The sequence below is a fragment of the Canis lupus genome, chromosome 28 (genome assembly GCF_011100685.1).
Source record: "Canis lupus familiaris isolate Mischka breed German Shepherd chromosome 28, alternate assembly UU_Cfam_GSD_1.0, whole genome shotgun sequence".
Classification (NCBI taxonomy): domain Eukaryota; kingdom Metazoa; phylum Chordata; class Mammalia; order Carnivora; family Canidae; genus Canis; species Canis lupus.
In genome coordinates, this window is record NC_049249.1 from 10,654,694 (window position 1) to 11,221,605 (window position 566,912).

Sequence of the window (566,912 nt, forward strand, 5' to 3'; positions counted from 1 at the left end):
CCGTGTGCACCCCTGCCGTCGACAGATGGCGCTCACCGGCCAGGGCTGCACTCCTGCAGGGAGCCCCTGGGGACAAAGCCCTTGGCAGCCTGTGGTCAATGTTCAAATGACCACAGCTCTCCCCCAGAGACAACGGAGGTCTCATGCCAGGTCCAGCTGGCTGTGAAAGAGGCTATTAAAAGTCAGTGATAAATGAGTTCCAGCCTCTGCTTACACAGTTTACTGTATGGACCTTTCAACAATGATTTCTTATCCTTTGTTTCCTATTAGTGGAGTTGATGACTGTAGGAAACGGTTTTGGTTTTCTTCCAGTTGCCTTTAGAGGAATGAGACCTTCAAATGCCCAGGTGTGGTGATATTTCAATACATCCGAGACAGAAGACGAACAGTGTGGGGAATTTTATGTTTGAATAGCAGTATAATGGATATATGTCCATTTGTCTCCATGAAATATGATTTTTCACTTCTATTAGTTTTCTTTCACATTTCCTTTTTTTCTTTCTTTTCCATTTCGTGGGCACAGAGAGGGGAAAAGCCAGGCTTTTTCCGACCATTAAATTCTCACAGCTCAAGCACACCAGCCTCTTGAGGAATCAGCAATCACAGAACCACCAGTCAAGCTCCAGCCAAGCCCTAGGCCATAGCTAATTCACTCTGATATTCCTCGAGCCCAACAAATCACTGCATACAGCAGGCTTGTAATAGGTTTGTTGGGTGAATTCATCCATCCATCCATCCATCCATCAGGAGAAGCTAAGCCCAAAGTCCCCACTGCCATGCTGGGAAAAGTGACACACAGAAGGAGGGCTGCCTCTCAGCCAGGCAGCAAGACTTGGGGATGTCTCCAGAACTCCTGTTTCCTTCAGGAAGGACACCCACCATGAGAACTTGCAAGTACTCAGGAGCCTATGCTGCTTTCAAATATCAACCAGAAATTGCATTAAGGATTCCCACCCACAGCAGAGCACCAAGGAGGAGAGGCTCCCAATGTGATGCCCCTTTAATAATGCTCCAGACCTGCACCTGGGGCAGATGTGCCCCCATCCTGGGTCTTCTCTTCTTTCTTATATGTTTCCTAAATGTTCTGAAGAGCAGTGCTGTCACACACCCAAATAAAAAATAAGTTGGTTTACTGTTTTGTTTTCTAACAAAAGAATACTACATGTTCAAAAAATGGTTGCTCTGTGACAGACAAAGAACTAAAACCTCCATCAGTGAGCCACTATTCGGGACTCCAGGATGCCCCTGGTTTGTTTGGGGAATCTCATGTAAGCCATAAAAGTCTCAATATCACCTGCTAAACGGCTTCCTCCAAAAGTCCCCAGGAAATGAGTACTGTTCCCTTGAGAGTTGACATGTCCAAAAGATTCTTGTAGAAATGGCCACAGAGTTATGGGGGTGGTGAATAGGAACCTGGTGTCTTAGGTCCTCCTCCATGACAGTGCTGGGCCTGGGACATGGGCCTCTGGCTCCTCCTGGCCAGCTGGGGACTCCTGAGGGTTGGCCTGCATGCAAACTGTCACAGTGGGTGCCCGCGGTGGCACCAGCACAGACTGGGGCATCTGCAGGGCCGCATCAGCCCTCTACCACACTCGGAGGGGTGGCAGCGTGGACCACTCTTCCTTGCACTCAGCCCAGGGCTCTGGCTTCTGCAGAGAACACTCTCCCCTTCCTATCCATCCTTTCCCGGGGCTCTGCAGGCCCTGAAACTCCAGTGGGCTCTTCCCCTTCCAGTCATCCCTCACCCTGGGCTCATCCCTGGGAGCGGGAATATCTCTGGTGTTGGCATCGGGAGGGGAAAGAGTGGGCCCTGTCTCCCTGCCAAGGGGGATGTCATGCCACCAGAATTTATGCGCCAGCTCTCCTTGTACCAGCTTTTCCCAGGTTCCTCCCCACCCATTACTACCCCATTAGTTGCCCTGTGTTTCCCCCTGACTGTCACCAGCCCACACTGCCTCTTTGTTAGCCCAGGCTCTCAGGCTGGCCCTCCCCAGTCAGGGGCTGAGCTGAAACCCACACTGGGAAATATTTCCTCCCTCCCTCCGGGGCTCCATCCCCACCCCCTCCACCCCGTAGCCTTGAGTAAAACAAACCCACCGAAGGGCATTCTTGCTCTGTTTGCACAGCACGAGTGGGCCTCTGAGTTGCCTGGCGCCCCTCATCCTCCATGAACACACTTCCCTTCCTTATTGGTATTCAGTCAATACCTTCCTTTTCTGACCCTTCCCTGCTTGGCCCCTGAGATCTGCTGACAGAAGGGCCTTTGTTGAAGGAGCAGAGGGTGCAAACAGCAGGGCTCTGAAGACAACATATTGACTTCAAAGGGGGAAATGAGTCACTGCTCATCAAGCTGGGGTGGAGGGGAGACACTGGGGAGAGCCACCCCTTGGATCACCTCTAGGACCAGACTCTTCCTGAGGACAAACCTTCTGTGTCTCCTCACAGAGCAACACCCTTTTCAGAGCTATCTGTTGATTTTTACAGTTCCAAAACTGACTACAAAACATGGGCCAGAATCTGAGGTCTGGTAAATATTTTGTTACAGAATTCGCTGGAAGCACTTTGCTGTAAAGGGGTGGCTTCCAGCACAGAGGCTCAGGCAAAGGGCCTTCCAGGCTCCCACTGTCTGCCAGTGGCATGTGTCTGCAAGCAGATTACCCATCGGAACGCCATTCAGAGCAAGCCTCTCACCTGCTCACTGGCCATCCACATGAACCTGGTCCCGTGGCACTACATCTACAAGCACCTGAGGCTATCACATCCAGTCTCCCGGGCATCTTGGGCACAGAGTCCTAGCAGATGTCAACTCAGCTCTGCCTTGAACTCTTCCAGGGATGAGGGAACAAGCAGAGCAACCCACCCTTCTGCAGCCAGCTCTTCAGGAAACCTGCCTCGTACAGAACAAAATCCACTTCCCCACCTTCTACCCAGTGTACCCAGTTCTGCTTCTGCAACAAATCAGCTCCCTTGTTCTCATGACGGCCCTTCACATAGATTAAAAAATTGCTCTCAGAGTTCCTCTACATTTCTTTTCTTCACACCAAACAGCCCCAGGCCCCTTGACTACATCTCATATGAAATGTTTTCCAGATGGTGTTAGTCACCTTCCTCAGCCATCCATAACAAAACACAGATTCGGGTACCGAACGCTGTTCTCTGTATGTACTCAAGTCAGCACAGACTAGAACAGGTCTATCCCCTCCCCTAGAGAAGACACCTTGCCCCCATTAATTCAGCTTGTGACTACATTCCCTCTTTTAGCCACCTTACCACACTCACCTCATCCCCATCTTAAAGTTACAGGCCCTTTTCCTAAGAAGTGCTCCCAAACCAGGTCTCCCTCATTCACGTTTTTCAAGTTGTCTTCATATTTATCAGTATTTAATTTCACCCCAGCTTAGTTCATGGAGTTCTTTCTCAATCCTCTGTCACCTTGGGTACAATGACCATCCCTTTGCAGTTTTGTGCCACCTGCAAATCTGCTGAGTATCCCTTACATATGCTCATTCAATTCATTAATAAAATGATAAACACAGCAGTGTCCAAAGATGCTAATGACTTGTCCAAGGTGTCACAGCCAGATGGGGACAGAGCCAGGTCTATAACACAAGTGTCCTAGCTCTCAATCCAATGCTCATTTCTGTCGCATTCTGCCAAAAAGTCCCCAGGACTTCTCAGACTGTTCTCTCTTCAGCCCTCTACCACCCCCACCTCCTTACTGGTCTATCCCAAGAGACCTTGATTATAGACAGGAAGGTCTTGTAAGGACTAGCTTCCTGAGAGGAAGATGGGGAAATTACCCCCTACCTAAAGGATCCTAGTTTGTTAAATTATGCCCGCTTCCTGCAGCTATGGCTCTATGCTAATTAAGGGAGCCTCAAGCAGCCCACCCAACAGACTAATCCAAACAGGACTGGGAAAGTAAAGAGGTCCTGGGATGAAAGCTGCCTGAGATGAATAGGTTAGAATAGGAGGCCTACAAAGATTCTGAGGCTAGCTCTGAACTTCAGAAAGAATCTATATAATGGACAGTCACTTAAAGATAGCTTCAGCCTTATAGCCTCTTATAAACAAGTCTTGCATGGTCCCTTGAAGATAACGACAAGTTAAAGGATTGACCTTAGGCATACCTCTTTGCTTTGAGTATAATTCAAGAGAGAAACATCAAGATTGCAGGGTGAACATGCCAGGAAAACAGGTCAAGGTTAGTATGAGAATTCCTAATGATCAGAGCTAGTCACCACAAGACCAGCTGCCTTGTGAGCTCCCCATCAGCAAAGCATTTAAGTGGAAGTTGGAGCAAATGACTTTTGTCTCACTTGAATCCAAAGTTCTAAATTTCTGTAGCCTCTTTTCTGCTGTGACAGATCCCTTGTGCTTCCAAGTAAAAAAGCGATCCCTGGACTCCAAATAGCCAAAATGATTTTGAAAAAGAACAAAGCTGACAGACTCATACTTCTTGACTTCGAAACATATAATGCCATAGTAATCAAAACAGTGTGGTATTAACATAAAGACAGACAAATAGACCAAAGGAATGGAATGGAGAGCCCAAAAATAAACTCTCACCTGTAGAGTCAAGTGATCTTCAACAAGAATGCCAAGACCATCCAATGGTGAAAGGATAGTCTCTTCATCAAATAGCATTCAGAAAACTGGATAGCCACATGCAAAAAAATAAAGTCAGACACTTATCTTTCACTATATATAAAAATTCATTCAAAATGGATTAAAGACTGGGGTGCCTGGGTGGCTCAGTTGATTAACTGTCTGCCTTCAACTCAGGTCATGATTCCAGGGTACTGGAATCAAGCCCCACATTGGGCTCCCTGCTCAGTAGGGAGTCTGCTTCTCCCTCTCCCTCTGCCTCTCCCCTACCTGTACTCTCTCTTGTATACTCTCTCTCTCAAATAAAGTATTTTTAAAAACAGATCAAAGACTTAAACGTGAGACCTAAAGCTATAAAACCCCTAGGAAAAAAACAGGAGAAAAGCTTCACCAAATTATACATGGCAATGATTTCTTCAACATGACACCAAATGCACAGGCAACAAAAGCAAAAACAAATAGAACTACATCAAACTTAGAAACTTCTGTGCATGTAAGGACATAATCAATAGAGCGAAAAGAGAACCTATGGAATGGGAAAAAAATATTTGCCAACCATACATCTGACAAAAAGTTAAATATCTAGAACATATAAAGATATTTCTCCAACAATGACATACAAATGGCCAGTGAGCATATGGAAAAATACTCAAAATCATTAATCATCAGAGAAATGCAAATCTAACCCACAATGATATATCCTCTCACACCTATTAGAAGGCAACTACCAAAAAAAAACCCAGAAAATAACAAGTGTTGGGAAGCTGGTATAAGTATGATAGAAAACAGCATTGGCAGTTCCTCAAAAAATTAAAAATAGAACTACCATATGATCCAACAATCCCACGTCTGGGATACACTCAAAAGAATGGAAAGTGAGGTCTTAAAGAGATATCTGTGCACTGATGTTCAGAGCAGCACTAGTCCAAGTGTCCATCAACACATGAGTGAATAAACAAGATGTGGTCTCTATATGTGATGGAACATTATATAGCCTTAAAAAGTTACAAATCCTATCACACACTGCAACATGGATGGATCTTGAGGACATCATGCTGAGTGAAAGAAGACCCTTGCAGAAAGGCAAACACTGTATGAGTCTATTTCAGTGAGGTTCTGAGAGTAGTTACCTTCATAGAGACAGAAAGCAGAATGGTGGTTACAAGGGGCCGGTGAAGGGAGCCACGAGGAGGGGTTTAATGGGTACAGATTTGCAAGATGAAAAGTTCTAGAGCTCTGTCTCACGAAAATATAAACATACTTAACACTGCTGGACTGTAGATGTAAAAATGGTTAAGACAGTAAACTTTATGTTATGTGTTTTAAGTCACAATTTTTTTTTTGAAAAAGCTCTATCTGACACACTAGAACTGAGAAGGGCAAATGAGAGCCTAGATTTTAATGAAGCAGAACCAAGTTACAGATACATCCGTGAAAGCCGGGGAGTCTTTTGGAATATCAATACCAATCCTTTTTTTTTTTTTTTTAATTTTTATTTATTTACTTATGATAGTCACAGAGAGAGAGAGAGAGAGAGGCAGAGACACAGGCAGAGGGAGAAGCAGGCTCCATGCATCGGGAGCCTGATATGGGATTCGATCCCGGGTCTCCAGGATCGCGCCCTGGGCCAAAGGCAGGCGCCAAACCGCTGCGCCACCCAGGGATCCCAATACCAATCCTTTATTCACATGAGACAACCTTTACTGTCCCTGTGAACTTGTGGTGCCAAGATGACCTCAAGTCCCAAAGTAATAAAACCATGTGTGTGATCTAGGAAAAACTCCTGATGCTAAGAGGCTCAACATTATTAAAGTTAAGATTAGATTAAGCAGAGATTGCTACCTATCAAGAATTAAAGAAAAAGGTAATGCACAAGATCCAATATTTATTTCCTTAAATCTTGTGCTATTACAGATCAAAAATTAAAATGTAATGAGTCCTCAATCATGTTAATAGTCACATCAAGTTAATCTATTAAAAAAGCTCTACATTATAGTCAACTCCTGGGGAATGCATTCAGAGAAAGAGGCTATAGAAATAATTCCTCCATATGGATGAAGTCATTATCTCATTTTCTGTCTACAAAAACCAAGAAAAGAAGAGACTGCATGAGTAAAACTCTCAGGCAACAGGCTAAGCTGCCTGCCAAATCCAGACTGAGCTGCAGCAAGCTGCGAAGGGAGGTGAAGAGCTCTGTCCACAGAGAAAACAGGTGCTGGGATTGAGAGCTGGCCCTGCTCTGAGCCAAGGAGACAAGCAAAAAGGCAATCAGGACTCTCAAATCAGTCCTACCCTGGAACTTCCCACTGAGGCCATGAGGAAAGGGGAGCCAGAGAAGCCCACCAGCCTGGGGCAACCCATGAAGACTTCTAGAATGGCAGATTGTCCTCTACATCCAAGTAATGTGGCTGGATGGGGCATGCCTGCCCACTCCCTCCATTGCTTTCAGGATAATGGTTTGGGTGATGATAGCATTCACAGCACTTGAACAGGGTGGTCTGTACAAATCACCCCTAATTCTCACAACATCCCCCTCCCATTTTACAGATGATGAAATAGATGCAGAGAGGTTAAGTAACTCACCCAGAGTCACAGCTCATCAGTACCAATGATCATTGGAGGGAAAGAGAGGACTCAATGCCAGTGAGCCTACCTACAACCTGGAAGAGCCAGGAATGCTGCCCAGAGGTGCACTTCTTTGGTGGGCTTCTGGAACTATGATGGTGTGTGCCCATAATTCCATAACCCCGGGCAGGGGAAGGAGCTACACCATCCTTCTGGTCATTGAGAGTTACTGTCCTCCAAAGCGAAGCCACAATGCAGTATACAGAATAATGTCCCCAGAAGATGTCTTTGTCCTTATCCCCTGAGACCCATGAATGTTACCTTACATGGCAAAAGGGGCTTTACGGACGTGCCTATGTTATAAATCTTGCGACAGGGAGGTTATCCTGGATTTTCCCGGTAGACCAAATGGAATCACAAGAAGCCTTATGAGGGAAAGAAGGCAGCTAAAGTAGTTGGAGAGAATGATGCAGCCAAGGAATGTGCTTGACCCGTAGAAGCCAGAAAAGAAAAGGAACAAATTCTCCCCTGGGCCTCCAGAAGAAAACACAACTCTACCAACACCTTGACTTGAGCCTCATGTTGAGACCCATTTCAGATTTCTGAACTTCAGTGCTTTATGATAACACATTTGTGTTGTTTTAAGCCACTCAGTTTGTGACAATCCATCACAGCAGCAACAGGAAACAAACCTAGACAAAAGGGCAGAGCTGCCTGTAGCTGTGCCCACATCCCACCACCACCCCCTCCCTCCACCCTGGCCAGGTGAGGAAAATCCAGCAAGTCAACGTCCTTAAAGGCCAAAGTGGCTCCAGGTTCATTAAACTGACAAGGCAGTATGAGGAGATGGTGTACATGTTCTTTATCCACTCAGCAGAGTTAGCAAGCTTTAGCCAATCTCAAGTTGCCTCATTAAGATGTGAAAAAAATACCATATACCAACTCCAAGTTTTGCTAAGAAGTATTTTTGCAAAGTGTTAAGTGGTCTAAAAATATACGATGTTAATTTTATGATGCCCATTTTTCATAAAAGACAAGCATTTCCTTTCAGGTTAGTGCCCACCTTTAAAGTCTCTGGTCAGGACCAGTTCTGATCCAAGAAGCCCAACCCCTCCCTCCCTGGCCAGAATCCACTCTCTCACCCACAGTCTACATAAGGGTCTGCTCAATGCCAACAACTGGCCAGGTAGAAGGCTGCATCTCTTCAGGAAAGTCTGGACCCCACAGAATTATGAGAGAAAGAGCCAGAGATTTAGGAAGGACTTGGAATGGGTTTATCAGCTCCCTACTTCTCTACCCACCCCACTCCAAGGCTCCCCACAAAAGAGCAGGAGACCCAGAGCTGTCCTGGGACAAAGACAGAGCCTCTGCCAGAAGCTCCACATTAACACTGGGGCCAAAGCCAGACTAACCATGGAGAAGAACAATCAAGGGCTCCCAGCCCTCCAGCATGGAGATGGGGGTGGGGTGCAGGAACAGGTCCAAATGTGTAGGTCAATGATTCCCAACCACTTCACCAAAAGGATGCCTTTTGATGCCTCTCCATCACACCCTCCAAACATTTGAAATGTCTGGACCATTAAAATATCTTTATTAATAATATATCTTTCTGTATTTTTATTATTACTCAAGAGCCACTAATCCACTGCCAGTCAGGGCTTCTCTTTAGCAAAAAGATGGCCAGTGTTACGCCAGATATATGACTCCAGTCAAAAATCAAAGGAAATCTATTTGAGTTAGCTCATTTGGTCTGATTGCACCTATCACAAAGAGCTTAAGGAACCCCATGGTTTCTTCTTTGAGCTTCTCAAGCCCTGTGGACACCCAGCCAGAATCCCAAGTAGTAAACAGAACCACCAAAGCCACAGTGTTCAGTGTAGGGGAGGGTCTCACCAGGACATGCAGGGTCCTGGCCCATCCTAATAAAAAATGGAGTCAGTCAAACCCTGCCATGTGTCACTTGGGTGCAGCTTCTTGCTGACTCATGTCCATCTCCACCAGCCAAAAGGTCCATGTTCCCCCCTTAATGCCCTCCTCCTCCCTTAAGTTCTGATTCATTCATTTTGAAAGGTCAAAGTTCACATAAACAGCATATGAACACTGTCTTAAATATTGTATTTCATTCTCAACATTTTTCTTAATACCTTTTCTCAGTTTAGTTTAAAATAAATATGTGTTTACACATACATATATATGTACACATACACATATATACACGTACATACATATACATATACATATTTACGCTCATGTTCATATATTTCTTGAGGAGTTAAACACCCTTTCCTGAAATTTTCTTGGGTGCTTTTTCCTCCCAGGAAGTAGGGGCTCCCTATAACTACCCTCCACATCCCATTTCAAGCAGAGGGCTACCCCCGCCTGCTTCTCCAGAGACTCCACCCAGCCCACGCTCCGTAGATTTTACTTCTCTTACAAACCATCATTAAGCCCTTGAACAACTGGCTTCAAATTTCCAGGCCACAGGTCAAGGTAAAACACAGGTCAAGGAGAACAGGGATCAGCTGGCAGGTACTGAGTCCATCAAATCCAGGAAGCGGCGGCACAACACACAAGCACAGAGCCCTGAGAAGGGAAGGAGGTAGTCCTGCGCCCCGTACGATGAGCAGAAGATGTTCACTCTCCTCCCACCGCCTTCAGGACAGTGTCTGCCACCTGAAAGACACGGCTTGCCAGCCCTGCTAAACCCACTTGTGCTGTGGAAATAAGGACGGGCGGGCCTTCATCCCTGCTTCGTCTGATAGAGGAAGCAGGACACAGGGGTCATGAGGAACATGGCGAGGGGTGCTCAGACAAGTGCGAGCAATTGTACCTGGTGGAAACCAAATATAGTAGGGCCCCACCTGGGGATATTACTCAGTGGTAAAAAGGAGTGAGACTGACACACACTACAACACGGATGGGCTTTGAAAACACCATGCTGAGTGAAATAAGCCAGGCCCAGGATCAAATATTGTCTGCTTCCACATGGATGATGTACTTAGGATAGCTAAATTCATAGAGATGGAAAGTCAGAGACAGAGAGAGACCACCAGGGCTGGCGGAGAGGCAGGAATGGGGAGTTTAGCGGGCGCAGAGTTTCTACTGGGAGTGAAGAGGCAGTTGGGCCACAGAAACCGATGGCCACCCTACATGTGAGTGTAGTTAATGCCAATGAACTGCACACTTACACATGGTTAAAATGGTATTAGGTTATGTTTATTTTGCCACCAAAAAAAAAAAAAAGTTATAAAGGAAAAAATAGAAAGCTCTGAAGAGGGAATAGTCAGTTCTGCCTGGGGTGGGGGTAACTGAGGATCTGTGACCCGGAAGTGGCACTTCAGGCCAGCCTAGGGAGAGACGGAGGCACATCTGTCCCTCACCTCTCAGGCACAGAAACTGGGAGGGAAAAGTGGAGGAGGAGAGGCCCTCATTGAGGGAGTGGGATTTTGAGGAAAGATGACATTTACCCTCTGTTCAGTCACTCTGCTCATAAGAATCCTCTGTGTCCCCTTCTGCCTAGCAACCATTCCAAACTCTTCATTCTAGAAAATAGAGACCGTCTATACCTCTTTCTGGGCCAAGGTCCATATAACACTCCAGAATTGTGGGGCCCCTGCACATAGAGCAACTGCATCCTCTCCATCCATCCGTATCTCCCACATCCTTCAACACCTGACTCAAAAGTTATCTCCCCAGAAGACTCTGGGGAATCTCTTTCCTCCTCCCATTTCTCTATTTCCTATCACAATAGGCAGGATAGCTTGGAGGGTAAGAGCATGCCCTACATTCAAAGCCTGGATCTGCCAACAAATAGCTATGCGACCAATTACTTCATCCCTCTATGCATCAATTCTCCCCACTGTAAAACAGAATAATAATTGCATAGGACTGTGACAATTAAAATGAGAAAATCCACAGAAAGTGTTTGGTGCATAAGGGCTTAACAAATGCTAATTACTATTTCTATGGCAATTACATGTTGCTTTGGTATTAAACTTTTTTTAAGGTTTTATTTATTTATTTGAGAGAGAGAGCATGAGAGAGAGCACAAGCAAGAGGGAGGGGAAGAGGGAGAGAGAGAGAGAGAGAAGCAGGCTCCCCACTGAGCAGGGAGCCCCACGTGGGGTTCTACTCCAGGACCGTAAAATCATGACCTTAGCCGAAGGCAGACGCTTAAACAGCTGAGCCACCCAGGCCCCCCTTAAACTTTACTTTTAAAAAATATTTGAATGGCAGCTCAAGCATTTGTAAATGCCTTATTTAATGTTTTTAAAGCCTTATCTTTCTGCATGGCAAAATTATTTATAAAATTTCTGAAATGGCTTAAAAAAACCCTCATTCCCCTAAAAGTTATTCACAACAGCCGCCTTCTGTGTGCACTCTTCTCTGTTCAGAATCTTCTCGATGCTTATGAATTCAGTTTGTTCCATGCTGATTTTTGTAATGGTGTAGGAGAGGACTTTTCATTCCTTTGAGTCTCTGTAAAACGCCCCCAGCAGAGCACTCTCCATTCTCCCAGGGGGTGACCCATCCACTGCTCTTCCCCACAGCCCTCCTCCAGGCCTTGGCTGTCTTCATTTGTGAAGGCCTGTGTGGTTCTGAAGCAGCGGGGTCAGAGCCAGGGGCCAGCACTGTGTTTAGGACATTAAACCATGCTGGGCGCATCAGCCCTCTCTGGCACTCAGGATGTCAATCTTGGGCTGGCTGCCCTCTTCTGCAGAGGCTCCCGGCCAGCCCAGTGGGACGCTTGCCTTTTTCACTTGAGCCTTGACAGCAGGCACAGATTTAATGATTGGAAAGCACTCTGAATTCTCAGAGTGCTCCATAATTGCTAACTCATAATCCCCAAATTGTTCTCTGTGTGGCTGCGGGAGGTAAAGTGTCTGCCCTTGGGAGGGTCTTTGTTAGTGTGGCTCTCACACCAGAACCAGGCCGGGCAGAGGCTAAGCATGGCTCTAATCGTACAAGAGTACCTACCTAAGACTCATCCAAGTGTGCCGAGAGCAAGGTCTCTCAAAGTATGAACCAGATAAAGAGGGGCTTGATTATAATGCAGATTCTTGGGCCCTTCTACATCTACTAACTCAGCATCTCTGATGATAAACTGCATTTTAATCAACTCCCCTAGACAACTCTTATTCACTAATTAGAGTACTAACAGAGGTAGATGCATGGGTTTGAGGTCAGAAGGACCTGAGTTTGAGTCAGCCCTGACCCCTATCGTCAGAACTCAGCAAGTTCCTGACGCTAGACCCATAAGATCTAGGTTGAGCATTGCAACACCCTACATGTCCCCCAGGACAAGTGCTTTAAAAGGCACATAGCTGATTAGAGGGGCTGAATAGTCCCTCCACAAAGAACCCTGTTTGACCCACTACTTCCCAAACTGTATAACCAAGGAAGTTTCTTTCCATTGTTAATGCCAGAAACATCTCACAGACTTAATATCTCATGAGAAAAGCTTTCAAAGGTCGTCCTTCCTGGGAAAAAATGAAGCCTAGGGACTAAGGGACACTATCTTAAGGCGATGGTTCTGGCAGGAAGGAGGCCCCAGTCAGCCAAGGGCAGCCTCGGGAGCCCCATTCCTTATGCACGAGGGTCCTCAGCAGTAAGCTGGTTCAGTTCCAAAGATCTGCTGCCGAGAGTGGACGTGTCACAATAGCGAGGTCACCTTCCTGCTTCGGGTAATTTCCCTTGGAGGCAAGACAGATCCATTTTTAACAGCTCTTCATTTCAGCAGAGAATGCCCTCTCGCCTCTGATGGGGGCTGGGGACCAAGACTGGAAGGGAGGCTTTGTTCTTCTGACCAGTGCTGACAGTTTAATTAAACCCAGCTCCAGACGGGGTCAGCAGGGTCAGGCATTCTTCAACAGGACTCCTGCAGAATATCACATCCACGCCTCTCCAGCCACCAGGGCCCTGTTAATGAGCTATCCTGGTCCTTACAGCAGGGATATAAATAAGGGGAAATAAATGCCCTTTGCTGCCCTTAATCACCCATCCTTACCCCTTCCAGGTCCAGCAAAGACACAAAAGGTTGATCTTGTCCGGACGCATATTGGTTTCAAGGCTAAAAAGAAGCCCAGTTCCTCTGGGTTTGGGCTTCCAGAAGTGGCTTCTGGATGAGGAAGGGAATGCCACCACGAGAGGCGGGATCGCAGGGCAGCAGCACAGACCCCTCCCCAGATCGGGGAGGACAGAGGCACAGAGGGTGCCACTCACTGTGCTCCAACACCCAAACACACATGGAGACTGGGTTTTACTATGTAAGAGAAGCTGTCAGGTTCAAATATGTCTGACCCCTGTGTGCATCCACGAAACATCTCCACACTCTCTCTTGTGATTGACTGTCAGGTGATAAAGTTCAGCCCAAATCCGAGTAACCTGTCACCAGGATATAACCACCCTGGCAGGAGACAGGGGTCCAGCCAGGGAAGAATCTTCTCCCACCCACTCCATCCTGCTATTGGTCAGAGACTAGCAGATACCTCTCAAAAAGCACTGGTGATAAACTCTCCCCTCCTGCAGAGACAGTGCCTACCCATCTGTCTTATACAGCCCAGTCCAAGTGTTCTCAGCCCGAGAACAGCACCTGGCCCATAGGAGGCGGTGGGTAACTGTTAGATGAATGGGTGGGCAGGTGGATGCATAGGTGTATAGGTAGATTGGTACACAGGTAGGGAGAAGTTGGATGGGTGGGGAGCTGGAAGGGGGGAGGGCGGTTGAAGGGTAAATGAGTGGAAGAATGGATGGGTAGGCAGATGGATTAAGTGGGTGGGAGTGTGTTTGATGGGAGGATGGGTGGGAGGAGATGGGAGGATGGAGGAATGGTACAGGTATAGAGATGGGCAGATGGGTGGGTTTACTGGTGAGCTGGTAGATAGGTAAGCAGGAGTGCAGCTGAGTGGGGTGTGGGTATGTGACAGGTTGATGGGGTTGGGAGGATTGGTAGGTAGATGGGTAAATAAGTAGGTAAAGGAATGCAGGAGGTGGATGGATGGTGAGTAGAGGATGGATAGGTGAAGGAGGATGGATGAAAGCTATAGAAGGATGAGCTTTAGCATCAGAGAGACCAGGGTTCAAATTTGGCTTAGCGCCTTAGGCATATCACAAAACCTCTGAGCTGGCATGTCTTCATCTGTAAAATGGGGAAAATGCTGACCTCAGAGAGGTCTGATGATGAAATCAGATAATGTTTATAGGTCGTCTCTCATGAGCCCGGCACAGAATGACTTCCACTTGTTCTAATCATTACTGTAACTGTGGTTCCTAAGACCTTTCGTGGCAGTCCTGGGAGACCCAGGCAGTAAGAGGACATCACAGGATAGGCACAGTTCTGCAGGGGCCCTGACTCCCTCCACCTGCAGACAAGAGGTGGGCAGGCGCTCTCTTCTAAAGAGGTGATGGAGTGAGGGTACTGAGCAGGAACTCGGGGCTCACCCTCAATGGAGGCATCTCCAAGGAAGCAAGGAACACACAGGTAACTCCAGGGCCCTAAGAAATATTTCTGAGGTGACTTCATCTCCTTGCTCCATGCTTGTCCAGGAAAGTACCCAAGAGTACAAAAGGCAGATTAACTCCGGAGCCTGTGCAATGACTGCCCCAGGCCACATTCAAGTGGCTATCTGCAGAGCCTGCTGCTGGTGAGCACACTAGCCTCCCTCGATAGCCCTTAGGGTACCTCTGCAAGGTGCACCTCATGAGAAACAGCGTCTCGTGAAAAGAAAAAGTTTAAACCTGTTGCAGGAGGTCCTTGCCAATCAAGGGGGTGGTTCTACATTAAGACAGACTTGAATGGGGCACTGAGTGGCTCAGTCAGTTAAGCATCCACCTTTAGCTCAAGTCATGATCCTGGGGTCCTGGGATCAAACCCTGCATCGGGCTCGTTGGTCAGTGGGGAGCCTGCTTCTCCCTCTGCCCCTGCCCCACTCATGCTTATGCTCGCTCTCTTTAGCTCTCTCAAAAAATAAATTAAAATCTTAAAAAAAATAAAAGACAGGTACAGATGAACCACCAGCAGTGGACAAAATGCTCCAGTACAGGGTCAGCTTAGAGGCTGTAGTGCCACCTCCAAAGCAATTCTCATGTGGATTCACCTAACATTTCCTGAGCATCTACTACAGGCCACAGAGTCTACACCTGCGAGGGGAGTGGGTTACACCTTCCTCAAATCCCTGCAACAGCCTGTGAGGTAGCCAAAATTTTCTTTATCTGATAGAAGAGCAAAATAGGGCTCCACGGGGCTAGAGGAAGGCCTCCAACGTCACCTAGCTAGCACTTACTGTAACCCCAACCACAGAGGCTTTCCAGCACTTGTAAAAGCTGGGAGGTCTCCTACCATAAAAATCACACATGCTTTTTACAGAACATCTGGGAAACACAGAAAAGAAAAAAGTCACCCAGAGACAACCCCCGTTGGCATTTCACAGTCTTTTCCATGCCTTCTTTAGAGTGACTTATTTAGTGATTATATTGTCAGTACGATTTTGCATCCTATCCTGGCTTTTGATAACACAAACATTTATCTGCATTACTTTACATCTTCCATAAAGACCACACATTTGATGATGATATAAGTATTTAATCAAGCAGATATACCATAATTTACTTAACTGTTCCCCTAAAGCTGGACATATATTTCTATAATCAGTATTCTATATTTCAATATAGGCATATTCTATATATCAAAATAGGAATATTTTATATTTCAAAACTCTAAATAATGCTGCGGTGAGCATGTTTGTGCTTGCGCTTTAAATTTATTTTTTTTTATTTTTTTATTTATTTTTGTTAGTCACACAGAGAGAGAGAGAGAGGCAGAGACACAGGCAGAAGGAGAAGCAGGCTCCATGCACCAGGAGCCCGACGTGGGATTCGATCCCGGGTCTCCAGGATCGCACCCCGGGCCAAAGGCAGGAGCTAAACCGCTGCACCACCCAGGGATCCTCTGTGCTTGCGTTTTATTATTCCCTTAGGCTAGATCCCCAAATGTGAGATTTCAGGACTCTGGAAGGCCTGGTATCTAATTCCAACCCTATCACCAAACTGCTCTGTGGTCCAAGGCAAGTCACTTCTCTAGGCCTCAGGTACCACAAGGAGAATGAAATGGACAGATAAACCCAACACGTATTTCTGCAGAAATACAACTGCAGAATGGCCAGTAACAGGATTTTAACACCTGGCAGCCACACACACAAAGTCAGCCTAAATATGGACTGCACCACCTGACACATTCTGTGACCATACCTCACCGACGCATTTGGTCTCTCTCAAACCTGTTTCATGCTGATTTAGCATAACGGTCTCTGCTGAAAGTCCATGATTTGCTCCAGGTGGAAAGGATTAGCAACGGATTCCTTCAAAGCAGAGAGGAGGTCAACAGGTGAGAGACCAGAAGCACCAGGCCCTGTCTCCCCTCTTACCCTGCCTCCAAAGCAAATGTAGTCCCCCTCTAGTTCCTGGAGGAGGAGTGGGCTCCCTATTAAGTTTGCACCAGGCAGTCCCACAAACCCCCAACACAGCCCAGGAATGACTGCATGACCAAAGATGAACCAATCAGATTCTTTCCTCAGAAATCTGGGGTTGAGACCTGAGACAGGGGGATTAACTCTAAGGTCACAGGAAGGAGGAGGGGAGTATGCATTTAGGCTAACCAAAATCATGGCGGAAATGAGATGTTGCCCATAAGCCCAGGACATCTGCAGGGAGCAGCAGGACAATAATTAGATATTCAGAAAGAACTGCAAACACCCTTCACGTCTCAGTCTGGTCCCAGCAATATTTCACTTCCTGTCCTAAGAAACCTATAAGTCTTCTGGTTGTTCCCTTACAATACCTGATCACCCTTAACATCACCAGCCTGCAGGGGTTTTTGCTTCTGGAACTGGAAGTGCCCAAGTGTTCCCCATCCAGACCAAGTGGACTGGGAGAGTTAACAGAGATGCCTGGCAATGCCAGATGCTCAAGTCAATAGATTGAGGGTGGAGGTAGGACAAAGAATATTAGCAAATAAATCTTTAAGCACTTGCTCCTCCATGCTTCCCTATAACAATGACAAAGGTAAAAACAAAAACAAAACAAAAAAAACTCAGTGAGTCAGACACCAGGGACAAATAACTAGATCAGGAAAAGGGTTTGTGTAACCATTTCCCCCAGGATGTGCTCTTTTGAGATGGCCTGCACTGGAGGGGTGCCAGGTTGCCCTGAACCAGGTTGGGCCCAGTCATGAACTCAAGTCCCAGCCTGACGTAAGCAAGGACACTGCACAGGAGTCCTCCCCAAAGTCCTGCTGGCTGGCACACTGGTGCTTACAGATGAGCTTAAGACATATTAGCAGCAGAGCTAGAGAAAATAGTTTCCCTCCACCAGGTCCAGCTATGCTCCTAGATAAGAAACATCTCCTGCCAAGAGTTAGGGACCAATTGCCTAAAGAGAAAAAACAATAGGCACAGGGGAAAGGTTCTGGCTCTAGAGCCTAGAAATATGCCCCAAAGAACCACTAAGCCTTCTATCAGGCAGGCCTTTATCCTGGAAGTCCCTCTGTTCAGTGGTGACTAGCCCCCTCCCCAAGACAACCCCAGGCCACAGGGGTGAGGACATCCAGTGGTTCTAAAGGCCACTGCCTCCCCTGGTTCCTAGCCCAGGAGTCAAGCCGACTTCTGTCCTCTTCAATGGCTTTTCCACTCTTTGAATGGAGTTCCTTGTGCCACACTTTAGATATAAAATCCAGTTATCTAATATTTGTTAAAGCATAGAACCACTTTTCTCCAGTAAAATATGAAGCCATGAAGAGCACTGGGTGGGGAGTCCAACAGGGGCTTCACTACTGACCCCGAGGAGGTCACTTCACCTCTCCAACCTTGACTTTTGTCTTGACTTTCCTCAGCAGTAAAACCATGTCCCGGCGTGGAGTCTGCTTGGGATTCTCTCTCCCTCTCCCACTGCCCCTCCCCCCACTTGTGTGCTTACTCTTTCTCTCTGGAATAAATAAATCAATCTTTTTTTTTTAATCTAACAAGAGTACATAGTTGTTCTAGATATTTACAGAAAGCAAAGCTAAAAAAACATAAATTGTTGAGAAACAGATTTAGGGCTCAAATCTAATTAGAAAATGTTTCTAATATGCAGATCTGTCCAATAATGCAACTGACTGGGGAGGTAGTGAACTCCCTCCCTATCATTAGAAGTAGCCAAGCAAAGACTGAAGGACCACAGGCTAAGGAACTGCAGAGGAGATTCCTTAGATAATCTCTGAGATCCTGTCCAAAACAAGATCCCACAAAATGAAATAGATGGTAAAACAATTATAGCCACATTTAGCAAATCATAGAGCAGCAGAATTAGCTGCTTTAAACCCTTTAAGTTTGAAAGAAGTATGCTGACAGCAAATAAAAGTACGAATTTATGCTATGGTGGATAAGCTTCCAGACTTCATTACTCCAATCTGAAAACAGAAATAGGTCCAAGAAGGGTTTCACTGAATGAATAAATATTCAACCCTGGAAAGCCTGGCATCATGGCTGACAAGAATGCCTCCCCCTGCCCCCGCCCCAGAACATTCTCACACCCGCACTGTTAGGGGCAACACACAGCACTGAATGAGTCGTGGATTCCAGCAGGTGCAACCACAGAGAAACACACTGCACAGCACCTTCCAGAGAAAGGGCCTGGCTTTTGATGCCTGGCACGATTCCTGATGGGTGAAGAGCAGGAGGTCATGGGCACTCTGACCAGACACCGCCCCTCCCACAGGGTGAGGGACAAGAGACCACACACAGAGCCTTGGCCACAGTGTCACTCACAGTCTCGAAAGAGCCTGGTTATTCTGGAACAGCAGTTCTGGCAACGTGTGGAGCTGGTTCCGGTTCAGTCGTCTAAAAAAGAAAGAAGAAAGGAAGAGTTGGAAGGTGCCTCGGTGTCCAGGAAATCAAAAAAGTTTTCAGAACTCCTTGGGTTTGGAGCAATAGGGGCACAGGGTTCAAATCCTAAAAAGGTCATTGTGTAACCCCAGGGAAATGACCTTCTCTGGGGTTCAGTTTCTATAAAGTGGGAGTTCACCATCCAACACTTGGGGAGGACAAGCACAGATTACTTGTGGAAGCTCCTGGCCAAGAAGCTGATGGGCAGTAAACGCCTTAAATGGTCTCCTCCTAATGCTTATCGCCATCATCATGTTACATTTGCAAGACCCATTGTAATTCATAAGGCACTGATTGAAATATTATCTTGGCTTATGGGTTGAACACCTGACTATATTTGAAATATGAGATACACCCTAATGGGTAGGACCAGCCCCCTGGTTCTGATTCCTCACTGCTTTCATCCATATTTGACTCAGTGGCAACTTAGTTCTTGCCACTGTTCTCTTTTATTATTTTATTATTCTCTTTTATTATTTGCTTAGGTCTTTTTATTATTTGCTTTTCTCTTTTATTATTTGCTTAGGTCTTTTTTCCAAATGAAAATAACTTTATTGATTTTTTTATTATCTATGAAAACACATACTTAATTCCTTAAAAACCTTAAATAACAAAAGAAAAAGTATTGGGCCACCTGCATTTTCCTTACTCAACAATTTGTGGATGTCTCCCCATGCCAAACAATAGAGAATAACTCCTTTACTTTTAGTGACTGACTAGTACGTCCATCATTTCTAATTGCTCTACTGGTGGACAGAACAACTTTTCAGTTTTATAAACACAGGCAGTAGTAATAAGTCTGGTTCTGGATGTGGCCTGGCAAGAGGATATAATTTATAAAGAACCCAGATGTGTCCTAGGAAAGCCATGACACCTAACCGGACTCATTTTGCCACCATCAGCAACTACTTCTCTGTCACTGCAGTACAGGACTCCAGCCCATCCGGGGTGTGACACCTACAAGTATGGAACCTTGGTACTCATGCTGTTGTCCATTTGAATCTGCAAGTGCTTCACCTGGGAGTTGATAAGAGCCACAATATCCCAGCCTCTACCTCAGATTTGTTGACTCAGATTTTGCATTTCAGCAAGATCCCCAAGTGCATGTCAAGGCTAGAGAAGCAACAGAGTAAAATCCAACCCCCTGCCCTCCAGACTACAGCACAGTTTGGATCTCATACAACCATCTCCTTTAACAGTGCCAGATGATGATAAACCAACTCAGCAAAAGCTTTCTGTTGCTGGGTAAGTGCGAGGGGGTGGGGGGGAGGAAGTAATGAAGTTGTCTGTGGCCAATAGTAACTGGTCTGTGGTTACCGCCTAGGAGGTCACCCTTCATCTGATACGTGAGAAAGGCACCATTTTCCAGCATGGCACAGACAAGTAGACCAGCTGGAATAAGTTCACTCAAAAGGGCAGGCTCCTAGGGAAACACATCACTGCCTTGGGAAAAAAGGGACCACCAATATAATCCTTAAAGCAACAGGAGTGGACATCAGATCACCCCAAGTTCCTTAACCTTATCCAATAAATTAATCCTGTATTTACACTGCCGGGTAATCATTGGTTTTTGTTTTGTTTTGTTTTCCCCCAAGACTTTCTCATTTTTCCAGCTTCAATTTCTGAAAACATTGAAGAGGAAAAAAAATTCAACAGCCAGTTTAAAGGAGAAAACCAAAGGACACTGAAGGAGGGACAGCATGGTGAAGGAGCATGGTAGCTAGAACAGTGACAGTGGTAGTGGTCACCAGTCCCCATTGGCCCTCCCCATGTGCCAGGCACTGGGACAAGTGTTTTGGAGGCATTATCTTACCATCAGAGGGAAAGCAGAATGCACAGGTACAGTTTTGTTTTGTTTTGTTTTTTGAGTATGACAACAACGGCTTCTATTCACGCACAGACCCTCCTGTCTCTTCCTTGCAAGAACACTGAGGGCAAGTTTTACTGCTACCATCTTGCCACATGGCTTGGCTCTTATATGTGCTCTGAATGTTCATGGACTCTATTGAGCTGTCTCTGTGACAGTTGAAGGAACTGGGATGTCAAGAGGTGAGTGACTCACCCTCATGACCGCCAAGTACTAGAGCCAGGTTCTGGAGACAGCTTCTCCCCCACATTACACACCAACCGCCCCACAGCCGGCATAGGGTGGCTGAGCATCCCACTCTCCCTCTGTGCCCAGGGCACACTGACCCTCATGGCCAGAGGGCTTGCACATTTCCACTTCTGTACTTGAGTCTGCAGTAACCACTTACAAGAGCCAGATACGTCTGGTTCCCAAACCTCTCTACACCAGAGGTGCTTATGGTTATGTGAAGAGGCCATCTCTGTGAAAATTAAATTGGACGCTTTGTAGAAAGTCAATAAACCAAAAGTTGTTCATTGAAGAGCTGTTGAATTAAATAAAAGACTGGGTCAGGGGCAGGAGGAGGGTCACAAAGAAACTCAGGGGTTGCCCAGGTGGCTCAGTCGGTTAAGCATCTGCCATTGGCTCAGGTAACGATCTTGGGGTCCTGGAATCGAGCCCCAAGTCAGGCTCTCTGCTTAGCAGAGAGTCTGCTTCTCCCTCTCACTGCCCCTCTGTGCTCTCTCACTCTCTCTGTCTCTCAAATAAATAAATAAAATAAGGATCCCTGGGTGGCGCAGCGGTTTGGCGCCTGCCTTTGGCCCAGGGTGCGATCCTGGAGACCCAGGATCAAATCCCGTGTCAGGCTCCCGGTGCATGGAGCCTGCTTCTCCCTCTGCCTGTGTCTCTGCCTCTCTCTCTCTCTCTCTGTGACTATCATAAATAAATTTTTAAAAAAAATTAAAAAAAAAATAAATAAAATATTTAAAAAAATAAATAAAATCTTTAAAAAAAGAAGCAACTCAGAATTCTTCACCCAAATTGCTTCTAAGAGCCTTTTTTTTTTTTAAGATTTTATTTATTTATTCATGAGCGACAGAGAAAGGCAGAGACATAGGCAGAGGGAGAAGCAGGCTCTCTGCAGGAGCCCGATTTGGGACTCGATCCTGAACCCTGGGATCATGCCCTGAGCCAAAGGCAGATGCTCAACAGCTGAGCCACCCAGGTGCCTTTTAAACACCTCACTTCACCTTAAAGAAACCAAAACCAAAAATCATAAGCAAGTAATTTGTATGAAGTGGAGGCAAGGAAAACAATATAGAACTCCAGTCTCATACTAAGAAGAAAAGACTTGGCAAAAAAAGGTGGGGGAAGAGGGTCAATAAATGCACACTTACATGTTTGAGCTTAAAATGGAATGTTTCTAGAGTATGTGTGGTTTTTATGACTGCCTGCTTTACCCAACTTTTACGATTAACAGATCCACCACTGGAGAGGGTGCCAGCCATCCGCAGTAAGCACCTGACACCCTCAGGGACATGGCAGTCACAAACCCCAAGAAGAGCCACCTGCTATGAACTTGCTGGGGAGAAAACCTGCCCCAGAAGAAAGGAACTGAAAGGACAAAGTCTACAGGGGCAAGTCATGACTCAACAAGGAGGGCCCTGCCCATTCCTACTCCTCCTGCAGGGCATGGCAGCACCAAGGCTAGAGCTGCAGGGGGGATTCAGTCCCAATCAGGCCCTCACAGCCAGGTCAGGAATATGTACTTTGTTTGGAACCTTTGAAAGAAAACAAACACAGCACTAATCATCTGTTCTAGCTGCAGGCTCCTTATTGCTCACTTTTAGGCCTGGATGAAGAACTCAAAAGAAAGACCACTTGATTTTCTTCCAGGCTGCAGGAAGGCAAGGAGATACCCATATTCTCCTCCCTTTATTTTATATCTTACTTCCTTTGAAGTAAAAGAGAATAGTGAGGTATTAGGTCATAGTCATCAAGATCTCAGGCTTTGGAGGCAAAATGATCTGGGTTCTAATTCTCTCTTCTGTACTTAATCACTTAATAACACAGGTGCCTTAACTTCCAAGCACTTCAGTTTCTCATCTGTAAGATACCACTGAACAGTGTTGTTTTCAGGATTAAATGAGATATTGTAGGGCAAAGAGCTTATCTTGGTGCCTGGCATAGAGTAAGGCAATCAGTTGTAGTGATAATCATACTTATAAACTCACTGTAAAAAATCCATAAAAAACATGAGCCAAAGAGTAAAATTAAAGTTACCTGATATTCCACCACTCAATGTAATGAAAATTAATCTTCCCAATTATTTCTCTCCTCCTGTATTCTATATACATATAAGTTGTTGTGATTTAAATATGTCATTTCCTGCCCTTTCCGTGTAATATTATATTGTGAGAACATTCTAATGGCCTTAACTATTCTTCAAAAATGTGACTTGATACCCTGTGTCTCCACAAGAATGGCTTTCTCCATTTTTTTGGTTGTTGTATTTAAATAATGTGCATAGAAAATCCTGATATATTAATTTTTAGCCACGTCTCTGATTCCTTCCTTAAAGTAAAATGGACTTTCTGGTTCAAAGCATACAAACTCAAGGACTCTTGGCACCTTTTGAAACCAACCCCCGTGAATGTGTGACCCCTCACCTCACTCATACCACATTCCCTTTTTTTTTTTTTCATTATTGCCAATCTGAAATGCAAAACTTGATCAAGACCCATTTTCAAATGCAAAAGCCATGTATGGAGCAAATCATGTAAATCAGAAACACCTCCACCTTCTAGCTTCTGTACTGTAGCACTGAACACCCAAGACACAGCTTCACAGGTGGCCACTGGGTCTTCCCTGACAGTCCCCTTGGCACACAAATTCTTCCTTACTGCCACACAAACAGTAGTGTGGACAGTGGTCACACCCAGCATATAAGATTATAAGAGGAATTTCACTTCCTCTGTACTGCGTGGATTTTTTGCCATAATGTATTATCAGACAAAAACAACAAAGAGAGTTGCATTTAGTTGCATTGTCCTCGCCGTCACCTCGTGATGATGCTGTGACCACTTCCACGGCTGTGGCTGCCCCTGGCTCCCAGCAGCAGGTGGGAGGCAGGTGGGGCATGCGGTTCCCTCCCTGCACATTGCCCTTGCTGCCAGGCTCAACTGTTGCATCCCTTCAGCACGGCCCCTCCGCCCTGAGCCCGCACCCACAGATACTCACAGCCGCTCCAGCTCCTTCATGTCGTCAAAAGCCCCCCGTTCCACCACTCCAATCTGGTTCTCCATCAGCTGCCTGAGGAAGCAGAGACAAAGACAGCTCCAGGACGCTGGACAAGGACTATCAGCAACATCTGGTGCAAGGCAGTGAAGCAGGAGCAAGGCCCAAGACATGCACACACCCGGGTCTTGGCCTGAGCTGACAAAACTGCCCCACAAACCCAACAGATATCCTCAGCATACCCAGCCCTGACGGCAAGATGTACTTCCAGCCCCTGAGCCCACGCAGACCTCTCTGCAGCCACTGTGGCCACAGCACACCAGAACACCAGGCCACCGCTCCATGTTCCAGGAACTGGGATCCAGGGAGCAGGGGCCAACTCCAGGCTGCTGGCACCCGTGCCCTCCTTCCGCCCATGTCCGAGGGACAGAGCAGGGGGATGGGTCGGTAACAGGGGGAGGGGAGTCTGTGCCAACTGGGCAAAGCCCACACATGCAGCAAACACACTCTGCAGTTGGCAGACAACACCCCCTCTGCCTGCACCCCTACACCGCCTGGCCCCATCTGCTGCCAACTCAACCACCTGGCTCCATGAGATTGTACCTCCTCACCACCAACGCTCCCTACAACCCAGAATGTCCGGCTGGCAAGCAGTTTGCTTGTTGTGTGGTAATTTTTGAGATGGTCAAGTATATTTTTCTCCCCTCATTCTCCCCTGTCCATTCTTAAGCAGGTGGCTTGAGGTCCCACGTGGACCTCAGAGGAGGTCTGGGGTAGTGCAGGGGGCAGAAACTTCAACCACACACTTTTCTTCTTCCACCTTGTTTCCAGAAGCCTGAGCTGTTAAGGAACTCATGTTGGAGGATAGGGTGGGTGAGAGATGCCAGGAGGGAGGGAGGGTTTTCCCAGATTCAGAAGAGATTCCTGGAGCCTGGGAAGGAATTAAAGGTCAGTGGGTTCTAGAGCAGCAGAGACCCCTGCCTAGTGACTGACAGCTATGACCCCAGAGAAGATAGAGAGTCCCCAGCCCCACCAAAGATTCTCAAAGCAGCAAAGTAGTTCTGAAAGAACTACAGCCCAAGGACCCTTGCACTACTCTGGAAGTAGGGAGTGAGGACCCTATGATTGTCTGATGTTGAATGTGTCAGAATGTATGCATGTGTCTGAAGGCCACAGACCAGGAAGAGATGAAGGGATCCATTCCTTCCCCTCCTCACTCTTCACCCCTGCCCAGTTTGACAAGGGAAATGCTGCAGGTGGCTCCTTTGGTGCCTAGTGGTCAACCCCAAAAGAGCCCACACCTGCCACCTCCAATATCTGCTACTGTCAGGCACCTGTGGACAGCCACCTCTGCCCTCAACTGTCCCCATTCACCTATGGGTGAGTCAGGGGTAGTTGTGGTCTCACTGGGGAGTCTTTCTGAGGCACAGCATCCAAAGAACTATGGAGACTGTTATAGTCTGAAATGCATCCCCTCAAAATTCACACACTGAAGCCCTAACCCCCAATGTGATTTGGAGACAGAGCCTGTAGGGAGGTAATCAAAATTTAATAAGGTCAAAAGGGTAGGGCCCTAATCTGATAGGACTGGTATCCTTATAAGAAGAGGAAAAGAAAAAAAAAAAAAAAGAAGAGGAAAAGACATAGAGACTTCTTTCTATGCATACACAGAGGAAAGGCCATGTGAAGACACAGCAAGAAGGTGGCCAAGAAGAAAGGCCTCACTGGGAACAACCCTAATGACACCTTGATCACAGACTTCTAGCGTCAAGAACTGTGAGATAATAAGTTTCTGTGTTTAAGCCACTCAGTCTGTGGTCTTGTGCTGTTGGCCCCAGCAGACTAAGCCAGAGACCTAAAGCTTCCTCACAGTCGACCAGTCTTCCCTCATTCCAGAACAAGACTCCCTATCTGTCCAGCCCAGGTCCTGCTAGGCAGCAGCCACTGGTGCCTATGCCACACCCAATTTTTCAGCCGTGTATGAGGTCATGGCTGCTCAGGCTCAGGACTCACCATGACTTCCATTCCACCTCCCTCGGGGCCTCCGAAGGTTGACTCCACAGGGAGGGGCCCATGGTGGCCTATGACTCTACAACCCACAGCTAGGGCTCTGCCTCGGATGCACAGGGCCATGGTCAAGGGGGGAGGGGGCAGGAGGGAGGTAATGAGTGGGGCCGCAGCCCATACTCACAGCACTCGCAGCTGCTTGAGCCCCACGAAGTCATTTTTGTGGATCCGAGTGATATTGTTGCCATTGAGTTCCCTGGTGGAGGAAAGAAAATGAAATAGTAAGATAGTAGTGAAATGCACAGGGCAGGCCACCAAGCCAGGGCTCAGCTCCACATTCCCTCTCCACCAGACTCCAGCCTGTCATCTCACCAATGGGGCTGGGTGCTTCCCAGCCAAGCCCTGGGGCCCTCAAGTCTATGTCAAGGCCCAAAAAGCTGAGGCCCATCTTTGCAGCAGACGTCCAGCCAGGGAAATGCACAAGGCACAGGCTTGCTGCTGGGAGAGCTGTGGGAGCTGAAGTCATGGCTTTTGCCCAGAAAGAGCTCAGGCTAATTGGACAGCCAAGACATTCATGCAAGGAATTTGGAAACTAGCCAACTGGAGGCTATTCAAGAGGATCCCCCCATCTATAAGGTGAGGATAAAAACTGTGACTATGTCACTGGGTAGCATGGGGCCTAAACCAGTAAAGAGCATGGCCTGTGCTGGGAAAGGGCCCCCTACAGACACAATGCTGTCATCTCGTGGCACAGGCTCCTTGGAGCTGTCCAGATTCTGAGCAGAAGAGAGCCTGGTGGGTCTGGTGGGTCATTTTTAGGAGACTGAGGATGGGGGATCCCTGGGTGGCGCAGCGGTTTGGCGCCTGCCTTTGGCCCAGGGCGCGATCCTGGAGACCCGGGATCGAATCCCACGTCGGGCTCCCGGTGCATGGAGCCTGCTTCTCCCTCCGCCTATGTCTCTGCCTCTCTTTCTCTCTCTCTTTGTGTGACTATCATAAATAAATAAAAAAAATTAAAAAAAAAAAAAAAAGGAGACTGAGGATGTGGGACTCAAGCTAAGGCCTAAAAGACTAGGCAGATGTGCCCAGTGAGAGGGATGGGGTGGATGTTCCAGGAAAGAATACCCCAGAGTATCTGGGGGCTGAGGGACGAGACAGGCTGGGCGTCGGGAACTGGGGGAAGCAGGGTTGGGGGAATGAGAGTCCAGATCACAGGGGCCTGTGAAAGCAAGTAGAGGAGCCAGGGAGCCAGGGAGGTCGGAAGGCAGGAGCCCACCACAAAGTCAGGGAAGGAGGGCAGGGTCGAGGAGGGGAGGGGGCCCATTGTCTGGATCCCAGGGCCAGCCCTGAACTGCAGGGGCTCCTCCCCACACACCACCCTGGCCTCTGGCCCATCCCCCTTTCCAAGGATACACATGTTCCTCCTTGGCCCTATCAAACCATGACCTGGGCACTTTAGACAGGGACCCCACCTTTAAGGCCATCTGGCCCCTGCTGAGCCTCCCAGGGAAGCTCACTTGCCTCTGCCAGGCTACTTCTCTTCACAGGGAGCTAGTGCAGCCTTGGAAAAGCAGGTGCTCCCAGGAGGCAGCTACTACACTCCCCAGAAAGTTCTTCTACTAGGCCACACACAGCAAATCTCAATCAGGCCTGCCCCACACCCAGCTGTCACCTCCGCATTTCATCTGCCTCCCTGTGGCAGCTCCGTGTTCACATCCACGCCACCTCCTCCACTTTCTCACCACGTCACAGTCACTTATGTGCTTGGCAACAACGTAACTACCCCCATCCCAGCGCACACATGCACACAAGGGCACACGCATGCACGCGTGCACACACACACACACACACACACGCAATGTTCCCCTGCAGCCCAGCTTCCTCACTTACCAACATGGGTCAACCCAAATCCCAGCTACTTTGAAAAACAGCAAGGTCCCTCTCCTGTAAGCATGTAGGAAGTGTGTTTGGCCTAGACAATGATCTAGAGTTGCATCTACTACAAACCACATATTTTAGTTTTCACATACTCCAGAAACCAGGCTCTGTGTACACCCTCGTAAGGGGCTGGAAAGTAATTACAGCACCCAACTTACAGATGAGGAAATTGTGCCTCAGAGAGGTGAGGTGTCTTCCAGAGGTCACCAGCTGGTCAAAGACAGAGCAGAGATCTGGACATGGCCGTCTGATCCTAGGGCCCAGGCTATTTCCAGCAGGCCAGGTCCTGTCTGGTAACAGGACCTGACTGGTAACAAGCTGATAACTCATTCAACCCATCAGTCTCGCTGCCCTTCCCCTGAGCCTGGCTCCTGATCCTAAGGAGCACCTGGAAAAACTCATTCCCTGCTCATCTCTTTTCTAACAGGATCTCTCAGAGGGGCTTGAGGCCTCTCTAAGGAAATGGAGCCACTGAGGAGCACCCCAGACCAAGCTGTTTCCCACCCTAGATGCTGTGAGGAGGCCCTCTCCACCTGAGACAGGTTCTTTTCAACCTGAGGGTCTTTTTTCTTGAACCAAACATTCTTTCCTGAAATAGCCACCCTTCGGCCTCACCTGCACTGCACCCCAACCCACCCCTTCAGCACACAGTCGTGCCTCAAGCTTCGAGAACTTCCTCAACAAGCCCTCAAACTGGTTCCCTCTGCAAGCAGGGCTGGTTTCCTGCCAAAACTTTCATCCCCAAACCCAAAACCACAAGGAATTTTTGAATGTTTTAATTTTTTGATTATAAAGATCCATCAGCACTGATCACAAGAGCAAAAATGTTAAACTTAAATGGATGTCAACAGGAATGCCTGGGTGGCTCAGCGGTTGAACGTGTCTGCCTTCAACTCAGGGCATGATCCTAGAGTCCCGGGATCAAGTCCCACATCAGACTCCCCACAGGGAGCCTGCTTCTCCCCTCTGCCTGTGTCTCTGCCTCTCTCTGTGTGTCTCTCATGAATAAATAGATAAAATCTTTAAAAAAAAAAAAAAGTCTACATAGTATTTGGTTTCACAGATGTGCTGGAAGGTCAACCGAGTGTTGCTCTGTTGACGTCTATTAATTTTTTTATTTTAAAGATTTTATTTATTTATTCATGAGAGACACAGAGAGAGAGAGGCAGAGACACAGGCAGAGGCAGAAGCAGACTCCATGCAGGGAGCCCAATGTGGGACTCAATCATGGGTCTCCAGGATCAAGGCCCTGGGCTGAAGGCGACGCTAAAACATTGAGCCACCCCAGCTGCCCACTACATAGACTTTAAAAGAGTACAAATCAGTTTGTACTGACAGGGAAAGATGTCCATGATACAGTTTGTGGTAAAATGGTCACAAGACAGCTTGTATTCTATGAGCTCATTCATGCAAAATCCCACACATGTCCATCCTGTTATGTGCATAGAGTGAGGTCCCTGGTGGCTATTTACCACATATTCATGCCTATAACTGCTAAATGGTGACTTTAGTTTCTTTTGTACACTTTTCTGCACTGTTTGAATTTTTAAATTATATCTATATTTTATAAGCAACGTAATATTCAAGTTATTGCATTTAAAAAGAGTAATATGGGGTGCGTGGGTGGCTCAGTTGGTTGGGCAACTGGCTCTTGATTTCCACTCAGGTCAAGATCTCAGGGTCCTGGGATCAGGCCCCACATTGGGCTCTATGCTAGGTGTGGAGCCTGCTTGGGGTTCTCTCTCCCTTTATCCCTCGCCCACCTATGCACACTCTCTCTCAAAGAAAAAATTAAAGAGTAATACGTGTACATTGTTGAATTGTTTCAATTTTCTGAAGAATAAAAAAAAAATCACACATAAATTCATCACCTAGAATTAACCCCTGTTAACATTTTGGAATAGTTTCTTCCAACCCTGTTTTCTTTGGACACAATTTTTAAATGGTTGAAATAATTTAATAAATACTTATTGAAGACTTACTGTTTGTAAAGCATTTTGCAAGGTCCTGAAGATATGAGGATGACTGAGATATACATGGTCTGCACTCCTTCCACAAGGTTCTACCCTGTTCATTCCCCACTGATGATTTTTGACTGGTCATCAATTATCCCTGGATTTAGATCTATCAAGTTACTGGGGCATTCCCTGATCCCTGGTTACTGGACACCTGAGTTGTTTTGATATCGTTCAATTATAAACACCACCGCACAAAGTATGGTGGAGAGAATACATTCCTAGTAGTGGAATTACTCAGTCACAAGTCGTGAGGACCTGACAATTGGCTCATTCCTCCTCATGGCAACCACATTTAAGGCAATTGACTTCAATAATTGTTCACTTCAGAGACAACAAAACTGAGGCAAAGAGAAACGTTAAGACTTGTCTGAACAAGGCAAGGCCCAACATGGAAGTCAGGAAGGAATCCCTGAGGATGGAATTCCCTGAGGTGGGTCTGGGTGGGGTGGAGGGCTCACAGGGACTTCTGGTGTCATGTCACAGTCACATGCCTCTCTTCTCACCCTTTTGTGCCAGCCCCACTGCTCAGACTCTGGACCCCTCCCTTAGCCCACCCTCTTCCCCACCCCTCCTCACCTCCTCACTTCCTACACCCCACTCCACCCCTATGCAAGAAAAGACGTAGGACAGACAGGCAAACAATGAGGCAAATACAGCCTCTCTCTCAGGAGGCCCTGCTGCTTCCAGACAAGAATGTCCACAGACACCTAAGCCCACAGGCCCCTGCCCAGCCCAGCCCATCAGCCTTGCTCTCTAACCCAGGAGCCAAGTGCCTCCTCTCAGGGAAGAGCACTCTGGAGGCAGCCCAGGAGGCAGAGGCAACTCCCATCAGGCACCAGGGCTGAGGGCTGCTGCTAAAAAGGCATTGTCACCACTTGGGCCCAGGAAATGACCTCCCCTGGGCAGCCCACCCTCACTCGGTCTGCAGAGCAGCCCATCTGGACCGAGTTTCCAACGTGGGCCAACCACTTCCCCTCAAAACCTCAGGAGAGGCTGCGGGAATGAGGCAAGGAGGTCACTTTTCTCCAGGGCCTGATTCCTCCAACAGGTGGTCCTTGAGTGTTGCCATGGAGACTCCCTCCCCAGCGAGCTGCCTGGGGAAAAAAGAAGCTGGGAGAAGCTGCTATGACCTTAAGACCTTTGCAGCCAGAGCAGTCAAATGGGGTAGGCCTCCAGCGCAGTTCCAGGCCTGGTTTCCAGGAAGAACCCTGACCAAGAGCTACCCAGGCTCCCTGAGGTTCTTGCCACCAGAGTCTACATCCACCTCTCCTCACCACTGGACACCCACTATGTGCAGGTTCTGAGCCTAATTCCACACACCCTTCATCTCACTCCATCCTCACCTTCACAGTGAGGTGAGTCGTGTTCTCTCCACTTTGCTAAGGAGAAAACTGAGGCACAGACCTGGTGAAGCAATTGCCCAGGGCAACTTAGCTAACTAGGGGTAGGGCTGGGATCGAACCCAGGCCGATGTGATTCCATGTTCTTTCCCCCAATCATGATGCCTCCTGCCAACTCTGTCAAGCCCACCCCTCACCCTAAATGCTCATGAGAAACAACTTGGAGGCTTTGGGTAGGAAACACTGGGGCTCTGTACAAAGACCATGTGCTCTGCCTAACCGGCAACATCAGGGGGTCCTCATCCGGCTGAGCCATGTGTGTTCCTAGTGGCTAAGAGCTTAGCCTTTGTGCCTAAACTGTCCAGCTTCAAATTCCTGCCCTAGCTGTGTAACCTTGGGCGTGTTGCTTAAATGCTCTATGCCTCAGTTTCCCCATTTGTACAATGAGGATAATGACAGTAACTACTTCTTAGAAGTATGGTGAGATGTAAATAACGTAATATTTCTTTCTTTTAAGATTTATTTATTTATTTATTTTAGAAAGGGGCAGACAGAGGGAAAGGGAGAATCTCAAGCAGAATCCACACTGAGCCTGGAGCCCAACACAGGACTTGATCTCAGGACCCCAAGATCACAACCTGAGCCAAAACCAAGAGTCGTCCACTTAACCAACTGAGCCACCCAGGCGCCTCAATGACAATATTTCTAAAACACGGAGAGCAATTCCTGGCACACACAAGGGCTCTTTGCATCAGTATTATGTGCTGTGATTAATTCACTGCTACTACTGTTGCGGAGGTTTCCCTCAAGGGCTATGGCTCCACCAGGAGGACGGTGCCCCAGGCTCCGCTCAGGCCGGTGCAGGACAGGCAGCCCCCTGAGCCGGGGGTAGCCAGCAGCTACCCGTGCCCTGCAGGCGCCAGGACGCTAAAGCCCAGGGAAGATGGCCTAAGACAGTTCTCTCTCTTCCAAAAGTGAGGGGTGTGCATCCATCCTTCTCCCCCAGAAGGAAATACACTCCAGTGGCAAATGGCCCTGATATCCATCAGCTCCTGTGTGGTCTTACCCTGAAAGAAAAGCCTCAGTGGTAAAAGGTTTTGGAGAAAATCCTCTGAGGCGAAGTTACCAAGATAAAAACAAAAACACACAAGGATTTCTTAAATCCTCTCAGGAAACAAAACTCTGATCCCCAGCACCTGGGTGTTTGGTGATAAACGGAAAGAACCCCTTCGGATTTCTGAACGCTGCAGGAATAAACAGCCTGGGTCCCTCCTGGTGTGTCCTGGGGGTCCCACATGCCTTGCGAGCATTTCTTGCCCTTAGAGCTCCGCCACTTCCAGCACCAGTTCCCTAAGGGACCAGAACCTTCCCACAGTGCCCCAAGCCTGCGTGGCCATGGGGAGGCTGAGGCCCAGGGATGCTCCGAACCCCTCCCTGCTGGATCTCCAAAAAATAAACATGCAGCTCTGGCTGGAGCTGAGACAGGTGTCTGGGCTGGGGAACTGTACACCTCGGCTCTGTCCTTTGAAATCTTAACCTGGCCAAATCCGGGGCAGTGAGAGCCTGCAGTCAGAAGGGAGAACGGAGGGGGTCCTACCCAGCCAGGGCCCCCTGAATGACAGGCTGAACACCCCAACCTGCAGGCCGCCCAGCTGCACACCCATGCCATTGCGCCTGGAGTGCCTGGAGCCCCCACAGAGCCAACTAACTGGGTGCCCCACATCCCCTCTGGCTCCCCTCCAATCTGTTCTCCTAGCCACAGCCAGAGGCATCCTTTCAAGATGCAGATCTGATCGTGTCACTCCCACTTAAGCCCTTCAATGAATCCCCATTGCTCTTGGAATTGATACAAAAAATCTCCTTACCAAGAACTACAAGGCCCACGTGGCCTGCTCCACACGCTGCCCGCCCCCCTGCCCCCCCCCCCCCCAGTTCTGATTCGCTCCCTCCTGGGCAGGGCCTTTGAACTGCCATCCCCTCTGCCTAGAATAGTCCTTCCTCTTTGCCTGATTCCAACTTTTTCCTTCCAGCTGATCAAACTCCCTATAACAGGCCTGCAGAACACCCCCCAGCCCCTCCTCTGCAGCACCAAACAGATTTGGATTTGGGAGCTTCCTTGACTGCTATCTCAGCCCCTACATGAATTTATAAGCTACTTGAGGACATGGATTGTGGTTTCTTTTTTCTTTTCTTTTCTTTTCTTTTTCTTTCTTTCTTTTTCTTTTTTTCTTTTTTTTTTTTAAGATTCTAGTTATTTATTTGACAGAGAGAGAGAGCACAAGCAGGGAGAGTGGCCAGCAGAGGGAGAGGGAGAAGCAGACTCCCCACGGAGCAGGGAGTCCAATGTGGCTCGAGGATCCAGGACCCTGCGATCATGACCTGAGCTGGAAGCAGACCATAACTGACTGAACCACCCAGGTGCGCCCTGTTGGTTTTTTCTCAGTATTGTATCCTTAGGGCCTAACACTGTTAAGTGGCACCTCACAGATGCTGCAGGAAGTAGTTCTTGAATGCATGAACAGATTTGCATTAAAATGGACATATTCCAAACAGGATGTGCTGTGGGGGTTTTACATTTCCCTGCCCCCCAACACAAAGAAAAAAAACTACACTAATTAAGAAATGTTCTTCCTTGGAGCACCTGGGTGGCCCCAGTTGGTTAAGTGTCCAACTCTTGATCTCAGCTCAGGTCTTGATCTCAAGAGTTGTGAGTTCAAGCCCCGTGTTGAGTTCCACGCTGGGAACTATTTAAAAAAGAAAAGAAAAGAAAAAGGAAAAGAAATGTTCTCCCTTATCAAATCATTATGTTGTACACCTGAAACTAATCTACCACTGTATGTCAATTATTTGACTTAAAAATAAATAAATTGGGGGGGCACCTGGCTGGCTTAGTTGGTAGAGCATGCAGGTCTTGATCTCAGGATTGTGAGTTCGAGCCCCATACTGGGTGTAGAGATTACCTAAAAATATTTTTTTAATAATAAATTTTTAAATAAAAAAATAAAAGTTAAAAAAAGAAATGCTCTCCCCAAATGGATATCCACCAAGAAAAGCTCCACACACAGAGGATGCTGCTGTGTTACCAATGACTTCCCACAGAGCCCACAGGTTAAAAGACTGCTTTTTCCTCAGCAGCTCTCAGAGGAAAATACCAGCCTTCAGGACTTGAGCTGCTCTGCTCCTCTGCTTCCTTCAACACACCAGCACTCCTGTCTCAGCCGGAGCCTTTGCCCACGTTGCTCTCTCAGCCCAGAACTGCCCAGAACAGTCCTGCCCACCAACACAAACACCTGACTGATCCCTAATGCCCTTCAGGGCTTCAGTTGAAACACCTGTTCTTTTTTTTTTTTTTTTAGATAGAGAGAGAGAGAGGCAGAGACACAGGCAGAGGGAGAAGCAGGCTCCATGCAGGGAGCCCGAAGTGGGACTCAATCCCAGGTCTCCAGGATCACGCCCCAGGAGGAAGGTGGTGCTACACCGCTGAGCCACCTGGGCTGCCCTGAGACACTTGTTCTAGACCAGCCTCCCGGGTGTGTTCACTCGGCATCTCCGCCAGAGCTGGGATTGGAATCTGGAGCTGTGTGCAACACGCAGTCCTTTGTGAAGGCCAGTCTCTCCTGCCAGGTTCACAGGGGCAGATGCCACATCTGGTTTGCTCCCTGTGTAAGCCCAGCACCCTCAACACAGTAAGTGTTCACTGAACAGAGAGAAAATAGGCTGAAGGAGCGACCCTGCCCACGAGCCCAGCTGCTGCTGGCATATCTCAGCCGAAGTGCAGCACACACTCCCATCAGCTGGCTGAGCCTTGCCCACAATCCTCAGGCACCGGCAGGTCAGGGTCAGGAGCCCCCCAAGCCCCTCACACCCCCCACACCGAGCAGAGCCCACAGGCCTGGAATCAACCCCAGCCCTGGGACTGGCCTCCAGCACACCACTAGTCAAGAAGCCCCAGGGATGAGTACCAGGGGCTACAGTCCCACTCTGCCCTGGGCTCCTGAGGACCTGTCTTGTCACCTTGGCTTGAATACCAGCAATATGTGTACTATCACAACCAAGCTAATCTAAGCCTTAGGATAGCACCTGGCTCAAAGGTTTATTATCAGTTCTGACTCCTGTTATGAAGAGACTGAGGCATAAAGCATTTAAGTAACTCGTTCAAGATCAGCTAGCTGGTAAGGAGGTTGAGGAGTCAAGCCCAAGCATGTCTCACTCCAGGGCCCAGATCCTTCTTTTTTTTTTTTCCTTTTAATTCCAATAAAATATAGATAACAAAATTTACCACTTTAACTAGTTTAGGTGTGCAGTTCAGTAGTGTTAAGCATATTCACATTGTCGTGCAACAGATTTCCAGAGATTTTTCTTCCTGAAAAACCAAAACTCTGTTCCCATTAAACAATAACTCTTCATTTCTCCCTCCCTTTGACCCTGGCAACCACCATTCTGCTTCTCTGTCTCTACAAATTTGACTATTTTTTTAAAAGATTTTATTTATTTGAGAGAGAGATACAGAGAGCGTGAGAGAGAGAGAACACAACCAGGGTAGAAGGGCAGAGGGAGAGGGAGAAGGAGAAGCAGGCTCCCCATTGAGCAGGGTCCTGAGATCATTACCTGAGCAAAAGGCAGACACTTAACCGACAGGGTCACCCAGGTGCCCTGTGAATTTGACTATTTTAGATACTTCATATAAGTGGAATCACACAGTACTTGTCTTTCTATGACTGGCTTATTTCACTCAGCATTAATGTCCTCTTTGCAGCATATGATGGGATCTCCTTCCTTTTTTAGGGCTGAAGAATATTCCACTATCTGTGTGTCTATATCATATTATGTTTATCCATTCATCTGTAGATGGACACGTGGGCTGCTTCCACCCTCTGAGGGCTTTTATGAATAATGCTGCGATGAACATGGGTGTACAAATATCCCTGAGACCCTGTTTTAAATCTTTTGGGTGTATATCCAGAAGTGGACTTGCTGGATCATATGGTAATTCTATTTAGTTTGGGGGAGATCATCAGAATATTTTCCAGAGGGGCTGCATATTTTACATTCCCCGAAATAGTACACTGGGGTTCCAATGTCCCCACATCCTCACCACCAATTGTTATTTCCTGTTTTTTGATAGCAGCCATCCTGATTGGTATGAGGTGGCCAGGGACCAGGTGTTAACCCCAGTTCTGTGGTGTGTACTATTCTGAGGTTCAAACTGCACCCCAGTCTCTTTATTACCAAGGCCTGCCCTTTTGCCAATCCCCTTTCCAGGTCTGGGGCCCACCCCTAAAGCACAGCCTGCAGCCAGTACCCCACTGTCAGCCACCAGCCTCTGTGTCCATTGCCTGCCAGCCCTCTCTCCACTCTCCGCCTACCCCAGGCCCCTAACTCCCTGACACTGACCTCCACCTGTAACACCACTGCCCCCGACTCTGCTCACCAGCCCTACCCTGAAGCTGGACACCCCTCCCTATGCCAGCCTGTACTTGGGTCCACCCTGTAAACATGTATAGGTTGGGCTCAGTCATGGCCAATTTGCCTTTATGCTCCTGTGCTAAGCCCTATAGGGGTTTTATAGGTGCTGAATGAATGTTTGATAAATGAATGAATGAAAGAAGCCAGGCCTTATGCAGATACGTGGTGCAGTAGTCAGATTTAAAAACTAAACATGTACACGTCTCAGAGCCTCAAGGCTCGGGGACCCTAGGCACCCCACTCACCAGCCTGTGCCCCTGAGCAGATGATGTGCCTCCCCAACCTCTCCTCAGCAGCAGAGTGCTGATATACCTTCCTCCCGGGACTGTTGTGAGCAGGGAAAGGGCAGTGGAGGGTAAAGCATCACTCTGGGCCTGGCCCGGGTGTGGGGCTCTCTGCGGTGATTGCTGACACCACCACAATCCCTCACTGCCACGCTCCTCCTCTGACCCATATCCTCCACCCCCAATTGTCTGGCTCCTCCTTTCCAAATCGCCCCCCTCCCCTGCACGCTCTGGCCCACCTGCCCCTACACTGCCAGCTACTGGCTCTGAAGCCCGCTCCCCCTCAGAGCTCCTGGTGTTCTGTCCTCCCACAGATTTCCTCACCACCCACTCGCTCCCCAACCATCTGCCTTCGCCTCCCACTTCTCCCAGGAAACCGGCTGCCCAGCTTGGCTGGTGACCCCCACCACAGGTCCAGAAGCCGTCCTCAGCCCTCGTCCTCAGACAGCCTGGCTGCTCTCCCAGGCTAAGCCTCCCCACCTCCAAACTCCTCTGGCCTGGGCAGCAACTACCGAGCCAGGTCCAGACCCACAAACGGCCAGGAGCTCCTCCAGTCTCTCCGCCTTCTTCTTGTTGCCTGCCCTCTTTTTTTTTTTTTTTTTTTTTCTTAATTGAGGTATACAACTGACATACAACATTATATTAGTTTCAGGAATATAACATTTTGATCAGATATCTGTATATATTGCAAAATAATCAGCGCAGTAAGTCTACTTAACATCTGTCACTTCACATAGTTACAATATTTTTTTTTCTTGCGATGAGGACTTTTAAGATCTACTCTCTTAAAAAAAAAAAAAAAGATCTACTCTCTTAACTTTTTTTTTTTTAAGATTTTATTTATTTTTTCATGAGAGACACACATACACAGAGAGAGGCAGAGACACAGGCAGAGGGAGAAGCAGGCCCCATGCAGGGAGCCTGACATGGGACTTGATCCCACGTCTCCAGGATCACGCCCTGGGCTGAAGGCAGTGCTAAACTGCTAAGCCACCTGGGCTGCCCTTAACAACTTTTAAATATACAATACAGTATTATTAACTGCAGTCTCCATGCTATACATTACCTCGCAGGACTTTACTGACTTTATAACTGGAAGTCAGTACCTTTTGCCCACCTTCAGCCACTTCACCTCCTACCACTTTAATGTGGGCAAAAACTAAAGGTAATTTCATGCATCAACCAAGGATGTACTTTCCTCACCAGGAAACCCCCAGAAATAAGCAGTGTTTCTCAGATTGTGCTCTGGGCACCTCCTGCCTCTGAATCACCTGAACTGCCTTCGCCCAAAACCTGCTGAATCAACATCTCTGGGATGGGTCTCAGAATCTGCATTTCATACCAGCTTCCCAGGAAATTCTTTTATTTTTTTTTAAGATTTTATCTTTGTAAGTAATTTCTACACCCAACATGGGGCCCAAATTCACAACCTGGAGATCAAGAGTTGCATGCTCTCCCAACTGAGCCAGTTGGGTGCCCCCCCAGTAAATTCTTATTCCCATTGAAGTTCCTGTTCCAATTCCTCCCCAGGAGGCCCTGCCAAACTGTCTCTTTAGTCCACATACTCTACAGAGCAACCAACCCCTACATCTTTTTCATGTAGCTGATTATTGGCAATTCAAACAAAAGACGTACATGCCAGCTTTGTGGCTTCCCCTCCAGGATCAGCCACCTTGCCTACATTTACTCCATTCACAAGATCATTCTCCCAGGCTGGAGCCTTGAGGCCCCACGACCCTCCTATTTTCTCTCTCTGCATTTCTACCTTGGTCCAGATCTGCTTCCTCCTGCGGCTCGGCCTCTGTGGCTTAACTCCATGAGGGCTGTGGCCATAGCCTACTGCTGCTGTAACAAATTACTACCCGCTTTGGGGTTTAAACCAACACGAATGTATTATCCTACAGCTCTAGAGGCCACTTTTGGCTTATGGTCCCTCCGGTCACCACTCCCACCTCTTGCTTCCATTTCTCCAGGGTTAATCCTCCTGCCTCTCTCTTATAGGGCCCCTGGGATGACGGGCCTACCTTAATCATGCAAGGTCATCTCTCATCTCAAGATCCTTGACTGCATCTGCAAAGCCCCTTGTGTCATGTGAGGTAACATATCCATGGGTTCCAGGGATTGGAACACAGACATCTCTGGGGACCATGATTCAACCCACAATAACTTTATTTTCTAAAGCAAAGATCAGAAATATAAAATGTCTTAGCAAGTGTTTAAAAAAAAAACTCATTGAACACACATTTTTTGAGCACCTACCACGTACCAGGCAATAGGAATACAAAGGTACATGAGACACCGCCTCTGCCCTCAGGAAAATCAAAACCCCAGGTACCCATCAAACAAACCAGCTTCTTAAAAAGCAATAAAGTGCTCTCCCCTACAGAAGAATTCCAATTAATAAATGTAGAAGGAATGAGGGAAATAGAAAATCAAAATTGGATAATAACGGTTGCAGGCAAGATCCGTTAATGGGTGCTAAAATTAGAGGGTGAGAATATGAGGACAAAAAAGGCCATGGCAGTCTCAACATATCTCCCCCAGATATTTAGTAACTGCAGATGCGAACTCAGGGAAGAAAACTGGCTGCACCCCATCTTCACCAAGAGACTAAAGTTAACACCACCAGCAATGAGATGTATCAGTGTCATCCCAATAGGATGCCCTGAGAAGGGCACACCATCCTTACGTCCTTCCCGTCCAAAATCCATAATCTCAATCCAGTCCGGAAGAAACACCAAACAAAGTCAAACTGAAGAGCATTCTACAAAATAATTTACCAGTACTTGTCAAAAGTGGTCATGTCATGAAAAGCAAGAAAAGATTAAGAAATTCTCACAGACTAAAAGGAGAATAAGGGGAAATGACAACTAAACACCACGTGGAATCCTGGACTGGATCCTGGAACAGAAAGAGGACATTTAGTGGAGAAGCTGGTAAAATGCACATAAAGTCTGTAGCTTAGTTAATAGTCTTGTACTAATATTAATTCCTTAGTTTTAATCATTGTGCTCTAGATAAGAAAGATGTGAACACTAGGGGAAGCTGGGTGAAGGGTACATGGCAACTCTCTTTGCACTATTTTTGGAACTTCTCTGCAAGTCTAAAATTATTTTTAAATACAAGTCTTCAATTTTTTTTAAAGAATAAAAATACAGCAATGGCAGCTAAACCACTGTCATAGACAAGCCAGAAATCATAGTCACCGTCACCATAACCAACTGGTCTCCCCACTGCCAGCTGGTCTCCTGCTCCGTTTATTCTCCACACCAAAGCCAGACAACAGAATGTCTTAAAACACTATTTTGCACTTGTCCCCCTCCATTCAAAACCCCTGGGGGTAAGTGCTCAAAGGATCTTTTCAAAAGGACACAGAAGCAGCTTGAAGGGGCTTCCACCAGCCAAACATCAAAATAAAAATAACTCAAAGAATAAAATAATAATTCATGAGTCCATAATGTTATAAACAGAAAAACAGATGGAGGAGAAGGAAAAGTTCCTTCTTACAGTAGAATGCCAACTAATAAACAGAGAAGAAATGAGAAAATTAGAAATGTCTCAGCAATGGGTGTTAACGCTAGTGAGAGTTTGATGAAGAACAGGATATTTACATCACCTCAAAGTACCTCCCCACAAATGACTTATTAACAATAAAAGGGGAAATAGTCACTTTTTGGCAGAGAAGCCTGGCAGACACCCACATACCAAGTGATCAAAATGAAAATCACAGTGTTGGACGAATTGACATCATGTATCTTGTGACATGACCCGTTGAGAAGGGCAGGACATCACTAACTTAGCACGCCTGCCAAAAGGACATAACCTCAGTGTAATGATAGGACAAAGCAGACAAAGCCAAACTGAGGGACCTTCTATGAAATAAATGGCCTGTATTCTTCAAAAGCATAAAGGTCAAGAAAAACAAAGAAAGGCCAAGTAATCAGTCCAAATTAAAGGAGACTAAAGAGCTGTGACAAGTAAATGTCACGTGTGATCCCACACACACCTTCTGATCATCCCAGAAGGCACTGTTGAGACAACTGATGTAATGCAAACATCAACAATGAAGTAGATAACGGTACTGTATCAGTGTTAAATTTTGGGATGTTGATAGCAGAGGGAGACCATCTCAGCAGACTCCCCACTGAGCACAGAGCCTGATGCAGGGTTCCATCCACGATCCATGAGATCATGACCTGAGCTGAAACCAAAAGTCAGATGCTTAACCAACTGAGCCACCCAGGCACTCCTAATCTTTTGTTTTCATGTTTTTTTTAAGTAAACTCTATGCCCAACACCCAATATGGGGCTTGAACTCACAAGCTCGAGATCAAGAGTCACATGCTCTACTGACCAAGTGAGCCAGGTGCCCCCCAACCTAATCTTAAATAGTTCTGAAAAAATTGTGCATGTGCATAATACATGATAAAGCAAATGGGGAAAAATATGAACAATTGAATCTGGACAACAGATATATAGGAGTTCCTAATACTTTTGTTGCAACTTTTCTACAAATTTGAAATTTTAACAAAATAAAAAGTTACAACAAGCACAAAGGATTCTTTGGAGTAATAAAAAAAATTCTAAAACTGGATTGTGAGGGGATCCCTGGGTGGCTCAGAGGTTTAGCACCTGCCTTCGGCCCAGGGTGTGATCCTGGAGTCCCGGGATCGAGAACCACATCAGGTCCCTGCATAGAGCCTGCTTCTCCCTCTGCCTGTGTCTCTGCCTCCCTCTGTCTTTCTCTCTCTCTCTCTCTCTCTGTCTTTCATGAATAAATAAATAAAATCTTTAAAAAAATAAAACTAGATTGTGGTGATGTTTGCACAACTCTGGAGATTTTTTAAAATCCCTGAATTTTAAGAAAGCATTTTTATAAAAATTGTATATACACACATACTCCTTCTGGTGGCTCCCTATTTCCCAGCCCCATGACCTGATTGCTCACCCATTACTTTAATCTCCTCTCTCAGAACTCACCAATACTAATGTGCACCCCACGGGCTGGATCCGCTCCTTACTCTCCTCCTCAAATGTATGGCACACACCTTCTGATGTCCCAGATTCCCCCACCCTCGCTTTAGCTCTGTCTGTCCCTGGGTCTTGCCCAGCCTCAAGCCCTATCAGCGCAGGGGTTCAGCCCTTCCTTCCCACCCTCACGCCCATCTCCTCATCTCTAACAATGATAGAGTACTTTCTACATGCCAACATTATTCTAACCACTCTACACGGAGGTTTGTTTGTTTTTTTTTAAGATTTATTTATTTATTCACAAGAGACACAGCAGCAGAGACATAGGCAGAGGGAAAAGCAGTCTCCCTGCAGGGAGCCTGATGCAAGACTCGATCCCAGGACCCCGGGATCACAACCTGAGCTAAAGGCAGATACTCAACCACTGAGCCACCCACATGCCCCTGCATAGAGTAATTTTGTTCGAACTCACAGCCCTGCAAGCTAAGTGCTATCATTGGCTCCACTTTACCAATGAAGACACTGAGTCACTAGTGAGCCAGCTGGGATCTCTCAGGTGGTAGTCGCTGGAGCCAGGATTCAAAGTAGGCCATTCTCACACCAAAGCCTGTGCTGGTGCCACTGTGCTCTGCGTCCCTACAGACATCTTTACACATTTGTTCTTCTGCAGACAGACCTTTCTCGCCCACCAGCCTGCAAGCTCCCTGGGGAGCGGGTCCACACTCTGGACCTCTCTCAACGCTATGCACACGGCAGGTGCCCAACAGCTGTTTGTCCGCCACAGGCTGGGTTCCAGAAAGAAGAGGAGGGGGGTCGTAAACTCCATCAAAAAGAAGAGCCAGTTCTCCACCCCCAAGCACAGCCCAGCTCCCTGGCTACTGCCCAAGGCCCGGCCGTCATCTGCTCTGGGTAATAAGTATTTGTATGGCGATAATTACAGCATTTGGGGAGAAAATCCCATTAAGCAAGAGCCCTGCCGAGCTGCTAATGCCGGCACAGAACTGGAGGCAGCAAGTCCGCCAAGCTCCCGTCTGCTTCCAATAATGCAGGAGCTGCCTGTCCCCGCCGCCCTTCACCCAGCCCCAAAGGGCTCGGCCACCCCTGCTGGCAGCCTCTGGCAGCCAGGGCCACCAAGCACCAGCCCCTTGCCTCAAAGACCACACCTCGGAGGCAGGGGCGGGGTTCGCAGGGGATCTGGAGCACCAGTGGCTGCAGAGTGAGGGAAGAGGGAGCAGGGCCATGCTGGGATCCAGCCCTGAGTGGCACCCCAGTTCCTTTCCTGTCCCTGCAATCCTGTCACCTTAAAAACAATAATAATACTACCATTTACGGGGCACTTGCTGTGTGCCAGGCCCATCGCAAAGCGCTGCTTCCAGCACTGCTGTGGTTAATCCTCACAATGAGCCTGGCAAGCAGGTCCTGTCATTGTCTCCACGTTAAAGGCAAGGAAACCTGAGTGCTGAGAAGTCACACTTTCCTCCAGAGCACTTACCCCAGTTTGCAAATATGTGTTTATTCTCACATTGTGCCATTCATCATTTCCTCCCTTGCTGGACTAAAATTCAGAGAGAGGCGGTTTGGGTTTCTGTGCGGCACTATTCACTTGGTGCCATGCAGACATTCGATAGACAGCTATCTGTTGAATGAATTAATTAAGCTCCATAACTTGTCCAAGGTCCCCCCAGCTGCTGAGTGGCAGAGTGGGCCTAACGACGCACACAGTCTGGCTCCAGAGTCATGCCATCACACCATCTACCCTGCAGAGAATCCCTGCATGCTACCACCCTGCTCCTTTTTCCAAACTGCAGGAGCCAGAGACAAAGATGCCCAGGGACAAGGAAGGAGCACTCTGCGTAGCCAGACTCCAGGACAGCGGCTTGCAGCACGGCCAATTCACATACTTACCTCCCAAACTCTCTCCTACCCCACCAAATCCTCAAACCTTTGCTTGAGCTTCTCAAGTAATAAAAATAATAATAACATCATCTAGTTAAACCACAAAGCATAGGGATCCCTGGGTGGCTCAGCGGTTTAGCGCTTGCCTTCGGCCCAGGGTGTGATCCTGGAGTCCCAGGATCGAGTCCCACATCAGGCTCCCTGCATGGAGCCTGCTTCTCCCTCTGCCTCTGTCTCTGCCTGTCTGTGTGTGTGTGTGTCTCTTATGAATAAATAAACAAAATTTTTAAAATAAATAAATAAATCACAAAGCATTTTCACATACCAGCCCTGTGCCAAGCATGCCACCAGGCCCTCTACAATGCCTTTGCTCACTTTACCCTCATCATCAACCCACAACACAGTCATCATTCCCTTTTATAGATGGGGAAACAGAGTCTCATAGCAGATGGAGTAACAGCACCAGGGGCCCGCCACCAGTCATGCAGAACCCAGCAATGAGCCCAGAGCACCTGCTACTGGAGACACAAGCCCCACCTAGATGCAGCCACCCCTGCACAGCACAGGTCTCCACCACAGGACACCACAGTGTAGACATGGCTTCCGTCCAGCCCCCTGATCCCTCTCCATGACCACCACCCAATCATTATTTGGCATTCCAAACAGGCTCCCAAACAATCAGTCCGGGGAAGTCTTCCTTGGGCATGACCACCAAGCCCCATCTAATGGGGCTTCCAGTTTTAGGGGACCGAGCCAGGAAAAGGCAAGGACCCTCCATGCCTCTGCAGCAGGCAGGGAGCTAGGGCAGTGGACGAATTGGCCAGGATGCAAGAGAGTGGGCCCCAGAAATTGACAAACAGCAGACAATACTGGGCTGGGGGTGCAAATGGAAGGCAGTAGATCTTCCCCAGGGCCCGTCCTGGCCTGACCATCCTCAGGCCTCTCTCCTCTCTGCACCCTGTACCTACAAGGGGAATCTGTAGGAAGCCTAGAATACAAGTGCCTGGGGTGGAAGGGAGATGGGGTGTCTCCCCCCGCCCAAACTACACTCTCTTACCACACACTCCTGGATGCTCTAGTCTGAAAGGCTTTTTTAATTTAAAAAAAAAAATTTTTTTTCAACTGAAAGTCAAAGTCCTTGAGTGGAAGAAAAGACAATTAATAGTCGCCATGGCTAGGTCCCTCTGAGCCTGAATTCTACAAAGAGATGAAGCGATCAGGCCTCCTCCACCACACCCCTAACCCTCACTCTGTATTTTAATTGTTCCATCACAGTGAATTATTCAGCATCCCTTCGTCTTCCAGCCCACCAGCCCCACAGCCCCTCTGGCTGAGCCAATTTCCTCAACAACTCTGGGGCCTGCACAGTCTCTTCCCAGAAGTCTCCGCAGCACACCAATTTCTTCCCACTTGGGGTGATAGGCCTGGACCCAGAGTTATGGGATACAGGACCATAAAGTTGTGGGGCCTCGCAGGCCGTCATAGACACTTCCCAGAAGACAAAAGGCGAATGCACAGCTGCAGTCTCTCCAAATTTCACAGCCTCAGACCTGCTGTTTCGGCCCCCAGGACTGCAAGACACCCATATCGATTAGAAAGAGCATTTGCTACAGTTATTTTAAGTCTGCCTGGGCTCTCACCCTCTCTTTGGGTGTTCCTTTCTTCCTCAAATGGCTATTTCAAGGCCTGCCTGCTGCAAAGGCAGGCTCCCTCTGCTTTCTATATCCTTTCCCCATCCAAGAAGTTTTGCACATAGCAAAGACCAGACACCCCTGGCTCTTCTACAATAATGCACCATGGATTCCATCTCTGAAGTCTCCAAAGGGAAAATCCAGAGAAGGCTTCCTGACTCTTCCCAACCTTCCCAGCCTCAAGTCCCATCACTTTCCAACTAGACACAGCATGCTGCAGCCCAGGGCCAAAGCTAGTCTGTTCACCCATCAGGCTGGCATAGGCACACCTGCAGGCCTTTTGCTCATGCATCCCCTCGGCTTGGGCTGCCTACCTTCTCTGTTTAGCAGGCTCCCGCCAACCACTATTGGGTCCCACCAAGTGCTGATAAAATGGCCCATCCTCTGAGAAGCACCTTCCCCTCAAGAAAAGTGCTTCCCACCCCAATGCTCCCCATCACACTGCCAGCCTGACCCTCTCCCAAAAGCTTTCAGTTAGGTGTCCCCTGCCCAGGCCTCTTGAAGGCACCCCTTGAAGGCAGGGACATGTTCACTCCCTGCTGGAGCCTCAGAGCTGAGGGCAGTTCCTGGTTCTGTGAACATTTGCTGAATTAAATAATAAGACTCTTCTCCTGATTCTATCATAATAATGCCTCTCACTCAGTGAGCATCATCATGAACCAAGCACTTTCCACATATTATCTTCAGTCCTCACCAGAGGACTGAACCAGAGACTTTAGTATCAGCAGCCCCATTTTCTGGATAGAAAGTAACTAAGCTCAGAGAAGTTAAGTCACTTGCCCAAGGTCACACAGCAACCTAGCAGTTGGAGCCCCGACTCTTTCTTTTGTTTTTGTTTTTGTTTTTTAAGATTTTATTTATTTATTCATAGAGACAGAGAGAGAGAGGCAGAGGAGAAGCAGGCATCATACAGAGAGAGCCTGACGTGGGACTCGATCCAGGGTCTCCAGGATCACACCCCGGGCCACAGGCGGCGCTAAACCGCTGCACCACCAGGGCTGCCCCGACTCTTTCTTTTGCACTAGGAAACTTCACTTCCATTCCACTTTGATTATAAGAGAGCTCAAGAGTTCCTGAACATCAAAACAGATACTGTCCTCAAAACTAAGGATGGAGAGAAAGAGCAAGGAATGAGATAATTTCAAGATTCAGATCCAGAAGCAAAGGCAAGGTGCTACTGTGTGTCAGACCTAGGCTGCTACCAGGGTAACAACTGCAGGAGAAATGCGCTGTGGATGAGGCAAAGCAACAGAGAACAGGTCCAAAGTGAACAGGTGTGGAGGGTGACCCTGCAACCTCAAGGCTCCTCTGGGTAGATTTCTGCCCCTCAGTCCCTCTCCACAGCCACAGAGCATAATGCAACGGCTGCCCCGTGGCCACACAGGATAATGCACAGGAAACTTGATTTGGTCCGACCTCTCTCCACACAGCATCTCTCCCCAGCCCCACAACACACACTGGCCTCACACTCTCTCTCCCTCTCTCTCTCTTTCTCTCTCTCTCTCTCTCCCTCTCTCTCTCTCTCACACACACACACACACACACACACACACACACCAATTCCCATCTAGATTGCATCTAGATTGCAAATTCTCTGAAACCTCCACGGGCATTTTTCAGACTCAGCCAAGAAGAGTCTGGGGCAAATGTGTGCTCACTAATTGCTGACCTTGGTAGAGAGTTTGATCCAGGAGACAGCACTCCCCAGGGTCAAATTTCTGCTCTGGCCAGCTAGAAGCTATGAAAATGTACTCAAGTTATCGAAATATGTATGCCTTTCCTGAGAGCCACTGCCATCGCCCAGGAGTGTGGGCAGGAGTATGCAGGTTTCAAAGGAGCCAGCAGCCTTCTCCAAAGTCTGGTTCAAAAATCTCTTGAGGCAGTCACCTCTGCAGGCAGCACAAAGGCTCTGCATGTGACCAAAAATCCACACGCATGGCCCACGTACAGGGACTCTTACAACCTCCCATTACTGAGGTGACACTACAGATACTAGGAATTCACACATCACACATTCTGCAGGAGAATCTCGGAAAGCAAATTATATAGGTCCATAAACACACACGCACACACACCCTACAAAGCTCTCTGGGTCTAGAAAGGGCTGAGTTTCCTCAAGAATTTAGAAGTAAGAGACAGGGGAAGAGAAATGGTTTTTTTTTTTAATGACTTTTCATGGTCAGTGTCTCCACTGCAGGCTCCTGACCTCCCGGCGTGATTCACAGGGCTCCCAGACCAACTCACACCTACCCCCTTTCCGGGTGTCGATGTCACAAACCCCAGACCCCAAACCCAAACCCCTCAGGTCCCATTGTCTGTCTGGGTTGGGGCTGGCTGGGTGTGAGGTGGGGGGCCAGTGCCTGACACCTGCAAGAGAAGAATTCTTAAGGCTCTGGGGCAAACAATGGCGAGGACGGGGAGGACTGGAAACTTCAACTCCATCCCATGCTGCTGCCCATCCCCTGCCTCTAGCCCTCAGCGCCCCGGCCGCGCTGGAAGCTCGGAACACAGCCCAAGCCCCACGTGCCCGAAAGGAGATGCGGCGCCCGGCAGCGTGAGGAGCTGCCCCCCGGGGCCAGGAAGGCTCCCTGGCACCAATCCCCGGGCATCCCGGGGGAGTAAGGTGCTGGCGCGGGGGGAGGGCCTGCCCGGGCCGCGCACGGGGTGCAGGTGTGAGGGTGCGGCGGACAGCCCCGCCGGGGCCCTTTGAACCCCGGGGAAGGGAGAGAGCGAAGCGCCGGCTCGGTGGGGAAGGACCCCGCGGGCACCGGCCGGGCCTGCCCGCCCCAGCCCCCCGGCGTCGGTGGGCGCCACGGCGCGGCTGCTGCGGGCTGGGGCCGTACTCACAGGCGCTCGGTGCTCCGCGGGATGTTCTTCGGGATGGCCTGCAGCCCCGCGCCGTGGCAGTCCACCGTGGCGCCCGTGCAGGTGCAGAGCGCGGGGCACGCCGTGGCACCCAGGCGCCACGCGGCCGCCCACAGCAGCAGCCAGAGCTCGGGCCGGACGCGCCGCGCCGGGGGCCCCCTCCGGGGCGCCAGCGCCATGGTGCCCTCGCCGCGTCCGCTCGTGCGCCGGCCCGCGGCAGCCGCTGACCATCCCCGCCCGGGGGCCTCCAGGTGCAGCCCGGGCAGCGCCGCCCTTAGGGGCTGGGAGGCGCCCTGCTCCCCCGAGCGACGGCGCCCGTGCGCGGACCGAGCGAGGGCGCCTTGGCGGAGGGCGCTGGCTCCTCCTCGGCTCCTCGCCGGCGGCGTCTCCCGCTCTCCCTCCCTCCAGCTCCCAACTGACTGCTGCGAGGAGGAAAATGGGCAGGCCCCGCGCGCGCACGCACCCCGCGCACACACGCGCAACCACACACTCACACCCGCACGCTCGCTCTCACCCAGCAGTCATCCATCAATCGAAAAGCACACATCCAGGGCCAGACTCCTCCCCGCCCTCCCCCGCCTCCCGACCACCGCTCGGCGGCCGCGGCGAGCAGCGTAGTTTCAAAGGTGGAACCTTCGAGGCGCCGCGAGCCGTCAAGGGGCTGCGGGGGGGGCGGGGTGTGAGAGGAAGGCCCCTGCCCGACCTGCTCAGTCTTGGCCCTGGCCAGCTGCACACCCGCACACACCCGCGCACACACACACACACCCCGCGAGTATGTGCACACTTAGACGCACGCGCTCAGAACGCGCAGCCTGGGCGGCTGGGCCAGAGTGCGGAGGGAGAGCTTATCCGGCCGCCTGCACCCCCCTCCCGGGGCCCATAGATACGCTTTCCCCGACGGCGGAAATGCTTGCCAGGCCGGCCAGGCTTTGGGAGGCTTCGTCAATACTTGGTGAAAGCAAACCCCTTGCCCCGGTCTCTAAGCCACCTACCTTACTTAGCCTGGGACTTGGAGGGACGGAGCCCGGCGGTGGGGGGAGGGAATGCACAAAAGCCCTAAGCCAAGTACTGTCTTCTCGCCCCCCTCCACCAAGATGACAGCAGCCCCACTTGTCTGATGAGAAGACCGAAGCTAGCTGCACCCAGATGAAAATGACTCTGATTTGGACGTTGGCACCCCGGGGAGATGTTATTTCTGCGCATTGGGCTACCCTGGCTTCCCGGGTGGGAGGGTGGGGGTTGCAAAGTATCAAGGGGGGGGGTGTTTGGAAATCCAGCAAATATCTTCTTCCACTCACAGCAGCATTCTTCCGTTTCTGGCAGATGAAAATGAGTATTCAGTCCTGCCATCAGAGGACTGCAGGAGGGCTGGAAGAAGGCTGGGTGGCCTGCTTGGGGGAGAAGCTCCACGGGACACCATTGTCAGACTCCAAACTTTTAGCCTCCTTCAGGCAGTGACTTTTCTTACTCTAAGGCAGGTGTAGATATGTGTGCGAACAGGACATCCATAGGGAGAGAACGAGCCTCCAGCCCAGAAAAAAATGAAAGACCTCCCCAAAACCAAGAACAGCCATGGTTCGCTTGTGCCGTCTAGGACCCAGACATCCTCTGTCCATCTGTCCCCCTGATTCCAGGCCACCTACAGGAAGGCTGACAAGAAAAAATGGCTGAGCAGCTCAAGAAAGCTCAAGAAGCACCTCCCTTCCCAGGAGTTGGCTCCCTGGGTTTCCCCTTGGGAGGAACCAGAAAGAGAGGTAACTGGTCCAAGAGATGCCGGGATCGGCACAGCAGGGATACAGCTGGTCAGAGGGGGCTGGTGGGATGCGGAGAATCGCCACAAGATTAAAGCCTTATCTACCAGGTATCCAAGATGCAGGGGTTTTCTTTGTTTTCCTTTTCCATCCTGATGATTTTACAGTATTTCTACTGTCGTACATAGTACAGACAGAACTGTGGCCAGCATGTCACAACAAATATGGCTGGTGTTATGGGCTTTCGACAGTTCTTTTACAAGTTTTTACACACTCCTGTCCTGACCTCCATCCAGGGCCATGGGTTCTTCAGCATCAATTCAATGACAACTCAGGGGGACGGGGCCTTCTCACGGATCCCCAGGGGGTGTGATCTTAGAGAAGCCTCCCAGGAACGAAGCCAGAGCTCCTCAGCCTCTGAGGGCCTCCTCACTCCTTTCCCTCACAAATTTCTCCTGCTTCTTGGTGGGGTACTCAGCCACCCTCTCCTCAAGGGCCTCCCCAGCTGCCTGAGGCAGAGTTAAATCCTCATTTCTCTGAGCCTGCTGCTTCGTTTATCCCCTCTTGGCTGGAGCTGTTTACACATGTGGCTCCTTCCCTGACACTCCTCTGGGGGCAGAGCCTGCCTCTTCCCCGCGGCTTACTCATTCCCTCACTCTGGCACTTACCCCAGCACCTGGCACTTAGTAGGCCCATCACAGGCTGCACTCAGAGTGCTGAAGATGCCCAGTTTCCAGCCTTCGGCTCCGGCGGTGCCTCCTCAGACCTCAGAGGGCTCTTCGGAAGCCAGGACCCATGTGGGGAAGAGGGAGAGTGTTGATTAACCGGGCTACATGCCCTGGGGCTTCAGAATGTTCCGGTGAAGTGGTGGAAGGAGGGATAGGAGAGGGCAGGGGGCTGCAAGATCAGCCCAGCCTGTGTCTCCCAAGAGCCAGCCAGTGCCCTGGAAGCTTCTAGACTAGCCTGGACAGTGAATCCCAAATTATCACCCCCCTGGCAAAGCCTGCCCTTTCCTATAAAGGAGAAGAGAGGAAGGAGGGACCCCTCAGACCCAGGACAAAGACTCCCCCGCCACCCCCACCAGCCTAGTCATGGGAGGCCCTGCCCCAGCAGCCAGGCAGCTCCCCAACTTGGCTCCTATCCCCAGTTCCTCCACCCCAGAACCTGGCTGGCTCCCCAATTTGGGAGGCAGCTAGCCATGAATGAACGCAGCTCATTAGCGTTCCTAGCACATTTACTCCTGAAACAACCGCCTGGCCAGCAGCTCACCCTCCACCCCCACACTGTCTTGCTGGTTCAGTTTCCTCTCCCAGGCCCCTCCCTCTGTTGGATCTCCCTACCCCCTCCCTACAGCAGGGCCACCTGCTCCCTCTGCAGGGGTGGGGAGGAGGCAGCCCTGTCACATTGCTTCTGCCAGGAATGCTCTGTCAAAGCCCACTGGCCACCATCAGGGCAACATGCTGGGGACAGGGGGAGTCGCGTAGGGCTCCACTTGGAACTGGGTGTCCCCATCCTGGTGGTGTGAATTTTCTCCAGTCCCTTCAGCCTGCTCAGGAGTTGAGGACCACCTCCTGCCTGGGACTAGGGGAGGCTTTGGGGAGTGCCTTCTTCCAGCTTTCTGCTCATCGCCCTCTGCTCCACCTCCAGCCGCCCTTCCCAGACACCGAAAAGCAGAGAGCCTGGGGGAGGCTGTGGAGCACTGTGCTTTGGATTTCTGGCCTGCAAAAGGCAAGAAGGAGACAAAGAAGTGCCTGGGCATTTGCCTGGGCATTTGTTAAACACCACTTATGAAGTATCTGTGGACAGGGAACTGGGATTTGGCAATCCAACAGGGAATAAGAACTGCCCTGGCCTGCACTGAGCTCACAGTCCAAGGGGAGCAGAAAGACGAAAACCCACGCTGCATGATGAGTCTAGTAACAGGGAGTGTGGAACTTCAGAGAACCCAGAATGTGGGGCTCAGGGTAGCAGAAAACTCCCTAGAAGAGGAAGCACTTGAGCTGCATCTTGAAGGATAAATAGGCATTGGCTGGGCAGTAGAAGAGGAAGAAAAGCTTTCCTGGGCAAAGAGAAGTGCAGAGGTGAGGCCCACAGAGGGTATTCTCAGTGGCTGAGCTGGTCCAAGTTCAGCAAGGCTGGAATGCGGCAGGGGTTCAAGTAGGAAGTGCAGGCAGAGGTCAGAGAGTTGGGTTAGGGGGAGAGGAAGCATCCCAGATGCCCTCCTGCAGCTATTCTGGCTTTACTGGGCTTGTAGAATTCCCTCATCTGTCGCTGTGCTAAAGCACAAGCCCATATATGTATGTACCTGCAATACATTATCCCTGGAACCGGTGACAGTGGTCACTCCCAGGAAAGGGCCTGGATAATGGCAGGGGGACAGTCTCAGCATATGCTTCCATTGTTAGGATTTTTTTTTTAATATTTTATTTTTTATTTATTCATGACAGACACAGAGAGGGAGAGAGAGAGAGGCAGAGACACAGGCAGAGGGAGAAGCAGGCTCCACGCAGGGAACCCGACACGGGACTCGATCCTGGGTCTCCAGGATCACACCCCAGGCTGAAGGCGGCGCTAAACCACTGGGCCACTGGGGCTGCCCGCACCAATACATTTTTAAATCCCCTTGGATGGTTATTATAAATGCCAATTCCCAGGACCCACCTAGACCTTCTTAATCAGAATCTTCACTGTTGGGACGCCTGGGTGGCTCAGTGGTTGAGTGTCTGCCTTCGGCTCAGGTGGTGATCCTGGGGTCCGGGGATGGTCCCGCATCAGGCTTCCCGCAGGGTATCTGTTTCTCCCTCTGCCTGTGTTTCTGCCTGTCTGTCGTGAATAAATAAAATCTTTTTAAAAAGAAAAAAGAAAAAGAAAAAAAGAAAGAATCTTCACTATTAGCACACTGGGGAGTGAGGCAGTATGATTCTGACAAATGTGGCTCCAGAGATCATGCTCTAGAATGGAGGCCTGGTGTGCTGGGTTAATGAGTTTGAACTTGGACCTAAAAACTCTGGGAACCACTCAAGGAAAGGGACCAGCAAGGACAAAGGGTCTGAGGCCTGTCTGCTCCTCCTCTCCAGTTTCCACACACTCTTAGCAAGGATGAGACACATCAAAGAAAAAGCCACAGGGGACTGGAGGGGAGGGGACAGAGCCATGTGACACTGGTGCATCGAAGCTTCGATCACAAGATGTCAGAGCTGGAGGGGGATAAAGAAATTCTTAAATCCAGTCACCATGTACAGTTGTGTACAGTTGGCAGCCCAAGGAAGTAAAGCAAGCAGCCTAATCTCACATAGCAAAGGAATTGCAGAGGTGAGCCATGAATGAGGTGGATCTTGCTCTGCTGGGCCATACACCTGGAGGGAACACAGCAATCGGTCCACACTGGGCACTCCTCCTGCCCCTGCAACCCCCACAGGGACTGAAAAACCAGGGGTCCTGGGGAAGTAGTGTCAGCTGGGCTCAGGATATCTTAGCTTTAATCTCTAAACCCCTTAATGTACTCAAATTCGAAGTAGGCTGGCTGGACTGCTTGTGGCTTTCAATGACAAAGCCTAAAGCAGAAACTAGCTCCCAGACTTAAGATCAGTGGCTTTTGTAGAGGCTACCATATGCATGCAGGATGACTCTGACAGATAAGAAGCAAGAGAGAAGCAAAGAGGGGAGAGGAGAAAGGAAAGGAAACAAAGGGAGAAAGCAGGAGGGAGAGTCTGTGTAGGCAGCAATTTGTTCATTCATTCATCAAACATTGATTGCATGCTGACTATGAGCCAAGCGCTGGAATATAAGAGATATTTTGCTCGGGGTTCATTGGGCTTCTTGTATTTTGCTCATGGTTTTCATCTGATGTGATGCTTTCAATCATTATTTCTTCAAACTTTTTTTTTATCCCCTCCTCTCTATCCTCTCCCCTGGGGACCCCACTTACACATATCTTGAAGTTGTTCCAAAGCTTGTTGATGTTTTCTTTTTTTCTTTTTTTTTTTTTTAGTCTTCTTTGTGTGTTTCATCTTGGTGAGTTAGTTTCTACTGCTGTGTTTTCACATTCATTATCTTTTCTTCTGCAGTGACTAATCCGCTGTTAAGCCCATCCAGCACAGTTCTATCTCAGACATTATGGTCTTCATCTCTAGAAGGTCTATTTGGGTGTTTTTTTTCTCTTCCATCTATCTTCTTTATGGGTTTATGTTTCCTCTGCCTTCTCATGCATATGGAATATAATTGTAATAACTATGTCTGTGAATTCTATTATCTGCATCATTTCTGGGTCAGTTTTTATTGTTTTCTTCTTTTCTTCATTTTGGGTCACATTTTCCTACTACTTTGTATCCTGTTAGTTGTAGGTTAGATGCCAGATGTTGTGGATTTTATCTTATTGTGTCCTGATATTCTCGTATTTTAAAAAATAATCTTGGGCCTAGAACAGAGTCAAGTTATTGGGAAATATTTGATCCTTTCAAGGCTTACTTTTAAGCTTTCTTTTTTTTTTTTTTTTTTTACTTTTAAGCTTTCTTAAGACCAGAGGAACCTTTAGTCTCTGATCAATTTCCCCACTACTGAGGATATACCCTTCTGAATATTCTACCTAATGCCTGTGAATTCAGAGGCTTCCACTCTAGCCAGTGCAGACACTGACTCTGTAGGAGCTCCAAGAATTGTTTTGCCCATTCCATTTGGTTGGAACTTTCCCCAGCTACAGATAGTTTACAGCATGCTGTAATTGGTGCTCAGCTGAAGACTGGGAGTGGGATGGATCACAGGGAGGAACCATCTGCAAATCCCTGTCTGCTCTCTCTCTGCAGCAATTTCCTCTCCCATCTCCCTGAGAACTCTAGCCACCTTGGCCTCCTGAACTCTCAGCTTCAACTCCACAACTCAGCTTCATGCTGGGTTATCATTGGGTGCCCCTCTTGCTCTTTGGCCTGTAAACTCTCTCTCTAGCTTATAAGCCAGGGCAATTATTACATTCACCACACTAATTTTCCCTCTCAGAGTAGTTATCATCCCACATTACCCGTTGTCCAATTTCTGAAAATAGTTGTTTCATTTTATTGTTTGTTTTTTTCAGTTGTTTAAGGCAGAAGGGTAAATTTGGCCCATTACTCCATCCTGCACAGAAACAGAAGTTTGTAAAAGATTTTTAGCAACACTCTGTACCCTTTATTTTTTTTATTTTTATTTTTTTTATTTATTTATGATAGTCACAGAGAGAGAGAGAGAGAGAGAGAGAGAGAGAACGGCAGAGACACAGGCAGAGGGAGAAGCAGGCTCCATGCACCGGGAGCCCGACGTGGGATTCGATCCCGGGTCTCCAGGATCGCGCCCTGGGCCAAAGGCAGGCGCCAAACCGCTGCGCCACCCAGGGATCCCCCTCTGTACCCTTTAAACATTCCCAGCATGCTAGGGAGGTACAGCCAAGCAAACAGTCACTTGACTCTGACAAGTACCATGAAGTTGGCCAGAGAGGAAAGAGTCTCAGCCACACAGGGCTTCTCTCAGTTCATAAAGCACCTCACACTCCATGCTCAGGACAGTCCCTATGCCAGCATGCTATTTCTGCCATTCTCAACCTGGCTTAGTCCTCCTCATCCTAAATAGCACCTACTCAGGGAAGCCTTCCCTGACCCTGGGTTGAGTCTGCCCCCTCCTCAGTCATGCAATCTCCTGGCTCCCTGTGCCCCCTTCAGAGCACTGATACTGTCTTTGATAATGACTTGTTATATATAAGAGATAGAGAGAATGTTTATTCTCCCTCCTAAGCTGGAGCTCACAAGGGCAGGTTCCCATCAATCTTGTTCCCTAATGCCTGGAACATAGAAAATGCTGAATAAATAAATAAATAAATAAATAAATAAATAAATAAATATTTTTTACTGAAACATCTCATTCAGCAGAGATGCATCTTGAGAATAAAGCTGCAAAAAAGGCAGGTCTCCTGTCAAATTCAGGGCAATGAAGAGTCACGTTTGGCTAGAAAGAGAATTCCCCAGAGAGCAGTGAGTCAGGCTGCTGGGGAGAGAGCTGAATGCTGTGGGACCTGGAAGCCAGGCTGAGACCCTTGGATGTTATTCTGGAGGCATTCACAAGCCACTGGATGGATGGGAACAGTCGCCATAGGACATAGGTTGGGAAGAGCCTCTGGGATGAAGAAGAGCCTACAGAGCATTTATTTGGAATACTGTCAGGATCAAGGTTGATGGAGGAACAGGGCAAGACTGCACAGAGGCAATGCTGATCGCAATACCATTTCAGTGGACGCAAAACTCCACAGAGAATTCTGAAGAGAGGATACTTTGTCACTGTCCCAACTTGTGGCAAGAATGCTAGGCCTTTATCCCATGGCATTGACCAGTCACTGGACCAAGGCTGCTCCTAAAGGGAGGTGTCACCTTGTGTGAGGCAGTTTTTCACATAAGGGCAACCCTCAGACAGGGCTGACAGCTGAGGGCTGTCCTAAGGCTACTTTGCCAGCAGCTGGGGTAAGTCCTTCATTCCTGAAGGTAGATCTGGGCCTTGCAGCAGAGCATCCACCATATCACATATGTAAGTACCATTTACAGAGTAGCATGGGGCCAGGGCAGCCCACGGGATGGGCAGCTAGCCCATAGAACCAGGGAAGGCTTCCAGGAATGAGTATAAGCTAAGACCTGAAGGGTGATTAGGAATTAGTCAGTTGAGGGATCCCTGGGTGGTGCAGTGGTTTAGCGCCTGCCTTTGGCCCAGGGCGTGATCCTGGAGACCCGGGATCGAATCCCACATCGGGCTCCTGGTGCATGGAGCCTGCTTCTCCCTCTGCCTGTGTCTCTGCCTCTCTCTCTGTGTGTGACTATCATAAATAAATAAAAATTTTAAAAAATTTAAATGTTAATGTTTAAAAAAAAAAGGAATTAGTCGATTGAGCAAAAATGAGAGAAGAGTGTTCCAGACAGAGGGAACAGGGTAAGAGAAGATCCAGAGGCAAAAATAGGCACAGGGCCTTTGGCAGAACTGGAAGTAGCTTTCCAGGTTGGAGATGAGACTGGAGTGGTGGTCCAGGAGGGGCAGATCTTGAAAGGCTGTTGAGGAGTTAGGCCAGATCCCAAGGGGAATGGGAAGCCATCTGGGGGGTTTAAGCTGAGAAGTGAGACATGATCCATTTCTCTGTTCTACTCATCCTCTGATTCAGATCTTCTGCCTCCTGTGGCATATGGGAGAGCAAAGGCCCTGCTTGGAAGCACATCCTGCACCCAAATCAAGACATGAAAAGGGGGAGGTAGTCTCTATTCTCTGCAAAATCCAAGAAGATGAAAGAAATTGTCATCAGGGAGCTCATTATTACCTCCCAAGTTTCAGAGGGTCATTTGTTAACAGCTAACCAAAAACTTCCATTGTGCCTATACATTCTAATGATGTATACTATTCCAAGAGTTTTACATAATAAATCATTTAGTCTTCCCAAAAACGTATAAGGTAGGTACTTTTTACAGACCAGAAGGTGGAAGCACAGACAGGTTTGGGAACTTGCCGAAGGTCACACAACATTTGAGTGGCAGAGGCAAGATGTAACATGGGGATAAGATCTACCTCCTGGAACGGGAGTGGAACTGAATGAAAAGTATGAATGAAAGCACCTATGCTGTGCTGACCCATGGGAGTGTGTTCTTTTTTTTTTTTTAAGCCAAACTGGTAATAATGACAGCTTAGAGAAAAGTCTATCTAGAGAACATTCCTTTTGATCAATAATTTTGGAGGATTCCCTCCTCTCCTTTTTCCTTAGCTCTTACAAATGAATTCCCTCTGAGTCTGCTTGGCAAATGACCCATACAAAGACCCGATATCTTCATAAATTTCTTTGCCATCGGAGGGTACAAGGATCTCCTAACCTCAAATGTGAGAGTTCTTCTTAAACCAGCAAAATACCCAAGTTCAGCAGGTTATAGCTTGGAAACATCAAATGAATTTAATGTAAATCTAATTTTTTTAGCCTTTAAATTTATTTTTTTTTAAGATTTTATTTATTTATTCATGAGAGACACAGAGAGAGGCAGAGACACAGGCAGAGAGAGAAGCAGGCTCCCAGTAGGGAGCCCAATGCAGAACTCAATCCCAGGACCCGGGATCATGCCTTGAGCCAAAGGCAGATGTTCAACCGCTGAGCCACCCAGGTGTCCCTTGAGCCTTTTTTAAATTGAAATATAGTTGACATAATATCATTTTAGTTTCAGATGTACAGCTGAGTGATTTGACAATTATAAACATTACTATATGTGCTGCCGAAGCGAGCACAATTATAAACATTACTAAATGATCACCATGCTAAGTATAGTTGCCTATCACCATACAAAGTCATGGTGATATTATTGACTATATTTTGGTAATATTAGTAATTATGGTATAATTGGTATATATGGTAATATTATTGATTATATTCCCCATACTGTACTTTTCATCCTCATGATTTGTCTTATTTTTTTGAGATTTTATTTATTTATTCGTGAGAGACACACAGAGAGAGGAAGAGACATAAGCAGAGGGAAAAGCAGGCTCCCCTGATGTGGGACTCAATCCCAGGACCCCAGGATCATGACCTGAGCCAAAGGCAGACACTCAACCACTAAGCCACCCAGGTATCCCTGTTTTATAACTAGAAGTTTGTACCTCTTAATTCCTTTCACTTATTTCACCCATTCCCCTCTGGCAACCACCAGTTTGTTCTCTGTATTTATGAATCTGTTTCTGTTTATCTGTTCATTTGTTTTGTTTTTTAGATTCCACATATAAGTGAAATCATATGGGGATCCCTGGGTGGCGCAGCGGTTTGGCGCCTGCCTTTGGCCCGGGGCCCGATCCTGGAGACCCGGGATCGAATCCCACATTGGGCTCCCGGTGCATGGAGCCTGCTTCTCTGCCTCTCTCTCTCTCTCTGTGACTATCATAAATAAATAAATAAAAATTAAAAAAAAAAAAGAAATCATATGGTATTTGTCTTTCTCTGTCTGATTTATTTCATTTAGCATAATACCCTCTAGGTCCATCCATGTTGCCACAAACAGCAAGATTTCATTTGCTTTTATGGCCGAATAATACTCCATTCCATATATGTACATATATACAAACATATGTATAGATGGCATCTTCTTTATTCATCTACTGATGGACACTTGGATTGCTTCCATACCTTGGTTATTATAAATAATGCTGCAATAAACATAGGGGTGAATATATCTTTTTGAATTTGTTTTTTTGTTTGTTTGCTTTCTTTGGTAAATACTCAGAAGTGGAATTACTGGACGGTGTGGTATTTCTAGCTTTAATTTTTTGAGGAAATGCCATCCTGTTTTTCACAGTAACTGCACTAGTTTCCATTCCCACCAACAGTGCATATGGGTTCTTTTTTCTCCACATCATCACCAACACTTATTGTTTTCTTTTTGGTACTAGCCATTCTGACTGGTGTGAGGGGATAGCTCACTGTGGTTTTGATTTGCATTTTCCTGATGATTAGTAATATTGGGTATGTTTTCATGTATCTGTAGGAAATCTGTATGTCTTCTTTGGGAAAATGTCTATTCAGGTCCTCTGCCCATTTTTAAATCAGATCACTTATTCTTTTGGTGTTGAGTTATATGATTTCTTTATATTCTTTGGATATCAACCCCTTATCAGATACCATTTGCAAATATCTTCTCCCATTCAGTAGGTTGCCATTTCATTTTGCTGATATTTTCCTTTGTTATGCAAAAAGCTTTTCAGTTTGATGTAATCTCAACTATTTAGTTTTGCTTTTGCTTCCCTTGTCTGGGGGAGACAGATCCAGAAAGATATTGCTAAGGCTGATGTCTGAGTTTACTGCTTATGTTTTCTTTAGTTTTATACAGGTCTTTAATCCATTTTGAACTTTATTTATTTACTTATTTATTTGAGAGAGGGAGCAAGCAGGTAGAAGGGAGGATGAGAGGGAAAGGGAGAGAGAGGAATCCTAAACAGATTTCTCACTCAGCGTGGAGCCTGACTTAGGGCTCCATCTCACAATCCTGAGATCATGACCTAAGCCAAAATCATGAGTTGGATGCTTAACCAACTAAGCCACTCAAGTGCCCCCATTTTCCGTTTATTTTTGTATATGGTGTTAAAAACTGGTCCAGTTTGATTCTTTTGCATGTAGCTGTCCAGCTTTCCCAGAACCACTTTTTGAAGAGCTTATCTTTTTCCCATTGCATATTCTTGTCCCCTTTGTCACAGGTTGATTGGCCATATCAATGTGAGTTTATATCTCAGCTTTCTATTCTGTTCTATTGGTCTATGTGTCTATTTTTGTACTAGTACCTACTGTTTTGATTACTATAGTTTTGTAGTATATCTTGAAACCTGAGATTGTGATACCTCCAGCTTGGTTCTTTCTGAAGATTGGTTTGACTATTCGGAGAGTTTTATTCCATATAAATTTTAGGATTATGTGTTCTAGTTCTATGAAAAATACTGGTATTTTGAAAGATTCCATTGAATCCATAAATTGCTTTGGGTAGTATGGATATTTTAATAATATTAATTCTTCCAATCCATAGATATGGTATATCTTTCCATTTATTTGCATCATCTTCAATTTCTTTTCTTTCATTAATGTCTTACAGTTTACAGAGTACAGATTTTTCACCTCCTTGGTTAAATTTATTCATAGATATTTTATTGTCTTTGATGCATTGTAAATGAATTTTTTTAAGATTTTATTTATTTATTCATGAGAGACCCCAGTGAGGCAGAGACATAGGCAAAGGGAGAAGAAGGCTCCCCCGATATGGGACTCGATCCCAGGACTCTTGGATCACGCCCTGAGCCAAAGGCAGATGCTCAACCACTGAGCCACCCAGGTGCCCCAAGATTTTTTTCTTAATTTCTCTTTCTGCTAGTTCATTGTTAGTGTATAAAAGAAATTCACAGATTTCTGTATGTTGATTTTGTAGCCTGCAAATTTACTGAATTCATTTATCAGTTCTAATAGTTTTTGGTGGAGTCTTCAGGGTTTTCTATACATAGTATCATGTCATCTGCAAATAGAGTATTACTTCTTCCTTACCAATTTGGATGCCTTTTATTTCTTTCTTGTTTGATTGTTGTGACTAGGACTTCCAGTACTATGTTAAGTAATTGGAAATCTGTTTTTTAAAAAAACATACTAAATATTAACATTACTGGGATAACCTCTTCTTTTATACTTGTCTGTATTTTCCATATTTTCTGCAATAAACAGGCTATAACAAAAAAAACATTATTTTAGAAATAAAGATGTAATTTTAAATCTATAGATATTGCCTGAATAAATTACCATTAAACTTAACATTTCAAATTTATTTATTTTATGAGCAAATGAAATAATAAATCATATATTTTACATTTTTGGATTGAAGAGCTATTATAAATCTGCAAAGGATGCTTTAAAAATAAGCGATGGCTTGTATGAAATATCAAAAATAGGCAAACTCAAAGAGAAAGAACAGATTAGAAGTCACCAGGGGCCAGAGGGAGGGAGGAATGGGAATGGGGAGTTATTGCTTAATGGGCACAGTTAGGGATGACGTTGCACATCACTGCGAAAGTAATTAATGGCACTGAATTGTACACTTAAAAATAGTTACAATGGAGCTAGTTGATAGATTGATGGATAGATAGATACCACAATAAGTGCTGGCTCAGTGAAGGGAGAGGCTGTGTTACAGAATGCCTGTCCAATCACTGGTTTGTCACCAGCTGCCCAGGATGGACTCAATACATGATGAAAACAGTAGTTATCACTAACAATAAGCGACTGCTGCCCAGAGGTAAATAAGCTGCTCACCCTCACTCACCTTCCGGGACAGGGGATTGAGCCCAGGCAATGTGACTCCAGATGTCACACCTTTAACCATGTTATGCACTCCACAAGGCAGAACTGTCTGCTGTCGATTTCATGTGACACGAATAGTCTGTAGGTAACCTTGCAAGGAAGTGCTGCTCTGTTTACAGACAGAAATCTGAGGCTCAGAGCGAGCTGCTTGCCGAGTTATCCAGCTTTGGGGGGGGCGGGGGCGGGGGGAGTTTCATTCTTAGACCCAGGCCGCAGCCTGCAAAGGCCTAACTACGGTGTGGGTGAGTGATGCAGATCAGAACAACCGACGCAGTATTCAAATTGAGTTGGGGACTGGAGGGGGAGGGGGGGACTGGAAGAAGGGAGGGGGTGGGGCTGGAAGAGGCTTGGAGGGTTTCCAGGCAAGGCAGAAAGAGTTTCTAAAATCAACTATGAGGTTGCTTTGGGTTTCTGCTCAGCCAGGTTGAGTCCTTGGAGGGTGTGTCCACTGGCTGCCCGGGTTCTGGGTGGGTTCGCAGACACCCGCTCCCCTCTAGCTCCACCCGGGAGGACACGGATGGGGTGCTGCTGCGGGTGCTGGGGTTCCGGGGAGGGAGAGAGACTGGTCCTGGCCGCGCGGATGCGGAGGGGCGAGGTGGGGCCATCTGGACCTGCCCCCTGGGGGTGGGGGGCGTCCCCCCAGGGGGGCTCCCCACAAACCGGAAAGCAAGCACTTTTGTTGGATCAATGGGGACAGCGCCTCTGGACAAATGGGGATGGGCGCGGCGGCCCTCGGGGAGGTTTCAGGCACCATCTGCGAAGAGCCGGAGCCGAGGTGCAGACTGTACCCAGGGAAGCCCCGAATTGGTCCAGCTCTGTGACCAGTCCAGTGACTCCAGCCACCCTGTCCTGTTTCCCTCTGTGAGGACAGATGCATAGTATCAGCTGAATGCAATCCCCCCACTTTAGCCCCATTTTACAGATAAGGAAATAGATCCTCTAGAGGAGAAATCACTAGCCCAGGGTCCCAGAGCTTATAGACTATCAGCTTGCCTACTGTTCAGGTTTGCTGTCTAGCACCTTGTCCACTATCTGGGACCTAGTAGATGCTCAATAAATGTTTGTGAAGCCAAAATGAACTGGAATGGGAGCTGAAAACTCAGGTCCTCAATCCTGGAGGAAAGACAGAAGTTAGGAATCCAGGTATAATAACAGTAAGAGCCAGAGCAGCTGGTGGCTGGATAAATGTGCCCAACCACCAACCCTGGACTGCTGCCCAGGCAGCTCCACTCCACCCCGCTGTGAAAACTAGTTACTTAGCTCTTCCTCCAGCTGCCAACTCCAGGGACTTAGGGTGAGGAAATCACCCAAGGGCTTTGCCTGAAAACCTTAGAGCTGGAAGGAAGCTTCCACAGCCTCTAGTTACAGTTCTATGTAATGTTTTCTTAAATGATTTTCATTAATTTATTCAATAAATATTTATTGTGCATCCACCATGAACAAGGGTCTGTATTGCTGAAACAAGAAGTGTAATCTTTGTTAAAATTAGACGCAAGTTTATAACTCAGGAATGTTCTACAACCAGAGGTATTTAGTGAGCAAAATGTATTAAACATTCAATATAAATGGTACATACAGAAGCTATTATTTCAAAAAGCAAAGAGTTAAGGTTAAAAGGGGTCATTTTTTAAAGAAAGTATTGCCTCCTGGATGGAAAAAAATGATAATTTCCAAGTATAGAGAGCTGATTAGTGGACTGGGGGAGTATCCCAAGCCTTTTTCCAGAAAATACAGGAAAGATCTGCACTAAGACAACTGAAGAGAGCTGAAGATTTGACATCTGGCAAAACAAACCTAGACAAGCCCCCTCAAAAATCAAGAGAGAAGTAGAGGGAATTCAAGATTTATTCAAGCCTGCAGAAAACCAAAGTTCAATTACATAATTGAAAATATGAAATATTAAAAAATGTTAAAATAGTGAAAGGTTAGAGAACAAGCTGCCTGGTTGTATAAGTGTTTGTTTTTAAGTTTTGTGCTAATTTGATGCCTTGTCTCAGAGTCAGAGATCAACAGCTCCATGTAGACTGGGAGCCCAGCACCATGTTTGATATGCACAGTCTCTGTTCACATTTGATGCAATTTGGTGCTTTGAGTAGAAATCCACCTAAACATTCACCTAATTTGTGAACCAGCTAGTTCTCTTCTAGGTAGAACTATAGATCTAGAAAGAACTACAGATATAGATATGGATAGAGATGAATTATTGTCTTACAATAAAATATCACAGACTGGATAGAGTAGGTGGCTTGAACAACACACATTTATTTTTCATAGTTTTGGAGGTTGAGAAGTCCAAGATCAATGTGCCTGCACACTCAGATCCCTTTTCCTGGCCGGCAGACAGCTGCCTTCTTGCTGTATCCTCACACAGTAAAGAGAGGAACATCTGGAGTTTCTTCCTCTTCTTATAGAGACACTAATCCTATCACAGGGGCTGCCCCCTTTGTCCCCATCTTAACTTAATCACCTCCAAAAGGCTCCACCTCCTAATACTATCACATTAGGGTTTAGTGGTCCAGTATATGAGTTTAGGGGGATATAAACATTCAGTCCATAACAATACCCAACAGAAACAGAGGGGTTTAGTCCACCAAAAGACATGTACATGAAAAAAAAAAAGACATGTACATGAATAGTTATAGCAGCCTCACTCATAATAGCCCAAACTTGGAAAGGATTCCAGTGCTCATCAGTAGGGAAATAGATAAACAAATTGTGGTGTATCCATACAATGGAATAATGAGCAAGAACAGGAATAAATCACACAGGCATTATGCCAGGTGAAAGAAGCTTGACACTAGGGCACCTCTTGTTTAATTCAATTTATATGAAGTAAAACACAAGCAAAACTAATTTATGGTGATAGAGGTAAAAAAAAATGGTTGTGTCTGAAAGAGGAGTGACTCAAATTCTTCTGGGCTTCCGGAAATACTCTGTATTTTTATCTAGATGGTAGTAATGTGTGTGTGCGTGTAAAAAGACATCAAATAGCACACTTAACTTTAATGTACTTTATGACGGTTATGCCCCAAGAAAAAAAGAAAAGAACATTTCTGTGGGGGATGACGAGTTCATGGTGGGTGGGGTGCCTTATCCCCTCCCTTGTCCATCAGTACTGATTAACCACCATACTCCTCTTCACTGAACTCAGCTTTATTTTTTTTTTAGATGTTTGTTTATTTATTTATTTATTCATGAGATACAGAGAGAGAGAGGGGGGCAGAGACACAGGCAGAGGAAGAAGCAGGCTCCATGCAGGGAGCCCGATGTGGGACTCGATCCCGGGTCTCCAGGATCATGCCCTGGGCTGCAGGCGCCTGAACCGCTGAGCCACCCTGAACTCAGCTTTAGAACTGCTCTCAATCCAGCACTCCAGCCAGGTTGACCTGAATCAGAAACGATTAGCATCTTCTTATGTATACACAAGTACCTTAATTAAGATATGCCATCATCTTCGATGTTTGGCCATGCTTTGGGAAGAACTGGCTTCAGCTAGCTAGCTGGCGGCAAGTTCCCTGACTTCCAGGTGCAGTTCCCAGGAGGAGATGGCTTCGGGGCAGCAGTCTGGGAAGCTGGAGAATGAGAGCATGAGGGGTATGAAACTATCCAGAGTAAGGTGATTAACTCAGCACCCCAGCTAAGACTGGGGCCCAGCAAAGGCTATAGTTAGACAGGGGCCCACGTTCTACAATGTAGAACAAACTAGCTTTTCTCTAGCAGCAGGGAAAGGAGAAGAGCAGGATGGAAGCACAGTCTGGACTGCAGGAAATGACTGCCTCTTCATTTGTGCAAAGTCCTCTAGCAGCTGGAAAGATAGTCTCCCGTCAGTTCTTTTCAGTGATGCTGACTTCCTGTGGGTTCACTCTTCGCAGCTTACAAAATCCCCTCCATCCTTCATCACACAACCATGTGATCTGGACAGAGTGGGAATACCCACTCCCATTTTAAGTAAGAAAACCAAGGTTCAGAGATCAGAGATGTTGTATGACCCACAAACCTGGGGGTTTGTGGTTTAAAAACCCTGTTAACTAAGTAAAGGATTAAGAATTCACACCCAGGTCTGCCTTCCTAAACCCATGCTCCTTCTTTGTCTTTTCCTTTGTAGTTTTTTCTTTTTTTTTAACATCAAAGCTATATGTGCATAAGAATGGTCAAATCATTCTGTAAGATTAGTTATGAAAATGGCAGTCGTCCCCTACCCCACCCCCACTCCCACCATCATTTCCCCTCCAGAGAGCTACCAACTTTCACCTCTTAACAACTGGTCATTTTGGAATTTATCTCCACAATGTATGAAAATAGATCCATGCCTCGTTAAGCCACTGTGGAATTTCAGCATACTGAGAACACAAAGAAGATCCTACAGGCTTCCAGAAACAGTAAAAATAACATTACCTACAGAGAGCTAAGGATTAGAATGGTCTCAGCTCTCTCCACAGCAAAACACTGGAGCACAGAAGGCACTGCAACACCTTCAAAATTGTGAAGGAAAAGGATTCCCAACTTAGAATTCTACACACGGCCAAACTATCAATCAAATGTGAAGGTAAGATAAAGACATTTTCATATAGTAAATGTCTCAAAATATTGACTTTTTGCATACCTTTTTCTCAGGAAGCTCTCGGAGAATGCCAAATCCTTTATAACAGATTCACAATTATGTCACTGTTATCCCTCTTCTCTTTTCTGTCTCTACAGATCTTGCACCTTCAAAATATCATTTTTCTGTCAATTTAGTAGAATTTTAAGAGGGTGAAAATGAATATATTCAGTCAATTATCACTATTCAGAATTTCTCTGCTTTTTTATTCATTATTTTTAAAGCAACGGATCTTGTCTTCAAACAAAATCTTAATGTAAAAAACAAATATCTAAAACACACCAAAGTAATATTGCGTTGGTTGTGGTATGGTTTCTCTCCATTGATCAAATGTTAAGAAAGTTGCTGCAGCTAATTAATGAAAACGGAATGGACAAATTAGAACAACACCATTTTACAAAATTAATAATAAATCCATAAATTAATTAATGGATCTAGGTACTGAGTATCAGCCGCTGTTAGCATCACCCCTTGCATTCACACAAAATGACAACACGACATTGTGTGCATCTTTCGATGAAAGAACACACCACCACCTATAGTTGCCAAAATATCACAACCTGAATTGATCAATCCTCTGTGTCCAACAACCCAATTACTGGAAATACCAATGCTGAACTGTAGGCCGTCGGCAAAATGCAAACTGGGGAAGGTCTGCTGGTCCAATGCCCTGGAATCTTCAACATATAATTAAAAGAGGGGGCAAAAGGGATGGAGGGAGAATCTTTGGGTTAAAAGAGACTTTAAAGATGCATCAAGGGCAGCCCAGGTGGCTTAGCAGTTTAGCACCACCTTCAGCCCATGGTGTGATCCTGGACTCCCTGGATCAAGTCCCGCGTCATGATTCCTGCAGGGAGCCTGCTTCTCCCTCTGCCTGTGTCTCTGCCTCTGTGTGTGTGTGTGTGTGTGTGTGTGCGTGTGTGTGTCTAATGAATAAATAAATAAAATCTTAAAAAAAAAAGATGCATCAAATTAAAAAGTAGGTAAAAAAAAAAAAATTAAAAAGTAGGTAAGTACACACCCATGTTCATTACAGCATCATTCACAATAGCCAAGATGTAAAAGCAACTCAAGTATCCATCCACAGATGAGTGGACAAAAAAAATGTGGTCTATACATACAATGGAATATAAGTCAGCCTTAAAATGTAAGGAAATCCTGTCACATGCAGCAATGTGGATGAACCTTAAGGACGTGAATGCTGAGTAGAAAAAGGCAGTCATAAAAAGACAAATACTGGGATCCCTGGGTGGCGCAGCGGTTTGGCGCCTGCTTTTGGCCCAGGGCGCGATCCTGGAGACTCGGGATCGAATCCCTCATCGGGCTCCCGGTGCATGGAGCCTGCTTCTCCCTCTGCCTGTGTCTCTGCCTCTCTCTCTCTCTCTCTCTCTCTCTCTCTGTGACTATCATAAATAAATAAAAAATTTTTAAAAAAAGACAAATACTATGTGATTTCACTTATATGTGGTGCCCAGAGTCATCAAATTGATAGAGACAGAAAGTAGAATGGAGGTTACCAGGGGTAGGGGAAGAGGGACGGGGGGAGTTGTCACATAGATAATAGAGTTCTAGTATGGCAAGATGAAAAATTCTGGAGGTAGGTGGTGGTGATGGTTACACAACAATGTGAATGTACTTAACACCACTGTACTATACACCTGGACATTTGAAATGCTTAATATGGTGACTTTTATGCTGTGTGTTTTTTACTACAGTTTAAAATTTTTATTTAATTTTTAAAAGTGAGTAAGACTAAATGGTAGAGACGAAGTAGGTGCTTTTGGGTAGTAAAGTTACAAAGAAATGTGAGGAAGTGATTACCATAAATGTTGGGGTGGGGAGCTACATTCTGGGGAAAGGAAAGGAGGTGTCTTTGGGACAGGGCACAGAGAGGCTGCTGTAGCTCTACTGCTTGATCCAGGTGCTGATTTTTTTTTTAAGATTTTATTTATTTATTTATTTATTTATTTATTTATTTATTTATTTAACAGAGAGAGAGAGAGACAGAGAACAAGCACAAGCATGGGAGCAGCAGAGGCAGAGGGAGAAGCAGATGCCTTACTAAGCCAGGAGCCCAATGTGGGGCTAGATCCCAAGACCTTGAAATCATGACCTAAGCTGAAGGTAGACACTTAACCGACTGAGCCACCCAGGCACCCAATCCAGGTGCTGATTTACCAGAGGAGTCACCTTATAAAAATTCACTATGCTACGCATTTGCCATCTGTGGTTTTTTTCTGTTTCAAGTATAATTCAAACGTAAGAGGGAAGAAAACCTGAGAAGAAAGAAAGCTGCTACAATCCTGTCAGGCCAACATATTCGGGTAAAACAACCACTTCATCTGAATGAAAAGAGAATTTGGGAGCAAGGCAGCCTGAAGCTGGGCCCACCAGCTCTTCCACACCTCTCCCTTGCTGAATACTCATGCAAAGCCCAGTCTGTACCGGGTCTCCTCCCTGCATCCGAACCCCAGGTCCTGTGCTCAGCCTGCCCCTATCCCTGGGGACTTTTTCACAGAGCCCAAACAGTTGAGCACTGCCAAGGGGTCACAGGAAAACAGTACTCAGCAGCAGGACAACCCAGGGTCTCAGCCACGAGTACACAAAGTTAAGACTCAACGCCTTTGTTGTCAGCTGTCCAATTTCATTTTCTGGTTCCCAAATTCGCTAATGTGAATTCTGCTAAAATCTTTGTGTCACCATAATGTACCATCACAGGGTCAGGATTGGAACAGCTTTTTATCAGCCTGTGGTGACAAGTGTCCCAGCACAAAGTCCCTAATGCTCACGCAAACACAGCCCCCAGCATGCATATGAGGATGCCGGAGAGCAGTGGATAAGAATGCAGACTTGTTCAGACTGCCTGGGTCCAGACCTGGGCTCTGCCCCCTGACCTCACGCCACAAGCTCCCTACAATCCCTGGGACTTGTTTTCCCATATGTAAAGTGGGGGGTTGTAACAGTATTTATTCTATAGGGTTGTTATAGGGCCTCAACATGCTGACATATGTCTCATTTTTAAAAGGTTTTATTTATTTATTCACGAGAGAGAGGCAGAGACATAGGCAGAGGGAGAAGCAGGCTCCCTGAAAGGAGCCCGATGTGGGACTCAATCCCAGGATCTGGAGATCATGACCTGAGCCGAAGGCAGATGCTCAACCACTGAGCCACCCAGGTACCCCTGAAATGTCTTTAAAAAGAGAGCCTGGCTCAGGGTAAGTGCTCAGTGCCTGTCCTTATTTCACATAAGGGCACAGCCCCAGGCTCACAATGGCCAGGCCAGAAAAAGAGGGGAATCTATCCATCTACCGATCTTTCCTGTCTCCTGGGGATGGGAGAGCTTGAGAAGTCTTGCTGCTTCCAGACCTACTCATCCAGCTGCCTGAATGAGTTCATACCTCAAACTCAACATGGTGGAAAACCCACTGCCTGAGCTCCCCTGTCACTCTCCTCCAGGCTGATCCCCTTCCAGTATTTTCTATCTCTCTGAACAACTGCAGTGTCCATCCAATTCCATGAGCCAGAAACCTGAGAGGCACCCTGTACTCCTCCCTCTTCCTCACCTCACTGTTGACCCATCCATGACACAAGAACTTCATGTTCTAATCACATCACAGTGTCATTCCCCTTTCTCCCTCTCCCTGCCATCTTCCCCTGGGGTCTCATGCCACATGCCTCTCCTCATCACTACCATGGCCACCATTTAAATTACTTCTGTGATTGTTTGATTAGGATCTGCCTCCTCCACTAGACTATAAGCTCCAAGACGGCAGGAGCCATGCCAATGTCATCATTGCATCTGTTGCTTGTAGCACATGCCTGGCACATCACAGGTGCTCAGTGAAGATACAGGGAATGAGCTGGATACTTGATTTTTTTTTTAAGATTTTATTTATTTATTCATGAGAGACACACACAGAGAGAGAGAGAGAGAGAGAGAGAGAGAGAGAGAGAGAGAGAGGCAGAGACACAGGCAGGGGGAGAAGCAGGCTCCATGCAGGGAGCCCGACATGGGACTCATCCCAGGTCTCCAGGATCACGCCCTGGGCTGAAGGTGGCGCTAAACCACTGAGCCACCCGGGCTGCCCCTGGATACTTGATTTATTTTTTTTTTTTTTTAATTTTTATTTATTTATGATAGTCACAGAGAGAGAGAGAGAGAGGCAGAGACATAGGCAGAGGGAGAAGCAGGCTCCATGCACCGGGAGCCCGATGTGGGATTTGATCCCGGGTCTCCAGGATCGCGCCCTGGGCCAAAGGCAGGCGCCAAACTGCTGCGCCACCCAGGGATCCCTGGATACTTGATTTAAACAGAAAAACGTGTAAGTCAATCGGAGAAGGACAGGGCAGCCTGGGTGGCTTAGCGGTTTAGTGCCGCCTTCAGCCCAGGGTGTGATCCTGGGGTCCTGGGATTGAGTCCTGAGTCGGACTCCCCACATGGAGCCGGCTTCTCCCTCTGCCTGTGTCTCTGCCTCTCTCTCTCTCTCTCTCTCTCTCTCTCCCTGAGTCTCTCATAAATAAAATCTTAAAAAAAAAAAAAGTCAATCGGAGAAGGACAATCATTATATGGTTTCACGCATACGGAGAATATAAGAAATAGTGAAAGGGATTATAGGGGGAAGGAGGGAAAATCAGTGAGAAAAATTAGAGAGGGTGACAAAACATGAGAGACTCCTAACTCTGAGAAATGAACAAGGGGTAGTGGAAGGGGAGGCGGGGGGGGGAATGGGGTGACTGGGTGACAGGCACTGAGGGGAGCACTTGATGGGATGACCACTGGGTGTCATACTATATGTTGGCAAATCGCACTCCAATAAAAAAAATATTTTTAAAAATATAAATAAATAGATAGATGATAGATAGAGATAGAAAGGAGCACATTCCCCCCATTTACATGCTGCGACCCAAGGGAGCCTGCCACCTTCCGCAGCCCTAGGGCCTTCCCTATAGGAGCCACATCACCCCTTTTCATCTGCCTTGTCTGCCCCACAGAGCCTACAGACCAAATGGGGTGGACCTAGATTGTTTCCCTGAACTGAGACAGCCATGGAAAGCTGGCCCCTCTGGCCCCACCGAGCCAAAACTTCTATGGCAGTCCCCACTCCCACCCCTGTTATGCCAGTGAGTTTGGGTACTTTTGTAAAATAGGAGGAAAGGCACGGAGCCACAGTCATCTGAAGAACCCTGCTCCATCCCAGAACCTCCTCCTTCCACCTGACTCTGACGGCTAGAGCAGAGGGCTCCCAGAGTCGCTTGTTCAGGGAGGACATAGCACCTGCTATGGCCAGGTGCCATGGGAGACAGGGCACCTCAGTGGACAAACATGTCTCATAGATGCTGATTTAACAAAGGCCATATGACAATTTTAGCTGACAAAGCTTGAGGGGAAGTCTGCTGGGGAGCTACTAGGAATGTTTTCCTCACTCTTACAAGGCAAGACAAACAAGGAACACCTCCTTCTCAGGCCTACATTGGGTCATGCCTGCAGCAGGGGCAGCCATCTCACCACCTTGACACTGAGAATGACAGGCTGAAAGACAGGAAGAGCCTAGATCCTTGACGACGCTGTTGGCTTTGGAATCCACCACCCTGGAACCACCTTGGCCCGGATCTCCTCGTGGCACGAGGTGCTAAAAGCCTTCATTGTTTAAGCTGTCCTCTGATGAGTTTTCTGTCCTTTGCAGCCAAAGGCCTCCTACAGAGGCAGCCCAGGCAGCCAACACCTCCTGAGCAGTTGCAGGATACCAGGCTCTGAGTACAACTCTCTCAGTACTCCTCTCTCAGCACCTCCCACTTCTCCCTGAGAGCTGGAGTGATCGTGCCCATTTTGCAGCTGAGGAAGCTGAGACCCAGAGGCGGAGGAGAACTTGCTCTGTCATGTACTGAGTGCCGGTGAACTTGAAACTAAAACCCAGGTTGTCTACTCTCCTTCGGCCACACTAGCCCAGAGAAGATGGGTTTGGTCACCGTGTTGGTCAGAACTCTCCACTACAAGTATAAGGGGCGGAAGCCAGGCCGGCCTAAGCTTAAAAGGCATGTACTGACTCCATTCCCAAGAGCAGACAGGGCAAAGGGATGACTGTCTCCAGGAACTCAGAAACACTTTCTCCCTTATCTTTGCTCTTCTCTGACACCATTCCCTCAGACCAGCTCCCTAGGAGGCTGGAATCATGGCCACCAGCAGCCTTGGTCTCACATCCCAAAGGCTACGGGCCAAAAAGGACAGGGGTCTCACTTTCCCCAGTTTGGGTTTTATCAGCCAAATGCAGGTCCCCACATCTTCACTATAAGTCTGGATCCTGAGTGCCACCTTTGGGTTCTGTGGCTTGGCCACTCCAACCTCTCTCTGCCTCAGTTTGCCTGTCCTGAAATAAGCAGAGTAACAGCACCGGCTTTGCTGGGCTATGGGGAGGGTCATTCATATGTCCAACAAACACATTGTGCACACCAGCTACATGTCAGGCAGTGTAGTAGGTGCTGGGGTGGCAGTAAAGGATAATGAGACCCAATCCCTGCCTCGTGGAGTTTACAGTCTAGCAGGAAAGACAGATATTAACTACACAAACACATGAATGAATATCTGTTACAACTCTGCTAAGTGTTCTAAAGAATAAATACAGAACACAGTGGGAGAGAAAGAAAGGAACCTAGCTCAGATTGAATGCATAGCATTAAAAAGCCTGACTCCAGGTGTGGAGTAAGTATCCAGTCTATGCTATTATATAAGTTTTCCCTTGGCATCCTCCCAGTCACCTCATGCCCACAGCGCCTTAGTACGAGAAGAGCTAGATGAGCCAGTGGCTCTGCTCTCCATCTCTGCAACCAATTACAAGCCTCCTAGGAGATGGAGAGAAAGTGTGACGCATGTGTTGGGACAGCAAAGTACAGCAGGTCCCAGGGTAGCCTGTTCCTGGTGGATGGCACACACCCAGCTCTTAGCAGCCCCTTCTTGGCTCCAGCTGAGGCTCCAGGGGCTTCTTGGGCTCCAGGGTCTCTCAGGTTCCTTCCGCTGGCTCCGTGTCAAACCCTAAATGAAGGAGTGCTGGAGAGAGATTTACTGCGTTAACAAGCCAACTTTCCATTCACCATTGCCAGGCTCTGCTGTCCCCACAGCTCCTGGCCTAGGGATGAGGGCCCTGCCCCTGCCTCTGCCTCCGTCCCCAGCCTCTGGGCTTCTAATCATATCCTGGTGACCACCTCTGGAGGGACCATTTGCGAAAATCTCTTTGTGATCAAAGGATGTGTCTGTAGAACACACTCAGGCCCCTGTGGGATTCCACTCCCATCTCTCTTGTACAGACATACTGGTTTTTCAGGGAAGAAGAGCCAAGAGCTGCTAAGCTAGATTGTCGCAAATGCTGACTACATTCCTATATCCCATCATCATTGCCATGAGCCCAACTCAAGCCCTTAGGACCCTAATCAGGACTGTGGTGCCAGCCCAGCTCATCCTGGCCCTGAGCTCTCCCTTTGCCACCACAGAGACAGTCAAAGGGGCCACCTGGCATACACATCACTCCTCCATTTGCACCTCCTATGGTTCTCTGGATCTGAACAACTCCAATCTGTCCCCTTAATGTGGCCAACAAGACCCCTGTGATATGCCCCCCCCCCAACATTTCTGACCATGTATTCTCAGGAAACCATGCAGGATTTTCCCAGGACATCATATACTTTTTCATCCAAGACTATTCCAACACATGCCCTCCTCTTATATTAACTTGTCCACTAAATAATGAATGCCTACTATGTGCCAGTGTCTGTGCTGGCTCTGGGATGCAACAGTAAATCACAAAGACACAGTTCTTGCCCTCAGGGAGCCCATGGTCTAGTAGAGGAGGCAGACATCAGTGAAAAACAAAGAATCCCCAGAGTTTATAATTACCAAAAGTAGTGAGAGCTATGAAGGAATCATGTAGGATGCTGGGAGCCCAAGAAGGCTTCCGTGAGCTGACGTCCAACTTGCCATGGGATGAAGAGTAGGTGCAGTTCTGGGAGTGGGGGAGCTTCCAGACGAAGGCCTGAGGCCAGAGGGCATCTGCAAGCTCTGGGATCTGAAAGCCTGGGTAGCAAGTGGGCAGAGAAAGTAGAGATGGGCTAGAGGAGGAAGTGGGAATAGCCCAGCAGATCATGTTAGAAGACCATCCTTGATACAGAAGACCTGGAAGACCACGGAGCTCTTATTCAAGGGACTCAAACAGGGCATGAGCCCTCTGGACTGGGAGAGGGTAAGAATGACAACAGGGAAGATTAGTGAGATATGATGGGCACTGGACTGACATCACCACAATAGAAATGCTGGGTTAAAGAGGACTTTATTTTTTAACTTCATATTATGTACATGGATTTTCTATTGTGTGTGTGTAGGAGGGTTAGCACCCCTAGCTCCCACATTGTTCAAGGATCAACTGTACCCAGAGGTACCCCAAAGTTGCAGATATAGCTCTTCTGTTCCCACTTTGTAGCAGCAATCCAGTTTCCCTTTGGTTCAGAGGCACAAGGAGCCCAGCATGGTTGGATGGCTGTCTCAATTCAATAGACTCATTGTCGTGTCCCCTAATGAAAGCATACCTCCAGGCGGACCCCTGGGTGGCTCAATGGTTTAGCGCTTGCCTTCAGTCCTGGAGTTCCGGGATCGAGTCCCATATCAGGCATACCTCCATCAGAACTGAGGCATTCAAGGGATGAGCACTGGGTGTTATTCTATATGTTGGCAAATTGAACACCAATAAAAAATAAATTTATATTAAAAAAAAAAGGAACTGAGGCATTCAAAAAGCTAAGCTCAAGTTTCTGCAGGTAAGTTAAAGGACTGAGAAGGGCCCTTCCATTTCCATGGGAGACGGGCACAAACTCAGAGCATACAATGTGTATCCTATAAGACAGAGCTCAACCTTTCCAGACTACTGGTACCATAACCAACCCTTTAGAGGGCCATCGCATGTTCCATCAGTAACAACTGCTTCTGGGTTATAAGGGCATGTGGTAAGAGCAGTGAATTCCCATGCCCATAAATCTGTTGCTACACTTACACTGCTCTGAAATGAGATCCCTGGTCAGAGGCAACGTTATGTAGAATACCATAATAGTAAATGAGGGATTCTGTGAGCACACAGATGGTTGGGCGGACAGAAGTACTCAGGAAAGAGCGGAAATCCACATCTAGAATAAGTGTTTATTCCAGTGATGACCAAACCGATGCCCTCCACAATGGAAGGGATCCAACATAATCAATCTGCCACCAGATGGCTAACTGATGCCCCCCCCCCCTTCAGGAGTGGTAAGCTTCTAAATTGTATGGAGGGCATTTCTTTCCTTCCTTTCCTCATTCTACAATAATTTTCTGAGTGTCCCCTGGGGTCCAGGCACAGCCCTATGCTTATTCTATAAATGGCACAGCAGGGGCTGAGCTCTTGGCCATGGCATCAGGCTGGGTTGGGCAGGTAGATTGTGGTACGCAGAGACAGGAATACAAGATGGCTGCAGCTGCCACCACTTCTCAAACAGAGTGATGTGATGGGGAGAGCACGGGACAGGTAGTTGGAGCACCTGACTTCTAGTTCTAGACCAGCCTTCAGCATTCCTGTCATGTGAATAGAGGCACATTGCTAGCCTCAGTCTCCCCATTCTTAAAACAGAGTGAGAGGCACCTGAGTGACTCAGTCGGTAACATGTCCATCTCTCTATTTCGGCTCAGTCATGATCTCAGGGTCGAAATTGAGCCCCACGTCAGGGTCCATGCTCAGCAAGGAGTCTGCTTGAGATTCTCTCTCCCTCTCCCTCTGCCCCCCGCCCCCGCCCCTGCCAAATAAATAAATAAATCTTGAAACAAACAGAGGGAAAGCCCCAGGATAGAAGGTACCAGCAGTACCAAAGTTGGGGTGATCAGATTGGTTCCCCTCAGGTGCAGGCAACCAGGGAGTCAGTTGTTTATGGATAGTTTTTTGTTTTTTTTTTTAAATAATGACCTAGCAGTTGGTCTGCTAGTTACATTTTTATTGTCACCATGTACTTGCAACTCTAAAGAGTATCAGTGAAAGAATACTCCTCACCCATAAGAAACTTTTCGTATGCCTAGGTTCTAAACAATCACTACCATTACTATTAAATTATAGTAATATATTTATAAGCTCTAAATAAGCACACTTTTACTATCCATCTTTTAAATAAACATTGTATTTTACATGATTGTCAACTTGGAGCAAACCCAGCTTATACAACTGGCCCCAGACACACACAGATCCGGCTCTATGTGTTTATTTCTATAGTACGTTTATAATGGTTTGCAATCTTTCAAGCTCACTTCTGAGTAAAATTTAAACAAGTAAATTGATAAAGACACGGAGATTTCAGTGGTTGGTCCCTGCCCACCCAACCGCTAAGGCCTGATGCATTAACTGCGGGAAGGTCACCTGCGCCATCTACTGGTAGAGGTGATGATTACAGGCACGCATACTTAATATGAGAAAAAACGTAAAATGGATTGCATGTGTTGAAATGATAATATTGCGGGGGGAGGGGGGCGGTGCCTGGGAAACAACCAGGAGATTTAATTGGTCAGCCTCAGGGCTGACTGTAACAAGCTGTGCCTAAATAACAGTGAGAAAGTTCTTTAACTTCTCAGGGCCTTAGTTTCCTCATTCTTAAAATGGATTAATGATACCTGTAACATGGAATTGTGATTAAATGTGATAAGGCGTATATAATTCCTCAGACACAGTGGGTGCTCAGAAGCTGGTTCTCTCTCTCAGAGCTGATCAAAATGGGAGAAAAACTAGAGCAAGCAGTCTCCCCAGGCACCATCAGAGGATTTTCTTGATTTACTTGCCTTTTCGTGTTATTGCTAAGCTGCGGGTGCCATGGCTGGGTATTAGCTTCCCCAACTGCGAAGGACCAGCTCCAGCTGCAGCCCTCCTGGGGACCCCACTCGGTGCTGACTGGGTGCCCACACCAGCACCAGCTCGCTCCACATTCTGCCTATGTGTCACCAGGCCCATACACCCGCTCCTCCCCTTGCTACAGGGAGCTGCGCCTCCAGCCCCCGTATTCCACACCCACGACAGGTCACAAACTGTTCACCCACTGCCACCTCTACATCAGCAGTTCTTAGGGTGGTCCTTGGACCAACAATATCAGCATCACCTGGTAACCTGTTAAAATGCAACTTCATGGGACACCTGGGTGGCTCAGTGCTTGAGTGCCTTCAGCTCAGGGAGTGATCCCAGGGTCCTGGGATCAAGTCCAGCATCAGGCTCACTGCATGGAGCCTGCTTCTCCCTCTGCCTATGTATCTCTCCCTGTGTCTCTGCCTCTCTCTCTTTCTCTCACAAATAAAATAAGATCTAAAAAGAAAGGAAGGAAGGAAGGAAGGAAGGAAGGAAGGAAGGAAGGAAGGCATGAAAGAGGAAGCCCTTCCTTCCATCCCGTCAATCCTCACTACCGAAAATAACTCCCTACCTAACTATCCATCCCGCCCGTCCCGCCCGCCCCGAAAGCCCTCCCTACAGAACGAATCCCTCCCTCCGCACCTCCCTCCCCCTCCCCCCCTCAAAAAAAGACCTCCTCCCTCAATCGAAAGAAAGAAAGAAAGAAAAATTGAACTTCCTGAGCCTCAGATCAACTGACTCAGAAACTCCAGGGGTAGGGCCTAGCAATGTTGCCACTTGTTGTCCAGGTGACTCTGACACATGAAATTTGAGAACTGCTGCTCTACAAAGCCCCCCACTCCACCAGGCCTATTCCTCTTAGATTCCTGGGTCCCACTTTCAGGTCCTACCTTCCCTGCCACCCCCTCCATCCAGTGACCCCCTATTTTATTATGGAGAAACTCTCCCGGCACCTAAAACCATCCCACACTCTTCCCCTTGCCCACTCCACCTACAGTAATGCTGAGTAACCCTATCATTAGCAAACCTTCAATATATGTTCTCAGCCATATTGTTACATTTAATTGCAAATCATTTGTTCTCACTGCTGTGTAGTAGTCCACTGTAAGAATGTGCCATGTGTTCATTTCTCATTCCTGCTGTAACAAACTACCACAAATGTAGTGGCATAAAACAATACATATTTATTATCTTCCAGTTCTGGAGGTCAGAGGTCAGAAATGGGTCTCACTGGCCTAAAATCCAGGTACAGCAGGGCTGCATTCCTTCCCAAGGCTCTAGGGAAAAAATGATTCCTTACCTCTTCCAGCTTCCCGCAGCCACCCGCACTCCTGGGCTCGTGGCCTCTTCCATCTCCAAAGCCGGCAATGACCAGTTGAGTCTTTCTAACACTGCTGCCTCCAGTTCTGACTCTTCTGTCTCCCTCTTCCTCATTTAAGGAACCGTGTGATACATTTGGCCCACCCTAATAATACAGGATAATCTCTTTATTTTAAGGTCAGCTGATAGACCTGTTATTCCCATTTGCTACCCAATCCTCCCCTGCTAACACAACACATCCATAGCACAGCCTTGTTCTGCCTCCCACATCCATTGCGCGGTATCCATGGCACCGCTGCTGGGCATCTGGGTGGTTCCCGTACAAGTCTGTGGTGAGCATACTTCCATTGGGTTTAAACATATCCAGGGGGACAGCCAGGTTATTGCCTAGATGTTCCACTTTAGTAGATGCTGCCAATTTTTCCAAAGTGATTGAACCCATGTAACACTCCCACCAGCCACATTCGAATTCCAGTTGTGCTCAATGTTGCAACACTTGGCATTTCCCCCCAGCTCTTGTTGACACCAGGACCTCCTTACCACTCTGCCTGCCTTCATGTCTACAGGGCCCAGCAATGTTTCACCCTGACCATCCATTCATTTCCATTTCTGTTCCCAGGATGGAAGACTTTGCTGTTGGAGAAAATGGCCATTTTCAGGGCATTTTCTGACCCGAACCTCAAATCTATATGGATATTTGTGGGCACTGGTGGCCATTCAGGTAAACCTAGTAGGTACAATATCTTAGGATGACAGCAATTTTAGGGACCATGTGTATTCCATCTTCCCACTCAGAGCAATTATGTCACAGGTACCATGGTCTCTCAAGCTGTTGCGCCTTTATTAGACTGTATTTCCAGCACCAAAATCCCTTTCCGAAGGCTACTTCGCACTGCCCTTCATGGCATGTGCCCTCCAGAAAAGCTTCCCCAAATCTCTCAGTTGGACTCTATGCCCCTCCTCTCTGCTTCCACAGCACAAGGCACTACCTAGAACCTACCACACCATATTAGAACCCATCATCTCTCCCACTGCCCTGCACCACCAGGGTCAAACCAAGATGATTGGACATAGCTCTTGCCCTTACATCTATCATTCAAGGTCAGAAAGCTCAAACTCACCTGTGTTCACTGGTGATGGGCACCACTGCTACCAACACATTTTCATCCAGGAAGGCTGACGAGTATTCCATTATTGGACAGATCTGATTCAGTTCAGTACATTTACGAAGAGCATCCTATGTGCCAGGTGCTATCTTAAGTATGGCAGAAACAGAAATAAGGAACAGCTCCTACCTTCAAGGAACCTGAGCTTCCACAAGCTAGAGCCACTCTTTCTGCCATTGGCCTCAGACACAGAAACATTTAACATTTCCTCCTCCACATGGGAACACTCAGATATTTCAAGTCAGCCAGGCAGGGTGCCTGCATGACTGTTGGTTAAATGTCTTGATCCTTAAGCTCAGATCATGATCCTGGTCCTGGGATCGAATCCTACATTGGGCTCCCTGCTCAGCAGGGAGTCTGCTTCTCCCTCTTCCTCTACCCTGTCCTAACTACCCCTGCACTCCCCTTCATGCTTGCTTTGTCTCTCTCCCAAATAAATAAATAAGATCTTAAAAAAAAAAAAAAAAGTCAGGGGTTGCCTGGGTGGCTCAGTTGGTTGGGTGTCTGCCTTCGGTTCAGGTCATGATCCCAGGATCCTGGGATCAAGCCCCACTTCAGGCTCCCTACTCAGCAGGGAGTCTGCTTCTCCCTCTGCTCCTTCCCCAGCTCATGCATGTACTCTCTCGCTCTCTCTCGCTCTTGCTCTTGCTCACTCTCTCTCAAATAAATAAAATTTTTGAGAAAAAAAAGTCACAGGCAGTGAAAGGATATAGTCAACACTCCAAATGCAAATCAGGCAATAGGATTAAAGACAAAAATAATCTCCAATGATAGAAATGGTAGCCTAGGGCGCAATCCTGGAGACCCAGGATCGAATCCCACGTTGGGCTCCCGGTGCATGGAGCCTGCTTCTCCCTCTGCCTGTGTCTCTGCCTCTCTCTCTCTCTCTGTGACTATCATAAATAAATTTTAAAAAATTAAAAAAAAAAAAAAGAGGGATCCCTGGGTGGCGCAGCGGTTTAGCGCCTGCCTTTGGCCCAGGGCGCGATCCTGGAGACCCAGGATCAAATCCCACATCGGGCTCCCGGTGCATGGAGCCTGCTTCTCCCTCTGCCTGTGTCTCTGCCTCTCTCTCTCTCTGTGTGACTATCATAAATAAATTTAAAAAATTAAAAAAAAAAAAAAAGGAAAGAAATGGTAGCCTAGGGCAGGCACATGGCGGATTGACTGTAATGTGGCATGAGAGAACTCTCTGGAATGATGGAAATGTACATCTTAATTGGGGTGGTGGTTACAGGATGTACACATCTTATCAAACCGTATGCTTAGACTTGCTTTAAAAGGAAAGATGGGAGGGGTCCCTGGGTGGCGCAGCGGTTTGGCGCCTGCCTTTGACCCAGGGCACAATCCTGGAGACCCAGGATCAAATCCCATGTCGGGCTCCCGGTGCATGGAGCCTGCTTCTCTCTCTGCCTCTCTCTCTCTCTCTTTTTCTGTGACTATCATAAATAAATAAAAATTAAAAAAAAAACACAAGTACATCTAAATAAATAAATAAATAAATAAATAAATAAATAAAAGGAAAGATGGGAATAAAGGGGAAAGGAGAAAAAATAAGTGGGAAATATCAGAAAGGGAGACAGAACATGAGAGACTCCTAACTCTGGGAAACGAACTAGGGGTGGTGGAAGGGGAGGCAGGTGGGAGGTGGGGGTGAATGGGTGACGGGCACTGAGGGGGGCACTTGACGGGATGAGCGCTGGGTGTTATTCTGATGTTGACAAATTGAACACCAATAAAAAATGAATTTAAAAAAAAAAAGGAAAGATGGATTGTCCATACGCATGCACTCACCGCCACTCATGGGATGTGTCACCACCTCGGCCCTAAGTCGCCATTTTTTCAAAATCTCCATTTCTATTTGTAAAACATCTTTTGTGAGCTAATTCTATGACTTTCAGGCCCCGTATTGAAGTAAATTCTTACTGTAAACCAGAGACAAAGGAGCTAGCTTCCTGGCTGAAGTGGGCACGGGCAATCTGATGGTGTCCTTCCAACCTCTTCTCCTCCTCATAGTGAGAGGGCGCCATTGTCTCTAAGTCCCAACTAGCTCTGATAATCAGGCACTGCTTCTATGTCTCTGCTGAGGATTTGCCTCAGACTAAATATATCCTTTTCCTCCATACCATATGATTTCTAGATTCCTCTGGAAAGAACAGGCATCTGTGCTCCCATAGAAGAGGGAAGCAGAGACAAGGAAGAGGGCCACGCCTCTCCTCTCCATTCTCCTCCTCTTCGTGATTCATTCCACATAATACCCACCGTGCATGTTCGAGAAGTGGCTGCAACACGAAACCTCTCATTAATGGTCAATTCCAGTTACATTAAAGTATTTAATAAAGCCTGGATTACGGGGTCATTAGGTTTCCAGTAAATCCTAGTGCCTTTTCATCAGGGAAAGGCAGGAGGCCCTGGCCCTAGGCCTTTAAGATGAAGAGAAGAATTAATGGGAGGTCACCCTTTTAATGTTTCCTCTTCTGCTCTGACCAGCCTAACTTGTGGTCATCTTGCTTTTAGAGAATTTATCACTAGTTCCCTGCATCTGGGAATATGAAGACCCTTCTTAACACCCACAAATTTTAGTTTCTACCCTTTACAGCTGCATTTTTATCCATATAGAAACTACAGTGTGTACGCTCGTGCGCACACACACACACACATGCTATTATGATTTCATTAACTTAAAAATATCTTGATAGATCACAACACAGACAAACACTGAAGGACAGCATTGCCTCTAGAAGAGGCAGGCAGTGCACACCCTGACTTGAAGTCCCCTTGTAGTGCTGTGTACTCCCAGGAGCTATGTGAAGTCCCCATGGCTGTGTACTCCCAGGAGCTAGATCACACTGAGGCATTCCCATAGCCAGTCATGGCAGGCACAAGCCAATTCCAGAGAAGCTAGTGGATAAACCTTTTACCACCTTTCTCGCAACCTTCCCTCCCCTCTCCAGGGTGGTCTCATGACTCAAGGAAAAGAGAAGATGTGGCCACAAGTGCCAGTGGAATTGAGGAGTAGGTTCTGGAGGAGAAGACAGCCTAGGATTAGAGCCCCAGTGGATCTGGAACATAGCAATATAACAGGAGCCATTTATGTAATTCAATATTTTCTAGCATCCATGTTAGAAAGGTAAAAAGAAATAAGCAAAATTACTTTTAATAATTTATTAGCCTGATATATCCAAAAAATCATTTCAACATGCAATATTTATAAAAAATGAGACATTTTAAATTCTTATCTTTTTATATTAACATGTTTCACACTAGCTTTTCATTAAAAAAACTTTTTTTAAAACTAACATGTATTTCACGTGGAGAGCATATCTCATTTCAGATTGCCACATTTCAAGTAATCAATATTCACATGTCTAGAGGCTACCATATTGGACAGTGCATATGAGAGAGCAAAGAAATGAGGATAGACTCTTCCTAAGCCGTTCCCAGAGTTGGGGGCGGGGGGTGGAGTGCAGTGGTTATGTGGACACCATCGTCCTGCAGCTCAACATCATTCCCGGCAGGCACAGAGACTGCTGTCTCCCAGAGACAACCCTGAGCAGCTCAGGAGAATGTCCTGCAGATCCAGAGCCCAGCCAAAAGATGCACCACACAGTGTCCTATACAGAGGATGCCAAGTGGAGCTCATGGGCCAAATCCAGGCCATGGAGGAGTTGTGTTTGGCTCCCACAGTGTTTTCAATCTCTTGGAGTAATTGTTGTTTTCACAGCTTTATATTTCCTTCCTGGCTCTTATAGACGTTGGATGTGTAATATTAAATTACACACACGGTTCTTGAAGTCAGGTAGTCCTGGATGTTAATCTCGACTCTACCACTTTTTAGCTGACATTGGATACACAATTCTTCATATGTCTTCTACTATAAAACTGGAGATCACAATACTTCACAGAGATGTTTAACTTGAGTGAGATAAGGAATTAACTGGCTAGCACAAAGCTTGGTACATAGTAAGTACCCAATAAATTGTGGGTATTAGTTTTCATTCACAGGAGGCATGAATTCCTTAGAGCCCTTACCATGGTCCTATTTCAATATGGGAAATTTGAGAAGTACATGCGTAGCAGCAGCTCTCAAAATTAACCTCCGTTTATTTGCAAACATAGATGTTGAGGAATGGGTTCTACACTCACAATTTTTAGACAATCTGTTTCCTTTCTGCTGCCCACAGGTATGGTTCAACTGAATTAAGCAGTCTTCAGTACCAAGGCACTAACAATTTTAAATGGCTTATATCTGGGAATGAAAGGGCAAAGCTAGCAATGACACCAGTGGCCTCTCCTGTTAACCTCCATCCTGGTTCCAAAGTGGAAGATTCTTTGAATCTGGGCACTGGATGCTGCTAGTAAAAGAAATTAATGACCAATTTGGACCAAGATTTGGCTATTGCTCGACCCCAATTTTTATTTTTATTTTTTTCGTTTTTTATGGGGAAATTAAAAGGCTGGGACTTTAAAATATCTAAACAGTCATGATGAACGCTATACCACAACTCTCTAACCTGGGTTTCAGCCTTCCTTACTATTCATTCCCACCCCCATAGACTTTAAATTCAGAAATGTAGGTAGGAGAAAGAAAAAAAAAAAAAGCCACAGGGGACAGAGGCCCCAGAACTGGCCCAGGAGAAAAGGAAACTAAGGAAAACTCTTCCCGGGGAAACTCCTGTTTTTCCATCTTCCCTTCCTACTGTTTAATGCAGATCTGCTTCTTCATTCCTTTCTACAATTCACATATTATGTGCTCAGCACTGACTAGGCATTTTGATCACCCTATTTTTCAAAGTAACTCTTATCTCCTCCATCCCTTTTTTCTTTTCTTTTGCATTACTCAGTTTCCCGTGTGCTATCTGTAAGAGTCCCTCTATGTTTCCTGCTCAAGAACAAGACATGGCTCCTTTCTTTACAGTAAATAATAAGCTGGTCCTTGGGGGATTAGGAAAAGGACAGATAGTTCTGAGCAGCACCTAGAGAGCCAACATGGCAAAAAAGGACCGCATGGGTAGGTAATGGAGTAAAGACAACCGCAGGGTTTTTATTTGTGCTCCAGATTTAAGTAACTCCTTTGTTATCAAAAATAACTATGTCAGCATCAATAACCTGCTGATTATAAAATATATTCTGGCAGAGAGAGAGAATTAACATCTAATGAATACTTGCCATCTGCTGGGCACTGTGCAAGGCTAGTGGCTCTCAGTATTCTAGTGGTCAAGGACTCCTCTGGGCTTCCTATGGAAGCTATAAAGTCTCTCCCTTAGAAAAATTCACATGTACACAAAATTTTACATAGACTCCCAAGGGCAAACTGTGTTCCAAAGCACAATCACAGACTCCAGATTAAAACTTTTTGTGCTAAGCCCTTATATCTAAGAGCACGTCATTACTGAGACAAGATACCATTATCCCCACCTTACTGATGAGAGGACATCGCCAAGGTCACATACATAATAAGTGGCAGAAACATTTCAACCAGGGTTGTCTAAACACTACTTGCTGCCCAAGATGAAAATGTCATTTGGTTTCTACTGTTATTATAACTGTCACTACTTATTTTCACTCCTTATTTTTTTTAAAGATTTTTTATTTATTTATTCATAGAGAGACAGAGAGAGAGAGAGAGAGAGAGAGAGGCAGAGACACAGGCAGAGGGAGAAGCAGGCTCCATGCAGGGAGCCCGACGTGGGACTTGATCCCGGGTCTCCAGGATCACGCCCTAGGCTGCAGGCGGCGCTAAACCGCTGCGCCACCGGGGCTGCCCCCTCACTCCTTATTTTTAAACAAGGAAATAAGATTATGTGAGAAACTGAAATCTGTGCAAAACATTCTAGACTCAGCCACAGGATATGAGAAAGGTTAGAATTCCCAGAGGTTCCAGTCCCATTTCCTATCAGCCAAAGGCCCATTCCCCCTGAACTCACCTGCTCAGATGAAAAACAAGGCAGAGGTACTTTTCTTAGACAGTGACATATTCCTCAGAACAAGAAGCAACCTCTCTGTTAATAATATTTCATTAAAACTGGGGGAGGGGGGTATTTTTAAAGAAGCAACCTCTCCTTAAGATAACCTATCAGTCAAAACAGTAATTAAGAGACCAGTCAGAGCCTATGGATATGAAACAAAAGAAATTTAATTTCAGAATATTACATGAATAACAAAGAAAGACAATGCATATGGTTGTTCTTTATACTTACATATATATATATATATATATATATATATATATATATATATATATATATCTGATATACAGTCAAAGAAGAATGAAATACAAAAAAATGGTGAAACAGTTAAGGAACCTTGCTTCTCTTGTTGAGCAAGATCAGGGAGAGCCAAGGGCGACCCCTACTATGGAGGGCTCCGGGTGGGAGTGTTTTTCCCAACAGGCTCTGCCAGTTTCGAAGCATCTGTGGGAGTGCTCAATGGCTCTTCAGCCCCCCGGCTGTGGCCTCGCACACTCCAGTTTCCATGGCAACCCAAGCACTCAGGCTATTATGTACTCACCTCGCTAGCCCCTCCACTGATTCTCCACTAGTGGAAAGATGTCAGTACTGACTGTCTAGGAAAGCTAGCTTTTCCGGGGGAGTTTTAGATTGGTTTTGAAAAGCTTGTGCATCTTAGGAACCCAAATTTTCCCCAAATTCTAGAGCAATCTTGCCAAATGCCAATATCCAGGTTTAAATCAAGGTCCCATCTTCAGTACAAAAGCTTCAGGGTGAAGGGGACAGGGATGAGGCTCTCTCTGGGAAAAGAAGTTCTATTTAGAAAAGACCTTCCAGCATGTGTGTGAGGCCCTGTACGATATAAGGAAGCAGCAAGTGTCTAGAGAAGTCTGTTCCCAAAGACCGCTTCCCCAGTTATGCATGGACCACACAGCTGGTCACTGCGGGGCACAGGAACAATGACCATAGGTTCTCCTAGAAGGCAGTATTTTAAACCATATCCTAACAGAGTCTCCTGTGAGGGAAACTACACAAAAACACTGCATCTGGGAGGAAAGAAAGGCTCTGCTCTGACACTCTGGGATCTGCTGGCTTCCTTACAGGTCAAGAAAACGGCCACCTCTAGATCTCCCAGTGGTCACCACAGTCAAGAGTTCTGCACTACTCCATTTCCCAAGGGTGCTCCCTAGAAGGATATTCAGGGTGAAGAGTGGGTGGAGGACCAGCTGTGGTTTCAGTTATAACCAATTAAGTACCAGCTCCTTTAACATGTTTTGGCACTCAGGTACAATCAGGATCTTTTAATCTTTCACTGTGGCAGTGGAGTCTTTCAAACCAGATTTCCTGGTCTCAGTGCAAAAGTCTATCATTATAAAAGGTTAGACATTCCAGTGTCTGTGGTTTTCACTGATCCAACTAGTGTAGCTCACCCCGGACCTGAATCAAGGAGGTGCTCTGTGTCTTCACATTTATGCCCACTGGCACAAGTCTACTGTCCTGTACTAACATCACATCAGAATCCATCACAACTGACCCCAGAAAGAAATGAAATGTTAAAAGCCATAAAAGGAAGCATTTCCAAAGAGACTGTTCCAACATGAAAAATAAACATAGCAGATTAAAAAAAACAACAACATCTTATAGATTAAAAAAAAAAAACTGTTAAATACTGGCTCAAAAATACACCCCCCACCAAGTCAGAAAGGAGACAGTATCCTGCTCCTTTTGATAAAGGGCTTTTGTCTTTGAGTTCTCCATAAGATTCCATAGGATTAGAACACTCAAATATTACAAGGCAGAAGGTTATGCTGTTTATTTCTCAAATTTGGATTCCAACTGGATCACAACTTCTATTTAAAAATGACCTATCCCACCCTTTAAGCAAGGGAAAGTATATTTAATAAATAACTTAAATGAAACATGCATACCCAAATTCACACATAAAGTGCCCAAGAGGGCAAGCTGTACAAAAGCATGTGCATGTGGCAAGCATCTCTCTCACCACCCTAGCCCTGGCACAACACCTAGGTTACCAATTCCATTCAACCAAAGTCTTCTAAATCTCAGCTACCTCTCCCTCAAATAGAACCCCAGAACAAAGCCGAAGACAGGAAGGTATCAGGTCACTGCTCTGCTCTCTCCACCTGATGCCAGGCATGTTTAACAGACCATACCACTATGGGATGAAACACTTAGACAAATAAAGAAAGGAAGTATCAGGTTAAGGGAGAATACTATTCCAGTCTGGTCGAATCAAAAGCAGTCTCTCTGTGCATTCACTGGTAGTTGGTCCTTATTTTCTCAATAATAAAAAAGCCAAATAGAAACCTACACAAACATATTTGCTAATAAGTATTTTTAAGGATGATATAAAACTGCTCTAGAGAAAGGGGCTTTTAAGCAGGCTTATACACCCCACCATCTATTGTTCACGATCCAAGTTGGAAGGCCAAATTTTACATTTCTCTTCACTACTGCTATTAAGCAGCAAATGAAACAGGAAAGTATGGAAGAGAGGATAGCTGGCCACAAAACCAAACTGTGAACCCCCAGAGTCATCTTTCATTTCGGCAGAAATACAGCTCTTTCAAGAGTTTCAAGATAGTTAGCAAGTCATACTTTGCTGGGCACTGCTTCCTCACAGAGCCTGACTGAGCTCCTGCACAGGGTTTGAGCCATTACACAGCTTAAGAAAGCAGGCCCACTCCAAACGCTCTCTCCTGCCACATGCTGCTCTCTAGGCAGTGAGTATATACAACAGATCAAAGCCATGCCACTGCTTGCTTACCTCAAACACACATGAACATCCCCAACCCAGTCAAAGCCCCAGCCCCACCTCCAAACTACTCCTGCACCCATCCTGACAAGGACGGGGGCGGTGCGGCAACCCTCCTCAAACACTGATGATGAGCCACAACAGCTTCCAAGGGAGAATATGCTCTTTGAAATCCTCTCAGCCCTGCAGAGAGTGATGCTCACTTCCCCCTGTGACTCCTGCTCTCAGGAGACAAGTCTAGCCTCACACCCAATCCCTTAGAAGGTGAAAGATCACCCCAACCACAAGGTGTCACCCTGGACATAAAGCCAGCTGGCCCCAACCTAGTCACACTCCAGAGTTTCCAGTACATTCAGATATTTCAGTAAATCTCTCTCAAGCCATTGGTGACTTTCCTTGAGTCACAGTGATCTGGCACAGAAATAGTGGCACCAGAGATGTTTTAGGTGAGGAGAGACTGAATGAAGAAGACAAGTTCCACAACCACACAATTACTTTGTCATCACTAAGGAGAGGGAAAGAAAGGGGGAGAGAGGAAAGGAGGGAGGAAGGGACAAAGTTAAAAACTGACATTTGTTAAAATATGGTATCATTCTGAATTCTCCTTTTTCAATAACTCAGGTCCAAGAAATAATTTTTCTATTTCTAGGAAAGCTGTAAGTTCTTTGAACAGAAACGATATTGAGGAATACAGCCTCATGAGATAAAAAGCTTTCCCAAAGTTTAAGGTGGAAAAGAAGGGAAAGACATCTGTCTTAGATGCAATTTAGATGACATAAATAAAAAATGGCTTCAAAAAAAACAACAACAAATAAACAAGAAACAACCAAAATACGCCATCAAAACAGAGAAAAGCCTCAAGTATCAGTTGAAAATAATATTAATCCACTAGGACTGACAGTACTTAAAAAAAAAAAATCACTGGTAGTTGAATACAACTTTCATATTTTAAAAAATAATATCAAACAAATACATGGAATAAGCACTGTAGCCCACCTGGTTCTGCCCATTTACTGTGCTACGTGAGCTGGTTGGCTGGTTAGTGGTTTCTCCACAATATTTTCAAAAAGAGAGAGAGATGCTAGCACCCATTCAGTAGACAGAGTTTGCAGACATCCAGTGAGTGGGGTTAGAGGTATCAGTCAGGTCATAGGATTAGTTGACTTTCACAATGCAAAATGCAGCATGCAAGCTGCAAGTCCAAGCTTCTCTGTGAGCAGTAATGATGCCTGGTCCACCAATGAGAAAATTCTGGATGGACAACAGGAGAATTCTGGATCCTTCAGAGGAATCCTAGGTTGAAAGAGAAACAAAAACATTAAGCATATTTATAAATATCTTTTTGCAAACATCTCACATAAGAGCTAGAGAATCTATACTTAATTTCTACAAACTGAGGGTTAAAGAGCTTAATTGAGAATTTTTGACTTTCTATCAAGTAAGTATCTCTTTGTCCATGTACCCTAATCTCAGTTCATTAAAACTTAATGCCGGGATCCCTGGGTGGCACAACGGTTTAGCGCCTGCCTTTGGCCCAGGGCGCGATCCTGGAGACCCGGGATCGAGTCCCACGTCGGGCTCCCGGTGCATGGAGCCTGCTTCTCCATCTGCCTGTGTCTCTGCCTCTCTCTCTCTCTCTCTGCGACTATCATAAATAAATAAAAATTTTAAAAATATTAAAAAAAAAACTTAAAAAAAAATAATAAATAAAAAATAAAAAATAAATAAAAAAAAAACTTAATGGCAATAACAGCGACCAATGTACTAAGTGCATATTTTGCACCAGACTCCACTCTGAACACCTTATGTACATTATCTTATTTATCTTCACAACAATCTGTGCATGAGGTAATGCTCTTGCCATTTTACAAGTGAAAAATCTGAAGCCTACACAAGTTAACTTGCTCCAAGATTAACAGATATTAAGCAGCAAAGCTGGGAATTGAACCAAAGTATAACTGAACGCAGAGCTCAAAGCCTTACCACAACTATGCCTCTTACCAGCGAATGTTTATTAAATGCCTACAACGCACTGTCAGTACTGGGAGGAAGAAAAGAACAGAAGACAGGAGGCTACAAATATATTCTCAGGTCTGGCCTTTGTCTTCCAGAAGAGAAACTAGCTACAGATATCAGACAATACATGTGAAGTAAATAACCACAATAAATCATACTAAATATGTCAACATTTTAATAGCGTCAGTAAGAGTTCAAAGGAAAACATTCATCTGGCTGGGTTAACCAAAGGTTTCAAAGAGGAGATGTGGTTTAGGTTGGGCTTTGAAGGAAGTAAGATTCTCACTACTGAAAATAATGCCCAATAATAAGAAGGTGACAAATCAGCAGTCCTCATCTGAGGGCGAGTTTGCCACCTCCTTCCCAGGGTATACTTGGCAATGTTTGGAGGCATTTTGGGTTGTCAAAACCGGGGAAGGGTGCTACCAAGGGAAGCTACTAACCATGACACAATGTACAAGGCAGCTCCCCATGGCAGAGAATTATCTGACCCCAAATGTCTACAGTGCCATGTTGAGAAACCCTATGCTAAATAAATGTCTTTTTGCAGCGTGCTCTTGATGATAATAAAACTGCATTATTTCCCTCAAATAATATTCCTTTTATAAAATCGCCATCTGGAGATGCCACGTTTAGAAGCAGTTATTCAACTGAGAGAATAAAGCTGTGGGTTAGCCCAGGCTGCTGAGAGGTAAAAAGTAAGAGCAGAAATAAGCAGAGAAACTCAGGATAGAGCACTTAAAACACAAAGAGAAGGGCACCTAGGTGGTTCAGTTGGTTGAGCATCCGACTCTTGGTTTCACTCAGGTTGTAATCTTGGGGTTGTGAGAACAAGCCCTGCATTGGGCCCCATGCTTGGCATGGAGTCGGCTTGTCTCTCTCCCTCTGTTCCTCCCTACCCCACTCATGCACGTGTGCTCTCTCTCAAATAAATAAGTAAAATCTTAAAAAAAAAAAAAAAAAGAAGGGGGAAGAAGAAGAAGGAAGAAGAAAGAAGGAAGAAGAAGAGGAAAAAGAGGAAGAAGAAGAAGAAGAAGAAGAAGAAGAAGAAGAAGAAGAAGAAGAAGAAGAAGGAGGAGGAGGAGGAGGAGGAGGAGGAGGAGGAGGAGGAGGAGGAGGAGGAGGAGGAGGAGGAGGAGGAAGAAGGAAGAAGGAAGAAGGAAGAAGGAAGAAGGAAGAAGGAAGAAGAGAGGTAGGCCAGCAACAGGAAAGCTACCAGAGAGATGGAAAAGAATTCAGAAGGAAGAACAAGAATAGGGCAGCATTATGACAGCCAAGGCAGGCCTTTCAGAATACAAGAAGTGACCAAGGAGAAAGCAGTATGAACATGCCACTGCCTAATCCAATCAAAGGTGTTCATTATGTGTGGGCCCCCAATTTTCTGAATCACTTTTTTATTTTTAAGTAGGCTCCACATCCAACATGGGGCTTGAACTCATGACCCTAAAATCAAGAGTCACATGCTCTGCTGACCAAGACAGCTGGGACACCTGATTCATTAATTTGAGAATCTAATAAAACTATATGTTCTGTCCTTCAGAAAAATGTACATAGGCACCAACACATAAAATGACATCAACAATACCAAGAACTTGATTAAAGCCCTTAGGAGGTCCATACATAACAGCTCAAGAATCCCTGCTCTAAATCTTCTTGGTAAAATATGAACTTGGCTTATTTCTTTAATGCACTTCTCCCTTCTGAAAGTAGAATTGTCAGTATAAAAAGACTTACTATTTCTTGATTCTTTTCTTTTTTTTAAAGATTTTTTTAGGGATGCCATCAGCTATTTATGAGCGGTTAAGCGCCTGCCTTCGGCTCAGGGCGTGATCCCGGGGTCCCAGGATTGAGTCCCACATTGGGCTCCCTGCCATGGAGCCTGCTTCTCTCTCTGCCAGTTTCTCTGCCTCTCTCTCTCTCTCTCTCTCTCTCTCTCTCTCCATGAATAAATAAAATCTTTTAAAAATTATAATAAAAAAATAAAGATTTTTTTTATTCATTTGAGAGAGACTAAGAGTAAAAGAGATCACAGAGGGAGAGGGAGAAACAGTCTCTCCACTGAGCAGAGAGCCCAATGCAGAGCTTAATCTCAGGACCCTGGGATCATAAACTGAGCTGAAGGCACACAACCTACTGAGCCACATGGGTGCCCTTCTTGATTATTTTCAAAAACGAGAGCCACAAAAGGTATAATTTATATAAAACAATGTATCCTACAAAAATAACTTATGCTTGGTTTTGATTTACAGATATATACGTAGAAATATTTAGACACACATAACTCAAACACTCAACTTGCCTAAAGACAGCCCTGCTTCTGACAGCCCAGTCAGAAGCAAGATGGAAAGAAAGAGCATTCAGATAATTCATTCAAGAATAAGGAACAAGACCACACTGAAATCTAATCTTCTAGAAAAGAAAAAAGATTTATCCGTAAGGGCTGGACTTGTTCTCTTTCTATTGCTGATGTCTCAAATCGTAATTAGCTCATGTCTCAGTAGTAAAATGCACACATCAAGCCAGAGATCGCTTCATCTGCCACGTGAGCCTTACAAAACAGACAAGTCTCTGCCGGTCCTCTCTAGTCACAACTATCACTATTTGTTAATGCTTCTAAGACATTATTTCAATTAAGCCTCATAAGAAATCTGTGAACTAGATATAACTATTATCTTTATTTTCAGAGGAGGAGATGAATGGTTTTCCTTGGTTAGAAAAATGAAGTCTCAAATCAGGTCTAACAGCAAATCCCCTGGTTCTCCCAGTGGACCACATGGCTTCCTCAGGAAAAAACACAGCAGCGGCTGCCTTTTACCAGAACAGCCTGCTGCAACCAGCAGTCCCAGCACCAAATAATCTTTTTTTGTCCGAAAAATATGTTGTATGATATGATTTCCAGGGTCCAGCAGCTATTTATTAGCTGGAAGCCTCACTGAATAAACAAGGCAAAGTCTACACAGAAAAAGAACATAACGGGATCCCTGGGTGGCGCAGTGGTTTAGCGCCTGCCTTTGGCCCAGGGCACGATCCTGGAGACCCGGGATCGAATCCCATATCGGGCTCCTGGTGCATGGAGCCTGCTTCTCCCTCTGCCTATGTCTCTGCGCCTCTCTCTCTCTCTCTCTCTCTCTCTCTATCATAAATAAATAAAAATTTAAAAAAAAAAAAAAGAAAAGAAAAAGAACATAACTATTCTATGTTTATTGAGCATATTCTTAGCATTTCTGTACTTGGTCTTTCAAATTAGTTTACACTTGCTTTTAATTTACTCAACAAGTATTCTTAAGATTTTTTTCATATGTGTCCCATCTGCCCAAAAACGCAGGGGCCATGTGTGTCCATCTTCACAGCTCTACCCCTCAGCACCCGAGACAGTGCTGGGTAGATGATCAGTAATCATCTGCTGACCAGCCTTGCAATTTTACATTGCTTCTGACAGTGGGAATTCAAAAACTGCTACTGATGGACTAGAGGCAGAAAGGACTTACATTCAGTAAGAACATGGGATAAGTACAATCAATACCTTTTTTCCCCTCTTTCTTCCCCTCAGACCATTTCAATCTTGTTGGTGTCATCGTGACAGCTGGAGAGCCAGAAAATAACTGTAACAAGAAAATTTTATAGTGGCTTAAATGTGCTAATTAATGTCATTCCTACAGACAGACTTTATTAACAGAATTATTTGCTTGTTCAATTTCAATGTGAAGCATTTTACTGAGGCTGATTGTATTTACATCATTAGTTTTAACTGATTTTATTGCTGACTTAATGAAGCAGCATATCTGGGATAACTAGAAGTGCCACCCAACATATAATGCAGTGCCAAGTAGGCCCAGCTCAAATGTTACCTGCCAGTAAGAACTATCCCTCCAGCACTTTGTGGAGCTCTTTCACTCTATTTGTCATCTCTGCATATGACATATCCTTATTTCCAGAGGAGAAGATGGGCTCAGAGAGAATGAATGGTTTCCCTTGGCCTCAAATCAGGTCTAACGGCAAATCCCCTGGTCCTCCCAGAGGACCACATGGCTTCTTCAGAGGAAGAGCTGTACCATACTAGCTATAGCTTCCTGGAACTCCACATGTGTTTGTTTTTGACTATCAACATAAATTAAAGGATTAAAGAAAAGGCACAGTTGAATGACCTAGAGAAACACAGTATAACAGAGGACGGTATATCAATATTTCTCCTTTCTACCAATGTCCACAAAGATGAAGTCCAAAGAACAATATCTTACTAAGTTCATATTTTCTTTGCTGGTTCTCTTCAATTCACCAATGGCTACAGATTCCGGAGTAGGGTACTTGTTTTTCTTTTCTGACATCATCTGATTTCCCAGGACCTTCCGCTGATTTAGGAAGAGAAAATATGTGATTTATAAAGATCTACTATTTACAGCTCTACTGGTCTTTAAATCTATAGTTTCTTAGTTTAAAAAAATTTCAGCTTTTTGGTAAATTCTCCAAGGCCATCTTATAATGGGATGCCAAAGCATGTTACCAAAAACTATGAAGTTATTGCCTTTCTTTAGGTGATCACTTTTCCTCTACATTTAAAATAGCTGAAATTAAAAAAAAAAAAAAAGCTGAAATATAAGAAGCAGATTTATAGTTGATTTAAACTAGCAAAGCAGGCCAATTACAGTGTGTTTCTGAAGTCATAAAAAAACAAAAACAAACAAACAAAAAAACACAACCACCACCAGTTATTTACCAGTATAATTTTTTCCCCAAATATGTGTTGTCTCTGGCAGCTGTTAAGAGTCCCCTCTCTACTCAGGGAAACTTCTTCTGGGTCCACCTTAAGGCTGCTTCCCTGTCATGTCCTTGCATAGGATTAGAAAATTTGGAGAAAGTCTTTAAGAGTTTCTAATATAGCCACAAGAGTGTACAGGCCTTCTTAAGAGGTTCACATGACTATACTGTCATTCAGAGCAGGATTAAAAGACCTTTCATCTGAACAGCTTAGAAGCTGACATAACCTACTATAACAGCTGATAGTGACAATTCTACCATCTTTGGGGAATTCTTATCTTTTTCTTCTTAGAGGATAGTTTAAATCCCAAAAAAATGTAACAAAACTAGAACATTAAACTCTACAATATGAATCAGCAGCAATATTAAGAATATTTCAATGTCACATAAGAGAAATTTTGGAGGAAAAAGTCTAGCCCACGAAAGGAATCAAAGCAGAATATAAATAAAATAGCTAAAATGCAGGAATGCTGGAAAAATGAGACTACTACATCTTCCTTTCAGAAATCAGCTGTCACCTCAGAGTTAAGCTGAAAGGGGGATGCTAGGAGCCAAAAGACTGGCTATAAAGCTTCCAAAGAAGTTTTTTTTTCAGATTTTATTTATTTATTTGAGAGAGAGAGAGAGCGAGAAGAGCACAAGCGGGGAAGAAAGGGAGAAGCAGGCAGGAGATGGAGAAGAAGCTTCCCCACTGAGAGAGAGAGAGAGTGAGAGGCAGAGACACAGGCAGAGGGAGAAGCAGGCTCCATGCAGGGAGCCTGACATGGGACTCGATCCCGGGTCTCCAGGATCACACCTTGGGCTGAAGGCAGTGCTAAACCGCTGAGCCACCAGGGCTGCCCCCATATTTATTTACATTTCAAATCAACATTTAGAAATACATCTAAAGCCACTGCAGAAGAACTTACTAGGAAGAGAAAACTACACCCATCTAGCTTCAGTTAAAGAAATATTTGTTTGACACATAGAGAAACCTTTATTTGACTAATAACTTTTCTTGTTATCAATCATCTCAATGACAGGAAGTCAAAGGGAATGAAAGACTTCCAAGTAAAATGAACCAACAATGAACTATACCCAAGGAGGTGAATGTACTGCAGGGGTTCTAGCAAAATAAATTACCTTTTAATTATAGTAAAATATACATAACACAAAATTTATCATTTTAACTATATTAAGTATATAGTTCAGCATCATTAATTCCATTCATATTGTTGAGCACCATCACCATCATCCATCTCCAGAACCTTTTTAATTCCCCAAATTGTGTACATACTAGACAATAATTCCCAATTCCCCCAAACCGTTAGACCCTAACAACCACCACTCTACTTCTTTCTCTATGAGTTTGACAATTCTAGGTATCTCACATAAGTGGAATCATATAGTACTTGTTCTTTGTGACTGGTTTATTTCATTTAACATGATGTCCTCAAAGCTCATCCATCTTGTAGCATATGTTAGAATTCCCTTCCTTTTTTAAGGCTAAATAATATTCCATTGCATATATATATGTGTATGTGTGTATATGTGTGTATATATATACACACAATATTTTGTTTATCCATTCATCGGTCAATAGATATTTGAATGGCTTCCACCTTTTGTTTACTGTGAATAATACTGCTATAAACATGGGTGTACAAATATGTGTTCATATCCTTGCTTTCAATTCTTTGGGGTACATATCCAGAAGCGGAATTGCTGAATTCTGTAGTAATCTTACTTAATTCTTTGAGGAACTGCCATACTGTTATCCATGGCAGGTGCACCATTTTATATTCCCACCAGCAGCCCATGAGGGTTTCAATCTTTCCATGTTCCCACCCACACTTGTTATTTTGTTTTGTTTTTTAATAATAGTCATCCTACTGTTATTTTCTATCTTACTGTAGTTTCGATTTGCATTTTCCTAAAGATAAGAGATATTGAGCATCTTTTCAGTTGTTTATCTTCTCTAGAGAAATATCTACGTCCTTTGCCCATTTTTAAATTCTTTTTCCCATTTTTGTAGGAGTGCATTATATATTCTGGACATTAACTCCTTACTAGATATATATTTTACAATATTTTATTCCATTCTGAGTTGTTTTTTCATTCTGTTGATCACAAAGGAAATTTTGATGTCAAGCAAGACTAATGTCTCACAGACTAATGGCCCCCACAGGCTAACAACTGCAGCTTAAAGAAAAAATATATATTACAAGGTATTTATTTTTATTTTCCATTTTAATCAGACCTCCTTACTGTTGTTGTATTTATAGATTCTAAATTTATAGATGTTAAAATAATTTTAAAAGAAACACAGCAGAACACAGAACTGTGCTTAATCTCTCTCCAAGTTAACCAGAACCTTGCCTTAGTTTTATGCCTGAAAATTCTAATCCCATTATTACGTTATCTACTGCCACCTGATGGCAACATGCCTTAACTACAAGTTCATATCATCCGCGAGGACGTGTGAACTAAATCCACAAGTATAGTGATGGCAGCAACAGCCCAGTAGATATTGTACTTGTTTTTAAAACAAGATTTTTAAGTAATTTGCTGCAAAGGAAGAGAATATACAACTGATTAAAATATTAAGCTTACAAAAATTTAAATCACCTAAAATTTGCTAGGCTCAGAAAATCCATTTCCTAACCATTTCCATAAGTCTGTCAACTCCATTTCTCCATAGCTTTTGCAAATTGTAAAGAACTCTCCACATTGGGGACTCTGTCCTCAGGCCCAAAGAGAAGGAAGGACCTTTCTTTTACTCTCTAATCATACAGCTCCTTCTCCAATTCGAAACACAGCAAAATGCTATAAAAACCCGAAGTTTTTCCAAATTCTATCCTTATCCTCTTACAAATAAACCCTTCATAGGATCCCAAAGAAGAGAAGAAAACTGTTTATGCATTGAAAAGTCAGACTGTTAAGTTTTCTCTAAGTCAATGCTAAAAATGAGAACACAGCATACCTACCTTAATAAGGCCACTGAAGGAACGTGAACGGGCTCTTTTCTGTACCCGAGGAGTAGAAGATTCTCGCCCTGGTGTTTGGGTCACAGATTGCTTATTAAACTAAGAGAAAACATAAACATTTTACTATTATTTCCTCTACCAGGAGATAGGATTCTGTGATAATCAACAGCTAAGTGTAAATATGCAGAAAAGTCCAGGAATAAGTGAGTCTGTACACATATGGATTAGTAGGTTACTAAGCAAATTTCAAAAGCAGAAATGATGTTGCCAAAAAAAATTCAAATTTATTAAATTACTATAAGGAGACTGTACTTCATTTTCCTTTTTCTTATGTACTGTAAGTTTGGTAGCATCACCTCTATTTTATAAACAAGGAAACCAAGACCCAGAGAGTTATGCAATTTGCCCAAGATCTCCAGCTGGTAATCAATATTTTTTGCAGAAAATATCTTGGACATGAAGAGTGACCAGCACAACCTAAAACAATCCTTAATTTAACATTAATTGCATACAGAATAAAAAAGTTACTAAAGCTCTTTAAATGGACATTTATTATGAGTGCTTGCCAGCACTATAAACGGAGGAAATATATCAAAATAAAAAGTGGTCAATTTCATCAATATCAACTCTTTGTTTGATGGTATCTAACATGGAAAAATAGAAAACCTAAAACACTGTATAGTCTTATTTATAATGCTTTGATTAGCCATTTATCTCCTTAGTTAAAAAATATAATACTTGGGAAGTATTATACTTGGATGGGTCAGCAGTTGAACATCTGTCTTTGGCTCAGGGCGTGACCAGGATCCAGGATGGAGTCCCTTGCTTCTCCCTCTCCCTCTCTTTCTCTCTCTCTGTGTCTCTCATGAATAAATAAATAAAATCTTAAAAAAAATAATAAAAATAATACTTAAAACTCTTCTACTTGTCTGCCTTTTCTAACTATAGTTTCTAAATATGTGAATTGTAATTTTGCAAATTTTTACCAGTTCAAGTTCAGTTCTGGAGGTTTAAAAAAAAAAAAAGACACTCTTCATACATATTATACAGGTACCAAAAAAGTTCTCAAAGTTAATTACCAGAAAATTTAGTCACTTCTAAAGAGTTTACAAAGCAAGCATCCATCCAAAATAAAAATAAAATAAAATAAAAATAAATAAATAAATAAAAATAAAAAATAAAAAAAACAAAGCAAGCATCCCTCCAATATATCATTCCTGATAATGTTGGCCAGATGCAATAGGGGGGCTGTCTTGTACCTAGCTGGTGGGAGCATTAATAATTTTCTGGGAAGCTATTTAGCAATGTGTGCCCAGTCTTTTCAAAATGCATACAGTAGTCCCCCTCTATTCGTGGCTTTGCTTTCTGTGGCTTCAGTACCCTGTTATCAACCACAGTCCAAAAGCAGATGATTCTCCTAGCCTAGTAGTAGTAGCCTAACGTTATGTCACAACGTCTACATCATTCACCTCACTTTATCTCATCATACAAGCATTTTATCATCTCACATCATCACAGGAAGAGTACAATATAGTAAGATATTTTAAGAGATATTTATTTTATTTCACAGAACTTTCACCACAGTATACTATTATAATAGAACAACTATAACATACTTCTATTTTCTTAGTAACTATTGTGGTTAATCTTTCACTGTGCCTAATTTATAAATTAAACATTTATTATAAATATATATATATTTTTAAAAAAACAGTATATATAGCGTTCAATACTATCCATGGTTTTCAGGCATCCACTAGGGGTCTTGGAATGTACCCTCCACAGATAAAGGGCAGGAACTACTGTATTAAAAAAATACACACTATCTATGAAGTTCTTACCAAAAAGAAAAAAAAATCTAATGTATTCAGATCAAGCTTCTAGAATTAGATCTAACTACAAATTTATCATAAATACAGAGGACTGAGGTATGTGTTAACACCACAAGGGTGACACTAGCAAAACTAGACTGTGGAAAACAAACTATATGGTTTCTTTCACAAATAAAGTGCAGGGAGAGAGACAATGTACGGATGTGTGTGTTTAAATGCAGTGTGATAACTTGGATTAGACACTGGCACAGAAAAAGGATATTAGCAAAAAACTGCTAAAATCTGAATCAAATCTCTCACATTAATAGTAATACATCAATGCTAATTTCTTAGTTTTAACAATATTACTATTAGGAATGAAAAATACATGAGAATTCTCTGTACTATCTTTGCAATTTTTCTCTAAATCTAAATTATGTCAAATTTAAGTTGATTCAAACAAAGTTTGGCAATTTTTTTTGGCAATTTTTTTTTAAATAGACTTTATTTATACATGATAGACACAGACAGAGAGGCAGAGACACAAGCAGAGAGAAGCAGGCTCCATGCAGGGAGCCCGATGTGGGCCGCGAAACCGGGACTCCAGGATCACTCCCTGGGCCAAAGGCAGGGGCTTAACCACTGAGCCACCTAGGTGTCCCAGTTTGGCAATTTTTTAGGGGAAAAGAAAAAGAGGGGAGAGAAGGAGGAACCTATACATTAAAAAGGACCAAACAGCAGTACCACCAAAAAAAAAAAAAAAAAAAAAAGCACGCTCTTTGGTCATGTCACTTCTAGGAAAAAATCTGCAATGAAAATACCTATAAACAAAAATTTATAAGATAAAAAATAACCTAATTCCCAAATATGTCCAGTTGCTGTTAAAAATGTTCACAGCCCCCTCTTTTTTTTTAAGATTTTATTTATTCATGAGACACACACAGAGAGAGGCAGAGACAAAGGCAAAGGGAGAAGTAGGCTCCCTGTGGGTAGCCCAATGCGAGACTCAACCCCAGGACCCCAGGATCTCAACCTGAGCCAAAAATGGACACTCAACCACTGACCCACCCAGGCATCCTGTTCACAGCCTTTTAACAATACAGAAAATGATCATGATATAATATTAAATGAAAAGAATAGGAATATTAAAAACTGAACATATATTATGATCTCAAGCAAAAGAAAAAAATGTCAAATACATATTCATGGAAAGTAACACTAGAAGAAAATACTCCAAAACTTTTATCAGTGGTTATCTCAGGATGATTACAGGTGATTTTTCTTCTTTATACTCTACTGGAAGTTGTGCTGCTTCTACAGTGAATATTTATTATTTTTATAATCACTAAGAGAAAAATCAGGAAATAGTAAAATTAATAGTTTCTTCAAAACAAAAGGGCAATATTATTTTTTTTGTATATTTTTTTATTGGAGTTCGATTTGCCAACATATAGTATAACACCCAGTGCTCATCCCATCAAGTGCCCCCAAAAGGGCAGTATTTTAAACGTATGCAAGAATTTATAAGCATGCATGAGAAAATAAAAGAAAGTATGTGGTATGGTCCGAACTATGCAGAAATTTATCGCTATGAAAAAGCCTGAAAGAAACACCCAAAATGTAAACACTGGTGGGATGAATGATTTATTTTCTTCTTAACCTTTTCTATAATTTCCTATTTTTCTAAAAAGAGCAAAAATGTTAGTTTTTCCTTGTAATGTCTTTAACATTCTATTCTTGATGACAGAAGTCATGACACTTGTCCTACCTGAATTGCTCTTAGTTTCTATCAAGAATTAAATCACTACACTGCTTTGAATCTACAATAATACTAGGCTTTGAATCTACAATAATACTAGGCCAACATCTTTGAAAATTCGAGTCATAACACAATTTGCTAGATCTCAAAGTAACTTCAAAAAATCTAACAGAAAACTTCTCTTGAAGGAGTGTCAATTTTTTTTTAAGATTTTATTTATTTATTCATGATAGACATAGAGAGAGAGAAAGAAAGAGAGAGAGAGAAAGGCAGAGACACAGGCAGAGGGAGAAGCAGGCTCCATGCCAGAAGCCCGACGTGGGACTCGATCCCGCGACTCCAGGATCACGCCCTGGGCCAAAGGCAGGCGCTGAACTCCTGAGCAAACCCAGGGATCCCCCAGGACTGTCCATTGTTAAGAACAGCTCAGTTCAACATTTTCTGAGCACATGGTTATGTCTGACCCTACACTTCAGATTAAGTATTAAAAAATAAATAAAAAGAGACCTCCCTCAAGAAGGTCCCAGTTGACTAAGAAGAGGCTGACCTGTGTGTTCAGCTCAAATTCAAGAGGAATTGAGACAAAATAAATTTCCCAAGAAAGAAACTAACCAAGTCATTGGGATTTACTCAAACTACACTTTGAGTCTCAAAATGGCAAATGGAGACCTAATTTTACTCCCATAACCCCAAAATAAACAAACTTAGCTACCAGAATTCCTACTTTCTAACACCAACTTAGGCCCCTGAATTTATAGTGTTTTCTAACTGCAAACAACTCATTAGTAAGAGCTACCACTTTTGCTCTGCTACGCCAGCCACTTTACATATTCCTTCTAATCTTTACATAGTCATGAAGCATAGACATTTCAATTACCTCTTGAAAAAACCAAGAAAATTGAAATGTAGAAAGATTAAATTATTTGCCAAGAAAATCTGAAGGATTTAAACTTTGGAACAATATATCTCAACTGCTGGTTCTCTCTCAGCATGCTTGGTACATGACCAAAATGTGAGAAACTCTAACCATACTTAGATCTTTCTGTTTAATTCTAGAAATCCCAGAGCCTCCACTCCTTTCTGTAGTGGGGTAGGAGGACAGAGACTGCCACTGAGGTTCCAATGACTAGTTTGCTTTCTTGACTGAGCCAAGCTGGGGCCAATAAGAGAATCTTATTCTCTAAATGAGATGCTTAACAACATTCCCTAGGGATTCTACAACCTCAATCATATTGCTAAAGCCCTGTCACTGTTTCCCTGCCTTCAGGTACCTGTCTAATAAGTTGTTTCTTCTTTGCTGACTCTGGCATATTGTGAACATGTTGGAACAGTTCTCTCAATGCCTCTTCCGTACGCTGCTGGGTCTCCTCCTGGTGAGAGCAGGAATCCACCCAGTTCCGTTTCTGAGATTTTGCCAGTTGGAAGGACTTAGTAGAACATGAAGCTATCAGATCAAGATCATCCTAGAGAAAATTTTAAAGAAAAGCAAATTAATATATCCTGCCAGCTTTGTTTTCAGGTTCCTGCAACCCTGAAAAAAAAGAGGAAGAAGTGGGGAGCATGGTATACTCCTATACCTAGGAATAAGAAAAATCTAAATATAATTATCACATGAAGAAAAATCTGTAATTACAGACTATATAAATAGCCTACTCCCAAGACAGCCTAGAGAACCTAAATTCATTTAGAATATTACCACCAAAAATTATATTTATAAAGAGTTCAATTTTCAAAGCATCTTTTAATTGCACATAACTCTCACTGCTATCCTATGAAGTAAGCAGAGAAAGTATCATTCCCATTTGATAGAAGAAAAAATTGAAGTTAAACTCTAAGTTTAAAGTCATTTGGATACTAAAGTGACAGACTCATCCTGGAGACCAAGTGCACAGACTCTTGGCCAGTGCTCTTTCCTACATACAGGAACATTATGGGATAACTACACAGCAGTGGTTGAGGAACAGAAACAACTCTCTAAGAGAAGCTACACTCCAGTTGAAACAAGTTGAAATCATATATTGTTGTCCTGGTCACACCAAATATTTACTGAATGAGAGGCAGAAACAAACAACAGAAACAACCGCGTAAGACAACAGCTTAAGTTTCTAACCAAAACAGACTAAATAAGAGATCATCAAAAAGTACTTGTGAAGTTCTTTAAACTTCTCAGTTTTAAAGCTTAATAATTATATATAATCTTATTAATAAGCATCACACATTTGCTTTCTAAGCTCACGTGGTCTCAAGTCTTTGAAATGTTTGACAGTGTTACCACTGAACCTGAAACAAGAATGTATTATAGAAAACTGTGATTTCCCAGGGAAGGCCCATGGAGCCCCCTGAGCGCTGCCTGCAGGACAGATGTTCCTTCCCACTTGTCTTCTTTCCTGGACAAGTTGCATAGCTGCAAGTTAAGAATGTGGTACAGGGATCCCTGGGTGGCGCAGCGGTTTGGCGCCTGCCTTTGGCCCAGGGCACGATCCTGGAGACCCGGGATCGAATCCCACATCGGGCTCCCAGTGCATGGAGCCTGCTTCTCCCTCTGCCTGTGTCTCTGCCTCTCTCTCTCTCTCTGTGTGTGACTATCATAAAAAATAAAAAAAAAATAAAAAAAAAAAGGAATGTGGTACATTTGGCAGTCAACTTATTTTAATAAATTAAACAATATTAAAAAAAAAGAAAACTGTGATTTACTGCTGTAAAATATTTAATACATTTGCTATTTACAGACTGTTATATCATATGCTTCAGAATGCACAGGGGCTTTATGAAAATCTTTAAACATGCAATCTATGCCATCACTCATATGTAGAGGATCCCATCTACCAGTGGAGCACCTCTGAAAGGAAACAAGACTATGCAGAGGCACTTTTATTTCAACATGTAACTTTCCTCTCAGTCTTTTTCCTCATCTCAAACTGACTAGATAATTTTGAACTATAACACATTTTATTTTCCATGGCTTTACTTTGATTTCACACTTTAACTCCATTAATCTTAATTAACTCTTCCTTGTTGGGGCTAAAAGCCATTTCTTATTCTTACCTTTGATGCTTGAGTTCTGGAGCCCAAATAGTGCAGTCTGGCACATTCCCGAATATAAACAGGAGCCTGGGCAGAATATAAAAGAAAACCAAGAACAAGTAGTTAGCAGTATCTAAAATTATTTCAGACCACAAGAACAGTGATTCTCTCTCTTTTTTTTTTTTTTAAGATTTTATTTATTCATTTGAGATAGAGCACAAGCAGGGCAGAGGGAGAAGCAGACTCCCTGCTGAGCAAGGAGCCCAACACAGAACTCGATCCCAGAACCCTGGGATCATGACCCAAGCCAAAGGCAGATACCAACTAACTGAGCCACCCAGGCGTCCCAGAACAGTGATTCTCAAAATAATCTGCTGGCAGATTATTTCAGAAAAATAAAGGATCCTCAAAATGTCCTATTTTAGCTTCCTTTCTCTTGCCACCAAAATGATATTTCAACAAATCTGACAGGAAAACTGTTTTTGAGAAGACACTACTGTAATTTTTTAAAAAGATTTTGTTTATTTATTCATGAGAGATACAGAGAGAGAGGCAGAGACATAGGCAGAGGAAAAAGCAGACTCCATGCAGGGAGCCCGATGTGGGACTCAATCCGGGAACTCCAGGATCATGTCCTGCCTGAGCCAAAGGCAGACGCTCAACTGCTGAGCCACCCAGGCATCCCGACACTACTGTTATTTTAAAAATCAGGTATAGGATCCCTGGGTGGCGCAGCGGTTTGGCGCCTGCCTTTGGCCCAGGGCACGATCCTGGAGACCCAGGATCGAATCCCACATCGGGCTCCCGGTGCATGGAGCCTGCTTCTCCCTCTGCTTGTGTCTCTGCCTCTCTCTCTCTCTGTGACTATCATGAATAAATAAATAAAATCTTTAAAAAATAAAAAAAAAATAAAAAAAAAATCAGGTATGGAAAAAAAAATAAATAAATAAATAAATAAAAAATAAAAATCAGGTATGGCATGTATATACTCAAATGAACCAGAAACAAAAATATAGACATTCGTAGTAATGTTTATCTTTGGCAAAAACTACCCCAAAAGAGGCACCTGGGTAGCTCAGTCAGTTAAGCAGCCAGCTCTTTTTTTTTTTTTTTAAGATTTATTTATTTATTCATGAGAGATACAGAGAGAGAGAGAGAGAGGCAGAGAGGCAGAGACAAGCAGAGGGAGAAGCAGGCTCTTTGCAGGAGCCCCACGTGGGACTCGATCCTGAATTCCAGGATCACGACCTGAGCCGAAGGCAGACGCTCAACCTCTGAGCCACCCAGGTGTCCCAGTAGCCAGCTCTTGATTTCAGCTCAGGTCACAATCTCAGGGTCCTGGGATTGAGCCTCATGTGGGGCTCTGTGCTCAGTGGTGAGTCTGCTTGAGTTCTTCTCCCTCTGCCCCTCCCCGCACATGCAAGCTAACATATAAGTTAAAAAAAAAATAGGGTCCCTGGGTGGATCAGTCGATTGAGCATCTACCTTCGGCTCAGGTCATGATCCCAGGATCCTGAGATCAAGTCCTGCATTGGACTCCTTGCTCAGCAGGGAGCCTGCTTCTCCCTCTGCCTCTGCCCTTCCCCTGCTTATGCTCTCTGTCTCTCTCTGACAGATATAAATAAATAAAATCTTAAAAAAATAAAAATAAACACCACCCCCCAAATCCTTACAAATTACAAGTAGTCCCTAAGTCACATTTTAAAATCACTACAGAGAACAAAAAAAATAAATAAATAAAATAAAATAAAATAAAATAAAATCACTACAGAGGGATCCCTGGGTGGCGCAGCGGTTTGGCGCCTGCCTTTGGCCCAGGGCGCGATCCTGGAGACCCGGGATCGAATCCCACATCGGGCTCCTGGTGCATGGAGCCTGCTTCTCCCTCTGCCTATGTCTCTGCCTCTCTCTCTCTCTCTCTCTCTGTGACTATCATGAATAAATAAATAAAAAAATCTTTAAAAAAAAAAAAATGAAAGAAGGGAGGGAGAAAAGGAAAGAAGGAAGAAATGCTTTATGATCTTATAGGAGTGATTTCCAGTATCTACTGTTGAGTGAGAAAAATTATGGAATGGTATATAAAGTACCTGTGTAAGAGAGAAGGAACATACACACACATACACACTTATTTGATTTTACAAAAAGAAACAGAAAAAGAAGCAGGATAGGGCAGCCCAGGTGGCTCAGCGGTTTAGCACTGCCTTCAGCCCACAGGTGACCCTGGAGACCCGGGATCGAGTCCCACTTCAGGCTCCCTGTGGGAAGCCTGCTTCTCCCTCTGCCTGTGTCTCTGCCTCTCTCTCTTTCTGTGTCTCTCATGAATAAATTTTTTAAAATCTTAAAAAAAAAAAAAAAAAACAGAAGCAGGATAAACCAGAAAATAATGAAAATGGTTACGACAATGACTGAGTTTTCTATAAGTATATCTTTTTGTGTAGTTTTGACTTTTGAACCATGTAAATATTCTACAGATTCAAAAAATACAATTAAATCCAAAAGGAGGGGATCCCTGGGTGGCTCAGCAGTTTAGCGCCTGCCTTTGGCCCAGGGCACGATCCTGGAGTCCCGGGATCGAGTCTTATGTCGGGCTCCCGGCATGGAGCCTGCTTCTCCCTCCTCCTGTGTCTCTGCCTCTCTGCCTCTCTCTCTCTCTCTCTCTCTCTCTGTATATCATAAATAAATAAATCTTAAAAATAAATAAATAAATCCAAAAGGAAAAAAAGCAAACCCTAAAACTGAAAACAAACAGGAAAAAAAATGAATATATCTATATATATGATTGATAACATGTGTAGATGATAGTATCTGTGTATATGATAAACACATAAAAAGAATTATTCCACCTAACTTTTGAAAACTATATTCTGACTATATATCCTTAGTGAAATATATTCAAGGGAAAAGGAACTGTAAGGAAAGCTTATATCGTAAACTTCAATCAGCAGGTTTACATAGGCTTACTTTTAAAACTAATTTTTTAAAGTTTTTTTTTAATTCTTTTGTTTATTTGAGAGAGAGTACCCAAAGGTGGTGTAGAAGGAGAAAGAGAAGCAGGCTCCCAGCTGACAAGGAGTCCGATGTGGAGCTCAATCCCAGGACCCTGAGATCATGACCTGAGCCAAAGGCAGACGTTTAACTGACTGAGCCACCCAGGTGTCCCAAAACTAATTTTTTATATATTGATATTTTATATATTGCAAGATAATGCAAATAGCATATAAATGCTATTAAAATCTGGAATTTGCAATGTGCAAAACAGATACAAATATAAAGTAAAAGAAGTCAGGCAGCCCGGGTGGCTCAGTGGTCTAGTGCTGTCTTCCGCCCAGGGCGTGATCCTGGAGACCCAGGATCGAGTCACATGTCAGACTCCCTGCGTGGAGCCTGCTTCTCCCTCTGCCTGTGTCTCTGCCTCTCTCTCTCTCATGAATAAATAGATAAATCTTTAAAAATAAATAAATAAAAATAAAGTAAAAGAAGTCAAGAAAAAGCTCTGGGATGTTAAATCTGAATTGGAAATATTAATATGAACTGATGATTTCTTTTTTAAAAATATTTTAGTCGACTTTTTGCCCTCAAAGAGCCTAAAAGCAATGATACCCCAGAAACAATGAGTAAATCTCGTGTCACTCAAAGAAACCAGGGCTCCTTGAAGAAAATAATTGATTTCAGGCCCAGGGCAGAGCAAAGGCAAAGTGAGCTGAGGACATTTTATGCCAGGAAGGAAACATTCAGACTAATGGAGTCCTGTCAAAAAGACACAGCAGGAAGAGCTTGCAAGGGCTCTCACTGGCCAAATTTGAGATAATTTGAAAATTAAAATTAACAACTACAATTGACTAACACGTTGAATAACTACAAACCTATGAGTCTATAGAGATATTAATAAAAAAAGAATGAAACAGAGGAAAGGAAAGCTCTATTCAAGAGAAAAAGGTCAGCTAATAGAGATTAAATAATAGAATTAGAAAATGCTACTTTGTAACATTCAATATAATCATAGATTCCAGCAGGATTACCAATGAATGCTAAAATCATTACATTAGGCAATCACCCTGCAGGTTACTTACTAATTGCAAAAGGGAAAATGTACCTTTATAACTGAGAGATGTGGCAGTTAGCAAAATTAGCATCACTGAGAGTGAGACAATCTGACATTCTGTGCTTCCTAATGTGATGCAATATGATGCAATAAGATGTACACAAACATCACCTATGAATCATTGCCAAAAATGTTTAACATGAATCTAATCAAGCCTCCAGACCTAACTTACAATTTACAGGAACTACAAAGAAAAGGACAGAGAAAAAGCCTTGAGAAAATAAGACAAATTTAAAGTATGGAAAATTCTATAACCCAAATTGGCCTGAATGCTTCAATAAATCAATAACATGAAGAAAAAGCATAGGGGCTGTTCCAGATTAAAAGTGACATAATAATCAAAAGCAATACATAAACCTCGATTAGCTTTCATAATTAAAAACAGGAGCTATGAAATACACTCTTAAGACAACTGGGGAATTTGAATCTGTATTGAATATTAGCTAATATGAAATTCTTAATAATTTTCTTAGACATGATAATGGTACTCTAACCATTAGAAGAATGTTCTTATTCTTAGGAAATATATGCTTAAGTACTTAGATGTGAAGTTCCATGATATCTACAATTTACATCAGGGGTTCAACCAAAAACAAAAACAAAAGCATGAATATATGGAGTAAGATAAAGCAAATATGGCCAATAGTAACATATGTTGAATCTTAGAGTTGTATGAGTGTTCACTGTTTTTCAACTTTTATCTATATTTGAAAAACTTCATAATAAAGTTTTAAAAAGAGTCTTGAGACAAAAACTTTATGACATCTACAGTTTAATTTTTACCTTGGTAAACTATAAGGTAGAGCTCAAAAACCAAAGGATTAAAGATTTTATCTATTTATTCATGAGAGACACAGAAAGAGAGGTAGAGACATAGGCAGAGGGAGAAGTAGCCTCCTCACGGGGAGACTGATGCAGGACTCAATCCCAGGACCCCGGGATCACAACCTGAGCTGAAGGCAGACGCTCAACCACTGAGCCACCCAGGTGCCCCAGCAGATGGGCTTAAATGAAAACCTGGAGGTGGGGATCCCTGGGTGGCTAAGCAGTTTAACCCCTGCTTCCGCCCAGGGCGTGACCCTGGGGACTCGGGATCGAGTCCCACGTTGGGCTCCCTACATGGAGCCTGCTTCTCCCTCTGCCTGTGTCTCTGCCTCTGTGTGTCTCTCATGAATAAGTAAATAAAATCTTTAAAAAAAAAAAAAAAGAAAGAAAGAAAACCTGGAGGTGTTAAGTATTTTACTGTTCAGGGAGAATCAACAAATGGCCTTCCCACATAAAATGGGAATTAGCCTTAAATGTAGATGGTTATAAGTCCCTAAGAAAAGATACTGTGACTTGGGTTGGGGAGACAAAACCAGACTGGGTCGGGGGCATCTGGGTGGTTCAATCAGTTGGGCCTCCAACTCTTGGTTTCAGCTCAAGTCATGATCTCATGGGTTGTGGGATCAAGCATCAAGCCCCAAGTCCGACACTGTGTCCAGTTCTGCACTCAGTAGGGAATCGGCTTGAGAATCTCCTTCCTGCCCCCCCTTGAAAGCATGGGATGGGGGAAGGGGACTTTTTATCAAATAAATAAATAAATCTTAAAAAAAAAAAACTAAACTTCAAACTGCTGGTCACAAGGACTGATAATAGCAGAGGCTAGAACTATAAATAGGAAGAATTTTAAGGGAAAAAAATACAAAGAACACAGAATGAGGCAACACAGAATCTGAGGATTAGGAGGTAAAAAGTCCATCCAAAGAAGCCTGAGAACAAGAAGACACAACAAAGCACAAGAACAACAAACCTGGGATAAAACAGGACCTCAGAAAAAAGTGATAGAGCATAGAGAACAATCAACCATTTTTTCATCCAAAGGAAAAGCTCAGGGAAGAACCTAATCAGACAAAGAAGTGAGGCAGGGGCCCATAAGGACAACAGGTCTGATGGGAATATCAAAGAGGAGAGACCTAAGACCAAAATAAACCTCAAAAGAAATGTTCTTTCTCTCCTTCAGAGATCAACAGAGGCTCATAGAGTCCTCATGCTAGTCTGGAAACAAAGATAAAATAGCAAACAAGAACCAAAGCCCAAAAGATGAGGGGCTGAAACAGGGATCTTAGAAAAGGAAAAAAAAAAAAGAGTTAAAAACAGAATGCTTGAAAGGGTCTAATAATTAGAACTATACCAAGCTGAATTACATCTAGAAGACCATACTCTTGTTTTACTTCTAAGATTTGTATGATTTCTATTCTAAAAAACCTTCACAGTGATATACTATATGGGAAAAGGGATTTTGTTGGTGTGGTTAAGAACCTTGTGGGATACCTGGGTAGCTCAGTAGTTGAGCGTCTGCCTTCGGCTTAGGGCATGATCCCAAGGTCTGGGGATCAAGTCCTGCATCGTGCTCCCTGCAAGGAGTCTGCTTCTCCTTCTGCCTATGTCTCTGCCTCTCTGTGGCTCTCATGGATAAATAAATAAAATATTTTAAAAAAAAATTTTTTAAGATAAGAACTGTGCAATGGGGAGATTACCTAGATTATCCACATGGGTCCTTAAAAACCGAGAAACATTCCCAGCTGTAGTTAGAAATAACAGATAGACACAATATTGCTAGCCTTGAAGACAAAGGAAGGGAACCATGAGCCAAGGAATGTAGGTAACCTCTAGAAGTTGGGAGAAGGCAAGTAAACAAATGCTCTCCTAGAACATCCAGAAATGAATGCAGCCCTGCCAACCCTGATTTTAGCCCAGTGAGACTCCTATAGACTTATGACCTACAGAACTGTTAGGATAACAAATTTGTGTTAAGTCACTTAAAATCCTTCATAGTTAAGTACAACTCCATTGTATACTTGAATTATGTACAGTAGACAATGGACAAGGGAGAAAGGACTCCACAGGTAGAGAGATCCAAAGGTGGAAGGCTAGAAACCCTGGGGTACAGTGAGATCTCAGAGATCCCACCTCTCTTTTAACTTATGAGTGGTAGACTATGAAAAGTTAACCTATAGCAATAGTAAGAAGAGAATTTGATGAAGGAGAGTTCTATTAGGTACTAGAAATTCCCCATTTTGATTCACAACTACTGTCAGGTAACTGCCTTCCTCTCCATAATCACATGCTTTAGAACTAGTTGTTCCCCTCAACAGGAAGTATATAAAGAACAGGTTTGAAAGATCTTTGTTCATCATTAAAAATCATTCATTCAGGGCACATGGGTGGCTCATCAGCTGAACGTCCAACTCTTGATTTTGGTCATGAGATCATGTCCCATATCAGGCTCTATGCCCAACACAGAATGTGTTTGGGATCCTTTCTCTCCCTCTCCCCTTGCCTCTGCCCACCCCCACTGCGTGCTCATGCTCTCTCTCTCTCTCTCAAAAAAACAAAAACAAATAAACAAACAAAAAAATCTCTGTCCTGTTGTCCTTTGTCTACTATTCTAATTTACTTATCTAGATCTTGACCTCTAACTGATGATAATCTTTGACCTTAGCACTCAAGCCCCTGATGTGGCCCTGACCCTTTATTTTCCAGCCTACTAAGATTCTGATCTTTCATTTCTAAACTCTGGACCCTGGATCACTCCCCATTCTATAGTTGATAAATCCTAGGGTGGCCTCCATGTTCATACCCTACATTACTATAAAGCTACAGTCATCAAAATACTGTGGTACTGGTATAAAGACAAATACACAGACTAACTGATTAAACTAGGTCCAGAAATAAACCTTCACATATACAGTCAAATGATTTTCAATAAGTGTGCCATGACTATTCAATGGACAAAGGACAGGTTTTCAACAAATGGTGCTAGAAAAACTAGATACTCACAGCATTAGAATAAGGTTGGACACTTACCTAACACCATAAAGAAAAACTAACTTAAAATAGATTCATAACCTAAATATAAGACCTAAAACTATAACATTCTTTTTAAAAAGCATAGGACAAAAGCTTCTGGATTTGGCAATGATTTCTTGCATATGACACCAACGGCACAGGCAACAAAAGGAAAAAAATAAACAAATGGGGAATTCACAAAGTTTTTCAATTGTGTATAGCAAGACTCTATCAACTGAGTAAAAAGGCAACCCACAGAATGGGAGGAAATATTTGCACATCATATATCTATCCAGATATATAAAGAATTCCTACAACTCAACAATAAAAGAACCCAATTCAAAAATGGGGAAAGGCCATGAACAGACATTTCTCCAAAGAAGACATATAGATAGGCAATAAGCATGTGAAAAGATGTTTAAAACCTCTCTAATCATTAAGGAAATGCAAACCAAAACTATAATATACCCACCTCATAGCTATTATCAAAAAAAAAAAAAAAAACAAAATAACAGAATAAGTATTGGTGAGGATGTGAAGAAATGGGAAACCTTGTACATCACTGGCAGGAATGTAAAATGATACAGCTGCTATATTAAACATTATGGCAGTTCCAATAGAATTACCATATGACCCAGTAATTCTACTTCTGGGTATATACCCCAAAGAATTAAAAGCAGTGTCTCGGGATCCCTGGGTGGCGCAGCGGTTTGGTGCCTGCCTTTGGCCCAGGGCGCGATCCGGGAGACCCTGGATCGAATCCCATGTCGGGCTCCCGGTACATGGAGCCTGCTTCTCCCTCTGCCTGTGTCTCTGCCTCTCTCTCTCTCTCTCTCTCTGTGACTATCATAAATAAAAAAATAAAAAATAAAAAAAAAGAAAAGCAGTGTCTCAAAAAAGATATCTGTACACCCATGTTCATAGCAGCATTATCCACAAGAGTTAAAACATGGGAGCAATCCAAGTGTCCTTAACAAATGATAAATGTGGTGCATAGATGAAAGGAATATTACTCATCCTTAAAAAAAAAAAAAAGAGGAAATTCTGACAAATGTTACAACATGGATGAACTGTGCTAAATGATGAAAGCATGCTAAATGAAATAAGCCAATCACAAAAAATTGATTCTACTTATTGAAGTACTTAGTGAAATGCTCTCTTAATTCTCAACCTTTCCAGATGGCAAGATGTTAAAATTAAGAAATTCATTATAAGAAAGTGTGCTATAAAGAAAAGGCCAAGGATATGACTCTACAACTTTTTGTTTGAATCTTATAAACATCAAAAGGTCACAACTTTCAGTCATACAAAGGATCTTTTCAAGAGAATAAAGATCCTCTCAATCAAACCAGAGGACTTCTAAGAAGGTGAAAGGTATTGTCCCTAAACTTCAGCCTGTCTCTCTGCAAGAGACCATGGTGGAAAAGGGTTTGTCTTCAAAAGATCTGTATATGTAGCTTTTGTCTAATGGAGTGAATCCCTCTGAAATCGACAGAACCACACAATTGAGAAAACTATGTGGGCAGAAACACTGATAAGTTTGGACTAAAAGGGACAAAGGGTACAAAATGAAAGGAGACCGTCAGACCCTCAAAATTCTACTGGTAGCAAGTAGCCAGGATAAACTCACTCAACTGCCAATACACACCCACTTTCATAAAAAAGAAGGATGACTCAGGGTAGAACCAATTATCCTACTCAGCCTCCAGGTACCTTCCTATTCCTCCCCACCTTGGTTATTTTCTCTGGGTTTTGCCACTGTCCAATCTGGTTTCAAGTCCCAGTCAGGACCTTTCTTATTAGTCATCCTTCTAGCGCTGCTGAGGATCCCACCATGCTTCAACCTCCTTATCTTATTACCAACAAAATCCCATCACACTTAACCTACCTTAAAAAGTTTCTGTGAGTGTTTAATCATAAAAGCCATCCCATTGTTCAACTTTGTGATATTCTCTTGGAGGTCATTTGCTGTGACCTATTCAGAGGAAAAGAAACCAAAAGAGGGTGATTAAGAGCTGGGAGGTAGAAGAGATACTCCATTTACTTACCAATAAGTCTTTCAAAGGTATAGTGGTTTCCTTCTCTAACAAAGGTGCCTCTAAAATAATAATTCTGGAAAGGCTTTTTGGTTCAGCAGGTTTCTACTGAATATGACATAAACTAGGAGAAACCACATATCCCTGAAATCACCAAGAAATCTCAAGAAATCCTTAAGAACCAATCTTTGTTTCCTAATTCTGCTTGAGAATTATACATGCAAGCAGAGTTGGTAAAGAAAATCTAGTCTGGGATTCAAAATGGGCAGGAAGTTGGGACGCCTGGGTGGCTCAGTGGTTAAGTGTCTGCCTTTGGCTCAGGGTGTGGTCCTGGAGTCCCAGGATCTAGTCCCACATTGGGCTCCCCTCGAGGAGCCTGCTTCTCCCTCTGCCTGCATCTCTGCCTTTTGCTGTCTCTCACAAATAAATAAATTTTAATTTTTTTTAATGTTTATTTATTTTTTTTTTAAGATTTTATTTATTTATTCATGATAGACACAGAGAGAGAGACAGGCAGAGACATAGGCAGAGGGAGAAGCAGGCTCCATGCAGGAGCCTGAAGTGGGACTTGATCCCGGGACTCCAGCATCATGCCCTGGGCCAAAGGCCGGCACTAAATCGCTGAGCCACCCAGGGATCCCCCCCAAATATTTTTTTTAATGGGCAGGGAGAACAGAATCTATACCAACCACCAAGGACACTGCATCTTTGGAGAAACTGGAATTTCTCCAAGGGTTTTAGAGAATTGTCACTACTAATTGATACCAAATGTGACATCTGTTTCTTAAAAACACAAATGGTCAATCATTTTCTTTTTGTTTCTCCTGCCTCTTTTTTAAAAGTATTTGAGCATCTCTATTGTCCCAAAGCCCTCACTCTCAATATCCATCTTTATTACTTAATCTGTTTGCTTTTACCAAGATCTCTTAATATTTCTTTGTATAGGCACAGATTACTCACTCTTTTTTCAAAATTTCAGTTGGCTGGTTCAAAAATTCTTTCATTAGGAGGTTTGATCTCCTTAACATGAATAAATGTTGGTGTGTCCTTTTCTTCTTACCCCACCCCACCTTTGTCTGGGAAGAGGTTCTTCCCGCCTGGAACATTACATTTTTTCACATTACATTTTTTCACATTACATTTTTTCACTAGTTAATCGTTAGATAAAGTGTTCCACACAACTGTCCTCCTTTTTTTTTTTTTTTTTTTTTAAATAAAGTAAATTCTCGAAACTCAGTGTGAGGCTAGAACTCATGACCCCCAAGATCAAGAGCCACATGTTCTACCAACTGAGCCACTCAGGCACCCCACAACTAGTCTCCTTAATTTTCTTTTTTCTCATCTCTTATAATCCCAAAAATCTTTTATAAATTACTATATCCTATCTATTTCTATTATATTCTAACAACTTTATAAGTGATAAAGTGCTAATTTATGTCCAGATTACAGAGGAAGAGCCTAAGCATAAAAAGGGTAAAGGATACAAATAATATATAGCTGGTTTGCAACTTCCAACGCAAATACTCTGGCTCCCGATTCCATTACACAGTAAAGCCTATATTATGAATGGGCAGGAACATAAAGCTATGTCCCTCCAGGTTAAAAATTAGTTTAAAAGACTTCTAATTTAAAAATTAAATGAATGAATGAATGAATGAATGAATGAATGAATAAATAAATAAATAAATAAATAAATAAATAAAAGACTTCTAATCATTTATTTCTCACATAAGTCATTGAGAAAGCCATGTTCTCAGATATTAAAAAAAAAAATTTCAGCTTTATCCAAGGAGAGCATATCTACAGGAAATAGAAAAGTTAGGATAAGGCAGGATTGCTCTATATCACCTTACCTAAAAGCTTAGCAACATTAACCTGTAAAACTGTATGGCTCTAGTCTAAATTTATACCATGCAATCTTCAGAAATCAATTTGTTCCTATCAAGAAGGAATATATAGTGACCAGCCAAAATGAGTCTTCTAGTTTAGTTAGTAGCTATAATTTTCCACTAAGAGCTTCCACTAATAAACTGTCTTTCAGGTTTATGAGATTGATTTATACATGAGTTTACAAGAACTGGCCTCTTCCAGTTGATGACTCCTAAATGAGCCAATAAAGTATGTTTCTAACCTTGTAAAGCTGAAGAGTAGACCTTGGACCCTTGATAACCTCACCAAGGTATAGCCAGAGGATGAGGCCCAGCCCAAGAAAAGCAAGCAGTATTTGCTCTTCCCCTCAACACTCACATTTTTTGGCCACAGGACATGGGGTGCAAACATAAGGGCAAGGTTATAGGCAGACATCTTATTCTTGTCTTGTTTCTTTGCTGTCTGGTACAGGAGATCAAGCAATAACTTCAGCAAGTTACGATTGGGTGGAGGAAGAATGAGGAAGAGCAACTGGAGAGCCTCAATTTGCCTCTCCTTATCCGGTACATTGGTCTTGTTTCCTTTATCATCAAACTGCATCAAATCTTGAGAACAAAAGAAATTATTGCAAAGGAGGATAAAAATACAAGTAAGAAAAATCAACATACCCACTATTATCCTCCCCTCAACTCCAATCAAAAAAAAGAAGAAAAAAGAATCAGGCATAAACAGAGATTACTGCAAAATATAATAACAAAGTATAATGTCAATGCAATCCAATAATAAAAAGACCAAAAAAATTTTTAAATAGGCAAAAGACCTGAATAGACATTCCTATAAATAAGATATACAAATGGCCAATAAGCATTTGTTTACTCTGTATCATTACCTATCAGGGAAAAGTAAATTAAAACCATAATGAGCTACTATTTCATATCCACTAGTATGGCTATTACCAAAAAAAAAAAAACTGAAAATAAAAAGTGTTGTCAAGAATGTTGAGAAAATTAAGTCCTCCTACATTACTGGTGAGAATGTAAAATGGTGCACTTTGGAAAACAGTTTGGCAGTTCCTCAGAAAGCTAAAAGTAGTGTTACCATATGACGCTGCAATTCCATTCTTAGGTGGATATATTCTTAGGTATATAGAGAAATGAAAACATGTCCACACAGATCTTTGATTATGCCACCCCCTTCACTTTTCCTCACCCAGATATTTTACAGCTAAAAGAAGTATGACAGTGAATAACGTACTGATAATGGGGATGATCCACACAGCTCCTCAAGGAATCAGAATCACTGTTTCTCCCCTAAGAGGCTATACAGGTTATCAATAAAAAACAGTCCCCGGAATAATCGGAACTTCAAAGGACATAAATAATAACAATTTGGATATAATTCATGTAGACCTGAAAATGATTATAGTGTGTTGTTTAAACTATTTAAATTCAATAATAATTCCAATGTTAGGAAAGGTAGGTAATATTTCTAGAAACTATTCCTTGTTGACATGAAATTGAATACAAAATTCCCTCCCAGTTATCACCAAGGCATAGCAAATGTTACAACTATGCCACACCTCAATATGATTACAAAGAACACTGAGTCATGGGGTGGTGGAGCAGAGGATTTCAAATATTGTACTAAGGTAATCAGAATAAACATTCTTCATGTTAACACTTATAAAAAACATATCAATATCTTTTTTCAAGATCCAACTTTTTTCTCTCCAAAATAATTATGAAGTTATATAACATTCTAATAACATGTATTCATTTGTATTATCCAGATTGTCACTGAGAGTGCTAAAAAAAATCAAATCTCATTAGATTTTAGAAATTAAAGCTAGTTAAGTAATAAAAATTACTCAACATAAAAAAAAAAAACCTTATATTTTCCTTAAAATTAGAAGAGGAAAATGCCCATGGGCACAAAACCAAGTAAATGCAGTATAGATTTTGATGCTGTGTGCACTTAGAGCCTATAGCAGCCTAAGAGCTAGGCAATTTAAAAATGAATTCCCTACCACACAGACATAAAAGAGAATGAGGAAAATATGAGCTGAAAATGGAACATCCTCCAAGACATAAGTGAACAAAGCAAACCACAGAACCATGTATCTAATACCCTCTTATCGCATAAAAAGAGAGAAAAAGAATATATGTAAGTACTTGTTTGTAAATGTATAAAATACCTGTGGCAGGATACATTAGAAATCAATAGTATTGGTTGCCTCTGGGAAGAAAAACTGGGTAATTGGGGAACAGAGGTGGGAGACAGGCTTTTCATTGTATACTCTTGAATCTTTTGAATTTTGAACCATGTGAGTGTATTGCCTATTTAGAAAACAAAGTTATTTTCAAAAAACGAGTTTCCAAGATTAGAAATGATCTCAATTAAGGCATAGTAATACTTAGCAAAAGCCCCAAACTAAGGCAAATATAGCAAATCTGTAACCATCTCGGGTATGTGAATCAATCCAATGAAAAGTACTTATTTATTGAGCAACTAAAATGTTCAAAGCACAACGCTAGGATCCATCAGGGATACAAGAATAAATAAAACCCAGAATTTATCATCAAAGAAATTGATTTAGCAAGAAAAACACTTGATTAAATCAAACTTCATTGGCCAGTACTATCCAGAGAGCCCAAAATATCATGAAGTCTTAACCAATTTTAGAAGTACTGCTGTACAAACAACAGAAAATTCCAAACAACTTTACTCAGTCAAAAGATACTTATTTACATCTTCTTCTCATCTCCCATACTCACCAGCAATTTTGAGGTGCGCATGGAAATGTTTATGAGTCAGCAGGGGCTCAGGTAACTCTCCCAGAAACATCTTCAGCAAGGTAGCAACATCATTTGAATGAAACTCCCCTGATTCCAAGTCAATATCAGTTCCATTATTGAGAGCATCTCTTAAAATCTGCTGTCGGACACTATTCCCTGGTACTCTAAACAAACCCTCTACTCTCAAGTCTGTTTAGCATGGAAAAAACAGAGGACATGCAAAAAGGAAGCAAAAAGAAATTAAAATTAAGTCATCTAAGAGACTACTTTATATTTGAAAGACCCTTTATAAAGATCTTGAAGGAGCCTTTTTTCCCCTTTTCCCAGAAAAATTTTGAACCTACTAGCCCCCAAGACTTATCTGAACATCCCTGAGTACCTGAAAATGGTCTGCCCAGGACCAGGCACATCTGGAGACTGAATGACTGGATGAGCTTGAAAAGTAAGTTGGAAGAAAGCCAAATCTCCTAGAAGGCCCTTTCCCCTCTGATCATCTCAGACTTTGTCTGCAGGGGCTGAATTCATCTGTGGAAGTTTGTTCCTCCTCTAAATGGTTTCCCAGTCCAAAATGAATTGAGAGCCTCTGCACTGCCCCAGAAATTAGAACTCTAACCTACCAGATCTCCTTTTGGTCTGAGATTTCCAGAAGCTTAGGATCATTCCAACCAAACTGTTCTTCCCTTCCAACTAGGTTCTAAGCTAATATAAGAGGATAAAAAAAGATGGGAATGATAGTTTTGGTTCAATCTGTGAAAACCATGAGAGTTCATGTTTTCAGCTTAGGCATGTATTTATTTTTACATAGCCCCCTAATTCAGGAGTTCAAGTTCAAATGCCCAGAGGGCCAGACAGGTAATAGTAAATGAATGAAAGGGAATCAAAACAAACTAGAGAGCACATACTTGTGCTCTAGCTGACTGTGTCCAAGTGGGGGCCCCCAGGTACTAGATCTTCCTATCATCCAAAGAATTCAAAAACCTGGACTTTCCTTATTCCTCACTGATAACTGATTTTTCTTTAATTTAATCCTTTGCCAACCTAACAAAACATGAACACAGAGGACTCAAGTCCTTACACTATCAGTTTACAACTTCTGCTCTAGCTCCAACCACAGTGCCCCACATAAAATGTCATAAATAAACATTTGTATTGAATTTATCAAAGCATCACATATACTACACATTTCACATACACTCAACTGTACCAAGCACCTAGAGCAATGGCATAACCAGCAGGACTACCACAAAATGAATAGGAATTAAGCAAAGAGTGTATTTTAATTATAGAATTACAGAAATGAAAAGTATCTTTGGTGATAAATCACGTTCCCTTGAGTAAAGAATTGATTCTTAGGAACAATGTATTTTTCCAGGAAAAAAAAAAAAACCTGAGTCAAGGGGAAAATATGATTTCGTAGATACTATCAAAAAATTTTTTTTAAGATTTTATTTATTTATTTGAGAGAGTGACAGAGCAAGCATGAAGAAGGTGGTGGGGGATGGGCAGAGGGAGAGGGAGAAGCAGACTCCCCTCTGAGCAGGGAGCTGATGCGGGGCTTGATCCCAGGATCCTGGGATCATGACCTGAGCCAAAGGCAGATGCTTAACCACCTGAGCCACCCAGGCGCCCCGATACTATCAAATTTATCTACATCTTTGAGAGTATAAAATCAATATATGAGATGAAAAAAATTTTTAAGGATTTTATTTATTTATTCATAAGAAACACAGAGAGAGAGAGAGAGAGAGAGAGGCAGAGACACAGGCAGAGGGAGAAGCAAGCTCCATGCAGGGAGCCTGACGTGGGACTTGATCCCAGGTCTCCAGGATCAGGCCCTGGACTGAAGGCGGCGCTAAACTGCTGAGCCACCTGGGCTGCCCATGAGATTAAATTTAAAAGGAAATATATTGGGGGTCCCTGGGTGGCTCAGCAGTTTGGCACCTGCCTTCGGCCCGGGGTGTGATCTTGGGAGTCCCAGGATCGAGTCCCACATCAGGCTCCCTAGGTGGAGCCTGCTTTTCTCTCTGCCTGTGTCTGTCTCTCATGAATAAATAAATAAAATCTTTTAAAAATTAATTAATTAAATAAAAGGAAATATATTTAGAAACATGCCACTTAAAAATTATCATTGGTTAGTGTCTTTTGTTCATTGCCACCTACTAACTCAAGGAAGTTAGCTTTCAACAAAACTAGCAACTCTTCATTAACAAAGAACAAAAATCTTGAGTAGTCTTACTTTTGTGTAGATACTCAATCAGTTGGTATATCTGGGCAATGCCTTCCTCTGTCAATGGGGATCCAAATACCACTCCTTTTTCTAAAAAAAAATCATATGACAGAACAGGGCTATATTTTCCACAAAGAGCACAAAAATCATCATTCTTAAAGCCACTCAAGCATCCTATGTTACAGTTCAGCAAATACTTTCACAAGTTTAGTAAACAAAAACCTTAAAGCTGGAAGTACATCCAAAAATTTAACAACTTTCAATCAATTCTCTGTAAGTTTAATATTAGACTATAGGTTCCTTAAAGGCAAAGACCATCTTCTTATTTAAGTAGCAATACCTAGCATGTTGATGTTTAACTTTAAAGTAAAAACCAGGGAGGTGCCTGGGTGGCTCAGGAAGTTGAGCAACTGACTCTTGATTTCAGCTCAGGTCATAATCTCAGAGGCCTGAGATCAAATCCTGCATTAAGCTCTGCACTCGTGCAGAGTCCACATGAGATTCTCTTTTTTCCTCTCCCTCTGCCCCTCCCCCAGCTCATAGCCATACTCTTTAAGAATCATAAATATAAAAAAAAAAAAAAAATCATAAATAAAACCGTTAAAATAGATAAATAAATAAACAAACAAAGAAACAAATAGAATTTAGAGCCACAATTGTCAAAGTATTACAAATTATCCACTAGCATTGGTATAGGGCCTGATGTATTGCTAATGTTTTTTTTCTACTTTAAAAATTTTTCTTATGCTTAATAAGAAAAATATCTTTAATATCTTATCAAAAGCAGTGCTATAATTTATTCTCTAGGAATGCTTATATTTTGGGTGACTCATAGGTATTTGCCTTATCAAAGCATTCTATGGAATGAAAACATTTGAGAACTGCAATAAAAAAATGTTCAAAAAAAAAAAATGTTCAAACTTTCTTTACTGTACCCTCCAGCTATGTCATAGGGCATGAAAATCAAGGTGTCCCTGATAACTACCTAAACTAAATCATGTCATCTCTCTCAGGAACTGATATACTCACTTCAATTTATCTACTTTTTAAATTTTTTTATTGCTAATTTAAGATTTTACTACTTATGAAAATGAGAAAAATGACCAAAAAAATACTGTACATAATAGCAACTCAGTGAATGTGCAAATGTTAGGAGATTAAGTCCAGGGAGCAGCTGAGACCTGTTCACCCTTCACAGACACATCCCCTACCCTTTCGCTTAAGAGACATTAGAGACCGGAAGAATCCAGATGCTGGGCCGGCCCCACCGGGCAATTTAAGGTCCACTTCCCCCATCAGCTGAGCCAACTCGGTTCCAGGTAAGTCAATGAGCCTTGTAATATTGCTGACCACCAACTCGGTGAACTCCTCAGGTTTCTCATGTCGGAGTTTCTCCACAAAAAAGTCAGGATTGAAGATAATGGGTTGCCCTCGAAGGGAGGAGTCATTGCAGATAACAAAATTACAGATGGCATCACTGAAAAAAATGAAACAGAAGACACTTTAGGAGGATCGTTTTTGCAAGTTTCTCCCGCTCTCTAAGCCATACAATAATTATTCACTCTTTCTGTGGATTAATCTATATATTGGTCTTTTGAAAAACCTAATCCTTAATCTAGTGACTGTACAAAAGAAGACAATTTAAGCTTGTTGCTATTTAGGTTATACTCATCTAGATACTTAGGAAGTTCATTTAATGAAAAGACCAAATAACCTCTAAATAAGACCAGACTCCCTGCTCAGTGTGGAGTCTACCTCTCCTCTCCCTCTGCCCCTCCCCACTGCTCATGCATGCTCGCATACACATGCTCTTTCTCTCTAATAAATAAAATCATTAAAAATAAATTAATTAATAAATATGACCCAATTTTTCCCCTTAATTCAGGCATATGCCATAAAAAGATATAGATTCTTACAGCCTTCCAAGTCTAACAGTATATTAAATTTGGTAGTCATATAGATCATATTTCCTTATTAAAACAGTCAAAGCCTGAATTATTACTGTTAAATACTTGTAAGACACTAGACCTACAGCTGTTCCCCCTAACACAACAATGGGTAATATCAAATTAAAGCCTTCTTGGGAATACAGCCAGTACTACACAGTATTTCCCATGTAGTGTCCCAACTGCTGACAGTACCACATTTAGGCCAGTCTCAAATGCCACAGAAACCACATGACAATAGTATGAACTTATATAACAGCTAAAACTACATCTAAACAGTGCAGTAGACCTTTTGAAGACATTTACTCTACCCATAAGGTTCTTTAGTTCCTGGGTCCCTACACAGAAAAAAAAAAAATTTTAAGATTTTATTTATTTATTTTGCAGCAGGAGGAAGAGAGCACCAGTTGGAGGGGCGAGGGGGGACGAGCAGAGGGAGAGTAAGAAGCAGACCCTCCTTCCAACCAGGGAGCATACATAGGCATATTCTAGTATCAGCCGGTTTTAATTAAGCCAGCTGCCCTTGGATTCTGTTTCTCATAATTGAAAAGCCTTCACCATAATGGAAGGCATTTATAGTTATATAAAATAGATATTGGGGCATCTGGGTAGCTCAGTTGGTTAAGGGTCTTCCTTCAGCTCAGGATATGATCCCAGGGTCCTGGGATCCAGCCCCATGTCAGGCTTCCTGCTCAGCAAGAAGTCTGCTTCTCCCTCTCCTTCTGCCCTGCTTATGCTTTCTCTCTCTCTCAAATAAATAAATAATCTTTTTCAAAAACTGTTTAAAAATAATAAAATAAAGTAGAATAAATAGATATTGGGATCCCTGGGTGGCACAGCGGTTTGGCGCCTGCCTTTGGCCCAGGACGCGATCCTGGAGACCCGGGATCGAGTCCCATGTCAGGTTACCGGTGCATGGAGCCTGCTTCTCCCTCTGCCTATGTCTCTGCCTCTCTCTCTCTCTCTGTGTGACTATCATAAATAAATAAAAAAAATTAAAAAAATAGATATTAATTCCACCTTAACCAGGTCCAGAAATTGGTTTTATTTTAAAATCCTTCAACTCTTGATGCCTCTGTCCATCATTTAAGTCCAACCTTTGTTCAGACACATTCTTCTCTCTAGGACACTCTATCTTGCTCCTAATTTCACTTTTCTGTCATTGAATAATACTAAGCAGATATGTTCTGTTGGCCCCTGATCTTAGCTGGTTTTCTCCTACATTACTCAGGCTATATTCCTAGCAAAACTCCCTTGATTCTCAAGAAATATTTTCTTCCCTATTCATTGTTTTCCAGTGCCTAACTGCTATACTCCTTTGTACTTTTAACATGTTACATATAAGAATTATATTATTCCATCTCTGGTAGCAGATAAAACACCACTTGTTTGCATCCATTATCAATTATCTCTAATGGCTTGTTCTAATCCTTATTATATAAAACAGTCACCTATTATATAACCAATGAGTGGACAGAACACAAGCCAAAAAGGACAAGTCATCACATCTGTCAGGCAAAGTTGAAATTCACCTGACAGTACAAACATTCAAATAAATGAATGAATGAATAAATAAATAAATAAATAAATATCACAACTTAAAAGTCTTCCACAACATCATAGGTACCAAAACATTGTTCTAGGAAAAAATTACATTCTAAATATTAAATATCAGTAACCTAAATCTCCTTTGTCAGCACTACATGAAAAATTTTTAGTAATGGGGAACCCTGGGTGGCTCAGGGGTTTAATACCTGCCTTCGGCCCAGGGCCTGATCCTGGAATCCGAGGATCGAGTTCCACATCAGGCTCCCTGTATGGACCCTGCTTCTTTTTTTTTTTTTTTTTAATTTTTATTTATTTATGATAAATAAATAAAGAGACAGAAAGAGTGTGTCTCTTTCACACAGAAAGAGAGAGAGAGAGGCAGAGACATAGGCAGAGGGAGAAGCAGGCTCCATGCACCGGGAGCCCGACGTGGGATTCGATCCCGGGTCTCCATGATCGCGCCCTGGGCCAAAGGCAGGCGCTAAACCGCTGCGCCACCCAGGGATCCCGGACCCTGCTTCTCCTTCTGCCTTGTGTCTCTGCCTCTCTCTCTCTCTCTCTCTCTCAGTGTCTCTCATGAATAAACAAAATCTTAAAAAAAAAAAATTAATAATGGTATAATGAAAACAAAGCACGGGAAAGCTTCAAAGTTTGTCACTGCTTCCTTGAAAAATTATTACATAATTTTAACCAACAGTCCAAATCTTCAATTGGTGGCTACTAAATTCCTTTTCTCTGAAATTATAAGAATTCACATAAAAATTGTAAATTATGAATATGTATTCTCAAGCCAAAAAGTCATTAAAGAAAGACCTTAAACTGCTTATTGACTTGACCTTTTTACACACAAGGAAAGATTATTTTCCCTATAAAGGTGCCAATGATTATAAAGCAATTAAAATCAAAAGCAACTGTATCCTAAGCCATTGACAAAACCTCTTTTTTAGTGTCAGCTGATTTCAGTTAAGAAACATGAGTCAATATAAAACTACTGTTTATAATCACTGCCAATGAGAAATCACTACTCTGAGAGCCAAAAAAATCATGAAATGTGTTAGCACTGAAAAGAGTCTTATAATTTACTGAGTCTAAACTATCATTTTATGGGGCGCCTGGGTGGCTCAGTGGTTGAGCGTCTGCCTTTGGGTCAGGTTGTGATCCCGAGTTCTGGGATCAAGTCCCACATCGGGCTCCCTGTATGGAGGCTGCTTCTCCCTCTGCCTGTGTCTCTGCCTCTCTCTGTGTGTCTCTCATGAATAAATAAGTAAAATCTTTTTTAAAAAATAAACTATCATTTTATGGACTTCAAATCCCTTTTAATTCTGAAAAACAGATTTCAGATCAAATTAGTTCTAACACATAAATATACATGAATAGCATCCATTATATTCCTGAAGTAGAAACACATATAGACATATAACCTTCAGACCTTTATTTTATTAATATCTGGAGCAATATTCAGTTAAGATTCTAAAACTTCCATCACAGATGACCTTTCAGCACTAAACTGGATCAAATACAAAAATAGGAAAGGAGCTAGATGCACAAAGCAATAACTAATAGTTTCTCAATACAGTCCTTCCTAGCTAGCCATCACCCCCAAGCCTGCCCTCTCCTAAACAGGTAAAACAGGTAGAAGAATAAGTAAGTTCAAGGCTCCCCTATCTGTTCACAAATACCAGAAAAAGTTCCCCTGGAGTCCTAACCCACAGGTAACAAGCAATCTGTTTCTTTTCTCCTTCTGCCTTTCTCTTTCCTTCCTGTGATCATTCACTCTTGTTTTGCCCCTTGCCCCATTTGAATGTCTTTAACCCAGTGTTTTATTTCCCCTTCTTCACTTTTTCTGAGTGAAGGATCTAGTAAGCCAGGATGTAAGACAGAGAAATAGTTAAAAAAGAAGTAAAATGGAAGATGGGAGATGGAAAAGACAGATACACTGGGTTACATTTTTTAATTACCTCCATACCACACAGCCTGTTAATCCTGTTCCACAGAACATACAATATCACAACATAAAGCTGAGAATACCAAGGAACATGATTAAGAATTTAAGAGACTTCTAGGACAAAGAAAAGAACCCTACATTTAAGCAAGAACAACTTCCTACTCTATAGTATCTTATTTTAAAACAAAGTCTAAGTTTGCTTAAGTTCAAGAAAAAAAATTAATTTCTTACATAAGTGCTGAAAGCTTCTGATGAGGCATTGGTAAATCGAAGAGACAGGAAAAAAGCTTTCTCCTTGTTTGTTGTGACAAAGGAACCTCCTTGCCCTGCCCCATCACAGCCTACAGAAATTCCAGACATGTTAGAGGACACAAGGACACATTATGGGGCCTGAAAGGCAGTACTTATCAGAACGCTAGGCAGTTATCTGCAAGTAGGAACAAAACAGAAGTAAAAAACTGGACCGGTTCATTGTATTTGCCAACGCGTAGATGAAGCTCAATAGTAGTCTCCCATCATGCTAAAAGTTGTATTAGACAAAACAAACACATAATGTAAGAGAATAAGGACAAGTACTCTTACAGTATGGAAGGAAGGATTATCCCTACCTCACATCACATACAAAAGATACAATAAAGATCTAAATATTTTTGAAAAGACAAACTTTGGGCAGCCCCGGTGGCGCAGCGGTTTGGCGCTGCCTGCAGCCTGGGGTGTGATCCTGGAGACCTGGGATCCAGTCCCACATCAGGTTCCCTGCGTGGAGCCTGCTTCTCCCTCTGCCTGTGTCTCTGCCTCTCTCTCTGTGTCTATGAATAAATAAATAATAAAAATCTTAAAAAAAAAAAAAAAAAGAAAAGCCAAACTTTAAAAAGTTTAGACAAGAGCAAAGAATAAATGAGGCAGCGGAAATGTGTCTTAAGGCATAAAAAGCACAATCCACAAAGAAAAGATTGATACATTTAATTATATTAAAATTTTAAATGTGTGTAAAACAAATGACATTATGAACAAAGGTCTTTAAAAATGAAGTCAAATGCCTCTGGATGAAAAAAACAGGAGTGGGAGAAAAACTTCTCATTGTATGTTCTTTTGTATTTTCTGGATTATTTTTTTAAGATTTTATTTATTTATTCATGAGAGAGAAAGAGAGAGAGAGAGAGAGGAGACACAGGCAGAGGGAGAAACAGGCTCCCTGCAGGGAGCCCGATGTGGGCCTCGATCCCAGGACTCCAGGATCACACCCTGAGCCAAAGGCAGGCGCTAAACCACTGAACCACCCAGGATCCCCCTGTATTTTCTGGATTTTTTATTCATATGAACATACTACCCATTCATAATAAATAAATAGATTTAAAACATTAAAATAAAAAAGGCATAAACTGGGAAAAAATGTTATGCATATAAAAGGATTAGTATTCAGAGTTTATCAGTCTAAAATTTATAAGAAAAATACACTCAGGGATGCCTGGGTGGCTCAGCAGTTGAGCGTCTGCCTTCAGCTCAGGGCGTGTACCCAGAGTCCCAGGGGCCTGCTTCTCCCCCTGCCTGTGTCTCTGCCTCTCTCTGTGTGTGTCTCTCATGAATAAATAAATAAAATCTTAAAAAAAAAATACACTCAAAGAAAATTAGACAAAAGATATGATCAAATAATTCACAGAAGAGGGGCCCTAAGTGACTAACAAACATAAAAGGAATCTCAACTTTAAAAGTTACAAGGGAAAAAAATAAAATAAAATAAAAGTTACAAGGGTAGGGGGGCACTTGGGTGGCTCAGTGCCCGAGGCCAGGGATCAAGTCCCACCTACATCAGGCTCTCTGCAGGGAACCTGCTTCTCCTTCTGTCTATGTCTCTGCCTCTCTCTGTATGTCTCTCATGAATAAATAAATAAAATATTTTAAAAGATAAAAAAAAATTAAAATAAAACTTACAAGGGTAGGGGTGCCTGGGTGGCTCAGATGGTTAAGCCTCTGACTCCTGATTTCGGCTCAGGTCATGATCTCAGGATTGTGAGATTGAGCCCGAGCCAGACCCTGTGCTGCGTGGTGAAGCCTGCTTAAGATTCTCTCTCTCTGGGGCACCTGGGTGGCTCAGTCTGTTAAGTATCTACCTTTGGCTTAGGTCATGATCCTGGGGCCTCTGGCTCCCTGCTCAGCAGGGAGTCTGCTTCTCTTCTCCCTCTGCCCCTCCTCGCTCACTCACATGAGTGCACACAATCTCTCAAAAAAAAAAAAAAAAAAAAACAAGGATTAGCAAATTGAAGGATAGTATCTTTCCCTGTCCATCATTTTGGCAAAAACTATCAGATTCAGGCAATATCTTTTTATTCCTAGTTTGCTAAGGGTTATTTATTTATTATCATGAGTCAGTGCTTAATTTTATCAATTTGTTGTGCATCTATTGAGGATATGATTTTTCTCCTTTATTTTGTTAATGTGGTGAATGACACTGATTAATGTTTTTTTTTGTTGTTGTTTTTTTTATGATAGTCACAGAGAGAGAGAGAGAGGCAGAGACACAGGCAGAGGGAGAAGCAGGCTCCATGCACCGGAACCCGACGTGGGATTGGATCCCGGGTCTCCAGGATTGCGCCCTGGGCCAAAGGCAGGCGCCAACCGCTGCGCCACCCAGGGATCCCGACACTGATTAATGTTAAACCAATCTTGCACTTCTAGAATACTGAATGTTGTTATATTATCATTTTTATATATTGCTGAATTTGGTTTACTAATAGTTTGGGTTTTTCCATATACATTCATAAGTGAGACTGTCATGGAATTGCTTTCTGAAAGTAGAGTTCCTGTGAAATCTTTTATAAGCCAAAATGGCATAAAGTGAAGAAGTAATTACCATTAACTTATATGGAAAATTTAGCATCCCCATACCCCAAAAATAACCCTCTTAGCCTTTTCTGATCCCTTAAGACCTATTTTGCTGGTGGATGCACAAAATAAATCAAGATAAAGCACAGATGCCCACACAGTTCAAATTACCGTAGCTTGCTGCTGAGATGCTGAGTATGCTGAGCATAGTTCTTGGGGAAGGGGCTTGGTGGAGCCACTCTCCTTGATCAGAGTCTGAGCTGCCTCTATAATGGCTCATTGGTAAACAAATGCTAAATGCTATTTTCACTTTTTGTCTTATTTCAAAAAGTGGAAATCCTCTTTGGATTTCTTTAGGTTAGTGAAACCAGATACAAATGTAGGTCCTTCCTAAAAGCAAAGTTGCCTAGGGGCACCTGGGTGTCTCAGTGGTTGAGCGTCTAGGATTGGCTCAGGTCCTAATCCCAGGGTCCTGGGACTGAGTGCTGCATCAGGCTCTCCTGGGGGAGCCTGCTTCTCACTCTACCTATGTCTCTGCCTCTCTCTGTGTGTCTCTCATGAATAAATAAATAAAATCTTTAAAAAAATAAAAAATAGAAGCAAAACGGCCTAACACAAATATTCAAAAAGCAGGGGATACATGTACAGTAGTGCGACCCCCCTTCCACAGTTTCACTTTCTGTGGTCCAGAAGCAGATAATCCCCCTCTTGACCTACCATCAGAAGGTCAACAGCAACCTAAAAACTATCAAAGATGCCTACATCATTCACCTCACTTCATCTGATGACACAGCCATTTTATCATCTCACATGATCTTAAGTGTGAGTATAGCACAAAAAGTATTTTAAGAGGGATCCCTGGGTGGCACAGCGGTTTGGCGCCTGCCTTTGGCCCAGGGCACGATCCTGGAGACCCAGGATCGAATCCCATATCAGGCTCCCAGTGCATGGAGCCTGCTTCTCCCTCTGCCTGTGTCTCTGCCTCTCTCTCTCTCCGTGACTATCATAAGTAAATAAATAAAAATTAAAAAAAAAAAAAAGTATTTTAAGAGAAAGACCACATTCACCTAACTTTCATTATATTATTATTGTTCTATTTTATTATTTATTGCTCTCCTTTATCTAGTTATCATTATTAATCTCTTAATGTGCCTAACTTATAAACTATATCATAGCTATGTATGTGTAGGAAAAAAGTATATATGGGCTTCAGTACTATCCACAGGTTCAGACATCCACAGAGGGGAGGAACATATCCCCCAAGGATAGAGGGAGACTACTATATTATCTTCATTAGGTTTTATATCAAGGTTGTGGGGCCTTATAAAATTAGTTGGGGAATATGTCTTATTTTTCTATTTTCTGAAAAATTTTAACATGAGATTGGTGTTACGTCTTCAAATGCTTGCTCAAGGGACACCTGGGTGGCTCAGTGACTGAGCATCTGCCTTTGGCTCAGGGTGTGATCCCAGGGTTCCGGGATTGAGTCCTGTATCTGGCTCCCTGTGGGGAGCCTGCTTCTCCCTCTGCCTATGTCTCTGCCTCTCTCTGTCTCTCTCATGAATAAATAAACAAAATATTTTTTAAATAAATAAATAAATGCTTGCTCAAGGAACACCTGGACAGCTAGTGGTTGAGGGTCTGCCTTTGGCTCCGGTCGTGATTCCAGAGTCCTGGGATCAAGTCCTACATCAGGCTCCCTGTGGGGAGCTTGTTTCTCCCTCTGCCTCTCTCTCTCTCTATCACTCATAAATAAATAAATAAAATATTTTTAAAAATGCTTGTTCAAATTGGCTGATGAAGCCATCTGAACCTAGAGTTCTCATTATGAGTTTTTTACATATATATTCAATTTATTATAGGACTATTCAAATTTTCTATTTCTGGGACGCCTGGGTGGCTCAGCAGTTGAACATCTGCCTTGGGCTCAGGTCGTGATCCCGGGGTCCAGGATTGAGTCCCACATTGGGCTCCCTGCATGGAGCTGCTTCTCCCTCTGCCTATGTCTCTGCCTCTCTCTCTCTCTGTATCTCTCATGAATAAATAAATAAAATCTTTTTTAATTTTTTGTCTATTTCTTCTTATATTAATTTTGGTAAGTTGGACATTTCTAGGAATTTGTGTATTTCATATAAATTTTCAAACTTAAAAAAATATTTTATTTATTCATGAGAGACAGAGAGAGAGAGACATAGGAAGAGGGATAAGCAGGCTCCCCATGGGGAGCCTGATGTGGGACTTGATCCCAAGTCTCCAGGATCACACCCTGAGCCAAAGGCAGGCACTCAAAGCTGAGCCACCCAGGCATCCCAAGAATTCCTATTAATTGGGATGCCTGGGTGGCTCAGTGGTTGAGCATCTGCCTTCGGCTCAGGGCGTGATCCCAGGATCCATGATAGAGTCCTACATTGGGCTCCTTGGGAGGAGCCTGCTCCCTCTGTCTGTGTCTCTGTCTCTGTGTGTGTGTCATGAATAAATAAATAAATGTTTTATTATTTTTTTAATAAATGTTTTAAAAAAAGAATTCCTACTAATCAATAAGAAAAAACAAACTACCCAATAGAAAAACAGGCATGAAATTTCAATAAAAATCTCATTAAAAAAGAGTAGCATAGGGGCACATGGGTAGTTCAGTCAGTTAAGCACCCAACTCTTGATTTTGGCTCAGGTCATGATCTCAGGGTCAGCACAGAGTCTGCTTGAGATTCTCTCTCTCCCTCTACCCTTCTTCCCCGAATCACACGCACATACACACTCTCACTTTCTCTCAAATAAATAAACAAAATCTTCAAAAACAAAGTAGCTAGATGGCTGATATATTCATAAAAGAAAAAACCTGCTCAATATCATTAGATATTGGGATGCCTGGGTGGTGCAGTCAGTTGAGCACCCAACTCTTGGGTTCAGCTTGGGAGGTGATTGCATGGTCACGGGATTGATCTCATGTCGGGCTCTGCACTCAGTGTGGAGTCTGCTTGAGATTTTCTTTCCTTCTCCCTCTGTCCCTCCCACTCATGCTCTCTCTCTCCCTCGAAAATAAATAAATCTTTTAAAAATATATATAGATATCAAGGAATTGCAAATTTTAAAACAATAACATACAATTATCCAACAGAAGGACTAAAATTTAAGAGAATGACAATACCAAGGTTTAGAGAAACGAATGGTTAACTCTTTTATACTGATAGTGGGGCTATAAATCGGTACAATCATTTTGAAAAACTGCTTGGTCTTATCTACTAAAGTTGAACAAAACTGTCCTATGACCCCATCAATTCTAAAACATGCTTAACATGTGCAGCCACAGTGCACCAAGAATTACAAACAAAAATCTTCACTGAAACATTAATTTCTAAACAGCCAAAACATCCAGCAGAATGATTTTTTAAATAGTGGCTATATAATGGTGTATTTTACAGCAACAAAAATGGACAAATCCAGTCATATACACCATCATGGATGAATCATATATAATGATGAGCAAAAACGTCTCACACACGCTCACCCACCCACCCACCCACACACTACTTACTGAGTATGCAATGACATTTACATCAAATTTTAAGAATAGACAAAAGCATGTTCTTTAGCAATACTTGCTTAAGTGGTAAAATTGCAAAGAAAACGAAAGATATATTTACCATAAAATTCAGGATAATGGCTACTTTTGGGGGATAGTGATTAAGAGGAGGCAAGAGGGCATGAGGGGAATATCTAGGGTGCTTGCAATATTCTTGTAATAAATCATGGAGCTGCGGAAAAAGGGAGATTAATTTGAAGTAAATATGGCAAATGTTAAGGTTTATTAAGGCTGGGAAAATATTGATTATATTATTCTACATACTTGTATGTAGAATCAAGTCTTTCATGTAAATTTAAAAAAAAAAAACAAGTAGCTTTAACCTAAATCTTGTTACAACTTGATGAAAATATCATAGAAAATCAAAGTTAATAGTAAAGGTTAATTTCCTCATCATAAAAGTTTTTGCATAGATGACCAGAACCAGGAGAATTAGTAGTTAGGTATGTAGGTAGGCATAAAGAGAGAGCAAGGGCTTGTATTTAAATGCATATACTAGGCAACCATCCCAAAGAAGGTTAAGAGGCAAAGCTTATCAAAAAGGATAATTTGGGGGCACCTGGCTGGCTCAGTCAGTAGAGCATGCAACTCTTGATCTCAGGATCCTGAGTTTAAGCTCCAAGTTCAGTGTAGAACTCACATAGAAGGAAAGAAAAGAAAAAAAAAGAAAGAAAGAAAAGGAAGAAAAGAAAGAAGAAAGGAAGGGAGGGAGGGAGGAAAGAAGGGAAGGAAGGAAAAGAAAAGAAAAGAAAGAAAGAAAAAAAGAAAGAAAGAAAGAAAGAGAGGGAGAGAGAGGAGAGGAGAGGAGAGGGGCGATGGTTTCCTTGGGGGAGAGGGGAGGGGGTGGGGGGAGGGAGGGGGAGAGGGGAGAGGGGAGAGGGGGAGGGGAGAGGAACTGAAGGGAGGAAGGGAGGGAAGGGAAGGAAGGAAGGGAAGGGGGGAGGGAAGGGAAGGGTGGGGATGGGAGGGAGGAGGAAGGGAAGGGAAGGAGGAATGGAAGGGAAGGGAAGGGAAGGAGAAAAGAAGAGAGAGGAAAAGGCAAGATGAAGAGAAGAGAGGAAGAGAAGCAGAGAGAATAGGATAATTTGTATAACCTACTTATCATCTGCTATGATTACTCTTACCACCAGATGGAACTCTACATGTAAGGTGATCTGCTTAGTGAAAGGACTACAAACAGAATCCACAGCTGAAAAATCAATTATAGAATAATGAAATGCAAGTGCTTTTGAGGCATATTGAACCCATGAATCTGCAAAATTCAAGGCAGTGGGGGGAAAAAAACGTATCCTGCAGATGTATTTTTTGGCTGACTGCTACCAAAACTGCATACCCACAAAACTAAATGTTTCCTCCCTAGTGAATTGCTTAACTTGATTTGTTCTCCAAGAACCACAACCTTGGCAACATCTATCAAAATACGAGCTATATTTAATGTTGTCTAAATCTGACTTACCACCCTAAGAGAAGTATGCACTCTCTTACTACTTTTTCAACCCACTGGCTCTGAAACATGGCTTTCCTTGTGTCACTTTCTGGGAGAGCTGTTAGGAATACATATAAATATTAAACAAGAAGCTATTATTTTTTTCTTTTCCTATATATCAAATTTAAACTGGTGTACTGGTGTCATGAAAGTTTATATATAGAGAAAGGATAAAACAGGTCCCATGTGCCCAAGCTGGCAGGATTTTTAAACAGAAACCGTTCAAAGTTGGTAAGTAGTACCACAAGATTTCAAGGAATTATATTCAATTTCTTAGACAAAAATTTTGAAACCTTTACATTCTAAGGTCTGCCCTTAGAGTAGCTGTCCAAGGTTTTTAAATTAGAACCTCTTCCCTTGTGGATCCCTGGGTGGCTCTGCGGTTTGGCTCCTGCCTTCTTGGCACCTGCCTTCCACCCAGGGTGTGATCCTGGAGTCCCAGGATCGAGTCCCGAATCGGGCTCCCAGCATGGAGTCTGCTTCTCCCTCTGCCTGTCTCTGCCTGCCTCTCTCTCTGTGTGTGTCTGGAATGAATGAATGAATGAGTAAATAAAATATTTTTTAAAAAGAACCTCTTCCCTCTAATTAAGACTCCAAAAGTCTCCAAAAGTGTATTTGATGCCTATATGTGATTCCAAACTAATTTCGAAGTACTAGAGAAACTTAATCTGAATTAAACTATTTAGAAATTAAAGAACTCCTGATCTTCCTCACCTCAACATTTTTTGGAAACCTGACTTAAGATTTTGCCCTATGGAATGACACACAATGTTCTCACTCAAGAAAATAATTACTCTTCCTCGAAGTATCAATAATACATAGGGTAGCCTGGGTGGCTCAGCGCTTTAGTGCCGCCTTCAGCCCAGGGCCTGATCCTGGAGACCGGGGATTGAGTCCCACGTCGGGCTCCCTGCATGGAGCCTGCTTCTCCCTCTGCCTGTGTCTCTGCCTCTCTCTCCTCTGTGTCTCTCATGAATAAATAAAATCTTTAAAAATAAATTTAAAAAAAAATAAAAAATATATATATATTAGCCTGTGAAGCAGCACTATTTTAAAGAGATCTTTGGGTAACTGCTAAAAATCCTCTGAAATTGGAAGCAATTATGAGATTTTTTTCACTGTAGTTAGTCTTAAGCAACCCCCACTTTGGGGAAACACAATATACTTTCCCATTCAGTCTGAATGACACCAACTGTTGAGATGATGTAATGTTGAAAAGATAGCATTCTAATATATGAGACTTTATGGTGCATCAAGTATATAATATTTTAAAAATTTCAGGGTGGCTCAGCGGTTTAGCACCACCTTCAGCCAAGGGCCTGATCCTGGAGACCAGGGATCAAGTCCCACGTCAGGCTCCCTGCATGGAGCCTGCTTCTCCCTCTGCCTGTGTCTCTGCCTCTCTCTCTCTCTCTCTCTCTGTGTCTCTCATGAATAAATAAAAATCTTTAAAAAAAAAAAAAAAGAAAGAAAGAAAGAAAATTTTGAAGTATCTGAAAAAATACTTTTTAAAAATTTAAATATTCTAATGTCTTTTCAAAACTTTTATTTCTCAACACCTAAAAAGAATCTATTATATCAGTTAAAATATTTATGCTTTAATAAAATTTAGGCTTTATCCTCTGTACAATCTTAATATAATGATGTAATGATGTAAGTATATGTTTCACATCAGTGGACTTCGATTGAGAGAGCTTGGTCACAATGACAGCTCCCACAAAAATGACCTTACCCAAAGAAAAAAAATAAAGTAGGCCTTGGTACCTCAGTGAAGAAACTATTATTGCAACCAATGGAAGGATTGTAAAAATTTGATGCAAAAATTTGTTAAAATGATAGATGGACTTACGTATACAAAAACTGGCCATACTTCAAAGCACAGCTTATAGTGCATGTAGTGCTTTCCAATTAAAGTCTAAAGGAGGGGATCCCTGGGTGGCTCAGCGGTCTAGCGCCTGCCTTTGGCCCAGGGCACGATCCTGGAGACCCGGGATCGAGTCCCACATCAGGCTCCTGGCATGGAGCCTGCTTCTCCCTCTGCCTGTGTCTCTGCCTCTCTCTCTCTCTCTCTCTCTCTGTCTACGATGAATAAATAAAATCTTTAAAAAAATAAAGTCTAAAGGAAAGTATCTGATGATAATATCAAGTATAATATTACTAAATTGTATCACTGTGTACTCTCTCAGTTTCTGATCTTCCCCTAATTCTTAAGTTTCCTGTTATTTGGTGAGTTATTCTTCAGTTTCATTGTTATTACTTACATGGTTTAATTTTGCAATTATATTCAGCATGAAAATAAAACAAATGAAGAACTTTTTAATTATATTATCTTAGTACCTTTAGGTTAATTGCTAAATTAATGAGTTTCTCCCCTCTCAAAGGTATAATTAAAATACATTTAGCAAACATAGCTCTCATTATTGTGACATACAATTAAAAATTTAATATGTACAACTATGTGATTTCTATACTCATGAATTTTTTTATATTGATAGAATCCAACTAAAATGACCTTATCTCTAATCAGATGACCTATTATCTTAAAGCTGTCAAATAATGTTTTACTTCTTTATTATAACACATCGTAGAAACTTGGACAAAGATCAACAACCAAGCCATTTTAATTTTCTAGGGGAAAAAATAAGAAGAACAAAAAAAGAAAATTGAAATCATACAATCAGGAATATGTCTGAAGTGGATATAGCTTTATGTGACATCTTGGATCTTTTCTGTTTAATTGGGGGAGGTTTATTTGTTATAGACTGGCTCAGATTATTATTGTAGTTTTTTTAAAGATTGATTGATTGATTGATTGATTGATTGATTAAAAGAGAGAGAGCATGAGCAGGGGGAGGGTAAAGAATCTCAAGCAGACTCCCCACTGCCTGGGGAGCCTGACATGGGGCTCAATCTCACAACCCCTGAGCCAAAATCAAGGGTTAGACCATCAACCAACTGAGCCACCCAGGAGCCCCAATTACTGTGTTTCCATAATCTTACTGAGTCTCAAGAAATTAGTTTGATACTATGTAATACACTCTGGTCAGGAAGCAAGAGAAATAAAACCCAAACTTGATTAAATTTATGTGAAACTGATCTATGTTGCCTTTAAAGGAAACATTTCATTTCCATACTTGTGTATACAAGCAATATTTTAGTTATGTATTAATTTTTCAAAAGCCAAAGGATTAATAGTTCAGCACAACTAAATTCAGCAGGCAAGTGACTGAATTTTTCTGTGGTTCTATTTCTTTCTTGGAGTAACCAAAAACTGTGTCTAGCTTTCAGGTAATAATTCATCTTGACAAATAACCTGTATTTAATCTGGCAACTGATACTGTTATTTATTATGTTTTCATCCAATTATCTTAAAGCTATGGCTTTGTATAGTGTTATAATTATCCTAAAAGCTATGCTTTATATAGTGTTACAGTTATGAATTGACACTAATACATTTCCCAATATAAAAATTCTATCATTAACCCACTTCATACTTGAATAATTACTTATGATAGATCATAAAACTTGTGAGCATCTGACAAAATTGTTTTCCCCTCACTTACATCATTGTAGTTTTATACTTAATTACAGAAAAGAATGATAGTTTTCCTACAAGATGTTAATAGCTAAAGACCACAGCACAAAAGATAAAAAAAATCATTAACTGCCAAATCCATGGTAGAGACAATAAACGATGTACAAATTCAGGAGGAGAAGAGAAACTTTCACCCTTATACAAGAGTTGAGATTTGAGGTAGGTCTTAAAGATGAACAGGGTTTGTTTAGTGGAAAAAATAAATAATACTTAAATAAGGGGCCTTTTTGTTTGATTTTTTTGTTTGGTTGTTTTTTTAAGAAAGATAAAACGTGTTCTCCACATATTAGTGGCAAGCCCTTTTCAAAACATAATCTTAAATAAAGGAGGGTGTACAGAGAGGTTACTAAGATAGTATAGTGGACATGTTATTTTTGCATACCCAACATCTATCTTCCCTTTCCTCTGGTAACAGCACCCCTATTTTCCTTTGGGCAATAACCTCGTCCCATCTTTCAGTATATGTGTTTTGGTGGGTTGAACCTACTCCCTGGTAGCAAGTGTGAGCACAGGCTTACCTAATCGAAACATTCTGTATTCCTCATTGATTGAGGCAAAGGCCCACAAAGTCAAATCAGGGGGAAAAAAAGACCCAATTCCAAGACTCTCGCTGGATACTAAGATTGCTAAACCTGTGGAATGCCACTAATGGTGGTCCATTACTGCCATCTTTAGTGAAGAACTTGCATTTTCCAAAAGCAAATACAGAGAAAATCAGATCTAAGAAAGCAAGCAGATGCCTACTGACATTAAGATTTGAGAATTTAAATACAGATTAAGCCATTCCTGATCTACCCTTAGGATGTTTCAGTTTCTTGAGCCAATCAATATCATCTCTTTGCTTAAGCTAGCTTAAATTTCTGTCACATAGGGACACCTGGGTGGCTCAGTGATTGAACATCTGCCTTTGACTCAGGGTGTGATCCCGGGGTCCCAGGATTGAGTCCCACATTGGACTCCCTGCAGGGAGCCTGTGTCTCTGCCTTTCTCTGTGTCTCTCATGAATAAATAAATAAAATCTTAAAGTTTATATATAAATATACATATACAAATATTTAAAATGTCCCACTATATAAATAAGTCCCAGTCCCTTTTTTTTTTTATTTTTATTTATTTATGATAGTCATACAGAGAGAGAGAGAGAGAGGCAGAGACATAGGCAGAGGGAGAAGCAGGCTCCATGCATCGGGAGCCCGACGTGGGATTCGATCCCAGGTCTCCAGGATCGCGCCCTGGGCCAAAGGCAGGCGCCAAACCGCTGCGCCACCCAGGGATCCCAGTCCCAGTCCCTTTTAGTCATTTTGATTATTCTACTTCCTTACCTCCTACTTAGGAAATCTCTATTCTCCAAGATCACTTCTTGCTGGGCTCATTATCACCACTGCCTCCAAAGCCTACCCCTGTGGCTGTGGCTGGCAGCCTCTACTCAAAAGTCACCTCCTCTTCTCCATATTCTCCTTTTTAAATTTTGTCTTATCTCTTATGCTTCTCTTTTCTGTACCAATTTCCCAATGCTTCTCAGTTTTTCACAAACCCATCTTGGTTTTCCTTACAGATGTGAACTTTTGTTCAGCCAAATACACCAATCACAGCACACAGCATGTAACTTTTGGTTCTTCACCTCAATTCATTTCAGCAATTTTCATTGTTCCACATTATTCAAAGGTTCTTTTAAAAAATAGCAAAACTCTGGGGGTGCCTAGGTGGCTCATCAGTTAAGCATCTGCCTTCGTCTCAGGTTACGATCCTAGGGTCCTGGGCCCCCTGCTCAATGAGGAATCAGTTTCTCTCTCTCCCTTTGTCCCTCCCTGCTCAGGCCCTCTCTCTCAAATAAATAAGTAAAATCTTTTTTAAAAAGTAGCAAAATTTTCTAGCATAATGCTGTGTTATGCCAAATAACTGATGTTGATGTTAAATGTAAATTCAGGATAAAAGAGTATTACTCTAGTAATTATAACTAAAAACTACACTTGTTCAAAAGATCCAGGTGCAGGGCGCCTGGGTGGCTCAGTTGGTTGGGCATCTGCCTTCATCTCAGGGCATGGTACAGGAGTCCCTGATCCACTCCAGTTGGGCTCCCTGCTCAGCAGGGAGTCTGCTTCTTCCACTCCCTCTGCCCCCCTCCTGGCTTGTGCTCTCTCTCACTCTCTGTCTCTCAAGTAAATAAAGAAGATCTTTTAAAAATATATTTTTTTAATAAAGATTCAGGTGCAATACTGTACATTAGACCTTGGAAGAAATGCATTAACTCTTTTAAAATTATATATATTTCAAGATCATTACAAACCACCAATTTCCAAAACTTCATATAACTACCTACCAGAAGCTCTAGGTAAAAAGATAGAGAAATTAAAAGTAGCTTGCTCAAAAACACACACGGCTTTAATTGAGAGAAAAGTATCAATAAACACCCCCTCCGAGATATTTAAAAGTTTGAAACTGACAAGATCAATAAGATATTACTAATACTTTAAACACCAGCATGCCTCAAAAAATAAAATTCAGACAAACGATAGTTATTAGGTTAAATACAACTTGTTCCAGATTCTTTAATCCAGGAAACAGTTATTCTATTTGGAAAGCATATAGACTTTTACAAGCCTACACGCAAATAAGTCTATCAATACAAATTTAACCACCAATCACTTTCTTGTCCTCTCTGACTTGTTTCAGTCCCTCTTCATTCATTCAGATCCTACACACTATCTCATACTCACTCCTCTAGAAAAGTCTTAGGAAGTGCTGCAGCAAGGGAAGCACAGAACTGGAGGGAGATGACTCTCCACATATGCCAGTTACAGATTTAATGCCCCTTACCCATCTTTGGCCACTCTGCAAAAATGGAGCTGGAGCCTTTATATTTCCTTCAGCTAGCACAATATTGAGCATTATTAATAAAGAACATTGGAGAGACACTGCAGGAAGAAGACCCTTCCCTTTCTAGTTCCAGGGCACTCCGCTAGGTAAGCTCCTAAATATGCACAACTTCTCCAGCTCCCAGCTCTCACAGCAAGGGCAGCTTCTCCAGTGATAGCTTCCTGCTCCTGCAATCCTCAGCACTCAGCAGCATCCATAAACCAGTAGCTTCCCTCCAAGACACCTCCCTATGAACAGCTTTCCCCAGTACCCTAAAGGGTGGATTTCTTTCTTTCTTTTTTTTTTTTTTTTTTTTTTTTTTTAGATTTTTATTTATTTATTCATTAGAGACACAGAGAGTCAGAGACATAGGCAGAGGGAGAAGCAGGCTCCCTGTGTGGAGCCTGGTGTGGGACTTGATCCCAGGTCTCCAGGATCATGCCTTGAGCTAAAGGCAGACACTCAACCACTGAGTCACCTAGGCGTCCCCTAAAGAGTGGATGAAGTTCTATGAGGCGAATTTCCAACAAACTCTTTTCTGCCATTCTATGTGAGCCACAGCCAAGCCTTAAACAAGGTCTGGACCTCTTCCTGGTACATTCTACTCAGCCCTAAAAATTATACTGGATTCTTTTTTTGTTTGTTTAATCAAGGTATAATTGACAAATAAAACTGCAAGATACTTAAAATGTACAACAGGATGAGTTTGATATATATAAGCTGTTTCTGATATTTACTATATAATATAATATAATATAATCTTTAGAAATCTCTTTTAGGGGATCCCTGGGTGGCGCAGCGGTTTAGCGCCTGCCTTTGGCCCAGGGCCCGATCCTGGAGACCCAGGATTGAATCCCACATCGGGCTCCCGGTGCATGGAGCCTGCTTCTCCCTCTGCCTATGTCTCTGCCTCTCTCTCTCTCTCTCTCTCTCTCTGTGTGTGTGTGACTATCATAAATAAATAAAAATTTAAAAAAAAAATCTCTTTTAGTTCTTACTAGCTAATCCCTGTTACCCTAATTCCATTATAGTTAATAATTCTTTATTTTTTAATAATTCTTTATTTTAAACATCCTTTAGGGATGCCTGGGTGGCTCAGCAGTTGAGCTTCTGCCCTTGGTTCAGGGCGTAGTCCCGGGGTCCCGGGATCGAGTTCCACATCGGGCTCCCTGCATGGAGCCTGCTTCTCCCTCTGCCTGTGTCTCTGCCTCTCTCTCTCTCTCTCTGTCCCATGAATGAATAAATAAAATCTTTAAAAAAAAATCCTTTGGGGGATCCCTGGGTGGCGCAGCGGTTTAGCGCCTGCCTTTGGCCCAGGGCGCGATCCTGGAGACCCAGGATCGAATCCCACGTCGGGCTCCCGGTGCATGGAGCCTGCTTCTCCCTCTGCCTGTGTCTCTGCCTCTCTCTCTCGCTCTCTGATGACTATCATAAATAAATAAGTTAATTAAAAAAATTTAAAAAAAAAATCCTTTGTTCAAATTACTATATTAGTTTCTGTGTCTTAATTGAACTCTGACTGATACATCAAGTAACACTAGAAAACCATCAGCACAAAATAGATGGGCACTGGCATTTCTAGAAATAACCATCCTAAAAGATGGCTAATAAAAAATGTAGTTAAGGGGGTTCAGGGGAGCCTGGGTGGGTCAGTCAGTTAAGTGTCTGCCTTCGGCTCAGGTCATGATCCCAGGGTCCTGGGATAGAGCCCCACATCAGGCTCCCTGCTCCGTTGGAGCCTGCTTTTCCCTCTCCTGCTCCCCCTGCTTGTGTTCTCTCTCTCTTTCTATCAAATATATAAATAAATAAAATCTTAAAAGAAAAAAGAAGAATAAGAAGAAGGTTCAGGCAAGATAACCAGAGGTATCCTAAAATGATCATTGCTGATTAAAAAAAGAAAAAGAAAAAGCAATAATCTAATCAACTGTGTGCCCCAAAGATAAAATGAGACAAGCTGAGGGTGGCTTAGTAGGTTAACAGTCTGCCTCAGTTCAGGTCATGATCCAGCAGCTTTGAGCTTCCAGCTCAACTGGGAGTCTGCTTCTCCCTCTCCCTCTACACCACCACCACCACCACCCCCCCCCCCCCGCCCAGCTCCCATTCCCTATCTCGCTGTCAAATTAATTAATTAATTAATTTTAAAATCTTTCTTTTTAATGAGACCAGCTGATATACCTACTTTGTATATTTGGTAATTTGCATTTATCAATTGGCTTCTTGTGAGCCTGAATGGAGTGAGTCTCCTCAAACCCACCTTTTTTTTTTTTTTTTTTTTAAGATTTTATTTATTTACTCATGAGAGACATAGAGAGAGGCAGAGATACAGGCAAAGGGAGAAGCAGGCTCCATGCAGGGAGCCAGATGCAGACTCAATCCCAGGACCCCAGGATCATGCCCTGGGCCAAAAGGAGGCGCTCAACCACTGAACCACCCAGGCATCCCTCCTCAAACCCATCCAATTGATAAAATAGTGTCTTGGATTTGCAGTAACAACAAAAACAGACTGCCACTCTCTGATGACCTTACACACAACCAACCAGCAACCTCCATCTTTAATCACTTGTTAATTTCACAAATTCTACCAAAGATTAAAGGCAAAGAAAAGTAAGCTACTTACCAGTTTATGTGGATTAATTTTAAAATTATATTGCTTCTTCCCCTCTCTTTCTAGCAAGGCTGGCCCTATCTACAAGTATAATGATCAAACACTCTAGGTCAGGTAATTGATAAAATAAATAAATAAATAAAACTATTCAGGTTCAAGAAAGACTACTGAATAATCTGTCATTACCCTTCAGGTAAGATTTGACAGCACAAATACAAAACCAGATTCAGATTTTTTTTTTTTAAGATTTTTATTTATTTATTCATGAGAGGCACAGAGAGAGAGAGGCAAAGACACAGGCAGAGGGAGAAGCAGGCTCTACGCAGAGAGCCCGACGCAGGACTTGATTCTGGGTCTTCAGGATCACACCCCGGACTGCAGGCGGCGCTCAACCGCTGCACCACCGCGGCTGCCCCCAGATTCAGATATTTTAAATCATGTTTTCCCACTTGTGCATATGAGAACAGGGAAGTCTTCCTAGGATCAGTAAAGGTTCCATCTATCACTTTTCTTGAAGGCCACACTACTTTTTAGAGAAAGAACAATATAACAAAAAGTCTTCAGGAGGGACCCCTGGGTGGCTCAGCAAATAGGCATCTGTTTTTGGTTCAGGGCGTGATCCTGGAGTTCCGGATGGAGTCCCACATCGGGCTCCCTGCATGGAGCCTGCTTCTCCTCCCTCTGCCTATGTCTCTACCACTCTCTGTGTATCTCTTGTGAATAAATAGATAAAATCTTAAAAAAAAAAAAAAAAAAAAGAAGTCTTCAGGAAATTATGTGTTTAGTAACCCTATTCCATACTCTACAGTGTATGTAAATTAGAAGAATGCAGGACCCTTTCCCCACAGATCTAAAGGCACCTTCTTTATCCTCCAAAAACACTTTGAAAATGGCATGCAAGCATCCAGCAGTCTGTTCCTAAGCTTCCTGCTGTTCCTAAATTCTAGGAGCAGGCTTGAGCCTCAAAACTTGGACACTGCTGTCACCAACTTATGACAAATACTATCACTACAACGGCTTGCTTTGCTTCTTCCCTCCAACCCTGTATATACTCCTGTTTGCTTTTCCTGGTTCACAGCAGGTTTCTTTTTTTCCCTGTGAATATTGAGGTTAAAAAGCCTGTGACTCTTTGTCATCAATTTCCCCTCCTCATCTAATAATAGTTAGCACTTTAATTTTTATATATCTTTTCAATCCAAAAGTACTGAGCTGTATTTCTCTACTGCCAATTATGTGGGGAGGTGGCTCTAATTCCTTTCCTGCTTTAGCTTTTTCTCTCTTTGGCCTCAGAGAGTCTTAACTATTTTTATATTGCTATTGGTAGAGAGGATAGCTTCTATTTGTGGATTCCTCTTTAGAACTATTCACTTAAAAGTAACCTGAAGGTATAACTAAAGTTAGTTCAATTTTAAAGCATTATTCCACCTGATAAAGACCAGAAAGAGGGGCAAAGCTGTTTACCATCAACAGGTCAAAATAGAATTCTTTACAGGCCAAGCAATTTTTTTTTTAAGATTTATTTATTTGAGAGAAAGCACACAAGCAGGAGGATCAGGGAAAGAGAGACAGAATCCACACTGAGCATGGAGTGGGAAGCAGGGCTTGATGTCACCACCCTGAAATCATGACCTGAGCCAAAACCAAGAGTCAATATTTAACTGACTGAGCCACCCAGGCACCCCCAGAGCAACTTTTTCTTATTTCTTTGACTAAAACAATTAAAAGCATTGCTAATTACTAGGAGCAGACTTAAAATAATGATGAAGAAATAGAAAACTAGTTCTTAATGGACAAGCATAGAATTCTCCATTCAATGTGCAAATAAAAACTGATCTGTGCAAATCAGACCATTCTTTCCTCTTCTTTATGGAATGAATACAAAGGGCCACACCACCAACAGAACATTAGAAAGATTAATATCTGCAGGGAAAAAAAATACTTTGTGTGGTATTTATCACCACAAGGAATATTTTATGTATTACAAAAGACTATTATTTATTCAGTATTGACCATCTACACAAAGCTAAGCTTTGGGAATATATAATAATATATATGTCCTGCCCTCAAAAAAGGCTTACATAAACCCAAATTCTCTTTTACAACATGAAATTAATAAAAGTTTCAAATTCAGATGAGATTCTGTGAATATGTGTTGATCATGTAACTAATACTAGCACTGAAAATTTAAAGATTTATTTATTTATTTATTTATTTATTTATTTATTTATTTATTTATTTATTTATGATACACATAGAGGGAGGGAGAGAGAGAGAGGAAGAGACACAGGCCAAGGGAGAAGCAGGCTCCATGCAGGGAGCCCCATGTGGGACTCGACCCGGGACTCCAGGATGGCGCCCTGGGCCAAAGGCAGGCGCCAAACCGCTGAGCCACCCAGGGATCCCCAGCACTTAAAATTTAAATTCAGGGCAGCCCCAGCGGCCCAGCTGTTTAGTGCCGCCTACAGCCCCGGGTGTGATCCTGGAGACCCGGGACTGAGTCCCAGGTTCCTGCATGGAGCCTGCTTCTCCCTCTGCCTCTCTCTCTCATGAATAAATAAATTCTTTTTAAAAATTTTAAATTCAGTTGGCAAATTCAAACTCCACCTGCTACAGAATAATGTTTTGTCTTTAGGTTCTCATCACAATTCAAGATTTTAGAGCAGGATGAGAGACGAGCTGATTGAATTTATCAATCCTCTCTACAATTTCCAGGCAAAAAATGATCGACCATTTTATAGGCACCTCCAGTGGTGAAAAATTCTTCCTTATAAGATATTGACACATTCAATCAAACATGTCCATCTCAGCTAGGAAAGGAATCCAGTCTCCACTCATAAACCTATCTTCCCAAGACCTGGAATCTCCTATTCAATACAAATGGCACCAAATAACATCAAACCAAAGGGTTTACACTTTACACTGAGACAATGAAAATAAGCTCACTCTATTATAAATTCTAATATAGAGATGCCTGGGTGGCTCAGAGGTTGAGCTTCTGCCTTCAGCTCAGAGTGTGGTTCTGGATCCTGGGATGGAGTCCCACAAAGGGCTCCCTGCAGGGAGCCTGCCTCTTCCTCTGCCTATCTCTCTGCCTCTCTGTGTGTCTCTCATGAATAAGTAAATAAAATATTTTAAAAATAGGGACACCTGGGTGGCTCAACGGTTAAGCGTCTGCCTTTGTTCGGCTCAGGTCATGATCCTGGAGTCCCAGGATCAAGTCCCACATCAGGCTCCCTTGCATGGAGCCTGCTTCTCCTTCTGCCTGTGTCTGGGCCTCTCTCTCTCTCTCTCTCTCCCCCCCCCCCCCCCCCCGGGTCTCTCATGAATAAATGGATAGAATATTTTTTTAAAAAATCTTTTAAAAAATAAATAAATTCTAATATATATTTAATCAGTTAAGACAACTAAGGTCTCAAGGCTGTAACAAGACTACCTGGAAATTCTTTCTAGGAAAAGGTACATTTTGGTATGCCTGTAGAAATTATGATTTTTCTAAACTGCAGATCCCTCTGATCTGTTCTTTAGTTCCACCAGGAAAAAGAAAATCTATCACGTACTGAATGTTATTACCTGCTAGGCTCAGGGCTAGCACTTCAAAAAGGACTCTCTAATTTAATATTAAGATTCTCTGGAGTAGACATCATTATAGGTTAAGAAAGTGAAGCTGAGGGAGGTTTAAAAATTAGCCTGTATTTTATTCTTTTTGGTGCTATTGTAAATGGGATTGTTTTCCTAATTTCCTTTTTAGATAGCTCATTGCAAAAATATAGAAATGCAACTGATTTTTGTATGTTGACTTTGTATGTTGCAACTTTACTAAATTTATTAGTTCTAACTGTTCGTCTTTTCTTTATGTAAGATCATGTTGTCTGCAAACAGGAACAATTTTAGTTCTTCCTTTCCAATTTTGTAGCCTTTTTAACCCATTTTCTTGCCTAATTGCTCTGGCTGGGACTATTTGCTTTGCTCCTTATCACAGTGGGTCATCACCTCACACCTGTCAGGATGGCTATTATTAAAAACAAAAAACAAAAACAAAAGACAACCAAAGTGTAGAGAAATTGGAACCTCTGTATATTGTTGATGGGAATGCAAAATAGTGCAGCTGATATGTAAAATAGTATGAAGGTTCCTCGAAAATTTAATTTTTTTTAATTTTTATTTATTTATGATAGTCACACAGAGAGAGAGAGAGAGGCAGAGACACAGGCAGAGGGAGAAGCAGGCTCCATGCACCGGGAGCCCGACGTGGGATTCGATCCCGGGTCTCCAGGATCGCGCCCTGGGCCAAAGGCAGGCGCTAAACCGCTGCGCCACCCAGGGATCCCTCCTCAAAAATTTATAAATAGAATAACTATTTATAGTTATCCTGCTTCTGCACATTTACCCAAAAGTACTGAAATCAGGATCTCAAACAATTTACCAGCACTCTCGTGTTCACTGAGGCACAATTAACAATCACCAAGATATGGGAACAACTTTTTTTTTTTTTAAGATTGATTTATTCATGAGGGACACAGAGAGAGAGAGAGGCAGAGACCCAGGCAGAGGGAGAAGCAGGATCCTCGCAAGGAGCCCGAAGCGGGACTGGATCCCAGGACCCCAGGATCATGCCCCGGGCCCAAGGCAGGCACTCAGGGATCCTGGAAACAATTTAAATGGCAATGGGCAGATGAATGGAAGAGCAAAATATGGTATATACATAGAATGGAATATTACAGCTTTTAAAAAAGAAAATTCTGTGGGCTGCCTGGGTGGCTGGCTCAGTCAGTTAACCGTCTGCCTTTGGCTCAGGTCATGATCTCCGGGTCCTGGGATGAGCCCTGCAAGGAGCTCCCTGCTCAAGGGGGAGTCCCATTCTCCTCCTTCAGCTCCTCCCCCTGCTTATGCTCTCTTGTTCCCTCGCTCTCTCATGTATTTTTTTATTTGAAAAAGAAGAACATTCTGCAATAGGGGACAACATGGATGAACCTTACGAACATTACGCTAAGTAAAATAAGCCAGTTACAGGAAGGCAAATGATTCCACTTACATATATGTGGTATCCACCGATAGGAGATTATTTACAATAGTCAAATTCATTGAATGAAAGAGTGGAATGCTGGTTGCCAGGGGCCAGGAGAGAGAAAATGGGGACTTCCTACTTAAGAGGCATAAAGTAACCGTTAAGCAAGACTAAGCTCTTGAGATAGGCTGTACAACACTGCACCTATAGTCCACAATGCTGTCAGGCACACTAAAAATTTCCTAAGAGGGTAGAACTCGTGGTAAGCATTCGAAACCACAATACAAAATTTTTAAAAATTCGTTTTAATTGGCCCAAGAACTCAGACCCATTTCCAACGGACAGTCCAACCCTTGATCGGGTTCAAGACGTACTGCCTCGAAGCAGATTGGAAAGTGTAACAGAGCTGTCTCCCAGCCCTGTGTGACGTTAGGGAATCCGCTTAACAGCTCTGGACGTGAGTTTCCTCACCACCAAGCAGGGTCTCCGCGCAGCGGCACCGGGAGGGTCCGCAGCCACCACACGGGCGGACCTCGGTCCAGCATCAGCGGGACCACGCCGAGGCCAGGCTGGATCTCAGTTCCTGGGCCAGAGAGCGGGCGTAAGGAGGCGAAACGCCGGAGGAGGAAGGAACAAAGCCCGGCCCCACTGGGTCACCAGGACCCAAAGGAAAAGCGTCAGTACGACCAGCCCACGGCCTCGTTTCCTAGGCAGCTGGACCAAGAACTCGGCTCACCTCGGGCGAGAATCGCGGGCTGGCACCTCCCCTTCACTTTGCGCCTCAGTCGCCATCTTAGTCAGCAAACTTCTTTCACAGCTCCCATCTCCGGCCCCGCCCCCACGCCTTTGGATTGGCTAAGGTGTTTCCCCCCTCTTCCATGCGATTGGGTGGCTAAACAGTTCCATGGTATCATTGGTCTATTCAAATAACCAACGGTTATTGGTCACCCCCAGCCGGGGCGGAAAAGGGTCAGGGAGGAGACGCTGCCCCCGATGCCTGCTGGGAGTTGTAGTGTCTTGTTTTAATTCCACCCATGAAGATCTGGTCACAAATCCCTAGACTCCGCTCAGATTATGTCTGGATATGAAATCTCAGAATTACACAACTGTCTAAATTGAACAACTCTCTAAAATGCTAGATTCGTGTTCTGTCTTGACACAGATGCCAAGAAGAGTAGGTATAACGCTGCCACCAAGAAGTACTTAACTATTTATTATATTTCGTTCACAGCCTGCTTTTTTTTTTCTGTATATTTTTTATTGGACTTCGATTTGCCAACATATAACACCCAGTGCTCATCCCGTCAAGTGCCCCCCCCCCCCAGTGCCCGTCACCCGGTCACCCCATCCCCCCGCCCACCTCCCCTTCCACTACCCCTAGTTCGTTTCCCAGAATTAGGAGTCCTTCATGTTCTGTCACCCTCCCTGATATTTCCCACTCATTTTCTCTCCTTTCGCCTATAATCCCTTTCACAGCCTGCTTTTTTTCAGATAGCCACACAGCATAGTAGGGGTCGTCACTTCTGCTTCTTTCTACATGCTCCCTTCCGGCTACCCAGAGAACCCACAGGCTTTGCCTTGTCTGAAACAAGGATACAAAAGCGGCATAGCTTTGTCCCTGGCTGAGCTTTAATGTTTAGTAATGATTTTTTTTTTTTTTAATGATAGTCACACAGAGAGAGAGAGAGAGAGAGGCAGAGACACAGGCAGAGGGAGAAGCAGGCTCCATGCACCGGGAGCCCGACGTGGGATTCGATCCCGGGTCTCCAGGATCGCGCTCTGGGCCAAAGGCAGGCGCCAAACCGCTGCGCCACCCAGGGATCCCAATGTTTAGCAATAGAAATAATCATAATTATGCTTGCCTTCCCTGATTCATAGGCTTCTGATGAGAATTAACGGAAGCAACAGATGTGAGAACATTGTAAACTTAAAGCATTAAGTTTTTTTCTGTACTGTTTTACCATGCTGGATTTTTCTAGGGATATATTTCCTGGAATTCCTTCTGACTTGCTTTCACCTGAGGTTTTCCCAGGATTCTCCTCCTTCACTAAGCTCTTCCCCGCCTGTGTTTCAGTGTCTGAACAAACTTCCCTGTAAAGTTCCTTGTGTGCCTACTTATTTCACGTGATGGTTCCCAACTAGCCTTCCTAGCACACATGGGCAAAGCCTACATCTATTTTGCTTCCCATGGCTTCTGGCACATAGTCACCTTTCATAAATAGTTTCTAAACAAATGAATAAACAAGTCCTCAGATTATATGATCCAAAATAAAAATTGAATCACATGTTCCAATAGGTTATTTCAATTGATGAATTCATATTAAAAGTTTGATGAAAGTGTCAAAATAAAATTGCTTTATTTTATGTTTATTCTGCATTTTATGTTTAACAGATTCTTTTTTAAGATCTTATTTATTGGGATCCCTGGGTGGCGCAGCGGTTTGGCGCCTGCCTTTGGCCCAGGGCGTGATCCTGGAGACCCAGGATCGAATCCCACGTCAGGCTCCCGGTGCACGGAGCCTGCTTCTCCCTCTGCCTATGTCTCTGCCTCTCTCTCTCTCTCCCTGTGTGACTATCATAAATAAATAAAAGTTTAAAAAAAAAAAAAAGATCTTATTTATTTATTCATGAAAGACACACAGAGAGAGGCAGAGGGAGAAGCAGGCTCCATTCAGGGAGCCCAATGTGGGACTTGATCCCCGGACTTCAGGATCATGCCCTAGGCCAAAGGCAGGCACTAAACCACTGAGCCACCCAGTCATCCCTGCACTTTAGGTTTAACAGATTATCTTTATTGAGCAAATACATGAAAAGAAACACAAAATTCAACAAACATGTATCAGTGAAATTATTCATTGAACCCGAGACAGCCTTGGAAAATCCAGTCTGCATATTTGGTCATATACAAAGCAAGGAATACAAGGCTCAAATTCTGCAAAGGATTTCTCCAAAGTATGAACAAGTTTTTGTCCTCACACCCCGATACCCAGCATCAGTTGACTGACTGATTGGACTAAAATGATGCTTTCACACAGAAGAAATGTCCAAAATTTTAAAGTATTACTGCTATAACCGGGTAGAATACCACACAGCTCTATTTCTGGTTTATCTGTTTGGATGACATTTTATACAAAGTCCTTCATGTTTGAAGGAATGCAGCACATAGTTAAGAGCCTGGGTTCTGGAGTCAGTAAGCCTGCTTTCAAATCCTAGTTCCATTACTTCTGTGTGACCAAAAATTTACTTAAGTTTCTGATTCCTTTTCCTCCTCTGTAAAATGAGGATAATAATAATTCTCAGAGCAGTATTATAAAAATTTAAATGAGATAATTTCTGAAAAGCTGCTTAGCACCATGTCTGGCACATACTAAGACTAGATATATGTTCAAGGTAATGTGATGAATGTTAAGAATGCTAAACTCCCTTCTCAGATAACACTTCTATCTCCATTGCTGTGTGATAAGGACCATACATTACACTTATAGTTACAGTTTAATCAGTTACCCTGGAGAGGAGAGTGTTTCTCCTCTAAACCAGCTACTCTGCTGTGACTTCTGATTAAAAACAAGTATTGTTGCCGAGTACTGTAAGTACTCCCCAGCCAACAAGCCTGACCTGTTTCTGCAAGGGTGTCATGGCTCCTCTGAAATCATCCTTATTCTATCTTAGTACTGATTGCCAGCCTGGTGATAAGCATGGCTGTACAGCAGGTATTCATGAAAAGTTCAGGAAGTCATCTTGTTTCCAACAGTCTAGCTGAACAAAAAGGTCACAGAAGAGTGGCCCCAGCCCTCCAGGAGTTACAGACTCAAGGAGATAAAATGAACACACACATAAGTCGCATACAACAGAAGGCAGGTTAGAGGACTAAATATTAAAGCAGAAAAAGACCCCGAGGAATTCAGAAGTATGGAGATAGGAAGAAGGCCAGGGCTCCAAAGGAAGGTATAAGACCCAGGGCATGGATTTGAGACTGCCACAAATGTCATCACACATCCCTCTATCTATCCCGCAACGAACTTCAAACATCTTTTTATATTGTTTAATTACACAAATAATACATGAAGACATCTCCCTTGTAAAAAAAAAAAAAAAGAAAGAAAGAAAGAAAGAAAGAAAAGAAAAAAGAAATAACAGATAAAATCTCCCTTGTCAACCATCCCTACATTATAGTCCATCCGCTAAGAAAACACCATTTTCAGTTTAATATGTGTCTTTCCAGATCTTTTCCTGTATAGTACATTAATTCAAAAAATATTTGTTGAATGCCTACTATGTGCTAGGCACTGTTATAGGCCTGGAAATATAGGTGTGAACAAAACAAAGTCCTTCTCTTGAGGCATTTCTTTCCTTTTTTTTTTCCAAGTTAGTCTTTTTCAGTAATCTATATACCCAACATGGGGCTTGAATTCATGATGGCAAGATCAAGAGTCATGCTCTACCAAATGAGCCAGCCAGGCACCCCTTAATTTTTAGATAAATTGTGATATATTTAACTTTACAGGTGCATCTCAGAGATCTATGGCAGTACATAGAGACCTGTCATTACCCTTTTGAACTGCTGTGTAGTATCCTACTTCATTTTTTTTTTAAGATTTTATTTATTTATTCATGAGAGACACAGAGTGAGAGAGACAGAGGGAGAAGCAGGCTCCATGCAGGGAGGCTGATGTGGGACTCGATCCTGGGTCTCCAGGATCACAACATGGGCCGAAGGCAGCACTAAACCACTGAGCCACCCGAGCTGCCCCAGTATCCTACTTCACAGATGCTCCCCAATTTATTTAAACCACCTCCTCCAGACATAAAATAGGTTTATGTCAGTCTGGATTGCAAGCACTGGAAACTTACTTGGGCTCACAGAATGGAAACTGGATTTGTTGGAAGGGTACTAGGTTGAAGAGCTGGCAGGAAAGAAGGGGGCTCGGGAGCCAGAAACCCAGCCAAGTTCACACCATTCAGTGCCATTTGACTCAGCCTAGTCACCCCTCTACTGTTTTCCCATCCGTCCTTGGGTCTCTGCATCACTTCTTGGAGAGAAAGAGTCATGGGTGAGAACATCTGATTGGCTGGACCACAGTCACCTGCCTCTACCTTTCTGCCAGAAAAAGAGCCTTTTTCCCACCAAAGTTCTTCCAGTGGGGAATTACCCACAAAAGGGGGAAAATTTTAAAAGACAAATGTGTGCTACAAATCATTCCCAATTTCTTGCTTCCTGGGACACCTGTTTATTGTGGGCTGGGGCAAAGCTTAACCATTCAGTCTCCTTCAGACACACCATAGACTAATACCTATATTATTCCATATGCAAAAAAGAAAAAGAAAAGAAAAAGAAAACTATCTTCAGCTTTGCTGCAGAATTCTCTTCAAGACTGGCCACAGGGTGAGTGGTGGAGGGAACTCAATGAGGTGGAGAGAAGAGGAACCAATTCTGTGCAGCCAAAAATGACCTAGGTGAGGGCTGGAACCCCAGGAGGAAAACTCTGGGGGTCGTTTGCCCCAGCCAGGATAACAAGCTGGGAAACAGATCACTGGCAAAAGGCTGGCAGAGAGAAAACACTGGAAGTACATGCAGTCACAGAGCATTTGTGATTGCGATTCACCATCTGTCAGGCACTGAACTCAGCGTTGAACACTGAGCCAGGAATCCTACCTCAGGCTGTGCCTCAAGAGAGGCAAGAAACAAACTCAGAGCAGCATTGTGAAAGTACCGCAAGCAGCCAGGCCCAGTGCAGGGGCTGGATCTGAGGGAAACTTGGGGTGGTCCTGAGTCTTGCAGGGTGAGTTGAAAGTTCTGAAAACTGACCAAATCTTTTTGAATTGTTATCTTTCTGGCCCTCTAATCAAAAACACCCAGACCTCAGGTCAGGAGGCCCCAGTGTTGGTAAGTTTCAAAGCAGTAACATATATGTGATGTTCAGGAACGGGCAGGTACATTATGAACTCCCTGCTTTGGGTGTTATCTCCACAGTCATGTGAGCTGAGGCCCGGAGGGATCCTTTTTGCTGCCATTATAACCCATTCTCAGGGGGATTGTTTTGGTCTGGAGAGAAACTTTGCACCTAAAGTCTATACCTATCAGGAAGCAGAGTGAAGGTCAGAAAAGGCCCCAAGCCTTTCCCTACCTATTTGTTCTCTAGGCTGGAGGCTTCAGAGTCAGCTTCCAAGATTCCCCCATTCAAAATCAGAATGTAAAGGAAACTGTCCTTCAGCCTCCTGTCGGCCTGTACAATCATCCCCAATGATATGATCCATCTTCTTTCAAGGATGTAGGAAGACAGAACTGCCTTGCTTATTCATTCGTTCATTTATTCACAGTTCACTGTGAATTAAATCCAAAGGTACTTCTTTTGGAACATGTGAATGTAAAGGACCACTTCTAATTGTGAAATAAAAAGGCTTATTTGCCCAGTTAATACAACTTCACATAGCCATTTGGATTAGGAAACATGAAAACCTTCTGGCAGACTCAGTTGTGTCTCAGATTACCATCACTGCATTTCTAAATTTGTTTATAGATTTTTTTTATTAGTTTTGGCTTACCCCACTAGACTGTAAGCTCTGTGAGTTAAGGACTATATTTGGTTTTGTTTATCCAATTATTTGTTGAATGAATAAAGAAACAAAATGAATTAATTAAATCAAAGAAGTAATAAATGAAACAATGAGGTTACTCAGGCCTTGTGGAAAAATCACGTCCTGCCAATACTGGATGTAGGTTTTGTTTTGATGTACCCAGAATCTCTTAAAGGGTCCTCTGCTTCCCTATCTCAGTATGAGTTTTTGGATCTGGCTATAGAGGTAGGCAAACAACTCAGCCCTAGCCAATCAGAAGACTCTAACCTCCAGGCTCAAGGGTCTTCTAGTTGAGACCAGCCCAAGTAACTATTGAAATGAAGAATGTTATAAGAGCACCATTAAGGGAACTGAATGGGATAGGAGAGTGGAGGGTGGAGGAACCACCACCCACTTGGGAGAATAGAGACAGCTTCATGAAGGAGCTTCATGGCCTGAGCAAGACTTAGATGGCTGGAGATCTGGGAGAAGGCATTCTCTGTACAAAGAACAGGCCCAAACATGGGAGACAGGAACATATTAGGTGTGTTTGGAAGTTGACAAGGGCCCAATCTGACTGTAGCAATGAATTTCTGTGGGGGTGGAGGACAAGAGAAGGTTGGAAGAGTAGATCAGGGGCAGGTCTCTGAGAGTCCTAGATACTGTGCTAGGAAGCTGAGGGTTTTACTCAGGAGCCAATGTGGACATATTCAGAGTGGCAGCATTGGGCATTAGGAAATTGATCTAACAGAAGAGTGGATTAAAGGATAGGAGGCTAGGGTCCAGACACAAGTTGCATGAGCCCTGTCAAGGAAACACAAAGGACATCAGCAAAAGGACCAGAAATAGGGCATGACTACTGACAGAGGCACCAAAGGCCTGGAGGAATAAAAACTGGCAGAGTCAAAAGACCAGGTTGCAGGACCTGGGTAACAGCATGTAGGTAGTGGTTTGAGAAGGGCTGGTTTTGGCATCATCCAAAACTGAGTTTGAATCTTGGTTTTGGAATGGGAAGTCTGTGTGATTGTGGGCAAGTTTTCTTATCTTTAGGCCTTGGTTTTCCTAGCCATAAAGAGGATAAACCCAAACTCAGAGGTTATTGGAAAACTAAAGGAAATAATATCTGTAAAGTACTTTTTTGGTGTAGTTAGTAGGTACAAAGTTTCTTTTGGGGGTGATCCAAATGTTCTTAAGTTACATTATGGTGATGGCTGCACAACTCCAGAAATATACTAAAAGCCACTGAGCTGTACAATTTAAATGGGTGGATTTTATGGTATGTAAATTATATCTCAATAAAACTGTTAAAAAGAATAATCAATAAAAAAAAAAAAAGAATAATCAGTATGTGGTAGCTACTATCATGTTCTGCTTTAGCTCCTGATCTGAGTACTTCTCATAGGCCTGCTTGGCTGGCACTGCTCCCAAAGCACCTTTGAAGACTTCCTTGTTGTTGTTATTTTAAAGATTTTATTTATTTATTCATGAGAGACACAAAGAGAGAAGAAGAGACATAGGCAGAGGGAGAGGCAGGCTCCCTGCAGGGAGCCCAATGTGGGACTCGATCCCAGGATCCCAGGATCCCATGATCATGTCCTGAGCCGAAGGAGACATTCAACCATTGAGCCACCCAGGCACCCCTCCTTGTTGTTGTTTTTTAGAGAGAGATTGAGAGAGAGAAAGAGAGAGCAGGTGGTAAGGGGGTAGAGAGAGAATCTTAAGCAGGCTCCACTGCTGGCGTGGAGCCTGAAGCAGGGCTTAATCACACATCCCCGAGATCATGACCTGAGCCAAAATCAAGAGCTTGATGCTTAACTGAGCCAGCCAGGGATCCGTGCAGGTTTTCTGATTATGCTAGCATTATTGTTAAAAAGTTTCCAGTTGGGATGCCTGGGTGACTCAGTGATTGAGCGTCTGCCTTCAGCTCAGGTCATGATCCTGGAATCCCAGGATTGAGTCCCACATCTGGCTCTCTGCGGGGAGCCTGCTTCTCCCTCTGCCTGTGCCTCTGCCTCTCTCTGTGTCTCTCATGAATAAATAAATAAAATCTTTTTTTAAAAAAAGTTTCTGAGGGATCCCTGGGTGGCTCAGCGGTTTGGCGCCTACCTTCGGCCCAGGGTGTAATCCTGGAGTCCTGGGATCAAGTCCCACATCGGGCTCCCTACATGGAGCCTGCTTCTTGCTCTGCCTGTGTCTCTGCCTCTCTCTCTCTCTGTCACTCATGAATAAATAAATAAAATCTTTTTAAAAAAAGTTTCTGGTTGGCATCAACAAGGGAGAATATGATATGATCACTTTTTACCTATGATGAACACACAATAAGAGTTTATTGCCCCCTTGTCTTTTATTTCTTTGGTCTTTATTCCTGTTCCAATGGTAGATGTCGCTGGGTCTAGCATAACCCAACAGCTAGCACAGAGGCCCTCAGCCCTTCACTTTTTCCACTGATTCTCAGAACTCCCCAGAAGCTTCAATAAATTTCTCCATGGATTATACATTGTACGCAATTTCTTAAAATTCCTCTCTCTAGTTCCCTATGACTGCTGTAATAAATTTCCAGAAACCTGGTGCCTTAAAACAATAGAAATTGATTCTCTCACAGTTTTGGAGGCCAAAAGTTGAATATCAAGGTGTCAAGTAGTAGAGTTGGTTCCTTCTTGGGGACTCCGTGGGAGAGGCTGCTCCATGCTCTCTGTACGCTTCTGGCGATTGCTGCCAATCCTTAATGTTCCCAGGCTGGCGGCAGCATCTCTCCAAACTCTGCCTCTGTAGACACATTGGCATTCTCCCTGTGTTGTTTCTGTGTCCAAATTTCCCTCTTTTATAAGGATACTAGCCACTGCATTAAAGCCCATCCAATCCACTCTGACCTCACCTCAACTAAATTACATCTGCAGAGATCTTTTCAAATAAGGTCCCATTTCCAGGTTCCCATCAGACAGGAATTTGGAGGGAACCCCATCCCACTCAGTGTACTACTCAAGCCTCCACCTGGTCTGTGTCTCTCTCAACCTCATCCTGTCTTGAGTCCTTTCTACTTTTACAAATGGCAAAATATTTCACACTGCTACACCAATGTGAGCTCAAAGCTGTGTATCCAGTTTGACTACCAAGTTACAGACCCCACTGGTCCCAGCACCCTGTTTAACCAGGGGCCAGTTATCTTTCCTTTCCTATCAGCAGCCTCAAGACATTTTCAAGTTTCTTTTTTTCTTTTTTTCCATAGAGATGCAGAGGGAGAGAGAGAGAGAGAGAGAGAGAGAGAGAGAGAGAGAGGCAGAGACACAGGCAGAGGGAGAAGCAGGCTCCATGCAGGGAGCCCGATGCGGGACTCAATCCTGGGTCTCCAGGATCACGCCCTGGGCTGCAGGCGGCGCTAAACCGCTGCGCCACCAGGGCTGCCCACATTTTCAAGTTCTGATTTCTGTTTCCAGTTTCCTCAGGTGCTACTCTACTGTGAGGTGTTTAATATCTCATTAGCACCTTTGCATCACAGTGTGAATCCCCTAATCTCTTAAATTCTCTGTGCAAATCCCTTCTCCCCAACCAGCTCAGCTCCTAGAGCCTCTTGCTCTGGGCGCAGGGCAACGAGGAAGGGACTGGGAAAGAGGTCTGCCTTGATGCTGCAGAGGCCCATGGCTCAGCACTCAGGGATGCTGCTGGCCTCTGAAAACAGTGTCAAGCCCCAATCTTGCCACCTACTTTGAAATCCTCCATAGTGGGGGCAAGAACTTAATCAACCTGCAGCATCATCCTCTCTGCCCTGGAAAATGAGTCTACACAGTTCCCCTGCTGGGCGACAGGCAACGTGACAGGCAGCTGGGTGTCTCCCCGCTCCCTTCCTTCCCAGTGGTTAGCCCTAAGCCCCTCCAGGCATTGGGCAGAGCTAGTCATAAAATTAATCAGCTCTTATGGGTGGCTTATTTTTTGCTAGCATTTGATTCTAAAAATTTTCAGTCAACAGAATTGAAAGACTTTGACCATGAACTTTGACCTATTTACCCAGCACTTAGATTCTACCATTAATATTTCTTAGTGTTTAAATAATTGACATAGGGGCACCAGGGTGACTCAGTGGTGGAGCATCTGTCTTTGGTTTATTTTTTTTTAATTTTTATTTATTTATGATAGTCACAGAGAGAGAGAGAGAGAGGCAGAGACATAGGCAGAGGGAGAAGCGGGCTCCATGCACGGGGAGCCTGATGTGGGATTCGATCCCGGGGCTCCAGGATCGCGCCCTGGGCCAAAGGCAGGCGCCAAACCGCTGCGCCACCCAGGGATCCCCTGTCTTTGGTTTAGATCGTGATCCCGGGGTCCTGGGATGGAGTCCCACATCGGGCTCTCCACAGGGAGCTTTCTTCTCCCTCTGCCTATGTCTCTGCCTCTCTCTGTCTCTCATGAATAAATAAATAAAATCTAAAAAGAAAAAAAATGACATATATGCTTTTGAAGCGTACACTTGTAGCTTTTAATATATTTGCTGCATTATACATACATCATCACCAATTCCAAAATGTTTTCATCACGCCAGAAGAAACCCCTTACCCATTAGCACTTAGCCCTAATTCCCTCTTCCCATCCCCTGTCAACCATTAATCTACTGTCTCTACGGGTTTGTCTTTTCTGCAAATTTCATAGAAATAGAGTCATACCGTATGAGGCCTTTTGTGTTTCATTTCTTTCATTTAGCATTAGTCTTCTTCAAGTTTCACTCATGTTGTAGCATATAACAGTACTTCATTCCTTCTCAATGGTGAATAATAGTATATTATATGAACAGACAATATTTCATTCTTCCATTCAGTAGCTAATAAACATTTGGGTTGTTCTTTTTGGCTCTTCCAAATATTGCCATGAATGTTTCTGTGCAATTTTTTTGTGTGGACATATGTTTCCAATTCTCTCAGGTACATATCTAAGGAGTGGAATTGCTGGGTCATATGTAACGTTATTTCACTATTCATGCTTTCCCATATATCTATTGTCTTCTCTCTTAAGCATCCTTCTAACAGCACAGTACTCCATCTCAATTTGTGTACACTTGAGAATAAATTGCAAACATCAGTACACCTCACCTCTAAACTCACTAGTATGTCTATTGACTAGAATTCCAGTATTTATTTAGTTTTTTTCTTTTCAGGTAAAATATACATACAATGAATTCTAAAGTACGATTCAATGAGTTTTTTTAAAAGCATTTTATTTATTTATCCATGGGAGACAGAGAGAGAGAGAGACAGAGACACAGGCAGAGGGAGAAGCAGGCTCCATGCAGAGAGCCTGATGTGGGACTCGATCCCAGGTCTCCAGGATCAGGCCCTGGGCTGAAGGCGGTGCTAAACCGCTGAGCCACCCAGGCTATCCCGATTCAATGGGTTTTAACACAGGCACATGCCTGTGAAACCCAACCACCAGGCCTCTTTCAGATCAGTCCTTGCCCCCACCCCACCCTCTCCAAAGGCAATCTATCTTCTGATTTTTTCACCAAAAATTAATTTTGCCTTCGTATAAGCAGAATCATACAGTATGTTCTCCTTCTTTTCACTCAGCATACTGGTTTTAGTTTTTTTTTAAGATTTTATTTATTTATCCATGAGAGACAGACAGAGAGAGAGAGAGGCAGAGACATAGGCAGAGGGAGAAACAGGCTCCTGGCAGGGAGCCTGATGTGGTACTTGATTCTGGGTCTCCAGGATCAGGCCCTGGGCTGAAGGCGGCGCTAAATCGCTGAGCCACCCGGGCTGCCCCAGCATACTGTTTTTGAGATTCATTCATGTTACCACATGTAGCAATACTCCAGTCTTTTTGGTTGCTGAAGAGTTTTCCGCCACCATGATCATGTGGGTGTACCGTCGTTTATCCATTCACCTGCTGATAAACACCGGAACTGCTGTTTTTACGCTGTTTCCAGCTTTTATGAATAAAGCTGCTATGCTCATCATTGGCCATAGGCCGGGATGTGAACTTATGCTTTTATTTCTCTTAGGTAAATGCCTAGGATTGAAATTCTATTAGAGGGTAAGTATACGTTCAGCTTTGTAAGAAACTGCCAGGCCTCTTCCCAAAGTGGCTGTACTATTTTTCATATCTAAAATGATGATGAGGCTTACAACATTTGAACCAAAAAATAAAAGCACAGATTGTAAGCTGCTACTAATTATTTCTACAACTATCTTATTTATTTTTTTTTTATAAAGGAAAGTAGATTGCTTTTATTTTTTTTTAATTTTTATTTATTTATGATAGTCACAGAGAGAGAGAGAGAGAGGCAGACACACAGGCAGAGGGAGAAGCAGGCTCCATGCACTGGGAGCCCGATGTGGGATTCGATCCCGGGTCTCCAGGATCGCGCCCTAGGCCGAAGGCAGGCGCCAAACCGCTGCGCCACCTAGGGATCCCTCTACAACTATCTTAAATGTTTAAATAATTAGGCTAAATAAATAAATAGGCTCAGAATACTGTAGCTAATAAATGTCTGTCTTGACCATACTTTCAAATGAATAATGATTTAAAATGAGGGGATGGCTCTTTCACAATGAAAAAAAAATTATCAGAGAACCAGGAATAGAAGGGAATGTTATCAATCTGATGAAGCCATCTTTTTAGGAAAACCTACAGCCAACATTATACTTGATGATAAAAGACTGAATGCTTTCCCCTGTGATCAGGAACAAGACATGGATATCTGCCCTCACCATTTCTACTCCTTGTTGTTCTAGGGGTTCTAGCTCTGCAACTAGGAAGGAAAGATAAAAGGCATCCAGACTAGAAAGAAAGAAGTAAAACTATCTTTATGTGTAGATATTATGATCATATACATAGAGAGAGAAAATCCTACAGCATCTACTAAAAAGAGGCAATGAATTTTATGACACTCTGTAGAAGTCCAGATTTCCAAGATTTAAAAATTCACTGGCTTTCTTCAAACTGCCTCTTCCTTTATTTCTACATTCTTCTCCTCACTTGGCAAGAATACCCCAATTCTTTTTATTTTTTAATTTTTTTTTAAAGATTTTACTTACTTATTCATGAGAGACACAGAGAGAGGCAGAGAGAGAGGCAGAGACAGGAGAAGCAGGCTCCAAGCAAGGAGCGGGATATGGATCACGCCCTGAGCCGAAGGCAGACAGGCTCAACCGCTCAACCACCCAGGGGTCCCTATTCCAACTCTTTTTAAACCACTACCCAACTATTGCCTCCATCCCATCTCTCCCTAAAGGTTTGCTCCTGTAATTACCCATCTTGAAACTGCCCACCAAGACCCCTGTTTCTCTTTATCTGGACCCCAGGCTCCAGTCTCTTCCTCTGCACTCCCTTTATCAATTTGACTCCTCTCTTGCTGGGTGTTCTAAAGTAGCTCAGAGGCGGCTACTCAGAGGTTTAGTGCCGCCTTCGGCCCAAGGTGTGATCCTGGAGACCCTGAATCGAGTCCCACGTCAGGCTCCCTGCATGGAAGCCTGCCTCTCCCTCTGCCTGGGTCTCTGCCTCTCTCTCCATGTGTCTCTCATGAATAAATAAATAAAATCTTAAAAAAATATATTCAAAAATAAATAAATAAATAAATAAATAAATAAATAAATAAATAAATAAATAAAGTAGCTCCCTACAGCCTGGTTTCTGTATTTGTGTGTATACGCATCCCATCATGGCTAGTTTTAAAAACAGCTTTATGGACATATAATTTTATATATGAAATTCATTCATTTTAAGAGAACATTCAATAATTTTCAGTAAATTTACTAAGTTATTCAATCATCACCATAATCCGGTTTTGAATATTTTTCTTAGCCTGCTAATATATCTCCCCTGGTTGGCTCTTAAAGACTGGGCCACCAAAAGTCCATCTACAAGTGTAGAGTTTGAAAGTGAGGTCTGATTGGAGATTTTTAAAGAAGGTTTTATTTATTCATTCATGAGACACACAGAGACATAGGCAGAGGGAGAAGCAAGCAGGCTCCCTGAAGGGAGCAAGATGTGGGACTCCATCTGGGAACTCCGGGATCACACCCTGAGCTGAAGGGAGACGCTCAACCACCGAGCCACTCAGGCGTCACTGATTTGGGATTTCTGAATAAGTCTAATACCTCCAGGCAACAAGACAGTAAGGGATCATTTTTCCATCCCTCTTCCTTTAAAAAAAAAAAAAAAAAAAGTCTTGGTTAATCATTAAGCCAACCATGATATCTTGAAGAGTTAAACGGATCCATATCTCCATTACCATCCAAACAACTCGTTTTCCTCTCCTGCTTCCCCTTCAGAGAAGACACTCCCCAGCTGCTGAGGCATTCTTAAAAGAACTTTCTAGCTCAGCTCACACCCCGCCCAAGACCAACGACCTCCTCCTCTCCAGGAAGGCCAGCCCTAGTCCAGGCCCGCATATACCCATGCTCCGGGTCAAGAAGCATTCATCGGGCCTTTCCCTGCCAATTCTAACGCTGCCACCGCTTCCCCACGCCCCGACCCCATCCAACTACGAGGTCCCGGTCTTCCTTTCCGTCCCTGTCAGCCTTGTTTCCCTAATCTCCGGACCGATCCCTAGCCTCAGATCTCCGCCCGCGCCTCGCTCGCCGGGGCAGCCCTTCCCAGACGCTGGCACCCGGACCTCCAAAGTGCAAATGCCAAAACCAGACGAGTTGACGCGCCTAGAGGAGGAGAGTGTGTGGGTGTAAGTGTCTGTGCTGGTGTGTGGAAGAAACCAACCGCGTCCACGCGGGTGTTCATTTTCGGGAAATGCCAACCACGCCCGGCTGACAGAGCGACGATCCGCACCCCCGCGCCCCCCTGCACGCAGCACTCGGGGTGGGGCAGCTCGGAAGCTGCTGGGCTTCACCCTGCGCCCCGGCCGGGAGGGCGCCCCGCCCCCAGCCGTACCCCGCCCCCCCGGCCCGGCGCGGTGGTAGGGCCCGGCCGCGACGTCACCCATTGTTTACAAATCAACCCGAGCCGGTAGGATTCCGGCTCCCGCTGCTGCAGGCGCGCGGCGCGAGTGCCTGGCGGGCTCCGGCTTCCGCGTCCGCCCCGGCCCGGCCCGGCCCGGCCCCGGCCCCGGCCTCGCCCCCGCGTCGGCCCCCGCCCCGCGCCCCGCGCCCCGCGCCCCGCGGCCCTCCGAGCCCCGCCGGCCGCCGAGCCGCCAGCGCCGGCCGCACAGCGCCGGGTGCCCGGGCGGGGGGCCATGCCGTGCCGGAGGGAGGAGGAAGAGGAAGCCGGCGAGGAAGCGGAGGGGGAGGCGGAGGAGGAGGAGGAGGACAGCTTCCTCCTGCTGGAGCAGTCGGTGACGCTGGGCGGCTCGGGCGAGGTGGACCTGCTGGTGGCCCAGATCGGCGAGACGCTGCAGCTGGACGCGGCGCAGGACAGCCCGGCCTCCCCGTGCGCGCCCCCGGGGCCGCCGCCGCAGCCCCCGCGGCCCCCGGCGGCCGTGCGGGCGGACAAGGCCCGGCCCCCCGCGCTGCCGCTGCTTCTGCCGCCCGCGCCGGCCGAGGCGGTGGGCCCGGCGCCCCCGGGGGCCCTGCGCTGCGCCCTCGGGGACCGCGGCCGCGTGCGGGGTCGGGCTGCGCCCTACTTCGTGGCCGAGCTCGCCGCGGGCCCCAGCGCGTTGTCGCCGCTGGCCCCTCAGCCCGGCCTTGACGGGCCCTCGGGAGCGGACAAGCGGGCCGCCCCGCAGCCGCTGTCGGGCCCGTGCCGGCGGGGGTGGCTGCGGGGCGCCGCCGCCTCCCGCCGCCTCCAGCAGCGACGCGGGCCCCAGCCCGAATCCCGCACCGGCGACGACGACCCGCACCGGCTCCTGCAGCAGCTGGTGCTCTCGGGGAACCTCATCAAGGAGGCGGTGCGGAGGCTTCATTCGCGACGGCTGCAGATACACGCAAAGCTTCCCCAGCGCCCGCTCTCCGGGCCGCTGTCGGCCCCGGTGCATGAGCCCCCGTCTCCCCGCAGCCCTCGGGCGGCCTGCAGCTTCTCCGGCGCGTCCGGGAGGAGGGCGCAGCCCCGAACTGGCGACGGCGTTCCTGTCCCTGGCAGCTAACGCCCCGGGAGTGGCCACAGCGCCAGCCTCTGCCTGGAGGGCAGGGGAGCCCCCAGAGGGCTACATCCCTACTCGGACGGACTGGTGAACTCGCGTTTTGGAAGCGGGAAAATAAGCTAATGCAGACGAGGAATGGAAAAACCGCGAATGTTTTCGCGGGGAACTAATGGAGGGCCCCCGATGCGTTTGAGAAACAGAAGAACTTGGGTGCCCTGTTTGAGGCAGATTACCGAGCGCACCCCAAGCTCACATCCAGTGGTACTCCCCGTTCGGCGTGGCCAGCCCCCGCGGTGCAGCGAGCAGATCCACGCAGCCGAGCCAGTGGGACCCTCCAGCCCAGCGGCCATGTGGCCACGTTCCACGCGTCTCTGGATCGCGCGCGCCCAAAGGACGAGGGTGACCCCAGTTACTGGCTTTACCTTTTCAGGGCTGGTTCCTGATCCACTTTGGGGGAGGGGAACATGAGTCAGACCATCATTTCAGGGAGAACCTCAAACTGCCAGACTTGAAAAATTTACGACTCTTTAAAAAACCCATCTTGTGTCTTGTGGGTGCTGGTTCTTAACGCAAAACACGCGGTGCCATCAAAGGACCTTTTTTGGGAGTTGAATGGGAGTAAGGTTCGCGCTGCCCCCGCTGTGCGACGGGGGGCGGGGGCGGCTGCGCGCCGGCGAGGGGAGGCGGGGGCGGCGGTGCCGCGGCGCGGGGAGGTGGGAGTCGGCGAAGTCTTCCTCTCTGGGAGATTTTCCCTGCGTCCCCCTCCTCGGGTTCAAGGTCAGGGTTCCCCCAGCGCCCGCGGGGGTGCGGGGCTCCCGTAGAGCGGAAGAGTTGCCGGGTTCCGCCTGTGCCCGGGAGAAGCGCCCGGTGCTGTGCAAGTGCTGGAGTCTCCTAAGGACGCGCGCCCCGCGGCCGCCGCCGCTGCGGGCCGAGGGGGACGTGCCGGGCCGGTGCCCACCGCGGCCCGCCGCGCCCCGGGCTTTCAGAAAGTGCCCCGAGCCTCAGCCTGGGTCGGGCCGCCCCCGCCCCCGCCCCCACCTCCCCGCCTCGGCTCGGCTCGGCTCGGCGGTCCCACTCCAAGCGGGTGGCGCTGGCGCTCCTTGGGGCCCGGGCTGGGGGCTGGGGAGACGCCACGTGACGGGCCCTCCGGGGACACAGCCTCGCACAGCAGCTTATAATGGACTCTCCGGGGCCATTTGCAATAACAGCTGCAATTCCCTGGATACACGGAGTTGGTTTCCTCCCTCCGCCCCTCCCCCAGCCATGCCCGCTCGCCTTTGTAAGTGAAGGAAACCGAGTAGAAAATGTGACCCTCCAAACGGAGAAGCTGCAGGCTTTGCCATTGTGAGCCGTGGTGAAGTGCGTTTAGCATACTTTTCACTTACTCTTGAGGGATCTAAATCCGTTTTGTTGGTGTTTAAGTTTTAAAAGATTCAATGGCTTGTTCATCATCCAGATGTGGCTATTGAGGTATCTACACTTCGCACCGGAGTGTCTGGAATTGTGGCTATCCTGATTATAGGATTTTAACTTAACTGAAATACTTGTTTTTAATAAATGCATTGGGTTTTTTGGTTGGGGTTTTTTGTTTGGTTTTATCTTATTCTTGGCTTTCGATGGGAAAGGTGCACAGAGCACAATTCTCTAATCCATAAACCTAAAAACACTTGAAATCCTTGTCAGCCTGGCTTGTGGATGGTAATTAGAGCGCCTTTGTGTCTGAGCAGCTCACTAGTTAAGCAGGGTCTGCGTGGCTGGGTGTGTATTGGTGCTGGCATGAAATTAAATGAAAGTGAGGTCAGGTTTTGGACCAATCCCATTCACTAAAACCTTAGAGCCCCTTGGATTACCAGTGATGGAGATGTTTTATGAAGCTGCCTCTGACTGTATTAGCAAAGGACATCAGATCGGCTGGTCACTGCAAACGGGGACTTTTTTTCTTTCTCTTGACTGTGGTCATTAAGTGGACTTGTTTCACATGCGGTCCTTAAGGCTAGGACAGCTCTTGGTTAGAGGCTGATCGGGATACAAACCCACAGTGGGAAAGCTGGCTGGCAGTGTCTGAAAGGACTCCTCTCTCTGCCCTTGGCATGTTTGTTGCCATGCTCTCCCTATGCGGTGACCTAACAGCCCATCTCTGTCCCTCCCTGAGTTATGTCCCTCCCTGAGTTACTTCAGTCTGTTCCCTCCAGAAAGGAGCCACACTAGGCAACAGATGATCCAGGATTCAAGGCCACTTATTAAATGGGGTCCTTGGACAAGTTGCTCAACCCCTGTGAGCTTTGGTTTCTTCATCCGTACAATAGACAAGAAATGGAAAAAAAAAAAAAAAAAAGACAAGAAATGGGATGAGGAAAAGGTTTATGGTGACTGGCACATACTGAAGATGAACAATCTCTAGTCTCTCCTCCTTCCTTCCCAGGACTGCCTTTTGGTAGGCAGACCACTAGGTCCTCAGTTTATCACAAAAGAAGACTATGCCATGATCCCAAAAATGCTTTCTAGATTGACTACTGTATGTTACAGTCCTGATTTTCTAACACCCTTTTGGGCTCCATGCCTATTGTCTGTATCTCCCCATTCAAATATACACAGCCCCTGATGGTCTATAAGAAGTACCTCCAGAGCACACCCAGCTGTTTCCCACAACCTATGCAGGAAGTGTGGGAGGCTTGTCCACTGCCACTCAGCAAGGGAAGGGTGATTATGGAGGCTCTAACATAACTGAGGAAGATGGGGTTTGTGTGTGTGTGTGTGTGGGGGGTGTCCAACAGTGCAGGTAGCTGTCACCTCTGGTCACTGAGCAAAAGTGGAAAAAAAAAGTGGAAAGTGGTCAGGTGCTGACTTTCCCTGGCATAGGGGTATCCCTGAGGTCCTCAGCCCCACTACTTTAGTGGGCATGGGATTTCCTGGAGGTCAAAGGGTTAGGAGCAATCCAGGGCCAAACTGGCCATGATTCCATGCCACTGCACAAACTGTGCTGGCTTCTTGTAATGATTAAGGCTAGACTCAACCATGGGGCTTACCCAGTACTACTCCCTCCTTAAAAAAGGAAGACTAGGGGGATCCCTGGGTGGCACAGTGGTTTGGCGCCTGCCTTTGGCCCAGGGCGCCATCCTGGAGACCCGGGATCGAATCCCACATCGGGATCCTGGTGCATGGAGCCTGCTTCTCCCTCTGCCTGTGTCTCTGCCTCCCTCTCTCTCTCTCTCTCTCTCTCTCTCTCTGTGACTATCATAAAAAAAAAATAAAAAAAAATAAAAAAAAAAAGGAAGACTGGAGGGGCACCTAGGTGGCTCAATAGTTGAGCATCTGCCTTTGGCTCAGGTCCTGATCCCCGGGGTTCTGGGATGAGTCCTGCATCAGGCTCCCCACAGGGAGCCTGCTTCTCCCTCTGCCTATGTCTCTGCCTCTCTCTGTGTCTCTCATGAATAAATACATCTTTTTTTAATTATTTATTTATTTATGATAGTCACACAGAGAGAGAGAGAGAGAGAGAGACAGAGACATAGGCAGAGGGAGAAGCAGGCTCCATGCCGGGAGCCTGACGTGGGATTCGATCCTGGGTCTCCAGGATCGCGCCCTGGTCCAAAGGCAGGTGCTAAACCGCTGTGCCACCCAGGGATCCCATGAATAAATACATCTTAAAGAAAAAAAAAAGACTGGAGAAAACTAATGTCTACTATCAGGCTATCAGGAACTTTAAATACACTATGACCCTAACTGTCCATCTTTTAAATATTCTTGCAGCTCTTACTAGTCACCCCAAAATCCTTTTTTTGGAATAGGTCAAGGTTTACACAAATGATTTTTTAAAAAATATTTAATTTATTTATTCATGAGAGACAGAGACAGAGAGGCAGATATACAGACGGAGAAGCAGGTTCCACGCAGGGAGCCCGACATGGGACTCGATCCTGGGTCTCCAGGATCACGCCCTGGGCTGAAAGCAGACACTCAACTGCTGAGCCACCCAGACTGCCCCTTAAGATATTAGACCATTTTGTAGGTGGAAAAATAGTCCAGGAAGGGGACAAGGCAGAGTGACCTACTGAAGTCACTTAATGAAGCCAAAGGCCTATCAGAGTCTAGAACACAGGTCTCTGGGCTCCCAGCTCAGGCCTCTTTCCAGTAGCCAGCCTAATACCATCACACATAGTCCAATAGTGTTCACTGCACAACTCCACACATAGACTACAATGTGAATGACACCCCTGCCCTTGTCCAACATGGTAGCCCTGCCACCGGAACCTGGAAGAAACTACCCCAGATTGCTCGGCTGACCTAGGGAAAGCCAGGTATGCCACAACCATTATCTTTCAAAATAATGTTCAGCATCCTATGAAGACAGCTAACTGGCCACAGAAAATGACCCGGATGAGATAAAAGACCAAGCTAGAAAGTCAATGAAAAAAAATAAAACACAGAAAGTGTCAAATAAATGATGTGAAGAAAAGAATGGCATGCCTCTGAGAGGACTGCAGAGACTGCCACCCCAAGATTCCATTCTAAATTAGGCAAAAATGCTACAATATTTGGATTCAATTTTCACCCTTCCCTTTTCAGCTCATAAGCAGAGACATGGAACGAAGATCAGACACCACTTTCCTATCCAGCAAAGTCTGTGTTGAACCCTGTGATTCCTTCCTTCCAATCAGGAAAGAGTTACCCTGGCAACCAAATTACTAACTCACTCAATTAGCTCCCCCCTCTTCCACCAATGCTCAGTAATCACAGAATGTCAGCCCAGGGAGAGCTCAGCCTTAGGCGGTCTAGTGCTATGCCTCGTTTAGCGATGGAAGCCCAGAGTGGTGCGCTCCCCGGAACACCGTGCAGGCTGGTACAGGCAAAGGGACAAAACCTTTCCCATGCAGCACGTCCTCCTGGTCTTCCAGCCATAACTGAACCGGAGAACAAGTGACCTACCCTTAACAGTTTCCCAGAAGGCATGATAGATAAGAGCACAGGCTTTGCAGGCAGCCCCACTGCCTCCACACAGGCATCTGTGTGATTTGGGGCAGGGTCCTTAATCTCAATGATCTCAATGAACTCATCTGCAAAATGGGGGTTAGAAAAGAGCCTTATCTTGAAAAATGATGTGAGTATTCAATTAGATAATGTAAGGGAAGCAAATAGTAAACACTCAAATAATAAAACATCATTTCTGGAAGCTATTGCATGAAGGCCACTACTTTGTTTTCTGTGGAAAATCCTACCTTTTAAAGACTTATTCAGTCTGTTTCTTAAAAAGCATAAACCTGTTTCCTCTGAAGACCAGTCGCTTGAGTACACACCCTTGTTGTATAGGTAAGTGCTAAGGCAAGAATGGAAGAAGGGAATACTCAGTCTATACTCAGAGATTTAGTCTCAAAAGGGTGGCAGTCCCCTTCCTCCCAAACCTTGAAAGCCAATCAGGATTGGGGCTGGTAGAGCCAGAGGAGCAGGAAATATTACAAAGGGGAGGGTTTGTGCTGAGAACAGCCTTGGACAACAGCTCTTAATGCCTCCATCAGAAAAACCATTCCCTTCTAATTCAGATTCAACACTCAGCTGAAGTTCTGTGTGCCCACCCTGTCCACTTTTGTTCATAATTTGTACTGAGAAAAAGCAGGCAATTTCTTCGCAGGGAGTGATCTCAGAGTTCATTTTGTTCTTACTCTTCATTTTATTTACTCATCATAGGGTTATCTTAGGAGCTCATATATGAATGTCTTCTTTTTCCAAAGAGATTAGCTATTCTTTGATGGCAGAGGACAAGATGAGGAGAATGTGTTGGGCAGATTATCAGGCCACTGGGCATGGGGGATGGTCTGAAGTTGGGGAGAACATTTATGGTCAGCTGTTATAACATCCAGGCACCAGGTGATAAGGGCCTTGGTGGAAAGAGAGAGGAAAAGACAAGAAAGACACATTTTGAAAAGAAACAAAAAACAAAACCCATAGGCCTCCATATAGTACCCCGCTGCATCTAAAATATCTGTTCTAGAGCAGTACATACTGCCTGGGGGGCAATTTTGGTGCTTTCCTTTAAAGCTCCTTCCTGTGCCTTTGGGCAGGTAGGTGACTTCACCTAACCTAACCTTGAGTTCCTCATTTGTGACTTCGGATGGTAATCAAGTCTCTGTCTCACAGAGTTGTGAGGATTCACTGAGCTAATGCTAGTAAAAATGCTGAGGCCACTGCCTGAAACAGAGCTGCATTTAGTAACGCTGCCTGGGTATTGGCATTTCATAAATATTTGCAGAGCAAACAAACGGGGCAATTTCAACAGACTTGTAGGAGGACTGGGGTGCTTGGGGTGAGGAGTTGTGGTTCCTAGAAGTTCAAAGAAGATGGAAAGGGAAGGACAGCAGCTAAAAAAGAAAAACTGAGCCAAGGGAAGGGTTTGCTCAACCAGGAGAGATCTGTGCATGTCTGACTGTCACCAGGGGACATGCAGGGGGAGAAACCAAGGGGAAGATGCTCTAAGGGATAAGGCTGCCTGAGGCGGCAGGAAGGCACAGGTGCCCAGTCTGGCCAGGTTTGAACGGCAGGGGTCAGGGAGGTTATAGGGATGGCTGTCCCACTTTGATTTTTTTTTTTTTTTTTTTTTTTTTTTATGATAGAGAGAGAGAGAGAGAGAGAGAGAGGCAGAGACACAGGCAGAGGGAGAAGCAGGCTCCATGCACCGGGAGCCTGATGTGGGATTCGATCCCGGGTCTCCAGGATCGCGCCCTGGGCCAAAGGCAGGCGCCAAACCGCTGCGCCACCCAGGGATCCCGGCTGTCCCACTTTGTCACAAACTGTCCTACCACAGTGGGCCAGGAGCCTGACAGTTGGCTGCTGAGACCCGTGTGCGTGCCTGGGATTGCTGGGTATGCCTGTCGTTCTTGTGTGAAGGAATCCTTCTCTGCAACTTACGCCACAATAGAATGGAAGCTAAGTCTCATATCAAGGAGTTTATGAACTGCTCCCCCTTATCAATTAACTGACTCATAGGAGGCAAAATTCACAACCCCCAACTGATAGGCTGTTCAGGCAGTTTGTTTGACTTATTGATTTGGGTGGGTTAAAAAAAAAATCACCAGCTGGTTATCATGTTACCTTTGGCCTGCCTTTTGCCTGTTTCTCCTTTACTAAATTAGATTCCACAAACTAACATGGGAAAGAAAACCGATTTCCTAGGTTTTCCCAAAAATCATCCCCAGACTGGAGTCATAATCACCTTTCTCCAGATGTACCATAAATAGTACTTTGCTTCAGCTGGGTTAAGGAGGGGAAGAACTCACAATGCAGATGTTCAAAACACATCTTAATAGTGCCGATGAGGGAAATTGCGTAACTTCAGAGTGTGAAAAAGATAGTGAAAGTCACTGAGCAAGTTCTGATTCCATATACCCTGGACCTAACCAGAGGATGTACACAGAGATAATGCAGACACAGCATTACCTGTTTGTGTACGGCCGTGTGCGTGTGTAGACACACTCACATACCCACCATCCCTTGCTGTCCACCCGTCAGCCTCCCTCGACTCCACTCTTACTTTGTCTCCATACCTATTACTTACTTTTCTCCTCCCATATTGATGTGATGAGTCGGTCTTCCTAAAGTACTTAGAACAGAGCCTGGCACGTGGCAAGCCTACATACATTAGCTGGTGTTAATAGAGCTTCCCCTCTTAGTCCTAACAGCCGAATCCTTATCTTCAGTCCTGCTTGCTCTCTCCAACTTCTAGTCACTTATGAGTCACCAGGCTGCTGTCCCTCTAACTTCCCACATCAAACTCCTAATCAAGCCCCATCCCCCACTCCAACCACCAGCTTCTGCTTGCCACTTCCCTATTGTTCTGGACCTTCTGGGCTCAAGACTTGCAGAACGTTACCAGGGAAACCTAGGCCCCAGCTCTTTCAGAAGATGAGAGGTGCCTCAATTCGGCCAGCTTCCACACCCCCAGTTCTGTGCCCAACCACTCCATGGGGCCAGGGAATATCCCAGCCACAGTCATTCCTGGGCCAAGTACTAGAAATGGGCTATCCCAAGCTGCAGGCCCTTGGAAATGGCCATTGCCTCAACACACAGACACTTGCCCAGGGGGGAGGCAAGATCAGCTTTAAGGGCTGTTGAGTTCAGACCCTGCTCTACCACTAATGATTCCTACCTCTCCCCATTATAAAGAGCAAAGCAACATCTTATATAAAAAGGTGCCAATAGGGATCCCTGAGTGGCGCAGCGGTTTAGCGCCTGCCTTTGGCCCAGGGCGCGATCCTGGAGATCCGGGATTGAATCCCACGTCGGGCTCCCGGTGCATGGAGCCTGCTTCTCTCTCTGCCTCTCTCTCTCTCTCTGTGTGTGTGATTATCATAAATAAAAAATTAAAAAATATTAAAAAAGTGCCAATGGAGTGCCTGCCCTCAACAAAGATCACTTCTCTTTCCCTCTACCTTGCTTCTCAGGTGCTGCAGATCTTTTCTCCCTGTCTGCAGACACCATTCTAACTTCATCCCTGAATGCGGCTCTGGCCATAGTGCAGTCCCACTGGATATGTGCACTGGGTGAGACTGCGCCTTGGCCCTATGTCCTCATCTAACAACTTAAGGTTCTAAGCGCAGAAGCCATATACCACTTGTATCTGTACTTCTTTTATGCAATTCCTACCACCTTATATAAAGGCTTTGGCCCCAAATCTGCTTGTGAATTCTTCCAGGATGTCTCAAACCCTGCCCCCATCCCAGATCCCCAGGGCCTTGCACATCCGTGGCTGGCATTCAAGAGAATTTTGAGACTAGTGATGCTACTGTGTTAAGGTACTTGGTGGGTCAAGGTCTGTGGATGCTCCTAAGAAAACGTAATAATCCAACATGGGAGAAAATGGGGTCAAGAAAGTCTTATACATGGGACACATGGTTGGCTCAGTGGTTGAACATTTGCCTTTGGTTCAAGGCATGGTCTCCGAATCCCAGGATCTAGTTCCCCCAACAGGCTCCCCATAGGGAGCCTGCTTCTCCCTCTGCCTGTGTCTCATGAATAAATAAAATCTTAAAAACAGGAGATCTCAGAACCAGGCTGCCTGGGTTCCAAATCCCAGCGAGTCTACTTAAAAGGAGGTGACTTCCAGCAAACCACTTAATTTCCTGGGCTTCAGTGTCCCCATCTATAAAATGGAGAAAACAGGGATCCCTGGGTGGCGCAGCGGTTTGGCGCCTGCCTTTGGCTCAGGGCGCGATCCTGGAGACCCGGGATCGACTCCCACGTCGGGCTCCCGGTGCATGGAGCCTGCTTTTCCCTCTGCCTGTGTCTCTGCCTCTCTCTCTCTCTGTGTGACTGTCATAAGTAAAATTAAAAAAAAATATTATAAAAAATAAAATAAAATAAAATAAAATAAAATGGAGAAAACAGTGCCTACCTCATAGCCCATAAAACCATGACATAATGATAGTTTTCTTCAATCCTGGCACCCAGAATAGTACTTGGCTCACATGTGCCCAGTGAATACTAACCCCAGAATGATGAAACAGAGGGACACACTGGTTTAGGTTATATGTAGGTGGCCTTCTGGAAAGGGTTAGAGAGGGACTTGTAGGGTAAAAAAAGGGCTGGGGACCACTTGTGCTCACTGTGGCTCAAGTTAGCGAGGGCAAGCTGGGCACATCTGGTACAGACATGAGCCCCCTAATGGAAGGGACAGTGGTGGTGCTAAGAATTAGCCGCTATCATCTTTTGAACATGTATGTTATCCCAGACATCCAGATCTTCATTGAATCCTCCCAACTACCCTATAAGTAGTATTGTTGTATTAACGAGAAGGAAAGAGCACAGAGCAGTGACTCGCTAGTTAGGACACAGCTGATGAGCAGAGCTGAGTTACTGAGCTCCAGCGTGGGCAAGTGGTGTACAGGCCAGGGAGGAAGAGGTGCTACGCACGGGAGGACCCAAGAGCGCTGGCTGGCAGTAGGAAGGGACTCAATCAACTCCCATGCCTAGAGAAGATGGGCCTGAGGACAGGAAACTTTCAGTTCATATAACCCTGTCTGCTCTAACGGAGCCAAACGCATGGCTGTAAAACTGTTTTTCCTTTCCTAACCTGTAGCTCAGAACTGGGTCCGAGGTGAGAGAGGAAACAAGATGGCTTTGGCTGTGCCCTCCCCATTCTGCACACACAAAAATCCAGCTGAAAATCAACTCCCTCCAACCCTCCAGACACAGCAAGTCACTTGGCCTCTGCCCTCCAACCCAGAAAACATTTCTGGAATATGTTCCTATTTCACAAAGGGAATGGAAGCCCATCTAGCAGGTTTCAAAAACCTGGACTTAATTTGCTGATCTCGAGGGACATCAACCCAGAAACAATGAAGCACAGCAGCCCGACCAATGTTCTATGCCCAGCAAAGCTGGCTGCAATCATTTGCCCAGGTACCCCTGAGGACACTATACGTTTATTAAGATATCACTTAGGTGTTTTTCTTTCCCCCACCTTCCACCAAAAAGCCAAACCATGCTCCAAAACAAAAACCAAATTTATTCAGCATACATCTTAATTAAGAAATCCTATAAATCAGGACCACCACAATTTCTGACACTCCGGTGCGAAGTGTACGTCAATAGCTACATCTGGAGGATGAACAAGCCATTGAATCTGTTTTTTTAAAATTGGTTTAGCTACCTTTAGTTTGGGAGTGGCACTTTTACTTAAAGTGCCATCAAGTTTCACAAGGGTAAAGCCAGTGGGTTCTCCTCTCGGAGAGTCACATTTTAAACAAGATTTCAGTCACTCAGAAGAAGAGCTGGTGACAGGAGGAAACTGTGAGGGATGAGGACCCATGAAGTCTCAGGCCTGCGGCTCCACAGACAGCCAAAACAGCAGAAAAATGTCCAGGGTCTCATCTATCCCATGCAGACACCAGAAAGGGTGGGATAAGAAAGTAGGGCTGGGAAGACAGGGGAGACAGTCTAGGACTGTTTTCTGAGAAAGCTCATGGCATGGCCAACAAGAGTGCCCTATGAGAGGAGTAGTTCTGGAAAGAGGAAAACAAAAAACAAATAACTCTCCCCAGTCCCTCTCTGCCTCTTTGTGTCCTCGGTAGACTCCAAGAGGTAGCAAAGCAGACAGGGCTCTTGGAGCAAGAGAAAGAAAAGACATGGGGGTGACTTCAGCTCTCCCAGGAACCCCGCAGCCTTTTGCACAGGGCATACTGTGACCTTGAACCACAGGTGGCAAGGTCAAGTCAGTTAAAAGTCCACATTCAACTCCAACTCTACCCACCTTCAAAATTGTCCATCTCCCTCTAATCCCCTAACCGGAGCTCACATCTCCCACCGCCACCAAACGCCAATTAGAGGGGAAGGAGGGGGTGAGGCAACCCACCCACCAGCAAGCTTTTACATTCTTCTTTCTTTCCTCCGGAATTTCTTTGCACAGCAATTGTTAGCACCACTTCCACTGAGCTCTTCCACCGGAAAATAAAATGTATGCGTATCATTAGTTTTCAAGTATTGTTGTAAAACCCTGGCGATACCCGCCCCTTGGAGCCCTGTCTTTAAACAATCCAAGCACACGACACCCCCAAGGGCTAGGTCAGGTACAAGTCGATGCAAGTAGCTGCCACAGTTCTCCCGGTTTATCCCTGGTCCTTGGCCCCGAGGTGCAGGCGGACACGCTCACACGGCACGTCTGCGCCCTGGCCGGTGCACTTTTCCACGCTCGTGTTCCCCGACAGCCTCGCCGGGGCCGGGAACTTCTGGCCTCGAGGTCTCCCCACGCGTCTCCCCGCAGCCTGGGCGGTCGCTCCCAGGGTGGCGGCGGCGGCGGCGGCGGCGGCGGCGGCGGCGGCGGCGGCGGCTTCAGCTCCGGGCTGGCGAGGGCGGGGCGCTGTCGGGTCTGCGCAGCGGCGTCCCCTTCCTCCTCCGGGCGCCCCGGGTCAGTGCAAGGCGCCGGAGGGCTGCAGGGCGACAGGGTCCGGTGCGCTGCGGCCGCCGGGCCCAGAGGCGCTCGCGGGGCCCGTGGCTGCCACCGCGGCGACGGCTCGCTGGAGCCTCCGCACCGCCTCCTTGATGAGGTTCCCCGAGAGCACCAGCTGCTGCAGGAGCCGGTGCGGGTCGTCGTCGCGGGCGCGCGTCCCGGCTGGGGGCCATCGTCGCTGCTGCAGACGGCGGGAGGCAACGGCGCCCCGCAGCCACCCTCGCCGGCACGGCCCGGGCAGCGCGCTGGGGCCCGCGGCGAGCTCGGCCACGAAGTAGGGCGCAGCCCGACCCCGCACGCGGCCGCGGTCCCCGAGGGCGCAGCGCAGGGCCCCCGGGGGCGCCGGGCCCACCGCCTCGGCCGGCGCGGGCGGCAGAAGCAGCGGCAGCGCGGGGGGCCGGGCCTTGTCCGCCCGCACGGCCGCCGGGGGCCGCGGGGGCTGCGGCGGCGGCCCCGGGGGCGCGCACGGGGAGGCCGGGCTGTCCTGCGCCGCGTCCAGCTGCAGCGTCTCGCCGATCTGGGCCACCAGCAGGTCCACCTCGCCCGAGCCGCCCAGCGTCACCGACTGCTCCAGCAGGAGGAAGCTGTCCTCCTCCTCCTCCTCCGCCTCCCCCTCCGCTTCCTCGCCGGCTTCCTCTTCCTCCTCCCTCCGGCACGGCATGGCCCCCCGCCCGGGCACCCGGCGCTGTGCGGCCGGCGCTGGCGGCTCGGCGGCCGGCGGGGCTCGGAGGGCCGCGGGGCGCGGGGCGCGGGGCGGGGGCCGACGCGGGGGCGAGGCCGGGGCCGGGGCCGGGCCGGGCCGGGCCGGGGCGGACGCGGAAGCCGGAGCCCGCCAGGCACTCGCGCCGCGCGCCTGCAGCAGCGGGAGCCGGAATCCTACCGGCTCGGGTTGATTTGTAAACAATGGGTGACGTCGCGGCCGGGCCCTACCACCGCGCCGGGCCGGGGGGGCGGGGTACGGCTGGGGGCGGGGCGCGGCGGCGTGGGCGGGGCAGGGCCGCGGCGGGAGCCTTCGGGCATTTGCCCTCCGTCCCTCCCCAGGACGGGCCCGGGAGCGGGGACGGCTGCGTACTTCCTCCGCCGGGCTGAGAGCACGAGAGAACGCGGACTCTGAGGTGCTCTGCGTTGGTTTCTCCCACTCGCGGCCACACCCACCCCCACGCCCCGCCCCTCCCCCTCCGGCGCGTCCTCGCTCCCCACGTGTCCGCAACGCTGGGCCCGCCCCGCTCCTCCCCCGCGCGCCCGCAGTCACCCGGGCCTGGAGGGGAGGGGAGGGGAGGGGAGGGCTCCGCGGGCGGTCCGGCCTCGCCGCGGGGGGGGGGGCGGGGGGTGCAGGGGACTTCGCAGGGAGGACCGGGGCCTAGCGGGTGCGGTGTCTGCGACCTCCCGTCTGCTTAGTCCTCGAGTCCCCAGTGACCCAGGGAGAGAAGGACGCACCACCGCATGGCTAAACAGTTGATTTTGTTCATTAAAAAAAAAAAAAGTCAAATAGAAATAAATACAGGACGGTGGGGAAAAAAAAAATCCCTATAATCACAGGACTACAACTTGTTCACATTAAAAATTTTGTTTTCCTTTCCAGCCTTTCTCTAGCAAAAGTGTATTATACAAACAACCACACGTACAGTGTTTCATGCGTTTCCACTTATTACACCATAAATAGTGTTCGTGTTATTGGGTGCACTTTGAAAACCGATCATGATTACAGAAGTTTCCATCAAGTTGCTGTTCTGTTCCATAAATTATCTTATAATTCCCTTGGCGTTTCACCACTCTTCGTGTGTGACTGACATTTATTTTCGTGTCCTAAGACGTATTCCCAGGAGTGGAATCTTAGGTCAAGTGATATGGATTCTTTTTTGTAAATAATTTTATTTATTCATTCATGAGAGACACACACACACACACACAGAGGCAGAGGGAGAAACAGGCTCCACGCAGGGAGCCTGACGCGGGACTCGATCCCGGCTCTCCAGGATCACACCCCGGGCTTCAGGCGGCGCTACACCGCTGCGCCACCGGGGCTGCCCATGAAATGGATGTTTTAACGTTTCTGATAAACGTATTAAACTGCTTTCCAAGAGTTGAGTACATTTACTCTCCCATCAAGTAATGTTATTTCAGTATTACAGTTTAAAAAAAATTTTTCCCCGGATTTCATAGGTGAGACCGACATCTCCCTTGTATTTTCATACCTTTGATTTTTAGTTAGGTAGAGCAGTTTTCAAAATATTAACCAATTGTACTTCCTTTTTTTTGAATTGTCTGTTTCCTAGTAAGTTTTTCCTTTTGAGCTTTTCTTATGTATTTGCATGACTCCTCTACATACCAGAAATTAAGTTAACCCTTTTCTTTCACATTTTGCTCTATTTCTTCAGGTTTTCATTGGCCCTGTACAGGGCCATTTTTTCCTGCACTGAAACATCACAAATTTTAATGTAGCCGAATCTACAAAATCCTTTTCCTTGAGGCTTCTAACACAATGCTAAATTTAGAGTCTTCTTATCTCCAGAAAGTTATTAAATATTCAGTTCTATTTTCCTTAGTTTTTTTTTTTTTTTTTTTTTTAATGCCTTGGGGTTTTTTGTTTTTTGCTTTCCAAATCCATCTGGGATTAATTTTGGTCTCTAGTGTAGGGAGACTATATGAATTTTTTTTTCCCCAGAGAGGTTGTTGGTCAGGGCTCTATGTCCTCATTAGAACAGAGGTGGGTGGGTAGTATAAACACAAGCTCTGTCCTGGTGAGCTCCTAGTTGCTAGTTAAACTGATGGTTATGAGGACTGGGGTGGGGCTGGGAATATTTTGTGTGGAGCCAAAAGAGCCCTGAACAGGTTGTACAAAAATCTAGATTGAAGTCTCTCATCCCTGCCACATCCGGGGTGTGTGGCTCCTGGCAAATCAGTTTACAAGTGTTTTCACTTGTAAAATGGAAAAATAATCCCTGCCCTGCCTCCCTCTGAGGATTGTTTTCAGGATCAAATGAGATAATGGGAACAGGCTTTGTCAGGCATTACACAAATGTAATGTGGGATTAGGTCCAATGATTTACTAACAGAGGCCTGGCTCAATTCCAGTGATTCCCCCAGGGAAACAGCTAATATATTAATGATAAATGTTCCCCCTTGCAGCCCACTAAGTAAAATGTACCCTGAAGGCATCACTTCCTTGAATTTACCCTTGATTTCTGCCTCTTGTCTACCCTGACCTGTGTTTATTTGAGGCCTTCTGAAGTCAGCCCAGAAGCTCCCAAGTCCCGAAGTATGTCACCACAGCTAGTTTTGCAGGTTTTGGTGACAGATCCTTTCCCAACTGGCAGCCTTCCTCCTCCGTCTCCATGGAGGGCTCTTCACACACTTACTGATGAGGATTGGAAGCCATTTCCCCCAGAGAGAGTGATTCTCGTTTCATTCTGATGGTACTTAGTGGAGAATTTCATGGGAATAAAAATTAGGGGAGGGCTTAAGGATTTCACTAGAGTTAAATGGTGATTTTTCCCCTCCTCTCTGTAAGACGATGCCTGCCTGTAAGTAGAGAAAAGCTGTTTTATGCTCCATTGACTTTAAACATTAATGGGGCTGGTATAGCTATTGTCTCTAACCCAGCATCCCTGGAAGTCGTTTCTGTCTTCTTGTCAGGGTAATTCCCATAGTGTTCTTAGTACTATAGGAAATGGAGCTTTGAGATGACAGTCTTTTAAAAATCTTTCCTTTGTAATGTTGCTTTTGTGTGGAGATTGCTATGTAAATATGCCGGGGCTTGGTTATTATACTCTTCATTATAGACATGAATTCATTAGAGAAGACCAACTCCATTTTCTGGGGCCACTTCTCTGGGGAGCTCTGAGAAAAGGAAGTGCTATGCTGGACCAGTGGGAGGCAGAGAAACGTCCTGGATTAGGAATCAAAATACAAGATGCTAGAGAGGCTCAGAGGCAATTAAAAGTAATGAGAGGGCATCAAGAAGGGACTCGATGAGAGCTGTGTACTGGACATGGTGGCTGCCTGCCTGCCTAAAAAGAGATGCTCACGGAGGGTATTCAGAACCAGCCGTGGAAGGATGCAGAATTCAAGGTTTTCTGCATTAGTCTACACTGCATGGAAATCTTCCCCAAGGACTTGCTTTCCACATGGACTTTGCTTTAAGTTACCTGCACTCAGAGATACCATCTGGGGTACAGTGGGATGGACACAAGGCTTATAATCCCATCTGGATCCAGAAACTTTATCCTTTTGTGCCTCAGATTCAGAATGTGTAGAAGTGTAAGTACTATATTACATGAGGACAGGTATAGGAAGGCTGAGGACATGGCCCTTCAGGGTGATATTGGCGTTAGGCTCTGGGGGATAGAACTAATCCTAGTGATGTTTAAATTTAAAATAAGGCAAATTCTGTGGGCCATCAGCAGATAAATGGATAGACAAATTGTGGCATATCCACACAATGGAATATTATTCAGCCATGAAGAGAATGCTGACAGGCTACATTATGCTAAGTTAAAGAAGCCAGACACAAGGTCATGTATGATCCAACTAAATGAAGCAACCAGAAGAGGTCATTCATATAGCCAGAAAGCAGATTGGTGGTTACAGAGGTCTAGGGGGTGGTAATGTGTAGGGCTGCTGATGGATACAAGACTTTCTTTTGGGAAACTGAAGATATTTTGGAACTTGGTAGAGTGTGGCCACACAACACTGTGGATGTACTAAATGTCACTGATTTGTACGCTCTAAAATGACTAATCTAAGGGGGGACCTGGGTGGCACAGTCAGTTAATCATCTAACTCTTGATTTCATCTCAGGTCAAGATCTCAGGGTCATGAGATCAAGCCCTGCATTGGGGGTCCATGCTCAGTGGAGAGTCTGCTTCTCTCTCTCTCTCTCTCTCTCTCTCTGCCTTTTCCTCTGCTCATGCTCTCTCTTAAATAAATAAATCTTAATTTTTTTTTTTTTTTTTTTTTTTTGCCTTGGGATGCCTGGATGGTTCAGTGGTTGAACGTCTGCCTTCGGCTCAGGATGTGATCATGGGTTCCAAGATCGAGTACCGACCACATCTAGCTCCCCACAGGAAGCCTCCTTCTCCCTCTGCCTATATCTCTGCCTCTGTCTCTCATGAATAAATAAATAAAATATTTTAAAAAAAATTTTTGCCTTGGACACAACTGTAAGTTCAGACAAAAATCAATGGTTGCCAAGAGTTAAGAGAGGAGTTCAGGAGAATTTTGGACAGTGATGGAGCCTGATTGTGGTGACAGTCACATCTATATAGAGGTCTTAAAACTCAGAATTTGTACATCAAAACAACAAAAGAAACCATGAACACACATATACCATATATTTATTATAGTGGTGGTTGCATGGGGGCATACATTTATCAAAACTCAATGAACACTTAAGATGGATAAATCCGTCATATGTAAATTATACCTCAATAAAGTTTATTTTTGTATTATTTATTTATTTGGAGAGAGAGAGAGAACACGAGTAGGGGGATGGGCAGAAGGAGAAACCCTGCTGAGCATGGAGCCTGTTGTGGGGCTCTACATGAGGCTCCACATGGGGCTCGGGGCTTGACATGGGATTTGACATGGGGCTTGATCCCAGGACCCTGAGATAATGACCTGAGCTGAAGTCAGACACTTAACTAAACCTCTCAGGCACCCCCAAAAGGTTGATTTTTTAAAAATTTGCCTTGGGGCATGAAGGCCATATGCCCTATGAATTCTCTATAAGCCACATCGTATGAGGAAGTAGGAACTATGACAAATGGGCTGCTGGCCATGAGCCAGCACAGGCCTCATGGGGAGAAATGGGCAGGGTTGCCATGGTTGTGGCTAACTTTGGGAGGCTGTAACCCTACCCATTCTATCACCTGACACATTAAAGAACACCTACAGTGTCCTAGGTACTATGCCTATTTCTAAGGCCACATAGCAACAAACACTGGAGGCAGTCCTTACAAAGCTTAAGAGTCTGTGGTAGACAAAATAATGGCCCTCCAAAAATGTCTATGCCTAATCCCTGGGCCCTGTGAATATGTGACTTTACTTGGCAAAGGGGACTGTGCAGATGTGATTAAGTCAAAGATTTTGAGACGTGGAGTTTATCCCGGATTATCTAGGTGGGTAATCACAAGGGTCCTTTTAAGAGGGAGGAAGAATGGGATCCCTGGGTGGCGCAGCGGTTTAGCGCCTGCCTTTGGCCCAGGGCGCGATCCTGGAGACCTGGGATCGAATCCCACGTCGGGCTCCCGGTGCATGGAGCCTGCTTCTCCCTCTGCCTGTGTCTCTGCCTCTCTCTCTCTCTCTCTGTGACTATCATAAATAAATAAAAATTAAAAAAAAAATAAGAGGGAGGAAGAAGGGTCAGGGTCAGAAGGAGATGCAGAGGTTGAAGGGCTGTGATTGCTGACTTTGATGATGGAAGGCCTATGAGGCAAGGAGTACAGGAACTCCCTAATGCTGGAAAAGGCAATGAAACAGACCCCTCTCCACCCCAGAGCCTCCAGAAGGAAGCACAGCCCTGCTGACAGCTTGATTTTTAACCCAATAAGACCCACTTCAGACCTGACACTAGAACTGTAAGAAAATCAATTTATATCGTTTTAAGACGCTAAATTCCTGGTAATCTGTTACAGAACCAATAGGAAACTAATACACATTCTAACACAGAAAAATGTGTAAATAAAACATTACTGTACCCTACCTTAAATATGGGTTATAAAAAGATTGGCTTCCAAGTGTAATGGCTGAATCCAAAAGGAGGAGCTCAACTGGGTCATAATGAGTTAGGAAATACTTTCTGTGAAAGTGACTCGGGCTGACACTAAAGGATGGTGTGGCAGTGTTCACAAAACCCATTCCTGGGCAGCCCCGGTGGCTTAGCGGTTTAGCGCTGCCTTCAGCCCAGGGCCTGATCCTGGAGACCCAGGATCGAGTCCCACATTGGGCTCCCAGCATGGAGCCTGCTTCTCCCTTTGCCTGTGTCTCTGCCTCTCTCTCTCTCTGTGTGTCTCTAATAAATAAATTTTAAAAATCTTTAAAAAAAAAACAAAAACCCATTCCTTCTTTTCTCGGAACATAGCTAGAATGTTGCCCAGACTCCTTTGCAGTGAAGTGTAGCCAAATGACTGAGTTCTAGCTAGTGAAATGTGAGCAAAAACAATGTGTACTGACCCATAAAAACCTCCCTTATATGATTATCCAGCGCTCTTGGCTATTGTGCTGACAGTCTGTCAATGCTTGGGGCGATCTTGGAGGCCACACAGAGAAGGTGCAGCTACCATTTCCCTCACCAGCACACAGCATCCAGGATTATCAATCCAGATTATTAGGAGAACCTGAAAACAACTTTGCATTATGCACTGAAGTTCTGAGATTTGTTATAGTGTCTGGCACCACGCTAACCAACAGAGATGGGGAAAGGCTGAGAGGGGAAGAAGAAGAAGTGGGGAGAGCAGTACAGCTAAGCAACTCGGACAAGGTCAGGGTGGTTGGAAGTGAGTGGCAGAGATGAGAAGGGGGATATGTGAAGGATAGGGATGCTGCGCTGCTGAGCACTAGGTCAGCTTGTGGGCACAGGGGCATAAGGGGACCTGATTGGTGTTTTGAAGACAGCAATACCCCCCGAGGAAGCAAACCCCAAAGAAGTGAACACGAAGGCCAGATGCCAGTTCAGACTGATGGCAAAGTAGAGGCTCCTTGTGTGATGAAGGGCTCTGCGGTCCGGCCAAGTGCAGCCCCACACCTTCCTTCTCCCATGGTGCACCTGGTGTCGCTCTGGCTGCCCTCTCAGGAGCATAGGGTCTATTTCCCAAGACTCACAGGCCCTGTGTTTCACAGAATCTTGGTGAGTTTGTCCTAGAAAGGGCAGGTGGCTTTGAGTAGGCCATTCGGAGTTTCCCTCCCTGAGTAGCTTTGCTTCTGGTTTCCCGGGGCGGGGGTTTGGGGGGTGGTGGTGGACAGGTGAGCCCATGCATCTGTCGACCCTAACCTGTAAGGACACGAGGCCTTCTCTTTCCCATTTCAGATTCATACCTGCAGATCTCAGGGCCTCCTTGGAGACACTGCTGGTCTCATCCCCAGAACCACATGACCTCATTTGGAAAATCATAATCCTGCCCACCTACCTGCCCATCTGGAAATGCAGACTTGAGGACACTGTCTAAATTCATTCTCAGCTGTTTCAGGCCACATCCCTAGGCCTGGTGAGCTGTGTCTCCAGCTCCCTTGAGTGTAGTCCTAACTACCTTCAGCAGAGGACACCGGGTTGGGAGTCGGCGACCTGGGTTCTAAGTCCTGGTTCTTCCAGTACCTGGATGCTGAGAAGGGCAGTCCCTGCTCTGGGCTTCAGTGTCCTTATTTGTAAAGCAAGAGTTTTGGATTCAATTGCTGGAGACTTTCCTGGCTCTGGGAGGCTGGATAGGCAGCTTAGCTGTGATATCCAGGCTCATAATAATTTCTAGAGCTTCCTGATATTCCTCTTACAAAATTAGGATGGCCAGAAGCTAGGCCCAAAAAGATGATGAGAGGACAAGCAGACTTCTCTTGTGCTTTTTATGCTGTTTCCAACTCTGTAAAATAGACGTAATAAAAACATCAGGCGGGACGCCTGAGTAGCTCAGCGGTTGAGCGTCTGCCTTTGGCTCACAGCATGATCCTGGGATCTGGGATTGAGTCTCCCATCGGGCTCCCTGCAGGGAGTCTGCTTCTCCCTCTATCTGTGTCTCTGCCTCAGAGACTCTCTGTGTCTCTCATGGATAAATAAATAAACCTTTTCTTAAAAATAAAATAAAAACAACAGGCTGTGTTTTAAGCAGGGAAGAAAGAGTCAGCTGCACCTTGTGATTGGCTTCCCAGCCCTGAGTAAACGATGTCCCTTCCCTCATCATCCAGGTCCACCGAATGCGTACTTCTAGATACCTATCAGCCTGGATTTAGGGTTTGTTCTCTCTCTTCTACTATGTGGTTCTAATATATTCTTTTCTAGCCATCTTGCTGGATATTTGGCTTTTTTTTGCTTTTATTATATAAATTTGTGGGTGTAGATGGGCTATACATTTAGATAAATAAAAACTGCTATATCTCCAAAAGAACACACAAAACTTGCAAGGTAGATAGGAATTTAGGTAATGATAGCTAACATTTATTTGTAGTTAATATATGCCATGTACTGAGCCTAATGCTTTACATGTTTTATTTTATCCTTAAAACAAATGTATGAGTTAGATATTCCCTCTGAGAATATTCTCTCTGGGCAACAGAGGAGGAGGAGAAGCGGCCAGGGTCACACAGTGGGACCACACAACTGGGAGACTGGGTTTAGATGACCAATTATCACAATGTGGCTGGACCTCTCTTGGTTTTAGCATCGGAAGTCCAATGTCCTGGGAAACTCCCATAGTCCCAGGCAAGCCAGGGCAGTTGGTCACAACTCAGGGGTTCTCAACATATTGTCTCAGAGGACATTCTGCAGTGCTGGTTTTTACAATAATGGTGGCCATTATTATTTGTATTACAACTATTACCAGATATAACTTTTCAACCTCTCATTCTGCTTTCCACCATAATATCCCTCAGAAAGAATTATTAGCTTTGCCAAACTACTTCCCATGCTCACAGGAGGAGGAAAGGAGTTGATTTAAGAGTACCCAGGATAAAGGGTGCCTACGTCTTACTTTTAACCAGAACCTACTTTTCTGGCAAGGTGGGGCTCCCTGGAACCTCCTGCTTTGAAAATCAACTGGCTCATGTCTCTGGGTAAAATACAGGGCTAGGTATTTTAAAATGTTACCTGGGATACTGGTTGTTTTTGTTTTAAAGATTGATTGATTCATGAGAGACAGAGAGAGAGATAGAGAGGCAGAAACATACGCAGAGGGAGAAACAGTCTCCTTAAGGGGATCCCGATGTGGGATTCGATCCTGGAACTTCAGGATCATACCGTGAGCTGAAGGCAGATGCTCAACCACTGAGCCATCCAGGCATCCCTGTAGAACACTGGTTTTATACAGGTATAGTGAAGCCCACAGATCAGTAAACTACAACTGCTGAAATAGTTTGTTACTCACAGTTCCCAAGAGCTTGGGGCCTACTGGATCCTGACAGCCTTCGGCCAGAACGCTGGCTGCACAGGAAGAGTGAAGGCAAGGAACAAGTCAATGAATAACTCCCTGGAGCTCTTTAGTGCTGTCCTCTAAACCTGGACCCTTAAAGGGGACATTTCCTTTCTCCTTTCTGGACAATGAAAGTACATTGCAAATAAAACTGTTTTAAAACATGGTTGATTAGTGGTTTCCATACAAAGCGAAAAAACCTGAACAGCCCAACAAAAATGTAAGGTAGGAACTTTGGGGGCCAACTTCCCTAAAGCAGTGGCCACTGCCCTGTAGAAGTGGCTCTTAGCCTCAAAAAAATTAAACAAAATTATCATATGATCCAGCAATTCCAATTTTGGGTGCATATCCCAATTCAAAAAAGTTGAAGGCAGGGACTCAAATAGATACTTGTACACCCATGTTCACAACAGTATTATTATTCTCAATAGCCAAAAGGCGGAGACAACCCAAATGTCTATCAACAGATAAATGGATAAACAGATGTGTTGTATATATACCATGGAATATTACGCAGCCTTAAAAAGGAAGGAAATTTTGACACATGCTACAACGTGGATGGAATGTGAGGACATTACACTAAATGAAATAAGCCAGTCACAAAAGGACAAATACAGCATGATGCCATTTATACAAGGTATACAGTGGAGTCAAATTCACAGAGACAGAAAGTGGAATGGTGGTTTCCAAGGGCTGGAGGAAAGGGAATGGGGAGTTAGTGTATAATAGGTATGGACTTTCAGTTTGGGCTGATAAAAGGTTTTGGAGATGGATGGTGGTGATGGTTACACAACAATGTGAATGTACTCAATGCCATTCAATAGTATATTTAATATGGTTAAGATGGTAAATTAGTTACTTGTATTTTATCCACAATAAAAAGAGAAAAGGAGTGCTAGTTGCAAAGAAGAAGGAAGAGGAGAAGAAGTAGTAGTAGTAGTGATGATGGTGGTATTGGTGTTGGCATGGATGTGGAGAGACTGGAGCCCTTCCTCATACACTGTTGGTGGGAATGTAAAATAGTGTAACTGCTTTGGAAAACAGTCTGACAGTTCCTCAAAAAGTTGAATGTGAAGTTAGCATATGATCCAGCAATTCCACTCCTGGATATATACCCAAGAGAACTGAACGCATACATTCACACAAAAACTTGTACACAAATGTTCATAGCAACATTATTTGTTATAGCCCCAAAGTGGAAACAACCCAAATGTCTATCAACTGATGAATGAATAAACACAATGTGGTATATCCACACATGGAATGTTATTTGGCCATAAAAAGGAACAAAGTACTGACATATCCTACAACACGGATGAAACTTGAAAATAGTATGCTCAGTGAAAGAGCCAGACAAAAAGGTCATATATATGATTCAATTTATATGAAATGTCCAGATAGGCAAGTCCATAGAGACAAAGTACATTGCAAGGGATGGGGGGCAGAGAGATAAACATGGGAAATGACTGTTTAACAGGTACTGTTTTTGTTTTTTTTTTTTTTTCTTTTTAAGATTTATTTGAGGTGGGGAGAGACAGAGGGAGAGAGAGAGAATCTCAAGCAGAGTCCCTGCACCATGGAGCCCAATGTAGGGCTCAATTCCAGGACCCTGAGATTATGACCTAAGCCAAAATCAAAACCGGCCACTTAATCAACTGAGCCACCCAGGTGTCCCAGTATAGGTTTTCTTTTTAAGATGATGGAACTCGGGATCCCTGGGTGGCGCAGCGGTTTGGCGCCTGCCTTTGGCCCAGGGCGTGATCCTGGAGACCTGGGATCGAATCCCACGTCGGGCTCCTGGTGCATGGAGCCTGCTTCTCCCTCTGCCTGTGTCTCTGTCTCTCTCTGTGTGTGTGTGTGTGTGTGTGACTATCATAAATAAATAAAAAAAAAATAAGATGATGGAACTCTGTGGAATTAGGTAGTGGGGAAGATTATGCAACATTGTGCATACACTAAAAAAAAATTAAAAATTAAAAAAAAACCCACTGAGTTGTATACTTTAAAAGGGTGAGTTTTATAAAATGTGAATTACATCTTAACACAGCTGTTACAAAAAGATATTACTAAGAAAATAAAATATAAATTAATTAAAACTTGGGAAAATATTTGAATTGATATTTCACTAAAGAAACACAAGTGGCGGGACGCCTGGGTGGCTCAGTGGTCGAGCGTTTGCCTTCAGCTCAGGGCATGATCTCAGAGTCCTGGGATCGAGTCCCACATTAGGCTCCCTGCATGGAGCCTGCTTCTCCTCCCTCTGCCTATGTCTCTGCCTCTCTCTCTCTGTCTCTTGTGAATAAATTAATAAAATCTTAAAAAAAAAACAACACAAGTGGCCAGTAAGTACACAAAAAGATGCTTAATGTCATTAGTCATTAGAAAAATGCAACTTAAAACCACAATGAGATTCCCTTGTACACCCACCAGAAGGCTATTAAAAGAGACAGACAATGTCAACTGTTGGCAGGGATGTGGAAAGACAGGAGTCCTCAGACATGCTGGTGGGAACGCAAAATAGTCAGCTACTTTGGAAAAGTTCGGCAGTTTCTTTTTTTTTTTTTTTTTAAGATCGATAAGATAGAAAGCGAAGCAGACTCCATGCAGGGAGCCCGATGTGGGACTTGATCCTGGGACTCCAGGATCATGCCCTGAGCTCAAGGGAGACGCTCAACTGCTGAGCCACCCAGGTGGCCCTTAATTTTTTTTTTTTTAAATAGTATTTTTAAAATAATCTCTACACTCTGGGGATCCCTGGGTGGCTCAGCAGTTTGGCGCCTGCCTTTGGCCCAGGGCGCGATCCTGGAGTCCCGGGATGGAGTCCCGCGTCAGGCTCCCGGCATGGAGCCTGCTTCTCCCTCTGCTTGTGTCTCTGCCTCTCTCTCTCTCTCTATCATGAATAAATAAATAAAATCTTTAAAAAAAAATCTCTACACCCAATGTGGAGGTCAAACTCATGACCCTGAGATCAAGAATCACGTGCCCTCTCAACTGAACCAGCCAGGTACCCCTGTTCCACAGTTTCTTAATAGATTAAACATAAACTTAGCATATGACCAAGGAATTCCACTCTTAAGACTCTACTCAAGAGAAATGGAAACATATGCCCACACAAAGACTTAGACGTCAACGTTCATAGCAGCATTAGTCATAACTCCAAATTGGAAACAATCCACATGTCTATCAACTGGTGAGTAAACAAAAAGTGTGTATAGCCATATACTAGAATACTAGACAGCAATAAAAAGAAATGAACTACTGACACATGCCAAAACATACACGGATCTCAAAAACACTATGCTAAGAGGTCAGAAGCAAAAGACTTCCATATTATATGATTTTCTTAACATTAAATATCCAGAAAAAGACAATTTATAGAGACAGAGAGAAGACCAGTCATTGCCTGGGGCTTTGCACAGGAACAGAGTAACACCATAGATTCAGGACGGAACTTTCTGGGGTGATGGAAATGTTCCAGAATTAGAGGTGGGTGATGTTTGCACAATCTATAAATTTACTAAAAACCATAGAACCATAGAAAATTTACAATGGGTAGATTTTATGGTAAATAAATTGTATCTCAATAAATCTGTTAAAAATGGTTATAAGGGAATTTATTGGCTCAATAAAAGAAAACTCTAGAGCTGTGGTGTCAGTTTGGTAGTCCCCAGCCACACAGGGCTATTGAATGCTTGAAATATAGGTAGTCCAAACAGAGATGTGTTGAATATACACACAGGATTTCATACTTCGCATGAATAACAGAATGTAAGATATTTCATTAGTAATATTTTACATTATTATATGTTAAAATGATACTATTTTTGGATATTAGGTTAAATAAAATATATTATTAAAATTATTTCACTGGGCAGCCCGGGTGGCTCAGCAGTTTAACGCCACTTTCAGCCCAGGGCATGATCTTGGAGGCCTGGGATCAAGTCCCACGTTGGGCTCCCTGCATGGAGCCTGCTTCTCCCTCTGCCTGTGTCTCTGCCCACCCCCCACCCCTGTCTCTCATGAATAAATAAAATCTTAAAAAAATAAAATTATTTTACTTCCTTTTAATGTGGCTGCTGGATAATTTACATATATGACGGCATTATATTTCTGTTGGACACTGCTGTGCTAGACACAGGTCTAACTTCAGATGAACCTTGACCTAGCAACTTAATGATGTCACCAAAGACCTCATTTCTTTCCAGTTCTCTATTTGATCTCCTGTGGGGTGGGTTTCATTCTGAAGCCAGCAGCTCTTACAGGGACAGGCTTCCTTATTCAAGAGCAGAGTCTGTGTACCAGTATTTTTCAAAAGACCCATTGGATTAGCTGACATCCTCACCCCTGCACCAATTCTGAGGACAAGTGGAGAGCTCACATGCCCCACTCTTAGAGCTGGTCTTAGGTCAGCCTCTCCAGTACCACATTTTTACCAGAACTGAAATTAAGGAATGTTGGGAAGGAAAAAGGATGGACTGATGCTGGAGAAGCAGCCAAGAAATGTTCCCCATCAAAAAAGAGTCACAAATAACAGTGTGACCAGTGAGATCAGAGGTGTTTACAGATTGCCTATGGTATAGTCGTCATTTATTCTTTCTGCTTTTTCTCACTCATACTTTAGTGTCTCCTAGTATGCCTGGTTATTCTTTTTTTTTTTTTTTAATTTTTATTTATTTATGATAGTCACAGAGAGAGAGAGAGAGAGAGAGGGGCAGAGACACAGGCAGAGGGAGAAGCAGGCTCCATGCACCGGGAGCCCGACGTGGGATTCGATCCCGGGTCTCCAGGATCGCGCCCTGGGCCAAAGGCAGGCGCCAAACCGCTGCGCCACCCAGGGATCCCTGGTTATTCTTGATTGAATACCAGATACTATATTTGAAAACTTTTTTATAGAAATAATTTGGAAGCTAAAATGATGTTGCCATGTTTGTTTCTGCAAAATTCCTGCTGACAGTAGCAGTACAAGTACAGAACCACCTGAATCCAAGTGTCCTAGTCTCAAGATTCCCTGGACCACCCAGATGACATGATGGTAGTTTGCAATCCTGTGTGATGTGCTTTGGACATTAGGTTTTCACCCATTAGGGCCCCAGGCTAAGGTGTGCATGTGTAATTTGTTTGAGTTTCTACTCTTGGGGTTCCCAAACTCCAACTTCCGTCCCCTTAATCCCATGAGGGCATGGGGCCTCCAAAAGTACATATCAGGCTTACAACAGACTCTTCCTACTTTGCACCACCACCCACCCACCCAAGCGTAAGTTCCCCTTTTGCTGGGCTTTCCTTTCCAGCTCCTGTCTACTCTTGGGGCTTGGTTAGGTAATTCTTCACTCTCCTGCTAGCTCTTTGTTGCTTTTAAGAAGTTTGTTTTGGGGCATCTGTGTGGCTCAGTCAGTTAAGCATCTGACTCTTCATTTCAGGTCTGGTCAAGACCCTGCATCATTGGGCGCCCTGTTCAGAGGAGTCTGCTTCTGTCTTTGGCTTGTGCTCTCTCTCTCTAATAAATAAAATCTTTTTTAAAAAGAGAGAGAGATGTTTCATCCTACTTTTTTAGTTGAACTTGAGAGTAGTTTGGGCTGAACTGCCCATTACCAGAACTCCTCACCAATGACCTTCATGTTACCAAATCCAGCAATCCTCGTCTCACGTGACTTCTCAGCAGATCCCATGCAGTTGATAACCTCTTTTTCCCTGAAATGTTACCTTCACGTAGTTTCCAGAATACCATGTTCTCTTAACTTTTGTTTTGTCTTCTTTTTTTTTTTATTTTTTTTTTATTTATTTATGATGGTCACAGAGAGAGAGAGAGAGGCAGAGACACAGGCAGAGGGAGAAGCAGGCTCCATGCACTGGGAGCCCGATATGGGATTCGATCCCGGGTCTCCAGGATCGTGCCCTGGGCCAAAGGCAGGCGCCAAACCGCTGCGCCACCCAGGGATCCCTGTTTTGTCTTCTTGGTTTGTTTTTTCTCTACCTCACTGGCTGTTCTTCCTTATCTATCTTCTTTTACTATTGGGATATCCCAAGCTCAGGCCTCAGACATTTTCTCTTCTGTCAGCACTCACCCACTTGCTGATATGTCAGCCTGTTTGCTTGAAATACACCACACATACACATACAACTCTCAAGTGTATATATCCATGCTGGAATGCTCCTGAGTTCCAGATTCCTAACTCTAGCTGGCCCATCTCCATTTGAATGTCTAACACCAACTCAAACTCAGTATGTCCAAAACTGAACTCCTGTCTTTCCTGCCCCAAAATGTTCCATCTGCAGTTTTTCCCATCTTGGATGATGGCCTCTTCAGATCATATGACCCTTCATTCACAATCTTCCACTGGTTCCTCTTTCCATTGGGAAGAAAAGCCAAAGTCTTCTCAATGGCCTATAAGATACTATGCCATCTGGCCCCAGTGCACATCTGGATTTCATCTCCCTCTCACTCTCAGCTTCAGTTATTTTTCTTTGAACACCACAAGCACATGCCTACCCGCAGGGCCTTTGCACTTGCTGTTTCCACCATCCTGATGAGTTAAAATTTCAATTCCCCAAGTCTTTAACCACTTTCTCTGATTGCCCAATTTAAAGTTGACCATTCCTCCTTCCCATCCCTATCCCCTTTTCTGCTTTATAATTCTCTAGGACACTTATCACTATCTAACATGCTAAAATTTCACATTTATTTTCTTTGATTCTCCCATGAAAGCTGGAGTCGTTTGTTTTGTTCTCTGGTGTATCTGCAGTGCCTAGGACAGTGCTGGACATACACTGGGCAACAATAAAAAGGGCTCAAATGGTTGAATGTACTTCCTTTGTGGCCCAGTAAACAAGGGGCCCATCTTCCCTTTCCTGAAGCTGAAAGGGAAGAGTGCTGAACTTCAGGTTGCAGTTTTCATACTACCTACAACTACTTCCCACCATCTCCACCACTGATACCCCCACCCACCTGCCCAGGCACCTGCACTCTCCCCTCTGGTCTGAATTTTAACAGCAGCTTCCTAACAGGCCATCTTGTTTCCGCTTGCCCTGTTCCAATCTATGACTCACACAGCAGCTAGCGATCTTAAAAAAAAAAAAAAAAAAAAAAAAAAAAAGCAAGTCAGATGCAGGTCTGCATTGTCCCCTCCATCACCATGGCCACACATCTGAGCTAGGCTAATCCAAGACCCTATGAAGCACCAGCAGCAGCTTCTCTAGTCTGTGGCTGTCCTACTTCCCTACCCTGTTCCCCTGGTCCAGCAACCCTGGCTTCTTTTCAGTTCTTTGAAGGGGCCAAACTCTTCTTGGCTCCAAGGCCCTCTGCACTGGCTATTCCTTTGGAGCATGAGCCAAAAGTAGTCATACCATCCTCCATCCCTCACCACACATATATACACACACACACTCTCTCTCTCAGTGAAACAATGAGCCCGGTATGGAGCAGAACTTCAAGACAGGTCCTGGCCCAAGCCCACCTCCCAATCATATTGCTGCCCATAGGCCCCATGATCTAGAAATTTTGGAGCCTTGGTCATTGAGGCAAATGACTTAACCTAAAGCCTGCTCATCCTTCAGGTCTTACACAAATATCATTTACTATAAGAGGCCCCCCTATAGCCTCTTCATCCAAATGAAGTCCGTTCAAGGTGTCTGCAGAGCACTATCCCAATCACATGTTTTTATTTTCTTTACCTGTCCCCTCCTCATAAACTTCCTGAAGGCAAAGATCCTGTCTATCTGGCTTACTACCACATCTCCCATCTCACAAAATGCTTTCTAAAATGCTTTCTAAGAAATCCTTTGCTCAGAAAAAAGGCACAATGCAAGTGTGCGTTTGTGTATGCACACATGCACATGAGATATGCATGGAGAGGGTGAAGAAGAGGACAAGGAATGTGGTAGAAATGGCAGAAAATGGTAGAAGAGAATGCAGCCCAACTCCATCACCCTCTGCAAGGGGAAGAGGAAGGAGAGGAAGGAATGCCTAGCAAGCAGCCCCACCCCACCCTTGCCCTCACGGTAGTTAAGAAAGTCAGTCCTAGCAGAGCCCCACCCTCCTCTCACCAAGCACACTGAAACCTGTTCTGTACTTTTAGTCTCAGAGCGGCAGGGCTTTGGGAGTAAAAAGCCTGCATATGGATGAAGGGAAAGACTGTGGCCTCCCAATTGCAAGTGGCCTTTGGAAATGTCCAGCTATGCCTCCTGGCAACATGGCCTTCCCCTGGGCTGAGTCACGTGGAGCCCAGCCAGGTGGGCTTGACCTCTGGGGGCCAAGGCACTACCTTCTGCTAACCAGTTAGCTTTGCTTCCCAGTTCCTAGCTGTGAAGGATCACGAAATGATAGCTATATCATCACACCACCATGGCAGGGATGGGGAGTTAGTGCTTGTGAACGTGTTTGGTGGTGAACCAGGAGGGTCCTGTGCTGGCTCAGACTGGAATCTGTGTGGCTGGGTCCCTGGGTGTCCTGATGGACAGGACCCATCCACATGACCTCTGTGAAAGTCCTCGTGTGGGCATGGAAAGATCTTCAGAATAAATACAAGTCAGCTTTGCTAGCTGGTTATTTGCTCTGGAGGTATACTCTGCTTAAGTTGAACTACTTGCTGGAATGGTTAAGGAAGGCATTTTTAGATAAGTGTTATCACGCAAGGACTCAATCAATATGCACAGCTGTGTAAAATCTTCTCGGGTAATGTTGCACCTTGTCATTTTTATGACCTTATTTACAACTGAGGGCTGGTCCCAAGTTATCAGCTGTGTATGTGTTTCAGGCTCAAGTCCAGGATCTATGGCATAGCAACAGTTCTGGTTCAAAGCAAGGCTCTTCAAGAGCTTGTAAAACCAACAGAGGAGCTATGAGGATGTACCAGCTATTCCCGGCACCATTCACAAATCCATCTGCCTGTCATCAGTGCCTCAGGCGCTCTCTCAAATTCTGCCCTAAAATCCTATCAGCTCTGTAATTGCTACCTTTGGGTCTACAGGGTAACATCTCTGGAATCTAGAAATCAAGCCGCCCTATAGAAGTTAAACCCTTCAAGTCCACACACGACAGATAGGATTAGTTATGTGCGCAAGGCCCCAGAGAGAACAGGATGTCTCCCTGGTGAAAGCCCGAAGAGTTGGGCTTAGAAATTCAATCTGGGTGTGCCTGCAAGTGAAGAAAGCAGGAGCCGAATGAAATCTCAGAAAAGCTTCTGAACGGTAGATAAGGGTTTCTGAAGGGTCTAGAAGACATGAGAGGTAGGCTCTGGCCCTAACCAGAATTGAGGGGGACCCGGTGGGCAGGTATTTCCCATAGAGAAAACACTGTTCTACCTCAGTGACATGACCAATGTATCACTCACATGATCTCCCATGCCCTGTTCCACGTTCACTAAAGCCTCATCATTCTGACTTCCAGAGCAAGGAGGGAGTGTGTGGTGAGCAGCCACCATGACACAAGTCTCAGGCCCCTTGGCAGTTATATTTCTCATTACAAATTAATAAATCATCATTTTGACTAGGCCTCTTGAGAGTCTCTTTTCTCTTCTGAACATGATCAACTCTGATTTTAGACTTGTAAAGCTAATATTCAGACCTCAATCCAGCCTGAGTGTGCCACCATACTCCCCACCCATATTCTTTTTTTCTTATTTTTTTTTCTTTTTGAGAGAGAACATGCATATGTGAGAGTGGGGGAGGGGGAAAGGGAGGGGCAGAGGAAGAGGGGGAGAGAGAATCCTAAGTAGGCTCCACGCCCAGGGTGGCCTGACTTGGGGCTTGATCTCATCACCTTGAGATCATGAACTGAGCTGAAATCAAGAGTCAGATGCTGGGATCCCTGGGTGGCGCAGCGGTTTGGCGCCTGCCTTTGGCCCAGGGCGCGATCCTGGAGACCCAGGATCGAATCCCACATCGGGCTCCCGGTGCATGGAGCCTGCTTCTCCCTCTGCCTGTGTCTCTGCCTCTCTCTCTCTCTCTCTGTGACTATCATAAATAAATAAAAATTGAAAAAAAAAAAAAAAAGAGTCAGATGCTTAACTGACGCCACCCAGGCTCCCCCCCCCCACATTCTTAATCAGTATTTACCCATTATTGACCACAGCCTCAAAATCCTATTCTAGCACTTCCACGACCAGTCAACAGGACTGGGACTGGGAGAACAACTTATGCCACTGCAGCCCTGGTCCTGGACAACTTGGCCAGCCTCTCTGACAGCATGGTAAATGGTTCTGATGGCAGAAACTATGGTAACCATGATTTCAGGAAATGGCAAGCCAGCTTGTAGTGCCCCAAATGAGGGTTATTTTCTGGAGTACATTCATCTATCTATTCAAAATAATGTATAGCAAAAATAGAACAAAGAACAGTCATCATCATCAGATCACTTTCTAAATATTGCTTTGTATGTGATCCAACATCTAGTGATGGCATTACATTCCTGTGTACATCAAGGAGCAACATACTTATGGGCCCAAAGATTCTTTGTAAATAAACTGACCTACAGTCCACTGGGAAGATGCTTAAACTAGACCACTGAAAACAATGTTTATCAAGCGTTTATACTGGAAGAGTAAAAAGCTTGTGATAGCCAAGTGCAAATTTAGATTATAAACTTATTTTTTAAAACTGTTTTTGTATCCCTCATGTAGGGATACAAAAAAAATACATAAAAAAATCCCTTATGTAGTAAAAAACCAGAATGAAATATACGGTTAATACAGCTGACCCTTGAACAATATGGGGGCTTGGAGTATTAACCCCCGTGCAGTCCAAAATCCACTCATAATTTTTGACTTCCTCAAAACTTAACTACTAATAGCCTACTGCTGACCAGAAGCCTTACTGATGACATTATTAAACAACACATATTTGGCATATGTATCATATGCTGTATTTGTTTTTCATATGCTGTATTCTTAAAGCAACTAAAGAAAATACTATTAAGAACATCATAAGGAAGAGAAAACACATGTATAGTACTGTGCTGTATTTATCAAAAACAATCCAGGCACCTGGTTGGCACAGGAGCTTAAGCATCCAGCTCTTGGTTTTGGCTCAGGTCATGATCTCACGGGTTGAAAGATTGAGCTCTGCACTTGGCAGGGACTCTGCTTAAAGATTCTGTCTCCCTCTGCCCCTTCCCCACTGGTGTGCTCTCTTTCAAATATATATATATTATTTTTAAGGAATCCATGTGTAAGTGGACCTGTGCACTTCAAATCTGTGTTGCTCCATAGTCTACTGTACTAGGATTAACAGTGAAATTACAGTGGAAGGATTCTAGCTCCTGCTTTTACTTTTCTGTTTTTTTCCAAATGTTCTGTGAATCTTTATTACTTTCATAGTGAAAGAGAGAATACGCTCTAATTTCCTAAGTCACCCTGTGATGAAGCAAAAGCAGTCAGAGAAGAATGAAAACAGAGACCACGTGAACATCATAAGTAATTTTCTCACATGTTGCAAACAGTGCAGGGAAACACGACAAAGCCTGTGGACCGAGGCAGGCTTGCACAGATGACCGTGGACCTATGATAGCAGCCACTGCCAGGAGTGACCCTCACCACCATCACCACCACACCTACTGCCATAGTCACAAGAAGCTGCATTTCCCAGAGAGGGTTGAGGTCACTTTCACCAGCCACACCTGTGTCCACGGGCACCAGGGTGGGGGGATGTGAGTAGACTGCCTTTGTAAACCCCTAATGCTGCACACCGTCTCGGTCAACACTAGGGTTGCTGTTTTGGTGCAGTCACACAAGGCATGTTCCACCTTCCATTTCTCAGGAGTGAGGATGGATCCCAGAAAAGAAAGCCAGAACAAGTCTGATTCTGACTTTGCCAAAAGCATGAGAAAATCAAAGTAGTAAATCTGGATCCTGGGGGAGGCCCTCCTGAAACTGAATGAGCCTCCTGAATGGCCCTCCTGAAACTGAATTGATAAATACTCCCAATCCCCATCCCCCCCTCCATGGAACAAAAGCAGCACTGACTTTCACAACAAATGTTTCAAGCACCTCAAGTTTCTAGGGCAGATTAATTGTTGCCTCTGCTTCAAGGTAATTTGCATTTGAAGTCTACTTCCACAAGAATATGGAATTTAGCACATCACCAACATCAGCCTTTCTAGGCCACCTGCTTCAGCCCTACCCCTATTGATTAGCAATAATCGTGACTTGGATAAACCTCATTGGCTATGATACTGCCACTGTACAAAGCTCTAGTCCTACGTTTGAAAGAAAACAAAGATCTTGGAAAGCATGCTACAGTCAGCACACTGGCTTCAAACTTTTTGTTAAAGACATCAACACTGAGCAACCGGCTCATCCCCATTCCTACTTTCATGCAGCAACCTACTGCACATGGCTAATTTCCTGAGAAAGGAAATAGGAAAGGGCTGTGATAGGCCTAATTTGTCCAGAAGTGTAACCACAGGGGTCATGGTTACATCCCTCTGCAAATTTCTAAGAGCCACCTCTTGGTGACCATCTTCCTTGCTTTCCAAGCCCAGACTTTCTGTGAACAAGGCATGTAAAGAGCGCCACCTCTGGGTGAAGTGTGGTTCCTCTCCACTTCCTAGCTCCAAAATCAGTAGGAGTAAATCCCCTCATTTGGGGATGGATGGATCACATCAAAACTGGAGCTCCTTTAGAGAATGAACAAAACTGCACAGGGCCTCCTGGGAGCATTATCAGAACCAAGGGCATGAAACTAGAATGGAGACTATTGAATGTGTGTATGTGTGTGGGGTGGGGTGGGGGTATCTCATCTCAAACAGGGAGAATTTGAGATGAGAAAAGCTATGGATCAAATACCAGGGGACAATTCCTCCTACTGGAGTAGCCCTAGGATTCCTTGCTTCTTGAGGCCTGTTGGGAAAGCACACACTGGGGTACCCTGGCCAACAAAGTGACCTCGGGGGCAAGAGGAGGTCAGCACTACTTCCTCTGTTCCAGGCCAACAGAGCTGGACAGTGAGAATCTTTGTACAACTTGCGTACTTACCTGGGAAAAACAGGACATAATGATCAAGCTAGATGATTCAGCTGCACTCGGCACTTGGTGAGGCTTAGTAAACACTTCAATGAACCACTGAACAAAGCTGCTGGGAGAAACCTGTGGCCGGGTCAGCTTGGGGTAGCCACGCTGTAGCTCTAAGCAACTCTTAGCCTGACCCGCCCCAGCGCATCATTCACTGCCCCTCCTGTGCCTCCAAATGTCACCTTCTGACTGGGGCTGTAAAGTGAAGTCAGGGAGACCTCTTGACACAGGTGGGTGTCCCTGGGCAAGTTCTAGGCCTGACCTAGGGCTACCTGCAGTGCCTTAGACCGGCTGCTGGGACTGGACAAGAAGTGGTCAAGCTACTGTTGTCAATAACTGGACATAGTTCTTGTCCTTGAGGGACAGGTGATAAAACACAGTGTTTCTAGGGACAGTGCATGCTGGTGCATGTTTATTCTACATCTGGTCACAGCAAATCTTATATGCCCAGACCACAGCCAGGCTAAGTGTCACGTGGCTACAAGAGTCTGGAAGAAATGGAAACTGTCTGCTCTGGTGCACATGGCCACTCGGGGAAGAAACACAGCTGGCCTATTTGGAGACAGTGAGGCTATATTCCCATCTCTAGGCTCTAGGGACAGCTCTGAAGGGTGATTCCAGTTTGGCATTTCCAAAATCCTGGGTGCCTCTCTGGAAACCAAGTCCCATCCAACAAGTCATTTTGAGTCCAGGCTGTGACAGAAAAAACCTCGAGCATCTAAAGTTGTGGTCAAAGCAGCGTGGGAGCCACAGAGAGACCTTAGACTGGATCACAGAGCCCTCTGGGGGACCCTTCAGGGCCGACGATCCTTTCTGCGAAGCTTGTGTCCCACCTGGGATCCTCGCTGGGCAGCTTTCACCAGGCCTTTGAACTGTCCCTGCAGCTTCACCTTCTTCCTGCAGGGACAAGGAACAGAAGGGTCACATCTCTGTGTGACATCACAGGTGGTCCCCTCCCCTCCAGCCAATGTTGGATAATGGCTCCCCCAGCATTAGGAGGAACTGAAGAGAAAGGGTGCTGCCTGTCAATGCGCAGCACATGATTTGGGTAGACCATGTGCTACCCTGCTTAAAAGAACAGTTCAGGTCAATAACACTCATGTGTACCAATGACATGAAAATGCACATTAAAAAGTAAAAGTAAGGGTGCCTGGGTGGCTCAGTTGGTTAAGCTTCTGCCTTCAGCTCAGGTCATGATCCCAGGATTTTGGGATTGAGTCCCAAGTCCGGCTCCCTGCTCAGCAAGGAGTCTGCTTCTTTTTCTCCCTCTGCCCCTCCCCCTGACTCAAGTACATGCTCTCCCCTCCTCTCTCTCTAAAAACAAGCAAACAAACAAAACAAAACCAGGAGACACTTGAGCCATTAAGTTGAGACTGTACTGAGAATATGGCCCTCCCCTCTTTGGAGTACTGAGCTCCCCAGCGCCATGCCTACCATCTCAGCCCAACCCTGCATAGCCCAGCACTGTACCTGCGGTTGAGTTTGGTTCTGTTGAGAGGGATGTAAGCATAGGGGTCAGGCCGACCTTTCTTCTTCACATCACCCTTTGCTTTCTGCTCAACCAGAGAAAACAGAATCAGCTAGGAGTACAGGGCTCCCCTTCCTCCCTGCTGACTTAATAGGCCCCCTGTCCTCCCCTTTACTCTGTGCCTTGGTGGCACCCCAGGGTTCCTGTAGCCCTGGAATGCCATCCAACAAAGGTGTGGATTTTAGATGCCAACAAGATCTCAGTGTGGCCTGAGTCTGGCTCAATAAAGGTAATGGGTGGGCACAGCTCCCCTTGTTCTTTCTCAGAGGTTTTGTCCCTACCCACAGCTTTTACCTTGGCCTTGTATTCAGCCCCAGGCGTAGTCTTCTTGGCCACAGGGCGATGGATGCCAGAGCCTCCAGCTAGAGGGGGAACACAAGGGCCATGAATCAGGCAAAGGCAGGGCAGCTTCCTCCCAGGAGAAGGCAATGGGTACCTTCTCTTTGCAGAGCTGCCGGGGAACAGACGAATCAAGGCTAGCAACCTGTCTGTCCCCTACCAAGCAAGGACTTTCCTCAAGAATGTCCAGTGGCTGAATGGCTTAGACCAGTGGGCTCCTCAGGCACACCTGAAGCTGCAAAGACCTATCGATAATCTCTGAGGACATACACCTTCTCCACTAACATAAACCACCCCCCAGTCTCCAAAGCTGAATCTGCTCTGTTCTAGAAGAAAACACAGGCTCTGAAGTCAGACTGACCCACATTCAACTCCCTGTTGAACCATCAACAGCTTTAACCTCGGCAAGTCTCTGAATTTCTGGAGCTTCTGACCTCGTCTGCATAACAAGGTACTTTAGGCTGCTGCTCATTTGGGGCTTTGCACCAACACCGAGGGAGAGAGAAAGCTCTTGTCCCACTATACAGACTCGAAAGCTGTGGTTACAGAAGCCCAGGTACTTCCAAGGTCACTTATCTCCAGTCTGATTTTAACACACTCAGGGATGAATCCTACAATGACTACTCAGGAGGATACTCTGAGATGATCCAGATACCCTCCCCCGCTTTTTTTTTTTTTACACAGATGGGAAACCAGAAGCTGAGAGGCCACAGGACTGGATCAAGTTAGCCACACAACTAAGAGCAAGCAGTCCTGACCCCGGGCCTCCTCCACATTGTCTGGTTCTGCACCATACCACCTCAGAGCGGAGTAGGTGAACTGGGTGCTGGTCTGTGAGACCACAGAGGGAGAAGCCATAAGGCTCTGTGGCCGGGTTAGGATGTTGTAAGGCTCTGAGGTCACACCAGCTCCTGCGACTGGAACTTTCCACAGAAACCTCTGTACCTCCAGATGCACAGCAGGGGTTGCCCTCAGGGGAAGGAGGCAGAGGTGAGTAACAGATATCTCTCCTGGCCTTGGGCAGCCACTTTGGTATCTACAGCAGCTGCTCTGGGAAAATGAACACCTTAGGGTCCCAGAGACAAATGTGTAGGAGAATCTCCTAGGCAAGCTACCCTCAATACAGCCTCCCCAAACCCAGCCTGACTCAGAACTGGACAAGAGAGGCAGACACCTCCCAGGAAAAAGGGTGGGCTATAAGCCTCAAGGAAGGCCTAGGTGGGTGGGGTAGAGATGAGGTTCAAGGGCTCCTCAAAGGGTGGGGTTCCATGCATAGATCTCCTGACCCCCAGGGCCCGACACTCTCACCCCCTAGCCCTGTCTTGGGTGACATACCAGCCGATCTTTGTCAGTGCTGACTGACTGCAACGGGGTCATGCAAACTCGTGGCTCTGCGTGCAACTCCCCTGTCTAATGCAGGGGATAGAGAACAGATTGTCCCAAGAGAGGAGAGTGGAAGCCTCACCTTGGTACTGAGGCGGCATCTCCAGCTCCTCATCATCAGCCTCCTTCTGATGCTTGAGTTTCTGGTGTTTCTTCTAAAGTGGTGAGCAAAGTTCATTAACAAGGGTATATGAACATCCTCACTAATGTTCACAGTAAAAATAAACAACCTGTGTAGCAGGAAAGGTTCTCTGCCACTCGATCCCCCACTTACAGATGAGAACACCAAGGCTCAGGGAGAATAAGGAACTGTCTAAAATTATACAGCTAGACAGCACAGAACAAAGTTACAGCCCAGCCCATGACTGCAATCTCACATGGCTGCTTCACATATAACTCCTGTCCCCAGGCTACAAGTGCGTGTCTGGGCATCTTGACCTACGCTTACGTTCCAATTCAGAGGGGACCTCATGCATCGGGGTTTCTCAGACCCTCAGCTACCCTCTGACCCCATAACTCTCTGATCTGGTTTTCACCTAGCTCTCCAAATGGAATTCTGCATGGGTGCAATGCTCTGATAACAAGGTAGCTCCTCAGGCTCAGGGATAGGGCATTTGTGAATATGATGTCAATGAAAGCAGTAATTTGGGGGAAAAGATCACTAGATACCACACTAATGTGCTTGATATGCCTAATTTCATGAAGTCAACCCAATAATTCTACAAGATTTACAGGTGAGGAACTGAGTTTGAAAGTTTAGGTGGAAGCCAGAAAGGGGCCCTAGAACCTGGGTCTTCACTACTAATATTATATCCCTTGCCTAGGCAGCTGTCCTCCAAGGGGGGCACCCAGGAAGGCTAGATGGGTTGGCCACAGTCTGAGAAGACAGAGAGGGAAGACACTGCTCCAAAATGTTTCAGAAGTGCTGTTTGTTGGGCTTGAGAAGGTCAGTCAGGGCTTGGACCCATATTACCCTCGCTGGTTCAGGTGGGGCAGGTGAGAAGCTGCACTCCATCCTGGAAGATACCAAGGGGCTTAAATTCTTGGGCTCAAGAGCCTGGAAGGCCAGGGTTTCAAATCCCTAGTCTGCATCTAATAACATGTGACCTTGGGCAGGCTACTTACTTTCTGTAAGCCCCCTCTGGAAATGGGGTTGATAGAGTCCCCATCACCTTTGAGGATTAGGTGAGGTGACTTGTGGGGCCTTTTGTGCTCCTCAATGGCGGCTGGCCCTGCCCCTGCAGGAACTTGCCCCTTGGAACACAGGCCAGCTGTTGCCTTTGCAACAGCACATGCCCTTGATGGAGAGAGAAAGGGCTTTGCCTTTCTTCTTTCAGCTGGACAACTCTGCTAACATGGAAGCATCAGGTGCTTCAGAGCCCCCTCCCACACCCCACAGAGCAGTCACCCATTACACTGTGTCCTGGACATGCACACCACACCCTCTGGGACTGCCTGCTACGCACAACTTCAAGGCTCTCCTATGTATTCAGGAAACAGGGCAGGTGGGTATGTGTGGCAGCAGAGTGGGCAGGGGTTAGGGAAAGATGGCTGAGAAGCTATCACCCAAGGCTTTGAACTGAACGCACAGCCCCCCCATCAGATGAAGTACTCACACTCCTGACACCCATGTCTTCATTCAGGTCAGCCATCTCTTCATCTTCCCCTGGAACCAAACGGAAGAAAGATCCGTGAGCATGCAGGGAGCACCTGTTTTCCCAAAGCCCACACAAATTTCATCCTGCCTCCTCCTGGCTCACCAGGCTGACAGAGCTGGCAACTCCAGCTCCAGAAAACCTGTGTCCTTCTGTGGGAGACAAGACCCCGGAACACTGACTAACCCCTTTCCCATCCTAGGCCCCAGGGAGACAGCCCCCCAAGGAAGTGGTGATCCCACTTCTGAGATAAACATAGTTTTTTTTGAGACCTTAAGAAAGCCCTGGGTTTTCTAGGGAGTCAGGTATGCCCCAGCCCCACATACACTCTGCTTTGCTGGGAATAGCCTCGTTCTCCCACTTAAGAATCTGTTTTTGCCCTGTATGTGCTGAATGCTGTGAGGGAATGAGCCAAAGAAGTATGAACCAAGGAAATGCACAGACAACCCAAGTAAAAATAGATAAAATGGACTATTGCAAAATTTTAGAACTTCCGTGTGTCAGGGGACACAACTGACTAAAAAGGCACTCTATAGGATGAATGAGAGAATGTTACCTTCAAACCATACAGGTGATAAAGGGCTGATACGCAGACTGTGTGAAGGCCTCTCACAAGTCAACAACAGAAAACAAACATCTCAATTAAAACAAGCCAAAAGGAATTCTGCCCACATGCTGCCACATGGAGGACCCTTGCACACACCACGGAGTGACATAAGCTGATCACAATCATTCCTGGATTCATTCATTCATGAGGCACCTGGATTCGTACTCAAATTCAAAGTATTAGAGAGATTCTGGGATGGTGATTGTTGTGGGCTGGGGGCGGGCAGTAATAAGGAGTTGTTTAACAAAGAGTTTCAGTCTTGTAGATGAAGAGTTGTGGAGACTGGCTATACGACAATGTGAACGTACTGAATACCAGTCCACAGAACACTCAAAAATGGTTAACATGCTAAATTTTATATTATGTGTACTTTCTCACAATTTTTTTAAAAAAGCTATCAGTTTGAAAGTATGAAACTGACCAGCTAGGGGAGAAGATAAACTCAAGGGAAGTCAATCAACAAGCAAATAAAGGGACGCCCGGGTAGCTCAGTGGTTGAGTCCCTGCCTTTGGCCCAGGGTGTGATCCTGGAGACCAGGGATCGAGTCCCACATTGCGCTCCCTGGATGGAGCCTGCTCCTCTCTCTGCCTCTCTCTGTCTCTGTCTCTCATGAATGAATAAATAAAATCTTTAAGAAAAACAAGCAAATAATGTCACAAGACAATCTGGGACGAAGTGCCCCAGACTTGCCAGAAGGCTGAGGGCCATGGAAAGATCACAGAAAAGCACTTGGGCTGGATCCTAAAGAGCAGGAGGCAGAAGGAGAAGGGAGGAATATTCTCAGCACCAAGGACATATGGGCAAGAAGGGCTCAAGGAGACTAGAAAGTATAAAGAGAGGAGAGGGAACAGCCGCATGACCAGATCAGGAAACAGTGTAGTCACCTTTACACCAAACACAAGACATGGCTGTTCTGGTTACCCACTTCATCTACAACCATGTTTTTTTTTTTTGTTTTTTTGTTTTTGTTTTTGTTTTTGTTTTTTTAAGTAGGTATTGGTATTATGCCCATTTTGGAGTAAGGATATTAAGGCACAGAGAGGTTAGTGATTGTCCCCTGTCACACAGCAGGTAAGCTGAGTGCAGGGAGTGCCATGAGAACACGGGTCAGGAGGCTGCAGTGAGTCAAGAGTCCAGGGATCATGGCAGGAGGAACCCCCAAAAAAGAGGAAGGTGGATAAATTTTAGAAGATTGAGGCTTTCTGATCCAATGGATGACACAGGGGAAGGGGAGCAGGAAATACTCCACGGGACCCGGAGACTTCATGCTGGAGTGGCTCCTGGACTGCAGGAGACAATACAGTCAGGAAAGGGGCAGGCTTTTAGTCTGGGTCTTTCTACCTGTAAATGAACTTCAGGGCCTCAGCTGAGTTTACATTAACAACAACAACAACAAAAAGGAGAAGAGTGAGAACAGGAAAAAAAAAAAAAAGAGGCAACAAAGTGTGTCACACATACTTAAAAGGAAGTACAGTGTTTTGAAAGTTTGGTTTGAATTATATGTATTGTATAATTGGCTGGATTGCAATGGAAAGATTTCTTAATGTGGTCAAAAAAGTTTGAGAAACTCAAAAAGTTTGAGGAAGCTGCCTTAGCTCCAAGCTCCTTGTATGTTTTTACCTGTGCTCCCCCAACAAGTGGTCACTGAATGAATGAGCAAACGAACAATGAGTGAATGAATGAATGAGTGTGACCCTGCTCCAGCCAGAGCTGTTCCTGGAATGGATGGTGGCCCCACCTTTAGCTCCTTCTTCTTCCTCCATCTTGGCCACAGCAGCATCGTCCTCCTCCTCCCGGATGATGAGGCGGCCATCGGCGCTCACCTTGAAGCCGTGGTCCCTCTTCTTGCCCCGGTTGGGCCCAGGCCGTGTGGCTGGCATGGCAGAGTCGGGCAGTGAGGAGGTGGCAGGTCCGTTCTAACCCACCCACAGTCTCACCCTAACCAACAAGCCCAGGTCTGTGCCCGGGACGGGAGCCTGCAGCACAATGATGTGCGCATGTGGTGGTGGGAGGTGCCCGCTGGCCTCTGTGGCAGTCACCCCTAACCCCTGAACAAGGCTGTTCTTGGACTCACATGCCAGCCACTTCTTGCTTACCTAGGACTCGCTGGGCCACCTTAGGGTCCAGGAAGTTGAGAGGCTCATCCTCGCCACCCTCCTTTAGCCACGCCTGGCTCCTCTGTCGAGCTAGCCTCCGGTGCTCCTTGGCCTGGCTCCTTTCTTCCTCATCCTCCTCATCCTCTTCCTCTGAGTCAGCCAAAATCTCCTCAATGCTAAGGACAGAGAAGTCAGAAATCAGGGTGTTCCCAGGAGAGCCACGGGCAGCTGAGCATGACCTGGGCAGGCTGCGGGTTGAGGGAGACTGGGTCCCTAGGACCCTACCCCGGGTCTTACCTGTCACCTTTGCCCTGGGCAGGTTCTTCCTCCTCTTCCTGCTCTTCCTCCTCCATGGCAGCCTGGTTCAGGGCACGGTGCCTCTTGGCTCGGGCCTCGGCTTTCCGAATGTTTACCAGGACTCTGTGGTACTCCTCAGGCAGCAGCCCCTTTACCAGCTCAAACCTGAGGGGCAGCGAGGGGCTGGTGAGGCACACTGGCCACAGAGAGCTACCCAGAAGGAAGAGGATTCAGCTGGGGCTCTTACAGCCACAGGGGACAGACTCAGATCCCCCAGCCCAGCCCCTTCTCTGCAGGCTCTGGAAGCGCCTCAACTCCTCCCTTGCCAGCCCCACTCAGTCCAGCCACCCCACAGACCCGAACTTGCGGATGAACTTGGTGAACAGGTTCCGAAGCTTCAGGCGGAAGTGCCGCCGCATGTCGTCGGAAAGCTTCCCGATGGCTTCCATCTGCCAGGCAGAGCACCGAGGGTTCAGGGGCGCCCTCCACCCTGTCTGCCCTCTCACTGTGCAGACCAGGCACACAGGACCATCAGGCCCAGTGAAGGGGTGAGGGTCACAGCAACCCTGTTCCTGGCCCATCCCTTGGACCAACTGTACTTCCACAACCTGAGTGACACTCCACCTTTTCCCTAAAGCCTCCTTTATGACAATCCACAACTACCCTACCGAGATTGCAGCTTGAGAGTCTTCTCAACACTGTGTGGCATCTCACCTGTATTATGTCACTGACTCCTTAGGAAAACACCATTAGGCAGATCGATCATGACCCCCAGTTTACAGATGAGGAAACTGACGTACAAAGCATTCAGAGGCTGCTACGTGGCCAGGGGCAGCATTCAGCCCTGGACTTTGATTCCATGGCCCATACTGGGCCCCAACACCACCAGGTTTCTCTGGGTTCCACATGTCCCTTCCACCACCCTGTGTTAATCTCAGGCTTGACTATTCTCACACCTTTTTCAGGCCTGGCTGGGACCCAGAAACGGGTAGCAGATCTCACTATCTGTAGTGTCTTCAAACAGGGCTAGGGACATAGGGCTCCATCAATCCTTTGAAAAGCTTTTATAAATTCTCGGAACCCTATGACAGACCACTGCTCTAGCCCTCCTCATCTTTGGTCCCCGGTGAGGCGGCAGGCTTGGAAGGGCAGGGGCAAGCTACCTTGTCCCCCACCTGCCCTTTCCTGCCTTGACACAAGGCCAGATACGAAGAGAGGCAAGGGGGACCTGGAGGTCTGATGTGACCCAACCCAGCTGGAAGGGAAACACTGAGGCAAGTGGATGTAGTGGTGGGACAGACTCAGCCACCGGCATACCCTGTGCTCAGCTGAGGGGCCAGGGAGCCAATACCAGGTGGGTCTTCAGGCCCTTCTGCACCCAGCAGGGGTGTTTGGAGGAGCCTCCTCAAACTCAGAAGGTCAAAATGCAAGAGGGGAAAAAGAGAGCAAGATGAGGGGCCCAGCTGGGGGAGAGCCCTGAGGGTCAGTTCTGAGCTTTGGGTTCTGGTCCTAGGGCTGCTCTCACTAGCAGTGTGACCTGGAGACGTCTCTGGCCTCAGTTTCTCCATCTGTAAAACAAAGGGTGGCCCTGCCTACTGGCCTTTGCCCTACAGAGCCCTTGCTTCTCTGGAGTGGAAAGGGGCAGGTCACAAGAGGCAGCCTGGCACCGTGTACATTCCTCACTCCCACTGGGGAGGCAGGAGTCCTTTCCAAGGCTCCTATATGACCTGTTACACAGGCTAGTGTTCAGATAAACAAATGTTTGGAACTTGCTGGCCTCAAAGTTCACTAGGTCCATGCTGGCAGACCAGAGGCCATGTGGCTGCCCCCTGAGGGGTAGGGGGGCACTTACCACCAGTTGCACATGCTTGGCCAGGTGTACCACATCCATGACAACTACTGCCACCTTGATGAAGCCCAGTGCTGATTTGACCACATCGCGGGTACGGGAAGCCAAGAGCAAGCACACATTCTCCAGCAGCTGCTCTACCGTGCTGGTCCCCATGAGACCTGGGGGTGACCAGAGGGCCACTGTCAGACCCAAGATCCCTGCCAGGTCACATGAGTTGGAACTAATATTTGGGGGACTTCTATGTGCCCAGCACAGTCCTAGTCATTCCCCCAAAGAGTAGAGCCAACCTGTGAGGAAGTACTGTTTTAGAAGTAAGAAACTGAGGTTCTAAGATGTTTATACACTTGCTCAAGGTCTCCCATGGTTGGTAAGATGCAGAACCAGGACTAACCACCCGGGTGTGGGACCTGACCTCCTCTAATCCATTCTGACAGTGGCACGCAGGGCAGCTGCAGGTGGGCAGGAAAGATGACAGGGCAGCAGAGGGGACGGGAGGCAGTCAGACTTGGTTTCAGCTCTTTCTCCTCCCTAAAGGAAGGTGGTAGCTACCTTCTTCTGGAAGTGACCTTGTTCTGACCTTCTGGCCATTTGCCTGCCCTGAGGGTTGCAGTTCCCTAGGTTTCAAGGAAGAAGCATTTACCTTTAAACTCAAACAGGAGATGGGTCAAGGCCAGGATGCTGCAGCTGACCATAGTCACAGCACCCACAAGGCCAGGGTAGATCAGGATGAGATAGCGTTGCAGGGCCTCTGGGAGGGTGAGACAAGGACAGTCACACACACTAGGGCACAACCACTCTGCATGCTGCACCTGGGGGCCCCCCAGGGAAGGGGATTCTGGCCAGAGAGGAGTAGCCTGCCCCAACTCGAGAGTCAGGCAGCTCTCCCCACCTTTTTGCTTTGGCCAGTGGTTTGGAGGGGTGTCTCCCCAAGGCCTGTGAGCAGACCATCTACCCCAGCCCCATGTCACCCACACCTCACCTTCTTGGTTTGGGCCAAACCGAAGGAAAGCATGGCCCATCTCCACCAGCAGGGCAAACGCGTTCTTCCGAGCACCCACCGACACCTCCTTGGTACACAGGATCACCTGCCCAGACAACCCCTTGAACTGTGCTCGAGCTGGCCACCATGGGAATGGTTGGTGGCCTGAGGCAAAAGAGGGTAGGGAGGAGCACCTGCGCTCCCAGGCAGAGAATTGAGGAGCCCCTAACCCCCATACTGCTCTCCCCTGATCCTTCCAGGTCCTCAGAAGCCACACTCCAAGGGAACCCCTTAAAACACACATATACCCCCCCCCAACACCCCTCACCTCTGGGACGAGGGCAGTGATGAACTCCTCATGCTCAGCTGAGAGCTTCTTCACAATATGTATAAGGCACTTCAAACGGGGCTGCAGGGCAATGGGGGAACGGCAGTTAGGACCTGTGCCCCTGAAGTTCCCTGTCTCTATGGCAGTCCTCTCCTTGTGTTGCCCATCCTCCTATGGGCAGAGCATGGCTGCCTTGGAGGCCTCACCCTCTTGGCAGGTGAGGAGGTGCTCCGCAATGAGTCTAGCAGGGTCTTCTTCAGGTCATCCAGGTGGCTCTGCACGAAGCGGGCCCCAGGGCCCTGGGGGCTGGCACACACCTCCTCAAGTACTCGGTAGGCCTTCTTCTGTACTCCATGGGCCTTGCTCTGGGAGGGGGGATGGTGAGGAAGAGGGCCCCAGGGTCCTCCATCCATCCTTGCCCCCTCACACACGCCACTGTCCGAGAGCAGTCACAGAACAGCCACTGTAACTGTGACCTACATGGGAGGGGTCAGGACTAGAGCCTGCCTCTGGAGTTCAAGAGGCCTGAGAGGGCCGGAGGAGCATGGACAGTGAAAGGCTAACTCGGTGCCAGGCAGGGGGTGCTGCAGGGAGGGAAGCCACCACAGCCTCCACTCCACACTGCACTCACAGGCCTCAAAGAACGTTCATCCAGCAGCGCGAACCTGGGCCCCCGGCACACATCAAGGCCCATGTGCCCACTCACCTTTCTAGGTAGAGCACTATCCTCTCCCCCCGCTTCTTTCCCTAACTCCTCACCATTGCAAACGAGCTCTGTGACTCCCTCAGGACAACTCTCCTGAGGTTAGGTTGCCCTTCCCTGGACTTCTGTGTCCTCCTCAATGGTCCAGAGAAGACAGATCCCACCTTTCCAAGAAGCCCCCTACCCCCAGGTGTGGTCACACGGGACTCCAGCCCACATGGCTCACCTCTAGGTAGGGCCGGATGGTGGAGTACAGCTTGCTAATGGCAGCTTCATCTGCGTGAGGAGCCAAGGCCACAACCAGGTCCAAGACAGACAGTCTGCTCAGGGCAAGAGAGCAAGGACAGGCTTAGGGGGCCTGGAGGGGGCATAGACCATCAGTACCTCAGATCTACTGGGTACGGAGGTGGGAGAAGTGCAGTGAGGACATGGGGCCCTGAAGGAGCCTGTGAACAACCACAGGGTGCTTATACCGAATCTAGCTCCCATAAGGTACCAGGTGGGGTTCCAGGCACTTTATGTGTTTTAAAGCCTTTGGTCCTCACAACAAACCTGTTGCAGGTCTATTATCACGCCCATTTTCACAGATAAGGACACAAAGGACATGGAATAGATAAGTAACTTGTCCAAAGTCACATAGCTTGTAACTAGGGGAGCTGGGATTTGAATTGGGGCAGTGTCACCAGGGCCCTCATCCTTCCTAGCAGGCTATAATGCCTCTCCCAGGAAGGAGGAGCCAGTCAGCCTTCAGAGTAGAGCTGGGACGTTCGACATCTCAAGACTTTCCTATAATTCCAGAGAGAACCCACAGGGCTTCTGCTCAACACACCCTCTGGTTCCCTGGGCTGCCCCAACTCAAGTGGGGCATTTTACCTGGTAAAGTCAGAGCCAGCAGAGTCCAGCACCTTCTCACTGGCTTTTTCCAGAAAGCTGTTCACCAACTGGCAGCACCAAGAGGATGAAAAGGAGACAGTTGGTGAAGAAAGAAACATGGAGCAGGAGCAGATCACAGAACTGCACTGCCCCACCCCACTGTCTTTAGAAGCCTCGACCCAGTCGGCGCTGGTATGTGCTGCCCTGTCCCCCAGATGGCAGAGCCCAAGTGAGCCCTGGCCGGTGCGGCCTTTCCAACACACCCAACCCACAGTCACTGACCCAAGAGTGTTCCTCCCGCCAGCTCACCTGAGGGTCTGTAATGGTCAGGTAAGTTTTGACAGTTTCCAGCACAGCCCGGCGAGGGGCTGGGGTGTCCTCGGCTGCAACAGGCTGCCCATATAGGTTGAAGAGGATTGGCAGAAAGTTCTTGGCAAAACGGCTCACCTCCATGCGGTCAGCCTCTGGCAGGAAGACCAAAGTTGGCATAAAAGGGGCAGGAGTCAACCCCACCTCAACAGTTGCTAGGGCTATGGCCCAGAGGCATCCTTTTGGAGGACACGTGACAGGCCCTGGAACCCATGGATTTAGGGCTTCTTGGGGACACTCTATGCTCCTCCATGGCTCTGTCCCGAGGGTCAGCCAAGAGCCAGCCACACGACAAAGTCCTTAATGCTGACCAGACGACACCCAGCAGCTGTCAGCACGGTGGGAGTAAAGAGAGGAAACGGGGCAACTTTTAGTGTCCTACTGACTCCTTGGGTCCCCAGCAGAAGCCCCAGGTCCTTGCACAAGATTAGCTGTGGCTCAGGCAGTGAGGTACAGCAGGCCAGAAGACCTGGGCCACTGCAACCATCCCCCTCCTAGCCCTTGACCCCAGAGCCCACACATACCTGCCTCACAGCCCTTGGTGATGAGGGTGCGCAAGGCTTGGCACACAGTGACTCTCAGGTCTGGACGCTCACTGATGGCCGTGCCCAGTGTCCGTGCCAGCCCTTTGAAGGAGGTGGCTACATCCGTGGGCCTCGTGCAGAATCCAGGCAGGAGGGTCCAGATCTGGGGAGAGGGATGGGAAAGGAGAGTGATGCCTAGCAACTCAGGCCCCTGCACCACCCAACCCACATCCCCCCAACTGATCCCTTACCTGCCACTGGAGCGTATCATAGATCTTGGATTCCACTGTCCTGCCCGCCTGGGCCAGATCCATCGCTGCAGTGTGACACAAGGATACAGTGGGGCCCTGGGCACCCTATGGGCCAGCAGGCCTCATTTTTACCAAAACCAAAAGCCCAATAATGCGGACAGGACTTTGGGTGATTCTTCCCTCCCCACAAACGGAAACATAATACTTGTTCATCCTAAAAAATGTAAAACACCTACATAAAACGGGAAGTAGATGTCTCCTCATAATCTTCCTCCCCCAGGGATACCCACCATCTCTTCTAACTTCTTTACACTTCTTTACATACACACTTTAAAAAGCACAAACAGAACTGTACTATACATATATCATTCTGAAACCTGGTTTTATTTGACAATAAGGTTTCTAAGTGGTAGGCTACATGATATGCATGGTACGTGACCACTGCATTTAATGCTTGCATGGCAATTATTGTTCTGATTTTACTGATGAGGAGCAGATCCAGAGGAGTTGAATCAACTTGCTCGAAGTCACCCAAATGTGGTGTGGCTCAGCTGAGATCTGAATCCAATCTGTTCAATTCACCATCTACTAAACATGCCCATTCCCACAGGTTTCCCTTTCTTCAGAGACCACACCACGGCCCCCAGTGGGGCTTTATCATAACTAAGTTTACCAGAACTCTACTGAGAAACACATACATTGTATCAGGTTTTTATTAGGCACAGCTCTGCATACTTATAAATTGGTGTGTATTTGTCTAACTACCACCCCAGTAGGAGAGGAGGCCATTGTTTGCCTGCCACAGGGCAGGGTCCTGTAAAGGGGATATGCTTGGCTGTGTCTCTAAGCAAAGGGAGGGACAGCCCCCCTGAGGAAGGCACTTGAGCACTAACTGGCCACCTGCTTGGCAGAGGGACACTAGCCAATGTCCTAGGGCTGGGGGTGCTGGACAACGAGCCCTTCCTGATCCCTTCCAGCCAAAGCTCCAGGACTAAGGTGAGGCCCATACCTTTGCTCTTCAGGGTGGTAGCCAGGGGTAAGAAATAAGTGGTGAAGAAACCAAGTCGCGTTTCCCGGACGTGGTCCCGGATGACAGGCAGCAGCCAGCTCCGTGGGAAATCCAGATTCTCCCTGGGAGGAGGGAGGGAAAGCCCAGTGAGAGGGTAGCACATCCAGCAGCACATCACCTGCTAAGCCGAGGAACAGCTCAAGCCTTGCTGTGGCCTCTCCCACTGATTCCCATGTGACACAGAGACTTCACCCCAAAGAGTGAACACCTTGCTGAGAAGGACAAGCTGGCTGACTCCCCTGGGGCTTGTAAAGAAGCCAGCCAGGATCACACTTACTCGGAGCCATCGATTTCCAAAGGCACAGCCTCTAAAACCACCTCAGGACCCATGCTGGCCACCGCAGCCCCCACCGCCTGGTCCAGAGCTGCCGTGTGAGGGAAATGGGGGGAGAGGCGCAGGTCACACAGAGACTGGAGGCACTGGAGCAAAAAGACAAGAGATTACACCAAAGTGTGCTGACAGAGTTAGCACCCACCCCTGAGTCTGGGCCAAAGTCTCTAAGAGGATGAGGTCAGGAGCATCGGCCCAGGTTACGATCTAGGTCAAAGGTCACAAAACAATAACTAAACTTAACCTAGTGAGAAGTCTGACCTCTCCCCCACCACCCAACAATTTTTAAAATTCTGTATGTTAGTAACATGCAAAAACAAGATTTCATATACAAATACAGATTTCCAGTTTATCTTGAGAAATGAGAAACTCTGGCAAAGGCAAATGACAGACTCATGTGTGACAATTAGCAATTTAGCAAACGCTGAGGAGTGGTTGCCCCTCAAGATAGAGCTGTGGCCTCTGGCCCACTACCCCCCAGGACTCCCAGGGCCTCACTTGTAGAAAGCCAAGTTTGTCAATCTAACCTATTAGAGGCCAGGCTTCTTGGGCCTGTTGTCAGGGCAGTTCCTTTCTTCCAACCAGCAGTGGTAGGAGTCAGTGAAAGCCCCATGAGGCTAGGAGCTGCTGCTGTGGGGTCTGGGGCCTGCTTCCCCAGCCAGGGAGGATCCCAAGGGGATCTCTGATTCTTAGATGATTTACTCTGGGTTGCAGTAACCTCTCTGGAACGTAAGGCTGCTTAAAACATTATAATCCCTTATTACGGTGGAGAATTTATAGAATTAAAAAGAAAAAGATGGCAGGTGATGATGAGTCGGTCCCCCTGGTTCCCCATTCAAAGCCATCTGCTGCAGCCAAGACTAGTGAGCAGGTACTGGCAGGGGGGCCAGGGGAGGTCCCACCCCTCTTTTTGTTTCTCCCATGTTGGCTCAAGACACCATCCTGGAGACACAGTACTGGACACCTGCTGTGGGTGCTACTGGGGGTATAATGTGGAGTAAAGTGCAGAGGTAACAAGACACGTGACCTCTCTGGGAGCCCACAGTCCAACAGCCCAATCACCACCTCCTGCCCTGGCCCCAGCAGTTCCCTAGCTCACCTTCTTCATCACAGGATGGGCCTGCTTCCCACATGCCTGGAAGAAGACACCCAGCAGCTGCAACACAGAGCCCCACGCTGCGTGGAACTTGTACGTCAGGCCTTCCTCCACCGCCCTGCCAAGGGAACAGCAGTCAGGGCCAGGTTCATGCTCACCCGGGCATGACTGGCACCAGGAGGTTGGTGCCAACAGACCAACAGTTGGCTGGTAAAGATGGAGCCCCAGGAAAGGCCAATGGGGAGAACTAGCATTTATGAAATAGCCACTGTGTTCAGTTTCATTTATGTAATCCTGCTGCTTAAAGAAAACTCTGTGAGGTACATCCTTTGTTCCATCTTTAGATGGGGAAACTGAGGCTCTACGAGATCAAATAACCTGCCATGGTCACTCTGCTAGTGGCCATACTGGGCCTCCAAAGCCCATGCTCAGTCATGGTCTTGTGTTTTCCCAGTGTGATCCAAGATGGGATGCCAGGGTAGGTGGTCTGGGCAGAGTGGGGAGAGTGGCGCCAGGCTGGCTGTACCTCTCAGCTTAGCCTTCTGGAGATTTTAGGCAAGAATGGTTGATGGGGGTTAATGTGCAGAAATGGGTAAGCTAGAGGCGAGGGTGGCTCTATTTCTGAGTTTTCCTGAAACTTCATCACAGATGTATCCAAGGGCAACAGGCACAGCACCCAAAGTACCACACCTCAGAGCTGAGCACACACCCAGGAGAGACACCAAGGCTCCTAGTTTTTTTCCCGGGCCCACACCAGTGTCTACAGTGCTCCATGGCTCCTCACTGCCTGCAGGGACAGCCAGGTCTGTGAATGGCTCCTCTTAGGGACATAAATGGCAGCACGGCACATGAATAAGAGTGGACTCTGCCATCAGGCTGCCACTCCCTAGATGAGTGACCTCAGCTCGCCCAGCTATAAACTGGGGGTCAGTCAGTACCTATCTCCTTGAACCACAAGGACTACCAGTGGTTTTTATTCACTTCAGTACTTAAATACGTGCCAGATACAGTTCTGAGAACTTCACGTACACTCCCTCATTTAATTCTCACCTCCATCAGTAACCTTGGACAGATGAGGACCCTGACGTATCTAGGCATGGAGGACGCAGAGGAACTTGCCCCAGGTGACTGGCCCAGAGTCCGTACTCCTGAGTACCACACTATGGCACCTGCAACGTGGCCAGTGCTCAAATCAATAGCAGCTGCTCTGGCGCTGAGCACATGCCCACAGTAAGTGACAAGTAGAACACTTTTCATTACAAGGAACTTTCTAGAAGGCACACCATATTCCCTAACATGGATGCTATGTTCTCACCTGAACATCTTGGCGATATACTGGGCAGGGCCAGAGGCTGATGAGGTCACAGAGCCAATGCTGGCCATGTGGGGAGCAACACATTCCTTCAAGATCTCCTGCAAGAGAAGAAGCCACAGATGTCTGGGCCTACAGCAGCCTCCCAGCACCACCCAGCCCTCCTAGGTGACTGCTTTTGCACACCTCTAGGAAGCCTATTCCACTCTGAGATCTCCTCCCCAGGATGCAGCTGGAGGTCTAGGGCGAACTTCAGGAGACAAGGTAGCCAGTACAACTCTACACTCTCTGCTTCCCCCCCCTAAAGCTGGGGCTGGGGCTGCGGTACCTGAAGGCTCTGAGTGGCAGCTGTCACCACCTGCGAGTGTGGGGAGAGGAGGCAGGTGGTTGCAGTTCCAAAAAAGCGAGGAAGGTGGCCTAGCCCCAGGTCCCGCTGCAATCTGTTGAGACAAAAGGCTTCTGTGGGGCCTGGCTCTGGGCCACAGGGACCCACATAGAACCAGGTCCAATGACAGTCATTGATCTGCAGGGTTCTACAGGGCCCTCCTAGTGGGCAATTTTAAAAAGTGCTATAATTCAAGGAATAGCCACACGTGGTAAAAAATCCAAATAGGTCTTCAGAGTACAAAATAAAGAGTATGCTCTCTTTATCACACCTTTCTCCCAGATTGACCTTCAGATGGACTTCCCAGAGGAAAATCAAGGTTAAATGTCTCAAATACTCTTCCCAAAGTTGTCATACATATACAAACACAGAAAACAGTAATGTATGCTAACATCTATGTAACACTTCTCATACACCAAGCACCGACATAACAGGCATTTGTTCATTTACACCTCGTAAAAACCAAGATTAACTCCTACTACCATTCCCATTGTAGAAGTGAGGAACCCATGGCACAGAAAAGTCGAGCATGCTGCCCGAGACCACACCATAAGGAGGAGGGAGGGGTCATTCATACCCTGGTAGTCCTGCTCCAGAGCACACAGAGAATCACACCATCCATACCCTTCTCAATACATCTTGGAGGTCTTTCTGTGTCAGCATGCACCTCTCTACTTTAGTAACTCACTGTACATTGACCAGTCCTCTCCCCAAGCACATTTACATTTTTGTTGGTCTCTAAGTTTTTTTGCTATTACCTATATAGCATTACAACAAACAGCCTGGGATGTATATCATGGCACAAATGTGGGAGGCCTGCTGGTAGGATTAGTCCCGAGAAGCAGAGGGGGAACTTGAGTGGCTCAGTCAGCTGAGTATCTGACTTGGGCTCAGAACACGATCTCAGGGTCCTGAGACCGAGCCCTGCATCAGGCTTCCTGCTCCGCAGGGAGTCTGCTTCTCCCTCTCCCTCTGCCCTTCCCCTGGCAAATAAGTAAAAAAAAATTTTTTTTTAAGATTTTACCTATTTATTCATAAGAGTTAGAGAGAGGCAGAGACATAGGCAGAAGGAGAAGCAGGCTCCTGCTTCTGCAGGGAGCCCGATGCAGGACTCGATCCTTAGACTCCAGGATCACGCCCTGGGCGGAAGGCAGATGCTTAACCACTGAGCCACCCAGGTGTCCCAAATAAAATCTTTAAAAAATATCTTGAGAAGTAGAGAATGAGGCTATTTTGCCATTTTCTGGCCTCTCCAGGTAAAAGTTGGACGGTGCAGGGAAAAGGATGAGGGCCTGGTGGACCTGGGCTAGAGACCCTCCTTTGCTCCTTAGCAGAGGCATGACTAGCTACCTCACGGTGCTTCTGTTTCTGGTTCATGAAAAAGGCTAGGACCTTCCTCCCGGGGCGGCTGTGATGCGTGAGATGAATGATAATGGAAAGCACCCAGCACAGAGCCTGAGAGCGAGGGCTAATAGGAGCCCTTCAGCAGAAGAGAGGGAAGACACAGCATGGTGGGGCTCCAGGGTCCTGAGACACCCCCACTCCAGGCAAAACACAGGTCACCGGTGGATACACTTATTTTCTTCTCAGCCTTTTTCTGGAAAAGTAGAATCATCAAGTGGCTACTATTTAAGTGGCCAAGCTCAATGTGAGTTTTATGATAGACACAGGGCCGAAACTGGGGTTTACGGGACTGTGAAGCCCAGAGGAGGGGACTGTTAACCCAGGTGGGGAGAGGACTGAAACCACAAAGTGGATGTGATCTGAGGAAACCAATTGCACAGGGTTCAGTCAGGAGGTGACAATAATCAGGATGGAACTGGCACCCCACCCTCAGGGCCCCAGCATGGTGCACTGAGCCCCCCCCTTGTGGCTCCTTAGAGCTCACTGGTAACTGCTCTGGCAGGAAAGCAGCAGCCCCAGCAGACACAGGCCACGCTACCCTGCCCCGTGCCTCATACCGCAAGAGCTGGCCTATAGCATGCCTGACAAGGAGATACCACCATCCCTCTCCAGCTTCTGGCTCACATCCCTCCCATCCATGCCACAGAGCAGGTCGGCTGGCTGGAGGCCCTGGGACACCCCTCTGCCACACCTACCTGACCAGGTTGATGTGGGCTTTCTCCATGACCTTAAGCCAGGCCAGCAGGGGTTGTAAGTCATTCTCGCTGGGAATATAGTCATATAAGGCCTAGAGGTGGGACAGGGAATATGCAGGTGACTGAGCAAGTGTGTCTGGAGCGGCCTAATGACAATGACCCCTTCTCATCCCCAGACACCAGCATGTCCCACTGACAGGCCTGCATATGTGGCCCCGAAACTCACAGGCCCCATTGCCTTCCCAGCTCCTGCCTTTCCCTAATCCATGAAACCCTTCCAATTCTGCTCCTCTGGGGTTAAAGTCTCTAGAAGCAGTTGAGTAAAACTTGGGTCTCACAACCTTTTGGATATCACAAAAGCCACAGAGTCTTTTCCTGGAAAAATGTACACGGGCACACATATGCATATTTTGCAAACAATGTGGGGAATGTTTATGTCCCCTTTCCTCAAATCCATCCAGGGACCCCTAAATTTGAGAGTCTCTGCTCAAGTTATGAGTTATATCATGAGACCACACTGAAATAGTTTATTAAGTTAACTAAGTGTAGAGTCAGAGCCCCCATCTCCTGTGAACACTGATGTGGCTTTGGTGGCCGGTCTCCTAGCAGCCTACTTCCTGTCTGCTTGTCTATTATAGCCTCTTCCACTGGGCCAGTCCCATCAGCCCACTCAACCTCACTCTGTAGAAAAGTAACAGGCCCCCTGCACTGCCACACCCCTTTACCATCAGGCCTTACCGTGATGATTTGGGCGTTGAGCTCTGCCGACAGGGTGCCCAGGGTAGGCTTGGCGTGGAAGAGGCTGTGGAAGGCCTGCATGGCACAGGCTGTCACCAACTGGAGAGGACATGGAGGCTTAGTGGGGGACCGCAAAGCCCACGGCTGCCCTGGACATCTCAACCTCCCAACTCTAGCCAGTGGGCTGGGGAGAGACCCAGGCCCCTGACCTCAAGCATGCTCCCCACACCTGGACATTCAGAAGACTGTCACTTACGAAGGCTTGGCAGCTACTGAAACATTTTTAAATGATTTAAATAAAGATAACAGAGAAACATGAACAAAACATTTGTAACAGAATGGGCTAAAAAAGCAGGCTATTAAGTGGTATGCAAGCTATAATTATGGCTGTATTTTCACACGTTTTTATCTATGTTTGTTTATTAAAAAAAAAAAAGTCTGAAAGGATACACAGCCTAATTGTTCTGAATGGGTTTTTTTTCTTTTAAACAACAATCTTATTATTTATATAGTAGATACTTTAAAGTATGCATGTGAACAAACACTACAAGATATATATAAAGATTAATAGAATTGAGCTAGCATGACAGAAATGCAGGAGATCATTTTATGTATTAAAACTGTTATACCAATTTGTTAGTAAATAAGAAAAAAAAAAAAAAAAAGACCCACAACTGTGGCTGAAACAGAGCTCGAGCAGGGAAGAGGACTGGTACCTTAACAGCCCTGCCATGGCTCCCCACTCCACAGAACTGATCCCTGAAGCCAACTCCCAAAGGGATCAGGACTCTGAAGACAGCCTGGTCTATCCAACACCAAGGACAGCTGAAGTCCTTGGTGGTAAGCAAGAGTAGGGCTGGAGTGGGGAGACCCCAGGTCCTGCTCTGGCCTGCCTAAGCAAGTTCCCAAGCACCAGCATTTTGGCCCTGACGTCTGCAGTTCACCCCCAACCCTGGCATGCTCCTCTGGCTTCCTGGCTGAGCTCACCACGTGGCTCAAGGTCATGACCCTGAGGAGAGTCTCGCTGCAGCTCTTCACCAGGCTTTCCGGGAAGCAGGGCAGCAGGTCCTTTAGCAGTGTCAGCATGTGCAACACAGTGGTGGCCTCCCTGGAGCCTGGAAGACAAGAAGGAGCTGAGCCTCTGGCCCACCCTCTGCACTGTGCCCTGTCCTCCCAGGCTGGCCTCTGTCCCCACCCGCCTTGCCGTTGACCTGGTTCCCCACCTCCAGACTTCTCAATCTCCTGGATGCAGAACTTGGCAGTGGAAATGGCAGCAGGATGATGGGCAGGGACTTTTTCACCAAACATGAACTCACTGCCCTTGAGGACTGAGCACACTCCATGCTGGGCAGCCTTCCGGATCTGAGGGGCAAGGAAAGGGGGGCCAGGGCCGGGTCAGCATACACCCTGCAGCACTGATGGCATGCCTCCTCCATGGCTGATGCTGTACCCAGGCCTGCTTGTATGCACATTCCTGAGCTGAGCAGTAAGACAAACTTCAGCTCTGACCCCTGCTTTCCTGCTAACTCACCAAATGGCCTTGAGTAAGCCAATCACTTCATCTTTGAGCTGCAATGTCCTCATCTTTATTACAGGGATTCAGTCAGTCACCGAGCAATACTAAGTGTGACCAAGCCAGGCACAGTTCTCGGGGCTGGCAGTCTGGCAGTGACCAGAGTAAACAACTCACACTCTTCTTGGGAGACAGAAAACAAACATACACCAGAAGGTAAAAGTACAATACAGACAATATAGCAAGGGTTGGTGCTTTTTACACAGTGGCCAGCAAAGTGTCACTCCAGTGAAGTGACATTTCAGCAGAGACCTGAAGAGAGTGAGGGAAAGGCCTCATGAGTACACAGGGAAGGAGGTATGAGCCTACCTGAGGAAGCATGCTGAACACACTGAACGATCGAGGGCTGTTATTTCTATGTGCTATTACATGCTCCCTGCCCTAAATTCCTGGAGGAAATAGGGTGGCTGACCAGCATTTGCTGAGCACCTGCTGTAAGCCAGGAACAGCGCCAGCCTGGCCTGTGAGTGACACTGGAGTCGCCCTACACCATTGTGGCAAGGTTGGTATTACTATTCTTATTTTCCAGCTACGAGACCAAGGCTTAAAGAGCTCATGTAACTTGCCCAAGGTCACAGCGTGAATGGTGGATCCAGTATCCAACTAGGGTCTTCGAGCCTCCAAAGCCCCACTCTGCCCCTTCTTGCCACTGTAGTTAAATTTGTCACTGACCAATGAGGCAGGAGACTCAGGAGGGCGTGACAGTGAAGACCCCTTCTACAGGATAAGGAGCTGCCTCTCATCTTCTAGGACTAAGCAAATAAGGCTTCAGAGGCAAAAAGCAGCAGCTCAGAGCAACCTCCCTGATCCTACTCAGACAGATTGGCCCCAGCCCACTTACTAGAATAGCGCCCCCCCTCCCATACTCTGGGGGCCCAGCAGCCTCACCTTGGGCTTAGGGTGCACAGTGAAGCTCAGGAGCCCATGGTACACCTGCAGGGTCACGGGATAGCTCCAGGCCTCCAGGTCCTGCTTCCGCAGAAGGGTGGCCAGGCAGGAGAGGATCTGTAAGACAGAGTCTCTCAGCTTCGCTGGCTTCAACCAGGTGGAAAAAGAGCCCAGGTTCTCTCCAATTCCAGAAAATCGTCCAGGGATCCGTGTGAGGTCCACATGGTGCCTATACCTCTCCCAGAGAATATCCAGGCTTTGGCCAAATCTTCGGGGCTCTGGAAGATGGTGAAGGGGAAACAGACACAGACACTAACCCATCGGACGGCAGAGGTAGAGCCACTGCTGGTCTGCGCCGACATGATGTCCATGAATGCTCTGGATGTATCGGAAAACTTCCTAATAAGCACAGGGCTGGGCACGCTGTTCGGGGAGAGAAGAGCCGGTCAGAGGCCCTAGGGGCCTCCTAGAGCAGCAGGTGCTGACCCAGGCCTGGTCTGAACAAGGAAGCTAGACACAGGGAGGCAGTGCTGGCCCAGCACTCAGCGAGTGAGCAGGAGACAGGACAGGAACCCACCTTTTCCAATGCCACATCAGTGTGCTTTCCAGGGACCTGAGCTTGGTGCCTCTTCCCTTCACCACGGCCATTCTCCATTATCCACGAGATGGGGCCTCACTAGCTTGCCTCAATCCTCTCCCTACCCTCCCCCCTCACAGCTACAAGCTGCCAGGTATCCTGGTGGCCACACCCTAGTGCCCCCTTCCTGCCCCACTCACGGCAGCATGGCCGCCTGATTCCCAGGCACCGACACTCACATTCTGTGACAATATCCCAAGCCACCCTGGGAGCCTCATGGTGAAGAACGCCAGTTTATACTTAATAATTCCCTGAGCCTATTCCTCCTGCTGCCATTCCCTTCTCCCCCAAAAGACTTGGGGTTCAGACCAAAGGTAGGACTCACCGCTTCAGGACAAGGTTCAGCAGGTACGCAACAGCAGCCAGAGACTCAGGGGACTCCACGGCCTCCACTGTTGTCATCTGAGGGCCAGAGCACAGGGTGTGAATGGAAGTGTATAAGCTGGGCAGATGGGGGGCTGAAGCCACCATGTCCCCAGCAGGAGGACCAAGAACTCTGGTGTCAAAGGTCAGATCCTGGCTCTGCCACTGTGACTTTGGGCGAGCAACTAAATCTTTCTGTGATTCAGCTTCCTCATTTTTTTTAAAGATTTTTTAAAATTTTTATTTATTTGGGGGTGGGGGGAGCAGAGCACAGCAAGGAGGAGAGAAAGGAGAAACAGACTCCCCAGTGAGCAAGGAGCCCAACGTGGGGCTCCATCCCAAGACCCTGCGATCAGGACCTCAGCTGAAGGCAGATGCTTAACCGACTAAGCCACCCAGGCATCCTGCTTCCTCATTTGTAAAATAGAATAAATTGTTGAAAGGTTTCATCAAATTCATACACAGCAATCACAACACTGCCTGGCACATAATAAAAACCATGTATCATTATCTAACTTATTTCATTATTCTAGAGGAGTTGGAAGGCTTTTTCTCTAAGGGGTCAGATGATAAATATTTTAGGATTTGCAGGCCATATATGGTCTCTGTTGCATATTCTTTTGTGTGTGTTTGAATAATCCTTTAAGGATATAAAAACCATTTTTAGTTCTCAAGCTGTAAAAAACAACAGGCCATGGATCAAATTATTTCCATGGGCCATAGTGGGCCAACCCATTCCAGAGTAGTGGTTCTCAAACTTTTACACCCTTAGAATTTCTTGAAGATTCCCCAAAGAGGCTTTATTTACATAGGTGATATCTACTGATGCTTACCACATTAAAAATTAAAACTGAGAAAGTTTTAAAATACAAGTATATGCAAGCACAATTAGCTACTGAAATAATGTCATCAGATAGGAGGTAACTTCTGGAAAACTCCATAGTACACTCATTAAAGGATGAGAGTGAAAAGGCAAATGATGTTCTAGTATGTTATAAAAATAATTCTGATAGCCCACTAATCCCAGTAAAGGGTCTTAGGACCCCCTCCTCTCCCTACCTGCCCCTGGTCACACTTTGCCTATCTTTTTCTAGAGGATCCTCTAGGCCTAACTCAGCTCCATGGATCAGGGAAGAAAAAACAACAGTAACAAACCAGAGTAGTGGATTTTTGTTCTATAAGGATACTGTAACAAATACCACCAGCCTTTCCAAGCCACCACCTGAGAATGAGTAAAGTGCTCTTTTTTTCTTTTTTACTAATCTCTTTGCCCAACATGGGGCTTGAACTCACAACCCCAAGATATCAAGAATTGTATGCTCTCCTGACTGAGCCAGCCAGGAAGCATTTCCACTTATTCAAGGATGTCCTGCTCTACATCCTCATACCAGAGACACCCATCTTCTCTCTACAGCTGTTCTGGACACCCACTTTCAAGTCACACCTACTTACCAATGCAGCAAAGTACTCAGTCTCTGTCTCCTTTCCTCCCTGGGAGCGAATCACCTCAGTGACAGCAGCCAGAACAGCACAGATCTGCATGTAAGGGAGAAGGCATCTATGACATCTATTTTAGATTGAATCCTGTCCCTGGGCTAGCCTCTTATCCTTATTCCTTCACAAATTATTCTCCTGACAAAGCCTAGAGATAGGCAAGATGAATTGCATTCATACACACAATTGCATGCATACACACCATAAGGCCTAGCAAAATGTTTGCCAAAATTCCACCTCTAGGACTCTCTTATAGGAATATCTGCACAAAATTGCAAACATTTAGGTAACAAATGCGTTCACTGCAGTAACAAGCTGGAACAAGGCAGCCATCAACAAAGGGTCAATAAAGTATTATTACTACATAATAAGTAATGATTGAATCAAATACTACAGGACTATTGAAAAGAATGAGGAACAATGCTATATTACTTTAGAACTACTGTTCAGTGGGGGAAAAGTACAGAACACTGCATATAAAATATTATCTGTAAAGCTAAACAAAAAAATCTAGAATAGTAATGTTCCTAAGAGGCTAATGAGCACTTGGAACATGGCTAGTGTGACTGAAGAACTGAATCTTTAATTTATAAATTTTATTTTTTTATTTTTATTATTTTTTTAAATTTAAAAATGAAGAAAAAAAAATTTAAAAATGAATACCTGAGGGGCATCTGTGTGGCTCAGTTGGTTAAACTTCTCCCTCTCCTGCCCCTCCCCTCCCTTCACCTGCGTGCATTTGCACACACGCTCTCTCTCAAATAGAATCGTTAAAAGAAAGTAAAAATAAAGATTTTATTTATTTATTTGAGAGAGAGAGAGACAGTGAGACAGTGAGCAAGCAGAGGAAGAAGAAGGGGCAGAGAGAGAAACAAGCTCCTAAGGTGAGATGTGATCCCAGGACCTAGGATCATGACCTGAGCCTGAGGCAAAGGCTTAACCCACTGAGCCACCCAAGCACCCCTAAACAAAATCTTTTTTTTTTTTTTTTAAATGAATACTTGATCTAGTTATTGGAAAACATAGGTTTGTTTGTTTTTTAAGATTTATTTATTTGAGAGAGAGAGAGCGCGAGAGCGCACGCATCTTTTACGTGCACATGAGTGGTGGGGAGCAGCAGAGGGAGGAGGAGAGAGAAAACCCCAAGCAGACTCCCCACCAAATGCAGAGCTGGACTTGGGGCTCAATCCCACTACCCTGAGATCATGACCTGAATCAAAATCAAGAGTCGGATGCTTAAATGACTGAGCCAACCAGGCACCTCGAAAACATAGATTTAAAACAATTTACAGGACCACCTGGGTGGCTCAGTGGTTGACCTGCCTTTGGCTCAGGTCGTGATCCCGGTCCTGGGATAGAGTCCCCCATCGGGCTCCTTGCTGGAGCCTACTTCTCTCTCCGCCTGTGTCTCTGCCTCTCTCTCTCTGTGTCTCTCATGAATAAATAAAATCTTTTAAAAAAATAATAAAATAAAATAAAAAACAATTTAGATGTATGAATCTAGTTTTGTGACTATAAGTTTTATGAAACACAGATTTAGAACAACTTGAAAATATGAACCTACTTTTGCAATTGTAAATTTTATGACCAAATCAAATACTTTCAAAGAAGAGTTAGCATCCAAATAGCGGTGTAAAGGTAACACGCATTCCAGATTTTGAAGACATAATATGATTAAAAACAATGCAAATCATCTCATTTTAGGGATCCCTGGGTGGCACAGCGGTTTAGCGCTTGCCTTTGGCCTAGGGCGCGTTCCTGGAGACCCGGGATCGAATCCCACATCGGGCTCCCGGTGCATGGAGCCTGCTTCTCCCTCTGCCTGTGTCTCTCCCTCTCTCTCTGTCTGTCATGAATAAATAAATAAAATCTTAAAAAAAAATCCTAGATGCGGGATCCCTGGGTGGCGCAGCGGTTTAGCGCCTGCCTTTGGCCCAGGGCGCGATCCTGGAGACCCGGGATCGAATCCCACATCGGGCTCCCGGTGCATGGAGCCTGCTTCTCCCTCTGCCTATGTCTCTGCCTCTCTCTCTCTCTCTCTCTCTGTGACTATCATAGATAAATAAAAATTTTTGAAAATCTCATTTTATATTGATTGTAGGTTGGAATAACAATATTTAGATATAGTAAGTTTAGGGTAGTCTGGGTGGCTCAGAGGTTTAGAGCCTCCTTCGGTCCAGGGTGTGATCCTGGAGACCCAGGATCAAGTCCCACTTCAGGCTTCCTGCATGGAGACTGCTTCTCCCTCTGCCTGTGTCTCTGCCTCTCTCTCTCTGGGTGACTATCATAAATAAATTAAAAAGAAAAAAGATATAGTAAGTTTATTATTAAGATTAATTTCATTTGCTTTTTACTTTTTTAAAATATGGCTACTAAACTTCACAATTCCTTATGTGGCTTGCACCATGTGCTAGACAGTGCTGGGCTAGGTAGACACGATGATCCATCAACAGTAACTGCCACAAAGGAGTTAAGTTGGGAGACCAACTTTCATATTTTATTCTACTCATGTCACTTTGGTACCATTTATAATTTTGACATTTTTCATGTAAACAATGAATATAAATTGTATAATTAGGAAGTATTAACTAAAAAATACAAATAAAATCTGGTTCTTGTTAGATAAAACATCTATCTGTTGTTATTCAGCACTAATTTACTCAACAAATGTTTCTTGAAAATATTCTTTTTGGGCAGCCCTGGTGGCTCAGCGGTTTAGCGCAGCCTTCAGCCCAGGGCCTGATCCTGGAGACCCGGGATCGAGTTCCATGTCGGGCTCCCTGCATGGAGCCTGTTTCTCCCTCTGCCTGTGTCCCTGCCTCTGCCTCTCGCTCTCTCTCTCTCTATCTCTCTGTGTGTCTCTCATGAATAAGTAAATAAAATATTTTAAAAAAAGAAAATATTATTTGTAAAAAGTCCTGCATTATCTACATTTAATGAGATAAATATTTGTTAAGTATTTGTAACCCGAAGGCTTTTTTACGTGAGTAAGGGAGATGTCATTAGAAAAAAAGCAGAAAGTGGAACCTGCCCTAGGAGAGCTAGCAAGTAGGAAAACAAGTGGCAGGAGAGATGACACATCATCCAAAAATACTAGCTGACCAGGGCAGCAGTGAGCCAGCATTGGAAGAAAACAGAAAGCCGGAGTTTGGCTCCTCCTCACTATCCCAAGTCCTCTTGATCCTCCCCCTACCTCCTTGTGGGCAGCCGAGTTGGACTCCCAGAAGCGTTGCACTTTGCTGAAGGTGACATTTGTGCAGTCGGAGAGGCCGCTCAGGAAGGTGCCGCTGGACTTCTCCGTGAGAGCGGGGGCCACCTCTTCTTCCATGGCCGTCTCCGGGGCTTGGCTTTTGCCCAGACGCAAGGACCCTGACTGCAGCTCATTATGCAACTTCACCGCATCAACTGTCAGGTCACTTTTTCCTGAAAACAGGAGGCACAGGTGAGGCCCTCGCTTCTACCCCAACTTCCTTTTGGCCAGGATCCACCCGTAGGACAGACACTAGTCACGTACAGGCCCCCAACCTGAGAGGCGGAATTCTGAACCTGGCCTGCCTCATCAGCCCACTATAAGCCTAGAACTCAGCAAACGCATACAGGGCACCCTCCGGGTCAAAGTGTGTGCTTCCGTGTCCCGACGGATTAGGTGCGGGAGGGGGCCGGCGTGGGGGCTGCACGCAGGGGGTTTGGGAAGTAAATGCCGGTGAAAACGCCTTGTAAAAAGTCCCCCAAAGTTGATTATAGCCAAGTCCCAACTCTGACAGCCGTGGCATCCAGAGCTACTCATTTCCCTACTGTGGACTCAATTTCCCCATCTGTCAAATGGGAAGGGTGAGTCTTTACGACGTCCTAGGAGAAGAGAGGTCCAACGCCCGGGCCCCGGAGCCTCCAGAGAGGCCCAGCTCGCCAGACCCCGGCCGGCTCGCCGGTCTCGACCCCGCTAACCTGAGGGCCGGCTGAAGAAGCGGCTGCGAGCGGCCTGGCGGTGGCGGCAGATGGCAGGGTTGCTGTCGCTACTGTGGCCTTTCTTCCAGCGTTTCAACTTGGCCGAGACACCCGAGGGCAACTTTCCCGAGCGACCCATCTCGAGAAGCCACCACTCAGCTCACAGCACCAGCCACCGGAACCTGGGAACACGCGCAGAACCCACGTGGACCCGCGACGGCTTCACTTCCTCTTTCTCTGACGTAACTTCCGGATTCGCGTCTGTTTCTATGGCAAAACAGTCAACATCCGGTTTTGCGTTTCCTCTAGGCTCCGGATCCTTGAGCGCTTCCGAGCAGCTCGGTTGCTAGGGAGTCGCTGGGGCTTGTGCCCCCCTGGCCACAGCTGCGGGTTCTTAGCCTTATAAAACGAGAATTACTTTGCAGGTTAAAACGTCTTTTATACGTCACACGTATATTTATATTTATATTATTTTTAACATCTAATTTCGAAAGTAAAGCTTGGAAACAAATTTATTTGAAAGAGTCAAAACCTGGTCAGACTTGAAAGAGTGAAACCTCGAGGAGTTTGTCCTGAAACGAGAAAAAAGCAGCCCATGATGCTCTAAACTCTGCTGCTTTTCTTTTCTTTTTCTTTGTTTTGTTTTGTTTTTTGTTTTAAGATTTTATTTATTCATGAGACACACATAGAGAGGCAGAGACATAGGCCGAAAGGGAAGCTCCCTGCGGGGAGCCCCATGAGGGACTGGATCCCAGGACCCCAGGATCGCGCCCTGAGCCGGAGGCGGTCGCTCATCTGAAATAAAATTTTTTCAGATTTATTTATTTATTTGAGCGAGAGAGAGTGCCTGTGCGTCCGCGAGTGGGAGGGGCAGAAGGAGAGGGAGAGAGCGAGCATCTCAAGCCGACTTGATGCTGAGCGTGGAGCCCAGCGTGGAGCTCGATCTCAGGACCCTGAGATCACAACCTGAGCCAAAACCAAGAGGCAGAGGCTCAACCGACTGTGCCACCCAGGCGCCCCCTGCTTATTTCTTTCCTTCTTTCCTTCTTTCTTTTCTTTTCTTTTCTTTTCTTCTTTTCTTTTCTTTCTTATTTTATTTATTCATGAGAGACACAGAGAAAGAGGCAGAGAGACAGAGGGAGAAGCAGTCTACCCACAGGGAGCCCAATGCAGGACTTGATCCCAGGACACTGGGATCATGCCCTGAGCCAAATGCAGACACTCAACCGCTGAGCCACCCAGGTGTCCCTACTTATTTTCATTTAGTACTGGGGGCACCCAGTTGGTAAACCACCCTCCCTCATGGCAGCACTCAGTCCTTCTTGATAATCTCTTCTAATCCCACATCAGAACCAGCAGTCATACTGATTTGATCTCCACTCCCCTTCGACCCTCCCCAAAATTGTTTAGCTGGAACCCAAACTTTATTTATTTATGTATTTAGGAACCCAAACTTTAAAAAGATATCTCCATCCCCTGTTTTGGGGTGCAGCATTCCAAGATTCCTCTGGAATTTCCTCCTCCACTTGAAATCAACAAACTTGATTTGTCAAACTATGGGTAGATCCTGGTGAGTTGTTTTGTTTAGTAGGCTCCACACCCAACATGGGATTTGAACTCACAACCCTGAGATTAAGAGTTGCATGCTCTACTGACTGAGCCAGACCAGTATTCCCCCTGGTGAGTCTTGGCCGATTAGGGTTTAACATATTTGTTTAACATTTTTTTAGCTCCCACTGAAAAAGACACTACAGTAAGTCAAATTTCCAAATGAACTAGAAGTCAACAAAATTTTTGCATACTAAAAAACCCTTTTTTGTATACTGCTTCTTTCACTTGATGTGTGAATTTTTCCCCTTGCTATGGTCTGAATGTTTTATCCCTGAAAACTCCCTATGTTGAAATCCTAAGTCCCAAATATGATGGTGTTAGGAGATGGGGCCTTTGGTAAATATTTAAGTCACGAGGGTGAAACCATCATCTAAGGAACTGGTGTCTTATAAAAACAATTTGAGAGATCCCTAGTCCCTTCCATCATGTGATGACACCCCAAGAAAGAGCTAGCTATAAACCAAGAAGTGGGCCCTCACCCAAACCATGCTGGCACCCTGATCTTGGACTTCCAGCCTCCAGAACTTTAAGAAATAAATTTCTGTTGTTTATAAACTACCAAGCCTATGTTATTTTGGTATAGCAGGCTGAACAGACTAAAGATACCTTTTATTCTTAAATATCCTTTCGCACAGATGTTTCTCACAACTGGTTGATCTCTGCGAAGCTTGTGAAAAACATAGATCCACCATATACATTCCATGAAGACAGGGATGTTGCCTTTGTGATTTCCCTTCCCAAGAGTTGGAAGAGTACCTGGCAAGTACTGTAGGCACTCAACAAATTACTGTTGAATCAATGAGTATATGTGTGTTGTGGAGGAAAGAAGACTAAAACAGGGGCACAAATTATAGGAATTCAAGGATAAATGTAAATACCAATAACTGTAATTAGTCTTTACTTAGACAAACTGAGATACCCTTTACTCCACAGATAGAAACACAAAGCTCAAAACATACATTTCTGAGGGAGTTAAGAAGTACCAAAAAGTGGGACGCCTGGATAACTCAGCAGTTGGGCAACTGCCGTTGGCCCAGGGTGTGATCCTCGAGTCCCAGGATCAAGTCCTGCATTGGGCTCCCTGCATGGAGCCTGCTTCTCCCTCTGCCTATGTCTCTGCCTATGTCTCTGTGTGTGTGTGTGTGTCTCATGAATAGATAAAATATTTTTTTGATAAAATATTTTTTAAAAAAAGTACCAAAAAGTGAATTTTGGTCCAAGAACCAAAAAGCTAGAGATGGGGAGTGAAGGGAAGGCTGAGATGAAATTCATGAAACTGTAGTGTTGGTGCTAGAAGTAGGCACCGGAGGGGTCATCCAGACCACAGGTGACACTCAGTCAGGGTCAATACTTTTACTGCTCTGTGTAAAACAACCACAGTCTAGTGATGTTGGTATTCAAATACCCTTTCTTTTACAAAGCAACAGTGAGACTAAATGGAAGATTCCACCCCCAAAAAAAGAGAACCCCACTATTATTTGCCAAAATAAGGAGTTAGCAACCTTTTGTTAGGTCTTCTCCTTTTATTTTTTTATTTACTTTTTTTTTATAGAAGGGAGAAGGGACAGAGGGAAACGAAGAGAGATAATCTTAAGCAGGCTACATACCCAGTGCAGAGCCTAACACAGGGCTTGATCTCACAACCCTGAAATCATGATCTGAGCCAAAATCAAGAGTTGGACGCTTAACCAACTGAGCCACCCAGAGGCCCCAGGTCTTCTCCTTTTAAAAACAAGTTTCGTCTGTAAGCCAACTTTTCATTAGCATATCTGAACCAATTTGTTTTGTCAAGTCCAGAAAGATGAAGTAATTTGCACAAGTTTCCACAGCATAGTAGTTTATTCAGTGAAACACGGAAAGAAGTAACCATAAAGGAAAAGATTGATAAACTGGAATACATTAAATGTAAGAAATTCTGCTCACAGGGATGCCTGGGTGGCTCAGGGGTTGAGCACCTCCCTTTGGCTCAGGGCGTAATCCTGGAGACCCGGGATTGAGTCCCACATCGGGCTCCCTGCATGGAGCCTGCTTCTCCCTCTGCCTGTGTCTCTGCCTCTCTCTGTGTGTGTCTTATGAATAAATAGTCTTAAAAAAAAGAAATTCTGCTCACGAAAAGACACCATAGGGAGTACTAAGAGGCAAGCCAGAGTGAGAGGAGATATTTGCAATACATAAAACTAACAGACAAGTATAGTGGAATATAGAAAGAAATCCTACAAATTAATAAGAATGAGGTAGACAGGGCAGCCCTGGTGGCTCAGTGGTTTAGTGCCACCTTCAGCCTCGGGCGTGATCCTGGAGACCTGGGATCGAGTCCCACGTCGGGCTCCCTGCATGGAGCCTGCTTCTCCCTCTGCCTGTGTCTCTGCCTCTCACTCTCTCTGTGTCTCTCATGAATAAATAAATAAAATCTTAAAAAAAAGAATGAGGTAGACAATCTAATAAGAATGGGCAAGAGACATGAACAGGCACTTCACCAAAGTGGATATCCAAATGGCCAATTAACATATGGAAAGATGCTCAATCTCATTAATCAACAGATTAACAGAAATGCAAATTAAAATCATAATGAAATGCTATTATACACCCACCAGAATCACTAAAATTAGAAAGACTAGCAATACTAAGTGTTGGTGAGGATGTGGAGCCACTGGCCACACATGCAACTGGAGGGAATATCGACTGATAAACCCACTTTTGTGTGGTAGCATCTAGTAAAACTTAATATATGCCTTCTCTATAATCCAGAGATTCACTTCTGAATGTATACTCAACAGAGGTCTATCCTTATATGCATAAAAGACATATATGATAGTGTTCATAATAGCCAAATACTGGAAATGACCTAAATGTCCATCACCAACAGAATGGATAGATTATAGAATACTGATATAATGAAATAATATTCAACTATACAGTTAGAGAACAAGCAAACTACTGCTACATGCAATAGCATGTATGATCTAAGTTGAGCAAAAGACCCCAGACACAAAAAAATAACATTTTGCATGATCCCACTTAGAAGTTTGCAACCAGGCTTTGCTACTCTACATACAGTATTAGAAGTCAGGATAGCAGTTGCCATGGTGGTAGTAACTGAGAGTGGGCACAAGGGGTGTGGTCATATTCTTTTTGTGTGTGTGTGTGGTAATTCTTAATTTTTTTATCAGAAGTGAATTTACGTGGATGTCTTCACTGTGTGATAATTCATTAGCTATGCACTTATAATTTGTGTGCCCCTTTGCCTTTTGTATATGTTATTATATATACACACATATATATTTATACATGTATAATATATGTTATATATTACATTGGTTTACTAAAAATAGAAAGTGTCCCTGACATGCAGAGCAGAGAGAGCACAAAGATTGTTAGTGTGAGGAAGTGTCATTGTAGGGAAGATAACTCAGTGCAGACTCTGGACCCTGTACCCCCAGCCCTGAGAGTCAATGCACCACTTCTGACAGAGCCCACTTCTGGGACACAGGCTGCGATCTGGGCAGTAAGGCTGAGAAAAGGGAACGGGTGGCCTGAGGAGGAAGAGGAAGCCGAGTTTGGAAACTGTTGTAAGCAACCTGGTGCTCATGACCTGAGGTCTAGATGTGGGAACATTCACTGAGAGAAGACATAGAAAGTATTGGTTAGAGTCTGGACTGCTTTCCCGTATGACACTGGGCAGGGATTTAACCTCTCCGAGTGTCCGTTTCATAGTTTGTAAAGCGGTGATGATAATACTGAACCCACTGAGCTACTGTGAGGATTCAATATGAAAGTGTGTGTATCAAAATATGTACAACTCCAAAAATGTTAGCAGTACCCTGTGAAGGGTGTGCGGGTGAACTTCTGCCACCAGAGGGGGCTCTGCAAGCAGCCAGTTAAAGCTGAAACCTTAGAGGTCACAGTATCATCCAGTGGCTGGGATTTTGCAAATCAGATGGGGAGATGAAGAGGGCCAGGCTAGTGGCAGCCTTCCCATCCTTTGCCTGGACAGCAGACACCTGCTGGCCTGCAAACCGAGTCTGCTAAATCATAACTGGGTACAGCCTCTGGATGAACCACCTGTCTGGAAGTGGGCTGGCCTTCCATCTGGAAGCATGTGCTCCGAGCCTCCTTCAGAAGATGGTGTCAGGAGGACTCGAGGCATCCAAATGACTTGAGCATACTTTCTCCCACTCTGCACAACTAGGGAGCAACTTTGCTGTCCCCGAATTCCAGCAACGTCTTCTATTCAGAAGAATTAGCTTTCTCTATGATAATCCATACAATTTTTTAAAATTTTTATTTATTTATGATAGTCACAGAGAGAGAGAGAGACAGAGAGAGGCAGAGACACAGGCAGAGGGAGAAGCAGGCTCCATGCACCAGGAGCCCGACGTGGGATTCGATCCTGGGTCTCCAGGATCGCGCCCTGGGCCAAAGGCAGGCGCCAAACCGCTGTGCCACCCAGGGATCCCTAATCCATACAATTTATGGCCAATTAATTTCACATTTGTAGGATTGGTCCTGTAGACCTCAGGGTCTCTTTTTCTACTCAATTTCACATTTGTAGGACCTTCTGCGTTAGACTCCAACTACTATCACTTGCTGTCTGACCTTGAGCAAGTCACCTCACTCTGTAGGTCTGTTATCCTCAGCTGTAAAATGGGACTAAGAATGCTTACCCATAGGGTACATGAGAACTAAATAAGATAATACTTGTAAAGTGCTTAGTGCACTGCCTGGCACATAGTGAGAAGGCAATAAACATGAGCTAATTATTATTATTCAAAAAGCTCTTCTTGGGCAGCCCCAGTGGCGCAGCGGTTTGCCACCGCCTGCAGCCTGGGGTGTGATCCTGGAGACCGGGATTGAGTCCCACATCGGGTTCCCTTCATGGAGCCTGCTTCTCCCTCTGCCTGTGTATCTGCCTCTCTCTCTCTGTGTGTCTATGAATAAATAAATAAAATTTTTAAAGAAAAAAAAAACTCTTCTTGAGTTCCAAAACACTTTCTAACCTATTATCTAACTGAGGAGGACAGAGCAGTGTCCTCATTTCACAAATGTGGGAAGGTGATTCCCAGGGCTTCAGTGACATTCCCAAGGTCACACAGGTGGTCGATGGGCACAAGTCAAGAGATCTGACCCTTAGCCTAGGAGCTCCCTCTGCAACCACTGCTCTCAAAATTCTGAAGCTCGTGTGGAGGTAACAGGGCTGCTGCCCCCAAAGCACTGAGCCCAAGGCCAACGGAAAGGGCATTTTTACATCGATGGGGCTGTTATGTGTTATGACACTGGGCAGGAGGAAAGGGAAGTTGAGGCTTTGCCTCTTCCCCCAAACCAAGAGGAAGCAGATGTTTTGGTTGTTTAACGTAGGGCTCAAGTTCTGGGAGAGGGAGGAGGGTTTTGTCATCCCCGGCAACCTATCATGACCCAGGTGGTGGAGTCGCAGCTGCTTCGAGCATTGTCCTAACTGCTGGAGCTGTGTGAAAGCCCAGGCTACAGACATAGGCAAGACTGTCTTTGGAGCCACATCCCAGGTATGACTGGGGGCAGATGGCTGAACTCTGCAAGCCAGAGTTTCTCACCTGAAAATGGGGCTGCCATCCTGAGGTTAAAATAAGATCATGCCCACAGAAGGTTTAGCCCCATGCCTGGCATGTCACTGTCACAGAAGGCTTCATGTCCCTCAGCTTCTGGGGCATTTGGCCAAAGAAGAGCTTTGAAGAAGAGCTTGCTTCCTAGACTAAGTCTGAGGGGATGAGCGAATGGCCTGGTGTACTAGAGAGGACCCCAAACTGTGAAGAGGACTGAAATCTGGGCATAGCAGATATGTTCTTACTCAAAGAGGGGACTGCCCCCAAATTGGAGTCCACCTTTGTTTACCACCTAACGGTAGGTGTACATGACAAGCAGAAGGGGGTTTGGGTGCGCAAAGACCATGTGATCACCACTCTAACCTTGCATCCCCATGCCCCCAAATTCATTCTTACTCCGAAATAAGGCATTTACCCACCTATTACTTCCACCCCCCATTCTTGTCAGGGCCTCTATCAGGAATGAATTGTGTGCAGCTGCTATAACAAAGACCTCAAGATAGTGGCTTAAACACACAGGATTAATTCTTCCTGTTCAGCAAATTAGGAGGTAGGCGGGCAAATCCAGGCTAATACAGTGGCTCCATACAGTCCTCAGGGTCTGAGGCTTTCTCTCTTTTTCTGCTCCACCCTCCATAGTGTGTGACTTCCATCTTTGGGTCACCTCATACTCCAAAATGGGCTGCAGGAGTTCCAACCATCACATTCACAGTCCAGGCTGAGGCTCAGTCTCAGTAAGATGGAAGCAGGGAAGAGCCAAGAGGGGCGTTCCCAGGCAAGTCAGCTCTCTTCAAGCCAGTTCTGCTCACATCTGATTAGCTAGAATTTAGCAATTTGGCCAAACTTAACTGTAGAGGGGCCGAGAACTATATCCTCTCAGTTGGAAACATTGCAGCCCACCCCTTCCCCTACAGTGGGAATTCTGTTGCTAAGGTAGAAGGAAAGAACTGATATCAGGTAGGCAATGAGCAGCCTTGGAATCTCAGTTAGGTGTTGAGAGGATTGGTTCTGATCAACTTAACTCAATTACATATGCAAAAGTTATTTTTTGAGCACTAATTATATGTAAGACACTGTGCTAAGTAAGTATATAGAAGTATATAAAGACGCTTGAAGGCTCTCATTCTGCTCTTAAGAAGCCTACAGGTTAAGGGGTACCTGGATGGCTCAGATGCTTGACAATCTGATTCCTGGTTTCCTCTTGGGTCATGGTCTCAGGGTCATGGAATAGTCTCAGGTCAGGCTCCGAGATCTGTGGGGAGTCTGCTTGGGACTTTTTCCCCTCTCACTCTGCCCCTGTCCCACCCACCCACCCACCCCCTTGCTTGCGCATGCAGGTGTGTGTGTCCCGGAGTGCTCTCTCTAAAAATAAATAAATATAAATAAATCTTTAAAAAAAAAAAAGAAAGAAAGAAACCTACAGGTTACTGATGCTGAGACAAGCACAAAATCTTTCAGTCTTCTCATTTGTAAATCAAACATGTATCTAATTCTTTCCAGGACCTTGGAACTTGAATGTTCACTGAAGCTCAATTCTTAAAACTGCATTTTGCTTCCCTGCCGCCTTCATTTTTTTTTTTTTTTAAGATTTTATTTATTTGAGAGAGAGAGAGAGAGAGAGCACGAGTGGGGGTGAGGAGCAGAGGGAGAGGGAGAAGCAGACTCCCCACTGAGCAGGAAGCCTGATGTGGGGCTCAATCCCAGGACCCTGAGGTCATGACCTGAGCCAAAGGCAGACACTTAACTGAGCCACCTAGATGCCCCTCCTTGCTTCGTCCTTGACTGTTGGACCCCCTGAGGACAGGGACGGAGTCTGGTCTGCTCTTGTGCCATCAGAGCCTTCCTCAGTGTCTACATATAGTAGGTGTGCAATACTTCTATTTAGCAAATGAATACATGACATAAGCAGAGCTCAGCTGGAGGCACAAGAGAGGTTCGGGTAAAGCTTCGGGGATCCAACAAGACACCCCTGCCCAGAGTGGCTGTCAGAGAGCTATCTTTGATGAAGAGGTGACTTTGCAAAATGAAACTGGCCAAGCAGATTGGGAGTAGATCCTGAAGGGCCTGAGGGTCAAAATAGAGTCCGCATTTTATTTTATTATTTATTTTTATTTAAAGATTTTATTTATTTATTAATGAGAGACACAGAGAGAGAGAGGCAGATACACAGGCAGAGGGAGAAGCAGGCTCCACGCAGTGAGCCTGACGCGGGACTGGATCAAGGGACTCCAGGATCATGCTCTGGGCTGAAGGCAGGCGCTAAACCGCTGAGCCACCCAGGGATCCCAAAAGTCTGGATTTTAATAAGGAGTTTTTTACACATTGCAATCTGGGAAAACAAATTAAGGGGCTTGTACTTTAAAGTATTGGTCCTCATTTATTCATCTGACCAACATTACTGCTGAGTGTGTCGGGCACTGTGGTGGAGAAGAGGAGAGGAAGGTCACATTTAGCGAATGTCTCTGTGTCAGGGACTCTCCCGTTACCCACCACTGATGAGTGCTCACAGAGCCAGGCGCTGTGCTGGGTGCCTCACCTGCACCCTCCTGCCACATCCTCACAACAACGTTGTGAAGCAGGTGCTATTTTTTTTTTTTTTGAAGCTGTATTGTTACTCTTTGATTGTTAAGGAATCCAGTTCTGTGACTGTCCAGAAGCCCAGGCTAGGTTAACATTGATGAGTCCCTGGAGGTAATTACGCTCCATTCTGGACTTGTGGAGATAGCCACTGTCTTCTCCCTCTACCTTAACTGAAAACCCAGACCTGGGAGGCCTCCATCCCCACCCTCCTACTCCTGGAAGGGGCCTAGTAGGTGCTATTTATCCACATTTTACAGACGGGAAAAACACAACTGGGAAAAGTCACGTAACTTGCTGAAGTTCTCAGCAGCGCTAAGGGGTGGATTTGGAATTGTAACTTGGCTTGTCCCCCGGTTCTGTCCTCCACAATGACTGGTTACAAAGAGATGAGAGTAGCCTCGTTCTCCATGCAGTGCTCACAGGTTGGTTGGAGAAGCAGCAAAGGCAGCCGGGTGATGAGCAGTGCTATCATCCAGCTATGCCCAGGGCTGTGGGAGGCCCCAGCCTGGCAGGGAGCGGTTGGCCCTAGGAGGGGAGTCAGAGACAATTTTGGGGTAAGGGGACTGTCTTGGTCTGTTTGGGCTGCGAAGCCCAAGATCAAGATTCAGCTGCCTGCATTCGGTGTTGGGTGAGGTCACTTCCTGAGTCATAGACTGCGGTCTTTTTGCTGTGTCCTTACAGGGCCCAAGGTGCCAGGGAGTTCTGTGGGGTCTCTTTCCTAAGGACACCAATCCCATTCATGAAGGCTCTGTCCTCAGGATCTAATCACCTCCCAGATGCTCCCCTTTGCAATCCCATCACACTGAGGGGTGGCATTTGGGGAGGAGGGACATAAACAGTCCATTGCAGTGATGTTGGAGCTAAATCCTGTAGGATGAGTCTGAGTTGACCAGAAAGGTGATGGTGGAGGTACAGGTGCCAAGGGAACAGCAACTGTAAAGGCACAGGGGCCAGCAGGAGCATGAGATGTGTGCTCCAGAGTCAGGCAAGACTGGAGTCTGGAGTCAATGGATGCTGATTAGAGACTACTGCACCAGTTCAGACAAGAAACGATGAGGTCTGACACTAAGGCTGTAGCAGTGGGGTAAAGAGGAGGTGACAGATTGGAAAATGTATTTAGGAGATAGGATGGTCAGCCCTTAGTGGCTGACCAGTTATGAGGGCTGAGCAGGGTTACTGTATGCAGTTGTGCAAGCTGCGCACTGCCTAATTTCCCAGCTGATGGATTTGCAATCCAGTCTTCACTGGGTTTTGTCTAGAAGAGTTTGCCTTTTTCTAATTCACCATCAACACTGGAGCAATGGCCCTAGAAGTGAGGATAAATTACTCCCAGGAAGGGGATTTTCCAGAACATGAGTGTGTCTATGGAAGAGACCACCTCCCAATATTTTTTTTTTTTTAATTTATGATAGTCACAGAGAGAGAGAGAGAGAGAGGCAGAGACACAGGCAGAGGGAGAAGCAGGCTCCATGCCGGGAGCCTGACGTGGGATTCGATCCTGGGTCTCCAGGATCGCGCCCTGGTCCAAAGGCAGGCACTAAACCGCTGCGCCACCCAGGGATCCCACCTCCCAATATTTGAAACAAAAAGCTGAATCTATTACTTACAGAGAGCAGAGCAATGCCTGTAGGGTGCGATCTCCCTGAGGGGGAGCAAGGATCTTCTATAAGGTCCTGGGAGGTATGAAGGTCCATGATGGACCTACTTCCAGGAGGCAGAGTTTAGGGACTGGTTGGTGATGCAGAGCATGGCTGTTGCTGATGGGCTGGCTTACTGAAGTGTAGTCACTGAGGCAAACTCATTGTTCAGTAAAAGAAAAATAAACTGTCACTGCAGGACAATCTTTGGAAAATAGGAACTTTTTTTCCTCAAGTGACGTCTAACTCAAACCATTCGCCCTCCCAAGGGCATTTCACTTTAACAGTGGACCATGTTTGCTCAAGGCGATAGATCTCCAGAGGATTTAGAGGCTGTCTGGGGTGAGGCTTCTGCCTGGTCCAGGCTGTGGCAGGAAGGTTGGGCATCCATCACCTCCCTCCAAAGTCCTGGGGCTGGGTGTTCCCCAGACAGGGATCAGGGAGAAAAACCGGTTGCACAGCCGGGAAGGCCCTGGCCTAGGGTCACCTAAGAAGTCACAGATGGGGCCTAGGCGCCTGACTCCCTGCCGTTTGTCTGGAAGGAGACGTGAGGCACCTAAAGACAGGGTTTGGGTCCTAAGGCCAGACAGACCTCCAAGTTTTTTGTTTCTTTTTGTTTTTATAAAAGATTTTATTTATTCATGAGAGACACAGAGAGAGGCAGAGGGAGAAGCAGGCCTCCTGCAGGGAGTCTGATTCAGAACTGGATCTCAGAACCCTGGGATCACGACCTGAGCCAAAGGCAGATGCTCAACCACTGAGCCACCCAGGCGTCCCTCTCATGGATTTTTTAAAGCAGCTTTATTGACATATAATTCACATACCATCTATTTCACTCATTTAAATTGCACAATTTAATGTTTTTAGTTCACTTCATGGATATGTGTAACCATCACCACAGCCAATTTTAGAACATTTCATCACCTCACAGGAAACTCTATGTGGCCCCCCCATCTCCCAGCTCTAGGCAAGCACAAATCTACTTTCAATCTCTATCGCTTATCTCTTCTGGACATTTCATAGCAATGGAATCACATATTATGTTACCTTTTGTGCCTGACTTCTTTCACTTAGCATACTATTTTCAAGGTTCATACAGGCAGCACACATCAACGCTTCATTCCTTTTTATGGCTGAATATTCCACGGCATGGATGTATTGCATGTCGTATATCCATTCATCAGCTGATGGACACTTAGGTTGTCGTTTGGGCTTTTGTGAATAATGCTTTTATAAACATTTGTGTATGGGTTTTTGTGTGAATGTTTGCATTTATTTCTCTTGAATATACACCTAGGAATGAAATCACTGCTTCACAGGGTAACACCATGTTTAACTACTTAAAAAACTCATGTGAGTTTCTGATTGTTGCTCTTTCTTGTCCACATTTCTTAGGCCAGACAACCCTGAGCTGACTCCTGCTATCACCTCCATGAGATAGGCATTTCCTCCACTGCTGTCAGAAATATGACAGCCACCAGCTCCCCTGCTCTACCACTAGCAAAATCCTTAGCAGGCATATTGGAAACCTGGTTGACCACCTTGCTGTTGGCTGACAGGTACCTTTGACAACTTTCCTCAGTCAGTAAGTAGTCACCAAGTACAGACATAAAAACATCTCTGACATATGTATTGAATGTACATGCACGGCCATGATCATACATCCCTCAGATCTCATACAGCTGGTGGACCCAGGGGCCCAGCTGTGTCACTCTGAAGTCCTTCACAGCATTCAGACAGAGGCCATGCTGCCCACAGGCTGCCAAGCCATGACTTAATATTCCTGCATCAAGGATATAGAGGCAAAGCCTGCTTGGAGGGGTCTTGGCTCCAGGATTCCTCAACAGTCTTACTGAACTTCCTCAGAAACATACAGCAGTCCAGATGCTTCCACCCACCCTGTCTTCCTCTCCTTCCTTCACTTGGGTCACAACTCTGTCATTTCCTGTCTCAGGCATTTCCCCTAATACATTTCATGCAAATCCTGTCTGGGCAACTGCTTCTCAGAGATGCTATACTAACTCATCCCACTAGTCTCTCATCATTCACTAAACTTAATATGAACTATTCACAAATAACAAAGTGTCTGTCTTGTACTTAGAGTTTTTTTTAAGATTTTATTTATTTATTCATGAGAGACACAGAGAGGCAGAGTCACAGGCAGAGGAAAAAGAAAGCTCCATGCAGGGAGCCCCATGTGGGACTCGATCCCAGGGCTCCAGAATCACGCCCTGATCTGAAGGCAGATGCTCAACTGCTGAGCCACTCAGGCGTCCCAGAAATTAACCCAAAGAAACAGACTAGGAAAATGGTTCTAGGTGAAAGAAAGTAGAAGGGTCAAAAAGATTTGCCTATTGCCCCATGAGCAGTTTTATCATTGTAGTTATGACATGCAGGGCCTCGAGGCAGAGGCCCCCCCCAGTGGTTCTTTTTATTTTTTATTTTATTTATTTATTTATTCATAAGAGACATAGAGAAAGAAGCAGAGACACCGGCAGAGGGAGATGCAGGCTTCTTGTGGGGAGCTTGATGCAGGACTCTATCCCAGGGGATCATGTCCTGAGCCAAAGGCAAACACTCAACCATGGAGCCACGCAGGCATTCTCCCAAAGCTGGGTTTTGAGGACAGAGAAGGAAGGGGGTGGTCAGGGGAGTTGTAGGAACCCACAAGTCCACAGGAGTGCTGTTGTCTATTCCAGCCACACTAATTCCTGTTTATCCTCAGATGGCAGCTACAGAGGGTTGGACAGGACTTTCAGGCCTCCTTGAAGCACTCTTCCTTTCTTACAAGCCCAGAGTCCCAGGGCACTAGCTAGGATCACCTGGGCTCACTGTCTCTCGGAGATAGAAATCCTGTCTTCCTCAGACAGCAGCTGAGCTGGATGTTTGCACAGCAGGCCATGAACTCTTAAGATGTTCCACAGGTAAGGACCTGGAGTGTCCTGCCAGGTGTCCTTGTGGGCCAGACGACAGCAGCCCCTCTTCCACCTCGCAGAGAACTTGGTCTGCCTCACTTCCATTCAAAATTAGGTCCTTCTTAGAGCAGCTGGGTGGCTTAGTGGTTGAGCATCTGCCTTTGGTTCAGGGCGTGATCCCAGAGTCCTGGGATCAAGTCCCATGTTGGGCTCCCCATAGGGAGCCTGCTTCTCCCTCTGCCTGTGTCTCTGCCTCTCTCTCTTTGTGTTTGAGGCAGAGACACAGGCAGAGGGAGAAGCAGGCTCCACACAGGGAGCCCAACGAGGGACTCAATTCCCGGTCTCCAGGATCACGCCCTGGGCTGAAGGCGGCGCTAAACTGCTGAGCCACCTGGGCTGCCCTAAAGTCTTTTTTTTTTTTTTTAATTGGAGTTCAATTTGCCAACATATAGCATATCACCCAGTGCTCATCCCATCAAGTGACCCCCTCAGTGCCTGTCACCCAGTCACCCCAACCCCCCCGCCCTAAAATCTTTTAAAAAATAAAATAAATTGGGTCTTCTGAATGTTTGGTGCTTGATAATGGAGTTGCATTTCTGTGGAAAAAATAAATGGGGCGGGAAGACTGAGAGAGGCCTTTATTGTTTTAAGGAGCAGTGGAGGGGATCTCTGGGTGGCGCAGCGGTTTGGCGCCTGCCTTTGGCCCAGGGCGCGATCCTGGAGACCCAGGAATAAATCCCACGTCGGGCTCCCGGTGCATGGAGCCTGCTTCTCCCTCTGCCTGTGTCTCTGCCTCTCTCTCTCTCTCTCTGTGTGACTATCATAAATAAAGAAAGAAAAATTAAAAAAAAAAAAAAGGAGCAGTGGAGGGTAATAGGGCTGTGCCCACTGATTATCCTTATCTCAGTTTTTGTAACAGCTTGACCAACAAGCTGCTTGGTTGAAAGCTGCTACCGTCCCGAGAATTTCCTTAGGTCTGGGGAATTAAAGCACTGTGTTGCAGGGGAACCTATCTGCCCGAAGAGTTTGGGGTTTTGAGGCTGGCTGGAGGCCTCAGGTGGAGATCAGGGCTTGTCATTAATGACTGTGCCTGGCTCAGGAGGTGACAGCTAAGAAGAGTCTGGAGCACAGATCCTCCTCCCCACTCTCCAGGCAGGAAGAGGGACTTATTTGGCTACAGTTGTTCCCTACAGGGCAGTGACGGTTTGCGAGCTGTGAGGTAGGTCCCTCAGGTTGCTCAGGTTGCTCCTAGAGCTGGACCCCAGCGGCAATCAGCCCTGCACTCCTACTTTGTTCTCAAGATGTATGAATTCCCTCCTATATCCACGCAGTCCTTTAGAAGAGCCCAGGAATCAACCGTGACAAATGTCTTCGTGTATGTGTTCAGTAGAGATAACAATTAAGATGAAAAAAAAAAAAAGCAGTTGAGGGCAAACCCCGCTGATTTATCCTTACCTTTGACTGACATTTGAGAAATCTCCTTGGTTTGAGAGGCTCTAAGCTTCTTCCCAGATTTGTGATGCTATGATTGTAGCTGAGTGAACCCACATCTCTGCCCAGAATTCTGGCCTCAGGCTGCAAAGCAAAGCAAGCCTTCAAGGTCTTCCCACAGTGCTCCCCATCCCCCTGCTCTCCTACTCTCCGGATCTCTCCAGGTTTCTAACTCCCTTCCTGACACTGCAAGCCCCTACTTTGAGGCCCTTCCCCGTGAATCACCTGTGATTTCTCACTGATGAATCTGGCCCCCTGCTCATCTCCTGCTCTTACTGACTGGTTCACTTCACTTTCCTCCTCTGTTACGTGTGAACTGGGGGTAACAGGAGGTGGGGGTAGCAGGAAGTGGGGAGTTGCAGAGGAGCTGCAGGTCTCTCCCAGCCCTGACACTCAGGGACACTCAGAGTCTACCAAGGGCAAAGGCATCATGCTAACTGCATGTGTGTGGAGGTGTGTATAAGATAGTAAAAAAAAAAAAAAAGTTAAGGTGACGTGCCTGTCCTCAAGGAGTTTCTAGTTGAGTTGATCTGATGTCTACCTTAAAGAGCTTCTGATGATTTAAGGAAGATATATATATTTTTAAAGATTTTATTTATTTATTTATGAGATATACAGAGAGAGAGAGAGAGAGGTAGAGACACAGGCAGAAGGAGAAGCAGGCTCCATGCAGGGAGCCTGACGCGGGACTGGATCCTGGGCCTCCAGGATCATGCTCCCAGCTGAAAGTGGTGCTAAACCGCTGAGCCACACAGGCTGCCCTGATATATATATTTTTAGAGATTTTATTTATTTATTCATGAGAGACACAGAGAGGCAGGGACATAGGCAGAGAGAGAAGCAGACTCCATGCAGGGAGCCTGATGTGGGACTCCATCCCAGGACTCCAGGATCATGACCTGAGCCAAAGGAAGGCGCCCAACCACTAGGCCACCCAGGTGGCCCTAAGGAAGATATCCTATAAGTGAGGTGCATAAAGTTATCAGAGTTCCCCAGAATTCCAAGGAAATGAGAGATGCCTTCTGGAGGCAGAGGAGGTTAGTAAAGGAATAAAATAGGATTCCCAGATTCTTTCCCAAGGCTGGTGGTACAGATGCCTTTGGCCCCCTGCCCCAAAGTATCCTAGTTACCCACCTATTCCAATCCTGGTGGGTAAGGCATAAGGCATCCCCTACCAGGCACCCTGCTAGAAGGGAATCTGTCCATGGTCCCCCCAGACTCATACATTTCGAAGTGGTACCCTTCATTAAATCTTTTTGCTTTCTTGGTCACACTGCTAATAAGATTATTGTTAGCAATGTATTTATTGTTATTATCTTGACTATTTGCTAGGCACAGTGCTGAATGCTTCCCATGCATCATCTCACTTATTCCTCACAACATCATTTTAGGTGGCTACGAATATGATTATTAACACGGTTTACAGATGGGGAAAATGAGGATGAGAAGTTAAGTGACCCATCTTAGGTCTCATGGGTAATCAGAAACGGAGTCATATTTGAACTCAGGTTTCTTCCCATTTATACCTCTTACTTATTGCATAAATGTGAGACCTCAACTAGACAGGAGCACAGAAATCTTGAAGCAGGGAGCAGGGTAAGGAGAAAGGGATATGGCAGGAGCTATGACTGCAAGTATGGATTAGGGCCAAGGCAGAGAGACAAAAAGTACAACCTGAGGAGCCAAGGTTAAGTCTGTAAAAGCTCTCCCTGAGAGAGCCTGGGTGTCAGGGTTGGGATGACCAAACATTAGGAACAAGTAGAGGGAGAACCTCCAAAGACAGAGTCTTTCAAGGATCCCACGTGGGCCATGCTGGGAGCTTGAACAGGAGGCCTTCCTAGGTAGTTCTCCCCTTGTGGCCCTAGGATTCTGTAAGCTCTAGGTGTGGCTTTTAGTGCTGGACCTTCACTGGTCATCTCTCTGGTCACTGAATTCCATTTTCTCCCAGCTGTAGAGGAGGGGGACAGGAGTGTTGTGGTTAGAGGGCACCCTAGGCCCTTGAACTGCCTGGGTTTGAGTCTTGGTTTCTCTTCCACTTCCGAACTGTGAATTCGGACAATTTATGTCCCTGATCCTGAGCACACTGGGATTTGGGAGACAGCCTCGGCTTGCATCCTGAGTCCTATAACCTTGGGCAGTTTACTTCATCCCTCTTTTCCTCATGAGTAAAAAAGGAAATATAATACCTGCCTCATAAGATCATTATGAGGATATGAGGATTAAATGAGTTAATGTTTGTAAAGAACTTGTAGCACTGGGTGGTCCTTTTTTTTTTTTTTTTTGAGAGCATGTTTTTAACTTCTAGAATCTGTTAAATACAGCACAGTTCATTGTTAGCTGTTTACCTGTGGGTCTTACCTGCACTCCATTTGCTATGAAGGGCAGAAACACGTTCAACCCATCTCTGGCCCCGGCCTTCAGACCGACTCCAGGTTTGGAGCACAGTCCGCGGCTACTGACTGCGCACCGTCCAGGTAGCTGGGCACCAGCTGTATTCACTACGGCCACTCACCAACGAGGCTGGCGAGGCTAAGAGGCTGCCCCAAGATGCAAAGCCATACAACGAAGAGTGAAGATTCGAACACAAGCGTGTGAACCAAACTCCGCGTGCGGATGCAAAGGTAACCTGGCTCAGCTAAGCGCGGTTCAAATGATAAGGCCACTGTATCATGCAAATGGCCTGTGAATAACTGCGGCACCGGGGCGGCGCGGCGGCTCCCGAACGCCACGGCGGGCACGAGCCCAGCCCCGCCGCCTCCGGGCGCTTACGTGCGCTCCGTGACCGCCGCGGCGGACGAGCGGCCGCCGGCCGAGGCCGCATGCGCCCTGGCGCCCTCGAGCGCGCCCCTCCCCCCGGCGGCCGCAGCTTGGTCCCCGGGCGCATGCGCACACCCGGCGGGCGGAGGGCGGCCCCGAGCGGGTGGAAAGATTTGGGCGAGCGAGTGCGCGGGAGCCGGGCGGCGCGGTGCGATCGCGCAGGCGCGGCGGGGCCGGGCAGGGACTCCGGAATCTCGGCTCGCCCCGGTCCGCATCGCACGCCGAGCCGCCGCCATGGCCGCGTACAAGCTGGTGCTGATCCGGCACGGCGAGAGCGCTTGGAACCTGGAGAACCGCTTCAGCGGCTGGTACGACGCCGACCTGAGCCCGGCGGGGCACGAGGAGGCGAAGCGCGGCGGGCAGGCGCTGCGAGGTGCGGAGCGGGCCGGGCTTGTGGGTGGGGGCTGCGGAGGCCCCGGCGGGCGCCGCTCGGTGGCGGGCGCCGCTGGTGGGGGCCGCCGGGCTCGCCCCCGCGCCCGCCCCCGCGCCCTCCCGGAGCGGGGCGACCTTGGGTTTCAGCTCCCGGGCAATTTATTTTGCAGTTGACAAAATGGGCCCAGATTGCGGGGGGTGGGAGGGTCGACTTGCTCAAGGTCATCCGGTGGCGTGAGGGGCCGCGCCGGGAAGAGGACCGGGGGGCCGTCGCCCCGGAGGGCACAGCGTTCTCCACGACACCACCTCGGGAAATTCTTCCATTTTCTAGTCTGAGGATGTAGTAACTCGGGGACAGGTTATTACATTCCGTTGGATGCCCGGTGTCTCCAGCAGCCCTAACCGAGCCTTTTCAAGAGGCGGCAGCGGATCCTTGCGAAGCGTCAGACCACACGCTTTTCTCTGGCTGTGGGGGAGTAACACGGCGCCGGGGGGGGAGGGCTACGGGCCTCAGAAATCCACGTACTTACGTAGGCCTTTGCTATTCAGCATCCCCCAAATCCTTTGTCCAAAATGCATCTACAAGTGTGATTGAGCGAATGAATGAATGAAGGAAGGATTTGAGTTGATCCTGTGCACGATTCCATAAAGTAGATTTTATCCCCCTCCTTTCTGTCCCTCTTTATGGTTGGCAACAGTGAGAATTGTTACAGATGACTCGTTCAAGGTCGTATCTTTTTATTCCTAGTCCATCCCGCTTGCTTCAGTTGTGGGTTGAGTAACAGGTAGAAGCTGGGCAAAGGTGGAAGTGGTGGCAGTGAGATAAACTCGCCTTACCCAGGCGTGCCTCGCTTTGCGGGGTAGCTCTCTGTGGTTCTGGAATGCTTTTTATAAGGAGGCATTCTCAACTGCCAGCAACTTGGAGAATTTCTCGGGTCTGAGGAGCTGCTTCCATTGTTGATTAGGGCAGATCCCGCCCTGCTGCCTTCTAACCTCTGGACATAGAAGCAGCCATTTAAAAGGGTCATTGATGCCTGATGTGGAAGAGGCATTTGACCTCATGTTACTCTAGCTTCTTGCCTTCACTGTAGATCCTTTAAAATGAAGCAAAGTTTTGGAAAGTATGGGAAATGTAATCCTGCTGGCTGTGTGCATGAGTGCTTTGGGATGGCCTGGTGTGACTTACATTAGGAGAGGCTGGGAAAGGGAAAGTGCTGGTGAAGGAGGCCATTTTCTCTCCTGTCTGGCAGGAAGAACTGTATGGGTCTGTGGTGGTTTGCTGAGGACTAGCCCAGGACAAAGATAGTTGCAGCTGTACCCTAAAACAGGGATGAAATGGTCAAACCTTAACAGAGCCTATTTCAGGTGTTTTAAGTTTAATTTTAGTAATCTCTACACCCACAGTGGGGCTCAGTCAGACCCTGAGATAAAGAATCACATGCTTTTGTGACTAAGCCAGCCCCCCTATTTTAAAGTAAATGTTGGTAGCATTAGTTAGAAAAATCTCATTTAAAATCTTAGTATCTGTTATGGACATCACAAATGATTTTATTAAAAAAGACTAAAAGCAGAAATATGAATGGTGAAGACCATTATGAATAATGTAAGAAACCTAAAGTAAATACATTAGATTCTTCAGAGCTTTTTTTTTTTTTTAAGATGTTATTTGAGAGAGATAGTGAGAGAAGCACATAAGTAGGGGCAGAGAGAGAGAGAGAGGGAGAGGGAGAAGCAGACTCCCCTGCTGAGCAGGGAGCCCAACTTGGGGCTTTACCCCCAAGGATAAAGGATTGTGCGCTAAGAGGAAGGCAGACACCCAACTGATTGAGCCACCCAGGTGCCCCTCTTAAGTGCAAATCATAGTAGGGTTTATAAACTCTTGAATTGTTTCAGGAAGAAGCTAGTGAGAACTGCTTCCCCATGCCATCTTCTCTCTGGGGTAGGATGAGGTCCACACCACATTATAGACCCCACCCCTGGGAGTGTCCTAGCCTATGCTTTTATTTAATGGGCAAGTTAACAGAAGAGGCCTTCGAGTTCTCTAGTTAAGAGTCCCAAGGGGAACTAATTTTCTCCTTGGGGACCTATTTGTATATCCAGTGGGAGGACCTCCATTGCAAGTGGAAATAATTGCAATGAAATAGCCAGTAGCTTTTCAGCATGGGAGATGAGGCTTGCACTTTGGATGGTTGCTTCCCAGTGACTCAGCCTTTTATTGGGGAGGGAGCCATTTCTCCCCTGAGTTAGGGAGGAGATGGTAATAGAGTCTACTAGGATTTGTCTTGAGGCTCAGTGATAAGATTTGTCATCTTTTCCTCTGTGGTTACTGTAGTGATGGGTTTCCTGGTGATTAATTGTCCCTTCCCCCATCAGCATAGTTCTTATTGGTCTCATTCTCAGTTGAATGACTGGCAGGAGAATTCACTTCACGTTGCATTAATTACTGTTGGCAACCTCAATATGAGGCAATACCCAGGAAGGTTTGTGCCGAATTTCAAAGAGGGGCTTGTAGCCTCATGGAGGAAAACACTACATAAAGAAAGGGCCATCTCCGTATTAAAGTGGGAGGGGGAATAATCCGTCATGAAATATGAAAGACGAATTGTTGGTTGGGGCAACATAACTCTTGATTACCACCCCTTAGTAAATAACTACTGTGTATGGAGGATTCATTTATAAATGAATCAGTGCACAGCATTTGCTCTTTCTGCTCTTTATCCAGAGAGTGGTTTCTCCTAAACTTAGTCTGGCAGTTGACCTAAGTAGGTACAGGCTGGCACTTGACTATAGCAGAAAGAAACTGGATTAAGAGATTGTGGTGTGATCTCCACTCCATAGTGAAAATATAATTTCAGGCAACAAACTGATGTTTAAATCAGCATCCTCTAAGAGCTCTTGCTGTGTCCTGATTGTTGGGAATTTAAAACCTATTTCCCCTAGACAAGAAGTCAGGACTGAAATATATTAGTAATTATTGGTCAGAAGTGACTGTTTTATTTTTTTTTTTTTTTTTTTTTTTAATTTTTATTTATTTATGATAGTCACAGAGAGAGAGAGAGAGAGGCAGAGACAGGCAGAGGGAGAAGCAGGCTCCATGCACCAGGAGCCCGACGTGGGATTCGATCCCGGGTCTCCAGGATCGCGCCCTGGGCCAAAGGCAGACGCTAAACCGCTGCGCCACCCAGGGATCCCAGAAGTGACTGTTTTAACTAAAATATAAACATCCAGATCCTTAGGGGTTAGGAAAGTATGGCAGGAGCTAGAAACGGAAGTTATGAATTGGATTTCTGGGGATCATACAGCCTGGGTTTTAATCTCTCATGTATAAGCTGTGACCTTAGATGATGTGCTTAACTCCTCTAGAATGGGTTGTAAGGACTGTTATAAAGACAAAACAGGGATCCCTGGGTGGCGCAGCGGTTTAGCGCCTGCCTTTGGCCCAGGGTGCGATCCTGGAGACCCGGGATCGAGTCCCACATCGGGCTCCCGGTGCATGGAGCCTGCTTCTCCCTCTGCCTATGTCTCTGCCTCTCTCTCTCTCTCTCTCTCTCTGTATGACTATCATAAATAAATAGAAAAAAAGAAAAAAGAAAAAAAAAAGACAAAACAGAATTGTCCGGTGTATTTACAGATTATAAGCCCTCTGTAAATATTGGCTATTAAGAGATTCCAAGTTTTTAAGCATCCTTTTCTTGAAAGAAATGAAGCAGAAATAAGTTCTTAAAATGGGCTTAAGCTCACAGCATTCTGGGATTTAGGATAAGCAGCACAGATGGCACAGATTAGCTACTTGACAATATGTTTAGGTCTTGGGTTAGATAAGTTATTGTAAAACCCACTGGGAGGCATGTTGTCAACTAGAACATAAATCAACAAGTTTTACCTTCCATGAAGGTGCAGTAATATTTCCTGCTAGAGTATACAGACTAGTTAAACGTATATGTGAGAAAATTCTGATTCCAGAGTGGACCTGATTAACTTATCACTTTGAACTTATGATTCCCAGATGCTGGCTATGAGTTTGATATCTGCTTCACCTCAGTGCAGAAGAGAGCAATTCGGACTCTCTGGACAGTGCTGGATGCCATTGACCAAATGTGGCTGCCAGTAGTGAGGACTTGGCGCCTCAATGAGCGGCACTATGGGGGTCTGACTGGCCTCAATAAAGCAGAAACTGCTGCCAAGCATGGTGAGGCCCAGGTAAAGATCTGGAGGCGTTCCTATGATGTTCCACCACCTCCAATGGAACCTGACCATCCCTTCTACAGCAACATCAGTAAGGTATGTATGGACAAAATGGGGGTTTGGTTCACTCCACCTAGGACGGTGGGTTAGAACCCTGGCCGTGCTCTTTGTTAGCTTTTTATTAGTATCTGCCTAGTCCCATTGAGCTTATAATGATAGTGTTAATTGTAATTCCTCTTTTCCAAGGAATGACCTTCACTTGTTAAAAGATTTAGTTGATAGTTCTTTATCTAAGAATATATCTCCTTTTTATATCTCCACTGACCTCCTTTATAAAATCCATCCATAGTTGTTGGGCTTTCCCCTAAGCCAAGTGCAAGATTAAGTGAATTGGGAAGAGCCTTGTGCTTTTTTTTTTTTTTTTTCTTTTCTTAGTTTCTTTTGAATAATTAATCTTCCCAATAGTGGGTAATGGTGGTAGGAAGAGCAGCAAGATAGTAATTATCCCCTTTGCCAAATGCTCAGCTCCATTCTTTGTCCTTGTGAGAGACTTTCATCCATCACTTTGACCCCTCAGGGGATGAGGAGTGGGCAGGACAGATGTAACTGCTATTAATTGGTGAGTATGGATTTTTTTGTTGTTTAGGATCGCCGGTATGCAGACCTCACTGAAGATCAGCTACCCTCCTGTGAGAGTCTGAAGGATACCATTGCCAGAGCTCTGCCCTTTTGGAATGAAGAAATAGTTCCCCAGATCAAGGAGGGGAAGCGAGTACTGATTGCAGCCCATGGCAATAGCCTTCGGGGCATTGTCAAGCATCTGGAGGGTATGTACATTTTCCAGGGGAACCCTCAAGGAAGGATACAGCAAAATCGCCACTAATCAGGGACTTATTTCATGCAAAGGAGACCTTCAGGAAAAGGCTAGACATTGATAGCCTTGGAGGTAGTCTAGATTGACTCCTAGTCACTCTCTACCCATATTTCTTTTTCTTTTTTTTTTTTTTTTTTAGGATTTTATTTATTTATTCATAGAGACAGAGAGAGAGAGAGAGGCAGAGACACAGGCAGGGGGAGAAGCAGGCATCATACAGAGAGCCCGACGTGGGACTCGATCCAGGGTCTCCAGGATCACGCCCTGGGCTGCAAGCGGCGCTAAACCGCTGTGCCACCGGGGCTGCCCTCTACCCATATTTCCTCAAAGCATCATAGACCTGTTGGGTACTTGTTCTGATATGCAAAGCTTCAGGTCCTCCTTCAGACCTGATGTATAAGCTGTATCTGTTACCCACATAATTCACGTACACATTATAGTTTGAGATGCTTACCTTTAGGCTAGGACTGCCTGTTGAAACTACTGATAAAAATCCTCCTTAATCACAACCTGGGGGGCAGCCTGGGTGGCTCAGTGGTTTAGCGCCACCTTCAGCCCAGGGCATGATCCTGGAGACCCGGGATTGAGTCCCACGTCAGGTTCTCTGCATGGAGCCTGCTTCTCCCTCTGCCTGTGTCTCTGCCTCTCTGTGTCTCTCATGAACAAATAAATAAAATCTTAAAAAAAATCACAACCTGGTACAACTTCACACATGAATGTCAATTTGCACCTTAAATTGTTTCACCTGAAGGCCTAGAGGCACAGGTGTGCTGATTTTTTGGTAGGCTGGTTGGACTACTACATAGGACATTTGAAATGTGTATGGGCCTGCTTTGCTGTGGGTTTCCAAACCCCACTTTGGGAGAGAGATCTGTGGTATTTTTATATTGCTTTTCAGTGGCTGAGGAATAAGTATTGGAGGCATTCTTTGGGTGACTGATCTGTAATACAGATCATTACTGTTACTACAAATATCAGAAAGGTTGTCTTGTTTTAATTCCTGCAGGGGTGACATGGATTTGTGTCTTTCTTGGCTGGCTGATCATGGTGTGTATTTTCAGGTCTTTCTGAAGAGGCTATCATGGAGCTGAACCTGCCAACAGGTATTCCCATGGTCTATGAATTGGACAAGAACTTGAAGCCCATCAAGCCCATGCAGTTCCTGGGGGATGAAGAGACCGTGCGTAAAGCCATGGAAGCTGTGGCTGCCCAGGGCAAGGCCAAAAAGTAAAGGCGAGCAGGCAGATTGCTTTCCTGAGGATACCTTCCCTGCCCATCCCATTTCTCTGCACTTCTTCCCTGCACATGTCACACTGACCGCATCTGTAGGCATCTTAAGTTTTAGCTGCAGATGGGGACCAGTGGCTCCTAATTTTGTTTAGCCATTTTGTTTCTTGCACCCACTCCCTTCATATATTCTAGTCAAATGGCACTTCTGGGGCATGGGTCCTCAGTCCAAGCTGAGAGAAGACTCGTATCCAAGAGTAGAGAATTAGTAACTCTGGGGTTTTTGTTACTGCTTTATTACTAAGGACCTGCTTGAGTAGGGGATGGGGAGAAGCCCTGCTAGGTGTGACCAATGAGAAGCAAGAGAGCTTATGTGTATTCCCAGGAGCTAGTCCTGTACTATTCTGTAGTCAGGTGAGGGCAGTGTGTGGCGGGCTCTAGTCATTCCAGTGGAAGATGAATGTAACCTGCACGGTGATTAAAGCAGTTATTTCCCCTCTGACCCCAAAGAGCTGGCTCCAGAAGATTGGGATCAATCTGAATGTTTTATGTGTTGCATTTACTTTTACAAAAAAAAAAAAAAAGTATATATATATATACACATATATATATTAAAAATACAAAACAAAACCCCATCTGGGGTTTCTAGTGGCGGTTGAAATATTCCCACATGTGATCATCCAAAAATAAGCCATTCCTCACACCAACGTGGGATAAACTCCTTGACTTCCAAGGCCTAGGAGTTCATCCTGCTGTGTGTTTTAGAATCCCTCCCCTGCCTTAATGTTTTATGGCAGTGAAATGCCTCTTGATCATGTCCAAGTGTGTCTTTCAACTGTATCTATTTCTGATCATGTTCCAGTTGCTTGGCCCTGCCACTGGGGCCCAGTACTCCTTGTGAGCATAACTGTACTAAATCTTTTTTCCAGATCAGTATAATAAAGGAGTGATGTGCAATATCTTCTGTGTGATATAGTGATACTTCTTATCTGAGGTCAGCTTGAACATTAAACTTGAAATGACTCTCATTACCAAGTGCTTGTATGACAGAATAAGAGCTTTAGGATAACCAATCACTTTATACAGCCTGGTCCCAAAATGGCATATCTTACTAGGTTTTCCACCTTAGGTTGGGGAGCTAAGGTGGAGGTGGGCAAGTCTGGGCTGAACTCTATTCCTATTGTCTCTATAGCTCTTGCTCAGTGATGCTCGTTTACTGACTACTCCATTTACTCCATTTTGAAACTCCATTATGCCTTTTGAGCAAAGTAACGGCTTATTTACCTTAAAAAGCGAATCTTTTTCTGTTAGAAAGTTGTATATACATACTTTTCATCTTCAGAAATTATACATAACTTAATAAAATGATTAAAAGGAGAATGATTATATATGTAATTGGGAAAAGACATGGCTCACATTTGTCTTTGAAAAGATCATGGGAACATGAGAGCTTACGAGGCAAGAGAAAGCTCATAATGCCTTTCTTTGTAGTAGGAGGAAGTAATGCCCTCTGTGAAGCTCATGAAGTTTCTCTGCTAGCCATTGGGTGAGGCACATTGTATCAACAGTCTCTCCACCACCTCTGAAAGGGCTGGTCTCCCCAATTTACAGAAGAAACAGGCTTAAAGAAATGGAGAAACTTGCCAAATATATGCGAAGTATTGGAACCCAGAGGAAAGATGTTCAACTAAAAGTCCTTTTTCTAAAATGTAAATACTTTTAATCATCTTGCCTCTCGAGTTTAGTTTAGTTTTTTTTTTTTTTTTAAGATTTTATTTATTTATTCATGAGAGACCCAGAGAGCAAGAGGTAGAGACACAAGCAGAGGGAGAAGCAGGCTCCACACAGGGAGCCCAATGTGGGACTTGATCCTGGGCTGAAGGCAGGCGCTAAACCGCTGAGCCACCCAGGCGTTCCTTGAGTTTAGTTTTTCACTTGATAATATACAGTAACCCTAGGATGAGCCTTAGTAATTTAAGTCTCCCAACAGTTGGTGGGATGTTAAGTTTACTTCACCTATACTGAATCTTGGACCAAAGGTTTGTAATTTTCTTTGATCAAGGCTCTTCACCCAAGTCAGACTGGATCAGCTTAGAATACTGTTACTCTGTGTCCTGATATCACTTGAGTTTATGGCAGTCTTCACTCATTGACTGGAACTCTTACGGGCAGCAAAGTAACAAAGCTAGCATTATTTACCAATACCGCTAGAAGGCCAACAACCACTATCTCTTCAAGACTGCTTAGCTAGGGTAGTGCATCATAATTATCTGGGAGGGAAAAAAAACCTTCGTAGGTAATTTTGAAGTTCATCTAACAGACTGAGAATCACTATTCCAAGGCACAGAAACAATATCCTCCTTGTCTCTAGAACCAGTTGTAGATTAGCATGTATACTCACTAAACATCACTGGGCACAATTGTTCAGTCAGCTATGAGAACATTCAAAAATTTTTTTATTGTGCTTTTGCTATATTTTAGTCACAATACCAGGTACTGAAAATTCAAAGACAGAATCCTGCCCTAAAAGCTCAGGCAAGTAGGGGAGACAGGCATATAAATTTACTTGCAATACTAGTATCAATGGTTAATGGAGAAAATCTAACCTGCTCTGCAGTAGATCAGAAAGGGCTATTATCCACCTGTTTCAAATGCTCTTTATGACACTTTATTATAACTTTTATTTACGTATCACCTGTCTTTCCCCAGTAGAATGTAATCTCGACAAGGAAAGGGTTCTATCATGTTCACTGCTTTAACTCCTACTTCCTGGAAAAGTGGTGGGCATAGTAGTTGCTCAATGTATATTTATTGAATGAATGATGTCCCAACAAGCACTCATAATTAATGAGCCATTGTCAATTTGGAGAGCCTCTAATTGCATGCCCAAGGTTCTAGTCAATACTTGGAAAAAGGAGGCACCATGGTGCAAAAGAAAGAATTTGGGTTTTACAGTAAGACAAACCTAGGTTTGAATAATGCTATGCCGCTTGATGTCTATGTGACTTAGAGCAAGTTAGCTAATTTTTCTAAGCCTTAATTTACCTCTCTGTAAAAGACAGAAATGACCAGTACATTTCAGAGTTACTGGGAAGTTCAGAGATAGAGTAAGTTAAAATGGCTAACACTGTAGGGAGAATCAGGTGGTAGCATCTTTCTACAAGGCAACATGGGAAAAATATAACCAGAATTTAAAATGTACACATTCTTTGACCCGGCATTCCACTTCTAGGAATCTTTTGCCACAGAATCCTAGGCAGGCACAAGTATATACAGTATAGGAGTTTTCTCTGCAGCACTGTCTATCAAAGAAAATCTGTAAAGTTTAAAACATCTATCAGGGGACTGCTTAACATAATGCCTGGAATTTAACATACTTGATAGAAGGCAACCAGATCTATAATAACAACAGTAACATGTAACGATATTGGCATGTACTGTAACTTATGCATTTCTTCCTCACAATAACCCTAAGATCATACTATTCCAGACAAGGAAACAGACTTACAAGAAACAAAGTTAACTTGCACTACTATCAATGGCAACATCCTGATTGTTTAGGTATACTGTAATTTGCACAATGTCACCATTGGGAAAAAATGGGCAAAGTGTCTAAGGAATCTCTATTATTTCTTAAAACTGCATGGGGAGCTACAAGGATCCCAATCCAATTTTCTATTAAAAAAAAACAAAAACTAAAAAACCCAACCTAACCTATTCAAGGCTAGCAGCTAGAGGATATGAACCTAGGCAGGTACACTCCAGAGTTTACCTGTAACCACTGTCAATACACATAAAAGATACAGGCTCCTTGAAGAACATCTCAAGAACTGACATCTAGTTCTTTCCTTCCATTCCTTCTGCAGCTTCTCCATGCTTAACCCTCATCTCATCCCTTCCTCATCCTCATCCTCAATGAACACTTGTGTATTCATTCTTGCTTCTATACTTTGCTTCACTGTCTGCCTTGCATATCCTTCATTCCATTTATCTAAGTTCTTCGGTTCCTTTTGCTTCACATCACGGATCCTTCTTGGTCACCTCACATGATAGTGCTCTGTCCCTCTTTTCAATTCAGATTTAAACATTTCTTAGGGTACCCACTAAATCAGTAATACTATGTTCGTTCAACTAATTGCTTTCAAACTACTTGCATGTACCCTGAATCACCATGTGTTATGTAATTCTCACTAAATTGTAATCTGTTTAAATGAGATGTATATAAAGTGCTTCACCTAGTGCCTGGCACATAGAAAGTACTCAGTAAGTGGAAGTGCTTGAAAGTGAACATAAAAAGTATAAAAAAGATTGGAGATTAGGCTTTTCCAGAGAAAGCAAGCACTTGACATGTAAGTTAATGGGTGCAACCAGGCAAACCCCAGCTTTAAATGTCATGATGCTTTTTAGATTCCCTTCCCTACTCAAGACAACAGAAGCCATAAAATCCTTTTAGTAAAAACGTTTTCTTTGTCACAGCAAAAATACGTATCTGTGAGACTGTCAGAAGGATCGGGCTACTTCCAATATTATACAGTTTGTCTGCTGGCGCCTCCAAAAAAATTCATCACTCGAGAATGAAATCCACTGAAAGGTTCATAAGAAAAATGTTCCACCTACAGTATAAGTTGCTGGCAGATTTTTCTAAAGATGGTTGTTAGCCAACCACAGGTGTTTGAATAAAGACAATGGCATCTTGATGTTGGGTTCATACATGTATGTACTCTTAGAAACGGCTTACCCCTCTCCATGGGGTAAAATGTAGGGTAAATCTTCTTAGGTCTGTAAGAATTCAGGCTGTACTCTGGCCACTTTCCGGAATTCTTTAGTGTGGGTCTTAGGGCACTGCATCTCACACCAGCTAATGGGAACCATCTGGACACCTGGAAGGGAAGAGCTAGTGTTGGAGCTGGGACCCCAAATGTTTACTAAGACCCTTCCCTTTTCAGCTGGTTATGACCTGAAGTTTCATCAAACTACCTAGTGAACCTCACCTCATACAGAAAAAGCCTTATGCAGTGAATTCCCCCCTTACAGTTATATAAGGAGAATCATTCTAATCTCAGTAGTAAGTGATTGACACTCATATTGCGCTCTAGATTTAAAACCAGGGTAACAAGAGAAAACAGTGAATTAATCCCAACTGTAGCTCCCAGGGAAAGAGAAGCATGTGGATGTATGGACCTACTCACCCGATTCACTGTGGGCCACCACCACCCCAAGTTCATTCTCAGCAGTGGTCAGGAGGTAGTTCGATTGTGCATCACCCAGAGAGATCTAGTCACACAATACTGGTGAAGGAAAACAATGGGTGATAAGTCTTCCCTCCCATAGCCACTTGAGTTATTTTCTACTTCTATTTCTTGTTTTGACAAAGGACCACAAGACTGCTGGAATAAAGGATACCACTTTGGCCAAGACAATGTCACCAGGGCGGAAACTCTTATAAATCTCAACCTGTAAAGAAAGAACAGGAATGTTAAGTGAAAGCTCTAAATCAAATCTACATGAAACTATTTGCCCCTCTGGTAGAACCAGTGTACTTTTTAACTCCACAGGGTGGAAGTCATCGTTAGTGAAGCCAATCAACAACTTTTATTGCTTTTACATCATATAAATGAAAGATTTTTATTTTTTATTTTTTTAAATGAAAAATTTTTAATTCAATAACCTGGTAACGGATCTTAGATAAAAGTTACTACAGTTGGCTCTGAAAGAATACAAAGTAAATCTGAGGGAATAGCAAAGAATAGACACCTGGCTTCAAAGGCAAGGAATAAAGTAGTCCCCTTCTGCTCAATAGAGCAAACAAAAAATCCTAAGGAAAGGAAAAGGACAGTGAGGTGAATTCCACACTTTCCAGTAGGAAACACCTTAAAATTCCTTGGACCTTTGGATCCACATTCCCACAGATGTTTGAAATTCCCTGGAGTAATTTAAAAGGATCGAGATTCCTAAAGTCATAAGGGGAAAAAAAAAAAAGAACCAACCAACAACCTTGTCTTTTTCAGTAGCTCGGACATCTTCCTTGCTATAAAAAAGAATTAACAAAAGATTAATTATCTGTGAGAATTATCCTGCAGAATCATAGCAGACAGAGAGCTACAAGAATAGAGAGAACAAATCATAATTGGGACCCAAAGGCCACCCAGAAGTGGGGTGGAGAAGCATTCCAAGTCCTCCCCTGGAGGAGAAAACCACATTCCCATTCTTGGGTCACACAGAGCAGCAGTATCAATACCTTTGACTAGAGAAAAGCAGATCAGATTTGGCAGGAAAGAATAAGGAACTTTGCTGCCTTAGGAAAGCTTGTACAGAAGCACTACAGAACCAACATGGAATCCTAAGGGTGGAAAGAGCCTTAGAAGCTATATCTAGCTCACAAGAATTGTTGGTCTCTACTTTAAAAACCTACAGGAAAAAACAAACAAAACCCTACCATTCCACTCACCTTTTTAAAAATATATTTTATTTTTTTAAGATTTATTTATTTTACAGAGAGAGAGAAAGAGTGCATATGCCATGAGTGGGGGGGGGGAGCGTGCACCCTATTTTACAGAGGGAGAGAATCTCAAGCAGACCCCTCACTGACTGCAGAGCCAGACACGAGGCTTGATCTGACGACAGCTTATGAGATCACGATCTGAGTTGAGATCACAAGTCGGTCGCTCAACCAACTGAGCCACTCAGGCACCTCTAAGATTCTATTTTTAAGTAATCTCTATGCCCAACATGGGGCCTGAACTCAAAACACCGAGATCAAGACTTACATGCTTTACTGACTGAGCCAGACAGGTGCCCCTCACCCACTAACCTTTTTTTTTTTTTTTTTTTAAGATTTTATTTATTTATTCATTCATAGAGACAGAGAGAGAGAGAGGCAGAGACTCAGTCAGAGGGAGAAGCAGGCTCCATGCAGAGAGCCTGACGTGGGACTTGATCCAGGGTCTCCAGGATCACGCCCTGGGCTGCAGGCGGCGCTAAACCGCTGCGCCACCGGGGCTGCCCACCCACTAACCTTTTTACCTTTTTAAAGTCTTTCGGGGGATCCCTGGGTGGCGCAGCGGTTTGGTGCCTGCCTTTGGCCCAGGGCGCGATCCTGGAGACCCGGGATCGAATCCCACGTCAGGCTCCCGGTGCATGGAGCCTGCTTCTCCCTCTGCCTATGTCTCTGCCTCTCTCTCTCTCTGTGTGACTATCATAAATAAATAAAAATTAAAAAAATAAAAAAAAATAAAAATAAAGTCTTTCGGGATCCCTGGGTGGCGCAGCGGTTTGGCGCCTGCCTTTGGCCCAGGGCGCGATCCTGGAGACCCGGGATCGAGTCCCACGTCGGGCTCCCGGTGCATGGAGCCTGCTTCTCTCTCTGCCTATGTCTCTGCCTCTCTCTCTCTCTCTCTCTCCGCCCCCCATCATAAATAAATAAAATTAAAAAAAAAAAATAAAGTCTTTCAATCCTTAGATTTAAACTATATTAAATACAAAAAAGGAAGATATTTCTTAAGATGCCTTTAACTTTTTTTTTTTTTAAAGATTTTATTTATTCATGAGAGATACAGAAAGAGGCAGAGACATTGGCAGAGGGAGCAGCAGACTCCCTGCAGGGAGCCCGGTGCAGGACTCAATCCCAGGACCCCGGGATCACGACCCGAGCCAAAGGCAGACACTCAACCACTGAGCTACCCAGGTGCCCCTAATTTGTTCCATATGAACTTCCTGCAACACTAGTTTCCAGCTTAGCTCAATTCTTTTCATTTTATTTTAAAGCCCAATCTTGTCAATATTTTCCTTTTGTCCTAGCTCATACATTATAACATTTCCTTTGGACACTACCTGGACAGAATCAAAGAACAAAGAGGAGAGAGAGGCAGGTAGATATAGGAACTGTAATTGTTCCTAAAAATTTCAATCCCTGTTCTATTCTAATCTCATTCCAGGTGCTGATGCAAATGCAAAAACATGAATACTTCTTACCGGATAGTTCCTCGAAAAGAGTTCTTAAGTGGTGTGGACCCCACATATAGGATGTGCACTTTGGCAAAGCGTGAATTGATGCTAGAGACCTGTGGAACAGAAAAAAGATCAGCATTAGAGTAGTAGCAGTTGTCAGTTCAAGGAGGCAGCAAGAAAGGAATTACCAGTGTTTTAGTCCAAGCAATCCTACTAATTATAGAATTTAAGACAAGTTAACTCCTACTTAATTCTGCATAAATGATATATGTCAAATGGAATGAGAGTCTCTCCAGCCACCTAATAAAGTTACTGTGGGCATCCAATGAAATAATATGGAATATATCTTGAAAAATACAGAAGCCTAACAAATAAAAACAGGGCATTACCGTAAATCTAGACCTTTAACTGATCTTACCAAGAGCCCGGTACAGTGCACAGAAAAATTTTTTTAAATGTTTATATTTCTTTTTTTTTTAATTTTTTATTTATTTATGACAGTCACACACAGAGAGAGAGAGAGAGAGAGAGGCAGAGACACAGGCAGAGGGAGAAGCAGGCTCCATGCACCGGGAGCCCGACGTGGGATTTGATCCTGGGGTCTCCAGGATCGCGCCCTGGGCCAAAGGCAGGCACCAAACCGCTGCACCACCCAGGGATCCCCAGTGGACAGAATTTAAGTGTACATTTCAGTTACTGTGTAATATTTGGATCACTGCCTCTTCAGTTATTTTAAGAATAACACATTGATTTTCTGCTGGAACAATTTATAAACAGCAACTAAGAACTCAAGTTGATTTAACTTAACATGGGGGTGGGCAGAGAGTAAGGATGTCTTGTAGTTACTGATCAGTATAGCATTAATTTGTATTTCCCCTGAAACACCCCAAATGATGAAATTTATTTTTAAAAAAGATTTTATTGGGATCCCTGGGTGGTGCAGCGGTTAAGCGCCTGCCTTTGGCCCAGGGCGCAATCCTGGAGACCCGGGATCGAATCCCACGTCGGGCTCCCGGTGCATGGAGCCTGCTTCTCTCTCTGCCTCTCTCTCTCTCTGTGACTATCATAAATAAATAAAAATTTAAAAAAAATAAAAATAAAAATAAATAAAAAAGATTTTATTTATTTATTTGAGAGAAAGAAAGAGACACAGCATGAGTGGAGAGAAGGGGCAGAGGGAGACAGAAAAGCAGACTCCCTGCTGAGCAGGGAGCCTGATGCAGGGCTGGATCCTAGGATCACCACCTGAGCCGAAGGCAGACATTTAACTGACTGGACCACCCAGGTGCCCTAAAAGATGAAATTTAATAGGTCTTTATAAGGTCTTTTGCTTCTCTCCAGACTAAAATAGCTTCTAAATGTTAAAAATAGGCTTCCTTATTATTATTACCCTTTGGCACCTGTTTCCCAAACTGCATACTCAGGGAATCAGCTCAGTGAAAGAGCTACGCATGCTTGAACTTGGCTGCCTTGATCACTATCCCAGAACTTTCTAGGCCGGCACAGTCCAGTAACACTGTGATGATTAAAATGTTCTGTGCTGGCCAACAAGGCAGCTGTCAACTATACGTGAGCACTTGGAATGTAGCTAGTGAGATGGAGGAAATGAACTTTCAATTTTAATTCATTTCAATTAAATGGCCACATATGGCTAGTGACTGCCACATAAGACAGAGCACTTCCACAATGATCATGATTTCACCATTGAACAGGTGTCCTAAGAAGGGAGGTTAAGACCTACTTACCTTACAGGTTACAATAGTCCCCACATCTGGTAGCAATTGAGATTCTGTTTCTCTCATCACAGAAATCACAGGAAGCTATAGACAGAACAATAAAATGTGAGATCCTGACTAAGCCTTCCATAAAGGTATCTGGCTTAAGAATAATGTAGGAATGCTTTGGTCCACAGCTGAGATCACAAGCACAGATGGACTACAGACTCATATGTGCCCAGGGCAGACAGTCTTAGAAATTTAAGGCAAATAGGAAGGTCAAGGGGCCATTTTTCAAAAGAAAGATGCTACCAGAAGACATAATCTAATCATTTCAGAACAGTTCTAACAAGTTTTCTTTTTGTGGTTTTCTTGGAATTTCTTGGTATATAATCAATTGTGGATAACTTGACTCTTCTCTTCAAAGTTCTACTACTTCCTTCTGATTTTCACTCTATTGTACTGGCTAGAATTTCCAAATAAATGTTATATAATAATGGCCATACTTTATTTTTTTCTATTTTAAGGGAATACTTGTAGCTTTCCCTTTGAGCATGGTATTGGCTATTGGTATAAAATATGTATTTTTTAAAGATTTATTTCAGAGAGAGAGAGAAAGCATGCGCAAGTGGGGAGAGGGAGGGAGAGAATCTCAAGCAGATTCCCCACTGAGGGGGGGAGGGGGCACTGACACCGGACTTAATCCCAGGACCCTGAGATCATGACCGGAGCTGATATCCGGAATCGGACGCTCAACCAACTGAGCCACCCAGGCACCCCAAGACATATTTTGAACCTCATCTTTTACTTGCCTCTTCCTTGTTTCCTATGCTTCAGTTTTCGGACCTTCATTCAGTTTCACTAACGCACTAAACATGTTCCCATCTCAGGATTTGTGTTCAACCTGTTCTTTCTCCCAGGACTGTGCTCTCCACTCAACTCTTTTTTTTTTTTTTTTTTCCCCACTCAACTCTTCTTTATCCTTTAGATTCAGGTTAAACATCACTTCTGTTGACTACAATGGGTTTGTCCTTTACATGTTCTCATGGTAACCTGTAATATTCTTTCAAAAACAGTCATGACTTTTGTAGCCATAAACCAATTTGAACCTTTACTTGTTTGTAATTTATGTCTGTGTCCCTTGGTAGCAGGGATCATGTGTATTTGGCTCATTACCATATCTTTAGAGGTAAAGATTGTGCCTGGCACATGAAAATGCTCAATAGATATCTATTTCTATGAAACGAACAAACTTAGAACTGTTACAGTCTTAAAATTGATTAAAAAGTCTTTCATTTTACATCTGAGCAAAAACTAAAACCAGAGAGATCAAGTTTCTAACCTAAAGCAGAAACAAGGTCTAGTTAGCCAGTACCTAAATGTTCTAATTCTGAATTCTCTATTAATGCTCCCTGTCTTTAAGGGGGTCCTTCAAAGACTGTTTATCCGATCCTGGGCTAATCCTGGATCAGTGTTAAGCATTCAACAAACATTTATTGAGCATAGGCTGCTGTGCTCAGCACTAAAGGTATGGTGGCAAGGTTTGTTTTCGTGGAACTTAGAGTCTAATAAGGGAAGAGTCTAGGAGGAACAGGTAACCGAATGCTTAATTTTATGCAAAGAAGAGCACACAGAGGAAAGAAATTTAGTTCTTTGTGAGAGTTTAACAAAACGAAAAATAAAAGCTCACAAAACTCCTTTCCCTGACTAGTGGGTCTAGGAGGGCTACTCTGATAAAAGTGACACTAGAGAGGCCATCTGAAAAGTAGGTGGGAATTAAAGAGGCTAAGGAGGAGATGGGCGCGTGACAAACAGCGTGTTCATCGTTCTGTGGCAGAAGAGAGCTTACCCCACCAGCGACAAAGAAGCCTGTGTGACTAGACTGCAGAGTGGGGTGGGAATAGCGGAGCAAGATGAAACCAGAAAGGGAGGCGACATCCGGACAAGATTCAGCTCACTGCAGGCGGAACCCGCCTCTGCTCGTCCCCTAACTTCCTTCCCCGAATGTCAGCAACAGAATCAAGCGGGACCACATCTGGCCTGTGGTGGCGAGGTGCCCAGCAGTGGAGACCTCAGCTGGAAGAAACTCGGAGACCAGCTGTTCTGCTGAGGTCCTAAAGACGCGTCCGCAGTGCCCTTTCCTATCGACCGCGAAATCAAAAGCAGCCTAAAAGAAAAGCAGAGAAGGAGGAAATGGGAAGCAGCCCCCTTTACCGCGCCATTCTCGCTGCTCTTCGTCAGGCAGCCAGCAAGCGACGAAAAGATGTAGCCGTGGCGAGTATAAGTGCCGCTGCCCGGGCTGCCCTCCTCCAAGTTACACAGACGTTCGCCTGAAGAGAAACGCTGCATCAGTCATGGGTCTTCAGAGGGTGTCGGTCATGCAGCCTTCCTGCCTCCCTGTCCCATCCAGAATTCGCTTCGGTCCCCGCACACTTACCCGGGATGCAGTACCTCACGGGCGGCGCCATGACTGCCACTGGAGGGAAACGAAGTCGGCTTCTCATTGGCCAAAGTTCAGGAGCAGTTCTGCAGTAAGAAACGCGCCAATTGGTGCGAATTATCACGTGGTCTTCGGGAGCACCTCCTCCGTCAAACTTTATTTCCCAGGTTGCTCCGGGACCAGGGCGGGGGCGGGGCTCCGGGACGCCTGCGCTTGCGCCTGTGGTCCAGGATGGGCTGGCAGCGGGTCCCAGTCTGCAGGCTGGTTCTTCGGGTGGCCGGCGATGGTTGGTTGGACTGAGACCGGCCCGGCCGGGTTGCAGAGCTGGCGGGGGTGGCAGTGAGCGGCGGCGGAGGCTGCGGGGTTCCATTTGGCTGACTGGGGAGTCGGCAGGCGGCAGGTAAGAGCGGAGCCGCGGCCTTTGCTCCCCAGTCCTGCCCTTTTTTGTAGGGTCGGGGCCTGTTTGGGGCCTTTTCGTGAGCTCAGGTTCCTGTTCTCTCGTTGTCGCGCCCTGCACGGCCGTGCCCTGCACAAGCCTGGGGGAGTGCACTCTCGGGGCAGCTGTAACGCTTGGAGCTGGAAGGAGGTTAGCCAACCCAACTTGCCCATTGTAGAGATTTGGAAACTCAGATCCAGAGACAGGATTTGACTTGTCCAGTGGCTCAAAGACAGTTCAAGGTAGAGCCCAAACCGGAACCCAAGGTTTTTTTTTTTTTTTTTTTTTTTTTTTACTTCTTCTATCGCACTTTGACCACACCACCCCATTCAGAAATAAAGCCTTTTCCGGATTTTTGTGACTGCAGCTTCAGGTCTTGCAGTCGGATCCTCTCAAGCGGAGCTCAGGTCGTGTGGGCCCATTCATAACTTTTTCTTTTTCGAGCATGTTAGTCCGGAAGGGAAGTCTGCACGTGAGTAGAATGCTGCTCTTACCGATGAGTGACAGCTACTGCTTAAGATAGGCAGACATCCCGAGAACAGCATCTTTGTCCATATGAGATTTGCTACGACTTTCATCTTAGTTTCTCTTGCCCTCTGGTGACTTTGGCATATGTCCCCTCCTGTGCAAACCCTCCAGCCCTCACCAATCGTTTCCCCTAGGAAAACAGATGGTGACTTAGAGCCTTGGAAAGAGGGGAGTGCTGTGGCCTTCAATCCCATCTAATCTGGTGGCATATGTCACTATGGCCTGTGGTTGCTACTGAGGGATCAGTGCTAAAGGCTTGCGCTTGGGGTGATAGTGAAGCTCTGCTTTGCCCTGATTCTCCATTCCCCACCCCAACACACATACACACAATTTTTTTTTTTTTTTGAGTTCTGTTTTAACTCAATTTCCTGAGAAATCAGGGACTCTATGTTCAAGTGTGGTCCTATGGACCACAATATCTCTTCCCTGGCATCCCCATGCCCCCTAAACCCCACTAACTGAGTTGTGAGGGGGTTGGCTTCAGACTCTTTACTCAAATCTAATGTGTAGCTCTGCATCAGCAAGCTTTCAGTTTATGTTTTGGATGATTTCTGGTTGGACTTGTTATAAAAAATCCTTTCTAGTTCTTTTTTTTTTTAATTTTTATTTATTTATTCATGATAGTCACAGAGAGAGAGAGAGAGAGAGAGAGGCAGAGACACAGGCAGAGGGAGAAGCAGGCTCCATGCACCGGGGGCCCGATGTGGGATTCGATCCTGGGTCTCCAGGATCGCGCCCTGGGCCAAAGGCAGGCGCCAAACCGCTGCGCCACCCAGGGATCCCTCCTTTCTAGTTCTTAAGTGCTATGATTCTAACAATGGTTTTTATTTACTTTTTACTGACCAAAAGAGTGGTAGCATCATATACTAAATAAGCATTATCACATTGGCAGGAGTGCACTTGCTATTATTTGCAGCACAGACAGATGTCTGACCAGCCTTACCACTTCTGCATCCTCCATTCTTTCAAAAAGTATTTATTGAGCCCTTCTATGAACCAGATATCGTGCTAAGCATTTTGTAAACATTTAATTTCTACCTTAGCCAAGTGTATATATGATAAAGGGTTACAGCTGAAAGGGACATTTAACCCTACCCTGTCTTTGAATGAGAACACAAGGAGATTGAGGTCCAGCACTTTTGGGTGATTTGCCCAAGGTCGTAGAACTACGTAAGGACAGAATGGAACCCTAAGTAGTCAAGTTTATAGGGTAGATGAGAGTTAGTAAGTCTAGTCCTTGAGGCAGGCATTTCCTATAGAGCTCAGGAATACCAGAGGTGGTTGACAACAATCTGAAAGGTGGAGAATCTAAAAAGGAACATTTCTGTTTTTTTGTAGACAGAAGAGATGGCATATAATTTGTGTTTATTAATGGGTGGGGAATGCATCTTGTTTGCAAGCTGTTGGTATAAAGAGTATTCTAGCAAATAGGAAACTCTGCATTAGCCACAGTAAGGAGTGAACAGTAGTGTGGGTAATGTGAGTCACTTGGATTTATTGTGGGGTAGTATGTTTGTCTCACTCTTACATTTGACTATGGCTGTACACTATTTTGAAAATTCATGCTTTCAAGCCAAATCATGGTTCCAAGCAACAGGACTCCAACTCAGAGGAAGTAGGAAGGCTGACCTTTCCTTTCCTTTCTACACTGCTTCTTAAGTCTCTTAACTCCTAGGAGGTGATGGGAATGGCCAGTTTTTTTTTTTTTTTTTATCCTGATGCAGAATAGGTCCTTACTGAACTATTTCTTCTCTTTGCTGGCCTTGTCTGCTGGATTCCTTTTTGCCTTAGGTCATTAAAGGACTTGTGGAGGGATGCCTGGGTGGCTCAGCAGTTAAGTGTCTGCCTTTGGCTCAGGGCGTGATCCTGGAGTCCCGCCTGGAATCCAGTCCAACATCGGGCTTCCTGCATGGAGCCTGCTTCTCCCTCCACCTGTGTCTCTCCCTCTCTCTCATTAATAAGTAAATAAAATCTTTAAAAAAGAGGGGGGAGTTGTGGAAGGAGGTAATGAAGTGTTTTTTTGTTTGGTTGGTTTTTTTGGAAAGACCTCTAGTGATAAGCCAGTGCTCAAGGAGAGTACCTTGCTCCAGTTACTAAACTGAAACCATCACTACAGTGGAGCAGCCTCCTCCAGTTTCTGTTGGGTTTTGAGCTGCCTGTTAAATAAGTCAGTGGAGTTGCAGAGGACATAGTAGCCCTAGAGGGAAATTAGAGAATTTCTTTTCTGATAAGAGCTTTAATCTGCAGAATTGATGAGACTAACATCGAAGGGGTCTATGACTTCTGTTCTAGATGTTGCACAGGCAGCTGATCTCCCATGGCTATTGTATGAGGTAGAAATCACATAGAGATGAAAGTACTTGTAGAGCTGGGAAGCTTGGGGCCAAGAGCAGCAGCTGCAGAGAAGACTCATGGGTGTCCAGCTAGAGCTAGGTAGGGGAGATTCATCACTGAGAGGATAGGCTCTGTGGTCTTCATGAACAATAGTATGAAGGCCTCCCTCCTATGGCCAGTCTCTCTTACCTGTGGTGTTATTCGGCCATGAATACCTAAAGTTGTCTTGGCTTTTGTATCCTTGGGGTCAGGCTGGGACTGGAATTGGAGACAAAGCATCTTATGTCATGCAGGGTAGCTGAGGTGTCCTAACAGGAGACAGGGACTCTCATGCTACAGGTTGAGTCTGGGGGCCTATAACATCAGCCAAGAGGAAGTAGGAAAGATGAATATTGGGATGCCTGGGGTGGCTCAGGAGTTGAGCATCTGTCTTCAGCCCAGGGCGTGATCCTGGCCCAGGGATCGAGTCCCACATCGGGCTCCCTGCAAGGAGCCTGCTTTTCCCTCTGTCTGGTCTCTGCCTCTCTGCCTCTCTCATGAATAAGTAAATAAACTCTTTAAAAAAAAAAGGAAAGATGAGTATCTTTTGCCAAGATTCAGCACCAGGGCAGATCTAGATGTAGGATCCACATGCTGTGCATTCACTCCCCCACTGGCTGTTCCTTGGTGAAGAATTGTTAGGAGGTAGGTCATTGGGCTAGAGCAGGATACCCTCGGAATCCTCTGCTATGGTGGCCATGCCTACAGAGACGTGGTGGCAGGTTTGTGCATGTCAGCTGTGCTCCACCCAGTGGTCTACACAGACAACTCTAAAGACCCTGCTTTGGCTTGGAGCTGCCTTCCTCTCCCTCAGCCCTTTACTCTAGGTGTGCATCATCTTGGATTTGCTGTGCACCCAAGTGGTGCAATGTACGTAGTATTTCTGCAGGCTCAGAACCTCCAGACCCTACCCGTGTAATCTGGTTGGGACACTGGCACCATCCATTCTGCAGAGAAGTGAAGTGACCTTCCTCCTTCTCACAGCTGGTGACTGGCTCAATTGGGCCTTATTCTTAGGCCTTTGCCTTCTCCTCCCTGGTGGGATAGGGAGGGATGGAACCAGGCTGGCTCCTCACAATGATGTGCTCTTCTAGGAGCCATGCGGGGCCAGCGGAGCCTGCTGCTGGGCCCTGCCCGCCTCTGCCTGCGCCTGCTTCTGCTCCTGGGCTACAGGCGCCGCTGCCCACCTCTGCTCCGGGGCCTGGTACAGCGCTGGCGCTATGGCAAGGTCTGCCTGCGCTCCCTGCTCTACAACTCCTTTGGGGGCAGTGACACCGCTGTTGATGCTGCCTTTGAGCCTATCTACTGGCTGGTGGACAACGTGATCCGCTGGTGTGGGGTGGTGAGTGATGCCCAGGGAGCAGGAAAAGGGATGTTTTGGGGTAGCAGAAGGACATGTATCTGATGGACCCACACTGGGTTTGGGACCCACACCAGCCCCCTACCCCAGGGAAATTCCTGAGTGTACTCTTGGTATTGGCAAACTCTCACTGTGTCTCCCTGACCTCACTGGTGTTGACAGGTGTTCGTGGTGTTGGTGATTGTGCTGACCAGCTCCATCGTGGCCATCGCTTACCTGTGTGTCCTGCCTCTCATCCTCCGAACATACTCAGTGCCACGGCTCTGCTGGCACTTCTTCTACAGCCACTGGAATCTGATCCTTATCGTCTTCCATTACTACCAGGCCATCACCACTCCACCTGGATACCCACCCCAGGTGGGTCCCCACAGGGGCATTTGGAAGGATAGAACTGCGGGCTGTGGGAGCCAGGTCCAGGAGTGGGGAGGGAGAGTGCCTCAGTATCTTTTGAGGTACTGAATTGTGCTGCCACAGTGTCATGAAGCTTTTCTCGCTTTGCACAGGGCAGGAATGATATTGCAACAGTCTCCATCTGTAAGAAGTGCATTTACCCCAAGCCGGCCCGAACACACCACTGCAGCATCTGCAATAGGTGGGTCTTGGCTTTGCCCGCTGTGAACCCCAGCTGTGGCCTGTTTGCTGAAGCCTAAAATTGGGCAAAATTTAGACCTAAAGTTTGAGAAGACGTTTATGAAGCGCGCGTCATATACCAGGCAGTGTGCCCTCACGTCGTGACACCTGGTCCTAGGATGGTCCTGGGTTAGCCATTGTCACCATTTATGGACACTGAGCTTCAGAGAGATGAGTTAACCTTGTCCAAGATCATGTAGCCAATGAAGCAGGGCTTGAAGCAAGGCCTGGCGGTCTTCAAAGTCTGTGCCCTTTCCACCTCAGCAGGATGCTGGGCCTTGTAGGAAAGGATTGGCACTGACATCTCAAGAACCTTGACCACCGTAACAGAGCCTGTGTCCCTCCCTCACAGGTGTGTGCTGAAGATGGATCATCACTGCCGTATCCTTTTATCTTTTCTGCCTGTGGCCTCCTCCTTTAGCTCCAGAGCCCTGTGCCAGGTTAAGGGCCACAACCAAGGCATCATCCCTCATCCCAACGAAGGTTCATGAGAAGTTAGTAGAAGAGGAATGGTGGAGATTGGCCATCTCCAGGGGGAAGCAGGAGGCTTACAAGCTCTATGGGACAGATTTTCTTGGAGCAGGGCATCTATTCTAACAATTCTTTCTTTTGTAGACTGTCATGCTAACATTTGTGGGATGGAAAGAGATGTTTGGACTTCATGTTGTTCACTGGCTATTCTCTGCTTTCCCATACAAATGGCTAGGTTGAAGTATTGGTAGATTTCGTTTTGCTGAGGGATTTGTTTTCATGATTTCCCAGTGGGACTTTTGAAGGCTCTTTAAAAGCTTTAACCTCTGGAAACAGTCCCATGTTTTCTTGCCTTTGGGAAATAGTTCTTGGTGACTGGAAGCCCTGTACTTGGATGCCATTATGAAGCAGGGATGAACCAGAGAGACCTGAAGCTGTGTTTGATCTTGTCCTTAATCCTTCCCCAACCAGCCTGGCTAAACAACTGTGTGGGCCACTATAACCATCGGTACTTCTTCTCTTTCTGCTTTTTCATGACTCTGGGGTGTGTCTACTGCAGCTATGGAAGTTGGGACCTTTTCCGGGAAGCTTATGCTGCCATCGAGGTGAGCCCATAGTTAGGAGTAGGGCAGCTCAGAATTTTGGGGCATGGAATCTGTCCCGAAGGAGTGGGGCTGGTAGCATCCCCATCCTAGAGGCCTGAGAGTATAACCAGTACTGTTTTCCATCCCCGTAGAAAATGAAACAGCTCGACAAGAACAAACTACAGGCGGTTGCCAACCAGGTGGGCTGACCCCACCCCACTGCCTCCTGCTGCTCAGGCCAGGGGGTATAGAGTTGCTGAGGCAGCGGGGGCCCACCTGCTAATGGAGTAGTAGAGGCTGGCTAAGGGGCCTTTCCATACTGGATCAGGGGTGTTCTGGGAGGCTGTCTGCCATGAGTGGACTAAGTGGCCTGGGGGTAGATTCAAGTCCCTGGTTTGTTGACAGTTTTGGGCTCTCTATCCCATTATCACCTTCTTTGGGCTGAGTGAGGAAGACTCTGCCTTGGTGATGGCCTGAGCAGCAAAGAGTCTGTGTTAGTCCATGTAACGGGGTTCCAGGGGACAGAGATCAGGCTGGGCCAGTCTGATCACCCTTTGTTCCTGGTCTTTCTGCATCCATTGTCAGGATCATCCCTTCTCCCGAGCCTTTTAGGACCCTTATTCTGACAGGTCTTGGGCCACAACTATACCACTTAGCTCTGCTGCCCTTTCAGCCCTTAGTGGAGCTCAGTTCTTCCTGCTTGTGCTTGCATTGTGTGGACCTGGTCTCCTCTCTTGAGGATTGCAGCCACATGGTGAGGGAGATCTCATTGGGAAGTGTAGTGGCTTCCCCTGGAGCCCCATTTGTGTCGTCAAATCTGAAGGCCCAGGGTCCGCTCCTCCCATGCTTTGCCATCCTGTCCAGACCTGCTCTGCCCAGTGTGTGTTCACATGATGATGCCGCTGGGCTTGGCCCACCCATCTGGCTGCTGCCCTAACTCCTCTGTGGCTTAACTCCCTATTTCTCATCCTGGGCTTTGGTCACTTCCCTGCCTGCAGGTGCTGGGGTTGTGATGGAGATCCAACAAAACAAATGAACCACCTTGCTGTTCTCTTTTTCTAGACATATCATCAGACTCCACCACCCAGCTTCTCCTTCCGAGAAAGAGTGACTCACAAGAGTCTTGTCTACCTCTGGTTCCTGTGCAGGTATTGAACGATCATTTTTGGCAGTTTAAGTGGGGGGCAGCTTCAGGACCACCTTTTCCAGTGCCTGTGGGTAGGCAGGACCCATCCCTGTCCTTTGCCACTGTTCTTAGCGTGACTTAGCTTGGCAGAGAGTCCGTGCTTCATTGTCTTCAGCATTTTGGGGCAGGAAACACTAAGGATGCTAGCACTGGATGTTATGTGCCCAGGTAAGCTAAACTCCTACCTCAGAGTGGAGCCGTGCATTTTTCCAGATGTGGAGAACTGAGGAGGAGAGGGTGAAGTGAGCTGCTGGGTGATCATAGCTGGGAATGGGAGAGCTGCAATTGGAATTGTGTGCTCCCTGTTTTAAACCTGGTGCTTTTACTACCTGTTGCTGTTTCCCAAGACTGGTTCTTTTAGGAACTATGGGACATTTTTATTAGTAACACAGACTTGTTTCCTCACCCTTCTTTCTACATAATTTATTTTTCGCTCAGGTTAATGCTTCTTCATTAATGCTTTTTATGGATGTAGTGAAGCAACAACCTAGGATGTAGGCTGGGAGATAAGACTTAGGCAGAGAGGTCTCTGGTGGGTCTTTACTGCTCAGCTCAGTTTCAGATTCAGACCTACTTATAGCAACTCCCTCCTCTAAACTCCCCATCAATCTTGGCCCCTCTTTTCTTAGTTCTGTAGCACTTGCCTTGGGTGCCCTAACTATTTGGCACGCTGTTCTCATCAGTCGAGGTGAAACTAGTATCGAAAGGCACATCAACAAGAAGGAGAGACGTCGGCTGCAGGCCAAGGGCAGAGTGAGTAGGACTGTGGGCTTGGGGTGGAGGGTAATTAAACCTGCTGTCCCGAAAACAGAAGCCATGGGCAGGGAGGGCCAATAGGGCAGGTGTCATAAAAGGTTGGAACTTGCCTAGCTGAACTTTAGCTTAGCCAATTTGGGCTCTAAAATTAGGAGGCAGTTAAGTAAAAAAGGGGTCTGTGTTTTTCTTGGCTCTAGGTTTTTAGGAATCATTACAACTACGGCTGCTTGGACAACTGGAAGGTATTCCTGGGTGTGGACACACGAAGGTAAAGTAAAACATCTAGATCAGTCCCATCCAATAGAACTCTTAAGATAAACTTTCTATACCTGTGCTGTACAAGCCATTAGTCACTAGCCACATATGGTTGCTGAACACTTGAAGTATGGCTGATACATCCATAAATTGAACTTTTAATTTTCACTAATTGGAACAGGCACGTGTGACTAGTGGCTACCATAGCCATTGCAAATCTAGACTCTGGGAGTAGAAATCATTGCTCATTTGAGCCAAAGTAGCTTAAGGCCAAAACCCTTGAGGCTTATACAGGGAACCAAAACAGACTCCTGAGAAAGCTGTTAAGAAGGGACCTCTAGGTAGGATACAGTGACCACTAGCTTCCTCCCATTTTTATGGCAGTGTCTGGAGTTCAAGCCAACAATATGTGGGATTGCATTAATCTATTTGTAACATAAGTCCTAAGACAAAAAAAAAAAAAAAAAAAGTTAGCTCTCTGAGCCCAAGAGACCAAGGTAAATCACTTTTCAAATCGCAGCTTCCAAGGACAATCATCATGTGGTTTCATGTATATGTGGAATATAAGAAATAGTGAAAGGGACTATAAGGGAAAGGAGGGAAACTGGGGAAAAATTAGAGAGGAAGACAAACCATGAGAGACTCCTAACTCTAGGAAACAAAGGGTTACAGAGGGGAGGAGGTGGGGGGATGGGGTGACTGGGTGATGGACCCTAAAGAGGGCACTTGATGGGATGAATCCTGGGTGTTACACTATATGTTCACAAATAGTATTTAAGTTAATTAAAAAAAAAAAAAAAAAAGAATGTAACTCCCAAGGCGCTACTGACTAGGTGACCAGAAAGTACCCATCCTCTTCCCCTTCCCATCCTCATTACATTCCTGCCTGTCAGTGCTTGCAGTGGTCCCTTAGAAGTTTCGCTTGAACCCTCTAAAGGCCCTCAAGGCACCAGAGGACAAACTGGACAGATCAGAACTTTTGTTACCTTTGGGATTAATGCCAAGGTAGCTTCAGGTACCTTGAATCCTTGCTGGGGACAGGATCAGGAAGAAAGACCAGGAACTCTTGGAACTCAGAGACATTCTATCTTCTCTTGTAGGCACTGGCTGACTCGGGTGCTGTTACCTTCCAGTCACCTGCCCCATGGGAATGGAATGAGCTGGGACCCCCCTCCCTGGGTGACTGCTCACTCAGCCTCTGTGATGGCGGTGTGAGCTGGATGTGTCAGCCACAACTTGAGCACCACTCTGCTTCCTGCATGGTCTCAACGGCCTCCAAGGATAGCTTCTTGGAATCCTTGGGCAAAAAGAATCAGTGGGCCTGCCTTAGAGTATCATGCAGGGACAACTCAAGGACCAGTCTCTTGGCCACTGCATAAACAAGGCATGATGTGGAAAAATTCTAGGACTGATGTCTCTTTACTCAGCTCAGGCAAACTGAAGTTCCAGCCCCAGACTGGAGATTAGGCAGCTAGCAACCTTGCCAGGTGCTGACCCCGACCTCCTCCAGGTTCCAGCACTGGGGTTGGCCACCACCTCTTCCACTTGCTATTTGAGAAAACACCTGAACAGTAGAGCGGAGATTCTGGCTTCTCAACAGGGCAAGACACCAGGCCTACTGCTGAGGTCACTGCCACTTCTCATATGCTGCTGAAGGTGAAGAATAAAGGTATTTGATTTTTAAACATACGTAGCTTCTCTTTGCCTTTACTAGAGGGTGGGGAAGAGAGAAATCAGGGTCAAGGCCTACTGAGTACATATTCTGGTCATGCTTCCTGTGTTCTTATAGGGGTGGATGCCCCAAAGAATTCTTGGCAAGTCCTTGTCATTAGTAGTGTTCTAGTTATGTGCCACAGAGGTGTAAGTGGGGACGGGGAAATATGTGACAGCCCCATTACCAAAAGAAATTTTTATTCTTCAGTAGGTACACACACATCCATCATCCTATCCTGGTCCACATTCATCTGCATTCACCCCTCAGCAGCGTATCTCCTTTTTTCTAACAAATAAATGGAAGAGCCCCAAGACCAAGATGTTTCTTCAAACACAAGTAGTCTCACACTCGTTATTTCACAAAGTCATTAGAAGTCAGGATTCCTATGTTTACGGCCATGCAACAGTGGCCCAGAGAGAGGCAATCAGAGGCGAGTAGTCTCCCTAACTCGGGCAAGATGGCTTGATAGTTAGTAATTCCAGGTTAGATTGTCTGTCCAAAGAGCCTAGGCCAGGACTGGGCTCAGCTGCCAGGGCTCCCCAGCAGAAACCTGCAGGTGAAAAGAATGTTGGCAGCATCAGCAATGAAGCTCATTTCAATCCCATCTTACCCACGACCTAGAAACTCACCACTCTCCCCTGGCTGACACTGCCTCCTTGCGCACCAGTCTCTTCTTGTCATCCAGGGGTTTGGCTAAAGCTCGGATCACCTGTGGTTTGTACGGCAGCAGCTGTGGAGTTAGAAGAGCCACAGCCTTGCTCAACCACACCAACTGAAAAGGGCTGCTTCTATGACTTTAAAACTAACATTCCTCCTATTCTCCTTTAGTGATTCCAGAGGATGCTATGTGGCAGAGTGGCCATTCTCTTACAGGGCAGTCAGGCAAATCCTTGCCTGGGTGTACCTCCCATTTCCTACCTAAATCACACAGCAGGGTGGCAAGTCTCACCTGACTAAGGCAAAAATGTACTTCTCTGGCTCTTCTACTAAGGGTCTAAGCCAGAGAGGACCATCCCAGGTACTCACCACAGTGGTGGGCAGACGAGTAAGAGCATGCATACACTGCAGTGCAGCAATCCGGACAGCCTGGAACACAGCCATAGGGGGGTGAGGGGAGACCCATGAGAGATGTAAGGGCCAAAGAGTCGTGGGGGCTTAACGCACCATGGAAGGGCTAGAGCTGAGGTTCAGAAACTTGGTGATGAGGGTGTCAACGTGAAGACTCATGACCTGGGGTGCTTCCAATAGAAGAGGCTGAAGGCAGCTGAGGGTGGAGAGCTGTACTACACAGTCAGAGCAGGATAGGGCCTCCAGCAGCAAGGAAAGCAGCTAAGGGGCCACAGAGAAGGTGGGCATGATCACATATGTGATGAGCCTGCTCCACCCCCCCAATGTTCCAGCTGGGGACAGTGGCTTAGTCCCTGTTTGAGGCTCTGATTGCAGGGGCTTACCGTGGGCAACTCTGGCAAGAGCACAGGCTTAGGCAGCCTATTAAGTACATGAGACAGGCCCTTCAGGTAATTTGGCTTCACATCTGTAAAAACATGGAAAAGCTTAGGGAGAAACTGGTCTCAGACATATGGCTTGGGGATTCAACTCCAACCTCTTATGAAGCAGCGGGACATCAGCCTAGAAAAAGATTTAAAAAAAGGGGGGGGGGATTCCTTCTGGGTGGCTCAACGGTTTGGTGCCTGCCTTCAGCGCAGGGCATGATCCTGAAGACCCGGGATCAAGTCCCACATCGGGCTCCCTGCATGGAGCCTGCTTCTCCCTCTGCCTGGGACTCTGCCTCTCTCTCTCTCTGTCTCTCACGAATAAATAAATAAAACCTTAAAAAAAAAAAAAAAAAAAAACCATCCTCAAGCTCAGAAAAGGCAAGACAGGCTCATCAAAGGAAAAACATGGGATAAGAATCTGGACGTTTAGCCTTTCAGGTACAGCTCTAAAGAAGCACTCAGGTTCTAAATTACTTTAGAGAATGTGGCCTGAGCAAAGGAGAGGTCTATATATTTGGGGCCTTTCTTTTAGACCCTTCTCACCTTGGGAAGCAGCATGGAAGCCCTGGACCAAAGCAGGCACATTATCTGTGAAGAACCGCTGGCGGAACATGATCCGCACTTCAGCATGGCCAGCCCGGGTTAACACATCAGTGCAGTCAGACATGAGCAGAGAGAAGCCATCAGCTGCTGCCGGGCCTAATTCTGGATCACTCAGGAGGCCCATGAGCTGGAGAAAAGAGGTTTATTAGAAGAGAAAAATGAATCTTAAATACCCAAGAGGAGGATGACAGTTGTTTCTGGGAGGAATAGAATATATGGGGAATTTCCTGGTTACATCTTTGGCTCTCCTGTCTCCAAAACGGACTTACCCGGTCAGTAAGGCAGGAGCTGAGAGGATGGTATCTGAGTACAAGGGCCTTTGTTACCTATAATCAGAAAGAGAACAATCAGGGTATGACACTCAAACCCCAGAGTCCCAAGAAGCGCACGTATAGTTCGAGGTCAAAAGGAGAAATTTTATTTAACTAGACATAATTGTCTCTTTGTCTAACCAGAATCCATTCTAGCTCCTTACCCAGAGAAGCAGTGTGAAGGCCTGACTGCGAAAGGGCCCAGGACTAAGGCCAGCCTCTACTTTGTCCACAGCCAGCTGCAGGAATTCATCTAGCTGTTGCCCTAAAAATAAGAAACACTTGATGCAGAGGCTACACATTTCTCCTTTAACAACAGAAGATGTAAGCTGTTTAAATGCAGAGCTCCCTGAGAAGCCTTTAGAAAAGAATAGTATCATTCTGGCTATGACTTTGCCCACTCAGCTCTAGGATACTTGCGTGAGAGCCTGGTATCTCCTAACACAGGAGTGCTAGTATTCAGAAAGAGCGATCCATTTCTAGTAAAAAATGATCTCTAATAGCTCCCTGTGGGGAGTATGATGACAGACCTACACAGAACACTCTGCTTGAACCCTCTTATGTCCTGTAATGCTTTGCCCAACTCTGGGTCTTGACTCTTGTCCTAAGGGCTGTCCCTTAGGAGGCTCTTTATATTATTAACAGCTCCTTTTTTTAAAGAGAATAGCTTCCATGATTTCATCAGTAATTGATTCCAGGAGGCTCCCAACCCCCAGTCTCATTTCAGTACCTGCAGGGAGCTTGTTGAGGAGTCCTGCAAAGCACTTGGCAGCGGCGGTAGAGGAGGAGGGGCAGCTGGGGCAGCAGCTCAGCTCTACAAGCTCCCGCATGAGTTGGTTCAGCTGAGGAATTTCCACCTACATGAAACCTGACCATGTAATGCACGCAGACAACACTCACACTCCAAGAGATACCCAGTAGAAAGTGGCAGCAGGGGCTAGGATGGATGAGAACTAAATTCTCCAGTGAAAAGATCAGCTTAGCATATGGCAGTGCCCAGAAGTCACTTGGGATCTGCCTCCCCTTGTCAGGGTTAAACCAGGGTACTTCCCAAATGTACGCACATTTCGAGGTAAGGAGCAGACAAAGGCCATAAGCAGTGCAACAAGCCGCCTCTGTCCTGAGGAGCCATCCTATAAAGGAAGAAGAGCTCTAGTAAGCCTGTCCTGCCAGAAATAGGCTTGTCTGCACCCCAAACCCATTACAGATTAGCCCTCAAAACTTGAAGGAAAGAAGTTCCAAGATTCTCTCCCTTCTAGTCCATCAGACCCTTACCTGGAATGGCTGGAATCTGCAAGGGAAGCTGTTTTCAGGCAGAAAGGAGATGTTGCCATCCAAGAAAAGGGGTACAATGCAGGCGACACTCTGGGCAGCTAAACTGGGGGGTAGAGGACTACATATCACCAAGGAGCCAGGGTTCTGAAATACCCTGGGTTCACATTAGAGTCACTGAGTCAATGGGCCAGAACACGATCATTCACACAGTCGGCAGGTATTAATTCAACATATATTATGTGCCAAGAACCATCCCATTTTAGGCCCTAGTGATTTAGCAGTGAACCAAATTAAATCTGTTCTGGAGTTTACAATCCAGTCAGAGAACTCAAACGTATGCTTCAAAATGCTCCACAGAAAAAAAACAAAACAAAACAAAACAAAACAAAACAAAACAAAACAAAAAAACAAAACCCCAAAATGCTCCACAGGTGGTTCTTCTGCACATTATTCCCCCATAGCTCTCCCACCCCCACAGTCCATGTTGCTAAAATAGCCCTTTCCTCTTACTTTGCCAGCAAAACAACTCCCTCCACATTTGATTCTGGGTAAAAGGACAGCTCAGAAGACAGCTCAGAAACCTGCTGTTTCTTCCCAAGATTCTATCCTCCTGCCTAGGATCAAGCCACAACAATGATTATACTCACTCAGGGCTCAAATGGGTAGTGGCAGTGCCAATGACAGATACCATGGCAGCCAAGACCTCATCTTCCAACAGTACTTTTTTCAGAACTGAGTGTTCTTTCTCTGAAAAATCAAAACATACACACACACACACACAGAATCACCAGGCCATGGCTATAGTTCAGATGATTAGGTCCTGTCATCATCAGGATTCCAGTTAAAATGGCAGTTTTTAACCTGTCCTCTAGTAGTGCTGTAGCCTTGAGCACCAGGACAGCATCAGAAGCAGGAGTGCTTAACATGGGCCACAAAGAGCTCTTGAGAACTTTGTGCAGTCCTTAGACTGGGCAGCATGGAAAATAAAGCTAGCTGTTATTAACTTCTTGATTTCAGCAATAGTTTTTTCCAAAACTTGAAAATAATATGGATGTATTGTCATGGGTCCTTTTATCACAGCAGCTACATACATGGAGCGACCATATGTATATATTATGTACTATGTTCCCAGGCACCACACATTTTTATTTCTTACTAACTGCCCTGTGATGTAGATCTCACTCTTTGTCTTCCTCTTATAATTGAGGGAACAGAGGCATAAAAAGGCTAAATATCTTCAATTATGTTAACAAGCGGTGGAGTTGAACATGAAACCCAACCAGGTCAGCTTAACTCCAGAGCCTAATTCTAAAACTAGGCTAATTACATAGCAATTATACAGAAAAAAAGGTGTGCATCCTTCTGACTGTTGCTAACACAAGTAGATTTTGATTCCTGTCACTGGTCAGGTTGGCACCCTGTGCTTAAAGTGCAAAATCTCACTCTGGGGACAAAGGATTCAAAAGAAGCCTCAACTGGTATAAAATAGAATACCAGAGATAGCCTCAGGGTGACAGTGCTGTTCAATATTAGTGGAAGGCTGAGGTCCAGAGGTGGGATAGCTAGAGAAGGTGTGGGGTGCAGAAACTCACCTGGCATGGAAGCCTGCACAGCTAAGGCAAACAGGCAAGGTACAGCTGTCTGATGGAAATACCAGCAGCTCTCAGGGTCCTGCTGGCATTTTTCTGCCACCTGCTGGAGGCTTTGACAGACGGCAATAACTTCACTGGTTCCTGCAACCATATTCCCTGTGTGGTGAGAAAGTATTCTCAGCAAAGTTTTCTTAAAAGCATTTCCAGATATTTCAGATACAGAATATGGGAAGAATAATCAAAGATAAGTGACTAAAGAGTCCATGAGTGTCTTATAAAGAGCCAAATTTTATTCTCTTGGTGATTCTTTTTCACCTACTCAGATTTTGGAGCAAAATTTCCGACTCTGTGGCAACTCTGCAATACAAGCACTCATATATTTTCTCCTTTAGTTTTCATAAGCACCAGAGAAGTATCATTTCCCCCATTTCATAGAGGATGTGGAGGCTAAATAAAACTACCAATGGTTTTCCACGGTCACAGTAAGTGCAAAGTCAGGAGTCAAACCCTGGCCATACTCCAAGTTCAGTGCTCTTTCTACTATGTAACAGCTGCTAGAACACCCATTGGATCTACCACAAAGGGCTCTGGGCAGTGCAAAGCCAGCTTAGGAAATTAGGGCCCATGATAAGCGTGCATAGGTTCACAGTAGCAATAGCTGCTGTCACTTATGCCTTGGAGCAGACATGTGTATGAGTTAGGTGGAGATCTTATTCAAGTTCTGATCAATAGGGCCTGAGATTCTGCACTTCTAACAAGTTCCTAGACAGTGCCCACGTTGCTGGTTGATGGAACATGTTTTGAGTAGCATGGCCCTACAGCGGTGCTTTTCAATTCTGACTTCACACTGAAATCACCTGGGTACTCAACAATTCCTATTGTTCAAACCCCATCCCTCCTCAAGGACTGACTTAGTTGAACTGAGTGAGGCCCAGATATTGACATTTTTTAAAGGTTCCCATGTGACTCTTATGTATAGCCACCAATGGAACCACTGCCAAAGAGGCCTCAACTCCAAACCTGCCTATGATTCCCCATTTGGCCCAGCTCCTTGATGATTATTCCTAGTAATAACCTTTGTTCATCTGGCAGAGATGCTGCAGCAGCAGAGGCAGGGTCTCCTTGACAATACTGGGATGTGTTGATACAGCTGACAAGGCTTGCAAACAGCGTAGATGCCGGGAGCATTTTGTGGGCTCATCTCTAGCCAAATCTAACTCCCCTGAAAGGAAACCAGGAAACATGATTTCATTGTGTGATGGCACACATAAAGGCCCCCAAGTGTCCCTGGGAAGGGGTAAGCCACAGAAGATCAGAGACACATACCTCTGCACAGCTCCTCAGCAAGCTTGGGCACCAGGTGGCGGCTGAAGGCTACAGGGTAGAGAGTGGACAGGGCTCCTGATGCTTCCAGTGCTGCCACCCTGCTGGGGCACAGGGCAGATAAGCAGCAGCTGAGCTTTGGCCCATAGTTCTCTTGCATAGGCCTGCCATTAGGCAAATTCAGGGGTGTGGGCTCCCAAGCCTGCCTTGCTGAAGAGCAGGACTCAAGTACCTACACCACTAAGTTGGACAGAGCTTCTTAATGCCCTTACAAGAGAGAAGTCTGACATCTCCAATTAGTTAGTAGCCAGAGCCAAACAGTGCCCACCTCCCCTAGGGACAGTCAAGGGTTGGAAGCACAGAGCCCTGGAACAGCTTGTTCTCTCTCACTGCTTTTGATTCTTACCAACTCTGGGAGTCCTCCTCCATGAAGCTCAGCCTGTACAAGTGACCCACTGCCAGCTCCAAGTCCCCAGAAGACAAGAGATCTGTGTTACAAGAAAATACAAACCTCATCTTTTTTCCTCTGTAGCCACCATAGCTCTTCCAAAAGTCGTATTAGAAATCCCAAATTGCAGGGTGCCTGGGTGGCTCAGTCAATTAAGCTGCTGACTTCAGGTCATGATCTTGGGGTCCTGGGATCCAGCCCCACCCCATGTTGTTGGGCTCCACACTCAGGCGGGAGTCTGCTTGTCCCTTTGCCCCACCCCCTCTGGGCATATCTCTTTCTCAAATAAATGAAATCTTAAAAAAAGAAATCCCAAATCATCCAGAATTTCATTGAGAACCAAGGGATTAAGGTTGCTGTTCACTTAAGACGGAAAACTGCAAGGAAGGGGGGCACCTAGGTGGCTCAGTGGCTGACTGTCTGCCTTTGGCTCAGGTCATGATCCCGGGGTCCGGGGATCAAGTCTCACATCAGGCTCCCCACAGGGAGCCCGCTTCTCCCTCTGTCTATATCTCTGCCTCTCTCTGTGTGTCTCTCATGAATGAATAAATACAATCTTTAAAAAAACAAACAAACAAACAAACAAAACAAAAGAAAGACAATCACAAGGAAGGGACCAATACCCCCTCTTTTCTCTTTCCCTTAAGTGTACCTGGCTGGGCACCCAAGACTGTGAGTGTACGGATGCCAACAAGCTGAAGCTGGGTGCTGGTGTCTGTCAGAGCCATGAACATCAGTGAGCACAGCTGGTCCTTGAAGCCATTCAGCGGCTTTTCATCTAGGGACAAACAGAGTCCAGGTTAGAGGAAAGCCCTGACTCAGCAGTGATGCAAAGACAACTGGGGGCAAGATTCAAAGAGCTTAATCCATTGGGTGTCCAGGAGGTACACTGGGAAAAAAATAAACAGGCCTCATCTGGTAAGTGTTCTCTTGTGCTACAACCTCTGAACAACAGGACCAATGTTGTTCTAGAGTACTTCTCTGTAGCATTCTTTGCCTGCCATCTTTCATTGGAACACAGTGCTCAGCAGCCCCCAGGACACCACATGTGGAAAGTAACCTCACCCTTGTCTTCATAGCTCCATTTCTGGTGCAGCTTCAAAAAACCCAGGATCATTTCAAGGATTGTCCGTCGCTGGTTGCTCTGTAATGTTTTAAGGAGTATTGAAGTCAAAGAATATTTTAAAGGATTTCAGTCCTGACTTCTCTGGAAGCAGGGAGAATTATCCTTTTATGTAAGAGTGTCAGGAAACGAGTGAACATGGGAACCAGCAGCAGCTGATGGGAGCAAAACTCAAGATCTACTATATGGGACAAGCTCAATGCTTAGTTCTCTCTCTGTGAAAGAGATCCCAGCAAGAGGTTCCACCATTTCCTCAGAAGATTGTTTTCTTACCTGACTGTGCTTGTGGAACTGTTCCAGCAGTAAAGGCAACACGTTGCTGGTGATGTGGTCACAGGCCCGAGCAGATGCACCTGCAGCTGCCTGCAACAATTTGGCACTAGGCCACACCAGTTTCATGTCCGGTTCACATAGATGGTGCCTGCAGTCTAGAAAGGCAGCACATCACAGATCTGAGGAGTAAGCTGAATGGTGTCTGATTCCCCTGTGGTCCACAGAAGTTGGAGACTGAGACATAGGACAGTTTGCTAGCAGTTACCACTCAAAGTGTTTTCAATTCAAAGTAAGGCCCCAGCACCCAAATCACTGAATATGAAGGGCTACTTATAAAAGCTCATTGGCCTTAAGGAACTTCTGTTGTGCTCAACCCCCTTTCTGGCTGCCATGGCCCCATTACCCTGTAGAATGCTGCTAAGGAAGGAGTCAAGGAGGTCCTCAGCATCAGCCCTCAGCACAGAGCGAGACAAACACGCAGTCAGAGAGTGGAGGGCTGCCAGGCCATCAGCCTCCACCCGCTCACTTGCCGTCTGGAACACCTGTCAGGGAGGGATCCCATGGCTACTGAGGTGAGCCTGCACCAGGTGAGAGCTCATCCTCCCACTGCCAATCTCCTTTGGGAAGTTAAGCACAGCAATGGAAATTAATCCCCAAGGTGGAGTTTCTTCTCAACTGATAGATTCTCACACCAAGTCCTTAGTCCCACTAGTGTACTAGATACATGGTACTTTTTGAGAAACAGGATCTCAACTTGGAGCAGTGGCTGTTGGGATCCCCATTCCTAAGTCTCTTCCTTCCCCCAACACACACTTATTAAGTATGATGCCAGAGGCACCATGACCTATGCTCCTTATCATAAGGGCAGGAAGTCGGCACTACACAAAAGTGATTGTGTGCCATTATCAAACACCCTATGTAGGAACTCTCTCCCTTGTCATTCAACTAGAAGTATGCCCCCTTATGGTTTGCTGAATAACCTGGGCAACAGGGAAAAGGACAAGGTGTATATATTTCTTCTCATGCCTGACAAATGGGAGTTAACAGTAGTGAGTTTATTTAATTAACGCTCACCTCTCTGCGGATAGAAGCCCAAAGGCTGGGGAGGAAGTCCTTTAGTTCCTTCTGTCCGTACACAGCACAACAAGCATTCTGCCAAGGAAAGCACAGGTGTCAGCTATCTACACAGCCAGACTTCTGAAGACATGCAGGCATATCAGCATAATGGCACTTCAAGGAGCATGGCTGTCAGGAGAAGAATCAGCAGGATTCCACAAGAGTTCTATCCAGGTTACAGGACAATGGGAGCTTGTCCTGACTGATGGAAAATAAGCATAAAGAGGAGCCCTGGTCAGCCTTTCCTCAGTTGCCACTCAGTGACTATAGGACCAGACAATATGTAGCTGGGGAGGTGGAGGTGGGGGGACTTTGGTCAACATATAGGCCCAAATACTAGGGATCCCTCTCATGAGGGCCCTGACTCTCTGAATCTATATTCCTTTAGTACCCATCAACTGTCTAAAGGCAGTTGGACCCTAGAGAAAGAAAAATCACTCACCAGAGTCTGCAGAGAATCAAGCTTGGCACTCAGAATCTCAGAATCCACTTTCTCAATCAGCAGGGGCAGCAGGAACTATTCAAAAAAGGAAGAACTGAAGCCTGAGAAGGGTAGTGTCATAGCCACACCAAGGCACCAAGGTCAACTACATCCTTATTACTACCAGGCCCCAAGGGTAGTAGCTACATCAAAGAGCTACAAAGAACTGAGACAGGAGCTGTGACTGTAAACCAATCTTCCTGCCAAACTGTTGCCAGACTCCCAGTTAACATGAAAAATGGGCTAGTTGGCAACACTGCAGGATTTTAAAAGATAGCACCATATAGGGACTGGATTATTATTTTAAACAAAGAGATGGTAAAGGTTTCTACTTTCTATTCTGAAGATATTTGCCACATATGCCTAAAGACACTTGAAGGATGGCATACCCAAAAAATGTATTCTGGATCTTTCTTTTTCCCCATTCTCTTACTGCTCTTTCTTCAGACACTTCTTTGGGCAGAGGCTACATACCTAACCTTGGCTAGACCTACCTCAGCAAATCGCGGTGTGGAAGCTAGCACAGCTCGAAGACTCAGGATGAGATCTTCTCTCTGGATGCCATGGGGATCATTAGGTGGCTGGAAAAGGGAAAAGTGCCAAGGATTTGCAAAACTCTTCAGATCACCCTTGGATACAGCAATTACTCCAACAGTCCTTCAAAATAGGGTGATATTTACACCCAATCTGACAGAATAGTGTGACAGGAAGCCCCAGCAGGAAGACATGCTTACTCTTACATGTTCCTTGGGAATTTGTGTCTGTTGGGCATTTATTTTCTATCTGATCTATCATCTTGCGACCCAAGAGATAAGCACCCTAACTTTCTGGTAAGCTACTTTCTTCTGTCTATATATATTATGACTATACGTTAATAGACAGTTTTCTCTTTAAAAAATATATATACTCTTAAAACTGTCATTGTTCTAAACATAAGATTTATGATTTTTTTTCCCCACTTAATACATTGGGTACATTTTTCTGTGGTATTGTTATTCTTTCACAACATTAGGTATAGTGGCTAACACTATTTCATTATATAGTTGAGTCATAATTTATTTAAATAATTCCCCTTTGATGGACATTTCCATTTTTTTACCCTTATAAAAAAATTCCGGCAATATAAAAAGCATCAATGTTTTCTGTGTCAAAAAGCCAGATTGAAAACACATCAGATTTTCCTTTTCCTCTTTAGAAACAACACTAAAAATACAGCAAAGGGATTTTCTTTTAAGACATAAAGCTAGAGGCACCTGTCTGGCTCAGTTGGTAGAGCATGTGACTCTTGATCTTGGGGTTGTGATTGCAAGGCTCCACTGGGTGTAGAGCTTACTTAAGAAAAATTAAAATAAATTAAAAATTAAAAAGAAAAGACATAAAGCTAAAGGTTGAAGAAAATAGGTTAAGAGGTGCTAGCAATAAAATTTTAGAAGCTGAATAGGCAGATGGACAAGAAAATGATTCAAAAGGGCCACCAAAACAACAGAATCCTCGGTAGGCTTGGGAAAAGCTGAGTAACTACCCATATACACTGTAGTCCTCAAAGAGCTTTGCAACTGGCAGTACCAGGTGCCTTTGGAATTGGGAATGGGATTAGAGAAGCAATCTGACCACCCAGATTGCTTCCCAGCTCCTCCATTTCTCCAGCAAAATCTGGAGGTTTAATTTTCTGGGGAGGTAAGACAGACATCTCTAATCTGAGAGATATAGGTACAGTAGAGTGCCTGGGGAAATAGAGTCTCTGATCCAAGAGCAAAGATAAAGGAATCCTAAGGATGATGGTGAAGGAACATTCAATATCTCTGCATGAGGAATAGGAAGCAACCAGTTAAGACTGTACATATGGCCAAGGGTTTCTACATTTTTTTCTTTTAATTCTAGTATAGAGTATTAAGATAGTTTCAGGCATATAATATAGTGATTCTATATATATTCAGTGATTCTATATATTACTCAGTGCTTATCAAGATACTTTCAATCCCCTAATTTTTACATTCTTAAATGGCTGGGGATTCAAAAAAAAAAAAAAAAAATGGCTGGGGAAAAACATCAAAGGAATATATTGTGACACATGAAAATTATATGAAATTTAAATTTCCATCCCTATAAGAGGTACCTGGGTGGCTCAGGTAGTTAAGCATCTGCCTTTAGCTCAGGTCATGATCCCAGGGTCCTGGGATTGAGCCCTGCATCACATTGGGCTCCTTGCTTAATGGGGAGCCTGCTTTTCCCTCTCCTCGCTTGTGCTATCTTGGTCACTATTTCTGTCTCTCACAAATAAATAAAATCTTTAAAAATAAATAAATAAAAATATAAAAATAAAAAATAAATTTCCATGCCTATAAAGTTTTATTGCAGTACAGACACTACCACATTTCAGTGTCTACAAAGCCTAAAATAGTCACTATCTGGCCCTTTACAGAAAAAGTCTGCTCACCCCTACTCTAGAGTGACATGTATGCATAGTGAAAACCAAAGGAACCGTCACTTACACTGATGTGATCCACCATGACGATGGCATATGGCCAAAAGGGATTGACAGGACCATAAAGAATATTTTTGATACAAGTTGTTACGCTAAAGCCAGGTGTCTCTTATTTTAATTGAGAATTATTTTTAATTCTGCTTCCCATATAGGCTACAGTATAGAATAACATACAGAAATCTGCTCAAGCTACCTGGCTAGCTCAGGTAGAGCATGCGACTCTTGAACTTGGGGTAGTGAGCTCAAGCCCCACATTGGGCATAGAGCTTCCTTGCAAAAACAAAACAAAAAATTGCTCGAATAAGAGAAATTCTCCTATCATTATCTATAATTTTTTTTTTTTTGTCAAGAATATCTGAGAAAATGGATAAGCAGTTGGGAGTGGTGATGATCTCTAATAGGAAAATGATCTCGGGATCCCTGGGTGGCGCAGCGGTTTAGCGCCTGCCTTTGGCCCAGGGCGCGATCCTGGAGACCCAGAATCGAATCCCACGTCGGGCTCCCAGTGCATGGAGCCTGCTTCTCCCTCTGCCTGTGTCTCTGTATCTCTCTCTCTCTCTGTGACTATCATAAATAAATAAAAATTTAAAAAATAAAATAAAAAATATTTATAAAATATTAAAAAAAAAAAAAAAAGAAAAAAAGAAAATGATCTCTGCAGTTGGCAGCAAAAGGGTATGAAAAGGCTTCAGGGACAACTGGGTGGCTGAGCGGTTGAGCATCTGCTTTCAGCTCATAGGATTCGGGATTGAGTCCCTCACTGGGCTCCCTGCGGGGGGCCTGCTTCTTCCTCTGCCTATGTCTCTACCTCTCTCTCTCTCTCTGTGTGTCTCTCATGAATAAATTAAAAAAGAATTGTTGAATCATGTTCACTCTATTACCTTTCAAAAATGCACTCCTTCCTGCCCTAAAATTATAAATGCATATATTCTAGCAGCTTCACTTTTAGGAATTTGTCTTACTGTTATACACATACATACGTGAAATGATACATGTTTACTAGGATATGTAAGTTGCAGCATTACCTCTAACAACAAAAGATTAGCAACAACCTTCATCCTAAAGAGGACTAGTGAAATTAATTAGGTATTTCCATTGAAAGGAATACTACACAGCCATAAAGAATAAAGAGCTAACTTATATACTGTATGGAGTACTCTCCAAGATATACTAAGTGAAAAAGGCCAAATACAAGAAAAGTATATGCAGGGGTAGGGAAGCATTTACTTATAAATGGTTAAAAAAGTTCTATAATAAAAGACAACCTACAGAATGGGAAAAGGTATTTGCAAATGACCTATCAGATAAAGGGCTAGCATCCAAGATCTTTATATAAAGACCTTATCAAACTCAACACCCAAGAAACAATCCAGTCATGAAATGGGCAGAAGACATGAACAGACATTTCTCCAAAAAAGACCTACACATAGCCAATGCACAATAGCACATGAAAAAATGCTCCACATCACTTGCCATCAGGGAAATGCAAATCCAAACCATAATGAGACACCACCTTACACCAGTGAGAATGGGTAAAATTAGTAAGACAGGATATAACAAATATTGGCGAGGATGTGGAGAAAGGGGAACTCTCTTGCACTATTGGTGGGAATGCAAACTGGTACAGCCACTCTGGAAAACAGTATGGAGGTTCCTCAAGAAGTTAAAAATAGAGCTGCTACCCTATGACCCAGTAATTGCACTACTGGGTATTTACCCCAAAGATACAGATGTAGTAAAACCATGGGACACCTGCACCCCAATGTTTATAGCAGCAATGTTTACAATAGCCAAATTGTGGAAGGAGCCACAATGTCCTTTAATACATAAATGGATAAAGATGTGGTATGTATATATACAATAGAATATAACTCAGCCATCAGAAAAGACGAATTCCTACCATTTGCTTTGACATGGATGGCACTGGAGGGTATTAAGCTGAGTGAAATAAGTCAATCAGAGAAAGACAATCATCATATGGTTTCACTTATATATGGAATATAAGAAATAGTGAAAGGGACTATTAGGGAAAGGAGGGAAACTGAGTGGAGAAAAATTAGAGAGGAAGACAAACCATGAGACTCCTAACTCTGGGAAACAAAGGGTTACAGAAGGGGAAGCGGATGAGGGGATGAGGTAACTAGGTGATGGGCAATAAGGAGGGCACTTAATGGGATGAGCACTGGGTGTTATACTATACGTTAGCAAAATGAATTTAAATCAAATATTTTTAAAATTTTAAAGAAAGAAAAAAGACAAAGTTCTGTAAGATACAGATAATTTTTTTTAAAGATTTATTTATTTAATTATTCATGATAGACAGAGAGAGAGAGAGAGAGAGAGAGAGAGGCGCAGAGACACAGGAGGAGGGAGAAGCAGGCTCCATGCTGGGAGCCGGACGTGGGACTCGATCCCAGGACTCAGGACCGCGCCTCGGGCCAAAGGCAGGCGCCAAACTGCTGAGCCACCCAGGGATTCCCAGATACAGACATAATTAATAAAACTAGCTGACAACAAAGAAAGAAATGATGGTAGATAGGACTTTCACCTTTTTACACCTTTTAGATTTTGGATCATGTGAATGTATTATTTTTTCAAAACAAACAAAAAATAAACCAAAAACAGAGAAACCTGATGGCCTAACAAAGAGCTCTTATGATTTCAAAGGAATAAGCTCTTCTGAGTCAGAAATAGTGATGACGATTACAAAAGAGATGAAAAGAATTTTAGGAGAGCATAGCCCCAAGGACCATGATGTCTATGGAATACGCTGGTAAGCAATTCCCTATAGCAAAGATGGCTGTGTAACTTTAAAGACAGTGAGAATCAATACTCAAGATGTTATTTGGTCTGCTGTGATAGAACTCTTCTCATTTCTTTGAAACCACTAATGCTTATAGTACACACACCTTCGCATACCCATATAGTGGTGAGATTCTGAGTTTTTGGAAGTAGAAGGGATATCAAGATGTAGAGTGGGAGGAAGGTCCAAGGGGGTAAGAGCACGCTGTATACATCGCCCTCAACTGTCTTCTTTGTTTTGTCAATTTGTTTTTTTTTGCCTGAGATCACCCCTCAGACTCCAGGATTATATTCGATCACTTCTTAGAAACCAACTGAAATCCCATCTTATCTGTGAAGTCAGTTCCTAATTACTCTAGCTCTGATTACTCTAGCTCACACTGAACTGGGTCTTCTCTGAACGACTATAACACAACTTGTTTTGGTCCATAATCTTATATTGTTACTTAAATGTTTCAGAGTTCAAGGGCAGGAACCATATTTTACAATCCTGTAGCTCTCACCACTAAGTACATCGTTAAGGAGCTTAAGGAACCCCCACATGCCCACTGAATTGAATACTTTCTCTGAAGCAAATGTGTCTCCATTTCCCAGTTTACTAAAGTATAAGTTCAGGAGGGCAAGGATTATCCCGTTTGTTCATTGTTGTCCCTTCAGTGCCTAGAACTGGACCGGATTCACAGGAGGCACTCAAGGAATATTCGAATCAATCAGTGAACGAATGAATGAATAAAAGGGGCTACTTACAGGGGTAAAATCAATAGGAAAGTAACACGACGTCACTTCAAACAACTCCTCCACAAAGGGTCCTAAGGTACCAGAGAAACAATGAGGTCAACTTCTAATTTTCATTCATCTGACAAGCCTTAACCAGCTAATTCAAGGCTATAAGGACGTACCCAGGCTATAGTCCCTGGAGATGAGGTCATGGACGATGCGGAAAGCCACCAGGAGATTTCGGGGATCCTTTTCCCCATCCATCACCTGGATGAAGCCAAAGGTGAAGTCAGCTCCAAGGCCCTTCAGCTCTGGGGAGAAGAGAATAGGTCACTACCCTCCCTTGAGATAGAAAGCTGGGCTTTTTTTGGCTTCTGTTCTCCCTCTACTATTGCTACCCTACCTTTGGTGCCTCCCAGAGCAGATCTTTTTTTGTTTTCCTATTCCAAGAGAATACACAGTGAAGAAAAGATGTACAAAAATATGTAACTGTTAGAGGTAGGAATTTAAAATATCAGCCCAAAATGCCATTCCTTTACTTGGTAGTGAGTGGACACCTCAATTTTCCTTCATTCTTTTCAGAGTATTGGGTCTCCTATATGACTTACAGGCTAAACATGAGTCTTGGTAATGAGGGAAAAGGATGTATTTGCTTTTCAGAATTGCCAAAGAGCCCTGCCTCTTACCTTCCTCACGGGTTCGCATGAAGTTGGTAATGATACTGTAGACTGTGTGTCGGTCCACCTGAGGCAGGGACTTGGGGTGGGAGAGACCAGAACTAAGTAAAGAAAGTACTCAAAGAATATCTAAGCTGAGAAAACTACTTCTTGCTTCACAATCTCTAGGTAGACAGTGCTCTTTATACTAGTATAAGATGAATCTAAGAAGAAATGCAGAGAAAGCTGTTACAGCCAATAACCAATACCTGTCTGCTTTACTTTGTTCAGGTATGAGAGGACACAGAACAGATATAATGGCCTGCCTCCTTCTCCTTATACAGGAGCAAAGACTAGCAGGTAAACATGGTCAAAGACCTGAAAAAGTTCAGAACTTAGAAGGCAGTATTTTTTTTGCCATCTAATCCTAGTCATATATGTCAGGGCTGGGAGACAGAGAATACAAAAGTGACTGTCATCACTCACCTGGACATGGACCTCCTGGAAGATGGCTTTAAGTACAGAGACGGCCAGTCCTGGAGGCAGGGCCACACACAGGCTCTGGGGGAGAAGAGGAGATGTGTGAGCATGGAGGGTTTTCTAGCCTTGAAGACACAATCCCAAAAGAGGCTTAATTAGCTACAGTGGGAATCACAACATCCAGGTTCAGAAAGAAGTGCTAACAGTGAGAACATGGTCCCTTTTCTCAAGCTGATTACTTCTCTGCAGGTCCTTCCACTTTGGTTCTGAGTTCCAGTCCTGCCAAAATATTTTTTACTCTCTAGACTAAAAACAGAAGTGGTTAGCTGACACTGGTTTATTTTATTTATTTATTTATTTTTATTTTTAATTTTTATTTATTTATGATAGAGAGAGAGAGAGAGAGAGAGAGAGAGAGAGAGACGGAGACATAGGCAGAGAGAGAAGCAGGCTCCATGCACCAGGAGCCCGATATGGGATTCGATCCTAGGTCTCCAGGATTGCGCCCTGGGCCAAAGGCAGGCGCTAAACCGCTGCGCCACCCAGGGATCCCAGCTGACACTGGTTTAGTCCCACATTTGGGCATCTGCTCCTCAGCACTTGGGAGTCTTTTTTGTTGTTGTTGGTTTTTTTTAAAGATTTTACTTATTTATTAGAAACAGAGAGAGAGAGAGAGAGGCAGAGACACAGGCAGAGGGAGAAGAAGGCTCCATTCCGGGAGCCTGACGTGGGACTCGATCCCAGGTCTCCAGGATCACGCCCTGGGCTGAAGGTGGCGCTAAACCGCTAAGAAACTGGGGCTGCCCAGCACTTGGGGAGTCTGATCCCCAAAGGACAAGGACAGAATTCACTGGAAAGGGGCTCCCACAAACACAGTACGTAATGAAAAAGAAGGAGAACTTACAAGCGCCCTCAAACCTTGCAGGACAGATGGGATCACAAGATGATGGTCCTTCAGCCGGTTCTCATAAAATAGGATCAGGTGTACCACTGTACAAACCAGAAATACAGCCATTATTTTACACAGGCTTCTTCCCAGAATCTATAAAGGCTATTCCTGTTTGGATTTCACTACGAATTTTCTCCTTCACTAAGAGATATGCCCCATGCTCTCCCATTTGAGGGTGCCTTGATCAGTTAGGAAAAGAGGTGAGCATCTTTTATTATCTATTATCACACAGGTCCACAGTTGAACCCACTTTTACCCCAGAACTTCCCTTGTATAGAACTGGATTTGGCAAACTTTCTCAAAGAGCTGGATAGGAAATATCTTAGGCTTGCAAGACAAAGTATTTGTCACAACGACTCACCTCTGCTCAACTCGGCTGCTCTAACATAAAAGCAGCATAAACAAGAGATAAATCAACGGGTGTGGCTATAGGCTAAAAAAACTTTATTAAAATAGATTGTAGTTTGCCAGTTATGCCATAGAAGGTAAGTAAGCTGTTGGCTTTTTAAGTCAGAACTTCAAAGTGACTTTTCCACATCTATGAAGTACTGCTTTGTCTATTTTACAGAGAGGGAAAGATAACTGAAAAAAATGTCTAAGGCTGCATTTGAAATCCCAGTGTCTTCAGTCTTGATTCTTATCATCTCTGCCACATATACCAGTGAGGAATGAAGATGTTGCATTAGTAGTTCACAGATTCCTTATGTCCTTCCTTCTTTCCTCCCTCCCTGTAAAATTGGCTTGAATAGACAAAGGAGGCTTTGGCCCAACAATCCAGGAAGACACTCCTACTAGTGATGCCAGTACCTTCCTTCTCCAGGAGCAAGGACTGACACTGGAGTAGCACCTGTGACAGAAGCTGGATTCCTCGTGCCCGAGTTCGGGGTTCTGGATTCTCTAGAGAGGACCTGGGAGAAAGTAGGATAGAGAGAGCCTGACATAACCCTGTTCAAACTTTTTTTTTTGTTTTTTTTTTTTAAAAGATTTTATTTTAGAGGCAGAGAGACAGCATGTGAGTGGGGGGAGGAGCACAAGGAGAAGAAGAAGAGAATCTCAAGCTAACTCCCTGCTAAGCATGGAGCCTGACATTTCATAACCCTGAGATCATGACCTGAGCTGAAATCAAGAGTCAGACATTCAACTGACAGAGCCATCCAGGCGCCCCATATATTTCTTTTTTTAAGTAGGCTCCATGCCCAGTGTGGAGCCCAATGCAAGGCTTGAACTCATGACCTTGAGATCAAGACCTGAAATGAAATCAAGAGTTGGATGCTCAACTGACTGAGCCACTGAGGCACTCCGCCAGACTTTGAAGGAATAAGCATTTTGAAATTAGTCACACTCACCCCCTGGGCATGGAAGCCAGCTCAGGAAGGTGTTCCGTGGGTACTTAGCATTACAGATAATAGTAAAGCCAAAGCCTAAAGAGCCAATCCTCAGATTGACCTGGTATTATTCATTAGAGGCTCATCTGTCACCACAGCTAACAGAAGTGTCCATCTATAGGTACTGACTGGTCATTGGGCTTACTCTTACACGACAGCCACATTCCTCTGAAGCATAGCTTAGCAGCTTACCCACAGGGCTCAAGAGATGATGGGCAGCTGCAACTTCTACCAAAACAGGAGAATAAATATATTACAGGCAAGGAAAAAATGCTGAGAGCAACCAAGGTCTTAAGGGGGAAAAATCTTTATAACTGGGAGTTTTACAAAGTAAGATGGTCAGAATAAAGGTTTTGACTGTTTATGATTGCTGAATGGGAAAACTTGCACTGAAGCAATAAGGTGACTTATCTTCAAAATAGCTCTTACAGAGATTACATGTAAACATATGATTAGCAATCTAAGCAAGTAAATGTATGAAGTAGATTTCTGAAGGAGAGCTCATCAGGACATTTGACTGAAATTTCAAGGATAAGGGTATCTGTAACTCAGGATAAAAGGGCAAAAATAAAATCACTCTTGATAAGGTCCCTAGAATAGGATCTTGTAGAAAAGACTCCGTTCAGAAGTGGAAAACTATGCATTTAGAAATGGGCCAAAGCACACAAATGCTCATAGCAGCAATGTTCAGAATACTCCAAATTTGAAATAACCCATAACCACCACCTAATGAATGGCTGAACAAAATATGGTATATTCATATAATAGATTATTCTTCAGCAAGAAATGAAGTACTGACAGAGCTACAACAGGGATAAACTTTGAAAACATTATGCTAAATCAAAGTAGCCAGTCACAAAGGTTACATGTTATATGATTCCATTTATATGAAATTTACCAAATTGGCAAATCCTCAGGGGTAGAAAGCAAATTAGTGGTTGCTGGGGGCTGAGAAGGGGAGGGAACAGTGACTGATAATGGGCGTGGGGTTTCTTTTTGAGGTAATGAAAATGTTTGAAAATCGATTGAAGTAAAGGTTGCACAAATCTGAATATGCAAAAAATGATGAACTTTATGATATGAGTTATATACATCACATATAAAAACTGATATGAGTTTTATATATGAATTAAATATATATATAAAACTGTTACTTTTTAAAAAACGGACCAAGGCCCCATGTGTAGAAAGGCCAAATGGTCTCTTAGGTGGGAGAGATGCATAATAGTGACCTACATTCTATCCCACCCTCTCAATTTTCTAATTTTCTGCTTCAGAAAACTGTGACAGTTAACAACTTTTGCAAGTAAGATTTGTCAATTTAGACAGTCTACTAAGAATAAAATAGGAGAAAAGCAGGCATCAGACTATAAGCACATATTTCCTTTGGTGCTTGGATATCTGGTTTTAATACTGATTTTCCAGCTGTTTCCCCATGCCTTTTCCTATAGTGAGGAAGGATCTGGTGCATGGTCAGCCTCCTGGGAATTCCCCAGGCAGAGCTCATGAGCAGGTCTGAGTCAGAGCCAGGATAAGCAGCAGAGGAGAAATCCCAGCTCTAAATAACAGTTGATGGCTCTCAACCATCCATCTCACCCCACACCTATGGGCTGATCCAGGCACTTCCAAAACTTCCTTAGGAACGTTAGGTGGCACGAAACTTTTTTCAGGACAAACACTGGCTTAGACCAAGGTACTGATGTGGAAGGGGGTTGTTGGGCTATAGTAAGAGAAATTCAGGACCAGTTAGCTCTAGGAAAGCAGCAGTGTACAAAATAACCTTTTCAGCGTGCACAAGCAAGACTGGAGGAGGGCACTCTATAACAGAGGCTCTTACCCAAGGGCTTCCACCACTTGTAACACTGTATAGCTCCCAGATTTCACATCTAGATGAAACAAAAGAAAAAAATATGAAAAAACAAAACCCAGTCCCAGGGTTCAAAGGCTCTAATTACCAATGTTTCCGCCTACTCTGGGGTTTGTACCTTGGGGCCTACTATGCTTGCCAAGCACCCCTTCTATATGAGAAGTAGTACTGTAACAGTTGCAAAAATGCAACTTTAACTATAGAACTTGAAAAGGAAATAAACATATCATTTGTAGATAATATAACTATACTTTGAAAATCCAAGAGAAATAATTGAAGAAATACTACAGATAAAATAATTCATTAGGGGGGCTAGGTACAAAATTAATATTATGAAATTAAGAACCTTCATATACACCTATGTATGCACAATGCCCTGTAAAATAATATAAAGGAAAAAAGATGCTATTTATGATAGCAAAGAAAAAGAGAGAGAGAGAGGTACCTGGATATAAATAAACATAACAAAAAGTGTGATCTGAATAGTGAAAATTTTAGAGCACCAAAGAGGATTCACACAAAAAAATACGAATAGAAAGGCATGTCACATTTGTGAAAGACAACATGACATACCTTCTAAAATAATTTTAAGATAATTTCTGTAAAAATACCAATAGAAGTTTTATTTTGGGGGGGAACTAGATAAGCTTATTGTAAAGTTGAAGTGCAAAATATAACAATAATTAACAAATTCTGAAAAAGAGTAATAGGAGCAGGAAGGAAGGTGGACCCTCCAGATATTAAAAAATTGTTATAATGTCACAATAACTAACCTACTGTGTACATTTGACTACACTTGAAGATTTCTAGAATAAAAAAACAAAAAACAACTGGTGTGAGCTCATATTTAAACTGAGAAATCCATGGCACAAAAATAGAAAGTCCACAAAGAGACACAAATGCATGAAATATTATTTTTTTTCCTATTTCAATTCTCTTCAATCCTATTTCAATTAACGGGAAAAACAGACTATTCAATAAATGATGTTACAATGATTGGGTAAATATTTGGAAAAAAAATCTTGGCTTTGAATCTTTCATCAAAGTAAACTTCTCAGATTAAAGAAAGACATGAGAGGGGTACCTGGGTGGCTCAGTTAGTTAAGCGTCTGCCTTAGGCTCAAGTCATGATCCGAGAATGCGGGGCAGAGCCCCGCATGGGGCTCCCTGCTCAGCGGAAAGCCTCCTTTCCCTCTCTCTCTGCTTTGCCTCTCCCACTGCTTGTGCTCTCTCGTCTCTCTCTCTCAAATAAATAAATAAAATCTTAAAAAAAAAAAAAAGACATGAGAAAATACCTAAGTATTACATAAAATTCAAAAGCCATAAAAAGACAAGATTGGTTAAAATCAGCTACATTTAGAAAGTGGATTTTCTGCAGGGCAAAAACAAAAATACATCATAAGACAAACTCAGAAAATATATTTGCAATTCTTATAACAAAGGGCTTTTTTTTGCCAACATATAAAAAGTTCCTACAAATCAATGAGAAAAAAGATCAACAAGAATATGAATGGAGGGCAGCCCCGGTGGCGCAGCGGTTTGGCGCCGCCTGCAGCCTGGGTGTGATCCTGGAGACCCGGGATCGAGTCCCGCCGGGCTTCCTGCGTGGAGCCTGCTTCTTCTCCCTCCACCTGTGTGTGTCTCTGCCTCTCTCTTTGCTCTCTCTGAATGAATAAATAAATCTTAAAAAAAAAAAAGGATAAATAATATGTGGTATTACATATACAATGACATATTACTCAGCCATTAAAAAAGAGATCTTGCATTTACAATGACGTGAATGGAACTAAGGGAGTATTATGCTAAGCGAAATAAGTCCATCAGAGAAAGACAATTATCATACGATTTCACTCATTTGTGCAATTTATTTTTTTTTTATTTTTATTTATTTATGATAGTCACATCACACACACACACAGAGAGAGAGAGAGAGAGAGGCAGAGACACAGGCAGAGGGAGAAGCAGGCTCCATGCACCGGGAGCCCGATGTGGGATTCGATCCCGGGTCTCTAGGATCGCGCCCTGGGCCAAAGGCAGGCGCCAAACCGCTGCGCCACCCAGGGATCCCTCATTTGTGCAATTTAAAAAACAAAACAGAGGGGCCTAGAGGGAGGGAGGGAAAAACAAAACAAGATGAAATCAGAGAGAGATAAACCATAGACTCTTAATCATAGGAAACAAACTGAGGGCTGCTGGAGGGGAGAGGAGTGGGAGGATGGGGTAACTGAGTGATGGGCATTAAGGAGGGCACATGATGTAATGAGCACTGGGTGTTATATACAACTGATGAATCACTGAGCTCCACCTCTGAAACTAATAACACTATATATATGTTAATCAACTGAATTTAAATAAAATTAAACTAAAAAAAAATCAACGAAGAATTTAAAAATGGACATAACCAAAAAAAATGAACATTCTACAGAAGATACTCACCCATATTCACAATAGAAATGCAAATTAAACTATATAAAAACTTTGTTTTTAAAATACTGGACTGGCAAAAACTAAAAAAAAACTTTCTAATACACCTATGTTTGGTGATGGTATGCAGAAATAGGTACTCTTACACATTTCAGGTAGAGTATAGATCAGTACAACCTGACAGTATCTTTTTTTTTTTTTTAATTTTTATTTGTTTATGAAAGTCACAGAGAGAGAGAGAGGCAGAGACACAGGCAGAGGGAGAAGCAGGCTCCATGCACCGGGAGCCCCACGTGGGATTTGATCCCAGGTCTCCAGGACCGCGCCCTGGGCCAAAGGCAGGCGCCAAACCGCTGCGCCACCCAGGGATCCCTATCTTTTTTTTTTTTTAACCTGACAGTATCTTTAATAAAAATTACAAATGTACATATGCTTTAATTCAGAGAATCTTAAAATTTATCCTATTACTTGTAAGAGTGCAAAATAATGCATGTACAAGGTCATTTGTTATTTTTTTTAAGATTTTTTATTTATTCATGAGACACACAGAGAGAGACGCAGAGATATAGGCAGAAGGAGAAGCTAGCTCCCTGTGGGGAGCCAGATGTGGGACTCAATCCCAGGACCCCATGATCACACCCTGAGCTGAAGGCAGACGCTCAACTGCTGAGCCACCCAGGCATCCCTCATTAGAATTATTTATAACAGCAACTGACTGCAAACAACAAATGGCCATCAATAAGAAATCAGTTAAATTACAGTATATCCATACAATGGAATTTCTGCAGCCACTTAGAAAAAAAGTACAAAAGACTGAATGTGTGTGTGTATATACACATACAGATAATGGGATAAGATCTAAAAGCAGGATGATGTACATAAATAGTACATATACTACTAGTGCAAAGCATTGTTTTTAATGGGAGGGAGGGTTATTTCTATTTGCATTTATTTACTTAGAAGATAAAAGGAACTATATTGGTTGTCTCCAAGGAGGGACACTGGATAGCTAGGGGGCTGAGAGTTAGGCTTCTTAAAAAACAGGTATTTGGGGCAGCCCCGGTGGCCCAGCAGTTTAGCGCCGCCTGCAGCCCAGGGCATGATCCTGGAGACCCTGGATGGAGTCCCACATCGGGCTCTCTGTATGGAGCCTGCTTTTCCCTCTGCCTATGTCTCTGCCTCTCTCTCTCTCTGTGTGTCTCTATGAATAACTAAATAAAATCTTTAAAAACAAACAAACAAACAAACAAAAACAACAGGTATTTTATTTTGGAAGAATTTTAGAGATTAGCACTGGTATATTACTATTAAATTCTTGGCTGTATTTAGATTTTACCAGCTTTTCCACTAATATCATTTTTATGTTCTAGGATCCAATTAAGGATACCACATTGCAATTAGCCATCATGAATCCTTAGTCTCCAGTCTGTCAAAGTTTCTGTCTTCCTAGTTCTTTATGACCTTTGATATCCTAAAGAAGTATTTTATACAATGTCCCTCAATTTGAGTTTGTTGGATGTTCTCCTCATGTTTAGACTGGCGTCATGGTTTTCGAGAAGAATAGCACAGAGGTAAAGTGCCCTTCTCGTCTTATCATATCATACTAGGGGTACAATGTATCAACAGGACTTACCTATTATTGGTGATTGTAAATCTGATCACTTGGTAAGGCAATGTCAGCCAGGTCTCCATACTATATAGTACTATTTTTCCTTTCTCATTATCTCTTTGGAAAGATGTCACCGAGCCCCACTTACACTCAAAGGAGAGACAAAAGTTAAGCTCCACTTCCTAAAAAGAGGAATCTCTATATACCTACCTATATTATGTGGAATTATCCTGTAAGGAAGATTCATTTTTTCTCCACCTTTAATTATTTAGTCATTTGTTTTATATCAGCATAGACCCATGTATATTTATTTTACATTTCAGGTTATAATCCAATACTAGGTTATTTTGCTGTTCAAATTGTTCTATCTTTGGCCATGGGGAGGTTTTTTAGGTTAGCTCTTATGTCTCTTTGACTTGTCCAGGGAGCTTTTTAAGATTGGCTCCTGTGTCTCTTTGACTTGCCCATCCTTTTATTTATTTATTTTTATAAAGTTTTTTTGAAACAGAGCTAGCCCATTATTGTTTGTTCTTTTTAAGTAATCTCTGCACCTAGTGTGGGGCTTGAATTCATGACCCCAAGATCAAGAGTTTCATATTCTTTGAAACTGGGCCAGCCAGGCATCCCATCATTTTATTTTTTAAGTACTTTCTTAACCTTTTAGCACTACAAAATACTATAGGCTCATCCTGTAATTTCTTTGTCCCAGGTGTAGAATCAGCTTTTTCTCCAAGAAGCCTTGATTCCTTTTACTGGGGGATGGTATTACAAACCAAGATCTGAGTGTAGCTGTGATTGCTGCTAATGGGGTACCACTGCTCCTAGACCCTCCTTAGCAGAGAGAGCTGGGAAATATATGTATTAACCTATGTTTACATACATATCTTTCATTATTTTTCTATCCATGTATATTAAACTACACATAGGATCATATTAAAGTCTCCTGCTCTAATCCAGTACCACAGGGTCCATTCTAGCCTCCCTCCTTGCTTTTCTTTATTTGTAATTTGTTTCTTTGACAGAAATGTGGTTCCTATTATCTACCATTTGTTAGTTTTTCAACCTTACTATAGCTGTAAATTACTTTCAAAACTGTCAACTCCTACGAGAAAAAAACTTTCTCGTTTTTTTGCACTCGAAATGCACTCGAAAAAGGAGTGCATTTGTCTTTAGCCTTATAGTTTCCAGACAAAATACTATTTTAGCAAGTCACTTAGATCAGCTCTTCTCCTCCTTTAGTGAGGATACATGACATACTAGTAATACAGTAGATTTATTTAAAAGTCTGCATTCCGGGCAGCCCGGGGGGGGGGGGGGGGGGGGGGGGCGGCTCAGCGGTTTAGCGCCACCTTCAGCCCAGGCCGTGATCCTGGGGTCCGGGGATCAAGGCCCATGTGGGGCTCCCTGCATGGGGCCTGCTTCTCCCTCTGCCTGTGTCTCTGCCTCTCTCTCTCATGAATAAATAAATAAAATCTTAAAAAAAAAAAGTCTGCATTCTACTTTTGAGATAGAAGGGAGACTTTTCTGTGTATCCTTCTCTACCTTTTAAATGTTGTACCATATGAACATATTACTTATTTTTTAAAATACATTTTTTAAGTAAGCTCCGTGCCCAGTGTGGAGCCCAATGTGGGGCTTGAACTCACAACCCTGAGATCAAGACCTGAGCTGAGATCAAGAGTCAGACGCTTAACCAACTGAGCCACCAAGGCACCCCTTTAAAATACATTTTTAAAAATATTTTATTTATTTATTAATGACAGACAGACAGAGAGAGAGGCAGAGACACAGGCAGAGGGAGAAGCAGGCCCTATGCAGGGAGCCTGACGTGGGACTCGATCCAGGGGCTCCAGGATCAGGGCCCTGGGCTGAAGGTGGCGCTAAACTGCTGAGACAGCTGGGGCCGCCCTAAAATATATTTTTAACAGCGCAATAGTAATTCACATAGATGTAGCAGGAGCATCTTAGGATGTACTCTCAACGAAGAAACAAAGAATACAAGGTTAGCAATCTTCCTAAGGGTTTGACTAACATAAAGGAGTTGCAGCTCAATAAAATGTGGCAATCAGGGAATAATACTTCAGAAGACTGTTCTGGGTCCCCAACCCACCTAACTCTAAATGCTAGACCTAACAGGTTAGCTCTCAGCAACACAAGACTTTGGCTAGAGTGAAAAAGTCTTGAGAAAACTGCTAAACTTCCAGTTCCCCTTAAGTTTATGGCTCTGATCAGAACAACAGCTGTGAGCAGAACTGGGTAGAGGCTCACTCTGGTACTTAGAGTAAGAAGTCCAAACCGACTGAGAAAAGGAGTGCCCTAGTCAGGATTCATAGCTCGTGACTGGCACCAATTTAGACATCAGGCACTCTTAGCCCCACTCGTGCCAGGATGTGGAAGGCCCAGCTGCTGCCCCTGCTCCTGAGAAAGAGCCAAGGGAAAAAATGTGCAGGCTGTAGGGTGGGGGAAGGGACAACAGCCAGACTAACAGGACAAACCAAGGAATTGACAGCTCTATACCCAATTCCTTAATGGCAACACTGATGTGAATGGAGATACTCATTTCTGGGTTATACACCAAAAAAGAGTATTGCACAATTTGGGAAGGTAGAAAGGGTACCTTTTTGGAACCTCTTGGCCAAAGCCCAGGAAACTCTGCTGAAAACCCTATCTAAACACACTACATTTCAGTAGTGGCCACAGAGGTAGCAATTTTGCACAGGAAGCTACGGGGGACTGGTAACTGTTACTAGTAAAGAATATCACTGAATCATAATTTTCTCCAGCAACACCATCAAAGTCCTCTGTGGAAGCTGGGCTAGGGTCCATTGTTGGACATACTTAAGTACTGTAAGACAGGGCACCCCCCGTGGCGCAGCGGTTTAGCGCCGCCTGCAGCCCGGGGTCTGATCCTGGAGACCCAGGATCGAGTCCTGTGTCGGGCTCCCTGCATGGAGCCTGCTTCTCCCTCTGCCTGTGTCTCTGCCTCTCAGTCTCTCTCTCTCTGAATAAATAAATTAAAAAAAAAAAAAAAAAAAAAAGGTACTGTAAGACAAAGACCTGCCTGCTAAGCCCCACTCAGTTGCCTCTAAATATTTCATTAAAAAAGAGATACAAAAAAAAAAAAAAAAAAGAAAAGAAAAGAAAAGAGATACAGGGCAGCCCCGGTGGCTCAGCAGTTTAGCGCTGCCTTTGGCCCAGGGCGTGATCCTGGGGACCCGGGATCGAGTCCCGCATCAGGCTCCCTGCATGGAACCTGCTTCTCCCTCTGCCTGTGTCCCTGCCCACCCCTTCTCTCATGAATAAATAAAATATTTTTAAAAAGAGATACAATTTATATATAGTGATATGCACAGATATTAACAGTATAAGGTGATGAGTTTAGCAAAAGTATATACTCTGAGTAATCAACACATCAAGATGTGAACTATTTCCACTGCAACCCTTACCAGTCAGTTCCCTCTCCTACAGGTTGCCTCAAATTTAATAAATAAAAAAAGACTTCTTCACCATGAAACATATAGTAGTATGAAACTGGCTTCTTTAAAATTACAAATAAACATCCATTTGTACGTGATTCCTTGAATCTCAGTGTATGAGTGAACCCCTCCTGGCAGAGCCTTTTGGTCTGCAAACTTTTCACAAGGATCCTATCTTGAATTAATGCAGCACAAACATAAAAGAAAAGTGAAGTATAAAAGTAATACAAAATTAGGGGAAAAAAAATGAAAAAAATTATATTAGTTTTATAGCTATCACACAATAATAAACGAGTAAGGAAAATGGTGAGTATGATGGCAAAAAACTAGAATCAGTATTTTGAGGATGTTTTCACAAAGGTAACTAAACCTAACATTTTATTCCAGTTCTGTTGAGTCTACCTCAGAAATCTCTCTTTTTAAAATTTGAGAGAGAAAATGTGCGCACACAAGCACATGTGCGCAGGGAGGAGGGGCAAAGAAAGAGGGAGAGACAGTTTCCAGCAAACATCGTCTGAGCACAGAGCAGGAGGTAGGACTCAATCTCATGATCCTGAGATCATGACCTGAGCAGAAAGGCAGTCTGACATTCAACGGACTGCACCACCCAGGTGCCCCAGAAATGTTTTTCATCCGTGTAACCAGACTATATAGCAACAATCCTCCGCTTTTTGGGGTGCTGAAAATGTTCTGGAACTTTCAGATAGTGATGTTTATGGAACATCATGAATGTTAAAACCAATTACCCGTACACTTAAAATGGTTTAAGTGATTTTTACCTCAATTTTTTTGAAAACCGTTTCAATTCATCCACATTCTATCTAGAATTACCGCCCTAAAATGCACAATTATTTCTCTGCCCGCCAATCTCCTTTTGCTCCTTACTGCCTAAGACCTGACTCCTTGGCTTGATGTCCTTCACAATTTAGCCCCCAAATCATCTCTAGCCTCACCTTTCATCCTATTATTCAGTCACATGTCCCAACACATCAAGCTCTTCTATTCCTTAATCCTGTAAACATTCTCTTGGTTTGAAATGCTTCCTCTCTGCCCTTGTCAAAATTCAATTCTTCAAGATCCAGCTCAAATGTCAACTTTTGTGAAGCCCTTCTTGATTCCCAAAACCAAATCACCCCCTTTTGTGTGTCTCCCTAATTCTTCAACAAAATTGTCATGAATATTTGTTTTCTTTTTTTTTTTAATATTTTATTTATGATAGACATAGAGAGAGGCAGAGACACAGGCAGAGGGAGAGACAGGCTCCCTGCCGGGAGCCCAACTTGGGACTCAATCCCCGGGCTCCAGGATCCCGCCCTGGGCCAAAAATAGACACTTAACCGCTGAGCCACCCAGGGATCCCCTGAATATTTGTTTTCATTTACTCACTCAACATTTATTCAGCACCTATTATAAATCAGGTACTGGGTTAGGCCTGGAGACAGGAATATAGAGGAAGAACTCTTAAGGAGCCCAGTCTGTTGGGGCAGAAAGACATTTAAAACAATCACAGAGCAACAAGCTCAGGGTTACCATAGTGATATAAACAGACTGAATTAGCATAACAAAGGAGCAAAATTCCTGGGTTTATGAACCATCCATCACTAACTTTAAGTAATTCATTCTCTTAACACTATAAATTCTACCAAACAAAATATACCTGAATATCTAGCAGTATTGTTAATTATGCACTCGGACTCTTGGGATAAAAGAAGGTAAGGAGTTAATTTTCCTAAAAGTAGTCTCATTGGCATTAAGGAAAAACAAGTGTAAGTTCCTCTCCCTACATCAGTAGACCTAAGTTTTTCCAGTGTGTCCAAGATTTACTCTCTAAAAATGGACCTACCAGCACCTTCTAACTACCCACACTTCTCTCAGCAGGGCACCAGTTCATGTGGAGTACAGAGGAGTCCTCAAAGAAGTATTTATATTAGACTGACAGAATGCACAATCAGACCTCTGTCTGATGGAGCTGCAGCCTCTTGAGAATCTGGAGGAATAGCCAATGAAGGAAGGGGGAAGGATGTGAAGGAGCAGGAGAGAGAAAAATCCCAATCAGGACCCCGTTCTAATCAAGCTCTCAAAATACCTTTTCTGCTGAGGATGCCACAGACTTTTCTCAGAACTGTTTTACTGCTGTTTAACAATCTTTTGGTTTCAGGAATAGTGGTCGCACACTAAAGTGGGAAAATATAATACAATAAAGACCAAAATGAAGAAAAATCCAAATAACTGAAAGAAAGAAAGTTTATATCCATCAACTGGCCAAAATTCACTCTTTTCAAAATCAGCTTCCTCCCTAAATCCATTTTTGGACAAAGAACTTTTCTTTTGCTCATCCCCAGGCTCAAAAGCTTAGGGTCATCTTAGAGTCCTCCCTCTCCTTCAAGCCCTGTAATTAGTTAGGCCTCAAATTCCACAGATTCCTCCTTCAACATCTCTCATTCCATTCACTTAGATAGTTTTTTACTGCATACTGACTTATGCTAGTCTCCAGGTGACTTGGTTGGCAGGCACAGGATGATAGGATGTGGAGAGATACACAGAAATAGCTACTGAACAAGTCTACTAAGTGAGGGGTTATTAACAAGTCTAATAAATGACTGGTTGAGAAAAAAATACCACAAATATTTTGAAGTGTGAGATGATGTCTGGCTGGAGTAATCAGGAAACACTTAGGGGGCAGGCAGTGAGAACTCAAGCTGGGCCTTGAATCCAAGGTCTAACTTTGATGAGATGTAAATCGTGAAAGGAACTGGGAAGGAAAGCACTGAGAGAATAGCAAATGTGGCAGCCACCTGTCACTTAAGGTCCAGGAAGGGACTGGTAAGAGTAAGGGCTGGGGCCAGATAGTGGCAACTTCTAGTATGAAAAGTCTTTTATTTTTTTTTTTTAATTTATTTTATTTTTTTATTTTTATTTTTTGAAAAGTCTTTAACCCTTAGCCTACTGGGTCATTTCTCTTCTATCACTTGCACCTTTATATCTGACACCTTTCTTCTTTCATCAGAAACCCCAGTGCCAAGGTGCAAATTAAAGGTCGGTCATAGCTGCCTTTGTGATCACAGGGTATTCCTTCTGCATTTACAATTTGTAGGACAGGCTGCTGCTGTAAGTGGCTGAATAGAAAGCTGGTCCCTTTAGCTCTAACAAAGCTAGACTCAGGCTGGACTAGAAAGCAGATCTTATTCTGGGAATGCTTCAAAACTCTATCAGCCTTCAAAACCTTAACTAGGGCTGTGATCTCAGATTGAGAATACCCAATTCAATCCTTCTCAAATTCACTTTCATTATATGACTCCCTTGCTCAAGGATCTACAATGATTTCTATTACCTACACAATAGGTCTGGAATCCAAGGTTATGCATAATCCTATCTCACCAAAACTTTTCATCCTAACCTGTTACTACCAACCTCCTTTCCTATTCAGGAGCGCTAAATTACAAGAGTAGTGTTAACAGTCTTGGTTGAGCTGAGTAAAATTTAAACTAGACAGTAGTTTAGGCCATTTTTTTTCAGGCATAAAAAATATAAATTTTACAGAAGTATTTCTTTCTTTTTTTTTTTTTTTTTTACAAAAGTATTTCTAAGAACTTGGCAGTCCTTATCCATGCTGTCTTCTCAAGTGTATTTTGAATTTGAAAAATCCAAAATTATTGTTCATAATGTATAAATTGTGAAAGAATAGTTACAAATGGCACTGATATAACAGTAGGGGGTAGGCATGTGCATTTTCCAAAATCAGTGAACGTCACACTTAAGATTGTACACTTCACTGAATATAAACTGTACACCAAAATAAGCTATAAACAAACTAGTTAATAATATGCCTACCAAAGCATGTAGGAGGAAGTGTACTGATATCTGCAATTTAAATAGATGGAAAGATACTCCATAAAGCAAGTTAAACTGTTAATGGGACGCCTGGGTGGCTCAGCAGTTGAACAGCTGAACGTCTTTCAGCTCAGGGTGTGATCCCGGATCCGAGGATCCAGTCCTGCACCAGGCTCCTTGCAGGGAGCCTGCTTCTCCCATTGCCTGTGTCTCTGCCTCTCTCTCTGCATCTCTCATGAATAAATAAAATCTTAAAAAAAAAATGTTAATGGTAGTTTAGGTGGTGTGTGTAGATCTGCCTGTTGCAAAATTCTCTTTGTTTGACATTTTTCTTTTTCAAAAAATACTTATTCATGAGAGACACAGAGAGAGAGCATGAGGCCAATACACAGGCAGAGGGAGAAGCAGACTCCACGCAAAGAGCCCTATGTGGGACTCGACCCCAAGACCCCGGGATCGTGCCCTGAGCCGAGGGCAGAGGCTCAACTGCTGAGCCACCCAGGCGTCCCAGAAATTTTTCATAATAAAAAACACTGAGGGAAATGGCATTGATAACACACTATACTTTATAAAGCTGTAAGAAGTTAAATTTGGTTGCATAACAGCATCAGGCTTTTGCTCTTTGATGCTTCCTTGCCACCTTGCACATACCCCATACAGCCCATTTTATGGTGTGGTAAAACTGTTTGCATGGTTGTCTCTCCCACCACAATAGAAGTTCCTGGTGGGCACAGATCTAGTCTAATCTGTATTTATATTCCTATTGCTTTGTATCGTGTTTGGAGAATAGTATGTGTTCAACAATGGTGGGATGACTGCATGAAAGTGGAACTGCTAAGGTTCACTGTATACTTTCTCACATTCACTTTATTCATTTCTCACATATTCTAAAAGTTAATATGTTCAGTTTTCTTTTTTAATATGTTCAATTTTCAAAAGCAAGGTCTTTTACTTTTTCCCAAGCACACAAAATCTCCAGAGACAAAACTCATTTGTATTCAAGAGATTTCGTATTCCATTACTTAAGTCTGAACGCCTCCTAACACTCAACGTTTTCTTTTTTTCTGAAAGACTGAAGTCTCTGACTCCCAAGGAAATCTGGAATTTGTTTTATTCAAATCTTAGATAAGCCGTGAGAACTATGAGGTCCCTGAACTGGTCAAAAGCGGGAAACTGATGATCTGGGGGAAAGATAAAAACAAACACCACATAAAAAAAGTCATGAAGCAACTTAACCAAGAACTTTACCAAGAAACGAGATAGAACGTCTTAAGGGGCGTCCGCGGGACGTCTCAAACCCTCCCCTCACCCCCACCCCCACCCCCACCCCCACCCCCACCCCGATGGCTTCTCCCCTCCTCTCTCCAAGTCAGCCAGTCAGAGGCCGCGCCGCGCGGCCACTCCCAACATGCCGCGGGACTCCGGCTGACGCCGCCGAAGACGCTGCTTCTCACGTTAACCTCCGCCAGACGACGTGGTTTCGCGGCGGGAGAACCAGGTTCTGGGCTGGACGGCCCGAGTCTGAGTCCCAGCCTGCCCCCCCCTCCTGCCAGATGTGCGACTCTCGCCCTTTCCCGGCTCCAGTCTCCTCATCTGCGCCCCGGTGAGGACTCTAACCCCAGCTGGCGCAGAGTGACTGCCGAGATGAGGAGCGTGGAGGCGCCTGAAGGAGGATGCAAGCGACTCCCAAGCACGCGGTGTTCACAACCAGCCCCAGACCAATCTCTCAAAGTCACCGCCGTCCCTCACTCCCTTCCTGCCCGGCGGCCGTCCTGAGGCCGCTCCCTCTGGTCCGCCCCATGCGGAAGCCGCGCGGCGCCGTCCGCCGTACCTGCAGCCACTTGGTCAGCGGGGCCCTCCTGCTGACCCATGACGAAGTCGTGCACGAGGCCCCACAGCGCGCCCGTAGGCGCCACCGCCTCCAGAGCGGCGGCGGCGGCCATGACGCGAACCAGAGACCGCGGGAGGGGAAGTGGGCGGCGGCACGGGACGGGCCTCTGAGCGCACGCGCCCCCTGGGCCAATCGCCTGGCGAAGGCGAAAGAGGCGGGGCTGTCCGTGGATCACGTGCCTGCCGGCCCCCGGCCAGGCAGCTCCAGCTCCAGGGAGGGCTGGGACGGTCCCTCCCTGGGGGGCGGGGCTTGGGGCCTGGGCGGTGGCGCGGGCCGGGGAGGCGGCTGCCGGGCACGCAGCCGGGGGCCGTTGAGGGCGAATGATTCCCGGCCCGGCTACCCGGGAGACGGGCGGCTGGGCGGTCACCTGGCCGGTCACCTGGCCGGGTGGGGCCAGGGGGCGGTACACACCTGGAGGAAGCCAATGAGAAAACCAGGCCCGGTCCGAGGGGGCGGTGCCGCCGGTCACATGCGCACCTGGGGCGGGCGGCGGCGGAGGCGCGGGCACCGCGGGCGGGCGGCGGGGAGCTGGGCCGGGCTGGGGCGGGGTTAGGCAGGTGAGTGACAGCCTCTGGGGGGCCGGCCCCAGCTGGGAGCCCCGAGCTAGCAGGGAGTAGCTGCGGCGGTGCCCGCCCCCTCTCTCCGCCCCTCCAGCGGAGCTGGTCTCCGGCCGGGCACCGTCGCGGGCCCCCCTGGCCCGGCCACCTGGGACTGTGCTGAGGAATCGGCCACCTCCCTCTCCCCTCGCCCGCAAAGTTTGTGGCGAAGCCGGCGCCCGGGCCGAGCGCGCCCCCGGGGGGAGATCCGGGAGCGCCCGATGTTGGGAGGCGGGAGCCGTTGACCCGGGACGCCGCGGTCCGGGACAGGAGCTCCGAGCCGCCGACAAGCCCGCCGCCTCCCGTGCATGGGGCCCGGCTGAAGAGCCAGCATGGGCAACTGCGTGGGGAGACAGCGCCGGGAGAGGCCGGCCGCCCCGGGACACCCCCGCAAGCGAGCAGGTAACGAGAGGGAGGGAGCGGGGCCACGCGCCTCGCCAGTTGTCCCCCTCCTCGCCTCAGCCCCGGGCCGCCCAAGCGACCTCCCACGGCTCCCGGCGCCTGGGTCTCCCAGTGGCTGCTACGTAGCCAGACGGGGGCCCGCTCCCCAGCCCTGGTGGCGGGGGGAGCGGAGTTGGGGCAACTGCGAGCCCTGACCCGGCTGCGAGCCCAACTCGCTCCAACTGGGAAGCTCCGAGGGGGGGCGGGGGCGGGGGCGGGGGCGGGGGCAGGAAATGTTTGCAGACCGCGGCGGGGCCGGCGGAGAGGAGCGGGGCCCGGGACGGGGGCGCCGCTGGCCTGGCAGCCGGGCTGGGGTCGGAGGCTGGCCCGTCGGGGCACGGCGCGGGGAGCCAGCGTCCCCAGCACTCGGAGCGAGCGAGAACTGTCGCTTTTCCGAAGACTGTCTGTGTCATTATCCGGCTGCAGATCGTGTCTGCCGGAATCCAACTGGCAAAAGCAGCGCAGGACTCTGGGAAAGAAATCTTTATTTCTCCCGCAAGGCTTTTTAGAGCCTCCCGGCTGTCTGGAGTCTAGAGAAGGTGGGGTGCGGGGTGGGAATCGCTGGGGGTTGCTGGGATCCTTCCCAGCCTGGGGATGGGATCTGCTCCCTGGTGATCCGCAGGGGCTGGGCAGCGCCTTCTCACTTTCTCGGTACACTCCTCCTATACTGGCGCTTCGCCCTGGGAAGAGGTCTGGCGTTCGTTTCCCCGGGTCTTGTACTCACTTCCTTCTCGGAGGGTGTTGCAAGGACCTTCTGAGAATGATAAAAATCGTATACTTCAGAGTTGAAAGGGACCTTCAAACTCGTCTGGAGTCCAGATAGACCTAACTCCTCCTCCTGTCTGTGTAGAAGCCCAGATCCAGAGAGGTTAAACCACTTGCCCAAAGCCACACAGCGAGTTAGCAGTGCAGCTGGGGCTACTACGCAGTCTCCTCATCCACCCAGTTGCCACATATCCCTTTATGTAAGAGGGGCCACAGCCATGGTTGTTAATGAAGTGGAAACTCTAGTTGGAATTTCCGGCCTCCTTTGACACTGAAGGTGTGTTGCTTGGGTTGTGGAAACTGGGAAGGAAGATGAGGGCAAATGTGCGGGAAGCAGAGAAGGATGTCTGTGTGGTGGACAGGATGACTTGTGGAAGAAGAAAAATGTTTTTCGGGGGGTGGAGGGACGAGGTAAAATTTAACATTGAAAAAAACCTTTTGGCAACCCTGGCCATTCTGACTGAGGAAAGTTGATTCTCAAACCCAAGGGCTTTCCTTCGTTCATTCATTCATTTGCCCGCCAAATACTTATTATTTATGTGCTCAGTCCACATGATTGATTTTGTAGCATTTTTCGCTGGTGCCGATCCTCTCGTGCTTGAAGCTCTTCCCTTCTTGGCATTAGACTATCCTGCTTTTTTCCTCTGATCACTGTTCACGATCACATCGCGTCCTAGATGTGCGCACACCCATGGTTCAGCTTGACTCCCCCCACCCCCCATACACCTTCCCAGAGAAATCATACTCAGTCCCACAACTCTGTCCACTGGGGGAGACCCCTATACTGTATCTTCAGCTATTACCTGTCAAATTCCAGACTCACATCAGTAAAAGCCCACTGGACACGCTGATATAGTTATCATTAGAGTCAGCACTTCTAAAACCAAGCTCTGCATCTCTCCCTTCAGCCAGCTTCCCTTTACTCTTCCATTCTTGAAGCTGCCTAACGTCATACTTTGGAGATGTCTCTCTGCTGGCTTTCTCTGCCTCTCAGCCAGTCAGCCACTGCGACCTGCTGGTTCTTCCTTGGGAAGCCATACAAACCTGCTCCTTCCACTCTGCTTCACTCCCTTGTCATCTCAAGTCTACCCCACCTCCCTGGCTAAAGTTAGTTCCCCACCAAAAGCAAGTTCATCTTCGGTCACTCATCTGATGTCTGCACACTGTGCACCCTACCACCCTACCCCCAGAAGATGTTTGTCAAATTAACTTTTTTTGAATCCTATAATTCTATGTTTAGAAATCTTTTTTTTAAACAGAAACTTTTTTTTTTTTTTTAAAGTAAATTCTACACCCAGAATGGGGCTCGAACTCACAACTGCAAGATTAAGAGTTGCGTGCTCTACTGGCTGAGCCAGCCACATGCCTGTTTAGAAATCTTTTTGCACTTCTCCGCTTCTGTAGGAACTTTAACTTTCAAGGCTGTCCAGTTTGGTCGGGTCCTTTTTAAAGGCATGATTTTTTTTCTTTTCCCTTTATTAAGGCCACCAGTGTTTGCTCCATTGCCATTTTCCCCTTATCAAGAGCCTTTCTTCCTTTCAAGGTTTGCCTCAAATCCCATATCTTTCTAGAAGCACCTTGCCTGACAATTCCAAATCCTCCCCTTCTGAGGAGAACTGCAGACACATTATGCCATTTACTTAACAATTATCTACTCCACATAATTAGTCATTTCTTTGATGTTTATAGTCTTGTATCAGCACCTGTCCTGCAAGCCTTGAAGACCTGGGTTCTGTCCTATCCTTATGTATTTGTCTCTCACACCCGCTCATATAGCCATACAGATACACACATGCAGGTGCGCGCACACACACACAGTCAGCATTTAGCACACTGACTTGAACAGAGGAAGCACCCAATATTGCCGATTTTAGAGCATTAACCTAACTGCATCCTAGTGTCTGAATTTTTCACGTAAACATTTTACTGAAGTATATATCTGCATTTTTTTTAACCTGCTAGTGTATCATTTTTTCAATTCTGTAGGTCCCCCTATGAATAGCTTTATTCATAAAGTCCAAAGCCAAGAGGGACTCTCTAGGATGACAAGTTTGGTATGAAGGAAGGGATCCTCCTTAACTTCACAGCGTGCACCTGGCATTCCTGTAACATCTGCAGGTTACCCTTTGACAAAGACATAGTTTGATGTTGTAACACTAATGCCTAAAACTCTCCAGCTCCCTTGGTAACTCTTACCTTTCCTTTGCCACTGGGGTAATAGGAAGAAATCATCAATAGAGAGCTAGAACCTGAGTTCTAGTCCTGGGACAGTAGCAGGGTGACCCTGGGCAAGTCCTCAAAAACCTCTCTCAGGTCACACTTTCAGTATCATGGATAGGGACAGGATTGTACAAGATCAGCACTGTTTCATCATCTTCACAAAGACAGCTGTTCAAAACTGTAAAGTTATTGAGTTGAAATCTTATACCTTGTTATGTTACCCTTTGGCCTTAGTTCTGTCTTCCTAGTCATTTGGCAGGTAAAGCAGAGACATTACACCCATTGGTCAGGCCATCTTATGTCAGCTAGGAGGTTTGTGATTATAATTCTTTTTTATTTTTTAACTATTACTCATAATGTATGGCCTATGTTCCTTCTTCAGGTGTTGGGTGGTCCTTACATGCTTTAGAGAATACTTGGGGATTTACTTATTTGGGGGGGCTCCCACCACCCAGTACATAGCAGCCATCCCTCCACCCCCCACCCTCCACCCAGGGAGAAAGAGAGGTAGTAGAACAGGCAGGTCTCTTGCCTGGCTCCACCCTGTGAGAATGTGGCAGGGCTGAAACCCAAATATCTGATTCTATGATGTGCCAGGCATATCACTTACATTCTGGAATCTCAAGCCCCGTATGGACAGACCCAGGGCCCTGTTTTGAGCTGGTTGGGCTTGGCGCTGTGGTTGCAAGAGAGTTTGCTTCTCATTGTGTGGGTTGCTGTGGCTATTCTTGAGGGAGTAATTGGGCAACTTCTCCATTTGCCCAGTAAATATTTACTGAGTGCCAGGTACCTTGCTGGCTGTGAACAGACATGATCCTTGGCCACATGGAGCTTACAGTTTGGGGGGGGGGGGGGATAATAGACATGTATTCATACAAATTACACATGATCGTACATGGAAATTCTCTATGATAATACATACAATCATGTATGACTATATAGCTGGTGACTCCCACATGGATAATTTCAGTGCATACTCTTCAATTCCAACCTTGTAAATTCTGCCGATACTCACCACATTTGGCGTCTAAAAGCCTTCCTAGTTTAACATGTCCAAAACCAAAGGAACCTGTGCCCCCACCCTTGTTCCTCCCAAAGTCTTTCTGTCTCAGTTAATGGTGATTTCATCCTTCCAGGTTGCCTGAGCCCCCAAAACTGTAGTCACCTCTGACACCTCCTCTTTCTCTCAATCCTACATCCATTTAATCAATAGGTCCTATTGGCTTTGCCCTAAATATATTCAGAACCTTGAGTCTCATCATCTTCACTGCTTTAGCCCTGGTCTAAGCTGCCATGGGCCTCTTAACTGACCTTCCTGCTTCCTCCCTTGTCTCCCGACAGACTGTTGTCATCACAGCAGCCAGAGTGATGCTGTAAACTGTAAGTCAGATTTTGTTACTTCTTTGCTCCCTGTCTCATTCAGAGTCCTTGCGTGGGTCTACAAGATGTGATATGATTTCACCAGTTACCTTTAAGCTATCTCTTGTTCTTCATCGCCTATTCCATCCTCTGATACCTGAATGGGTCCATTCCTGTCTACCTCACCTCCTCCACATCCCCTCAAACATTCCTCCTCAGTCAAGGCCTTCCAGGCTATCCTTTGAAAAACCAGTCCCCTTCGCAGTACTACTTGCTGTCAGCATTATCTACCTGCCTTTCCTGTTTTATTTTTCTCCATGGCACTCACCATCAACTGGCATCAGCTGCCTCCCCTACCTTGTGCAGTCAGAAATTTTTATTTATTTGCTCCCTGATACATAAAGTAGTGCCTCACATACAGTAGGTGCCTAGTAAGTCCTTGTTGGATGAAGCTAGTGTATCTAACTGAGTTGGGAAGGTCTATGGAAAAGCAGGAATGAGCAACCTGAGTGCTCTCTCATATTAGGTGGGTATTAGGGCACATATCTAATAAGGAGACTTAAGCAGCAATTTCACAGTGCTGTTCTGTTTCTGAGACTGGCTTCTCTCTCACCGCAGGCTTGGGTAAGGTCTCAAGTACCTGGGATATAATTCCCTCTGGTTTGGGAGTCTCTTGCTAGGAGACATGAGCTGTAACAGCAGAGCAGCATCAAGTCCTCTGTTAGGGTTCTAAACAGGCAATGACGCTTTCTTTCTTTTTTTTTTAAGATGTCTGACTTTTTACATTTTTTTTAAAGATTTTATTTATTGGGATCCCTGGGTGGCTCAGCGGTTTAGCGCCTGCCTTTGGCCCAGTGTGTGATCCTGGAAACCCGGGATCGAGTCCCGCGTCGGGCTCCCGGCGTGGAGCCTGCTTCTCCCTCCGCCTGTGTCTCTGCCTCTCTCTCTCTGTGTTGTCTCTCATGAATAAATAAATAAAATCTTTTTTAAAAAAAAGATTTACTTATTTATTTATGATAAACATAGAGAATGGCATAGACACAGGCGGAGGGAGAAGCAGGCTCCACGCCGGGAGCCCGACGCGGGACTCGATCCCGGGTTTCCAGGATTACACCCTGGGCCAAAGGCAGGCGCTAAACCGCTGAGCCACCCGGGCTGCCCGCTATGGCACTTTCTTGACATTTTATGTCATTTAATGCATCTCCTAGATACACATGGTATTTGTCATCATCAACTCAAGGGGCAGGGATGAGGTGGTCTAATAGACTGGGGAGCAGGAAGGAGGATGCTGTGGATTCTAGGCCTCTCTCTACCAAGCAACTTGCTGAGGAATTTTTAGAATCATAGAATTTCAGAGCTGAAAGGAACTTAAAGTTTTCTTTAACCTCTTTTTCTTTTCCAGCTATTAAAAAGAGAATAAAGGTATATCTACTCCCTGCCGAGTTCACAGAAATGTGGTACAACCTATATAAAAACTGCATGAGTTCCTTTAAATTTTGAATGTGTCAGGGTCAAGACATTGTAGGGAAGTACTCAAGGTCAAGTGTATTCAAAAGAGAAGAGGTCTAGTCCCTCTGCCCCTTTCTTGAGTGGTGATCTTGGGCAAGTCATTTGTTTGTGTTCAGCTGATCCTCTACTTCTAAAAAATGATAATTTCACTTTACTTCAGAAAGATGTTATGGGGATAAAATAAACTAACACTTTTTTAAAAATTACTTTCATGACTGGATGATCTGCTTACATATGAGGTCCCAACCCAGATCCTCATCTGGCATTGATGGAAAACAAGGCCTTGGTTCTCTGCTTCTTCCTAATTGTGTGTGTGACTTTGATCTATCTGAGCCTCAGTTTCCCGGTTCATGCAGTGGGATGACTGCTACCCTACCCACCTCCCAGAGAGGTTTTAAGAATCAAGTGAGATCCTGGATAAAAGGAGATTTTGTGAACTTATAAAGTTTCTATTATCCTAGCCACAGGATTTTTACACACAAAAACCATAGCCAGTGATTTTCCCCACAAGACCATTGAAGCTTACTGTTTTTTAAAAGAGCAAAACTATAAAAGAAATGTTTAAAAACTATTTTTGGATGGGAGTCTTTCTGAAATGGATGATAACCTCTTTGCAACTCAGGGCTGTTGCGACTCAGGGCTGTTGAGTTCATACCTGTATTGGTGGAGATGGGTATCACAAAAGCTTCTTTCTGTCAAAAGCCTTTATTTCTGAAAGAAAGGTGAACTGGTGGCAAACAGAAGGAGATTGCTGAGAGAGACCCCATTCTCCACAGTGTCCAGCCTCGAGGTCTTAAGTAGCATTGGGGTGGGGAGGTTCTGGATTCCTGTTCTGGGCTCTGAATGAGAACAGCATCCTGCCTGATGAGTTACTATGCTTGTGACAGTGTGAGGCCTCTGGGCTTCTGGGACTGCAGGGCAGTGGGCCCCAAACTAAATGGCTGTTGTGCTTTCAGGTTTCACATTTCCACCTATAATCTGTCTTCTGCCCGGTAGCAGTCACTTCTTATTTTTATTTCCCCACTTTAAAAAAATGTGGTTAGATATACCTAACATCATACACTCAGATATATAGTTCTGTACAGTAAGTATACTCACGTTGCTGTGCAGCCATCACACCATCCATCTCTACCAACTTTTTCATCTTTCTTAATTGAAACTCTGTCCCCATTAAACGCAGACTCCTCATTCTTCCCTCCCTCAGCCCCTGGCAACTTCCATACTACTCCCTTTCTCTCTGAATTTGACCCCTCCAAGTACCTCATATAAGTGGAATGAAGCAATATTTTAACTTCTTATTTCACTTAGTGTACTATCTTCAGGATTCTTCCATGATGTAGCACATGTTAGAATTCCCTTCCTTTTTAATGCTGAATAATTTCCATTATATGTCTATACCACATTTTGTTCATTCATCTGTAAGTGGGCACTCAGGCTGCTTCTACTTTTTGGCTATTGTGAATAATGCTCCTGTGAACATGGGTGTACAAATCTGTTTGAGTGCCTCCTTTTAGTTCTTTTGTGTAGATATCCAGAAGTAGAATTGCCAGATCATATTTTCATTCTATGTATAACTTTTTAAGGAATTGCCATACTATTTTCCTCAGCGGCTGTACCAATGGGCTGTACATTCCCCCAGCAATGGATTAGGGTTCCAATTTCTTCATGTTCTCACCAATAATATTTGTTATATTATGATTTTTATTTTATTTGCTTGTTTTTTAAAAGATTTTCTTTATTTGAGAGAGAGGGAGAGAGAGCACACAAGCCAGGGGGAAGGGCAGAAGGAGAGGGGACAAGCAGGCTCTCCACTGAGCATGGAGCCTGATACGGGGCTCAATCCCAGGATCCCAAGATCATGACCTCAGCCGAAGGCAGACGTTTAACTGACTGAGCCACCACCCAGGCTCCCCTGCTTGTTTTTGATAATAGCTATCCTATTGGGTATGAAGTGACACCTGATCATAGAGGTCATTTCTTGAGAGTCCATCTACTGGGTTCAAATAGCAGCCCCTCCCATTTCCTGGGGGAAACAGCTGGGATTGTTAGAATTGTACCTAGAGAAAGAGCAGATGAGCTTTTAGTGAAGCCTAAGGGGCCCTCCAAGGAGGGAAGTACGGGAGCTCCTGTGGGTGGATTCTGTGACACCTTTTCTGGTCAGTCAGAATTTGGCTTGCCTCTGGGTTTCTAACTAGGTGGTCAATGGATGGTGAGATGGATGGATGGATGGATGGATGGATGGATGGATGGGGCTTCCAGTTAAATGAAGCAGGTCTGTGTTGTTATAATTCATCTAGCTCCTAGAGAATGTTAACACTGTCTTAACATGGAGTGAGCACCAATTTTTTTTTTTTTTTTTTTTAGCTCTTTTGCGTGTGAGAGATTCAGAACTGTGGTTCAGATGGGAGCATGTAGGGTTGAGTAAAAAGTAAGGAGTGACAGTGACATGGTGACGTGATGAGTTTGCTACTCAAAGCCATGTGCTTCTCTCTGATGGGGACAAGGTCTCCCTGCTTACTGAGCTCACATGGAAGAGGGCCCAAGCTCAGTATGCATTCATACCTCCAACCAGCCCCAGGCCCCTCAACTCAATATCCCTTATTGTCAGGAAAGGGGGTGGAGCATCTCCTGCAGGGTATGGGGAGAGGGGGACAAGGATGGCTCCTCATTTGTACCTGTCTTCTCAGGGAGCCTGGCACCAGAGTTCGAGCCTAGGCAGCCAGCCAGTCACCAAGCAGCCTAGATCTTAGAGGACTCAGAGTTTTGTTGTTTTTAGGGCTGGAAGAGATACAGTTGGCAGTAGCTCACCTTTGCTTGGTGTTTACCGTGTGCCAGGAGCATCACGCGCAGTATCTTGGCTCATCCTCACAACTGTGAGGACACTATTGGACACTATTATCACCGTTTTACAGATGAAGAAATTGAGCCCTAGAAAGGTAGTGTCTCCTGCCTAAGGCCATGCAGGTTGTAAACTGCAGAGCCAGGACAGGAACCCAAGTGGTCTAACTTCAGAGCATGAGCTTTTTGGTCCTTGTATAGTTTATCTTCCCCGGATAGGAGGAAGAGAACACATGATTTTTGTGTTTAAAGTGAGTTTATTATTATTGAGCATCTTTAGGCACCTCACTAGGCCCATTCAGACAATCATCTCATTTGATTGTCCTCATTGTACCTATGGGAACATTTCTACCCATTTTACATATGGGAAAGATGATGGTCAGGAGAGTAAATTGATTGCTGGAGGTCACGAGGCTGAGGAGAGGCAGTGCTAGAGCTCATCTTAAGTAGTTTGACTCAAATTCTAGTGCTCAGAGCTCATTCTATTGTGCTCTCTTCCCCCCCCCCCCCCCCCCCCCCATGAGAAGAAGCTGGAAGTCTGCTCTAAAGCCTGCAAAGCTCCAAGGACTGTAGCCACTCTGCTCCCTTCTTGATGCTGTTGCCACCTCCTTTAATTTCCCAACCGCTAAACTAGAACCTCTACACCTAGGAGCCACATAAGTCCATTGTCCTGGATCAAGTGCTTGGCACTTAGTAGATGCTCAGTAAATATGTGTTGAATGTTGTTTGAGGGTTGAGTGTGCTGGAAGCAGTAGAACTCAGCCAAATTGCATTCCTTTTTTAAAAAAATTTTATTTATTCATGAGAGAGAGACAGACACACAGGCAGAGGGGAGGAGGCTCCATGCAGGGAGCCCGATGTGGGACTCAATCCCGGGACTCCGGGATCATGCCCTGGTCCGAACGCAGGTGCTAAACCGCTGAGCCACCCAGGGATCTCCGCCAAATTGCATTCCTAAAGAGACATACAGGTAGAAGGCAAATATCATTGTTAGTTCCTTCTTCTCCCAGAATGAACTTCCACTTTCCAACTCTTAGATGCCAGGGACTTGAAGAAAAGAGTGCTCTGGCTCGCAGATTTTGAATTATTCCCAATGCCCAAGGGAAAAGAGGCAGCGGAGTCATATTAGCAAACTGCTTGCTGGATCAGGTGTCACTGTTTGTTATTAATAAGACTAATGATTTCTTGCTTTGTTCAGTGTCTTGCCATTTTTAAAGCACTTTCACACATATTATATATGATTTTATTTCCCACAACCATCTTCTTAGGTAGGCAGGGCAGGAATAATTTTCTCCCCATTTTATGGGTGAGGATACTGAGATTTAGTGAGGTTGCCAAACTGCCCAAGATTATTGACAACTAAGTGGTAGAGCGGTAGAAGCCATAGTAGGTGACGGCTCCACTGCTTTCAGGTCAGAGGCAGTTTCCACATCTATAAAATGAGAACAAGAGTAGGGCCACTTAGGGTAGTCAAGGACTCCATCACACAAGTGGTGATGTGTGTGAAGTGATCAGCACAGTGCCCACTCACAACAGATCCTTAATGAATAATGGCAACGGGTTGTTTGTTAATGGCAATAACCAAAGCCAAGTTCATGGTTACTTTGGGAATTTGTATTCTACTGACTCTTGGTCAGCCCAGAGTGTTGGGAAGAGCAGAATGTAGCCTCCCCTGCCCCCACTAGGAAAATCTGCTTTGGGCCAAACTCTGGCCCTTCCCCTGGAGTCAGAGTGTATAACAAGGGCTGACCATGAATGAATGAATGAATGAATGAATGAATTTTTTAAAAGATTTATTTCTTTTACAGAAAGAGAGCATGGGCATGCGTGCGCACGCGCGCACACACACACACACACACGCATAAGAGTTGGGGAGGGGCAGAGGGAGAGAATCCAAAGCAGACTCCGCGCTAAGCAGGGAGCCATCTCACACAACCCTGAGATCACAAACTGGGCGGAAACCAAGAGTCAGCTGCTTAACTGACTGAGCCACCCAGGCCATGAATTTCTTTTGATTTGCAAAATTTAGAATCTTCCAAACAGGACAACAAGATAACAGTTTTTTTCTTTTGGTAGCAGATAATTAGGACAATATGACAAGTATTTTGTTATTTAGTATCCATTTGCAGTTTATTATTCCAACTACTCCAGTTCATTAACTATGTAACCTTGGGCAAGTTGTTTTGGATGTTTGGGCCTCACTTTCCTCATCTGTAAAATGAAGATAATAGTACCTGCTCTGTAGAGCTGTCATGAGGATTAAATGAGTTAATGCACATAGTGTCCTTAGAATGGTGCCTGGGAAATATTAGGGTGACAGAACATGAGAGACTCCTAACTCTGGAAAATGAACAAGGGGTAGTGGAAGGGGTGGTGGGTAGGGGGACAGGGTGACTGGGTGATGGGCACTGAAGGGGGCACTTGACAGGATGAGCACTGGGTGTTATACTATATGTTGGCAAATTCAACTCCAATTAAAAAATATATGAAAAAAAAAAAGAATAGGCTGGGACATATTAAAGTACTCAGTAAATTGCAGTTACTATTATCACCGTGTGTGGCACTATATTTAAGCCAGTTGTCCCCAACCTTCCTCTCTCCCCTGCCCCAAGTTGAGATGCAGGCCAGTGAAGTTCATATGCAAGACCTAGCTTCCACTGTATACCCTGGTTATCTACCATTCTTGTAATTCCACTCATTTATTCAGAAAAGCAAATCGGAAACAAGTTGTGCAAGAGTGATATTATTGTAGAGATAGCCTTGAATCTAGCTTCCTTTTGAAAAATGTGAACCTTTCAGGAAAACTTGAGAACTCTTGTTAGTTACAAATCTCTTGCATCAGCCCTCCCTGCACCCCCCCACACACACACACATATACTCCTGCTGATTCCAGTAACACCCAGTGGCTACTATTCTGAGCTATCTCAAAACAGATACAAACATATCTTGCTTGGTAGGTCAAGGCTGGGGAGTGCCCTCAGCTTGCTATGGCTCATCTTTAGCTTGTCAGAACATCTCTGGGTCCTCTGGGCTTCCTTCCTGGAGCCTGGCACATTTTTCTAATACACTTGGTCAACTGTAGACACCTCCTTCATGAATTTTCTTGGAAAATGATCAACATCTACAGCAGAGCCACTTTTCTGCATCTGATACACAGCCCCCTCCAACTAGATTAAAAAATAATTGTTTTATAGTTATTACATACTATTATTTATTAAACACCAACTGTGTGGCAGGTACTGCAGTAGGTACTTTACACATATCTCATCTAGTCTTCCTAATAACTCTCTAAGAGACGGTCCTCATTTTAGGAGAGAAGCTCAGTGATACTATTGTGTGCAGGGTCACACAGTGAGAAATGGAAGATTTGGGATTCTAGACCACTGTCACAGATTCCCAGCTCAGCGTGCCTTCCATGCAGTACTTACCTCATTGTCAGTTTCAGCTGAGGGCTCACTGGACCCTAAACAGGTATAGCTGGTTTATTGACGTCATTGCCACCCATGACTAGCAAATCATCTACTTCTGCCTGTTCTTACACTACACATCCTGAATGTGCCAGGAAGTGTACTTCATAGGACAACAAAACCTTCATGCATTTGTCCCCTCTTCCCCCTCTCTTCTGCCCCCCGCAGTGTCTGCAAAACAGGTCATACTGACCTCCGTAATATAGGATATCCACACATGGCAATGATTTTTTTACTTAGTGAATGCGCTGTGTTCCCCCCAAATAGACTGTCATGTGGCATGGGCTTTTTCGTTTCTCAGGACCTCACGACATTACTGAATAAGTAGCATTTGTTATCATCGTTGAAATCAGTACCATTTATTAATTTCCCATGCATGCATTAAATACCCTACCAGGTGTTTGGCACCAGCATCTTCCATTTTCACATCAGACCTATAAGGTAGGCATAATTACCTCCATTTCCAAAGGAGGAAACTGAGACTTAAGAAGGTTAAGACCCTTGCCCACAAAAGTGGGGGAACTGCTATTTGAATCCTAGGATCTATATCTTAAGCACTATGTATCCCAGGACCTATATCTTAAGCACTTTGGGAAACTTCCTCCAAATATTCAGTACCTGTCCCAGGCACTGGGTTAGGTGCCAGGCACAGGAGGAAGAGTTGATTCCTTCCCCAAGGAGTTCACAGTGTGATGGACTCAACAGTACTGGAGCTTCTGTGATTGGGTTTCATTTTTCCCAAACCTGTTTCCATCTGGCCACACCCTCATTGGCAGATCTATGGCACACAGTGCCAAGGGTCCCCAGGGAGCTGGTGATGCTCTGCACAGGGAGTTTATGTCCCTATGTCTCTGTTTGCTCTTTGCCCTCCTTCCTTTGTGCTGTCGTATTGTGTTCATGGAACCAGAGCTCACCTGGGTCTTGCCCAGTGTGATAGTCCTCTTTGTGGCCTGGCCCAGAATTGGCTGCTGAGAAGGGAGGCCTTACGTGGCTGGGAACTTACTGCTACTATGGCTTTTTATAAGGCCCCAGATGATTTTCTAAACATCCACATGGTGTAGTGTATGTACTGTTATCCGAGGCCTCTCCCTGAGGAACAGGATGGGAGTTAATGGGCAAAAGGAGAGCCACACTGGGCCCTTTCATCTGCAGCCCACCCCTCCTGTTTGAAGCTGAGCCTAGCTCTGTCCTGCTGTGACGTGTGTCCCATGGAAGATCCAGGGCCTGGGTGTCTGGTTTATTGCTGACCCTCAAGTACTTTTACTGCAGCCTTAGGCAGAGATGCTCAGCCTACCACTTTTGACTGTACCACCCATTGGGCATTTGTCTATGCCAGGGCCTCTGGCCCACAGGAAGTGTCCAAGGAGAGATTTCAGCCTACTGGCCCTGTTCTCCATAGTCCAGTGCTAGTTTAGGCATAGATGGATGGGGATCTCTTTTATAGGCTGGGTCTGGGACTTCTCAGTTTTAGAGATGAAATGATCCCTTTTTCAAAAGCTGTGGAGTTGGCAGACATGTTCAGAATCTTTCCTTCCCTTTAGCAGAAGAGAATTGGCACTAATAAGGAATTTGGCTGGAGGAACTGGTTCAGGGAGGCCAAGCCACTGGTCTGTGGTCTATCCTGCATAGTCAGAGGTGGAGCTGGTATCATAAACAGGAAATCTGACTCCATTTCTCCTGTTTTTCTCTCCATCTTGCTTCATACCTGTGTACACATTATCCCTCTATGTCTCATCATGCATGATGGCTTCTGGTTAGTCTGGGGAGGGAGCAAAGACAAAGATATGGTACGATCTTCAGCAAGACATAGTGTAGACAAGCAGAGACCAAGGCAATACGAGACACTTAAGAGTTGAGATGGGATAGGGCAGTTATGAAGGGTGAGTGAGGAGAGTTGCAGAAGAGTTAGTGATTTAGGTAAGGCGTGCAGATTGGAGAGAAGCAAGTAATAGGATTTTCCTTATTGTAGAAGTTGTGTTTAAGTATAAAGTGTGAACAATGCCAGAAAGCCCAAAGAAGAAAGTCTCCTGCACACTCCCACCACCCCGTGAGAGTCCCCATTCCCATTTGGTGTTCATCCTTCCTTCCTTTTGTATTTTTTTTAGGCAGCAGAATTAAGTGAGCTGTGTACACCAAGGTTAGGGAAGGTCTCAAATAGAGTTTAGATCAAAGGAGGGGGGGCTCTGCTGGTTCCTGCATGTGGGGTACAGATGAAAGACGGGCTTCAGGTACCCGCTATCTGTGAACAGGCTGGATTGAAGCCTCCGATGTAGCATTGGGACTCAGTTTCAGTACCCTCTGCACAGGAGTCTCCCATTTGCTCCCGGGGGTCAAGGGAAAGAATTTCCCCTGAGTTGTCCATAAAGCTTGCTCCCTGCCACCTCCCCGCCCCCAGGCCACAGACTTCTCTTTTCTTCTTTACCATCCAGTTTCTTCAGCAGAGCTCTCTTCCCTGGAGTTGGGGATGCATAGTCAGTTTTGCCACACCACAAAGCCTTGCCGCTGCATGAGGTCATTTCAGGGGAGAAACTATATATAGCGGAGGACTAGCATCAGGACAGCTCCATATCGTTTGGGTTGCTTAGCATTGCCCTTCCACCGATGTAGCCAGGGTGACCTTAGACTCCACACCGGCTAGTGGGCACCACGTTGTGTCTTCATTGCCCCCTCTGTGTTCCATGGCCAGTGCTCACCCACACAGGACTGACTTCTGGCCCTGCCCAACCCTGAGAGCCTTTAAAGAGGCAGCCTTGATAGAGGGACATTGGGAAAAGTCCAAGGGTCAGAGTTCCCTTCTAGCTCTGCCACTTGGAGCTTAGGCTGGTATATATAACAAACAGGCACTGCACTGGTTGATGCCAGGGAGACTGGAACCCCAAAAGGTTCTACTGAAGTCATGGGGTCCTGTAGAACACACAGTTTGAAAACCACTGGGTAGGACGACCCTCTGGGGTTTCTTTGAGCCTTCAGATTTGTGGGTTTGGCCTTGTGGTGGCCTCTGGCCATAAGATGACCCATCAGTAGGGGTGCAAACTTTGTGACCTCTTGGAGATTTTGATAGTTATCATGGGTAGACTGGGGGCATGGTATAGGGACAGAAATCTTGGTGGGGAGATAGATGGAGATACCACAGAGATCATGGATCCAGTCTGACTTGCTGGTCTGCACTGCCATAGGCTGTTTTCTCTGGTCTGCTCCCATTTGCTTTTCCTTTCAGTGTTGGTTTGTCCCAAAGAGATTAAAATGAGGTTATAATGCACTTCAGGCAAGGAAAGTGCATTTAATTTAAGTTGCCTGGGGCTGAGTTTCACATGTTATGTGTGGAGTATTTGTAGAGCACGGAGGTGCCTTTGGCGGAAATCAGAAAGCCAGGATCTGGGGCCAGTTTTCCTTCATTCAGCAAGTTTGTTTGTCAAGCACCTACTTTGTATTCCTGGAGAAGCATGAGGGAGATCCCAGCTGTGTTAGGACCCCTTGATTGTGAGTAACAGAAACCCACTGATTCTAGCTTAAACAAAAAAAGTGATTTATTATAGGGGAGGCTGCTTAGGACCCTTACAGCAGGATTGCTGCCTGGCTGAAGCAGGAATTGGGAAAACCTCTTTAGAATCTGTTTACCTCAACTGTGTGTCTCTTTGGTCTTCCTCTCTCTCCACAGCCCAGACAGTCCCAAGTGTTCCCGCAACAGTCCCAGCCATACTCAGAGGAACTCAACTATCCCAGCCCCAAGTTCAGGTTCCTAGGGGAGCCCATCCAGTTGGCCCAGCTTGATCCACTCAGCTCCAACCACAGGATGGGGGGTCCAATGTGACAAAACCTGTCTGGGTGGAGGCCTTCCTGACTCCTGTAGACTGGGGGTAGCTCGAGAGAAGGGAAATCCATAGCTCTGAAGCTGTCTGTTCTTCTAGGCCTTAGTAAGGAGCTCTGGTCCCAGGGAGAGAAACAGGCATATGACCTACTAGCCATCCAGAAGACAAAGAGGTGACCCTTGCAGAGTCTGCTTGTTACTGAGTATACACCTCCTCCAGTTGGGGCTGTCAGGAGGGGACAGGGCTCCCCAGGCTGGTATGGATAGGGCTCCACACAGAGCAGAGGCCCCTCCAGGTTAGCTCAGGGAGAAAGGGTTTGCTGGCAGGGTCACCTCAAGGCATCTGGCCTCCTGGGAGCTGGGGCTGGAGAGCAGTCAGAAATGGAGGCGGCTCTATCTTTTGGGGGCTGGTGGCCTCTCTGCTTTCATCTGAGCATCTGCTCTTGGCTTCCCTCTCTGTAGACCCAGCCTTCTCCTCTTACTCATCCGCTTGTTCCATGACTGAGCACACCAATGCTGAGTTCTGGCAGCCTGTGGGATTGGCTTCTCTGGGTCACGGGACCACCCAGGTACAGGCTGCAGGTGCAGGGCCTGATCACACAGGATTTGAGGCTGCTCCTTTCCGGGCTTTGGGTGGGACAGGCATTAAGAAACACTCTCCTGCTGGACGCTTATGAGCACTGGAGAGTGGAGCCTCAAAGATGGAAGCGAGGAGGGGCTTGGTTAGGCAGACCAGCCTAAGCTAAAGCAGAGATGCAGGGTGGGGCTGGGGGCACACCAGTTGTGTTCTGTGGAGAGGGGGCAGTAAGAGGTAAGGCTTGAAAATTCCCTTCAAAGCCGAGCTGTGAGGCAGGGATGTGGAAGTGATGGGGAGCCACCAAGAATGTGTGACCAGAGGGATGCCAGGGACTCTACCGTGGATTCAAGGATGAGGAGGTTGGCGAGGGAAGGGTTGGATCAGGACAGAAGACCAAAGCCAACTAGGAGGCTGGCAGTGCTCAGGCAGGAGAAGGGACATGTCGGTAGTGGGAGTGCCAGGGATATGAAGGCCCCTTTGAAGAAAGAGTTTACAGGTGACAGATTGGCAGAGGGAGGGCCCAAGATGTGGCAGGCAGGGGGTGGGAGCACCCGGGAGGGCTTGGAGACACTGGGGATTTGGGGAGGGGCAGCTCTTTGAAGGAGACTGTTAGCTTTATGCAGCAGCACTGCTAGACTAGAGCACTCATTGTTTAGGTTGGGAGAACTGCGAGGATATTTAAAGCAGAAAGGGAAGTCCCAGGGTAAAGGAGGAGACTTTCTGGAGAATGGATCCCAGGGGCAGCCCTGGTGGCGCAGCGGTTTAGCGCCGCCTGCAGCCCGGGGTGTGATCCTGGAGACCCAGGATCGAGTCCCACATCAGGCTTCCTGCATGGAGCCTGCTTCTCCCTCTGCCTGTGTCTCTGCCTCTCTCTTCGCTCTCTCTGAATGAATAAATAAATGAATCTTAAAAAAAAAAAAAAAAAAAAAAAGAATGGATCCCAGACCTATCAGCTCTGCTTATCAGGAACTCTGACCCTGCCCACATTGCCTCAGCTTCCTCATCTTCAAAATGGGAACAGTATCTGCCCAGTCCCCTCCTAGTGTTGTAGGGAAAGTCAAAGGTTATGTACATGACAACACTTTGTGCTCAGGAAAGGTTCACGCAGATGCAGGCAGCCTTGTTACTATTGCTGCTTGTGTGACATCCTGCACAGTGACCCCGCTGGGGGGTCAGGGAGCCTTCCTTCCTGGACCTGGGACGACGTGACCTGATTCGAGCTCCCCACAGCCAGCCCAGACTCCCTGACTCCAGATCACCTGGGGTAGTGTCAAGAACAGCTCTTTTCTGGAACTTGAGTCTGGGGGTACCTGAATGATTAATCAGGGCTAGGATGAGTTCACACCCCCTGACTTCCTGCGTTCCCCTGATGGGTGCTGTATGTGTCTAGAGCTCAGGGGTGGAGGGGGACAGGCCTGAGACTGAACCCTCCTAGAGAGAGACAGTGGGAGAAGAGGCAGTTGGGGAAGAGGGCAGCTATGGGCAGGCCTAATCTATGCACATCTCAAAGTGGAACTGCAAGGGCATTTCTCCCCTGGGTGGGCCTTCTGGGCCTTTCCCTGTAGGGAAATCCACGGAGCACTTGTTTCAGAGTTCCCAGGAAAAGGGGAAATGAAACCTGCATCCTGTTTTGCCACCAGCCTAGGGAAGAGAACCCAGATGGTAGAGGTAGATGGTGGCAGTAGCCTAATACTGGTTGAAATCCTGGAATCTGCAGATTTGGGGCTTGAATAGGAGACTCGAGGTCAACTGGGGAGAGAGCCTGTGGCCTTCCTTCCTGTTCTGTCCCAACCTTTCTTCATCCAGGAGTGTTCAGCAACCTGGTTCTTTTTTCCCAGCTGCCTTTCCCTCAGGATTGGCTCAGCTTCCCCCACTTGCCCACATCATCATCTTCCTGGCTTCCTTCTGGCTCACCTGCAGCTTCCTCTTTCTGGGAAGGGAGCTTCCTGTGCCCACCCGTCTTTGGTTTGGGTCTCCCCCATACTTTCTCTTCCTACCCCTCCAGCCCCTTTGGCTATTTCCTGTCATTGCCCTCCTGCAGAACCCCTGCTGGAGTCGCCTGCTCCCTCCACCCCAAGTCAGACTCTGTATCCTGCTGCTAGCTCCATCCCAACCCGGGGCCCCTTGGAGTATTATTTTTCCTAAAAGGCAGCAGCTGTGCATTTTTGCTGGCCTACCCAGCTGTTCTTGTCCTTGACCACAGAGGTCATGTCATTTGTGACAATAAATAGGAAATGAGAACAAGAGGATTGCCAGGTGCCTCTGGGCTGCCCTTCCAGCTGCCCGCATTCCTGCTGGGAAACAATAATAGTAATACAAATAATAAAGCTAATATTTATAAATACGTTCTGCATTCATTTATCATTTTCCAGATGCTGTGCCAAATATTTTATACATATTATCTCATTTAATCTTCATACTAACTCGGTGAGGTAAGTCAAATCGTCATCCTCTCACGGTTAAGGGAAATCTGACATTACCAGTGAGTAAGTGGCAGAACAAGCCCAGGATTTGTGTGGGTCTGATGCCTGTTCCCATCTCTTAATTGTGGTGATGCATCTGCCTCCAACTGGGGGAAGAGAGTTGCCCCAGGGCCAGGGGACCTCCATAGCCCACTTCATGTTCTTTCCTCCAACGGCCTGTAGCACCTAGTAAATAATACACCTGAGGAACACTTGTGTGTCTTCTTCAGAGCTGTGCTTGGTTTGTCTTTTCTCCATACCCCTGACAATGAACAGACCTTCAGATGGGAGGGGTCATAGTATTTCTCTGTGCTGTGGACTCTTCCTTAGCAATGTCCCATTTTACAGCTGGGAAGATGTCCTCCTAGTCCTAATTGGACATTGTCCTAACAAAGGAGTTTCAAAACTAGAAGTAAATAAAACCTAATCTCTCAACTTTCCATCTGATGCTCTTCCCACTTAGATCCTATTGCCATTCTATTCTGAGAGTGCTAGAAATATACCCCGAGGTTCCTCTTCTACACATTCTTTATTGACTTAGAACATTTCTACTCTTTGTGGTAGGCAGGCCCTTTTGTGTTCTGTTCTTGTCCGTGAGTGGCGATTGTCGATGGGAGAGAGTAAAAGAATCAAAATCTCTGAGGATTAAGATATATATGAAATTTGAAAAAGCATATTCAGTATCATAATCACATTTTAGGTTTAGCAGAAATAGATTGTTTTTAATACATAAGCTATTGGGACACCCAGGTGGCTCAGTGGTTGAGCCTCTGCCTTTGGCTCAGATCGTGATCCTGGGGTCCTGGCATCAAGTCCCGCATTGGACTCCCCACAGGGAGACTGCTTCTCCCTCTGCCTTTGTTTCTGCCTCTCTGTCTCTCATAAATAAATAAAATACTTAAAAAATAAAAAATAAAACATAAGCTATTGAAAGTGGAGTTTACAAAACTCTTGCCTGATATTATAGTAATTTTCAAGTGGGGGATGGCACAGATTTGGGTACAGGTGTGCATATGACATCTGTGTATTTATCGAAAGAGAGAATGTGCTTAAAAAGGCTGAGAAACATGGTCTTCCAGTAGGAGACTGTAGTATCCTATCTTTCTGTGTCCTTTGGTTCTATCGATATTTATTGGAGGGCTCTCAAATATGGTGCACACTATATGGGGGCATCCTGCCTGTCTTGTCTCAGTTGGACCAAACTCTCTTAGGGCTCTGAATGGCCTACCTAATGGCCTTGCCATTCACTTCCTGCAGTATGCCAGATGAAGGTGATACGTAGTGTAGAGGCCTAGTCCTGAAGAGTTCAAGGCAAGTCTGAAGAACATACTGCCATAAAGCTTAGATGTGCATTGAGTTTCTATGTGCCAGGCCCTATGGTTGGCCCAGGGTATGCAGCTACACAAAAGACATGTGGCCCTGTGCTCATGGAGCCTACAGAGTAGTGGGAAAATAGATTATGCTCAAATAATAAAAGTGTAATATGAAGAAAAGGAGAGGGAGCTGGATGAGAATTATGAGGTAGGAGGAATGAATTATTGTGGGATGTAGGATCAAAAAGACTTCCCTGTAAAAGATACCTAAGCTGCCCCTGGAGGCTGAGGAAGACTGAGGTAGCCACCCTTAGCCAGAGCTCTTGCTGGCCCATGTGGCACCTTTAGGTGAATCAGAAAAAGATGCCTGCTCTGGTGAGAGAACATAAACTAGGTTTCAGCCTCCCCTGGCCTCCAGCCCTGGTTGCACATGCACTCGGCACAGCCCAAGATGGGGGTCTTACCCAAGCTGAGTGAAGGGAACTGCGTGTGTGAAGGCCCATGGACAGAAGAGAGCTTGAGGCCTTCCAAGAAAGGGAAGAAGCCACTGAAACCAGCAAGTGGCCACCTCAGCTTCTCCCCTCCCTGGTAAAGAGAAAGGAGAGGGTACCCATGTCTGGAGTACTGTCTGGAGCTGTGAGTCTGACTAGCAAGCACTCATAGTCTGGCTTCATTGGGACTGTAGCTGGTAGGAGTCTGCTCTGCCCTTTCCATTGTACATGTCCCTTTGCAGTGGCCCAGGAAGAGAGAAGGACCATTAGGAGGGAGTTCTGGGGAAGTTGGGCCAGAGATAAAGGCCCAGGTCCCACCAGCTTCCATCCAGCCTCCCTAAGACAAGCACCTGCTTTGTGATGAATTTTGTGCTAATAATCTTGTAAATTTGGAACATCGTGGACTTCTCACCTTTTTCTTTGTTTTCTCATCTGTAACACACAACTTTTCATTCCACAGGCAGAGATACTGGGCTCATGTGCAAATGATGGCTGGTAAAGGGAGACTCTGCCAGTGGTTGAGGGGAGGTCTACTCACCTTGGGGAGAGTAGTGGGGCATGCTTGCAGAAGTGGCACTCAAGTTCAGTCCTAGATGCCACGAACCATTAAAATGTGGAGTAAACCAACCTCTAAGCCCTCTAAGGGAGGCATCATATCTTGTTGAGTGGCGAATCTGCACTGCTTAGCACGATGCCTGACTCATCATGGGTGTTCAGCCTGATTTGGAGGCAGAATAGTCCCCGCCAGGATCTCTTCAGGAAGGCTGTCTGAATTCTAACCCAGGTTTTCTGTCCTATTGCCCAGGGCCTGCCATTGTACCACAGCTGCCTAGTAACAGAGCAACCAAGGGATGTTTAGGGAACTTGAAATCACATGTTGAGGAACTGGGACTACTTAGCAAGAAAACACAAGGCATGGGACGATCAGGAAGGTGGTCTTTAAATTCCCTCAAAACTGTTGTCATGATATTAGCATTTACTGAGCCTTTCCTATGTGCCAGGTATATGCTGGGGGCTTTGCATACGTGATCTCATTTAGTCTGCACAGTATTCCAAAGGGGAGAATATTTTCATCTCTACTTAATAAAGGAAGGGACTGGGCAGCTCGGGTGGCTTAGCGGTTTAGCGCTGCCTTTGGCCCAAGGCATGATCCTGGAGACTCAATCGAGTCCTGCGTTGGGCTCCCTGCATGGAGCCTGCTTCTCCCTCTGCCTGTGTCTGTGCCTCTCTGTCTCTCTCTGTTTCTCTCTGTTTCTGTCTGTGTGTGTCTCTCATGAATAAGTAAATAAAATCTTAAAAAAAAAAAATAAAGGAAGGGACTGGGGTTTAGATCAGATGATCTACCCAAGATCACCAACCTGGGATTTGGAATGGGTCTCTCTGGCTCCCAAACTCATAACTGCTGAGAGATTTTGACTACCACACAGTGTTGCCTGGAGGTTTTGTCATGTAATTCAGAAGATAGAGCTGGCACTCGTGGTTAGAAGTACCAGGAAGGTAGTTTTTCTGTTCCTCATGAGGGTGATTTCTCTTCCTAAAGGAGAGTAATCTGAAGTGAGAAGAAGCTGACTCCAGAGAGCCCAACTTCTATTGCAAGACTTCCTGGCTCTGTAGGATCTGGTTGTACAAAAGTCAAAGCTCCCCTGCCCTAGCCTGGTAAAGGCTTTTTCTGAATCGAGCTGTGAGGCCCACCCTCAGCAAAGCACAAGCAGCAGCGTCCATGTTTCCTGGATCATCCTGGCCCAGATTTTTTGTGTCCTGTTCCCTTGTTCTCCCTGAAGCCCCAGGAACAGGGCTGGGTCCAGCTTTCCTCCACAAGGAGTTGGGCAGCAACATTGTCTGGCCCCCTTTGGAATGGACCACACAACCACCCAGCCGGGTCTCTAGATCCTGACCTGGAGGCTGGCCCCTGGATGGGTTTCTGGAGAGGGCAGACTGGGGTGGGTGCACTTACTTTGGGCTTCTTGGGGCTACAGAGGTTTACAAAATTGTACTGATTGTCCTTCGACTTTTGCTTTGCTTCACTGGCCACACGGCTGGCTCCAGGATGCAGTGGGGTGCCGTGTGGTTCTAGAGCTCCGTCACAACATCAAGTAAGTTGACGTAGATGGGGAGTCCTTTTGTAAACTGTGGAAGGCTGTAAACAGAGCAGGCCTGACAACTGACTGGAGTTGAACCCTGTAAGACATTGTTGGGATGGCCCCTTCAATGCCAGAGTGTATGGCAGGACCTTAGAACTGGAAGAGCCTAAATGTGGTGTGGTCCAGCTGCCTACCCATTGTGGGGTTGCTCTGCTCAGCACCCTGTGGGTGGTCAGCCTGGTTTTCCTCGAGCAAGGCTGGCTTTTGATGGCTCTCTCAAGGAGACAGTCCTTCCTTGCGTTGGCCTGGCCCTCTATGGAGCATGTTCCTGTGCACTGCCTTGCTGCCCCTCACTGTGGCCTTGTGAGAGAGGTCTGCACTCGCTGAGCTCGGGTCTCACTGACCCAGCTGGGTCTCCGTTGTGTCTCCCACCCGCTAGTTCTGCAGGAACAGGTCTGTTGCCCTTCCGTGGTTTTTCTGTTTCTGTTCCTGGGATTTGAGTCACTGGTGAGCATGGGTGACCATTCTTACAGTGTGGTGAAGGTCAAAGAAAGGGCATGGGCCTTGCTCAGATCATCCCACGTGTGTGGCCAAGCAAGAAACACAACCCCAGAGATGCTCAATCTTGTCCTTCACTGCCTTAGTGCATTCTGCCTCTTTTCCAACCTCAGACATGTTTTACAGCAAGATTCTGAAAGTGCTTTCCAAACAGCAAGGTCAAAGCTTTTGGCTTCCTTCCTCTTCAGAACATACCTGGCTGGTAGAGTGAGGGTGGGGATGGACACTCAGGAGCCATATGGTGCCAGGGACGGGACATAGCAGCTCGGCGGAGGGATCTGGAGGGGGGCCAGGTTGTGATGGCTCAGTGCCTCTGCTGCCAGGGGCAGGGGCCACCCTTGCGACTGCTTCCTAATTCTCCATTAAAGGACTTTCACCTCCCAGTCTCCTTCCTTTTTCTGCTTTTCCTGTTTTTCTTTTTGGAGCCCCCCCCCCCCCCCCCCCCCCGCCAGCTGTTCTACCTTCCAGCTCTGCCCACCTGGAGAGTCCCAGATCAGAAGCTTTAGCGTCCCTGACACATCATCTTTCTTTATAACGTCTTCTCCTTTGGGGTACCTGCCACTTCAGAGCAACTCCTGTCTGCACCTGGGAGCTTGAACATCAGAGCCTCTACTAGACGCTCTGGATGCCTGCCTGCTAACCTGCCCAGAACATTTAATTGGCCCTTGCAGTCGGTGACATGTTACTGCACAGGGACATTTCACAACAGTGCCTTAATCCTGAAGAACAAGTGCAGTGGCAGGAATTTTATGTATCATGGCAGGCCAACAAGGAGGACATCCAGGGGTAATAGGAAATTGGCATTTGTAGAGTACCTTCCACATACTTACTGTAGTTTATCCTTGCAGCGGCTCTGTGAGGTAGCATCATCTGTTTTACAGATTTGAGACCTAAAGCTTGCTGAGGGTCACAGGCTGGGTTAAAGGGTGGGGTCAGCATGCGAATCTTCTTCTGCTTGGCTCTCAATCCCTAGCTTCTCCCCGTGGTCTTCGCCAGCCTTCCTCAGGTCCTCTGTGGTCTTCACCATTTCCTCACTGTAGAAAGTGGGATAGAGCTGTCAGGGGCTTGAGGAGCCCAGCGTAGCTGGGATGGCTGGGCAGATGATTCAGGGATGTGGGGGCTGGGGGGAGGCAGTGGCTCTCTTCTCCCCTTGTACCTTCTCGTTGGGTGTGACTTGGTGGGTATCCATAAGTGGAATGAAGGAGAGGTGCTGGGTGTAGCAGTCCCAGAATTATGGCAGGACTGTTGATCTCTGGGGGCCCTCAAGGCTGACAAAGACACAACTTCCCTGGTTCCTTGGCTCCTTCATGGGAGATGGTATTGGTGAGATGATGCCCCCACCTCTGTGGCCAGCTCCTTCTCCATCTCTCTCATTCACTCCCCTCTTCTGCCCAGTGACAGCCAGCAGGATGAGTATGAAGAAACCCGCAGAGGGGCTAGAACAAATGTTTGTGTGTGTTTGGTTTTGCATCCCTTAAGCCCTTCTACCCATAGGAGTCAGGCTTTTAAACCCTGAGGAGCAACTTTGTGTTTCTGATCCCTCTCGTGGGCTCTGCTGCTGCCTTTTCTTGCTCTCCTCATGGTGCTCTTCTACCCATTTGTGTGTTCTTACATGTTCCTTATGGAACTTTTGCCCTAATTTTGTATAGTGGCTCCTCTCCTGACCCTGCTGAATCTTAGTGGATTGGCCAGGAGTCAGGACTCCCCATTCCCTGGTGGGCACTGAGAAAGGTATTTGAGGACGATGCAGAGTTGTCCCATTGCTGTGCAGGAGTGCATTTATTAACGTAAGCCTGGATATTGCTTTGAAAAGGGGCCTAAGTATGTAGTGGCTTAAAGAATAAGAAACTGATTTTTCTGGTTCGTAATGGCCCTCACATCCCCGACCTATACAGACCAGGCGAGGGGCAGCTCTGCAGCTTGTGGTCATTCTGGTATCCAGTGTCTTTGGGTTATCACCTCATCACAGGGCATGTTCCATGTGGTTGAAGCTTAATTGCCAGCACACTTGGGTTCCAACCAGTGGAAGAGAATAGAGAAGGTGGAGGAAGTATGCCCACTGACCTTGGGCGCAGGTCTTCTACGGCTCATGTCCCTACAGCTCACATTTTCTAGGCAAGAATGTAATCACTTGGCCACCCTGACTGCAAGGGAGGCTGGGAAACATAGTTCAGTTGGCTGCTGCTTGCCAAGGTGGAGGGGAGAATGGATTTGTATAGACAACTAAAAATCTCACCACAGAGGTGGAGAGTATTTTCATTTGCATGTGCTAAGAGAAGAATGTTTCTCTGCGAGTAATGTGCCCTTTCTCTTTGATAACTGTACACATGCTTCCCTTTTGGCTAACATCTGTACACCAGGCTCTAGGCTATAGAAACTGAGGATACCAGAAGCTGAGTAAGGCAGTTCCTGCCTTTGAGCAGTGTGGTCTGGATGGGGCAAGCGTGGAGACCAGACCATCTCTAAGTGCCAGCATAGAGATTCCTCTTCTTGCGTGTGAGGCACAGCAGATGCAGAGCTAAAAGGCAATGCGTGGCCTCGAGAAGCTCACAGTCATGCAGACTAGGAGATGGAAGCGGATGCTGGGAGGCAGGTTTGGCTTGCGGCGTTAGGAGGGCTTCAGAGAAGAGGCAGTGTTTGAGCTGGGCACAGAAGGGTTTCCCCTTCAACAGGAAGGGAATCTTAAGGAGAGAAGAGCAAGAGCAAAGGCATGGAGACTTGAAAGTCCATACAAAGTTGATGACTCTGAGGTGGTCAGAGTATAGTGAGAGAGGTCTACATGGTTCACTCCTTATTCTTTCCTGGCCTCTGCACCTGTCCCCTGTCCCCTGCCTTCCCTGGCCACCCTTTCTGCAATTGTGTGCTCCTTGTCACTTTATTTTCCTGCTTAATTTAGTACATCACAAATAAACACCTAATACAGGGGCGCCAGGGTGGCTCAGTTGGTTGAGCAGCGGCTGTTGGTTTTGGCTCATGTCATGGTCTTCAGGGTCCTGGGATCAAGCCCCATGTCAGGCTCTGTGCTCAGCAGGGAGTCTGCTTTAGGATTCTCTCTCCCTCTGCCCCTCCTCCCACTTGCATGTGGTTGTGCACGCTCTCTCTCTCTCTCTTTCTTTCTCTCTCTCTCTCTCTAATAATAAATACTTACATACCTGGTATATCTTTATCAACCTGTGTGCATCGTCTGCCTCTCCCACTGGAGTGTAAGCTCTATGAGAGTAAGGACTTTTTGTACAGTACCTGGTAAATAGCAGGTACCCAAATATTTGTCGAATGAATAAATAAATACATAGAAATGTGTATTGCAGATCCTACTCTTGGAAAGCCTTGATTTCCACACTAAGGAGTTTGGCTTTTATTTTTCAGGCAGCAGGGAGTTATGGAAAGTTCTTGAGCAGGGGAATGACATGAGCTCTGCTGAGAAAATTATTGGCAACAGCAAGAAGCTAAGTTGGAGCAGGGAGAAAGTGCCCCTTTCCTGGCCCTAGCCCAGCTCCAGAGCAACATACCCTTTAGCCCGATGCCCTCTTTGTAAAGCCTGTTCCTGGACATAGTCATTTTGTTTGGGCCAAGCAGAAGATTTAGTCCATAGCAATGAGGTGGATGTGAGCTGACTTCTGCCTTTCTTTTTGGGGGCCCGAGAGGGTCTAACAAGCACTGTCGTACGCTGCTGGAGGAAATGAAACTTGATATGGTCTTTCTGGAAAGCAATTTGGCAAATGGCACCAAGAACCTTAAAAATATCCCTACCTTTGACCTAGAAATTCTACCACGAGGACTTTATCATAGGGAAATAAGGTGAAGTATGTGCAAAGCTGTACATATGCAGACTGTCATCCCAGTGTAAAAGAAATAAAAATAATCTAAGTGTGTAACTCAGGTACGTCTCAAATCCATCCGTCATCTCCATCCCTGCTAAAACTCTTCCTGCTATATAAAAGACACTCCACAAAGTCCAAGTGCAGGTCCTTGTTTGCTCTCCTGTGCTAATGTAGCACCCTCCCAAGTAGCCCTGCCTCCAGTCTAGGTCTCTGAGACCCACCCTATGTGCACATTCCAGAGTAAGCTGTCAAAATTTCTGCTTCACCTTTTTAAACTGTTTCACTGGCCTAATGGCCCTCTGTGACCTGCCCACTTCCCACCGTGCATGATGCATTCCGACAGCACTGTCTGTGGTTCCCAGACCCTGCTCACCTCTGAGGCCTTGCTCATGCTGTTTCCTCTGTGCTTGTGCCTTAGATTCAGAGCAGACTCCTGGATGCATCACAGGCTGGGGGACACCCTATCTCCTGCATCCCCACGATTCTGTCTGTAGTGCAACACTTGTGTTTGTGCATTGGTTTCTGTTATCTCCTTACGTGGCTCTGATCTTGAGAGCCTATCTCAATGACTCTGTGTCCCTGTTCCCCATGTTGGGGTCTGGTGCATAGAAGAAGTTCAACTCATGTTTCTTGAATGAATGAATGATGCAAGCTTTCTGTTATGAAGAAACATATTCTGTGCCCAGCAAATAGTGAGTGCTCCATGAATATTTATTGAATGATTCTGCAGGAAACAAAAATGATGGGATTTTTTTGAAGTGCCTTATTTATCCTAGATTTCCTTTATTTCCTGAGTTGATCTCTAGGGATAGAACCTGGACATCTGTATTTCCATGGGACTCCACAGGAAAATCTGATGAGGAACAAACTACTAGAGTGGCAGGTGGCATCAGATTAAAATAAAAATAGGATCGAGGACATACTAATGGTGGCAGTGTGGATCGTATACCCCCCTGTAGTCCCAGTGATGTGTGTATGCATTGAGAAAAACAGAATGAAAATCCCTTGACATGTTGTTGCTGTTTTTGTTTGGTGATAGGATTTGGGAGACTTAAATCTTTTCCTTTTTGTGTTTCTATTATGTGCTTTTTCCCCATTGAGCATATGTCGCCTTTTAAACCACATCAACAATGAAAAGAAGGGCAGTTGGACAAGGGAGCCCTGACCGTATAGTGCTGTGCGTCCTTGGGCCAGGCCCTGGGTTGCAGCCTTCAGCTTGGCTCCTGGGGCTGGTCTGGCATCAGGTTCAGAACCTGACCCTTTGGCACTTTTCTGCATACCAGCATTCTGGTATTCCAAGAAACCATCCAGTGGCCGGGGACCACCTACTGTCGACTATTCCCAGGCCTGAGGCAGACTGCCTTGTGGTTCCCTGGTCCCCCAGGTGAGGAGTGTGATGGGATTTGGGTAAGGATTTGCCACCACACCATAGTATCCAGATGGGTCCAGAACAGAAGAGCTGAGCTGTGGTGGGGACGAGGCTAGAAGGGGCATTGTGATACCGGTGGCTGGTTAATCGGCCACAAGACAGGCAACAAGTGGGGCAACGGCAGCCAAGAGGGACGCTGAGGGAAGCAGTCACTCTGAGGGAGCACAGCACCCCAAACCAAGTTTCTCCTAATTTGTGCAGTTGGAGCTGTCCACAGGAGGATATGTGTGTGCTTGTTTGTTTAATGCCGTCTTTTTCCCAGAAGCCTTCATGAGTCCATTTGCCTTTCTGTTCCCCACCAAGGTGAGCTCTTTCTCCTTTAAAGCCCCATTAGTCCTTGTTCTTGTTTCTTGTGGCCTTCATCACTTTCTGAGATGGTGTTCTTCTTTCTGGGAATGTCCTGGGCCGTCATAAGGACAGGACAGAGTCCCCTGCATCTTTGCAGTCTACACGGGCCACGGTCAGGTCCAGGGAGGGCAGGGGACTGTTTTGTACCCTCAGCTTTCCCAGCTGGAAAGGTCAAGGCCAGTGCTAGAGCAGGGAGGTTCTGCTCCTGGCCTTGTGGCTGGCTCTTGGCTGGAGCTGCCCTGGGTCACCACGGCGACGAGATGCTCACTCGCAAGCAAACAGCATCCCAGCATCCCCTGGCAGGGCTGCCGGCCTCAGCAATTCTTGACCTCCAGCTGAGTTGAAACAGAGGATGCTGTTGCCAGCAGCGGGAGCTGAGCCCACGGGGCTCCCTCCCAGTCCCTTGGTGGCTATGCTGAAAACAGATACCTCCTGCTGCCCCGGGTTGGCCGCCTCCGCCTCCCCACCCACTGGAGCCAGAGCCTGTTTGCGTGGATCCATAGCAGGGAGGAGGTTTGGGGCGAAACAGGTGGTCTCCTCATAACACATTCTCCAGCTGTCTCCTGTCTGCAAGAGAGCCTTCTCGGGGCCTTGCTTTCTCCTGGGTTTTGGCACCTTGGAAGCTTGCCTTTCTCTCAAGCCCTGGGAATAGGGGCAGAGGATGAGGAGGCTGCTTCTGCCTGGCCTCCTTGGTGGAGCACACTTGAGAGAATGAGGCCTGACTTGTCTTCCCTGCCCCCTGCCTGTCTCCCCCACTCCCTCCCCCAAGCCTGACTCAGCTCTGGCTTGACACATATCTTAAGCCCTAGTCAGACTGGTCTCAGGGAGGGCAGGTGATGTGGGCCGTGGCTCAGCTGTCCCAGATGGGGCCTCCTGCAGCCTTCTACTCTGGGAAACCCTGCAGGAAGGGCCAGCTGCAACCTTTCCTGGCCACTCAGCTGCCTGCTTTCCCCTGAGACAAAGGACTGAGTATGGCTCCGCCAGGAAGTTTATTCTCTGCCTGGCACATTCCTTCTATGGCCTCCCCTTCCTTCTCACCCATACCTCTTCCCAGGAGACCTGAGCTCTCGTCACCCCACGTGTGAACCATTCCCTGGTCAGTTTCAGCCTTTATTGAGCACCTATTATGTGCTAGGCACTGGCTTTAGCCCTGTGGCTCCTGAGATGATAAGGCCCAGCCCTGCCCTTAGAGCTTATTTGTGGTACAGCTCACTCAGAGTGGCTTACATTGGAGTTTTATTGGATCCAGGACAGCTAGAAAGAGTCTTTCTTTAGAGGTGCCTTGTGGGTAGTAGGTAGCCACAGTCCTGGCTGGGTCTTGTCATGACAAGGATCTTTTATTGCCTTTCCCTGTAAGGCTCATGAAGTTTTCCACCAAACCACATTGAAGCAAATCTTAAGGAACACACACACATTTTTAAAAAATTAAGTTAGTACACACACAAATATATGGTTTTGCCATAGACCTCTTTTTTGTGAGCATTTTCACGGCAAACATTTTTGTCATGAAACTAATTGACTATAAGGCAGTTTTACCGTAAAAAATAAAATAACTGGTTGACAGTTTGGTCTCCTTTCTTTGTTGATGAATCAGCTGCTTTTATCAGAGTTAATCTATTGAAGCTATCTATTTGGTTTCATTTCTCCATTGATAAAACTCTTGTTCTTATGTTACCTCAGGTAGCCCTCATGATGGTCCATGTAGACCCCAGCTAGACCTCCTAGTGGTCTATGCAAGTAGACAAGTAGATAAGGTGGTCTTAAAATAGTAGATGATGACAACCCCATATACAGACCTGCTAGAAAGTATGGTGATAAACCTCGCTGGGAGTGTGCACTAGAATGTAAAGCCGAACTGCACACCAGACGACCCAGAAAATGGTAGCATACCAGTTGCAGCGATCAAAGCTCACTTACAAACGCATTACAGTGTTGGCTTTTCTTCCACATTTCCCACAGAACTTTGGAACGTCTATCAGCATGTGGGACAACCTGCCAAGAACAAACAATGATGTGGAAGGCTTTCACAACACAATATATAGCTCTGTTACAAATATGCATCCTAGTATGGATGACCCTGGAACAGCATGGAGGTTAGGAGTGCTGACCCCTTGCACAGTCAGTAATCTACATATAACTTTTGACTCCCCCAAAACTTAACTATTAATAATAGCTGCTGTTCACCAGAAGCTTTACTGATGAAATAAATAGCTGATAAACTCATATTTTGTATATTATATGAGTCATATACTGTGTTCTTACAATAAAAGAAGTTAGAGAAAAAATTGTGTTAGGAAAGTCAAAAGGAAGAGCACAGGGTGATGTGAGGAAGTGTTGAATCATATTGTATACCTGAAACTAATGTAACACAATATGTTAACTAACTGGAATCAAAATAAGAACTGAGGGGTGGTTGGGTGGTTCAGATGGTTAAGCATCTGCCTTTGGCTCTGGTCATGGTCCCAGGGTCCTGGGATTGAGCCCCATGTTGGGCTCCCTGCACAGTCGGGAGTCTCTTCTCCGGAGCTCTCCCCCGCCCCCCCCCCGCCCCCCCCCCCCCCGCTCTTGTTCTCTCTCACTAACTCTCAAATAAAATCTTTTAAAAAGATAAAATAAGAACTTAAATAAAAAGAAAGCCATAAGAGAAAAATCTATTGACAATACTGTACTGTATATATTGAAAAAAAATCTGCATATAGGTGGATCTGTGCAATTCAAACCCATGTTGTTCAAGAGTCAACTGTAGGGCAGCCCTGGTGACACAGCGGTTTAGCGCCGCCTGCAGCCTGGGGTGTGATCCTGGAGACCCAGGATCAAGTCCCACATTGGGCTCCTTGCATGGAACCTGCTTCTCCCTTTGCCTGTGTCTCTCATGAATAAATGAATAAAATATTTTTTTAAAAAAGAGTCAACTGTATTTGGACCTTGATACCCCTCTCGCTCTTTTTTTTTTGATACCTCTCTTAATGAAGGAAGAAACTTTAGTTTAAAAAGAATACTATGACTTTGAAGACAAGTGCTTAGGTACAGTCCATAATATAAAATCAGTTATTTGCATAGTATTGCCATGAATCTACATATATTTTAAATGTATGAAAATAGTTTGTATTTCACAGTAAAGTCTTTGTAATTCTGTTACTCATTCTTCATGTGCCATTATGTCCTTTTTTTCCCCCATTATGTCCTTTTTAATTAATGTCCCTTTTAAAAATTTTTCATGACTTTAACTTTTACAACAAAATTACCTTCTGGCAATTTTACTAATTTTTTCATGTTTCATTATGTCCTTTTTAATGCTCCTCTTTTATTTTTCATTATTTTATCTTGTATGGCAGAATGGCCTTACAGCCAGTTAGTTATATGGTGAAAATGTTTGTGGCAAAAACACTGCAAAGATGTATGGCCAAGGTGCTCAGCGAGAATGCCAGGCACACAGATGCATACCCTCGAAAGTAAAACACCTGTCACCTCACCCCTCCAGTGGAAGGACTAGTATGCATTTCCCCAGATTTTTCCTTTGCAGATGCTATTGCTGTCTGTATAAATTTGGGCTGGTTTCCAGCTGCCAGTTTTCCTGGGAAGCACACAGCCTCTAGGGGCCACCATCTGACCCCTGGCAGTTTCTCTAGACCTAGACTTCTGCCGAGAACAGAAGTGGTGTTAAGTTCGGAGTCCTCCTTGACCGTTGGCCCCCCCCCCGCCCCGCACCCACCAACTGGCACCAAGTTAGCATCTAAAATGCTGCGTGGAGGGACGCCTGAGTGGCTTAGTGGTTGAACGTCTGCCTTGGACTCAGATCATGATCCCAGGGTCCTGGGATCAAGTTCCGCATCAGGCTCCCCATGGGAGCCTGCTTCTCCCTCTGCCTGTGTCTCTGTCTCTCTCTGTGTATCTATCATTTTATCTTCAAAAAAATAAAAAATTTTAAAAATGCTGTGTGGAAAGCCTTAGCTAGGATTACAGCTGCTCCTCCACCACCACCACCACCAGGCTCTTCTTAGCTTAAGGAGGAGGAGGACTATACAGTCAATGTAGGAAGTCTCACCTGGATCTACAGATTGGAGAACCCCGGGGTTTCCCCACACATTCTTCCTCCCTCTGGCCGTATCTCTTACCTGTGCTCTTGCCCCATCTCTTGGCAAGAGATGGAGAAAGTGAGTCACAGAGACATCATAACCTTCCAGGCTGAGCAAAACACCTTTTCTGGCGTTCTTTCAGGTCAGGGTGAACCTCTGGTTTTTATATGCTGACAAGAGGCTTAAATTGACAGATATATCTCAGCATTTCGACTTTAAAAAATATAATCTAAATGTCATTAGGAATTCTTTTGAGACCTGGGATGGGAGGGAGGTAATAAAAGGTCTCTCTCTGTCATGACCGGCTCAGGAGATACTCTTCAGTCCCCTAGGAGGGGATGGTGCCTAGTGGGGGCACAGATGTTTAGAACCAGAGCCAGTCAGCCAGAGGTAAAAGAAACTAGAAAAGAAAGCAGGTGGGGCAGCCCCGGTGGCTCAGCGGTTTAGCGCCGCCTTCAGCCCGTGATCCTGGAGACCCGGGATCAAGTCCCACATCGGGCTCCCTGCATGGAACCTGCTTCTCCCTCTGCCTGTGTCTCTGCCTCTCTCTCTCTCTGTGTGTGTGTGTGTGTGTGTGTATCTCATGAATAAATAAATAAAATCTTAAAAAAAAAAAGAAAGCAGGTGATAGTCCAATGGGTGCCACAGATTATGTTTGATTTAGAAATGACCGCAGCTCACCACACTACAGAGCTGTGCTCAGATATTTAAGTAGTCCTGGCTTTGTCAGTGAAGAGTAGAAACCAGTGACGAGTAAGAGGCTGTTGGGGCAGGGAGCAGGGTACCCATCAGGGTCCAGGCGGACTCACTGCCCCTCAGTCCATCTTCCTGCCCTGTGGCTCCAGGTCTTTGCTCCGTCATCCACCTGGGATTCCTTCTCCCTCTCCCTCCTTGCAGGCCAAGCTCACAATGTTTGTTAGATCTTCTCTGTGGAACCTCAGAGATATGCCTATTCCCTACTTTGCTTCCACAAAGACTTCTGAATTGTTTTTTGTGTCATTTTCTGCTTGTCTGGTGGTCTAGTCATTCATTCATTCATGCATTCATTCACTTACCTAATACTCAAGACCTACTCTGTATGAGGTGCTGGACGCCCCTGTGGAGAGACTAGGGCCCTGCCTTTGAGCAGCTGACATTCAAATGGGGAGACAGAACAGTGAGTAAACAAACCACCACAGAATTGGGATAGACACTACTTAGGAGAGAAGAGGCTGGGAGCCCACTTTAGTTAGATTATCAAGGAAGGCTTCTCTGAGGAGGTGTTCTTTAAACGTTGAGACATGCTTAATGTAATTAAAATGTCATCCTCATTTTCTCAGATCCCTTGAGTGCCTAGCAGGATCATGAACACAGTGGGTGCTTAGGAATTGTGTTGAAATGAATCTGGGCCATAACCCTTTTGTCTGGGCCTCACCACCCTGCGAGCTACTTATCATTACCCTTCCCGCCTTCGGCTCCCTCCCTCCCATCTCCAGCTGTCATTTGACCGGGAAGAATTGGGTTACCTTGGGGGTGGGGTGGCAGGGTCCTGTGTACTTGGGTGCAGGCCAGCAGTGCTGCTCCCAGGCCAAACTCGTCAGCATCGGGGCAGGAGAGAGAGAGAGAACCAAGGCAGAGGACTCCAGACAGCCTGGAGGCTCTGCATGTGACTAGTCCTCTTGTATCTGGACCCTCTATCAGGGATGCTTCACGTCCCCTGCCACCACCATTGTCCTAGAGGGAAACTGAGGCCCAGAGCTTGGAAGTTGCCTCTTCTTCTAGCAGCGGCAGAGGCCAAAGTGGGGCATTTCACCATATGCAGTGGGCAGAGGAGGGAAGTCAGAAGTGTAGCCGTGAAGATGAGGCTTGCCCCCAGCCTGCCCTCAGCCAGCTGGAGCCTGCTTATTTCCAGAGTCCTTGTCACACATGGTCAGAGCTGAAGCGATGGAGAGGATGTAGCTCAGCTCCCGCCCACCCCCTTGGCAGATGCAGAAGAGGCCTAGTAGGTCAGGGTGTGGGCTCCCAATATGCTTTCCACATACCTCTGCTCTAGCACAGCAGTTTGCCTGCTTGGGTGTGGGTGTGTGTGTGTGTATGGGGAGGCGGGGGTTGAACAGAATTTACATGTATCACTTATTTATTATGCATTTGTTTATTTTTTTTTAATGTGCCACAGAGTAACACGTTACAAGGGTTTCCTAAATTATGCATTCAAGTGTTTTCAAAATAGTGAGCATGAACATAATGTATCACAAAACCAAAATGGATCGCTGTACATCATATGTGTGAATCCTTCCCTACCCAGATGACGGGTTGGAGACTTATGCTCACCTGCATGTCCACAGCGCCTGGTACTGAGAGATGACTGGAAGAGGCTGAGCAGTTTCCACTTCAACAGGTTCCCCATGGGGGAAGGGAGATTCCCTCCCTCTGACTCTTCCAGCATTTTTTACATAGAATATTGTAGGTCTTCTGTATGTGTGTGTGCGCCCGTGTGTATGTGCATGCTTGCATTATCATGTGGTTTGCCATGAGGTTTTCTGCAAGGGGCTGTGAGTTTTCAGAAGGGTTTCTTGCCTTCACTGTCTTTGTGTCCATTGGGAGCTCCACACAGGCCTTTCCACAGGGTGGATTTGAATTGAGTCTTAGAGCTAGAAGGCATCCTGAATCCATTAGTCCAGCCTACTGCTTTTATAGCTAAGGGCCCAGACAAGGGGCTGTCCAGGTCACAGGGGCTGAGGTATGCAACCTTCATAGCTGCATTGAGAGAGCTGCCCTGAAGGTGAAGGCACCTGTCCCTGAGAGACCTGGTGGGCAGTGTAGCTGGAAGCCTGGGGTTTCCTGGAGCTGTCAAGGAGATGCCAGGAGGGGAGGGTCAGTAGGCTTCTCTGACAGCCATTCACTATTTTCTTTGAAACAGGTTTTGGTGCTTAGAAAAGAGCTCCCCTCGCCTTGTCTAGTTTAGGGGCTGGCCCTTGTGGCCTGGCTGGAAGGTGATGCTATGTGGGAGGGCTTGGGGGCTCTGTCTCTCCCTGCACCCCATACAGATGCCAGTGCCAGCTCCTAGAGGCTACTCAGCCACTCTGAGCTCCCTGCCCTCTGAGCCACCACCTCTCAGGCATTGCCTACGTTAACAGCTATGGATGAGGTGCCTGGGCCACCCTGAGGCCCTTTCACACAATCACCCCCAGCGGCACCCCAGAAGGCCAGGCACGGCCAGCACCTTTGGCCGTTTCCTCCCCTCTTCTCCTGAGGGAGCTGGTCCCTCCCATCTGGAACCTTCTCTGAGGAAGGGGGAGGGGCATGAAACTTCCAGGGTTGGAATCATTGGCTCTTGCTCTAGCTATCTGGATCCTGTTACCTTCCTGTAGCAGGGCGAGGAGGCTTTGCTTTTTATTTTTTTAACTTGTTCTTTTTTAACTATTTATTTCACAGAACTTCAAATAATTCAGTCTGTATGAAGATAAGTACTCAATAATAAATGCTTGTGGATGGAAATTAGACCAAAAGAGGTTCATTAATTGATTCATCTTACAAATACTGGGGTACCTGAGTGGCTCAGTCAGTTAAGTGTCTGCCTTCAGCTCAGGTCATGATCTCAGAGTCCTGGGATCAAAGCCCCACATTGGGCTCCTGCTCAGCAGGGAGTCTGTTTCTCCCTCTCCCTCCACCTGCTGCTCCCCCTTCTTGTGCTCTCTCTCAAATCAATACATAAAATCTTTTTTAAAAATAAAATAAATAAAATTTAAAAAATAAAAAGAAATGCTTCCTAAGCATCCACTAAACTAGCTTCTAAGTTCTGAACACGACATACCAGGCACTTGACACTCAAGAGAGGTGGTATCTTGTGAGGGTTTCAGAATCAGCCTGCCATCTAGCTGTGTGACCTTTGGGTTAGGCGATTTGATTTGTAGAAGGGGCTTAGAACAATATTTGGCATAAGAAATTAATACATATTTGTCCTGATTGTTACTACCATAGTTATAACTGCTTATTACTGTAGTTCTCATCATAACTGTAATGTAGTGACGGTTATCCCCATTCCCCATTTTCCAGATGAGGAAACTGAGGTTCTCAGAGGTAAATAGCATGCCCAAATCATGCAAGTAAGTGGCCTCACATCTCAGGTCTGGTATCTGAGGCTTTTGGCAGCCTGACTGTACTGCTTATCCGGCTCTAGGCTAGGGGCCGAGCATTCAGATGCCAGCACTAATGAGGCCAGGTGCTGCCTCGAGAAGCTCACAGCCGGAATGGAGGGTGACACACACATAGGCAGTAGTCAGTGAATTTCCGGAGGCACCACATGGTCTAGAGTCAAGCCAGGTTGGGTGGAAGGCTGGGCAGGTCTGGTAGCAATGCCTTCCTAGATGTAGGACTGGTCAGTAGTGTTGCCAGCTAGGCCTTCCCACCTGGGCTGGAGGCAGAGCTGCTTCTGTACCTATCAACTATGTGTGTGTCAACATAACCGGGGGGGTTCTTCTCACTGCCCTGGGGAGGTGGCTAGGACAGGGTCTGAGACAATCACTGGGCTGGGAATGAGGATCTGAAACCATTCACTGGATTCTTGCCATTGCCCTAGGGTTCCTGAACCTCAAGGTCTCATCTGGAAAATGAGAGTAGTAATATTAGCCATACAAGGTTGTTGTAAATTTAGATTAAGTGATGTAAAAAAAAAAATCTTCTTTTTCTAATCCTAAATCTTTTTTTTTTTTTTTTTTTTTTAATTTTTTTTTATTTATTATTTATGATAGTCACAAAGAGAGAGAGAGAGAGGCAGAGACACAGGCAGAGGGAGAAGCAGGCTCCATGCACCGGGAGCCTGACGTGGGATTCGATCCCGGGTCTCCAGGATCGCGCCCTGGGCCAAAGGCAGGCGCTAAACCGCTGCGCCACCCAGGGATCCCTCTAATCCTAAATCTTGTACTTATACACATAGTAATAATCACTACTACTTTTGTGCCTCACACAGTACTAGGGGATTACATATAATGTCTTGTTTAATCCTCAATAGTCCTTCAAGACTTATTGCTCCCATTTTATGGATATGGAAACTGAGGTCAAGAGGCTCAGCTACCTGCCATCACACCTCTGAGGTCATAGAGTTCAGAGTTGGACTCAGGTCCTCTCTGATTCCAAAGTCACCTCTCTGTGTTCCACACCTGAATTCTCTACTCTTCCCAGCCCCACCCCTTGGTAGTAAGTTACTAAACCAACCACAGGAGGGTGTAGCTGTTGGGGCATTCCTGCCAGGCCAGCCACCCAGGCCTGGAGCTGGTAGTGAGCAGTGATGGAGGGATGGGCCTTACCTGCCAGTGGCCCCCGGTTGTGGTGGGAGCAGCAGGCTCTCCTCCCTGCCAGTCTGGCAAGTAAGTTTTGTCCGCCTGTGAGTCACACAGCACTGATGAGTCAGATTTTTCCTTTCTCCTTGCCCAGAGCAGCTGGGGAGGGGGTGGGAGATTTTCTTAGGAAATAGGACCTCCCTCCCTCTGCTCTCCCACTGTCCCCCTTGCCTTGGAGCTGCACATTTTCTCTCCAGAAGTCTGTGGTTCAGCCCTGGAAGAAGAGTCCTATATCTACAGAAGAGAGCATCTGGGTGCTGGCCATACAGGCATCAAGAGATCAGGCTTTGTGGCTGAGTAGAGTCAGGAGGGGAAGGGCGCTCCTTGTAAATAACGAGAGTAAGGTAGCTGGTCCTAACTCTGACTCCAAAGCCTCTTGTTTCGGCTTACCCTGCCTGTCCCTGCTGCAAACAAGGGCTTGGGCTGTATCCTCTGGACATGCAGCCACTGGGTTTCCCCAGGCACGGGGTCCCCTGAGCTATCCGCTTTTTGCCTTATGACCAATCTGGCTCCAAGCCTTGGAAGGACTGTCCAGATGGTCAGCCTCGGGCCGGCCTGGGGTTCTCCTTGAGCAACCCCCTGCCAGGCCATCTCAGAGGCCTAATTAAACAATCGGAGCAGCCAGCCAAGCTGGGCAACCTGGTTCCAGATTAATGCTTTTCAGCCCTGGCCATGTATCAGAATCACTGGGAGAGCTTTAAAACCCCTGTGACACTCAGGCCATACCCCAGAGCAGTCAGATCAGAGTCCTGGGGGTGGGGCCCAGGCAGCTGGCTTTCCGTGTACCACACTGCATTGCCTCCGGGAACTGAGTCGAATACATGTTCCCTGCACACAATGCAGCGTGTGACCCGGAGCTGGTGTGGGATACTCATACGCATGAGGTCAGGGGAGAGGAGCCTGTGCATGGGGCCTGGTGGGAAGAGGGCTCTCATCCTGCATCCTGAGGGATAGAGGTCACGACCAGGCAGTGCTCGGGAAGGAAGCCAGGGAGGACACTGGCCTGACAGGGCTGGTGATTCACGAGCTATAGAGGAAGAAGGGGGAAGAGTGAGTCAGGCACAGCTGTGTGTGAGGCCTGAGCCCGGCTTGGGAGAGTGAACGTGCTTGAACGAGTTCCCTGTTGATCCACAAACAGTACGTTGTAGGTCTTGAGCTGTGCCACATGAAGCAGTGAGTAGGCCTTAAAAAGATGGGGCTCTGGATCTCAGAGATGTCAGGCATCCCTGCGCGTGCCACACTTGACCACAGCACTTTGCATGGAGACTCACTGGAGCATTTCAGTGTCTCTGGAAGCACAGAGAAGAGAGGTTAAGTGCTGTGCCCTGGGTCAAACAGCATGGATCACAATAGAAAAAGACCCGGGTTCACCCCACTTAAGACACAGACCTAAAAGACAGTAACTTAGGCCAGCGCCCAGGGTAAGCTGGACTGTAAGTGACTGCTGGAGTCTAGAGAATGTAGAGCCGCAATCAGGGGCAGGATTATGGGGTCTTTTCTAGCTCCGGCTTCAGCAGTTCTGGGTGAACTTGTGACTGGTTGTTGTGGAGGCAGAGGGGTTGGTTTTCAGATGGAGGAAAGCAAGGGCCCAGTAGACCTTGGCACTGGGCAGACCTCGCTTGGGCTCTTAGGTGAGTCAGGTTGGTTGAGGAGAGGGTGAACAGGATGGCCAAGAACCCAGAGAAACCACGGAGGAGGAGAGTCTGGAGAAGAGGAAAGTATTGGCCCCGTGAAAGAGGCTGTGACTTGTTCTGTGTCACCCCAGAGAACAGAGCTAATGGGTTTCAGGTCAGAACAATAATGTTAAAAATAATAATGGCAGAAGCAATTCCAGTGACCATAATAATTGCCTGCTCCATAGCAAGTATGGTGCCAGGGTGTGTGTGTGTGTGTGTGTTTTCAGTGAGGAAACAAGAGCCTGGTGGGACTAGGTGCCAGGGAGACCACACCAGAAGTGTTATTATGGATAATCTTGACTCTATTAGCTAACTTAATATGTATGTACATATTTTTAATCCTCCTAACCTCCCTACGAAGTAGGATGTTACCTCTCCCTACTTCCCAGGGGAGGAGAATAAAAAGCTAAAGTAGTTGACTTAGAGTCACTTAGCTAATTTGTGATGGAGCTCATGTCCAAACCCAGGTCTGCCTGACAACCAAACTCTGGACCTTCGGCCTCTGCGTTTCTCTGTTTTGCTGCCTGCTGCATAGCTGATGCCCAGTGAAGGGCGACTCTGAGATGATTAACTTTCTTACCATTTGGCCCATCTAACCATGCAAATAAGCTTCTTACACTAGAAATGCGCACAGAGGCTGGCTTGCCCCTGGCAGCAATGTTGTGTGGGGCAGGAGGCTGGTCTCCATCACTGAGCCCCCAGCCAGCCATGCAGAATTAGAGTCTGTGTTTCTAGAGACCTGGGTGCACAGTTAGGCCACACTGTCCGGGAGGGCCCAGCTCTTAGATTCCATTTGCCTCTAGTGGGAACTAGAGGGTCAGGCCAACTCATAACTCCTCCACACTTGCCCCGATGTGGGTTCTGCTTGCTGCTTTCCCATTAGCGTATTTGTCATCTCTCAAACTTGTGACATTTTAAACTTTAAAAAAAAAAAAAGATTTTATTTACTTATTTATGATAGACATAGAGAGAGAGGCAGAGACACAGGCAGAGGGAGAAGCAGGCTCCGCGCTGGGAGCCCCACGTGGGACTCGATCCTGGGACTCCAGGATCCCGCCCTGGACCAAAGACAGGCGCCAAACTGCTGAGCCACCCAGGGATCCCCAACATTTTAATATTCTAGTTGTAATTCTGCTTCCACTGGCAGTGGAGTGGTTTTATAGGCAGAATTCGCTTCCTACCCCTGCTGCGCACATGCGCATACACACACATACACATGTGCAAGAGCTGTGCGGTTTGGGACAGTTCACATCACCTGTCAGGGCCTGTCTCCTCGTCTATAAAGTGAAGAGGCAGGATCCCTGGGTGGCGCAGCGGTTTAGCGCCTGCCTTTGGCCCAGGGCGCGATCCTGGAGACCTGGGATCGAATCCCACGTCGGGCTCCCGGTGCATGGAGCCTGCTTCTCCCTCTGCCTGTGTCTCTGCCTCTCTCTCACTGTGTGCCTATCATAAATAAATAAAAAATTAAAAAAAATGAAGAGGCTAGACTAACCAACTGTGAGGTCACTCCTGGCTTCAGAATGCTGCCATGCTCTGGGGCCCTGCCCTGGTACAGTGGCGTGTGTCTTGGTAAAGTACTTGATGCACTTGACACCCAGTGAGAGGGCGTCTCCGGTGTCAGAAGTCAGGCTGTGCCGTTCAGCCTCCAAGCACCTGGCTGCCGAGCCCGTGGGGACTCTCCCTGACAGCAGGGCTGTGGAAAGCACAGTGGCAGAGATGACCTGTCTCTCTTCCCTGGAGTCCTGAGGTAGCAAGAGGAGCTGGCCAGATACCAGAGACCTTTCTAGCAACCTCCGGAGAGTTTCTGTTTTATTTCTTAGCCACAGTCCTCTGTCTTCTGCCCCAGGAAAAATGCTCACCCTCTACTATGCAGGCACACAGGGAAGCAGGCACATGTTGAGCCCGCTCTTTGTCCCTGTCAAACTTAACCTCATTTAACCCCTCTGTCCTCCTGCACCATGAGGTAGAGACCAGGAATTCACTGCAGCAGGATTTTTCAAAGTTTTCAAAATCACAGCAACTTTATGGGTGGGGGGGAAGGTAGTAACCTTTCATTCTCTTAATTGCATAGTGGTAATAAGCATTATTGACTTGGCATGATTGCTAATTACAGTAGTACTGCCTTTTAAGCATCGGGCAGAGTAGGATCTCTGATCCTCACAGCAGTCCTACGAGATGGAGGACTGCAGATGGGAACACCGAGTTTGGAATAGTGAGGTTGCCCTCCCCATTCTCACAAGGCAGTCAGTCCCTGAAACAACACCCCCGCCCCCGTATCTGAAGCTCCCATGTGAGTGAGTAGCCACATTGGAGAGAGAAGGTTTGTGAATGTGTCTCTTAAGTCATAATTACCTATAATCTAGGTTGCCAGAAAACACATGTAATCAAGGTCCCTTCTAGAGCTGGTAGCCCTGGAACCATTCACGTTCAGGCCAGGACTTCGGTGCACCCGCAGCAAACATCAATATGTGGTGAAGATAGGAATATATTCACTACAAGAAAGGAACTGGCTGGGGGTGAGGGGTGGGGGCTAGTGGTGGTTATTTTAAATTCCTATGAACCTAAAACAAGGAGAAGTATAGTGGTTTCCCAAATACTCGATGTTTAACTCTACCTGTGAATCCCAGCCGGCCTCAGAAAAAGAGCTGTTGGTTGTATGGCAGGTTAGATCCCAGAGTAGATCCTGAGGATTTGGGAGTTCTGTTTGTAGTTGAGATCAGACAGCCCAGAACTTTTCTACCAGGGAACTGGATGGGGGGGGGGGGGGGGATGCCTGGTGGGAGTCAGCTCAGGTCAAGGGAAGAGTTGGTCAGTGCCTGGCTCTGCAACTTTCACCCTGCCTGGGGCCTGGGCTAGAGGCAAGAGGCAGAGAGTAGATATGGACCCTGCTCCCCCTAAGTTTACCCCAGTAAATGTGTCTGTTGTGTGCAAGCACGGTGAAAGCGTATACTGTCTCCACAGTTATGTGTGCCCCCTTGTCCACACCCACTGCCCCAGCAGGGGGCCTCTGGGCAGGTTTATTTTTCTTGGCTGCACTTTTCTCTCTCCAGTTGCCAAGAAGGTTCCAGGCCCTCGCTGGGCATGGTTTCTGACATCCAGCCCATCTTCCTCCAGTGGGTTTCTTCTGTATATACCTCAGGAACTAGTCTGTTCCCTCCTGGATTCCCTCCATGCCTCCCCCCATTCTTCCTAACTCTCCTACTTACAGTAATTTCTTCCAGACAGCTCCATCTGCTCCCCCAACTCAGATCCTGCCTCTCCCCCCTTGAGTTCCCCCTACTTTTCCGAAACTGCCTTGCTCACTTCATTCACTCACTGGATAAACAGTTATTGTGAAGTGCTGCATGCCAGACCCTGGGTGGGCCCACAGACCCCAGAGAGAACCTGGAGGTGGTCCCAGCCTCAGGGGAGGACAAGCAGGATCATCACAGAGAATTGCAGTAGCCCTGTGCCCAGCGTCACCACAGAGCCTGGTACAGGGCTCCCAGAGAAGCCTTGATTCCTTCAGCCCTGCCCAGGACCACCTGGGACCAACAGGACCCAGGGGGTGATACCGTTTAGGAAGCCTGGTTTGTCACTTAGCAACTGTCTCCACCCCTTCCCCTTCCCTGAACCCTGGAGCTGGGTGTGAGGGAGGGATGGGGAAGAAGGCCCCAGCTACCAGAGCTGGGCCAGCACTTTCCCTTCGAAGGTTACTCTGGCTCAGCTCTGAGGGTCATCCTGGGCTAAGTCTAACTATAAATACCACGCTTCCTGAAGGGATTACCTGGGCTCCACTTCCCCCACCTGCACCCCTCCCCAGCTGGGCTGATCCTTCTTCTGGGGCCTGCTATTCTTTCTGACCCATGACCCCCTCCACCAGGTGCCACACTTCAGCCTCATCTCACCAGCCCCCTGCATCCCAGCTGTGCCTACCAGGGTGGGAGGGGAAGAAGAGATGTTCCAGTCTGCATCCTGACCAAAGGGCCTTTGCAGCCCAAGATGTTGGGACAGGCAGGCCTTTGTCCCTGCCTGGAGCCTCATCTCTCACACCAGCTAGAGCAAGCCCAGACTTGTCCCATAATCAGCACTCCTGGGAAGACACCGTGGGCTCTGTCCCCAGAGTAGGGGTCTGGGGATGGAGCTTGGTAACCATGTGGAATAGAGCTTGGGGATTGCTGACGGTATAAATAGGGCTGTCTCCTGGCTTGGGTGGACTGCCTGTCCTGGGAAATCTCTGGTTCCCTTGGCTGGCCTCAGATGTCGTGTCACTTCCCAGTGGCTCAGTTGTGCCAGTCTCCAAAGCCACAATGAAGACCTCCTGAGGCATGATACCAAGAGGCAGAGGGACTGCCTAGCTTGTCTCTCGTGTAGACTTTTCTCCTGTTCCCTCCCACCTGCCCACAGGTGCTCTCAGCCGTGATTCCTCCACCAGGCTCCCGACCCCATTCACTAGGCGATTGTCAGCTCCATTTTCAACTCAGCAGACACTTGTCGAGAACTGGCACCAGGCCAGCATGCTGTGAGGCCATGGGGTGTTCAAAGGGAAGCCACCAGGAACCTGTCCTTCGATAGGTTCTCGAGACTCCCCTCTTTGGCATCGTCATTCTGAATTAAACAGTGTGAAGCAGGTGGTAGTAGTGCGCACACACACCCAGGCTCAGAGACACACACCAGCTCCAGGTAAATCGGAAAGGGCCTTTGGTTGTGCTCTCCAACTCTTTACAGTGCCCTCCCTTGGGGGTAGTATCACCAGACACCATTCATTATGGAGACCAAACCACAGGTCCACCATCATTATCCTCCCCCAATCCAGACCGCTGTGCCCTTCTGCTCTCTCTCCTCTTGCCTCTCCAAGTCTGGCGCTCAGCAGTGACTTCAGAGGTGATCCATTAAACTAACTTACATGAAGGTGTAGATGAGTGTGCCACTTCCACTTCTGTTCTCCTGTGTTTACAAGTGGAGTCCTTCTGTTGGAATCAAGTGTATACCCCAGCCCGGCCCCTATGTTTCTGAGTCCAGTGGGTCTGAAGTAAACCCTGGAGCCTGCCTTTCTAACCAGGCCTTCAGGAGATCTTAACACAGGTGGTATGTTGAACAGCCCGCTGAGACTCCAGCTCTGCCTCTGTACTCAAAAAACCTACATTCTCTGCTCAGTCACAGATATCTTGCTGTTTCCTGTCCACCATTATCACAGAAAGTCGTGGTTTTCATGGGCGTTTTGTACTTCCCCATGCTGGTGTGGACTTTGACTACAGAATGATCTTTTGTTGTTTGTTGTTGTTTTAAAGATTTTATTTGGGATGCCTTGGTGGCTCAGCGGTTGAACGTCTGCCTTTGGCTCAGGTCATGATCCTGGAGTCCCTGGATCCAGTCCCACATTGGGCTCCCTGCGTGGAGCCTGCTTCTCCCTCTGCCTGTGTCTCTGCCTCTCTCTCTCTGGGTGTGTCTCATGAATAAATAAAATCTTTTTTAAAAATCTTTTTAAAAATAAGTAAAATAAAGCATTTATTTATTTATTTATTTATTTGACACACAGAGGACAAGAAGGGGGAGTGGCAGGGAGAGGGAGAAGCAGGCTCCCTGCTGGGCTCAGAGCCCCACACAGGGCTCAGTCCCAGAACCCCAGGATCATGCCCTGAACCAAAGGCAGACACTTAACTGACTGAGCCACCCAGGTTCCCCGATCTTTTGTTGTTTTTTAAATTTCTCTTCTGTCTTCGTTAAAGATAAGGTCCATTTGTTTTACTCCGTCTTTGACCTGGAGCTTATTTAGGACAGGTAGAGACATAAGTAGAAGCCACTAGATGCTCCTGCTGTGGAAACCAGCAGCACCGGCTCTGCCCCTGGACAGTTACCCAGAGCTGCCAGTAACTAAAACCCTCGAGGTTGTGGCCCTTGGGCTTTGCAGCTCATCACCACTCCCAAAAACCCCTCACTCGGCTCCACAAACCCTTCCTACTTTTCTGTAGCTGCTCCCTGGAACTTTACATACCCTTTTTTCTTTGTTAACAACTTTCATTGTATTATTCTTATACCGAAGTCATAAATGCCTTTTAGGAAACTTGGAAAATATAAGCAAAAAAGTCTTTTTTTCACTAGTCATTGCCAATCAGCTCTAACCACTGTTACCATTTTGGTGTGAATCCTTCCATTCTTTTTAATATATATAATTTCACATACTTTTTTAGAAACAGGAGCTGGAGCACAGAACACTTGCTGTCCTATAACCTTTTTTCACTGTTTTGTGGACATTTCTCCACATTAGTCAGCATTACAGAGCGGCTGCCACAGATGCACAGATTTTATTTAGCCTTTCTCCTGCTGGCATACATTTAGTTTGTTTCTAGCTTTCCCTGTTTAAAATTGTGTTGAGTTAAACAGCTTCATAGATGAACCTTCGCCACATACTTGTAATTATTTTCTTAGCATACATTCTTGGAAACCGAATATCTGAGCCAAAAGAATGCACATTTTTTAGTTTTTTGGTACCATACCAAATGCCCTCCAGAAAGTTTGTACCAATTTGTGCAGCATATGAGAGTGTTCACACCCTTTCTACTGCCCAATGTTTTTGACTCAGCTAACTATAAAACATCGTGGTTTGTTTTTTTTTTTTTTTTTTTTTTTTTAAGTAACTGAAATTAAAAATATTCATCAGTTTGCTTTTATGTTTGGATTAAAACCTTCTTTTTCGGTTTTTGTCTGTATCTTTGCCTAAATTATAAGCATCAGACTGTAGGGATCCAGACATTTTGGCATGTCTGTTACACATGCTTGCCTCCGGTCTGGAGAGTTTTGCTGGATATTTTTATGCTGTATTTGACTCAGTGTTGGAGGGAGCCAGCACCTGGCCCAGAGGTGCTGCGGCTGCCCTCTGCTGGCTCTGAAGTGCCATGATGGCTGCAAAGACAACTTGGCTCCTGTGCCCTTTCCTTATATCAACCTTCCCTATTCCCCGCACCACCCCCACTCCATTCTGATATTTTCTAGTGTCTTCCACCTGAAAGGGCCAGCATATAAGATGAGGAATTTTTAAACCATTGCATTCTGGGTGATTGCAGGTGCTGTTAATATTTGCGGATGCACACTTGCATTGTGTCCCATTTGTGGGTGGGTCTGTGATAACTGGAAAGCATTCTGCTGTCCACGTGCAGGGGAGGGGACTCTGAAAGCCAGATATGTGTGCAAAGGATCCCTCAGGTGATGACTTTGAAAAGGGGATATTTTTAGCTTAGGAGACAGTGAGAGGCATGTGTACGTGGTTATACCTTAGGAGTCCTGAGGTCACAGTCCAACCTCAATTGTCAGGAATAGAGCCAAAACCTAACCACTTAATGGGACAGAAGTTAGGGGGTTCTGAGCAGGAACAACAGATGCCCTGAAGCTTAGTCTCTTTCTTCTTTGGGAAGCCTCTTTCTTAAAACTGGATGCTCTCGATTTCAAAAGTACTGACAGGCTTTCTCAACCTCAGCAGATTAGGAGCCCATTAGCTGGGCCTGACCTCTACCTATAGGAGCCACAGGTAGGCAGGGACTAGTAAGAAGTGACATCTGGCCAAGAGGAAGGAGACAGGAAAACTATAGAAATCAGCTCAAGAAGTTTGAGACGTCTGGGTGGCTCAGCTGTTGAGCAACTGCCTTTGGCCCAGGGCGTGATCCTGCGGTCCAGGGATCGAGTCCCACATCAGGCTCCCTGCATGGAGCCTGCTTCTCCCTCTGCTTGTGTCTCTGCCTCTCTCTCTGTCTTTCATGAATAAATAAATAAAATCTTAAAAAAAAAAAAAGAAAAAGACAAGTCACCGAGTGGAGGGGCAGAAGCCCCACATGGCCCACAGGTCCCTGAGGGTGTCACTTAATGACTGTGAACCCTGGTTGATCAGAGTTATTGCTAAAGGACCAGAGAGAGAAGGGGTCAGAAATCATGAAGCAGAGCTATTTCTTTGATCCAGTTAAAAAACCCCTCTGAGGGATCCCTGGGTGGCGCAGCGGTTTGGCGCCTGCCTTTGGCCCAGGGCACGATCCTGGAGACCCGGGATCGAATCCCACGTCGGGCTCCGGGTGCATGGAGCCTGCTTCTCCCTCTGCCTGTGTCTCTGCCTCTCTCTCTCTCTCTGAGTGACTATCATAAATAAATTAAAAAATAAAAAATTAAAAAATTAAAAAATTAAAAAAAAAACAACCCTCTGGACCAAACTTTCACAGAAAACATCCAGACAGAACTATAATCTGTCTCCCCACTGTGTCCTTTCTCTTCCACGCTTAAGCCCCTGATTGATCTGGTTTTAATATTTGTGGCTGGTGTGAGGTAAGGATTCTGTTTTGTGTTTTCCTATATGGAGAGCCTGTAGCCCTAACAGCATTTATCAGTAGTCCCTTGTGAAGAAAAATTTTGAGGCGCCTGGGTAGCTCAGTCAGTTAAGCATCTGCCTTCAGCTCAGGTCATGATCTCAGGGTCCTGGAATCAAGCCCTGTGTCAGGCTCCCTGCTCAGCAGAGAGCCTGCTTCTCCCTCTGCCCCTCCCCCACTCGCTCATGCTCTCTCTCTCTCTCTCTCTACCTCAAATAAATAAATAAAACCATTTAAAAAAAAGAAAAAAAAAAAGAAAAACCTCCTGTGTTTCTCCTCTACTGATCACACAGAATGCTTCTGACGCCAGTTTTATGGGTATTTTTCCCACACCAATTCTCCCAATTTTCTGTGGATGCTAACTGGTATCCTACAATTCTATTCAATTCTGATGCCACCTGGAATTAGTGCACGTGTTAAGGGTTCATGCCCCAAGACTGCCCCAGCTTCCAGTTTCGAGTAGTGAGTACCCAGGTTACCCACAACTTCTGTCCAACTTGGCTACAAATCAGAGGTTCCCATGACCTCCCCTTGGGTTCAGTAATCTGCTAGAGTAGCTCAACAATACCTAGGAAAACAGTTTACTTACTATTGCTGATTTATTACAAAGGACATTTTAAAGGATACAAATAAATAGCCAGATGAAGAGATCCTATGAGGGGACATTTGAAAGTGTCCCAAGCACAGGAGCTTTTGTCCCAGACTTGGGGTGTGCTACCCTTCCAGCACATGGATATGCTTACCAACCTGGAAGCTCTCCAAGCCTCATACTTTGGGGATTTTTGTGGAGGTTTCATCACATAGGTATGACCAGTTATTAACTCAGTTTACAGTTCCTCTCTCCTAACCAGAGAATGGGGGACAGGGCTAAAAGTTCCAAGCTTTTCTTAGAGCCCACCAAGAGCCACCTCATTAGAATGAAAGACACTTGAATCACCCAGGAAGTTCCAAGGGGTTTGGGAACTCTATATCAGACATCCCTATCACTCAGGAAATTATAAGAGTTTTAGTAGCTGTGTATCAGGAACCAGATCAAAGACCAAATATTATCAGAAACCAGGGGCAGAGGCCAGTGTGTGTGTATATATATATATATTTCACGTCCATCTTACATGCACACACCATCTGCAATGTTCCTGCTCATTTTAGTCATGTTTCTGTATATGCTGGGTCTATTTCTGGGCTCTCTGTTCTGTGCCATCAGCCCATTTATCTGTCCCTGTTCTAGGACTGCACTCACTATAGCTTTATAATCCGTGTTGGTAATGGTAGTGCAGGTTCTCCCACTCATCCTGCTCTGGGGTGGTTTTGTTCTTCTATATAAACTTTAGACTTGCCAAGTTCCTGGAGGGGAGAGGAAAAAAGCTTCCCAGTTAGGAATCTTAGTGAAATTGCATTAAATCTATAGGTCAGTTTAGAGGAAAATAGACATTTTTATGATCTCTTTGAATATTGTTTCGCCCCCTTCTAACTGTTGTATCCTTCTGGAAATTCTGACTTAAAATGTTAGACCCTTTTTTTTCTCCCCAAGATTTTGTTTATTTATTTAAGAGAGAGAGACAGAGCTGGTGAAAGAGAGCAAGAGCAGGGAGGAGAGTGAGAAGTAGGCTCCCCACCCAGCAGGGAGCTTGATGCAAGGCTTCATTCATCCCAGGACTCTGGGATCATGACCCGAGCCCAAGGCAGACTCTCAATGGACTGAGCCACCCAGGTGCCCCAAAGTTAGACCCTTTAAGTTTCGGTTAGTATGTTTTTCATTTTTAGAAGTCCTGTATGGTTCTTTTAATTTCTCCTTGGTCATTTTTTATAAATCTATTTTTTCCTTGTTCATATTGTTAAGACTCACTTATTTCTTAAACTTGGTATTTTGTAATCTGTGTCTGATAAACCCCATATCTGAAATCTTTGTCCGTCTGATTCTTCCGTCTGCTGTTTTTTCTGGCTCTGGCTCATACTGCCGGTTTCCTTGTATGTTGTGCTTAAAAAAAAAAAAAAAAAAAACAACTCTGACCTTATCATTTATTTTCCTTGGAACTTTATCCTGGGAATTCTTTGAGGCCTGGTTTAAAGTTGTTTTCCCACAAAGAGGATTTGCATTTCTTTCTGCTAACCCAGGAGCCCTTTAAATTAAATGTCTGACTTTGAGAGTTTGCTGCCTGCACTGGTGGCAAACCTGCAGGAGGTCCACTGTGGATTCTGTCTTGATCTAAGGTGGGACCTCACTCTTTCACTTACTGTGTGACCTCAGGCGAGTCATTTGATCTCTCTGCCTGTCCCATCATCTGGGGGAAACTATAAACCTTTAGGGCCTAAGGCTAATTGCGAAGCTAAAATGGGACAATGTATATAAGTACAGTGCTTGCAGGGTGTTCTTTCCCACAATTGGTAGGCAGTGGATGTCATTGTGTTCCCCTGAGGAGCCCCCTCTCCTGCCCCATCCAGACAAGGCAGCCTTGGGGCTGACCTCAGCTTTGGTTCTGCCTCTTGCCTGTCGAATCTGAATTCTAGGGGGAGCTGAGGGCTTGAGACCTTTCTCCTGTGGCAAATTCTGCGTTCAGCTTTGAAAGGACTGAGCCTCATAGAGCCTTTGAGAGATGTTTCTGGCCTCCATCTTAACTTGTCTTGGAAGTCATTTGGGGCCACGTAACAAGAAAAATGACATTTAGCAGAATTGTTTTCATCTTCAGATGCCACAGGGGTTTTTTGGTTGCCTGCTTATGGTTTTTTCAAAAAAATATTTTTTGTAACTATGTGGTAGACAATTCATTAATGACAGACATTGCAGTTTATCGTGTTTAATCATGGGAATATACATTGACAGTAATGTAAGTATAGAAAGAAACATATTGGCATTAAAAAAAATGCGAAGTCCTTTCTGTAACAAGGAATATAAACAAATAAATGTAATAGTCTGAGCTTAGCTAGGGCACCCGGGTGGTTGGTTAAGCATCCTCTGACACGTGATTTCAGCCCAGGTCATGACCTCAGGGTGGTAAGATCAAGCCCTGCTTTGGGCTCTGTGCTCAGCAGGGAGTTTGCCTGGGATGCTCTCTCCCTCTGCCCACCTTCCCACCTGCACCCCTGCTCGTGCAGGTGCACACTCAATCTCTATCAAATAAATAAATAAGTCTTTTTAAAAAATGATATGAACTCAACCATATTGAGAGAAATGGGGGAAAGGAAATCTGTTTCCGTGTCAATGGTGGTTATTTCTGAAGAGTGGAGTTCTTTTCTTTTCTTTTCTTTTCTTTTCTTTTCTTTTCTTTTCTTTTTTTTTATTCATGAGAGATGGGGAGAGAGAGAGAGGCAGAGACACCAGCAGAGGGAGAAGCAGGCTCTATACAGGGAGCCTGACGTGGATCTCGATCCTGGGACGCTAGGATCACACCCTGGGCCGAAGGCAGATGCTAAACTGCTGAGCCACCCAGGGATCCCCAAGAGTAGAGTTCTTGAGTCATTTCTTCCCCAGTGGCAGCATGGCACAGACAGCAGTGAGAGGGTGGGCTTAGCATTTAGAAAGTCTTGTGTGAGATCCCTACCCGTGTGGCCTCAGGCAAATGATAGGCTCTTCAGGTCTCAGTTTGCCCATCTGCTGGGTATTGCGTACGAGATGAACAGCAGTGGGTTTAAAGTGCTTGCCCTGCCCTATGAATGACCACCATTATTCTCACACATTGACATTTTTGCCAGATTTTTAAGAATAGTGAACGTGTACTCCTTCATAATCAAGGAAAGAGGCAATATATGCAGTGTTGACAAAAATAGTTTACGTTCCCAGGCTGGGTGTGTGCAGTCTCCAGACTCTTCCTTGATGCCAGAAAGGCCCCCAAGACCTGAATATTTAGGAGCCACTGCTGGGAAGGGGAGGGATGGGGGAAGGGGGGGTGCTGGCAGGGAAGGGGTGGGAGAGAGGGCTGACCACAGCCTGGCTTTAGAGGCGCTCAGCCTGTCCCTTCCATCCTGCTCAGGGCGCAATGAGCCCCTGAAGAAGGAACGACTGAAGTGGAAGAGTGACTACCCCATGACTGACGGGCAGCTGCGGAGCAAACGGGATGAGTTCTGGGACACAGCACCTGCCTTTGAGGGCCGCAAGGAGATCTGGGACGCCCTCAAGGCCGCCGCCTATGCAGCTGAGGCCAACGACCACGAGCTGGCTCAGGCCATCCTGGACGGAGCCAGCATCACCCTGCCTCATGGTGAGTGGGAGCCACCAGGCTGCTCAGGGTGGAAGAAAGCCAGTGGCCAACCACACATAGGGAGTTTTTATCCAAGCTGCTAGGTGGCCAGAGTGGCATTTGCATGTTCATTTAGGCAGCCCTTACTGACCAGGGGTGGGGGCACAAACGAAAATGAGACACAGTCCCTGCTCGTGTAGTGAAGGGATAGAAAGACACCAGCCAACATCAAAGCAAGCTAGATGACAGCAAGATAGAGTTGCTCAGGGTACTTTGGGATCACAGAACATCTGAGGTACTAACCTTCTGTTGGATGTTATGTGTTGGACACTGAGCTAGAAGCTTCTACTATATTATCACATTTAAGTTCATAACAGCCTCATGGGGCCGTGTAAAGTAGAGAATAACAGTGGAAGTCTAGAATCACAGACCTGGGTTGTAACAAATGTCTCTGTTTTTGGTGGTGTGCCCCTGAGCAGGGAGCTTCTCGATTTTAAAGTCTCAGGAACTTACAGCTGTAAAGTGGGGATACCCACCTCATAGGATGGTTTTGAGGACTCAGCAAGATATGCAAAACATCCTTTAGCCAAGTCCCAGCACTTAGTAGGTGCTCAAGACACAATAAATATACTACTATATGCAATACATAGTACAGGAAGGAAACTGGGGCCCACCAGGGGATAAGCCATGAAGAGCGGGGCCCGTGCTTTCTATTCACCTTTGTAACCCCAGCACCAAGCCCATATGTTCAGGAGAGACTTGTTGAATGAACAAATGGAACGTTTCATAGTTTGCCAGCATTGAACAAGCCAGTACCTGGTAAAGCCAAGATGCCAGCCCACATCCTCCCGATTTTACCTTGAACTCCCAGCTCTCTGTCCCAGAGACACCTGACTGTAGGGTGGGTTTGGGGACTGTGGGATGGCCAGAACAGGTGTATTACTTTGCTTGGGTTGCTATTACAAAATATCACAGATTGGGTACCTTATTAAACAACAGATTTATTTCTCATAGTTGTGGAGGCTGGGAAGCCCAAGATCTAGGTGCTAGCTGATTTGTTTTTTGGTGAGGGCTCTCTTCTTGGCTTGTAGATGGCCACCTGCTTGCTATGTCCTCGCATGGTGGGGAGAGAATGTGCCTCGGTGTCTCTTCCTATAAAGACACTAATCCTATTGGATTGGTGCTCCTCCCCAACGTGAGCTTATTTAACCTTAATTACTCCCACATGGGCCCCTGTCTCCAAATTACAGCGACGTTGGGGGTCCCGGGGGTCCCAAGCAGACTCTGACTGGCCCGGTCCTCACACAGGCACCCTCTGTGAATGCTACGACGAGCTGGGCAATCGCTACCAGCTGCCCATCTACTGCCTGTCGCCGCCCGTGAACCTGCTGCTGGAGCACACTGAGGAGGAGAGCCTGGAGCCGCCAGAGCCCACGCCCAGCGTGCGCCGCGAGTTCCCCCTGAAGGTGCGCCTTTCCACGGGCAAGGACGTGAGGCTCAGCGCCAGCCTGCCTGACACAGTGGGGCAGCTGAAGAGGCAGCTGCACACCCAAGAGGGCATTGAGCCGTCCTGGCAACGGTGGTTCTTCTCCGGGAAGCTGCTCACAGACCGCACGCGACTCCAGGAAACCAAGATCCAGAAAGATTTTGTTATCCAGGTCATCATCAACCAGCCCCCGCCGCCCCAGGACTGATGAGCCCGCGGACCCCTGGGAAGAGAGGCCATGGAGGGCTCTGTGGGGCTGAGAGGCCCTCCTGGCTGAGCACTAGGTCCCCCCCCACCCTGCTGCTGCCTCCGAGTGCTGTTACTTTCTTCAGGGGCGCCTCCTGCCGTGTGGTTGCTGAGCAAGCCATGAAGGGACCCTGCCTCCCAGGGGCACTGTGGGCCACCAGTGCCCCGCACCCAGGAGGCAGTGCTGCCACACACAGGCTTTGCCAACTTGGTCAGAGAAAAGGCACTCTGGGGCTTTCCACCCTGCCTCTCTCCCGCAGCAGGCTCGAGCCACAAGGGCCAGCCCGGAGGCCCCTGGAGCCCAGATCTGTCTGTCATCTGGTGCTGCCGGCTGTGCTCACTCCGGTTTTCTGCTCAGGGTCTGAAGCAGCTGCTGTCCCCTACCCCTGCCCCCCACTCCCTGACTCTGCCCTGGGCCCGGTGCCAGTCCCCTGGAGGGGAGGGAATGGCTCGTGAGCCCCAGGGGCAGGGAGCCCGAGGCCGGCCTCTGCCTCTCCCTGCCCCCCAGCACAATTGGCAGAGATGAGGTGGGCGTGTGGCTGGACGGCTGTGCTGTTGTGGCGGGGGTCTGCACAGGGCCATCTCCTGGCTGTAACCCAAGCGGTGGGGGGGTCTGCAGCCTGGTCATGGCCCACAACAGGTCCCTGTGTACAGACATATCTGCGTATTTATCAATAAAGCCTTTTGCTCCTTCCTTCTCTCTTGCCAAGCTTTGACTTTGCGTTCCCCGGAAGCTCCGTGGAGCCCCAGAGCCAGTTCTGGTGTGGGAGCAGGTCATAGCAGAGAATTCAGGGAAGCCTCGAATTACTAGTATCCCAAGCCCTGTGCTCTTACAGGTCCTCAGAAGAAACACTTAATCCCTGAGCCCACTTTGCTTATCCTTGATGTAGAGACGATGCTGCTTGTCCTGTCTCTTCCCTCAGTTGCTGGGAGGATTAAATGGAATAACAGATGCGAAAGTGCTTTGAAAGTAGAGGCAGCATCTCAGGAAGGTGGCCTTAGTAATCTGCTGGTCTGCTCGCGTAGCAGGAGGGGGCTGGCCGCCTGCTCCAGCCCCTGAGCCCGGCCCTCAGGACTTGAGGTGTGTGCCAAAATCCTGGAGATGCTGTGCCGCACCCTCGGTGATGTGAAAGGAAAATCTCAGACAAATTTAGACTACTAGCATGTGTCAGCTTACCAGCAAGGGAACGAGAAAGAAAAAGGTTCTGACTTCCTTTGGGAAAAGTGTGCATATCATCATCCTAGGGGGACCTCTGATAAGGTGGTTTAGCCACACGAGGCACATGAGCATTACAGAATTGCAGAGCTGTGGCGTCTGTGGCTCATTGGCACGTTAAACCTGGGTCATGACGACCCAGGGCTCCCTCCCACAATTCTAGGTGTGGAGTTGAGCAAGTTCAAGTCTGCTTTTTCTCGATTGAGAGTATTTTCCTTCTCAGCGAGCGTGGCCAGACCCCAGTCAGGGTGGCCTGACAAGGAAACCAGGAGGAAAGGATCAGGAGCTGGTGTCCCTGTCACCTGGGCTCAGCACTGCACTCTGGTGGCTTTAAGGTGGCTTCCTGACACCCTTCTTGAAGCAAGAACTTTTTAACTTTTGGAGAGGCTTCGTGAGACAGACAGGTGGGTCAAGGTTTGTCAGAGGCTAATGGACATGCAGCCACATACAGCGATGCCTCGCTAGGGGGCGTTGCGGGACCCTGGAGAGGCAAAGGCCTGCGTGAGCTGCAGGCTAAGAGGGAGGCACCTGCTCTTACTCCTGCCCACCACCTTCGCACTTCAGCCCAGACATAGCAGTGTCTGCCCCATTCCCGAGCAAGCAGGGCCTGTTCACAGGATAGCTGGGGACGCAGCGCCACAGTTGACTTTCAGTTCCCCTCACTGGCACTGGTTAGGCAGTTTCCAGGCGTCCAGCAGGTGGCACTACCATCAGGGTTGGGGGCAGCCAGTGTGTCCTTTGTGCAGTCCAGCTGCCGCGGCTAAGGCCCAACTGGATCCAAGCACTCAGGACAGAGGCTGGGCAGCTCCTTCCTGCAGCTCTGCTTTTGGGACACTGGGCCCTTCAGCTCCAATAGGCCAGGGGGTGAGGCTGGGGGGCAAACTGTCCCTGCTTCCCCTAGCTCGCTGGGGCTGCCTGGGGTGAAGGTGACAGGTGGGGGAGGCAGGTGGAGAATTGGGCCGGTGAGCTCATGGCAAAGGCGCCCAGCGGGGAGGGGGTGGATGCCCTGGCTTATAAAGCCCCTGAAGCCCTGTGGCCCGCAGAGGGTGGTTACAGACAGCACCATGGAGGGCTCTGAGGCAGTGCAGAGGGCCACGGCACTTATTGAAGAGCGGCTGGCGCAGGAGGAAGAGAATGAGGTATGGGTATGGTGTGGGGACCCAAGGGGATTCTAAGGAGATCCAGCTCTATTGTTAAGGGAAGCAAGAGCCTGGCTGCCACATCTTCAGTGGGAAGGAAGGCAAGTGTCCCCAGGGGCCCAATGGCTCCATTCCAGCCCAACAGTGCTCCTGGTGGAGGGGGTTGCTGGCAGTGGGAGACTGGAGCTTCCATCCCAAGAACTGAGAGACAGTGGGGCGGGTGAGGCAAGCTGGGCTCCTGAGATCCTGCCACCCAGCTGGGCCTCGTGGAGGCAGGCCAGCCTGCACCAAGCAGGACAGCTGGGGTGCTGCCTGAGAATGTGGGAGTGTGGGCCCCCGAGATCTCCCAGCAGCTAAGTGGGAGGCTGAGATGGGACAAACTCCCAGCATATGGTCCCTGAAGAAGGATAAAGACTGGGAGCAGAGCGAGGAAGGGGTGCTGGGAAAGGAAGCGTGGGTTTCCCCTAGACTACCAGCCGCATGTGGGGAAGCCTTTGGAGCATGCAGCTCTGGGCAACTGCATTTTCTCTGGGATAAAGAAGTGGGGGAGAGGAGAGTGCAGGCTTGTCTACTCTTCATTCTATTTAAATTAGTACCTGACTTAGAGTCTCCTCTACCAAGTGCTGGGTGCTGTGAGGAATAAGAGGATCAGTAGGGCCAGCCCCTGCCACCTCCTTACCAGCCCTACATTTGTTTTAGCCAGCACCTGTCAGGTGCATAGTCCACTAAGAAACAGGCAGAGTGAGGGGCGCCTTGGTGGCTCAGTTAAACATCTGCCTTTGGCTCAGGTCACAATCCCAGGGTCCTGATATGGAGGCCCACATGGGGCTCCCTGCTCAGTGGGGAGCCTGCTTCTCCCTCTCCCTCTGCCTGCTGCTCCCCCTGGTTGTGCGCGCTCTCTCCCTCTCTCTCTGTCAAATTAAATAAATAAATAAATAAATAAATAAATAAATAAATAAATAAATAAATAAATAAATAAATCTTAAAGAAAGAAAGAAAGAAAAACAGGCAGAGTGAAGTAATGGTGAAATAGAGTTGTTAAGTCAGAAGTGAAGGGGCACATAGGGTAGGTGAGTCACTCTGACTGTGGGTGCTTAAGGACTCTTGGGAACGCGTCGGCATTTGAGTGGGGCCTTTGAGGCTGGTGAGTGGACACCTGGGAGGGAGGGCATTCCGAGCGAAGGAAAAGATAGGCACAGAAGTTTGGGTGGGTGACGGTGGGCCTGTTCTGAGAAAATCTGGTAATAGGTAGGGGCTAAGGCTGGACACAAACCAGAGAGGGCCATGGAAGAGATTTATTCTGTGGGCAATGGGGAGCCACAAAGTGCTGCTGAGTGAGGGCGGGTGGTGCCATCTGACCTATTTTAGGAAGGCAGCTCTGACAGCCTGAGAAGGACATGTTGGAGAGGAAAGACTGGCCCTAGTAGGAATGGGAGGGAGGAAACAAATCACTTTGGAGGTAGGATCCATTCAAAAAAGGAGTGACAGAATGGGGGTGAGGAAGAGGGAAGGAGCAGGACTCTGTTGGGGGGCAAGTTTTGGGGGGAAGAGCTGGGGCTGAACCTGCTGAGTCCGGGCTGGGGCACCTCTGGATCTCCAAGAATGCGACTTCTGCCCTGGTGCCAGGCAGGTGAGTCATGCTGCTGGGCCATTTCTGGAGTGCTGCCGCTGGACAGAGGCCTTCAGCAAGGGGACACAGACCAGTCCTCATCCATTCATTCACCTAACAAATATAGCAGCAGGGCTGTCAGGGCGCTGGGTGCTCACAGAGCCGGTCTTCCCACCAAGTGCCTCCTACATGCCCGGCACTGCGCTAAGCACTGTATGGCCATTCTTTCATTTAATCTGTACAAAAATCTGCAAAGTAAGGTGGGAGTTTGTTTTGTTGTGTTTTACCAACTAACACCCAATCCAGTAAGCATTTATTGAATACTTACTGTATGTCAGCTCACAAAGACAAAGCTGAAGCAAGGGACCACAGAGTCTGGGTAAGGTATTAACGAGCATGAGAGCTAGTTGTTCCCACCAGGCCCCAGTCCAGCAGGGTTCTCAGAAGGGAGCCTCTGTCCAGCCTGTTCCCCCTTCTTGGCATGGGAGGCGAAGGAGAGTCCGGAAGCCCCTGGTTTGGGCTCTGTTGTGGGAGCATACTAGGACTCATCACTGAAGACTTAGGGGTAGGCAGAGATGCTGAGCGCCCCCTGTCATGATCCATTCACTCATTCACTCATTTATTCTCCAAACATTCACTGAGCACCTGCCGTACGCTAGGCCCTGTCATAGGTGCTAGGGTTACCAAGACAATTATGACCCAAGCCCACCTCCTGGATGCTCCATGAGGAACCCAGCCAGGGTCCCACATGCAGTAGTAGCAGCAGCCCAAGGTCATCCTTGTTCCAGGAAGAAGATGCATTGTTCCAGGTGAGGCCAGCACTGGGGATACCTCAAACCATTTAAGCCCAACACAAAAGGGAGCAGCCAGTGGGCAACAGAACCTCCCAAATAAAGACCTGGGGAACCAGCCCTCAAAACAAAATTGGAATAGAACACTAGAGCTCAGTGGTAAATGCAAAAGGCAGCTGAGAACTCTGTAAAGGTGGCCGGCCATTCGTCCCCAGCTGCCATCTGGGCTCTTCAAGCTTTACTCTGAGTGAGAATTCCCAGCACACAGGGCCTTCAGAAATAGGGTGCCAGAGCTTCACAAAAAGTGATTTCCTTTAAAACAGAGGAGGAGGCCATGAGGAAGTGGTCCAGACAAGTCAAAACTACAAATGGAGAGGAGACTTGGAAGGAGTTTCACCCATATAATTACAATAAGGATAAGGTGAATGCTAAGAGTCCCTTCAAACTGAAGGCTAGGTAGCTGTGGCTTCCATCCCTCAGATTTCCTGACAACAAGTTTCCAGCTCCAGCATTTCATGGAGCAGTAAAATCTGAGGAAAAAACGTTGGTATCTGACAGAGAGTTGCCAAATTTTTGTACTGACATGTGACTATATAACTATAAACTCTTACCATAATCATTTCATCAATGCAAATTTTTAATGGCAACAAAGAAATCATCATCATCATCATCACCACCACCATCATCTGGGTGCTTTGAAAAGTGAATATATTTAATTTCATGAACACGCATTCTGGCAGTCCTTAAATTTGTTTTGCTGAGGACTGAGAAGCCCTTCCCTTTTCTGCCAGGTAATGCGGCCATCAGTGGAAAGGTATTTGAACTGACATTGGCGTTGGGGTGAGTTGGGGAACCATGAGCTTGGTTCTGGCCAGGGACTCTCCAGGACCCATCAGAAGTGGGGCTCAGAAGGGCTCTGAGGTCACACAGTAGAAGGTCCTTGCGATCTCCTTGGAGTGGGTTGGGAGAGAGGCTACCTGCCTCCATGGGTGCTGTAGGCAGGTCCTGGAGCACCTCCTCTGTTTGGCTCACCAGAAACTCCGAGGAAACGCCCAGCAGAAGCTGCCCATGGACATGCTGGTGTTGGAGGATGAGAAGCACCAAGGGGCTCCGAGTCTGGCCTTACAAAAGGTTAAGGTAAGTGTGAGAAGAACCCAACCTCTGTGCTCAGGGGACAGGACAGGCAGCTATGGCTTTGCTCCCTCTAGTGTTATATGAGAACCATCATCTCAGCCCCCCCACGCCCCCAGGGAGCACGCTAGCCTTACAGAATCTCGGCCCCACCCCAGACCTGCTGAGTCGGAATCTGCACGTGTATAAGATCCCAGGGGATTGATTCACTTTGGAAGCCCCAACTGATGGGGTAGCAATACAGCAAGGCACCATGCTGGTGTCAAGGGCCTCAGGGACATTGTATGTGCTAATTGGAGAGGTAAGAGGAAAGTAGAGTTTCCAGAGCACTGTTGTGGAGGATGATCCCATAGGATGCTTATCTGAAGGTCATCAACCAAGCCGCAATAGAAGTTAACTCTGGGAGGAGGGCTTTCTCTTCATACATTTTGTTTCTGTGTTGCTTTTATGATCACACCACACACACACAGGTGAAACTGCATGGAAAGCTGGGGATTCAGATTCCATTCTTAAGGCCTGGGCTGAAGGTTACCTCTGAGATTCCCTCATCCTACCCTTCACCTATGTGAAGGCTCAAAGCTGGGACCCTTAAATCTCCCCTTGTCCCCTGATCCGAGCCGTCTGTGTCAGGGTCGCATCTGCTTCTCCTGGTCCTGGGCAGGAGAGCTAGACTTGGATTCTCTCTCTCCTGAGCAGCTCTCCCTATCCTCCTCCCCCAGCTTAGCTCAGGGGCCCCAAGGCCCCAGCGTGGGGTTTGATGAGCCACCTCCATGCAGGGCCAAGAGCGAGTGCGCAAGACATCCTTAGATCTTCGGCGGGAGATCATCGACGTGGGCGGGATCCAGAACCTCATCGAGCTGCGGAAAAAACGGAAGCAGAAGAAGCGGGAAGCACTGGCCGCCGCCCAGGAGCCACCTCCAGAGCCCGAGGAGATCGTAAGGGTCTTGGGGAGGACACCTGTGTCAGCAAGCGGTGGGGCGGGGGGTGCAGGAAGGCCAGGAGGGCCTCTGATCACTGCAGGGCAGCCGTCTGTGACTGGATTCATGTTTTCCAGACTGGCCCCGTGGAGGAAGAGACATTCCTGAAAGCGGCAGTGGAGGGGAAAATGAAGGTCATTGAGAAGTTCCTGGCTGATGGGGGTTCCCCGGACACCTGTGATCAGGTGATATTCCTACCTGCACCTGTTCCTGCCTCCCTTTCAGAGTTGCCGCCCCCACTCCAACCACTTGTGGGCCTGTTTGAGAACAGGCATTGGGTGTCCTTTGGGAGGAGGGCCCTTAGAAGAGCTGGGATATCCCCTTGCCTGTGCAGGAATTTATCTACTATGTCCTTCGGCCTTTTTTAACTTGAACTACCTACAGGGTAATAAATGTCATGTGGTCTTTTAGGGAAGAAAGAGGAATGGAATTAAATAAAAGGAGCCCAAACCAAGAATTTGGGGCTCGAATACCCTCTCTTATCATTCCCTAGCTATGTGACCTTCAGCTAGCTGTGCCTCAGTTTCCTCCTCTGTAAAATGTCCTGCTTCCCTCAGAGCATGTCATGGGGATTAAATGGAACATTAATGCCTCAATTAGCATTTACTGAATGAAGGAAAAAACTATAAAGCACATGCTAGGATATGATACTATTTTTTATGTTGCATTGTATAATACACTTCCTTTTAAAACTTACTATTTTATTGTGGCAAAATACATATAATGCCACTTTAGCCATTTTAAGTGTACATAGCAGTGGCATTAATTATATTTACCATGGCATGCAACCATCACCATGATTTTCAAAACATTTCTGTCACCCTTCACACTTTTTTGTTTTCTCTGGTACTGCCTCTTTCACACTTGGCAGGGTGCTCTTTCATACTCCTATCCCAGGATTAAGCAATTTACTGGTCACCTTCAGGCTGCATCATATGGACTCAGACTACATGGCCTTTCCATTCAATGAGACTTGAGAGTCTCACTCCTCTCAATCTTTCTAAACACCTTCCATCTCTGAGCACCCTGCCAGGTGCTGGCAAGTACAAAAAAGGAAAGACCAGGGTTGGGAGTAGAGGGAGACTGGCACATAACCAGATCTTTAGACTACTACGGGAAGATATGCCTCATGGCCTGAGTTTTTCAAGAGACAAAAAAAAAAAAAAAAAAAAAAAGCTGAAGTTCATTCTTTTCTTGAATTAGTCATGGGTGTGGACCTCTCCATTCTGGTTCTGGGCTAGGCACTCAAAGGAAACAGAGTCTAGTAAGACTTGGCCTGCCTTCCAACACCCTCTCATTGTAGAAGCTTCTTTTTTTTTATTTATTTTTTTTAATTTTTATTTATTTATGATAGTCACAGAGAGAGAGAGGCAGAGACACAGGCAGAGGGAGAAGCAGGCTCCATGCACTGGGAGCCCGACGTGGGATTCGATCCCGGGTCTCCAGGATCGCGCCCTGGGCCAAAGGCAGGCGCCAAACCGCTGCGCCACCCAGGGATCCCTCGTTGTAGAAGCTTCTCTGGGTCCCCTGGGGGCAGGCTTGGCCTAGAGATTTCAAGATAATGGCACTTGAACTGCCCTGCTTCTTGAAGGAGGAGCAAGAATTCATCAAGCAGTCATATGAAGTGAGGGCAAAAGGGGCATTCCCAGCAGAGGGAACAGCCTGTGTCAAGATCTAGCTTGATGTGCCTGGGGTGGGGGACAGTAAAGTAAGAGTTCCCAGGGCATAAGAGGGCTCCCAGGCTGGTCTGAATAGAACATGAAGGAGCTGCCAGAACATGGAAGCTATGGGCACCCAGCACAGGGATCAGAATGGAAAAGAGGTAAGGCCTGGGTCTCAGCCTGAGGCCAGAGATCAGGCCCTGACAGTTGCTCTCGGGACAGTTCCGCCGGACAGCGCTTCATCGAGCTTCCCTGGAAGGTCACATGGAGATCCTGGAGAAGCTTCTGGAGAGTGGGGCCACTGTGGACTTCCAGGATCGGGTGAGCAAGAGAGCAGGTGTTGGGTGGGAGGTAGGAGGTGGGCCCAGAACCAGTAGACCCCCTCTCCCTGCAAACCTGTGGCAACCTGGGACACACCCAGGCTTCCTCCGGGCCAGCCCCAAGTTCCAGTGGGTTATATGGCCTGGGGCCATCCTCCATAAACCTGGCTTGGACCTGAGGGTTCTCCTGCTCTGCCAAGTCCATTGCCTAGGCACAGGGGTGCCCCTGCTCCTGCCCTGCCCCCTTTTCCCTGATTCCTCCCACCCTATTGGTTGGGGTCCTTTTCCCTAGGCATTTTCTCCCCTAAAGCCCCATCTCTTCTAGCTGGACTGCACAGCCATGCACTGGGCCTGCCGCGGGGGCCACTTGGAGGTGGTAAAACTCCTGCAAAGCCGAGGAGCAGACACCAACATCAGGGATAAGGTGAGGCAGTAACACTCACAGATATTAGAGTGGTTGGAGAGGGAGGGCAAAGGGCAGAGAACAGAAAAGCCCTGGAAGCAGGAAGGTAGTGAGTTAGACTGATTTCTAGAATGGTTACAGAAACCAGGGAGGGCTCCTTACCATCCCCTGTAGGACCTTGGGGACTGCCATCAGGGGTGGGAGCAGGAAGGACAGAGGAGAGGTGAAGAGAAGAAATCCATAATTTAGGTAGCTTTGGGATCACCCAAAAGATGTGGGATTTGTTCATCCATGCAATCCTTCATCATCTTTATCTATCTGTCCATCCAGCCATCCACTCATCTGTTCACTTGTTTATTCATCTGCCATTTTTCCTTTTTTTTTTTTTTAAGATTTATTTATTCATTTGAGAGAGACAGAGAGAGAGTACAAGCTAGGGGGTGGGGCAGAGGGAGAAGGAGAAGCAGATGCCCCACTGACCAGGGAGCCCAATGTGGGACTCGATCCCAGAACCCTGGGATCATGACCTGAGCCAAAGGCAGATGCTTAAACGACTGAGCCCTCCAGGCACCCCATCCACCATTTTTCTATTCATTCATTCCTTTGTGTGTAACCTTGAACAAGTGACAGCTTCTGAGCCTCTGTTGCTTATCTGTCAAACATCTTACAGAATTCTTATATAATTAGATGGGAAAATGTATGTAAATTATTTATTCAGCATAAGGCTGATGTTTTGTCAGCTTTTGCCATGCCCGTCACATGGTTACTTCTGAGTAAATGACATCTATTATAATTATTAAAAGAAGGGCAGAGGAGTGAACAGCTGCTCACAGCTGGGTGAGAGGGGAACCATAGAAGGCCTCCCAGAGGACATGGCATGTAATGCTTCCGAGTTGACCACTGGATAGGATGGTGGAAATGGTAGCAGTCCTAGTCTTTGCAGGGCTCAGGCCTTGGCATTAGGACTTGAGGAAGGGATTAGGCTGGAGTACCACAGTCTAGGCCCCTTCAGCCAGCAGTTCTCACTTCCTCCCCACACAGTTGCTGAGTACCCCCCTGCACGTGGCAGTCCGAACAGGGCATGTGGAGATTGTGCAGCATTTTCTATCCCTGGGCCTGGACATCAATGCCAAAGACAGAGTGAGTGTCCAGCTTCCCTTCTGCTTAGCCACATCATGGGGGTTCAGGCAGCCTGAGGGCTCCCACATGCCCCCAGGGGCCATACTGAGTGTCACACTGGCTCTAGGAAGGAGACAGTGCTCTGCATGACGCTGTGAGGCTCAACCGCTACAAAATCATCAAACTGCTACTCCTGCATGGGGCTGACATGATGACCAAGAACCTAGTAAGTTCATTCATTCCCTGATTCAGTAATTAGTGTGTATCCCTTCCCAAGGCTCTGTACTAGGCACTCAGAGGACAGAGAAAACTGAGCAAGACTCAGCCTGCCCTTGGAGCACATTCATAGTGGAGGTCTCTCTGGGCCTCCTGGGAACTTGAGGCCCACACACCTCCTCAGCTCTTTTGATGTTTATCTCTGTCCAGAGTGCAAGTGCAGAGAAACAGCCTTAAAGGGCAGTAAGAGGACTTCCCAAAGGCCCCCAAGTAGTTCAAAGGGGGTTCTAATGTCCAGGCCCAGGAAGGCCATAATCATGGAGGAACATAGCTGGAAGGAATCTAAGTGCTTAGTTGGCATGACCACTCCTACCTAGCACATGGTGTGGGCCTGGAGTTCTCTAAGGGTCCTACGCCCCTAGTCCAAGCTCTTCTTGGGGGCCCAGAGAAATCACAAAAGAGAGGGGAATGGGAGGGTCCCCCTGACTCAAGAAAGAGGGATATAATCCTAAGGGATAATAGGAAAGTCAGGAAGATACGGGGAGGATGTGAGTAGGGGTTTCTCAACCAGGACATTATTGACATTTGGGGCTGGACAACTGTTTATCTTGTGCATTATAGGATGTTTAAGCAGCATCCCTGGCCTCTATTCACTAATTGCCAGTAATTCCCACTTCCCTGATGGTGACAACCATAGACATCTCTAGATATTTGCCCCTGTTTGGAACCCCTGGTATAGATGAGGGAATGTCCCGGTACAAACTTCTGAACAGTGATCAGATCTCCTGGTTCCCCCAGGCAGGAAAGACGCCCACGGACCTGGTACAGCTGTGGCAAGCGGATACCCGGCAGGCCCTGGAGCATCCGGAGCCAGGAGCAGAGCAGAACGGGTTGCAGGGTCCTGTCGAGAGTGCACAGGAGACCCCCCAACCTGTACCAGCCCAGTAAACATCTGCCCCAGGCCAGCTGGGCACCCGGGCTGTCGCCCTGCGTGCAGCCAGGGGGGTCATAAGAACGGCCCCAGAGCTGAGGACGCTGCCATTCCTCCGTGTACGACCCGGGACACCCACAAGCTACCGCAATTAAAAAACAATAATAATAAAAAAATTTTTTTAAGTCATTTTTGCAATTGGTCCTGTTGGTTTCTGTTTGTGTCTGAAATGTTTAAGAATGAAGGAAAACCGAGCGAGGGTAGGCTCGGGGAAGAGGGCCTCTTGCAGCCCTTTGCCCCCAGCCCTGTCGCTTTTCCTACCGAGGTGTCTTCTTGCTTCTTTCCTGCCCGCTGTCCTTCCAACCCCCCCCCCCCGCGCGGGTCACTGCTCCCTGCACCCCCCCTGCCCGCCCCCGCCCCCCAGTGTCCCGGGGACCGCTGCCCCGCGGGGCTGCGTGCGCTGCGGGGGGACCAGGCCGGGCCGGGCGCCGGGGCGCGGGGGCGGAGCGCACGGTTCACAGGCCGCCCCCGGGCAGCCGCGCCTCCCGCCGGCACGACCCGCTCCGCCAATCGGCTCCCCCCCCCCCCCCCCCCCGCCGCGCGGAAGCCGGTTTACCCGCCTCTGGGGCCCGGAGCTGGGGGAGGAGGACCCGGCCTCGCTCGGGAGGCCCTTTAGGGTCGCTCCCCAGCACACCGCCCACCCTCCGTCGGCCACAGGGAGGCTCGGTTGTGGCATTTGCCCCGCTGCTCCCAAAGGGGGGCCTCTGACCCCGGGGACGCCCCGCCCTGGCCCGGCCCAGCACCTACAGTCAGGGAGGGGGCGGCAAATTTTTAACTAGACACACTGATCATTAACAGGGTAGGACGGGGGCCAAACTCAGCCTCACTCGGGGCAGAGACCAGCTGGGCCGCGGGCCTCTTGCCGAGATGCTGGGCCGAGCAGTCTGGTCCTCTGTGAGGCAGGGGCTTGGTAGGGGCTTGTCCAGGAATGTGGGGGGCTGGGCCTCAGGGGAGGGGAGGAAGGTGGACATTGCAGGCATCTACCCCCCTGTGACCACCCCCTTCACGGCCACGGCAGAGGTGGACTATGGGAAACTGGACGAGAATCTGCACAAATTGGGTACTCTCCCCTTCCGAGGTAAGTGGGGCCTGTCCTTTGGGGGAGTCGGAGGAGATGTGAATGATTCCAATTTCTGCCGCCTGTGAGCAGCTCAGAGACAGACAGTTGGGGACCCCAGCAGTTGTGCACCCAGCACTGCTCTGGAGTCCAGAGACAGGCAGGAAGCTCCTTGCTGGCTTGCAACCTTGACTGAATCGCATCTGCTTCAGTTTCCCCAGTTGCAAACTACCAAAGTGCCTTCTTAGCCCAGCATTACTGTGGGAATCATACTACAATAATGGGTGTGAAAGTCCTCGTCAACCAAACGCTGTGCAGTTGTGAAGGCAGCTGGGGATGTCACAAGGCACCCCAGCCTGCGAGCTCATCTCCCTGAGAACCTTGTTCACACACTCTCTTCTGGGCCAAGCCTCCCTTGGCCGAATTAATTCCTGTTCTGGATCCTCTGACTCCTTTCCCTCCTTACACAGGGGTCTCCCCTCCATGAGGTCAGGGACCAGACACTTGTAACACTCAACATGCAACATGGCCACAGGTACAATAAGTGAAAGACAAAGTGGTCAGTTCCTCCCATCGTGCCCTGCCCACCCTCATCTATCACCCGTGGCAAGTCCCTGAGGCCAAAATCTCACTAGCCCTGTTTCAGAGATGGGAAGCTGGGGCTCAGAGTGACATAGTCACTTGCCCAAAGTCATTGCTAATACATGGCTGAACTGGGATTTGAACCCAGGTCTGACTGCAGGGCCACACTTGGTTTCACTCCATCACACTAAACTGCTGAGTTGTAGAACAGACTATTTCAACGAATAAAGTCTGGTTGGCACCAGCTCTGAGAATGGAGAGGTCCTGACTGAGGTGGGGCAGGGGAACAGTTGAGAACATGGACTATAGATTCAAATCACAGCTCTCCCACTTAGCTGTGAGATAATCTCTCAAAACCTCAGTCTCCTCATCTGACACGTGGGAGTAATAATGCCCATGTCATAGGATGGTTGCAAGACAAATCCAAGAGAGGGCAAAGCATGCTGTGGTTAGGAAAGGGTGATGTACCTTAGAAGTTATCTAGTGGTCACAATCACTAGGACGACAGTATCATCTGCATTGTGGGGAGAGCTGCTTTGTGACAGTGACTGCTGGCCTGACCGAAACCCCATCCATATCTCAGGACTGAGCGGATGCGACTCTTCTTCCCTAGGGTGCAGTAAATGCAGTGACACAAACTCTTAAGTAAATTTCTACTCGGGCTCAGCCCACTGGGGCCTGAAAGTCTGCCTTGAAGCAAAGTGAGAATCTTTTATTTACTAAAAAAAGTTTTAAGTAATCTCTGTACCCAACGTGGTATTTGAACTCATGACCCCAAGATCAAGAGTACCATGCTCCCCACTGACTGAGCCAGCCAGGTGCCCCTAGCTCCTTGAATCTTAAGAGGAGGAAGACTCTGTTTCACCCTCCAGGTCCAAGGTCCGTACGCTAATGCAGGGCGTGAAAACGGTGGACTTTATGTCCAGTTTCTGCCTGCCGCCCAGAGAATCCAGACACCCCCAGACTCTTCTCTGGACCCTTCCTTCCCTCCTACCCACTTATCCACTCCTGCAGAGGGCATGGGGGTGCCCTGGAGTACAGGCTAAAGTGGATTTGGCAGGCTATGGGCCACGGAGCAACCTACACAGGCTCCTGCCTCAGTGGGAGGGAGAGGGCTGGATAAAAAGAGCTCGGCATCCAGAGTTAGAAGGCCTGGGTAAGAATCTTGGTTCTGCCAGTTATGGTGACCTTGGAGAAATCACTGAACCTCTCTAATCTGATTTCCTCATTTTAGAATGGAACTGAGCCACAGGGTTAATGCATTCCTCCCAAGGAGCTCAAGTGTGAGGCCCTGGCACAAAGAATAGAGCCAAGGGTCCCATCACTGCTCCCGGGACACAGCCAGAATGTCCAGGAAAGGAACTGTGAGCAACTTTTGCTCTACAGATGATGTTTCTCTGGCTCAATTCTGGCCCCCGGCGTTGGCTTTGCAACCCAACACTCAGGAGCAGAGGAGGAAGCCATTGCATACCACATTGCCAGGGCCTCCTGCAATAAGTTAAAAGTCTTCCAAAGAGGAGGTGGGAACCTGCCCTTGATGAGTAGGTGAAAAGTTAGATATTCTTCTGGAAGCTATTGCCTGAAACTGTGTAGCTCTCTTTTATTTCTTATTTTTGCACTGTTAATTTTTACTGATTATTTATATAAAGAGTATCATTTTAAAATGAAAACTAGTGACTGGAGGGTAAAATTGTTGTGGAGGGACCATTTGGCCCTGAACTCACTCCCACAAACAACCTCAAAGATGAACTTTGAATTGTTATTTCCAAATGAGGTTAGTAGATGACCACAGAGCTACTTCAGTAGGACAAGGGAGATGATGTTCCCCATAAAACATTGAGCTTGTATCTTATTCCCTTAGTACGTAGACTAAGATACTACTGTGCATATTAAAGCCATTACTTTCTTAAATAAAATATTTTGTTTTAAAAAAAAATCACAATTTTTACAATGCTGTTTTGGCATTTACTTTAGCATTCACTTTTAAAAAGTGAAATGCATTAAAAAAAAATGTGTTTGATGCCTCTGGGAGAAAAATAAAGGGGCCCAGGCCTGTTTCTACCCTGAGAGGATAGAAATTTGGGATTGTGGGCCAGGCTTTCTATTATCTGTACCTACAGAGACCCTGGCCAGGTGGCTCACCTGCTCACAGTCTAAACTGTGTCCATTTAACCAGGGCCCAGGGGAAGGGGAGCAAATTCTGGGTATGCAGGTGCATCACTAAGGTAAGAGGTAGCAGTCCCTATCCTGGGACAGCCCCTGGGATCTGGAATCTGGGATCTGGTGAAGTCCCCTATCCTATCTGCTCTGGCTTCTCAGTCCGCTGCTTGTCTCTACCCAGTTGTGACCTCATATTATTCTAGAATGAGCTCCTTCCTGGGCCCCTTTCCTTTTGAACCCTGCTCTGTAAAGGGGTTGGGGCTGCAGATGGGGATGAAATGTGCTAAGCTGGCAGAAGGGGTGGGCCCTGAACCAAAGGAGACACCAACATCAGGCAGCCAGGAATGGATGCCAGCCTAACCAAGGGGGTCCTTCAGTCATGGTCAGTGAGCCACTGGATAGAGAGGGAAAGAGACCAAAGATTGGAAAATAAGGTTTGAGTCGAAGAATGGGTCACAAGCAGAAGACAGAAGGAAAGCTGCTTTTCCACTGACCTTAGGGACAGCTGTCAGGGTGGGAGACAGGACTTGGGCCTCAGGAAATACCTGCCAGGTTAGACGTGAAGGGTGCCTAGGCCTTTCCCCACCCCACCCCCTAACCTTGCTCACAATGGGGTTCATTGCTGAGGCGGGAGGGGCATCCTAGGAAGGGTACAGCTGGGGGCCTGCCTGCCAGACAGCCTCAGGGAACCTGCCCTTTCAAGCATGAACCATACCATCCGGGCTCCCCCCTCCCAGCGTGCTCTTAGCTCTGCCTGCCTGGCTTAGGGTCCTGGAGGCCTTCTTGGAGCTCATCCAGCAACCATCATGCAAGGTGGTGCTGGGGACTGCCCTCTTACTCGGAGGTGGAGGCCTCATGCTGTGGATTCAGAGGAAGAAGAGAAGGAAGGCATCCCTTGAGTCTGTACGAGATGAGCAGGAGCCACCAGAATGTCACAAAGCAAAGAATGAGAACTGGATTAAATCTCACTTTAGCCGCCTTTCCGAAGAGAAGCTGGCCGCCTGCAGCAGCAGCACCGCCTCTTCCCCCGAGAGTGGCAGCGGGGAAGCCAGCACAACCATTCGCATGGAGACTGTCACCACAAGGCAAGGCCAAGTGGGCACGGCTGTGCGCCGGGAGTCCTTCACCAGTAAGCAGAGGATGTCCGGGTCTTCGGTGACCAAAGAGACCCACAGGGAGTCTGGAAAATCCCCATCCACGGATACGGCCACATGGGCCGCTGTGGCTACCTGTACCAAGGAGATCAACACCCTGGGACAGCAACTGGCTAATTCCATGTTGCAGCGAGCCACGACTTACCAGAACTCAGGCCACCTGGAGTCCAAAGACATCAACCAGGAGGAGCTGAAGGCCCTGGAGGAGGTGGAGTTGAAGCTGAAAGGGAATTTTCTCACTCAGCGGGGTACCACTGTAGCCGGCATGAACCAAACACATGCCTTCCATGGCCATGGTCACCCTGGCTACCAGGGTTACCCAAGCCACCCGAGCCATCCAAGCCATCCGAGCCACCAGAGCCACCTGAGCCACAGTCTGCCCAACCGCAGCCACCAGATCTGTCAACCCTTTGAAGCCACCTAACCATGGGTGGAGACACCCCTTCCCCCAGCAAGGCTGGCACACAATTGCAGGCCTGTTCTCTCTCCTGTGGGGCAGCCTGTGTGGCCCAGAGTGAGATGCTGCTGCCCAAATCCCTCCTTCATACCCCCTCAGGGGTCCTGGGCCCCTCCCAGTCTGTGAGTAGGGTATGCCACAGAGGACGGCTCCTGATGGAGGGCGAGTGGAAGGAAGCGAAGCGGCCAAGACAGACTCACGGGCCCCTGAAGGCCCACAGAGAAGATAGGCGAGGCAGATCCCAGGAGTAGCTGAGAGCCCCAGACTGACGCCTAATGCCTGGAACTGAGCCAATAAAGCCTTGTATTCCCTCATTCTGAGTCTGGGGGCTCTGTGGCCAGCCTCAGGACTGGGCAGCCATACGGAAAGAGGGTTCCTGCTCCCATAGTCCTCTTCATGTGGCCCTTGGCCTGGGCCTTTTACTGATTCAAGACTCCATAAATCAGCTTCCCTGAGTCTTCAGGTTCTGAGAATGGGACGTCTCCAGGGAGTTCAGCACCCACCAACCCGCTGTTGCCAGGGAAGGAGGAAGCAGCCAGATGTCAGGAGATGGGGGGAAGGCCAGGCTTCTAGAAGCTAGTAGGCAAGGTGGGAGGTGGGTCTCCTGTCCTCTTAGTGTCATCTTCACCCTGTCCACTGCTTCTCAAGTTGTGTGGCCTCCTGCACTGCAGTGTATTCTCCTTGCACCACCTGCTTTCTGGGGCCCACTGGGATCCCCGTTAGTGCCTCCCCCCACCTACCTTCAGAGCTGTTGTGCTGTGTATACTCTCTCTTCTTGTTTCTATCACTATGGCTGGGACTGGGGCTGCTTGCTGCTGCTAGTACTGCTAATTACTAGTATTACTAGTACTACCAGCAACTCCCCCCCTTTTTTTTTCTTTTCCATTTTTAGTGTATGCTGTGTTCGGTGCTAAGTGTTACAGCACAGCCCTATAGAGAAGGCATTGTGTTATCTCCGTTTGGCAGATGAGACACCTGAGGCTCAGAGATGTAATTTGCCTGATAGGGTATAGACAGTAAGTGATGTTATTAGAGTTAGAGCCCAACTCTGCCCAACTCCAAAGCTCAGACCCTGAATCCCTGCCCCATGCTGCCCCTCAGGCCAATGCTCTCTGGCCCTACAGGGATCTTCTTCTCTCATGCTTATCCCTGTCCTCTTCCCACATGTCCTGCCACTCTCTGTGCCCTCCTGAAAGCCTGGGACTCTCCCTGCCTCCTCTTCCTGGGTCCCAAGAAGTTATTTCTGGGGCAAGGGGTGACCTCCAGTAAGGCAGTTAAAGGGAGGCAGCTCTCTCTCCTGTGAAAGTTGAGAGAAGTCAGTGACACAGCACTGTCTAACCCACAGTGACTCCTTTACATAGAAATGGACTGTTGGCATCTGTTAGGAACTTGCCAGTGTTTCCCAGCCCGTGGGCCTCAAACTCCCTGGAGAAGGTACCCAGAATCCTTGCAAAGGATGGATAAATCCACAAACACCCTAAATAATGTTGTTGATTGATTTTATGGGGCATAATTGGAGGTATTGAATTCATTTATCTATCTATTATCTATCTATCTATCTATCTATCTATCTATCTATCTATCTATCTATCATCTATCATCTATCTATTTATATCTTAAAGATTTTAAGTAATCTCTACACCCAACATGGGGCTTGAACTTACAACCCTGAGATCAAGAGTTGCATGTTCCACCAACTGAGCCAACCAGGCACCCCTGTTATGAAGTATTTAAAATTTAAAGTATATATGTTAGCATTTATATGAAGTCACTTCTTAGTAATTTTTAAAATATTCAAATACTGGGGCACCTGGCTGGCTTAGTTGGTGGAACATGTGACTCCTGATCATGGGGCTGTGAGTTCAAGCCCCACAGTGAGTGTGTAGCCTAGTTAAAAAATAAGGTAATTCATTAAATAAAAAAATAAAATCATTTGTAACAAAATATTAATGGGGGTGCCTGGGTGGCTCAGTCAATGAAGCATCTGCCTTTGGCTTAGGTCATGATCCCGGGGTCCTGGAATCAAGCCCTGTGTTGGGCTCTCTGCTCAGCAAGGAGTCTGCTTCTCCCTCTCCCTTTCCCACTGCCTTCCCCCTCCTTCAATCTGTCTCTGTCACTCTCAAATAAATAAAAATAACCTTTTAAAAATATTAATGGAAAAAAATGGGGTCAGTCACCCTAGAAAATGTTGTAGGTTGCCAAAGTAGACAAAAAGCAAGAGTAGTGAGGTGTAGCTTCTGCAAGTGATTGTAGAAATGCCTAAAATGTATGCATTTGTCTGGAAGACCTTAAATCCCCTTAAAAGTTTATTGGATAAAATTTCAGATTGGCTGATTGTGAATTTGGAATCTTTAAAAAAAGTTTCAAACTGACAAAATTCAAAGTCTGCAGTTAGTATAGTACCAGTGTTAATTCTCTGGTTCTGATAATTCTACTAAAGTAAGACATTATCATTGCTGGGGTCATGTGAAGGATGTATGGAAATGCCTTGTACCACTTCTGCAACTTTTCCTTAACTTTAAAAGTAGTTCAAGATGTCAACATTTTATTACAGTTGTAGCTCAAGGAAAACGACTTCTAAGTGGCCAATTCAAGTATGATCTCTTGGTAAGGATATTTTTTATAAAAGAGAATGGTCAAATCATCTACCAGCCACTAGACTCTTGCTGGAGTGTCAGCTGTGTGGGTGGCTGGTTTCCCAGATGAAGGCTTAATTCCATTGAAGCTCATCAGAAACCTGCCTGAGCATTTTATCAGGAATGCCCATTTCTGCCCAAGGAAGGTTATCAGTTACACCACACACAAAAATAAAGCTCTGCCCCAGGCCAGGGTCTGGGACAATTTTTCTTTTATACCACAAATTGTCAACACACACCTCCACCAGCAGTGTATTGGGTGTCATGGGGGAGGCCAAAATGAGGGGACATCATCCATGATCTTGATGATTCTAAGAAAGTAGGACAAGTGCTGTGCAAGGAGGTGCAGAGGCTGGGGGAGTGAGGAAAGGTTCTCAGGGGCTGCAGCTTAGGGAGGCAGGTGTTCCAGGCAGAAGGGAACAGCATAAGCAAGGGCATAGAGGCAGGATAGTGACACTGTGTCTGGGGACCCTGGTAGTTTGGCTGAAGGAGAACATTTAGAGGTGAGTGAAAGGTAGGAGGAAATGCCAGAAACTTGACTCCAAAACTTAGAGCCCAAGGAGAACTTAGAAGACCACCCAGTCCAATTTCCCCATTTTACAGCAGAGGTCAGTTTGAGAAATTTTGTCTAATCCTGCAGGCAGAGGTGGGGGAGATAGAAGGGTTCTGAGAACTTCTGTGTATTTTTAAGTAGGCCGCAGGGAAGGACAAAGAACAAGTGATGGAAGTTCGGAGAAGAGCTGTCCAGTGGAGGGATCCCAGGAAGACTTCTCAGGGGAGGTGGCAATAATGATAGGTCAAGGGGCCACAGTAAGTCACCATGTTCCTTGTGCATCTCTAGCCCCAAACACACCCACTCCTCTCTCCCAGGCCACTCTGGCTTCCCAGAGCAGCCAGCATAACTTGGGACCAAGAGAGAGGGGGAGAGAGAGAGAGAGAGAGAGAGAGAGAGAGAGAGTAGATTCTGTAATGAGCCTCTTAGCCTTGCAGCTGGAGAGGGCAAGAGAAGTTCTTGAATGCAGCCTCCCCTCCCACACAGGCCATCCTCCTCCACCTCAGATCCAAAGCTGCCAGCCTCCTGATTTAAGATTTGAGCACTTCCTTTTGACTCCATAATAATTGGAGCTAACACTGCCAGTTCTAATCTAAGCACTTTATAAATAGTATCTCATTTAAGTCTCACAACTCTTTAAGGAGAGCACTAATATCCCCATTTCCCATGAGAGGAAGCTGAGGTTTGTTTAAGCTATTCGCCCAAGATTTCATAGCTGATAAGGGCCTGCAACTGAGAGTCACTCTGGGTCCTCTGGGTTCAGAGCCTATGTGTCCAACCACTCCACTGCCCTGCTTCTCCACCACTGCCCGTCTTCACTCCCTGACCCATGTGGGACCCTAGCCCTCCCATTCCTCTAGTCGCCTCTCTACACCAGGGGTGGCACATCAGGCCTAAAACTGGACATCTCGCCAAGGAGAGAGAGGGGGCTCTTGGCAGCATCAGTTCACAGATTTCAAAATGCTTTTCTTCTTCTTTTTTTTTTTTTTTTTTAAGATTTTATTCATGAGAGACAGAGAGAGAGAGGCAGAGACACAGGCAGAGGGAGAAGCAGGCCCCATGCAGGTAGCCTGACACGGGACTCGATCCTGGGACTCCAGGATCACACCCTGGGCCAAAGGCATATGCCAAACTGTTGAGCCACCTGGGCTGCCCCTCAAAATGCTTGCTTTTACATTTTCTTGTTTGGGCCCTTAAAATAGCCTTATAAGGTAGGATTGAAATTGTTTCTCTTGTCATCCCATAGAAAAAGAAATGGGGACTGAGAGACATGATGTAACTTGCTCAAAAACCAGAGGGAGTTGGGCCTGACTGCTTCCCCAACTCTGCGATATTCTTTCCTTCCCCAGTCTGGCCTCACTTCCTTCTTGGGAGTCAGGCCTGGGTCAGATGCTTCTTCACAAGACTAGAGAGAGGCCACCAGGTGTCTTGAGCAAAGTAGCCTGCTTTTACTCTGAGAGTACAAGCCCCAGCCGTCCTACTGCTCAGGAGCCCCTGGAACTGGCCACCAGGATGAAGGGGGACTTGGGAGTGAGTGAACAGGGTGGAGGAAGTGGCTGAAGCAAGAACTGGCCAGGGTCCCTTCCAGGGTGGTGGTGGCAGGCGGGGTTGGGGTAGGAAGGAGACGTCTTTGGAGGCAAGTCCATAGAGGGCAAAAGTTCCATCTCAGAATCTTTGACTCCTAAGTAGAGGGTGTTGGTCCAATCCTCTCTGGGATTGGGAACCCTTAAATTAGGAGTGAGCCCCTGGGAAATCACCAGAACCTTTGTAACAAGACAGAAGGAGGCTCCTAGCCTGACATGGAGAAATGAATCCTGAGGAGGCAATGCAACAGAAGCCAAAAATCATTTGCCTCAAGATGCTCCCTGCAATGTTACCAAGGCAAAAAAGTATATGTGGGGATAGGGAACGCTAAGTATCCAGTGAGCCATTCTGGCAATCCACTCAGTGGAATCTGATGGTGCACTGAACAGCGTGGAAAACTGTTTGTGGTGAAAAGTTGACTCTCCATCACACTGTGTCCCCTAAGGATGACTCACTGGAACAGTCTCTCTTGGTCCCAATGCCAGGAAATTCTGTGTCTCCAAGGCAGCTGCTTTGCTTTTATCTTGAGTTCTGCATATCTGTCAGCTGATCACATTTCCCTTTTAGCTTTGACTGTCAGGAAGCTCCAAGTCAAAATGACGGTCTCTCACAACTGTGTGGCGGGGGATTTTGTAGAGCTTTTTTTTCTTTCCTTTCTCCCAAGCAGTCTCCTATTTATTAATACTATTGTTGTGCCATATGCTGTATTTGTCAGCTATTCCAGAACAATGTTTTTGGAATGGAATGCAGTAGAGAGGAGGAAGAAGAGGAAGGAGAAAGTTAAAGAAGCAGAGACGAAAATGGTTTTACTAACATTCCCTTCAGATTCAGCCAAAGAGCATTAATTCTGTGATACAAAAGGGTTGACATCCTACCCAGCGATGTTAGAAACCTCTCAAATGATCGATAACATAGGAACGTGCAAAATGAAATAATGAAATGTCACTTTTCGGGATCCCTGGGTGGCACAGTGGTTTGGCGCCTGCCTTTGGCCCAGGGCGCGATCCTGGAGACCCGGGATCGAATCCCACATCAGGCTCCCGGTGCATGGAGCCTGCTTCTCCCTCTGCCTCTCTCTCTCTCTCTCTCTCTGTGTGACTATCATAAATAAATAAAAATTAAAAAAAAAAAAAAGAAATGTCACTTTTCACCCAGAAAATTGGCGAAAATTAATTCTGACAATACCCAGTGTTGGCATGGATGAACACGAACAGACCCTTCCGTGTGCCGATGGGGTTATGATCTGGCAAATAAGGCAGACGTTTGGCACACAAAGATGCACACATGGGTGGCTCAGCAAATACACACCTAAGTAAACTGTAGAGAAGCTCAGACATGGGGACAGAAGACTTTATGGAACATGTTTTTTTTTTTTTTTTTTTTTGGCATTATCTGTAATAGCAAAACTAAGGAAACATTCTAAATGTCCTCAAAAGGAGAATGAAAAGTAAATTGTCTCACTTCACAATAGACTATTATATAGTAATTAAAATGAATGAGTCAGAGCTGTGTACTGCTATGGACAAAGCTCACAACATAATCTTGGGCAAAAATAGCAAACCACAGAAAGTTATATGAGCTTGATTCCATTTCTGTAAAGCTTAAAATGGCAAAAAACATTATATCTTGTTTGTGGATCAGTATATGTCTTAAGGGTATAAAGACATGAATGAGAACAATGACACCTGAGTCGGGACAGCTAGAAGAGGAAGAGAAAGTGATCAGGGGAGGGTTGCCATGGGTGCTGGATACACACCTGCGGATTGTATTATCACTGATTCTTTTGGGTATAGCTAAGACATTTCGTTAACACAAAGAAAAATGGTGGGGACACTGTCATGGCAACTGGGTAAAACATTCTGCCTGCATCAGGACAAAGATGGGAAGGAAATGTGTGCAAAACTATGGCGTTGGGAGTGCGTGTAACACCCATGTCCCAGTTATTCATAAGAGGACGCAAAGGCGTTGGCTGTGATGGAACCTCTCTTGCAGGCTTCGTGATCCAGGGCTCCAATGGCGAGTTCCCCTTCCTGACCAGCAGCGAGCGGCTGGAGGTGGTGAGCCGAGTCCGCCAGGCCATGCCCAAGGACAAACTCCTGCTAGCCGGCTCTGGCTGCGAGTGTGAGGCCACAGTGCTCTGGGCCCTTGGGGTGCTTGGGGGTGTCTGGGGGTGCCTGCGGGTGGGAGCCAGGCTCCTTGGCCCAGTTCAGTTAACTGGTTCTGTATCTTCTGAACCTCTTGTTTGCCCTGGGGTCCTAGCCCTGCCCTTCTTTCCTTCTGCTCTCACCCTCCATGACCTATAGGGAAGGCTCCCTCTTTCTTCCTGTAGCCACCCAGGCCACTGTGGAGATGACTGTGAGCATGGCCCAAGTTGGGGCTGACGCCGCCATAGTGGTGACACCTTGCTACTATCGTGGCCGCATGAGCAGTGCTGCCCTCATTCACCACTACACCAAGGTGGGCATGGGTTTGGGGCCTGGAACCAAGAGGAGGCTGGCTAGGGAGAAGAGATAGAGAAGCTGGGGGCCAAGGGATGAGCCTACTTCCCATGAATGGCAGCTATGGGAATGGGGAGGGGATGCTGCTGGGAAATTGGCCTGACCACACTATGAGGCTGCTTCCTCCCTTCTCAGATGGAAGGAGTGATGGTGTCTTCCTCATGGGATCATTGTGAGGACCTGGGAAATGAACTAAGGGTGGTGGAAGGGGAGGTGGGCGGGGGGAGGGGGAGACTGGGTGACGGGCACTGAGGTGGGGACTTGACGGGATGAACACTGAGTGTAATTCTATATGTTGACAAATTGAACACCAATACAAAATAAATTTATAAAAAAAAATACAGAGGGCTTAGAACTAAGCCTGGCACATAGAAAGCTCTCATGAAATAGTAGTATTATTGTTTACAAGCAGGGGACATAGCCCTGTGATGTCTAGTCCAGGAGGTGGGCCTGCCCAGGTGGCCGCACAGTGACCCATGCCCAGAGCGGGTGGTGATGGGCAGTGCCTCAGGCTCCTCGGGCCTGGGCAGCTGCCCTCTGTCTCTCCCCTCTTCTCTACCTCCCTCAGGTCGCTGACCTCTCCCCAATTCCTGTGGTGCTCTACAGTGTCCCAGCCAACACAGGGCTGGACCTGCCCATAGATGCAGTGGTCACGCTCTCCCAGCACCCAAACATCGTGGGCATCAAGGACAGTGGTGGTGATGTGAGTGGCAGTGGCTCCTGGCTGGCGCTCCTTCCTCTTCTTCTGTGTTATTAACTTCAGGGCAGCTCTGGGACCTGCTTCAGTCCTGGGCTCCTATGTGGGTTCTTCCCATTATGTGGGTTCTCTGCGGCCTTGTCCAAGTTTGGGGACAGCTCTCTGGAGCCTGGGTGCTCATTCTCCCTCCCTTGCCCAGCACCCATCTTGCTTGGTGTTGAAGCTCTACGTGCAGCTCTCACACAGGTTTGCTCTTGCAGGTGACCAGGCTGGGGCTGATTGTTCACAAGACCAGGAAGCAAGATTTCCAGGTGTTGGCTGGATCAGCTGGCTTCTTGCTGGCCAGCTATGCCGTGGGTAGGCCTCCTGCTCCTCTCATGCTATCATGGGTGGTATACCCAGGCCCCCCAGGTGGGCGGAGTCTGGGTCTGCAGGGTCATTTTGCCATCCTGCCTACTTGGAAGCCTCAGAAGTCCAGCACACTGCTTGCTTGTTTGAATATTAGGTGCTTATGAGTGACCTTTCTGGACAGAAGAGGGTGGCCTTGTATAATCCTTGGTCTGTAATGGGGATGCCTGAAGTTTGTTCTAAGTCCTGAGCTCCCTGCTTAGTTAACAAATTGAGCTCCTCTGATCTCACTTTGTAAATCATTCTCTGAGGATAGAGGCCTTGGAGCCTTGGAGTCTTTCCTCTGGTCTGCAAGTCTGTTTTCCTCTCATCCTGGTACTGGGCCAGTAGGAATCGTCAGACCTATAGGGTCAGGCCCAGGATCTTCAGCTGCCTGTTTCTGTTCCAGTCCAGGATACTGGGAATGTCACCATTAAACCAACTGTGCTTATCTGTTATGGGTCAGGCTTCTTGGGGTTCAGGTTGGATTTGGGCCCCAGAGGGGGAAGAGAGCAAGCATCTGCTCCCTTGGGCTGAAGCCCCAGCAAGTACAGATCTGAGTTACCTTTCCAGGGCTGAGGGGGCAATGCTGGTTCCTCTTCTCTGGACTTAGGCTTGCTGTATGAGTCCTTGCACATCTCTCCTCTATCACGTCACAGTCTCTAAAGTGCAAAGGCAGAAAAGAAGACCCATTGAAGCCTTGTTGCTGAGGGTGGGTAGATGGAGAGAGGACAGGCTCTAGAGGCCAGGTGGGGGTTGGTGGGTGGGATGTGAGTTGGAATCTCAGCTCTGCCATTTACTGAGTACTGTTGGGCAAAGTATTCAACCTCTCTGGGCCTGAGCTTCTACTCTATAAAGCAGGAGTGTTGTGAGAATGTGAGAGCATTGGCTCAGTGTCTGCATAGTGCCTGGCAGAAAGTGGGGATCCATAAATGGCAGCTGTATTAGCTCATTCCAAATTTCCCACTCTCCGGTCTTCAGGCCGCTGTGCTTAGGGACCCTCCTAACTAGCCTTAGAATCCCATTGCAGGCCTGCAGAATGGCAAAACCTCCTGAGATCACAGCCAGCACGTTTTAATTGCCCAGATGAGAACAAAGAGGACTGGAAAGTCCATGACTTGTGCAAGTTCATGCTGCCAATGGGAGGAAATGCCTGGTCTCCTGTGTCCAGGGCTCTTTCCACTACCCCTCCCCCTCCCCTGGCCCCAGCACATTCCCAGGCTGAATTCACAGGGGGGAATAAGATTTCAGAAGAGCAAAGGCTTCTTCCCATTCACTCCACCCCATTCCCGGACTGATGAGTCAGGGGGCTATTAGAGGATTGTGGAGGTGTCAACTAGCAGGTGGGACTTTACTCTGGGAGGTGTGTTGGGGGGTGCAGGGGAGGACCTGTCCTTAAGTTAGCCTTCAGGCTCTGTTCCCTGACCTTCAGCCTGTGAGATTCTACTTCAAATATGCTGGCAGCTTTTCTCTCTGGAAATCTGTACTCTGGACTCTCAGAGCATGCCTTTGAAATGGCCAACCAGTGGCATAAAAATCCATATCCTCTCTCCCCAGAATAAGAGGTGCTGGAAACCCCAGGGTTTGGAATTGCCTGTGAGAAGAGGTTCTGGCTGATGTTCTGCACTTTTCTCTGGGGCAGGAGCTGTGGGGGGCGTATGTGCCCTGGCCAATGTCCTGGGGGCTCAGGTGTGCCAGCTGGAGCGACTCTGCCTCACGGGGCAATGGGAAGATGCCCAGAAACTGCAGCACCGCCTCATTGAGCCAAACACTGCGGTGAGCCAATGGCCCCAAGGTGTGGGGGTGGGGGTGTCTGTGTCCTTGTTGGAGCAGGAGTCAGGGCAGGCGCAGGGGCCCCCACTTAGCCTCTTCCCTTTCAAAAAGTCCTTTTAGAGAACATCCTAGTGTGGGAATTCCTTGTACCTCTCCAGAAAACCACAATTTCAGAGTTGAGTCCCGTTGGCTGTATTGGAAATCACTTAGGGAACCAGTTAAATTTCTAATCCTGTAGACCCAGGAGTAAGCGTTGAAACAGACACACTGGCTGGCTGATTGTGGTGACATAAGTAACTCTGGGCTCTTACTTAGAGATGCACTGCCTAGAAAGCATGAACCATGGGCCTTTCCATCAGCTTTAATAGGGAGTCAGATCCTAGAAAACAGAATGACTGGGAGTAAAGGAGGAGTTAGAAGGCTAGATGTTTTCAGAGCCCAGATTTCCCAGAGTTTTGTCCTTAAATAATCTATCCTGCAGTTAGACACTGTACCCCAACTCTGGATTGGGCAAATCAAAGAGAAGAGCCAAGGTGGAATGCCTGTCAAGAGCCAGGCAGTGCTATGCAGAGCCATATTGGGGTCTGAGGCAGGAAGGAAAATGGGTTTGTATGTATATTTTAAATTAAACGTTAATTTTGAGATATCTATAGATTCAGATGAAGTTGTAAGAAATAATACAGGGGTATCTGGCTCAGTCAGTTAAGTGTCTGCCTGGGGCTCAGGTCATGATCCCCTGCTCAGTGGGGAGCCTGCTTCTGCTGTTCCCTCTGCTTGTGCTCTCTCTCTCTCAAATAAATAAATAGAAATCTTAAAAACAAAAGATACAGTATAGAGAGAGTCCATGTACCCATTCCCCAGTTGCCCCAATGGGAGCATCTTACAAAATTAAAGTACAATATCACAACCAGGATTTTGACATTGATATAGTCCAGATACAGAGTATTTTCATCACCAGAAGAGTCCTTCATGCTATGCTTTCATGCCTATGCCTACTTACCTCCTGCCCCTACCCCCTCCTTAACTCCTGGCAACCACAAATATGTTCACCATTTTTATAATTTTGTCAGCTCAAGATTGCTATATGAATGGAATTATGGAGTATATAAACTTTTAAAATTGGCTTTTTTTCACTCAGCAAAATTCTGTGCAGATTCATCCAAGTCGTTGCATGCAGCAATAGCCTGTTTCTTTTTACTGATGAGTAGTGTTTCATGGTATGGCCATACAGCAGCTTGTGTCACCATTCACCTGTGGAAGGACAGTTGGGTTGTTTCCAACTGTTTCCAACTTGGGGCTATTAAAAGCTGCTACGAACATTCATGTACAGGTTTTTGTGTGACCGGAAGTTTTCATTTTTCTAGGATAAATACAGTTGGTGTAATTATGATGATTGCATGTTTCGATTTTTTTGTTTTTGTTTTTTTTTAAGATTTTATTTATTCATCTGAGAGAGAGAGAGAAAGAGAGTGAACACAAGCAGTGGGAAGGGGCAAAGGGAGAGGGAGAAGCAGACTCCACTGAGCAGGGAGCCCGACACAGAGTTCCATCCCAAGATCCTGGGATCGTGACCTGAGCCCAAGGTAGACACGTAACTGACTGAGCCACCCAGGTGCCCCCTGCATGTTTAGTTTTTTTAAGAAGCTGCCAAAAACTGTTTTCCAGAATGGCGGTGCCATTTTACATTTGCATCAATGTAAATGTATGACTGACTTGTTCTCTCTGCATCCTCATCAGCTTTAGGCATTGTGACTATTTTTTATTTTAGCCATTCTGATAGGTGTGTAGTAACATCTCATTGTGGTTTTAACTTGCCTTTGTCTGATGGCTAATGCTATTCGACATCTTTTCATGTACTTATTTGCCATCTGTATATCTTCTTAAATGAAATGTCTGTGTATGTCTCTTGCCTATGTCTCTTGCCTGATTGGATTTTTTTCTTTTTTAACGTTGAATTTTGGAAGTTTCTTTGTATCTTTTTTTTTTTTTTTTAAGATTTTATTTATTTATTCATGAGAGACACAGAGAGAGAATGGCAGAGACACAGGCAGAGGGAGAAGCCGACTCCGTGCCCGGAGCCTGATGTGGGACTCGATTCTGGATCTCCAGGATCACGCCCTGGGCCGAAGGCAGGCGCTAAACAGCTGAGCCACCCAGGGATCCCTCTTTGTATCTTTTAGGTACCAGTCCTTTGTGAGATGTGTGGTTTGCAAATATTTTCTCCCATTCTGTAGATTGTCTTGTCATTCTCTGAACAGATCTTTTGCAGAACAAAAAATTTTAATTTGATGAAGTCTAATTCATTAATATTTTCATTTGTATTTATCCTTTTAGTGTTAAGTAGAAGAAGAAGGCTTTTCGTAGCATTAGATTGTGAGGATTTTCTGTGTTTTTCCCTAAAAGTTTTATAGTTTTACATTTTATAAGTCCAAGACCCATTCTGAGTAAATTTTTGTATCAAGTGTGAGATTTAGGTGGAGGTTGAATTTTTTTTTTTTTTTTTTTTTTTTGCTTCTAGATATCCACTTACTCCACCACCATTTGTTGAAAAGATGGTCTTTCTTCCATTGAATTACTTTTGCACCTTTGTCAAAAATTAGTTGGGCATATTTATGTGGGTCTTTCTGGGTTCTCTGTTGCTCCCATTATCTGTGTCTATCCCTCTGCAAAACCACACCAAAGTATTCTAAAGCTTACATAGGAAGGCAAAGGAATTAAACTAGCTAAAATAATTTTGGAAACAAACAAACAGCGAAGTGGGAGGAATTAGCGTACCTGATTTTAAGGTCTTTTATATACCTATAGTAATAAAATCTGTGTGGGATTGCAGAAGATATTGAATTTTGTCCAGTGTTTTTCTGCCTTGATTGATAGGACTCTGTGATTTTGTTTTTCCTCTTTAGCCTGCTAATATGGTGAGTTACATGGATGATTTTCTAATATTGAACTAGTCTTGCATCCTGGAATAAACCCCACCTAGTTATGGTGTGTAACTCTTTTCATATATTGCTGAGTTCCATTTGCTAATACTTAGTTGAAAATTTTTCTGTCTACATTCATAGGAGATATGTAGTCCCCCCCACACACTTTTTTTTTTTTTTCTTTTTTGGCATCGCTTTTGTCTGATTTTGGTCTCAGGGTAATAATAGCTTCATCTGTTGACTGGGAAGTATTCCCTCCTCTTCTATTTTCTGGAAGAGACTATGTAGAATTGGTGTTAAATATTCTTTAAACATTTTTTAGAATTCTCCAATGAGATCATTTGGGCCTGGAGATTTCTTTGGGGAGTATTTTTTAAATTACATCTCTGTCCCCCACCTCCACTGACAACTCCCTGACTGGAAAGGGTAGGAATGCCTCCTTACCGATTCCCACCGGCCTCTACTGACATTACAATTACCTCCGGCAGGGGGTGGGGAGTGGGGGTAGCTTCAGTGTGGGCAGTGGTGTGTAAGCTCTGACTTTCCTCACGGGGCTCTGCTGAGACCATCCATTGTGGAGGGGGAAGGGCACCCTTTAAGACTGCCAGAGTTGAGGGCAGAAGTTCTGGCTCCTGACTCAACACTCACTGGCCTGGGTGGGGATGGTGGAGATGGTGGAGATGGGACCACAGTTTTTTCTAGGCTACTTGGTTGGAGCAGAGTGGTGATTGTCTAAAAGTTTTCCATTTTGCTAGGCTGCTTCTTCCTGATCCTTGGCTTGAGTGAACAGGCTTTTGTTGGGGGCTTTTATTATCTGTACCCATTGGCATTTTAGGGTTGCCAGCTTCTTAAGCTTCAAGTTGAGGCCAGGGAACTCACCACTGTGTTCTTTGGGTCCTAAAGTCCCTAGTTTGTCTTCCATCTCTCTACCTTTCAGAGCCTTATGTTTGTTTTTATGTAATGTCCAAGGTTTTGTTTTAGCTGTATTTTTTGGGAGAAATGGGAAAGAGTACATCTATTCCATCTTCCTGGAAGTGGAAACTCTATCCTTCCTTCCTTCCTTCCTTCCTTCCTTCCTTCCTTCCTTCCTTCCTTCCTTCCTTCCTTCCTTCTCTCCTTCCTTCCTTCCTTCCTTCCTTCCTTCCTTCCTTCCTTCCTTCCTTCCTTCCTTCCTTCTCTCCTTCCTTCCTTCCTTCCTTCCTTCCTTCCTTCCTTCCTTCCTTCCTTCCTTCCTTCCTTCCTGTCCTTCGTTTCCTTCCTTCTATCTGCCTATCCACCCTCCTTCCTTCCCAGCCTTCCTTCCTTCCTTTCTTATTCCAACCTCAAGATCAAGAGTTGCAGGCTTGGAGTACCTGGGTGGCTCAGTCAGCTGTCATCTGCCTTATTTTTTGGATTTTTTTTTTAATCTTTTTTTTTTTTTTTTGTCATCTACCTTTGGGCTCACCAGCTCAGTGGGGAGCCTGCTTCTACCTCTCCCTCTGCCTGCTGCTCCACTTGCTTGTGCATGTGCTCTCCTCTCTCTCTCTCTCTCTCTCTCTCTCTCTCTCTCTCTCTCTTTCTCTTTGTCAAATAAATACATAAATAAAATCTTCGGGGGAAAAAGATTTTCTACCAACTGAGCCATCCAGGCGCCCCTCTAAATACTTTTCCCTCCCTGCATAGAATGTTAAACTATTTGAAAAAAAAATATATTGGAAATTTAAAAAGTAGGTATATTAAAACGACATTCTTTTAGTTTAGTTTTAAATATTTTATGTGGGGCAGCCCTGGTGGCTCAGCGGTTTAGTGCCACCTTCAGCCCAGGGCCTGATCCTGGAGACCTGGGATCGAGTCCCACATTGGGCTCCCTGCGTGGAGCCTGCTTCACCCTCTGCCTGTGTCTCTGCCTCTCTCTCTCTTTCTCTGTGTGTCTCTCATGAATAAATAAATAAAATCTTTAAAAAAAATAAATATTTTATGTATATTAGTTTTAGTATTAGTATATATAGTATATATGCTAATAAGATATTAGTATCTTTTAGTTTAGTTTTAAACATTTTATATATGTTAAAAACATAATGTATTATAATTTTACTTTCCTGACTTAAATGGAAACAACCTCATCAAAAAATTTTTTCCTGTATCTACTCGTAGAAAAAAATGAACCAGTAAAAAATACATAAAACTTGTATATGGGGGCACCTGGCTGGCTCAGTGGTTGAGTATCTGCCTTTGGCTCAGGGCGTAATCCCAGGGTCCCGCATCAGACGCCCCACAGGAAGCCTGCTTCTCCCTCTGCCTATGTCTCTGCCTCTCTCTCAGGGTCTCTCATGAATGAATAAATAAAATAAAATTAAAAAAAACACCTTGTATATAGGGGCACATGTTTAGTTTTACCTTGGGCCACAATATGGCAGGGCATGGTTCTTTTGGACCCTGTCTTTATTTAAAACATCGACACTTTGCTCATCATGGATTTTTTTGCATTGATTTTGATTTTTAAAAGAAATATGGCACTAAATATTACTTACCTTGTTGACTGATTTTTTTGGGGGCATCCCTGTAAGTTTTGCATCAGAGGTGAGAGTCCCAGGCTAAGCAGCAATATTTTGTTTGGGTAAAGTGGTAGGTGGGCTCTAGAGCTCCCTCACAGCTTATATCTTTACCTCAAAGGGGCAAATAAACTGAGATTTTGAGAAAGGACAGCTAAGGAGGCAAGCACAAGTCTCCTGGATGTGAAGGCTTTCCTGGGGTAGAGTGCTCTATTAATAGGATGCAAGAACTGCAGAAATGAGGGCCATTCAGCTGGGCACAGACTGTCTGGTATGTACTGCACATTCCACTGGGGTGGCACCTCTGCTGTCTATGCCCACTCACCTGCAGAGAGAAGGTCCCAGAACCTGCATACCACCAGGACGTGGTAGAGGAGCTTTCTTAGGGGTCTAGTCTTTTTTTTTTTTTAAGATTTTTAAAAATTCATTTGAGAGATAGAGACAGAGAGAACACAAACAGGGGGAGGGGCAGAGGGAGAGGGAGAAACAGACTCCCTACTGAGTAGGGAGTACTATGTGGGACTCAATTCCAGGGCCTTGGGATCATGATCTGATCTCAAGGCAGACGCTTAAACATCTGAGCCACCCAGGCGCCCCAGGGTCTGGTCTTACAGTGGAGTTTTTCTCATTTGATTCTTGTGACATGGGGTAGGTGTTGTCATCTCCTCATTTTACAGATGAAGCTGTGGCTTCCCCTTGGGAAGAGAAGATGCTTGCTGCCATCCTGGCTTTCCACATGTCATCCTGCCTTACTCTTCACTCTGGTCCTCCTGTGCCAACTCTGGGCACACACTCAGGAATGCCTGGAACACCTTTCTGCTGCCTGGGCTGTAGGCTCAGCCACCCCAGGAGCAGCTTGATGTCACTCTGTTGCTCTGTCCTGCTTGAACACAATGTCCTTCCTCTGCCTTCCCACCCAGCTAGGTCCTGCCCTGGCTATATTTAGGATATTCCATGTTCTTTACCACCAAAGCATTCAATTATTTCTATGGGTCTGAGGAGGGGGCAACTCAGAGATCCTACACACTTGTGGTGGAAGAAGCCTTTTTCTCTAGGTACTTCTTGTGCCTCTCCATCCTGTCCCCTAGGTCTTTCCCACCCTACTCAGGTTTTGGGTGAAAAGCCCAGGTATTAGAACATCACAGCTGGGGCCAGGCCTAGGAGGAAGGTGGCGTATCACTCATTTCAAGAAAAAATTCCCTGGCCTCTAGTGGTAAATACTTATTAGTCAATCGTTCATCAGTGGTTCTTAACTTTTTTACCCCAAGCAACCTCTCTTGTTATTTTACCCTTTGTGAAACCCAACTTCTAAGGTTTTACCTCCCCTCCAAATAAAACTTAAGGATTACATTTCTTTTTTTGAGGTAGTCAAAGACTCATCTAACACTTCTGATCAGCTATGCCAAAGGCAAAGAAACTTGATGCTTCATTTTCTATAAGTCCTCATGCATGATGTTAAGGTCTGACAAGAGTGTTAGGTGCCCCCTTACAATGGAAAACACTTTAGTTATGTTGTCCAGTCCCCTCATATTTTAGACTAGAGAACTTGCTCAGATGTATGTAGTAAGTTGGTGACATAAGATTACAAAGTGGAACTTCTCAGGATAGCTGATGCATCGTTTTTTTCAGAGTTGGGGTCAGGGAGGAGCTTAGGGTGGGTGGGGGTCTCTGCTGCAGGGCCAGTAGAGGTCTGGGCTATGCCTGAGGGTCTTGCACACCTTTCCCCTTCCTGACGTCCCCAGCCTGGTGTGCCCTGGCCCTATGTTCCTGGGAACTGGGCTGCAGACCTGTGATGGTCTAGCACCCAGACCCACAGCACTGCTAGCTTCTCAAGTCCCAGCCTGATGGCCAAATGCCGCTTTTCTCCCCAGTGGGGTGGATTTTTCTTTGAGAAACCCAGGCAGTTATTTCCTTCCTAAATTTGAATTGTTGGCATTGTGTTCTTTTCTGCTGACCCGCCTTCTGGTCTCTCAATCTGCATTTCCAATATACCCTAGTGTCACCAACTTGGTGAAATTACATTACGAGGGGAGGGGGGAGGAAGCCTAACGTTCTGAGAGAGACACGTCTGCATCCCAGACATGCGTGTGCAGGGATTCCCCAGTTTATCCTAACAGACCCTGCTTCACAGGTGACCCGGCGCTTTGGGATCCCGGGGCTGAAGAAAACCATGGACTGGTTTGGCTACTATGGAGGCCCCTGCCGTGCCCCCTTGCAGGAGCTAAGCCCCATGGATGAGGAGGCGCTGCGTATGGATTTCACCAGTAATGGCTGGCTCTGAGGGTGAGGCAAGGACGCACCTGGCCTGAGCCCGTCTCATCTTCCTGCCTTATACCTGCAGCTGAAGAGCCACATGGGAGTATGAGGGTTCAAGGCCGATTTCCCTGCTTCAGTCCTCCAGGTAGCCTTTCCCAGGCTCTGCCATGCACACCCATTTCCTATTCTTATAGCCCCATGATTGCTGGCATTTGTATCCTAAACTTCGGCTCTTTAGAGACCTTCAGTCTGGGAAGGAGCAATTGCGTGTCCCTCTACTGTGCTTTCCCGTGCCCCAGGACACGTGATTAGGAGCCAGATGGAAAGAGCAGGGGGGCAGCTGGACACAAGTAAGGGTATCTTTTTTACTGATGGGATGACCGCTTAGGCTTGGGGGTACACACCTGAGCCCAGTACACAGTGCAGCAGGGAGCCAGGGCTGTTCCTAAGAACCTGACTCCTTCCAGGGGAATACGGTGGGTTCAGAAACCTAATCAGAAATGTGTCACTGGCCTTTTCAAAAGGCCCCCAAGCTGCCTTCCAGACACAGTGTCCTTTCCTCAATCCATTTTGATCATCTCATATTCTCATCTCTAGCCTTGATCTCAGCCTTGGAGCTCCCTGGGACAGCCATGGAGCTTGCCAGAGTTGGTGAATAATGACACCTGGTGGATGTTACATTCTCAGAAACTTCTAGCCAACCTAGGTTGCAAACAGTAGGGAAGGAAACTTGGTCTGAGACCTAGCCATCCTCTTGTCTTAGGCACTGTGCTTTTGTTGTGAAAAATAATCCTTTGCTCTTACAATAAAGTTGAATAAGTGAAAACAGTGTGGCCACGTACAAACTAACACCGCACTGCCATGCAGGTCTTAGTTCTCTGGCCTAGATGTCAAGGACCTTCCTGGGGGTCCCTGGGGGACCTTCCTTTCAAGGTGTGCTTTTTCCCAGCTCTCAGAGAAGCCCTAACATCTAGGTATTAGATCAGTGGTGGTCTAAGGGAAAGGCATGTGGAAGTTTTGAGTGAGTGGTAGGAGGCAAAAAGGTGCATCTGAGATGCTTGGAAACACTGTCAAAAAGGCTGCTCTCTCCAAAAATGTTTAACCTTTTCCAGTGATACTTGACTAGTATAGCAGTAAACCAGAGATGACTTTTTTAAAAAAATCACTCCTCTGGGTATGGGTACCTGGGTGGCTTAGTGGTTGAGTGTCTACCTTTGGCTCAGGTTGTGATCCTGGGGTCTTGGGATCGAGTCCTACATCAGGATCCCCATAGGGAGGGGACCTCCTTCGGCCTATGTATCTGCCTCTCTGTGTGTCTCTCATGAATAAATAAAATCTTTTTTTAAAAATTGCTCTGGCTAAAAAGAAAGGTAAAGAGATCCTTGTTTAGAACAAAGCCTAGAAAAAAAAAAAAAAAAAAAAAAAAAAAAAAAAAAAAAAGAACAAAGCCTAGAGGAGAACTCTAAAAAGTATCAATCTTCAACTGAAATTGGCCGTCTACTTAAATTAAGCAGGCATGGTTTAAGTTCTTAGACCTGCTCCTTAGGATCTGCAGGGCCTTGGGCATCTACTTAAGTACCTGATCTGATCTGTAATTTGGGGATAATACCAGTTCCCTTCTCTCAGGGCTACATAAGATCATGCATGTAAAGGGGTTAGCGTGGCAAGTGACCATCACACATTAGCCCAGTCAGGGAGGTATTGTTGCAGAGAAAGGGAAACCCAGGCAGGAGTAGACTTGCCCAGGGTAACCCAGCAGGTATGACAATAACTGTGGTCTCAGGGTGTGGGCACTCTTGATGCTCAGGGCAAGAAAAGTACAGTAGAAAGTGATTTGGAATCAGAAAAACTGGGAAACAAATCCCACCCAGCTCTGCCACTTCCTAGTTTGGGCAACCTGAGCCTGTCAGATTAAAAAAAAAAAGCTCCTACCTTGCAAAGGTTTTGAGAATTAGGTACTATGCAGTAAAGTGTGCGGTGTCAGTTCCAAGCCACCATCTGTGATGAACTTTTTAGAAACAGCAAATGGGTTGATTCACAAGGATGCAGAGCAAGAGTAAAGAAACTAAATATAGGCAGTTCTGGTGATTTTGTTTATTCCTAATAAACATGTTTCTACAGTACAACTCAGAGAATAAATAGAGGCACACGGCTATAATTTCCACCACAATCTGCTATTGAGGAGACATTCAGTGTGAGGATGGGGGGCTGGGAGTGGAGTGGGCATGTCTGGGTCACAGGAGAACTGGAGGCCTCCGTGATGAACTATGTAGGGATCCCATCCATCAAGATCTGACCTCCAGGCCTGATGGTCAGCCTTGTGGTGGAAGAGTTAACAGTGAACCAAATGTAAGGAGCCAAATTCTCTTTTGGTTCACTGCAATCCTAGTATAGGTCCAGTTCTCCCCAAACTCCAAGGGGTGGAGGTGGGTCTGGCCTACTGACCCACTGGGAAGGGGCTGTGTCAGCCAAAGCCATCCCTAAGGATTCAGTCACTCCATGGTAGAGCCTGATGTGGCCCAGAAATGTCTGCCCTCTGCCCTGGAGTAAGGAATAAATACATGTGATGAGATGACTCCTCAAAACAGTTTCTTGACTATCCCCAAAAGGGATCCTGTCCTGTGTCTAAGGAAGGAGAGAGGCACAAATGGGGCACAGACTAGCTGCTGGAACTCAGGTAAGGAAGACAGCTTGTACAGTCACAGGAGAGGGAAACAGCACTCTTACCGAACCCTTCACAGGGGAACTAAGCAGACACAAATACCAACCTGGTGGGAGAAGTGGAAGGCCTAGGGCCATGAAGCCAACCAGCAGCAAACAAGGGGGTGACACATGGAAAAGCACTGGCTTTGACTTTCCTAGGACTGCTGAGCTGTCTAAGCCACCCCCATCTTTCTGTTTCTCCAGGGTAACACAAAGCACTAGCCCTAATTGGGGCTAGGATCATCTGCCCCAAATACAGGCAGAATGAAGAGATCCTGTGTCCCTTGGCAGGAGATCAAGTAGAAGCAGGTCTGCACTGGTCAACCTGAGGCGTTAGGGACAGAGAATACGAACCAGCGAGAGAAGCAGAGACAGAACTGGTGACCCTGCTGTGGGCCACCAAGGTGGGGCCAGAGTCCTCACGACTGTCTGATTGAATCCCTGCCTCGCAGGTGATGGGGCACATCTCAAGGCTTCTGCTCTGTGGGGATTCTCATCTCCACTCACATCTGGTTCATTTATACACCTCGAGTGAGTGACGGGGCCATGGCTTTGCCCAGTGCTTGTCAGCTGGTGCACAACGCCCATCAGGCAGTGAGATTTCTGGCTGACTTGGAGGCACTCTGGGCTCGCTGGACGACCGCCGAGCACTTCTCACGCCGCAGCAGCTTGTTGTTCTCAAACAGACCTTCATTGCGGGGTATTCCATGAGAACCATCAGGGAAAGTCAGCAGGCCTTTGAGGGGGACAGAGAAAACATGGTATTGACAAGGGCATCAGTGACTCAGAAAGCAGCTTGGTACTGTGGATCGGTGGAGGAGGAAAACTTGCAGCTCTACTCCAGAGTACTGAATTGGCAAGTTCGATGGATGGGTGGCCGTTAGGGCACAATCGCAAAGGACTGGTAGACACCCCTGAAAGCATTAACGCTAACAAGGTGTACTTCCACCCATCTTATGCTTCCCCCAGTCACCTGTCCGGCTGGTGACTTACCAAAACCGTCTACTCTGCCATTTTTAAATTCCCCTTCAAATGTCATGTTGTCATGTCGAATGAAGACTCCGACGCCGTTAAACTTGCCCTGGGCAAACTCCCCCTCGTACCTGCAGAAACATAGCAGGGTGGTGAAGCAGCTACCAATGAGTTTTACATATTAATGCCAAGGAGTGGAGTGGATTCTGCTTATTTCAGAGTTCTGGCCCGCTCCCACCCACCCCACTCCTAGCCAGCAGACAAGGGCCAGAGAGCATGTGTGATATGAGGCCTTAATCCCTAGGAGATAACAGAAGAGAATGGCAGTGGGGTGGAAGGTCATTCGGCTCCTTGCCATTTCAAATTTTAGATCTATTTATAAAGTAACTAATAAAAGAACTGCTTACTTCTCGCCTGTTTTCAGAGGGCCTGGGCCAAGCTCAGGTCTGACCAGCTATCACTATCAAAGCTGAAAAAAGAATGACCCAATACTTACCTTGAGCCATCTGAGAAGGTCAGTACCCCGAAGCCATTAAAGAGCCCATTCTCAAAATGACCCAGGTAGGTGCCACCATCTGCAAACATCAGTTGACCAAAACCATGTCTGCGGCCTAGGCAAAGAAAAAGACAGTTGTCAGGGTTCAGAGGCAGCTTCAGGAACACCCTCCTTGCCCAATCTCCCTTGTCTTTTGTCACCCCATGCACAAACAAAAGGAGAGAAGCAGTGATGTTAGCAGGGCAGAGAACTACTACCCAGAACAGGCACCAGGAAAATCCGGCTTCCAGGACCTTCCCATCTTGTCACAAGCATCAGATTTGGAGCAGGTCTCACTACGTATGAACAAGAGAGCACTTAAAAATAACACTAGCGGGCAGCCCCGGTGGCGCAGCGGTTTAGCGCCGCCTGCAGCCCAGGGCGTGATCTGGAGACCCTGGATCGAGTCCCACATCAGGCTCTCTGTATGATTCCTGCTTCTCCCTCTGCCTGTGTCTCTGCCTCTCTCACTGTCTATGAATAAATAAATAGAATCTTAAAAAAAAAAATAACACTAGCTACCATAGTGCCTTTACTCCGTGTCAGGCACCCTTCTCACTTTGTATTTATCATCCTATCTAATCCTCACGACATGAAGAGATAGGCACAGTACTATTATTATTCCCATTTCACGGATGCAGAAAGTAAGGCTAGGAGAAGCTAAATCACTTCCTTAAGACCACAGAGCTGTTAAGTGGCAGAGTAAGAATGCAAATGCAGTGGGCATCTGGACCGGAGAACTCTCAACACTGACTTATATGTTGCCTCTCTGAGAGAAAAAAAGTGCCACATGGCACCGTGAAGCTAGGGGACAAACTGAACAGTCGACTGATGGCAATGATTCAGGCTTTGTTATCCACTGAACTGACCAGAAAAATGGCACGATGCTGGAGGAGCAATCATGTCTTTCCAGGAGAGTACAAGGGAGTTCCTCTAAGGGATAGAGACTGCCTAGCAGACTGGCGCCTCTAACTGGCCAGATCTGAGGGGACGGCAGGTGTTGGGGAGGCAAGGTTACATCCCGTCTGTCCAGTTTCGCCTCTCAGGGCTCAAGAATTCATCAGCTACAGGTATCTAACGTGAAAAGAATGGGGTGCATGTTGAAACGGCCTGAACTCTTCCCTGGCACAACTGTTGGAAGTCACGGCTCCTCGGGGCAGTTCCTGGCTTGCCAGGACTGGCCCCATGAGGCTCTTAAATGGTCAGACTGTGTTTCTCAGGCTCTGTGGAATTTCACTAAGCCTGTGAATAGACACTTCCAAATGCAAGGAGCTGTCACAGAAAATTCAAGGAAATGACTGTCATTTGCCCTTGAGTATCTGTCCTAATTTCCAGGTCTTCCTTAACTTACTGGGCAAACAATGAGGTTTTCTAATTCCTTTATTTAATCCTAAAACCAAAGAAAGGCAAGGCACTATTCAGGTTAAATCCTGGAGTTAGACATGAAGACTCATGCAGTTGGCTTATCTAGCCTGATGCATTTGTCCTTCAGCCAAATGAAGTGTTCCTCACTTGATCCCCCAGGGATTCTCTTACCTTCCTTCCACTCTCCACGATATTCCTCCCCACTGGAGTAGGTGAAGGAACCTTTTGTCAGGGTCATGGTGACAGCTATGGAAGGAAGAAAAGGATAAAAACTGCAGGAAACAGAGGAGAGAACCAGAGTCACGGGATGGTTGGAGGAAAGGCTTGCAAAGCAATTTTGCAGAAACATTCTATAAACTAGCCCAGTGAGTATATATATTACCCTGGATACATTTAACAAACATGCCCACCTCTCCAACCTCCCCACCCCCAGATCACCTTGGCTCAAGCAGTCTTATCCTCCAACTTAAAAGTTATCAGCCTGGGGCACCTGAGTGACTCAGTTGGTTAAGCTTCCGACTCTTGGTTTCAGCTCAGGTAGTGATCTCAGGGTTTTGGGATCGAGCCCTGCACTGGGCTTTGTACTCAATGTGGTCTGCTTGGGATTCTCTTTCACCCTCTCCCTCTGCCCTTTCCCCTGACTCACACTCTCTCTCAAATAAATAAATAAAATCTAAAAAAAAAAAAAAAAAAGTTGTCAGCCAATTCCAATTTTCTATGACCTGAGATAGAAATTGAAGATGAATTTACAAATATTTGCTTGATACGTACTCTGTATTTAGTTGATGTATAAAATATGGTCTCTTCCTTCAATGAGTTTACAGTCTAGTTGGTAAGACTAGTAGCTGACATACTGAACAATAGGAGAGGTAATATAATTAAGTGCCAAACTGGATGGTAGAGATGTACAAAGACAAGGGATGGTTGGGGAGCCTGGGTGACTCAGTCAGTTAAATGTCTGCCTTTGGCTCAGGTCATGATCCCAGAGTCCTGGGATCAAGTCCTGCATTGGGCTCCCTGCTCAGTGGGGAGTCTGCTTCTCCCTCTCTGTATGTCCCTCCCCCTGCTTGTGTGTTCGCTCTCTCTCAAATAAATAATAAATAAAAATTAAAAAAACAAAAACAAAAACAAACCCACAAGGGATGGGCACAACTGAAAGCAAGCAGTCAAGAAAGCAAAGGGCGGCTGCCCATGGAGAAAACCTGAGGAATGGAAGCACAAACAGCAACATAACCTGGATGGTCGGTGGGAAAATATTAAGTTGGGTCTTATTGCACTTGAAGGTTTATTTAAGGAGTAATGGGAAATAAGTCTATCTAGGTACTCAGCCAAACTCTGAAATCTGAAAAAAAAAGCCTCTCAGATTGATTGATTGATTTAAAGATTTTATTTATTCATTCATGAGACACAGAAAGAGAGGCAGAGACACAGGCAGAGGGAGAAGTAGGCTCCATGCAAAGAACCCAATGTGGGACTAGATCCTAGGAATCTGGGATCATGTCCAGAGCCAAAGGCAGACATTCAACCACTGAGCCACCCAGTGTCCCAGCCTCTCAGAGTTAAATCCAAACTCCATCATTTCAAAGACGGAGAGAAGGAAGTGAAAAGCCAGTCAGTGGCTGGGCTGGAACTCGGGTCCTGGCCTCCCCTGCCTGCTGCTCATTCTTTCTCTCTCGTGTTGCACACTCTGCTTTTAGGATCAGGCCACTCTAAGGGGATCTTGGAAAGCTAGGCAGAAGAATTTACAGCTAATAAGGTGGGGGAAAGACGAAGGCTCTGGGGATTTTTGAACAGGCAAGTAATCTGAAAGGGGTGCTTGCGGAAAAACGAATGGGTCAGCAGGAAACAGGATGCTTTGGAGCGGCAAGAGCCCGCAGCCAGAAAAGCTTGCAAGGCAGATGTGATCATTCAGGAGACTGTGAAAATGAGCACAAATTACTCTCCCTCTGCTCGTGCCCTTGTGTTAGGACATGGCACTACCTCTATTAACAGGCAGTTTATTCCTCCACCCACTGGGTCCGGGTGGGTTATAGGAGTTGGTTGGGCTAATGGAACATTAGCAAAAGGGATACAGCAGAGGCTTGGCGAGTGCTCGTACACAGGGCTTGCCCTCTCACAACACTAGGAACGAACTGTTCTAGCCCCGTGTGGACAAGCCCAGGCTAGTTGGCTGATGCCAAGGGTCATGTGGAACTGTACCAACTGACCACAGATGCATGGGTGAGCTCAGGCATGACCAGCAGAGCTGCTGCTGAGCCCAGGTCCAGACTACTGACCCACAGAATGATGGACTAAATACATGGAAGTTGTTTTAAACTGCTATGTTTTGAGATGGTGTGTTACTATCTAGCAAAAGCTAACTGATACGCCCAGGCACAAGATCATAAGGCCTGACCAAGGGGGATAACAGTGTCATGGGAGAAGAAGGCAGGAGTGACAATGACAGAGATAAACAAACAACCCAATAACATTCGGAGATTGGCTAGGTATGGCTTCAGGTTTGCAGTAAAAGAATACTTGTATTCAAAGATATCCTTTAAGGACATTAAGATACCTAAAATATCATTAAATACAGAGATGAACAGAAGCATTTGACATATTTTTAAAAGTGCAATCCCTAGTTCTTTTTAATTTTCCTAGGTTTGTTTACTCACCTCGTCTTTTCCAGACTTAAGCAATACAACGTATTTCCAAGTGACTGTGACACTGCAGAGTCCTAGGCCCAAACCTGGATATACTGAATCAGATTCTGTATGTTAGAGCCTGGGAATCTGCAGTTTTAACAAGCACAATGTTAGACGGCTACACACTTGGAAGTATGGCTACTATTACTCCAATAAACAGATACACTATGTGTGAAAATTCTCTGACCTATAAATCACCACTGAAAGGTCCTCTGGTATTTTTTTTTTTAAGATTTATTTATTTATTCATTCAGAGAGAGCGAGAGAGAGGCAGAGACACAGGCAGAGAGAGAAGCAGGCTCCATGCAGGAAGCCCGATGTGGGACTCAATCCCGGGTCTCCAGGATCACACCCCAGGCTGCAGGCAGCGCTAAACCGCTGCGCCACCGGGGCTGCCCGGTCCTCTGGTATTAATAATGAACCTAGAGTCTAACCCTCAAGCATCTGATTAAGCTAGACAGAACAAGTGCATCTCTTCTTCAGAGCATGGGGGGCAGGCCTGGAGGGCCAAACAGGAGTGAGTTTTTAAATCCCTCCAGGCCTGGTGCCAACAGCAAGCTTCCTTCAAGTCCTGTGTGGGTCGGGGAGCACCAATGCTGGGTTCTCATCCCAGTGCACTGTGTAACCTTGGGAAGGTTACTTAAATGCCTCTAAACCTCAGTCTCCTCCTCTATAAAGTGGAGAAAAGATACCTACCTCAGAGAATTGGCATGGATTAAATTAAATAAGACATGTGAAAGTAACTAGAATACCACAGGGCCCTATCCATTAAATGTCATTCTTTTCCTCCTTCAAACATAAGACACCTAAACTCACACATTCACTTACTGTAATGGAAATTTCTCTAAAGTCTCGGTATAGGGATCCCTGGGTGGCGCAGCGGTTTAGCGCCTGTCTTTGGCCCAGGGCGCGATCCTGGAGACCCAGGATCGAATCCCACGTCAGGCTCCCGGTGCATGGAACCTGCTTCTCCCTCTGCCTGTGTCTCTGCCTCTCTCTCTCTCTGTGTGACTATCATAAATTAAAAAAAAAAATAAAAAAAAAATTTAAAAAAAAATAAAAAATTAAAAAATAAAGTCTCGGTATAAAAATGCTACCAACGTAATTCAAATAACATTTGGGAAAAAAAACTCAGCAATTTTGCCAGAGGTAAATTCTAAGGTGGGAGAAGGTAAACTATAATTGCCACTGGTCTTGTTTTTTATCACCACCTCATGGGATGTTTTAATTTTGGCCTATGTCACAATGCTTTTGAATACAGATGCCATAAGCCCAATGATCTGACATGCAAACAGTTGGGCTTAACAGAGCAGGGCTCAGTCATATTTTCTGAGCCCTGGCCCTGTCTCCAAGCTCCTGTTTCATCCCACCTATGAGAACAGATGAGTTCCGAGAATCCCTTCTCAGGAGAGAATCCCTGCTCTCACCCAAACAGGGAGCAACATCCGTTTCTACCCCACAATGAGGCCAGTTTTGGATGCTCTTCCAGTGATGTCTGGGAACCCCTGCCACAGCTCCACCAGGGATTTTCTCACTGTTGCTACTCGGGAGCTCTATACCCAGGTTCTCTCACACAGTGGAAGATATCCTCATGTAGGGATCATTTTCTTTATGTCTTAAAGCCCTTGGAAACCTCTGGGGCTATTTTCTCTGATTGGTGACACTGGGACCTGGTGTGCCATCTCTGTTCCACCAATGTTCCACAAGGTTGGCATCCAATTTCAGCCTCAAGCCTCTTGCTGTCAGCCCAGCATCGGAGTGCCTGGGGTAGAAGTCAGCATGACTCCACTGCAAATACAACATTAATGAGAAGAAAAGAAGCAATTTTCCATCAAAACTGTAGAGGAAAACTCTTTCCAGTCCAGATAGGCTTTGATAACTATAGGATGTCTTCAGCTCTTCCCAGAACTAATGAAGTCAGCGTACTCAAAGTCAGCCTCTGGAGCAAATCTGAAATATTTTATTCCTTCAAAACAGTCAGAATCTTTTTTTTTTTTTTTTTTTTTTAACAAGTCAGAATCTTAAAGGCCGTATCTGAAAATAAATCTCATAACTAAATAGCCATTCTGAAACATATACGCAAAATCACACTTTATGCAGGGAGATGATAAGATAAAGGCATTTCCTTCCGATGTCTGGCAGCTGTTACCTTGTCTTCACTCAGAGGTCTGTAAGGAGTTATTGCAGTACCATATGAGGGGTCAATCTGATTGCCCGGGATCCAGGGCCCAGGGGCAGCAGGCTCCAGGATTTGTTTACTGGTTCTCAAGGCTACGTGAAACTTCCAAATAGCAGCAACCCATTTGTTTCACAGGGACCACCAGAAGGTCCCTGAGAAAAAGGTAACAGCAGTTCTCCAGTCTGAAGACTATCTCTAGGGCAGCCCGGGTGACTCCGCGGTTTAGTGCCGCCTTCAGCCCAGGGCCTGATCCTGGAGACCCGGGATCGAGTCCCATGTTGGGCTCCCTGCATGGAGCCTGCTTCTCCCTCTGCCTGTGCCTGTGCCTGTGCCTCTCTCTCTCTCTGTGTCTCTCGTGAATAAATAAATAAAGTCTTAAAAAAACTTGAAGACTATCTCTAGACAAAGTACTAGCCAGCCTCTCAAACTATAAACGTAGCCACCCTTTTGGCATGCTATGAGCTCTGAGGGAATATAACCTAAATTTTTTAAAGATGCCAATGAAACTGAAAAGATCTTCCTCTAATTACCAACTGTGGCATATTGTATTTTCCAAAGACATTTGCATTAGTATCCCCTGTATTACGTGTTCTAGAATTTGACCTTGCCACTGCTCCATCAAAAGGGGGACTCTAACTCCTCTTCTTTGAATCTGCGCAGGCTTGTGATTGCTTCAACCAATAGAACATGGTGGAAGAGATGGCATGTTCTGAGGTCAGGCCAGAAAAGGTGATGCATCTTCCCTCTTGCCCACTGGTACACTTGCACTTGGGAGACCTGAGCCACCCTAGAAGAAGTCTATCCTCTGAGGTTGCCATGCTGTGCGGAAGCTGAGCCACAAAGAGCCACGTGTTGGTGCTCCAGTTGGCAGTTCTCATCCTTGAATCAGCCCAGCCTAGGCACCAGCTGTGGCAAAGGAGCCTTCAGATGATTCTAGCTCCTAGCCACTGTGTGGGCATCCCATCTAAAGTATCATGCAGCAGAGTGTAGTCATCTCCATGATGCCCTCTACAAATTCCTGACTCACAAAATTTGCAAACATCATAATGTTGTTTTAAGTTAAGGTTGGGGTAATATGTTATATGCCTATAGTAACTGGAACATCATCTCTACACCTAACCCTGCCACCATCCTCTCTCATTTGTTTTTCAAAAGGATGTTCCCATTCCTTTTTTTATCTAGGGAGACAGAGAAAAGTCCCTTCAACGGCTGCTGGTCAAAATGATGTCCATTCCCAAGAACACAATCGGAAATGCTAACTAAAAGGATACACATGGGGCAGCCCTGGTGGCACAGCGGTTTAGCGCCGCCTGCAGCCCAGGGCGTGATCCTGGAGACCCTGGATTGAGTCCCACCTCAGGCTCTTTGCATGGAGCCTGCTTCTCCCTCTGCCTGTGTCTCTGCCTCTCTCTCTCTCTGCATCTCTATGAATAAATAAATAAATAATCTTTAAAAATGTTTAAAAAAATAAATAAAAGGATACACATGGACTCTGTGGGTCTCAGGCCATTGGTGAACACATTGGACTAGAAACTTCTACCTATGTCCAAATAATTGATACCGTCACAGCCTGGGACAGTGTTGGGATGTTCATTTACGACTTCTATAATTAGCCATGCTATGTAATAGTCAGCTACAAAGCCAATGACCCCAAAAGAAATCATGCTCATTGAGATAAATTAGTTTAATATGGTATAGCCAGTGTTGATGAAGTTTAGGCTTCAGCTATATATATGGAATCAAGTCACAAAACCAAAAGAGAATCATGCTTCTAAGCAGATACCCACCCTTTCTGCTCTTTTGATAGATAGGTTGCAAAGGATCAATCCAAACATTTATCTAAAAGAAAATGACTATTTTGTTCGTGAAATAAGTATACTATTTGTCTGCACAAAGAGAACTGAACATCCCAGTTCTCTTTATTTTCTCCTGACCCAGACATTTCCAAATAGAACTTGGAGACAGTAATGTTAACTTTTGTTTCAATTCCATTTGTCTTTTTTTTTCAGAGTTTAGAAATCAAACTTGTTAAAAAATATTTATGCATTCACAGGATTTTGTGTCCAAATTCAGAGGATTAAAAACAACAACAACAACAACAAAGCTAACATAAAGAGGAACAGATTTTCACTTTAAGAATATTGTTTTGAGGCAGCCAGCTTTTCCCACATATACCTTTACATTGTTCCTCCAAAGCCTCCCCAGAGTATGACCTTCTTGTCAAAGTTCTCTTAATTACAAAGAAAGCAGTCTTAGGCTTTTAGAATCCTAAAGAGAAGAAAAGGAAGACTTTGATGAACAAAAATTAGACTTAGAACCTAAGAAACCTAGAAGAAAAGTCACACATTCTTTTTAAAAAAATATTTTTTTTTTTAGCTTGGAATAACTGCTTTTCTTATAACACTACAAGCCTTTTTACTGTAAATCTTCCTTGAACTCGAAAAGTTTTTTTTAAAAAAAGTATTGCTACTAGATATAGGTCTTTTTTGTTTATTTTATTTAAATTCAATTAATTAACATCTAATGTATTACTGGTTTCAGAGGCAGAGGTCAGTGATTCATCAGTCTTATATAGATAAGGGTCTTACTTAGGAAGACTGTGGGACAATTAGATTGGAGAAAGTGGGAAGAAAATTCTGACACCAGAAAAAAGATTAAAAATTTACAAAGGAGGAGCGGCTGGGTGGCTCAGTGGTTGAGCGTCTGCCTTCGGCTCAGGTCGTGATCTCGGGGTCCTGGAATCGAGTCCCGCAAGGGGATCCCCGCAGGGAGCCTTCTTCTCCCTCTGCCTATGTCTCTGTGTCTCTGTCTCTCATGAATTAAAAAAAAAAAAAAATTACAAAAGACTTGAGGGTGATGGGGACTGCCATGATATTATCCTATTTCATGAAAAAGGAAATGCCCGGACGGGGTTCTAATAAAGTCGAGTTACTCCTCCGGATACCTAAGCAGTTTGGAGATACGACCCAGCAGGGGTGCCACCACCCACTAATTGAGGCATCAGGTTCATGGTGTGGGAGTGTGAGGGGCGGGCCCAGGCCAAACAAAGCCCGAGACCCAACTAACAGCATTTCCTCCCATCCCGTTCTCGCATCCCAACACTGATCCTGCTCTCCGCCCGAGCTCTGCTCCAGCGCCCGGCCAGGTGTCTGCTCACGCGGGTCTGCCATCCGCGCGGGACGCAGCCCCCAGCCACCCGCTAGCCAGGCCGGGTACGGCGGGCTCTCCCCGGCCTCGGCCCCAGCTGCAGAGACCCGAGGCCCGGGGGCCGCACCCCACCGGCCCCGCCCTCTGGTCAGCGCATCCTGGACGGAGTCACGATCCCCAGTCATCTTGGGACGGGGACCTGGTCCTCAGTCTTCCTCACCGACCGCACTCTCCGGGCGCCCTCCCTCCTGCGCTGCCGGCCAACCTGAGCTCCGCCTTTCGGGATGACGGTCACGCCCCGACGCGGGGCTCCAGCGGCCGCGACCACAGCTCCGCCGGGCTCGCCGCGGCCACCAGCCTCTCCGCCACCTCCACCAGCGCCTGCCCCACTTGACGCCGCCATCCCTGGCGGCCGCACCGGGCGCAATTCCCGCTGCCCATTGGCTGTTACCCCGGCAACCGGGAGCAACGCCACTCCCTATTGGCCCAGCGCGGACCCTGCGCCATCTTTGTGCGGGGCGGAGTGCGTCCAGAGTTCCGCCCACACCCGAAGAGGGGTGGGGCTGGACCCCCGCTCCCACCTGGGCCACCTGACGGAGACTTGGGGTCTCGCCACCCAGACGCAGCCTAGCCGAAATGTCAGCAAAAAACAAACCAAACCCGGGTCCGAAGGAACAGTAACCACCCACTTAAGGGGCTCGGATCCTGCGCGGACCTTCAGAGTTGGCTCCTCCCTGGAGTTTAAGGACAGAACCCAAATCTGGCTTTTGAGGTTCAGCTTTGTCAATTGCAACATGCCGGACCAGGCAACTGGGGTTTAATGAGCGTCAGGACTGTGAGATCAGGACGCTTCTGCATCCACTTATTGTAAGGATTTGAGTTGTTGTCGTTACTCAGATCCTTTGTACTTAAAGTGTCAAGATTGGAGCAAATTCTCCAAATACAGCGCACGCCAATCCTTTTACCCATATGTTTATTTACTGACCAATGTGAATGCAGCTACAAAAGACGTGATCGCTGCCCCTGTGGAACTTACTTGCCTAGATGTGGAGAAGATTCATGCACTTAGAAAAATTCGAGATTATATTTAATTATTAAAAGAAGGCAAGTGCTCTCTGAATTGGGCACTTCCTCATTTGTGAAATAGAAAATGAAAATAATAGTGATAAAGACTCCTTAGGACTTGTATGAGAATACAGTGTAAAATGCTCAGAACTGTGTCTGTGGCGTTGTAATTGCTTGAAAAACAATCGTTTTAGATTGTTTTAAAAGACTTGGATTCTAGGTCATCCTACATCTCTCATGGGTCATATTTGTCAAAGTTCTCTGAGGCTTTTGGATCTGGAGTTTTGTCTTCTTTGGTGCTGCAGAACAACCATATTGTTTTTACTGCTCAAGATTACATTTTAATTTTATATTGGAAGATTCTCCTTTTCGTGTAAAATTTTCCAAGACCAGATTATATATGTAAAATAACCAATGGTATTTACCTTTTTAAATCATAAGCTAAATTAAATGACAACTATTTTCACCATAAAAAAAAAAGAATTGGATTCTGTGTTTTCAAACCTCATATCTGCTTGAAGTCTGTGTGTGACTTCAAGCAAGTTATTAAGCTCTCCAGCCTATAAAATGAGATTAGACTAGCAGACATATATGACACAAGCAGCTCTAACACTCAAAGATTAAACATGCTAAAACTGTGTGGTAGTGACTATAGATATAAATACAGTGAGTGGTTGAGAGAATGGCATATCAGGAAAACAGATCTAATTAGATTGGAGAATGTATATTAGAAACCTTGATGAAATAAGGTTAAATAGATTGTGGTTAAATTATGGATAAACCTGAAAGATTAGGGGGAAGATATGGTTTACAAAATGTAGTGTTTTGAATGGGTAAATTCATAGACAAAGAAAGTAGAATAAAAGTTACCAGGAGCTAGAAGAAGAGGGAGTTATTGTTTAATGGATACAGAGGTTTTGTTGGGATGATGTTGGGATGATGAAAAGTTTTGGGTATAGGCAATGATGATGGTTACACAACATTATGAATTTATTTAATGCTACTGAACTGTACACTTGTGAATGGTTAAAATGATATGTGGAGGCCGAGAAAAATTAAGGCCATTCCACCTCAAGTTTAGCATTAGCACAAGTAGAGCCATCTTAGGCCCCTGTGAATAAGAGCTGAACTTGACAGGAAAAACTGCAGAATCTCCTCGGCAGGGAATCCCATATCAGAAAGATAACAGAGCTCAGAATGCCCTCACAGAGAAACCCATATCAGATCTTAAGAAACTCCCCCACATTTCCCCCATATTGGAATGAAAAAAATTCCTCCACCCCTTCTGAAAATCCCCTAGACCAGCCCATAAAAAACCCAGCTGTAACCCATTTCCGGGTCCAAGCCCCTGCACTGCTGTGTGGAGTATACTTGGACCCAAGCTCAAGCTTGCTAATAAACTCTCGTGTGCTTGCATCGGTGTGGGCTCCTTGGTGGTTTCTCGGATTCGCAATCTTGGGCACAACAGATAAATATGCATATTTTACTGCAATAAAAATGTAATTTCTTTTTTTTTATTTTTTAATTTTTTTTTAATTTATGATAGTCAGAGAGAGAGAGAGAGAGGCAGAGACACAGGCAGAGGGAGAAGCAGGCTCCATGCACCGGGAGCCCGACGTGGGATTCGATCCCGGATCTCCAGGATCGCGCCCTGGGCCAAAGGTAGGCGCCAAACTGCTGCGCCACCCAGGGATCCCTAAAAATGTAATTTCTTAATCAGAGCAGTGACACCAGGAAACCAGTGTTCTCAGAAAATTAATCTGGTAGTGATACTCAGAGATAACCAAAGACATTGGAAGCAGAGGAACAAACTCACAAGCTATTTTAATAATGTAGCTAAGACATCTTGAGAGTCTCAAAAGTCATGTGGCATTGGTGAAAATGGAAAGAAAGGAGGTACATACTGATATAGGTAAGATGTTGGGATATGGAGCCAGTGGCCAAGAAATCATTTTTGAGATCTCTTCATGCAAAAAGGAGGTTTTATTAAAGCATGGGGGCAGGACCCGTGGGCAAAAAGAGCTGCACTAGGATTATGAGGAGTAGGTGGGTACATACTTTCAACTTGTGAGGGGATTAGGGATAGTTAAGTCCCTTAGGAATTTTGGAAGCAAGGTTTACAAGACCTATTGTTGGGAAAAGGTCATTTATTACCATCTAATAAAACCTTAGTCATGAGACCCTTCAGATGTATATTGGTGGGTCATATGCTTGGGGGATGATTGCCAACATGTATCTTGGGAGTAGAGATAAAGGAACTTTCCAAAGGAAGTTTTATATATTAAAGTAGACTTACAGGATCTAAGGGAGGGGAATTGCTGGATGATGTTAAGCTAAGCCTTTTGCCCTTAGCAAAGTATTAATATTGAGGCAACTGAATTCCTAGCAGAATGTCACTCTGCATGTTTCAAGGACTTGTCAGTGGGTTGTAACTAGTAAGGAAATTTAATTTTTTCTTTTGCCTTTCCTTCCCGCATCACATATGAAATGAATCTCATAGAGATATTTAATAAGAGACAATACAGTATTAAAAGCATTGAGCTAGTCTGCCTGAATTTGGATCCAGCTCTGCCACTTACCAGCAGCATGATCATAGGCAAGTTACTTTACTCATTTTCCAACATCGGAAGACTATAATACCAGTTACAGGTAACCCAGTTAAATCCGTGTACTTTACAAAAAACAATGTCTGGCATGTGTTTAGTATTTGGTGAGTGCTAGCTCTTCATAGGTAATAGGGAATGTATTGACCCTCCCCCCTTTTTTTTTCAGCCAAAGGAAAATCAAGTTCTAAGGGGTAGAATTTGAAATAAATTCTGAGAGTTTTCCATAGAGTTCTCAAGGGAGAACTCTAAATCTTGAGATTTCCTTCACAATAATATGAAGCTTAGGGGCTAAATGAGATGAATAATACCAGGAGATCATCTCTGGCTGTGACCCTTGGAATGTAAAAGGCAAGCATTACTGAATTATTCGATGCCTGATAAGAAAGGGAAATACATGTCTTCTAACTGAAAAAGGAAATTGTGTGGGCCTTTGCATAAATGGTTTACATGGCAAAAAAAATTGAGACATTCTCATACATACAATTAAACAACAGTTGTTTCAATTCAGTACTTCTAGTTAGCTGTGACATTCAAGAAAGAATGACTATGAAATATTGCTTATAATATGGCTGCTTATCTTTTGTGAAAACCCATGCCTCTGGTCTGCTGGTTATTTTATTTTATTTTATTTATTTTTTAAAGATTTTATTTATTTATTCATGAGAGAAAGAGAGAGGCAGAGACACAGGCAGAGGGAGAGGGAGAAGCAGGCTCCATGCAGGAAGCCCTACGTGGGACTCGATCTTCGGTATCCAGGATCGCGCCCTGGGCGGAAGGCAGCGCTAAACCGCTGAGCCACCCGGGCTGCCCTCTGCTGGTAACTTTAAACAAAAACAACATCAACAAATAAAAAGGTGGCACTCTTTGTTGAGGGTACTAACCACTTATCTTGTTTCTTATTTGAGGAAGGGATGATAATTTTTTTAATGTACTTTTTATGTACTAAACACTATGCTAAGCATTTTACATACATTATTTTAATTTTTAATTGAGGAGGGGATGATAATTCCCATTTTACAGGTAAGAAAACAGAGGCTTAAGTGTGGAGATGGGGTTCAAACTCAAATGACTCATTCCCTTTCTTCTCCCTTCCCCCTCAGTAATCTAAATACAGTCTTCCTTTAAATTTAGCTCATAGCACATGCCCCTATTAAGGCCTTTGCTGACATTCTAGCCTATCCCCAAATTGCTGAACTTCTATTATGGAGTTTTCAGTTTTTAGTGTTGGTTCCTTTTCTTCTGCTGCCTCAGAGAGCTGTGTGTCTTCAGCTTGAGGGCAAGAACAATTCTTCCTTCTCTTTTTCACTAATAAAAATATACTCAGTCCCTATCGTATCTAGACACCAAGATTTTACAGTGGTGATTTTTTTTTTTTTAAGATTTTATTTATTCAAAAGAGACGCAGAGACACAGGCAGAGGGAGAAGCAGACTTCCTACGGGGAGCCTGATGTGGGACTAGATCGCAGGACCCCGGGGTTAGTGACCTGAGCCAAAGGCCGACGCTCAACCATTGAGCCACGCAGGTGCCCCTATAGTGGTAATTTTTTAAAACCTTTTTATTTAGGTAGATCAGGGGTTTTTGTTTCTTTGTTTTATTTTTGTCTCTAGCACTTAAGAACATAGTAGGTGTTCGATAAATATTTTAGGATTGGGTGCATGATTGCATGAATGCAAATACAAAGATTAGATTTCTGCAGTTTCAGAGCCGGCTGGCTCCTGGCAGGCGTTCAACAAACGACTGACTGATTGGGCAGGCTGCTTCACTGAAAGCACCGGAGGACAGGTCAGCAATCGGAAGCTGAGCGAGAGGCAGGGCTGCTGAGAGCAGGGGGCGTGTCTGACCCAGGTTTGGCTCCTGGAGCATGGAGCATGCGCAGTCTTCACAGACAGTGACGGGCGAAAATTGCGGAGGGCGCGATTACGTAGACGCCGGTTCTGATTGGCTACCGTTCGCGCGCGAGGGGTCGTGCCTACTCGTCGCCAAGTAAACAGGCTGGGGGGGCGGGGCCAGCGAGGCGCCACGACCTGGTTGGCCAGGCGGGGGTTGGGGGTGTCGCGGATTGGTCCCGGCCGGGAGCTCAGCTGTGTGGAGCTCACCGGGCCCCGGAGCCGGCCGCCTGAGGGATGGACGAAACGAGCCCACTGGTGTCCCCCGAGCGGGCCCAACCCCCGGACTACACCTTCCCGTCCTGCTCGGGCTCTCACTTTCCGCAGGTGCCGGGGGGCGCGGTCCGAGTGGCGGCGGCGGCGGCGGCGGCGGCGGCCGGCCCGGCCCCCTCTCCACCGGGCTCGCCAGGCCACGACCGGGAGCGGCAGCCACTGCTGGATCGGGCTCGGGGCGCGGCGGCCCAGGGCCAGACCCAGACCGTGGCGGCGCAGGCCCAGGCGCTGGCCGCCCAGGCGGCGGCGGCGGCGCACGCCGCGCAGGCCCACCGCGAGCGGAACGAGTTCCCGGAGGACCCCGAGTTCGAGGCTGTGGTGCGGCTGGCCGAGCTGGCCATCGAACGCTGCATCTTCCCCGAGCGTATCTACCAGGGCTCCAGCGGAAGCTACTTCGTCAAGGACCCCCAGGGGGTGAGAGTGGGGCGGAGGCCGCCGCCGCAGCCTCTGGGGAGGGCGGGCCTGTCCGGGGAGTTAGGCGCTTCGCACAGCCGGAGGCAGGGGCGGGTGAAAGGCTACGAAGGGAGCAACTTCTCAGTGCAGAGCCCCCTGGCAAGATGTTGGAATGCCCCTGAGGACTGGAGATGGAGAAGTCTGCGAACCGAAGAAATAAATCAGAACCTATTTGGTGGGGGAGGAGTGAGCGGAGAATGAAAAGAGGAAATTGACCAGATACGGGCGAGGAGGGGCCCAGCGGTGTGGTGGGGCAATCGGCCTGTCGCCGGGACACGCGCGGGGACGTGCTGCTTTCTAGTAGGTTCCTTAGCTTTAAACTGCGGAGTCTGCTGTGCGGCCGTTGTCCTACAGATTTGAGCTTTGGGTCCATTTCTTCTTTTTGGACCGAACCAGCGTTGTCGCTGTTCACCGAGGAGGACGGGTGATGCATCAAGGGCTCTGAGGGTTCGGTGCCAGCCTTCTGTGTTGTGGGGATGTTCCCGCCGTCCCAGAGCTCTTACTGGCAGACGTCGGTGATGGAGTAGGTGGACTTAAACCGGTTTCATCTGTCCTGGTTATTGCTCACTTCTGGGAAATTGTTCAAGTTCTTTTTTATGGTTTCTCAGTAAAGAGTGTGGAGTTTTAGAAACCGAGGACTAGCTGCTACATTTTACTTTTCATTTCTCTCCCAGGACTATCAGCAGTTTGCTTTTTTTAAGCTAAGGCAAAAATGTTTGCTGACCTTTATTTTGTACCCTGTGTGTGTATAAAGGGGGACGGGGATGAGATGGGTTGGGATGGGACATGGGGTGACTGGGGCAGCTGAGAGGTGACTTTATTCTTTCGATAGCTGCAGATGAATTCAGGGCGTTTATATCAAACCAGAGGTATCATTGGAATATCAGTGGGTCAAAAAATACTGATTTTTCCTCTCAGATCTCGGATGGGCCAGAATGGTTTTTTGGGAAAATATACTGTTGTTATATACTCACTAAAATAATGGTTGTCCTATCTCCCGCAAAAATTTTCCCTGCGTCTCCCCCGTGGGAACACTTTAGATGGGTGGTGGTCTGTTCTTATAGGAGTGACAAGTGGCCCGGATGGTCTGACTTGTAGCCCTTGGGGAGGTTTATTGAATGATCTGGTCGTTCTCCCAGATGTTGTTGTCCCTAAATCATCAAGAACCAGAAAGCAATTCTGCTATCAGCTCATTTAACATAAATTGAGGAAAACTTTGGGAATAATAAGTCTTTCCAAGCCCCTCGAATAAGGGAGCAGTGAGTTAAATTGAAAGCTCAAAGGGGAACCATTACTTCTAGAAGAAAAGAAGAGTGGGTGTCCTGAGGTCTAAATGTTAGCAAGATACTTTGTCTTTTAAATAAGTGGTTTTTGTTGTTGTTGTTAATTTTACCTTACTTTTTTTTTTTTTTTTAAAGCTTATTGGCTGATGTAAGAAGGGGCTAATTATCTTTGATAGGTATAGTAACAGGGGGAAGGGTTTTATTTTTCCTTCATGACTCTGTTAAAGCTTTGTGGAAGTGTGTCAGGTCAGCTGAGAAGTGATCTGGTGTTCTGACAGGTAGAAGCAATAAGATCTTTAACCTTTACCTGGCAGGTAAAGTACTACCACCTCTGTGCATAGGCTTCAGAGAATGACAGACTACAGGTATGTTTCTTGGTGGTTTGTAGGATCACAGGGTATAAATTTTTCTGGTCACTGTCCTTTCTTAGAGAGGAAGTCAAAACACATATGCCCTGACAAAACTTTTAATATAACCATCTTCCTCCCACTGAGGAAAATGTGGCTCACAGCAGAGGACCACTTCCTAAATGCTGTGGTGGATTATAGTGGACCACAGGCTCACTGTAGTTGGTCATGTCATCCTTGGCCCTGCTCCAAATATGTTTGTTTATTTTATTTAACAAATACACAGATAGCACTTACTATCTGCTAGGTACTGTTTTAAGTGCTTTACAAATAATAATCACTTAGCACTTATAACACTCTTGGAAGTAGGTACTATTATTCTCCTCACAAATATTGAAATTAAGGCACACAGTATAACTAATTTGCTTAGGGTCTAGCAGTAAGCTAAGGAGGCAGGATTCAGACCCAGGCCTACTGGCTCCAGAATTCATATTCCTCACACTATGCTGTGCTGCCTCAAAGAGAGTCATCTGAATTTCTGCTTTCTCTTTTCATCTATCATATTGGTTAGGATTAAACTTGTCTATGTGTGGCAGAAAATTTAAAACAATAATGGCTTGAATAAGTACATTTAACTCTCAGAAAAAACCTCTAGGCTGTTCAAGGCTGGCATGGCATTATGAACAATGTGTGTCCTTCCGCAGGCTGATGAGCCATCCCTAGCATGTGGCTTCCACTTTATGATCCAGGATGGCTACTCAGACTGTAGACATCTTGTGTGTTTTTTAGCCAGTTGGAAGAAAGAAAGAAAGAAAGGAGAGGGAGAGTATGCCCTCTTCCATTAAGACATTTCTTAGAAGTTGCACCAGACCCTTTTTTGCATCCCGTCATTCAGAACTTAACTGCAGTAGTGACTGGTAACCGTAGTCTTAATTGGGCCCCACTAAATGCAGAGTCCTGTGTCCAAGGAAGAAGAGGCAACAGAGATTGGGGGAACCAGCAGTTTCTGCCATAGCTGCTTTTGGAGCTAGAAAAGCTAGAAGGTTCTTAAAGATAATGGCCCTGATTTCATTTCCCAATTTAGGATGGTTTCTCCCTCAAGGCAAGCAAGTGGGGACCTAGAAAAGTAAGATGGAAAATGCTAGATCAGAAGGCATGGTAGAGAGTGCTCATGTTATCCTCCTCACTTGCATTCTTGTGCTTTCTGGTCTTACACTCAATCACTTATGAAAATATTTTTTGAGCATTTTCTGATTTGTGAGGCTAGTAATACTATATGTTCATATTGCCAAGAATCATAGAATAGCATGTGATTCACTAGTTTATTAAGAAGATTAAATGCGATATCACACATGAAAGCCCCTGGCATAGTTCCTGGTGCTTAGCAGGAGCTCAGAGTTTAAAAACCACTCTGCCCCACTATCTTAAATTTTTTTTTTTTTCCTCTTAAGTTAATGCCCACTGACCTCTGGGTTAGGCTTTCTTGGATACATGGCATTGAGTAAAGCAAATTTGTAGAATTGTGAGAAGATGATTTTATGATCATCTGAGAATGGTAATTCATTAGATAATGCTAACTGGTATTTGCTTCAAAATTTTGCAGATACTGCTCACGTGTTCTAGGAACGAGGCCTTGTATCAGTAATTTTCAATTTTTTTTTTAAAGATTTTATTTATTCATGAGAGACAGAGAGACAGAGAGAGAGAGAGAGAGAGAGAGGCAGAGACACAGGCAGAGGGAGAAACAGGCTTCATGCAGGGAGCCTGAAGTGGGACTCGATCCTGGGTCTCCAGGATCACGCCCTGGGCTGAAGGCAGCGTTAGATCGCTGAGCCACCTGGGCGGTCCAATTTTCAATCTTTTAAAAACACTTATCCATCAAGACCTTGTCATGACAATGGTACAGGTTTTGTTTTTTTTTTTCTTTTTTCAAATATAAAATTATGTTATTGAGTGTGCTTCTTCCAACTACCTGTGCCCTCCCAAGAAGTTCTGATATCCTTACACATGGCTGAGAGCAACACTGATAGCCCAATAAAGAATAAAGATCTCAAATAGAATACTTTTTTTAAAGATTTTATTTATTTGAGAGAGAAAGCATGCACGCAGGCAAGCACAGAGGGAGAGGGAGAAGCAGGCTCCCTACTGAGCAGGAAGCCCTAAGTAGGGCTGTATCCTAGGACCCTGAGATTACCACCTAATTGGAAAACAGATGCTTAACTGAGCCACCCAGGAGCCCCCAGAATAACATTTTTTTACTAAAGTGTTAAGAGGCTGTCAAGTTTGTATATCATATTGATTGATTGATTGATTTTATTTATTCATGAGACACACACACACACACACACACACACACACACACAGAGACAGGCAGAGGGAGAAGCAGGTTCAATGCAGGGAGCCCGATGCGGGACTTGATCCTAGGCCTCTAGGATCATGTCCTGGGCCGAAGGCAGGTGCTAAACTGCTGAGCCACCCAGGGATCCCCTGTACATCATATTTAGATGTAGTTCTTGAGGTGGTTTTTTTTGTGTGTTTTTTGTTTGTTTTTGTTTTTGTTTTAGTTCTTGAGGTTTTTTTTAAGCATCGTTACTATTACAGGGACCTGTCCCAGGCCACCAGTTGTAATGGATAAGGCAGGTCGGGTCAATGGCAGTTGATAGGAAAATAAATACAAGCTTAATCTCTTCCAGTGCGTTCTATTTGGATCCCACCTTCTTTCAGAGTTTCATATATTTGGAGTAGCCCATCCCTCTCTTTTCTAAGAGTTAATATGTAAATAAGGCTTCTCTCCCTAAATAGGAGTGCTGTTTCTATCCAGCTGATAATACAGAATACAGCAGTTCTCAGAGTGAGGCACAAGGACTGTAGGAATCCATTTAAGGGTGCACAGGTCAAAATAATAACAATTTTAAGACTATTTGCCATTTTCATTCTCACTTCCTATGAGTGCACAGTGGAGATTTCCAGAGGCTACATGATGTGTGATATCGAAACAGATCGAATATTAAGAAGACATAAAAAACCATAAAAATACAGTTAGTTGCCTTTTATTAATAAGCCAGACACTAGAGAGTTTTGCAAAAATGTAAACCAGTGACTGCCTTTTCACTAAAAGTTGTTTTGAAAATAGTTATTTTTCATAAAAATATATATCACTTATATTAACATGTAATAGGTTTATTTTTATTAAGTGAATTAACAGTCTTAACATTTTAGTTTTAATTTGTAGTATAGCAAATGAAGATTTTACCCACATAAACAAGTTTTGGGGTCTTTAATAATTAAGAGTTTAAAGAGATTTTTTTTTATTTTTATTTATTTATTCATGAGAGACACACAGAGAGAGAGAGGCAGAGACACAGGCAGAGGGAGACGCAGACTCCATGCAGGGAGGGAGTGTGACGGGACTCGATCCCGGGTCTCCAGGATCACACCCCGGGCTGCAGACTGTGCTAAGCCACTGCGCCACCGGGGCTGCCCGAGTTTAAAGAGATCTTAAGACAAAATGTTAGAGAATCATCAACTTCATGCTTACCAAATTAAAAAAAAAAAAAAAAAACTTTTATTAAAAGTTATTTTTGTGTATTTTCACTGTGCAATATGAGCAATGTGCTTGAACTATCTTAAATTTTAGCACAGCACAATGCCGTCCTCCTTGGGGCTGCCAGAAAGATAGAGAAAACCCTTTGAGTTCCAGGTACCAGTATTTGGTTGTGGGTTCTGACACCAGCCAGTGAATGGCCTCTTGCTTCCCGGGAAGTTGTCTTTGCACTGCAGCTCCATTGCGGCTGCTGCTGCTTAAACTTTCTGTACATCACCCTCTTTATTAAAGGAGGGTTACTAAGTGGGTGTTAAGGAAAGGTATTTGAAAAATATTGGCATCAAACCAAACCTTACTCCTAAATTTAAGAAAGGAACTGAAAGTAAAGAAGAGAGAGGAGAATGAGAAAAATTAGGCAGTAGACATTTTCTTTCTCAACCAAATAATGTGAGTGCCTTTCTGATTTGAGTGGTTCTAGAGTTTATTTTCTGTGAAGTAGGAGAGTATTCTTTAGTACGCAGGAACACAGCTGAAAATGTGAAGTTCACATTAGCTTTGGAAATTAGACCCGAGGCCGTGTCGTGTATTTTGTGGCACCTGCGGCGCTCACACGTCATCTTACACAAACGATGCACTGAGCACATGTTAACAGAATTGAATTGAACTGAGGCCACACTTAGTTCTGAAAGGCCTTTGACTCCCTTTCTGCCTCATGTCCTTCAGTTCCTCCATCCTTCCCGCCCTACCATCCCTCCACGTGTCCTGTCCAAACATTATTATTTAATGAGCCCTGTGTGATACTGAGGCAGCGATGATCACTAATGCTTTCAAAGTCGTCAAGATACTTTCTGTTTATCCTTATGTCTGAAGGAAATGGAGAAGTTTAAGAAGTGAGTCTGTTAGTGGGGCTTTGGCTGTCATCTTGGCTTTCAGGTTATTCTTTCTTTAATGCAAGTACTTAAGCCTAGACCTGTTATTTTTTAGCCTTGCTAATAGGAGTGTCTTGGTCTTCCTCCCACTGGGGACCAGCCTGCCAAACCCCACATTGTACCTCAGGTGAACTGGCTGCTGTGGGACGTGCCTCAAGCTGTCCTGTGGATTATACCTACTTCCAGAGTTAGAATGGACTCGTCGGTCATTCTCTGAGTCATAGGAGCCCCTTGCTACTGCTGCTGTGTGGCTTGGAGCCCAGAAAGATTGCTGACTTAGACCTTTTGCTAGACATTTTGGATAAAAATGTAATTCTGAAGACCTAGGATATGAATATGCATTTGACCTTTCCCAGTGATTCAGTAAAATTGTTTGTGTTTATTTATTTATTTTTTTAAAGATTTTGTTTATTCATGAGACACACAGAGAGAGGTAGAGACACAGGCTGAGGGAGAAGCAGGCTTCCCGCGGGGAGCCTGATACGGGACTTGATCCCAGGACCCCGGGGTCGCGCCCTTTGCTGAAGGCAGATGCTCAACCCCTGAGCCACCCAGGTGTCCCAAGTTGTTTGTGTTTAAAAGTAAATTGATTCCTATGGAAGGAGGAGAGTTCTGTATTTTTCTTGTCATCTCAAATTCTTACAAGGCTTCTTGAAAGAATTAGTCTCAAGATGGACCCAATTATTGTTAGAGACCTGCATCTAGCTAATTCCTAATAGGAGTACATACTTAATGCAGGCAGATGGGCGTATGTTTTCTGCTGTGACCTGCCTGTCAGGAAGTGACACCCACAGGAAAATGTCTTATGACCCAGACTAGCTTGAGTTGGCTGTGGGGTAAGGGGAGAAGGAGAATCATATGATACAAAGATGAATCACTTGGATAGCATACTTACTTTTCTTCCTTTGAAAGTACCAGTTTGGTGACTGGAGGGAATGAGACAAATGTGAATAACCGTGGAGGGCAGCCTGGCCTGGGGAAGAGACTCCAGGAGGGAGGTCTGTAGTTTTGGGGTTGCAGCAGCATCCCGTATTTACAAGGACCTCTGAGGATTAAGTTACAACCTGCCAGAGAAGATGGTTTTTAACCTTTGTGGCCTCTCAGGTTCTAATCTGTTGCCTCTCAGAGTTACTTAAAAGAACCCCATTCTAATCAGGTGGCAGATTCTTTTTCCTGCTGTGAGTTTTCCCTTCTGTTGCTTTCTTAGTTTGTCATTCCTAAACTTTTTATATGAAAGTTTTGTTAACACTCAGGGAGTGGGATAGTAAGACTGATAAGAGGAAATCAACCACTGGTGGAGTTTTCTTAGCCTCATTCCATAATACCTTAACTCATATCCTATCAGTTGATACTTAATTTTGAGTTTTTACCTAATTGATGCAGAATACCAGTTTGTATGAATTTACCCTGGAGGTTGGGGTTTGATGGTGTTAAGTCTGTTTTACCATTTGTGTTAGATGTGGCATCTTCTTTGGCCACAGCCCTTTCTGGCAGTGGGTCTCTTAGCTGTGCAAATGAGCTGTGTCTTCCCCTTACACGCTGGGGAGAAATCAGTGTCTGTCTTTTAGGATTGTCTGCCTATGCCCTCTCATGTCTTTCTAGATTCCTACTGACCTGGTCTGTGACCTCCTTTAATCAATTTGCCTTTAACATCCTATTTTTCTTTTTTCTGTGTAGAAGATCATTGCTGTCTTCAAACCCAAGAACGAAGAGCCATATGGGCACCTTAATCCTAAGTGGACCAAGTGGCTGCAGAAGCTATGCTGTCCCTGCTGCTTTGGCCGAGACTGCCTTGTCCTCAACCAGGGCTATCTCTCAGAGGCAGGGGCCAGTCTGGTGGACCAAAAACTGGAACTCAACATTGTACCCCGTACAAAGGTCAGTGACCTGTCTTCAGGGAGCTTTACTGCCTATCCAGAGTTTTCCTGGGCCTAGGTCCTGCTACATGTTAATGGGACCATTAGGTCCAGGGAGGGCTATGTATGTCCTAAGTCTAGGGTCCTGAACCTTTTGTGGGGAGGAGGTGGTTGGTTTAGGCTCATGATTTGATCATCTGATAGAAACCATTCTGAGAAAGATACACGTAAAATTCTTGCATATGTTTCAGGAAATTCGCTGATCCTCTGATGCACATTTACGAGTTCCCTGGGTCTTTTGATCCCAGGTAACTGCATGCTGGTTAGAATCGTAGCTACTTTTGTAGCTCATTCTCTTAGCTATTCCATGGTTTAGATAAATCTAGAATGGACTAGCTGTTAGCTAGTCACTTATGTAAGGTCTGCAAGGAGGAGTCCAAGAGGGACTGAGGGTTAGGATAAAGGTCTGGCTTGAACCTGTATAGGGAACTGACATGGAATTCTCATTTTATTTTATTTTTTAAAAGATTTTATTTTTTTTATTTAACAGAAAGTGAGAGCACAAGCAGGGGAGTGGCAGGCAGAGGGAGAGGGGAAGCCAGTTCTCTGCTGAGCAGGGAGACCCTATGTGAGGCCCCGGGATCATGACACAAGTGGAAGGTAGCTGCTTAACTGACTGAGCCACCCAGGCAGCCCCCACCTGAGATTGAGTAACAACTTCAGGTGGAACTCTGATCTGATGCCCTAAGGTTGCAGGAGCATTTTTATAGCTATGGGCCTTAATCCTCTGAGAATTAGACTAAAGAGGTTTTGAAGTTTTCTTTGCAGGTTTAGATAGTAGACTCTGTGGGCAAAAATACTGATCAGCAGATGAGAGCTTCTCTTCAAACTTGTTTTTTCTGTTTTCCCATGGAGTTTTAGAAGAAATTTTGATTGTTGTGGTTGTTTAACTGTCTACTCTTGCTACCAAACTCCAAACAATAAGTCAACTGGTTTGTAAGTTTGTAGAAGTCTGGTACTATTTCTTGAAATTTCCTCTTATTCTCAGCATCTAGCAAAGTACTGTGGGGGGTTTTTTGTTTGCTTGTTTACTGTTTTTGTTTTGAGAGAGGGAGCTATGTGAGTTGGAGGGTAGGGGGAGCAGAGGGGGGGAGAGAGAATCCCAAGCAGGCTCCATGCTCAGTGAGATCCCACAACCCTGAGATCATGACCTGAGCTGAAATCAAGAGTTGGACACTTAACCAACTGTGCTTCCCAGGTGCCCCAAGCAAAGTACTGTTTTTATAGTAAGTATTCTGTAAGTGCCAGCTGAATCAGTGAGTGAATATCAAACCGTGAGGGACAATCCTAGTGATCCCCCAACTCAGGTCTATGAGGAGAGTGTTTGCTTATAGCTCCCACTGACATCTGGTTCATTTCCTGGTCTTATACAACTCATTCCTTCCCTTTATACTTTAGTTCTCTCTGTACACAGAGTTAAATAGCACACTTTGAATATCTTGTATGATAATTAAAGCTCTGAGATCTCCTGCCTAACCTGAATTCCTCCTATTAGGCTCCTCCTAGACTCTAGAAATTCTTTTAACTACTCCTTGCTCATCACTGTTATTCCCTTTCTTTACTGGGTAAATAGCAGTCTGCACCTGGCCCTGTGCCTGCTCTGCCTACTCTGCCTGTGCTTCTGGAGTGTAGTGCCTAAGAATCAAGGCTTGAGTCCACATTCTGGCTCTGTAGCTCTTTGTTGGGTGACCCTTGGCAAGTCAAGACACCCCCACATGCCTTGCCTGCTCAGTTTCCTCACTATAAAAATAGGGATATAAATAGTTCCTACTTGATGGGGTGGCTATTAAGATTACACAGGATAATCCATGTAAAACACGTAGCCCAGTGCCTTTGCACAATGGAAACACTCCATATGTCTTAGCCTATGGTATTTTTTTTTTTAAGATTTATTTATTCATGAAAGACAGAGGATAGAGAGAGGCAGAGACACAGGCAGAGGGAGAAGCAGGCTCCAAGCAGAGAGCCTGATGTGGGACTCGATCCCAGGACTCTAGGATCATGCCCTGGGCTGAAGGCAGGTGCTAAACCACTGAGCCACCCAGGGATTCCCAGCCTATGGTATTTTTATGACAATTCTAATCATAATAGAAATGTCACTTATATAATCCTGTTCTTCCCCATCTCTGGTCTTCCTCTTTCGCTGTTAGAGAACCTTAATGTGGCTTGAGGATCTTTTGCATCAAAGTCAGCAGTAACAAAAATACTCATCTTCCATGAGACTGGGATGAGACAGAACTTTGCAAGTTTAACCTACAGCTGCTAGAGAATAGTGAGAGGAAGTCTCTCCCCACCCAACCTCCTCACCCTTGTGACAAGATTCTATCCAGTTGATGAGAACATCTGTCACTATGGGAACGGGGCTCATGTTATGATGGAGCTTCAAATAGTAAGGCTCTAAGTCTCATTTGATAGCTTGTTTCAGCTCTCTGTTCTTGTGAGGTTTCAGATTATGATAATTTCATTAGTCATAGAGAAAAAAGTGGGTTGTTAAAGAGAGCGCTTGAGAAAAAACCTGATTGAGGGGAAAAAGGTGGTTTATTGCTTTGAGAGAGTGAGGATTTTCACTGTGGAAACCGGTAATGTAGTCTTAGGAAAGCCTTTTTTCCCCTTAATTCCTATGCATGTGTTTTCTGGGCATAGAGTGCCAACCTACAGTACCTTGCACATCCATTATAGATACTCTTGTTAACGTTGGAGGAGAGATGGATGGATAGGAGGGAGGAAATGATTTTGCCCCTCTTTAAGATTCATAGGCACAATAATTAGTTATTTGTAACGAATTTTACAAGGCTTTGAAAAGAACGAACTTTCGTTTAAATTTGATTTTTAGGAATTTATATGCTAAGACTCATTTGTTGCTATCTTTGAAAGAAGCTTGTAACTCATTCATGCATTCACTTAATAAATAAGGAACATGTAAAAAAAAAAAAAAAGAACATGTGCCATGCACTGTGTTAGGGACTGAGGATCCTAATGTGAATAAAAATAAGATGTTCTCTTTTTGGGGCAGCCCTGGTGGCTCAGAGGTTTAGCACCACCTTCAGTCCAGAGCATTATCCTGGAGTCCCAGGATCAAGTCCCACGTCGGGTTCCCTGCATGGAGCCTGCTTCTCCCTCTGCCTATGTCTCTGCTTCTCTCTCTCTCTCTCTCTCTCTCTCTCATAAATAAATAAAATCTTAAAAAAAAAATTAAAAAAAAAATTTAAAAAGATGTTCTCTTTTTCCCCAAATCTCTTTAGTCTTTTTTTTTTTTTAATCTCTTTAGTCTTAAGAGAGGTTAGATCTATTAATGGATAATCACAAGACAATATGATAAGGGTGATAATGGACATACATATGGATTAGAGTTTATTACTGCTATTTGACAGTCAAATGTAATTTATTTTTAAGAGGGAGGGAGGGAGAGAGAGAGAGAATCTTAAGCCCCCATGGGGCTTGATCATAACCTGAGATCATGACCTGAGCCAAAATGAGGAGTCGGATACTTAATCAACTGAGCCACCCAGGCGCCCCAATCAAGTGTTATTGATGGCCCACTAAAAAATGTTTTTTGAAGTGCTGCCAAGGTGGCTCAGTCTGTTGAGCGTCTGCTTTTGGCTCAGGTCATGATCCCAGAATCCTGGGATTGAGCCCCATGTATAGCTTCCTGCTTCACAGGCACTCGCCATACTCACTCATGCTCTCTTTCTCTCTCAAATAAATAAAATCTTTTTAAAACATGTTTTTTTGAATAGGCAATGCACATATCTAGTATAGAGATCAGAAAGCACAGTAGGGTAAACAGAGAAGAATAGTTTAGCCTCTCTCCCACCCTTCCTGAAAGGCAGCTGCTAGTTCTAGTTTCTTTTGTAATATTCCAGATACAGTCTGTGTAGATATGCATAAATATAGCAATCCACTAAAGATTAAAACCCATTTTAATGCTTATTTTAAAAAAGTGAATAACTGCACATAGTACAGAATATAAGAGAAATAAAAGGATAGAGAGTAAATTGCGATTTTTTTTTTTTTTAAATCTGGAGAGAAAATAGGGATTGGGCACTCTTTTAATGAACCAGGAGGTGGCAATATTAGGGGAATTCATGCTAGCTGCCATAACAACCCCTGAATCTCCGTGGTTTAATGGATCTTGCTCACACTGTAGATTCATGCCAGTTAGGCAGTTCTCCTAGATCCCTTGTCATTCCGTGTAGTGACAAGAGATCTGAGATCCCTCCATGATGTGGTTTTGCCATCTCAGACCCCTTCGTTTCCAGCTGCACAGATTGGAGAGTGTGAACTAAGGATCATGGGAGGTTTTAGGGGTCAGGCCCAGAAGTGATACATACATACATCACTTTGTCAGCATTCCACTGGCCTGAACTAGTCATATTAGAAAGACAGAAATGCATTCTTTCTGTATGCCCTGGAGAGGAACAGTATTGATAAGCATCCAGCTATTCCCAAATAAGTATAGAACATACTTATTTGTTCTATACCACTACAGTAATATAGTTCCTTGTATTCGACTATAAACTAGGTATTTCTTCTCTTTCCATTGTAGGTAGTATACCTGGCCAGTGATACCTTCAACTATAGTGCCATTGACCGAGTGAAGTCCAGGGGCAAGCGGCTTGCGTTAGAGAAAGTGCCAAAGGTTGGGCAGCGGTTCAATCGCATCGGCCTACCGCCAAAGGTAAAAAACACCTGTGTGGCTTAGTAAAGGTGATGGTGTATGGTGGCATAACCATCCAAGTGCTGAAACAAGGCACTTGCATATAAACATGTGGATAGCCTGCCTCGAGGCTCCTATCTTCCTCATTTCTGAAGGCCTAAGGTTTGAGGAATAATTCTCCAGAAACTGAGTCCCTAACTTTCTCACTTTATTCCTCTGGCACATTTAGGTGGGGTTCTTGAATTTGGATGGGCAATCACTCATGACTTTTTTCTGATATAAACTCCACAGTGCTTTATGGGCCACCTGGCTTACTCCTGAGCTTTTTGGACTTGAGCTATAGGGAAATACCTTTATTCCTCCTTTTTGGCTGCAGGTTGGTTCATTCCAGCTCTTTGTTGAAGGCTACAAAGATGCAGACTACTGGCTGCGGCGTTTTGAAGCAGAACCTCTCCCTGAGAACACTAACCGGCAGCTACTGCTGCAGTTCGAGCGGCTGGTGGTGCTGGACTACATCATCCGCAACACCGGTAAGCAGCCATGGGCACCTGGGGCCTGTATTAGACTGCTGTGCAGCATGCATGCAGAGGCTTGGGAGCTTGCCAGACTCTACTCCAGAGTGCCTTCTAGGGATGAGGGTTTTCTAAGTGAGAAGGGCCTCAAAAATACTTTTCCAAGACAAGCTGCTTTATTCAGGATATCATGTGTGTTTATCAGAGGTAGTGAGTCCTAGAGCTAGTAATAACTAACGTTTTATCTTAGTCTCTTTTCTGGTCCCAGACAGAAGATATATTGGCTCTTCCAAAGCAACATGGAGAGTACTTTTGTCCTTGATCCCTAGTTACTTATAGTAGCAAGACCTATCACCAAAAAGACAGTTTTGTCTTTAAGTACTTCTTATGAGTGGGCTTATACAGTATGTCATTTTACGACTGGCTTATTTCACTTAGCATATGCTCTGAACCTTCATTCATGTTGCAGCATATATCAGAATTTCTTTCCTAATTTTTAAGGCTGAATATACATTGTATGTATATGCTGTATTTTGCTTATCTATCTGTTGATGGACACTTGGGTTGCTTCCATGTTTTAGCTCTTGGCAAATAATGCTGCTATAAACATGGGTGTACAAATATCTTTGAGATACTACTTTCATTTCTTTTGAGTATATACCCAGAAGTGGAATTGTTGGGTCATACGGCAGTTCTGTTTAATTTATTTTTTTAGGATTTTTAAATTTATTTGAGAAAGAGAGAGAGTGTACACGTATGTGCATAAGCAGAGGGAGGGGCAAAGGGAGAGGGAGAAGTAGACTTCCCACTGAGTAGGGAGCCTGACATAGGGCTCTATCCAAGGACCACTGAGATCATGACCTGAGCCAAAGGCAGATGCTTAACTGACTGAGCCACCCAGATGTCTCTGTTTATTTTTTTTTAATTAAAGTATGATTGACCTGTGTTTAGTTTTTTGAGGGACTGCCATACTATTTTCCACAGTGGTTGCATCATTTTACATTCCCATCAATGGTGCACAGGGATTCCAATTTCTCCATCTTTTCCTCACCACTTCTTATTTTCTGGGTTTTGTTTTGTTTTTCAATCATAGCTATCCTAATAGGTATAAGGTGATCTCTCATTGTAGTTTTGCATTTCCCTAAGTGATGTTGTGAATATCTTTTCATGTACTTTTTGGCTATTTGCATATCTTTGGAGAAATGTTTTTTCAACTCCTTTTGTTATTGATTTGTAGGACTTTTTTTTTTTTTTACATATTCTGGATATTCCTTATCAAATACATGATTTGCAAATATTTCCTTCCATTTTGTGGGGTGCCTTTTTATTCTGTTGATAGCATATTCTTCTTCTTCTTCTTCTTTTTTTTTTTTTTAAAGATTTTATTTATTTATTCGTGAGAGACACAGAGAGAAAGAGAGGCAGAGACACAGGCAGAGGGAGAAGCAGGTTCCATTCAGGGAGCCCGATGCAGATCCCAAGTCTCCAGGATCACGCCCCAGGCCTAAGGTGGCACTAAACCGCTAAGCCACCGGGGCTGCCCTGATAGCATCTTCTGATGCAATTTTTAAAATTTTCATAAAGTCCAGGTTGTCTATTTTTTTATTTATTGTCTGTACCTTTGGTGTTATAGATAAGAAATTATTGCCAAATTGGATGCCATGAAGCTTTTGCCCTATGTTTTTGTCTTAAGAGTTTCATAGTTTTCAGTCTTAGATTTAGGTCATGGATCCGTTTTGAGTTCATTTTTGTATATGGTGTGAGATAAGGGTCCAACTTCATTTTCTGTATGTGGACATCCAGTTTTCCCAGTACCATCTGTTGAAGACTGTCTTTTCCCTGTTGAAGTATCTTGTCACTCTTGTTGAAAACCATTTGACCATATATGCAAAAGTTTATGTCTAGAATGTATTGTATTCCATTCATCTATATGTCTGCCTTTATGCTAGTACCACACTATTTTGATTACTATAGCTTTGTAGTAAGTATAGTTTTGTTTAAGAGAGAGAGAGTGCATTCGTGTGTAAGTCAGTGGGGGTAGAGGGAGAAGGGAAGAGAGAATCCTAAGCAGCCTCCATACCCAGCACAGAGCCTGACATGGGGCTCAATCTCACAACCCCGAGATCACATCCTGAGCTGAAACCAAGAGTTGGACATCCAACTGATTGAGCCACCCAGGCACCGCTGTAGTAAGTATAGTTTTATAATAAATTTGGAAGTTTTGGAGAAAGTATGAGTCCTCCAGCTTTGTTCTTCTCTTTCTGGATTGTTTTGTTTATTTGGTGTCCCTTGAGATTCCATAGGAATTTTAGGATGGGTTTTTCTATTTCTATGAAAAACATCATTGGGATTTTGATAGGAATTGCATTAAATCTGTAGATAGCTTTGAGTAGTATTGACATCTTAACAATATTGAATCTTCCAGTCTATGAACATAGGAGGTCTTTCCATTTATTTATGTCTTTAATTTCTTTGAGCAATGTAGTTTTTATTTACAAGTCTTTTATCTCTTTGGTTAAATTAATTCCTAAGGATTTTATGCTTTTTGATGCTAATGGAATTGTTTTCTCAATTTGCTTTTTGGATTGTTTGTTGTTAGCGAAAGAAATAAAAATTAGGGATCCCTGGGTGGCTCAGTGGGTTGGCACCTGCCTTTGGCCCAGGGCGTGATCCTGGAGTCCCGGGATCGAGTCCCACGTCGGGCTTCCCGCATGGAGCCTGCTTCTCCCTCTGCCTGTGTCTCTGCCTCTATGTCTATCATGAATAAATAAATAAAACTTAAAAAAAAAAGAAATAAAAATTATTTTTGTGCGTTGACTTTGTATTCTGATGCTTTGCTGAGTTTATTCTCTTTTTTTTTGTATGGCATCTTTAGGGTTTTCTACATATAAAACCATATCATCTGCAACCAAAGATAATTTTACCTCTTTCTTTCAAACTTGGATGCCTTTTATTTCCTTTTCTTGCATAACTGCTGTGGTCTTCCAGTAACATGTTGAATAGAAATGTTGAAAGCAGGCATTTTTGCCTTGTTCTAGATCTTAGAGAAAAAGCTTTTGGTCTTTCACCATTGAGTATGATGTTTATTGTGGGTTTTTCACATATGACTTTTATTATGTTGAGGTAGTTTCCTTCTATTCCAGTGTTCTTATGAAAGGATATTGAGGGGCACCTGGGTAGCTCAGTTAGTTATGCATCCAGCTCTTGGTTTTGGCTCAGGTCATGATTTCAGGGTTGTGAGATTGAGCTCCTCTTCCAGCTCTGCACTGGGTGTGGAGCCTGCTTAAAATTGTCTTTCTCCCTCTCCCTCTGCCCCTCCACTTGCACACATGCACTATCTCTCTAAAAAAATAAATAATTTTTAAAAAAGGATGTTGAATTTTGTCAAATGCTTTTTCTACATCAATTGAGATGATCATGTGTGTTTTTTCCCTTCATTCTGCTAATGTGGTATATCGCATTAATCAGTTTTCATATGTTGAACCATATTTACTTTGCAGTAATAAATCCCACTTGGTCATGGTATATAATCCTTTTTTTTTTTTTTAAGATTTTATTTACTTATTTGAGAGAGAACACAAGTGGAGGAGAGTTGCAGAGGAAGAGGGAGAAGCAGACTCCCAGCTGAGCAGGGAGCCTGATGAAGGGCTTGATCCTGAGACTCTGCGATCATGACCTGAGCCAAAGGCAGACACTTAACTGACTGAGGCACCCAGGCACCCCATAATCCTTTTAATATACTGCTAAATTCCATTTGCTAGTATTTTGTTGAGGATTTTTGCAGCATTATTTATAAGGGATGTTGGTCTATCATTTTCTTGTAGTGTCTTTGTCTAGCATTGATGTCAAAGTAAGGCTGCTCTCATAGAATGAGTTTAGAATGTTCCCTCCTCCTCAAACTTCTGAGAAGTTTGAGGAGGATTGGTGGTAGTTCTTCTTCAAGTGTTTGGTAGAATTCATCAGTGAAGTGATGGTCCAGGGCTATTGGTTGGGAGATTTTTCATTACAGATTCAATCTTCTTACTGGTTATAGATCTATTCAGATTTTCTATTTCTGCATGATGAAGTCTGTCTGTTTTTTGGTTTTTTTTTTTTTTGAGAGCATGTGAGTGAGGGTCGGGGGACAGAAGGAGAGGGGGAGAGAGAATCCCAAGCAGGCTCCATGCCCAGTCATTTCTTCCTGTATTATTGTTTCTTTGAAGGTAATCTCTTTTTCTCTAGCTCCTTTGAGATTTTCCCTGTAGTTGGTTTTCAAAATTTTTACTGCCATACGCTTGGTGTAGTTTTCTTTGTATATATCCTATTAGGGATTCATAGTTTTCCTTGAATCAATAGTTTGAAACCTTTTGTCACTTTTGGAAAATTCTCAGCTATTATCTCTTTATTTTATTTATTTAAAAGTTATCTACTTAAGTAATCTCCACACCCACTGTAGGGCTAGAGCTCACAATCCTAAGATCAAGAGTAGCATGGCTCTTTTGATGAGGCAGCCAGGCATCCCTATTCTCTCTTTATTTTATTATTTTTTTTAAGATTTGGGATCCCTGGGTGGCGCAGCGGTTTGGCACCTGCCTTTGGCCCAGGGCGCGATCCTGGAGACCCGGGATCGAATCCCACGTCGGGCTCCCGGTGCATGGAGCCTGCTTCTCCCTCTGCCTATGTCTCTGCCTCTCTCTCTCTCTGTGTGACTATCATAAATAAATAAAAATTTAAAAAAAGATTTTATCTAATTATTCATGAGAGACACAGAGAGAGAGGTGGCAGAGACACAGGTAGAGGGAGAAGCAGGGTCCATGCAGGGAATCTGATGTGGGACTCAATCCCAGGTCTCCAGGATCACCCTGGGCCAAAGGCAGGCGCCAAACCGCTGAGCCACCCGGGGATCCCCCTATTCTCTCTTTAAATAATTACTTCTGCTCATTTTTTTTTCTTCATTCCTTCTTAAGAATCCAATCACATGTTGTTAGTAACACATTTTTTCCTGGGTGCTTCATTCTGGTTTTTTTGTGTGTGACTGTCTTTCAGATCATTACTTCTGTCTTTGGCACAATCTATTGTTAAGCTCATCTATTGGAGTTCTCAATTTGTTTTTGTTTTTGTTTTAAAGATCTTATTTATTCATGAGAGACAGAGAGAGAGAGAGAGAGAGAGAGGCAGGCAGAGAGACAGGCACAGGGAGAAGCAGGTGCCATGCAGGGAGCCTGATGTGGGACTCAATCCCGAGTCTCCAGGATCATGCCCTGGGCTGAAGGTGGCGCTAAACCGCTGAACCACCCAGGCTGCCCATGAAGTTCTCAATTTGGTAACCATATTTTTCAGTTGTTAAATTTCTATTTGATTCTTTTTTGTGAATTCTTATTTTCTGCTAATATTCTTAATCTTGCCTTTTATCTTCTTAAACATATTAAGGATTTTATCTTGCATATTTTAGTGTCTGTATTTTCATTGTTCGAAGTCCCTGTAGATTTATTTTACTTTTATGTTTTCTTTGTTTTTATTTATGTCATTGTGTCTCTTTATATACCTGTTTATATATATATATGTGTGTGTGTATGTATAGATAGATAGATAGATAGATAGATAGATAGATAGATAGATAGATAGATTTTATTTATTTATTCATGAGAGACACAGAAAGAGGTAGAGACAGGCAGAGGGAGAAGCAGGCTCCATGCAGGGAGCCCAATATGGGACTCGATCCTGGGACTCTGGGATCATGCCCTGAGCCAAAGGCAGACTCTCAACCACTGAGCCACCCAGGCGTCCCTATATCTGGTTATTTTTGATTGTCAGATATTATATATCAAAAATGGTAGAAATATTTGGAGGCCTGGATGCTAATATAAATCCCATGTAGAAGAAGATGTCTGTACTTGGCAAGCAATCCGAAGTGTTGGACCTGGAAGACACGTTAAGACACTCTTAATGGTCTTGTTAAAATCTCCAGTACCTTCAAGAGATTTAAAAAAAATTTTTTAGCAGTTTTTTCTAGTTCTCAGTAGAATGATAGGTCCAAGTGCCCAAAATATGAAATCCCTCATACTGAAAGTGAAAGTCACCCCAGTTTTTCCTAACTTCATGTTTCTGTTCACAGATCGAGGCAATGACAACTGGCTGATTAAATATGACTGTCCAATGGATAGTTCTAGCTCTCGGGTAAGTGGTTGATCTCTGTCTCGAAGAAGAGGATGAAGGATGAGGTAGTATGTATGCATAATACAGAAACATAATAATCAGAGATTAGGTAACATAGGTTCAAGAGAATCAGGATAGCACATGTGTTTAAAATTGATAAGTTAATATTTGATAGAGTTATCAATCTGTTTTTTAAGCAATATCTTGAGTGATGTTAATAAAGATAGAATGAAGGAAAGTTCAAATATCTTTGGGCTATATCACATATTTTATGCCTTTCTTGGAGATACACTTGCATAGTACCATTGTAAAGGTCTGAAAAGTAGTTCATTAGATGAACCTATTTAATTTTATTTGGCCCAGTGATTTCTAAACTTTTTAAGAATATTTTTCTCCTAATAGTTCCACAGACAGTTCCACAGAATATCAGTTTAGAAGAAGCTGGTTCCTGCAGCTTTCCATACTTTTTCATTGCTTGCGTACTCCACCATGCTTCTGTATTTCTGCTCAGTCTGCACATTTAAAAAAATTAGTGGGAATGCTACCTAGAATAGGAGAGTGAGATTGACTTTTATTTATAGTGAGTGTTTTTTGTCCTGCTTTATTTAAATATAATTGACATACAACCGTGTGCAGTTTTAAGATGTGCAATGTGGTGACTTTAATGTATATTTTGCAAAGTATTTACCACAGTAAAGTTAGTTAACACATTCTCATAGTGTTTTTACTTCTCTAATAGTGGTTCTCAAATTTTGTACGTCTGAATCACCTGAAGAGCTTATTAAAAATAGTACAGATTCTTCAGGCCTTTCCCTCACTAGCTCTAGGGTAAAACTCAGGATTCCAGACTTTTAATAAGATATCCTAGGGGATTCTGATGCAGGTATCCTTGACCCATACCCCTGTTTCTGTGATGGCACCTGTGAACCTGAAGCATGGAGCCAAATATATAGTCATGAGGGTGGCAGACTGTCGTGGGTACCCTGCCCCACTCTTTGCAATTGACCTTGTCCCTTATCACTGAAATGGCAAGAGACTCTCTTGTGCAAGAGCAACCAGCTGTTACCTTCCATGGCTCCGTCATGTCATGGGAAAATATGGTCACCAGTGAAGTAGCATCTGGTCAAGGACCTTAGCTGGCTGAATTTGATTTTTCTTTTTCTTGTTCATACTCTCAGGACTCTCACTGCCTTTCCCTAGGAGGAAAGGCTTAGAGGTACCTTTGTTATTGTCAGTTTCCTTCTTACCAAGGACTGTGGCAACTCCTGGGGAAGTGTACCTTTTCTAAGATAAGGGAGTCTTAGAACCTTGAATAGGCCAAGGCCAAGGTGCCATAAATGTACTAAGTTTAAAATATCAGTGAGAATGACAGAACATGAGAGACTCCTAACTCTGGGAAATGAACAAGGGGTAGTGTGAAAGGGAGGTGGGTGGAGGGTTGAGGTGACTGGGTGACGGGCACTGAGGGGGGGCACTTGATGGGATGAGCACTGGGTGATATGCTATATGTTGGCAAATTGAACTCCCAATTTAAAAAAAAAAATACTAAGTTTAGGTAACTATGAAAACCAGTTCAGAGGTTGAATAAGGATTGGTGCCTGAGGGGGTTGAGGTGGGGTGCTTTGCTACTACTTTAAAGGGCATGAGACAGGTGAGACTCTAGATATTTAGTCTTTCCTTGCTCTTCAGGACACAGACTGGGTGGTGGTGAAGGAGCCAGTTATCAAGGTGGCTGCCATAGACAATGGTCTGGCTTTCCCCCTGAAACATCCTGACTCCTGGAGGGCATGTAAGTCTGAGACCACTGTAGTCTGGCTCTTTTCTTGCTCACTCTCAGTTTCTCATCTATGCAATGAAGATAATAATAACTCTACCACAGGATTGTTCTAAGAATTCATGGAATAAAGCAGCTCATGCATTTAGCACAGTAGCTGACATATGGCAAGTACTGCAAAATACAAGCTATTATTGTCATTTTTACCTTATATTTTTCCTATTACAAGCACACAGTTGAATTTTCTCATCTGTGTTTGCATATTTCTCCTTTCTGAGGACTGTCTTATTATAATTTATTCTATTTGGGTTTCTAAATATAAGCCATTGTTAGTGTTCTATATTCCTTGTTGACATCCTGGAAGTCAGCCCCTGCCCTGTTATAATGAGAAACTCTTGGAAAAAGAGAGCAATACAAGTTGGGGGTCACTAACTCCTTTGCAGTATCAGTCTGTCTTTTCAGTGTCTCCTTGCAAGTCACTGGAAGGTCATGTCATGTCTGGAAAGAGATCTAGGATTCGGCAGTCCTAGGTTTAAATCCTAATTCCTCCAATTACTCTATAGCCATAGGGTTAACAGCCCTTGTAATTTTCTTTCCTGTTGTATATCATGTGAGAGGGGTGTTCTGCCTTTTGCAGTGCTCTGAAGGTGGAGGACATAGATGGGCAGCTTTGCTTTGTGTTTTTTCCTCTTTTCAGATCCCTTTTACTGGGCCTGGTTGCCCCAGGCAAAAGTTCCGTTCTCTCAGGAGATCAAAGATCTGATTCTTCCAAAGATATCGGACCCTAACTTTGTCAAGGACTTGGAGGAGGACCTATATGAACTCTTCAAGGTTAGCCCTGGGATCCTCAACCTTATAACCATATGGAAGAAGGAATTTCTAATGGCTTTTCTAATGGGTCCTGATACAAGCCAAGAGAGAATGGCTAACACTCTTCTGACTTGTGTTGGCCAATGAAGAGCAAGCAAGATTCCCACATGTGGACAGCAAAGACCTAGCTTGGGTTGGTTTGAAAAAAATTGACATCTGTGATGAATCACCATGGGTTTATCCTGCATGTCATGGGGCTGTGGTGTATCTGCAGAGCTCTCCCTTTTCAAATGGAGCACTAGAGCCTGGAGTTCTTTAGAGTTAATAATGAGACTTAGGACAAGATACTTACTTGTTCTCTCTTTCCCTGTCTGTGAAACAGTTCTTGGGGTGGTAGTTAACTTCATTAAGCCTCGTAAGTCTTATGTAAGTTTTCTTTATTAGAAGGTTTCTATTTGGGGGAAGAAAATGAAAAAGAATTCTGAGGGGTTCATGCAGGTTCCATCTCCTGCCCTTTTGCAGAAAGATCCTGGTTTTGACAGGGGCCAGTTCCACAAGCAGATTGCTGTCATGCGGGGACAGGTAAGCCTGGGACTTCCTCCTGGTGTCATTCTTGGGATCTCTCTGGGAGGGTTGTACGCTCGTGTTGAGTAAATGTGTAAAGCTTGTGTTGTATATAGCCTTTGAGTTTATGCCATGCTTATTTATGACTCTGTCTTAGCACATGGGAGAGGAAAGGTAGCCCTTTCCAATTTCCCATCTCTTCCATGGTATCCAGTGCTTGGTGAGGATTTACTGTGTGCTCAGCTTTGTGCCAGGTGTTGGGTAGTTCATTGGTAAATTGACCCAGGGTCCACTGTCCTCAAGTTGTTCAAGGCAGGCCATATGCCTTGGTGGTTAAGAGCTAGCCTCTGGAGTCAGACCTCTTCACTACTTGTAAGCTCTGCGATCTTGGGCAAGAGCCTCTGTATCCTTGTTTATAAAGTGTGACAATAATAACACTTTGCAGAGCTGGCCAGAGGATTACATAAGATAATGCATATCAAGTGTTTAGTTAAAACAATTACCTACATAGTACATAGTTAGCACTCATATATATTGGCTGTGGTTATAATTTTTGTAATGGTTATAAGTCATATTATTTCTTCTCTCTCCATTTTACCTTCAAAGAGAGCTAAGGAAACCCCTAGGGCATTGCTGATCTTCCAAATTAGTAAAGACTATGCCTGAAAAATTGTTTTAAAACTCTTTTTTTGGGATCCCTGGGTGGCTCAGCAGTTTGGCTCCTGGTGCATGGAGCCTGCTTCTCCCTCTGCTTATGTCTCTGCGCCTCTCTCTCTCTCTCTCTCTGACTATCATAAATAAATTAAAAAAAAAAAAAAGGGCAGAGGGAGAAGCTGGCATCATACAGAGAGCCCGACGTGGGACTCGATCCAGGGTCTCCAGGATCACGCCCCGGGCTGCAGGTGGTGCTAAACCCCTGCGCCACCGGGGCTGCCGTTTTAAAACTCTTAAAGGGCACTGACGTTCTTATCACTTTAAAGAGATTTGGGATGGGGGCACCTGGGTGACTCAGTCAGTTGGGTGTCTACCTTTGGCTCAGGTTGTGAAGAGCTCTGCATCAGGCTTCCTGCTCAGCGAGGAGCCTGCTTCTCCCTCTCCCTCTGCTTGCCGCTCCCCCTGCTTGTGTGAGTGCATGTTCTCTCTCTCTCTATCTCTCTCTCTGTCAAATAAATAAATAAATAAATAAATAAATAAATAAATAAATAAATAAATAAATAAATAAAATCTTTTAAAAAAAGATAAAGAGATATGGGATGGCCTAACAGTTAAGGGGCACACCCTGGTCTTGGTGCCTGTGTTTGAATCCTGGCTCTGTCACTTATTGGCTGTGAGGTCTTGGAGAAATTACTTAGTCTTTCCTTCCTTTAGTTTCTCCATTGGTAACATGGGAGTAATAACAGCACCTACACCATAGAGTTATTATGAGATAAATGATTTGGAGTAGTGCTTGATTGAAATTCTCGATAAGCATTAGCTGTTTTATGATTATGTATAGAGAAAAGGCAGCTTGTCACATCTTTAAAGGACAAGATCTTTCTAGTTGTAATTATGCATTTATGTCTTCTTACCATTTAGGTAAAGGCTTCTGGTGAGAGCAACTCTTGGGGTTACTGAGTCCATATTTCCTTGGAAATGGGATGTACAGAGGTTTTAAGAGCTGCAGTTAGAGCTGCCTGCGTACCAGTAACTTGGTCTTCCTACATTTCCCAAGTAGTGTAAGGGCACAGTTAAGCTGGCAGAATTTTTGGAAACCTTAAAAGCCACTTGATGTACTGTGGTATTAGGGAACCTAGCCTAAAGGAATGAACTTCTCAAGTTTATGTAGGCTGTGCCTCTGTGCCTGTGGTATACTCTCTTCCCTCAAACCTTCCCAACTCCATCCCTTACCCACAACCCTAGCCATCCTCCTTTCATCTGCTCCAGTTAGGGCCGTTGTCTAGAGTGGCAAAAAGGAGGAAGTGCAGTTTTTCTCTTTCTTCTGTTTTGTGCACCTAATGTCCTTTGAGAGCCTTTTGGCCTCTTACAGCCTAGAGTGGCTGCCTCTGGACCCCATAAGGTTTCATAAGCATCCAGCTCCTTTCAGCATGTAGGAGGCCAGTAAATTAGTCACATCTTCACTTGCTCACCAGTCACATCCCGTGGCAAAATGAGCTTTTGCCTTCCAGAGGTCAGCCACACCACAGGGAAAGGGGGTCACAATCCTTTACCTGCCTCAGCTGTCATCACAGAGTGCCTGTGTGAGGGCTCTGAGCCAGAGGGGAAGAGTCAGGAGCTCCTAGAGACACAGAGTTGGGGGACAGAAGTTGTCGCTCACCATAAAATCTTCACACCAGGTGTTAGAGTGTAGGGTCTGAGGTCAAGCCTCTTTAAATGGCCTGTTCTTTTTTTTTTTTTTTTTTTAAATGGCCTGTTCAAAGACAGTGTTGATTCTTTCGCATTATGTGCCTGCTATCAGTTTTTCATCAACTTTTTAATTTGAAAAATTTCAAACCTCAGTAAAGAGTAGGATCTTTTCCTGATTCACCAATTATTACACTTAGCCACACTTGCTTTATATCTGTTTCCTCGTATCTCTGTAGATTATCTATTGGAATAATATCTATCTCTGTATATCCCTATATATTTTCTCTCTTTAAAATACCTGTGTAGGGGATCCCTGGGTGGCGCAGCGGTTTGGCGCCTGCCTTTGGCCCAGGGCGCGATCCTGGAGACCCGGGTTCGAATCCCATGTCGGGCTCCCGGTGCATGGAGCCTGCTTCTCCCTCTGCCTGTGTCTCTGCCTCTCTCTCTGTGTGACTATCATAAAAAAAAAAAAAAAATTAAAAAAAAAAACCTGTGTAGGAGATCCCTGGGTGGCTCAGCGGTTTGGCACCTGCCTTTGACTCAGGGCGCGATCCTGGGGTCCCGGGATCGAGTCCCACGTCAGGCTTCCGGCATGGAGCCTGCTTCTCCCTCTGCCTGTGTCTTTGCGCCTCTCTCTCTCTCTCTATCTCTCTATTTATTCATGTCTATCATGGATAAATAAAATCTTTAAAAAAATAAAATACCTGTGTAATTTGTCTCTCCCTAGATAGATTGATATATTTTATTTTTGGCCAGATCTTTTGAAAGTAAGTTGTAGATAATTTGACATTTTACCCCAACTCCTTCAGAGGCAGCTTCTAACCCAAAGAACCAAAGGAAGCTCAGGAAGAACCAGCCAGAGCAGGTTTAAAATCCTCTCTCTTGAATTGGGTAGTCTCTGCACAATTCACTCCAATTCCATCTGAACCTCCTTTTCATTCTCTACCCTGAGTTCAGGTTCAGTGGTCTTTGAAGCAGTAGAGGATGCTGACAGGTACCAAAACAAGTGAAAAAAAAAGTTACTGGTAGGATCCAGTTCTCACTTCTCACCTCTGTTTCAGGTGTATCTCTGCCTCTTCATGAGCAGCATTTGCAGACCAGGAATATTTATGGCTTGAGGGCTGTGTGTCTCCTTGATTTGAGGGTGCAGCCGTGCTTACCCTCCCCTGTGTCTGTGGCCTGGCCGTGAAAATCTTCAGTACTATGCAGTTTTTTAATTTTTATTTTTATTTTATTTTATTTTATTTTTTAATTTTTTTTAGTATTGTGCAGTTTAAAGGCAGTTCATGGGCTGGCTGGCTCAGTCGGTAGAGCATGTGACTCTTGATCTTGGGGTTTGAGTTTGAGCCTCACGTTGGGTATAGAGATTACTCAAAAATAAAATCTTTTTTTTTTTTTTTTCAAACATAAAATCTTAAAAAAAAAAAAAGAAACTGTGTTTTATAAAGAAGGAAGGCCATCATAGGACAACTTCCATTTTTGTACTGTCTTGTCAGAATAGATAATGGTGGTGATTCTTATTTTGATGAACATGTTCCCATGAACACATTTCTTTTTTTTTTTTTTTTTTGTAGGATTTTATTTATTATTTGAGAAAGAGAGTGAGAGTAAGAGAGCACAAGCTGGGGAGAGGGAGGGTCCTCGGATCATGACCTGAGCCAAAAGCAGATGGTTAACTGAGCCATCCACGTACCCTCCCATGAGCACATTTCTGAAATCTCTGTAAAGTATGAACAAAAGTTGGTAAAAAGCTAAATGCAGTGTGGTATCCTGAGTGGGATCCTGAAATAGAAAAAGAATGGTACTGGAAAAGTAATGAAAGCCGAATTAAGTCGAGTTTGGTTAATAGTAATGTTTGCAATGTTATTTTCTTAGTTCTTGTAAATATACCATAATTACATGAAAATTTAAAATTAGGAGAAACTGGGGCAGCCTGGGTGGCTCAACGGTTTAGCACCTGCCTTCAGCCCCGGGATCGAGTCCCATGTCGGGCTCCCTGCATGGAGCCTGCTTCTCCTCTGTGTCTCTGCCATTCTCTCTCTCTCTGTGTGTCTCTCATTAATAAATAAAATCTTTAAAAAATAAAAAAACTAAACCTATTTAAAATAAAATTAGGAGAAACTGAGTGGTGTACAGGAATTCTCTGTACTATTTTTTTTACCTTTTCCATAAGTTTAGAAAACAATGATAAAGACACAGCATTAGAGGGAGAACCCAAATGAAATATTTGACTCTTTTCAAAATGTAGGAAAATCAGAAAATAAGGATCAACAATGAGCAAATAAAAATCACCTATAAAGGATGCCTGGGTGGCTTTGCAGTTTGGCGCCTGCCTTTGGCTCAGGGCGTGATCCTGGAGACCCAGAATCGAGTCCCACATTAGGCTCCCTGCATGGAGCCTGCTTCTCCCTCTGCCTGTGTCTCTGCCTCTCTCTTTTTGTCTCTCATGAATAAATAAATAAAATCTTTAAAAAAAAAACACCTATAATTTCTCGACCCAGAGATAATCACTGCCACTTCCAGAATTTGTTTCTCTATAGATAGGTAGATAGGAAGAAAGAATTTCAGAAAATAAAGGTGGAGTCACATTATAATCCTGGCTACAGTCTCTATCCTGTTCTAATGACATCGTGATCAACTTTCCACTCCAATAAAATAAATCTTTTAATCACTGTTTCTTATTCCTTAGATTATGAACTGATCCCATACTCTTGGGTATTTATACATTTTCACTGTTATAAACAATACTTCCCTGTATTAGTTGAAACTAAGTGTTTTGTGCATACCCATGATTGTTTCTTTAGTTCCTACAAACAGAATTGCTGAGTCAGAGGGCCTGTTCACTTTTAAGCCTTTATCATCCACTTGTGTTTTGGAAAAACTGGCCCAGGGTCTGGCCCCAGAGCCTGACTCTCTGAACTGTTTCCCAGATTTGAGGCTGCTGCTGCTGCTTCTGTATTCTTTTAAGGGGAATGGCAAAAAATGGGAGTTTTGGTTTTAATTTTCTTTTTTTAAATGACCGGAGTGGTAGTGGTCTCCATATTCTGTGTTTTGCTCCTTTATTTTTCTACTTTTGGAAATACCCTATTTGCATAATTTTCCATTAATGTATTGTTTATTTTTGTATTGATTTATGGAAGTACTCTGTCAGCAGGTCTTCCTTCAGAGGCAGACCAGGATGCCTTGGTCATTCCCAAACTGATCTTATTTTTCCTGCTGCAGATTCTAAATCTGACCCAGGCCCTGAAAGACAACAAGAGTCCCCTGCACCTTGTCCAGATGCCACCCGTGATTGTCGAGACGGCTCGATCCCACCAGCGATCTTCTAGCGAGTCCTACACACAGAGCTTTCAGAGTCGGAAGCCCTTCTTTTCGTGGTGGTAGCCCGAGAGGCAGACAAAGACATGTTTGAAACTTGGGCTGGGAGGAAGCCTGGGGAGTGGGTTGCAGGAGAAGCCAGAGAAGCCGGTGGAGAGCAGTGCCCTTAAGAGCCCTTCTTCTCTGCTTGCCACCCCCTCAGTGCTTTCCCAAGCACAGGGAGAAGCACAATCAGATGGACAGTGTGTGCTATTGGACCCTTTTGAGTACTAGGGAGGGCTGGAGCCTCCGTGGGAATAGTCCAGAGGCCCTGGAAGGAGCATCTCCCAGCGTCCCCTGGGGGCAGGCTGGGACATCCCCTTCCCTCCCTGACATCCTGCTCTGTGGCAATTCCTCATTATATTCTGCATCAGAAAATGAACACACAAATACGAATTTAAATATTAGTAGCAAAAGCCAGGCAGAATCCCAGATCCTCTCAGGTCAGAAAGCTCTGATCCAGACCTAAATTTGCATGGACCCAGACACTCACGTGCCTCACAGTTCCTTACTCTCGTGGACCAAGGCGGCTGCGTGATTCAGAGGGCGACTGGGGGACTCACCAATTGGGACAGACAGAGCCGCATCTTTCCTTTGGGTTTTTGCCAGTTTTTCTTCCCCTTCTTCCACCAGTGCAATAGGCTGACAGAAAGCCTCCCAGCCCAGTCTCACAGTGGGGACGCTTTTGCTCCAGAACTCTCAGTGGTTCTGCAGATGGTCATAGAGATCAGCTCTGCTCTCTGCTCTGGTAGGGATGCAGGTTCCCTAGGCCAGGCTTGTAGTTGCCCATCATACAGGCAATGGCAAGAGGGAGGAAACAGCCGCCCCAGCATGCAGAAGCAATCCCTTTTGGCCTAAGGGCATGCTGGGAGCTGTAATTGGTCTGTGGGTAAATTTATCCCAGCCTTGCTTCCTGAGTCTTGTGATACAACTCCACCAGTCCTCTAATTTGTTCTGTTGTTAGATTTTTTTTTTTCTCAGCACTTTTGACTTAGGGGTTCAGTTCTGGGTTCTGGAGTGGGTCTCAGTGAGGTGCATCTCAGCTCATAAGAGGACAGGATATTAGGTCCCTGCACTTCTTTTTATGGTACTGCTGCTGCTTGGTGGAGGTTACTGGACTCGTATTCTCTTCCTAGTTGGCAACTTCCCTTTGCTCCCTGACTTCTTGTTCCAGGCCAGTTGTTCCATGGGTTCTTGAGAAAGGCAGCGCCCGGAGGAGAAAGGCCTTCAAACTGTCCCTCAGTGCCTGCCCAGCTCAGTGTGCATCTTCCTGTTTCCATGTCTCTTCCCTCAGCTGTCCCCCTTCCCAGGTGTCCAAGCCCTTTCTACACCAAAGCAAAGAATGGCCTCAAGAGGGAGTAAAGAGGGTGCCATCTGTGGCTAAGCGGCAGTTCTACGCTGCTAGACACTTCAAGATTCTGGCATCCTGCAATTGGTCAATCAACCTTGGAAAGAAACTATCTCGAAGGTTTGAAAAACAACCAAAGAAAGGGAGCGAGGACTATGGCTGTGTGCCCTCTGCTTGCCCAGCTCCCGCTGCCCAGGAGGCAGAGCGGAGATGTACAGCCCTCTTGTCAGCTGGGCCAAGCTGGTACCTTTGCATCCTAGCTCCAGGAGCCAGCTTGTGCTGGGATTCCCTCCAGCTGACAGTAAGAATCTCTGGGAGCTGGATGCATGCCTGGTGGACAAAGACACAGCTCTTAGCCCTGACAATCTCATTCGACCGACCTGGAATCTGGCCTTGGGGACCATGTTTGTGACAGTGCCTGCCCCCAGACTGCAGGGGCAGCAAGGCTTCCAGAGGCCAGAGGGGGTACCATGGTGTGTTTAGCTCTCCAAGACCTCTCTACATAAACCTGTTGGTAAAGTGTCTCATCTGGGTGTCAAGAGAGCCTAAGCAGTCTTAGAGGAAGCTGGTTGCTTCCTCCAGCCAAGTAGATCTGCACATTGCCCTCATCCAGACCAGCCCTGTGATGAGAAGGAGATTGGGTTCAGTGTACGAGGGGGCTGGTCCCAATCCTGGCAAGAGTGTGGGGCATCCTTTCCTGGCATGTTTCCATTCTCCTTGAAGTCTGTACTCAGGTTGCCTTGAATGTGGACTCGGGGAGAGCCGGGGGCCCAAAGTGCCAGGGCAGGCTTCTGGGTGGTACTCATGGGACAGCCCAGTCCTCTGCCAGCCCGAGGCCCTGTTCTCGTGTCAGGGAGGTGAGGCTGGGCTGGGAGAGTGTTGCTGCCTGTGTTGTTCTGCCAACGCACTGTAGAACTTGTATGTAATGTATTTAAATCAATGCAAATGTATGAATAACAAGTCCAATTCTGACCTTTGTCGTCTAGTATTCTTGGGTGAGAGAAAGACAAGGTAGAATGAAATTTTAAGGACAAAGAACCCTGTGTTTCCATGGAGTTTTGGAGATATGGCTCCTGAATTATACAGGTCCTCATTTCCAAAGTCCTAGTGCTCTGAAAACCAAAAATATTTTCATTAACTCATTTGACACCAAAATGTGACTGAACCTACATTGATATGAATTGAAACTATTTGTAACCATCATGTTTTCCTCTTAGTGTGTATATTTGTTGCAGAAGTATTACTGTTATGTTATGAGATATTTCCCTACTAGGGATTATGCAGCACTTGTACTTAGTACTTCCCAAAAACTGAAAAAATACTGAATAGCAAAATCATCTAGCCCTAAGGGTTTGAGATGAGGAATATGGACTCAGCTTCTCTTCGTGGCCACAAGAGGGCAGCCCTGTTTTGTCTGTGCATCATAGCCTGCTTGAAGTTTTGAATCCTGGGTTCTTGAAGTGTGGTAGGTAATAGGGCAGATAGGATTCCAGGGGAGTGGAGCTGGATGCTAATGAGCACATGATATACTATTGAGGCAAAGCCAGTAGAGTAACCAAAAATCCTCACTGAACATTTTTAGGGTAGGAAACCTCAGATAATGCCAGAGGCTCAAGAATGATTGGGCTAGCTGTTGATGGTTGGCCCGTGGGGAGAAAGAAACCAGCTGAAGAGCTGGCATCCCAGCACAATGACTGCAGGCTCAGTGCTCACTATGCAAGGCCAACTGGAATAACCTCTCCCTTCTAGAACTGGCCAGAGTCCAGGAGCCCTCTTCTGTGGATCAGGACCACCCTATAGGTACATCCATCTCCTAATTGGACAACCTCTGGAAAAGGAGGCTTTGGCACAGGGGGCCTAGGAGGTTGGGGGACTCACAGAGAAAAAGGAGGCCTGTCCTATTATCTCCTTCCTGGGAACACCCCCCTTTTCCCTGCAATAAGCACAATCCTTCATTCCCTTGTTTAAGAGTGTCCATTTGGGGATCCTCCCTTTCTGTGACAGACTCACACAATTATTGATGCAAATGTTTTTATTTTGCCACTTAAACCACAGTTTCCTTGTGCTAGCCTGACAGGGGCAGGGATGTGGGCAGGCTGCTGGACTGTGGGTTATAGCAGGAACAGGAGGGTTAGTAGCAGGAGTGGTGAGATGCTCAGTGTGAGTGTCCAACACTTAGGGGAATATCATGCAGCCCAGGTGTACTGTTAGATGGGAAGAGCTGAGGCGCGGTTTCTTCTCATTCTGGTGAGGAATGGGTCCCATATAACCTAGAGCTCAGGAGACATTTCCAGTCCTGTTCCAAATGGAGCAGGCCAGTGGCAGTAGTCTTTCATTTACCCCTGTGGGGCTATCTGTCTCCAGTCTCTCCTCCTTCTTTACCTCCTGGGCCTTTTGGCAAAAGTCCCTGTAATTCCTGGGGAAGATAATGCTATTCCCAGCTCCTTCCCTGGATCAGTGTCTGATTTGATGGAGGTAGCTTGTAGGGCCTGGCTTCTTCCAGTTCCGGCGGATCCTGGCACTTGTCCTCCTGGAGTTCAGATACTGATCACCAGAAGCTGTCTCCGTGCTACCACTCTGTGGGTTGGCCAGTGGAGCGCAGGGCTCGGGGATTCTGCGGAGAACAAGTGTATAATAGGCCCACATCAATAGGAAGAACAGAATGGGAACTAAAGAGATTTGGGTCACAACGGACTATTAAAACAGACTGTTCAGGGTAAAACAAGACCAGAAGCCTGGTTTGGTCTACCCCCTGAAAGCTAAAGCCCAGGCAAAGCTTTCACATTTCTGTAAAGAGAGCTGGGCTAGAACAGGGTATGTGATACTCAGCATTTCTCCAGCTTCCTCATGCTGTACCCATGGCAGCCATCATCAGTCAGCCATGATATGAGACTGGAGGAACAAATATCCTCCTTAGCAAGGTATATTAAACAGGAATTGCAAGTCAACTGGAGGTAATATGAGCAAGGGCCTGATTTACTCCCCCGGACCTGATGACTTGGAAGACCTGTTCAGGTCTAATGTTCTAACTGGGGGCCCTAAGAAAGCAGTGGGAAGAATAGAACCCAGATCGTAACCCACAGTGATTGGCTAGGCTGTGTGGTTTGGCTTGGCCTTGTGGGGTTTGCGGTTCCCAGGCTGTCCGTGACCTAGGCAAAGGGGGATGACTAGTGAAAGTTTAAAGATCCTCAATTTTGAAACCTCATTGCCTCTACGAAACCTTCCTACACTATGTTCTCCATAATCCCACAGGTAAGATTGTGATTGTTACCTATTCTGCAACAGGGAAGCAATTTTTTTCTCCCAAACAAAAATCCCTCCCCTGGCTGAGACTCACTGCAAAATTAAGTGATACCAATAGGGCCCAGGCCTTCCTTCCCATGGAAGTTCACAGGGTCAACATGACTCTAGTAGTAACTGCAGTCACAGGCACTGTGTAGACCTCAAAACCCCCACAGCAGGTGCTTTACAGTGAGGCCAAGTCAGTGGTTCCAGGTCACCCTGCCAGGTGGCAGGAGCATGGTGGAAGGGGCATCATTGGTGCTCACCTTCCCTCAGCCTTCCAGTTCCAGGAACCCACCTGAGCCGGCTGCAGTGGTGCAGTGAGTGGGCCAGTGGTTTCAGCCGGGGGGGCCTCTTCCTACGCAGCCTCCTCAAGGCTTCTGCCACACGGTGGTCTCCTGCACACTCCCAGATGATCTGTGCTCGCTCCTCAGCCAGCTGGTCCCCACTGCGCTGAAACAGGCCCTGGATCTGCAACAGCTCAGCGTCCTGGAAGATGTTGGCCGAGGCCTGCTTGCGGCCCCGGGCTTCGGCTGGAGCTTGCCAAAGGGGCGGCTCACTCACCACAGAGGCTGGGGTGCCCATCCTGGATGCTCTGGGGAAGGAAAGCATGGAGACACTTCAGTCAGTAGGCCATTCCCAAACCTGCAGCCTGACGGATGCAAGGGCTTCTGGTGTTTCTATTCTCCAGGAGTCAACGTGCACTAAGTCTTAGTCACTCTAATTTTCAGGGCACCTGGGGGATATAATGTGAATAACGACAAACTTTGTTATGAAGTGCTTATGTGTACAATACATGTACTATCTCACTGAAGAGTCACAGCAACCCATGAAGTAAGAATGGTTTATTCCCACCATACAAATGAAGAAGTGTAACTTGGTTGAAATGACCCTTTGCAGTCACAAAGCCTTGCATAAGCAGAGAGCTGGGAGCAGAACCCAGGTCTGTGGCTGTAAAGCCCAGGCCGACCCGGGATACCTACGTCCTGAGGACAGTTCTGACAGCAGCCACGGAACTGTGTTGAGCCTTTAAATGTATTGGGCATGGCTCTGAGAGTTGTAATCACACAACCACCTCATTGAAACGTGATAACAGCAACCCTATGGGTAGATACTGTATCCTCATTTCACTAATGAAACTTTAGAATGGAAGCCAGGTCTCTCTAAGGCTCTGTAGCACAGAGGTGAGAAGGGTTTTGGGGTTGGAATATGTAGGTTGGAATCCCACTTCTGGCCACCTCCATCCCTGAATGGCTCACTTGCTTCCTGTGTGAATGTGTGAGCTGCACCAATTCCTACTTCACAGGGCCACAGTGGGGACTTAGGACAGTGTTAGGAACGGTGCCCCCCCCCCCCCCAAAAAAAAGAACGGTGCCCAACGTTCTATTCTGCTTTTCCAGCTGGAAAACAGAATGGTCATCCTACCTATTTTCAAGACCCTAGAGACACACCAAGTCCATATGGTTCAGTAAGCACAGTATGAAACAGACTAATCAGATCTAACTGCAGACCAAAAGGCCATGGAGAGGAACATAGGGGCAAAGAGGTGGCTACAGGGTTAGAATATACAACCACGGGCAGAGGTTGGGATCTAGAAGAGTTCAATAAAAGGAAGGCTCATGTCAATGCCCTCCCTCCATAGGAAATGAGAATTAAATGATCTTCCTCAGTTCTAGAGAGTTCAGTTTGAGTAACAAAGACATTTGAGGCTCACTCCCCCCATCCTTGTCTCCAGTACAGCCTGAAAAAGCTATGAGATTGGAAAGCAGACCAAAGACCTTGGCATTACACAGAACTGGGCTTGAATCACATTCCTGCCACCTTCTTAACTGTAACCCTAGGCAAGTTACTCAACATCTCTGAGCCTCTGCTTAGCTGTAAAGTAGGGCTCATAACCACTTGTCAGGATTGCTGTAAGGACTGCGTGAATCCAAAAAAAAAAAAAAAAAAAGGACTGAGTCCAGTGTGGTATCAGGTACCAGATAAGAGCCAAATAAATGCAAATGCCACCACACCCTCTGTTCTCACCCCCACACCCTGTCCCTTTTGGCTTCCTTGACTTTTGTAATTGGATCAGGGGTATGACAGGATCTCTTTTCCTCTGTTCTGGCCTAAACCAGCTGAGGATTTGCCTGTGCTCCTTTCACCCTTCAGCCCCAGGCCTAGTGGGGAAGGCCTGGCTGCTACACCAGACCTCCTCTCATCCACGGTGAGCTACAGAGATATCGGTCAACCAGAAACCAGCTTAAAAAGGGAGTAAAAATTAAAATACATTTCAATACAAAATGTCTATGCTCCTTGTAACAAACTCAAACAGAATGGACATCACATAAAGCATTCCCAGCTTCACGGCCCTTAACACTCACCTGCCTTTGTTTTCCTGAGACTTTGAGACCTCTCTCCAACTCTGATCAGACTCCTCAAATGTAACTGGCCCTCCCTCAATAACCAACCTCCTTATTCCAGTAATTTCCAAACTCACCCTGTCCCAGTGCCTAGGCCTCCTATCATAAGAACCCCACTTTCTTCAAAAGGTTTAATAACTAAAACCTCCACAAGAGGGCATCCCGGGTGGCTCAGTGGTTTAGCACCGCCTTCAGCCCAGGGCATGATCCTGGAGACTCCAATGGAGTCCCACGTAGGGCTCCCTATAGGGAGCCTGCTTCTCCCTCTGCCTATGTCTCTGCTTCTCTCTGTGTCTCTCATAAATAAATAAAATCTTAAAAAAAAAAAAAAAACTGCACAAGACTCAGATAAATTAACTCCACAAAAATTGTGTTTTTTATCTGGAAATGGGAATTTTTCAATCTACATCTCCTTAAGCACTATTTTGAAATCCAGTTAAAAACCTGGTATGTGTGGTAATCAAATCCCCTGAATTGGATGATAAAAAGTGACCAAAAAACAATAGTCACCAGGTAACACTTTCAGGCTGATGTTAAAAAACTAACTCTGGGTCATTTACTGGTGATAGGACAATATGCATGATATTTCATCCTCCAAATAGTTCTAGGAATCAAACACTGTTACCTTCCTCCCAGCTCAGAGAGGAGCAAAGAAAGCCAAGACACAGATTCAATGCCAGAGGCTCAGCCAAGGCCAGGACCTGGTGTAAGGGGCTGCAGCTGTGTTTGAATACCTCGGCTGCCTTCACAGCCAAGCAGCACCGAGCAAACTGAAGCCCATCATTTCTGTGGGGGAGAGGGCTCTGTTCTCACCTAATTCATAAAAGGGGAAACCTGCCACTTGGAAAGGGAACAATGACGAGCCCACACACAAGGTAGGGGCGGGGTTGTAGAGTTTACCTTTTCTTGAGTGTCAGAGCTGTTGACTGTGATCTGCTGTTGTAGCCTTGAACCCGCAGCACTCAGAGTTAGATTCCCAGCTCCCACAAAACAAATCTGGAACCACAGCTCAGCCCAGCCCAGTGCACACAGTACCAGCTCCTGAGTCAGAGGACTCTGAGCCCTTGTGCCACTCGCTGGCTGAGGAGCCTCCAGTACTTCACATCACCTCTGTGGGCCTCTGTTTCCCTCATACACCAGGAAGAAGGAACAGCTTCGTGCTTTTGGTCTCAGGGCGTGTGTAGTCAATGGTTCTATGACGAGGCTAGGTCTGTACAGAAGCAGTGACTGGATTTGCTCGTCTGATGAGGCCTTAATGCAACGTGTATGGACAGGTCTGGCTAATTAGGTGCCAGGAAATTCCCCAACCAGTAGTTCCTCCTTTTCTGCTCTCCTCAACCTTCCCTAGAGATAAGACACTGTTTTTGCTGCTGTGGGACTTGGGGTTAGGGACTGGGAGAAGACAGAGAACTCACTGCTCTAAAGCACTCCAGTGACCTACGCTGGCTGTGGCCAAGCCTGGGGCAGCCTCCTAGGCTGGTCTGGGTGGCGGGAGAAGAGGCCATGTTGGGCTTCTCTCAGATTCAGGCAATCTTACCCTCCCTTCAGAGAGAATGGCAACAGGATTAAGTAGCAGCAGCTGCCTCAGGGATGACTTGGAGCCCAACTTCCCAGATATTCACAGCCACCAGTGTGTGCTATGAAGCCCTACAAGGCCCCACCTCCAGCCTCCAGCATCCCAGTTACAGCAAGTTACAAACACACCAACAAACCATCTGGGTGAGTCTAAGCCTCCAGCTTCAAACATACCCTCCATGCATTTTGGGGTGGGGTGCCTTGGCACCTCTAGATTTTGAGGATCTTCACTCTTGGCTCTGCCTGCCCCTGGGAGTCAGCCAGCAGTAAGAGAATAAAAATCAATATGAGATTTCACATAGGATTAAACTTTGGGAAAATGAATTAGAACACTTTTATTAAAAAAAAAAAAAACACTTTTATTATCAGAATAAACTTTTTAAAAGATTTTATTATGTTTATTTCTAAAGATTTTATTTATTCATGAGAGAGACAGAGAGAGAGAGGCAGAGACACAGGCAGAGGGAGAAGCAGGGAGCCCGACGTGGGACTTGATCCTGGGTCTCCAGGATCACGCCCCAGGCTGAAAGCAGTGCTAAACCGCTGAGCCACCTGGGCTGCCCTAAGATTTTATTTTTAAGTAATCTCTACACCCAATGTAGAGCTTGAATTTACAACCTGAGATCAAGAGTGGCTCACTCTACCAACTAAGCCAGCCAGGCTCCCCAGAAGAAATATCTCATCTTATTCAATGTGTTATTTCCCCCCTAATTTCTTGGACAGGACCTGAATTCATGGGAAGTCAGTGTATACTTGAACAATGGTACTTTTTTGAAATGGAAAATGACACCATAGAGATATTAAAAGATTACAAGTGGATCTTTCATCCCAGAGCTGACGTGAAAGAATATAAACATGGGTCTGTGAACAAATGAGTAAAAACTCATTGCAAAATACTTCAGCATGACACAAAGTAGCTTAAAAATGAACCCCCAAAGTAAATACCAAATGTGGAAAAGGACAAAGTTCAACTTGTTTTGAAATAGGCAATAAATGAATTATAGAGCTCTAACAAAGAAATATATTTAAAAAGTGACTCACCATGCAATGAATTTGTAATACATAAATATAGCGCACAATTGAGCACCCTTTGTAGTCTATGAAGCTCAGTTTAGACAGCTAGCTATTCTGACCATGGTCTCAGAGAGGCACAGGTAACCAACTACCAGAGGCAGAACACACTTGCACGAGCTGCCAGCAACTGCTTCCACACTCAGCTCACCTCCTTCAGATAACCCTGGTGATGGTAATAATCTGTAATCGGAGGCAAAGGGCCTTTGGAAAAAGAACTGGAGGCTCTGGCCCAAGGCCCAGATCAACACTTGTGGCCCTGGCCTGCCTCCCCTGTCGCTGGACAGCAGCCAAAATCTGTGGTTCCTCCACTGGGAGGCGGAGTCAACAAGGCCGTGTGAGCTCCCAGGCCCTTAAGGCCTACCCTACCCCGAGAAGAAACTGAGAGAACTGCATACATGTCAGTCTGCAGATCTAATGTGGAAGTGGACAAAAGGGCCCTACTCCTAGACCAATTCTCAGACACGACTGGAAAATAAACTAAGTGTAGAAATAACCCTCTTCAAGAGTTCAAGAACCCTGAATTCTGGCCGTGCCACTGAAAACTGGGTGACATTGACAAGCCTGTTTCCCCTGCCTCATTTTGCCCATCATCAAATGAGTGAGAATAAATAACCCTTAAAGGAATAAGGGTTATTCCCTTATTCCAGTACATTGCTGTACTGGTGAAAGCATCCATTCCAGTACATTGCATCATGAATGAGTGATGTAAGGGAAAGGCAATTTAACAGCCAGGCAGTATAGAATCATTGTCATTTTCATGAAACTCCCTCAAAAGGGGCCTTCACTTGGGAAAAGATGGCAAAGGGGAATGGATCCATCTGTAGACCTTTAAATCACAGCTGCCAGTGAGGCAGCTTGCTCCATGTCAGACACAGAACATCACTTTCAAATAGGTGATCTTTTTAACTCACCCCTATGAGGAAGCACTATAACTAAAAAGGTTATACCCATTTTACAGATGAGAAAACTGAGCTCAGAAAGGTTAAGTGACTTGCCCAAAGTCAAACAGGAGGTGGGTGGTGAGGCTGGGATATACCCAGGTAGTATGATCTCAGCGCCCAGCCTCTCAACCACTGCTATTTTTGTTCCTGCCAGATGGTTGTCGAGGTCTTCAGGGGAAGGAACGACCCGGAGGCTCAGAAACCTCTCGGAGCCTGCTATCTGCTTCTGCGGGCTTCGGAAGGCGCAGGGATCGAAAGGCAAGTCTCCCAAGCCTGCCTCGGCGCCCTCAGCACTCCACGGCCCGCAGGGAGTTAGAGCGATTACTCACCGCGCCGAAAGGCAGCGCCGACAGACCTCAAATCGGGATGGGGCAAGCTAAGAGGCGCCCACCCCAACCCTTCGCGGCTTTGGCAAGGGCGGGCGCTTCCTGATGCGAAGGCGCTCACGAGGTCCAGGCGGCGCTCACCCACGGGTCGAGAGCTTGGGAGGGGATCTCCTGGCCCAGGCTGCAGGGCCACATCCCCAGCACAGGTCAGCCCCCGGGGCTCAGACGTGGCCGCTTCGCACAATGCCGGGCCCTAAGCGGACTCCGGGTTCGGGTCCCAGCGGCACCGGGTCTGACGGCCCGCCCGCCCGCTCCCACCGCAGCGCGAGCCGGGCCTCGGAGCTACGTACCTGGCTGCCCGAGGCGGGCCACCTGGGTCACAGCCGCGACTCGGGGAGAGAGCGCTCCCCGGCCGGGGAGGAGCCAATCCTCGGCGGAGCCTCGGCGAGAGCTCGGGGGCGAGCCTCCCAGAACCGAACGCGGAGACTCCGTGGGCCAATCAGCAGCAGCGGAGGCGCGAGGGGCGCGCCGGGCCCCGCCCCTTCCCCCCCGCCGGCCTCGGAGCCCAGCGCGAAGGTTCCCCGGGCCCAATCAGCCGCGGCGCAGCGGCGAGGGGCGTGTCCGCCGGGGCCCCTCCCGCCCCCTCGGCCGCCCTAGCGCGGCGCCCGAGGCGCCCCCTTCATTGACGTCAGCACCCGGGGAGAGCGGGGTTTCGCTGGCGCGGGAGCGGGGCGGGGCCGCATTCCGGCCTCGGGGTGCGGCGGCCGCGGGCCCTGCGGGTACACGTGACGCGTGCCCCTCCCCCGGGCCTGGGCGCCGCGCTCCCGGCCGCGGTGGCCTCTGCAGACGGACCCGCAGTGCCTTAGATTCGTCTCCCTTCTGGCTCCAGCTCTGAGGGAAAGGAAGAGAGAGTGAGAGCGTGGGCTCCGAAGCTAGAATGCCGTGGATTCGAATCCTGAATCAGCTGCGCAACCCTGGGTCAGTCAGCTAAATGAGCCATACTGCGTGCGAAGATTTTATACATTCAGGGGACAAGGGTCCATCAGGGACCCACCGCGTCCAAGTTCCTTAACCTGCAGTGAATAGGAGACGTCTGTAAGCCCGTGCCCTGGGGGAATTATAGTAAGGAAGGCAGACATTAAAAAGGTTAAAACGGGGGATCCCTGGGTGGCTCGGCGGTTTGGCGCCTGCCTTTGGCCCGGGGCGCGATCCTGGAGTCCCGGGTTCGAGTCCCGCGTCGGGCCCCCTGCGTGGAGCCTGCTTCTCCCTCCTCTGCCTCTTTCTCTCTCTGTGTGTGTGTCTATCATAAATATAAATAAATAAATCTTTAAAAAAAAAGCTTAAAACATTTAGTAGTGGTTACAACTGTGATAAACATTATAACTATAAAAGGATCAAACGGAGGAAATTCAATTCCCTGTAGGAGGTCCTGGGAGAAGGAGAAGTAACTTTAAGCTATGAAGAAGTTGAAGTTGGTCAAATGAAGAGGAGCGGGTCTGGGAAGAATGCTTAAGAAAGAGAGAATAGGGCATCCCTGGGTGGCTCTGGTTTGGCGCCTGCCTTTGGCCCAGGGCATGATCCTGGAGTCCCGGGATGGAGTCCCACACCGGGCTCCCTACAGGAAGCCTGCTTCTCCCTCTGCCTATGTCTCTGCCTCTCTCTCTCTCTCTCTGTGTATCTCTCATGAATAAATAAATAAAATCTTAAAAAAAAAAAAACATAAAAAAAAAAAAGAAAGAATAGCATGTGCAGAGTCTAGGAGGAAGCTTGGCTCAGGAGGACTTAAAATGAGACCTAGAGGGGAATCCCTGGATGGCTCAGCGATTTAGCTTGTGCCTTCAGCCCAGGGCCTGATCCTGGAGTCCGGGAATCAAGTCCCACGTCAGGCTCCCTGCATGGAGCCTGCTTCTCCCTCTGCCTTGTGTCTCTGCCTGTGTGTGTGTGTGTGTGTGTGTGTGTGTGTGTGTGTGTGTCTCCAATGAATAAATAAATAAAACCTTAAAAAAAAAATGAGACCTGGAGTAAGACTCCCAAGGGAGAGAGTGGTGAGAAAGCAGAAGACAGAGGCGGACAGTGAAAACATTTCCATTTGACTCTCTGAGGAGAATAGCATTATATATACTTGTCTAATAGATATTTTATATCTAAATGTACCAGTCAGCACTTTACAGATATTAGCTCATTTCATCCTCATGAAAAATTTGTGTTTTTAGAAGGCCACTTTGGCCACAGCTTGGAACGTAGATCAGAAGGAGTGGGAGTGGATGCAGGGTCCAATAGGATCTTTTTTTTTTTAAGATTTATTTATTTATTTGAGAGACAGCATGAGGAAGGAGTTGTTGGGAGTGGGGAGAAGGAGAGAGAATCTCGAGCAGACTCCCCACTGAGTGCAGACTCCAACGCTTGACTCAATCTCAGGACCCTAGGATCACTATGCTGATATCACCGCCTGAGCCTAAATCAATAATCAGATGTTTAACCAACTGCAGCCACCTATGAGCCCCCAATAGGTTCTTGATAAATGCTTGTTTACTTCCTTGGAAGAGGAGGAGTTATTTGTACACTGGTTCAAAAATGGTCAGGAAGGCACCTGGGAATAGGGAGCTAGGTCTCCCTGATTTCTTTTTCACTTCAAAGTTGACCTTCATAGTCATTTAAGTGTGATCTCTCCTCTGTAAAAGTTGCGAGGGAGAAGGAATAAAAGCCAGCACATAAGGATTTGTGGGTCCCTTTCTGCAAGGTGGAAGGGATGTTTGGGAGCTGTTCTTCCCCATCCCAAGGTCTCCAGTTTCTCTTTCTGTCCTCTACAAAAACATCAGCAAATGCTTTGCTATAGTTAAAAGGGTTTTAGCAGCAGTTTCTCTTTGCTTTTTCTGAAGACCTAGGGAAATAGCAAATGAATAAAGAAGTCAGCAATGTTCATCTCCAATAGAAGGCACTGATTGCTGCAAAACCTTTCAGCCAGCTGCTTGGCTAAAGAAAGGAGTGTGTGGAGTCCTAAATAGGGAGACTGAGCTTCTGAACCAGGGACACCCTGTTCCCCAGTCTCAGAAATAGAAAGGGCCAAACTCTTGGCATATTAGTACTTGGAGAGCCTAGGACTTCTGATACCAGGAGCTCAAATGAACATACCAGGGTGGGAATTGGGAACTTGTGGCTTCTGGGTCAGACGTGACTAAGGCTGGGTGGAGAACATCTGGTGTCTCCAAACATTTTTGTAGGCATGTGACCATGCGCTTATCACACAATGGAAACATTTCTATTGTTAGAGCTTTATGATTCCGTATGTCTGATGAGAAGATAGTGCACTTCCATCATGCAGGACTGGAGGATCTGGGATCCACCTCCCCAGCAGGGAAGGCCCTGTTTCGAAGAGAAAGTCAAATCTGAGGCTTGGAGCCCTGGTGTAATTCAGGCCAAGATTTGGTTTTACCAAGAATCAGATTAAGGTAAAGTGAGTAAGGAATACTCCTTGGGTGCAGTATTTAAGGGGACACAAAAAAAAACTCAGTAATCAAGATAAATATTTTAGTGTAATATTTTTAAAAATCAAAATTAATGTAAAGCATCCATGATGAACAAAATATCAACACTTAAAGACAAGCTCTGGTTTGTTTTATGACCTGGTGTCATTTTGCAACAAGAATGGTCATTTCCAATCAGCCCGTGGTTCCCACACAGGTTGCTGTTATGCTCCCTTCCAATTAGCTTTCTGAGGGTTGAAAATAGTGTGTGAACCGATTGGGCAACACAAGTCTTTATGGATGGCCATGTTTTTTTTATTGTAGGGCTTTCATCAAATTTTTCCATTTGATTCACAATATGGGAGAATATTTTGATAGGTGTGTATAGGAGTGCACATGTTTCCTTTTGCCTCAAGTGCCAAGAGGGCTCAGTAGACTACTAATTTCTAGGGGAGTAGAGTCTAGAAAAGGAGTTTCAGCTGTTCAACCTTAGGCAAATAACCTCTCTGCTTTCCTACTTCCTCATCTATAAAGTGGAAAGAATCATAGGCACCTCTCTGTTTTGCTGTGAGGATGAAGTGAGGTGCTATAGGCATAGCGCTCAATATAAGCCTTGCTACAGACACTAACCCAACATTTGACCCCTTCTCTCTCTGTCTTGCAGGAATTGTTCAAGCAGCTCTTACAAATGGTTCCCCAGTGGAGTTGAGGTTTGTTCCAAAGGGTTTGTGGTTGCTATCTGTCCTATTCTGCGGGGAGCAGAGAGAACATTGTGTGACTCTCTTGAGTTAATTCTGTTTTTCTTGATCAGCGATCTTGGTAATTCTAAACTTTTTAAAAAGCACCCTTCTGGGGATCCCTGGGTGGCTCAGCGGTTTAGTACCTGCCTTTGGCCTAGGACGTGATCCTGGAGTCCCGGGATCAAGTCCCACATCAGGCTCCCTGCATGGAGCCTGCTTCTCCCTCTGCCTGTGTCTCTGCCTCTCTCTCTGTGTCTCTCATGAATAAATAAATAAAATTTAAAAAATAAATAAGTTGTAAATGTATACATATGTTTAAATGTATTATGTGTGCATATATACATGTGTATGCTTACACACAAACACATACAAGCACATACAGCTGTTCTCCAGCTGTGTCTGCTGAGAGGGCCTAGAAGCAATGATACCACAACAGGGATATGCACATTTACAGTTCACATACTGAGTTCTCTCTTTTTTTTTTTTAAAGATTTTATTTATTTATTCATGAGAGACAAACACACAAATACAGAGGCAGAGACACAAGGCAGAGGGAGAAGCAGGCTCCATGCAAGGAGCCTGATGTGGGACTCGATCCCAGGTCTCCAGGATCACACCCTGGGTGAAGGTGGCGCTAAACCGCTGAGCTACCCGGGCTGCCCCACATATGAGTTCTCAATATTCTCCACAAAAGGAACCATGGCCCCTTGGGGAAATGATCAATTCAGCCACTGGGGTTGAGAAAGTTCAGGATGATTCTAGAATATCTTGTCCTAGAAAGCAAAGAAGTACTCGAAGAAAAATGTGAACACATCAAAGGGACAAGGAGTCCTTTTATAAGGGCTCCCATTAGCAAATGCAGAGCATCAAAATAAAGCATGACGCTAATAGATTATAATCCAATGAGTGAAAAAACACCTGAGTCCATAGCACTATAAATAAGTGAATAGGTAAACAGAGGAGAAGAAAAAGGCTTTCCTTATAGTAAAATGCCAACTAATAAGTGTACAAGGAATAAAGCAGCTAGAAAATCATTAATGGCTACTAAAACAGCCCGGTGGCCAGTTATAAAAAGGATTGTAGGGCAGCCCAGGTGGCTCAGCGGTTTAGCGCCACCTTCAGTCCAGGGCTAGAGACCCAGGATCGAGTCCCATGTCAGGTTCCCTGCATGGAGCCTGCTTCTCCCTCTGCCTGTGTCTCTGCCTGCCTCTCTCTCTCTCTCTGTGTCTCTCATGAGTAAATAAATAAAATCTTAAAAAAAAATAAAAAAAGGATTGTAGCAGCTTTGCATATTTTTTGTTATATATACATGGTGTTTTTGTACATAGTAACCTTTTCTCTCTCTCTCTCTTTTTTTTAAAGATTTATTTATTTATGATAGACATAGAGAGAGAGAGGCAGAGACACAGGAGGAGGGAGAAGGAGGCTCCACGCAGGAGCCTGACATGGGACTTGATCCTAGGTCTCCAGGATCAGGCCCTGGGCTGCAGGCGGCGCGGCGCTAAACTGCTGCGCCGCCGGGGCTGCCCCCTCTTCTCTCTCTTATGCTTTCATTTCATATGTACGTTTATATGGAAGTTATTGGATATTATCGTTACTAGCTTAGTCTTTAGTTACCAGTATATTTCAAAGGACCCTAACAAAATCCAAGAAGTCTTTTTTTCTTTCTGAGCAGTACTTAATACAGATCACTGAGACTGTATATCTCCTTATTTTGAAGAGAGGGGGTAAGAATGTCATTTACAAGAAAGATGCTTTCCTTTTCCACGCTACCCAGGGAAGGGTCCATACAGCGTTGTTTTTCGTTCCCATCAGAACTTAAAGGGAAACTTTAACAATGTCCGGAGCCCTTGATGTTCTGCAAATGAAGGAGATGTCCTCAAATTCCTTGCAGCAGGAACCCACTTAGGTGGCACCAACCTTGACTTCCAAATGGAACAGTACATCTACAAAAGGAAAAGTGATGGTATCTACATCATAAATCTGAAGAGAACTTGGGAGAAGCTTCTGTTGGCAGCTTGTGCCATTGTTGCCATTGAAAACCCAGCTGATGTCAGTGTTATATCATCCAGGAATACTGGCCAGCGAGCTGTGCTGAAATTTGCTGCTGCTACTGGAGCCACTCCTATAGCTAGCCGCTTCATTCCTGGAACCTTCACTAACCAGATCCAGGCAACCTTCCAAGAGCCAAGGCTTCTGGAGGTTACTGATCCCAGGGCTGACCACCAGCCTCTCACAGAGGCATCCTCGTTAACCTGCCTACCATTGCTCTGTGTAACACGGACTCTCCTCTGTGCTATGTGGACATCGCCACCCCTTGCAACAGCAAAGGAGCTCACTCAGTGGGTCTGATGTGGTGGCTGCTAGCTCGGGAAGTCCTGCCCATGCGTAGCACCAGTTCCCATGAGCACCCGTGGGAAGTCTTGCCTGATCTCTACTTCTACAGAGATCCTGAAGAGATTGAAAAGGAAGAACAGGCCGCTGCTGAAAAGGCTGTGACTAAGGAGGAATTTCAGGGTGAATGGACAGCTATAGCTCCTGAGTTCACTGCTACTCAGCCTGAAGTTGCAGACTGGTCTGAAGGCATGCAGGTGCCCTCTGTGCCTATTCAGCAGTTCCCTACTGAAGACTGGAGCGCTCAGCCAGCCACTGAAGATTGGCCTGCAGCTCCCACTGCTCAGGCCACTGAATGGGTAGGAGCAACCACTGAGTGGTCTTAAGCTGCTCTTCCACAGAAGCAACAAAATGGAAATAAGGCTGACCGAAAATAAACAGTTTCTAAAAAAAAAAAAAAAGAAGAAGAAGAAGAAGAAGAAAAGAAAAGAAAGATGCTGTATTTCATTAGGTGGAAATATGGAGTTGTTTCATTGTCCTATGGAAGCCCAGATGTATATAGAAGGTTGTATATGGAAGTTGAGTCTCCAAAGAGGTAGACTGTGCCAGTTATCTCTGCGATAAAGGAGCCGAGTCCTGTAAATATTTCTCCTTTTCCAGCTGGCACAATGCTCAGCTTTGTCAGTAGAGGGAGCTGGCAAGACACCGTAGGAGGAAGGGTTTCTCTCCTCGTTAAGGTGTGCCCTTTCACTGAGCTCCCGCAGCTTGCGAGGCTTTTCCAGTGCCTGCTCCCGGAGCTCAGGTGACTTTTCAAGCACCAGGTCTGGCAGTGTGGGTTCCTGAAGTGTGGGAGGCTTACCCTACAGCACATGGCAGCCAGCAACACACAGGGACTAGTGGCTTCCCTCAGCCCCTTGGGTGGCTTTGCAGTAAACATTTATTTATTTATTTATTTATTTGGGGAGGGAGCAGAGGGAGAGGGGACAAGTAGACTCTACTGAGCACAGAGCTGGACGTGGGGATCAATTTCATGACCCTGAGATCATGATCTAAGCTGAAATCAAGAGTTGGAGGCTCAACTGACTGATCCACCCAGGTACCCCAGGCCAGGTTGTTTTATTTTATTTTTTATTTTTTGATCAGGTGGTTTTAAAATGTACTGGAGATTTTGGTTTTATTTAGGAATAGTGAGGCCAACAGATCAGGAGATAGCTACCATTGAAAAGATAACTTAGGGCAGCCCGGGTGGCTCAGCAATTTAGCACCGCCTTCAGCTCCGGGGCATGGTTCTGGAGACAGGGGATCAAGTCCCGTGTCGGGCTACGTGCATGGAGCCTGCTTCTCCCTCTGCGTGTGTCTCTGCCTCTCTCTCTCTCTCTCTCTGTGTGTGTGTGGCCCTCGTGAATAAATAGATAAAATCTAAAAAAAAAGAAAAGAAAGAAAAGAAAAGATAACTTGTTACTCATAGTTCCCCAGAGGAAGGGATATGCCACACAGGGCCACCTGGGGAAGCACAGGGTCAGTCAGGAATCAGAAGGGACAAGAGAAAAGCATGGACATGAGCTTTTATTGTAGTTTTTGTGGAAAGAAATGGGTGAAGCATAGTAAGGAGGGTAGGCAGGTATAGGATTGGCTAGTTTGAATAATTCCAGCAGGCTCTGGGGCCTAGAGACTGTCTTCTTTTCTTTCTTTCTTTCTTTCTTTCTTTCTTTCTTTCTTTCTTTCTTTCTTTCTTTCTTTCTTTCTTTCTTTTTTTTTTTTTTTAAGATTTTATTTATTTATTCATGAGAGACACACACACACACACAGAGGCAGAGACACAGGCAGAAGGAGAAGCAGACTCCATGCAGGGAGCCTGATGTGGGACTCTATCCCAGGACTCCAGGATCACGCCCTGGGCCGAAGGCAGGCACTAAACCACTGAGCCACCGAGGGATTCCCAGGGACTATCTTCATTTGTCTGATACCTTTCCCTGGAACAATTAGGGCAGAGGAATATTGCCTCCTAGAGTGTAAGAGCCAAAATAGAGAAAGTGGTTTGGAGTATGGGCTCTGGATCGATTAGTTTGCTCGTCAAAGGCACACTCACAGTCACATTATTTGCTATCTTTAGGAATTAGCTAAACCTGGGAGGGGCAGTCCCTGCTTGGATCTGCAAGGTCCCAAGATGTCAAAACATCACAAAACAACAGAAAATAGAAAGCATGAACCATACACAGGAATTCAGATAGTGCACAGTGGGCATGGCTTGTCTCTGCCCTGTGATGTCAGGACTTCAGCCAGAAGTCTGGAAGGCTGAGATTGCCTTGATAGCTGGGGTTAGAATCATTTGAAAGCTCACTTCGTGTATCTGGTGCCTAGGCTAGGAGAACCTGAAAGCCAGGACTATTGACTGGATTCTCAATGTGACCTGGAGCATAGATGTCTTCCATGGTGGCTCAGGGACACAAGTGAGGTCTAGTGAATAAGGCTCAAGTGGCTTTGTCTTTTGGACAGAACTTAGAAGTCATAAATATGGTTTCTGCCATCCTGCCATCCTTGCCCAGATTCAGGGAAAGGGGACATAGACTCAACCTCTTGATGGGAGAAGAATCAAAGAATTTGCAGTTCCACCACCACAGAGTGGAACTATGTTACACCCTAGCAGTTAGTTAGTTAATGTGCTTCATTCCAGTGCTGTTATAAGAAGCAGAAATCTGTTCAAGTTAGCTAAAATGAAAAAGTGCAGCGCAAGGGGTTGTTACTGTAAAGCAACAGTGAGTTCACAGAACTGAAGTCTAACAGAACCACCCAAAGCACGTCACAGGCAACTGTCCTCTCTCACCATCTTTTGTGCCTGCATAGCTGCCTGTGATGGTTAATTTTATATATTAATTTGACTGGGCCACAGAGCACCCAGAGAGTTGTTGAAATATTTTTCTGGGTGTGTCTGTGATGGTGTTTTTGGATTAGATTAACATCTGAATTGGTAGACTAAGTAAAGCAGATTGCTCTCCCTAGTGTGGGTGGATCTTATCCAATCAGTTGAAGGCCTGGATAGAACAAAAAGGCTGACCCTCTCATGAGTAAGGAGGACCTCCTTCTGCCTAGAGAAAGTCTTAAGCAGGCCCCATGCTCACTGCAGAACCCAATACAGGGCTTGATCTCACAACCCTGAGATCATGATCTGAGCAGAAATCAAGAAGCTTAACCAACAGAGCCACCCAAGTGCCCAGAGACATTGTTTATTTTTCCCCCCACCTTTGGACTCTAACTAAAACCCTGGCTCTTCCTGGGTCTTGAGCCTGCAACCTTTAGAGTATGCTACACTATGGCTCTCCTAGGTGTCCACCTTGCCAACTGTAGATCTTGGGACTTAAAAGCCTCCTTAAAACCTGTAATTATATTACACAAACCAGTTTCTTAGAATAAATCTACATATCTATCTATCCTTCCTGTTTCTCTAGACAACCCTAACACACTGCCCTCTTCTCTGCAGATCAACTTCTGCCAACGCAGGATTTCTACTTCACCTAAATTTGCCTCATGTACTGCCTTTGGTCACTCCAGCACTTGCTCCATTTAGGAATGACCATTTGGTCAAATTGCAAAAGAAGGAATCTGATAGGCCCAGTTTGGGTCAGAAGAGGAGATAGGAAAGTAGGGGCAGAGCTTTATAGTATAAATATACCATCTATATCTAGAGCCACCAGTCCGACAGGGGCTGTGAGTACAGGGAAAATGCTGCCATGGGAGAGGCAGGCAGGTCTCCCAAAGCATTTCAATACCACTGAAGATTTTTGTTTCTTCTCTTGATCCTTGAATGCCATGATGTTAGCTATTTTGGCATCTTCCTAATAGGTCAGGACAAGGTCCAGTGGCGTCTGTGACTTTTGAACTTGTTCAGTCATGGCATCCCACTCTGCCAGTCTACGTGGGGGAGGGGGTGGATTTTTGGCAGCAGAGAGAAAAACCAGAGTTGGAGAAAATCTCCATGATTAGCCACATCTGTAAGGGACCTCAGTGGTAACAGGAGTTGGAGACCAAGTGGTAGTGGTGGTGAGACCATCTTTCCTTTTGCCTTGTGATTTCAATGAATAATGTCTGATAAAGGGTCTGGTGAGACTGACCTAAGCGGCAAGTTCATGGTTAAAGTAGACTCAGGGAATCTCAGACAGCTGTAGTGTTTCCAGTGGTCCAGAAATCTAAATTTAGTTCCTAGCCTAATCTTTCTGAGTCTCATTTTCCTCAACTGTCAAGTGGAGATAATGAATTTCCTATCTCCCAAGGTTGTTGCAAGGGCCAAGGAGGAGATGCAGGTGGGAACATGCAGCGCAAAGCATCATCTGATGGTGACCCTTGGGCCTCACTCTTCTTGCTTTAAAGCTCCAGTCATGGATGGGCTAGAGAATTAGGGGGACAAATCCCCCTTTCCTGGAGACCCTTGACATAGCAGGGTAAGAAATAGAAACAGCAGACACAGTCAGGCTGCCCAAATACAGATCTTAGGGCCTGTGACAGCCACACCCGCTCTTGTGGCCCCCTACCTGCTGACCATCTCTGCAACATAGGCATCATTCTCTTTATCACTGCTCGGGGGCAGTCCTCTGATGTCTTGTCACTTCCAAGACCAAGGCTGAAATCTGAGATATATGCACTGATTAAAAGCCTGGATTTGGGGGTGCCTTGGGTGGCTTTGTCGGTTGAGCAGGTTAAGTGTCTATCTTCGGCTCAGGTCATGATTCCAGAATCCTGGGATTGAGTCCTGCATCAGGCTCTCTGCTCAGTGGAGAGCATGATTCTCTCTCCCCCTCTGCCTCTCCTGTTTGTGCTCTCTCTCTATCAAATAAATAAATAAAATATTTAAAAGAATAAAAGCCTAGGTTTGGACATCAAATATTTGAATTCCGTTCTCCATTAGATATGTGACGTTAGATAAGTCACATAAGCTCCCTGTGCCTCAGTTTCCTCATTTTAAAGTAGAAGTGGTTTAAAGGCCCTACCTCACAGAGCTATTGTGGGAAGTAAGTGAGACAAGAGTGGAAAGCACCTGTCATGGTGCCTGGCCCATGGTAAATGCTTTGCAAATGTTGGTTATTACTATTGAGCCACTGGCACTTTTATCCAAGGCTGACTGGCAGAGTGGTGGTGACTGATTCAGTCCATCCTGGCTCAGAATGTCCATTCTTATAAGTGAGGATCCTCTTTTCTCTAGGACTGTGGTCTGCTGAGGTCTGCACATCCCCATCACAGGTCCCAGTAGTAGGTCATCTTCAGTACCTCATAGGCAGCCAATTAACGTGAAGTCTCCTGGGCTTCTACTTTGGTCACCCATGGTTACCCATGGTTACTTAGCCTTAGGAACCAGCCTTGCCAGCCAGTGTTCTGGGTGGCTTCACACAAAGATAAGCCTCAGAGGGTACCTGTGGCTCCTGGTCTGGTCCTGGCCAGCTTCACCTGGGGAGCAAGGGCTGAGCTTTGTCAGAGTCAAATGCCTTTGCCTCTTCATCATGCTTAGCCCCAAGGTGCCAGAATCCAGGCCACTTTATAGTTCCAACAAAGGCCAGGTCCCCCTCATGGGCTGGAATAACAAACTCAAGAGCCACCAGATTTCTACCCAACTCCAACCCAGAGGGGACCCCACCCACCATTCCAGAGGTCCCTGTTCCCACAGCCCTGGGAACAGGTCTGGAGGTGTGAGCCACTTGGCCAACAAATGAGAGTTCACGTACAGAGCCCCCTGCCCTGAGTGAACACTGGATTGTGAATCAGGAGGCCAAAGTCCTCTTCTTAAAAAAAAAAAAAAAAAAAAAAAAGATTTTATTTATTTATGAGAAACAGAGAGACAGAGAGAAAAAAACAGGCTCCATGCAGGGAGCCCAACGTGGGACTCGATCCTGGGTCTCCAGGATCACACCCTGGGCTGAAGGCAGCACTGAACCACTGGGCCACCGGGGCTGCCAGAGACCTAAGTTCTAAACTTGGCACTCACATCATCAGCCAGCTGTGTGACCTAGGGCAAGCCACTTATCTTCCCCAGGCCTTAGTTATCCCTCTAGAAAATGAGAAGCCTGGAGCACATGATCTTTAAGGCCTCTTCCAACTCAGGTGGAGGATTATAGCATAATGCCAGGTATACACATAGTAGGGTGTTGAAAAAACGTTTATTTAGTAATTTATAAGATTCAAGGCAAGATTCTGCAGGTCCCAACACCCATCTCCTTCCTCACTGTGAGTTTGCCTCTGCTGTTAGCTAATTTATGTCAAGTGCCAGCTCAGGGCCTGGCACATAATAGATATTAAACCAATGTGAGCTGAATCTATATATGCAGTGCATTTACGGTAGCCCAGAGATTGAAGACAGAACTGAGCTGTTCATGGGATCTCCGGGTGGTCACTCCTTGTTACAAGCCGCCTTCCCTTCTGGGCATAGTGAAAGTCATCGATTTGGGACTTAGATTGTTTTGGGACTGGCAAACATCACTACTTATTCCCTCTGCCTATAGCACCTGTCAGGGGCTGGGATTTACCCCCACTTTCAAGCTAACAAGCTAGCCTGCTGTTGTTTCATAAATGCTGGCGGAAGACCCGGTTTCCTGAGTCAGACCCAAAGGATCTACCAATCTTGGCACAGCAAGCAGTGTGAGCATCATCTTTATGTCTCTTTCCCTTGTTTCCTAGTTTCACAGGGGCACCGCTGAGGGGCCCAGGTGGATATTACCCATGCAGGAGCTTTATGCCACAGCTACGGAGAGCACTGCGCTTCGAGAACCCACCCCGTCCCCTCCTACCACCACCACTTTTATAGTTAAGCAACAAGCAAGCCTGCTCTCAGCCTGGGAGATGTTCCCTCATCCCACAAAGTTGCTGGCTGCAGAGCACAACAGTAAGAAATGGTTGGGAAGCAAATGGGCGACCGTGGCTTTGCATTCTGAGCACACTTGGTGACGAGAGCCAGGACCGCTCAGGCCCCATGGTAGACTGCCTTGCCCAACAATGCCCAGCCCCCGTCTCTGCTTTTCGCAATTCTAGCCACCCTCCAGAGACACTTCATTCTGAAAGCTTTCCCAGCCCTCTTATCACACATACTCTCCCTTTCGGATTTCCTTGTATCCATCTCCCCATTTCACGTCCACAGCTGTCCCACAGGAGAGTGCAACACTGTGAGGGCAGGAGCCCTGCTTCTTAATTCCTACCTTCTACACCAGATTATTTGCATCCCACAGGTGCTTAGGCCGTATTTGTTGCGTGGGAGGAATCAAGATTTTCTTGCATGCTTATGCTTTTGCAGAGTCTTCTGGGACTGCCCCTCGGAATGTTTTCAGGATTCCAGAGGCTAAAAATATCTCTCCAAAGCCACCCCATTGTCTTCCTTGTAAGGAGCTGGACTTAGCTGTGAGGCGGGAGGTTTGTGTCCACCAGGTGGCGCTCCACCCTTAAGTCTCCAGATGCCTTTTTTAGACGACAGAACTCTCCCAAGTGTTTATTTGGTTAGATCCCCTGCTCACAGAGGTGTTTGTGTAGCATAACCCCGTCTCCAGCCAGCACCCAGATTCAGCCTCCAGGTGTCTGCCTAGCTCCAGCCCTTCTCAAGATTGGCACCCTGAGGTTGTCTCGCCAGGGATGCTGAGAGAAAGGCCCCAGAATTGGGATCAGAAGACCTACATTTGAGTCTCCACACTGACGCTTAGCTAGTTCTGTTTCCCTGGGCAAGTTATGTAACCTTTCTGGGTCCTTGTAAGAGTAGCTGAGAATAAGTCATGGGAAAGTATATATAAGCTCTTTGAATGTGAACCTGGAGTCAGCCACACCTGGGCTCCTGTTTAAACTGTCATCCATCAATTCTGTGAACATGGTCACCTTCCTTAACCCTCTGAGCCCTGGCTTCCACGCCAACAAGTCAGAGTTAACATTGCCTAGAATATAGGGGTGCCTGGCTGGCTCAGTCGTTAGAGCGTGTGACTCTTGATCTTGAGGTCAGGGAGTTCAAGCCCCACATTAGGCATAGAGCTTACTTAAAAAAGAACAACGCAAAACAGTGCCTAGAGCATAGTAAGCATTCAATTAATAATGATGACAGGAGTATTATGTATCCCTAAACCCTGAAATGGTGCCCAGTGCCTAACAGGTGCTTAATATCCATTTGCTGAATGTAAGGATTTCACAGATGAGGAATCCGAGGCACAATACGGTTAAGTGCGAGCACGCGCACGCACACCAGGTCCCAGCATGAGGGAGTGGTGAAGTGATGATGCATCGCCAGGGAGTCTGCCTCCATGGTTTGCACCCTAAGCCTCTAGACCATGCTATCTTATGTAGATATGGATGTTATACATCACCTTTTATTCATTTAAAATAAGTGTTCAGAGCTTTCTCAGGTCCCTGTAGGTGAGGCTGTTTTGGCAGTGAGAGGCATTATTCCCCTGAGAAACCACTTTTTCCCATGAGGGGTGCCAGGCTGCTGGAAGAGAGACCTGCTCAGCCAGGCCAGCAGGCCAATGGACACATCAGATGACCAGGAGATGAGGGACTAGTTCTGCAGGTAGGGTCAGCTAGGGGACTGGAGCATGCATGATCCCCGGGTAAGAGGGCCCCCTGTTTCATCGCTGCTCCCACCGCCACTGGGTCATCCACCGCACTGACATTTATTGGGTCTCCTATGTGCCAGGCAAAGATAGAGGTGACAACCAAGAGTTGCAATGTACCAGACCCAGGAGTATTGCAGAACTACTGGGTGCTCCAAAAGAGGGCCTAAAGAGCCAGCATTCAACGGCCTGGGAGGCTGGACCAAGGGGAGAGGATTCCAACTAGGCATTGAAGGATAAACAGGGGCTTGCCAGCCAACTGAGGTCTGGGAATGAAGGGCATTCTGAGCTTATTTGGGGGAACCTAAGAGGTTTGGTGGGGTTGGCATGCTGGGTGGGAATATGGGTAAGGAAAGGAAGTAGAAAACCAGGAAAGTGAAAGTCAGTTGAAGCCAGTTTGTGAAATATGCCCATAGAAGAGATAGAACTCTATCCTATGGTCAGTGGAGAAAGCAACGCACCACCAGGTCTGTGTTTTAGAAAGAGGTCACAGTGCATGAAGTTTGAATGGGATGGGGAGAAAAGGGACACCAGCTTCATGGTGTTTACCCCTCTAGACTTCATTTCTCCTCTTCAGTAAAAGGAGGAAAATAATTGTATTTCTGAGGTCGTTTTGAGGCTTAAATGGACATAAGTGTAAATGACAGTGTAAAGCATCATTAGGTTCCATTAGAGGCCACGATGCCTAGTAGTTAAGCACGCAGGCTTTACTGTCTCTTACCCCAGGCCTGGTGTCCTGGCCATGTTGGGTAGCACATTTTTAATCTAGGCAATTAAGGATGTTGCAAAAGTGAGGATGGACGCTTGGCTTTGGGGTATGTGGGAAGGGCAGTGGGGTCTCCGGTAGGTGATGGTCCCTTGAGAGCCCAGCTCCGGACGGCCGGATAAACGTGAGGGTGGACCCGGGTAGCATATCCCAGATGTCCAGGTGGGAATGGATGTCAGCTTCAGACCAGCGCTGTCCTCCGCCAGAGCCAGGAAAAGGCCCTGGGGCAGGAGAGAAGAGAAAGCAAGGGGCCCAGCCAGAGGCTGAGAGAAGGCTTCGGAAGACAGCTCTCCCCTCCGAGGCCGGCCAGGAGCCGGAGAGAGGCAGGGCGGGCAGGGTGGCCCCCGACGTGCCAAGCTTGGGGGGCGGCCGAGCCGAAGGCCCGCGGTGGGCCGGGGCGGGAGCGCCGTCAGCCGCGCCCGGGGAGGAAGGAATCCGAGCTGGGAGTCTGGCGCCGGCCGGCGAGAGAGGGGGCCGGGGTGGTGAGCGAGGCCCGAAAGGAGATGGCAGGAAGCCGGGAGGAGCGAGCGGGGGTGGGGACGGGGTGGGAAGGCGGAGGGCGGGTAGGACTGGCGGGGGGACGGGGAGAGGAGGGCTGGAGGGAGGAGAGAGCGGAGGAAGGGTGGGGAGAAGCGGGAGGAAGCGCGAGGAGGACTCGCAGGGCCGCGCGCAGGCCGCGGCGGGCGCAGTGGGCACTTCGGCCGGGCCACCTCCGCGAGCCGGGCGCCGCCGCTCCGCTGCTCGGGCCTCCTCCTCCTCCGCCGCCGCCGCGCCCCGGGGCCATGCTCCCGCCGCCCCCGCGCCAGCCGCCGCCCCAGGCGCGCGCGGTCCGCGGGGCGGTGCGCCTGCACCGGGCCTTCCTGCGCGGCCCGCTGGGCGTGCTGCGGCTGCTGCAGCTGCTGGCCGGCGCCGCCTTCTGGGTCACCATCGCCACGAGCAGGTACCAGGGCCCCGTGCACTTCGCGCTCTTCGTGGCCGTGCTCTTCTGGCTGCTGACCCTGGGCCTCTACTTCCTCACGCTGCTGGGCAAGCACGAGCTGGTGCCCGTGTTGGGCTCGCGCTGGCTCGCGGTCAACGCGGCGCACGACCTCCTGGCGGCCGCGCTCTACGGCGCCGCGACGGGCATCATGATCGCCCAGACGCGCAGCCACAGCTACTGCAACCTCAAGGATTACCAGATGGCCTGCGCCTACCACGCCTTCCTGGCGGCCGCGGTGTGCGGCGGCCTCTGCCTCGGCCTCTACCTGCTGTCGGCGCTCTACGGCTGCTGCCGCCGCTACCAGGGCGAGCAGGAGGTGGCCTGAGCCGCCGCGCCGCGGGGCGGCGACCCCCCCGAGGCCGGCGCCCGCGTCCTCGCCGCCGCCCCGCGCCCGAGCGCCCCCCGGCGGCCCCGCGCCCCCGCGCCCCCGCCCGCAGCTCCCGCCCGCGCCGTCCGCAGGGGCCCGCGCAGCGCCGCATCCCGGGAGCGGGCCCCACGCTCAGCCTGGCGGTTCGAGGCGAAACCCCGCGCGTGCTCACCCCCTTCCGTGCAGAGAGCGAGACGTGGACAGGCGCCGCGTAGATCCGGGGGAGGCTCCCAGCTGGAACCAGCCTTCGGGCCGCGCCACGGCCCCTCCCTCCCGCGCCGCGGTCGGAAGAGCACCCGCGTCCCCGGGCCCCGCTTCCAGCCTCGAGTGCTGCGGCGGGCAGGCTCGCAGCCGCGGGCGGAGCCGACGACAGGCCTCCACCGGTCTCAGGATGAGCCAGGAGTTTCGTTTTGGCTCGGGATTGTGCGGGCACCCTGCGCATCCGGGCTCGGCTGTTGGGGTGGGGCCCATCTGCAAAGGTGAGGAGGCATCGGGAAGGCCCGCGGGCTGCGCCTTGGCACGTTTGGAGTCTTCTCTCGCCTCTGCCTGCTGCGCCTTTGTCCTCGGGGTTCTTGGAGGCCAGGCTCAAACGCACACTAGTTTCACGGGCCTCACCCTCCCAGCCTTCTTCTCACGGGTTTCTGCGCCATCACCCCCACCTCTCAGTATCTTTTTGCATTAGGGGTCCCACAGAACCCTGAAGGAATGTCAAGGTGAGCTTCACCCCTTGCTCTTGGCAAAGCCAAAATAAGGTTAGAACTCCGTTTCTGGATTCCCATTAGAATCCCCCCCCCCCCTCGTTTCCAGACTCCCAGTCCAGCACTGTTTACATTAACGCAGTGGGTGTTCCCAGGAATCCTGGCTCAGGAGCTACCCTCTAAAAGAGGGTGTCGGTGCCAAATGGGTTTGTCAAGGTGCTATCTCGCCTTCTTGGAGATTCACGATGCTCATTAGCATACCAAAGGCTCTGAGAAGTCCTGCTGTAAAAGAAGCTCAAGTGATTTGGTTTACAGTGTTAACTGCCTCTGGACCTGGACCAGTTACTTTTTGCCACCTAAGACTTCCGAGCATCCCTGTGCTGGCTTGGCTGTCATTCTTTCCTAAGGGATCCAACCCATTGGCTGTGGTATGATTGAAGATCTGGGGTGCTCCTCTTTCCTAGGGAATTTCTCTAGCAGAGGGAGGGCTTGCCTCAGTGGGGGAGAAGATAGCCATCCCTGCCAGGCCCCGGAGAGACCTGGGAGTCGGTAGATCGGAACATTGCTCTACATTGTTTGAAAAATGAAGTCAAGGTTATCCAAGTGGTTACCTACTCAAGAGGAACATTATCTGTATGAGATGCTGGCATTGACTGTGAGCAACTGGCAGGAGTGGGTCTCATTCGCCAAAGAGAGAAGAACACTCCGAGTTGGGGTGAACAGCTGGCCCAGTCTCTGTAAGGTAAGGTGCTTCTTGACTTTCTGGAGGGGTCATAGGCCTTTGAATAAAAAACACAGAGCTCTCTTCTCTAAAAGTTAACAGGATCTTATTCAGGAAGCAAGTTGGAGGAGTGATCGCAACTCCCAAAGAGTTGTACCAACTCAGCCTTTTTGCTACATCATTCAGAGGCTTGCTCTTTGAAAAAGCTCAGCCCCGTCTGGATTAGAAATTAGAATAGGGGAGGCCAGAATGTTTTTGTGAGTGTGTTTTTAAAGCTTGGGTAGACAGGTTGAGGCTCTTCTCTTGTAGTTGTGAAGATCTGGGAGCTACATAGTGTGGAGCAAGAAAGCATTTATCTGGGCTGTGTGTGCCTGGCACTGTTTGAAGCTCAGACCTATTTGTTTCTTTCTTTCAACCCAATTGAAGAGAGTTCTGTTACTATTCTCATCTTCCCTAGGAGGTTAAGTACCTCGTCCAGACTCTCCCAGACGCTGTGCCTGGTAGAGCTAGGATCTGGACTCTGGCAGTTTGGCCTCTTGAGAACTGGACTGCACTGCATAGAGTAGGGGGTCAATACACATTAGACACTGTTAATGTGGCTACTTAAAAAAAAATTGAAATAAAATATACACAGCATAAAATCGACCCTTCAACCATTTTATTTTATTTTATTTTATTTTATTTTATTTTATTTTTATATTTTATTGGTGTTCAATTTACTAACATACAGAATAACCCCCAGTGCCCGTCACCCATTCACTCCCACCCCCCGCCCTCCTCCCCTTCTACCACCCCTAGTTCGTTTCCCAGAGTTAGCAGTCTTTACGTTCTGTCACCCTTTCTGATATTTCCCACACATTTCTTCTCCCTTCCCTTATTTTCCCTTTCACTATTATTTATATTCCCCAAATGAATGAGAACATATAATGTTTGTCCTTCTCCGACTGACTTACTTCACTCAGCCCCTTCAACCATTTTAAAGTGTACAGTTTGGTGGGCATTAGTAGGTTCACATGGTTGTGCAACTGTCACCACCATCTATCTCCAGGGCGTTTTTCATCTTGCAAGACTGAAACTTTGTACCCATTAGCATTGTGGTTATTTTGGTTGTTACTGTTATTTTCCCTCCTTGGAGAAATCCTAAAACACTGGGCCCTTCACTGTCTCATGTAGGCTGCAGTCCTGCTACCTTCTTCCAGCCGGGGCACCTGTTCTCTCAGACCCCACTGCTCGTGTGGGCCAGAGCCTGGGGTTGGTCTTTGCTGGGATCCTTGGCCTTGGAAGCCTCGTGATTTTGATTCTTCTGTTGCAGGTTTCCAGGTACAGAGATTCCCAGGGCTCGCTTCCCTGGGCAGTGGACCCTGTTCTGGCCTGGGCCAGCAGAGAGGCTGCCGAGTGGGGAGCGCGGATGACCCCTGCCCAGCAGCTTCCCTTCAGCATTATCCAGTGGAAGATCCAAGATGCGTAAAGATTCATTTTACATTGACACATGAGAAATTCTGAATCTCTTTATGGTGTGCCTTGGGCCCAAGATTCCAGACACCTGGAACTGAGCCGTGCACCTCTGTGCCCTGAACAGCGGGCTTTAGCTCCAGCTTTTGTCCCTTTTTTCTCTTTCCAGATCACCATTGAAATTGCATCCTCAGCTCAGAACCAGCTCAGAACTGAGGATCACTTCTTAGTCCCCCAGCTGATGGTACTCTGTCTGTGGTCAGGTGACCTTACTCAGGAGTAGACCTCTCCTTGGCCTTCATGGTACCTTATCTCTCCAGATGTGCCTGAAACATTCCAGAGCTCACCGGCTCTTCTAGATGTGCCTTCCTGCTTGGTCTTCAGCTGCTTCTCTAGATGTGAGAAGGGCGTGCAAAACAGCCCCCACACTCATCCCCTCCTCCCCTGAGACCCTGTACCATAGGAATGGCCACTTGACCTACTGGCCCAGAATTTTTGGATACTGGAGGCAGTCTCATTGGCCTCCCTCGTTAGAATCCGGGACTCAGTCCTACTTGAGACCATTTTGGTTCTACCAGTGCAAAAATCTAGAACTGATTGTGGATCTAAGAGAGGATTTTTCTAGTGTTCTACAAAGGCCAAAAGAGAGGGTGAGAGTGGGAGGGGCCAGTAGCCAGAGGGGACCTATGTGCCTCATTTAATAGTTTAGTGGTGATTACTAATTTGCTTTTCTGAATAAAGTTTGGTTTGTCTGATGTTGGTGTACATGTCTTCTCTCCCGGCCTCCTGCAGCAGCCCTACATAGGGAGGGAGGACCGAGCCTCCCTCCATCTTGCTATGCCACACTCTCCTGTTGTCTACCTTCCCAGCTTCCGCTTTCCTTCTCAGAGGGGAAGAAAAATGAGTTCAAAAGTTTTCAGTGCACTTAGGGCAGGACACTGAAAGCAGAGGGAAGAAAACTGCCTGTGTCTGCCCCTGACAAAAACTGGTGGGAATTCCAGAGGCTCCTATCCCAGCTCTCAATGACCCCTCTGTTTTTGGAAGCTCCACTCCCTGACGGGCAGGCACAGAATGACTATGGTTATGGAGCCAAAGGGTCCTGTTCTAGTCTGAATCCCTTCTTTTGCAAAAAGGGAAATGAACCCCAGGGAGGAGTGGGGACTTGCCTAGTGTCACAGAGGTGGGTGGGGTGTCCTGGGGCTCAGGCTCGGGTGCAGACCATAGCACCTGCCTTGGTGTTGCCTCTTGGACACACCCTGCATGGTTTACCCCTGATTCCAGCCACAGCCTGATGAATACGGAGCTTCAGAAAGGCAGGAAAGCAGAGTTAGCTGGATTCGTTGCCAGCTCCTCCCTCTTGTGCCCTGGACCTGAAGTCTGTAGCCAGAACATAAGATTTTCCAGCCAAAGCTCAAAACTCACTTAGAACACCTCCAGGCAAGAATCTGATGCCTGGTGTGCTCCACACCCACTCTCTTCCAAAGTACCCTCCTCGGCACAATAAACACACACACACCCTCTTCTTAATGGTTTGGATTTCCACGGTAGAGGAAATCGCCAAGGACTCTCCCTTATTCCCCTTTTCCTGTTGTATCTATTCATGAATTTTGCACAAATAAAAAGTGGCCTCCCTTTATGCAAAGGCTGGTAAGCCCCTTGCTCTATTGCAACTTTGTGGAGAATTTTGCAGTTGAAAATATGCTTCTACTTGCATGACTTTATTTGATCAAATTAACAGCCTTACTGGTTGGTGTTGTCATCTCCATTTAATAGGGGAGGGGAGATAGAGCCTCAAAGAGGGGAAAGGCCTTATCCATGGTCACAGCTGGATATTGGCAGAACTGGGACTGGAAGGCAGATGTTTTCTCACTACCCTTGGCAGCTGGTAAGTCCTTTTGGTCCTCTGGCAGGCTCTGAGGTTTCGGTGGAGTTTGGTTTTCATTCCTGCAGATCAGGTATTGAGGACTGATCTACTCTGACATTTCCTATTCAATGCTGGGGGCACTTTGAAATGAGACACTGTTCTTCAGGGACATAATTGAGTCTGGGGAACCTGAGGGATTTGCTCATTTATGTCTTTTACTTTTCCTGCTTTTCTGAGGATGGGGGTGGGTGGTCAGTGGTGAGAAAGGAAAGCTAACAAACCTACATTTTCAGGGATAAAAGGGGAAGAGCAGGAATGTGAGAGAGAAAGGTCTGATTAGCACTATTTATAAATTTTGTATTGTTTCATTTGTTAGAGTAGTTATTTGTAAAATAAAATACCAATATATTTCCATTAAACATATAATAGCAATATATACCCATTAAAAAAATTAAACTGGGCAGCCCGGGTGGCTCAGCAGTTTAGCGCTGCCTTCAGCCCAGGGTGTGATCCTGGAGACCTAGGATCGAGTCCCACATCAGGCTCCCTGCCTGGAGCCTGCTTCTCCCTCTGCCTGTGTCTCTGCCTCTGTGTGTGTGTGTGTGTCTCTCATAAATAAATAAATAAAATCTTTAAACAAAAAAATTAAACTGTTCAGAAGGGCACAAAGTAAAAAGAGAAGCCATTCATCCTAATCTCAAATGCTAGAGATAAACCATTGCTAACTATTAACTCTCCTTCTTTAATTTTTATAACTAATCAAACATACATGGATACACGCACACACGTGCACACACACACACATATATACATTTGACTAATTTTACAACTTGCCCTTTAAAATTAATGATAGGGAACCCTGGGTGGCGCAGTGGTTTAGTGCCTGCCTTTGGCCCAGGGCGCGGTCTGGAGACCTGGGATCGAATCCCACGTCGGGCTCCCGGTGCATGGAGCCTGCTTCTCCCTCTGCCTGTGTCTCTGCCTCTCTCTCTCTGTGACTATCATAAATAAATAAAAATTTAAAAAAATTTAAAAAAAATAAAAAATAAAATAAAGTAAAATAAAATTAATGATAATAGGGACACCTGGGTGGCTCAGTGGTTGAGCATCTGCCTTTGGCCCAGGGTGTGATCCTGGAGTCCTGGGATCAAGTCCCACGTCAGGCTCCCTGCATGGAGCCTGCGTCACCCTCTGCCTGTGTCTCTGCCTCTCTCTCTCTCTCTCATGAATAAATAAATCTTAAAAAAAAATTAATGATAATATAGTTCTAACCCTTTCTAAATGTCCATGCAAATAGAGACTGCAAGCATTTTGTGTACTTTCTGGAACATTTATAACTTTCTCACATGGATTAACTCTGTAACTCCCATAGCTGCTTCCTGTAGAGATCTTAGTAAAACCCTTGGCGGGGGGGGGGGGGGGGGGGGGTGTCCTTTTTTTTTTTTTTTTTTTTTACAGATGAGTAAATAGAGGCTTAGGAGGGGAGGTGAAGTGATTCCCCAGGTCTGTGTTCTCCATGCCTCCACGTTGCCAAGAGTAGCAAGGAGCAGAAACAGCCCTGGGGTGGCTGCATTCCACTTCATAGACAGTCTTGGGAGAGAGGAACACCAGGGACCAAGTGTAGTGGGGGCAGCTGAAAAGAAGTGAAGAGGCCCCGAGGCTCTCTAGGCCCTGTAAGGTAAGGGAGAGGTATATGCTGAGGCGGCCAGAACCCAAAGGAGAGCACCTGGCATAGCCAGCACGCGAGTGTGGACCACCCATGGCAACCTCTCAGCCTGTAGAAATTCCAGGCAGGCTCCTAACCCGGAAGCCCTTTTGCCCTCCCTGCTCCATGACCCCATTCCTTTTGAACCGGATAGCTATTTGGGATCTTACTGGCACTAAGGCTGTGACATTCTTTCTTCAGCACTGAGGTGAGGGCAAATTCCCAGAGGCAGTTCTCTGCAGATTCCTATCCGTATTTCTCACAGGTGGAATGCAGGCTCTCCTTGTGGCCATCTCCAGGAGTCCTGAAGGGGGCGCCCTGATGCCCCAGTTGTAAAGCACTTCTGAGTCCAGCAAGGTTGGCAAGGAGGGAAAGTTAGGGGAACTAACTTTATGAAGTGTCTGCAAAGAGCCAAGAACAAGCCAGAGGATACCTTATGCAACAGCTCTTACCATCCTCACAAGCCCATGAAGTATTTTTTTAATAAAGATTTTATTTATTTATTTATTTATTTGAGAGAGCAAGAGAGGTCATGAGCAAGGGGGAAGGACAGAGGGAGAGGGAGAAGCAGATTCCCTGTGAGCGGGGAGCCCCATGTGGGGCTCCATCCCAGGACCCGGAGATCATGACCTGAGCTGAAGGCAGATGCTTAACCGACTGAGCCACCCCAGTGCCCCGCCCATGAAGTAATAAATACCCCTATTTGCTAGCCGTGGGGACAGGCTCCGAAGAGTCACTTAAGTGACAGAAACAAGATTCGAACTCAAGTCTACGCTACCATGCCACGCTGTTTCAGAGGACTTCCCCGCCGACAACCGGCTCTCCAAGCCATCCAAAGACCCCACTGAGAGCTGCCGGGTTTGTCTAGTAGCTGTGTTGTGAGCTAAGGCAGGAAGGAGAGACTGTAAAGAAAGCGCTGTCATTACAAATCTGAATCGTGCCAGCTACCGTCTTCTCAATTTACAGTGAAGTGAGGTTTAATCAGCTCAGGGCGCCGAAGCCACTCCCCGGCTTCCTGGAGCCTCTCTGTCGGCCTGACGGAGGCGTAGCGTGGCCCTGCGCTCAGCCCTCCTCCTCCCGAGACCTCGTGCCAGGGTATGGCACCGGCCCTGGGCCCAGATGTGGATGCAGAACCGTCTGCCTTTCGAGACCTTGCTCTGCACTCTGGGCTGTCTCCTTCGGTGCCTCCTCGGCAGTTAGTATGACCGGCTCTCATCCTCGGGTGAGCTCAGCCTGTCACGTCAGAAGTGAGGCCAATCTCTGATGCGTTGTCTGTTCCTTAGGCAACCTACTAGAGCTCTTCATCTGTTTCATGGCTTACTAAGCGGGGTTAATGCTAGTAGCTACCCCCTGGTGGGTGGGAGAGGCTTGCTGACACGATGCCTACAGGGCAGAGTGCCTGGCACCTAGTCACTGCGGGGCAGCTCTCAGCCGTGTGATATTGTTGGGAGGACCTCAGAGAGCATGTTTGTAAAGGGCAGACCTGAGCCACAGTAAGTGCTCAGGAGTCTTATTTCCCTTCTCCTGGGCTCCACCCTGCTTCTCCTCCAGACCGAGAAATGACAATCACCAGCCACGGATTGAGCCTTCTACTCTTCTTTCTTGTGGTCAGATTTGAGCTTTCTTGAAAGCACAGAAGTGTTAAAAATCACCGTTATCTACGTGAAGATCAGGATCCTCTTTTCTCCAGAGTCCAAGGTCCTTCCTTGCCTTCCTTTTTATTCCCTCACTCCTTTTTAAAGATTTTATTATTTATTCATGAGACACAGAGAGGCAGAGACATGGGCAGAAGGAGAAGCAGGCTCCCTGCGGGGAGCCCGATGCGGGACTCGATCCCAGGACCCAGGACCACACCTGAACCGAAGGCAGACGCTCAACACTGAGCCACTCAGGTGCCCCTTTATTCCTTTTGATAGTCCCTGCAGTATGCTCTGTGCTCCCAGCAGAATCCCTGTCTGTCTCCTTTTAGTCTGGAAGGAGGACACCTGCTCTCATCTTGTTTCTTGAGATTCTGGTCCATCTAGAGAGAGATAAACTGACCGTGTATTCTCAGGTGTCAGTAGTGAGATGTGCGCAAACTCCCCTTATTATGTGTTTGCAGGCTCCTCCATGACTGTGCTCAAAGCAAAATTTGTCCAGACGTGGAGGCGGGGTGGTGGTGGAGGTAGTGGTGTGTTCTAAGTGGTTGGCTTCCCTCGATGTTTTCTATCTGGGCATTTCACAACATGTCTTTCCTCACTTCCCTGGTAAACTGTAAACTCTGTTGTATTTATCAGCTTATCACCTCCTCCCAGCCATCCCTAGGAATTAGTGCACTTGCAGAGTTTGTTTTTTCTTTTAAGTTAACGTGATGAACTACCAGGGCACCTGGCTGGCTCATTTGGTAGAGCATGTGCTCTCAATCTCTGAATTCTAAGTTCAAACTCCAAGTTGGGTATAGAGATTACTTAAAAATAAAAATCTTTAAAAAATGATAAATTAGGGTGGCCCAGGTGGCTCAGCAGTTTAGCGCTGCCTTCAGCCCATGGTGTGATCCTGGAGACCTGGGATCGAGCCCCACATTGGGCTCCCTGCATGGAGCCTGCGTCTCCCTCTGCCTGTGTCTCTGCCTCTCTCTCTCTGTGACTCTCATTAATAAATAAAATCTTTTAAAAAATGATGAATTAACTCAGTGATTTTTTTTACCTTGGTGATTTTTTAAATTTTTTAAAAATTTTTATTTATTTATGATAGTCACAGAGAGAGAGAGAGAGAGAGAGAGAGGCAGAGACACAGGCAGAGGGAGAAGCAGGCTCCATGCACCAGGAGCCCGATGTGGGATTCGATCCCGGGTCTCCGGGATCGCGCCCTGGGCCAAAGACAGGCGCCAAACCGCTGTGCCACCCAGGGATCCCGGTGATTTTTTTTTATTTAAAAAATTTTTTATTATTTATGCATGAGAGACACGGAGCGAGGCAAAGACCTAGGCAGAGGGCGAAGCAGGCTCCCTATGGGGAGCTTAACTGAACCACCCAGGCGCCCCTAGATATTTTTTTTTATATATTTCTTTTCTTAAGCAGATTTATTAGGATATGCTTAATGTACATTAAATTGCAGTTAGTGGGCAGCCCCGGTGGCGGAGCGGTTTGGCGCCGCCTGCAGCCTAGGGTGTGATCCTGGAAATCCGGGGATCGAGTCCCACGTCGGGCTTCCTGCATGGAGCCTGTTTCTCCCTCTGCCTGTGTCTCTGCCTCTCACTCTCTCTCTCAGAATGAATAAATAAATCTTAAAAAAATAAAAAATAAAAAATAAATTGCAATTAGTTTAAATGTACACTTTGACAAGTGTGTACACTTTGTATGTATACACTCATGAAACTGCCACCACAGTTAGGATGGTAAACATATTCATCATGCCCAAAAGCTCCCTTGTGCTCCTTGGTAATTCCTTCTTATCCCCCCCACCCCCAAGCGACCATGGATCTACCTTCTGTGACTAAAAATTAGTTTATAATTATAATATATATGTATGCTATGTGCTTCTTTTTCTCTGGGGTGAGGGGAGGTGTTTGGTTTCTTTTATTCAATTATTTTGAGATCCATTTGTGCTACTATGGTAATATAGTTTGTTCATTACCATCACTGAGTATTATTCCATTATAATTTGTTTTTCCTTTTCTTTTAAGATTTTATTTATTTATTCATAAGAGACACAGAGAGAGGCGGAGACATAGGCAGAGAAAGAAGCAGGCTCCATGCAGGAGGCGTGATGTGGGACTTGGTCCCCGGACTCCAGGATCATGCCCTGAGCTAAGGGCAGATACTCAACCGCTGAGCCACCCAGGCGTCCCTGTAATTTGTTTTTCCTTCTTTTATTTTTTTATTTTTTATTTTTTTAAAGATTTTATTTATTCACGAGAGACATAGAGAGGCAGAGACACAGGCAGAGGGAGAAGCAGGCTCCAAGCAGGGAGCTCGATGTGAGACTTGATCCCAGGTCTCCAGGATCATACCCTGGGCTGAAGGCGGTGCCAAACCACTGAGCCACCTGGGCTGCCCTGTTTCTCCTTTTTTTTTTTGGAAAAAAAAAAATTTATTTATTGATGAGAGACACACAGAAAGAGAGAGGGGCAGAGACACAGGCAGAGGGAGAAGCAGGCTCCATGCAGGGAGCCTGATATGGGACTCAATCCTGGGTCTCCAGGGTCATGCCCTGGGGTGAGGGGAGCACTAAACCACTGAGCCCCCTGGGCTGCCCTGTTTTTCCATTTATTTGTTGATGGGCATTTGTGTTGCTTCAAGTTTTTGGTTATTGCAAATAAAGCTGCTGTGAACATTTAGGTACAAATCTTTATATGGACATATGCTTTTTATTTCTCTTGCATAAATAGCTAGCCACGGAAATGTTCAGTTGTGTGGTAGGTATTCCTATTATTTTTATTTTTATTTTTTTATTTTTTTCCTATTATTTTTAAATTGGCTATATTCTAGATGATGTTTGTTGTGTGTGTGTGTGTGTATGCTATTACCTGCCACTTGTATCAGTGATGGCAATTCTGGAGTCACAGAATAAGTTGGGAAATTTTCCATCTTGCTCTTTTTGGAATAGTTTAACGAAGCATTTTATTGGTGGGTTTGATAAAAATTGTCTACAAAAGGATCTTGGCCTGATGTCATTGAGGAAGGTTATTGATTCTTTCAATTTATTTAATAGTAATTGATCTATTCAGGTTTTTGGTGGGTTACCTACAGCAATCCACTGGTGGCATATTTATTGAAGTAGTCTCCCATCTAATTCTCCAGTTTAGAATTAGAACTTTTTTTTTTTTTTTAGAACTTTTTTTTTTTTTTAAGTAATGTCTATGTCCAATGTGGCACTCAAATTAACAACCCTGAGATCTAGAGTCGCATGCTCTACTGACTGAGCCAGCCAGGTGCTCCTAGAATTAGAACCTTTTGACGAAAGAATTTGCGGCTACTCATTTCTATATTCCCCTGAAAGGTACATAATAAATAGTTGTTCAGTAGAATTAATGAATTTTGATGGTGAGCTGCTGTAACAAATATTCCCACCAATCTGGTAGCCTAATTAAAAATCTCTTTGTTATTCACATACAAATCTATTTCTTCTTCATATGACTGTCTATTGTGGAAACCCCCAGGTCAGTAGGAGCCTTTCCACTGTGATGATTCAGGGACTCAAGCTCCTTCCACCTCGTGGCCTGGCCATTCCCTCTGCATTGAGCTGGCATTTGGGAGATGAGAGGAAAGAGGAGGTTTCTGATTTTTAAATGCCTTGGTCTAGAAGTAACGCTCATCTCTTCCATCCACTTCCTTTGGTGGGTCACATGACCTGATCTAGCCGCAAGGGCAGCAAGGGCGTTGCAAATGTAGTTCCTGGCTGGGCCTCTGCTGCCCAGCTGTGACTGTACCATGAAGGAGTGGGTGAGACTTGTTGGTGGACAGCTAACTGTCTCTTTCACAGGAGGCCACAGGTTTTAGTGCTGAGGTTTTCACTATTTTGGTCTGTGAGGCTTTTTTTGTGCCTGTGTTTGATGAATGGTTGTTTTCATGGCTGCCAAGAGCAATTGAGTAAGAATGTATCTGCAGACATTCATTTCCTTGCTGTGTTTGTCTGACAACTCACTGTCTCACAGCCGGGAAAGTCATTACTCACAAGTACTTCTTTCCCAGGTACATGAACATAAAGATGTATTTATTGAACTCTTTTTGGAGCAATGGCAGTGAGCTATTAATCAAAAACTATACTCACATCTTAAGTGTAAATACTAGAGAAAATGCAAATATTAAAGACAATCTAAAAAGGTGTATCAGTCAAATATTTATTCATTCACTTTTTAATGGAAACATAATTCTTATGACATAAAATTTCACACAATGTAACATAAAAATCTGTTTTAAAGTGTACAGTTCAGTGGTTTTAGTATACTCACAAAGTTGTGCAACTATCACCAGTATCCAATTCCAGAACACTTTCATCATTCCAGAAAGAAACCCTGTACCTGTAAGAAGTCACTCCCAATTCCTGCCCTTCCCTGCCCCAGTCCCCAGTGCCTAGCAACTACTAATCTACTTTCTCTCTCTATTGATTTGTCTATTCTGGACATTTCAGATAAATAGATTCATACCATACATGGTCTTTTGTGTTAGTTTCTTTCACATGGCATATTGTTTTCAAGTTCATCCATATTGTAGCTTGAGTGAATTGTGAATACTTCATTCTTTTTTTTTTAAAGATTTTATTTATTTATTCATGACACACACACACACACACACAGAGGCAGAGACACAGGCAGAGGGAGAAGCAGGCTCCATGCAGGAAGCCCGATGTGGGACTGGAACCCGGGTCTCCAGGACCATGCCCTGGGCGGAATGCGGTGCTAAACCGCTGAGCCACCGGGGCTGCCCTACTTCATTTCTTTTTATGGCTGATTAATATTTCATTGAATGGCTATATTACACTTTGTTTACCCATTATTCTTTCATGAAAAATTTCTAATTATGGCAAAATACACATAACATAAAAAATTTGCCATCTTCACCATTTTTTAAGTGTACAGTTCACTGGTATTAAAGTACATTCACGGGATCCCTGGGTGGCGCAGCGGTTTGGCGCCTGCCTTTGGCCCAGGGCGCGATCCTGGAGACCCGGGATCGAATCCCACATCGGGCTCCCGGTGCTTGGAGCCTGCTTCTCCCTCTGCCTGTGTCTCTGCCTCTCTCTCTCTCTCCGTGTGACTATCATGAATAAATAAATTTAAAAAAAAAGAAAAAAATTAAAAAAAAAATAAAGTACATTCACATTGTTGTGAAACCATCTCCAGAGCACTTCTCATCTTGCAAAACTCAATCTATTTCCATTAAACAATACACCCCAGTTTCCCCTGCCTCTAGCCCCTGGCATCAGCTATTCTACTTTCTTTCTTTCTTTTTTTTTTTTTAAATCTGCCTTTTTTTTTTTTTTAATTCACTTATGATAGTCACACAGAGAGAGAGAGAGAGAGAGAGGCAGAGACATAGGCAGAGGGAGAAGCAGGCTCCAAGCACCGGGAGCCCAACGTGGGATTTGATCCCGGGTCTCCAGGATCGCGCCCTGGGCCAAAGGCGGGCGCTAAACCGCTGCGCCACCCAGGGATCCCTATTCTACTTTCTATCTCTATGAATTTGACTACTCTAGGTACCTTATAGAAGTGGAATGGTACAATACTTGTTTTGTGACTGCCGTATTTCACTTAGCATTCATGTCCTCAAGGTTCATTCATGTTGTAGCACATGTCAGAAGTTTCCTACTTTTTAAGGCTGAATAATAGTTTATTGTATGTATATACCACATTTTATTTATCCATTTGTTCATTAATGGACACTTGGAGTGCTTCCACATTTTTGGCTTCTGTGAGTAATGCTGCTATAAACACAGATGCAGGGGCAGCCCGGGTGGCTCAGTGGTTTAGCGTTGCCTTCAGCCCGGAGCGTGCTCCTGGAGACCCGGGATCAAGTCCCACGTCGGGGCTCCCTGCAGGGAGCCTGCTTCTCCCTCTGCCTGTGTCTCTGCCTCTCCCTCTCTCTGTGTCTCCCATGAATACATCAATAAAATCTTTTTTTTTGTTTGTTTTTTTTTTTTACATCAATAAAATCTTAAAAAAAAAAAAAAACCACGGATGCATAAATATCTCTTCAAGACCCTGCTTTCAGTTCTTTTGGGTATATATCCAGAAGTGGCATTCATGGATCATACAATAATCTCTATATTTAATTTTTTGAGAACATGATATACTGTTTCCCATAGAGGATGCATTATTTTTTTTTAAAGATTTTATTTATTTATTCATGAGAGACGCAGAGAGGGGGGTGGGGGAGAGGCAGAGACACAGGCAGAGGGAGAAGCAGGCTCCATGCAGGGAGCCTGACGTGGGACTCGATTCCGGGTCTCCAGGATCACACCCTGGGCTGAAGGCGGCGCTAAACCACTGAGCCACCCCGGCTGCTGGAGGATGCATTATTCACATTTGCAACAACGGTGTTCAAGGGGTCCAGTTCCTCCACATCTTCACCAACTCTTGCTATTTTCTGTTTTATTCATTTATTTTAAAAATAAGCGTTCAGGAGCACCTGGGTGGCTGAGTGGTTGAGCCTCTGACTTTGGCTTAGGTCATAATTCTGGGGTCCTGGGATTGAGTCCCATGTCAGGCTCCCTGCAGGGAGCCTGCTTCTCCATCTGTCTATGTCTCTCCCTCTCTCTGTGAATAAATAGAATCTTTAAAAAAAAATCATTGAATACTGGGGATCCCTGGGTGGCTCAGCAGTTTAGCACCTGCCTTCGGCCCAGGGCGTGATCCTGGAGACCTGGGATCAAGTCCCACGTCAGGCTCCCTGCACGGATCCTGCCTCTCCCTCTGCCTGTATCTCTGCCTCTCTCTCTCTCTCTTTCTCTCTCTGGGTCTCTCTCGTGAATAAACAAATAAGAAATCTTTTTAAAAAATCATTGAATACTTACTATGCCAAAGCTCTATACTTGGCAGAAACTGGAGCTGCCAAGATGTTAAATTGCAGTCTCTCTGCTCTCAAGAATAAAGGGAGATTCTAAATAAATTGAAATGCAAGGTGATAGGTACTTAATAGGATCAGAGTTTTGTGTGAACACAAAGGAGGAAATGAGGAATTATTTGGGGAAACCTTCACAAAGGACTTGACACTCAAGCTGGATGTTGAAAGGTGTGTGGGAGCAGGTACTACAGAGCAGTACCTAGTAGCTAGCTTCCAAGATGGCCTCTAGGTTGTCCCCATTCCCCATGACTACCCCTGGTAGTCATGCTCTTGTATAAGCCTCCCATTATACATTGGGACATTGAATAGTTCTGACCTTTAAAACCAACAGGATATTGTGAAAATGATATGTGCCTTCTGAGGATGTATCATAGAAGATCTTGTGGCTCCCTCTTGGATCTCTTGCTCTGGAGGAAGTCAGCCACAATGTCAAGAGGACACTCAAGATTCCTTCTGGAGAGTGCCCAGTCAAGAGCAACTGAAACCTCCTCCCAGCCTATCAGCATAAGAATGCCAGCATCCGGGATCCCTGGGTGGCGCAGCGGTTTGGCGCCTGCCTTTGGCCCAGGGCGCGATCCTGGAGACCCGGGATCGAATCCCATATCAGGCTCCCGGTGCATGGAGCCTGCTTCTCCCTCTGCCTGTGTCTCTGCCTCTCTCTCTCTCTCTGTGACTATCATAAATAAATAAAAATTAAAAAAAATAAAAAAAAATAAAAAAAAAGAATGCCAGCATCCATTTATCTGTTGTGTGAGATAGCCACTGTGGACGCCAGTCCTCCAGCCGCACCAAGCTTTCAGATGAAGGCAGCCATGGCCAGCCTCTGACTGCAATCTCATTAAAGTTGGAGCCAAAATCACCCACGAAGCCCCTCTCCATTTCCTGACCAAAATTACCCAAAAGCCAAAACCAATGTGAGAAAATATAAACTTATTATTGTTTTAATCCAGTCAGTTTTGAAATAATTCGTTATACAGAAAGAAATAATGAATACAGCTCAAAGTGTCACAAAGTCTGGTATGTGGTGGAAATGGTGGCAGGAGAAACCACAGAAAACTCCCAAATTTAAAGGGAACTACGAAACCTCAGTTTGTGCAAGAGTGGGTCAGGGAGCCATCTGGTGGAGGTAGGTGTGCTTAGACATTCTTTTCTCTTCCCACTCCTATTTTCCAGCTCTTCTATCCAGCATTTCCCACTAGTATTTCTCCAAGGTCCAATCATGTGGGCCATACACACCTTCGCTTAGAGGTGCAAAGACTAACCTCTGGAAAACGTCAAGTGATTAGTTATCCTTTTTTACTATTTTCTTTCTTTCTTTTTCTTTTTTTTTTTTTTTAAGCTTTTTATTCATGAGTGACACACAGAGAGAGAGGCAATGACATAGGCGGAGGGAGAAGCAGACTCCTTGCTGGGATCCTGATGTGGGACTCAATCCGGGGACTCTAGGATCACAACCTGAGCCAAAGGCACATGCTCAACCATTGAGCCACCCAGGCGCCCCAATTTGTGAATTTTAAATAGCTCTTTTTATAATTAAGACCAGGAATCTTTTTTCCCTCTCTCTTGTTTAGAAAATTCACACTTATGAGTTTTTCATAAAATCCTAACACTCTGTCCTTTGAGGCCTGAATTTCAGGCAGATTAGTGAGGGCGGTCATTTCAACTGGGAGACTTCTATCCTTTTATAGTCCTACTGTGTAGGTGTAGAAAGATAGGGGCCATGACTGAGGGAAGTCTGGCTGCAGACATTGTTTAAAGATGTTCTGGAGCCAAGATAATCGAGAGTGGAGCATCAGAAATATCGTGGCTTGTAAAAGGGCAGAAAAAAGGATCAAATAAAGAGATACTGGACTCTAGAGTTTTGTTGTCCTAGTCATAACCAGTAGCTGTATTTAGCTATTTACATTTACAAATCCCATAAAGGGGCACATGAGTGGTTTGACTGGTTGGACAGCTGACTCTTGGTTTCGGCTCAGGTCATGATCTTGGGGTCAAGGAATCAAGCCCCACCTCAGGCTTGGCACTCAGCAGGGAGTCAGCTTGGGTTCTCCCTCTCCCTCAGCCCCTCCAGCTCGTTCTCTATCACTTTCTCTCTTTCTCTGTCTCAAAATAAAATCTTAAGTTTCCATAAAATAAAATTAAACACTTATTTCCTAGTTGCGATAGATGCCTTGTAATTGCTCTGTAGCCACATGTGCCTACTGGTACTCTATCAGACAGCCCAGATAATAGACCATTTCTTTCCATTGTCCGTGAAGTCCACCTGGACCATGGTGCTCTAGAGGGAGCAACAGTGGAAATAAGGTCAGTCTCAGTTAAAAGGAGTATGATAAGAAGGAATAGAAGAAATAGGGAAACGGGAAGAATGGTATATACAAATAGTCTCCAGAACACCTTGGTCTTTGGTTCCTGAGGACCTCCTTTTTGCCTGCACTCCCCCTGTAGGTGATCTCCTCCAGGCCCATTTTGTTTTTTCAATAAAGTATTAGAGTTTTAGGTTTACAAAAAAAAAATTGCCAAGAAATACAGAGTTCCCACATCCTAGCACCACCTGCCCTTGCACATGGTTTGCTTATCAACCTCTTCAACGGTATACTTGCCACACTGACATTCTTTTCTCTTCCCACTCCTATTTTCCAGCTTCTTCTACTCAGCATTCCCCACTAGTATTTCTCCAAGGTCCAATCATGTGGGCCATACACACCTTCGCTTAGAGATGCAGACTAACCACTGCAAAACGTCAAGTTATTAGTTATCCACTTTTACTATTTTGTTTCCTTTTTTCTTTTTTTTTTAAGATTTTTACTTATTTATTCATGAGTGACACACAGAGAGAGAGAGAGGCAGAGACATAGGCAGAGGGAGAAGCAGGCTCCCTGAAGGGATCCCAATGTGGGACTCCATCCTGGGGCCCTGGGACCGTCCTCTGAGCAGAAGGCGATGCTCAACTGCTGAGCCACCCAAGCACCCCACTGCTATTTTATATTCTCTTTCAGTCTCTTTCACTTAGCAGTGGCACTAGGACTTGAGGCAAAGTATGAAGACAAAATGCTGGAGAAGGGAAAGAAAGAACTGAGCAAACTTCATTATACAAAATTCAAAGTTAGACCCCCCAAAAGCAGAGTCTAGCTGACCAGTGTCTAATTATCAGGAGAAGCCATCGTTCATTGATATTGGTCGTGGCTGTTCCTTTCTGGTCTTTAGAGCCTTCTTGTATCCTCGTATCCCCTCCTTGTATCTCCCTCTATCGCACCCCCCCCCCCAAAAAAATGTCTAGTTCTTGAATAATATCTCTCAACGCAGATCTGCTGGAAGAGAGCACCAATTATACTACCGGACAGCCACTGGCCCACCCAGTGAGGAATTGCAAAGAAACTAAAATTCATCTTTGGAGTAAGTTATTGATTTACAACTACTTGTGAAATTTCAGGTGGTTAGGATATTAAAGAAATAAAAAACCATCTTTCTATACTTCTAGACTCATCCAAAGGAGGAGAGGCAGAACGCGGCAGACAAGCCTGGCCCAGCCACGGAGCCAGGTCCATTCCCCTGAGAAGGAGGAGGATTTCGGGCTGCTGCTTAGTGGTGCGCGTGGGGATGCGGCTCTGTCTGCCCTGCAGCTGTTTGGAGGGGGGAGAACTTCCCGCTGGGGCACAGAAGGGCTACAGACATCTGACTCCCGCTTGGACCAACCGGTTGGATTTGGACCAAGGCGGCGAGACGAACAGTCGTAAAGCTCGTGCTCCCGGGGCTGCGCGGCGACTCCGCGAACCGCGGCCCCCCGGGACCCACCGAATCCGGGCGGGGCCGAGCGAGGAGACGCACAGGCGCAGTGCGGCCGGAGGCGCTCACCTGTGCCGGGGTGGGCGGGGCTAAACGCGGGCGCGGGAGGCGGGGCGGCGTGGTGACGTCATGAGCACGCCGCCGCAGAGCAATTCGCGTCCCGGAAGCGTTGGCGGCGGCGGAGGCTCTTGGATTTGCGGCTCCAGAGAGGCCCCTGGAAGCGGCGCGTCCTCGGGGTGGGGCGGGCCTGAGGCAACGCTCGCGGGCCTGGTGGCCCTTCAGTGCTCCGTGGCCGTCCCCGCCCCTCCCCCGCCCCCCCAGCGACCGGGCAGGTGAGGCGCTACCCGTCCTTATCTCCAGGCCTCCGCCAGCCGTGCGGACTTGGGCGCCTGGACGCCGCGGGGGTCACCACCTGCTGGCCCAGCCGCTTGGGGCGTGGCCTTCCGTGCGGGCTGCGGGCCCCGGGCGGGCTCGGTGGGCTGCGGAGGGGACGGTCTGGGCCTCTGCCGGCGCTGCCCAGCCCCGCGCCCTCTCGGGGTCCTTTAGTCCGAGCTCCGCCTGCGGGTATTGCGGGCTCCCAGTGGCCACTTGGTCACATCCCCACCCCCAGCCCCCGGCAGGCCGCCGTCCATTGCGAGGAACTGGCTCGTGTGCTGTGCGCCAAGGTTCCCGCGTGCCGCCCCCTCCTTTTCTTTTTCAGAGTTTGGAGTAGGACTTTTTATTAGGGAAGAGGGTGAGGGTGCCCCTCCTCGGAGACGGGCTTTATGGAAGGAAGTGACTGCCCCGTGGGGTTGAAGGAAAAAGGGAGATAATGAGCAGGAATGATCCGGGAAGTGGTTGAGAGTAGAAAGGAGAAAGAAGCCGCAGATGTGGCGGCCAGGAGAAAGCTTGGGAGCCCTAGAGGATGGACAGTGCGTTCGCTCATTAGTGAGCATTCATTAACCGTCCACTGAGTGCACAAGCATGGTAAATGGAAGACGTGGTTTTTGACCTGTCAAGAAGCGCAGACCGGCAAGAAAGCAGGGAGTTTTAGTTTGGTGTGATAAATGTTTTAGGGCAAGTACCTGATCCATTGGGATTATTAGAGATGGTCTCCCATTCCAGACTGGGGGCCTTGGCAAAACAGATCTCTCAGATCAAGGGAGCAGTGTTTCAGCCCATACCTGAAGGATGAGTAGGAGTTAACCAGGTGAAGAGTGGGTGAAAAATATACCAGGTCATCATTTCTTTTTAGACATCATGCTGCCTCTTCGCAGCAACCATGTGTGCTTGGTCTTTATGGTTTTTACTCTTGATGGATCTGTGGGGAAAAGAACATTAGATGAAGAGTCATATGAGAAGGATTTTATTTTATTTTTTAAAAGATTTTTATTTTATTTTTATCCGTGAGAGATAGAGAGAGGCAGGGACCTAGGGAGAGGGAGAAGCAGGCTCCATCCCAGGACCCTCGGGATCACAACCTGAGCCAAAGGCAGACTCTCACCAGTGAGCCACTTAGGGGCCCCGAAGAGCAGGATTTTATATCTGGGCAATTCACTATTCCCTGCTGAATGTGTTTCCTTTCTGTGAAATGGGTATTCCATCTGTAACCCTTCCTACCTCTCAGGTTTATCATAGGCATCACGTAAAATAACGTAAGTAGAAGTGTTTTGGGGATTGTAAGGGCAATGCAAATATCGGGAATTATTATGATTGCAGGATGCAGACGTCAGAGCGTGAGGGGAGTGGGCCAGAGGTGAGCCCCAGCGTGATCCCTGAGGCTCCCCTGGAAACTCCACCTGCCCCTACCAAGTCCCCGGCATTTGATCTTTTCAACTTGGTTCTATCCTACAAGAGGCTGGAGATCTATCTGGAACCCCTGAAGGATGCAGGTGACGGTGTTCGGTACTTGCTCAGGTAACAGACTTTGTAGAGTTGCTCTGATTGTCTTGGCCTTCTGCTTTCCTGCTCCATAGTTGTGCTGGTCGTTTAGGTGGTTGCTGGGTTGTCCCTTCTGCCCTAGTGAGGAGTGGTTCTGGGAGGTCTGTTGGTTCCCTGGGCTTATTCTGGGCCTGCCCCAGGAGAGGCAGGCCCTAGGAACCATGTGGTCTTTCTGCAGTTTATTTTCTGGGCTTTAGTAAACTCATTCCTTAGGACTGCTAACTAGCTCTGAACATTGGGCTTTCTAAATCTTGAAGGAGATTTTTTTCCTCTTTTCTCTCAATATTAGCATAATTAATGTTAAAATTAGGATGTAATTTTGAACATCAGTTAAATAAAAATACCTGTGAATAAGGAGGTACCCTTTTCACCAATCTTTTAGGATTATGGAGCTCAAAATTTTTTGTTCTTATTTTGCTTTGAGTTTTCTTATTTTTGTTTTGTTCTTGATTTGCTTTGATGAAATCAAATAATTTATAAAAGAAATCTCTAGTTTCTTTTTTCCCTTTTCTGCTCACTGTATTTATCTTAAAGACTTTTATTTATTTATTTATTTTTTTAATTTTTATTTATTTATGATAGTCAGAGAGAGAGAGAGAGAGAGAGAGGCAGAGACACAGGCAGAGGGAGAAGCAGGCTCCATGCACCGGGAGCCCGACGTGGGATTCGATCCCGGGTCTCCAGGATCGCGCCCTGGGCCAAAGGCAGGCGCTAAACCACTGCGCCACCCAGGGATCCCTCTTAAAGACTTTTAATTACAGATATATGCCATTCCACTCCCTAAATACTGCAGTTTATTTCTAAATAACAAAGGCATCCTTTTTAATGAGAAAAAGCAACATCACGTCTAACAAAGTTAACAGTAATTCCTTTATGTCATCTTATACCCAGTTCACATTCAGATTTCCTCAGTTGTCCCAAGAATGCTCTGTTTTGGCCAAATCAGAGTCCAAACCAGGACCACATTCTTATGTGGTTATTATGTCCTCTAAGTCTTTTTCAATCTAAAATGGTTTCTTTTTTATGGTACTGACTTGCTGGAGACTGAGCTGATGGTCCTGGAGGATTTCCTAGTTAGATTTGTCTGGTTGCTTCCTCATGATGCAAAATGGAATTTAGATTTAAAGATTGGATCATATTCAAGTGAAACCCCCCCACAAAGGTCATATGACAAAGGTCATATGTTCCTAATATTGGGAGTCACATAAAACTTGGTTGTCCTACAGAGCAGACATTCATAGCCCAGAGACTGTGAGGGGGGCTTTAGAGATCACTGAACCTCCTGAAACTACATGTAACACTTTGTAAGTGCACGCATGTGTATTTCTAAGGGAGAAGCTTCTGGTTTTCATCAGGTTCTTTTAAAGCTCTCTAATCCTCTGAGAGTGGTAGGAGGCAAGATGAGTGGAGTTGGGTTAACCTCTAAGAATGCTATTGAATATTCATTCTTAACTCAGTTTGGAAAGTGGGAGATTTATTTTTAACACTCTGAACAAGGCCTTAGGTTTTTCTTGTTCACCCCAGAACCCCTTTAATTTCTGACATTAGTCCTAGCGATGAGCTAGTTTGTATTCCAGAGCAGTGTTCTCTACCATTAGATCACTGAACCCTTGGCACAAGGGATAGGGGAGAGGGTACGAGGGGTTTGTTTTATGATCCCACCATGACGATCCAGCTGAAATGAATTTTTGTCTTCCGTAGTGGAGGGAATGGGTCTTGGGATTTTCTGTCTTGCACATATACAGGCGTGTATGCGTGCCTATGTGTGTTTTATTCTTTTTGTGGCAAAGCACAAAAATTAAATATATCCTATTGCCCTTCTCCTTTTCCACCGCTGGTCTTTCAGTGCTTCTTGGCACTCATGTGTTAGGGTTTTTCCATTTTATGAAACTAGAAATCTGAGGATGTGGTGGGACTCATTAAAGCCTTTGTCCTAGGAATTCCCCCAGAGCTTGTGTTTTTTTGCTAATGTGCACTGGTCTGTGAGAATGGCTGTCAGATTAGTTTGTGCTCTTGATTGTTCTTTTCGTAGCAAAGAGGATTTGACGTTCAAGAGGGACCTAATCTTGAGCTTTGTCTGGCAGGTCTGAAGCCTAGAGCTGCATTAGATTTTTAAAAGACTCCTCTCTTCTGGGATCTGCTACACTAGTAGGTGATCGGTAAGGACATAAGAAAGCATGGGAGAGGCTTTACAGTGAAGGTGACTTCAGTGGTTGTATGATGTTTTTATTTCTGAAATGGGATTGGCCTTAGACCATTATTTGCTCTTCATGCTGGTAGCTGCCACTAGCTGGTCCTGAGGCCTCATTAGGGAGGCACAGTGGAGGATGCTGGGTTGCAGAGAAAGGCAGACGGAGGTCATTTCATTCCCTTACTCATAACTGTTATTAACAAATAAAAGCAGGGGTGCCTGGATGACTGAGTTGGGGTGTCTGACTCTTGATTTCATCTCAGGTTATAGTCTCAGGGTTTGGAGATCAAGACCTGTATCAGGCTCCACAGTCAGTGGGGAGTCTGTCTGAGATTGTCTCTCTCCTTCTCCCCTTCCACCCCCAACCAATAAGTAAAAAAAATAAAAGCAGCACATAAATTAGTGAACTTCATTCAGCAACTGATACACGTCAATCACAGCAAAAGAAAATACATTGAAGTTCTGAATGCACTACTTGCCAGCAACTTACCTGTTTATTTTTCTCTTTGACACTCTCCTCTGTTGGCTGACCTTAGAATTGCTACACTGCTGTTTAGAATATTGGTGTCAGTGGCTTCATTGTTGCCTCTGTGCTCCTTTTCCCTATTAAATATCCTTTATCAGGGATGAAGCCAGCAGATTTGCTTGTCCTCAGAGAATTTGCTTGTCCTCAGCAACCTGAGTCTGGTTTTCTTTCTTTCCTCTTTGGGGCTTCTGCACTGCTTTTTGGTGGTGTTGGTGGGGGCTGAGTCTGCATGTGCTTCCAGCTGTTGCAGTTCACCTAGGGCATGTCTACTGGAAGAATGCTATACCCCAGTTTCAACTTCTTTTTTGGTATATTAAAACAAAATCTTAATTATTGTCTTCCCCTTTTGGATTAACATATATTAAAATTTCAAAATTTCAGAAAGAAGAGAAAGTCACAAATGTGGTCACAGAAATCCTTCACATTTTGTTCTCTTAATTTCTGTATATTAGATGGCTCTTGCACAGTGAATTTATGTTCCTGTGAAATTGTAAAAAAGAATAAGGGAAAATATATATATATTTTTTTATATTTATGATAGTCACACACAGAGAGAGAGAGAGGCAGAGACACAGGCAGAGGGAGAAGCAGGCTCCATGCACCGGGAGCCCGACGTGGGATTCGATCCCGGGTCTCCAGGATCATGCCCTGGGCCAAAGGCAGGCGCTAAACCGCTGCGCCACCCAGGGATCCCAGGGAAAATTTTAAAGAAGAAAGTTCGTCATTGTCACCTCTTAAAGAGACCAGAACATTACGAAACACAGGTTAAAGTGTTGACTGGGTTTCTTAACAGATACTTTATATAATCTTCTCTTCTGGGAGAAAGTTCCACAGGTCTTCTAGTTCTGAGAGGATACCTTTTCTTATCCTGGGGCCTAATGTGTGACCTCAGCTCCTCTCCTGGTTGCCTGTCCATGTGAGAGGCCTACTTTTCATTTCTCCTTGACACTCTGAGCTCTGAGCCCCCTCCTCTTGCTCCTGGTTTTGATGACCCGCCCGTGATGGCTGCCCCTCCCTTTCCCCTCTGCCCTGCCAAACTGGAGGAGTGGCCATTTTCAGTGACCAGGACTTTCTTGTGTTGTAGGTGGCAGACGCCTTTGTGTTCCTTGCTGACCTGCATGGGCCTCAACGTCTTGTTCCTCACTTTGAATGAGGGTAAGAACTGATTCCAGGGGGTTTTTGTGAATGAATGTGGGAAGGAATTCTAAGAATTGGCCGCTTGTGTTGCCATGGAGTTGGCCTCCCTCCGTGTCTGCTCCATGTCAGAAAACCGGCTTGAGAGAGACATACTCTGAGCTAGAATCATGGCTAGGTTGTTGGGGTGACTTTGAACAGGGGTTTTTTAACCTGTTTTTTAAGGCCTAATTTTCCTCATCTCTAAGGGGAGGATAATAATAGTGCTGTTCTCAGAGGGTAGTGGTGAGGAACGAGGTAGCCTGTGTATAACATTTAGCACAGTGCCTGACACAGTAAGCCACCAATGTATTGTAGCTAATGTTTCCTTCTTGACTGAATGCTGGTGCTGTGACCTTTTCCAATTTTTTTTTTTTTTAATTTTAAGACTTTATTTATTTATTTATTTATTTATTTATTTATTTATTTATTTATTTATTTATTTATTTATGAGAGACACTGAGAGAGAGGCAGAGACACGGGCAGAGGGAGAAGCAGGCTCCATGTGGGGAGCCTGATGCGGGACTAGATCCCCGGATCCTGGGATCACGCCCTGAGCTGAAGGCAGATGCTCAACCACTGAGCCACCCAGGCGTCCTAGCCTTTTCCTATTTTGATTTCCAAGCTGATTGTTGGGGTCATTGAGGGCATGACATGGGGTGAGGGTGCCAGGAAGGTGAATGGTTAAGAGATTTCTGCCACATTTATTGATTTCCTCTAGCTCGGCAGGTGAGCCTGGATGGGGCTGCCAGGCAGTCACCAGCTCTGAGGGGTCTGTAGCCTTTGAGGTGGATGTGTGGACACGTGGGTGGCTCTTGAGATCTTGGGTAATAATGTCTTCTGGGGACCTCTTGTGACAAGGTATACCAGGACCCAGCGCTTTTCCTGTTTGGAACTGACAGATGGCTGCAGAAAAAGCCATCTTTTTCTGAAAAAGCCCCCCCTTAGTGGGGGGGGGGGTATGTGAAAGGCCTGGGACAGAATGTTCTGAGGAGCTGGGTTCTTTATTCATGTATTCATTCTTCTATCAAACTTATATTTCTCAAGTGTCTCCTTTGTTTCCTATGGAGATACGGATTCAGTGGATTGAAAATAAGCCCTGTTTTCACATAAGACCTCATTTTGTTTCTTAGTAGGACCCTTTGTCTCATCCAAACTCAGATATCCTTCTCAAGCTGTTAAGATTTTTCTGTAATCCTATGACCGATATTTAACCAGCATTTGCTCTGTCCCCAGTGCTCTGTTAGCTTGCTTTGGGGGTACCATGCTAAATGGAAGAAAGTCCTTTGGATTTTCTCTCAGCCTCCCCATTTCTCAGTCTACAGTGGTCTGGTCTGTGGTGGTCTAAAAGCCCTCGTGGCCCAGAGGTCAGAATGTCAGTCGTGGGCAGTTCCCAGCAGTCAGACTCCAAGCATGAGCCACCTGCTAGGTGCTAGCATAGGTTGGTTAGTATTTTAAAAAAAATGGACCTGGAACTATAGCAGTGACCAAATGGATGAAGTCCCGGTCCTTAAGAGCCTGTTTTATTTGTGGAGGAGACAACAACTATGCCTGTAATCAGTCATGTGGTGATAAATCCTCTGAGGAAAAGTAAAGCTGAGTTAAAGGAGAGTGAGCAGGGGTGACACTGTTTCATCTGAGGTGATCAGGGAAGGCATTTTGGACAGAGCCCTGGAGGAGGTGAGGGAGTAAGCATGTGGGCATCTGGTAGGCAGAGGCTCCTGGTCTTGCTCCTCATTTACCTGCAGTGTTATTGATCCCATAGGCGCATGGTACTCAGTGGGTGCCCTGATGATTTCAGTGCCTGCCCTCCTGGGCTACCTTCAGGAGGTATGCCGGGCACGGCTGCCTGAGTCTGACCTGATGCGGAGGAAGTATCACAGTGTGAGGCAGGAGGACCTCCAGAAAGTTCGCCTGTCTCGCCCTGAGGCTGTGGCTGAGGTGAAGAGCTTGTGAGTATGGAAGGGGCCGGGGAGGTGGGAGAGATGGTCACAGGAACGGGAGCCACCACACTGACTGCTTAGTGTCAGGCGTCATGTCAGGGAAACCACAGATGTTCTTTTCTTTCATCTTTTTAACAGCTCTGGGAGATAGCTGCTATTATTATTATTTTTTAAAGATTTTATTTTTTTATTCATAACAGACACACAGAGAGGCAGAGAGACACAGGCAGAGGGAGAAGCAGGCTCCATGTGGGGAGCCCGACATGGGACTCGATCCCGGGTCTCCAGGATCATGCCCTGGGCCAAAGGCAGGCACCAAATCGCTGAGCCACCCAGGCTGCCCAGATAGCTGCTGCTATTTTCCATTTATGGATGAGGAAAAAGGCTTACATGGCGAAAAGGTGACCCGGCTGGGATGAGAATCCAGATCTAGCTGATTTCACAACTCGTGTTCTTTCCACTAAAGAGACAGTTTAGGGTCTTGACTAAGCACGTGCATGCATAAGTCACGGGAAATCCCACACTTGATGGTTGACATTGGGTGGGTTGCTCAGCCTCTCTGTGACTCAGGTTCCTCACCTGTTAAATGGGATACTAGTAGACTTACCTCCTGGGTGGTTGTGAAGATTGAATGAGTGGTACCCAGGAAGTGTTCGGTGAATGTCACTCACTGTCCCTACACTATTGAAAAGCTTCCTTAGTGTGATAGAGCTGGTACTTCTGAAGAAGCATGTTAAGACCGTTGATAACCATAACCATGGCATCTGCAAGGCTTCAAAAAAAGTTACAAACGGAGGCCTGCGTCAGCTGTCTGGAGTGGGGTCTGGGTATCTATGGTTTTTAATCCCTTCCCCCCTTCCCCCTTTTTAAATGACTTTAAACTCAAATGGGAATTAGAATAATACAAAGAACTGCCACAGGCCCTTTACCCAGTTAGAACAGTTACTAACATTTTGCCACATTGGCTTCATCTTGCACTTTGTTCTTTTTTTTCTTGAACTGTTTGAAAGTAAGTTGTAAATATCATGCCTGTTTACCCCAAATGCTTCTTTCCTAAGAGCAAGGACATTCTCTTATATATCCATAAGCGTGGAAATTTTACATAGCTAGCATTCGCATTAGTGCATTTAATATATAGTTCATAATCAGATTTTACCAGTGGTATTAATAAGGGCTTTTATATAAATTTCTTCTGATCCAGAATCGAGTCCTGAGTCATACGTTGCATTTTGTTTTTATATCTTTTTAGACTCCTGTTTTTTTTTTTTCTTTTTTTTTTTTCTTAGACTCCTGTAACCTGGAATAGTTCTTTAGTCTTTGTTTCTCATGACTTTGACATTTTTAAAGAGAACAAGCTTATTATTTTGTATAATTTCCCTCAATTTGAGGTTGTTTGCCTCCTTATGAGTAGACTGAGGTGATTCATTTTTGCAGGAATGTGACAGTATTTGTGTTGTTGTCAGTATATGATATCAGGAGGTACATGATGTCAGCCTGTCTCCTTAGGGGAGATTTTTTTTAAAGATTTATTTATCATGAAAGACAGAGAGAGAGGCAGAGACATAGGCAGAGGGAGAAGCAGGCTCTCCGCAGGGAGCCAGATGAGGGACTTGATCCCAAATCCCTGGATCACGCCCTGAGCCAAAGGCAGATGCTCAACCTCTGAGCCACCCAGGCGTCCCCTTAGGGGAGATTCTAACTTTGATCATTTGGTTAAGGTTTCTCTACTATAAAATGACCATTGCTGGGTCTTGTCTTTATTAATTTAGTACTGTAACAGTTGCAAAGGTGATTTTTGAGTTGTCATTGTTAGCTAGCATTCTGCTCTAGGAAAGAGCTCTTCCATCTTATCAGTATGAACTGAAAATTCTTAATTTCATTTAGTGAATTGTAATCCATTACTGTCATTATATTGATCTCATTTTTTTTTAATTTTATTTATTTATTCATGAGACACAGAGACAGAGACACAGGCAGAGGGAGAAGCTGTCTCCATGCAGGGAGCCTGACGCGGGACTCGATCCCGGGTCTCCAGGATCAGACCCTGGGCTCAAGGCGGTGCTACACTCCTGAGCCACCCAAGCTGCCTGATCTCAAACTGTCCTAAGTTGGGCAGTAGGAGCTCTTTTGAACTGGCTCCTGTGTTCTTTTGGTGTGTCTCCATGTTTTTAAAAAATATTTATTTATTACAGAGAAAGATGTGCAAGTGCATGCACATGGAGGTGGGAGGGTCGGGGTGGAGGGGCAGAGGGAGAAAGAGAGAATCTCAAGCAGACTCCCCACTGAGCTTGAAACCTGTGTGGGGGCTTGATCCCATGACCCTGAGATCATGACCTGAGCTAGACTCAAGAGTTGGATGCTCAACTGACTGAGCCCCCTAGGCGTCCATGTTCCATCATTTATGAGTGCATATGATACTCAGATTCGTCTTATACTTGGCACTGCCCCAGCTCTGGAATCAGCCATTTCTCCACGAAGCCCTTATAAACCGAGAGCTGGGTGCAGCATGCATTTATTGCTTCTGAGGGTGCATTCATATAAAAAAAAAAAAAAAAAACTCTCCAAGTGAGGCTGCCTCACACCTCAGGTGGAGACCCAGTCTCCTCTATCCTGCCATTTATCCTACAACTGCAATGTGTTTGTGAGGTGGGTACCTTGCCTTCATTTTACCTCAGCCCTGGGAAAGTTAAGCAGACATCCCGATAGCAACAACTAGGAAGAGACCCAAGCAGGAACATTTGTACTGTTTGCATCTCTGTAGGGGTCCCAAAAGAGGACTGAAATGTGTGTATGCAGTTTCTCCTGAGCTCTCTGGCTCCTCCCATGGGTTCACAGGGACCAGCTGCTTCTGGCTAGCTGTGCCTGTGAAGTCCTGGGTTCTGTGGCACCGAGCTGTGGTAGGCCCTTGGGCGTGCGGCTCACGGAAGCCCCCTGTGCCCACAGCCTGATCCAGCTGGAGGCCCTCCTGAGCCGCCTCTGCCGCACCTGTGAAGCTGCCTACCGCGTGCTGCACTGGGAGAACCCCACCGCATCCTCACAGTGAGTGGCCCCTGTTCTCCCCACTGCTGCTCTGTGGGGATTTGCCACAGCAGCCTCTGCTCCCCTAGCTCAGAGGAGGAGAACCTCTGAGGCTCTTGGGTGCAGACCTGCACATGAATGTCAGGGATGTACTGCTTTTAGCTGTGGTGAAAAAAAATTTTTTTTAAGATTTTATTTATTTATTCATGATAGACACAGAGAGAGAGAGAGAGAGAGAGAGAGAGGGAGAGAGAGACAGGCAGAGGGAGAAGCAGGCCCCACGCAGGGAGCCCAGTGTGGGACTCGATCCCAGGACTCCAGGATCAGGCTCTGGTATGAAGGCAGGCGCTAAACTGTTGAACCACCCAGGAATTCCCGAAAAAAAAAAAAAAAATATATATATATATATTTTAAAGATTTTATTTATTTATTCATAGAGATGCAGCGAGAGAGAGAGAGAGAGAGAGAGAGAGAGAGAGAGGCAGAGACACAGGCAGAGGGAGAAGCAGGCATCATGCAGGGAGCCTGACGGACTCATCCAGGATCTCCAGGATCAGGCCCTGGGCTGCAGGCGGTGCTAAACCGCTGCGCCACTGGGGCTGTCCCTGAAAATATTTTAATAGTAGAAACAGAACTCACCATGTAATCTTTCACCCTCTTGTTTGATTAGCAGATGTCGTGTTTATTAAGTGTGCCAGTTGCCGTGTGTCTGTGTTCCACAGTGATGTCCTTCTGATCTTACGAATTTCTCATACTTTGGTTCCTCTCTGTCGATGCAGGTTCTATGGGGTTCTTCTGGGCACGGTTTGCATGCTGTATCTGCTGCCCCTGTGCTGGGTCCTTGCCCTTTTAAACAGCACACTTTTTCTGGGAAATGTGGAGTTCTTCCGAGGTAAGTCCTGGACAGCTAGACAGAAAGAGATGGGGCCCAGACTCCTGGCTAGGGTGGGCTCCACTTTGTATGTGTCTCTACGGCTAATAATCTGTTTGCTGTGCCTTCCACAAGGGGGCAGCACCACACCAGGGTACTTCCTGGGAGGGCTCCTGTATCTCTAAGGTGTGAGGTGGGATACAGGAGAGACTGCTACTGTAGGGATCTCCCTTCCCAAGGCAGGTGAATCCCTGCTCACATGATGTGATGGCTTCTGGGAGATGAGAGATGGTGGTTTTCCCAGTGCTGCCACCCGCCTCCTGGGGTGTAGCCACCTGGAGTAGCTGCCACTTCTTGTGCCATCCCAGAGTTCTTGTCTGCTATCTAGCTTCTAAAGCAGCATGGCAGTCTGGGGAGGCCTGAGCCATAGAAACCTGGGCTTGTACTATGTTTGGGTGATGGCTGTATTTGTTTTGCTTCCTGTAGTTGGGTAATTGGTTACAGACACCCTAATTTATCTCGCACTTACTACATTTAATCTCTCTAGAACAATCACATAGGGTGGGTGGTAGTCTTTCTGTTTTATTTATGGGGCTTAGGTTAGGTGACTTGTTCAGTTAGGAGGGTGACTTTCCTGCAGCCGAGTGGGCTGCTGGTGGAGGAAGCCAGCCACCTGGAGAAGAGGATACCCCCAGAGCACCACTCATTCCATCCTGTTTCTGCCTCCCACCCTGTCCTTGCCCTGGGTAGTGGTGTCTGAATACAGGGCATGTCTGCAGCGGCGGATGAACCCCAAGCAGAAAGACAGTGTCTTTGAGAGCCCACCACTGCCAGAGGCTGGGGGAAAGTGTGCCCTGCCAGACTGCACGCCCGCACCCACGCCCACAGAGGTGAGCACCCCCTATTAGGGCTGAGCCTGCTGCAGGCAGGTCATGGAGCCTTCTTGTTCCCAGCTTGTTCATACCACTTTTTATAGTTCCTGCTGTTTCCCTGGCCTCATCTTCTCTGGAATGTTGAATAATAAACATTTATTGATATTAACCCTATGAGGTGTAGATTGCTTCTGAGAATGAGAGGGTTCTCTTCTGCACAGGAGAAGGCTGAGGCACCAAGTGCTTGTCCCAGTGTGATAGGGCCAGGACTCAGACCAGGCCCTGTAGTTCTAGAACCTGTGCTCTGCAGCCACTGTTGGACCATGTCTTGGGCCCATGTCCGTATCCCTGTTAGGTCAGAGAGTGCCCTCCTTCCCGTGACTTCTTTCTTGCATGTGTGCTGTCTTCTCTGGGGCAAGAATGAGTGTTCAAGAGAACCTGGATGCTGGCTCCCGGGAGCTGGTAGCCTTGACCTCAGGGAGCAAGGCTACCATCCCTCTCCTGTAATAGTCTCTCTTCCCAGGACCTCACGCCCGGCAGTGTGGAGGAGGCTGAGGAGGCTGAGCCCGATGAGGAGTTTAAAGATGCTATTGAGGTGGGTAGCCCTTCCCCACCACCTTCTACTGATCATGCTGGAAAGTCGGGTGGTCCAGGAGCTGGGTGGCTTCTCACATCCCGAGTCTAGGTTTTTCAGTTCTCTTGTATCAAATGAGAAACTGGAACTTGCGAGCTAGAGCTCACTGGGTGAAAGGATGCCTCTGAACTTCCACCCGTTCTGTGACTGACCTAGTCATCTGCCCAGGACAGGGATGGCTCTGGAAACCTCTGGGAAGTACCTGTGGTGGGAGGTGGATCATTCATCACCTAGGCTGGAGACTCTGGGCTTGGGGCCTTGGGTGTGGGGAAGGCAGCTTTAGGGGAGGTTCCTGCCCTGGGTCTCTGACTGCTATTATGCAGAGTGAGGTCCCCCTCTTTTGGGGACAGAGAGGAGAAGCTAGAGAAAGTGGTTGTAGGCCAAGTACTAGATCAAAGAGTCTTTCTGTTTTTAAGACAGTGATTTAAACTGTAGTTCACAGGAGCATTTATTTGTCATGTAAGACTTAAAAGCAATTACAAATGGAGAGATTTCAATGAAAAGTCTGGATTTTCAGTTTTTCTGAAAAATCAGAAGCCCTGGTAGCCCTGAGTCTGTAGTGGTCAGTGTAGCTGGGGAATGACTGTCTCCTTTTACAAAAGTCACCGAGTCCCCACCACTGCCCCCACCCCCCTCTTGTACCCAATCACTGAGTTCTGGTGTGGTTGCTGTGGTCACAGCTGTGCTTCCACATAACAGGAAGTCATTCCTCTTGTCTCTATAATGTGAGACATTGAGGTGTAAGAAAAGGGGTCTTGTGCATTGCCCCTGGGCCTGTGATTTACCCTAGCCCATGTCACTATTACCCTGGCCTCATCATGTAGGCATTTGAATTTTCGCCTGCTTAAAGATTTCTCCAAGACTTGAATATACGATTGTAGACTGTGCATCTTGGTGCTGGTAGGGAATATATGCAGCCAGGGCTTTCAGGCTCTTTTGTTCATAACCCATAGTAATGAGGCCATTTTATGTCTTGGCCTAGTTCATGCTTATGTCTAAAATATGTAAGATGTAAATGAGGCAAAAGCTTTCTGAAAATACATTATAAGGGATATTTTCTGTTCTATTTTGTTCTATTGAAATAATAAGCTACGTAATTATTTCACCCAGTTTGAGAAACAGTAGTATACAGCTTCTCTCAAGCTTATTTAATGCTGGGCTCCTTTTCTGGGGGGCTCTGTTAACATCAACCTTTGTGGCGTGCTTAGACAGAGTGGTGCTTCTGTGTTTCCTTTTGCCTGGGCTCCTCATTCCAGCAGCGTCCTCCTTCTTGCTATCTCTCTCTGTTTTCTCTCCTTCCCCCCGCGACTTGGGAGGCAGGAGACCCACTTGGTGGTGCTGGTAAGTAGGAGCCTTGGTGAGCTGGGCAGGGGCTGGGCAGGGGGAGGGCGACAGCAACTGAGCCAGCCATCACCGTGCCTTGTGGGGTCTACTGTGCTGGGTGCCCCTGCACGTGGGTCCCACAGCGCTGCCATGAGGTGGGCAGGACTGGAAGGAGATGTTCCCACAGGAGGATGACGAAGGTGCCCCGTGCCCTGCAGAGGATGAGCTGGTTCTGCAGGACAATGGGTTCCTGAGCAAGAATGAGGTGCTGCGCAGCAAGGTGTCACGGCTCACGGAACGGCTCCGCAAACGCTACCCTACCAACAACTTTGGTACGGCTAGGGCTGAGAAACAGAGCGGCGTGGGCACTATGGGGCCAGGGTTTTGGAATTGTGGGCCCTGGGGAAGGTAGCAAACACACGGTGGGACTGCCAAGGGAGTGAGTGTGAGTTCCTTCTTGTCACCTTGTCCTCCTTGAACATTAGCTTGTAGGAAGTTGAGGCATTCTGTTCTAGAAATGCCACTCTGAGATGTAGAGAGGTGTAATCCTGAGACAGAGCCTCAGAAGACAGTGTAGAATAATGGCTGAGAACAGAATGTAGTCTGATTGCCCGATGTAAATCTCAGCCCTACTGGGTGTCCTTGAACAAATGATTTAACCTCTCTGTGCCTCAGTTTCCCTTTCTATAAAAGAGTAGTAATAATAGTTCTTACCTTACAGGGTTCTTAGAGGTCTCTAATGAAGTTATGCTTATTAAGTGGTAGCACAGTGCTGGCTAGATCACAGTAAGTGCTTAATAAGGGGTGTTGTTAATACAAGGGGTCCTGGTCCATCCTGCAGGTGTCTAGGAGCTTTTTTTCCTACCCAGGTTGAAACAAGTTGAAGGAAAAAAAATATCTTCCTCTGGGCATGATAGAACCCTGAGGTCCCTTCTCCTAAGCCAAGTTCATAGACCAGCGACTCCTTATTTTATTTGGGAGTTTGGGGAAGGTCAAGGAAGGCAGCTTTAGAGAAGGGTGCACTTGACTGTTGGCATGGTGGGAAACTTGACTCAACCCAGGAGAGCAGTTGCTGAGCCAGATAGAGTTCTCGCTGAAGAAAGCAGGTGATTTGGGGGCCACACTGATCTTGAGGAAGAACCTTGGTTGTGCTTGCTATCAGCTGATAGGAGGATGGCATTGTCTATACTGTGTATTATGGTGGGAGTGAGTTCTAGGGTCTGCACCTGGGAGAAGCCCCTAGGGTTCATTTGAGGAATTTGACCCAGGGCATTCAGGGCACTGCCTTGCTGCCCCTGTAGCACTCGGGGCAGTTGCTTTTGAGGATTAGAGGTCCTGGACATACTGTTGCTTTCTGGTCTGAGTGCCTCCCTTCTCTGGGGCACTGTATTCAGTGCCCTTGCACATACACGGTATCATGTAGTCCCGACGGTAGATGCAATAGGGACAGGCAGTTCTTAGATGCTTAGAAGCAGCTGGGTTCCAGAAGTCCCAAGTACCACTCCACAAGAATTAGTACTCTTGCTTTATCTAGCCTGTGATTCATTTGTATGTATGAAGTTTAAGTAAAGGCCTTAGATGTTCTCATTTGCAGGTGAACAACCTTAGGTGAGAAAAGTGATTTGCCCCATGTCTTCAGCCAGTAAAAAATGGCTGAGCTGTGACTCAAATTCACACCATCTGATCTGGCTCCTGTGTTCTTGTTTTTTCTAACTCATCTTGCTCCCTTTGCCTTAGTATCTGAAGTCCTGGTTTTATGTCTGTCTTATTTCAGTATTTGGTTTTTGGTTCGGGTAATCCCTGCCAGGATGTGTGGAGTTCACATGAGGATGGCGAGGGCAGACCGTGCTGCTTTTTTCTAAGCCCCTGTTAATTCCCATTCTTTGAGACTGCTCACTGTCCTTTCCCTGCAATGCTCTCAAGCTCTTTGCTGTGGGGGCAGGTGTAGCAGCTCTGCTCCTAGGTCTGGCTCCTGCAGACCAGAGTGAGATGAGCCAGCCACCCTTGGACTGGCTGTCACTGCATGATGGGGATGCATGGGACAGTTGAGAACAGGCTGCTCAGGAGCTTCTATGTGGTCCCACTCTGGCCCTGAGGCTCTTCGACTATTATCCTGGCAGGGCCCATGCAGTTGTAGGCTCCTTTCTGTTCCCATGGCATCATCACCTGGTGAGTCAGGCCCTTTGCTGAGAATGAGGGCAAGTAGAGTTGGTAGATTAAGTTGTCACTTAACTGACTGAACCACCTGGGTGCCCCAAGGTGGGTTGCTTTGCTTACATTCTTAGTGTGGGGGACAAGGTGTTGGAGTAGCCTGGTTGCTGGTTTGGCATCAAGGCAGCCGCACCTGTTGTACTTTTTCCTCTCTTCTGCTGGGCCTGGAGCTGACTGGCAGCAGTGGTATTCGGCTTACGCACCTTGGCCTCAGGCTTCTTGCTCTGGCATGGGCCCTTCTTTCTTTCTTTCTTTTTTTTTTTAATTTTTATTTATTTATGATAGTCACACAGAGAGAGAGAGAGAGAGAGAGGCAGAGACACAGGCAGAGGGAGAAGCAGGCTCCATGCACCGGGAGCCCAATGTGGGATTCGATCCCGGGTCTCCAGGATCGCGCCCTGGGCCAAAGGCAGGTGCTAAACCGCTGCGCCACCCAGGGATCCCCCTTCTTTCTTTGAACACAGAAAGTATCCTATAGTGAAGGCTGCTAGGGATTCTGGTGGAACAGATTAAGGGACCACATGTAGCTGTTAGTGTAGCTCTGGGCCTTTATGTGAGGGTGAGGCCTGGGGCTCTGTACCTGGTCACATAGCTGGTTCCAGAGGCCCAGCTTCCTGAAGCTGCTCATTGCTCTGGCTGGATCCCAGGAGGCCTTTGGGCCCCAGGTTGTAGACACTTAATCCAGGTGCCTTATTATCCACTCCCAAGTGTTTTCAGGACCCAGCTCCACTTCCTTCTGGGCCCACAGTCCTGGGCTGGGCTCTGTAGCCCCTTTCGGGACCCCCTTCATGCCCATTGTGGCCCCCTGCCAGGCCTTTCTCCCCTGGCTCAGTGCCCCCTGCATGGAGAGTTCTGCCTCAGGCCACAGTCCATGTTCCCAGGGACAGCTCTTGGAACCTTCTTTGTTCTCTTTAGGTTTTGCTTTTGTTCCTGGAGCTTGGTAAAGTCATCAGGCCCAGTGTGACCTTTCCTGTCCTCAGGCCTCAGTTTGCTTCCTTTTTTGGTTCCCTTCATTCACCCCCCTTCATGTGCCCCCTTCAGCAGACTGTATCTTTATTGCAGTCTGCCTTTCTGTCTGTCATTTTCCTGGGGGTGTGGGTGGGTGGTGAGTGGTGAGCACAGGGGCCTCTGAAAGAATGGTTGGTTCCCCTCCCTCTCTGTCCTTTATGTCTTTTTGAAACCCCCTTGCCTCCTCCCGTGCATTTGCTAAGCTGCCATTGACTCCTCCACCATGGTTGTGCCGTGGTTGCATGTGGTGGTTTGGGGTGGGGATGGGGGTGTTTTGTGGCCTGTCCTGTCCATCCTGCCCTCTGCTTGCAGTGCCTGTGCCCCTGCCCTGCCCTTGAAAGGGGCCTGGTTCTGAGCTCCTCTCCTAGATCTTCAGATGACAGGAAGCAGGAGTCTGGGGTTCTAGGCATTTCTGAATTCCCTGTGAGCAGACTCTTTGTCAGGAGACACTTAGGAAGGGGTTGTATTGGGCAGGTTTCATCTGAGCTCTTTGGAGCTGCCTTCTCTGAAGGATGCATGTCATCAGGTCCCTCCTGACCTCCAGGGAGCAGATTCTGCTGGGTGCTCTTCAGCTTCTGCAGGACATGCGGGTGGGGCCTGGAAGCCCTGGGAGGGTACTTCCACTAGCAGCTGCATATGGTCTGCAGACATGGATTCCCAGGGACCTTGGGAATTTTCCTTTTAGCTTGAGTCCCCTTCTGGCTCTGGATCTGGACTTTGCCCCCTTGCTCATTGCTTCTGGCCAAAATGTGGGGGCTGGGCTGGCAGCCTTAGTGGTCCCATTTAGAGGAGCAGGAGCAGGTGAGAGTTGAGAGCCCTGGGCTCCTCAAGGCTGAGCTGCTGCCTCTGTTTGTCAGGGAACTGTACGGGCTGCTCGGCCACCTTCTCAGTTCTGAAGAAGAGGGTAAGTCTTGAGGGTGCGTTTTTGGGGACTTGGGATGAGATGCAGGGGAGGAGAGGGAGTCATTGGGCCACATCAGGCCTGGGGTCCGAGGTTTGCTTCAGTGAGCAGGGATCTGCTGTCCCTGTGCCCATGTCTTCACCAGCCTTCCCATTGGATGTCATCTTTGCCCTGTCCTGCCCCTCTTGGGCACCTCCCTGTTCCCCTGCTAGTCCCAGGTTCCTTGGGTGGGATCAGCTGATGGAAAGGAGGGAGGCTCCTGGTGTGGGGGACATATCTGATACTGACCATGGCTCTTTGCAGCGGAGCTGCAGTAACTGTGGAAACAGCTTCTGTTCTCGGTGCTGTTCCTTCAAGGTGCCCAAATCTTCCATGGGGGCCACAGGTGAGTGGGGCAGGTAGCTGGGGCTCAGGGCGTTGGGAGGGGTTGGCTGGTTGCCACCTCCCCCAGGGGGTGCTGCTGTGTGTGTGTGTGTGTGTGTGTGTGTGTGTGTGTGTGTGTGTGGGAAGGGAGCAGGGAGTCAGTGAGAGGGCAGGGGGACTCAGGATCCTGGCTGGCCTGTAGAAATGTCTCTGCTGTCCTTTAACAAATCAAACATTGAAGTATTTTATGCATGCAGAAGAATATATTTAATGTATCTGAATTATAAGGCATAATACCGAATACCTGTGGCTGCTTCACTGAAGGTAAAAAACAGAACATTAACGACCCCTCCGCCCAAGGCTACCCGGCACCACCCTGCCTTCCCCAAGGAAACTACTGTGCTGAATTTTATTCTTTTTCTATTACCTTGGTAATACTTTGAAGAAAATGAAAAAAATAATTTTTTCCATAAGAGCTGTGTGTACTTACTGTAAATAAAAGATATAGAGCATCAGTCTGTGCACATAGGATAAATGCATATGCATGTTCTAAAAAATTGGGAGCATGTTTTGCATACTGCCTGTAATATGTTATAAATTGAGGCTTTTTTTTGTTTTCTTTCTGGTCATGCAAGTAACATATGCTTATTCTAGAAGATTTGGAGATTATTGTACAGAAGAAGAAGGAAGAAAAAAGTAATCCTGTAATTTTACTACCTAGAGATAACCACTGTTAAAACGTTTTGGAAAATTTTTTTCTGGTATTTTATTTAAAAAATTTTTTAGTGATGTTTTCTCGGTGCCTAGATAATTTCTAATGCAGAGCACCTAGCAGAGGCCTGCTGTTGGTATGGTCATGGTCATTCCTAAAGTCCCCAGTCCCCATGGAAAGAGGAGTCTGAGAGCACTCTAGTGAGCTGGGTTAGTGAAGATGTGGACTGAGTGGTGGGTGGCTTTTGTGGGACTTTGCGGGTTGGGAGGTGGTTGTACTATTGGGGGCCATGAACTGAAGGGCATGAGGAAGTGTCTCACCAAGTTCTTCCTCCTTTTCAGCCCCTGAAGCCCAGAGAGAGACTGTTTTTGTGTGTGCCTCGTGTAACCAGACCTTGAGCAAGTGAGAAGAGGGGCTGGGGTCTAAAGTGGGCGTCGGTCCCTGGGGCCAGCAGCAGATCTCACTCTCCTGTCCCTAGCCCCATGTGGTATATGCTGGGCAAATGTGGCCTGAACGTTAGGTAGGCTTCCCCTTCCTCTCCTTGCTGTCTCCAGCTGGGTTCTGGAGCCACTCCCTACTCCTGTGGATGGTTAGTAAATGGCAGTTCTCAAAACCCAGAGGGAAGAGGAGCCCCTGGAGGGCCTGGCACGTTTGCCCTCCTCTGCCCTGGGCTGAATTTAGTGGACTCAGAGCTAGGCAGGAAATATAAACTAGAGGGCAGTAGTGAGCTAGGCCTGGTCTCTGCATCAGGGCGTCACTCCACACCTGACAATTCTAGGAGACCACAGATGAGAGATTGGGAGAAGAGATTCTTCCTCTGCTTGTTACTGGGCCCTGTCGCTTGGCCTCTGAGAACCTGCAGAAGGGCTTGGGCATGGCAGGACCCAACTCTGCTCTTTGAATGTCCCTTCAGGCATCAGCATCTCATTGTTTCTCCACCAGAGGGCTTGGCCAAAGCTAACAAGACCAAAAGTCCTAGAAATAGGGTTGAAGTTTCCATATTCTCCCAGAGGAGGATGTGTCTAGGAGGGCCTGTCAGAGTCCTTTAGTATTAAGTGGAGCAAAACATAGGGAGCCCGAGCAGCTCAAAGGATATCAGGCTCACCTTGAAGAAACCTTGACTTGCAGAATTTCAGCCTACATATTACCCTGGCGACAGCTCCACTGGGTTAGATGCTAGGCATTCAGATTTCCCTTATTCCTCCTGTTCAGAGCCTCCGGCACTCTTCCTCTGGCCCAAAGCTCTGTTTCCCCTCCCTGGCCGCTTGTTCCATGGAGTGTGTTACAGGCAAGCAAAGCAGAGGTCTTGAAGCCCTTGACCCTTGGGTGCCTGGGAAGTGTAGGATCTCTCCGGGCTGTGTCCTAGATTCTAGCATTGTTCCCCAGCAGGACAGTTCACTTACGGATTAAGGCCACTTGAGGACCCCATCATGTATTTTCAATACTTTTATGTTCACTTCTGGATTCTTAGGGTATCAGTGTCTCTTCCTAAGCCTTGAGCGGGCTCAGGCACCCTTTCCCTACCCTGGAGCTGCCCTGCCTTCTGAAATATTTATTTATTTATTGCATGGTTCCTGGGAACATGTGGCACAAGGAATGGGATGAAGAGGATGGTGAGGGGTTCTCCTGCTCTAGGATGCTTCCCTGGCGTCATGGGCTGCTGGGGACCCAGGACCCATAGGAGGGGGTTCCTGAGCAGGGATCCGATGAGGCGGGCAGGGGAGACAAGACCGTCCCAGGCCAGATTTCTTGCCAGTCTGGTTAGGGCTGGTCAGCCAGGGGCCTGCTCTAGGCCAGGGAGGTGCATGTCCTTGGGACACCAGGCAGGCCTTGGTATACTCCCTTCCTTGGGCTCCTTTGTTAAGAGATGACAGTTAAGTACCCTGTGCTTTACTTACACTGGAGAGGAATGCAAAGGATCTCTGTGTATATGGAGAATTGTCAATAAAAAGGCCTGAAGCTTCTTATGTTTTTGTCCTGGTCCTTGCACTAACCCTCTCTCTGAGGCTGGAGATCCAGACTCCCCCCTCATTGGCCAAGTTTGCAGGCTTGCGCTGTGCCTGCAGGACAGGGCTGGAGGGGGCATGGAGACTGAATCCCTGGGGTCTGCGGGGGGAGGGGGAGGAAAGCTGTGCCTGTATAGGTGGGGCTCAGCACGTGTTTTTCAGATTGACTTGAGGCTCCGTCTTGTGACCAAATTGTGAGTGGTTGGGGTTAGGACCAGGACTTGTCAAACACTAAGCAATGCAGGCTTTAGAATGGAAGGATTTTAGCTAATCCTTCTTAGAAAGCAAAAAAGGATTGGTCCCCAGGGAGGCTGAGAGCCAGCCGAAAGAGGATTGGCTGTGAGATGGGACAGATAAGTAGTTCTCTGAAAGCAGGGTTTGTGGGGTGTTTATGGGGTACCAGGCACAGTGATGAATGTTTTGTACACATTCTTTTATTTAATCCTTATGATGGTTCTATGAGGTTGGCACTGTTCTCCCCATTTTATAAGGGAGACATTGAGGCCAAGGGAAGTGAAGTAGTGGCAATGAAAGGTTTGGCCTGGCACCCTGCAGAGTCTTCCAGATGGAGGCCTGGGGCAGTGAAGAGGGCGGGGGAGAGGCCTTGCTTCCAAGGTGAGGTTAGGTTGCAGCCCTGTTCTTGCCCCCAACCCCCCCATGCATGTGCTGCTCTCACAGACCTTGGCCTGGTCCAGGTGGGATTTCGCCTAACTCAGGAACCTCCCCGAGTTGTGGGGCCCTGCCGCCCTGAAGGGCCTCGAGGCACAGCCTGGTGGCAGTAAGAGGTAGGCACTGCTATGGCAGGCCCCATGCTTGGCCTCCTCTGCCATCGGCTGCAGTCATGCTGGAGTGAGTTGCCACAGGGCCATTGGCCCCAGGCCTCTGTGCTGCTTCCTCTGTAAAATGGGTGTGATAGTGATCTCTACATTTTAGGGCTGCTCTGGGGAGTAAATGAGATGATCCACTCTAGGCATGGAGCATGATGCCTGGCGCACAGTAAAAGTTCTACAAATGCCAACCCGTTACTGCCATGCTGGCAATCTTAAGGAAAAGATAACTGTCCTGGGTGGCTTAGAACAGTGTTTTTTGTTTTGTTTTTTGTTTGTTCTTGTTTTCCTTTTTTTTTAAACCAGAGACTAATTTTAGATTATTATTCAGGAAAGAATCTGAGGTCAGAGTGTAGTTTGAAAAAGCCGAGACAATATTATTTTATTTTGGGAAAATGAAAACAAAGCCTAATGTTGGTGAAACAGTTTGTACCACAAGTAGACTTTGGGACATGGGATACTGGGAAACACGGGTTTTATCCATTGGGTCTGGAGCCTTAAAGAAGGGAAGCCAGGGGGTCACCTCCTTGTTCCCTTCAGTGTGTGTGAGGGCCTCAGTGAGAGCAGGCCAGGGATGGATGACTTTCAAGTGCAGGTACCACCTGGAAAATGAAGCCATGGAGGGGTTTACCAGGATTGGATTGTGTCTTACAGCTGGCTGGGGTCCACAGTGTGGAGAGGACCAAATGTGAGGTGGCCTGGGGGACAGACTGTTCATAGTAGAACTGGATGCCTGGTTTAAAAGATGCCTCCAGTTTGCTCTCAGGCACCCATTAGGAGGAATAGTAGCCAGGTTTTGCTCCAGCTCTGGTGATCATTGGGGCAGACCTGGGACAGATAGCCAGCCCCCACAACCTGGCTTGAGTTGTGGGTTCTGTTGATCTTTTTGTGGTTTGGTAGGTGGGGAGCAGTCACTGCCCTGGCAGACTTTGAACTGGTCCTAGTTTCTGGGTTCTTCCAGGATTTGTAGTTGATCTGCTGGCCCTCGGAACTAAAGCCAAACAAAAACTCCATTTTCATGCCCTTACCTCCATGGAACCTTCGAGGCACCCGTTTTGAGAGGCCCTGGCTCAGGCATCTATCCTATAGCTGGTGGCTGGTCCTGAGATCACAGTAACACCTACGTTTATTGAGCACTGTGCCAGGCAACATGCTGAGCATGTTGTTTTTACTTAAACCTCATGGCAATCCCAAAGCTAGGTTCTATTATTAACTCCATTTAACCAATGAGTAAAATAGAGGCCTGGAGAGGTTAAGTAATCTGCCCAAGGTCACGTAACTAGTAAGCTGTGGAGCCAGGGTGTGAATCGTGCCACAGGTACTTGTAGAGGCCTTATCAGAGAAACTTTGGGTGAATACACAGCCTTGGCTGTCACCCTCCCCTCTGTTCTACCTTGCCCCCACTAGCTTACCCCCACTTGCCCCAGGATCTTCAGAGCCACTGAGCTAATGAGAGGGACCTGCCCATCCTGAGCCCTAGCAAAGTAGGCTCAGCCTCCAGGGGAACAGAGGCAGCCTTGTGGCAGGAGCACCCCCCACCCCAGCACCATCCCCCCTTGGTTGGGTCTGTTTCAACACCCCAGAGCAGCACATTCCATTCTCTGGCACAGCTGGGGGTTGGGGATTCCGGATTCCCCACCCAGCTGCCTGTTGGCTGCCTGTTTTCTTCAGGGCCCCAGCAGAGCCTGCTGTCTGTGCTCAGATACTGGGTCCCAGCCACATGCATTCCAGCAGCAACCACCCCCCACGTTGGATTTCCCAAGGAGTGAACTTTAGCCAGGATTACAGCCGACTAAACAGTTGTGGGTTGTGAGCTTCCTTTGTGGGGCTCAAGAGCCTCAAATCTGATGAGGCTGAGAGGGGAGGAGGGGTCGGGTAGGCTGCTTTGGGTCAGGAGAAAAGCTGCTGTCTGAGGCTGGCTCCTCTGCTACTGTCAGGGCCCTTGGAGTGGGATCTGAGGAGGGCTCCCAGAAATCTTCCTCTGAGGGTGGCAGAGGCATTGCTGTCTGTATCCCACCCCTACTTGGCGTCACCCCCTGCAAGCAGTAGTATAGTGGTTAAGAGCCTGGGGTCAAATCCTGGCACCACTACTATGTACAAGCTGTGTGTCCTTCAATAAGTTCATTGACCTCTCTGAACCCCAGCCTTCTCATTAAAATGGTGATAATAATACTAACCTCAAAGGGCTGTTGGCAGGCTTAAATTAGAATATCAGAGTGAGGGGTGCCTGGGTGGCTCAGTTGGTTGAGCGTCTGACTCTTGATTTTTGGCTCAGGTCATGATCTCAGGGTTGTGAGATCAAGCCCTGAGTTGGACTCTGCGCTCAGTGCAGGGTCTGCTTGAGGATTCTCTCTCCTTTTCACTCTCTGCCCCTCCCCACTCATGTGGGTGCGCACGTACACTTTCTCTCTCAAATAAATAAAATCTTTCTTTTCTTTTTTTTAATAAAATCTTTTTTTTTTTTATATTTTTTTTTTTTTTTTTTTTTTTTTTTTTAAGATTTTTATTTTATTTATTTATTCATAGAGTCAGAGAGAGAGAGAGGCAGAGACACAGGCAGAGGGAGAAGCAGGCATCATACAGAGAGCCTGATGTGGGACTCGATCCAGGGTCTCCAGGATCACGCCGTGGGCTGCAGGCGGCGCTAAACCGCTGCGCCACCGGGGCTGCCCTAATAAAATCTTTAAAAAAAAAAAAAAAAGAATACCAGAGTGCTTAGAGTAGTGCGTGTCATCTAGCATGGGCTTGATATTTATTGATTACTAGTATTATTATATGTCTTCTCCCTTCTACTGGCTTCTACTCCCTTCTACATACCCCCCAGGAATGTATTTTCTGAAGTAAAATGCCAAATGTAGGTTCTGACCTCCTGAAAGTAGCAATTCTGGGTTTTAGGTGAGATGTTCCTGTCTTCTTTCTGCCTTAACAAATCAGGAATGTACTGAGTACCTGTTATGTGCAGGCACCATGCTAAGCCAGGTCAAGGCCTTTGATTAGTAAAATATTAATTATCATTTAATGAATATCTTCTAAATGCTGGGCACTAGTTCCAGGAACTTTTCATGTGTTTCCCCACTTACCACTCAGCCACTCTGTGAAATAGACATTATTACTCCATTTTATAGTTAGGCAGTGTCCCTAATGTCACATGGTCACTAAGTCACAGGATTGGAACCTAAAACTGGGCCCTACTACCTCTTTTCATGTGATCCTGAGTATTTTTTTTAAAATACTTATTTTTAGAGGAGGTGTGTGAGTTGGGGGAGGGGCAGAGACAGAGAGGGAGAAGCAGACTCCCAGCTGGATGCAGATCCCGATGACCCTGAGATCATGACCTGAGCCAGAATGAAGAGTCAGATGCTTAACTGACTGAGCCACCCAGGCACCCTTGATCCTGAATATTTAGCATCCTGCCCAAAATCCTTCCTGTTCTTTATCAGAACTCTGATTTTGTACCCAACTGAAACACTTGACTTCCTTTACTCCCTTGCAACTAGGGGTGGCCATGTGACTTAGTTCTGGCCGGTGAGCTAAAAGTGGAAATCTACCAGGTGGGACTTGTTGGGAAATTACTGTTTTCCTGATCAAAAGGGCCAGAGGCAGCTGACATGCTGTTTTTGCTCCCCTTCTCTGCCTTGCTGCCTGGAATGTGGTTGAGAAGTGGTGAGGAGGAGGCACTGTTTGTAACCACGAGAACAGAAGCCATCCTCTGGCAGAGCAGGAAGACCAAATGAGTCTGGGACATGGACCTCCCACCTGTCCATCTCCAGACCTCTCTTATGGGGATGCCCTCGTTTCTTGAGGTTTCTGTCAGATGTAGTCATTCACTGACACACAGCCCAGATGCTCCCTGGGCAGCACCACCTGTCTCTTCAGACCGGCCAGCGGGGAGCGTGTTGTGACCGCAGGAAATGAAGGGTGGGCCTAGGCCTTGTGAGGCCTCCCCTGGTTTGGGGGAAGATTCTTCTTGGTCCTAGGGAGGAGACTGCTGGGGGCTCTGACAATAGATGCTGGGGAACAGAGCTGATACATAGAGCATGACCCCTGTGTTGGTGGGTGGGTGAGGAGGGTCTTGCCGGGGCTTCCCGGGATGGGTTAAGGGAGCCTCTCCCCCCGCCTGCTCCATCTCACTGGCTGCCAGCACCTGACAGAGATCAGTATTGTGATCCTGCCAGAAGTAGCTTGAGTCCTGTGTGTTCAGTGGAAAAATAATCCTGGGCCCTGGTTGACCATAGAAGTGTCCGTAAATATTTGGTTGGGGTAGGAGGCTGGGAGACAAGGGGCAGATTCAGGGAGCTGGTAGGCTGGGCAGGCTTTGGGTGAGGGTGGGTGGCAGTGGCTTCCTCAGAGTTGAGGAGAAACAAGCAGGCCTCTGCTGCTCCTGACCTGTGGTGAGGCCACCTGACTGCCCAGGGAGGTGATTTACGGGCAGGCTGTCAGACCACCTGTTAGTTCACAATTGGCCCCACAGCAGAATTTGGACCCTTTTGCCTTCTTCATTTCTCTATGGCATCCTGCTTCTCTGAGAGCCCTGGAAGCCGAGTGCTCACAAGGGAATGCAGCTGCAGTGTCTTGGAGGAACAGGAAGCCTCGACTGGACTTGGTAGCTAGACTCTCACTATTGAGGAAAGCTGCTCTGGGGGTGTCCCCAGCCCCTGCTCTGGATACATCTGCCTTGTTCCTCAGCATCTGATGACAAACTCCAAGTCTCTTTCCTGGTGCCACCCCTTCCAAATGCTGGTCATCTGAGTGCAGGAACCTGTTGCCTCCCTTTCAAGCCTCCTCCCCTCCCTGCCCCATTCTGCTCCAGGTAGCAGCACCATCTGCTCTGAGCTCGCTGAAGAAGTCCTCAGTTAGAATAGCCACTTCCTGCATGCTGGACCGAGATCCTTCCAGCTGAGTTCCCCTCAGCCCCTCCCCCTCCTCCTGCCTCAGATCAAGGTCTTCAACCCAGGCTGCATACCACCCCAGGGAGCTTATAGAGATTCAGATTTCTGAGCACCCTCCAGATATTCAGATTTAATTGCTTAAGTGGGGCCCCCATTTTGCAAAAGCTCTCTAGGTGATTTGAAGGTTTATGTGTTAAAATGCAGATTCTGAAACAGCAGGCCTGGGGTGGGGCCTGAGCTTTTGTGTTTCTCACCAGCTCTAGGCAATGCTGCTCCTCTGGTCCCTGTGGCACTTGCCTACACCATTATCCCCACCCAGTTCAGACCAGTGCAGAGGGTGGGAGATAGGGGTGGAGGGGATGGGGGCGTGGAGGGGGTGGTGTGTGTGTGTGTGTGTGTGTGTGTGTGTATATAGAGTGTCACAGGGGTAGGAATTGACTTGTGTATAGGCCCTTGGCTCTTCAGAGTAGTGCCCAGTGGTCCAGCCTTCTTGGGATCTGAGGAGCAGGTATTTCCAGGGACGTGCTTCAGGACTGTGGAGCCTTTTGACCCTGGGAGCAGACTGGGGATCTTGGTGTCTCTCTCCTTCTTTGGGAAAAAAGGATGGTTATCTCCCTTCCTCACTTAGTGCTGGGGAAGAGCAGGGTGATCCTCACTCTGTGCTCTCGGGATCCTACAAGAACATGGGTGTTGCTCTTAGGCATTCCAAGTATGTCTGTGTGGACAGGCTGTGGGTTATGACAAGGGCCTCTTTCTAAAAGTCTCTTCTGAACCTCCCTCTCCCCACCTTTGGGGACCAGCTGACAAATAACCTAGTCAAAACCAACTGTTGTTTTCTTTGATTTAATTAAAAACTTAAAAAAAAAATTAGAAACCAGACCTTGCCTGCATCAGATCTAGTACTTGTGGCCTTGCAACGGTGGTGATAATTTACTCATCAGGGTTACAGGGACATACGAAGGCTGAAGAACAAACCCCAAAAAGCGGCTTCTGGGAGGGGGTTTGGGCTGGGCTTCTCTCCAGGTTTGCAGGAAGGGGAAGAGATGGGGAAGGTGGAGAACTGTGGCTGGAGGGTGCTGTGACCCTAATGCCTCTCCTCTGGGGGGACTCTGATGACACAAGTGGGCAGTGGAGGTAAGGAACTGTCCCCCCAAATAGCTCAGCCTAATACTGAGACTTTCCTCTTCAAGGCAAGGCTTCATCACCGACAGAGGGGAGCAGACGCCATGGTCTACTCCGGAAACTACCTCCTCGGGCTGCTCAGAGCCCCTCCATGCTTCTCGCTCTCTCCTCCACCTACTTTCTGAAACCCTGGAGTTCCTTCCCAAATGAGAAAGCCCTGCTTCTAAAAGAAGAAGTCCCCAAGGACCCAGAACCCCTCAGTTAAGAGCAGCTCAGGCTCCATGCCCATTCCTTAAGACCTGTGCTGGTAATAGCTCTGCATGGGACCACTCAGGCAGGGGCTGGGTCAGCCTGGGAAGAGGGGTGAGGCCAAGTGGGCAGAAAGAGAGAGTGTGCCTCAGGGGTGGAGAGAGGGCAAGGCACAGCTGGCTACATGAGGCAGGGAGGCGCGCCCTTTAGTGGGGTTCAGCGGCCCCATAGAAGAAGGGGTAGTAGAGGGAGCAGGGATATGAGAACATGAATTTGACTGCGAACTTCATCTCCTTATTCTTTTTGTCCCAGCGGTAGACGGCCATAAGCAGCAGCTGTCCGTCCACCTTGCGGCCCATGACCAGGAAGCTGCCAGCCAGGCTGTCCAGCTGTGGGCAGGGGCAGCTAGCACCGTTCTTCATGTGCAGCACGAGCCTCTTGGTGTCCTTGCGCTTCAGGGGGCCAGGCTTGAGTAGCTTCTTCTTTTTCTGGGCTCCAATCAGCTTCCGGTCCCCATTCTCTAGCTTGATCTCCTTGATGCGCATTTTAACCACTGTGTGTGTGCACACATGTGGAGGGGGTAGACAGAGGGACAATGTGAGAGTGGGCAGGTGTGCTCAGGATGCTGGTGGGCCCCCAGTGAGTGCTTGTGCCTGAAGCTCCAAGCCTAGGCCTTGGTGAGGTGGGCTTATATGGGTACATTTTCATATTTTTGAAGATTTTATCATGTGCAGGACTTGCACTGACATTCTCATGCTTCATCTTTGAGGTAGGAGGGAAATGAGGTTTGGAGAGGGGGTGACCTGTCAGACTTGTAGAGCCTAAAGTGAACCAAGGTCTAACACCCCAGAGCCCATGCCTTTCCAGGATAACACAGGCAGGGTGGGGAGCACCTGATGGGGAGTGGAGCAGGGCATTGGGCTCCCCAGGGAGGGAAATGCTTCAGGTGGAGCTGACCAACTGGAGGGGTGGTTTGGTGGGGAGAGGTCCTTGTGACAGAGGGAGGCTGGACTTCATGATCCCTGGGGCTGCTTCTAAATGAGATTTCTGGCTCTGTGTGTGTGTGTGTGTGTGTATAGCAGTGGTGGGCTGGCAAATGTTTGACAGCTGGCCCTGGGGAGGGAGGTGCTCTGTAGCATGTGCTGGTTTCCATGGGGTAACCCCCCCCACCCCCCCGCACACACACACCATGGCCTACTGCATCACAGAGCATTGGATTGAGAAGCATGCACACAACCATCTTTTGTGATCTGTGTAAGACTATAGTATATGGGTGAGAGTGTGATGTTTAGTGCTGTGTATTTTATGTATGAGAGTGTGTCTATGGTGTTTTTGGAGTGTGAATATAGGGGTGAGGGAGGTGGTTAAAGGCTAGAAAGTGGTAGGGGTGACTGACCATCCCAGGGTGGCTGTAGAGAGCCTAATAAGTTGTGGGTTGGGAGTCTAGAGCTGGAGGGGACTCACTTAGGCTAGTCTACCCCTTCTTCAGCCTCTGGACCCCCATCTCTGTGAGCAACCAGGGAGATGCCAGAGGATGACTGTTCACCCAGGGAAGGAAATTGTTATAAAATTTCATTCTTTCTCTCTCTTGGGCAGAGGCATACACACACCTTACAATAGTAGTATTCTCTTTCCAAGCAGACTAATGACATAAAAGACTCAAGTAAGGATTTCATTGCTCTCTGTTTTTTCAGAAAGGGAGGCTAATACACAAAACAGCATTCCACTTGGCAAAGGCCACGTGCTGGGTCGTGTGGTCCTGACTAGACTTGGCTCACTGTCCCAGGAATGGAGAGGTTCCAGGATGAAGCTCCCCTGGCCAGAGGTGCCCAGGGATGAGGGTGCTGCACTTCCATCCTGGGGCCCAGCTCTTTCCCTGATGCCCCTGTCCATCTCCAGGCTTAGCTTGCTTTTCCTGAAGAGGATCCAGCCCTGGAGGCCCCTCTGTGGGCAGGTGCCAAGGGAGGGCTGCAAGAGCCTTGGCCAGGAGTGGTTTTGGGGCCCATAGACCATGGCCTTGAGGGGCTTCTGAAGCCCCTGGGATGACCTGCAGAATGAGGTGCATTTCTTTGGGGAGAGGGTTCAGGGTCATAATCAGACCCGTGATGCAAACAGTCTTAGTATTCACTAAGATAGTTGTGGACACGTGTGTTCGTGTGTGTGTGTGTGTGTGTGTCAAGGAGGAGAGGAATTGGGGGAGCGGCCACATGGGCCCCACACTCACCGAAGTCACTGGAACACATCTGCTCCATGAGGCCATCGGCACTATGCTCCATCTCACACTGGGTGCAGATCTTGGTCACTGAAGAGGGAAGCAGGGGTGGGGTTGAGGGAGGCTGATAAGGGAATCAGAGTCCAAAAAAGCCACTCGAGTACAGGCTTATCCCACTGATGAGCCACCTCCCCCTGTCAAGCCTCCACTCTCATCAGGAAATGGGATGATGGTAATGATGCTCACTGAGGAGTTGTGAGGTTCAAAAGAGACAAGGTTACAGTGGCACCTTGCAGTAGGCACAATTGCTCCATGACCCTGGCAACTGCCACTATGATGTGCATTGTCTTCCAAACTTTGTTTCGTTTAATCCCCAGCCTATGAAGTAGGTATTATTCTTATTAAAGAAAAGAAGACTGAGGCCCAGAGTGGCTACTCAAGTCTGCAAAACTATTGTGAACTGAGCTTAGAACTCAGCATTTGTGACTCCTGGGCTAGTGCTGAGATGGGGGTATCTGCAGGGTTTTTCTAGGAACACAGGGTCCGGACAGGTGGGGAAACAAGTGACTCTGGCAGGGCAGAGGCTGTGGTAAGCTGAAGAGCATCCTCCTCTACGGTGGGCAGCTTAGCATTACCAGAACTTTTGATTTTTTCAAGGGAAGCCCAAGCTCTTTAATTTTTATGTGAAATATTCTCAGTTTTTTTTTTTATTATTATTCTCAGTTTTATTGTGGCCACACAAACACTTCAGGGTGCCTCTGGTTCTCTGCCACCACATCTGCTCTCTGTCCTCTGTCTCTGCCTCCAGGTGGGTGCCACATCACAGGGGAAAGTGGGCTTCAGAGAGGTCAGAAGCATGAGGGCAGAGTGAGGGGGGATTCCGAGCTGAGCCCGAGCCCAGGACTTCCCTTCCCTGCTGTCGAGGCTGTTAATCCATGGCTTCCAAGAGAACCAGAAAAGGAACCATGCTGGGATCCCTGCTAGGGGCTGTGCTATCTCTCCTTGAGCTGGCTTCCTGGTCCCATTTCCAACCCACGAACAGGGGTGTTTCCCTTCTCTCAACACTCCCCAGTCACAGGACCCCTACCCAACTGACTCTCAGGAGGGACATGGGAGTGTAGGATCAAGGGCTGTGTGGATGAGGTTAGCCCTGAGGAGGTGGGTAGGGTATGGTGGAGTCCAGTTGCTTTTGGGGGGCTGGATCAGATAGAAAATGGGAAAGCAGTGCTGCCCCTTGGGGGAGTCCCAGCATCAGGGGCTCCTTAGACTCTCGAATTAACTGCCCAAACAAAGCCCTTCTGCTCACTGCCACTGTTTTATTCTCCTGTCTGGTGCCCAGCCCAGGCTTACTCTGGAAGGAGTTTGGCATTTGGGGCAGGGGTGGGGGCTGCACAGTGAAGGGAAGCTGAGACCAGGGAGGAACTAGGGGAAATGGGACTCGGGGTGGGTGGGAGGTGGCACTTAGGATCTCACAGGGTTCTGGAACCTGAGCTCATTTCCTATATTACTTATGGAAAAAGTGAGGTTCAAAGTTAAGCAACAACTAAGGAGGCTCCTGGTTAGTGGCAGAGCCTGGTAAGCTGCTCTTCTGCACTGAACTTTACCTGAAGGTCTCCCAACTGGGGGATTTTGGGAAGAGAGTACAAGAAATTCGGGTTCCCAGGTACAGAAAATGGGATGAGTGTGTGTGTGTATGTGTGTGTGTGTGTGGAACCATAGCCCAGGAATGCACTTAGCTCACGATTTTTACACTACATCCCTTCCATAGGCTCCCCTCCCCTCTCAGGTTGTCAACGTGGGGTGGTGGTGATGCTTGTTTTGGTGCCCTGGGGTCCAGAGCTGTGGTGGAGGTGACTGGGCCTGGGCATTCTTGGGCTGAGAGAGGCCATAAGACATTTATGAGGATGCCTCAGAATGGGGGGAGGGGACAGCATTGGGGTTACCCAGGGATTCCAGCGTCTTGGGAAGGTCAGCGCTGCGAGGGGCGCGAGGGGCATCATTGGGAACGAAGCTGGAATGCGTAGAACCAGTGAGCTTGTCCAGAGCTGCGAGAAGGCCCTACTCTGGGAGTTTGTGGGGAGGCTGGCAGGGGGGCAGCGGGGGGGTGCAATTCCCGGGCATGCATGCAGGGCTGGGTAAAGGCGTGTGTGTGCGTGTGTGTGTGTGTGTGTGTGTGTGAGCGGGTGGCGCCTCCGCGGGGCCCCGCAGAGCAGTGCTAAGGGCCCAGCTCCCGCGGGCGCCCGGGGGCTGGCGGCGGCGGCGGCGCTACCTGGAGGCGCGGTGGCAGGCAGGTGTCCGAACTGCATGGCGATGCAGAGGTCGTTGTCCAGGGGGAACTTGTGGCAGTGCAGCATCTCGGGCCAGGGGAAGCCGTAGGCCTCCATGAGCGGCGCGCAGCCGGCGCGCACGGCCTCGCACAGCGAGCGGCACGGGTAGATGGGCCGGTCGAGGCAGACGGGCGCGAAGAGCGAGCAGAGGAAGACCTGCGTGTCCGAGTGGCAGCGCTTGGCCAGCAGCGGCAGCCAGCTGCTCGCCTGCTGCTTCACCTCGGCCAGGCTCTCGTGCTCCAGCAGGTTGGGCAGCCGCATGCGCTTGTAGCCCACGGTGTGGCAGAGCGGCAGGTCGGCGGGGATGTCGAGGCACTGCGGCGGCTTGGAGTACGAGCGCCCGTGCAGCGGCTCCGCCTGCCAGCCGTAGTAGTCGTACTCCTCGGCGCCCGCCGGCGCCCCGTGCAGCGCCCCCAGCAGCAGCGCCAGCGCGGCCGCCCGCGCGCCCCCCGCCGGCCCCCGCATGGCACGCGGCGTCTCCAGCGGCCCCGCGCCCGCGCAGCCGCCCCGCCGCCGCCGCCGTGGCCCGAGTGCCCGCAGCCTTCGCTCGGCTCCCGGCGCGCCGACCGATCCTGGCACCTCCCACCCCGGGGCTCCGGCCTCGCCGCGCGCCCCAGCCAATCTCCGGCCGCCGCCCCCGGCCCAGGCGCGGAGGCGAGGTGGAGCCCCTCGGCCCCTCCCGCCGCCTCGCGCGCGCCCCGCCCCGCGCACCCACTCCCCTGCCTCGGCGCGGGGCTCGCTCGCCTCCCGGGGCGTTCCCCGCCGACCGCGTTCGCCATCCTTCTCCTTATCTCCCTCCGCCACAGCCTCCCCTGTTCCTTTTCTCGCTCACTCCACTTGCTTATCTGTCGTCTCGGCCTTTCCCCTCCGCTCTGCTTTCTCTTCCCTGACACCTCGGCTCTCCCTTCCCCTGGCGGCCCACACCCGCCTGCTCCGGGAGGGCAGGGCTCCGGCCGTCCGTCTTCAAGCCTGTGTTTGAGCTCCTGCCTGGTTCCGGCACGGTGTTGGCTGCCGGGAATCAGAGATGGATCTGACCCAGGAACTCCCCCCCCCCCCCCCCACCTCCAGGGACACCCTAGCCTAGTGGGGCCAAGGTAATCATAACTGCGTTCAGGGAGCTCCGAGTGCCTGTGGACACTGCACGGCACCTCACTGCCTTATCGCCTTCTATCTCTATTGATAGCTAATACTTCTTGGGTACTAACTGTACCCAGGCGTTCTAACTGTATGTCGGCATTCTCACAGTATTGCTGTAATAAGGCGAATGGGTACTGTTATTATCTTCACTTTACAGATAAAGGTACCCAGGCAAAGAGAGGAGTTAAGTGAGGATAGGGGCCAGGACTTGACCCCTGGTGGTCTGGTTCCAGAGTCAGAAACAAGGTACAATCAGGAGGTCTGGATTCAGAGTCTACAGGCTTGCTGGCTTTGGGGGACTTCAATCACATAGCTAATAGGTGAGGGAGCCAGGATTTGAATCCAGGTTTGAGTTTCAAAGGCCAGGGCTTAACTACTCTGCCCTAAGATAAATTCCAACCCAGGACAGGAAAGGCTGAGGAAGAGGAAGAAACTGATGATGTACAGGGAGGCATCAGGGAGGAGGCCTTCAAGGACCCCATGATTGGGATCTTTTCCTTCTGCCTGAACCCTGCCTTCCATTGGCTTTCCTGTGGGAGGAGCTTTGGAGAAATGCTTGAGGGTTGGAGAGCTTCTTCTTGAGAGCCTGACCTGAGACCTGACCTCCTCAGTCCTTGGTGGGGAGGTCCCCTGGGGAGGTGTCTTGCGGCACTCCAGGGGCTGGATCTGCACTTGCCCCCCTCTGCTTCTGCCCTTATACTTCCTATCCCCTACCATCCTGAATGTTTCCAAGTCTCCTGTCTCTTCATGGATCTGTCCTTGCAGTGGTAGTAGAGAGAGGTGAGGCTCCACTCTTCTTAATATTCTGCAGACACACATGAAGCACCTACTCTGTACAAGGCTTGAGGTGTAGTATACATGTCACATATAAGGATCCCGAAATGCAGAAGACATAGTCTCTGCTCCAATTCGATCTGGTGTGAGAAAAAGACCAAAGGCAGGGCAGAGGAAACAGAGGACATTTAGCAGACAGAGCCCCACGTGGGGGCGAAAGAGCTTGAAGGGGTTCTAGGGATGACCTGCCAGAAGGTAAAGGACCACTCCCTGTGGGACCAGGCAGTGGAATGTAGTAATGGTGCAAGAGCCTGAGCTTTGTGGACAAAGCCAAGTTGAAGTCTAAGTGATGTTGGGCAAGTATTTAGCCATTCTGACCATCCATTTTCTTGTTTGTAAAATGGAACGTTCTCAACAGTTATTGTGAGAGGCAAACAAAATGCTGCATGAAAAGAAAGCCCCCTGCATAGTGCCACACATAATAGCACCTAGGAATGTAAGATGTCTAAGGGATGTATGACTTCAGGGTAAAAATGTGATGTGTGTTCTGAGAGGTCTCTTGGGTACCTTGGCCCTGGCTGTGGTTTGGGACTCCGAGCAGTAGTTCTGTTCCCTGTGCTCCAGCTTACCCTTACTCTGCTGCAGGCTTGGCAGGGCTTCTGTGCTGCAGGGGAGGTGTGGTCTTGTGCACAGGCAGGCGGCGATGGCGCTCCCCAGGTGAAGTGCAGGGTGCTGGCTCCCGAGGCAGCTGGTTAGCCCAGCTGGCCTTGGCGTCCCAGTGCCCGGCCTGGACAACAGGAGGCATTGTTCCTGTTGCTGGTTATGTAGAACTGTCTAAGAGCCAGGTGAGTCTGTACCTGCCACTCCTAAGGGCAGAGGCGCCAGGCTGAAACTCCCCTGGAAGGGGAGGATGGGCAGTTTTTACCTGACAACTCTGCCTTGTGGACCCCCGAGGCTCCCTGACAGGATGAGATTAAGGAGGAAAGGCCTTCACAGGAATGAAGCCCAGGTGGGGGCTGTGCCATGGGGCACAGAAGATCTCCGCCTGCGGCCAGGTCAGTGGGTTACATTAGCTCTGTGGCCCCGGCAGGGAGGAGGGTGCACACATGTGCTGCCGCTTCCTGATGAGGCCGTTCCAGGGCCTAGGCAGCTGTGTGGAACACCTGGCATGCTGGGCATCTGTCCATCTTGGAACCTCTGCAGTCTATCCAGGTGCACATTTCCCCTAGCTGATGGAAGGGACCATTTGTTAAAAATAACAACAACAACGTGTATTTGTGCTTTGTTGTATGTGTTTGTCCTATATAGGTACCTCTTAGATCAACCTTGCTAATTATGTTATACAATCTTATATTTTCCTGCCTTTTTATGGCCTACTTTAGTGATTCCCCAAGTGTGCTCTCCTGAGGGTTCTCAAGTCCTTTTCAGGGAGTCTACAAGGTCAAAACTGTATCCAGTTCAAAGATTCACTCTAAGTCCAAGATAGACCATTGGATCTTAAGGTAACAGTAAGAAAAGTTTATTGGTATGGATTCAGGTTCTAAAGTACAACTAGCATTTAAGGAATGGTCATATGGCAATTTTTTTTGATAGTATCAAAGAAGAATATCTAAAATGTCTCAAAAGGCTGTTAAAATATTCTCATTTGCAGCTACATTTCTGTTGAGGCCAAATTTTCTTCATATAAAACAACATGTAACAACAGATTGAGTGCAGAAGGAAGTATGGAAATCTGTCTATTAAGCCAGATGTGAGATTTGCAAAAATGAAGACAAGTGCCACTTTTTTCACTATTTTTTTTTTTTGCTTTGTAAAATATAATTATTTTTCACAGAATTTGTTATTTATCTTAACATATAATGGGTTTATTTTTGTTGCTTTAAATGAATTAATTAGGGGGATCCCTGGGTGGCGCAGAGGTTTGGCGCCTGCCTTTGGCCCAGGGCGTGATCCTGGAGACCCGGGATCGAATCCCACATCGGGCTCCCGGTGCATGGAGCCTGCTTCTCCCTCTGCCTGTGTCTCTACGCCTCTCTCTCTCTCTGTGACTATCATAAATAAATAAAAAATAAATAAATAAATAAATAAATAAATTAATTAATTAATTAAATTTTGCTTATTAATAAAATTTTAAACATGGTAAATAGGAGTAGGTATACATATAAACAAAAGGTCTTTAATCTAAAAACCTAATTTTTAAAGGTGTAAAGGGTTCCTAAGACCAGAAAGTTTAAGAACTGCTGATTTACTTATTCTACTTGTTTCTTTTCTTCCTTTCTTTCAAAAAGTAATTCCTATACACATTGTGGGGCTGGAACTCACAACCCCACAATCAAGAGTCACATGTTCTGCCTGAGCCAGCCATGCACCCCTATTCTATTCATTTCTTTTCTTTCTTTTTTTTTTTATTTATTAATGATAGTCACAGAGAGAGAGAGAGAGTGAGAGAGAGAGGGGCAGAGACACAGGCAGAGGGAGAAGCAGGCTCCATGCAACTAGAGCCTGATGTGGGATTCGATCCCGGGTCTCCAGGATCGCACCCTGGGCCAAAGGCAGGCGCTAACCTGCTGCGCCACCCAGGGATCCCTATTCTATTCATTTCTGATTGAAGTATATAAGATCTACTTTGTGGGTTTACAATTTTTCCTTTTTTTTTTTTTTTTTGGAATCACTTTTGCTCTATTTACTCTGAAGCTATGTTGTTAGGAGCATAAAGTTTCATGACCATTATATGTTCTGGTTGGATTATAATTTCTATCTGTATGAAATAGCCTTCTTCATTCCTTTTAATGCTTTGGTTTCGGGAGTAATCATTCCAGGAACCAACGTTTAACTAGAACCTGCTGTGGGCCAGGCATACACACGAAGTAGTCTCAGTCCCTGTCCATGTGGAGAACAGGGACACACAAAGGCAATGTAGTAAGGCAGGGAGAGTCCAGGCTTTGCTTCAGACTGAATGGAGGTAAATTCTGGCCACTTGCTAGTTGTGTATGTCCTTGGACATATGTCTGTTGAGCTTTGAACCTTAATTTCTTCATGTGTAGAATGAGGTGAAGACGATGTATTTAGTGGATGTTAGTGAAGACCTACGGAGGCAAGGGTAGAGGGGAGCAACCAGCAGAGTGCCTGGCATATGGCAGCTCTGTGATTAGTACTATAATGGAGCCATGAGTGGGAGATCTGCCCCATTCGTGTCTCCTTACAAGCACTCACCCCCTCCCCTGGAGAGGCAGTGCCTGGCAGTGGGAAGTGTACTAGCTTGGATTCAGAAGATTTCAGTTGTGTGTTTCCAACTTCATAACATGTCCCTGCACCCTGAGTGTTTGTTTCCTCATCTGTGAGGTGAGGAGGACCGCCTCTGCCTTACATTCTCCATGGGGCCATCTTGAGGATCAAGTGAAATCGGGAAGAGGAAGGAAGTTGAGAAGATGATGGAGGGGAGGCTGATTTGGTGCTGGCCCAAGGCGGGGCATCTCTGGTCCCAGCCTGTGAGGAAGTTCTGCCAGCATAGGCTTGCCTCCTCCGAGGAGGGTTGGGATGCCCAAAGGCATGAGACACAATCTTGTCCTTATTTTAGAGTCTTTGGGAATTACCTGCCATTTACGATCTCCGTGTTCCCCGCTGGGATACCTGTCTTCATAGCAGTGGCTGCTGATGAGTTAAGCAAAAAGTCCAGCCTGAGTGGCTTGTGTAGTTAAGAGAACTCTTAGAGCTAGCAGGGACCCATTGCTGCTGCCCTCCAGTGTCTCCCATCCCTGGCCATTGTCTGCAGGAGGAAACTAGAACTTGGCCTTCCTCTCAGTCCAGTACTCTTAACTACTACAACTACAGCACTGGTTTACTTTCCATCATTTAGCTTTGTTGACTGCAAAGTCAGCATGTGTCGCAGAGGTCTCCAGCTCTCCAGAGCCTTCCTGCTGTGCAGCCTGTGCTCCAGGAAGCAATTCAGGAGGGCCTGCTTAGGATCTCTGGGTGCCCTGGTAGCAGTAGGTTCCTGCTGGTAGAGGGGATGGATTCACGGTCACTGAATCAAGTGGTTAGGGAGGCAAGTTGCATGACCCTGGACACTGGCAGGCACACTGGTTATCCTGGATCTCACGAGAACAAAAGCAGAGGCCAAGCTTGTCTAGGACAGGGGCAGGTCTAGCTCTAAGAATGCCTGTCTGAAGTGCCAAAGGAGGGGCGTGGGTGGGCACTCCTGGTATCCCTGGAGGGCTGGGGATGGAGAGGCCTTCCTTTCTGGGTCCCCAGCACAACTGGGACCCCCAGGGTCTGGCTAATAGGCAACCCTGACTAGAAGTACATCAGAGAGGCAGCCAAATGTTTTGGTTAAGACCAAGAACTCTTGAGTGAGACAGGATTCTAATTTCAGCAACGCTGCTTGACCTTGGGCAGGTTTTTGAACCTTTCTGTGCTTTAGCCTTCTCATCTATAAAATGCAGATGATAAAGATAATTCCTTTTAGCATTATTTGGAGGACTAGGGTTCATGTAGTAATTGCTTACAGTAGTGCAGATAGGAAGAACTATCTGTATAGTTGTTAGTTAATACTGTTGAGCATTGGCAGTGGTCTTTAGAGATGGTCACCAAATTCTGTGGCTCCTCGCTCCTAAATTTCTCTTAAATCCACCTGTGCTCTGCCTCCTCCCCCGTTGTCCTTCCTCACTGTTCAGGGCTGCTCTCTGGTCTCTGGTTTTCTGCACTGCAGGAGGGAACCTGTCACTTCACACTGCTAACCTGCTAGCCTCTCCCTTCAGCTCAGGAGAGCTTTCAGTTGCTCCGATTACATTTAGCATCAAGTTCTTCCCAAGACTCTGGGAGGCCAGGCCTTCTCACTGGGCTTGCTGGGCTTGCTCATAGCACCTGAACTCCCCTTTGCGGCCTCCTCATACTGGTCATCCTAGAGCAGTAGTTTCTCTATTGAGAAATTTTCTCAATTTCTGGTATCCCTGTAGACAGAGAGCTCCACAAGGGCAAGACCTCTGTTTCTTTTGCTCTTTGCACACTGCCAGGCACATAGTAGTGCTGAATGAACGAATGAATGAATGAATGAATGAATGAACAGATGACTTCTGGGTGGGAGGAATTATCAGAAGAAAGGAGTCTTTGGAGCCAGTCAGACTCAGGCTGGAGCCAGCTTCCTTTAACCCTTTTTCATCTCTCTTGGAACTCTTGGAAGGCCCAAGGAAGATCTGGAGAGTTATAGGGTGACTGTAAGGAGAGCTGGTGGAGATCAAGTGGAGTTAGCTGAGGAGTAATTTAGTGCTTGCTGAGGGATGGTGGTGATGGACAAGCTCCCTGTGAAGTCAAGCTCATGTTGACTTCCCTCCCTCCTTCCCTCTCCTCTCTTGAGCAGGTGTTTAGGGGATCCTAGGTGCCCGGCATTATGCTCTGTGCTTTTCCGCACATTATCTCCTTTAATTATCCCAACAGCACTGTGAGGTAGATATTATTACTCCCATTTACTATAAGAAAACTGAGACCCAGAGAGGTTCAGTAACTTACCTACAATCACACTGGCAAGAACCAGAGCCAGAACTCGGAAGCCAGGACTTCCCGCTGTGATTTGTGGATTCCTGCCTGGATGTGAGAAGTGGCTGGGGCCGCTGACCCCAACTGTCTTGTAGAAGAAGAGGGCCCTAGGGCCAGTGAAGAAACTTCCATGGAACTCAAGTAGCTGAGGCTGCCAGCAGGTTCGACTCTGGTTGGCCAGGCCATTCCCTCCCTAGGGAGTGCAAGATCTAGAGGGGTAGCTAGGCATTGCACAAATACATGAATGGTTTATAATCATAAAAGCAACTTCCTAGTGGGGAGGTGGAGATACCCCAAAATGTCCTCTTTGTGGAAAGGAGAATGAGCACCAGAGGCAGTCAAAGGCACCTAGTATTAGGCTTTTTTGCTTCTACCACTTATGGGCTGTGAGGACTCGGGTAAGACACAGCTGCTTGTGCTCTAGTTCTCTCCATCTGCTGCAGATGTGTGGGTAAGATGAAATGAGAAATAACTGAAGATACTTAAAAGTGCTGCAGCGTAAGTGTTCAGAATTTTGTGGAGTCACAGGGGACAGCCTGTGCGCGGCTCCCACTCTCAGCCCCAGCTATGGCTTGTGGGCCCTTGGGACCCCAGATTATAAGATGTTTCAGTGGAAAGCTACTTGCTATTCCGGTGGTTCCTGACCACCAGGGTCTGTGAAGGCACTGATAAAGGTTCATAAACTATGCCCCGTGTTTCCCCAAATCAACACAGAATGGTTCATTTGCTCTGTAAATAAAACAACAGATTTCTTTGCTTTTGGCTGGAATTACATGCTCTCAGGATGGAACTCCCCTCTCATGCTGAACAGGAGTAGATTGGCAGTCCATGCATCTTTGATTAACTTAACAAACAGGCTGGGTGAGGGAACTGAGTGGCCTAGAAAGGGGAACTGTAGGTCAGAGAGGCCCTGGGGCTTTGTGCTCAGGGTATAGGGGAGGAAGTCAGGAAGCCCCCAGGAGGTGCTGGAGGGCAGGACGGCAGAGGGGAAAGCCAGGGCAGGAGTGGTAGGGGGTGGGGCCCAGCTGTTGGGGGAACCCTAGGCAAACAATGGCCTCATTAAAAAGAGGGTGCTGGTGGGGGGAAGCCCAGCAAGGCCAGTGAATCTCCAATTCCCTACCCTAGCCAATGGAGCAATTGTCCTCTGTTGGGAAGGAGCTGGGGCCTGGGCCTGGGAACTGCTGAGCGCTTGTCCTGAGGGCCACGGAGGTGGTCCCAGCCTCTTTGCATGGGTTCAGAATGGCTCTTCTGTGCTCAGTGCAGAGGGGTCAGGCCACGGTAGGGGCTACCTGGTCCTAGTTCTCCCAGCTGGCGGTTCAGGGGGTGGGTGCTTGTATGAGGCTCTCTGAAAAGGGGCCCCTATGTGCCTCCTGCCCACTTCTGGGACACCGAAGCTCTGGCTAGTTGGTCTGAGGCTCAACCTCAATCTGTGCTTTTCTGTTCTCTACTTGCCTGCTGTGCTGTGGCCTTGGGCTGGTTGCTTGACTTCTCAGGTCTTAATTGTTTCACCTATAAAGCTGGGGAGCATTGGGCTAGAAGTACTTCTCAGCTGCATTGGTAGTCCTTCCGGCCTGGCCTGGGTTTGGTTATCAAGGAGACTGGGGCTGATACTGGCATTTATGGGCAGGCGCTGGGGATGCCTAATTCCTGCAGTGTTCAGCCCAGCCCTGCATGACCAAGAGTTGTCTGAAGCACTCATAAATCAGTGTTTTTCACCATTGGTGTTTTTAAAGTAAGGTGGTCCTGTTTTCAAATGATGTGGCTTGTGGGAACTCAGCAGATAAAACAGATGGAGGGGGGCAAGTGTGGTTAGGGTTGGGGCAGGCCCCGGGGCCCTACCCACAGGGCGTTTCCATACCCCACAGTGGCCCCGCCCAGTGTGAACTCTCTCCAGGGCCTCATGCTGCTGCCTGGGCCCGATTTGGCTGCTCTGGGTGTCCTGATTGGTGGGTAGTATTCTCATCCATTGGACATCTGCTAAGATTGGGCAGCATCTGCACAGAGCCAATTGTTATGCCTTACCTCTGTACCATGGTGTTTTTGTTAGAGGTGCAATGGGCAGGTAAGGATGTGAATTGTCCTGGCCTCCTTGGTCTCCCTGGACTGGGCTGGTTGATTTGGGCTGTCACAGGGCACAACCCACAACCAGGCAAGGAGAGGTTTCCACACTTGCAGTGTGAAGCAGTCACCTCGTTAAAATACACATTCAGATTGCTGCTGGGTCATCTGCAGATTCTAGTTCAACACATGTCACCCTGGGTGATTCTGGGGCAGTGGCCTGAGGACTGGGGTGAGAAATGCTGGCCTCAGAGGGCATCTTGCCTGCTTCCTTCTTCTCCTCCTGCTCCTCCTGCAGGTTGCAGCCACTCTCCAAGGCTCATGGGGTTCCTTGAGGCGGAAATGAAAAACTCTCCCTTCTGGAAGCTCTATACAACCTGTTTCCTATGCCTGGGAATGAACCTGGTCCATCTCACCTTCTCCAGCACCTAGCTCAGGGCTCTGATTAATAACAGAGTTAGCATAATATTTTTTAAAAAGGCGGGGGGTGGGGGAACTCGTGGGTGGCTCAGCAGTTTAGCACCTGCCTTTGGCCCAGGGCGTGATCCTGGAGTCCTGGGATTGAGTTCTACGCCGGGCTCCCTGCATCCATGCTACTCCCTCTGCGGGTGTCTCTGCCTCTCTCTCTATGCCTCTCATGAATAAATAAATAAAATCTTTAAAAATATATATAAAAAAATAACAGAGTTAGCAGATGGTCACACGTCCCACGCTGTGCCAAGTGCTTTATCATCTCATTTAAACCTCTCAACAATGCCAACAGGCAGATGTTCTTATCATCGCTGTTTACTGATGAGAAATCAAAGGTGATTGAGGAACTTGCCTGAGGTCACACAGCTGGGAATCTTCCAGATAGATGGGACTCCACCACACACATTCCTGCACAGACAGGGCAGCCAGCCTGTCCCTCCATCTGGGATTTCATAATCCCCCTTCAGTGAGTCTGGCAAGGTGTTGTTATTAGTATTACTATCATCGGGGACTTGGTCTTAAGACTTTGCAGAGGTGTGCGCTTACTGGGAATCCTCATGAGGACAGGAGTTGAGAGCTGCTGGGGTCCCAGCAGGGAAAACTCGCCTTTCCTGGGTGTTTTGGAGTGTCATCTGTTTTTTTCATTCTTTTTTTTACTTCTCTCTCTCTCTCTTTTTAAAAAATATTTTTATTTATTTATTCATGAGAGACACAGAGGTATAGGCAGAGGGAGAAGCTGGCTCCCCATGGCTGAGCCAAAGTCAGGTGCTCAATGCCTGACCCACCCAGGTGCCCTGGGAGTGGCATCTGTTATCTTGCTTCACTCTTATGGTGACTGAAGGAGGCATGAACGATCAGTCCCCATTTTATTGAAGAGGAAACTGAGGCTCAGAGAGCTGAGCTTACTTACTCCAGGTCACCCAGGCGGTACAGTGATGGGGCTGGAACCCTACAAAGCTCTGACCGACACCCTCCCCCCCCACATTCCTTGCTTTCCGCTGCCGCACAGGTCTGGATTGTGCCAAGATCAGGAACACTTCTAGGCCTTTTTAGCCTGCGATGTGCCCCCACCCCTGTCCCCGTCCCCACCTAACAGGAGGACTCTGAAGTCGACCCAGGGTCCACTGGAGACATAGGTCTGTGCCCTCTTGACCGAGTTCTGTGGCCAGGCAGCTTGGGGTCAGGGAAAGGTGCATTCTTTCCCTCCACTCACATTACCCAGCCTCTGGCTTCCTGGAATTTTTGTTAAAATTCCAAATCACTTGGCAATAAGTCAGTCCTCTTCCCCACAGTTTTGGCAAACAGGAACCAAACACCCTTCATCTTCCAGACTGCACACTTTCACACCCTTTCCCGTTTGAGACTTGTGCCAGGCCTCTTCAGGAGAAAGCGGATCTGAGAGGAAACCGAGTCTCCACGCTGTACACGTGGAACAGGATGGCCTGATGGCCATGGACTTGAGTTGTCGCTTTCTGGACCCAGCTTGGAGGGAGGCAGAAAGGCCTTCAATCTTGATACCTGAAGACCCAAGAGCAAATCCCTGTGCCGTCATTTCCTGTGCAACCTTACACATCTCCTCTCTGGGTTTCCCCATCTCTTAAAGAAAAATAATAACACCATCCTGGTGAGAGGGTCAGAGAAGGTAATGTATGTGAAGATGTCTTATTACTATTATTATTTGATTACCTGAAGATCAAAAAAAATGTTAAAGATTTTATTTATTTGAGAGAGATTGAGCAAGAGAGAACATGGGGAACATAGCGGAGAGGGAGAAGCTCCCACTGAGCTGGGAGCCCAACACAGGTCCTGCATAACAGGACCCTGAGATGATGACCTGAGCTGAAGGCAGATGCTCAACCCACTGAGCCGCCCAGGCTCAAGTTTGATCACTAAGATCAAGTTTGTTTAAAAACCTGTATTGAGGGATCCCTGGGTGGCGCAGTGGTTTAGCATCTGCCTTCGACCCAGGGCGCGATCCTGGAGACCCGGGATCGAGTCCCACGTCGGGCTCCCGGTGCATAGACCCTGCTTCTCCCTCTGCCTGTGTCTCTGCCTCTCTCTCTGTTGTCTATCATGAATAAATAAATAAAATTTAAAAAAATAAATAAAAACCTGTATTGATGGAAATGTGTTATATCTGTGCACTCTAGTCTGTAACCACTGGCTGGCTGCATGTTGCTACTGGACACTTGAGATGTGGCCCGTGGTACCGAGGAACCGAATTTTTAAGTTAATTGAACATTTTTAATGAGATGAAATTCTCGTCACTCCAGAGGAGATGCTGTACACGTGGAGTGGTCTCTCCCAGTTCCCCCTGCCTGAAGCCCCCGGAAACCACTCTGCCTCTAGGGATTTGCCTATCCTGGACATTGCCTATAAATGCAATCATATAGTATGTGACATTTTGCACCTGGCTTCTCTCATTAACAGAATGTTTTCGAGGTACATCCATGTTGTAGCATGTGTCAATGCTGCAGTCCTTCCTAGTGGATAGATAATTAATTTTAGTTTTTTTTTTAAGATTTTATTTATAGGGCAACCCTGGTGGCCCAGCGGTTTAACACCATCTTCAGCCTGGGGTGTGATCCTGGAGACCCGGGATCGAGTCCCAAGTCCCAAGTCCCGCATCGGGCTCCCTGCATGGAGCCTGCTTCTCCTTCTGCCTATGTGTCTGCCTCTCTCTCTCTCTCTCTCCCTGTGTCTGTCATGAATAAATAAATAAAATCTTAAAAAAAAAAAAGATTTTATTTATCATGAGAGATACAGAGAGAGAGAGAGAGGGGCAGAGATGTAGGCAGAGGGAAAAGCAGGCTCCATGCAGGGAGCCCGATGCGGGACTCGATCCCAGGTCTCCAGGATCACGCCCTGGACCGAAGGCAGTCGCCAAACTGCTGAGCCACCCAGGGATCCCCTAATTTTAGTTATTTTCAATAGCCTCATGGGGCTAGTGGGCTACTGTACTGGGCAACCAGGAACCTCTCGAGTCCTTCTGGGCAAGTAAGGAGACAGAATCTCCAGGTGTCTGCTGGTACCTGAGGGGACCCCATGGGAGAGTAGGAGCTAGGAGGATGAAAAGGTGGGGACGAGTGCCCCAGGTTCCTCAGAGGAGCTCAAAGCTGTGGCCAATAGCCAGCATGCTCCATGAACTCATTCTATCCTTGCAGCACCTTTGACCTTGATGTAGCTCTGTCTTTCCATCATCCCTGTTTCACAGAGGGGAAGACAGAGGCTCAGAGTGATTAAGTCACTCGCCCAAGGTCACACAGCTACTAAGTGGGAAGAGATGGGTCTGTGAATCCAGGTCTGGTCCCTTTCTAGCCCCAGATCTTCACCACAAGGCTGTCCAGTCTTTTTACCCTGATCTTGGGTGCTGCCCTGATGAAGGCAGATCTGCACCCACACAGCTTGAGACAGGGCTTTCTAGCACTGTCCCCTGTCAGCCTTTCTGAGCTAAGAACTGCCTCTTTGAGAGTTGGGAAGGGGTGGATGATGGGACATCTCGGAACAGGACTCAGGAGTAATTCCCATTGTTCATCTGAGAGTAACCTGGCCTGTCGGGGCTCTCAGTGTCCTCTTTGGGCCCCCCACTATTAATTGATCTGGGAGAGAGACTCTGTTAATTGCAGACCCAGAGTAAACAGTGCTGGGATAAATGGGACTGATAGCAGAGAGTTTTCCTTGGCTGTGCTGCCCTTTGCCCTTTAGGAAGGGACAGTGGGAAGAGGCAGAGAATCAGGGGGAAGGAGTGGTCCTAGGAATGTCTTTGGAGGGGGAGAGGGAGACTGGCTTCCTGGGGCCTCAGAGAGTCAATCTGTATGTCCTTCTGGAAATAAAGTCCTCTGCTGGGCTCCTTGTTTGCTGTACCCTGTCAAAGCAATGGGGGATGGGGCCGGTGAGACTCTGACATCCATCTCTCTTCATCCCACCCCTCATCCATCCATCCATCCGTCTGTCCATCCCTCTGTTCATCTATCCATCCATCATCTCTCTATCCTTCTCTTAGAGCACCCTTCCATCCTTCCTTTCTTCCATTTGTCCACTCTCCCCTTCTATCCAGCTATTTTTCTTTCCTCCACTTCCATTCATCTGTTTCTCCCTTATGATATCTACTCATCTGAAAGCCCACCCTACCCTCCCTTATCCCTCCCTTCCAGCCTTCACTCATCTTCATATCCCTCCACCCCTCTACATAGAGACATGTGCTTCTTCTTATTATTATTTAAAGATTTTATTTATTTATTCTTGAGAGACACAGAGGGAGGTAGAGACACAGGTAGAGGAAGAAGCAGGCTCCCTGCAGGGAACCTGATGTGAGACTTGATCCCAGGACTCTGGGATCACCACCTGAGCCAAAGGCAGATGCTCAACCACTGAGCTGCCCAGGCATCCTGCGACATGGGTTTTTTTTTTTGGGGGGGGGGCAGTTTTAAAAAAAGATTTTATTTATTTATTCACAAGAGAGAGAGGCAGAGATATAGGCAGAGGGAGGAGAAGCAGGCTCCCTATGGGGAACCTGATGTGGGACTGGATCCCAGGACTCTGGGATCATGATCTGAGCCAAAGGCAGATGCCTAACTGCTGAGCCACCCAGGCGTCCCGCAACATGTGCTTCTTCAGAAAGCTAGGGAAGAGGTTGGTGGGAGTCCTCTGAGCCATGGGGTTCTGGGGCTAGGCCCTTGCATGGCCCTGATGGAGTTAACTGCCTGACTTCAGATGTGCTGGCCATTGGCTCAAGGTTAGATGGAGCTCTTCACCCCTCAGGGAGAATAGAACCATGTTTTTTCAGGCTAGGGGCCACATAACTGATTGTCCAAGGGGGATACTTGGGGAGTGAAAGGGTGTGCTACTAACAATCATACCCAAGCAATGGAGTCACCTGGGCACAGCAGAACATCTGGTCCTTCCTCCCCGGCCATAGCCAGGGAGGGTCTGTGACTCAGGTGGCCTTTCTCTCCCACAGAAGAGCCTAGATTTGGGGATTGGTTCTGTGAGCAGCGACATGCATCAACTTGAACCTCTTGGTCAGAATATGGTGTCTCACCCTGTCTGGGAGCCCAAAGCCCACACTCCAGTAAGACATGGAGCAGTCCCAACAGCTTTCCAGAAGTTTCATTGCAAAAATGCTGTGTGGACACCAGAGATTATAAGACCACTTTCACAAAGAAATTGAGGCTGAGTGTGAAGGCATTTTCTAAAATTTGATAGCCAAATAAACAAATCCCTAAACCCACTCTCAGGTTACTTAATAAAGTAATGTCAGACCTACAATCCTGTTTCCAAACCCCAAATCCAGGCCCATTTATAGATAGGGCACCTGAGGCTGGAATGGGAAGTGACTTCCTGGCTAGCTCATGGGCTGTCCAGTGGTAGAGACTTTGGCTAGCAAAGTGGGGCAGCTCCACCCCAGGGCAGGCATAGGCCCAAAGACTCCCACAGCTGACATTAGCAGAAGGTAATAGTGGTTACCATTTATTGAGCTCCTATTATGTGTTAGGCACAGCCTTGAGTATTTTACATATTTTGCAATGATTCAGTTCAAGTAGGAGAGCAAGATGGCAACTAGAGAACAGACCCCTTGGTGCCCTCTCCTCCTGCTCCCCGCCCTCCTGCGGACCTCTCAGGTTGATCTAGGGGGCAGAATGTGTCCTCCTGGGGCCCTGCCACTACCCATTAATCCCTAACCGCTGCAGCTGGGAGATAAGATAGCACCAGCCCATTAATCAAGGCAGCCTGGCAGGGAGGGTGGGGGTGGGGTGAGACAACATCAACTCACAGGTGGAGATAAGCCCCCTCCTCCTGGCTTCCTCAGGGGCTGGGGCAGTGGAGGATGCTGGGAAGTTTGGCCTCTGGTCCCAACTTTGGGTATCTGGGTGGGTGGATGGAGCCCATAGTGGGCACTGGGGCAGGTGATGCTGAGAAAGGCAGCCCCTGTGTGCAGGAGAGAAGGTGGGAGACCTGGGTTCCAGCTCGTTTCTTCCTTGGCTGCTTCTGTGTCCTTAGATAACCCACTGCACTTCTCTGGGCCTCTTTCTATGGATGAATGGGAAGGGGCACTGGACTACATGACTTGGGGGGCAGAAGGGCCCTTTGATCATGAACATACTCTGTGACCAAGCATGGAGTGAAGGGTGGGCTCACCCCGATAGGAGGGAGAGGACCGAAGCACTGCCTTGGCTAAGGGTCGCAGGCTGGGTGGGATCTGTCCCAGGGCCTGTGTTAGTCACACTCACAGGAGGGAGGGTGTGGTGGCAGTGGTGGGGGCTGAGTGGGACACGAGCGGGGAATGGGCCTTTGAGCCACTGTGCCCTTCAGGGGGCCACGCAGTATACTGGTTAAGCACTTGGAGTTTGAGTCAAATCCTGCCCTGTGTGATCTTGAGTGGGTTATTCAACCTTTCGCACCTCAGTTTCCCCATCTGCACAATGAGGGCGATAGTATTTCCCTCTTGGGGTTTTGTTAGGAGGATAAGTGGAAAGTGCTTGGCTCCATGCCTGGCAGATGGCAAGTGCTCAGTAAATATTAGTTATCCTTTTTTTCATGGCCAGGAACCTCTTCAGTGCAGAGTCCCTGTGACCGCAGCTATGGAGGAGTCTGGGGCAGCTTGACTCCAAAGCAATTGCTGTCCTAGGATGCTGATGCTAAAATGTATTGCTTATATATATATTTTTAAAGATTTTATTTATTCATGAGAGACACACACACACACAGAGAGAGAGAGAGAGAGAGAGAGAGAGAGAGGCAGAGACACAGGCAGAGGGAGAAGCAGGCTCCATGCAGGGAGCCTGATGTGGGACTCGATCTCAGGTCTCCAGAATCAGGCCCTGAACTGAAGGCGGTGCTAAGCCACTGAGCCACCTGGGCTGCCCTGCTTATATTTTTATAGCTAATAAACAACAAACTTAGGATGGCAAGCATTTATGATCTCCACCGCCTCTGTGGGTTAGGAACTCAGGAGTGGCTTAGGTGGGTAGTTCTGACTCGGGATCTCCGATGAGGTTACAATCAAGATGTTGGCGGGGGCTGGAGGACTGCTTCCAAGTTCATGCATGTGGCTGCTGGCCAGAGGCCATACGGACAGCCCCAGTGTCCCCACAATATGGCAGCCGGCTTCCCTGCAGCAACTGATCTAGAAGTAGGCATGGAGGGGACGTACCGTTTGCTGCCTGCTGGCTGAAGTGCACACTGTCACTTCTGCTGTATTCCACTCATCAGCAACAAGTCGCTCAGGCTGGCCTGCGTTCAAGGACAGGGAGGAATATCAGACACTGCAGTAACCCCACAGTAACCACGAATAATAAAGCTGTTCTGTGCCCAGGTGCTCTGTGCTGCTGAGCTGCGAGCTTGACGCGCGTGATCTCTAATCCCCACAACCACTTTCTAAGTCAGGAATGATGCTTCTTTTGCAGATGAGAATATAGTGGTTCAGAGAGGTTAAGTGATTTGCCCAAGGTGACCCAGCGGGGGGCGGGGGGGGGGCTCGTAGTGCTGTGTGGTCCTGGAGCCCGGCCACTCCCCACCCCAGGCACCGCCCTCAGCTTCAGCCGCACCCCAGCCAGCCTTGTCTTGGAAGCCACATGTGACCATCTAGGGTAGTGAGGCCTTCTTGGATTAGGACTAGAAAGAGTATATGAGGTGCACATACATGGAAAGGTCATGTGAAGAACGAGGACTTGTAGAGCCACCCTGGCCTGGGTTCAAATTCTGACTCTGCCACTTCCTTTGTGCCTCAGTTTCCTCATCTCTGTGGTAGAAGTAATAGCATCCACCCAGCATGACTGCTTCAGGCATAGATGAGGGGTGTGTGTAGTAGGCATGTGTGTGGAAGGAGCCCTTATGATGGTGGGATAAAACCAGGTAGCTCTCAGGGCTGGGCTGCAAGAGGGCAGCGTCTCCCGTGAGTCACGTACTCTTCTGGTGGAAGCCGTGTTCCCCTTCCTGGTCTGAGTTCCCTATCCAGCCATGCTTCCCCAAGAGCATCTGAGGCATGTTGCTGTTTTGCCAGCCCCACGAGTGGGGCTGAGGTAAGGGTGTGCTCCAGGCTCGCAAGCCTCAGGGCAGGAGCTCCTCACAGGCCTGGCCTGGTTGGCCTTCTTCCAACCCCTTCCCACCCTGGATCTTTCTAGGCTTAGGGGTTCCTTCTGTGTCCCGGCCTTTCCAGCATCTCCTTGAGGGATCTCCATGCACTTGCCCAGTTCTGCCAGCAGAGGGAGCAGGTGCCATGTCTGGGGACCTGGGAGGCTCCAGGCCGCTGGGGCCGTGGGGGGCTGCGGCTGTCCTGGAAGCTCCTCAGTGGGGTGGAGTGGGGGTGATTTGGAGCAGAGCTGGCAAGGGTGGGGCTTCACTCCCCCATATGCCCCGCAACAGAGCAGTCCCTGGAGCCCTAGAGTCCAGGAGATGGGGCCATGGGAAAGGAGGAGAAAGGATGGAGTTTCCTGGGCATCAGACAATGTATCTCAGCCCCTGTGGCCCTTGGGATCGGAGGAGGAAGAGAGGTTTTCATTTTTTCACACTGTGATCCATTCACCAAATGTCATGGAGTGCCTACTGTGTGCCCTGAACCCTGACAGGCCCTGGGAGCCCATGTCAGATGAGGACTGTCACAGGGCTGACTTTCCCATGTGGAAGGCCAGGCCAAGGCAAGATGTCCAAGTGGGGTCATGGCAGATGTGCTGTGGAGGGAATAATCAGGCGACTGAGACAGGCCATGACTGGGGGCCTGCATCTCCACTTGCCCTTCCAGTGAACAGATGGGATGGAGGTGGAGCAGTCTATGCATCTGTGAGGGGCCCTGCCTCCTCCACAGTGCCCTTCTGAGCTGCAGGCTCTGTCATCACCAGAAACCACTGCAAGTCACCATCACAACCTGACAAGCCGGCAGGGAGGGCGTGTAGTGCACCTGCTACCTGCAGGAGCATCCATGGGACAAACCCATCAGGGCAGAATCAGACAGGCCTGGCCTCCAGCCTGGTTTGGCCACTTACTAACGGTGTGATCCCAGCTAAGACACATAACTTTCTCTGTTTTGGCACATGCTGCTGTAACAAATTTCTGTAGGCTTAGCAGCTTAAAACAACACATATTTATCATCTGAGTTTCTGTTGGTCAGGGGAGCCCAGCAGGGTTAGCTGGGTCGTCTGCTCATGCTCAGGGTCTCATGAAGTTGCAGTCAAGGCATGGGGTGGGAGTGGGGTCATCTGAGGCTGGGGCTCCTCTTTCAAGCATCTGTAACTTTTGGCAGAATTAGTTTCCTTGTAGCTATGGAATTCAGGGAGGCTGCATCTTCAAGGATAGCAGGAAAGACCTTTCTTTAAAAGGACTTGTCGTCTTCCTTTAGAGAACTCACCTAATTAGGCCAGGCCCACCAGGGTAATCTCCCTTTTGATTAACTCAAAGTCAAATGATTGTAATAGTCCATTATATTCACTGGTACCATCCATACTCAAGGTGAGGAGATTATTCATGCCATGTATACCAGGTGGCAGGAATCTTAGAGGCCATCTTAGAATTATGAACATAATGAAATTATTTTGACTAATAATCATGTAATAATATAATAATTATTTTTTCAAAAAGATTTTATTTATTTATTTATTTATTTATTTATTTATTTATTTATTTATTTTAGAGAGAGTGAGAGTATAAGCATGAATGGGGGGGAGAGGCAGGGGAGAGGGAGGAGAGGGAGAGAATCTCAAGCAGACTGTGCTGAGTGTGGAGCTCAACACAGGGCTCAATCTCATGACTCTGAGGTCATGACCTGAGTTGAAACCAAGAGTTGGACACTTAACTGACTGAGTCACCCAGGTGCCCCAGTAATAATTATTTTCTTAATTTGTTGTACAGTTTTGAAATAAGAAACAGAAGAAATTTCAATTTTAAAGATACTGTTCAAATTCAATAAGATATTTCACATATAAACAAATGCTGTGCTTACCAAACAAAAGCATTCTATTTGTCAGTTTTCATTCTGCTTTGCACTTTTGGATTTTAAACATAACCTCCAAGTGGTCCTAGAGAAAAGAAAAACAGAATTGAAGAAACTCAAGTTCTATTTTGTATTGTTTTGTTTTCATGCTCAGTTGGCTGTCATTCTTTATTTTGGATTTACTGTTAAAAGGCAGGAATGTCTACTATCATAGGGTTTGGAGACACAAACTGCATCTGAATGATTCTGACCGTTTAGGGACTCATCCTAGAAACACACTGGTGGGAAGCAAGCAGCGTGTCCTTCAGCAGGTGAATGGACAAACTATGGTATATTCAGACAATGGAACATGTATGGGTGTTCCAGAACATCAAGAAAAAGAAGATGAAATGATCTATCAAGCCATGAAAAACATGGAGTATCCTTAAGTGCATATTGTTAAGGGAAATAAGCCAGTCTGGCATGCTACGTGATTGCAACTCTGACATTCTGGAAAAGGTCAAACTAGGGAGATAGTAAAGATCAGTAATTACCAGGGGTTCAGAGAGGGATGAGTAGGTGGAGCATAGGGGATTTTTAGGGCAGTGAAACTATATATATATAGATACTGGAATGGTGAATACATTGTACATTTGTTAAAATGCATAGAACTTACATGGCAAAGAGTGAACCCTAATGTAAACTATGGATTTTAGTTAATAATGGTGTATCAATATTGGTTCATCAATTCTACAAGTGCACCACATTAATGCATGACTGTAATAATATGGGAGACCATATGCACTCAGTTTTTCTGTAAAGCTAAAACCGCTCTAAAAAATGAAGTCTACTAATTAAAAAAAAAATACTGCATGTGTAGCTAAGTCTGCCTGTTATCAAAGGCTGCCCAAATGACCGGGAGCTTTCTGGGTTAGCCGTCAGGTGGAATACGTGCTTATGAAAGGCTAAGTATGGAAGATGTGCAAAGTTCACATGTATTGAAGCCCAACTCTGACAGTGGCACTAGTGGCACTTGTTTTAGAACTTAGACCAGACAAGAAGTTTTTTTTTTAGGGAAGGGTTATCATTATCACTAATATAGCTTAAAAAGTGTTGTTGGGTGATAATAAAGTGGAGACTGACCTTTGATTTGTTTCACGAAGGTCTTAAAACTCGCTGCCATTGCACCCCTGTTAACCTGTGCTGGGGTTGGGGGGGACCACTTGTGCTGTGTTGCCCGTGAGCCACGTACTCTCCACCTTTCCATGGCGAATCACTGGGTGCTGCATTGCACTTCACAAGGCCCCAGTAACAGCAGGAAAGGAACTATTTCTTTTCTCGTGTCTTTTCAAAACTTTTTATTTTTAATAGACTATGTTTTTTAAGCCTTTTTAGGTTCACAGCAAAAAGTGAGAGGAAAGTACAGAGAGTTCTCAGATGTCCCCTGTACCCCACCCCATACCCCACAGTCTCCCTTACCATGGACACCCCGCCCCCCCCCCCCACAGTGGCCATCTGTAACAGTTGAGGAACCTGTGTCCACACATCATTGTCCCTCAGTCCATAGTAGTTCATGTGCAGGTTCACTCTTGGTGTTGTGGTTCTGTGGGTTTGGACAGATATTTAATGACATGTATCTGCTGTTGGGAGTATCCTGCAGAATAGTTTCACTGCCCTAAAATCCTCTGTGTGCCAACCACTCACAACTATTCAACTCCTTCCTCCATAACCCCTGGCAACCACTGATCTTTTTATCCCCTCCATAGTTTTGCTTTTCCAGAATGTCATAGAATTGGAATCAGATTGGCTTCTTTCACTTAGCAATACATATTTAAACTTTTTTCCATGTCTTTCTGTGGCTTGATAGCTTACTGCACTGTCCCGTTAAATAATAGCTCATTGCACGGATCTTTCACAATTTATTCTATTGTGTCACATGTTCTCTTCTAAGTAAGACGGTCCGTCACTGGAGGGGGAAAGGAATTATGGCAAGTGACTGACAAGCGTCAGTTTGGAGCAGAATCGTCCAGCCACCTCTGAAGCTCAGGCTGCCTGACACAGGAAAACAATTTTTGAAGGGTTATTTGATGAGGAAGAAATGGGGAACACCCAACAATGTTTGCTTCAGGAACCACATTGTCTTTCTCTTTCTCCTCCTCCCTCCCCACTCGTTTATTAGATTTTTTTTTTTTTTTTTTTGGTCTGTAAACAGTGTGTCTTAGAAAATCTGAAATGTGCATAAAAGTGAAATAGACAAAACTTAGGGCACTTGGGTGGCTCAGTGGTTGAGTGTCTGCCTTTGGCTCAAGTCATGATCCTTGGGGTCCTGGGATCCAGTCTCACATCAGGCTCCCTGCATGGAGCCTGCTTCTCCCTCTGCCTGTGTCTCTGCCTCTCTCTATGTCTCTCATGAATGAATAAATAAAATCTTTAGAAAATAAATAAAGAAAACAAAACTCGCCCACACCCCCAAATTCTGGTTATTACTGTTGTTAGCATTATATTGTGTATCCTTCCAGAATTTTCTATGTATTTGTAGTGACACACATAATGAGACATGAAATCAGGACTCTTCCTGTTGCAGTTTTGGCTGGGGCATGAAGACAAAGACTGCTCATCAGAAGAACTTATAGGGCACACTGTGGTTGAGAACCAGGGAGAGGGCCCACCCATACTGAGGGCAAAAGAGCATGAGGAACTGGAGATTTGGGGGACTTTTGAGAGAATTTCTTTGTAGAAAGCTGTGTTATGAGTCCCAACCCCTTGGGCAGTTGGGGTCCCAACCCCAAAGGGGGCATTTCCCTCTACCTCAGACCTGGTATGGTGAGCTTCATGGAGACTACTGAGGGAGGTGATATCTGTCTCCTGGTGTAGGGATGGGGGTAGGGGCCCAGGAAGCCACGTCTGACTTAAATCTAGGGAGTCCAAAGGTGAAACTGTGACTTTCAGCTTGAGAAGGCAGAGTGAAGAGTGAGGAAACAAAGCTCTGCTTTGGGAGCCAATTCTACTTCTGTGGGTGGCAAGGCAAAGGAAGTGTGCATATTCCCTGTGGATGGCTGAGGGCTGTGCATGAGGGAGAGGTAGCCTGGAACTGCTTTAAATTTGGCTTGAGAGGCCCGCCCCAGGTGATAGAACCCCACCTGAGGATCCATATAACTGGGCCATTGGAAACCAGATGCTTGGGGGAGAGATGTCAAGTGCAGTTTGACCCTTCAGAGGTATTCCTGGGGACCCCTCTCAGGTCCTCACTCTTTTTTCCCAGACTTCCTTAGGCTCCTCCCCCTGGTGTCTCTCGACACCCTCACCCCCCTCTTCTGTCCTCACCCTGTTTTCTATAGGTACTCTTCTTCACCTCTCAAGAGAGCAGAGCCCCAATTCCAGGCCCCTTCCTGTGTCTTGCAAAACTCTGCCATCTCAGGCTTCAGACTGATGTCAGCGGGAACTCCCTCTGCTTAGGATTTGGCTGGTTGAAAATTAGCAGAAAGCTTTGACAGAGGATAACTTTAGCCTTCCCACCCCACCTCCACCCCCACCCCCCACCCCCCAGCTTGTGACCAGTGTTCTACTTCTGTGAGGGCAAAAACACTTCATTACCATAACACTTCATTACCATAATAGACTCCCATAGAATAGATTCAACGCCTGGTCACATGCTTTTTGTTCTCTCCTTCTGGGATTTCTATTAAAAGTATGATACCCCTTCTTGCTCTATATTCTAGGTCTCCTACTCTCACTATTGTGTTTTCCATCTTTAATCTCTGTGGGCTGCATTTCTTTCTTTCTTTCCACTTAACTTCCAATTCACCATTTCTCTTTTTAGCTGTGTCTAATCTGCTGTCCACCCCATCCCTTGGGATATCAATTTAATTTTTTTTTCAGAGCTAGAATTTCTATTTGGTTCTTTTCCAAATATGCTATGTCACTTTAGTTTTTCGTCCCTGCCAGATTTTTCAGTTTGTTTTTCTTTCTTTGAACACAGTAAGCATAGTTGTTTTTTTGTTTGTTTGTTTGAGTCTGATAATACCAATACTTCATGTCCTTTTGGGTATGTTTCTATGGACTGCTGTTTCTTTGGTTCTTCTCATGTAGGTTGGAATAATATTTTGAAGTCTTGGATTCAAAATCCAGAAAGTACTTTTATTTGCTTCAGCCAAGAGCTTGGGGGGGGTGTTACCATTCTGGGACCATTACAATTCAACCTCAAGGCTTGATACTGCCAAGTAAGAAATCAGGGTGCAAGTCTGTGTGAGGGCTGGTTTATGCCAAATTCATTCCCTACCGATTCTCCACTTCACCTAGGTCGTGTAGTTCCAATTCTGTGTGGGGCATGGGTTTTCAGAGTTACTACCTAGGGCAAGCTCTTGTTTTCACTTCTTTCCTTCCAGCAATGAGGTTACTCAAAGCCCACTTCCTGCTCCGGGACCTATTTCTTTTGGGTGGGCAGATGTCCTCTGGACAAAAGCAACTTTGTAGGCTTAGGCGGATAGCTCTGAATTCTTGTCTTCTCCCAGATCTTAGCCTGGCAATTCCTCAGCACTTTGTTGTCTTTGTTGTTTTTAGGAAGGTGTTTGTCCAAGTTTTTGGCCCACCTTCCATTCATTGTCCTCAGTGGAGAACTGGCCTGAATTACTTTGTCCACTGTGACCAGGAGTTCACACGAAGAATGAGTGCCTATGACTGTAACTACTTGAGAAACAGCAACCCTAACCTTATTCACTAAAGGAGACTTTGCTACCTGCCGGGGCTTATTTTCATCACAAAGAGCCCATATTGGCTAAGGACACATCTGCATTAGTCATGCAGGATGAGCAGTGCCATCCTTAATATAGTTACTCTCTTGGCCCACATTTTTCTCTTTTGCTACCAGCAGAAGTAGTGAGAGTCAAGGATTCTGGAGATTTGGTTTCAGTCCTGGCTTTGCTTATTCGTTGCTGTGGATAAGGAAGTTATTTCCTTTTTTTAGGTCTTTGGTCCCCCCCACCCCTTTTTAAAGATTTTATTTATTTAATCATGAGAGACACACAGAGAGAGGCAGAGACATAGGCAGAGGGAGAAGCAGGCTCCCTGCAGGGAGACCAATGCAAGACTGGATCCCCAGGCCCCAGGATCACGACCTGAGCCAAAGGCAGATGATCAACCACTGAGCCACCCAGATGCCCCAGGCCTTTGGTTTCTTAATAGTTTGTAGGGATCAAGTGATTAAGAATCAGATTTCCTAAGATTATCTCCCAAGGTAATGACTAAAAATTCCCAACATGCTGCTCGATGCATTTAGATGCTCAAACCATGTTTGAAGAATATTAATCTGAATGAATTACAAGATTATATAAATTTAGGAAAATCTCCCAAATAATAGTAGCTTTATTTATTTATTTACTTTTATTTTTTATTTATGATAGGCACACAATGAGAAAGAGAGAGAGAGGCATAGACATAGGCAGAGGGAGAAGCAGGCTCCATGCACCGGGAGCCCAACGTAGGATTCGATCCCGGGTCTCCAGGATCGTGCCCTGGGCCAAAGGCAGGCGCCAAACCGCTGCGCCACCCAGGGATCCCCATAATAGTAGCTTTAAAAAGAGTTTATTTCTGTCTCATGTCACTGACATCTAAAGGTAGGTAGCCTGGGGCTGGGTACTGACCCCACATTTTTGGGGCCTCGGACGCCTTCCATCTTGCTGCTCCTCTGTCCTTCATGTGTTGCCTCATGGCCTGAGATGCTGCTCAGGCTCCATCTGAGGTTTGGGCAGGAGGAGAAGGAAGTCAGGAAAAGGGCACACCTTCATTCAAGGAGACTCCTTGGCAGTCCTGGCCAGTACACCTGCTAAACCTCATGGGCCTCACTTTGCCTACAGCTCACATGGAGCTCCTGGGGAAATGGGGAGATGGAATCTCTGAGCTGGGTGGCACTTGGCTATTCGTAGGATTCTTTTTCTAAGGAAGATGAGGAAAGGGAAACTGGTAGGCGACTGGCAGCTTCGGCCACGGTGACCTTGACTGAATCACTCTTCCTCATTGAGTTTCAGTTTCCTTTTCTATAGAAACTGCTATAGAAACTGGTGGGCAGGGGGCACTGCTGGCATTTTGGGTGGTGCATTTCTTCACTGTGCAGAACTGTTCTAATGCAATGCAGGGCATTTAATATCCTTGGACCACACCAAAAGTATCCCTAGGTATTGTGACCACCCAAAGAACCTCACACTTTCTAACTACTCCTAGGGGACAGTACTACTCCCTGTTGGGAAGCCTGGACAGGAAGATTCTCAAGTCCTTCTAAGAGTGGCATTCTGTGAGAGCCTGTGATTCTATGATGCTTGGGTCTCAGTAACTTCATTTGTCAATCAGGCAGAGAGGAGAGGATGGGAATGCAAATGTCTGCTTCTTCAGTCCTCTCCAGCTTTGGAGGAAAAAGGGAATCTTTATGCGGCTAGACTCTAGGTCATTGGCCTCCAGGTGGTCAGAGAAGGAGAAAAGACAGAAGAAAGAAGGAGTCAGGACAGAACTTTCCAAGGAATGAGAGGGAGGGGAGGCAGGAACCCAGAACACCTGGTCCCAGCAGGGGCCCACTGCTCATCCCTAAGACCCTTCATTGTGCCCCTGACGTGAGAGCCATCTCCTGAGAAGCTGGCACACTGGCCTCTGCCTGTCACGATGCCCTCATTAGCAGCTTCCATGTCCATTGGCGGGACCTCATAAGTGGGGCCCATCTGACCTTTGGGGCAGCTGATGCTATGTCTGGCAGGCTGATCAAAGAGCCTGGGCCCTGCCCTTTCTGCCTCTGGTCGCTGCCAGGGGGAGGGAGTTAGCTAGATCATGGTGTGCTCACCCCAGTGAGTTCTGATGGAGCCAGAGGGAGGAAGTGTGAGGCTCAAGCATCATGCTGCTCAGGTTCAAATCTGGTCCCACTCATTTAATTGTGTGGCATTGAACAAGACCTTTTTGTCTTGTTTGTTCCCTCATCTGCACAATTGGGTAATAATGGTACATATTTCACAGTGTTGCCCAGGGTAGAGCATGGAGAGTAGTGCCTGGCATATGGTTGGCACTCAGTAAGTGGTAGGCCTTGCATTTTTGGGTGGAGGCCCCCCCCCCTTTGTTCCCAGACAGGAGATTCTGACACACACACTCTGTGCCTTCCAGAGTTTGAGCAACTTGCCCCAGGTCCCACAGGTGGCCAGAGCTTGTGCTCCCTGCCACCCTATGATGAAGAGAAGCTCCCCTCAGAGAGAGTGGGGAGTGGACCAGCGGAGGCCAAATAGTAAGCAGAGCCAAGCTGGGTTCTACTCTGAATGGGCACCTGAGTCCCCAGCTGCCTTTAGCTGTGCCCATCACAGGTCTGGAGCTCAGAGAGTCACCTCCCTGCCACCTGCCCCTGTGTAGACAGAGAGGCCAGTGAGGGCTTGCGGGCAGTGTTGCCTTCAGCTGCATCTTGAAACGTGTCCTGGGAGCCCGAGGAGGAGTTGACTGAGTCTGAAGTGAAACATTCTTGGAGCCACTGAGGCCATAGGCAGGGAGGTTTTGAGGTGCCCATGAAAGGCTCCTCTGAGTTAGCAAGCAGCTCGGGGTCTGACTTGCTTGTTGCTGAGGAAGGTTGCACACAGTGTGATCAGAGTGAGTCTCCTTGGCCGGGCAGGCAGGGCCAGGCCCGAAGGCACACAGTGAAGCCAACAGAACCACTGTTCGGGGTACCTCTGACCTGCCCCTCCCTCCCCACGCCACAGCACTTTGCCCTCGGCTCACCCACTGCTGGGGTGTGGAGAGGGAGAGTGGGGACCGTGGTTAGGGGGCAGCGGGGGCCGGTGGCAGACCCCAGCACCGGTCCTGGCTGTGGCATTCATTATCATTGAGAATAACATTTAAGCTAATATAGTAATTATGGCCTCCTCATTATAGATGTCAATGATTAATGAAGATGAATTAACAATGAGAATAACTATTCGTTTTCGGTGCTCACTACATGCCAGGCTTTGAGCCAGGTGTTCTATATGAACTATCTCCTTTCATCTCACAAGGAAGGATATGTCAGTCCTGTTTTCAAAGAGGAAACCACACAGTGAGGGCAAAGTGACTTGTTCAAGGTCATGAGGCAGATGAAGAGTGGAGTCTGGGACTGGATCCCAGGGTGTCCATGCATGGACCTACATGCCATTTAGTAGCTGTGATCCACTTTACTTCTCTGGATTTCCCTGTGGTCATTGGGGAAAGGTGTTAAATACTTTCATCCTGATGACATCACAGGGTAGTGGTTAGGGTGAACTGAATACGAGATATGGCAAGTATTTATAAATCCATCCACTATTCAATCAACAATGATTTACTGAGCCTTGATTTTGTGCTGACCACTCTTCCAGGGACCAGAGATACAACAGTGAATGGAACAAGCAAGTTGTGTGTTGGTCCCCCTCCGTGGGACCTAAACTCTAGTGTGAGGTTGGGTAGAGAGACACATAATAACCAACTCCATGAATGAGCAAGCATGGTGATTCCTTGTCATGCTCAGTTCTCTACGTATGACAAGACAGGTGATGGGCCTCGCTCTACTTCAGATGCATTGGTAGAGAGGGGCCATTGAGCAGGTGACACTTGGAGTGGGAACTTGCTGACATAATGAGTCAGTCATGCAGAGGTATGGCTGAGGGACAGACAGCGAGGAAGTGCTGGCTGGTGGTGGATCCTGGTAAGGAGAGGGACAAGCAGTAGGTGAAGGAGACAGAGTCAAGCAGGGGCCAGGCTGCAGGAGTCTTGTGTCCATCGGCAGGGAGTTTGGACTTTATTCTCAGGGCATTGGGGACCCAGTTGTATTGGTTAGAAATACATGTATTGCAGAGAAGTCGAACACTAATAGCTTAAACAAATAGAAGTTTATTTTTATTTTTCTTACTTGGAAAGAAGCCTGCAGCAAGTTCAAGGTTTGATGATGTTTGGGCTGACATCCTGCCACGGTTGGTCCTGTCCCTGCTGGTGGTCAGTGGCTGCAGCAGCTCTAGGCATCACATCCACGTATATAAAGCAGATTCTGTTTACTTCTCATTAAGCAGAACACTCTTGGCTGCAAAGGAGGCCAGAAAAGGGAGTTCAGAGGAATGAGTTTTTCTAGTCCAGGAGTGGAGGCAGGAAGGAGAGCTAGGGCAGGCAGCTGGGTGTGGGTCAGCCAGCCATGGCTGCACCAGAGCTTCTCTGCTGTACCAGAGTTTCTCAGTCCTCCAGAGGCAGCAGATATTCTGGGCTGGGCCCTGAGATTCTGTGTCTCAAGCTCTCCAGAGATGCTGAGGTGGCAGGTCTGCTGCCCACACTTTGAGGAGCAAGGGTAGACACCACTGGAGAGTTTTAAGTAAGAAAGTGGCTACCCAATTTCTGTGGCTCTGTGGGAATGAAGTGTAGGACACCAGGGGACAGCAGGAGACTAGTTAAGAGGCCAGAACTCATAGTTACCTGCAGTAGTGTGGTGGCAGGGGAGATGGCACTGGTGAGTTGGTTTAAAAAAGTTTTTTTATTTTTAATTTTTAGGATTATGATAAGGTGTATATAACATAAAATTTACTATTTTACCATTTTTAAGTGTACAATCCAAGCATTAAGGATTTTCACAATGTTGTACAACCATTACCACCATCCATTTCTGGAACTTTTGTATTGTCCCAACTTTTTTTTTTAACCATCTGTCCCCTTTAAATAATAACTCCTCATTCCTCCTTCCCACCCCTGTCCCTGGCAGCCTCTATTCCACTTGCTGCCCTATGAGTGTGACTATTCTAGGCATCTCATAGAAGTGAACTCATACAATATTTATCATTTTGTAATTGCTTTTTTTGCTTAGCATAATATCCTCGGGGTTCAGTATGGATTAGAACTTCATTCCTCTTTAAGGCTGAATAATATTCCATTGTTTTCATTCTGCCGTGTTCACTCATTCACCCATTGTTGGACATTTGGGTTGTTTCCACCTTTTGGCCACGGTGAGGGGTGGAGCTGTGAGCTTGGCATGCAAGTGTCTGTTTGAGTCCAGGGGTCAGTTTTGAGGTATGTTTTGGAGGAGGACCATCAGAAGTTGCTGGGAGTAGAAAGGAAGGGTGTGAATAGAAGTAAGGAAATCTGGCCAGTGTTTGGTTTGGTGATGATGGTGGCATTTATCAAGGTGGGGAAGAAGCTCTAATGTGCTGTGTAAACATTGGGCAGTATCATGATTTTATTCAGTATTGTTGGAAGCAGTATCGACAATGACATTGCCCTAATAAATGCAACAAAACAATGCTTTAATAAGTCAGACACCTGGGGCCTGGGCAGCCAGGTTTCCATATTCCTTTGATAACTGCCTGATTTAGATCAGGAGTTGGCACTTGATGGCCCACAGCCCAAATCCAGCCCACCACCTGGTCTCCTACAGCCCAAGAGCTAAGAATGGTTTTCACAGCTCTAAATGTAAATGTGAAAAAAAGACCATGTAGCCCTTTAGCTGGAACTGTTCAATTTTGCCTCTTGGCTTTCCAATCCTAAAATATTTACTATCTGGCCCTTTACAGAAAGTTTGCCGACCCCTGGCCTAAATTAATTGGTTTGGCTCGGCCTGAAGTAGTGCAAGAGAGTACATGAGAACAAGACAAAACCCCTCCTCACCACTGCCGACCTACTTCTGTACTGTTTATTTCTCCTCCTGCCTGAGCCTGTGCGGCAGCCAGCCAAGCACCAGCCCCCCGCGCCCCCCCCCCGCCCCCGCCGAGCGCCCTCTGCAGGTCACTGCGGTTACCAGCACCCGCTGGTTGAGCCCAGGAAACTGATTAATGCCTGTGCAGTGCTGTTTACCAGGAACAAGTGATTTATTTTAGCATCTAAATTTTAAATGGTGTCTCTGCATCCCAGGAAGCTGTCTAGTTTAGAAAATTGCCTATAATAAATGCGTGCAATAAATCCATTATTTTAAACCTAAAGAAAGGTATTCAAGTTTTATAAGAGAAAATCAGTTTCTCCTCATCCTTGCTAAATACATGTTGCGTAAATAATTAAAAAACAATGGTTTGAATGGGCGCTAAATTACCAGCTTGCCAAAACAAAATCACGGCTCTTATTTTTCCAATTAAATCATGTAAAAAAAATCCATTGGCTGGTATCTCTGCAGCAAGGCCTCCTCTCCACTTCTGAAGTATCCCAGAATCCACGGTGCTTAGTCCAGTGGGCTCCTTCGTGGGGTGAAGTGCTGATTGGGAAGGTGTATGGAGGGAGTGAGCTGTCCGCTTATGGGCCCCAGCTCTCAGGGTTTCAGCGTTGGCCCCAGTCCTGGATGGTCCTGTATGTCCTCACCTGTTGCTGCAGGGATGCGGTGGCCTGGGTCTCCTGCAGGAGACCTGTCCTTGGGCTTCTGAAATTCTCGTTCTTTCAGTTAGTTCATGCTCACTCAGCGCCCAAGGGGCTGGGTCCTAAGAGGGATTCAGCTTTGGTCCCAAGCTCTTCCCCTTCCTTGAGACTTCGGGGCCCAAGATTAGGGCTAGACTGTGGGTGTGTACATGCTCCTCCCTCTGGAGCAGGTGCTGTGACTTTCTGGCAAGCAGATCTCAGCCAGCATCAGTCCCCTTCACTGGAGAACTTCTCATCATATCCCTCTTTGAGGGTGCAGGGCTTGGGCAGGACTTCCTTCAATGGACTTTTGGGACCCCTTGTGAATTTACCCTCTGCTGCTCAGTAATCATCTCTGAGTGCCACGGGAGATTGAGAGCAGTGGTCCTTATTGGGCCATAAACGGTCCTGGGGGATGAATGGCTTTTTGCCTTCCCTCTGCATAACTGAGAGGGGTTCCCAGGAGTCTATTCGCCAACCTGAGAACTTTGATCCCAAGGTAATTTGCTGGTTCACCTGCTTGAAGTGGCTGGCAGGTTCTGTCTTGAAAGTTTATTAATTCATTCAACAAATGCTTACACAGCATCTTCTATGTGCCAGGCACTATCCTAGGAGCTTGGGATACACCAGTGGACCAAACAGGCAAAGATCCCCGTCCTTGTGAGATGGCATGGGAGTGTATTGAGTTCTGCTCTGGAATGCTGCTGGGATTTGCGTATGTGTGTCCAAGGTGCTGGGAAAGGCTTCCACTGAGAAGAGACATTTGTTCATGTCTTGAAGCGGGGTGGGATTTCTCAAGGCACACAGGGTCGGGGAGTGGTGTGCCTGTGAGAATAAGCAATAGCTGAGTGAGGTCAGACTGCAAGAGCCGCTTGGCTGGAACCTGGGATGCTTTAGGAGTACAGTTTGCCCATGGAATTCCCAGGTTTTTTGTTTTTGTTTTTGTTTTTGTTTTTGTTTTTTACAAATAATTCAGCTCCAGGAGAGGCTGCTCAAGGAAAAAGACACCCATTAGGTTGGGCTGGGACCTGACTCTGTGGACCTTTGACTGCTTGGTAGCCACGTTTTCAGGGACCCCAGCAGTGAGCAACTCTAGTGGTGTCATTTCCAAAGATTCTAAGGTGAGGGGTGTCCCCTATAGTTGTGTCCTGTTACTCTTCCTTTCCATGTCTTCCCCAACTCTTTGCCCCAGGGCTGGTTGTGTGAGTGCCTGTTGTAAGCATCCCGATGTGCTGTGTCATTCCTGACCTTCCCAGCAATCACATTGAATAACTTTTTCCTCGGTGCCTGCGTGCTGCATCTCCTGATTTAGGACCAGAATTCATTAGCACCTGCTTTGTTCTCTCTCTGGGCACCTTCAAGGGTGGGGGTGATTCCCTGGGCTGTCTTTCTCAGCTCAAAGTGGTTCTCTGTGTACAGTGTTTCTAACTATGGGCTCAGCCCCAAAATTTGGGGCTCTGAAACAGTGTCAGGTGGGAGTTTAGGCCTGGTGTCTTCAAGTTTGGCGCTTGGGTGATGTGAACCTGCATCATCCTGTTGAAAATAAGATCCTCACCTCAGATTTGCTGAATTTGAATCTCTAGGAATAGAAACTAGAGTCAGCTTTTTGGACATGCCCCCCCAAGTGGTACTTATGCATGTAAAAGTTTGAGGAATACTGTATAAGATATAAGAGAGAAGCTCCTTAGCATTTTGATGAGTGAGGGCTAGTTTTCCTTAATTCAATTTCATGAGTTACCACCTAGAGATAGTGGGATCTTAGGTCTGGCCTCTGCCTGATGGTTTCTAGGTCTCCAGAATCACCACGACGAGGCTATTGTTCCTGGTGGAGAGGGTGAGTCTTTCTTTTTTTTTTATTTATTTATTTATTTATTTATTTATGATAGTCACAGAGAGAGAGAGAGAGAGAGAGGCAGAGACATAGGCAGAGGGAGAAGCAGGCTCCATGCACCGGGAGCCCGATGTGGGATTCGATCCCGGGTCTCCAGGATCGCGCCCTGGGCCAAAGGCAGGCGCCAAACCGCTGCGCCACCCAGGGATCCCCTGGGTGAGTCTTTCTTGCTTAGAGCTACATCTCCTTCCCTATGATTTTCCCCCTGTGGGTCTGGTTCTGCCCTCTAAACTCACACCAGGCAAGCCTAATGCTTCTTCCAGGTGGCAGCCCTTTAGACATCTGAAAGCCACTGTCATAGCAAGATCCTTGAATTTCTTTTCTTTTCTTCTTCTTTTTTTTTTTAATAAGATTTTATTTATTTATTTATTTATTTATTTATTTATTTATTTATTTATTTGACAGAGAGAGACAGAGCACAAGCAGGGGGAGCGACAAAGGGAGGGAGAAGTAGATTCCACGCTGAGCAGGGAGCCTAATACAGGGCTTGATCCCAAGACCCTGGAATCATGACCTGAGCTGAAGGCAGATGCTTAACCCGCTGAGCCACCCAGGCGCCCTGATCCTTGAATTTCTTGACCAGTCTTTATCTAGTATGATCTCTAGACACTTTCTTTGCTCTCTTGGGTGCTCTTTTGAATGATGACTCTGTGCTCTGAAATTTCTGTGTATCTTCATTTACTCCTTCTAACATCCTGATAAAGTTGCCATTATTATTACCACATTTTACAGATGGGGAAATATAGGCCCAAAGAGGTAAAGAGATCTTCCCAAGTTTACATGACTAGTTTGTGCCAGAGCTAAGATTTGAGCCCAAGGTCAGCAACAAAGCCAGTGCTTTATTATGATCCCCATTTTACAGATGGAGAAACTGAGGCTTAGAAAAGTTAAGGAACTACCTAAATCACACTACATCACATGGCAGAATTTTGAAATGGCCCTGGAGTGTGCATTCTTCATCATGATACCAAATACTGCCTTCCCATGTGATAATCATGCCTATGTCAGTACCTCTGCTGCTCGACACAGGCTGACAGGCACATGGTAAATGGACAAAGGGAATATTGGTTAATAAAATTATTGATAATAGTTTTAGAACTTGACACTGCTCCCACATAATATGAGATATATATGTGTACATGGACACATATATTTGCAGACAGATCTACCCATATTATATCAAAGTGAATATATTAGCAAACAAGAAATGCTTTGAGATAACCCAAAGTGCCGTTCAGTGGGGAGAGATGTTTTCAAACCAGCCTTGGAGCGTCTGGTCCTGTTTAGTAATGCCAGAGTTTATGTTGAGTACCTGTCGTGTGCGGGGGAGTAGAGGGCCCGTATTGGATCTTCTGGCTGTCCACTCAGACTGACTCAGATTTTGTTCAAGTGTGGCGCAGCCATGCGCTTCATGACCCCTTTCAGTGTTCATTAGCTCACACCAGTGACTCTGACCCCAGATTGCACATTAGCATCACCCAGGGAGGTTTGAAAACTGAGATGAGGAGAGGCATTCCAGACAGAGAAATCAGACACTCTCGAGGTGTGTGTGGGGACCCCCAGTATTGGGATGTGCACTCAAGGGTTGCATCTCAGTTGATCCAATAACCCCAGCCCTCTTGCTTGTGGCTGTCTGAGGTCTGGACGTGTGATACAGTGCTGGCCAGTGAGATATTATTAGAGTTGTGTGAAGGAGGACGTAAACTCCTGGTCATCAGGGTGGGACACCCGCTGGATGTCCTACGATTCAATTCAGTTCTGACATTGTCTATGTGGAGTTAGCATCAGATGCCACAGGTTGAGGGCTCATTGCTATGAGACTGCCTCCCACCTACTTTGGTCACCAATCACAAGTGTAGGTTGTTACCATACTCCCCAACTACAGCTATAAAGTGGAGGTTCCCACATTCCCTCCTTGGGTTCAGTTAATTTGCTAGAATGGGTCACAGAACTCAGGGAAAGTTTGTTTACTGGGTTACCAGTTTATCAGAAACAGATAGGACTCACAAACAGGCAGATGAAGAGATGCCTCAGACCAGGTATGGGGGAAGGGGCCCTCTCTGGGAATGCCGCCCTCCCAGCACCTCTACATGTTGGTGAGCCTGGAAGCTCTCTGAACCTTTTCAGTTAGGGCTTTTTTTTTTTTTTTTTAATTTTATTTTAATGGAGGCTTCATCACAC

The 566,912-nt window shown here is 46.4% G+C and overlaps 19 protein-coding genes, 5 long non-coding RNA genes and 1 pseudogene across 61 annotated transcripts in view; 13 read left to right on the forward strand and 12 right to left on the reverse strand.

Annotated features, from left to right (window-relative positions):
* SLIT1 (slit guidance ligand 1) overlaps window positions 1–48,829 on the reverse strand; it is a 167,430-nt gene extending 118,601 nt beyond the window's left edge. Inside the window, exons 1-4 of the mRNA XM_038578405.1 lie at window positions 48,633–48,829; window positions 26,366–26,437; window positions 24,178–24,249; window positions 18,975–19,046 (exon numbers count right to left, since the gene is read on the reverse strand). Of these exons, the coding sequence (XP_038434333.1) occupies window positions 18,975–19,046; window positions 24,178–24,249; window positions 26,366–26,437; window positions 48,633–48,829 (413 nt within the window). The remainder of the gene's footprint in view (window positions 1–18,974; window positions 19,047–24,177; window positions 24,250–26,365; window positions 26,438–48,632) is intronic.
* A 16,646-nt stretch (window positions 48,830–65,475) lies between these two features.
* LOC106557943 lies at window positions 65,476–80,556 on the reverse strand. The gene is made up of 4 exons (XR_005380262.1): window positions 80,189–80,556; window positions 79,048–79,212; window positions 66,865–66,968; window positions 65,476–65,833 (listed from the first exon to the last, which is right to left on the reverse strand). It is a non-coding gene; the product is annotated as an uncharacterized LOC106557943 (long non-coding RNA).
* Window positions 80,557–86,430: 5,874 nt separating this feature from the next.
* ARHGAP19 (Rho GTPase activating protein 19) lies at window positions 86,431–150,400 on the reverse strand. Of its 3 annotated transcripts, none has more exons than XM_038578407.1 (12): window positions 150,274–150,400; window positions 123,360–123,625; window positions 122,158–122,238; window positions 119,901–120,110; window positions 117,505–117,731; window positions 115,110–115,196; window positions 105,310–105,375; window positions 103,536–103,727; window positions 98,695–98,793; window positions 95,212–95,322; window positions 94,497–94,575; window positions 86,431–90,250 (listed from the first exon to the last, which is right to left on the reverse strand). In XM_038578407.1, exons 1-12 carry the CDS (start codon window positions 150,327–150,329, stop codon window positions 90,240–90,242), a joined length of 1,485 nt encoding a protein of 494 aa, XP_038434335.1. In that variant the 5' UTR covers window positions 150,330–150,400; the 3' UTR covers window positions 86,431–90,239. The 3 variants fall into 3 exon arrangements, with proteins under 3 accessions (XP_038434335.1, XP_038434334.1, XP_038434336.1); XM_038578406.1 differs by lacking the exon at window positions 150,274–150,400 and adding an exon at window positions 127,819–127,862; XM_038578408.1 differs by lacking the exons at window positions 119,901–120,110; window positions 150,274–150,400 and adding an exon at window positions 127,819–127,915.
* A 14,821-nt stretch (window positions 150,401–165,221) lies between these two features.
* Window positions 165,222–166,646, forward strand: FRAT1 (frequently rearranged in advanced T-cell lymphomas). The gene has a single exon (XM_038577951.1). It carries the CDS (start codon window positions 165,265–165,267, stop codon window positions 166,108–166,110), a length of 846 nt encoding a protein of 281 aa, XP_038433879.1. The 5' UTR covers window positions 165,222–165,264; the 3' UTR covers window positions 166,111–166,646.
* Window positions 166,647–176,582: 9,936 nt separating this feature from the next.
* LOC106557930 (GSK-3-binding protein FRAT2-like) lies at window positions 176,583–178,746 on the reverse strand. The gene is given in 2 exon segments (XM_038577953.1): window positions 176,583–178,102; window positions 178,104–178,746. Coding segments are annotated over 2 exon segments (1,044 nt in total). The 5' UTR covers window positions 178,704–178,746; the 3' UTR covers window positions 176,583–177,658.
* A 20,810-nt stretch (window positions 178,747–199,556) lies between these two features.
* Window positions 199,557–249,453, reverse strand: RRP12 (ribosomal RNA processing 12 homolog). Of its 3 annotated transcripts, XM_038578409.1 has the most exons (36): window positions 249,039–249,453; window positions 246,645–246,764; window positions 230,871–231,269; window positions 230,119–230,348; window positions 226,884–226,967; window positions 225,394–225,470; window positions 224,749–224,854; window positions 224,432–224,548; window positions 223,194–223,332; window positions 222,958–223,085; window positions 221,971–222,069; window positions 221,233–221,324; window positions 219,077–219,188; window positions 218,752–218,849; window positions 217,440–217,554; window positions 216,287–216,429; window positions 215,950–216,071; window positions 214,941–215,005; window positions 214,690–214,852; window positions 214,106–214,260; window positions 213,797–213,864; window positions 213,150–213,243; window positions 212,427–212,585; window positions 212,221–212,301; window positions 211,893–211,998; window positions 211,554–211,661; window positions 210,914–211,071; window positions 209,419–209,510; window positions 209,062–209,226; window positions 208,765–208,940; window positions 208,407–208,541; window positions 206,022–206,071; window positions 204,488–204,560; window positions 202,978–203,045; window positions 202,626–202,708; window positions 199,557–202,052 (listed from the first exon to the last, which is right to left on the reverse strand). In XM_038578409.1, the coding sequence occupies exons 3-36, from the start codon at window positions 231,007–231,009 to the stop codon at window positions 201,950–201,952; spliced, it is 3,903 nt and encodes a 1,300-aa protein (XP_038434337.1). In that variant the 5' UTR covers window positions 231,010–231,269; window positions 246,645–246,764; window positions 249,039–249,453; the 3' UTR covers window positions 199,557–201,949. The 3 variants fall into 3 exon arrangements, with proteins under 3 accessions (XP_038434337.1, XP_038434339.1, XP_038434338.1); XM_038578411.1 differs by lacking the exon at window positions 246,645–246,764 and having other exon boundaries at window positions 230,871–231,137; XM_038578410.1 differs by lacking the exon at window positions 246,645–246,764.
* On the forward strand, window positions 230,038–231,385 carry LOC119866568. The gene is made up of 2 exons (XR_005380474.1): window positions 230,038–230,367; window positions 230,960–231,385. It is a non-coding gene; the product is annotated as an uncharacterized LOC119866568 (long non-coding RNA).
* Window positions 249,454–249,633: 180 nt separating the features above from the next.
* PGAM1 (phosphoglycerate mutase 1) lies at window positions 249,634–257,114 on the forward strand. The gene is made up of 4 exons (XM_038578412.1): window positions 249,634–249,870; window positions 253,876–254,150; window positions 254,701–254,881; window positions 255,990–257,114. The coding sequence occupies exons 1-4, from the start codon at window positions 249,732–249,734 to the stop codon at window positions 256,157–256,159; spliced, it is 765 nt and encodes a 254-aa protein (XP_038434340.1). The 5' UTR covers window positions 249,634–249,731; the 3' UTR covers window positions 256,160–257,114.
* Window positions 257,115–258,590: 1,476 nt separating this feature from the next.
* Window positions 258,591–268,383, reverse strand: EXOSC1 (exosome component 1). 3 transcript variants are annotated; one of them, XM_038578416.1, is made up of 8 exons: window positions 268,255–268,383; window positions 267,667–267,984; window positions 265,848–265,922; window positions 264,127–264,215; window positions 262,143–262,183; window positions 261,559–261,609; window positions 261,345–261,429; window positions 258,591–261,035 (listed from the first exon to the last, which is right to left on the reverse strand). In XM_038578416.1, the coding sequence occupies exons 4-8, from the start codon at window positions 264,170–264,172 to the stop codon at window positions 260,929–260,931; spliced, it is 330 nt and encodes a 109-aa protein (XP_038434344.1). In that variant the 5' UTR covers window positions 264,173–264,215; window positions 265,848–265,922; window positions 267,667–267,984; window positions 268,255–268,383; the 3' UTR covers window positions 258,591–260,928. The 3 variants fall into 3 exon arrangements, with proteins under 3 accessions (XP_038434344.1, XP_038434343.1, XP_038434342.1); XM_038578415.1 differs by lacking the exon at window positions 267,667–267,984 and adding an exon at window positions 268,032–268,147 and having other exon boundaries at window positions 268,255–268,354; XM_038578414.1 differs by lacking the exon at window positions 267,667–267,984 and adding an exon at window positions 268,032–268,147 and having other exon boundaries at window positions 262,150–262,183; window positions 268,255–268,348.
* A 52-nt stretch (window positions 268,384–268,435) lies between these two features.
* Window positions 268,436–278,525, forward strand: ZDHHC16 (zinc finger DHHC-type palmitoyltransferase 16). 5 transcript variants are annotated; one of them, XM_038578427.1, is made up of 12 exons: window positions 268,436–268,657; window positions 272,689–272,936; window positions 273,117–273,311; window positions 273,458–273,546; window positions 273,937–273,965; window positions 274,527–274,660; window positions 274,792–274,839; window positions 275,702–275,787; window positions 276,455–276,578; window positions 276,779–276,849; window positions 277,774–277,841; window positions 277,937–278,525. In XM_038578427.1, the coding sequence occupies exons 2-11, from the start codon at window positions 272,694–272,696 to the stop codon at window positions 277,832–277,834; spliced, it is 1,080 nt and encodes a 359-aa protein (XP_038434355.1). In that variant the 5' UTR covers window positions 268,436–268,657; window positions 272,689–272,693; the 3' UTR covers window positions 277,835–277,841; window positions 277,937–278,525. The 5 variants fall into 5 exon arrangements, with proteins under 5 accessions (XP_038434355.1, XP_038434356.1, XP_038434357.1 ...); XM_038578425.1 differs by lacking the exon at window positions 277,774–277,841 and having other exon boundaries at window positions 268,439–268,657; XM_038578428.1 differs by lacking the exons at window positions 273,937–273,965; window positions 277,774–277,841 and having other exon boundaries at window positions 268,438–268,657; window positions 274,615–274,660.
* A 205-nt stretch (window positions 278,526–278,730) lies between these two features.
* On the reverse strand, window positions 278,731–313,264 carry MMS19 (MMS19 homolog, cytosolic iron-sulfur assembly component). 7 transcript variants are annotated; one of them, XM_038578421.1, is made up of 32 exons: window positions 313,104–313,243; window positions 309,528–309,615; window positions 299,903–299,951; window positions 297,488–297,588; window positions 296,636–296,721; window positions 295,738–295,812; window positions 295,282–295,351; window positions 294,778–294,862; window positions 294,626–294,687; window positions 289,086–289,172; window positions 288,553–288,627; window positions 288,069–288,146; window positions 287,398–287,536; window positions 286,995–287,149; window positions 286,664–286,742; window positions 286,251–286,376; window positions 285,557–285,638; window positions 285,154–285,254; window positions 284,903–285,049; window positions 283,828–283,983; window positions 282,883–282,982; window positions 282,236–282,338; window positions 282,025–282,093; window positions 281,691–281,817; window positions 281,125–281,225; window positions 280,919–280,975; window positions 280,590–280,776; window positions 280,002–280,084; window positions 279,715–279,879; window positions 279,577–279,636; window positions 279,180–279,280; window positions 278,731–279,100 (listed from the first exon to the last, which is right to left on the reverse strand). In XM_038578421.1, the coding sequence occupies exons 6-32, from the start codon at window positions 295,743–295,745 to the stop codon at window positions 279,073–279,075; spliced, it is 2,631 nt and encodes an 876-aa protein (XP_038434349.1). In that variant the 5' UTR covers window positions 295,746–295,812; window positions 296,636–296,721; window positions 297,488–297,588; window positions 299,903–299,951; window positions 309,528–309,615; window positions 313,104–313,243; the 3' UTR covers window positions 278,731–279,072. The 7 variants fall into 7 exon arrangements, with proteins under 7 accessions (XP_038434349.1, XP_038434350.1, XP_038434346.1 ...); XM_038578422.1 differs by having other exon boundaries at window positions 294,778–294,906; window positions 313,104–313,237; XM_038578418.1 differs by lacking the exon at window positions 309,528–309,615 and having other exon boundaries at window positions 285,154–285,251; window positions 294,778–294,906; window positions 313,104–313,262.
* A 528-nt stretch (window positions 313,265–313,792) lies between these two features.
* Window positions 313,793–369,248, forward strand: UBTD1 (ubiquitin domain containing 1). 3 transcript variants are annotated; one of them, XM_038578433.1, is made up of 4 exons: window positions 313,793–314,161; window positions 318,527–318,565; window positions 366,612–366,839; window positions 368,127–369,248. In XM_038578433.1, exons 1-4 carry the CDS (start codon window positions 314,092–314,094, stop codon window positions 368,510–368,512), a joined length of 723 nt encoding a protein of 240 aa, XP_038434361.1. In that variant the 5' UTR covers window positions 313,793–314,091; the 3' UTR covers window positions 368,513–369,248. The 3 variants fall into 3 exon arrangements, with proteins under 3 accessions (XP_038434361.1, XP_038434363.1, XP_038434362.1); XM_038578435.1 differs by lacking the exon at window positions 318,527–318,565 and having other exon boundaries at window positions 313,798–314,161; XM_038578434.1 differs by lacking the exons at window positions 313,793–314,161; window positions 318,527–318,565 and adding an exon at window positions 345,303–345,339.
* Window positions 369,249–370,721: 1,473 nt separating this feature from the next.
* On the forward strand, window positions 370,722–380,252 carry ANKRD2 (ankyrin repeat domain 2). The gene is given in 10 exon segments (XM_038578432.1): window positions 370,722–370,811; window positions 370,813–370,905; window positions 374,341–374,442; window positions 375,213–375,371; window positions 375,491–375,598; window positions 377,297–377,395; window positions 377,720–377,818; window positions 378,839–378,937; window positions 379,044–379,142; window positions 379,931–380,252. Coding segments are annotated over 10 exon segments (1,083 nt in total). The 5' UTR covers window positions 370,722–370,736; the 3' UTR covers window positions 380,081–380,252.
* Window positions 373,925–378,171, reverse strand: LOC119866569. The gene is made up of 2 exons (XR_005380475.1): window positions 375,203–378,171; window positions 373,925–374,426 (listed from the first exon to the last, which is right to left on the reverse strand). It is a non-coding gene; the product is annotated as an uncharacterized LOC119866569 (long non-coding RNA).
* A 440-nt stretch (window positions 380,253–380,692) lies between the features above and the next one.
* Window positions 380,693–407,294, forward strand: HOGA1 (4-hydroxy-2-oxoglutarate aldolase 1). 2 transcript variants are annotated; one of them, XM_038578431.1, is made up of 7 exons: window positions 380,693–381,201; window positions 392,299–392,427; window positions 392,636–392,763; window positions 393,373–393,507; window positions 393,762–393,858; window positions 395,531–395,664; window positions 406,277–407,294. In XM_038578431.1, exons 1-7 carry the CDS (start codon window positions 380,991–380,993, stop codon window positions 406,292–406,294), a joined length of 852 nt encoding a protein of 283 aa, XP_038434359.1. In that variant the 5' UTR covers window positions 380,693–380,990; the 3' UTR covers window positions 406,295–407,294. The 2 variants fall into 2 exon arrangements, with proteins under 2 accessions (XP_038434359.1, XP_038434358.1); XM_038578430.1 differs by lacking the exon at window positions 406,277–407,294 and adding an exon at window positions 403,245–404,195 and having other exon boundaries at window positions 380,991–381,201.
* Window positions 384,152–385,847, forward strand: C28H10orf62 (chromosome 28 C10orf62 homolog). Its single transcript, XM_038578436.1, has one exon. The coding sequence runs from the start codon at window positions 384,778–384,780 to the stop codon at window positions 385,498–385,500; it is 723 nt and encodes a 240-aa protein (XP_038434364.1). The 5' UTR covers window positions 384,152–384,777; the 3' UTR covers window positions 385,501–385,847.
* Window positions 405,442–417,386, reverse strand: MORN4 (MORN repeat containing 4). 11 transcript variants are annotated; one of them, XM_038578442.1, is made up of 7 exons: window positions 417,220–417,386; window positions 415,983–416,075; window positions 411,599–411,681; window positions 409,116–409,190; window positions 407,541–407,655; window positions 407,066–407,175; window positions 405,442–406,808 (listed from the first exon to the last, which is right to left on the reverse strand). In XM_038578442.1, the coding sequence occupies exons 4-7, from the start codon at window positions 409,180–409,182 to the stop codon at window positions 406,660–406,662; spliced, it is 441 nt and encodes a 146-aa protein (XP_038434370.1). In that variant the 5' UTR covers window positions 409,183–409,190; window positions 411,599–411,681; window positions 415,983–416,075; window positions 417,220–417,386; the 3' UTR covers window positions 405,442–406,659. The 11 variants fall into 11 exon arrangements, with proteins under 11 accessions (XP_038434370.1, XP_038434366.1, XP_038434371.1 ...); XM_038578438.1 differs by having other exon boundaries at window positions 409,116–409,216; XM_038578443.1 differs by having other exon boundaries at window positions 411,599–411,715.
* A 5,292-nt stretch (window positions 417,387–422,678) lies between these two features.
* Window positions 422,679–453,957, forward strand: PI4K2A (phosphatidylinositol 4-kinase type 2 alpha). The gene is made up of 9 exons (XM_038578448.1): window positions 422,679–423,200; window positions 431,020–431,220; window positions 435,805–435,936; window positions 436,292–436,445; window positions 442,522–442,583; window positions 444,252–444,351; window positions 445,034–445,167; window positions 445,669–445,728; window positions 451,276–453,957. The coding sequence occupies exons 1-9, from the start codon at window positions 422,751–422,753 to the stop codon at window positions 451,435–451,437; spliced, it is 1,455 nt and encodes a 484-aa protein (XP_038434376.1). The 5' UTR covers window positions 422,679–422,750; the 3' UTR covers window positions 451,438–453,957.
* Window positions 453,958–454,772: 815 nt separating this feature from the next.
* Window positions 454,773–479,933, reverse strand: AVPI1 (arginine vasopressin induced 1). 5 transcript variants are annotated; one of them, XM_038578449.1, is made up of 3 exons: window positions 479,748–479,885; window positions 456,339–456,635; window positions 454,773–455,372 (listed from the first exon to the last, which is right to left on the reverse strand). In XM_038578449.1, the coding sequence occupies exons 2-3, from the start codon at window positions 456,623–456,625 to the stop codon at window positions 455,213–455,215; spliced, it is 447 nt and encodes a 148-aa protein (XP_038434377.1). In that variant the 5' UTR covers window positions 456,626–456,635; window positions 479,748–479,885; the 3' UTR covers window positions 454,773–455,212. The 5 variants fall into 5 exon arrangements, with proteins under 5 accessions (XP_038434377.1, XP_038434379.1, XP_038434380.1 ...); XM_038578451.1 differs by lacking the exon at window positions 479,748–479,885 and adding an exon at window positions 476,075–476,095; XM_038578452.1 differs by lacking the exon at window positions 479,748–479,885 and adding an exon at window positions 462,712–462,870.
* LOC100683034 lies at window positions 468,152–469,735 on the forward strand (annotated as a pseudogene).
* Window positions 479,012–479,566, forward strand: MARVELD1 (MARVEL domain containing 1). Its single transcript, XM_038578454.1, has one exon. The coding sequence runs from the start codon at window positions 479,012–479,014 to the stop codon at window positions 479,531–479,533; it is 522 nt and encodes a 173-aa protein (XP_038434382.1). The 3' UTR covers window positions 479,534–479,566.
* On the forward strand, window positions 479,677–483,201 carry LOC106557987. The gene is made up of 2 exons (XR_005380476.1): window positions 479,677–481,015; window positions 482,307–483,201. It is a non-coding gene; the product is annotated as an uncharacterized LOC106557987 (long non-coding RNA).
* A 15,290-nt stretch (window positions 483,202–498,491) lies between these two features.
* ZFYVE27 (zinc finger FYVE-type containing 27) lies at window positions 498,492–519,974 on the forward strand. Of its 5 annotated transcripts, none has more exons than XM_038578457.1 (13): window positions 498,492–498,673; window positions 500,040–500,237; window positions 504,063–504,133; window positions 505,917–506,103; window positions 509,038–509,133; window positions 509,892–510,004; window positions 510,734–510,873; window positions 511,379–511,450; window positions 512,810–512,830; window positions 513,000–513,144; window positions 516,889–516,935; window positions 517,236–517,317; window positions 518,349–519,974. In XM_038578457.1, the coding sequence occupies exons 2-13, from the start codon at window positions 500,041–500,043 to the stop codon at window positions 518,411–518,413; spliced, it is 1,236 nt and encodes a 411-aa protein (XP_038434385.1). In that variant the 5' UTR covers window positions 498,492–498,673; window position 500,040; the 3' UTR covers window positions 518,414–519,974. The 5 variants fall into 5 exon arrangements, with proteins under 5 accessions (XP_038434385.1, XP_038434386.1, XP_038434383.1 ...); XM_038578458.1 differs by lacking the exon at window positions 518,349–519,974 and adding an exon at window positions 517,931–518,048; XM_038578455.1 differs by lacking the exon at window positions 518,349–519,974 and adding an exon at window positions 517,584–517,913.
* Window positions 519,975–523,512: 3,538 nt separating this feature from the next.
* Window positions 523,513–532,104, reverse strand: SFRP5 (secreted frizzled related protein 5). Its single transcript, XM_038578460.1, has 3 exons — window positions 531,582–532,104; window positions 529,325–529,402; window positions 523,513–527,653 (listed from the first exon to the last, which is right to left on the reverse strand). Exons 1-3 carry the CDS (start codon window positions 532,102–532,104, stop codon window positions 527,307–527,309), a joined length of 948 nt encoding a protein of 315 aa, XP_038434388.1. The 3' UTR covers window positions 523,513–527,306.
* A 16,379-nt stretch (window positions 532,105–548,483) lies between these two features.
* Window positions 548,484–558,423, reverse strand: LOC102155079. The gene is made up of 3 exons (XR_005380263.1): window positions 558,339–558,423; window positions 551,546–551,621; window positions 548,484–548,844 (listed from the first exon to the last, which is right to left on the reverse strand). It is a non-coding gene; the product is annotated as an uncharacterized LOC102155079 (long non-coding RNA).
* Between the last annotated feature and the right edge of the window lie 8,489 nt (window positions 558,424–566,912).

What these genes read in the sequence shown, in the direction of transcription:
- C28H10orf62 (XM_038578436.1), top strand. Translation starts at nt 384,778, where the DNA reads ATGCTGTGGATTCAGAGGAAGAAGAGAAGGAAGGCATCCCTTGAGTCT.
- FRAT1 (XM_038577951.1), top strand. Translation starts at nt 165,265, where the DNA reads ATGCCGTGCCGGAGGGAGGAGGAAGAGGAAGCCGGCGAGGAAGCGGAG.
- ARHGAP19 (XM_038578407.1), bottom strand. Translation starts at nt 150,329, where the DNA reads ATGGCGACTGAGGCGCAAAGTGAAGGGGAGGTGCCAGCCCGCGATTCT. An exon ending in CCAGAACTCAAGCATCAAAG is followed by an intron (nt 103,728 to 105,309) that starts GTAAGAATAAGA and finishes AATTTTCTCTAG; the next exon opens with GATGATCTTGATCTGATAGC. An exon ending in CCTTCAGTGGCCTTATTAAG is followed by an intron (nt 95,323 to 98,694) that starts GTAGGTATGCTG and finishes TTCCTAAATCAG; the next exon opens with CGGAAGGTCCTGGGAAATCA.
- UBTD1 (XM_038578433.1), top strand. Translation starts at nt 314,092, where the DNA reads ATGGGCAACTGCGTGGGGAGACAGCGCCGGGAGAGGCCGGCCGCCCCG. An exon ending in ACACCCCCGCAAGCGAGCAG is followed by an intron (nt 314,162 to 318,526) that starts GTAACGAGAGGG and finishes GTCTCCCGACAG; the next exon opens with ACTGTTGTCATCACAGCAGC. An exon ending in CCAGAGTGATGCTGTAAACT is followed by an intron (nt 318,566 to 366,611) that starts GTAAGTCAGATT and finishes CATCCTGCTCAG; the next exon opens with GGCGCAATGAGCCCCTGAAG.
- SFRP5 (XM_038578460.1), bottom strand. Translation starts at nt 532,104, where the DNA reads ATGCGGGGGCCGGCGGGGGGCGCGCGGGCGGCCGCGCTGGCGCTGCTG. An exon ending in GCCTGCCACCGCGCCTCCAG is followed by an intron (nt 529,403 to 531,581) that starts GTAGCGCCGCCG and finishes TTCCCTCTTCAG; the next exon opens with TGACCAAGATCTGCACCCAG. An exon ending in GATGTGTTCCAGTGACTTCG is followed by an intron (nt 527,654 to 529,324) that starts GTGAGTGTGGGG and finishes GCACACACACAG; the next exon opens with TGGTTAAAATGCGCATCAAG.
- ZDHHC16 (XM_038578425.1), top strand. Translation starts at nt 272,694, where the DNA reads ATGCGGGGCCAGCGGAGCCTGCTGCTGGGCCCTGCCCGCCTCTGCCTG. An exon ending in TGATCCGCTGGTGTGGGGTG is followed by an intron (nt 272,937 to 273,116) that starts GTGAGTGATGCC and finishes TGGTGTTGACAG; the next exon opens with GTGTTCGTGGTGTTGGTGAT. An exon ending in CACTGCAGCATCTGCAATAG is followed by an intron (nt 273,547 to 273,936) that starts GTGGGTCTTGGC and finishes CCTCCCTCACAG; the next exon opens with GTGTGTGCTGAAGATGGATC.
- MMS19 (XM_038578417.1), bottom strand. Translation starts at nt 313,215, where the DNA reads ATGGCCGCCGCCGCCGCTCTGGAGGCGGTGGCGCCTACGGGCGCGCTG. An exon ending in CATGCGAACCCGTGAGGAAG is followed by an intron (nt 294,907 to 295,281) that starts GTAAGAGGCAGG and finishes TCTTCTCCCCAG; the next exon opens with AGCTGAAGGGCCTTGGAGCT. An exon ending in AGTTCCACAAGCACAGTCAG is followed by an intron (nt 286,743 to 286,994) that starts GTAAGAAAACAA and finishes AAAACATTACAG; the next exon opens with AGCAACCAGCGACGGACAAT.
- PGAM1 (XM_038578412.1), top strand. Translation starts at nt 249,732, where the DNA reads ATGGCCGCGTACAAGCTGGTGCTGATCCGGCACGGCGAGAGCGCTTGG. An exon ending in CGGCGGGCAGGCGCTGCGAG is followed by an intron (nt 249,871 to 253,875) that starts GTGCGGAGCGGG and finishes TATGATTCCCAG; the next exon opens with ATGCTGGCTATGAGTTTGAT. An exon ending in CATTGTCAAGCATCTGGAGG is followed by an intron (nt 254,882 to 255,989) that starts GTATGTACATTT and finishes GTGTATTTTCAG; the next exon opens with GTCTTTCTGAAGAGGCTATC.
- RRP12 (XM_038578411.1), bottom strand. Translation starts at nt 231,009, where the DNA reads ATGGGTCGCTCGGGAAAGTTGCCCTCGGGTGTCTCGGCCAAGTTGAAA. An exon ending in CCCATCCTGTGATGAAGAAG is followed by an intron (nt 216,430 to 217,439) that starts GTGAGCTAGGGA and finishes TTTTTGCTCCAG; the next exon opens with TGCCTCCAGTCTCTGTGTGA. An exon ending in GCCCAGGGCAAAGGTGACAG is followed by an intron (nt 208,941 to 209,061) that starts GTAAGACCCGGG and finishes CTCTGTCCTTAG; the next exon opens with CATTGAGGAGATTTTGGCTG.
- AVPI1 (XM_038578449.1), bottom strand. Translation starts at nt 456,625, where the DNA reads ATGGGCACCCCAGCCTCTGTGGTGAGTGAGCCGCCCCTTTGGCAAGCT. An exon ending in CACCACTGCAGCCGGCTCAG is followed by an intron (nt 455,373 to 456,338) that starts GTGGGTTCCTGG and finishes TGTTCTCCGCAG; the next exon opens with AATCCCCGAGCCCTGCGCTC.
- HOGA1 (XM_038578430.1), top strand. Translation starts at nt 380,991, where the DNA reads ATGCTGGGCCGAGCAGTCTGGTCCTCTGTGAGGCAGGGGCTTGGTAGG. An exon ending in AGCCGGCTCTGGCTGCGAGT is followed by an intron (nt 392,428 to 392,635) that starts GTGAGGCCACAG and finishes TTCTTCCTGTAG; the next exon opens with CCACCCAGGCCACTGTGGAG. An exon ending in GCTGGCCAGCTATGCCGTGG is followed by an intron (nt 393,859 to 395,530) that starts GTAGGCCTCCTG and finishes TCTCTGGGGCAG; the next exon opens with GAGCTGTGGGGGGCGTATGT.
- MORN4 (XM_038578446.1), bottom strand. Translation starts at nt 409,182, where the DNA reads ATGACCCTGACAAAAGGTTCCTTCACCTACTCCAGTGGGGAGGAATAT. An exon ending in TCGTGGAGAGTGGAAGGAAG is followed by an intron (nt 407,656 to 409,115) that starts GTAAGAGAATCC and finishes TTCTTTGCCTAG; the next exon opens with GCCGCAGACATGGTTTTGGT. An exon ending in TGGCAGAGTAGACGGTTTTG is followed by an intron (nt 406,809 to 407,065) that starts GTAAGTCACCAG and finishes TCCCCCTCAAAG; the next exon opens with GCCTGCTGACTTTCCCTGAT.
- PI4K2A (XM_038578448.1), top strand. Translation starts at nt 422,751, where the DNA reads ATGGACGAAACGAGCCCACTGGTGTCCCCCGAGCGGGCCCAACCCCCG. An exon ending in ACCTATATGAACTCTTCAAG is followed by an intron (nt 445,168 to 445,668) that starts GTTAGCCCTGGG and finishes GCCCTTTTGCAG; the next exon opens with AAAGATCCTGGTTTTGACAG. An exon ending in TTGCTGTCATGCGGGGACAG is followed by an intron (nt 445,729 to 451,275) that starts GTAAGCCTGGGA and finishes TTCCTGCTGCAG; the next exon opens with ATTCTAAATCTGACCCAGGC.
- ZFYVE27 (XM_038578455.1), top strand. Translation starts at nt 500,041, where the DNA reads ATGCAGACGTCAGAGCGTGAGGGGAGTGGGCCAGAGGTGAGCCCCAGC. An exon ending in AAATGTGGAGTTCTTCCGAG is followed by an intron (nt 510,005 to 510,733) that starts GTAAGTCCTGGA and finishes TGCCCTGGGTAG; the next exon opens with TGGTGTCTGAATACAGGGCA. An exon ending in CCGCACCCACGCCCACAGAG is followed by an intron (nt 510,874 to 511,378) that starts GTGAGCACCCCC and finishes CTCTCTTCCCAG; the next exon opens with GACCTCACGCCCGGCAGTGT.
- EXOSC1 (XM_038578414.1), bottom strand. Translation starts at nt 268,321, where the DNA reads ATGAGAAGCCGACTTCGTTTCCCTCCAGTGGCAGTCATGGCGCCGCCC. An exon ending in GAGCTACTGAAAAAGACAAG is followed by an intron (nt 261,610 to 262,149) that starts GTTGTTGGTTGG and finishes CTTTCTTTACAG; the next exon opens with GTTGAGATTTATAAGAGTTT. An exon ending in GGTGGCCCACAGTGAATCGG is followed by an intron (nt 261,036 to 261,344) that starts GTGAGTAGGTCC and finishes CTTCCCTTCCAG; the next exon opens with GTGTCCAGATGGTTCCCATT.
- MARVELD1 (XM_038578454.1), top strand. Translation starts at nt 479,012, where the DNA reads ATGCTCCCGCCGCCCCCGCGCCAGCCGCCGCCCCAGGCGCGCGCGGTC.